Here is a 576,716-nt window from a genome sequence, read left to right on the forward strand (position 1 = left end):
ACACTCCTGTCTATATAATGTACCACATTTGACAGTGCATATCAGATCATAAACCAAGCCATGAGGTCGAAGGAATTGTTCATAGCGCTCCAAGACAAGATTGTGTTGAGGCACAGATCTGGGGAAGAGTACCAAAAAATGTCTGCAGCATTGAAGGTCCCCAAGAACACAGTGCCCTCAATCATTCTTAAATGGAAGAAGATTGGAACCACCAAGACTCTTCCTAGAGCTGGCCGCCCAGCCAAACTGAGCAATCAGGGGAGGAGGATCTTGGTCAGGGAGGTGACCAAGAACCCGATGGTCACTGACAGCTCCAGAGTTCCTCTGTGGAGATGGGAGAACCTTCCAGAAGGACAACCATCTCTGTAGCACTCCACCAAGCAGGCCTTTATGGTAGAGTGGCCAGACGGAGCCCACTTCTCAGTAAACGGCACATGACAGCCTACTTGGAATTTGTTAAAAGGCACCTAAAGGGCTCTCAGACCATGAGAAACAACATTATCTGGTCTGATGAAACCAAGATTGAACTTTCTATCCTGAATGCCCAGCGTCCAATCTGTTACAGTTTCTGTTTGATTTTGAGTGCGCTTCCTTAGGTTACCACTGGAGGGCACCCTTACCTTGTTGCCAGGTTACCCTGATTGTTTCTTATTGGTTTCACCTGTGTTTGTTTCCCCCTTCTGTTCACCTGGTTGCCTGGCTATTTAGGTTCCTCTGTTGGCCTGGATCCTTGCTTAGGCCTTGTTTTGTTTAGTGCACTCTTGTGCTGTTGCCTTGTTTTTGTCAAGACTTTAAGTAAAGATCTGGATTTACCCTTACCTCTGCTTGCTGTGTTTCTCTGTGACTGGGTTTGAGTTTTTACAAACATCATTGTAACAATAGACCTAAGCCAACAATGGACCCAGCAGAGATTTCTCAGTCATCTGAGGAACATGCCGAACTCCATTTACAGTCGGCTCTCACCCACCGTGGAACTGTGATTGGCCACCATGAGGCGCGGCTGCATTGTCGGATGATTTAAGAACTTGTGTCGGCTCTGCAGACAGGACAGACTGGAGCAACGGGCTGCTGCACCTGTGGCTGTTCCTAATCCTCCACTCCCTACCAGCTCAGCTTCTTCCTCACTACGGGAGCCTCATCTCCCGGCACCGGAGGGCTTTGAGGGGAATCCTGAGAGGTGTTGTGGGTTCCTGTTCCAATGCTCTCTGGTCTTCGAGCTGCAGGCATCGTTTCCCACTGAGCGTTCCAGAGTGGCATCTCCTTGCACTCAGGACGGGCTGTGGCCTGGGCCACGGCCATATGGGAGCAACAATCAGACATTTGTTTGATTTGGCAAAGGTTCACCTAGGAGATGAGGGTTTCTGATCACCCCATCAGTGGCAGGAACGCTGCTCAAAGACTGCTTCAGCAGGGAAGCCGGAGCGTAGCCGATTACGCCATTGACTTTCGGACGCTCGCGGCTGAGAGCGGCTGGAATAGAGAGTAGAGGTTGACCGATTATGATTTTTCAACGCCGATACCGATTATTGGAGGACCAAAAAAAGCCGATACCGATAATCTGTCAATTGTTTTATTTTTATTTGTAATAATGACAATTACAACAATACTGAATGAACACTTATTTGAACTTAATACATCAATAAAAATCAATTTAACCTCAAATAAATATTAAAACATGTTCCATTTGGTTTAAATAATGCAAAAACAAAGTGCTGGAGAAGAAAGTAAAAGTGCAATATTCAATATTCCCAGGTAAGAAGTTTTAGATTAGGAATTATAGGACTCTATAGGACCATTTGTATTTCATATACCTTTGACAATTGGATGTTCTTATAGGCACTTTAGTATTGCCAGTGTAACAGTATAGCTTCCGTCCCTCTCCTCTCCCTACCTGGGCTCGAACCAGGAACACATGGACAACAGCCACACTCGAAGCAGCATTACCCATCACTCCACAAAAGCCGCGGCCCTTGCAGAGCAAGGGGAATAACTACTCCAAGTCTCAGAGCGAGTGACGTTTGAAACGCTATTAGCTAGCCATTTCACATCGGTTACACCAGACATTAGGCTGATAGGCTTGAAGTCATAAACAGCGCTGTGCTTGCGAAGAGCTGCTGGCAAAACGCACAAAAATGCTTATGAGCCTGCTGCTGTCTACCATTGCTCAGTCAGACTGCTCTATCAAATATCAAATCATAGACTTAATTATAATATAACACACAGAAATACGAGCCTTTGGTCATTAATATGGTTGAATCCGGAAACTATCATTTCGAAAGCAAAACGTTTATTATTTCAGTGAAATACGGAACCGTTCGGTATTTTATCTAACGGGTGGCATCTCTAAGTCTAAATATTCTTGTTACATTGTACAACCTTCAATATTACGTCATAATTACGTAAACGTCTGGCAAATTAGTTCACAATGAGCCAGGCTGCCCAAACTTGCATATACATTGACTTTGCGTACAATGAACGCAAGAGAAGTGACACAATTTCACCTGGTTAATATTGCTTGCTAACCTGGATTTCTTTTAGCTAAATATGCAGGTTTAAAAATATATACTTCTGTGTATTGATTTTAAGAAAGGCATGGGTGTTTATGGTTAGTCATGCAACGATTGTGCTTTTTTCGCAAATGCACTTTTGTTAAATACCAGCCCCCGCGTTGCATCGATTATATGCAACGCAGGACACGCTAGATAATCTAGTAATATCAACCATGTGTAGTTAACTAGTGATTGATTGATTGATTGTTTTTTATAAGATAAGTTTAATGCTAGCTAGCAACCTACCTTGGCTTCTACTGCATTCGCGTAACAGGCAGGCTCCTCGTGGAGTGCAATGAGAAGCAGGTGGTTAGAGCGTTAGACTAGTTAACCGTCATTGAAAATAAGAATGTGTTCTTAACTGACTTGCCTAGTTAAATAAAGGTGTAAAATAATAATAATACAAAATTGGAAATCGGCTCGGCGTCCAAAAATACCGATTTCCGATTGTTATGAAAACTTGAAATTTGACCCTAATTAATCGACCATTCCGATGAATCGGTCAACCTTTAATACAGAGGCACTTCACTCAGACATTCTGAACAGACTCGGTGACGTTCAAGGGTGAACTGGCTTCCCGGGACAACCCTGACACTCTGGATGAGCTCATCGTTCTGGCCATCCGGATTTACAACCGGCTTTGGGAATGTCGTGTAAGAGGACAGATGGAAAGCCGTGTAAGAGGACAGATGGGTTCCGAGTGGTCTCCAGTGTTTCGGGTCACGCAAATGTATTTAAATTTTTCCGCAGCACTTTCAGCACCCCTTCCTGCAGCGCTGTTTTCTTCCATGTTCTGTGCTCGCCAAGGCCAAATAAATGTATCAACACTTACTATCATTAATTCAATCGATTGTGGTCAGTAACCCCATAAGAGGTTATTGTGTAGGTAGGCCTACTGTTACAATAACACTTAAAATAATCTATCAGCATGTAGCCTAGCATAAAATTACGAGAATAGATTCAGTAAATGAATGAAGCCAATAGTGGTTTCAACTATATTGCTATTGAAACGATGTAGGCCTCATGAACTTTTTAAACAATAAAATATGTCAAATGACTTGAATAGTCTATTGGAAAGGTGTCAAATGTGTTATCACGTCAGTAGGCTGTTACTGAAATGCATCGGAAAAGTATTGGAAAGTTCAGGAAAACATCAGGGAAGCTCATCAGGTAGGCTATAGTCCTAATGTGTGTAGATTTATCAAGATGAGTTCCCATGCTTTGCCATGACGCTTTCCCAAACAAAATGGTGCTGGAATCATCAGCTGACCACACATGGAAATTGCTTTACCTTTATTTTAACCGGTGGTCTAGTGGTATTTTTTGGTAGCCTACCGGAGCACCATTTTGTATTATTAAGCCATAATTTCTGAATGAACGTTAGTACCAACATGAAGTTTATTGTATAAAATAATTTTAGAATATAGGTTACATGCATTGCATCATCCAACTTGCATTATTTCCTATGCCTTTACATACCGTAAGAATTTGTTTTATTTTTCAGATCCTAAAACACCAAATTACGCCCATTTTATGGTAAATTATGACATCATCACGGTCAATCGTGAAGGATAATTCTTCACGTTTTACAGGTGAAACGTCCATGCTGCAATCATACTAACCATTTTATCCCAATCCGTTTCATGGGAATTTTCATGTCGATCTTCTTGAATGATGTAAGGAAAGGTGACTAACTAGCCTAATTAATCGAATTTTAGAGAAGATGAAGTCAAACACAGCCAGCGCATGAAGAAAAAAATGCAGCATTTCAGCACAATCATCCTAAATTGTCATAAGAAATTACATGGTGTTTTTGGTATAAAAGTAGCCTGATATTATCATGATATTATATTTGGTTTGTTATGAAGAATATAATTAATTTGCAAGACAAAGCACCATTCTAAGAAGAGGTGTAGAGCCGCTCCGCTGTGCACCCGCAGCACTGCAGCCCTTATTATAACGGTTGGACGGAACGTCCATGAGTAAGAGACACCTTCAAGACCGCTTAATGGAACACAAGTACGCCATAAGGGTAGGCATTGAAGACTACCCCATGGCAAGGCACTACAAGTTCTTACACCATGGCGACCATGCCTTCCTACAAGATTTAGGTATTGATCATGTTCCGGCCTCAATTAGAAAAGGGGACCGTCTTAAACAACTAAAACAAAGGGAAGGTTTTGGGATTTACAAACTACAGGCCACTAAGTGTCCTAGTTTAAATTAAGATATGGATTTCTCACTTTTCCTGTAGGGTTGAGAGAGTTCCCTTTGCCGTCACCTAGTGGACATAATGCTGTATTGCCCTCCAGGTATGTTTAGACTGCCGCGGCCCATGTTCGCTGTTATCTAGTGTACTATAAAAATAGATGGCTCTCCTATTCTCAGTTGTGGAAGACTACCAAATTGTCATACTTGAGTAGAAGTAAAGATACCTTAATATAAAAAGTAAAAATGAGTCACCCAGTAAAGTCTAAAAGTATTTGGTTTTAAATCTACTTAAGTATAAAAAGTTAATGTAATTGCAAAAATATACTTTACTAAAAGTTTAAATCATTCCAAATTGCTTATATTAAGAAAGCCTGATGGCACAATAATGTATTATTTTTTAAATGTACTGAGGCCCAGGGGCACAATCCAAAACTCACACATAATTTACAAACAAAGTATTTGTGTTTAGTGAGTCCGCCAGATCAGAGGCAGTAGGCATGTTGTCTTGACAAGTGTGTGAACTGGAACATTTTCCTCTCCTGCTAAACATACAAAATGTAAAGAGTACTTTTTGGTGTCCGGGAAAATGTATGTAGTAAAAAGTACATTATTTTCTTTAGGAATGTAGTGAAGTAAAAGTTGTGAAGAATATAAATAATAAAGTAAAGCACAGATAACAGTAGTACTTAAGTAGTTTTTGGGGGTAAGTACTTTACACCACTGCCAGTTCTAACCTCTTTGCAGTGGCGACCCGTCGTTCAGGGAAAAGCCCTACCGGTTTTTGTTTTTTTGTTGTTGCCTGTTTTGCATGTTATTTTGGCATTAATACGTGTCAAATATAAAAGTTTGCAGACAATGTAAACATGTTTTAAAAGAATTGAGTTAATAAATCCGTACACAAACGTGGTCTCTTTTTTGCTTTCTTGAGTAAGGCAGCTACCAAATGCAGGTGTTTCAGCCTAGCTCAGTGTTTTCTGTGGTGGTGGGGCAGCCAGCGGAAAATACGGAGCCTAGGGGTTGGTTATGTTCTCTAGTTGCGAAGTGGTTGGATCAGTGTTCTGTCACTCATGGGGACCCTACGTCACCGCAAAATCTACAGGGAGAGCTCGAAAATTCAAGCTGCCATAGAGTTACATTAGAAGTAACCTTCCAAGAAGGATGGAGGTCATTGGCCAAATAATTTTAAAATCTTAGCTAGCAGTCATCATCATGAATCAAGTCGACAACCTACTGGCTAATCAATCCTTGTCATATGAAGAGAAATTATAGATGAAAAGTATCAGTGCGCATCGGCCATAAACATTACACAACAAAGTTGGAAATCGCAAATTCAACAATGAGTGATTTGGAAGGAATCAGTGCCTAACTGCAAGCATTGCAAACAATCACTGGCCTGCTATTCAGTGGAGTGGATGTGTGGTCCAAGTCTGGGTTTAGTGGTCTCTTTTACAAGTTTAAAAGGTTAAACATTCAGCATTGGTCAATCCAGCATGACTTTTGCCGTGTTCAAAACAACTGGAAACAACTGGAGTTCAAGAGAACTGGGAAATCTGGGGGGGGGGGGGGGGGGGGGGGGAAACTAGCTCAGACTGGGAAAACTTGGAATTCCAAGTTTCAATTCAAACTGAAGATAACTAATGTCATGATTTGACCTCGTCCCCACCTCGTCCCCACCCAGAGTTCCCAGTTGTCTTGAAAAAAACAAATCCAGAGAATGCCAGACTGATGACAGAATTTGCCCACGAAGGACCACTGCACCACCTTCCTGTTCAAGTGAGCACAGTACAACAAGAGGAGTTCAAAAATGTATTGTATACTACTGCATACATTATGTAATATGCCAGGGAGATATGTATACTGTAGCTAGGAAAGTAATACTAAGTGTATGTTGTGTAGTAAGCTGTTTGTAGCCCATGTGACTCACCCTAATAATGTAGTCCCTTTTCCCCCTCATAATTTAGCCGACTGTTCTGACTTGGTGGTGCACATGTAGCCTGTAGATTGTTTTAGAGAAATGTAAAATAGTTTAAGAGCTTTCATTGTCTGCTCATTTTCTTTTCACCATTATATGCCCCTGTATTTGTCCTACGGTTCTGACTTGGTGTACAGGGAGAATACTGTAAGAACGGCCTATGTTCTGAATTCTGACGGTTTAAACTTCAAAAGTGCTAAACATATTAACTACGTCCGTCCTAGCTTGCTTTGGATCGGTGTCCCGAAATTGGGACAGTTTTTTACCAATATTCAATCATGTGACTAGAATTGACATTGTAAACAACAGCCAACTTTCCGGGACAAAGACAATTATTGTATGGGCAGGACGCTTAAATGATTGCTGATCTGACTGCAGTGTTCAATTTACAGTAGCTATTACAGCAAAAAAAATACCATGCTATTGATTGAGGATAGTGCACAACAACACAACACTTATCAAGTGGTTTGATTACATTCACCTCTGAAGGTAAATCATGTACTTCCATTCAGTAGTCTTGCTCTGATTTGTCATCCTGAGGGTCCTCGAGATAAAATGTAGCATAGTTTTGTTTGATAAAATAATTTTTTATATCCTATCATGATCCATGTTGTATACAGCGTTTCTCATGAATTTCGACTCAACTTGCATCAAAACAATTGATGAAATATAAACACTATACCATGCTTTACCCAGTCAAGTTCGATTTCTGTGCAATCCTCAGACACTCTAGAAGGCAACCAAACTTTGTTTCACCATTCTACATTAAGTATCGGCTACACAACACCTCTTTTAGCCCATGAAGGACAGACATTACGCACCAATAAGACAGGCGGTGTTCACTTGATTGACTGTATCTTGGTCCAATGACCACCGATCGTTTTGAAACATAACTAACTAGCCAATGAGCTGGGCTTTACATGAGTATGTGATGGCCCTTTATATGACAAAAGGCCATTGTGCTAAGCCCACGCGCAACGGGATTCATTCTCCATTGAAAATAAACTGGTCGAAGAGGAGTTTGCATTATGCATAGCTCAATTAGTTCTTCCCCATACTCTGTATAATATGTTTATTTGTTTATTTGATGTATTGATGCAGGGCTCACCAGTAAAAAGGTTGATGCTCATCTCTGGCTATAATAAAGGTTAAATCAAATAAGTAATAGTAAACTTGAGTTCTAACTGATCTGGATCCTTCAGTCTGACCATTTGGCTGTCTCTGGCTCCACACTAACCCCGTCCGGACATCCAGATGTGTGAAGGTTAGTGTCTTTTATGTAGGGAAGCTAATTATCCATCATGTATGACATTGCTTGAAGTGTGTAAATGAAAAAAATGTATTACCATAATATTTTTGCATGTTCTCTATAGTTACATACTTGGGAATTTATCAATTGACCAATTCAGACACTTGGGTATATTTGGGAAAACTCTTGAGGGACACCAGGGATAAAAAAATATTATGTAGAATCCGTCTGATGCAGACACACTGCCGCCATCTTCTGGACAACATCTAAATGACACCCATATTCCTAATGTATGGCCTTCCTTTTGCGTTTCAAAAAAACGTGTTATTTTGTTTGTTTTATCTTGAACCATATCTAATGTGTTATTCTCCTACATACTTTTCACATTTCCACAAACTTGAAAGTTTTTCCTTTCAAATAGTATCAGAAATATGCATATCCTTGATTCAGGTCCTGAGCTACAGGCAGTTGATTTGGGTATGTAATTTTAGGTGGAAATTGAAAGGGTCCAATCCTTAATTAATGTCTTAATCAAAACTACAGATTGCCTCTTATCCACTTGTCGTCCCCTTATGCCATAGTGTGTACATCTCAATTGTCAGTAGAAACCACATTTGTTTAAGCAAATCAGCCATTTCAGCTATGTTTTTTTAAAGGCAAAAAATGAGGTTGAATTAACTGTTTCGCTGCCAGACAAGGCTCCGCTGATAGCCAGGTGTAGTAAGGTGTTGGGACTGCTGTTGGGACAGTTTTTGGGCACCGTTTGTCTCCGTCATAGTTCAATTAATGTATTGTTTAGTGTTGTGCTGTGTAGTGTAGTGGCTTTGCTGGCATGCATCTAAAACTTTTTGGGGTAGTTTGCCCCACCGAGATTTACATGCTAAAATTGCCACTGCTACTTTACCCAGTTATATTCAAGGTTAGAACTACCTTTCTATGGGTTCTGATACTTCTAGACATTATTTGCATTTTGATAACATATCAACAGTATTTAACTTTTTAATGTGTATAGTATTGCTTACTAGGTATTGTCCAATGAATTTTGTAACCTCACCCCCTTCAAATCAGGGTTGATTGGAAAAAGCTGTTCAAAAGAGGACATGGTTTTATCAAATCTTTGTACTCCCTGGCGAAGGCCACGCAGACAAAACGCGTTGTCTTTTTTCACCTTTGTTTCCCTTGAACATGTCATAGAAATGAAGGCATTTTAATTAAATATGTGAAGAGTGCCCTTGGTCCTCCTTTCTTTTTGATTACCAGTGTACCCTTCTACGAAAGTGCACCTTCTTGTCGACCAAAACCTACTATTGTGTGCCTTAGCAGTGCTTCCCTTCATTTTTTCTACAACATAGTACCATACTTGGCAACACTCTGAAGATAGAAAATGTTGGTAATGCTTTTGGAATGACAGTAACAACCATAACAGTTTAACTGTTACATGCATACTTGGAAACAAAGGTCTATGTTATTATGTTATGACTATGTTATTTATTGACATTGCCATCAAACAAAGAAAATGTATGGTACATCACCATTCATTCTCTCTAGGCAAAAATTATCCTACATGAACACATACTCCAAGACCCTTGGTCGATATTCGCTCTGGTAAAATTTGGCCTAATTTACGCCATTGGTTACTTAAGGCCAAGAGCGCAGCGATTTATATTTAGCTTATGACAGAATTTCACACTACTTCGCCTCATATAAACATTACTGAAATAGCTAAACATTTTGTTTAACTTAACTTCAGATGCATTGCCTACTTTGCTCATTTAAAAGATCACCGTTGTGGCCAGTTAAGAACAAATCTCATTTACAATGATGGCCTACACCAGCCAAACCTTGACGACGCTGGGCCAATTGTGCGCCACCCTATGGGACTCACAGTTGTGATGAAGCCTGGATTCGAACCAAGGTGTCTGTAGTGATGCCTCTAGCACTGAGATGCAGTGCCTTAGACCGCTGCGCCACTCAAGATGGTTTAGAAATGTTTGTGTCAGATGTAAACTGTTGAGAAATAACCTTTACGATGGACTATATCAACGCTACACAGCGCATGCATTAGTACTCTTGTTCTTAAAACACATTATTGGAAAAACTATTGGCGTACTTGTACACTGTATCAAGCAAGCCTTAGGGTGACATTTCAAACCCTAGTTATTTAGATATACAAATCAGTGTAAATGCAATCTTCATAATGAAAACATGAACTTACCTTCATAATAATATAGATACCCTTTATCGAAGAACTGTTAGCCTTGGTTTTTTCCTAAATTCGTTCGTAGATGCCATGTACCAAGTTCTGTGGAGATCGGTCATTCAGTGTCAGAGGAGTATCGAGTGTTTTTCCACAAAATTAAAAATAGCAAATAATTCATAATGGAGACCATTATGTGTTGTTGAGGCAAATTTGTTCCTTGTGAGGGGAGGGACCTATGTACTGAATTTCAGGACTTTAGGTCACATGGGGTGAGGGGCGTTTCCCTTTTCAATCGCTTGTTATAGCGCCACTATGTGGCCAATTAGCATGACATTGCATGAGAGTACGTGGCCTTTACCATTATGCAACTTTACATCCTCCTAGGCCTTGTTATCTCAGCAAAATTTGCATTGTAGTGTATTATAGTGTTTTATTGTATTTCTACACACCATATATTTCAGAAAGTAACAATACTTTTTTCACAGTCAGTCAGCCAGTGAAGTATGTTTTATCTACAGTAGGAGCAGAAAATATATTGTCAGGCTGAAAGCTGAAGGTAAGTACAATGTCAAAGGTTAAAGTTTAAGATTGTTGCACTTCTATTGGCTTTCACCTCACACCCTGTCTATTCACATTAAGTCCTCTGTAATCAATGATACCGGACCCTGCCATTGAAATCACATCTGTACCATTGTTAAGGTAGAATTTCTGCATAATCCAGACATTGTCTTACATATATATGAGAAAATAGGGCACATATTCTATACAATCAGAAATAGAAAAGATAAAGGATGGGGAGAATGAGAAAATACTCATAAATACAATAAACAAGATAATAATCCTCCAACTCTAAGACCACACACACACACTTTCTCAAACTCACTTTACACACACACACACACACACACACACACACACACACACACACACACACACACACACACACACACACACACACACCACACTCTCCAGGGGACAGAATACTCCCGAGTTGCAGCAAGGGCGATGGAAGCTCATCAAGACAGGAAGCGTACATCACATTGATTATCAGCCAGGTGGGAAGCTTCAGATGTGTGGGACTAGGACAGTGGCTTGGTGTGTGTTTAGGGGGATTGATGCTTCACCCCAGGGGTGGGGAGGGGTCACCTCTGTGTAAAGGGGCTGGTGCTGCAGGGCAGGGGGTGAAGGGGGCAGGGGGGAAGGAGAGGGGTGAAGCTGTCGCTCAGTCACTCTGGGCAGGGTGGGTTGGAGCTGAGTCTCAGTGTGTTTCTCCATAGAGCATTCTCTCACTCCCTTTTTCACTATCACTCCCTTCCTGGTCAGGACATGGTCTTCCAGTCAACCATCTTGCATCTACAGCTGAGGTAGAGAGAAATACATGTTATTAGTAAATGGATACCATTATCCTTGGAAACACACGTTATAACTATAACTACTGTTCCCTGAAGGTGGGAAACAAGGTTCAACACAACTATGGGCAGATGCACTCTAGCGACTTCGATTGAAGAAAAAAAATCAGGCCAAAAATCATGGGTGATAAAAAAAACCCACAGGTGATAAGCGTGATGCTCGGATTAATTCCTTCAATTCAGTACTGCATTTCACAGAGCCTAGGAATGGGCGGTGCGGGGCCAAACAGGTGTTGTACCTCATTTCCCTCCTTCAGGGAACAGTAGTTATATTCATAACATTACGTTCCCTTTCAGTCAGTACTCGTGGTACAACACTACTCTGGGGAACTAGAATCCCGCCCCAAGCTGGCCCCAACGGATACCAAATTAAATGGCCCATGGCAGACCACCCAGACCTCCACCCCTCAAGATGCAGTAGTTGGGTATTGTGCACATGGGACACGCTGCCTCTCCTGTCCTAGCTGTATACATGCTGTGGGCTACGCTGGGAGGAGTGACATCCAAGCAATAAAACCTCACAAATGTGAGTGGTGATGCTCGCCTCAGCACAAATATGCCCTACAGTCAACCCTTTAAATAATGTCCTAGACGCTGCCAGACACCTGGTGGAGTGGGCGCGAAACACCGCTATGTAACCCTTGGCCCTTTCTGGTATTTGCCAGGGAGATAGCATCCACAATACAGTGGGAGAGACGCTTAGAGAGTGCCCTGCCGTGAGCTGGTAAAACAGAAAAAAAGCTGGTCACCTAACCGGAAATCCCAGGTCCGCTCAATGTACGTGCGCAAAGCTCGTACTGGACACAGGGCATGTGACCTCTGTTGCTCTTCAGAAGCAAAGGGAAATTGCTCAATCTAAAGACCTGTGGGACATAACCATGACTTTCAGGAAGAAGGCAGCATTCGGATGCAACGTCCCCTTACCGTTGCCAGGGGCGAACTGAGTACAGGAAGGGTATATGGGTGACGCGTGCAGGTCCCCAACACGTTTAGCTGAGGCCAAAGCCATGAGCTGAAAGGTCATGTAGGAGATAATCTTAAGATCCACCGACTCCAGAGTCTCAAAGGGCGCCTCCAAAACCATAGCCAAATCCCATGTTGGCACAATAGGTTTAGAGACCGCACTGAGACAGCACACACATTTAAGGAACCTAACAACCAGGGGTTGGGCCCCCAGTGTGGAGAATGCCCGACCCTGCTCGTAAAGCTCCTGTAGGAACACTAGGATGTCTCTCACAAAGAACTGAAAATGAACAAGTCCTTTGTCTTGGCACCAGAGCTCAAACGCCTGTCACTTATACACATACAGCCCTCTCATGGAGGGTGCCCTTGCAGACTGAATAGTCTGGGCCCGGCCCTCTCAACTAAATTATGTTGATTTGCTGATGCTCCCGTGCGTTCCGAACGTAATCACACCCCTTAGAAAAATTGTAACATTTGTAGAAGATTAAAAAAACACACAACAAAACACGTCTTGATTAGTATTCAACCCCCTAAGTCATTACATGTTAGAATCCCCTTTGGCAGAGATTACAGCTGTGAGTCTTTCTGGGTAAATCTCTAAGAGCCTCCCATACCTTTATTATGCCAGGTGAGGAAGGCCTCTGCATGGATATAAAAATTGTGATTCACATGTAGGTCTAACTCGAGACCCAGGAACAGAATGCACTGCAACGGGGTCCGACAGCTCTTTTTCTGGTTTACAATAAAACCTAGAGACTGAATATGGAACACTAGCCTGGATGTGTGCAACATCGCTTGTTCCCTTGACTCTGCTGCTATCAGCCAATCGTCCAGAGAGGCCAACACACTCAGCCCCTGGCCCCTCATGGGTGCCAGAGCTGCCTCCACTACCTTTAAAAAGGCACGAAGCGAGAGGGACAGACCGCACAACAGGACCAAAAACCCGTAGGCTATTGCCTCATAATGGAACCTCCAACATTTCCTGTGACTGGGGTACATGGGCACATTAAAATATGCCTCCTTCAGGTTGATTGTGGTGATCCAATCGCCGGGACGCATGGACCATAACAGCTTCTGGTTTGTGAGCATCCTGAATGTGCAAACCCTGAGTTGCTTGTTTAGGGTACGAAGGTCTAGAATGGAACGTAGACCCTTCCCTATTGACTGTACCAGTCGTTCTGGGCCTCCGACAGAAGAACCATCCCTGAAGGATACATTATGCAGAAATCGCTCCGCCAATTCCTGGTTGCAAAAATTTGAATAGTTCACCTAATTTCAGTTTATGCGACAAGACACGGAAGACAACTGTCTGAATGTGGAGGAGGGACATGAATGATTGAAATCACATGTGGGATACACAATACTTTTTGGATGGCTAGTTTGGATGGGGCAAAGTTAGATAGTCTTGTGTTCCCAAAAATGTAGTTTTTAGTAGCGTGAACCGTTATTGCTCACATCGAGGTGAAGAGTGGGAAAATTCTACTAATGAATCTGAGCCTAACGCTTACACTTGTCAAAGTCGCGAGAGTCTGACTCCCCAAAGTTGTGTTGTACCGAGAGTGCTGACTGAAAGGGAACTGGTCTCCATCTCCCATCCTGTGGATAGCAATTAGGCAATTGAGTTATCTAGAAAAGTCCATTCAGTGATTGAATTTTCTTCTATTAGATCTTTCTAAGATGTTATACTTTGAGCACTCAGAGTAGTTCAAAACAGAATAACTTTATGACTCATGTGTCTGAGTGGAGAATGTTTTTTGGGATATATTGTAGATTACATCTCTCTCTCTCTCTCTCTCTCTCACTCTCCCTTCCCCCTAATAAAAATAGGGCCCATTGTTATTTTTAAAAAGCCACCATGAGGATATTGTGTGATACCCGACAAAGGAATTCTGGAAACAACAAAATAAATGTGTGTACTCTTTTCTATCACTCTTTCTTTCCTAGTGGAATAAAATAACCATAATAACATATCTAGAATTGATACCTTGGTAAAACACAAGAAAATGCTTTCTTTCACTTTCTTGTAGTAGAAGACAATGACAATGATCAGATGACTAACATGAACTAAATGCATTTACAGTAATTATGGGGAAATATTTTTGGAACTCTTTGACAACATCCACTCATTGCTTAAAACAGGTAATTGTATAATATAGACTGCTCACCTGCTCACGATGCTGCTGTAAGCTCTTAGGAGACAGGTTTGATCTCCTTCACCACCTCCTTAATCACCTGCACCATCACCTCCGCACACTTCACCGACGTCGCCTTCTCTGCCGCTGCCTCCGCTGGGCTGGCAACTGTCACAGCCATGGCAACAGCAACCTCCTCTTCCATGCTGTTAACGGGGGCATCTTGGATGGCAGCCCCAGCCTCTATTGAAACACATATTTGATGCTCTTCCAGTACTGTCTGGGGGCCATCCGATACGTGTCCCTGAACTGCGGCACTGTCGTCTTTCATGTTTGTTTCGACAACATCGGCAACAGTTGGAGCAGGGGCGGGGGTATCTGGTGTGGGTTCAGGGGTGGGGGTGTCTGGCGTTTGTTCAGGGTCTGTTGTGTCTTCTTTGGCCGGCGCTTCCTTTGTCTCTGGTGAGCTTACAATGGCATCTTTTTCTACCACCTCCACCATGATTTCCTCCTCTGCCTCTTCAATGATCTCTGTTGCCTGTGGGACTACGACCTCTGCAGTTGTCCCCTCTGGCTGGGCTGGGGCTTCAGCAGTCTCTGTGGGGGCATCTGGGACTGGTGTCTCTTCTGTCACAATCGTTGCTTCTGACTTCTCTTCAGCTGTCTCTGGAGTGGGAACCTCTGCTATCACTTCCTGAACCACCGTTATTACCTCAGCTTGTTGAACCTCAAGTTGGAATTCCTTAACTACTTCCTCTACCTCAGATTGAGGAACTTCCTGAACCTCTAATGCCTCAATGTTGCCCTCTACCTCTTTGATCTCCTCCTCTCCCTTTCCATCTGTCTCACTCTCTGTCTGTTCCACCTCTGTTACAACTTTAACCTCTACAACTTTCTCCACACTTACATTGACCTCCATTGCTTGCTTTAATTCCACTTCATGTTTAATTTCCTCTCCTTCCTCTTTGAGAACATACTCCACCTCCTTGGTAACCTCTTCCATGATACTCTTTGTGATTTCAATTGTGACTGGAACGGTCTCAATGACCTGGACAGCCTCGTGGACTTCCTTTGGTGGTTTTTCACCCTTGGCTGGTGCCTCTGGAGTAGTAGACACCTCTGTTGGGGTTTCTGGTGCTGGTTCCTCAACTTGGACTACAGGTGTTTCAGCAATGACAGGTTTCTCCTCTGCTACTAGTTCAATCTCTTTCTCTATCGTTGCTACCGCCTGGACTGGTAGTGCATCTTCAGTTGTGATGGTAGCAGTGGCAGAGGCAGACGCTTTGGGTTCAAACTCTGCTTCAGACACTTTCTCCACAGCACTCTGGATAACCACCTGAGCAATGACCAAGCCCGTCTCCTCCATGGCCTCTGCCTCCTTTGTCTCTTCAGCCTCTGTAATGCCAACCTCAGTCACCTGCACTTGAATTTGGTCATCGCCAGCGGGCTCGGCAACTGCCACTGAGAGCTTTTCCACTGCCACAGCCTCTGTGACCTCCACCTTCTGGGTTTCCAAGGACTCGGACAGTGGGAAGACGAGGTATGTGGTCTCCTTTACAATGGCAAACTCTAAAGCAGGGGCAACAATGGCTGCCTCGCACACTTCAGTGACTGTGGGCTGGTTGGCATCAGTTAGTGAAGTGACCATTTCTTGGGCAGCAGGCTCATTCACCTCCTCTACAGCAGCAATCTCTTTGGCAGCGGCCATCTCTTCTTTACTTTTGACCTCAATGACAGGTGCCTCAGAGCCATCCACAATGTTAGCGGCAATGGAGTCTTCGACAGTTGGTACAATGGGGTCCACGATGTTCTCATTCACCGCAGGGGCCTCAACAATTTCAACCTCCATCTTGATATTATTGATTGTGGCAACCTTTTCATCTTCATGCTCTTTACCCTCAGTGGCTATATCAGGATCTGGGATGTCTTCAATAGTTTTCTCTAGTGGCGGCTCCAGGAATATGCTTTCGACCTGCTCCACTTGAGCCTTGAATACTGGGTCTTCATTAGCGTCAGCCGCCTCAGTTGGGTCAGCCTTATCTTCTACTGGCATCTCAGCGGACAGACCATTGCTGATCTCAGGTAGACATTCCATGGTGGGAATTACAAGCTTCTCCACAGCCACCTTGGTGATCTCCTTGGTGCCCAGGTCAGTGCAGATGGCAGAACCCTCAATTTCTTCATGCACCATCAAGACAACCTTTGATTTGGTTTCGGTGAACTTGATCGGTGGTGTGGGTTCTGGGATGGAAGCAGCCTCCTCCAGTTGGATCTCTATGATTTCCATAGAAGTCAGGCTTGGAAGATCACTGAGCAGCTCCACAGCCTCCTGCGGGACCTCTAAAGACTCTGTCTCAGGCTCATTGGGCAGAGGGGTGGTTTTGCCATACGTGACTGGGATCATCTCTTCAGTTACCTCGGAAACAGACACCTCAGGCTCCTGGCAAGTGACTGTTTCTGGGATCTGCTCTAAAATGTTCTTGGCATCAGAATATGCAGTCACCTCAGCAACAGACAACTCAGGTTCCTGCTCTTGGCATGGGACTGCCTCTAAGGTCTGTTCTGCAATGTCCTCTGCGATGGTGGTGTCAGCAGATTTGGGGGTGGCGGCACCCTCTTCTGGGATGTCACTCAGCTGATCATGTGGGATCTCCTGGAGGTTTTCCATGACAGCCGGGGCTGAGATCCAAGAGGGGGATCTCTCTTCAATGGACAATTGGACCTGAGTGATTGGTGCCGCTTCCTCAGAGTCCTTCGTCTCCACTGTCATTTCAGCTTCAGCCTCTTCTTTACTCTCGGCATGCTCGTTGTCGTACTCTGAGAGAGGGACCACGGCTGGTGTGTCGGAATCTTCCTCGCCGGACCCCAGATTGGAGGAAAGCAGCTTCTTCTTTCTGCGTCCGGGAATGAGTTTCCTCAGAGAGAAGGAGGAATCTTCTTTGGGAATTTCACTGTCTGAGATTACCTGTTCACCACCAGATTCATCTGTCCTCTCCTCGTTTTTGGGCTTCTTTCTATGGGTGACAAGACGCTTGAGAGTATCCCATGTGGAGTCTCCTGCGGCGGGGCTAGTGGATGGTTCGGGGGATGACACTGTGTTTTCCTGATCTGCCTCTCCAAAGCTGCCTAAAGGAGAGACTGCTGTCTTAACCTGCTCTTCCCCAGTTGGTGGTGTCTCCTCTTCGATTTTGGTCTCCTCATCTTCAGAGTCAGAGGTCTTCCTGGTCCTCTTCTTGTTTCCGCCCATACACATCAGGGCCTCCCAGGAGAGTGAGGTGTCCATCTTCATCTTTTTGGGGTCCTCTGTGGTGCCATCCAGGTCCTCTGTGGTTTTGGCTTTTGGCTCCTCTTCAGGGAGTTCCGGCTCCTCTTTCTTTTTATCCACAAACACGGCACTGTCAGTGGAGAACAGGGTGGCCGACATGGCCTTCTCAACAGTTGCCTCGTCCTCGCTCTCAGAGGGCCTCTTGACTCGTTTCTTGGGTGTCACCAGCTTCTTGAAGGAGGACCAGGGCATGATACCTTCTTTCTTCTTCCCTTCGTCTAAGCTTGTTACCTCCTCATCAGCCTCTTGGCTGGGCTCAGCTTGGGTGGCTTCCACCCCAATGGCATGCTCACCAGACTCCTCTGGAGATGATGCCCCAAAGTCAGGTTTCTGGACCTCTGCCGACTCTGTAGAGGAGTGGAGCTGTTCAGCCGCCTGTTCCCCAGACTCGGTCAGCTTGGTCTCCGTATCTTTCTTGTCTTTCTTCTGTTTCTTTGTAGAGAGCTTCTTCAGGCCAGCCCCATTAAACAGCTTTTTCAGTGGGCTACCCTGGGCCTTGACCTTCTTCTGGGATGAGAAAAGCTCAGTCTCGGTGGTGACCTCAACTAGGGCCTTGTCTGATTCCACAGCTTCTTCAACATTCTCCTCCTCTTGTTTGGCGTCATCAGTAACAGCAGCTTCTGAGGTTTCCATGGCAAATTCGGCTTGGATCTCCTCTTTGATCTCTTTCGCAGATACTTCAGGTGTCTCAGTTTCTGGTGTTGTCACTGGCTCCACCTCCTTCACCTCTTTCTTTGCTTTCTCACGCTCCTCCTCCACCCCAGCCTCTGCTTTCTCCTCTCCCTCCTTTATCTTATCCTCAGCAGCTTTCTCTTTTGGTTCCTTCTCTTTGGTTCTTTTGATACTTGCCTTCTTGCGCTGATTGGAGAAGATTCCCTGTGTAAAGAACCTTCTGAAGGGGGACAGGGGGGCCTCCTGGCCACGTAGGGTAGTTGCAGCTGCAGCTGGGTCCGAGGGCTCTTTTTCTGCAGCCTCTCCATCCACAGTCTGAGATGGGGAATCCACTGGAGTTGCAGCCTCAGTTGTGGTTTCAGAGAAGTCAGCCTCAACAGTGGCGGTCTCTGGCTCAGCTGCCTTCCCCTCCTCTGCCGTGGCGGCTTCCTCCTTAGTTTCCTCAGACCCCTTAGTCCCTCCTTCCACTTCCTTGTCCATCAACTTCAGCATCTGCACCGGGTCAGTCTTCTCATTCTTGTCCTTCTTCAGAGTGAACTTGAAGCCGATGAAATTGAAGATCTTCTTGAAGCCCACCTCATTGGCCTCGCCTGGTTTCTCCTCAACAACCTTCTCTTCAGGCCTGGTGATGTTGTTGGCATCAGGAGACTCATTCTCTTCCTCCTCTCTGTTCACCTGAGAGGCAACCACAGCCTGGAGGGAGCCCATCGTCTCAAGAACCTCCTCCTTCCAAGACACGGACACGCCATCAACTGAAATGACAGAGATAAGTATTCATCTTTAGGTTGAGGTAATACACATTCCCACAAACAAAAACCAGCAGGCACTCTTTCTCTCACACAGGCACATAGGGTGGAACCAGACTAGAAACAAGACTGTCAGGGCAGAAGGAAAATGGGTAGAAAACAATAAAAAATATAAAACTGATATAATGTACCGCTGAAGTCGGAATTACATACACCTTAGTCAAATACATTTCAACTCAGTTTTTCACAATTCCTGACATTTAATCCTAGTAAAAATTCCTTGTTTTAGGTCAGTTAGGATTGCCACTTTATTTTAAGAATGTGAAATGTCAGAATAATAGTAGAGAATTATTTATTTCAACATTCCCAGTGGGTCAGAAGTTTACATACACTCAATTAGTATTTGGTAGCATTGCCTTTAAATTGTATAACTTGGGTCAAACATTTCAGGTAGCCTTGCACAAGCTTCCCACAATAAGTTGGGTGAATGTTGGCCCATTCCTCCTGACAGAGTTGGTGTAACTGAGTCAGGTTTGTAGGCCTCAATGCTGGCACACACACTTTCAATTCTGCCCACACATTTTCTATAGCGTGGAGGTCAGGGCTTTGTGATGGCCTCTCCAATACCTTGACTTTGTTGTCCTTAAGCCATTTTGCCACAACTTTAAAAGCATGCTTGGGGTCATTGTCCATTTGCAAGACGCATTTGCGACCAAGCTTTAACTTCCTGACTGATGTCTTGAGATGTTGCGTCAATATATCCACATAATTGTCCTGCCTCGTGATGCCATCTATTTTGTGAAGTGCACCAGTCCCTCCTGCAGCAAAGCACCCCCACAACATGATGCTGCCACACCTGTTCTTCACGGTTGGGATGGTGTTCTTCGGCTTGCAAGCCTCCCCCTTTTTCCTCCAAACATAATGATGGTCATTATGGCCAAACAGTTCTATTTTTGTTTCATCAGACCAGAGGACATTTCTCACAAAAATATGATCTTTGTCCCCATGTGCAGTTGCAAACAGTAGTCTGGCTACTTATGGTGGTTTTGGAGCAGTGACTTCTTACTTGCTGAGCGGCCTTTCAGGTTAAGTCGATATAGGACTCGTTTTACTGTGGATATAGATTATTTTGTACCTAATACATCCAGCATCTTCACAAGGTCCTTTGCTATTTTTCTGGGATTGATTTGCACTTTCGCAACAAAGTACGTTCATCTCTAGGAGACAGAACGTGTCTCCTTCCTGAGCGGTATGACGGCTGTGTGGTCCCATGGTGTTTATACTTTCGTACTATTGTTTGTACAGATGAATGAGGTACCTTCAGGCATTTGGACATTTCTCCCAAGGATGAACCAGACTTGTGGAGGTCTACAATTTCTTCTGAGGTCTTGGCTGATTTCTTTTTATTTTCCCATGATGTCAAGCAAAGAGGCACTGAGTTTGAAGGTAGGCCTTGAAATACAGGTACACCTCCAATTGACTCAAATTATATAAATTAGCCTATCAGAAGTTTCTAAAGCCAAGACATAATTTTGGGGAATTTTCCAAGCTGCTTAAAGTCAACTTAGTGTATGTAAACTTCTGACCCACTGGAATTGTGATACAGTGAATTATAAGTGAAATAACCTGTCTGTAAACAATTGTTAGGAAAAATTACTTGTGTCATGCACAAAGTAGATATCCTAAACGACTTGCCAAAACTATAGTTTGTTAACAAGAAATTTGTGGAGTGGTTGAAAAACAAGTTTCAATGACTCCAACTTAAGTGTATGTAAACTTCCAACTTCAACTGTATATCTAAAGATTTCATCTTCAACATTTTAAGATCACCACATTACAAAAACAATAGCTGAGAGATTTTGACCCCCTGAGTGGATTCAATCATTTGATAGATTAAATTTAAAAAAGAATGATTTGATCATTGACACCAGCCAACAACAAGCCCTGGAGGAGACTGCAGCATGTTTCACAATGAAAGCAATTCCATTGCCATCGCTTGAACAAAGATTCAGTCTCAAAACAAAGAAAGCTTACAGACAAGGGTATACTGTAAACCTCTCGGCTGTGTTGCTTTTTCCAAAATAATAGCTGACCTTATCCACTCATGCATCTACTGTAAGACGTATATTCTCTATTGTTTAGGTTATAAAATGGCGCCAAAAGAAAAGGCAGCAGTTTTACGGGCACCTCACCAATGTGTTTTTTTTTGCGTTATTTGTAACTTATTTTGTACATAATGTTTCTGCAACCTTATCTTACAGCAAAAAAATCGGTCTGTGCATATTTGTAAAAACAGCTGGTGCACGAAATCTAAGGAAGTCTCTAGATTTTGCACGCCTGAAGTAGAGTATATTGTGATACATTGCAGGCCGTACTACTTGCCTAGAGAGCTATACTTTTCGCGGCTGTTTATTTACCACCAGACAGATGCTGGCACTAAGACCGCACTGAGTCACAGGCTCTGTAAACCTCTGAGGCCCCCTTTCCTGTGACATCCCCCTACAGCAGGGGAAAGCTCCGAGCATTTTTAATTAATGGATATCACCTTACCTAGATACACACCCAGACTGGGAGACACACACAGTCTCTTAATCAGACAAACATGCTCATATCCTCATAGTGACCCTGTCACTCTCTCTTCTGACTGTCTATCTGCCAGATCAACACTCAAAAACACATGCCCCTAACCCCCCACCACACACACACACACAATATACCCATAAAACAACAGTATTAGAATACAGTTCAATATGAATAATTTTCCCTCTGACAACCTTGCTAATGTTAGTTTTTAATACATGTCTGAAGATAATCCTATCTTTTTCGAGCCAACTAATGAAAAATCTCTCATCAATTTCTCTAAGGGATGAAAGAATGTGAAATACACAAGGTAATATATCAAAAGGAACGTTAAACTAAAGACATAAGACATTGGAGCATAAAGTTTCAATTGAAATTAAACTAATTATATACCGTGCATTCAGAAAGTATTCAGACCCCTTGACTTTTTCCACATTTTGTTATGTTATAGCCTTATCCTAAAATATTTTTCTCAACACAATACCCCATTATGACAAAGAAAAAACATGTTTATACATTTTTTGCAAATGTATAAATAAATAAGTATTCACACTCTTTACTCAGTACATCCTTGAGTGTTCTTGGGTATGACGCTACAAGATTGGCACACCTGTATTTGGGGACTTTCTCCCATTCTTCTCTGCAGATCCTCTCAAGCTCTGTCAGGTTGGATGGGGAGTGTTGCTGCACAGCTATTTTCAGGTCTCTCCAGAGATGTTCGATCGGGATCAAGTCCAGGCTCTGGCTGGGCCACTCAAGGACATTCAGAGACTTATCCTGAAGCTACTCCTTCGTTGTCTTGGCTGTGTGCTTACGGTCATTGTCCTGTTGGAAGGTGAACCTTCGCTCCAGTCTGAGGTCCTGAGCGCTCTGGAGCAGGTTTTCACCAAGTATCTCACTTCATCTTTCCCTCGATCCTGACTAGTCTCCCAGTCCCTGCCACTGAAAAACATCCCTACAGCATGATGCAGCCACCACCATGCTTCACCGTAGGGATGGTGCCAGGTTTCCTTCAGATTTGACGCTTGGCATTCAAGCCAAAGAGTTTAATCTTGCTTTCATCAGACCAGAGAATCTCTTTTCTCATGGTCAGAGTCCTTTAGGTTCCTTTTGTCAAATTCTAAGTTGTGTGTCATGTGCCTTTTACTGAGTAGTGGCTTCCGTCTGGCCACTCTACCATAAAGGCCTGATTGGTGGAGTGCTGCAGATTGGTGGAGTGCTCCCATCTCTACAGAGGAACTCTGGAGCTCTGTCAGTGACCATCAGGTTCTTGGTCACCTCCATGACAAAGGCCCTTTTCCTCGATTGCTATGTTTGGCCAGGCGGCCAGCACTTGGTGTTTCCATTTTTTTTCCATTTAAGAATGATGGCGGCCACTGTGTTCTTGGGGACCTTCAATGCTGCAGACATTTTTTGGAACCCTTCCCCAGATCTGAGCTCTACGTACAACTCCTTCAACCTCATGTAAATAAGGTATTTGTTTTTTATTAGTAATACATTTTCAAAAAATCCAATAATAATAATAACAAAATATGGAAAAGGGGAAGAGATCTGAATACTTTCAGAATGCACCGTATATCCCTAAAAACATTTATATTTTAAGAGAGATATGTGAGGCTAGGGCTGTGGTAGTCACAAAAAGTCGTTCTCACAGTAATTGACCATTAATTAACAAACAAATTTATCATCTCCTGGCTTCCACACAGCCTACAAGCCATTTTAAAAAGTCTAATAAATCCATGTAATATAGCCTACACCTTCACAATAAATCCATTATTTATTTTAGACAGGTTTAAAAGAAGCATGATATGTAGAAAATGTAGTCCCTTTTCGAAAAAAATTATAGCATATTGTTAGGTTCTAATGATTATATTAAGAACTCGGCCACTGAAAGCTTATACCAAGTTTATTCTCCCCAAAGGATCAATCAGCTGAATCGACGAAAACATATTCACACGAGCACTTGTATTTAACCCTTTCTCCTATGCCGAGTCTCCTCCTACACATCTGAACAGCCAATGCATCTCTGTTGCTAGACAGAACCTTTAGTGATATCTGTTCATCCTCACTTCATCTGACCTGACCTCTGCTCCAAAGTGCTCACTCCTCCCCAACCAACAGGAAGGACGCCTGTATACTTGTAGTGAATGGGTGCATTGATACACCATCCGAAGTGTAAATAATAACTTCACCATGCTCAAAGGGACTGGTACCAGACTGTATCTCGTCTCCTCCCAGAGGATCCCTGATGGCTAGCAATAACATATCCTGACATAATATAAGCGTTATCCATTACCCTCTCTACCTTAGTGACATGAATAAGTATATTTCCTATTCTCAGAACCCAACATACTCTGAGCTGTCCTTATGTTAGATCCTGATGTGGCTATGCCAAATGGCTGTGGGCTACACAGGTTAATTTAGCAGACAAGATTTGTCTAATATTCCGTGGCATTATTTTATAGTATGAAGAATACAACTGAACAAAGCTGAATAAAATACATATTTTCTCCAAACAGCTATTCTGTCTTGAGCAGTTAAGAAATAGGTACTCCTACGTATATGCTTAATTTAGAGTTATTAATGTATCTTTAATTGTTCTACAACAATTGGGCTATATGTTTTGATTTTCAATACATTGTAAGGCTGCATGATGAGACTGTTGATCTGAAAAAGTTGCTTGAAAGGCATGAGCTCTGCTTTGTTTTTGTGTGTGCAAGCTGTACACACTCCAATAGTCTCTCATTCACAATTTGACAAGCACTTGATAATGCCTCGAGTTTCTCGGCGGCATCCCCTTCGTGGCCGTAATGCACCCTAAACAAATCCATGCCTAATGCGACCCGGAGTGCTTGACTTATTCCACATTGATGTGTTAGCCTGAATTAGAAAATGTCTCGCACCAATCTACACACAATATCTCAATAGAAAAGTGAAAACATGTTTTTATGAAATTGTTCAAAATGCTTGAACATATGAAGAATGGTACTCAGTGATGTGTTGTGTGGTTTTGCCTCAAACCATTTCTTTGACATTCTTTGCAGTCTCACTTTAGTGCCTTATTGCAAACAGGATACATTTTGGAATATTTGTATTCTGTACAGGCTTCCTTCTTTTCACTCTGTCTATTAGGTTAGTATTGTTGTGTAACTACATTGTTGATCCATCCTCAGTTTTCTCCCATTACAGCTATTAACCTGCCTAGGACTGCTAGCGGATGTTTAAAAAAATATTAGAAAAATAATAAATAAAAAAAACAGTACACCCTTTGGAAGTCCTCTACACAATATGTTGCTGCCTGTGCCCTGTCCCATAGCAGTCTCTTTCTGATGTAAAGCAGAGGCAAACTGAACAAGTGGTGCAGTTCATGCGACACAGAACACAACGACGCCTCCATGCTGTGCCCTTTTGGCCCTGAGGCACAGTCATGCCTGCAGTAATGAACTGTGGCATATGAACACCACTGGGGGCAGAGGTAGAGCGGGCAGCTTGGCACCGGGGGCTCCCAGTCGGAGTCGCTATCACTGTGAAAGAAAACATAAAACAAATATTTGTATTGTATGAGCCTTTTATCATCACATAAAATAAACAGATATGTATTGTATAGAGCAGAGGGAACAGTCACTAATGTGAAGTGCTGTTCCATTCAACTCCGGCCATTGTTGTGGGCCTGCCCTCCCCTGAACAGCACTCAATGGCTATTTCATATGGAAATGGGGAGGAGTAGCAGGCACAGTGGCCATGTGTGTATTTGCTGTTCTACTCCATTCCATTTGAATACAAAAAATGAAAATATAATCTGACATGGAATATATATATATATATATATATACACACACACATACACACCCAAACAAACACACACACACACACACACACACACACACTGTAACGGTTTTCTGTATGAGAAGGAGAGTCGGACCAAAATGCAGCGTGTCGATTGCGATCCATGTTTTAATAAACAAACGTAAACCACGAATCAATACAACCACTACAAAATAAAGAACGTAACGAAAACCTAAACAGCCTATCTGGTGAAAACACATAGACAGGAACAATCACCCACAAACACACAGTGAAACCCAGGCTACCTAAATATGGTTCCCAATCAGAGACAATGACGAACACCTGCCTCTGATTGAGAACCATATCAGACCGAACATAGAACTAGACAAACTAGACATGTAACATAGAATGCCCACTCAGATCACACCCTGACCAACCAAAACATAGAAATATACAAAGTAAACTATGGTCAGGGTGTGACACACACACACACACACTTCATTGCAAATTGCAATATATATATATATATATATATTTCATAAAACGACATTAGCACTTACCCGTCCAGAAGTACGTCCTGTCCTTGCAGAAACAGCTCCTCAGTTCCTGTTTGAATCATAACATTCAAAGATTCCTCAAACAAAAAATCTGTCTCACTTCCACTTTTTCACTTTCACTTTAGACTTGGACTTCGCTTTTCCTGATTTATTCGCCATGATATCTTTAATGAAATCGTTGAAAATACAACTTTCCGAAATACTGCTGCGCGTAACAAGTGTCACAGCAACCCCTCTGATAGTCAAGGCGAGAATGGAGTTCCTTACGCGTGTATTTACAAACAAGGAATGGTGGTCCAACCCAAAACCATTACATACTGGCGTTTACCTCAGCTCATTGGCTATCTACCCAGCTAGATTTCAAGAAGATCAGTGGTCATTGGGCAGAAATACAGTCAATCAATGAAGCTTCGCAAAAATTATTGGTGCGCAAGGAAGTAATTGCTCGTTGTCTTCAAATCAGTTCACTTCGGTCAATACTCCCCGCAAAAAAAACAATGATGTTTGGCTGTGTTGCAAACATCCAGAGGAATGCACTGAAACCAACCATGACTAGATAAACGATTGTTTACGGTGTGTAATCATGTTGAATGCTCCGTAAAAAATTGATAGAGATGGAATTCACGGCACAAACGGTTTACAAAATGTTTAGATTTAGGCTATAAAAATGTATTTTATCAAAGAAAACGGCACTTCATTTGATCACTGGGACCCTCAGGAAAAGAAATAAGAGCAAGATATCAGAATGTAAGTCATAATTTTACCTTCAGATGTGAATGTGTAAAAACTGTCATGGCAGAAAATGTTTCTGTTGTTGATTGCTCTTCTCAAACAAAAGCATGGTATTTGTTCTCTGTAATAGCTATTTTAAATCGGAAAACATAGTTTGATTACCAGGATTCTAATCTTTTGAAGGTTGTAAGACACTTGCATTTTCAAGAATGTTTAATGTTACGACGTTGTATTTTTAGTTGTCACTCTGAAATGTCCCCTGATGTTGATCCCTGTACAGGGATCGCAGCCATAATTAATTAATGCAGCCACAGTGTCTGATTTCAAAAAGGATTTACAGCGAAAGTACCACAAACAATTATGTTAGGTCACCACCAAGCCACAGAAAAACATTTTTCCAGCCAAAGAGAGGAGTCACAAAAAGCAGAAGTAGAGATAAAATGAATCACTAACCTTTGATGAGCTTCATCAGATGACACTCATAGGACTTCATGTATGTTTTGTTTGATAAAGTTCATATTTATATAAAAAAATCTGAGTTTACATTGGCACGTTACGTTCAGTAGTTCTAAAACATGCAGTGATTGTGCAGAGAGCCACATCAATTTACAGAAATACTCATAATAAACATTGATAAAGATTTGACTATTATACATGGAACTTTAGATAAACTTCTCCTTAATGCAACCGCTGTATCAGATTTCAAAAAAACTTTGCGGAGAAAGCAAACCATGCAATAATCTGAGTACAGCCTTTAGACAACAAAGCAGCCAAAAAGATACCCACCATATTGGGTAGTCAATATTACTCAGAAATAGCATTTTAAATATTCACTTACCTTTGATAATCTTCGTCAGAGTGCACTCACAGGAATACCAGTTCCACCATAAATGTTTGATTTGTTCGATAATGTCCATCAGTTATGTCCAAATATCTTCTTTTGTTAGGGCGTTTGGTAAACAAATCCAAAAGCGCGATCAGGTCGCGCCGAACATCGGACGAAAAGTTAAAAAAGTTCCATTACAGCCCGTAGAAACATGCCAAACTAAGTATGAAATCAATCTTTAGGATGTTTTTAACCCTTTCACACGTACCATCACATGGGTGTGATCGTTCTACAGTGGTCCCTGAAGCGTACGATCACACCCGTGTGTTTAGAACACTCGTTTAGAATGCTGGTTTAGAACGGCAGTTTCGAATGACGCAACAATCAGCGTTTGAGCTGGCCACACTTTTTTTCAGAAACAATTTACACAAACACAGTCCTTACAAAGTTATGTCCAGAATGTCAGCAGTTTATTTTTGGATGCATTGTTCAGATATTCACAGAAGTAAATGTAGCATTACACAATCATCCTAACCGGAAAAATGTAGGCTACATTTGTCCTAGCGCTGAGGAAAGATTGACCCAACACAAGCAGTCATATTTTCTAACTCTCGGCTGACATAAACTACAATATGAATTAGCTAATAGCAATATATAATTAATCACATCACGGGTGAGCTCACCATTGATCAAAATAACTAGGTAAAACACTTTATAGAAATCGAAAGTAATCCGACGATTAGTTTCAGCGCGCAGCCATGCATTTTTTCCTCACAGAAACCGAAGATAATAAGAGAAGACGAGATGAGTTTGGTCTGTTTATAGTATGCATGTTGAAGGGGTGTGTCATCTACCGTCGTTCACATCCCACCATTTATTTCCAGGAGTCCTCAAACAATGTGTGAACTCTTACTCACCTCATTTTGTTATAACATCTTTGGTCAAACAGACGTGAATCCCAGAATGCATTGTATGTCAACAAACATGGCTACACAGCTAGAATTAGCTTAGCTCATCATAATCAGTACAACCTTCAAAAACTATTTTACACACATAATATGTGCCCATTACAATCTGTGCAAGAATCGGAATGCATGATTTGTCACCTAGAATTGAAAACATGTGAATAAAACCGTAAATACACAAATAATTGCCACAGAAAACATTTTCTGATAGTGATTTATTGATACAAGTGGCGCGTGCCGGCAGTCAACCACGTAACCTCCCACTCTGCGCCATTCAGTGTTGTTGTTTATGTATGTAGCTAGTGAGCTAAGCTGTAGCATTAACAATGTCTTTCAAAAGGAGACAACTCACAAATGTGGAAATTCTGGAGATTTTTTAAAATTCTGACAATGAGTCTTAGTATGAAAGTCAGGAATCAGATTCTGACAGTGAGGAGCTGCCCCCCAACCTTGAAGCCATTGAGAACCCTGAATCTGAATTTCCCTTGTCCACTGACGAAGTACCAGGTCCCTTTGAAGATGCTTGTGGTGATGGAGGCAGACCGACAGTGGATAAAGTACAGGAGTTCTGTGATAGCTGGAAGGCCACCAGTCATTTCACCCCTCCTGGCCCTGCTGTTTGCTTTGATGAGTCCCAGTCTGGAGTGCAACGCCCCTTGCCATTTCCAACTGAGGCAGAGTGCTTCAAGTTGTTTCTGACAGAGGAGCTGGTGGGAGACATAGTAGAGGAGACCAATCGCTATGCCTTAGAGCTACAGGAGAAGAGAGAGCCAGGAGTGAGCGGGAAACTCGCTAAATGGGTGACAACCACAATTAGTGAAATGTATACCTTCCTGGTGACAGTCCTTCTCATGGGAATAGTAAAGAAGAACTCCCTAAGAGAATACTGGAGCACAGATCCTATGTTTGCAACTCCCTTCTTTGCCACCCTCTTTTCCCAAGATCGCTTCCTAGTTCTGCTGCGATGCCTGCATTTCGTCAACAATGCTACTGCCAACCTAAATGACCCGTTACACAAAATAAGAAATGTTCTTATCAGCCTGACATCAGCATTTGGTCAGGTCTTTGTGCCATACAAGGACCTATGCATTGATGAGTCCCTGATGTTATGGAAAGGTAGGCTGGCGTTCCGTCCATATATTCCCTCCAAAAGGCACAGGTTTGGAGTCAAGTTCTTTGTCATGTGCGACGTGAAGACAGGATTTGTCCAGGACATTATAGTTTACACAGGGTCCACCACTGACATCAAACATTATGAGGGGCTTGGGGTGTCAGGGTCTCTGGTGATGAACATGCTGGCTCCTCATCTCGGCAAGGGACACACTTTGTACGTGGACAATTGGTACAGCAGTCCCACACTCTTCCAGCATCTGCTCTCCAACAGCACAGGGGCCTGTGGCACAGTCAGGTCGAACCGGAAGGGGATGCCGGCATTCGGATGCAGGAAGATGCAGAGAGGGGAGGTGGAGTTCCAGGAGAATGGTCAACAGCTGGCAGTAAAGTGGCATGACAAGCGAGACGTCCATGTCCTCTCCACTGTCCATACAGCAACCATGTTGGCCACAGAGAAGGACGGGAGAGAGATTGATTAAACCAGATTGTGTGCTTGATTATAACCTCAAAATGGGGGCCGTGGATAAGGCGGACATGATAAACAGCTTTGTGGAATGCACTCGGAAAACGACCAAGTGGTATAAGAAGATATTTTTCCATCTGCTTGACACTGCTGTCCTCAACGGCAGCATAGTTCACCGCCAACTAACAGGTAAGAAGATTACTGAACAAGGTATTTTTGTAATTGGATGTACAGTTCACATCCAAATCCATTATGCAACTATAGTGACAATATCTCACCCACCTACCCACTGCCTCATCATCCTCTAACTTTCTTCATCCTCCCCACTCCCTCATAGGTAAAGTAATTACCTACCAAAAATACAGAGAGAACCTCATGAGAGAGCTGCTAGAGGAGCACCACACCCCTCGGCGCCCATCCACTGGGGGTCGTCCTGCTGCAGACAATCCCCTACGCCTCACTGCACGGCATTTTCCCTGCAAAGTCCCTCAAACTGCTTCTCAAGGTAGTCGCACACGGAGGCATTGCAAAGTCTGCCTGTCTGGCGCCAGGAGAAGTAAGCAGAGGAAGATGACAAAATACATGTGTTTAGCTTGTGATACACCTCTATGTATTCCACCATGCTTTGAGGAGTATCACATGCTCAAGCATTATTGAGCACATCTGTAGCAATAAGTGACAGACTGACCTGACAGGTGACCTGCCATGATACTATGCCTTTAGAGATGGGGGTGGAAATGCAGTTGTTGTTCAGTCACTGCATGGATATTAAATATGGGTTATGCATATTCAGTTTTTTGTCCTCTAGTAAAACAAGTTGTTGAACCAACTACCAATACTGCAATAAAATAGATGACTATTACATATTGGCATGTGTTTTCTTGCTGGGTTTTCATCCAGTAAAACTGTTAAAGAGTGTACGTTAGCATACAAAAGCTGTCCTCAATCTTCAGCTCCAAAGATGTCCAGCTCCAGTTATAATATTGGCAAATAATGTTTCTAGTTTCTAAAAGTACAGAATAAAGAGGAATTATTCATTAGAATACAATATAAGGATATAGCAATAAAACAATACTACAAAGAAGTAACATAATAAACACTGCTATAAAAAATAGTTTATTGCATTGACAAAATAACAGATTTGAGTTATAACAGTAAGAAACTAACTTTTGAGCTCCACAAGGGGGCAAGGCAGGGCAGAACAGAGCTATGCTGAATAGACCAAATAAACAAACCATGGTCATATTTTGTATTTATTTAACTAGGCAAGTAATTTAAGAACAAATTATTATTTACAATGATGGCCTACTCCGGCCAAACTCGGACAACGCTGGGCCAATTGTGCGCTGCACTATGGGACTCCCAATCACAGCCAGTTGTGATACCACCTGGATTTGAACCAGGGTGTCTGTAGAGACGCCTCTAGCACTGAGATATAGTGCCATAGACCGCTGCGCCACTTGGGAGTCATAAGGCCAGGGTAGCTTCAAAATACAACACAAGCTAATAGTTTTATGACGCAACTAGCATTGTTTTACAGAGCTAATAGAATAATGTAGCTAGGTAAGCATGATTGACAATAACACCATGAAGGTTATAAAATGCTTAACGTTACCTCACGTGTCCGCAGTTATAAGGAATATATTATGATCTACAGCTACAGCAGAAACGGCATACGGAAACTATTATTATAACTATTATAACGTAATAAGGCACTTTGATAGAAACGCAGCCTGGATTTGAACCAGGGAGTCTGTAGTGACGCCTCTAGCACTGATGTGCTGTGCCTTTGACCGCTGCACCACTTGGGAGTCATAAGGCCAGGGTAGCTTCAAAATGCAACACAAGATAATACTTCTCTGACGCATTTAGCATTATTTTACAGAGCTAATAGAAGAATGTGGCTACATAAGCACGATTGACTATAACACCATAAAGGTTATAAAATGAGTAACGTTACCTCACGTGTCCGCGGTGATAAAGAATATACACAAATATATTATGCTCCATACATACAGTACCCTACAATAGAAATGTGGAATGGAAAATGTGAACACGTGTGCAGATCCTGTTCTGACGGGAGATGAGCAAATGTCTGCAGACGTGAACTGCACAAACAATTGGGAAGTGCTTGGGGAATTTTGTCATTGTCAGAAATGTTCCAAAAATTAAATTATCCGCAAAAGTAAAAATGACTATTTTTATGTGAATGAATGAGGAGGCGGAGCACACCTAAATTCAAACTGTTTTTAGAAAATAAAAACTTGTTATAAAATCATTTGAAATTGAAGTTAAAACAACCTATAAATATAAACAGGCTGCGTGCTTTAGTTTGAGGGCAGCGCGGATAAAATGTACTGTTACGTATCAATCACATTCTGGAATGGAGAGAACATTCTAACATCACGTGCATAAAAAAACTCACGCTGGGGCGACCGTTAGAGATATTTGGAACTCACGCATGAAAGGGTTAACATAAAACTTCATTAATGTTCCAACCGGACAATTCCATTGTTTGTACAAATGAAGTGGAACGTAGCTACTTTTCACGTGAGCGCACCAGACCGAGGCTGTGGCACTCTGCCAGACCACTCACTCAAAGAGCCCTTAAATTCAACAGTAGTGTGGCATACAGCAGGTCAGCCACGATGGGGAGACTCGTCGAGGCCTGGTAACAGATGGTGTATACATCAGGAGACGATGGCTCCATCCGCTGGACGTGCCAGGTCTATACGGGCTCTCCAGCCAGGACTAATTGGGGCTGATTGGGAGCTAGTGAGTAATCAAGGGTGGATTGCTCATCAGCTGTGCAAGGCCCATAAAGCTGCCAGAAGGGCAGTACACAGGAGGACTGGGGGAAGTGAGGTGACTTCCATGTGGTTGGATACGGTTACCCGAGCTAAGACGAGGGAGTTGAGTTTGTGTGCCCGACAGGATACAGGAAGACCCGGAGCCCAGGAGAAGGTATCCCGGAGAGGGTCTCATGGGGGAGACCTGTTCTTTTCTTTTTGATTTATTATTTAATAAACACCCTTCAAACCGAGCTAATCATACTCTGTCCGTGTCTGATCTATGTAAACATCTTGACCAAACCCCCGGGTCTGCCACAGAAGGTACAAAGTTTGTGAAAACAAAAAACACAATGAACCCGAACTGACACTCGAATGGAGATATTCCAGTGGACGAGTTCGGCAGTATGTTGTGAGCATCTTGCTCACCAGACGAGGAACTTGCTCCAGTCAGTGGCCTGAGTGGAGACAAAACAGCAGAGGAAACCTTGTGATATACTTGATACGATTCCACCTATTCCGCTCCAGCCAATACCACAAGCCCTCTCTCCCCAATTAAGGTGCCACCAACCTCCTGTGGTTGAATACTTGCTACGGGTTGCTAGCCTTCTAGGCAGAGTTCTTCTGTCCAATGTCTGTCTTCTTTTGCCCATCTTAATCTTTTATTTTTATTGGCCAGTCTGAGATATGGCTTTTTCTTTGCAACTCTGCTTAGAAGGCCAGCATCTCGGAGTAGCCTCTTCACTGTTGACGTTGAGACTGGTGTTTTGCGGGTACTATTTAATGAATCTGGCAGTTGAAGACTTGTGAGGCATCTGTTTCTCAAACTAAACACTAATGTACTTGTCCTCTTGCTCAGTTGTCCACCCGGGCCTCCCACTCCTCTTTCTATTCTGGTTAGAGCCAGTTTGCGATGTTCTGTGAAGAGAGTAGTACACAGCGTTGTACGGTATCTTCTGTTTCTTGGCAATTGCGCGCATGGAAAAGCCTTCATTTCTCAGGACAAGTATAGACTGACGAGTTTCATAAGAAACGTCTTTTTTTTTTGTCTGTAATTGAACCCACAGACGCTGATGATCGAGATACTCAACTCGTCTAAAGAATGCCCGTTTTATTTCTTCTTTAACCAGCACAAGTTTTCATCTGTGCTAACACAATTGCAAAAGGGTTTTCTAATGATCAATTAGCCTTTTAAAATGATTAACTTGGATTAGCTCACACAAGGTGCCATTGGAACACAGGAGCGATGGTTGCTGATAATGGGCCTCTGTACGCCGTTTCCAGCTACAATAGTCATTTTCAAAATTAACAATGTCCACACTATTTCTGTTCAATTTGATGTTATTTTAATGGACAAAAAATGACGCTTTTCTTTCAAAAGCAAGGACATTTCTAACTGACCCCAAACATTTGAACGGTAGTGTATACAGTCGTGGCCAAAAGTTTTGAGAATGACACAAATATTAATTTTCACAAAGTCTGCTGCCTCAGTTTGTATGATGGCAATTTGCATATACTCCAGAATGTTATGAAAAGTGATCAGATGAATTGCAATTAATTGCAAAGTCCCTCTTTGCCATGCAAATGAACTGAATCCCCCCAAAACATTTCCACTGCATTTCAGCCCTGCCGCAAAAGGACCAGCTGACATCATGTCAGTGATACTCTCGTTAACACAGGTGTGAGTGTTTACGAGGACAAGGCTGGAGATCACTCTGTCATACTGATTGAGTTCAAATAACAGACTGGAAGCTTCAAAAGGAGGGTGGTGCTTGGAATCATTGTTCTTCCTCTGCCACCATGTTTACCTGCAAGGAAACACGTGCCGTCATCATTGCTTTGCAAAAAAAAGGCCAATCAACCATTTATCGGATCATCAAGTACTTAAAGGACAGCGGTTCAATTGTTGTGAAGAAGGCTTCAGGGCACCCAAGAAAGTCCAGCAAGCGCCAGGACCGTCTCCTAAAATTTATTCAGCTGCGGGATTGGGGCACCACCAGTACAGAGCTTGCTCAGGAATGGCAGCAGGCAGGTGTGAGTGCATCTGCACGCACAGTGAGGTGAAGACTTTTGGAGGATGGCCTGGCGTCAAAAAGGGCAGCAAAGAAGCCACTTCTCTCCAGGAAAAACATCAGGGAAAGACTGATATTCTGCAAAACGTACAGGGATTGGACTGCTGAGGACTGGGGTAAAGTCATTTTCTCTGATGAATCCCCTTTCCGATTGTTTGGGGCATCCGGAAAAAGCTTGTCCGGAGAAGACAAGGTGAACGCTACCATCAGTCCTGTGTCATACCAACAGTAAAGCATCCTGAGACCATTCATGTGTGGGGTTGCTTCTTAGCCAAGGGAGTGGGCTCACTCACAAGTTTGTCTAAGAACACAGACATGAATAAAGAATGGTACAAACACATCCTCTGAGTGCAACTTCTCCCAACCATCCAGGAACAGTTTGGTGATGAACAATGCCTTTTCCAGCATGATGGGGCTCCTTGCCATAAGGCAAACGTGATAACTAAGTGGCTCGGGGAACAAACATCGATATTTTGGGTCCATGGCCAGGAAACTCCCCAGACCTTAATCCCATTGAGAACTTGTGGTCAATCCTCAAGAGGCGGGTGTACAAACAAAACCCCACAAATTCTGACAAACTCCAAGCATTGATTATGCAAGAATGGGCTGCCATCAGTCAAGATGTGGCCCAGAAGTTAATTGACAGCATGCCAGGGCAGATTGCAGAGGTCTTGAAAAAGGGTCAACCCTGCAAATATTGACTCTTCGCATCAACTTCATGTAATTGTCAATAAAAGTCTTAGACACATATGAAATGCTTGTAATTATACTTCAGTATTCCAAAGTAACATCTGGAGCAGAAAACTTTTGGCCATGACTGTGTGTATGTATATATTGTGGCAAAGAAGGGGGTCGAGTGATAAATGGCAGATATATGAGAGCAGAACTAATAAACGGGCTCTTCACGATCACTAAAATGGCCACCCCGATCAGAACTACAGATCACAAAATGGCTGACTACAAATCCCAGAAGCAAGGGGAACCCTCAGAAGGTGGGGCCGGCTCACAGATAAAGGGTCAAGACAAACCAGTAAGAGAGAGAGAGGACTGGAAGGATCTGTGAACCATAGAGAAAGAGACAATATATATTGGTTGGATTTACCGTGTATGAGCTAGACTGTTTTGGATTTACCTGTTGGCATTTGGACCTGGACCCTCCGAGAACCCGATTAGTGTACCGAACCCTGCTATCCTTGACCTTGCCTGCGGCCTGGGTGGACCGGGATGGAGAAACAAACACACAGGTACTGTCCTGTTTGGGAAAACTCTCATTCTGGGGTGATTTTGGTGACAGTTTCCCACTTAATTTGTGACAAACACTCCTAACCTTGAAGAGGTTTGTCACACGTGGTGGAGAATGCGGGCAATGGACTAACCATACCGCTGGTTAGGAAGAAGAAAAAAATTGTTCAGTTAGCACTCCAAAGGGGAGTCAGGTTTTTCTTTTTGTGGCTTTGTTTGGTTAGGACAGTTTATCAGGAAAATTAGTATGGAGGGAGCCATACAGGCCCTGTTACAAGCAGTGTCTGCCCAACAAGAGGCAACTAGAGCTCAACAAATAGCTCATCAGGATGCAATGCGAGTGTATCAGGACACATTACAGGTCCAACATCGCACCAACCAGCTGCTCAGTGAAGAGCAAGAGAGAAACACCCGGAAGTTAAGAGAAGGCCTAAAGGAGCTAGCGGACCAAATTGGGGCTCAGTTACCAGCTGCAAATAGCCAGAGGCAGGCCAATCATTTTCTTTAAAAAAATGACAAAGCAGGATGATGTGGAAGCATATCTTACCACCTTTGAAAGGACGGCAGAGAGGGAGAAGTGAAAGAAGAATGGGCAGGACTTCTGGCACCATACCTGTCAGGGGACGCTCAAAAGGCGTATTTCGACCTGGAGTTGAAAGATGCACAGGATTATGATAAACTAAAGGGAGAGATTCTGACTAGACTGGGAGTGACCGATACCGTGAGGGCACACCGCTTCCACCAGAGTTCCTACTGACCTGGCCAACCCCCGAATACAGATGTATACTTGATTCACCTGGCACGGAAATGGTTGCGACCGGAGATCCGTTCATCCGCCGAGATCGTCGAGGCCATCGTACTCGACTAGTTTCAGCGAGGTCTACCCCAAGAAGTGCAACGATGGGTTGGCCAGAACGAGGTACTTTCTGCCGACCATCTCGTGGGCCTTGTTGAACGGTACTGTACGGCAGGAACAGCTGAGCAGGCACAGGAGGAAAGATTCCCATTCCCCGGGCCTGGGCAAACCAGCGGACAGGGTAAGACTGTCACTAAGGAACCCCCCCCCCCCCCCGCCCTATAAAAGAAGAGCCAATGCAATGTAACCTCGGTGAAAAAGATGATATATGGTATGCATGTCCTGTGGTAACCACTGTACTCAAGAAACAAACGTATGTTCAGGGTGAAGGTTGAAGGGAAAGAGGTTGAAGCACTGCTGGATTCCGGCAGTATGCTAACCCTGGTCGTTGCAAACCTAGTGCCGACTCATAAACTGGATACAAGTCAGGATATCAGTGTTACATGCATTCATGGAGATACCCATCTGTACCCCACAGCCTTAGTGAGCATACAAACAGAGGACGGTCTGCTGGATTATGAGGTCGGCGTAGTCCCAAAGATACCATATGATGTAATATTGGGTAGATACTTTGCGAAGTTAGGCCAAAATGGCATATTTGAATCCTACAGACGAAGAACCATATATATGACCATTTTTCCATTTTAAGATAATCAGTTATTTTTATATGATTAATTATGTGTACCACATTAGGTGTTTTATGGTTGACATAATTCACCATACCCATATCTTCCAACAACAATTTATATTTTTTGTTATTTCAAAAAATAATTTTGTATTGCCGTTTTAATTTTTAGAATGTGGAAGAACAGGATAACTCCAGTGATTTCAGTTTGTGGAAGAACAGTATATGTGACATTTTGCATGACTCTTGTAAGATGTCCTTTTTTAACACCTGATATGATGTTTTAAGTACTTTCAAGTACAGATGCCCTTCATGTAAATAACTTAAATGCAATATGTAGTTAATTCATTTGTAAGGTGGTCTATCAACTTTAGCACTGATTAATTTTCTTAAAAGTTGAGTCATGAAATCTTAGTCTCATTTAAAATGAAGCCCTCAATGTAGAAAACACCTACTATACATTTAATTTCCTACAATAGGGGTGACATGTCTTCTGAAATGTATTCAGATTCAACATACTATACAGGTTCAGGGGATCATAAACTCACAGAAAAAAAACGGTTAATAATGTAGCTTGGTTTAACAACAAATGATTCACTCTGCAGTGATTTATAAAAAGAGCGTGCAGCAGCTGGCAAGTAGTTGATCATGGTCATCAGATCTTGGTACTTGTTTTTTTTTTTTTGATGGGCAGAGGAATCTCATATGCTCTAGGGTAGTGGCTTGCAAAATAGGGAGGTTGAGGTATAGCTCCTTGTTTTGGTTTGGAGATCAGCCACGATTTCCATCCCTCAAGTAGACTGTGGCTCTGTCTGGCATACAGATTCCAAGGATCCTCAACTGAAATTAGAACAGAAACATTTTAAGTTCCTGACATGAATAAACAACTTTCACAGTCAAGCATTAGGATATTTTATTGTTAGAACAACATGTTGCATGTTGATGGGATGTTAGTAAACTATTCTCTGTTCAATACCTGTGACTTTTAACCACCTCACTGACGTGATCTGTAGTCCAGCTCGTCGCTTGAGGACAGAATCTGGGAGGTGCCTGAAGTCTTCACATTGCATCCTCATCACCTTGAATGGTTTTGCTGGTTGTGCTTCAAGTATCATCTTTGAAACATCATCAGGTGGTGGCAAAAGATTGATCACAAGGAAGAAAAGAATGACCAGAGACCATGAACTTCTGCTCAACTTGGGTAAAGTAACCCATAGAGACGAGCATCGACAATAGATTGAGCATCCGGCAGTTGTTATTATGCCCACAGCATCAGTCACTGAAGATTATAAATTTGCGCACCTCTGGTTTGGTGAGTGGTGTGAATTTTGTCTTCACCCAGTTCAATATGCAGCTTGCCACTTCAATGGACCCTCGGTGTGCATTCCCTGCAGGATACAGTGTAACGTTACATATAACTATCTACCTACTGTAGCCATGTCGAATCATCCGGTAGATGGAGAAAAAGTAGCTAGCTATGTTTCTTCTATAATCTAGCAATAACATTTGTAACGATAATGTATAAGTTAGTAGCCAAAGAGCTTTAGCTAATATGTTTTCTATATAGTTACAAATTAGACAACCCAGAACATACATGTTAGTTACTGTACTCTATACCTAGCTAGCTTGATTGTTTTGTTTTTTACCCTTTACCCTTACCCATTTGTATAGGGTTTTCCCGCATCCCGTAAGATCTTCCTTTGCCTGTCTTTCCATTCTTTTAGTTTTGGTTTACGTTTCTTGCAAACATTTCGGCGATTTTCATCAGCAACAGAAAAGTTGTGCGCTTGTCCGTCCATTCTGAGTGGTGCAGATAAACGGTTATTCCACGAGAGCCTATCTTTAAATTTAAAATGATTGTTAATTAGCACGTGGAAAGCTTGTGAAACGGTTCACTATAGAAAAAGGGGGTCCAATAATGATTTGATGTATCTCTCTCTTTATTTTTTTAAATGTCACATATATGGTTCTTCGTCTGTAGGATTAATTTGAGAAGCCAACAACCCTGACCAAGCAGGAAGAAGCATGGGGCCTTTAACCAAAGCCAAGAAAATAGGTCTCCCAGGGGCCAACGTCACAGGTACTAGTAGGGGAGGATGAGGATGAAGTGGCAGACCTCGTTGATAACGAACTGCCGGTACTAGTGGGGCTGGGGTCAATCTGAATCCAGAGGACAACTATCTAGAACCAGCTAATCTGGCAGGGTTCTTGACTAATTTCGGGACGGCCCAAAACCAGGATCCAACCCTGCAACAAGCCTGTGCAGGTCGTAGATGGTACTCCCATAAATGATGCCTAATAGTTTTCCCCACTTCATCATGAAAAAGGGTTTGATGTACAGAGTCTCAAAAATAGGGGTTGATGTGGTGGAACAGTTGTTGGTCCCCACCCGGTACCGTAGGACAGTACTGGATCTAGCTCATGGGCACATTCAGGGTGAACACCTTGGTATCGATTAAACCCGAGTCCGGATTGTAAGGAGGTTTTACTGGCCAAGAATTCAGGCTGAAGTGGCTCGCCATTGTGGAGAGTGCCCGGAATGCCAGTTAACAGCTCCCCGACTCACTGTTAGATCCCCGTTAGTGCCACTCCACATAATCGAAATGCCATTTGAGAGGATAGTGATGGATATAGTGGGCCCACTACCCAAATCCCGCCAGAGGGCACCTTTTAGATTATGCCACTCGCTACCCAGAAGCCATTCCCCTTCGGACGATGGCTTCCAAAAATAAGAAGATCCTTACTGACCATGGGACCCCCTTTATGTCCCGCCTTATGGCGTACCTTTGTAAATTGTGGCAGGTGAAACAGTTGAGGACATCGGTTTACCGCTGTACAGCTAACCGATCGCTGCAGCTGTACATAGTCTATTGGTAAATAGCCCACCCAATTTTACCTACCTCATCCCCATACAGTATACATTTATTTACTTTTCTGCTCTTTTGCACACCAATATCTCTACCTGTACATGACCATCTGATCATTTATCACTCCAGTGTTAATCTGCAAAATTGTAATTATTCGCCTACCTCCTCATGCCTTTTGCACACAATGTATATAGACTCTTTTTTTTTTCCTCTCTGTGTTACTGACTTGTTAATTGTTTACTCCATGTGTAACTCTGTGTTGTCTGTTCACACTGCTATGCTTTATCTTGGTCAGGTCGCAGTTGCAAATGAGAACTTGTTCTCAACTAGCCTACCTGGTTAAATAAAGATGAAATAAAAAAAATAAAAAATACCATCCTCAGACAGATTATTTGAGAGGTTGAGAGACTCAGCCACCCTGAAGTCAATGCTCAGGAAGGTAATCGATAAGGATGGGAAAAACTGGGATTGCATGTTGCCGTATCTGATGTTTGCCATTAGAGAGGTTGCTGAGCACTCTCTTTCTCTGGTCCAGCACGTGTGTCTGTTAGTCTGAGGGGAGAAAATGGGCTACACACATATTTCAACAGATGGCCCTGACTGACATACATGTTATGTAAGGACCACCCCCACCTCCTCCTCCCCCCCCTTACTGTCTTTTTCAACTGTTCTGAATAAGTTTCACATTTCCTCCCCCCCTATTCCCTTCAGTGGCCATCCAGGATGACAGAGTCTGTCGTGATCTTTCAGGTAAGTCCCCCCCACACCCAACCTCTCCTCACTCCCCTTTCACACCCCCGAAACCCCTTCCTCCCCACCTCATTGTGTGTGTTCGGAACCCAAGCAGCATGAACGTCCTGCTTGGGTGAAGGGTGCATGGAGGAGAGAGGTATAGGGGGGGTTTAGCTCTCGGTAATACCAGATCTCTTTGGGAGATCTTTCTACACTACCCCTCACCCCTTTCTCTCCTATTCACTCGGCCCCCCTGTGTTCTTCAAATACAGTTCCACCAGACTTTAGAAAAGCAATTGGAAATCAGTCTGAAATCCCTCACTTCTGGAGAGTTGACAGCTCACTGCTCCATATCTCATGGCAAATGTCACCAGTCATGAAGGGATGTTTCCAGAGTCACTCCGCTGAGGCAGTGTAGAGACTTCAAACTCTTTGGAGTTCCTTGCAAAGAAAGATTATTATATTAGCAATGGAAGGAAGTAGTATGGAGTCAATGAGCCTTAACGCAACTTAAGACACCAGAACCACAAATAGCCTTCATTCATGATTCCTACACTTCCAATTATTTTTCTCAAATGGGTGCTAACGTCTCTAATCGAGTACTGTCTGGATGGATCCCCACACAGAGTGTTCTGAGATGGAGCCTCATAATGCCTATGGGGACAAATACCCCACAATAGAACAAGCAGTATATTAAAATGGCAAGTCCATTTGAGAAATGAACTGAAATTAAATAAAGGCTTCATGGTTCTCATCCGGGAGGGGTGAGAGGAATGCCAAGGGGACACTGACCCTTAAAACATATCTCTATTTGGGAGTACAGGGAAAGCCCTTCTCACAGTGAAAATGGCCTGAAGGTTCTAGAGGAAAGTCTTATCCTATTAGAGAAAAGTCTGCTTTGTTCAACCACCGCTTACTATTGTAATACTTCTCTTATAGTAATTTAACTGAAGTACCCGAGCAAACAAGTAAGTAAACGTTTTTTATTTTAACATGTCATAAACACACGTCTGGAGATGAATGTACAACATAAAACATGCCCATATTGAAAATGTAGTTAGAGTCTCGGAATGAATAAGGTTAATATTGGATAGCTTAACTAGAGTTCACACACAGCTATACCCACTTAATAAATCAGTGGCGCCAACATTAATTCACCAAGAATGTGGCTTTGATGACACCACTGAGGCTCTCTGTTATAACAGTGACTAATTAGGAAGTGTGTATTTCTCTCAGCAACCTACTGAACTGTATTACTATGGTGTTATAGTAGTATTATAATGCTGAGTTGACAGTGAGTCAGGGAGAGAGGAATGTTACTCTGTCTGATGAGGCGAAGAATACTTTGGATGGGGTCGTGTCGTCCTGTATCTCTTCCTATCCCCCTGTATGGACCAGTGCTTCCGTTCTGTGTGAGTCATCATCACCGTCACATTCCTTGACTTCCATACATACTGGCACACACTCCCGCATAGATGGATTGGACAGAGCTTAGTGTAATAAAGTGTAGCATAGATTACTGTGTTGGTTGGAATATGTTGCCCAAACACTAAGACTGTGGGTTCAAACCTACTTGGAAAGACGATGTGTGTTGTATTTACCGAGGAAAAGCCTCAATATCATGAACATTTCATTACAGTAAGCCTATCGCATTTCTATAACAAACATGAAATAGACATTACATAACCACAGCTACATAACCATTGCTGAACCGTATATCCCCAAAATATAGATATCTGGAGTATATAGATATCACGGCACCACCAAAGTTTTATACCAGTGACGCCCCATGTATCTCCAGCATAAAAAAAACAGGCCTTAAGTTAAAGCCCCCATGCAGTCTTTATAATAAAACCACTGTTAATTTTATGAAAATAACGAAAAAAATATATTTATCATTTATTTATTCTTAATGTTTTGTATGCGCCTGACAATTATATTTTTGTCCAGTGTATCTCTAGAGTTACACCGACCTCAACGGACTGTTAGTGTGTGTCACTTCTGGTCACAACTTGCAGACTTGTTTATGTGCTGCTGTGCATTTTGTTGCTAACCTTACTTTGCTACCTGACAATTTGACGGTTTTTACTTTTTAATTACGTTTATATTTTAAGTTTATCCCTCGCTCGACTTTTTTTTCGTTAAACTTTTTCACTCCGGACGCTTTATCTGGACGTGGTTTGTCAGGACATCCACTAGCCGAAGCTAAGTAGTAACATTAACATGATGCCTTCTAATTTCAGTCATTGTACTCATAATATACAGGAGGACGATTGCCTTACGGCAAGGATAGCTGTGCTTCAGACGCAATCGTTAGGCAAGGGTAATTTCAGAGTAGGAAAGGATAAAATTGCGTCTGTGCCAACAGTAAGTACAGATAGTAGTATAAATCCCCTCGCACAGTCCCTGCAGCAGGACAAATTTCTCATGGCTTCTGGAGGGAAATGCTGTAGGAATGCTCAACCGGTGTCGCTCATTCATCCGACAGAAACTTTCAAACGGTTCTCTCCACAGAGGCCGAGCCTTCTCGGGTCTCTACTCCTCTTGTTACGGGCTCTGAGACGCCGAAGCCTCGCACCATTAGCTCTGACAAATTGAAAACCCTAGTCATTGGCGACTCCATTACACGTAGTATTAGATTTAAAATGAATCATTCAGCGATCATACTTTTTAGCAGGGTGCAGGGCCACCGACTTTAAGGCTAATCTGAAGATGGTTCTGGCTAAAACTAAAACTGCCGAGTGTAGAGAGTATTGGGATATTGTTATCCACGTTGGCACCAACAATGTTAGGATGAAACAGTCGAAGGTCACCAAGCTCAACATAGCTTCAACGTGTAAATCAGCTAGAAAGATGTGTCGGCATCGAGTATTTGTCTCTGGCCCCCTCACAGTTGGATGAGCTCTACAGCAGTCTCACAACTCAATCGCTGGTTGAAAACGTTTCTGCCCCTCCCAAAATATAGAATTTGTAGATAATTGGCCCTCTTTCTGGGACTCACCCACAAACAGGACCAAGCCTGGCCTGTTGAGGAGTGACGGACTCCATCCTAGCTGGAGGGGTGCTCACATCTGATCTACGAACATAGACATGGCTTTAACTCCCCTAGCTCCACAATGAAATAGGGTGCAGGCCAGGCAGCAGGCTATTAGCCAGTCTGCCATTAGCACAGCCAGGGTAGTCAGCTCAGCTATCCCCATTGAGACCGTGTCTGCGCCTCGACTTAGGTTGGGCAAAACTAAACATGGCGGTGTTCGCTTTAGCAATCTCACTGGAATAAAGACCTCCCATATCTGCCATTATTGAAAGATATTGTGATACCTCACATTTCAAAATAGGGCTACTTAATGTTAGATCCCTCACTTCCAAGGCAGTTATGGTCAGTAAACTAATAACTGATCATAATCTTAATGTGACTGGGCTGACTGAAACATGACTTAAGCCTGATGAATTTACTGTGTTAAATGAGGCCTCACCTCCTGGTTACACTAGTGACCATATCCCCCGCACATCCTGCAAAGGCAGATGTGTTGCTAACATTTATGAAAGCAAATTTCAATTTGAGCTTCTAGTCATGAAATCTATGCAGCCTACTGAATCACTTTTTATAGCTACTGTTTACAGGCGTCCTGGTCCATATACAGCGTTCCTCATTGAGTTCCCTGAATTCCTATTGGACCTTGTAGTCATGGCAGATAATATTCACATTTTTGGAGCCATCATCGACTCAGTGGGTTTTGTCCAAAATGTCTCTGGACCTACTCACTACCACAGTCATACTCTGGACCTAGTTTTGTCCTGTGGAATCAATGTTGTGGATCTTAATGTTTTTCCTCATAATCCTGGACTATCGGACCACTATTTAATTACGTTTGCAATCGAAACAAATAATCTGCTCAGATCCAAACCAAGGATCATCAAAAGTCGTTCTATAAATTCTCGGACAACCCAAAGATTCCTAGAAGCCCTTCCAGATTCCCTCCGCCGACCCAAGGACGTCAAAGTACAAAAATCAGTTAACCACCTAACTGGTGAACTCAATTTAACCTTGCACAATACCCTAGATGCAGTCACACCCCTAAAAACATTTGTCATAAGAAACTAGCTCTCTGGTATACAGAAAATTCCCGAGCTCTGAAGCAAGCCTCCAGAAAATTGGAACGGAAATGGCGCCACACCAAACTGGAAGTCTTCCGACTAGCTTGGAAAGACAGTACCGTGCAGTATCGAAGAGCTCTCACTGCTGCACGATCATCCTATTGTTCCAACTTAATTGAGGAAAATAAGAACAATCCAAAATGTATTTTCGATACTGTCGCACAGCTACCTAAAAGGCTGGATTCCCCAAGAGAGGATGGCTTTCACTTCAGCAGTGATAAATTCCTGAACTTCTTTGAGGAAAAGATCATGATCATTAGAAAGCAAATTACGGACTCCTCTTTAAATCTGCGTATTCCTCACATTTCAAAATAGGGCTACTTAATGTTAGATCCCTCACTTCCAAGGCAGTTATGGTCAGTGAACTAATAACTGACTTCAGTTGCCCTGAGTCTAAACAACTGCCAGGACCTAGGATCAAGGGAGACACTCGAAGTGTTTTAGTATTATATCTCTTGACACAATGATGAAAATAATCATGGCCTCTAAACTTTCAAGCTGCATACTGGACCCTATTCCAACTAAACTACTGAAAGAGCTGCTTCCTGTGCTTGGCCCTCCTATGTTGAACATAATAAACGTCTGTCTTTCCACCGGATGTGTACCAAACTCACTAAAAGTGGCAGTAATAAAGCCTCTCTTGAAAAAGCAAAACCTTGACCCAGAAAATATAAAAAACTATCGGCCTATATCGAATCTCCCATTCCTCTCAAAAATATTAGAAAAAGCTGTTGCGCAGCAGCCCACTGCCTTCCTGAAAACAAACAATGTTTATGAAACACTTCAGTCTGGTTTTAGGCCCCATCATAGCACTGAGACTGCACTTATGAAGGTGGTAAATTACCTTTTAATGGCGTCAGACCGAGGCTCTGCATCTGTCCTCGTGTTCATAGACCTTAGTGCTGCTTTTGATAACATCGATCACCACATTCTTTTGGAGAGATTGGAAACGTCAAATTGGTCTACACGGACAAGTTCTGGCCTGGTTTAGATCTTATCTGTTGGAAAGATATCAGTTTGTCTCTGTGGATGGTTTGTCCTCTGACAAATCAACTGTAAATTTTGGTGTTCCTCAAGGTCCCGTTTTAGGACCACTATTGTTTTCACTATATACAGTGCCTTGCGAAAGTATTCGGCCCCCTTGAACTTTGCGAACTTTTGCCACATTTCAGGCTTCAAACATAAAGATATACAACTGTATTTTTTTGTGAAGAATCAACAACAAGTGGGACACAATCATGAAATGGAACGACATTTATTGGATATTTCAAACTTTTTTAACAAATCAAAAACTGAAAAATTGGGCGTGCAAAATTATTCAGCCCCTTTACTTTCAGTGCAGCAAACTCTCTCCAGAAGTTCAGTGAGGATCTCTGAATGATCCAATGTTGACCTAAATGACTAATGATGATAAATACAATCCACCTGTGTGTAATCAAGTCTCCGTATAAATGCACCTGCACTGTGATAGTCTCAGAGGTCCGTTAAAAGCGTAGAGAGCATCATGAAGAACAAGGAACACACCAGGCAGGTCCGAGATACTGTTGTGAAGAAGTTTAAAGCCGGATTTGGATACAAAAAGATTTCCCAAGCTTTAAACATCCCAAGGAGCACTGTGCAAGCGATAATATTGAAATGGAAGGAGTATCAGACCACTGCAAATCTACCAAGACCTGGCTGTCCCGCTAAACTTTCAGCTCATACAAGGAGAAGACTGATCAGAGATGCAGCCAAGAGGCTGCAGAGATCTACAGCTGAGGTGGGAGACTCTGTCCATAGGACAACAATCAGTCGTATATTGCACAAATCTGGCCTTTATGGAAGAGTGGCAAGAAGAAAGCCATTTCTTAAAGATATCCATAAAAAGTGTTGGTTAAAGTTTGCCACAAGCCACCTGGGAGACACACCAAACATGTGGAAGAAGGTGCTCTGGTCAGATGAAACCAAAATTGAACTTTTTTGGCAACAATGCAAAACGTTATGTTTGGCGTAAAAGCAACACAGCTGAACACACCATCCCCACTGTCAAACATGGTGGTGGCAGCATCATGGTTTGGGCCTGCTTTTCTTCAGCAGGGACAGGGAAGATGGTTAAAATTGATGGGAAGATGGATGGAGCCAAATACAGGACCATTCTGGAAGAAAACCTGATGGAGTCTGCAAAAGACCTGAGACTGGGACGGAGATTTGTCTTCCAACAAGACAATGATCCAAAACATAAAGCAAAATCTACAATGGAATGGTTCAAAAATAAACATATCCAGGTGTTAGAATGGTCAAGTCAAAGTCCAGACCTGAATCCAATCGAGAATCTGTGGAAAGAACTGAAAACTGCTGTTCACAAATGCTCTCCATCCAACCTCACTGAGCTCGAGCTGTTTTGCAAGGAGGAATGGGAAAAAATGTCAGTCTCTCGATGTGCAAAACTGATAGAGACATACCCCAAGCGACTTACAGCTGTAATCGCAGCAAAAGGTGGCGCTACAAAGTATAAACTTAAGGGGGCTGAATAATTTTGCACGCCCAATTTTTCAGTTTTTGATTTGTTAAAAAAGTTTGAAATATCCAATAAATGTCGTTCCACTTCATGATTGTGTCCCACTTGTTGTTGATTCTTTACAAAAAAATACAGTTTTATATCTTTATGTTTGAAGCCTGAAATGTGGCAAAAGGTCGCACAGTTCAAGGGGGCCGAATACTTTCGCAAGGCACTGTATTTTACCTCTTGGTGATGTAATTCGGAAACATAATGTTAACTTTCACTATTATGCGGATGACACACAGCTGTACATTTTGATGAAACATGGTGAAGCCCCAAAATTGCCCTCGCTGGAAGCCTGTGTGTCAGACATAAGGAAGTGGATGGCTGCAAATGTTTTACTTTTAAACTAAGACAAAACAGAGATGCTTGTTCTAGGTCCCAAGAAACAAAGAGATCTTCTGACATTTAATCTTGATGGTTGTACAGTCGTCTCTAAATTAAACTGTGACGGACATCGGCGTTACTCTGGACCCTGATCTCTCTTTTGACGACCATACCAAGACCATTTCAAGGACAGCTTTTTTCCATCTACGTAACATTGCAAAAATCAGAAACTTTCTGTCCAAAAATGATGCAGAAAAATGTATCCATGCTTTTGTTACTTCTAGGTTAGACTGCAATGCTCTACTTTCCGGCTACTCGAATAAAACACTAAGTAAACTTCAGTTAGTGCTAAACACGGCTTCTAGAATCTTGACTAGAACCCCAAAATTTGATCATATTACTCCAGTGCTAGACTCTCTACACTGGCTTCCTGTTAAGGCAAGGACTGATTTCAAGGTTTTACCGCTAACCTACAAAGCGTTACATGGGCTTGCTCCTACCTATCTTTCCGATTTGGTCCTGCCGTTCATATCTACACATACGCTAAGGTCACAAGACGCAGGCCTCTTTACTGTCCCTAAAATTTCTAAACAAACAGCTGAAGGCAGGGCTTTCTCCTATAGAGCTCCATTTTTATGGAATGGTCTGCCTACCCATGTGAGAGACGCAGACTTGGTCTCATCCTTTAAGTCTTTATTGAAGACTCATCTCTTCAGTAGGTCCTATGATAGAGTGTAGTCTGGCCCAGGAGTGTGAGGGTGAATGGAAAGGCACTGGAGCAACGAACCATCCTTGCTGTCTCTGCCTGGCCGGTTCCCCTCTCTCCACAGGAATTCTCTAACCCTGTTACAGGGGCTGAGTCACTGGCTTACTGGTGCTCTTCCATGCCGTTCCTGGGAGGGGTGCGTCACTTGACGTGATCTTCCTGTCTGGGTTGGCGCCCCCCCCCTTGAGTTGTGCCGTGGTGGAGATCTTTGTGGGCTATACTCGGCCTTGTCTCAGGATTGTAAGTTGGTGGTTGAAGATATCCCTCTAGTGGTGTGGGGGCTGTGCTTTGGCAAAGTGGGTGGGGTTATATCCTGCCTGTTTGGCCTTGTCCGGGGGTATCGTCGGATGGGGCCACAGTGTCTCACGACCACTCCTGTCTCTATGCTGCAGTATTTTGTGTCAGGGGGCCAGTCTGTTATATCTGGAGTATTTCTCCTGTCTTATCCGGTGTCCTGTTTAAGTATGCTCTCTCTAACTCTCTCTTTCTTTCTTTCTTTCTTTCTTTCTCTTGGAGGACCTGAGCCCTAGGACCATGCCTCAGGACTATCTGGCCTGATGACTCCTTGCTGTCCCCAGTCCACCTGGTTTCAACTGTTCTGCCTGCGGCTATGGAATCCTGACCTGTTCACCAGATGTGCTACCTGTCCCAGAACTGCTGTTTTCAACTCTCTAGAGACAGCAGGAGCAGCAGAGATACTCTGAATGATCAGCTATGAAAATCCAACTGACATTTACTCCTGAGGTGCAGACTTGTTGCACCCTCGACATCCACTGTGATTATTATTATTTGACCCTGCTGGTCACCTATGAACATTTGAACATCTTGGCCATGTTCTGTTATAATCTCCACCCAGCACAGCCAGAAGAGGACTGGCCACCCCTCATAGCCTGGTTCCTCTCTAGGTTTCTTCCTAGGTTCTGGCCTTTCTAGGGAGTTTTCCCTAGCCACCGTGCTTCTATTGCTAACTTTTTGGGCTTTTAGGCTGAGTTTCTGTACAGCACTTTGAGATATCAGCTGATGTAAGAAGGGCTTTATAAATACATTTGATTTGATTTACAGTTCATAGAAGGAAATCAGTCAATTGAAATCAATACATTAGGCTCTAATTTATGGACTTAACTTGAATGGGTTGGGGAGCCAGGCCAACCCACTGGGGGGCCAGGCCCAGCCAATCAGAGTTTTCCCCCACAAAAGGGCTTTAATACAGACAGAAATACTCCACAGCACCACCCCCGCCCTCCTCAGACAATCCTGCAGGTGAAGAAACCGGATGTGGAGGTCCTGGGCTGGCGTGGTCACAAGTGATCTGCGGTTGTGAGCCTGGTTGGGCATATTGCCAAATTCTCTAAAACGACATTGGAGGCTGCTTATGGTAGAGAAATTTGGATTCAAATATTTGGCAACAGCTCTGTTTGACATTCCTGCAGTCAGCATGCCAATTGCACGCTCCCTCAAAACTTGAGACATCTGTGGCATTGTGTTGTGTGACAAAACTGCACATTTTAGAGTGGCCTTTTATTGTCACCAGCACAAGCTGCACCTGTGTAATGATCATTCTGTTTAACCAGCTTCTTGAAATGCCACACCTGTCATGTGGATTAATTATCTTGGCAAAGGAGAAACGCTCACTAACAGGGGTGTAAATACATTTGTCCACAACGTTTGAGAGAAATAAGCTTTTTGTGCATATGGAACATTTCTGGGATGTTTTACTTCAGCTCATGAAACATGAGACCAAAACTTCACATGTTGCGTTTATATTTTTGTCCAGTATTTAAAAAAACTGGAAAATCACTTTAATTGCACTGCCACTTTAATACTGGAATATTGAAGTGGGTATTTGAACACAAGAGGGTGATGGGGTTGATAGAGCAGTACGTCCAAACGGCCTCACGTCCAAACGGCCTCACAACCGCAGACCACGTGTATGGCATCAACTGTAACGGGCTGGTGGCAGACAGTGTGTGTGGTGCCGTGTTGGCGATTGGTTTGCTGATGTCAACGTTGTGAACAGAGTCCCCCATGGTGGCGGTGGGGTTATGGTATTGGCAACACAATTGCATTTCATCGATGGCAATTTGAATGCACATAGATACCATGACGAGATCCTGTGGCCCATGCACAGCTATTTTCAGGTCTCTCCAGAGATATTCGATCAGGTTCAAATCCGGGCTCTGGCTGGGCCATTCAAGGACATTCAGAGACTTGTCCCGAAGCTGAGGACCGTTTTCCTGTTGGAAGGTGAACCGTCGCCCCAGTCTGAGGTCCTGAGCGCTCTGGACTAGTCTGAAAAACATCTCAACAGAATGATGCTGCCACCACCATGTTTCACCTTAGGGATGGTGCCAGGTTTCCTCCAGATGTGACGCTTGGCAGTCAGGCCAAAAATAGTTAAATTTTGGTTTCATCAGAACAGAGAATCTAGTTTCTCAAGTTCTGAGAGTCCTTTAGGCATACTCCAAGCCAGCGGTCATGTGCCTTTTACTGAGGAGTGGCTTCTATCTGGCCACTCTACCATATTAAATAAATTGTATTGGTTACATACACATATTTAACATGTTGTTGCAGGTGTAGTGAAATGCTTGTGTTCCTAGCTCCAACAGTGCAGTATTATCTAACAATTCACACATCTAAAAGTAAAAAAATGGAATTATATAAATATTAGATTCATCAATGTCGGAGTGGCATTGACTAAAATAGAGTACAATAGAATACAGTATATACATATGAGATGAGTAAAGAATTATGTAAACATTAAAGTGACAAGCGTTCCAATTATTAAAGTGGCAAGTGATTCCAAGTCTATGTTTGATGATTGGTGCACTGCTGCAGAGATGGTTGTCCTTCTGGAAGGTTCTCCCATCTCCACAGACGAACTCTAGAGCTCTGTCAGAGTGACCATCGGGTTCTTGGTCACCTTCATGACCATGGCCCTTCTCTCCCGATTGCTCAGTTTGGCCGGGCGACCAGCTCTAGGAAAAGTCTTGTTGGTTCCAAACTTCTTCCTTTTAAGAATGATGGAGGCCACTGTGTTCTTGGGGACCTTCAATGCTGCAGAAGTGTTTTGGTACCCTTCCTCAGATCTGTGCCTCAACACCATCCTCTCTCTGAGCTCTACGAACAATTCCTTTGGCCTCATGGCTTGGTATTTTCCCTAACATGCACTGTCAACTGTGGGACCTTATATAGACAGGAGTGTGCCTTTCCAAATCACGTACAATCAATTGAATTTACCACAGGTGGACTCCATTCAAGTTGTAAAAACATCTCAAGGATGATCAATGGAAACAGGATGCACCTCAGCTCAATTTTGAGTCTCAGAGCAAAGGGTATGAATACTTATGTAAATAAGTTATTTCTGATTTAAAATTTGCAAAAACTTAGAAAAACCTGTTTTCGCTTTCTCTGATTTTTTATTTATTTAATCCATTTTAGAATAAGGCTGTAACGTAACAAAATGTGGAAAAAAGTGAAGGGGTCTGAATACTTTCCTAATGTACTGTATGTCTAATCTCACCAGATCTTTCTCTACATACAGTGCATCACTTCATTAAATAGGCTTTTTGACAGTGTGGTATGTGACATATCCCTCTGTTTAAAGAAGTATAGAGTTACTCCTTCCCCTGGCAGAACAGAGTTATTAAACGGCGATGGTCACTTTTGTTCGAGTCGGGTCGCAGCCTGCTAAATATTTATCTGTGAGGGCTGCATGGGCACTTTCCTCCTAGATGGAGACCGTTAACGTTTACGTTAACGTAAATAAACAAACACGCATACACAGAGTGGGCAGGGTCTTAAGGAATTCTACCTGGCTTTAGTTAAGACCCCACAAAAAAATTACTTTCAGGCTAGTTCAAGTTAATGGGCAGGTGTCTACACACCAGATTACCTAGAACAACTAAGCCTCTATGCAGTCCAGATGTGTGGTGGCTATGTGAGTGTGTGACATGCTGACCACATGGCTCGCATGTGCGAGGGATGCAAAATAAATGTACACATAAATGTTATTCAATCATTGCACCACACTGCTAGCGTGCGTCAACAAGCGTCTGCGTAGCCAGGCGCTAAAATAGAACTTGGTTCTATTTGTGACGCTTGATGCACTGCAAGTCCCGCCTCTCCCATCTCCTCATTGGTTTTTAGGAGCATATACCCTCGTGGGTGATTGAAAGATGAACTGAGGTCCACAGTCCAGTCCAGTTGGTAATGCACCTTAAAGTTGGTTGCCAACTGCCATATAAAGTCCAGAGAAGAAGAAGAATCCTGAAGGAGGAGAGATTACTAGAATCAAACTCGGTTTCTGTGGATTATAATCTGTGGATTATTGTCGGAGTAGAGGACCTTGTGCATTTCAGGTAAAATAACAACCCAATGTTTATTTCCCAGGACAAATTAGCTAGCAACAGCAAGCTAGCAAGCTACATTTCCATTTATGTTTAATGCTTTTTGACCTGTCCCCAAATTAATATAGTTGGTTCAGATTTAATTTTGAAATTTCAACCTGCATGTCCTGATTGCGTCTGGTGTGGGTGAACAAAATGATGTGCGCGATGTTGCACATGAACGGTCTGGTCACCGTGTGAGGGACCTGTTTCAAAGCTCCAGTAAGAGACTGTAGGTGTCCCTTCAGCGTTGACAGAAAGATTAGTGAAGGATCAAGAGGGTCTAGAGGGACATAGTTGCAGGGATCTACAGATCACACAGACATCTACACCCACACACAAAGGGCCAGAGGCTGAACATGGGTGGCATTGTATTTTGTGTCAGTCAGGGGCCATACCACACACACACACACACTCTCTCACACCCCCCTCACCCACCTGCACATCGAATGCACAAATACGATCAGGGACGAACTCAAACAGACACATCCATACATAAACACAAGCTCACAGACAATCACAATCATATAGATAAATAAACAACTGTCTCTCTAACCTTCCTCTGCCAGGGTGTTGTCCTCTGAGTGGTCATTGAGCTCTGTCTGTTCATCTGCCTTCCCATTCAGACTGGTGATGGAGATCTGTCCATTCTTCTGCTGGAGCTGATGAGGAAGGGGGAGAAGAGAGGAGAGAGAGAGAGAGAGAGCACTGAACTATAACTCCAACAACACAGCAGAGATACTCATCAGTAAAAGCACGGCATCTGCACAGTGTTCAATCCACAAATTGTCATGTCAAGAGAGCAGAAAAAACAAATGGTTTTCATCAAGGTTTCAAAATAAAGAAACATGTATCATAATAATATTCCTCCATCCAACAATGACATATAATGTCAAATTCATAACAAAGTAGCTATACACCTCCCAGAGGTGTCATGCCCATAGGGTGCACAAGGGTAAGTGCCATCTCAGACTTAAAACAGTGCAGTAATAATACTTATGTTGCCATTTTCCATTTTGGTTTGGTGGGTTATTGTCTATGTGTAGTTGCCTGCCAGCACTCGGTTTATATAGCGTCACGGTCGTTTTGCTATTTTGTTAGTTTGTTTAGTGTTCTTTCTTTATTAAATGAGTATGTATTCAAATCACTCTGTGCCTTGGTCTCATCAATACGACGAACGTGACACTTTGCAAATCATGTCCAATCAATAGAATTTACCACCGGTGGATCAAGTTATAGAAACATCTCAAGGATGATCAGTGGAAACAGGATGCACCTGAGATCTCATAGCATATGGTCTGAATACTTATGTAAATAAGGTACTTCTGTTTTTAATACATCTGCAAAAAAAATGTTAAACCTGTTTTTGCTTCGTCATTATGGTGTATTATGTGTAGATTGATGAGGAGAAACACTAATATAATCCATTTTAGAATAAGGCTGTAAAGTATCAAAATGTGGAAAAAGTTAAGGAGTCTGAATACTTCAGGATATATAAACTCAGCAAAAAAAGAAACGTCCCTTTTCAGGACCCTGTCTTTCAAAGATAATTCGTAAAAATCCAAATAACTTCACAGACCTTCATTGTAAAGGGTTTAAACACTGTTTCACGTGCTTGTTCAATGAACCATAAACAATTAACGAACATGCACCTGTGGAACGGTCTTAGAGACACTAACTGCCCGAATTACACCAGGAACGCACAATCCCTCAATCAGTGCTCAGACTGTCCGCAATAGGCTGAGAGAGGCTGAATTGAGGACTGATAGGCCTGTTGTAAGGCAGGTCCTCACCAGACATCACCGGCAACAACGTCACCTATGGGCACAAACCATACAGGACTGGCAAAAAATGCCCTTCACTGACGAGTTGCGGTTTTGTCTCACCAGGGGTGATGGTCAGATTCGAGTTTATCGTTGAAGGAATGAGCGTTACTCCAAGGCCAGTACTCTGGAGCGGGATCGATTTGGAGGTGGAGGGTCCATCATGGTCTGGGGCGGTGTGTTACAGCATCATCGGACTGAGCTTGTTGTCCTTGCAGGCTATCTCAATGCTGTGCGTTACAGGAAAGACATCCTCCTCCATCATGTGGTAACCTTCCTGCAGGTTCATCCTGACATGACCCTCCAGCATGACAATGCCACCCGCCATACTGCTCGTTCTGTGCGTGAACACAGGACTGTCAGTGTTATGCCATGGCCAGCGAAGAGCCCGGATCTCAATCCCATTAAGCACATCTGGGACCTGTTGGATCGGAGGGTGAGGGCTATGGCCATTCCCACCAGAAAGTTCTGGGAACTTGCAGGTGCCTTGGTGGAAGAGTGGGGTAACATCTCACATCAAGAACTGGCAAATCTGGTGTGGTCCCATGAGGAGGAGATGCAGTTCTGCAATTCTGCAGTTCTTAATGCAGCTGGTGGCCACACTAGATACTGACTGTTACTTTTTATTTTAGACCCCCCCTTTGCTCAGGGACACATTATTCAATTTCTGTTAGTCACATGTCTGTGGAACTTGTTCAGTTTATGTCTCAGTTGTTGAATCTTTGTATGCTCATACAAATATTTACACATGTTAACTTTGCTGAAAATAAACACAGTTGACAGTGAGAGGACATTTCTTTTTTTGCTGAATTTACATTTTGTACTGTTATCGTTTTAAAATTTATAACACATAAGCTCAACAATATGTAAACAATGTGCATTGCAAATGCCAATAATGCTAATGCCATCATACTTTAGGCCAGTGCTTCCCAACTGGTCTTCGAGTACCCCCAACAGTACACAGTTTTATTGAAGCACACGTCATTCAACTTGTCAAATAATCATCAGGCCCTCAATTAGCGGTGATGCAGCCATTCAAGATGCTCTCAATGGTGCAGCTGTAGAACTTTTTGAGGATCTGAAGGCCCATGCCGAATCCTAACACATCTTAACACAGGCAGCACGCTGTGAAGGCAGATTTGTTTTCCTTTGGTAGTGGAATGACCTTAAACTCTTTCCAGATTTCTGGGCACATCCCACATACCAAGCACCAATTAAAATTGGGGTGAATATGTGGTTGGTTGTAACTCTAAGCAATTTGCCGTCAAGATTATCTGTACCTGGGATGCAAGATGGCGCCGACAGACATGGCAGTTTTGCTTCTAGCTCCTAAGCAACTTTGTAATATTTTGCTTTCTGACATTATTAGCCCAGAATGTTGTTTTGTGTTATTGACCTGCCAGCCAATTCAAAGGTTAAGTTATTGAAAACAAAGACTTCCGCCTCCCAAATTGCAGTTCCTATGGCTTTCACTAGATGTCAAGAGTCATTATATATGGTTTCTGGCTTGTATTCTGAAAATCCAACGAGGAATAGTTGTTTATCCTCAGGGAGTCCTATGGCAAAACTAGTCTCATGGCGCGCGTGACCGAGGGAGCGCGCTGCGTTCTTTTCCTTTCCTCTTGAAAATAGTTTGCTCCGTATTAAATATTGTTTATTTAGATATTAGAGTACCTAAAAATGGATTAGAAATGTTGTTTGATTTGTTTGGACAAACTTTACAGGTAACTTTTGGAACTCCTATGTCTGCATTCTGAACGGGTGGATTCCTGAACTCAATGATGCCTACTAAACGGACTGTTTGGGATATAAAGAAGGAATTTATCGAACAAAATTTCCATTCATTGTGTTCCTGGGACTCTTGTGATCGCGATCAGAGGAAGGTCTTCAAAGGTAAGTGACTTATTTTGTCGATATATGGGATTTTGTGACACCTGTGCTTGTTTGGATATTATTCTGTTGTGGGGTGCTGAGATAATCGAATGTTGTGCTTTCGCCGTAAAGCCTTTTTGCAATCAGACGATGCGGTAAAATTGCCAAGATTCTAAGCTAATGAATCATGTATGACACTTGTATTATCATGAATGTTAAATATTGCGTTTATTGTATTTTGAATTTGGCGTGCTGCAATTTCACCGGATGTTGTCGAGGTGGGTCGCTAGCGGAACGCCTGCGCCAGAAAGGTTAAAGACTTGATAGATCAGACACATAGTATATTAATGAGTGAAAGAGACTGGGTTTCTGTAGAAAGACAGATAGCTGTGGAATGTGTAAAGGAGCAATACAGGTTTGGTATCCTGTTACCCTCTTTATTATCTTCCTGTAGAGCCATAACATGTAAGGATTGGAGAGAAGGAGTGCCTTAAGTGGGATATAAATATCTGGATGTGACAAATGTTGGGTTGTCTGATTACAGCTGTACAGAACCGTTGGGAAGAATTCAACTTGGTTAAAGCTTCTCTAGAGTCCGTGGGTTATCAGCTCTGAAAAATAAGAATCGAAAAGATGGCGAGCTAGCCAGGAGTTCACCACGACTTGTAGTCAAACCAAAGAGTCCAGATCAGTGGAGCAGAGCTAGCAACAAGCAAGGTAGGCTAGTTCCTATATCTGTTTCCACTCATTTTGACATCTTGGGGAGATGAGAATCGTTGGCTGAACTAATTATGGGATTTGGACCTGGAGAGCCTAAGTTTAATTCAATAGGCCCATTGTGTGACTACCGGTCATAGCTTTATAGTAAATGGAAGAAACTCATACAGGCTGGTACCTGTAGGGTAAGTCCTAGGGGGTAACTCCCTAGTAGGTTGGTTCCTGCTAGTACTATAAAGTCAATAGTTAATCCCAGTGGATTAATACCTGTGATTACTATTAATATAGGGTGAGTCCCGGAAGGTAAACCCGAGCAGGCTGGAACCAACGTTGGTTCCCTGCATAGCCCTGTTGGGGTGATGAACCATGGCAGAGTATGTGGAAATAGGAAGACAAGTGTGAATCATTTTGATGATGTGTGTTATCAATAATAGTGAAATTTGAGGAAGTACTGGAATAGGACATAAAGTATTGTCCGTGTTCTCCAGTAATACATTTGCAGAAACTATGGTATCGGTTATAATACAAGGTATTAAGTGCCGTGACCAATGAATTATTATCCGGGGAAGTGTCTTGTGCTATCTTAGAAAATAGTTAATAGAAGGTGGGTATTATAGACGGGAGTGAAGAAATCTAAAATACCCTGAACACTGTCGGGAGTGTTCACGGAATAATAACTATTGATATGGCCACAAACAGACTTGTTTCTCCCTGTAATATAGAGATAGCTGTCACGTCCTGACCTTAGAGAGCTCTTTATATCTCTATTTTGGTTTGGTCAGGGTGTGATTTGGGTGGGCATTCTATGTTCCTTTTTCTATGTTTTGTATTTCTTTGTTTTGGCCGGGTATGGTTCTCAATCAGGGACAGCTGACTATCGTTGTCTCTGATTGGGAACCATACTTAGGTAGCTTTTTCCCACCTATGGTTTGTGGGAAGTTTTCTGTTTAGTGTTTTCTGCACCTGACAGGACTGTTTCGGTTTCGTTTTGCACTTTGTTCTTTTTGTTTCAGTGTTCCGTTAAATAAAAGTCATGAACACTTACCACGCTGCGCTTTGGTCCGATCCCTCCTCATCCGACAACACCCGTTACAATAGCGAAATGTAATAAAGCCATGGAGGCGCTAAAAGAAGTACACGAGCATTATACCAATTCGGCTGGAAAGTGAGGGATATTTAGCAAATTAGATCAAATTGGACAATATTTTCCTGCTGACGGTGAATTCAAATCAAATAAAGAATTCTGGGAGGCAATTATGACTTGGCACAAGGACATAAAACCAGAATCAAAAGCTCAATATAGCAGAGTTCTATTAACAGAAAATGCATAATGATAAACCCAGAAAGTGTAACACCGGTACTTTACTACAGAAGGACTGGGAACGGGAGTGAATTGAATAGAATTTGCGCTTCTGCTTTAATGACGGGGTTGAACCCTGTGATCAAAACGATAATTGCGGGGGTAGTAAATTTAATTTGAGACAATGTTTTGAGAGTGGAATATGACTCCGCTCGCCTCACAGACATGTGAAGGGTTAGTAGAGCCATAGAGGAAATCACTAACTATAGTTTCAATGGCCAGGATAAAACTAAGAAACGTAGCGAAAAAAACATCAAAGTGTAAGGAGATGGCTCCCTGTTTTAGATGTGGGACAATCGGGCATTGGCATTAGCAGGAAATGCAGCTATACAAGAGTTTGCATCTTTTTCAAAGAGATTAGAGATTACGGTTTCTATGTGATGGAAGAAGTATACGATCACGTTTTACCTCATTTTTAGTAGAGTACTGATGGGATTTAAAAACAGTCCCACGTGGTATCATTTTGCATTGAAACAATCATTAAAAGGGTGTCAATTGTAGGTTCTGTGTTGGTACAATACGTGGATGAAAGAAACTCACATGCGAGACCGCACCACATTGGTAGACAATTTGGTAGAACGGGGTCATAAAGCATCGTATGACAAATCACAACTACCAAAGCAAAAGGTAACATATTTTGGGGTTTTCCATTTTTTCTCAGGAAAACTTTAGGAGTTTTCAATTTTGTTCAACATTTTATTTCATCATTCTCTTAAATTGCTGAGCCGCTTACAGAGTTGACGTAAGAGGGGGAAGGGTCCACGTGAGAAGATGTGTTTGTCGAGTTAAAGAAGCAGTTGTGTCAAGCGCCAGCATTGGGATTGCTAAACCTAAAATTACATTTTAAAAATGTGTTCATGAACAAGAGGGACATTGCAGAGCGGTGGTTATGCAAAATCATGGGGGTAGAGAAAGACCAGTAATGTACTGGAGTAAATCGCTAGACTCGATGGCAAAAGGAATGTCACACCGTGCCTTAGGGCGGTACAGGAGACTGAAATGGTGTTGCATAACATGGCTTCCATTACAATGGGTCAAAAAGTAGATATGTATATACCACATGCAGTAGCAACCATAGTGAACAGCACGAAAGCACAACATGTTAATAGTGCAAGATGGACAAAATGGGAATTAACGTTAAATGGGGAAAATCTACAATTTCATAAGATTGGTGCTTTGAATCCTGCGTTGTCAGTTAACCAGTAAATTAGCAGTGGTGAAATGTGAAGCTCGTACTAGTCGTACAGATACAATCGCCATAGGCAATCGTAAAGCAGACTAAATGGTTAAGGCGGCTGCCTTGGTGAGAGAAAGTGTTATAGAGCCGCGTATCCCCTACAATGAGAACTTGGCTAAATTTGCCACAGGAACATTTTGGGTTGAAGATTTTAGGCGAAATGCCAGGGGAATGGATTCTAAAGGTAACACATTTAAATGATATGGCCAAACACTCCTTGCAAATTCAGAAGTTTTTAGGGTTTGTTTAAATCATTAGGCATTTTGTGTGGTTTTATTTTTAAATACATTTACGTTTGATGTCGTCTTATTCTGGAATGGGATTCTAGAATGGACGAAAGGGTGGAGGGGTCACGAGGAATTAGCATTGGGGTTACCAAACCTAAAATGAACTTTAATTATTTTTCTGTGGTATGATGGTTACAGAGAAGAGGATGAACTGTTTTAAAGAGGTATTTAAATGGGTTTCCGAAGGACAGGGAAGGAAAGGGAAAGGAAACATTTAATGGGGCCCTGAATATTAAAAATTCCTATTGAAGAATGATCAACTTCATTAAGAGACACCAGGCGGGGGTGTTGGAACAGCATTGGTTTGAGAGACACACTACTACGAATAGTACCTGCAGTGGTTAAGATAGTCATGTCTCTCCTTGGGGGGTGCATAGTTCTCACATGAAGTGAGGTCCACCTGCATAATGGGTGAGTGAAGACACCATGACAGACGAAGCGGAGCGAGAGAGAGACTAGATTCCACTGTAAGACATATGGATAGATTGGTTCTGGGAACTACTATAAACATCATAGTTGGTTTGGGGTTTAACTGCTTTATGGGTTAATGCATCATATGATAGAGGATTGTCTATTGTACTGTGAACAAAATGTTGAAGGCATTGATGTGAAAGCATATACGGTGCGGTTTTACCTCAAGAGGATGGAACATGGATTACGGAAACACACTTGCATATCAGGTGTTGTGCCTATCAGGTGAAATCGAGAAGATGGGCAACAAAGTGAAAATGACATGACTTGGGAACACCTCTTGGGACCTGGGGCCAAAAGAGAGGGCAAAAGCATGAGGAAGCTTTTTAGAGCTTTAATTTCTGTGGAACCCAGCAGGAAAGTATCCTGGAGGCATAGAGTCAGGTGAAGAGAGAGCGAGGGAATTGTCATGGTCTCAGACTTAGCTTGTCATGCATATATATATTTATGCATTGCTTATCACATCGTTAATAATGTTGTTATGTTTTGTGTGTCTTTTTGTTGCTTTCCAAGTCTTGTGCTATCACTCTCTTAGGAACCAGAAAGGGGAAGTAGAGAAACTAAAAGCTGCTCCATCTGCCATTGAATGAGACCGCAGATTCAGCTGGAATGGCATTTTGTTGTGTGATCATAGTTCGGAGGCCATAAGTCTATGAATTGGTACACCTGGCGGTGACTGTTTGTTCATTTGTTTGTTTGTTTAATTCTTGTTTTATAATCATTTGTTTATACATGTATTAGTAATTTCCATGTTTATATGAATTGAACATTAGGATGCTTTTGTTCAAGAGGAGGGACTGTTGGGTTCGACATTTGGAACACTGGGATATTAAAGACATGATAGATCAGAAGCATGGTACAGTGCCTTGCGAAAGTATTCGGCCCCCTTGAACTTTGCGACCTTTTGCCACATTTCAGGCTTCAAACATAAAGATATAAAACTGTATTTTTTTGTGAATGACCTTTTAATGGCGTCAGACCGAGGCTCTGCATCTGTCCTCGTGTTCATAGACCTTAGTGCTGCTTTTGATAACATCGATCACCACATTCTTTTGGAGAGATTGGAAACGTCAAATTGGTCTACACGGACAAGTTCTGGCCTGGTTTAGATCTTATCTGTTGGAAAGATATCAGTTTGTCTCTGTGGATGGTTTGTCCTCTGCCAAATCAACTGTAAATTTCGGTGTTCCTCAAGGTCCTGTTTTAGGACCACTATTGTTTTCACTATATACAGTGCCTTGCGAAAGTATTCGGCCCGCTTGAACTTTGCGACCTTTTGCCACATTTCAGGCTTCAAACATAAAGATATAAAACTGTATTTTTTTGTGAAGAATCAACAACAAGTGGGACACAATCATGAAGTGGAACGACATTTATTGGATATTTCAAACTTTTTTAACAAATCAAAAACTGAAAAATTGGGCGTGCAAAATTATTCAGCCCCTTTACTTTCAGTGCAGCAAACTCTCTCCAGAAGTTCAGTGAGGATCTCTGAATGATCCAATGTTGACCTAAATGACTAATGATGATAAATACAATCCACCTGTGTGTAATCAAGTCTCCGTATAAATGCACCTGCACTGTGATAGTCTCAGAGGTCCGTCAAAAGCGCAGAGAGCATCATGAAGAATAAGGAACACACCAGGCAGGTCCGAGATACTGTTGTGAAGAAGTTTAAAGCCGGATTTGGATACAAAAAGATTTCCCAAGCTTTAAACACCCCAAGGAGCACTGTGCAAGCGATAATATTGAAATGGAAGGAGTATCAGACCACTGCAAATCTACCAAAACCTGGCCGTCCCTCTAAACTTTCAGCTCATACAAGGAGAAGACTGATCAGAGATGCAGCCAAGAGGCCCATGATCACTCTGGATGAACTGCAGAGATCTACAGCTGAGGTGGGAGACTCTGTCCATAGGACAACAATCAGTCGTATATTGCACAAATCTGGCCTTTATGGAAGAGTGGCAAGAAGAAAGCCATTTCTTAAAGATATCCATAAAAAGTGTCGTTTAAAGTTTGCCACAAGCCACCTGGGAGACACACCAAACATGTGGAAGAAGGTGCTCTGGTCAGATGAAACCAAAATTGAACTTTTTTGGCAACAATGCAAAACGTTATGCTTGGCGTAAAAGCAACACAGCTCATCACACTGAACACACCATCCCCACTGTCAAACATGGTGGTGGCAGCATCATGGTTTGGGCCTGCTTTTCTTCAGCAGGGACAGGGAAGATGGTTAAAATTGATGGGAAGATGGATGGAGCCAAATACAGGACCATTCTGGAAGAAAACCTGATGGAGTCTGCAAAAGACATGAGACTGGGACGGAGATTTGTCTTCCAACAAGACAATGATCCAAAACATAAAGCAAAATCTACAATGGAATGGTTCAAAAATAAACATATCCAGGTGTTAGAATGGCCAAGTCAAAGTCCAGACCTGAATCCAATCGAGAATCTGTGGAAAGAACTGAAAACTGCTGTTCACAAATGCTCTCCATCCAACCTCACTGAGCTCGAGCTGTTTTGCAAGGAGGAATGGGAAAAAATGTCAGTCTCTCGATGTGCAAAACTGATAGAGACATACCCCAAGCGACTTACAGCTGTAATCGCAGCAAAAGGTGGCGCTACAAAGTATAAACTTAAGGGGGCTGAATAATTTTGCACGCCCAATTTTTCAGTTTTTGATTTGTTAAAAAAGTTTGAAATATCCAATAAATGTCGTTCCACTTCATGATTGTGTCCCACTTGTTGTTGATTCTTCACAAAAAAATACAGTTTTATATCTTTATGTTTGAAGCCTGAAATGTGGCAAAAGGTTGCAAAGTTCAAGGGGGCCGAATACTTTCGCAAGGCACTGTATATTAAGGAGTGAAAGAGACTGGGTCTCTGTAGAAAGACATAGCTGTGGAATGTGTCCTATGAGAGGAGAGCAACGTGTGAAACAGGAGAGACAGATGGACCTCTGTGGATTAGATGAAGGAGGGGTTGAGGTCAGGAGGTGAGGACAGATTCTCTTAAAGGAGCAATAAAGGTTTGGTATCCTGTTACCCTCTTTATTAGCTTCCTGTAGAACCATAAAATATAAAGATTGGATTGGAGAGGAGGAGTGTCTTAACCTCTTGAAACTAGGGGGCACTATTTTCATTTTTGGAAAAATAACGTTCCCAAAGTAAACCGCCTATTTCTCAGGACCAGATGCTAGAATATGCATACAGTGGGGCAAAAAAGTATTTAGTCAGCCACCAATTGTGCAAGTTCTCCCACTTAAAAAGATGAGAGAGGCCTGTAATTTTCCTCATAGGTACACTTCAACTATGACAGACAAAATGAGAAGAAAAAAATCTAGAAAATCACATTGTAGGATTTTTTATGAATTTATTTGCAAATTATGGTGGAAAATAAGTATTTGGTCAATAACACAAGTTTATCTCAATACTTTGTTGGCAATTACAGAGGTCAAACGTTTTCTGTAAGTCTTCACCAGGTTTTCACACACTGTTTCTGTTATTTTGGCCCATTCCTCCATGCAGATCTCCTCTAGAGCAGTGATATTTTGGGGCTGTTTCTGGGCAACACGGACTTTCAACTCCCCCCAAAGATTTTCTATGGAGTTGAGATCTGGAGACTGGCTAGGCAACTCCAGGACCTTGAAATGCTTCTTACGAAGCCACTCTTTCGTTGCCTGGGCAGTGTGTTTGGGATCATTGTCATGCTGAAAGACCCAGCCACGTTTCATCTTCAATGCCCTTGCTGATGGAAGGAGGTTTTCACTCAAAATCTCATGATGCATGGCCCAATTCATTCTTTCCTTTACACGGATCAGTCGTCCTGGTCCCTTTGCACAAAAACAGCCCCAAAGCATGATGTTTCCACCCCCATGCTTCACAGTAGGTATGGTGTTCTTTGGATGCAACTCAGCATTCTTTGTCCTCCAGAAGGGCATGGGTGGGGGGGTTTCATGATTAACGACTCATGGTGTAATTCTAGGAACATGCAGGAACTAAAGTAATTTTGTTCACCTGACCTAGAATACCTCACAATTAAATGGCGACCATATTATCTCCCAAGAGAATCCACCTCCGTCATCTCCACGGCCATTTTACATCCCATCTATAGCCAAAACCTCAATGGCCCTCAAAGAACTTCACTGGACTTTATTCAAACTGGAAACCACATATCATGAGACTGCATTTATCGTATCTGGGGATTTTAACAAAGCAAATCTGAGGACTAGGCTGCCGAAATTCGATCAACATATTGACTGACCTACTCGCTCTACTAAGACTCTCGAACATTGCTATTCATACTTCCGGGATGCTGACAAGGCCTTCCCCGAGTCATCCTTTAGGCAAATCTAACCACGACTCCATCTTGCTCTTCCCATCCTATAGGAAGAAACTCAAACAGGAAGTGCCCGTGCTTCTTACTATTAAACGATGGCCTGACCAATCTACTGGACAACCAGCATTTTATGTATTTTATGTATTAAAGACATGGCATGTTTTCAGCTGATCCCAACAGTTATACGTTATACGCTATACTGATGTTTGCCTGTTTTGGTCCGGCTCAGAAGATTAACTTATTTCCTTCCACCAATACCTTAACAACATTAACCCTAACATCAAACTAACTATGGAGTACAGCAAGGATGTCATTCATTTTATGGACCTCGACATTAGTAAAAATGACAAATGTTGTTTGCACACATCAATCTTTAGGAAAGCCTACAGATGGGAATACCATTCTGAGGGCAGACAGCTTTCACCCCAAAAGGCTAAAAGAGAATATTCCATATGGCCAATTCCAAAGAGTCCGCAGAATTTGTGATCAGGAAACAGACTACAGTGTCAAATCTGGTGAATTTGAGAATCGCTTCTTGAATCGGGGCTACAGCGTTCAGGTCCTGAAAGATGCCGGTATCAGGGCTGGATTACTTGACAAAGAGAACTTGTTGCGAAGGGGAGTGCCTCGTGACACATCGGAGAGAGTGTATTTTGTTACAAAATACAGCACTGAAGCAGAGAACATTAAAATAATAACTAAAAAGAATTGGGGAATCATCCAAAGTGATATGCTACTACGCCAAGTCTTTCCTGAGCCACCAGCCATAAGCTTTAAGAGATGTCCTACCCTAAATGACAAATTAGTCCACAGTTATCTTCCGGGTGACTCTCAAAAAACTTGGCTTGACTATAAACCCAAGGGCTCTTTTACATGTAACCATTGCAACCATTGCAGTGATATTGCACAGAAGAAGTATTTTGTTGACACAGCTTCCAAAATGGAGTATTACGTCAAGCATTTCATTAACTGCAAAACCACTCATGTCATCTATAGATTGGAATGTCCACAGTGCAAGGTGTTCTACATTGGACGGACAAAGAGACGCCTTCATGACCGCTTAGCGGAACACAAGTATGCCATACGGGTAGGCAATGAAGACTACCCCATGGCAAGGCACTACAAGTCCTTACACCATGGTAACCCTGCCTCCCTACAAGCTATGGGTATTAATCATATTCCGGCCTCTATTAGAAAAGGGGACCATCTTAAACAGTTAAACCAAAGGGAAAGTTTTGGGATTTACAAACTACAGGCCACTAAATACCCTGGTTTAAATGAAGATATGGATTTCTCACCCTTCCTGTGGGGTCGTGATGGGTCCATTTGCTGTCATCTAGTGGACATTTTGCTCAATTGCCCTCAGTTATGTTTAGACTGTTGTTCATGTTTTGTTGTGTTCTAGTGTACTATGGAATATATTGCTTTCTTATTCTTGACACTTCTCCTAGTCATATTTAAGGTTAGAACTACCTTTTAGTGTTCTGATACTTCTATCTTGGAGTTGTATTTTTATGATAGCATAGCTACAGTATTTCACCTTTTAATGTGTATAGTACTGCTTACTAGGTGTGTCCAATCAATTGTGTAACCACTCCCTCTTCCAATTAGGGCTAATTGAAAGCTGTTCAAAAGAGGACATTGTATTCCTTTTTTTGGTCTCCCTGACTAAGGCCATGCAGCCGAAACATGTCGGTTTAAAAAAAAATGTGTTTCTATTGAACATGCGGCAGGGTAGCCTAGTGGTTAGAGCGTTGGACTAGTTCAAAACCCCTGAGCTGACAAGGTACAAATCTGCCGGTCTACCCCTGAACTGTTCCTAGGCCGCCATCGAAAATAAGAATTTGTTCTTAACTGACTTGCCTAGTTAAATAAAGGTAAAAAATAAAGGCATTTTAATCAATTATATGAAGAGTGCCTTGGGCCTCCTTTCTTTTTGATGACCAATTTACCCCTTTTACCAAAGAGCACCTTCTATCTACCAAAATGTACTATTGTGTACCTTAGTAGCGCTTCCCTTCCTACTCTTTCCACTAGTTATACGTTCGAGTTTGGTTGTAGACCAAAGTTGGAACCAAATGTATGTGTTTTACTTAAAGATGAATATCTCTAAATGGAGTCACAATTCTACGGCTCAGACACGAGTCGTTTGTGGCAGGGACAACGGACAATCATGGACTATAAAAGGAAAACCAGCCACGTCGCCAAGACCGACGTCTTGCTTCCGGACAGACTAAACACATTCTTCACACGCTGTGAGGATAACACAGTGCAACCAACGCGGCCCGCTACCAAGGACTGTGGGCTCTGCTTCTCTGTGTCCGATGTGAGAAAAAAATGTAAACGTGTTAACCCTCACAAGGCTACAAGGTAAAGACAGCACCCCTAGCCGTGTCCTCAAAGCATGCGCAGACCAGCTGGCTGGTGTGTTTACGGGCATCTTCAATATCTCCCTATCCCCGCCTGCTGTCCCCACATGCTTCAAGATGGCCACCATTGTTCCTGTACCCAAGAAGGCACAGGTAAATGACTATAGCCCAGTAGCACTCACCTCTGGCATCATGAAGTGCTTTGAGAGACTAGTCAAGGATCATATCACCTCTACCTCACCTGTCACCCTAGACCCACTTCAATTTGCTTACCGCCCCAATAGATCCACAGATGTTGCAAGTGTCATCGCTCTGCACACTGCCCTATCCCATCTGAGCAAGTGGAATACCTATGTAAGAATGTTGTTTATTAACTATAGCTCAGCATTCAACACCATAGTACCCTCCAAGCTCATCATTAAGCTCGAGACCCTGTGTCTGAGCCCTGTGCAACTGGGTCCTGGACTTCCTGATGGGCAGCCCCCAGGTGGTGAAGGTAGGAAACATCACCTCCACTCCGCTGATTGTCAACACTGGGGCCCTAAAAGGGTGCGTTCTCAGCCCCCTCCTGTACTCCCTGTTCACTCAATCATCACGTTTGCAGACGACACAACAGTAGTAGGCTTGAATACCAACAATGACGAGACAGCCTACAGGGAGGAGGTGAGGGCTCTGGGAATGTGGTGCCTGGAAAACAACCTCTCACTCAACGTCAACAAAACAAAGGAGATGATCGTGGACTTCAGGAAACAGCAGAGGGTGCACCCCTCGCTGGCCAGACCTGTGTGCATCCTCATCACAGGACAATGTCTCCCAAAGGTCCAGAGCAGGCAAATCCCTCCCACTGCCCAATACCTCAGCATCTGGTCTCATTACTTTTGAGATTAAAACATGGGAGACAAATCAATTTGATTATTCGAAGGGATGCCATCCGTCATTTGGAAAGAGGGGTAGAGAATGCACGTGTGTTGGGGAGGAGGAGGGAGTAGATTCATATTTGAATGTGTGTTTAAGTGTATAACAATGGATCAATCCAAAGATCTCTTCCTACGTACAGTATTAAGTTGACTGGAACCATAGCTGGGCGGAGGGAAACATTTTCCCATCAGATCCCACACACATCCTTCCGGCAAACTAGAGATGATGAGCATGTCTCCCCAGTATGACTCTCTTCATGGGGGCATGCTGCTTCTGCTGTGTCATTCTGCATCTATGTGTTCAATGGGATACCATTTATGCATGAGATATATGGCTGTAAATGGCTGTTTTCCAATACTGTATGTTAAACCCCAAAGGTTAGGGTATACCATATCTAGCTGGGGTATATTATAATCAAATGAATGTAAACTAAATAACAATGGCATGACTGATGGAATGGGGGACAGGGTATTCTACATACAGACATAAATGTGGGAACATTGCATGAGTTAACAGTACTCTGCTGCCAAGATAGAAAAAACCCACACCCACCTAAATTCCCTTTTCCCAAGAATGAAAGCTGTTAGATTAGAGAGCCACAGACCAGACGGCTCTCCATGTGATGTTTCCCTTGTCCCTATAACGCAAAATAGCTAACAGAGAAACACAGACAGACACTAATGCTGTCTCAAGGATGGCCTCCAAAGAGGGGGTAAGCCTATTTCAGGAACATTTTAAGATAATCATAATATAATTTATGTAATTCCCTGAAACTCATTATCATGTAACGGGATTGAACTCCCTGTCAGAGGGAGCGAGGGGTGAGAAACTTACAAAAGAACAAGAGCCTCCTTTTTAAAAGCCCAAATACACAAGTCCATTATTTTCAGAGCTGAGCTGGCGGTGGATCTGACATGGCCGAAATGGGGGGATGGAGGACAAACTCTAATTACACACAAGCTTCTTCCCATTTCTCCTCCATTAAGAGAGAAAGAGAGGCAGGAGAAGAGAGCTTGTACAGAGCAGTGAGACATAAAGACCACAACACAAAAAGTAGACACTCTGGGAAGAGAACATTGTAGCGTTACTAGTAGGGTTGCACATTTTGGGTTATATTCAGAGGTGGAAACATCCGTGGGAATTAACAGGAATATATGGGGAATATATGCAAATTAATATGAATCCCATTTAAATGTAGATTTTTTTGCATTGGATATATTTGCCATATCACATGGAGAGAAAAACATAAACATTTTACCTTATCATAAGAAGACATAATTGCAAATTATTCAATTCTGTGAAATGATAGTCTAGAAACTAACGCTTTAGTTGTCTTCCTCTCAGGCATTCATGTCTTCTCCTTGGACCACAACAATGTCCACCACTTGAACATCAGACTCTGAGTCCTCATCTTCACTGTCACTTTCCAACCTTGTTGTGGAAGGCTGGTTGTCAGGTTCAAAAAGTCTCACATTTGCCCAGATGGCCACCAGTTTTTTAACCCTTGTATTGGTCAGCCTGTTGCGGGCTTTGGTGTCTGTTGGTGGGATTTGGAGGATGATGGAGGAAAATGAGAAAGGGCCTCAGATCCACAAAGTCCCTTCCACCAGGTGGCTGATGAGATATGTTGGCACAACTGCCATATTGCATCTCCAACCCAAAGCCCTTGCTTGGAAGTGTACTTTGCCAGACAACCAAGAACCTTTCCCTCATCCAAGCCAAGGTGGCGAAACACGGTAGTGATGACACCATAGGCCTTGTTGATCTCTGCACCAGACAGGATGCTCTTGCTAGCATACTTGGGGTCCAACATGGACGCTGTGGCGTGTATGGGCTTCAGGCAGAAGTCTTCACGCTTTTTATGTATTTCAGAACTGCAGTTTCCTCTGCTTGGCGCAACAGGGAAGTGGGCAGGGTAGTAAAGATTTATTATCTTACATCTGCAAGCAGAGTCTGAACATCAGACAGGATGGCATTGTCTCCATCAATCCGTGCAATGGCTACTGCTATATAGGTCGGGCTGCTTATCTCTCCCAAAATACATCATCCTACGTTTCCGACCCTTTGCAACACTAGTTACTAGTTTAAATCAAACAAGACATGCTTGATGACAACAATACTCCCAATCAGGGAGAGAATAAGCATTTCAGATAAGATAAAGGGAATTCCAATTCTATTTCCCTTCCCAAACTGCTTTTGACTTTCATAAAGAATTAGGCCAATCCCCTTCCCTAATTCTCCTTTCTGTTGACACCCAAGGGAGCAATTCCAATCACTCATCCCCATTCTAGTGTCCATAGCGATTGATCTTCGCACCTCTAATCACCTTACAATTATCTATGCATTCTATGCATGGTTTGGCTTATATTGGGCTGACCATGAGTTAGAGAGGATGTATTGCAGATAAAGAGCTAAGATGGAGATCTTTGCAGGGACCTATTTATGTGAGGAAGGAACAACTTATCACTTTGGGAGGTGACACAAAAATTATGGGGTGCTCAGTTTTCCTGGGGGAAAATGGCAATCAAATACATAGACAACACAATCTTGTGCACTTATATGCACATGAGAAAGGTACCATCGCAAATGGACTGTATATGTGTTGCACGTGCATTCTGTCTCTTGCATACATCTCCGTTCAATCTTAACGAATTAGGCTACCTCCATATATCCCTCGAGTGGTGTGGGGGCAGTGCTCTGGCAAAGTGGGTGGGGTTATATCCTGCCATGTTGGCCCTGTCCAGGGGTATCGACTGACGGGGCCACAGTGTCCCCCGACCCCTCCTGTCTCAGTCTCCAATAATTATGCTGCAACAGTTTATGTGTCGGGGGGTAGCGTCAGTCTGTTACAGTGAATTGTGAAAGTATTCACCCCCTTGGCATTTTTCCTATTTTGTTGCATACAATTTGGGCTTTGACTAGGCCATTCCAAGACATTTAAATGTTTCCCCTTAAGCAGTATATTTAGGCTCATTGTCCTGCTGGAAGGTGAACCTCCGTCCCAGTCTCAAATCTCTGGAAGACTGAAAAAGGTTTCCCTCAAGAATTTCCTTGTGTTTAGTGCCATCCATCATTCCTTCAATTCTGACCAGTTTCCCAGTCCCTGCCGATGATGTTGCCACCACCATGCTTCACTGTGGGGAAGGATTTCTCAGGGTGATGAGAGGTGTTGGGTTTGCGCCATACATAACGTTTTCCTTGAAGGCCAAACAGCTCAATTTTAGTCTCATCTGACCAGAGTACCTTCTTCCATACATTTGGGGAGTCTCCCACATGCCTTTTGGCGAACACCAAACGTGTTTGCTTATTATTTTCTTTAAGCGATGGCTTTTTTTCTGGTCACTCTTCCGTAAAGCCCAGCTCTGTGGAGTGTACAGCTTAAAGTGGTCCTATGGACAGATACTCCAATCTCCGCGGTGGAGCTTAGCAGCTCCTTCAGGGTAATCTTTGGTCTCTTTGTTGCCTCTCTGGCTAATGCCCTCCTTGCCTGGTCCATGAGTTTTGGTGGGCGGCCATCTTTTGGCAGGTTTGTTGTGGTGCCATATTCTTTCCATTTTTTAATAATGGATTTAATGGTGCTCCGTGGGATGTTCAACCCAACCCTGATCTGTACTTCTCCACAACTTTGTACCTGACCTGTTTGGAGGGCTTCTTGGTCTTCATGGTGCCGCTTGCTTGGTGGTGTTGCAGACTCTGGGGCCATCCAGAACAGGTGTATATATTGTGACGTACAGCAGGTCAGCCACCAGGGGGAGACTCGTCGAGGCCTGGTGACAGACGGAGTATACATCATGGGGCGATGGCGCCATCTGCTGGACGTGCCAGGTCTCAACAGGTTCTCCGGCCAGGACTAATTGGGGCTGATTGGGGATTGGTGAGTAATCAAGGGATGATTGCTCACCAGCTGTACAACTCCCATAAAGGGCAGCACACAAGGGAGGGGGGGAAGGACTTGCGTATAGTTGGGTACGGTACCAGAGGTAACAGGAGGGAGTTCAATTTTTGATCCCCACAGGATATAGCAAGACCATGAGCCCAGAAGACGGTATCCCGGAGAGGGTCTCTTGGGGGAGACCTATTATTTTAATCAACACCTTTTGAAACTGAGGTAGTCCTACTCTGTGCCTGATCTGTGTAAATGTTTCGACCCAACACCCTGGTCTGCCACAATATACTGAGATCAGGTGACAGATCATGTGACACTTAAATTGCACACAGGTGGACTTCATTTAACTCATTTTGTGACTTCTGAAGGTAATTGGTTGCACAATCTTAATTAGGGGCTTCATAGCAAATGCATATGCACGCACCCCTTTTCCATTTGTATATTTTGCAAGGCACTGTATATTGAGTATTTCTGTCTTATTCGGTGTCCTGTATGAATTTAAGTATCCTCCATCTAATTATTTTTCACCCTCTCTCGGAGGACCATGCCTCAGAACTACCTGACCTGATGACTCCTTGCTGTCCCCAGTCCACCTGCTCGTGCTGCTGCTCCAGTTTCAGCTTTTCTGCCTGCGGCTATGGAACCCTGACCTGTTCACCAGACATGCTACATGTCCTGGACCTGCTGTTTTCGACTCTCTCTACCGCACCTGTTGTCTCTCACTCAACTCAACTGGCATTTAGTCCTGAGGTGCTGACCTTTGGCACCCTCTACAACCACTATGATTATTATTATTTGTTCCGGCTGGTCATCTATTGGGTCATTCTATTTGGGTTTTAGTCTGGGTTTCTGTACAGAACTTTGACATCAGCTGATGTAAAAAGGGCTTTATAAATAAATGTTATTGACCTCCAGAAGCCTCTTCCATTATTGTTTAACTGAATTATGTAATCAGGTGAGGCTCCTATAACATGAACCTAGTCAATGAAAGGTTGAATCTAAGGCATGCATGTCCCAGTCTTCAATAGCAAACTCTCATTGTCTTTCCTTTGTGATCAAAGATCTGACAGGACTGGATAGGTTAATGCTATATTGTTGCATCCTATCCAGTCCTTCCACCCCTCAGTTGTCATGAAGAGAAGAAGTTGGGGAACGGAGGGAGGCCTTGTGAGAGTATTGGGACCTAGCTACAGGCTCCTACTTAGTCCAAACTCTCCCATTAACCCATAGCTGCAGATGAGGTACTCGATCCAACTAGCTCTCTCAGTCTCATGTCAGAATTAGACGTTCATCTATGTTTCTCAAACGTCAAATTTCTAAGTTGTTGCAAACATCACATTTTGAAATATTTAAGTTAAGGCAATAACTCTGAAATTGTAAGGGTTAAGTTCGGGCTCCCAAGTGATGCAGCGGTCTAAAGGCACTGCATCTCAGCGCTAGAGGCATCACTACAGATCCTGATATGACTCTAGGCTGAATCACAACCAGCCGTGTTTGGGTGTCCCATAGTCACAATTGGCCCAGCGCCGCCAGGGTAGGCCGTCATTGTAAATAAGAATTTGTTCTTAACTGACTTGCTTTAAGTAAAAGTTTAGGATATGCTTAGAACAGAAAATTCAAAAAACAACTTTCTATTGCTGGATTTGAACCTGCAACTTTTGGAATCAGAGGCAGATGCTTATGCCCATCTGCCAACCACATCTACATGGATCGAATACTGACTTGTATCACGGGTTGCCTGGCTGCCTAGATCTCCCCATTAGACTATTTATTTACCTGAGTCCGTTTCACTCTCTACCCCTGCTGTCATCAGGGTCCTTTTAACCAAGGGGACCAAGAACAATCACCTGATTCATCTGTCTTTATGTCACCCTTGCGGGTCCCCATTTCACTCCACCTCTCGGTCTCTCTCTCTACCTCTCTCTCTCCCCCTCTCTGTCTCTCATCCCTCTATCCCCCCGCCCACCCAAAACACTCTCCTTCCTGGCTGTTTTGGGCTTGTGCACACTCAAGCCTGTCTCCCTCAGCCAATCCTCAATGGCTCCTCAATTTGGCTTTACGCCCTGGAGTCCCAGGATCCTTAGCTTTATGGTGAGCTTTGAGGGCACTATGGTCCCTGTAGTCAATGAATAGCATTCTCACGTGGGTGTTCCTTTTGTCCAGGTGGGAAAGGACAGTGTGGAGTACAATAGAGATTGCATCATCTGTGGATCTGTATCCCCATCATCCCTGAGATGGTCTGGCTTCTCATTGCCACTGGGTGACAATCCTACATTTCAATATCATAAAGATGGTATAACTATGTTATAACAGGTCATGGGGGTCTAATCAGTCAGATGGGCTGGATTATATGACATATGAGGTAAGCGAAATCTCAAACCATAAGGTAGGCTTAAAGACAACGGCAAACGTCTAAAGCTGGCTGGATTTGCATCCATGATGATCCACATGATGGCCCTGAGAGAGAAGGTCCTAGTCCAAATGACAAAGACTCTGCCATAAACATGCATTGAATAGGTGTGTATGCAACTCATAGCTACTTCAGGGAGGATTTGATCTCTTCCTGGTCTTATCAAGTTTAGTCACTAAAGGGCTGAAAAACTGTAAACTTTTGATTTACTTCAGGCTGAAACTAAATAGGTGTGTATGCAACTCATAGCTACTTCAGTGAGGATTTGATCTCTTCCTGGTCTTATCAAGTTTAGAATTCTCTCCAGTTCGATAGGTGGATATTAAACCAATCAGATGGGAAACATTTTAGATGGGAAACCATCAAAATCACGACCTTCATCGTCATTGCATAAAGCTGGCTCCTGTATCCAATCCTCCAACTTAGTTGGGTAAAAATGCAAGAAGTTACTAAAATTTGAGATTGGTGAGAAAGCAAAAATGTTTGAAGTAGCAAAGTAGCAAGTTGCTTGAATAGTCCTACAAAGCTGCTACAGTGGGGAACATATTGTCATCTAAAATACATACATACCTATTTCTCTGTTCTTGCTAAAATCACAAATCACAATACCCTCACTATTACACACCATGACATCAGGAGCAAACACAGCACACAGAAAAACAAGCTTGAGGGAATGCTTAGTTTGTGCTATACAGCTGCATCAAAATATAAGGGAAATGGATCTTTGAAAGTCTCTAATATTTTCTATTAATTTGCTGTTCAGCATAGAATGGTAATATTAAAATACTCTTTGATGTAGCTGTTGACCTTTAAAATACAACAAAATAAAGATCAACTTGACTTTACACCTTCTAGCTACTAAAAGGTCAAGAAATGCATTATGTTTAATGGTGCTTCAAAAACAGCAGGAGGCCAAATGTACCAAGCCATTAACTGAAGAGCTCCTAAAGCTGAATTATTCACGCATAACCTACAGAAGCGTTCACACAGAGGCAATATATCCATAACCCATCTGGAGTCAGTGGGCCTATCTCCTCTTATCTCACAGTAGAACAAAAACATCACTGATGCCTATCCACAGCTCCCAGCTGCAGAGTGTATCGTGTTGGACACCCACTGTGTGTGTGTGTGTGTGTGTGTGTGTGTGTGTGTGTGTGTGTGTGTGTGTGTGTGTGTGTGTGTGTGCGTGTGCGTGTGCGTGTGCGCGTGTGCGTGTGCGCGTGTGTTTGCGTCGGTGCGTCTGGATCTTAAGTCAGAACCAGCCAGGCACCCCCTTGGACATTTGCTGTGCTCTTGTCATTTTTCTTTTCACAAGGTGAAATTTGAGACATGCCTTCCCAGCGCTGCTGAGTCTCGGGGCACTGCACTGTCCACCACAGCAGAATCCGTGTCAGTCATATGGACCTTGTTGTCAACATGGTTCATTGTTTGCAATATAACACAGATGTGGCAGTTATGCACCCTACATACTAACATGGGACCAGCACATTTTTTGATTTGACAGCTATGTATGAGCTGGGACAAGCACATTGGAATCAAAACATGGCATTATCATGTGACACAAAAAGCTAAAAGGTTATTACTGGCCAATACCTTTTTTATGATTTTCATCATTTTATCTAGGGTATCTTTGAATATGTTTCAAAAAGTGCAGGAAACTATCTAGATGTGGAGGCTAAATCTGAAGACCAAGACATGCGGCTGTCAATCAACTTGGGGAGTGCCATTCATTACAAGCTACAAAATATTGCAGCCTGTATTGTGACTGCATGTGTGTTATGAATATAAATGTTTAATAAATCTCTGTTTTATTCTTCTTCTTATCATTCTCCATCATCAGCAGCAGCAGATCCATGTTAGGCTGCTATAGGCTATTGAAACGCACACAGGGACTGTTGATGCCGTGAGCCCATGGTATTGAGCCGTAAATCGTGACCACGGCAGACCACAGTTGGCGTTTTTATTACTGCGGGAGTAGAGTTTAGTCCCCTACTACAGCCTACTACAGACAGGCTAACTGCAGCGACCACAGGCACCTCATAGCATTACTCAGCAAAAAAAAGTTGCACTGCATCGCAGCAGTTTATAATTTCTAAAAAATATTCAACATTGATGCCCAATATTTTATACTTTGTTTTTCTATCAAAATAAACTAAAATATGTTTATAAACATGGGGTGTAGGCTAAGCCTGAGGGTATATATATACAGATATTGACATTGTCAGCTGTAAAGTGGCCATTACTGGGTACCGTTGTTTTACCTTGGATTCGACGACGCTATCTCCCTCCGAAATCGCGTTCACCGCTGATCTCAGATTCTCGGCTGAAGCATCTTCTTGGCTCTTCCCGTCCCGATGCGCTGAGGTCTGTGCTCCCATAGCGAAAACCGCACTTATTTCACCTCTTTGGCTCCTGCTCGTCCGGAAACCACGGCAAATGCGATAAAAGCAATAAAAAAAGGTAGTCAGTAGTCAGCAAGTATGCATCCACGCGCCTAAAATGCGTCCTAGGACCGAGACGGGGTAGTCGAGCGCTCAAGTGATGAAACGTGAGAGGCAGCGAACTCTTTTAGGACCCCGCTCCTCCCCTCCCTACAACATGGCCAAGGCCAGTGTGCAATAGCAAGCGTTGCATAATCACTTAATTTGGTAGCAGCATCGTGTCACTGTGACTTTCTACCTGCTACACAGAGCGCGTTGTTTTCAGATCAAAGGGGAGGAGCATCTTTATTCTATTTTCCCTATTGTACTGTACCATATGTATTGTTTATGCCTACATTTTCAAGTATTGGAAATAAAAAAGTATAATTTTGGATCCTATAGGCAGTGTCGATTTTGGCATGTACACCTTGACAGGCAAAAAAAAAAAAACATGGGCATGCCAGCAAAGCCACTACACAACACAAAACTAAACATTGCATGAATTGCACTATAATGGTGACAAACGCTGCCCACAAACTGTTAGGGCCTACATAAAGCTGTCCCAACAGCAGGCTCAACACCTTAACACTGCGATACCTGGCGATCAGCGGAGCCTTGTTGGCAGCGAAACAGTTCATTCAGCCTCATTTACGGCCTTTTAAAAAAACATTGCTGACATGGCTGACTTGCTTAAACAAATGTGGTTTCTACTGACAATTGAGATGTAGAAACTATGGCGTAAGGGGACGACAAGCGGATAAGAGGCCATCCGTACTTTTAATTAAGACAATGAGCAATCTAGGACGAACGTAGTCAATACAACTATTTGTTCAGCACTTTTGAAATGTACAGCGACAGAATTCAGAACATGGGCCGTTCTTACAGTGTTCTCCCTGTACACAAAGTCAGAACGGTAGGATAAATAAAGGCTGCATATAAGCAGAAAATGAAAGCACTTACAATATTCAATGATTACATTTCTCAAAAACAGGTTGTAGGCTACATGTGCACTATCAAGTCAGAACAGTAGGCGAAATTAAGAGGTGAAAATAGACCAAATTATTAGAGTGAGGCACATGGGCTACACAACATACACTTAGTATTACTTTCTTAGCTACAGTATACATATCCCCTTGGCATATGACATAATTTATGCAGCAGCATACAACACATTTCTGGACTCACCTTGTTGTGCTATGCTCACTTGAACAGGAAGGTGGCGTGGCGGCTATACGTAGGCAAACTTTGCCATCAAAGTCTGGCATTCTCTGGATTTATGGTGCTTTCAAGACAACAGGGGGAAAAAACAGTTGAATCATGATGACATCATTGATCTTCAGGGCGTAGATCTAGAAAGAGGCCCGAGTTCCGAATTTACAATTCCGAGTTGGATGAAAGTTCCAAACTGTCACGCCTGCTCCCGCTCCCCCTCTCTTACGCTCGAAGGCGCCAGGCCGCCCATAATTACGTGCATCAGCGCTTCATTGGACTCACCTGGACTCCATTACTTTATTGATTGCCTCCTCTAGAGTATATTTGTCTATTCCTCAGTTTGATCCCTGTGTCAGCATTAATGTTATGTTTCCCTTGTCCAGAAACTGTCCGTGTTTTGTTTCATGTCTGTTATTTATTAATATTCACTCCCTGTGCTTGCTTCGCATCTCCCAGCGTCTGTCCATACACAAACGTATTTTCCCAGTCGTAGGTCATTTTTTCCCTATTTCCCAGTAGTCTTGAACTCACTAAAGTCTGCAGTTCCGAGTTAACGATTTTGCAGTTAGGAGTTAACAGTTGTTTTGAGCGCTGAACAAATCATGCTTCATTGACATCTTGGCCAATGTTGAATGTTTATCATTTTAAAATAGTTAAAGAGAGCCTTAATCTTAGACTTGGGACCACACAGCCACTCCACTGAATAGCAGGCTAATGGTTGCTTTGCAATGCTTGCAGTTAGCCACACTGATTCCTTCCAAATCATTAATTGTTTGAATTTGTGATTTCCAACTTGTTGTGTAATGTTTATGTCCAATGGACGATGAGCACCGATACATTTTATCTATAATTTCTCTTCATTAATACTCTTCATATACAAGCATTAAAAAGGATTTGCCAGTAGATTGTCAACTTCATTCATGATGATGACTGCTAGCTAAGATTTTGAAAGTATGATGTTGACATGATCAGTCCAATCAAAGCTACAGTAGATATAATGTGATTTGACGTAATGTTATCTGTGGCCACTGACCTTGACCCTTCTTGGATGGGCACTTCTAATGTAACTCTATGGCAGCACCCAAGGAGCTTGAATTTTCTAGCTCTACCCTTAGACGTGGCGGTGATTTAGTGTCCCCATGAGTGATAGAACACTGAGCCAATCACAGTGCAACTCAATATTTTCTGCTGGCTTGCCCCACCACCACAGAAAACACTGAGCTAGGCTGAAACACCTGCATTTTGGAGCTGCTTTACTCAAGAAAATTACTTTCTTAACTCAATTATATATATATATATATTATTTACATTGTTTGCAAACTGATATGTGACATGTATTAATGCCTAAATAAAATGCAAAACAGGAAAGCCCCACCTGCCCTGAATGAAAGGTTGCCACTAGGATTCTCGCAGTCCTAAAGTATTTTGTGTCACCTGTATCAGAATCCAAATGGTATCATATTTGGCAACTTTCTCCCCCGATTGGAAATCAAAAGTAATTATATTGTTCCATATATGATAGGATTTTGTATCACCTATATCAGAATCCTATAGGACTACATTTGTTCCTACTGGAAATCAAAGTAATTTGATTGAATCTTATGGTTATTTAATGTTTTATTATTTTTGTCGCAACAATACAAAACATACACATATAAACGTCAACATATTCAAACATCCACAACATCAACCTTGCCCAGACCCACCTGCTCACACCCCCATCTCCAGCGCCCCAATCGGTATCAACTTACCTGTAAGAAAGCATGTCCCTTTAAGAGTGACTGATGACGTCACAGCTAGCGCGAGCTTGCAGTGTTAATTAGCCCAACTCCCAAGGTCAGCTTCAGAGAATCTCTGGTTTTCTAACGTTATTATTCTAGAAATGTTTTTTCTTGTTTGTTATTTCTAAATATACAGTGCATTCGGAAAGCATTCAGACCCCTTTACTTTTTCCACATTTTGTTATGTTACAGCCTTATTCTGAAATGGATTAAATAAAATGTCCTCATCAATCTACACACAATAGCCCATAATGACAAAGCAAAAACAGGTTTTTAGAAATGTTTGCAAATGTATTCAAAATAAAAAACAGACCCTTTGCTATGAGACTCGAAATTGAGCTCAGGTGCATCCTGTTTCCATTGATCATCCTTGAGATGTTTCTGCAACTTGATTGGAGTCCACCTGTAGGAAATTCAATTGATTGGACATGATTTAGAAAGGCACACTCCTGTATTTATAAGGTTCCACATTTGACTGTGCATGTCAGAGCAAAAACCAAGCCATGAGGTCAAAGGAAATGTCCATAGAGCGCCGAAACAGGATTGTGTCGAGGCACAGATCTGGGGAAGGGTACCAAAACATTTCTGAAGCATTGAAGGTCCCCAAGAACACAGTGGACTCCATCATTCTTAAATGGAAGAAGTTTGAAACCACCAAGACTCTTCCTAGAACTGGCAATCAGGGGAGAAGAGCCTTGGTCAGGGAGGTGACCAAGAATCTGATGGGCATTCTGACAGAGCTCCAGAGTTCCTCTGTGGAGATGGGAGAACCTTCCAGAAGGAAAACAATCTCTGCAGCACTGCACCACTACAGCCTTTATGGTAGAGTGGACCGACTGAAGCCACTCCTCAGTAAAAGGCATATGACAGCCCGCTTAGAGTTTGCCAAAAGGCACCTAAAGAAACAAGATTCTCATGTCTGACGAAACCAAGGTTAAACTCTTTGGCCTGAATGCCAAGCGTCACGTCTGGAGTGCCATGCCTCTCCTGTCAGGATCCAAAGGACCAGGTTAAAGTGTTACAGAGCTCTCTCTGTAGAGCGATTGATGTGGGGGTTTTATGACACCTTACGGCAATCGTAAATTGTAAGGCAGCAGACCAACTCCTTTCTGGTCTCCAGTATTGGTGATCGGAATGTCTTCGTGCCTTATGAAGAGTTTACAGGCCAAAACTAGAACATCAAACAATGGACACGGGGACAATATATTTCATCCTCCGAGTGCTGGTAATGATGAGAGATGGAATGTGGAAGATTGTCTATTTTGAGATGTCATTAAAAGTTAAATGGAACTGGGAGACTAGTCAGGATCAAGGGAAAGATGAACGGAGCAAAGTACAGAGAGATCTTTGATGAAAACCTACTCCAGAGTGCTCAGGACCTCAGACTGGGGTGAAGGTTCACCTTCCAATAGTACAACGTCTCTAAGCACACAGCCAAGACAATGCAGAATTGGCTTCGGGTCTCTGAATGTCCTTGAGTGGCCCAGCCACAACCTGGGCTTGAACCCGATTGCATATCTCTGGAGAGACCTTAAAATAGCTGTGGAGCAACACTCTTCATCCAACCTGACAGAGCTTGAGAGGATCTGCAGAGAAGAATGGGCGAAACTCCCTAAATATGCCAAGCCTGTAGCATCATACCCAAGAAGGCTCGAGTCTGTAATTGCTACCAAAGGTGCTTCAACAACGTACTGAGTAAAGGGTCTGAACACTTTTGTAAATGTGATATTCCCGTAGTTTTTTTGTATACATTTGCAAACATTTTTTTTGCCATTTTAAATTAAGCCTGTAACGTAACAAAATGTGGATAAAGTCAAGGGGTCTGAATACTTTCCAAATGCACTGTGTGTGCCTTGTCTGTGTGTGCAAAACAACCCCGTTTTCCCGATTTCTGGTAGATCCCTAGTAGAAAAATCTTATCAGATTTTGGAACCAGTCCTATTGGACTCCTATGGGATTCCTATAAGATACTATTGGATTCCAATAGAAAATGGGATAAATCCTATAGGATAGGTTTCTTCAATTGAAATAAATGTATCAGGCCCTAATTTACGGATTTCACATGACTGGGCAGAGGCCCACCCACCTGGGAAACAGGCCCACCCACTGGGGAGCCAGGCCCAGTCAAAGGGCTTTATTACATATATAAATACTCCCCAGCAACCTCATCCCTTCCTCCTCAGACTATCCCGCAGGTGAAGAAGTCGGATGTGGAGGTCCCGTGTTTACACATGGTCTGCGGTTGTGAGGCCGGTTGGAGGTACTGCCAAATTCTCTAAAATGACATTGGCATATGGTAGAGAAATTAACATTACATTTTCTGACAACAGCTCTGGTGGACATTCCTGCAGTCAGCATGCCAATTCTATGCCCCCTCAAAACTTGAGACATCTGTGATATTGTGTTGTGTGAAAAACTACACATTTTAGAGGGGTCTTTTATTGCCCACAGGTGCACTTGTAATGATTATTCTGTTTAATTAGCTTCTTGATATGCCACAGCTGTCAGGTGGATGGATTATTATAAGTATGTGCACAAAAATAGAAAAAAAGAAGCTTTTTTGTGTGTATGAAACATTTCTGGGATCTTTTATTTCAGCAAATGAAACATTGTACCAACACATTACATGTTACATATATTTTAGTTCAGTATATATCTGTGTTTAGCTTATCTTTTTGGCGCTTTTTCCTTGATTAAACTTATAGGACAAACACTAAAACAGAACATTTTTGAAAACATACATGTAAGACTGTGATCTGAATGGTTAGGTTCAGCACTTCTGCTTTATCTACAGTTAAAGTCGGAAGTTTACATACACATAGGTTAGAGTCATTAAAACAAATTTTTCAACCACTCCACACATTTCTTGTTAGCCAACTCTAGTTTTGGCAAGGCGGTTAGGACATCTACTTTGTGCATGACACAAGTAATTTTTCCAACAATTGTTTACAGACAGATTATTTCACAATTCCAGTGTGTCAGAAGTTTACATACACTAAATTGACTGCCTTTAAACAGCTTGGAAAATGTCAGAAAAGTATGTCATGGCTTTAGAGGCTTCTGATAGGCTAATTTACATAATTTGGGTCAATTGGAGGTGTACCTGTGGATGTATTTCCACTTCTACCTTCAAACTCAGTGCCTCTTTGCTTGACATCATGGGAAAATCAAAAGAAACCAGCCAAGCCCTCAGAATTTTATTTTTAGACCTCCACGTCTTGTTCATCCTTGGGAGCAATTTCCAAATGCCTGAAGGTACCACGTTCATCTGTACAAACAATAGTACGCAAGTATAAACACCATGGGACCACACAGCCGTCACACCGCTCAGGAAGGAGACGTGTTCTGTCTCCTAGAGATGAATGTACTTATATGCGAAAAGTGCAAATCAATCCCAGTACAACAGGAAAGGACCCTGTGAAGATGCTGGAGGAAACATAAGAAAAGTATACTGACATAAACTGAAAGGCCGCTAAGCAAGGAAGAAGCCACTGCTCCAAAACCATCATAAAATAGCCAGGCTACAGTTTGCAACTGCACATGGGGAGAAAGATTGTACTTTTTGGAGAAATGTCCTCTGGTCTGATGAAACAAAAATAGAATTGTTTGGCCGTAATGACCATCGTTATGTTTGTAGGAAAAAGGGGGAGGCTTGCAAGCCGAAGAACACCATCCCAACCGTGAAGGACGGGGGTGGCAGCATCATGTTGTGGGGGTGCTTTGCTGCAGGAGGGACTGGTGCACTTCACAAAATACTTGTAATCATAAGAATGGAAAATTATGTGGATATATTGAAGCAACATCTCAAGACATCTGTCAGGAAGTTAAAGCTTGGTGGCAAATGGGTCTTCCAAGTGGACAATGACCCAAAGTGTACTTCCAAAGTTGTGGCAAAATGGCTTAAGGACCACAAAGTCAAGGTATTGGAGTGGCCATCACAAAGCCCTGACCTCAATCCTTTAGAAATTTTGTGAGCAGAACTGAAAAAGTGTGTGCGAGCAAGGATGCCTACAAACCTGACTCAATTACACAAGCTTTGTCAGGATGACGTGGGCCAAAATTCACCCAATTTATTGTGGGAAGCTCGTGGAAGGCCACCCGAAACGTTTGACCGAAGTTAAACAATTTATAGGCAATGCTACCAAATACTAATTGAGTGTATGTAAACTTCTGACTCACTAGGAATGTGTCGAAAGAAATAAAAGCTGAAGTTAATCATTCTCTCCACTATTATTCTGACATTTCACATTCTTAAAATAAAGTGGTGATCCTAACTGACCTAAAACAGGGAATTTTGACTTGGATTAAAAGTCAGGAATTGTGAAAAACTGAGTTTAAATGTATTTGGCTAAGGTGTATGTGAACTTCCGACTTCAACTGTATGTGTATATGTATGAATGTATGGATGTATGTATGTATGTACTGTATGTATGTTTACCCCAACAATATATGGGCGATTGGAAATACAGACAATTACATTGATGGAAGCAACAATCTTCCCACAATATTAAAGCTTATCCACCCCTGATTGTTTTTCTTCTCAAATTCACAAACTTTCAAGGATTTCAAGGACCCGTGGGAACCCTGTGCAAGTTACCAGGCTGTGTGAGAAGTTTCTCTCTTACGCAACATATCCATATGAGGAAATATGTGTGTGTTTGTCCATCAAGATGTGGTTACGTTGTACGGGTTTGAGTACCAGCGTTCATTGCGGGTTTGGCAGCTCGCCATACAGTAACATTTTGTTTGGAATTTCAGAATGTGCGAATTACAGGCCTCCTCAGCAAGTAACACCAAGTTTGTAAATAACCTGGTAGATTGACTGATAACCTGGTTACAGTTTGAAGCTTTTTTTTTTTGTTGGCAGGTTATTGAAAGCCCATCAATATTAAGGTCACTCAGAAAATATACCTCTCTGTTGATATCACATACATTATCATTTCACAAATATTATCCAGACTGACTGTTAGCACTTGGTGGTCTATAGCAACTCTCCACAAGAAAGGGCTTCATTGTGAGGCAGGTGAACCTGTAGCCATATTACTTAATGAGGATAGGGGAGACGCTAGCGTCTCAACTGGCCAATTTCCAGGGGAAATGCAGAGCGCCAGATTCAAATAAAATGCTATAAAATTCTAACTTTCATTAAATCACACATGTAAGATACTCAATTAAAGCTACACTCGTTGTGAATCCAGCCAACATGTCAGATTTAAAAAATGTTTTTCGGCGAAAGCATAAGAAGCTATTATCTGATAGCCTGCAGCCATCTGCACCAGCAGTAAACAAAGGAGCTAGCGTAGCAGGCGCTACACAAAACGCTAAAATAAAATAAAAAATATGCATTACCTTTGACGAGCTTCTTTTGTTGGCACTCCAATATGTACCATGAACATCACAATTGGTCCTTTTGTACGATTAATTCCGTCCATATATATCGAAAATGTCCATTTATAAATCCCGTTTGATCCATAAAAAAACAGCTTCGAAAAACACAAATTCACTACAAAATATTTCAAAAAGTTGCCTATGAACTTTGCCAAAATATTTCAAAATACTTTTGTAATACTACGTTAGGTATTTTTAAACATTAATAATCGATCAAATTGTAGACGGGGCAATCTGTAATGAATACATAAATGAAAAGAAAAAAGCTCTCCTCATCACGTCTTATGCAACTCAGCAACTCTTGTGCAACTCAACCATATTCCAAACACTGGCGACATCGTGTGGCTCTGAATATAGACCCCAACACCACCCCTGTTGGCATTTCTGTCTTTTCGGTTCGATGTTATAACCATGTATTGCTACTACTGTATCATCAAAGTTATTGTCTAAGTGAATTTCAGAGATAGTCAGAATATGAATGTTCTGTTACAAGCAAGTTATTTATTACAAGCAAGTTATAGACTTCATGGACCTTGTTTCTTAGGCTACATATTTTAATATGGGCTATTTTTTAGCACTTTCTGGGTTGCTTGATTATTTGTTATGCTTTACTGGGAAGCTTTTCAGAAGTAGATGTGCTCATATTATTTATATATTGGATCTGATAGAGCAGGGTGAGCTGCACACGGTGATCTTCCTACTATGGCACACCGCCGCAGTGCTAACAGTATAACTCTGGTTCAACGGCTCATGATTACTGCATATAATAGCTGTAGGATCAACAGAGGTATTCAGGGCAATTAGGGGGACCTAATTTAAGTTACTTCCATTGTGTCTGCTAATGCCCCTAGGACCACGTACATTTGATGCAGCGTTATGACGACTCGTTGTCACAATGATAGGGATTAACTGAGCTGGTCTTGAGTCATTGTTTCAAAGCAGCCTTGATTTGGATGGACGCCGTCATTCCTGTAGAGTATCTTCTGTTTCCAGGTATCAAAGTTATCTATAAAAGTGATTCCAATAAAACATGGTATTGTATATTACTGCCTTTATGTTGCTGGACCCCAGAAAGAATGGGGATCCTTAATAAATACAAATGTTTTATCAAATAATTTTTGTAAAAAAATATATTATATCTAAAGGGGTCCTAAAATTCAAAATAAAAAATCTAAATGATCCTTGGTATGACCATCTTAAAACAATTCCCTATGTTAGCATAGTAGAACCACCCCCCCCCCCCCCCCCCCCCCCCCCCCCGGCTTCGCCCCTTAAATGAATACTTCAGGACTTTGACAATGAGGCCCTTTGTTTACTTCCCCAGAGTCAGATGATCTAAGGGATACTATTTTTATGTATCTGTGTCCAGTATGAAGGAAGTTAAAGGTAGATTCGTGAGCCAATGCTAACTAGCATTAGTGCAATGACTGGAAGTCTATGGGTATCTGCTTGCAGGGTAGGGGGAACCCTATTCTAAGAGTATGTATTAAGTTGTTTGAGAGAAGGTTTAAATCCTAATCAAGCCATTCAATGTGACTACATCTGTTGTTGAAGTACAGTAAATCAATACAGCTACAGTACTCAAGCAGTAGTCATGCTGCTTATGCTGAAAGTCTTTTTTCCAGAAGGTCTGATAATAGCATAAATCCTGCCACCATACATTATTACTGTGCATTAACTATTTGAAATCGCATAAAACAACATGACTGTCAATGGCAGCCTAAAGTTGTTGATTTTCAAAATGTTTACAGCTCTTTAACAGTTTAAGCTACAGACACTAGATCAACTGTAAAAAGGTCTTACAATTACATAATGATTTAAAAGTGCCTACATTTGCATGAAAGGAATACATTTACCACAGTACATAACTTCCACATTATGTATTTTCTGAATAGTCACAGGAAAATGTGACTGCTTCACGTGCCTTGATTTTATTAAACAGTTACCAGCATATTAAAGTAAAGCTGAAACATGTAACTTTTCTGGCCACCTGACCAAATTCAAATAGAAATGTGAGTTATAGATCTGTCATTCTCATTGAAGCAAATCTAAGAAGTGGTTGGTCTTTGAGCAATTTCTATGCTTCCTGTTAATAACTTTTTTTGTACACCATCTTCAAACAGCTGAAAATACAATTTCACTGCGATTTACATGACAATGATGATTCCCTACACTATACATTGCTTGATTTGTCACATAAACCGAAGTTCGGTGAACTATTCAAATTTTGCATATTGCAGACATCGCTTCATACAATTAAATTCTTCCACCAGAAAATATAGTCCAGACAAAAATCTGGTTGTTAGCTCTGTTGGTCATGTTGCGGCAGACGGGTTGGTTGTTTAGCAATTTGTACACTGTAAATTGACCACAAGGAGCCCAAACAGCTTGCTAGTTAACCTTAGTTAAAACAAACCAATGGGGGTTAGCTAGTTAGCTTGGTTAAAAGTTCTTATATGTGCCTTTTTCTGCAGATTATTCCATGCATTGTTCTGTTTGTGTATCACAACGTTAGATGTTGAACATAGGTACTAGCTAGCCACCCAGCTTGCTAACGTTAGCTAGCTACATTAGCTAGATATCTAGCTAGGTTAAGTAACATTTGAACATTGATAGCTCCTGAATGTTAGCTACCTAGCCAGTTATTTAGCTAGCTATTTATGACTATTCCAGAAATACAAATAATCTGGCTATGCATTGTCTTGATCTAGCTATCTAGTTAATGTTATTAACCAGAGATACATTCAGGTCTTACCTAGCTACGATTCCTAGCTAGATGTCTAATGCTAGCTGTAAACAGCAGAGTTGACTTCCTATTTTAAAAGGCCTTGATGAGTAGAATAACTAGCTAATTAATGTTATTATTTGAAACCATCTAGTCCATTTAAATACCTATAATTTACAAAGCTTTATTTGTTTCTGGCAGTCATACCTGATATGATGTAAAAAAAAAATAAAAAAACAGTCTACATCAAAGATATCCACCTGTAATCCACCAACACATTTGAAAATACATTACAACCCCAATCAAAGTACAGAATACTTTTTTTTTTTTTTTTAAGTTACCCTTTGCTCAATATTGTAATTACAAGATGTTCTACTGGAAATTTGCCTATATACTGCATATGTAAGTGGGTGTGTGTAACAATGTGTATATCTCCCGCAAATGTAACACCCCTAGATGCGATCCCTGCTTTGAGAAGGGTCTGGAGGAGATGGATTCTATCTTTGACCAATCCCAGGAGGAGGAGAGGAAGAGGATCAGCAATGATCTACAATGAACATAATCAACAATGAGAGGATGGCTACACCTGCAGTCAGACTGTTACGAGGAGGGTGTGTAGAGATTGGGTGGTTTTTCTTTATCACATCTCTCACGGATACTTTCTGTCATGCCCTGATCTCTCATTTCCCCTTTCTCCCTCCCATTTCTATCCTTCTCTTTCCCCCTTTTCTCCCTCTCTCCTCTCTGCCAGTGTGAAGACTGTGCATAATGAGCTCCACAATGCGCTCATGGCCATCAATGAGCGGGACAAACTGTGCTGATGGAAGAATACCCACAGACCAGCCTCAGTTCCAGGTGCAACACACACATGGCGGACTAATGGCAGTTAATGGGGCCTAATGGAGTGTACTCTAATATGGGATGATTCCATCCCCTATGTTAGTTTGTCTAATGTAGTGAACAGTGTTTCAAACTCATGTAGCAGACTGTATGACAGTAGTGTATGGTACAAATATGTGAATATTATTAGAAACTACTGGAGGGAAATATAAAACACCGGTCTGCCTTGTTGTTCAATGGAGTCCAATAAAATCTTTATTTCAGCAGTAGGAACCAGAAAATGAAATCTTTTTTTTTTACAAAGATTTAGAGGCACAGCAAGGCACAATAGAGGTAAGCATGTCATCTGTCTTTATGACCTTATTCTACAGTACAACTCAATGTTAGTGATGCTAAGGGCCTTTGCAGACTGTACTAAATTCAAATCTTGGATATCAACCCAGCAGATTATACAATTTGCTTCAGTTTTGTCGTCACATTCTGTAATTGGTTTGCAGGGCTACGTCAGCTGACTTAGGCTACATTAACTGCAGCAGTGTATTTGATCTGGGCTTGTGACTGCGCCAGCAGCGCAAGCCTTTCTCTATGCTATGTGTGAGTGAAGTTCAGAAAAACTGAAAGTAGGTCTATGCATCTTAGAAATAGTTTTCACATACACATTTTATATGTCCGAACTCAGAATCAAATAGGCTTCCCCAAAATGTTGGTAGAGTTCTACATGGTAGAACGTTTATTTTGATTGGTGATTTTTTGCGTTTATCAAAATCTCATCAGGCAGCCTGATTTTAGATGTGTCATGTAAACAAGATTTGTAAACATGTGCTGACATGGCCATGCTCGCGATAGTATCCGTAAATTGACAGTTGATAGTCGGATCAGATGATACTCGCGATCGGAAAAAACTGAAGTGTTTAAATGTGTTTTATGTGGCAAAATAAAAAAAGAGGACGAGGACCCAAAGAGAGGACGAGGACCCACGCAGACCAGACACTCACTGTGAGCTGCCCAGGAGGAGACACATCATCCGTGAACAATTGAGGGACATGTCTTCTCAATTTCAGGAAGTCAATTAAATTAATTGGTATAAAAAATAAATGATAAAAACAATAAAATGAATTCAAGTAACGCATAAAATGGTATCCATAGTCTTATAGGAGAAGGCTATTCACTAGTCTTATGAGAAGACTAGAGTGAGGGCGTAACGGTACCATGGAAAACCCTGCTGACAGCTGTCTGTAGGCATTTATAAGAGAAGTGTCTTCGTGGTCTGCAGCCTTCGGAAAGTATTCAGACCCCTTTACTTTTTCCACATTTTGTTATGTTACAGGCTTATTCTAAAATGCATTGAATGCTATTTTCAGGTCTCTCCAAAGACGTTCGATCAGGTTCAAGTCAAATCAAACTTTATTTGTCACATGCGCCGAAAACCACAGGGTCAGAACTTGCAGTAAAATGCTTACTTCTAAGCCCTTAATTAACCAACAATGCAGTTCAATAAATAAAGTTAGAAAATATTTCCGAAATAAACTAAAGTAAAGAAATCAAATAAAGGCAATGTGCAGGGGTAAAGGTTAGTCCAGATAATTTTTGAGGTGACTAGACATAGACAACAAACAGCGAGTAGCAGCAGTGTAAAAACAATGGGGGGGGTTCAGCGGTCTTATGGCTTGGGTGTAGAAGCTGTTAAGGAGCCTTTTGAAACCGGACTTGGAGCTCCGGTACTGCTTGCCTTGTGGTAGCAGAGAGAACAGTCTATGACTTGGTGATGGCATTCCTCTGACACCGCCTAGTATGTAGGTCCTGGATGGCAGGACGCTTGGCCCCAGTGATGCAGTGGGCCATACGAACTACCCTCTGTAGCGTCTTATGTTCGGATGCTGAGCAGTTGCCATATCAGGCAGTGATGCAAAGGGTCAGGATGCTCTTGTTGGTGCAGCTGAATAACTTTTTGAGGATCTGGGGTCCCATGCCAAAGTCCTCTTCACGACTTTCTTTGTGTGCCTGGACCATGATAGTTTGTTGGTGATGTGGACACCAAGAAACTTGAAACTCATGACCCGCTCCACTACAGCCCCGTCGATGTGAATGGGGGTGTGTTCAGCAATCCTTTTTCTGTTGTCCATGAGCATCTTCTTTGTCTTGCTCATGTTGAGGGAGAGGTTGTTGTCCTGGCACCAAACTGCCAGGTCTCTGACATCTCCCTGTAGGCTGTCTCATCTTTGTCGGAGATCAGGCCTACCACCGTTGTGTCATCAGCAAAATTAATGATGTTGAAGTCGTGCTTGGCCACACAGTCGTGGGTGAACAGGGAGTACAGGAGGGGACTAATCACGCACCCCCATGTTGAGGATCCGTGTGCCAGATGTGTTGTTGCCTACCCTTATCACATGGGGAGGTTACCTCCACTTTCTTGGGCACAGGGACTATGGTGGTCTGCTTGAAACATGTAGGGAATTACAGACTCGGTCAGGGAAAGGTTGAAAATGTCAGTGAAGACACTTGCCAGCTGGTCCACGCATACTGTGAGTACACATCCTGGTAATGCATTTGCTTCCCTTCGCTTGTGAACGTTGACCTAGTTAAAGGTCTTGCTTACATCGGCCTATGGAAAGGGTAATCACACAGTCATCCAGAACAGCTGGTTCTCTCATGCATGCGTCAGTGTTGCTTGCCTCAAAGGGATAAAAAGCATAAAAAGCATTTAGCCAATCTGGTAGGCTCGTGTCACTGGGCAGCTCGTGGCTGGGTTTACCTTTGTAGTTCGTAATAGTTTGTAAGCCCTGCCACATCCGACGAGCATCAGAGCCGGTGTAGTAGGATTCAATCTTAGTCCTGTGTTGACGCTATGCCTGTTTGATTGTTTGTCTGAGGGCATAGCAGGATTTCTTATAAGGATCCGGATTAGTGTCCCGCTCCTTGAAAGCGGCAGCTCTAGCCTTTAGCTCGGAGCAGATGTTGCCTGTAATCCATGGCTTCTGGTTGGGATGTGTACGTACAGTCACCGTGGGAATGACTTCGTCAATGCACTTATTGATGAAGCCAATGATTAAGGTGGTATACTCCTCAATGCCATTGGATGAATCCCAGAACATATTCCAGTCTGTGCTAACAAAACAATCCTGTAGCGTAGCAACTGTTTCATCTGACCACTTCCGTATTGAGCGAGTCACTGGTACTTCCTGCTTAGTTTTTGCTTGTAAGCAGGAATCAGGAGGATAGAATTATGGTCAGATTTGCTAAATGGAGGGTGAGGGAGAGCTTGTGTGTGGAATAAAGGTGAGTCTTTTTTGGTTGCTCTGGTTGCATGTGACGTGCTGGTAGAAATGAGGTAAAATGGATTTAAGTTTGCCTGCATTAAGTCCACGGCCACTAGGAGCGCCAAATCTGGATGAGCATTTTCTTGTTCGCTTATGGACTTATATAGCTCGTTGAGTGCGGTGTTAGTGCCAGCATCGGTTTGTGATGGTAAATAGACCGCTACGAAGAATATAGATAAACTCTCTTGGTAGATAGTGTGGTCTACAGCTTATCATGAGGTAATCTACCTTAGACGAGCAATACCTCAATACCTTAATATTAGATATTGACAAATAGACACACACCCCCACCCCTCGGACGCAGTTGTTCTGTCCTGCCGATGCACGGAACACCTAGCCAACTGTATATTATCCGTGTCATCGTTCAGTCATGTCACGGTGAAACATAAGATATTACAGTTTTTATTGTCCCATATATATTCTGTTTACTTTGGTCAGCACCATTTCATCAGGTTAAATTCCACGTACATGTAAATGTACATGACAAATGAAAGTGATTCTGATTCTAATCTAAATGTTTAATCTCAAAAGATGAGGTGTCTGTCACATTTATTCAGGAGACAAAAGTTAAAACAACCTATGGATTGCAGTATGTCTTGTGCTTGTTGACAGTCCTTAGCTCGGGTTGTAAACCATGCCTAGCCAGACATCTGAGGACAGCTACATGATACCACCGCTAATCAAACAGACAAGCAATGGCTCCATTGACCGACACACACCAGCGCATGCACGTGAGCAATCCAGTCTCTAAGGTAGGTAATATAATTGCACCTCCAAAAACTAAAAATAACAGTCAACCCTTGCCCTCCAAAGCAGACAGGGACATAATCATCTTGATTTTCTCTCCACCACAAAATGCTATTATAGAACAAGCTTGCAAAACAGTCTCCTCAGCCATGGAGAGAATTCCCACTCCTTCTCTCAAAGCTACACAATCTCATCAATATTTGTTTTGTCTTTAATTCTAATCAGATTTATTAGGGTCAATTAAATAAATGATTCCTCAGACCTTGGATATTGTTGATGTTTTGTTTTATAAAATTCCCACAAGCAAATAATTACATTTAAATTGGATAAAAACAAGCAGATATTGTTGTTGTGTTCCTATTCCATCTGAATGAGATCTGCAATCAACAAGTCATGTCTTGTTGGATCTTATTCTCTGTAGGTTCCTGTGGTACCAGATACCATTTCCCACTGCTGTGACTTTGACCCATCCTAGGCTCCAGCACAGTGTTAATCTAATTCACTCTTTCCTTCCATTCATTACTGTAATGGCCTTATACATAAACAGCCCTGCCCATAATAACTATGTCTCACCGATCTTAAAATGACTTAAATTGTAAGCAGCATGGTTATAATGAAGATGCATGATGGTGGCTCCCCAGATCTATACTTTAGTCAGCTATGTATTTTTACTCCATACTGAACACACCTATGTGGCAAATCTGAATGGCAGAGTCTGCAAAAGCATCGACTGTGAATCAGGCCCCTCAGGCCGTCGACTGTTTGTCTGTATCTGTCCAGTTAGTCACCAGTCACTGGTCTTTAATAATCTTGTGGTTAGAAGAGGCTTCATCCACATGAGCCTAGATTCGTTTTAAGACTTTAACTCTGGGTCAACATATTTCACACTGTACTGCTATAAAGGTATTACAGGGACAATGTGCACAGGCTGAACGTAAATGTCTAAGACTGAGAACCTCAGTTATCATCGTGGGACTGACTAGGGGAGCTCAAGTCTTCAGGTGCCAGGCAAGGTTAAAACCTCTTGATACTAGCCATCCTGGATCCGGGATCGTGAATACAGCCTCAAGCTCATTACCATAACGCATTGCAAATGAAATGAAATAAATATGCTAGCTCTCAATCTTAGCCTTTTGTTAACAACACTGTCATCTCAGATTTTCAAAATATGCTTTTCAACCATAGCAAAACAAGCATTTGTGTAACATTATTGATAGCTAGCGTAGCATTTAGCGTAGCATTCAGCGGGCAACATTTTCACAAAAACAAGAAAAGCATTCAAATAAAATAATTTACCTTTGAAGAACTTTTGATGTTTTCAATGAGGAGACTCTCAGTTAGATAGCAAATGTTCAGTTTTTCCAAAAAGATTATTTGTGTAGGAGAAATCGCTCCGTTTTGTTCAAAACCCCAAAAAATAAATAAATAAATAACAAATTCAGTCATCAAAACGCCGAACCTTTTTCCAAATTAACTCCATAATATCGACTGAAACATAGCAAACGTTGTTTAGAATCAATCCTCAAGGTGTTTTTCACATATCTCTTTGATGATATATCGTTCGTGGAAGTCTGGTTTCAAGTCTGAATCACATGGAAGAATGCTTGCAGCTGGAGATTGCGCACCAATTTCGACGCAGGACACCAGGCGGACACCTGGTAAATGTAGTCTCTTATGGTCAATCTTCCAATGATATGCCTACAAATATGTCACATTGTTGCAAACACCTTGGGGAAACGACAGAAAGTGTAGGCTCATTCGTTGCGCATTCACAGCCATATAAGGAGACAATGGAAAACAGCGCCTCAAACATTTTGCTCACTTCCTGTTTGAAGTTTCATCTTGGTTTTGCCTGTAGCATCAGTTCTGGGGCACTCACAGACAATATCTTTGCAGATTTGGAAACGTGTTTTCATTCCAAAGCTGTCAATTATATGCATAGTCGAGCATCTTTTCGTGACAAAATATTGCGCTTAAAACGGGCACGTTTTTTTATCCAATAATTAAATAGCGCCACCATTAATCATCACTTGAGTAACCACCTCTCTACTAGCTGTATGGTTGGCCCAAAGCAGGCCCATTCTTGGCCAGTGTTCTCTTCACACCTCCTCTGTATGGCATAGCAGAGGAATGACAAGCTCCAAACAATGTCACAGGCCCGTGCTACACCATGCTAATGCTAACAACCACCAAGTGCTTACACATAAATAAGATAGCACTGTGTCTCATTGCCATAGGTTCACATAAAACCCCATATACTGTAATGCTAGAATTGTTGGAGAAATGAATAACTTCTCCAACTGGTGTATAAACAAAGTGTGTTATATTGGGGCATTTTATAATGACCGGACATAGCAACCTAATTCCTGCACACTCTTACATCACAAGCCAGAAGGCTTTGCAGAAACGTGACAAGCCCGTCTATTTAGCCTACTTCCTTTCACATACTTCCATGATGATATAGCATGGCATCCGACGCCTCAGACTCGTTGGCGATCTTGCACTCCAGGTCAATCTCTGCCTGGGTATTTGTCCTGTGGAGTAACCAAGAATACCGTAACCTTAGAGGAAACCAGAGGAACAAACGTAGAGCAATGAATGGTGTGGTGTGACACAGCCATTGGGACACATGATGTATTTAAATGAGAGGGCAACCTTGAGGTATTTAAAGCTTGAATCCTTAATTGAAACAAAGCCATCTCCCCACCTTTCTTTTGGTAAAAAGCTGAGGGATGGACCTGGAGAAATGTAACCACACTCTAATAGCTGCTGACAGGCCACAGTTCCTGTGTAAACTCCTCAGTTACACTGACAGACTAATGCTAGGTCAAACAAATTCAGCTCTCTAAACACTGACCTCAACTACATTACGTGTGTGTGTAGTCACGGACGCTCATATGTGTTTGCGTATCTTTGTCGTAAACTGATCTAAATTCTAAGACCATACATGTTGTGTCTGCATAAGTGCATTGCATGCTTTTAAGAAATCTGGGGTCAGAGAGAGAGAGGAAGAGACCCAGGCCAGCTGAGGATACAGCTGTTGAGCTGCTCAGACTGAAATTCTTACTTGAAGATGTTGAGAGCCACGACCACAAGGATTCCAAACAGGTGGGCTATATGGATCTGCTTCTTCAGGTTACTGATGGAGCCCTCCGCCACCATACTCAGGTTCTACGATACAAAAGGGAAAGAGACAGAGAGAGAGATAGAGATTCATTCCAACCTAATGGAAACATAGTAAGTCAATGTGAAACTCAATGCTAAATGTAAATTAAACTCATCATGGTCAGAAGTGCAGTGGTGTTGGATGTCAGGCACAGAGACTGGGTAGGTATTCATCTGTATCATTTCAACAAGGGGAATCTAACTACCTGATTACACTGATTACAAGAAGCTTGACCAATGACTCAGGATTTCTTACTCATACAGTATGACACGGTGTGTGTGTGTGTGTGTTTGTATGCAAGAGATGGCTATTCTCCCCAGCCCTTCTGCTTCTTGTCACAGCCCTCACAATTAACTTAGCTAACCCACTTCATTATTTGCTCAGCTGAGGAGCTGTCTGAGAGGGCAGTGATTTAAACCAGGAGTGGGGTTTGAACATACACCCCACCCCACCCTCCTTCGTCTCCATTTAACCCCCCTCCTTGACCGGAGACCCAGGCCAAGGTTCTATTTGCCCTGTGTGGCCCATTCCACAGATGCAGCTACAGTTGAAGTCGGAGGTTTACATACACTTAGGTTGGAGTCATTGAAACTCGTTTTTCAACCACTCCAAAAATGTCTTGTTAAAACCTCTTTGGGCTAGGGGGGCAGTATTTTCATCCGAATGAAAAGCGTGCCCAAAGTAAACGGCCTGTTACTCTGGCCCAGAAGCTAGGATATGCATTTTGGTATCATTGAATAGAAAACACTGAAGTTTCTAAAAATGTTAAAATAATGTCTGTGAGTATAACAGAACTGATTTGGCAGGCAAAACCACAAGCACAATCCATCCAGGGCAAATATTGTTTTATGTCATTGTGTTTTCCAATGCTTTTCTATGAGAAACCTGATTTATTAGGTCCAATTATTAGGTCCAATATTCAGTTCCTATGGCTTCCACTAGATGTCAACAGTCTTTAGAAATTGTTCAATGTTTTTCTTTTGAGAAATGAAGAAGTAGTCCTATTCTTTCCATGTGTCACTCAAATAGACTGAAGTCTTTTGGTGCGTGTGAACAGGACCACGCTCCTCCTTATTTTTCTCCGGTTTTGGAAACATTTTATCCTGTCTTAAATTTTAGCGATTATTTACTTTTTAGGGTACCTGAGGTTGGATTAGAAACGTTGTTTGAAATGTTTGGACTAAGTTTACAGCTAACTTATTAGATACTTTGTAGTCATGTTGGGCGAGTTGGAACCGGTGTATTTCTGAATCAAACGCGCCAAATAAATTGACATTTTGGGGATATAAAGAAGGAATTTATTGAACAAAACAACCATTCATTGTGTCACTGAGACATTTGGGATTGCAAAAAGATGAAGATCTTCAAAGGTAAGACATTTATTATATCACTATTTCTGACTTTTGTGTCGCACCTGCCTGGTTGAAAAATGATTTTAATGTTTTTGTATGTGGGGCGCTGTCCTCAGATAATAGCATGGTATGCTTTCGCCGTAAAGCCATTTTGAAATCTGACACATCAGCTGGGTTAACAAGAAGTGAAGCTTTATGTTGATGTATTACACTTATATGTAGTTTGAATTTGGCGCTCTGCAATTTCACCGGATGTTGTCAAATCTATCCCGCTAATGGGATTCGAGCGTTAAGGGATCCCTAAGAGGTTTTAATAGTTCATTTACAAACCTATATTATGATAAATACATTTGAAACAGGTATAGGGCTCGGATCCCGCTAGCGGGATCAAAATCGACCACATCCGCTGAAGTTGGAGTGCGTCAAATTCAAATGACAAAATCCTAATATTAAACATTCATGAACATACAAGTATTTTCAATAATTTCAAAGCTTAAATTCTTGTTAATCCAACCGCATTGTCAGATTTAAAAAAGGCTTTGCGGCAAAAGCATACCATGCGATTATCTGTGGACAGGCCCCACATCAAAATACTTTTTCATACCACCACAGGCATCACAAAATCACAAATAGCGCTAAAATATATCACTTACCTTTGAAGATCTTCCTCTGTTTGCAACCCCAAGGGATGCAGCTCCACAATGAATGGTCGTTTTGTTCGAGAAAGTCCTTTATATCCAAAAAGTTAGTTTAGTTGGCGCCATTGATTTCAGTAATCCACTCGTTCAACATGCATACAAACAAATCCAAAAAGTTTCCGGTAAAGTTCATCCAAACAAGTCAAACAATGTTTCTAATTAATACTCAGGTACTCTAATATCTAAATAAATGGCAATATTTAAGACAGAGAATAGTATGTTCAATATGGAAGATAAATAATGAAGAGGGCGCACCTCATTCACAGGGGCAAAAGACTACTTTTCTAATGAGGGACACCTTGGATAAACTACAACTCGTTTTTCAAGAAACAAGCCTGAAACCCTATCTAAAGACTGTTGACATCTAGTGGAAGCTATAGGAACTGCAATCTGGGTCCTATTTTTTTGGGATATCACATAGGCTTGCATTGAAATGGCCTGTGACCTAAAAAAAATATAATTCTGGATGGATTTTCCTCTGGTTTTTGCCTGCCGTATTAGTTCTATTATACACACAGACATTATTTTAACATTTTTAGAAATGTCAGAGTGTTTTCTATCCAATGCTATCAATATACATATCCTAGCTTTGGGCACGTCAGTCATCCGGAATTGAGAATACTGCCTCCTAGCCCTAAGGGGATTTAAGTTAAATGGTGAAATAAGTATAGCCAGTTGTAATTGTAATGACATAGCAGATGATAAGAAAAGACGATCAGTATTTACCTGGCTAAAAGACAATGGATATAATATACAGTATATTGTTTACAGGAAACTCAACAATTTTAGATGAAGCTGTGTGGAAAAAGGACTGGGGGGCAAAATAAATTGCTCCCATGGGCAAAGAAATTCAAAAAGGGTGATGATATTAATTAACAGTAATTTTTATCAGAATGTGGTCAAATGGTCAAACAGATCCTCAAGGTACAGTAGATGGATGATTTTAAATATGTTATTGGACCATAAACAGATATGGCTTATTAACCTATACGATCCAAATAACTATGATCCACTCATCTTTGAAAATATATATAATAATTGATCAATTCTACAAGCAACAATAATACAGTTTGAAATACATCTATGGAAATCACACCACATACTATTACCCTCAGGCACTTGAGGAAATCACGAATTTCATGGATATATTGGAACTGGGGGATATATGGAGGCTTAAATATCCTGACCTAGTGAGGTATACATGGTGGAGGCTCAATCAAGCTAGTCATCTTGGCTGCTTTTTTATGTCATTCTCTCTGGCACCAAAAGTTTAAAAGTGTTCATTGGGGATAGAATGCAGTCAGACCATCAAATAATTTACATATATATTACTCTGACAGAATTTCCACCTGGGCGAGGATATTGGAAATTAAATCAAAGCCTATTGGATGATAATTTGCTTATAACTATGACTTTTTCTGACTAAACACAACAACCAAAAAAGTGTTAAACAAATTGCTTCTACTTCCATCTTATACACACTATATACACTACCATTCAAAGGTTTGGGGTCACTTAGAAATGTCCTTGTTTTTGAAAAAAAAGCAATTTTTTTGTCCATTAAAACAATGCCTGTGAAAACCTGAGAAAAATCCATTCAGGAAGTAGGATTTTTTTCATTGTTGTAGTTTTCTATTCAATGCAATTACAGTATCCATTGACTTAGGACTCAAATTGCAGTTCCTATGCCTTCCAATAGATATCAACAGTCTTTAGAAATTGTTTCAGGCTTGTATTCTGAAAAATGAGGGAGTAGGAGCAGTCTGAATGAGTGGACCCTGCTTTGTCACAGAGCTTTTTCATGCGTGTGACTGAGATAGTGCCTCTATTGTTTACCTTTTATATTGACATTGTTATTGTCCGGTTGAAATATTATCGATTATTTAGGATAAAAACAACCTGAGGATTGATTACAAACATCGTTTGACATGTTTCTATGAACTTTACGAATACTATTTGGAATGTTCGTCTGCCTGTTGTAACTGCATTTGAGCCATTGGATTACTGAACAAAATGCGCTAACTAATTGCAATTTTTTGGATATAAAGAGGGACTTTATCGAACAAAACTAACACTTATTGTGTAACTGGGAGTCTTGTGAGTGGAACCATATGAAGATCATCAAAGGTAAGTGATTAATTCTATTGCTATTTCTGACTGCTGTGACTAATCTACTTGGCTGGTAATGTTTTGCGTGCTGAGCGCTGACCTCAAATAATCGCATGGTTTGCTTTCACCGTAAAGCCTGGTTGAAATCTGACAAGGCAGCTGGATTAACAACAAAGTTAAGCTTTATTTTGATGTATTACACTTGTGATTTCATGAAAGTTAAATATTTATAGTAATTTAACTTCTTGGTGACAGGGGGGTAGTATTGAGTAGCTTGGATGAATAGCGTGCCCAGAGTAAACTGCCTGCTACTCTGTCCCAGATGCTATTATACGCATATCATTAGCAGGATTGGATAGAAAACACTCTGAAGTTTCTAAAACTGTTTGAATTATGTCTGTGAGTATAACATAACTCATATGGCAGGCGAAAACCTGAGAAAAATCCCACCAGGAAGTGCGAAATCTGAGGTTTGTAGTTTTTCAACTTTTTGCCATTCCAATATACAGTGTAAATGGGGTCATATTGCACTTCCTTGGGCTTCCACTAGATGTCAACAGTCTTTACAACTATGTTTCAGGCCTCTACTATGGAAGGGGAGAGAATGAGAGCTGATTGAGCCAGGTGTCTGGCAGAGTTTCACAGGCTCTAAGGCGCGGTCACGAGAGAGTTAGCTCTCGTTCCTTTGCTTTTCTACAGACATAGGAATTCTCCGGTTGAAACATTATTGAACATTTATGATAAAAACATCCTAAAGATTGATTTTATACTTAGTTTTACAAGTTTCTACGGGCTGTAATATAACTTTTTTTTTACTTTTCGTCCGACGTTCGGCTGGACCTGAACGGGCGTTTGGATATGTTTACCAAACGCGCTCACAAAAGAAGCTATTTGGACATAAATGATGAACTTTATCGAACAAATGAAACATTTATCGTGAAACTGTGATTCCTGGGAGTGCATTCTGATGAAGATCATCAAAGGTACGTGAATATTTATAATGCTATTTCTGACTAATGTTGACTGCAGAATATGGCAGATATCTTTTTGGCTGCTTTGTTGTCTGAACGCTGTGCTCAGATTATTGCATGGTTTGCTTTTTCCGTAAAGTTTTTTTGAAATCTGACACAGCGGTTGCATTAACTTAATTGGCTGGGGGGCAGTATTGAGTAGCTTGGATGAATAAGTTGCCCAAACTAAACGGCCTGCTCCTCAGTCTCAGTTGCTAATATATGCATATTATTATTAGTATTGGATAAAAAACACTAAAGTTTCCAAGTACCCTCTCCTCCACTTTAGAGCAGACCACTAATGCAGGAATCTGACATATGGAATGCATTTCAAATGGGAATCTGTCTAGGACTAGCCTCCACTCAGGGTGCATTCTATTTCTCTCTCTTATCTGAACTACAGTCAGAACAAGACTGAAGGCTGAAACTGACTTGAAACATACCACAACTAAAACATTTGCTGTAATAAGTAATTAACCACATAATGCTGGTTTTGTCATTAACTACATGGTATGAAGCATATAAATTAGATGTAGGGAATCATTAAAAACTTCTTGACGCTACCCATCCCTGTAGCGGGATAATTGTCATCAAGATCCGCTGAATTGCATAGCGACAACGCAGACAAATTCCAAATAGTTTGCATAATGTCCACAGAAACATGTCAAACGTTTTTTATAATCAATCCTCAGGTTGTTTTTAAAATATATAATCAATAATATTTCAACCGCAACTGTCATTATCAGTAGGAGAGGGAAAGGAAATGACTGCCCAAGCTCTGTTGCGCGAGCAAAACTCATGCGAACACCTGACGCGATATTCTCTTTCGCGCTCATTTTTCAAAATAAAAGCCTGAAACTGTGTCTAAAGACTGTTGACACCTTGAGGAAGCAATAGGAAAAGGAATCTGGTTGATATCCCTTTAAATGGCGCGAAGGCATGCTATGGAACATGGAGCTTTCAAAATAGAAGCCACTTCCTGGTTTGATTTTCATCAGGTTTCTCCTGCAATATCAGTTCTGTTATACTCACGGACAATATTTTGACAGTTTTTGGAAACTTTAGAGTGTTTTCTATCCTAATGTCACATTCTGACCTTTATTTCCTTTGTTTTGTCATTATTTAGTATGGTCAGGGCGTGAGTTGGGGTGGGCAGTCTATGTTTGGTTTTCTATAATTTGGGGATTTCTATGTTTCGGCCTAGTATGGTTCTCAATCAGAGGCAGGTGTCATTAGTTGTCTCTGATTGAGAGTCATACTTAGGTAGCCTGGGTTTCACTGTTTGTTTGTGGGTGTTTGTTTCCGTATCTGTGTTTTTCACCACACGGTACTGTTTTGGGTTTTGTTCATTCCAAGTTTATTGTTTTTGTATTCAGTTGTGTTCATGTTAAGTATTTCTTATTAAAAGAACCATGGACACTTACCACGCCGCATATTGGTCCTCCGATCCTTCTCGCCTCACCTCTTCGGAAGAAGAGGAAGAAATACCTTACACCTAATCTGTCAATTATATGCATGTTCTAGCATCTGATCCTGAGAAATAGGCCGTTTACTTTGGGAACGTTATTTTTCCAAACATAAAAATAGTGCCCCCTAGCTTCAAGAGTTTAACTACACTGCTATTATATGTTGAGAATCCTTAACGACTTGTGAACTACACTTAATACCACTAATATCCTGTGAATATTGAAGTGTAACTAACCATTAACTAGCAAATAACTATTACATCACCATTTCATCAATCACGAAAGCATGCTCTCTCATGGGTAGAGTCGATATGGAGACCATATGAAAACGGAGGCTATGGAGTCAACTGCAGACTAAGTTAGGAGCACAGCACTCTCCAAACTATTAGACTACAAAGGGAAGCACAGCTGCGAGCTGCCCAGTGACACGAGCCTACCAGACGAGCTAAATCACTTCTATGCTCGCTTCGAGGCAAGCAACGCTGAGTCATGCATGAGAGCATCAGCTGTTCCGGACGACTAGTGATCACGCTCTCCGTAGCCGACGTGAGTAAGACCTTTAAAGAGGTCTACATACCAGGACATGTGCTCCGGGCATGTGCTGACCAACTGGCAGGTGTCTTCACTGACATTTTCAACATGTCCTCGATTGAGTCTGTAATACCAACATGTTTCGACCACCATAGTCCCTGGGCCCAAGAACACAAAGGCAACCTGCCTAACTGACTACAGACCATAGCACTCACGTCCGTAGCCATCAAGTGCTTTGAAATGCTGGTAATGACTCACATCAACACCATTATCCCAGAAACCCTAGACCCACTCCAATTTGCATACCACCCAAACACATCCACAGATGATGGAATCTCTATTGCATGCCACACTGCCCTTTCCCACCTAGACAAAAGGAACACTTATGTGAAAATGCTATTTATTGACTACAGCTCAGCGTTCAACACCATAGTTCCCTCAAAGCTCATCACCTAGCTAAGGATCCTGGGACTAAACACTTCCCTCTGCAACTGGATCCTGGACTTCCTGACGGGCCCCCCCAGGTGGTGAGGGTAGGAAGCAACACATCTGCCACGCTGATCCTCAACACTGGAGCCCCCCAGGGGTGCGTGCTCAGTCCCCTCCTGTACTCCCTGATCACACATGACTGCATGGCCAGGCACGACTCCAACACCATCATTAAGATTGCAGACGACACAACAGTGGTATGCCTGATCACTGACAATGACGAGACAGCCTACAGGGAGGTGGTCAGAGACCTGGCCAGTTGGTTCCAGAACAACCTATCCCTCAACGTAACCAAGACTAAGGAGATTATTGTGGACTACAGGAAAAGGAGGACTGAGCATGCCCCCATTCTCATCGACAGGGCTGTAGTGGAGCAGGTTGAGAGGTTCAAGTTCCTTGGTGTCCACATCACTAACAGTCGTGAAGAGGGCACGACAAGCCTATTCCCCCTCAGGAAATGAAAAAGATTTGGCATGGGTCCTGAGATCCTCAAAAGGATTTATACAGCTTCAACATCGAGAGCATCCTGACTGGTTGCATCACTGCCTGTTACGGCAATTGCTCGGCCTCCGACCACAAGGCACTATAGAGGGTAGTGTGTGCGGCCCAGTACATCACTGGGGCTAAGCTGCCTGCCATCCAGGTCCTCTACAACAGGCGGTGTCAGAGGAAGGCCCTAAAAATTCTCAAAGACCCCATCCACCCCAGTCATAGACTGTTGTCTCTACTACCACATGGCAAGCGGTACCGTATCGCCAAGTGCTTCCCGAACTATTTGCATTGTGTGCTCCCCCCACCCCTCTGTTACACTGCTGCAACTTTCTGTTTATCATATATGCATAGTCACTTTAACTATACATTCATGTACATATGTACATACTACCTCAATTGGGCCCACCAACCAGTGCTCCCGCACATTGGCTATCTGCATTGTGTCCCGCCACCCACCACCCCCTCTTTACGATACTGCTACTCTGTACATCATATATGCATCGTAACTTTAACCATATCTACATGTACATACTACCTCAATCAACCTGACTAACCGGCATCTGTATGTAGCCTCGCTACTTTTATAGCCTCTCTACTGTTTTTCACTGTCTTTCTGTTGTTTTTATTCATTTACTTACCTATTGTTCACCTAATACCTTTTTTGCACTGTTGGTTAGAGCCTGTAAGTAAGCATTTCACTGTAAGGTTGTACCTTACATTTGACAAATAAACGTTGATTTGATTGGAATCCATCTCCAGTATAAATAAAAACAATGTAGCAACCTTGACAGTGGGCATCACTCCGATTCTTCTCCGGCGCCGACAGAGATGGCCGCCTCGCTTCGCGTTCCTAGGAAACTATGCAGTTTTTTGTTTTTTTACGTGTTATTTCTTACATTAGTACCCCAGGTCATCTTAGGTTTCATTACATACAGTCGAGAAGAACTACTGAATATAAGATCAGCATCAACTCACCATCAGTACGACCAAGAATATGTTTTTCGCGACGCGGATCCTGTGTTCTGCCTTACAAACAGGACAAAGGAGTGGATCCTATGCAGCGACCCAAAAAAACGACTCCGAAAGAGAGGGAAACGAGGCGGTCTACTGGTCAGACTCCGGAGACGGGCACAGCGCGCACCACTCCCTAGCATTCTTCTTGCCAATGTCCAGTCTCTTGACAACAAGGTTGATGAAATCCGAGCAAGGGTAGCATTCCAGAGGGACATCAGAGACTGTAACGTTCTTTGCTTCACGGAAACGTGGCTTACTGGAGAGACGCAATCCGAAGCGGTGCAGCCAACAGGTTTCTCCACGCATCGCGCAGACAGGAAAAAACATCTTTCTGGTAAAAAGAGGGGCGGGGGCGTATGCCTTATGACTAACGTGACATGGTGCGATGAAAGAAACATACAGGAACTCAAATCCTTCTGTTCACCTGATTTAGAATTCCTCACAATCAAATGTAGACCGCATTATCTACCAAGAGAATTCTCTTCGATCATAATCACAGCCGTATATATCCCCCCCCAAGCAGACACATCGATGGCTCTGAACAAACTTTATTTAACTCTCTGCAAACTGGAAACAATTTATCCGGAGGCTGCATTCATTGTAGCTGGGGATTTTAACAAGGCTAATCTGAAAACAAGACTCCCCAAATTTTATCAGCATATCGATTGCGCAACCAGGGGAGGAAAGACCTTGGACCATTGTTACTCTAACTTCCGCGACGCATATAAGGCCCTGCCCCGCCCCCCTTTCGGAAAAGCTGACCACGACTCCATTTTGTTGATCCCTGCCTACAGACAGAAACTAAAACAAGAGGCTCCCACGCTGAGGTCTGTCCAACGCTGGTCCGACCAAGCTGACTCCACACTCCAAGACTGCTTCCATCACGTGGACTGGGAGATGTTTCGTATTGCGTCAGATAACAACATTGACGAATACGCTGATTCGGTGTGCGAGTTCATTAGAACGTGCGTTGAAGATGTCGTTCCCATAGCAACGATTAAAACATTCCCTAACCAGAAACCGTGGATTGATGGCAGCATTCGTGTGAAACTGAAAGCGCGAACCACTGCTTTTAATCAGGGCAAGGTGTCTGGTAACATGACCGAATACAAACAGTGCAGCTATTCCCTCCGCAAGGCTATCAAACAAGCTAAGCGCCAGTACAGAGACAAAGTAGAATCTCAATTCAACGGCTCAGACACAAGAGGCATGTGGCAGGGTCTACAGTCAATCACGGACTACAGGAAGAAACCCAGCCCAGTCACGGACCAGGATGTCTTGCTCCCAGGCAGACTAAATAACTTTTTTGCCCGCTTTGAGGACAATACAGTGCCACTGACACGGCCTGCAACGAAAACATGCGGTCTCTCCTTCACTGCAGCCGAGGTGAGTAAGACATTTAAACGTGTTAACCCTCGCAAGGCTGCAGGCCCAGATGGCATCCCCAGCCGCGCCCTCAGAGCATGCGCAGACCAGCTGGCCGGTGTGTTTACGGACATATTCAATCAATCCCTATACCAGTCTGCTGTTCCCACATGCTTCAAGAGGGCCACCATTGTTCCTGTTCCCAAGAAAGCTAAGGTAACTGAGCTAAATGACTACCGCCCCGTAGCACTCACATCCGTCATCATGAAGTGCTTTGAGAGACTAGTCAAGGACCATATCACCTCCACCCTACCTGACACCCTAGACCCACTCCAATTTGCTTACCGCCCAAATAGGTCCACAGACGATGCAATCTCAACCACACTGCACACTGCCCTAACCCATCTGGACAAGAGGAATACCTATGTGAGAATGCTGTTCATCGACTACAGCTCGGCATTCAACACCATAGTACCCTCCAAGCTCGTCATTAAGCTCGAGACCCTGGGTCTCGACCCCGCCCTGTGCAACTGGGTACTGGACTTCCTGACGGGCCGCCCCCAGGTGTTGAGGGTAGGCAACAACATCTCCTCCCCGCTGATCCTCAACACTGGGGCCCCACAAGGTTGCGTTCTGAGCCCTCTCCTGTACTCCCTGTTCACCCACGACTGCGTGGCCACGCACGCCTCCAACTCAATCATCAAGTTTGCGGACGACACAACAGTGGTAGGCTTGATTACCAACAACGATGAGACGGCCTACAGGGAGGAGGTGAGGGCCCTCGGAGTGTGGTGTCAGGAAAACAACCTCACACTCAACGTCAACAAAACTAAGGAGATGATTGTGGACTTCAGGAAACAGCAGAGGGAACACCCCCCTATCCACATCGATGGAACAGTAGTGGAGAGGGTAGCAAGTTTTAAGTTCCTCGGCATACACATCACAGACAAACTGAATTGGTCCACTCACACAGACAGCATCGTGAAGAAGGCGCAGCAGCGCCTCTTCAACCTCAGGAGGCTGAAGAAATTCGGCTTGTCATCAAAAGCACTCACAAACTTCTACAGATGCACAATCGAGAGCATCCTGGCGGGCTGTATCACCGCCTGGTATGGCAACTGCACCGCCCTCAACCGTAAGGCTCTCCAGAGGGTAGTGAGGTCTGCACAACGCATCACCGGGGGCAAACTACCTGCCCTCCAGGACACCTACACCACCCGATGTCACAGGAAGGCCATAAAGATCATCAAGGACATCAACCACCCGAGCCACTGCCTGTTCACCCCGCTATCATCCAGAAGGCGAGGTCAGTACAGGTGCATCAAAGCTGGGACCGAGAGACTGAAAAACAGCTTCTATCTCAAGGCCATCAGACTGTTAAACAGCCACCACTAACACTGAGTGGCTGCTGCCAACACACTGACACTGACTCAACTCCAGCCACTTTAATAATGGGAATTGATGGGAAATGATGTAAATATATCACTAGCCACTTTAAACAATGCTACCTTATATAAATGTTACTTACCCTACATTATTCATCTCATACGCATACGTATATACTGTACTCTATATCATCGACGGTATCCTTATGTAATACATGTATCACTAGCCACTTTATACTATACTATGCCACTTTGTTTACATACTCATCTCATTTGTACATACTGTACCCGATACCATCTACTGTATCTTGCCTATGCTGCTCTGTACCATCACTCATTCATATATCCTTATGTACATATTCTTTATCCCCTTACACTGTGTACAAGACAGTAGTTTGGAATTGTTAGTTAGATTACTTGTTATTACTGCATTGTCGGAACTAGAAGCACAAGCATTTCGCTACACTCGCATTAACATCTGCTAACCATGTGTATGTGACAAATAAAATTTGATTTGATTTGATTTGATTTGATTTGATTTGATTTGCCTGAGGAGCTTCAGAGGGGAGGGAGAGTTCCACACATACCTGAGAGTCAAGTAACAAAGAGAGAGAGGAGTGAAAGAGAAAGTGAGGCAGGAAAAAGACAGGGAGGGATATGACCCCTTCCACATTTCTCTCCTCCTGACTGTGTTGTGAAACTCTAAGCTGGGAGCGTATTGCCTACACATTTCTCCAGGTCAGTGACAGTTACTAACTGGGCATGAAGGAGGCCACACACAAACATTGTAACTAGGTGATAAGTAGTAGTACTGTGGGTTAGCTGGAACTACAAACACACCTGACATGCCCTTAAAATACAGTTCACTACCACTATGTCTCCACAGGCAAAAACACACATTCTCATCATGTGAATGCAGAGATAAAGAAAAAAGAGAGAGATAGAGAGGGAAAGAGCGAAACAGATGAGAGAATAATTGTAAGACAGGGAAGGGAGGTTAGATAAAGAAAGATAGAGAGAAAGTCAGGTATGATTTGATATTGATGGGATTAGACCATGGGGTGCACATTTCGTTTTTTTACCCTCAAATAATCAACTATTCATCCAGCTTTGATCATTTGAATCAGCTGTGTAGTGTTAGGACAAAAAACTAAATGTGCACCCCTTGGGCTTCCGAGGACCAGGTTTGGGAAACACTGGATTAGGCTGATTTATGCTAAAGTATTACACAGGCTCTTACAATTACAGATCCTCTTCCTCCTCTAGTGCAACGTTTCCACAGTTCATAGAAAGCTGTGGACTTCTCCAAGAACCAACTCTGAGATACCACGGATATCGAGGCTAGAGCCAGGCCCAGGGCAGGACTCAGGAGTAAGTAGGCCAAAGGAGCGCGAAGTATGTTTGTTGTTGCCAAAACTGAAACCTGTCGAAAGCTGAAACCTGAACTAAAGACCTCGGTTTAAAAGCTGACAGTGTTTTTCTAGACTTTTATTTTATTTTGAATTATGCGGCTCTGTTGGGCTAAATTGCTGTGAGTGCTGCTATCTGTCCTGCCAGATTCCGTATAGGGGGAGAGAAGCGAAAGCCCAGCTAGCCTTGGTGGCTCGTCGGTATCAAAGGGAGGCCGCTATTGAATGTTTCCAACGTTGCAGGAGCTGTGTTTACTTTACTTTGTTCCGGGACAATGTGGACCGCGTTGACTTTCAGTGTAGCAACTGCTTGCTTGCAGAGGACTACAGGAGCAAATTTGCTACTCTTAGCAAGCAAGTAGAAAACCTACATAAGCTACTGGGGAACCCATGCCCACCTAATTGTATTTTTAGTTTCACCGCCGTGTCGGATCTCCAAAGCCGACTAGCCGGTGATTGGCAGGGTTCCATCCCTGAAGGGGTCTCCCCCTTCCCTGGAGAACGTAGCTGATTCAGACCCAACCAACCAGCCATAAAGGCACGTCACTCGCCGTGGAAGTCTAAGAAGGCGTTCTCTGACAACAAGGGTCTCCATGGAGATGTTGAACCCGGAACTGACACAGACCAGAAACAGCTTTGCTGCCCTGGATCCAGAGGTTCCGGAGCCTTTGTCCGTGGTGGCTTCCCAATCCAGATCGGAACCACCTGCGTCTTCGTCCTCGGCTCTGTCTCCTTCTCCTGTGGCTTCTACCTCGGGTTCAGATCCTCAGAGCTCAGACCGTGAGGCTGCCTTAGAGACCGGCCCATTCAACATCACCAGCTGTCATCATAGGCAGCTCTATGTTGAGAAACATCTCGGTCCCAAGGCAAAAACCCTGTACTACCCAGGAGCATGAGGACAGGATATTACAGGGCTGCTTCTGACTGTTCTACCACAGATGCCAGGAGCTGACACTGTCAGAGTCCATGTGGGGTCAAACAACATCAGGAGGGCTAGCTCAGAACATTTGAAAATGGATTTAAAAAAACTGATTTTAGCATTAAAAAACACCAAAAAACAGACAATAATGTTAGGTCCAGTAGCATCGTTGGGCCGCGGGTTTGAAGGATTCAGCAGACTACTGGCAAGACACATCTGGCTAAAAGACTACTGTAGCACTGCTGGAGTCACTTTCAATGATAACTTTCACACCTTCTGGAAAAAGAAGATACTCTACAGGACTGGCAGAGTCCATCCAAATTATCTTGGCTCCTGGACTTACATTTTAAGGCTGCGTTGAAACAATGACTGGTAAATTATCCAAGACCATCTCAGTTAATCCCTACCATTGTGCAATGAGTCAACATAATGCTGCATCAAATGTACATGATCTTAGGGGCATTAGCAAACACAATGTAAGTATATTAATTTATGCACCCGTGATTGCACCGAATACATATATTTATCCTACAGCTATTGTAAGCAGTAATCATGAGCCTGTAAACCAGTGTTACTGTCACGTTTCTTCAAAATCGAACCCAGAAGCAGACCAGGACAAGGAGAGTAGGAAGAAGGTGAGTATTTATTTACAAGTGAATGTGAATGGGTAGATATATCCAGGTGGCGTAGCGGGCAGCGGTGGTGAGTTGATGGGAGTAAATAGGTGGATCCAATGGGGAAGCGGAATCCTCCGACGACCAGGCGGGAATGGGGTAAATGATCCGGGTGAGTAACTGAAGACAGAACAAACGGAGGTAAGTTTAAGGCAAGCAATACGTAAAAAACAACAAAACAAATTCTATCCAACTTGAGGCTGATACTATGGCACAACATACTGTTCATGGCTAACGATCCGGCAGGGAATGGATGTCAGGTCCGGGCTTATGAAGAGGAGAGATAATGATCAGGACCAGGTGTGCAGATAGCTGATGGGATACAGGTGCGGGTAATCAGAACTCCCAACTGGCTACATTGCCTGGCAACCAGACAGGGTGCGTTCCAGGACGCTGGAAAAAACACTCCAGGACAGAACACAGGCAAAAAACAGACTCAGGAAACGGGATTCGTGACAGTTACACTGTCAGCACTGAGGCGGTGTGCAATAGTAGGAAGACCACTTTATGCAGCTCATCCTGCACTATCAGCTCCAATGTAAATAATATGAGTAAGTCTACCTCTGATAAGCTTCCCAGTAAAGCATTAAAAACAATCAAGCAACACAGAAAAGTGCTAAAAATAGCCCATATTAACATATTTAGCCTAAGAAACAAGGTCCATGAAGTCAATAACTTGCTTGTAACAGATGACACTCCTCTTCTGACGATCTCCGAAACTCATTTAGAAAATACCTTTGATGATACAGTGGTATAATACATGGTTATAACATCTACCGAAAAGACAGAAATGCCAAAGGAGGCGATGTTGCGGTCTATATTCAGAACCACATTCCTGTAAAGCTTAGAGACGATCTAATGTTAATTACTTCAACAGCATTATGGCTACAGGTTCATATGCCTCACCTAAAGCCCATTCTTGTGGGAAGCTGCTATAGACCACCTTGTGCTAACAGTCAGTATCTGGATAATATGTGTGAAATGCTTGATAATGTATGTGATATAACAGAGAAGTACAGTGCCTTGCGAAAGTATTCGGCCCCCTTGAACTTTGCGACCTTTTGCCACATTTCAGGCTTCAAACATAAAGATATAAAACTGTATTTTTTTGTGAAGAATCAACAACAAGTGGGACACAATCATGAAGTGGAACGACATATATTTCAAACTTTTTTAACAAATCAAAAACTGAAAAATTGGGCGTGCAAAATTATTCAGCCCCCTTAAGTTAATAATTTGTAGCGCCACCTTTTGCTGCGATTACAGCTGTAAGTCGCTTGGGGTATGTCTCTATCAGTTTTGCACATCGAGAGACTGAAATGTTTTCCCATTCCTCCTTGCAAAACAGCTCGAGCTCAGTGAGGTTGGATGGAGAGCATTTGTGAACAGCAGTTTTCAGTTCTTTCCACAGATTCTCGATTGGATTCAGGTCTGGACTTTGACTTGGCCATTCTAACACCTGGATATGTTTATTTTTGAACCATTCCATTGTAGATTTTGCTTTATGTTTTGGATCATTGTCTTGTTGGAAGACAAATCTCCTTCCCAGTCTCAGGTCTTTTGCAGACTCCATCACGTTTTCTTCCAGAAAGGTCCTGTATTTGGCTCCATCCATCTTCCCATCAATTTTAACCATCTTCCCTGTCCCTGCTGAAGAAAAGCAGGCCCAAACCATGATGCTGCCACCACCATGTTTGACAATGGGGATGGTGTGTTCAGCTGTGTTGCTTTTACGCCAAACATAACGTTTTGCATTGTTGCCAAAAAGTTCAATTTTGGTTTCATCTGACCAGAGCACCTTCTTCCACATGTTTGGTGTGTCTCCCAGGTGGCTTGTGGCAAACTTTAAACAACACTTTTTATGGATATCTTTAAGAAATGGCTTTCTTCTTGCCACTCTTCCATAAAGGCCAGATTTGTGCAATATACGACTTATTGTTGTCCTATGGACAGAGTCTCCCACCTCAGCTGTAGATCTCTGCAGTTCATCCAGAGTGATCATGGGCCTCTTGGCTGCATCTCTGATCAGTCTTCTCCTTGTATGAGCTGAAAGTTTAGAGGGACGGCCAGGTCTTGGTAGATTTGCAGTGGTCTGATACTCCTTCCATTTCCATATTATCGCTTGCACAGTGCTCCTTGGGATGTTTAAAGCTTGGGAAATCATTTTGTATCCAAATCCGGCTTTAAACTTCTTCACAACAGTATCTCGGACCTGCCTGGTGTGTTCCTTGTTCTTCATGATGCTCTCTGCGCTTTTAACGGACCTCTGAGACTATCACAGTGCAGGTGCATTTATACGGAGACTTGATTACACACAGGTGGATTGTATTTATCATCATTAATCACTTAGGTCAACATTGGATCATTCAGAGATCCTCACTGAACTTCTGGAGAGAGTTTGCTGCACTGAAAGTAAAGGGGCTGAATAATTTTGCACGCCCAATTTTTCAGTTTTTGATTTGTTAAAAAAGTTTGAAATATCCAATAAATGTCGTTCCACTTCATGATTGTGTCCCACTTGTTGTTGATTCTTCACAAAAAAATACAGTTTTATATCTTTATGTTTGAAGCCTGAAATGTGGCAAAAGATCGCAAAGTTCAAGGGGGCCGAATACTTTCGCAAGGCACTGTACATATGCTGTCTTCCCTCCTCCTCTGTTTTACCTCTTTCCTTTTCTGTCTTCTACACCTCTTTGCTCCTCTTTTTTTATAATGCACACCATATGTGCATTGAAGTACAGATTGATCTTGTATTTATAATATAATATTACAATTATAATATTTATAATGCATGTATTATGTATTTAAAACACCTGGATAATGAACTTTCAATAAAGCATTTCACATTCTCCACTGGTTGAAATTAAGTATCTCATTGGAATACTACACCTATCCTGTGTCCTCAGATTAATGCAGATGAAGGGAGTTAGATACTGTTTTTTTTCTGTATATATGAATTACAAATCAGCCTTTACTTAAATCATGTTTCTAGTCTATTGCATAGTTATAATTTGTAGTCATTGATGTCCCAGGAGCAGGAGAGGTAAACACTGTTGAAGTGTATAATTGTAATACATACATGCAGACACAGCATCATCCAAAGAATGGAGTTTGATACACCTGGTAGTGGATATGAATGAAAAAGAATGTCTCAAAGAGATTCATACTTAAACCGCTCTTTTATTTGCCAAGAAAGAGTATATGATCAGTGAATATATTCTATGTACAGGCTACAATTTGGGGATCTCATGCGTGGTAATAAATACAGTACATGTACAGTTGAAGTCGGAAAATTACATACACTTAGGTTGGAGTCATTAAAACTAGTTTTTCAACCACTCCACAAATTTCTACTTTGTGCATGACCCAAGTAAATTTTCCAACAATTGTTTACAGACAGATTATTTCACTTATAATTCACTGTATCACAATTCCAGTGGGTCAGAAGTTTACATACACTAAGTGTACTGTGCCTTTAAACAGCTTGGGCAATTCACGAAAAATATGTCATGGCTTTAGAAGCTTCTGATAGGCTAATTGACATCATTTGAGTCAATTGGAGGTGTACCTGTGGATGTAGTTCAAGGCCTACCTTCAAACGCATTGCCTCTTTGCTTGACATCATGGGAAAATCAAAAGAAATCAGCCAAGACCTCAGAAAAAAAATTGTAGACCTCCACGAGTCTGGTTCATCCTTGGGAGCAATTCCAAATGCCTGCAGGTACCACGTTCATCTGTACAAACAGTAGCACACAAGTTTAAACACCATGGGACCAGGCAGCCATCATACTGCTCAGGAAGGAGATGCGTTCCGTCTCCTAGAGATGAACGTACTTTGGTGTGAGAAGTGCAAATCAATCCCAGAACAACATCAAAGGACCCTGTGAAGATGCTGGAGGAAACAGGTACAAACAAGTCCCAGTAAAACAAGTCCTATATCGACATATCCTGAAAGGCCGCTCAGCAAGGAAGTAGCAACTGCTCCAAAACCACCATAAAAAAGCCTGACTACAGTTTGCAACTGAACATGGGGACAACGATGGTACTTTTTGGAGAAAAATCCTCTGGTCTGATGAAACAAAAATACACCTGTTTGGCCATAATGACCATGTTGGAGGAAAAAGGGGGAGGCAAGCTGAAGAACACCATCCCAACCGTGAAGCACGGGGTGGCAGCATCATGTTGTGGGGGTGCATTTCTGAAGGAGGGACTGGTGCACTTCACAAAATAGATGGAAAATTAGGTGGATATATTGAAGCAACATCTCAAGACATCAGTCAGGAACTTAAAGCTTGGTCACAAACGGGTCTTCCAAATGGACAATGACCCTAAGCATACTTCCAAAGTTGTGGCAAAATGGCTGAAGGACAACAGAGTCAAGGTATTGGAGTGGCCATCACAAAGCCCTGACCTCAATTCTATAGCAAATTTTTGGTCTAAACTGAAAAAGCATGTGCGAGCAAGGAGGCCTTCAAACCTGAGTCAGTTACACCAGCTCTTTCAGGATGAATGGGCCAAAATTCACCCAACTTATTGTGGGAAGCTTGTGAAAGGCTACCCCTAAACGTTTGACCCAAGTTAAACAATTTAAAGGCAACGCTACCAAATACTAATAAAGTGTATGTAAACTTCTGACCCACTGGGAATGTGATGAAATAAATAAAAGTTTAAATAAATCATTCTCCCTACTGTTACTCTGACCGTTTACATTCTTAAAATAAAGTGGTGATCCTAACTGACCTACAACAGGGAATTTTTACTAGGATTAAATGTCAGGAATTGTGAAAGACTGAGTGTATATGTATATGGCTAAGGTGTATGTAAACTTCCGTTTTCAACTGTATATAGAACTTCCATCCTTGGCACAATAAAGTTATAATATTCTACTAAATCCATAGGCTTCATTTATGCCATTCAGACTTGAAGTCGATACAACAACTATTATAGCTGAGGTTTATGCTGCTCTACCAAGCAAAAAGGCAGTAATGGCTAATTTTGTCTAAAATGAGTTAATGTAATTGTTGATACATGAAATACATGCTTAATCATGTGGACAAGTATCCTGCCTCTATTGTATTGTGTTCAGGAAAAAATGGGGGTCATGTAAGCAGTAACTGCATAAATTTACTGTGAAACCAAGGTAAATAAAAGCCATTTTTCTTAGTTCCACGCTATGAGTGTTCTGCCTTTTTGCTCGGTAGGGCAGCATTTGCTCTGAACTAATATTCATACCAAACGTTTTAGGGTCCATACACAGATCGGCTACATACTGTATCTAGCTTCACATCCATAGGCATACAGTTATTTTTATCCTCCACTACACAATAAGCAAATAAATTGTTAGCTGGCTACGTTACTTCAGTTGCATTGCATGGCAAATATAAGCAAGGTATGTGAACACAAGATTCTTCACATCCACTGTTTCACAAGACAACAGCCTGGTTTGCTGGTTTTCTCAGGAGTCCCTAAAACATTAAACAACACGAATTACAATTTCATACTCATATCATAACATTAGCTAGCTAGCTGGCTAATGTTAGCTAGTCCCAAGAGCAGAGCTTTCTTTTCAACACCATGGAGTGAATCCTTACCAAGGCTACTGTACACCTGGTTATCAGCGGAGCCTTGTCTGGCAGCAAAACAGTTAATTCAGCCTCATTTACTGCCTTTAAAAAGACACAGCTGATATAGCTGACTTGCTTAAAAAAAATGGGTTTCTACTGACAATTGAGATGTACAAGATATGGCATAAGGGAACGATGAGCGGCAATCCGTAATTTCGATTAAGACATCAATGAGCGAGCTAAGATGGACGTAAAGTGTGTCGTGGAAATTTCCTCTATTTACCAAATCATGGGAGCAAACCACACACACAAGTCAGAGTTAGTTATAAAAGTCCATCTTTAATTATATCAGCTCTATAGCATTTTGACTTTCAACAGTTCAGTATCTCTAATGAAAAGTTGAGAGTCCCCACACAATGGCAAAAAGGGATCCTTTATAGCAAAGATCACACATAGTCAGACAGCATAGACATAATTCATCGTTCAGCTTTGTCTCCTTTCCCAAACCCCAGAACTATAAACCAATCCTCCATATCAACAGGCATATATCAAATTGTCATTTAGATACAACCAACTCTAAATACAAACTCACGGAGAGGAGAGTGAGGCTATAGGTTAAGATAAAAGGGAGCATGAGAATGATTCCAGACACTGCCACCCTCCTTTCCCCACTAGAAAAAGGTAGGGAGTAAAAGATATGTTTACACATGATGACACTTTGACCTCTCCCCTCTCTGTGGCCCATGCAACTTAGTTTTGACATAGAACAGATAACTGCAACCTCGCCACAGCATTATACAAAAATACCATTCTGATGAGAAGTACTTACACCCATTTGATGAATATAAAAACATCTTACATATGTTACCAACAAATTCTGAATCTTCCCTAACAAGTGCCTTGCAAAAGTATTCATCCCCCTTGGCGTTTTTCCTATTTTGTTGCTTTACAACCTGTAATTTAAATGGATTTTTATTTGGATTTCATGTAACAAACATACACAAAATAGTTCAAATTGGTTAAGTGAAATGAAAAAATAACTTATTTCAAAAAGTGGTGCGTGCATATGTATTCAACCCCTTTGCTATGAAGCCCCTAAATAAGATCTGGTGCCACCAATTACCTTCAGAAGTCACACAATTAGTTAGATGGACTTTATTTAAGTGTCACATGATCTCAGTATATATACACCTGTTCTGAAAGGCCCCAGAGTCTGCAACACCACTAAGCAAGGGGCACCACCAAGCAAGTGGCACCATGAAGACCAAGGAGCTTTCCAAACAGGTCAGGGACAAAGTTGTGGAGAAGTAAAGATCAGGGTTGGGTTATAAAAAAATATCAGAAACTTTGAACATCCCACCAAGCACCATTAAATCCATTATTAAAAAACGGAAAGAATATGGCACCACAACAAACCTGCCAAGAGAGGGCCGCCCACCAAAGCTCACGGACCAGGCAAGGAGGGCGTTAATCAGAGAGGCAACACAGAGATCAACAATCACCCTGAAAGAGCTGCAAAGCTGCACAGCGGAGATTGGAGCATCTGTCCATAGGACCACTTTAATCCGTACACTCGACAGAGCTGGGCTTTATGGAAGAGTGACCAGTGGCCATTGCTTAAAGAAAAAAATAACAAATGTGTTTGGTGTTCGCCAAAAGGCATGTGGGAGACTCCCCAAACAGAATGGAAGAAGGTACTCTGGTCAGATGAGACTAAAATTGAGCTTTTTGTTCATCAAGGAAAACATTATGTCTGGCGCAAACCCAACACCTCTGAACACCATCCCCACAGTGAAGCATGGTGGTGGCAGCATCATGCTGTGGGGATATTTTTCATTGGCAGGGACTGGGAAACTGGTTAGAATTGAAGGAATGATGGCACTAAATACAGGGACATTCTTGAGGGAAACCTGTTTCAGTCTTCCAGCGATTTGAGACTGGGACGGAGGTTCACCTTCCAGGAGGACAATGACCCTAAGCATACTGCTGAAGCAACACTCGATTGGTTTTACGGGGAAACCTTTAAATGTCTTGGAATGGCCTAGTCAAAGTCCAGACCTCAATCCAATTGAGAATCTGTGATATGACTTAAATATTGCTATACACTAGCGGAACCAATCCAACTTGAAGGAGCTGGAGCAGTTTTGCCTTGAAGAATGGGCAAAAATCCCAGTGGCTAGATGTGCCATGTTTATAGAGACATACCCCAAGAGACTGTCAGTTGTAATTGCTGCAAAAGGTGGCTCTACAAAGTATTTCCTTTGGGAGGTGAATAGTTTTGCACGCTCAAGTTTTCATTTTTTTTGTCTTATTTCTTGTTTGTCTTTTTTGTCTTATTTTGCATCTTCAAACGGTAGGCATGTTGTGTAAATCAAATGATACAAACCCCCCAAAAATCCATCTTAATTCCAGGTTGTAAGGCAAAAAAAAAATAATTAAATGCCAAGGGGGTGAATACTTTTGCAAGTCACTGTATATACAGTGGGGAGAACAAGTATTTGATACACTGCCGATTTTGCAGGTTTTCCTACTTACAGTGCCTTGCGAAAGTATTCGGCCCCCTTGAACTTTGCGACCTTTTGCCACATTTCAGGCTTCAAACATAAAGATATAAAACTGTATTTTTTTGTGAAGAATCAACAACAAGTGGGACACAATCATGAAGTGGAACGACATTTATTGGATATTTCAAACTTTTTTAACAAATCAAAAACTGAAAAATTGGGCGTGCAAAATTATTCAGCCCCTTTACTTTCAGTGCAGCAAACTCTCTCCAGAAGTTCAGTGGGGATCTCTGAATGATCCAATGTTGACCTAAATGACTAATGATGATAAATACAATCCACCTGTGTGTAATCAAGTCTCCGTATAAATGCACCTGCACTGTGATAGTCTCAGAGGTCCGTTAAAAGCGCAGAGAGCATCATGAAGAACAAGGAACACACCAGGCAGGTCCGAGATACTGTTGTGAAGAAGTTCAAAGCCGGATTTGGATACAAAAAGATTTCCCAAGCTTTAAACATCCCAAGGAGCACTGTGCAAGCGATAATATTGAAATGGAAGGAGTATCAGACCACTACAAATCTACCAAGACCTGGCCGTCCCTCTAAACTTTCAGCTCATACAAGGAGAAGACTGATCAGAGATGCAGCCAAGAGGCCCATGATCACTCTGGATGAACTGCAGAGATCTACAGCTGAGGTGGGAGACTCTGTCCATAGGACAACAATCAGTCGTATATTGCACAAATCTGGCCTTTATGGAAGAGTGGCAAGAAGAAAGCCATTTCTTAAAGATATCCATAAAAAGTGTCGTTTAAAGTTTGCCACAAGCCACCTGGGAGACACACCAAACATGTGGAAGAAGGTGCTCTGGTCAGATGAAATCAAAATTGAACTTTTTGGCAACAATGCAAAACGTTATGTTTGGCGTAAAAGCAACACAGCTGAACACACCATCCCCACTGTCAAACATGGTGGTGGCAGCATCATGGTTTGGGCCTGCTTTTCTTCAGCAGGGACAGGGAAGATGGTTAAAATTGATGGGAAGATGGATGGAGCCAAATACAGGACCATTCTGGAAGAAAACCTGATGGAGTCTGCAAAAGACCTGAGACTGGGACGGAGATTTGTCTTCCAACAAGACAATGATCCAAAACATAAAGCAAAATCTACAATGGAATGGTTCAAAAATAAACATATCCAGGTGTTAGAATGGCCAAGTCAAAGTCCAGACCTGAATCCAATCGAGAATCTGTGGAAAGAACTGAAAACTGCTGTTCACAAATGCTCTCCATCCAACCTCACTGAGCTCGAGCTGTTTTGCAAGGAGGAATGGGAAAAAATGTCAGTCTCTCGATGTGCAAAACTGATAGAGACATACCCCAAGCGACTTACAGCTGTAATCGCAGCAAAAGGTGGCGCTACAAAGTATTAACTTAAGGGGGCTGAATAATTTTGCACGCCCAATTTTTCAGTTTTTGATTTGTTAAAAAAGTTTGAAATATCCAATAAATGTCGTTCCACTTCATGATTGTGTCCCACTTGTTGTTGATTCTTCACAAAAAAATACAGTTTTATATCTTTATGTTTGAAGCCTGAAATGTGGCAAAAGGTCGCAAAGTTCAAGGGGGCCGAATACTTTCGCAAGGCACTGTACATGCAGAGGTCTGTAATTTTTATCATAGGTACACTTCAACTGTGAGAATCGGAATCTAAAACAAAAATCCAGAAAATCACATTGTATGATTTTTAAGTAATTAATTAGCATTTTATTGCATGACATAAGTATTTCATACATCAGAAAAGCAGAACTTAATATTTGGTACAGAAACCTTTGTTTGCAATTACAGAGGTAATACGTTTCCTGTAGTTCTTGACCAGGTTTGCACACACTGCAGCAGGGATTTTGGCCCACTCCTCCATACAGACCTTCTCGAGATCCTTCAGGTTTCGGGGCTATTGCTGGGCAATACAGACTTTCAGCTCCCTCCAAAGATGTTCTATTGGGTTCAGGTCTGGAGACTGGCTAAGCCACTCCAGGACCTTGAGATGCTTCTTACAGAGCCACTCCTTAGTTGCCCTGGCTGTGTGTTTCGGAGGGCTTCTTAAAGAAAAACTAACAGGTCTGTGAGAGCCGGAATTCTTATTGGTTGGTAGGTGATCAAATACTTAAGTCATGCAATAAAAAGCAAATTAATTACTTTAAAATCATACAATGTGATTTTCTGGATTTTTGTTTTAGATTCCGTCTCTCACAGTTGATAAAAATTACAGACCTCTACATGCTTTGTAAGTAGGAAAACCTGCAAAATCGGCAGTGTATCAAATACATGTTCTCCCTACTGTATGTATATCTCATTAAGGGAGCCTAAAGATAAATCATCCTCAGTTTTTGATAAAGCATTAAAATGTAAGGTGAGTGTGTTGGCGGCAACTGACCCCTCCTCCAACGGAGCAACTGGGCCCCCAACAAACCAATGCAAGCAATGGTACCTAAAATAGCATCTTCCAAATAATGTCCAACGTCATTGAGTTACACAGATATTTTATATATACTGTGTGATGATTTGGCACGAAAATTAAAAGAGGGACCTTACATCAAAACATCATCATAGTGAGGATATTAATAGCGAGATGTGCAATACCATTTTGTTTCAATATTTGATTTATTTAAGTAAAATAAGACACCTAGACTTTAGCTTTTAAGAGTTCATTACAACATCAAAAAATCTAAAGAAAATAGATTATAACACACTGGTGGGCTGTTACCCCATAGTTGGGGAGAAATGCCCCTTTTCTAAAAACAATATTTCATTAAATAACATATATAATAACAACATGTATCCACTTATTTCCTCATTTTTACCAAATGTTTTTGTGTCAACAATTGGACATTGTTCTTAGGAAGGGTGCGCTACTTAGACAAATACATTTAAACTCAGTTATTCACAATTACTGACATTTAAGCTTAGTAAAAATGCCCTGTTTTAGGTCAGTTAGGATTACCACTTTATATGCTGCCACCACGTGCTTCACGGTTTGGATGGTGTTCTTCGGCTTGCAAGCCTCCCCCTTTTCCACCAAACATAACGATGGCCAAACTGGTCTGTTCACACCAAAGTATGTTCAACTCTAGGGGACAGAACGTCTCTCCTTCCTGAGCGGTATGACGGCTGCTTGGTCCCATGGTGATTATACTTGCGTGCTATTGTTTGTACAGATGAACGTGGTACCTTCAGTCATTTGGAAATTGCTATCAAGGATGAATCAGACTTGTGGAAGTCTACACTTCTTTTCTGAGGTCTTGGCTGATTTCTTTAGATTTTCCCATGTTGTCAAGCAAAGAGGCACTGAGTATGAAGGTAGACCTTGAAATACATCCACAGGTACACCTCCAATTGACTCAAATGATGTCAATTAGCCTATCAGAAGCTTCTAAAGCCATGACATCATTTACAACCATTTTCCAAGCTGTTTAAAGGCACAGTCAACTTACTGTATGCAAACTTCTGACCCACTGGAATTGTAATATAATTCACTGTAAGTGAAATAATGTGTTTGTAAACAATTGTTGGGAAAATTACTTGTGTCATGAATTACTTGTGTCATGCACGGTTAGTAGTCCTAACCGACTTGCCAAAACGATAGTTTGTCAACAAGATATTTGTGGAGTGGTTAAAAAACTAGTTTTAATGATTCCAACCTAAGTGTATGTAAACTTCCGACTTCAACTGTATCTATTTGATATTAAAGGGCACAAGCCAACACTTGGAAATCTAAAATGGAAATGGAAATGGAAATCTGAAAAACAGTCTCTGCCTGGACCCCAGTGGCTTTAGTGATGCAGAGATGTTGATCTTCCATTGTAGGCTGTTGACCGGATCATTGTACAAATTTGTGCTCCACAGGGCCCTCTTGCTGTTTTCAGGGAACAGCACAGGTAAAGTAAGCCGACCAAAGAGGAGGACTCCAAAAAGAAGATGGAATGTAAGACCAACTGGTTTATCGGTCAGGTTCGGAAGGAGAGCTTATTTGTAGGGAAAAGAACAACAGGCCAAATGTCAACTCATGATGGGCCACATAGGCTATAGGCAGCTGACATGTCACCATTAGGTTACATGCTAAAACATGCATGAAATTAGTCAACATTTGATATTAAATGTTGACTACACTGGCAGCAGTATCAGGTCTTGCAATATGTTTTACATAATGCCATGTATTTACAAAGCTACTAGTTAATACAATGTTTACAGTTATTTTATTACTGTGTAATTACATGGATATATGGAAACCTATCATAAAGTCTTTACTGTCTGAGATATATAATACTGCTTTAATTCTTGTAATGTAAATGATGTTGTGCCCTTGGCCTGAAAATTATGTAATTGAATGTGCATGTATTGCAGGCCTACTCATAAAGGAGTTCTAATGACCCCTTTGTCCAAAAGAGGACATTGCCCTGTAATTTAATCACTGACGAAAAAAATAAAATAACTTTATTCTAAACACAGATGTGGCATGAATGAAGCTCAGGAGTAAAATAGTAATAGTCAAATGCACGTTGCGTATTTCAACAATAAGTACACTCTACACATTTTTTTGTGAACATAACTCATTGTTATTACAACATTATTATATCGTAGTTAATCAAGACAATACATTACATTGGCCAGTAGGAGGTAGCCATATACGCTTTATCATTTGACAAAAAACGAGAAATAAACAGTAATACAATATATTAAACTGCTTCTTATATGACATAAAGGTGTTACAATAATAGTAGCCCTACTATCAGACATGATTTTGCGATCTAACACACTGATTATGGTGCCGGATTACGTTGCAACATTCTAGTTTCGTTTATTGCTACAAACTGAATGCAGCATGTTACGAGAAATACACTACGGTTGTGTAGAGCATCGGCCTACAATCCAAACTTTTCAATTGAATAACAATGGCGCATATGTTTGTGTTCATGAAAGATGGAAGTGGTTCTAATTTCACGGAATTCCTTGAGAAAAATATTCTACCAGGAGTGGGGTTCGAACCCACGCGGACACATGTCCATTGGATCTTAAGTCCAACGCCTTAACCACTCGGCCATCCTGGTATGTACAACGAGTTGTCAAGACAATTTGATTTATAAACCTGAAACTGAACAATGTTTACAACGGCGATAGTTACATGTACGCCAAAATGCACAGTAATAATTCCACATTAAATGTAAACACCTTACTTTGCTTATCTTAATCGTCAAGGTCAAAAACGAAGTAAGCATACGCCTAATAAAATACCCTAGTTGTGTTAGAATACCCATACTAACATACTATATAATACATTTTTAATAAGTAACGTCATACACTACCTACCATATACTAATACAGAATTTTAGTATACCGTAAATGAACGGTATTCTTTCAAATGAGAGTACTGCGCGCTTTGCCTGTTTATCGGAAATTGATGCTGTTGCTATGCATTCTCTTGTTAGCTTAACAAGTTACTTGTTTTTTTATTTTTTTTAAATGATATATTAAACAGTTACATCAAGAGAAAAAAATATAATAATAATACAAATCCACATATCAATTCAAATACAGACATGTAGTGAATACAAGTTTGACATTTTGTTTTGTATACGTTTTAATCTAAATAGTCTAAATAGTTTTCCAAATCAGATAACAAATTACGAAAAGGGGCTTTTTCTTCATAAATGTTGATTTGTGTATGAAATGTATGTATGTATGAAACATTTTCCTAATGAAACAAAGAGATGCAATAACATACGTTCAATTGTGGAATCAGTGTAGTAAAATAATATGTTACACTTTGATATTTCCATGGTTGTATGCATTTTGTTGCAAAGATATAGTATTACATCAGTCCAGAACACTATGTAAACAATGACAGAAGAAGTGTTTTTATTTCTTATTTCTTTAACTTTTATTTAACTAGGCAAGTCAGTTAAGAACAAATTCTTATTTTACAATGACAGGGTTCAGGGGTGAAATTACAGATTTTTACATTGTCAGCTCAGGGTTTCAATCCAGCAAACTTTCAGTTAGTGGCCCAATGCTCTAACCACCAGGCTATCTGCCACCCCAATAGATTCAGTTTCTAGTTCACAAAAACTGCATTTACTGGTACCATCAGGTCTATATTTAGAAATCAAGCTATTTCACGGATAGAATCTAAGGATAATCTTAAAGGAGATCTCCTTTACTTTATTGGTCACCATAACTTTGTGTGGAGTGAGCCAGGCACAGCGCCAGATGAAGCCCAACAAAATATCGCAGAGGGAATAGACTTCCTGTAGAAAATATCCCTTAAATAATGATTGTTGAATTTCTTATCTAGTTAACCTATGCCATTCACCTGGATATCGCTTACAATAGGAGATATTCCAAAATATGCATTATTCTGAAGTAAAGGTTTTATCCCAGTTGGTATATATATAACGGTGTCATACTCATTACTTGAAACCTCAAAGATGTTTCTTTCCATAAATTCTCTCCGCATAAATAGATTCCCACCAATACTAACTAATTGGCTGACAAGGATAATGTTTTTTGAGAACAAGTTAAGGTAAAATAACATAGAAAAAAATATCTAAAATCGACCCATTATTCCACATGAACATTTATGAGGTGAAAAGTTGTTTATATAGCAAAGCCCAGCACATTAAAGCCTGCTTGTGAAAAGCTGCCTATTTCACAGGAAGTTTACCCACAATATAGGGACATTGTAGTAAAAAATTAAGCCTTCCGAGCTTCTGAAAAACAAAATGAGGTACACAATTTCAGAAACATTGAGGATTTTTAAAGTACCTTTGAACGCAGTTGACTTTTGATATCTGATTAAAGAGAGTGAAGTCTAAGACATTTAGACTGCCATCACAAACCCTGTTGGTGATAAGATAAAAATCTAATGTTATCTTATGTAGTTTGTTTATCCATATGAAGTTGTACAATAACCTATCTAAGGTACAGCAAGTGGATTTGGGAATGTCAAATATGAAAAAAGAGGATGCACAAGATAGCCCCTCAGCTTTGGATTAAAGCGCTATTCCATGAAGACTTAAATCCCTAACTAACCATGAGGATCATTTTCTTTTGACAGATTCCGTTACAGGGTTCAAATTAAGATTATTCACAGCCTTAAGATGTTTGGTGATCTTTACACTGAGCTAGGTTCCAGTATATTTTTCTGAGGTGTTACAATTTGCTGGATTGACAGCTCCTATCAGAACAAACATCTCACATTTGGAAAGATGTAGTACCAAACCTGAGATTTTGGAGAACTGCTTCACAATATCCAATGCTAATCGAGCTTGTAACACATTTTTCAAAAAAAGTGAGTTGTCATCCACCAGTTGGGATATCTTGATCTCTCTGGCCTGGAATGTAATGCCTTCAAATTGACTTTGATAAATTAATGAACATAAGATTTGAGATACTAACAAACATTTTAAAAAGTTTGATTGGACAACCTTGTCGTGTTCCTTTGCAAATGTTAAACCTTGAGGATGTTCAATGACAGAGTTTGATACAGCTATTGCCACCATTATACAGAGTTCTAACAGCATCAACTGTCACGTTCGTCGTAAGAATTATCGGACCAAGGTGCAGCGTGATATGGTTTCCACATGTTTATTAACTGAAAACGCACAAAACAATAAAGAATGAACAAAACGTGAAGACAATGGAGTGCTCACAGGCAACTACACAAAACCAAGATCCCACAAAACACAATATGGAAATGACTGCCTAAATATGATCCCCAATCAGAGACAACGATAAACAGCTGCCTCTGATTGGGATCCATACCAGGCTAACATAGAATAAACAACCTAGATTACTCACCCTAGTCACACCCCGACCTAACCAAAATAGAGAATAAAAAGGCTCTCTATGGTCAGTGCGTGACAGTACCCCACCAAAGGTGCGGACTCCGACCGCAAAACCAGAATCTATAGGGGAGGGCCGGGTGGGCATCTAGCATCGGTGGCGGCTCCGGTGCGGGACGAAGAACCCGCTCATCCAGCGGATCCGCCAGCATCGAGGGCGGCTCTGGTGCGGGACGAAGAACCCGCTCATCCTGCAATTATCAAGAGTGCCATCAGATCAGGTAGCCTGATGTCAGATGTGTCCATGTAAATAGGAATAGGCAAAACATGTAAACTTTTTAATCTAACTATTATATTAATCTGACTATCAGCAATAATTACATAATTGTGTGCATGTAACCATTACTATTACTATGTGACCCTAATTAACTGTCTCATCTGCTATTGTTAGCCAACTAGCTAGTAATGTTAGCTAGCTAGTAGCCTTTGAATATAATCTAAACATAATTATTTGGGCAGCATAATTATGTTTTTCTTTCCCAGAAAAACCTTGAATCTTAACTCATAAATGGCTAGAATACTGGCAAGCTTACAAATACAGCCTAGCTAGCTAGCCAGCTTATTGGCTAGCTAGCCATCTTGTGCATACCGCACTTCATTCTTTCATCCACTAACGTAAGATATTAATATGCATTCATATTATTTTCTCAAACATTCTGAACAAGCAGGCGTTAGAATGTCTTGGAAGTTGGAACTACTTTCATGGAACTGACACGGAGCTTTACTGCCCCTTCTGCTTAAAAAGTGCAGCAGAGATGAGGATGGTGGAATTGTGTGTCTTCACAAAAAATAACTTTGTTATGTTAGATTTGTTAGAAAAACAACTCAGATTCAAATTGTGTAGTTATACTTTTTTGGGGTGGAAGGAAATACAGGCATTTTAAATTTGATTGAAATTGACCTACATCGATCAATGTTTTCTTTAAGCACAAAAGCTAACGGACTAACTTGCCAGCTACTTCCAAACACCTCACACGGACCATTTCACTCGCCCTAGCAGAGCTGATTAGGCTGTTTTCATGTAATCCAGAGAGTTGTTGACTGTAACGGTGCTGCTTAATTAAAAAAATATTCAACGGGTGTTGAGCGTTTGTAAATTCATCTGTTATTCTGCGCTCTGAAATGAATCGGAGTGGAAGGAAATACGGGCATTTCAAATTTGATTGAAATTGACCTACATCGATCAACATATTTAGTTTTGCTAGGTAGAATACACAAGGTGTAATTTGAAAATTTGGTTGTGCCTCAGCAGTTTATTTGTTGTGTCAGTCACTGATTGTCACTTAGTTTGTCAGCTAAAATCATTTTTTATTGGCGTCAAGGGAAGCCAGGCTTCTCCCAAAGAAAAAAAATAAAAAATAAATAAATAAATAGAACATTAAATAATTTATCTTTTGTCTCTCTGTGTTCCATAAATGTTTCTTTAATTTGCAAGAGGCTGAATGTGTCTCACAGGAGAAAGCATCTGTGCGAGCGAAACAGCGCCCCTCTGTCTGTCTACATTTAGGCCATCTGGCCTGAGAGGATGAAAGTTCAATATGTTCAGTAGCTAGATGTAGAAGGCTAATGTTAACTAGCTAACATTGGCCATAAACAGTGGCGACCCGTCTTTCAGGGCAGGTGGGGCAGTGACCCACCTGTTTTGACACCCACATTTGAGCAAAAAAACAAACAAATAAAAAAATATATACTCATCTTTTTGGGGGGGCTTGCATGTTATTTTGGCATTAATACGTGTCACATATCAGTTTGCAAACAGTGTAAATATATATACAGTATATATAAATTGAGTAAATTGAGTAAATAAAGCCACATACAAACATGGTCTCTCTTTTGTTTTCTTGAGTAAAGGCAGCTCTAAAATGCAGGTGTTTCAGCCTTGCTCAGTGCTTTCTGTGGTGGTAGGGCGGGCCAGCAGAAAATAGGAGCATTGCACTGTGATTGGCTCAGTATTCTGCCACTCATTGGGACCTTGCGCCATCGCCAAGCTTCAGTCCTTTAGTGAGGGTAGACATCCAAAATTTCAGCCCTTTGGGCCCTACCATTGTGTTATATTACAAGTGCCCTTCCAAGAAGGCCATTGGCTACAGAAGTGACGTCAAATCATGTTATATGTACAGTAGCTTTGATTGGACTGATCATCTCAAAATCTTATTTTCACAATCTTAGCTAGCAGTCATCATCGTAAATCAAGTATACTGGCAAATCCTTTTTAATCCTTGTCATATGAAGAGAAATAAAACTTATTGGTGCTCATCGGCCATTGGACATAAACATTACATAAGTTGGAAATTAATCAATGACTGGTTTGGAAGGAATCAGTGGCTAACTGTGAGTTCAAGAACTCTGGGAACTCGGCAAAAATGAGCTATGACTGGGAAAATAAGTTTTGAACGGTCATTCAAGAATTGTAAATCCGGCATCTTTCTATTTGATGACAAAATTTGCCCACGAAGGACCGCCGCGCCACTTTCCTGTCCAAGCACATCACAACAATATGAGTCTATAAATGTCTTATGCTGCTTCATAAATGATGTAGGATGTCAGAGAGATATGTATACTGTAGCTAAGAAAGTAATACCAAGTGTATGTTTTGTCATAAGCTGTTAGCAGCCCATGTGCCTCACCCTAATAATTTGGTCTATTTTCACCAACGCGGTATTGTAAACACATAGTTTGTGGCCGGGATGTGCTTCTTTGCCTATAACCCGTTTTAGAGAAATGTTATCATTGAATATTATAAGATCTTTCATTGTCTGTTTATATGCCCTCTTTATTTATCCTACGGTTCTGACTTGTTGTACAGGGAGTACACTGTAAGAACAGCCCATGTTCTAAATTCTGTCGCAGTACATTTTAAAAGTGCTGAACAAATAGTTATATTGACTACATCCGTCCTAGATCACTCATTTATATCTTAATTGAAATTATGGATTGCCTCTTATTGTTTAAGCAAGTCAGCCATATCAGCTATGTTTTTTTAAAGGCAGCAAATGAGGTTCAATGAACTGTTTCACTGCCAGACAAGGCTCCGCTGAAAGCCAGGTGTAGCAGTGGTAAGATGATAGGACTGCAGCTGGGACAGCTTTATGAAGTTCCTAACAGTTTGTGAGCACCGTTTGTCACTGTTATAGTGCAATTGATGTATTTGTTTGTGTTGTGTAGTGTAGTGGCTTTGCTGGCATGCATCCCACATTTTTATTTGCCCCACCAAGATGTACATGCTAAAACCGCCACTGCCCATAAATGGAGATAGGCTAGCGACTAAGCCTTTTAGCCAGGTAGCCTAGGACAACAACAATTAAAAGTGTGTACTGTATGAGTGACAGACCGTTTCGTAAACATGAAAGAGAGAAGGATGGCATTGGTGTTTCTCTACAAGTAGGGTGAGTAAACATGTTTTCTACTTGCAAGAACGCATGCACACAAACAGAAATCAGAACCATGGACAGCCACATCATATTTAGCTGATGTCGATTGGACTAAATTTATTTTGGTATCTTTTAGTTATCACTGTATTAGACGAAGCAGAGGTGATTTGATGATGTTGAAATGATGCTAGAATAGTGGAGTCAGTTCCTGTTTTCTTTGCGTCTTGCGGTAACTCTCTGTGGTTCTAAATCAATAGTTGTTTAGTGGTGGACGAAAATGTCAAACATTAACTTAACCATGCTATAAGACATGTAACTGTGTTACGTGCAATATGCGTCCTGCTTTCCGGTTTTGTATTGTCTCTGCCTTTAGGCCTATATATCACGGTCGCAAGGCAGATGAATTAACAGCAAACGACACAATTATCACAACACATCCAGTGTAGGTTGTAATATGGCTTTTTTGGGGGGCAGGGTGGCTTGTCGAGTTACTGCCCGGGAGCCCCCCATTGATTTTGTTTGTCATTTTCACTCAGATATAATATTAAAAACTGCAAACAGCTCACTTTCCTATCTGCCCCATGACAAAGTTAGTAGAATTGCATGTAATTATTTGGGGGCAGTGCGGGGTTGGCAACTGCAGCCCCCTCATGATTAGATTATTTGTGACGCCATCAATGTTTCACATCCCTGACCTAAATGGTTCCATCACCAGATCAAAGGCTAGGGCTATGAGGTGTTGTTTTAAATTACTCAACTGCCATTATGTCAAATTCAAATGTATATCCTGCATTCATCTAAATATATGTTGTATGATGTTGCCTAGTCTAGGAAAAAGTGAGTCAACTCATGTCACATGAGGAAAAATCTGGATGAGCCAGGTGATTCAGGTCTGGGAACTTGTTTCACTTTTCCTTGTGACAGAGGAGAACTTCTTCCTGAGTCACAATTCAGTTACGTCTTGCACTTCAGCATAGGGGAAATAGAAGTGACCCACTCATCTACCCACAGGCACACACACACACACATACACACATACATCCACATTTCATTTGAGAAATCTGGACAAGTCAACACTTACCATTGCATTACATTTATTACATTATTTATAAAAAAATGCACTTAGACATTATTCCTATTGGATATGACTTGTCCAAATGGAATTAGTCCATTGGGTCAACTGCACAGAACCTGATATTCAAAGCAGTTGCATTTCCGTTCTGTGCTATTGACACTTCTGGTCTTAGATGGGTTTAGCTCTGCGTTTTCTGTTCGGCAACAAATTGCTTTGTAAAAAGCTCTAACTAAATAAATAAAACTCAATTGATTTGATAAGACTTTTACTACAAGTAGGTCTCCAGCAGGGTAGACAGGGGCAGCACTGCTGAAAGGGGTTCTTCCTCTTGTACTGTAACGCCCTCTTCATCTGCACGTTGACCCTGCCGATGTACTCGTCGGTGCCGTACACATTGGCCTCAATGTTGTTTAGCATGGTCCCCTGCTTCTCTACCAACATGGCCATCTGCTGAAACAGATCATGCACCTCCCTCAGCCTGGCCTCTAGCTCTACCAACTCCTTATGCCTTCCTTTTATCTCACACGGTGCCCAGCGGGATGAATGCCCCTCGGTCTGCAGGCTCTGGGACAGCTCCCCCCAGCCCTCACCCCCATTCTCTATGATGAAGGCCTGTCTCTGGAGGCGTGAGCGGCCTCCTCTACCTGGTTGTATCTGCTATGGTGGCATGGAAGGCCCGGGTGAGGTTGACATGCTGGGTTTGGGCGATACAGGTGTTTCTCCTCCAGCTCACAGCTCTGCGCCCCCAGGGTCTGGAGTCTGACGTACAGGGCTTTGCCATGCTGGTGGATCCCCCTGGCGATGGAGTTGGAGTCATGCTTGATGATGGTCAGGCTGTGGACTGTGGTGCCGATGCGCTCATTGTGCTCGACCAGACGCTCCACCTCCAGGTGGAGCAGGGAGATCTCCTGGCGCATGGAGTGGGCCTCCTCCAGGATACTGTCCATGGTGGGGGAGGAAGAGAAAGAGGCCTGGAAAACCACAGCCTCCTGGGAGATCTTGTTCAAGTCATATTCTGGTCCATACAGCTCTGTCTCAGGTTCAAAGTCATCCTGCTCCTTGCAGATAGTCTGCATGTGACACAGCCTGTCCCGCATCCTGCCTGCCTGCAAGAGAGGAGGACACAGTTAGGGTCCAATAAACAATGGGATACAGTGCTCTTCAATGGATAGTCGCTGACTCTAATGCAAATAATTGTAAATACAGTGCCTTGCGAAAGTATTCTGAGCAGAGGTTTGGGAGCTGTAAATATATTGTTTATTTGACCAGGGCCTTGTGAGAGGTGACTGCCATCAGACCAGAGCTAGGAGGGGTGTCACGGTACACAGGCTCAGTGATGCAAGATTAAGGTCCTACATTTTTTTGTCATTATTAAATATCAAATCCAGACCTTCCAAGTAATATTTCACAAAGACCCAGGTAATGGGTCCGTTGGCAGTCGCATCTCACAAGGCCCTGCCACACTTTGGTCATTTAAACAATATACAGTGCCTTGCGAAAGTATTCGGCCCCCTTGAACTTTGCGACCTTTTGCCAAATTTCAGGCTTCAAACATAAAGATATAAAACTGTATTTTTTTGTAAAGAATCAACAACAAGTGGGACACAATCATGAAGTGGAACGACATTTATTGGATATTTCAAACTTTTTGTGCAAGACACAAGTCATTTTTCCAACAATTGTTTACAGACAGATTATTTCACTTATAATTCACTGTATCACAATTCCAGTGGGTCAGAAGTTTAAACAACTTTAAACAGGCTAATTGACATCATTTTAGTCAATTGGAGGTGTACCTGTGGATGTATTTCAAGGCCAACCTTCAAACTCAATGCCTCTTTGCTTGACATTGGGGAAAATCAAAAGAAATCAGCCAATACCTCAGAAATAGAATTGTAGACCTCCACAAGTCTGGTTCATCCTTGGAAGCAATTTCCAAATGCCTGAAGGTACCACATTCATCTGTACAAACAATAGTACGGAAGTATAACCACTATGGGACCAAGCAGCCGTAAGTCCTATATTGACATTTATTAAGGACAACAAAGTCAAGGTTTTGGAGTGGCCATCACAACGCCCTGACCGCATCCTATAGAAAATGTGTGGGCAGAACTGAAAAAGCGTGTGCGAGCAAGGAAGCCTACAAACCTGACTCAGTTACAGCAGCTCTATCAGGAGGAATGGGCCAAAATTCACCCAAATTATTGTGGGGACCTTGTGGAAGGCCAGCCGAAACATTTGACCCAAGCTAAACAATTTAAAGGAATGCTACCAAATACTAATTGAGTGCATGTAAACTTCTGACCCACTGGGAATGTGATGAAAGAATAAAATCTGAAATAAATTATTCTCTCTACTATTATTATGACATTTCACATTCTTAAAATAAAGTGGTGATCCTAACTGACCTAAAACAGGGGATTTTTACTCAGATTAAATGTCAAGAATTGTGAAAAATTTAGTTTAAATGAATTTGGCTAAGGTGTATGTAAACTTCCGACTTCAACTGTAGGTGCTCCTTTTGTCCAGGTGAGAAAGGGCAGTGTGGAGTGTGATTGAGTTTAATTGATCTGTTGGGGCGGTATGCGAAATGGAGTGGGTCTAGTGTGTCCGGGAGGATGCTGTTGATGTGAACCAGGACCAGCCTTTCAAAGCACTTCATGGCTACCGACGTGAGTGCCACAGGGCGGTAATAATTTAGGCAGGTTACTTTCGTTTCCTTTGGCACAGGGACTATGGTGGTCTGCTTGAAATATGTAGGTATTACAGACTCAGTCAGCGAGAGGTTGAAAATGTCATTGAAGACACTTGCCAGTTGGTCATGAGTGCATGAGTACACGTTCTGGTAATCCATCTGGCCCAGCAGCTTTGAGAATGTTGACCTGTTTAAAGGTTTTGTTCACACCGGTTACCGAGAGCGTTATCCCACGGTCGTCCAGAACAGCTTGTGCTCTCGTCCATGCTTCAGGTTTGCCTTCCTCGAAGCGAGCAGAAAAGGCATTTAGCTTGTCTGGCAGGCTCGTGTCACTGGGCTGCTCGCGTCTGGATTTCCCTTTGTAATCCGTAATACTTTTCAAGCCATGCCACATCCGACGAGCATCACAGCCGGTGTAGTAGGAATCAATCTTAGTCCTGTTTTGATGCTTTGCTTGTTTGATGGTTCGTCTGAGGGCATAGGGGGATTTCTTGTAAGCGTCCGGTATGTCTCCCGCTCCTTGAAAGCGGCAGCTCTAGCCTTTAGTTCGGTGCGGATGTTGCCTGTAATCCATGGCTTCTGGTTGGGATATGTACGTACATTCACTGTGGGGATGACGTCGTCAATGCACTTACTGATGAAGCTGATGACTGAAGTGGTATACTCCTCAATGCCATTGGATGAATCCCGGAACATATTCCAGTCTGTGCTAGCAAAACAGTCCTGTAGTGGAACATCCGCAAAATTTGACCACTTCTGTATTGAGCATATCACTGGTACTTCCTGCTTTAGTTTTTGCCTGTAAGCAGGAATCGGGAGGATAGAATTATGGTCAGATTTGCCAAATGGAGGGCGGGCTTCTCTGTGTGTGGAGTAAAGGTGGTCCAGGATTTTTTTTTCTCTGGTTGCACCTGCGACATGCTGGTAAAAATTTGGTAAAAATGATTTAAGTTTGCCTGCATTAACGTCCCCAGCCACTAGGAGCGCCACTTCTGGTTGAGCATTTTCTTCATGGCTTATGGCCATATAGAGTTGGTTGAGAGCGGTCTTAGTGTCAGCTTCATTTTGTGGTGGTAAATAGATGGCCACGAATAATATAGATGAGAACTCTCTTGGTAGAGATGCGGTCTACAGCTTATCGTAAGGTACTCTACCTCAGGCGAAGAATACCTCAAGACTTCTTTAACATTAGACATTGCGCACTAGCTGTCATTGACAAATAGACACACCCCCACCCCTCGTCTTACCAGAGGTAGCGTCTCTGTTCTGCCGGTTTTGATGTCCCGTTGGTAGGATAATCTTAATCGAAAGTCATCAACTTTATTTTCCAGTGATTGCATGTTAGCAAGAAGAACGGATGGCAGTGGGAGTTTACTCGCTTGCCTACGTATTCTCTGAAGGCTGCCCGATCTGCGGCCCCTTTTCCTGCGTCTTTTCTTCACGCAAAAGGTGTGGATCTGGGCCTGTTCCAGTGAAAGCAGGATATCCTTCTCGTCGGACTCGTTAAAGATTCAGTCTGCAGTGAGTTATCGCTGTTCTCGTGTCCAGAAGTTATTTTCGGCCATAAGAGACGGTAGAAGAAACATTATGTTCACAATAAGTAAAAAAATAAGTTACAAAAACGATCAGAATATCACAATTGATTGCGAGAATGTAAAACGTCAGCCATGTTCTTCGATGCCAAAAGTGCTTCAACAAAGTACTGAGTAAAGGGTCTGAATACTTATGTAAGTGTGACATTTCCATTTATTTATTTTTTTACCTGTTTTTGCTTTGTCATTATGGGCTATTGTGTGTAGATTGATGAGGGGAAATAACGATTTAATCCATTTTAGAATAAGGCTGTAATGTAACAATGTGGAAAAATTCAAGGGGTCTGAATACTTTCTGAATGCAGTGTAGTTTTCTCTCTCTCTCCCCTCAGGCTCTGTGCATAGAGAGAGCAGGAACAGCAGGCCTCGGACCCGGCAGAACCACAAAGATTGAGTCAGCTGTCCTCCAGGGCATGCAAGGAGCTGGGCACACTGCAGTGCATCCTGAAGGACAATCAGGTAGAAAACCGTACAATGGAATATCCTGTTGTCTGCTTTAACATCAATTACACTCTTATATTGTTTTCAATAACGATGATTATAATGATGTTGATAATGTTGTTGTTTATGCCTTGTTTGCCTGCTGTTTTCAGGTGCGTATGGTGGAGGTGGAGCGCTGGCTGGATGGCATACTGGAACTGTCACCAATGCCACGGACCAAGGAGACTCAGATAGACTACAGGAAGAGCTCAACACGTGGAAGGTCAGTGGCCACGCCATTCAAAAACAGACAAAACTTTATTTAACACCTACAGTACTGCAATGTTATAACCCATGCCCGACTCTCCCCCCCTCTCCCTCTTAGGAGTATGTGAGTAAGATGGAGTTAGTGGAGGGTTCAGTGAAGCGGATCGGAGAAAATGTATCGGTGGTGCAGGGGGCTGCAGTACCAAAGATAGCCCACTGGGGGCAGGCTAAGCTGGATGAGTGCCAGTGGAGGTGGGAGACGCTGAGCAAACAGGTGAGGAAGAAGAGTACAGTTCATGCAGAGCGAAAGTGAGATTTATTTGATCAAATAGAAGTTTTGTAATGGTTAGGCTGTCACAAATGTACTGATATAAGTGGATGCACGTGGCATTCCGGCAACTTTGAGAAAAACAACAGTTTTGCCTGTTGCTCACACACTTATCTTCCCTCTCATTGGCTAGAATGGACCCACCTGATCTAGCCTGCCTTCAACCATTGAGGAAATGTATGTTCATTATTAGAGTCGTCACTCTGCTATTTTGTCAATCTAATAGATCCCCTTTGGTTCAAGCAACACTGGATTGTGAATTAAAGTGTGACAAAATCTCTAGAAACAAACAATAAAGCCTGCTCCTTTTCCTGTGTATCCCTTTTTAATCTGTGTCAGTGTCTTTTTTTAAACCTTGTAGCATTTGATAGGTTAAGACACTCTGGAGTGTACTATTACACTGTAATCTGACAGTGGTCCATGTTATCTCTGTGTTGTGCATAACTGCTGAGCCACCAGGGGCGTGTGAGTGAGAGCCAGGAGAGGCAGGTGAACCTGAAGAAAGACTTGGCAGAGATGCAGGAGTGGATGGCCCAGGCGGGCGAGGGGTTTCTCGTGAGAGAGACTTTGAGTACAAGAGTCCTGGGGAGCTGGAGGGCGCACTGGAAGAGATAAAGGTGGGGAACAAAAGACAGAACTGAAAAACTGGTACAACTAGGAACTCCTTACTCCTAGAAAGACAGTTCTAACAACTAACCTAGACGATCCCACTTCAACCCTATATTGCCATTTATGTCCCCTCCTATGTTTTTATTATTGATTATTTTATTAGGATCCCCATTAGCTGTCTTTGAAGCAGCAGCTACTCGTCCTGAAAATACTATCCTGGTAATCTGGCATGTCTCTTTCTTTCCCCCTTTGATCATCTCTTTCCCTCTCTCTCACCTACCCAGTAAAGAGGATGTGCTACAGAAGGAAGTGAGAGTGAAGATATTGAAAGACAGCATTAACATGTTGCTGGCCAAGAATAAGACGCCCTCTGGTGGCGGAGGACAGGACCTGACAGAGGAGCTGGGGGGAGTCCTGGAGAACTACCATAAACTCTGTGACCGCGTATTTAGTTTTCTTCAGGGCTGACCCCTCTGAGGATGTCCCTTCTTGGGGTTCCTTTGAATCATAATCCTCAGGATTTGTATATATTATGCACTTCCTTAGTCGAACAATGCTCTGCTGCTTTTGGCTCCTTACAAAAAGAGCGTCCAACAACTCTAACATTTTCAATTCCATTAGATCCCAACTTTTAAAAGGAATAAGCATGCGCAACCTAAAATTCCCAGTCAGGCCACCATCACGAATGTTTTGGTTGCGGACTTCCTCGTTGCTGATTTAGAACTCCACGCTCCCACATGGAAGTCAATTCTTTCTTTGTATTTTCATCCTGTGAAATACTCTTCCTGAGGAGTCAGGTGTACCTTCCCAATGGGTCTCGTAGCCCTTGAACACGCTATACCCCTTTGTGATAACTCTCAGTTCGGGACACACCACCTTGCGAAAAACCTGCCAGTCTTCAAGCCCGTAGTCCACTCCTAAAGTCTGGTCTGTATTTTCTTCTCCTTCGGCTACGGTATAGAGTTTCACTCTACAGGCCTGGTAATCAAACTGATATCCTCATTGCTGTCCATTAGACATCATCACTTGATCTTTGGGTTCTATGCACATTTAAAAACCACTTTTTTGGCGCATCGTATATTGTTGCTTTATACTCTGACCTTTCTCTATGTTTCAACCGCGGTCCTGCTTCCGTTGTTAGTCATCACTGCTTTGCCGCGGATCACAAAATCCATGTTTAATTTCTTTAGTGGTTTATCGTGGTCGATTGTGTTTTTCTGGGTCTTATTTACCCCCAGGACATTCCTGCTTCATAGACAGCAGCCCTAAGGGCAATAATATAGGGGGTGTGGGGCCATCCTCTTTGAAATGTTCAAACACATCCCCCTCAGTTCAACGAGGTCCCTACACATCAATCATCATGACAACTTCAAAGGAATAGATGCAATATATGCATAAATTAACACACACTCTAACACGTGACAACAGGAACAGGATGCACTTATATGGGCATAACCACGCGATAACTTCCTGCCAGAATGTCCTGACAAGATGCCCATATTTGGGCACACCCTAGAGCACGTGATAACTTCCCGCCAGAATGTCCTGACCAGATGCCCATATTTGGGCATGCTCACGGCATCCGTACATAGGGTCATAAATCAAACGTTTGACGCGTGCTGTCTACTGTAATCTCTCTTCTGTTTGTGGATTTCGATTTGGCTCCATTTGAGCTCCTGTGTTGTTCTCAATTTGTATTAATGTTTTGGGAAATGGGATGCAAAGTTACATCTATATGCAGATGATACAGTCATATATTCATGTGCTTCTTCTCTGGTTCAGGCTGTTGGAGAGCTCCAGACTGCTTCTCAGTCACTGCAGGCCTCCCTTTATGGTCTCAAACTTGTCTTGAATATACAAAAAACTAAATTCATGACCTTTACCAGAGCTAGAACTCTGCCAGAGAACGTTAGCATTGTCACATCTGGTGGCTTATCCATTGAAAAAGTGTCATCCTACAAATACCTAGGTATATGGTTGGATGACAAGTTGTCCTTTAAAGTTCATTTGGAAAATCTTGTGACAAAGCTTACATTAAAATTGGGTTTTTATCTTCGTAATAAGGTTTGCTTCCTGCTTATGGCTAGAAAGAAGCTTGTTCAGGCCACTTTACTCTCTATAATTGATTATGGTGACTTGCTGTATATGCATGTAACCTCTTCCTCTTACAGAGACTGGACTCTGTTTATCATGCATCCTTGCGCTTTATTACAAAGGCCAAGTCACTCACCCACCATTGCACATTGTACCAAATGGTAGGTTGGACCTCACTTTAAATGCGCAGAAAGATAAATTTGTATGTGTTCATCTACAAAGCCTTTTTGTGTAAACTCCCTCTTTTCCTATGTAGTCTGGTCTCCTTCACCACCAGCAGTTACCATACCTGGTCTGCTAGATGGTTTCTATTTAAAGTCCCCAGGACATTCACAGTATTAGGCAAGACTGCCTTCTCGTCTTGTGCACCAGACGCATGGAATAGTTTACACTCCATGCTTCATCTAGATATGTTAGTGCCACTGAATTCATTTAAAATATTGATGGGAGACTGTCAGAGGAGTGTACATGTTTTTTTAAGGCTCGATCATGTTGTGTTGTTGTATGTTTTAATTATGTAATGTATTGATTGTTGCAGCCTTCTTGGCCAGGTCTTCCTTGAAAAACAGACTCTGGGTCTCAATGGGCTTTTCCTGGTTAAAAACATTTGTTCAATATTGGTTTATTAAAATTTAATTTGACTCAATAGCAGAGTTTGAGAATATTAGCCTGTGTGGTAAAATAATAATTTGAGTAATAGCTATTGACGAACCTGTTAATGTATTAATTGTATGATTGATGTGTTATGTGTAGACCCTGCTAGAGGATCTGGATGACATCAGTCTGAGTGTGGACAGTCTGAGAGACCAGGCCACCCTGATGACCAGTAGAGGTCCTGCCTGCAGAGATGTAGTGGAACCCAAACTGGCCAAACTCAACCGCAACTTCCACATGGTCTCCCAGTGCATCAAAGCTGCCATGGTACAACTACTCTCACATCACTGTTTCAGTGTGTTACAATTACAACTGTTCAGAGCTTTATCATTCAATCCGTCGACACGTACAGAGGTGTAATTCTGTCACTCTTTTGTTCCTGATACCCTGATGTACTGTAGGTTCCCACCTTTGCGAGGCATTGGATAACCTCCCTGATCTTTGTGTTTGAATATGTATTTGATATTCACTGCTCCACTGAGGGACCTTACAGATAATTGTATGTGTGGGTTACAGAGAGGAGGTAGTCATTCAAAAATCATGTTAAACACTATTATTGCACACAGAGTGATTCCACGCAACTTATTATGTGACTTGTTACATTTTTACTGCTGAACTTATTTAGTCTTTACATGGGAAAGGTGCTGAATACCTATTGACTCACGGCATTTCAGATTTTGATTTTTAATTCATTTGCTAAACTTTCTAAACTATAATTTCACTTTGACATTAAGATTTAATCCATTTTTAATTCAACAAAATGTTGAATAAGTCTAGGGGTGTGAATACGTTCTGAAGGCGCTGTATAGCCTAACACAGTACAAATACAAGTATCGCATTGACAAGAGTACATTGTACAGATTGAGAGAGAAAGAGTAACATTAGCAAACTTTTTAATATGAATACATTGAAGTGCTTTGCTGCATTTCAGATGTAAATGTATTCCCATCTCATAGCACAGTAGAGCTCTGTTTAAGATCTGGAGGACTGTTGGCCTTGGCTATATTATCCTGGTAATCTGTTTGTGTGTGTCTAAATCCCTCTCTCGTCTCTACAGGAAATGAGGGTGCTGAGAGTGCGACAGGTGGAGATCTCCATGGACTCTTCTTCTTTATACAGCTTCACAGAGACACAAAGACAGGACTGGAGAAGTCAGAGAAATTCTTTCATTATCATTACACGCAGGCTTAATGTTTTTACTAGCTAGCTAGCTTGGTAACTAAGGCTAAACTGTAACAGCTGTGAATTATTTTATTCACTATCGGTCTTTATTTTAATGACCTTGTTTTGTTGTGACATATGATAGTTACGTTAAAGGGGAAGTTCACCCATTGTTACATGTGGCCTGATTTTCACTCTTTCGGTGCTTTCATCCTTTTTAAAAATATTTTATTTTGGTTGTCACATTTTGCAGAGTCATCACTTGCCATTGACTGTAATGCTAAAACACTCCACACCAACTCATATTACATCAGAATCCTATTCTGAATGATGTCTCTGCACTTAATGTTGTATTTGTTTTCACTGAGCCATAAATCCATGTTTGAAAGATGCTGTTTACAATAACAAGAATATGCAAATGTGGATTCATGGGACAGTGCCGAAACATCATTCAGAATATGATTTGGATTGGAGTGTTTTGGGGTCTTTTCTAACATGCATTTTCTAAGACACATTTTCATAATGCATTGTAGTCGATGGAAAGTGATAACTCAGGAAATATTTTCTACCAATTGTCTCTGTAATGAAACAAAACATAAACATTTTTTGGGGGGGGTTCAACTATAATCCCAGAAATAGTGAAAATATGTATACATAGAAATGTGTGAACTTGCTATTTGATATCAAAAAGTTTGACATGTGATGCTTCCCAGTTCCCACACAGATTGATATGGTTGTGTTACCTATCTTACTTGAATGTACTGGTTGTAAGTCACTCTTAGAGTGTCTGCTAAATGTAATGGTAAAATGTAATAGATTGACACACACACCCATACACATGCATTCACTGTTTCTAGCATAATACTGTCTCTTGCCAGCAGATGGAGCCAGAGGAGAGGGCGTCCTCTCAGTCCCTCAGACTATCTGATGGATATAAACACGGTTCTGCTGGCCATGGCCGACAACGAACTGCTGCTCAACTCTATCGAGCTCAGCAGTGATCTCTACGACTACTTCTCCAGGCAGGGGGTGGAGGGTGAGAGAGAGGTGAGGGGAGATATAGGAAGGGGAAGGGAATAACTGTGTTGTCTTATAGGTCTGAATGGAGACCTCTCACTCATTCAATTACTTTCCTCTCTCCACTCCTACCTCTCTCTCCTTCACCTCTCTCTCCTCTCTCCCTGCCTCTTCACTCTCTCCCAGAGTATAAAGGAGAGTCTGGAGTCGGGGAGCAGGTGACGTTGATCCATGAGCGCCATCCTGGAGGCATCGCAGAGCAAGGTGGCACAGTTCAGAGACACCCTCACCCAGCTCAAAGCAGAGTGGGACCGCCTCAACTGCATGTACAACCACCGCAAAGGGTGGGTGATGGACGATCAACATTAAGTTACTTAGTAACTGCCAAGATCTTAATACTTAATGACAATGAAAGAGTGTAAAGAAGAAGAAACTGAAAAATATATTGTAGCAACGCAGGGGAAAAGGGGGAAATGAGCAGCTCTGTAAAGTTTTTGCATTTCCACTATTGGATGTGAGAGGATCTGTTTGTCTCCTCTAACAGGGCCATGTACTGTAGTTGTAGCTTTACTCTCATCACTGATTGGTTCATCCACAGAGAGAGAGTGAGTGTATGATGTCACTTAGTCATGACCTTGTCTCCATCCTGTCTCTGTACTGTCAGGGAGTTCCGTCTACAACTGACCTATCCTGGGTACATGAATACATGTACAGAGGAGCGAGGATGGAGATATATGCCAGTGCACGTACTGTATACCAAGACCTCAGCACACACACACACACACGCACACACGCAGACTGATCAACACAAGCCAAGTTGACTGGGAGAGCACACACACACAAACATGCTCCCGAGTGGCGTATCGGTCTAAGGCACTGCATCTCAGTGATAGAGGCATCACTACAGACCCTGGTTCGATCCCGGGCTGTATCACAACCGGACGTGATTGGGAGTCCCATAGCACAATTGGCCCAGCATCATCCGGGTTAGGGTAGGGTTTGGCCGGGGTATGCTTTCATTGTAAATAAGAATTTGTTCGGGGCAGCATTGGGAAGTTTGGATAAAAAGCGTGCCCAGAGTAAACTGCCTGTTACTCAGGCCCAGAAGCTAGAATATGAATATAATTAGTACATTTGGATAGAAAACACAAAAGTTTCCAGAACTGTTAAAATAATGTCTGTGAGTATAACAGAACTCATATGGCAGGTGAAAACCTGGGAAGAATCCAACCAGGAAGTGGAAATTATGAGGCTTGTAGTTTTCAAGCGAATGCCTATTGTCCGTGGGGTCAGATTGCACTTCCTAAGGCTTCCAGTAGATGTCAGCAGTCTTTAGAAGTTGTTTCAGGCCTCAGAATAAGACCACTCAAAGCAAGTGACTCAGCTGAAAGCCATGAGTTGTTTATCGGCGAGTGGCTGTGCGCGCGACGTTCGTTCCCTTTCTAATGAAAACAGTATTGTCCGGTTGAAACATTGTTGAATATTTATGATAAAAAGACCCTAAGGGTGGATTAGAAACATCGTTTGACATGTTTCTACGAACTTTAATGGAACTTTTTTGACTTTTCATCGTGACTTTGTGTTCACGCCTTGTGCATTTGGATTACTGGGCTAAACGCGCGAACATAAAGGAGGTATTTGGACATAAAGATCAACTTTATCGAACAAAACAAACATTTATTGTCTAACATGGAGACCTGGGAGTGTCATCAGATGAAGATCATCAAAGGTAAGTGATTCATTTTAATGCTATTTCTGACTTTTGTGACACCTCTCCTTGGCTGGAAAATGGCTGTGTAGTTTTCTGTGGCTAGGCGCTGACCTAACATAATCGCATGGTGTGCTTTCGCCATAAAGCTTTTTTGAAATCGGACACAGCGTCTGGATTAACAAGAAGTTTCTTTAATCCTATGTATAACAGTTGTATCTTTCATCAATGTTTATGATGAGTATTTCTGTAATTTGATGTGGCTCTCTGCAATTTCACCTGATGTTTGTTTGAGACAATGCATTTCTGAACATAACGCACCAATTTCAAATGAGGTTTTTGGACATAAAGATTAACTTTATTGAACAAAACAAACATGTATCGTGTAACATGGAGTCCTGGGAGGGTCAGCAGATGAAGATCATCAAAGGTTAGTGATGCATTTTAACGCTATTTCTGACTTTTGTGACACCTCTCCTTGGCTGGAAAATGTCTGTATGGTTATTGTGACTAGGTGCTGTCGCATTGGTGTGCTTTCGCCGTAAAGCCTTTTTGAAATCGGACACTGTGGTTAGATTAACAAGACGTTTATCAATAAAATGGTGTATAATATTTGTATGTTTAGAGGAATTTTAATTATGAGATTTCTGTTGTTTGAATTTGGTGCCCTGCAATTTCACTGGCTGTAGGCCAGGTGTTCCGCTAGCGGATCCCCCTTCCCAGAAATTAATTGACTTGGTTAGTTAAATAAATGTTTAATAAAAAATTAAGAAATCAACACAGGCCAATTTGACAAGGAGCCCACACACACACAGGCAGACTGATCAACACATACAGTATATATCAGACATTGAGTGATATAGTCCATTGAATTAAGAACAAAATTGGCAATCAACCAATACAACTTTACCATCTAATCTATCAATATATTCTTAAATAAATGTTAAATTAGGAGTAACAAATTTGTGTATTTTTTTATTTCACTTTTATTTAACCAGTTAAGCTAGTTGAGAACAAGATCTCATTTACAACTGCGACCTGGCCAAGATAAAGCAACGCAGTGCAACACAAACAACAACACAGAGTTACACATGGAATTAACAAAACATACAGTCAATAACACAATAGAAAAAAAGAAAGTCTATATACAGTGTGTTCAAATGGCGTGAGGAGGTAAGGCAATGAATAGGCCATAGTAGCAAAGTAATTACAATTTAGCAGATTAACACTGGAGTGATAGATGAGCAGATGATGATGTGCAAGTAGTGAAACTGGTGTGCAAATAAGCAGAAAAGTAAATAAAAACAATATGCGGAGGAGGTAGGTAGATTGGGTGGGCTATTTACAGATGACTATGTACAGCTGCAGCGAGTGGTTAGCTGCTCGGTTAGCTGCTCAGATATGTTTAAAGTTAGTTAGTGAAATGTAAGTCTCCAGCTTCAGCGATTTTTGCAATTCGTTCCAGTCACTGGCAGCAGAGAACTCGAAGGAAAGGAGGCCAAAGAGGTGTTGGCTTTGGGGATGACCAGTGAGAGGTCCGGACAACAGGCCCTCCGATTTGACACACTGAACTCTATCTATGAAGTAGTTGGTGAACCAGATGAGGCAGTCATTTGATAAACCAAGGCTATTGAGTCTGCCGATAAGATTACGGTGATTGACAGAGTCGAAAGCCTTGACCAGGTCGATGAAGACGGATGCACAGTACTGTCTTTTATCGATGGCGGTTATGATATCGTTTTGTACCTTGAGCGTGGCTGAGGTGCACCCATGACTAGCTCGGAAACCGGACGATACGAAAGAGAGGTTGAATAGACTGGTAATATGGGGTTGCAACAATGGCGGCAGATAATTTTAGAAAGAGAGGGTCCAGATTGTTTAGCCCAGCTGATTTGTACGGGTCCAGGTTTTGCAGCTCTTTCAGAACATCAGATATCTGGATTTGGGTGAAGGAGAAGCTGGGGAGGCTCGGGCAAGTAGCTGCGGGGGGTGCGGAGCTGTTGGCCGAGGTTGGGGTTGCCAGCAGGTAAGCATGGCCAGCCAGTGGTAAATTCTTCTAAACATTTTCGATTATCATGTATTTATAGGTGGTGTCTGTGTTACCTTGCCTCAGCGCAGTGGGCAGCTAGGAGGAGGTGCTCTTGTTTTCCATGGACTTTACAGTGTCCCAAAACTTTTTGGAGTTAGAGCTACAGGATGCAAATTTATGTTTGAAAAAGCTAGACTTTGCTTTCCTGACTCACAGTGTGTATTGGTTCCTGACTTCCCTGAACAGTTGCATATTGCGGGGACATTTCGATTTCTATTTCAGTCCACCACGGGATATTTTTGTGCTGGTCAAGGGCAGTCAGGTCTGGAGTGAACCAAGGGCAATATATGTTCTTAGTTCTACATTTTTTGAAAGGGGCATGCCTATTTAAGATGGTGAGGAAATTACTTTTAAAGAACGACCAGGCTTCCTCAACTGACGGGATGAGGTCAATATCCTTCCAGGATACCCAGGATACATATTGTTTTTATTTTCAGGTCGATTTGAAAGCCCTGCTTGCAGAAGTGTTTTAGGTGGTTGTTTGACCGTGAACCCTTAGCGGATGCAGGAAATGATGCAGTAATCGCTGAGATCCTGATTGAAAACAGCAGAGGTGTATTTGGAGGGCAAGTTGGTCAGGATAATATCTATGAGGGTGCCCATGGTGGTTGGTGGTTTCCTTGGTAATTTGTGTGAGATTGAGTGCTTAGATTGTAGGACTGCTGGGGTGTTAAGCATTTCCCAGTTTAGGTCGCCTAACAGAACGACCTCTGAAGATAAATGGGGGCCAATCATTTCGCATATGGTGTCCAGAGCACAGCTGGGAGCTGAGGGGGGTCTATAACAGGCGGCAACAGTGAGAGACTTCTTTCTGGAGAGATTCATTTTTAAAATTAGAAGCTCGAACTGTTTGGGCATAGACCTGGAAAGTATGACAGAACTTTGCAAGCTATCTCTGCAGTAGATTGCTCCCCCTTTGGAAGTTCTATTTTGACGGAAAATGTTGTAGTTGGGTATGGAAATCTCAGAATGTTTGGTGGCTTTCCTAAGCCAGGATTCAGACACAAGGACATCAGGGTTGGCGGAGTGTGCTAAAGCTGTGAGTAAATCAAACTTAGGGAGGGCTCTTCTGATGTTAACATGCATGAAACCAAGGCTTTTTCGATTACTCACAATGAGTGAGGCGGGTAACCGGAATGTATATTTAATTTAAAAATTTAAAATATATTGAAAAATAAATTGAAATATATACAAAAAAGACTAAGAATACAAAGAGTAAACGAGAGGACAACAAACCCCGTCTGCACTGCTACGCCATCTTGGAAAAATGCTAATTCCTGCTCAAAACTCATAAAAGATCCTGACCTGTTCTTATTTAAGATATATGGTGGTAGTTATCTTAATGTGGCAGTACATTGTGAGGTTCAATGGAATTTACTACGGTGTTATCAGTCATTCCCTGGCACCCAACACATTCACTACTGCTTAATGGAGGTACGGAATGGGGTGACATTCTTACTTTTCTATTCTCCTTATCAGAAAAATAAGTATTTTTCCAGTGGAAGAACCTGGGTATGTCTTGGGAGATCCTAATTCTGATCCCGGCCCGATGCCAAAATTCACCCAACACCCTCAGAAGGAGGAATTAATTAGTATATAAAACAGTGTTGTCCTAAATACTTTCTCAAGATTGAAAGCAGACTGTAAGGACTAGATGAAAAATAATTCATTTGGGTTTACATTTTGGATTTGAATTGAAAGATTAGGCCGCTTTAATCGAAAATTACTTCAAAGCATTACTTTATAAACGTACTTTCTCAATATTTCTATATTTGAATGAGCTGACTTGGTGTGGGTGTTCAGATGTTGATGTTGATCTCTCATGCACTCTCATGCATATTGTAAAACATAAAAGGACTGCAGTTCATAACATGGACTTAAACAGTAATTGTGCTAAAAGGTTGTCAGCAAAAAAGGCTGAAGGTCCATACTTCATAAACATTTGGTTGAGATCCTCATTCGGTCCATTATGAGGGCATGACAACTCAATGGAACCTCCGTAGTATTCGCAATAAACACCATAATAACGGTGGCTATAGCTACGTATATCAGGGCTTGGTCAGAGTTAACTGATTCCAGATCTGTTCGTTTCCACCCTAATTGTTAAGGTTAGGGTTGGGTCTGGGTAAACTCAACTAATATGAGTTCTGCTGTCCCCTGTCTTTAGGAGTTTAGACTGTGCAGTGGAGGAGTGGAGACAGTTCCACTGTGACCTGAACGACCTTAGTCAGTGGATGACCGACACGGAACAGGTCCTCACTAAGGGAAGAACACTAAGGGTTATATCCTTCCTGTTTGGCCCTGTCCGGGGGTGTCCTCAGATGGGGCCACAGTGTCTCCTGACCCCTCCTGTCTCAGCCTCCAGTATTTATGCTGCAGTAGTTTATGTGTCAGGGGGCTAGGGTCAGTTTGTTATATCTGGAGTACTTCTCCTGTCCTATTCGGTGTCCTGTGTGAATTTAAGTGTGCTCTCTCTAATTCTCTATTTCTCTCTTTCTTTCTCTCTCTCGGAGGACCTGAGCCCTAGGACCATGCCTCAGGACTACCTGACATGATGACTCCTTGCTGTCCCCAGTCCACCTGGCCGTGCTGCTGCTCCAGTTTCAACTGTTCTGCCTTATTATTATTGGACCATGCTGTTCATTTATGAACATTTGAACATCTTGGCCATGTTCTGTTATAATCTCCACCCGGCACAGCCAGAAGAGGACTGGCCACCCCACATAGCCTGGTTCCTCTCTAGGTTTCTTCCTAGGTTTTGGCCTTTCTAGGGAGTTTTTCCTAGCCACCGTGCTTCTACACCTGCATTGCTTACTGTTTGGGGTTTTAGGCTGGGTTTCTGTACAGCACTTTGAGATATCAGCTGATGTACGAAGGGCTATATAAATACATTTTAATTGAAATTTAATTGAATTGAACTGATGGACAACTGCACCCGGACACAGCCAGGACACACCAGGAGGTCAGGGAGTGTGTGCGCGTGTGTGTGTGTGTGTGTGCTGCTAACTCACCCACTTTATTGATGACCCTGACATTATGCAGAGATGGTATGCAAAATGTTGGATCAACTGTACAAACCTGCATCAGCACAACATGTTTTATTCATGATAAACACAAGTATTTTTATCATCTGTATACGATAAAACAAATCAGACCAATGTGTTTACATTAGCGACTGATGCGGATGGGGGGTTTTGGTGTGAGAAAATGTATGTTTTTTAATGTGAAAAATATGCCTTCTCTCCTTAATTATTTAACACTTTTCATGCTCTGTCGTTCATTATATTCCCGCAGAGAGAAGGAGAGAGAAACAGAGAGTTAGTTTGCAAATGCGTATTGTTTGCAATACTAAAGAGTACCAGGCTTTCCCCTGAGGGGAAGATCCGTTTGAAAGCCAGGCATTGACACCCACAGAATTAAATAGAACAATACTATCAACAATACTATTAGTATTATATAGTATCTTTATGTTTACACCACTCACATCATCATAAGTATTATTAGGATGTGGAGGAGCCAGCACTAGTTACCATAGAGTGCAATCTATCCAATATCTATAGTTGCAATCCATTACTCATAGTAGCTTGTTTCCAATTGATTTATTTTACCTTTATTTGTCAGTTAAAGAACAAATTCTTATTTACAATGACGGCCTAGGAACAGTGGGTTAACTGCCTTTTTCAGATTTTGACCTTGTCAGCTCGGGGATTCGTTCTAGCAACCTTTCGGTTACTGGCCCAACGCTCTAAGCCCTAGGCTACCTGCTGCCCCAAATTGACTCACTCTGTTGATGAATACAACTTTGGTTTCTTGTTTTATATTGATCTGTAAGCCCCTCTCTCTCTTTGGAGCTGGAGGAGGGCCTAGCAAGTCACCAGCCTGTCCAGGCCGCTTTGACCCAGTCAGGTGAGAGGATCCTCGGGCAGCTGTCAGCCCCTGATGGGCCCCTGCTGGAAAACAAGCTGGAGGCCCTGGGGCAGAGCTGTAGGGCCATGCACAGAAAGGTCCTGGACAGACAGCACAGGTAACCATGGAGATGAACACCATGGAAACTAAGAATAGTCGCAATAGAAATAGGACAGCTTGTTAGGAGTGATTAGATGGCCATTTTGGGCCCAAAAATAGTTTACATTGGAAAAAAGAAAGTTTAGAAATTGGATTATGTTTATATGAGCAGGATAAACTCGTGCAGATATGTATCGAAATGTATGAATATTTGCTGCATCAATGTACTAAGCGGTAATGATATCAGCATGACAGATCAGCATACAAATGTAATATAAATGTTAGGATTTGGCCTACACACGGCAGCTGTAGGGAAATTGAGATCTTAATGTGTGTGTGTCTGCTTGTGCGGCTTGCGCCTGTTTGTGTGTGTGTGTGTGTGTGTGTGTGTGTGGGCTGACTGGAAGTGACCCTGCCCTATTAGAGCTGGTGAGGAGTAGTGGAGACCTTTCTCTGTGGCTGGAGCAGGCTGAATATGCTGTGAGCTCTCTGCCTGTCACTGCCAGCAACCTCAAAGAACTTAAGGTAAGGCTTAGAGTCAGGACATGTTGCCCCCCTAACCCTCACCTTGACTTACCTTTTCATTTACCCATAATTCTCCCCTCATCCATCCTTCACCCTCTTCACCCCTTTGTCACCTATCTCTCTAGACTATGGCTGAAGAGATGGACGCCCAGAATGGCCCCCAGATTCTGGCCAATCAGAGAGTGAGTCATCAGGAGAGAGACTAGCACTTGAGCAAACTCAGGACCATCAATCTCAACTGGAACAAGGTGAGAATAACGTATTGAACCTATGTTTCCTATTGAACATTACGTACCTCAGGAGCCTAAACTTAAACTGGAAAAAAGGAACGGTAACACTAAAAGAGTAACAATGGAGATGAACTATCTCCCTTCTTCATCTCTCCATTCCTTGTCCTCTCTCTCTCTTTCCCTCTCTCCCCCCCTCTCACTCTCCCTAACTCTCCCCCCCCTCACTCTCCCTAACTCTCCCCCCTCTCTCTTTATGTCCCTCTCTCACTCTCCTCTCCCCATGTCCTGCAGGTGACTCATGAGTTGTTAGATAAAGTAGGGGAGGTGGAGGGGAACCTCCAGAGTCATGGTCAGTTCCAGGACAAGATTAACAGAATGACCGACTGCATCCAGGTCACACATCAGACCCTCAGTGGGAGAGAGGTCAGCCCTACAGAGAGCCAGGTAATGCATTCGCACACACGCACACACACACACACACACACACACACACACACACACACACACACACACACACACACACACACACAGCGCTATGGCTAACTACGCTAAACTGATGATGCTTTGGCAGAACTTTACATATTTTTTTTTATAGTAGTCTATGTTCAACCCTATTTCTCTCTCGGTTTAAATTAAGACATTCAGGCACTCAGTTTCGATGTGCCCATCAAAAGTACAGATGGCCAGTCTGATGAGTGAGGACCCTCACCACCACCCCCTGCAGTCCAGAGCTGGTGGCCCCCATAGACCTGAACAAGACAGCCACAGAGCTGGCTGACTGGCTGCTGCTCATCACCCAGATGCTTAAGTCCAACATTGTCACTGTAGGGGACACAGACGAGATACGCACTACCATGGGGTGCTTGCATGTACGTGTGTATGGGAATGAATGGGGACTGGTGGCGTGTACTGGGTGATGGCTTTAGCCATCATTTCTGTGGGTACCTGTGGCAAGTAACTTATCATGACCATTAGGTCTCTGTGTGTGAAGGTATACATGTGTATCATATACTGTGCCTGTGAAACGTGTTAGTAATGGTAAATGCAGCTGTGTTTGTGATTAGTGTAATGTAATGTAATGTAATGTTCATGTGAAAGGGATTTTATAAATCCAATTGACTGATGGATTGGTTGGGTATTCTGCTCAGGTGACGGAGAGTGACCTGGAGCTGCGTCCTCCCCAGCTGGAGAACATCGTCACTCTGGCCCAGAACATCAAGAACAAGACCTCCAACTTGAATACCTCCGTCATGGAGAAACGTATGTATGCTAACAGAGCCAGTAAAGCGTGAACATAATGTACTGTGTCATCCCTAGAGAGAAAAGCATGAACATACTTTAAGAGAAATGCATTTGGATACACAAAGTCACATATACAGTTTCTGTAGAAATATTATTGTCCAAGTCCAGTTTAGCCTTAGCCCAAGGTCATACACACCTACTTTTTTCCTCTCTCTCTCTCTGCAGTGGAGAAAGGGCATAGCCAATGGGACAACACTCAGCAAGGTGTGGAGGCGCAGCTCCAGCAGCTGGATAACATGATTGGCCACAGCGATCAGTGGGAGAAACAGAGACAGGAACTGAATGCTCTGATTGGGGCACCTGCACACCTGAACGAGGGGCACCTGCACAACCTTCACCTCTCCAGGGAACCCCTGACCATACAGCTCAGTGACAACAAGGTCAGAAATACAGCGACCCTTCCCCTTTGACCTTTGGACTTAGCCCAATAGAAAACACATGTGTACCATTCATCATGCGTTTTAGCATTCCAGTGTATCGTGCCTATTATGACAATGAGTATATGCAGATGAGAGGTCTCACTGTTGGTTAGTCACGATTATTATTGATAGTGTTGATGAATGCTGATCAAACATGCCTTGCAGGTAAATAATGAGCCGTCACCTATGGGGAATGTCGTGGACTTTCTTTTCAATTGTTGCCCAATGCCAATGTCAAGCAGTAGAGGGCATCGGTGTCTAATTCACTGTTGTACTGCACTGTAGTTACAATGCCATAGAACAGGTACTGATAGCTGTTCTGATAATTATTTATCATTTAATGAAGTAGGTTAGCATACCTTAAGCTAAAACAAAGTGAGATCCTGAGGGAACCATGATAATCACTGTGAGATTAAAAGGGAAGTGACACGTATATGAAAGAAGTGAAATAGTTTAGTCTGTGAGGAGTAGGTTGTTGTCATTATTTGTTGTTTGTTTTTTCTCCAGGTGTTCTTGCAAGACCTTGGAAGAGGTCAGGGTACCGTGGCAACCTGTAACGAGTGGTCCAATCAGATCCTGCGAGAGTATTCCGCTGACGACACAAGGAGGATCAAAGATGTCACAGAGAAAAACAACATGGAGCCTGGAACAGCATCAACAAGAAGTGGACGTACACATACAGACACACACACACACACGTATACACACACACTTGTCAAGTCTCACCTAATGTCCTGAACCAACTTGAATTCTTGACTCCGCTATTTCATTCAACAATGGACCTCCAACCAAACCAATGCTTGATCATTTGTCATTCCATCGATCATTGATTGTCATTTTGATGTTGATTGATTGACAGAGCTAGTGTTGTGGGGTTGTGTGTGTGTTTTAAAAGTTGTAAGGTGACAGAAAATAAAGGGAACTGGGATGTAGCGGTATATGGTTTAAATGAGGGGCTGAAACACAGAGGTTTCATCTGTTCACAGATTCAATGCTATAGACCACTACAGAAATGTGATTTCATTCAGCTACCATTGAGTTGTGCTTTTTCATTGGGTTTTTCTAGGTTATTCTCACTTGAAGGAGCATTGATAGTTCTAAAAACAGCCTGGTCATACATGGTCTCCTACGTGGGCTCTTTTCTCCATCTCTGTTTTCCACCAATAGGACGCCCACGTCGTTGTCGTTTCAAATGGAGTTTTTTCGATAACTTTTTGGATAACTTCTACTTTTTACTCCATACATTTTCCATGACACCCAAAAGTACTTGTTACATTTTGAATGCTATGCAGGACAGAAACGGTCCGATTCACACACACATCCCTGGTCCTCTCTACTGCCACTGATCTGGCAGACTCACTAAACATAAACGCTTTGTTTCTGAAATGTCTGAGTGTTGGAGTGTCACCCTGGCTCTCCGTAAATTAAAAAGCATGAACGATTGTGCCATCTGGTTTGCTTAATATAAGGATTTTTTAATTGAATTGAATTTATTCTCCCCAATTTCGTGATATCCAATTGTCCCATCGCTGCAACTACCGTACGGACTCGGGAGAGGCGAAGGTTGAGAGCCATGCGTCCTCCTAAACACGACCTTGCCAAGCCGCACTGCTTCTTGACACACTGCTCACTTAACCCGGAATCCAGCTGCACCAATGTGTTGGAGGAAACACCGTACAACTGGCTCCCGGGGTCTGGGTGCATGCGCCCGGCGCACCGCAAGGCATCGCTAGGGCGCGATGGGTCAAGGGCATCCCAGCCGGCCAAACCCCTCCCCTAGTCCGGATGACCCTGAGCCAGGTAGCCTAGTGGTTAGAGCATTGGGCCAGTAACCGAAAGTTTGCTGTATCGAATCCCTGAGCTGACAAAGTACAAATCTGTCATTCTGCCCCTGAGCAAGGCAGTTAACCCACTGTTCCCCAGGCGCCCGAAGACGTGGATGTCAATTAAGGCAGCACTCCGCACCTCTCGGATTCAGAGGGGTTGGGTTAAATGTGGAAGACACATTTCAGTTGAAGGCATTCAGTTGTACAATTGACTAGGTATCCCCCTTTCCCCAATTGTGCGCCGCCTCATGGGGAGGCCGGCTGCGACACAGCCTGGGATCGAATATAAGGAATTTGAAACAATTTATACTTTTACTTTTGATACTTAAGTACATTTTTTGCAATTAGATTTACTTTTAATACTTAAGTATATTTATAAACAAATACTTTTAAACTTTTTAAAAACATTTTATTGGGCGACTTTCACTTTTGCTTGAGTTATTCCTACTTTTACTCAAGTGTGGCAATTGTATGCTATTTCCACCACTGCCTCCTTCTCTCTAATTTCTCTCTCTGGCTCTGTGTCTCAACTTGGGGTAAGATTGATGGACTGCGCTCAGTGCTAAAGGGAAACTGGATTAATGAAATAGAATGAACAAGAAAGGGGAATGAGAAAAGAGAGGGACATTGGAATGAGAGGAGTGAGCAGGACAGACTGAAGGTGGTCAGTGGGATGGGTCGAAAGGAACCTGGAACCTTCCTTCATTCAGAGTGACTCGTCTGTCACCCATCAATGTCAAGTCGGTCACCTTACCTCTGTCACTTATGGTCTTAGAGAGGAGCCATAGAAAGATGAAGCACCTTATTATTGCAAGAGACAAAAATTGTATACATTTTTTTGTGGAACCTTATCACAAATTGTCTTGCAGTAGGAGATTGTTTGAGGTGAAAGTAGTAGATGGTTATCTTTGTGTGGTTATCTTTCTGCTAGCCTGTTTCCCTACGCTGGTGTAGTGCCATATTTTGTTATACCATTCCAGCCTGTTTCACTCCATGTTCTGCTGCAGTGACTTCATGGGAAGCCAGCATGCAGCCTGTTTGCTATTAGTCACTATCACACAGGAGCACAGAGACACGCACAGCACAGCACACAGAGAGAGGGCAGAGGGCAACACACACACACATACACAGTACCAGTAAAAAGTTTGGACACGTACTCATTCAAGGGTTTTTTCTAAATTGTAGAATAATAGTGAAGACAACATTATGAAATAACACATATGGATTCATGTAGTAATCAAAGAAGTGTTAAGTCAAAATATATTTCATATTTGAGATTCTTCAAAGTAGCCACCCTTTGCCTTGATGACAGCTTTGCACACTCTTGGCATTCTCTCAACCAGCTTTACCTGGAATGCTTTTCCAACAGTCTTGAAGGGGTTCCCATATATGCTGAGCACTTGTTTGCAGCTTTTCCTTCACACTGCGGTCCAACTCATCCCAAACCATCTGAACTGGGTTGAGGTCGGGTGATTGTGGAGGCCAGGTCATCTGATGCTGCACTCCATCACTCTCCTCCTTGATAGTTCCACTAAGCGCAAACCAGATGGGATGGCACATCGCTTCAGAATGCTGTGGTAGCCATGCTGGTTAAGTGTGCCTTGAATTCTAAATAAATCACTGACAGTGTCACCAGCAAAGCACCCCCGCACCATCACACCTCCTCCATGCTTCAAGGTGGGAGCCACACATTTCGGAGACCATCCGTTCACCTACTCTGTTACTCACAAAGACACGGCAGTTGGAACCAAAAATCTCAAATTTGGACTCATCAGACCAAAAGACATATTTCCACCGGTCTTAATGTCCATTGCTCGTGTTTCTTGGCCCAAGTAAGTCTCTTCTTATTATTGGTGTCCTTTAGTAGTGGTTTCTTTGCAGCAATTCGACCATCTGCTCTGAACAGTTGATGTTGAGATGTGTCTATTACTTGATCTCTGAAGCATTTATTTGGGCTGCATTTTCTGAGGCTGGTAACTTGATGGTTTTTGCGACTGACCTTCATGTCTTATTGTAATGATGAATTGTCATTACTCTTTGCTTATTTGAGCTGTCCTTGCCATAATATGGACTTGGTATTTTTACCCGATAGGGCTATCTTCTGTCTTCTTCTACCCCTACCTTGTCACAACACAATTGTTTGGTTCAAATGCATTAAGAAGGAAAGAAATTACACAAATTTACTTTTAACAAGGCACAGCTTGCATTCCAGATGACTACCTCACGAAGCTGTCATGAAGGCAAAGGGTGGCTACTTTGAAGAATCTCAAATGTTAAATATATTTTCATTTGTTTAACACTTTCTTGGTTACTACATGATTCCATATGTGTTATTTCATAGCTTTGATATTATACACACACACACCAGAGTCCGGGATGGCAAAGGGTGTAGTAATGCTAGACAGAGAGGGAAAATGGCACACTGTGGGAAGGAAGTTAGTCTATGTGTAGCTCATATGTTTTCACCTTGATATGTACTATGTGTACAAAAATGCTTCATTGGTTCATTGTGTTATATACAGTACCAGTCAAGTTTGGACACTCCTACTCAATGGGGTGGGGGGTAAGTTGAGGCACAGGGACAGGGTGTTAAGCCACCTACAAATTGTTGTACTGAATGAAATACTACCACTACCTTGTTAAAACCATCTTTACTTCCCAAACATAATTAAACACAATCACCATAGCTTTTTTGGTCTCGTAATCGTTTTAAACATTTTTTTAACCTGTTATGGCTGCGATCCCCGTACAGGGATCAACATCTTAACACAGGCTTAACACCTAACAAACACTTTGTACTTTTTTAAAACACTTTGAACAGGCCCATTAAGGGGTATGTGTGTAGATTTGATGATAATTATTTTAAATCATATTTTAATCCATTTTAGAATAAGGCTGTAACGTAACAAAATGTTACACAAAATAGATGGCATGAGGGAGGAAAATTATGTGGATATATTGAAGCAACATCTCAAGACATCAAAAAAAAGTCAAGGGGTCTGAATACTTTCCGAATGCACTGTGTGTGTGTGTGTTCCAGTCTATATAACAAGGCATATCTGTACAGAAATCACTGTACGGATTTTGCCCTGCTCATACATTAGCTTTCAATCTGCGCTACGTTGGAGTCGCTAGCCAAACATTGCTGTAAGTGCATGTGAACATTATGCTAGTTCCCAAGGGGGTTCACATATGCTTTTGCTAACGGTCTTATTGGAAACTCAGTGCCGTCAGTGGAGTAACTGGCCTAGCTAACGGTATTCCCTTCTTAGAATAATCAATACTGTGTGGGATGAGTGAATAAACGTTTGGCAGGCTCACCCCCAATTTCAGATCTGGCTATGTAAAAATCTTCACAAAGCACTCAATGATCATTTTGCTTTAACTGAGCGTGAGTGTGCCATTGTGTCTATGATGTACTGTATGTGTATGTGGGTCATTTGTGTGTGCCTCTTATCTGTGTGTGTGTGTGTCCTGTATTTATAAGTCATGGGGAACTGAGATGAGGCAGTCCTGGTGTCAGAGGGTTTTGTCTGTCGCGCTGGGGGAGTCCTTAGGTGAAGACACAAGGGTTTAGATCGTGAGTGCAGGAGAAAGTAATGTTTCTGAATCTATTAACACAGCAAATTACAGATGCTACTACTGCATTAATTCCTTTCTGCACGTCTTTGTTTCTCTTTCATTCTCTATCCTTTACTTTTTATTCTCTTTATATTCCCTCTTTCATGCCCTCACCAACTGTACTTTCATGCACTCACCCTTTTATCTGCTTCTGTCTTTGCTTCCTTCTCTTCCCTCTCTTCCCTTTCTTCCCTTCTCTCTCTCTCTCTCTCTCTCTCTCTCTCTCTCTCTCAGGTGTCTCTCTCTTGGTTTTTAATTATCTCCCTCCTTCCCTGTTCCCATATCAGACTGCTCTCTCATCCCTCTGTATCTGTGTCAGAGCATATCATTACGTCTGGGACACCACACACACACTGCTGCTCCTGCTGTGTGCGAGCTGCACGCTGTGTATCTCACTGGTGCTCTCTCTCTCTCTCTCTCTCTCTCTCTCTCTCTCTCTCTCTCTCCTTCTCCCTCACTTTCACTCTCTCCCTCCATCCCAGTCAGCCGCCCGCTCTGGCTAGTGTAGTGTCATTCCCTCCCTACAGCTGAGGGAGCTTCTGTCTTCTGTTAACACAGCGCTCCTCATCCCCCCTCTCTCCCCCTTCTCTCTCTGTGTTGTCCGCTTGGAGGGCTTTCCACGGAGCGCCACAGCCTTTATCCCACTCCCGTCTCTGGCTTTACAGTGAGACGTGATCGGCTCCTTCAGAGCAACTTCTGCCTCCCTCGCTCATCCTTCTTCTCTTGGTTTGCTATGTCGGCAGATTTTTCTCTTTTGCTTTTCTTTTTCTTCGTTGACCCCTGGCTTCTAAAGGGGTAACCACAGAGTGACATCTCTTTTTGGAGTAGTATTGTACCCTGGTTTGCGTGTGTGAATGAGAGTGTTTCAGCCTGCTTAAATGCTTGAGCACGAGTGTGAGGGCGCATGAGGGGAGATTGTGAGGGAGATTGTGTGTGTGTGTGTGTGTGAGAGAGAGAGAGAGAGAGAGAGAGAGAGAGAGAGAGAGAGAGAGAGAGAGAGAGAGAGAGAGAGAGAGAGAGAGAGAGAGAGAGAGTATTTGCTGTAAGAGTGCGCATGTGCCGTGATTGGCCGCGCACTGTGTGTGTGCCAGTATATACGCTTTTGCGGGGGCATGCCGGGTCTGAGTGTGTGTCTCAGACAGTGTGTGTGTTCACGTCACTCTGTGACTGCTGTGGTGCATCTCTGGGGGGAGGAGGAGGATAGGATATGAGCGGGCCTGGGCAGTGCTAGAGGGCCATGCAGACTCTGAACAGGCTGCAGACCTGTGGCACTCGTACGATGATGGCCATGGTCCGCACCTCCCTTCAGAAAGTGGTGGTCTTCCTACACAGGCTCCAGAGAATGGCCATCTCATCCCCACGTTATCACAAACTCTGCAAGGTGAGTCACAGAACGAAAGACAGGGAGAGGAAGAGTTCTGTCCGACGCTCTTTCATTCCTGTTTTCAGTCATTCGTTCATTTGTTTTGTCTGTCCATTCAGTGTTTTGGTTCTGTATTGTGATAGAGTTGATTAACTGTGTGGGTTAGTTTGTTCATCTTTTTGGTTTGGGGCATTTTTGTAGCACTTTGTCTCTCAAGAATGCCTAGTTTTATTCATGGCTTTTGATAAAGTTAATGAGTGAAATACTACTTTTGCTGGTTATTACCTCACCTCATCACCAAGTCTTTTCACATCTCTGACTATTTTGGGGCTTGCATATTTAAATTGTGACTCATGTTTTTGTCAACAACTCCCTCCATCCTGTTATCTGTTTGGGAGAGTGTTGACGCCTGTGGTTGTCACCTCCACAGTGTGTGTCTGCATATTCCTGGCTGGATACGGGACTGATTTACTGCCTCAGCTGCACGTCAAGTAATCAGGCTCTGCTGTGTGTGTCCGCTGTGTGTGTATGTCTGCTGTGTGTGTGTGTGTCTGCTGTGTGTGTGTGTGTGTGTGTGTTTGCTGTGTGTGTGTATGTGCGTGTGTGAGAGCGTGCGTGTTATTGCCTGTGTGTACAGTCTTGTCTCCGCTGTGGTGGAGTAAACAAACTAACAAGGTAGAGAAGTTGTGAGGTTTGTGTGTGTGTGTGTGTGTTGTGTGTGTGTGGTGTGTGTGGTGTGTGTGGTGTGTGTGTGTGTGTGTGTGTGTGTGTGTGTGTGTGTGTGTGTGAGAGAGAGAGAGAGAGCGAGAAGGTGCATTGTGAATGCCTGAACCACCATGCACTATGGTATGCAAGCTGTGAGTAAGAGGTACAATGAGTTTGTATTTTTAATAAACTGTAGCCTACTTGTTATTACACTGAAGGATATATTGCGAGGTTGCAAGTGACCGCTTTAGTCAGAGACACTGCAGCAAGTGATGAAATATGGACCAGCTGCTCAGGAGGATTAGAGCTGGCCAGCCGCAAACACAACTGTTTGTGTGTGTTTTTGTTTAACTATCCTTGCGGGTACCAGAAGTCCTAAAGTCTTAAACAAGGAAAATTCGGACAAGTGGGGACATTTTGACAATACCATCGAGGAAAAATGCTATTTTAGGTGTTACAGTTAGGGTTAGAAGTTAGGGTTAGGTATAGTTTTATGGTTAGGGTTTGGGGTTAATGTTAGGCACAGGGTTAGGGTTATGGTATGGTTAAGGATTAGGGGAAATAGGATTTTGAATGGGAATAAAATATTTAGTCCCCACAAGGATAGCAATACAAAACTGTGTGTGTACAGTGGAACCAATTATCATTAGCAAATGGCTGCAATCACGCTTTAACATGCATGTTAGCCTTGGATTTAATTTATTTCATGGTTTCTCCCAAGGCAAATCTCCCTCTTTCTCTCTCCACCTCTCACTCTCACTCTCGCTCTCGGGTCTTTAATTTCCCCTCTCTCATTTAATCTCTTGCTATATATTCTCTCTTGCTCCATTCAGGCCGTGTCTGAATACCAACACTTGCGTTCTAAATAGTAAGCATTTTAGGTATGGGAAAATATAAGGTTTTATAGTATGTGACATTTCAAGCGATTTAAATGGCAGGATGTCATACTCACCTGTAGATTAGTGAGCGCAAACAGAAATGTACAGAAACAGAGAAAGTGCATGATAGACATAATGGGAGAGTTTTTTAAAACGGTATATTTCCCTCTTTCACTCGCTGGTTAATTCCCTAGATCAAAGTAGGCACTTGTTCTTTGCTCATTTAACCAACCATCTGTGTTGGTTGAATCTCCCTGTGAGCAGCCAACCTCGTCTGATCACTACTCTGTTACTACCATCTCCTGTTAATAACACTCCCTCCACACTTTCCTAACTTATCATAATACAGACCTATGCATTCTGCACTTGGCCACCTTCCCTTGGGTTGCACCAGCAATTCGTCGCTCGTTTAACCTCCCTTGGGAGGAGCCGACTTACCGTCCCGCACCCAGTGGGAGAATTCCATCATTTTACACTCAATTACCCTCCCCTGGGTCGCATCAGACATTCTGGGCTCGTTGGGCTCACCTTGAGAGGATCAGTCATTCTGGGCTCGTCTGGACTCCCCTGGGTGCGCTCACTGTCTGGCCGGCGGTAACAGTGCTTCTTGATGATGAATGTGCGCTCGGCTTGTTCTCTCTGGGCTTGTCTCGCTGTTACCTGGCTCTCCTACTCAAGAAATAGCCTGGCCTCTGGGCTGACAGTGCTGGCCATAACCCTATACCAGGGATCATCAACTAGATTCACCCGTGGTCCGATTTCTTGAGCGGATGGACAGGGGGTCGGAACAGAATTACAAATCATTTGTAGACTACAAATTGACCGGGATCAGAAAAGTTGTGGGGCCAAGTAAAATCACTCGCAGTGTGTGTGTGCGTGTGTGTGATGAGTCTGGTGTATTTGTGCTGGAGAGCGTCGAAGGCCCCGATGGCTATTTGCATTGCACTCAGCTCTGTTCTGTCTGTGTAATCACTGTCTGCAAATATGCTGAAGGGCACTCTGGTCTCAGGAGGAGTGTCCTCTTACTCTCATTACACTTTCTGGGGAGTTTGTGTGTGGTGTGAGAGGGAGAGACAGAGACAGAGAAAGCAAGACAGAGAGAGAGAAAGTGTGTGTGTATCAGGGAGAGAGAGTGCGAATTAACACTGGCAGATGCCATCTTTAAAATAGCCTAAAGCAGCAATCCATCCAGTTATATTGCCCCTTCAGTCCCCTAGCCCTGTGACTAACACATTGGCCCCTGTTCCTACACCACCCCTCCATTCACCACTCCCGCTCAGTTTTACCCCATGCAGGGTGAGTCAACCCTGGTTACAGAGTGCAGCACCTTTTCTTCTCTGCCCTTGTGCTCCACCAGGACCAGGGCCCTGGGTCATTAGTATGCGTTACATCAGTGGCACAGGACCGCAGGAGTGTGGACACGCATCATTCCCCCTGGACTAGGTGGCCAGGTCGGGCTGTTTGTCTTGAAACACACATTCTTACACTCAACACTAACTTGCACGCAACACACACACAGCTATGCTACACAATGCAAGGTGACATAGTGATAACTTGTGAGAGAAAATTATATGATAACAAATTCAGAAGTACCAATCATTTGAATTAATTTACCAACACTCAGAAAGCCCAAGGACAATAACTTGAAATGAAGCACTGATTTCTGCCAATACCCACATCAATGGTAAATTACTTGATCTTCCCGCATTTGATAATTGATTTATGGCTCAAATAATAACTAAAAACGATTTGATTTCAACTGTCACTCAAGTTATAAAGTGTCCATTACCTTAAGTGAATGCATTGCAATGGAGTGTCGTAAATGAATTTGGATGCTTTATACACAATATTTACAAAAGTATGTGGACATGCCTTCAAATTAGTAGATTTGGCTATTTCCGCCACACACGTTGCTGACAGGTGTATACAATCGAGCACACAGCCATGCAATCTCCATAGACAAACATTAACAGTAGAGTGGCCTTAATGAAGAGCTCAGTGACTTTCAACATCATAGGATGCCACCTTTCCAACAAGCAGTTCGTAAAATGTCTGTCCTGCTTAGAGCTGCCCCGGTTAACTGTAAGTGCTCTTATTTTGAAGTGGAAACGTCTAGGAGTGAGTTGTGAGGTGTGTGTGTGTGTGTGTGTGTCTAGGAGCAACGACGGCTCAGCCGCCAAGTGGTAACCAATACAAGCTCACAGAATGGGAGCACCGAGTGGTGAAGCACATAGCATGAAAAATTGTCTGTCCTCGGTTGCAACACTCACTACCGAGTTCCGAACTGCCTCGAAACAACGTCAGCACAATAACTGTTCGTCGGGAGCTCCATGAAATGGGTTTCAATGGCCGAGCAGCTGCACACAAGCCTAAGATCACAATGCCAAGTGTCGGCTTGAGTGATGTAAAGGTCACCGCCATTGGACTCTGGAGCAAACTGAAAGCACATACCACCGCATTTAATCATGGCGAGACGACTGGAAACATAGCCGGAAAAAACAGTGTAGTTATTCCCTTCGTAAGGCAATCAAAAGAGCAAAGTGTCAGTATAGAGACAAAGTGAAGTCGCAATTCAACGGCTCAAACACGAGATGTATGTAGCAGGGTCTACAGACAATCATGGATTACAAAAGGAAAATCAGCCCCGTCACGGACATCGACGTCTTGCTCCAAGACAAATTAAACAACTACTTTGCGCGCTTTGACGACAATGCCACTGACACGGCCCGCTACCAAAGACCGTGGGGTCTCCTTCTCTGTGGCCGACATCACCCGGCCCAGGCAGCATCCCTAGGCGTGTCCTCGGAGCATGTGCAGACCAGCTGGCTGGCGTGTTTACGGACATATTCAATCAATCCCTATCTCCAGTATGTTGTCCCCACATGCTTCAAGATGGCCACCATTGTTCCTGTTCCCAAGAAAGCTAAGGTAATTGAACTAAATGACTATCGCCCGTAGCACTCACTTCTGTCATCATGAAGTGCTTTGAGAGACTAGTCAATGATCATATCACCTCCACCCTACCTGTCACCCTAGACCCACTCCAATTTGCCTACTGCTCTAAAAGGTCCACAGATGATGCAATCGCCATCACACTGCACACTGCCCTATCCCTTCTGGAAAAGAGGAATACCTATGTAAGAATGCTGTTCTTACATAGGTAGTCTCCAAACTCATCATTAAGCTTGAGAACATGGGTCTCACCCCGCCCTGTGCAACTGGGTCCTGGACTTCCTGACGGGCCACCCCCAGGTGGTGAAGGTAGGAAACAACATCTCCAGTCCGCTGATCCTCAACACTGGGGTCCCACAAGTGTGCGTTCTCTGCCCTCTCCTGTACTCCCTGTTCACCCACAACTGCGTGGCCATGCACGCCTCCAACTCAATCCTCAAGTTTGCAGACGACACTACAGTGGTAGGCTTGATTACCAACAACGATAAGACAGCCAACAGGAAGGAGGTGAGGGCTCAGAGTATGGTATCAGGAAAATAACCTCTCACTTAATGTCATCAAAACACAAGAGATCGTGAACTTTCGTAAACAGCAGAGGGACAGTAGTGGAGAAGGTGGAAAGTTTTACGTTCCTCGGTGTACATACTGAAACGGTCCACTCACATAGACAGTGTGGTAAAGAAGGCGCAACAGAGTCAGTTCAACCTCAGGAGGCTTAGAAAATGTGGCTTGTCACCGAAAACCCTCAATAACTTTTACAGGTGCACAATTGAGAACATCCTGTCGGACTGTATCACCGCCTGGTATGGCAACAGCACCACCCACAACCGCAGGGCTATCCAGAGGATGGTGCGGTCAGAACAACGCATCACCAGGGGCAAACTACCTGCCCTCGAAGACACCTACAACACCCAATTTCACAGGGAGGCAAAAAAGATCAGCAAGGACAATAACCATCCGAGCGTCTACCTGTTTACCCCGCTTCCATCCAGAAGGCGAGGTCAGTGCAGGTGCAACAAAGCTGGGACATAGGGATTGAAAAACAGCTTCTATCTCAAGGCCATCAGATTGTTAAACAGCCACAGAGAGGCGGCCGCCTACCTACAGACTTAATATCATTGGCCACTTCAATAAATGGAACATTAGTCACTTTAATAATGCCACTTTAAGAATGTTTACATATCTGTCATTACTAATCTCATATGTACAGTTGAAGTCAGAAGTTTACATACACCTTAGGCAAACACATTTTAACTCAGTTTTTCACAATTCCTGATATTTAATCCTATTAAAAATTACCTGTCTTCGGTCAGTTAGGATCACCACTTTATTGTAAGAATGTGAAATGTCAGAATAATAGGAGAGAGAATTATTTAGTTCAGCTTTTATTTCTTTCATCACATTCCCAGTGGGTCAGAAGTTTGCACATACACTCAATTAGTTTTTGGTAGCGTTGCCTTTAAATTGTTTAACTTGGGTCAAACGTTTCGGGTAGCCTTCCACAAGCTCCCCACATATAAGTTGGGTAAATTTTGGCCCATTCCTCCTGACAGAGCTGGTGTAACTGAGTCAGGTTTGTAGGTCTCCTTGCTCGCACACACTTTTTCAGTTCTGCCCACACATTTTCTATAGGATTGATGTCAGGGCTTTGTGATGGCCACTCCAATACCTTGACGTTGTTGTCCTAACCCATTTTACCACAACTTTGGAAGTATGCTTGGGGTCATTGTCCATTTGGAAGACCCATTTGCGACCAAGCTTTAACTTCCTGACTGATGTCTTGAGATTTTGCTTCAATATATCCACATAATTTTCCCCTCTCACGATGCCATCTGTTTTCTGAAGTGCATCAGTCAGTCCCTCCTGCAGCAAAGCACACCCACAACATGATGGTGCCACCCCCGTGCTTCACGGTTGGGATGGTGTTCTCTTCGGCTTGCAAGACTCCCCCTTTGTCCTCCAAACATAGTAATGGTAATTATGGCCAAACAGTTCTATTTTTGATTCATCAGACCAGGGGACATTTCTCCAAAAAGTACAATCTTTGTCCCCATGTATAGTTGCAAACCGTAGTCTGGCTTTTTATGGCGTTATTGGAGCAGTGGCTTCTTCCGCTGAGCGGCCTTTCAGGTTATATCGATATAGGGCTCTGTTTACTGTGGATATAGATACTTTTGTACTTGTTTCCTTCAGCATCTTAACAAGGTCCTTTGCTGTTGTTCTGGGATTGATTTGCACGTTTCGCACCAAAGTACTGTCTCGACTTCCACCGAATGTGGCTCCTCTTCCTGTTCGGGCGGCGGTCGTCATCACCGGTCTACTAGCTGCCGCCGATTCCCTTTTCCTTTTCTGTTGGTTATATCTGTATTAGTTTCACCTGTTTCCCGTTTGAGGTTTGGTTCAGGGCTATTTAATCCTTCTATGTCCACCTGGTTTTGTGCGGGCTTGGTTCTCTGTTCTGTTTGTGGATGGTTGTGTATCATTATTTCGCCTGTTGATTTTGGCGTGACCTATCTTACCGGAATAAATACGGTTTTCCCTAAACCTCTGCTCTCTGCGCCTGACTCCTCACCCACCACTCCTAGCTCCTTGACAAGTACGTTCACCTCTAGGAGACAGAACGTGTCACCTTCCTGAGCGGTATGATGGCTGCGTGGTCCCATGGTGTTTAAAGTTGCGTAATATTGTTTGTACAGAAAAACGTGGTACCTTCAGGCATTTGGAAATTGCTCCCAAGGATGAACCAGACTTTTGAATGTCTAAAATTTTTTTCTGAGGTCGTGGCTGATTTCTTTTGATTTTCCCATGATGTCAAGCAAAGAGGCACTGAGTTTGAAGGTAGGCCATGAAATACATCCACAGGTACACCTCCAATTGACTGAAATTATGTCAATTAGCCTATCAGAAGCTTCTAAAGCCATGAGATCATTTTCTGGAATTGCCCAAGCGTTTTAAAGCCACAGTCAATTTAGTGTATGTGAACTTCTGACCCACTGGAATTGTGATACAGTGAATTATAAGTGAAATAATCTGTCTGTAAACAATTGCTGGAAAAAATGACTTTTGTCATGCAGAAAGTAGATGTCCTAACCAAATTACCAAAAATATAGTTTGTTTAACAATAATTTTGTGGAGTAGTTGAAATAATGAGTTTTAATGACTCCAACCTAAGTGTATGTAAACTTCCAACTTCAACTGTATATGCTGTATACTGTATCCTTCATTATCTATTCTTTGCTATCTACTGCATCTTAGCCGCTCTGTCACCGCTCATCCATATAAATGTTATACTTAATTATTCTCATCCTATTCCTTTTCTAGATTGTGTTTTTTAGGTTTTGTTGTGGAATTGTTTTACCTGTTAGTTACCTGTTAAATACTGCTGCGCTGTCAGATCTAGAAGCGTAAGCATTTTTCCACATTCGCAATAACCTCTGCTAACCATGTGTATATGACAAATATAATTTCACTTGATTTTATTTGGAAACGTGTTCTCCGGAGTGATGAATCACGCTTCACCATCTGGCAGTCTGACAGACTAATCTGCGTTTGGCAGATGGAGAAGGGGAACGCTACCTGCTCAAATGCGTAGTGCCAACTGGAAAGTTTGGTGGAGGAGGAATAATGGTCTGTGGCTGTTTTTCCTGTTTCGGGCTAGGCCCCTTAGTTCCAGTAAAGATAATCTTAACGCTACAGCATACAATGGCATTCTAGACGATTCTGTGCTTCCAGTTTGGGATGGACCTATTTTGTTTCAGCATGACAATGCACAAAACTAGGTCCATACAGAAATGTTTTTTTTCGAGATCGGTGTGGAAGAACTTGACTGGCCTGCACAGAGCCCTGACCTCAACCCCATCGGACACCTTTGGGATGAACTGGAACGCCGACTTCAAAGCCAGGCCTATTCGCCCAACATCAGTGCCCAACCTCCCTTATGCTCTTGTGGCTGAATGGCAGCAAGTCCCAGAAGCAATGTTCCAACATCTAATGGAAAGCCTTCCTAGAAGAGTAGAGGTTGTTATCTTCTTGATGCACTCATCCCGTTAGCGGGATCATTTCCGTCAACATCCGCTGAATTGCAGGGCGCCAAATTCAAATTAAATTATTAAAAATATTTAATTTTCATGAAATTACAAGTGCAATATAGCAAAACACAGTTTAGCTTGTTGTTAATCCACCTGGCGTGTCAGATTTCAAAAAAGCTTTTCATCGAAAGCATACCAAGTGTTTATGTAAGGACATCTCTCTCAGTAGACAAAACATTACAAACAGCTAGCAGCCAAGCCGATTGGTCATGAAAGTCAGAAAAGCAATAAAATGAATTGCTTACCTTTGATGATCTTCGGATGTTTGCACTCACGAGACTCCCAGTTACACAATAAATGTTCCTTTTGTTCCATAAAGATTATTTTTATATCCAAAATATCTCAATTTGGTTGGCGCGTGATGTTCAGAAATCCACAGGCTCGAGCGGTCACGACATTGCAGATGAAAATTCCAAATACTATCCGTAAAGTTCGTAGAAACATGTCAAACGTTTTTTATAATCAATCCTCAGGTTGTTTTTACAATATATAATCGATAATATTTAAAACAGGACTGTAGCTTCTTCAATAGGAGAGCGAGAGAAAATGTCTGCTCGAAGCTGTTGCGCATGCAAAACGCTGCTGGCACCCAGCCATACAATGACGCGATGTGATTTTTATTTTTCTTCAAAATAGAAGCCTGAAACTGTGTCTAAAGACTGTTCACACCATGGGGAAGCCATAGGAAAAGGAAACTGGTTGATATCCCTTTAAATTGAGCAAAGGCAGGCTATGGAACAGAGAGCTTTCAGGATAAACAGCACTTCCAGGTTGGAATTTCCTCAGGTTTTTGCCTGCAATATCAGTTCTGTTATACTCACAGACAATATTTTGACAGTTTTGGAAACTTTAGAGTGTTTTCTATCCTGATCTGACAATTATATGCATATTCTAGATTCTGGACCTGAGAAATAGGCAGTTTAATTTGGGTACGTTTTTCACCCTAACTTCAAAATATTGCCCCCTAGTCTCAAGATAGCAGCAAATGATTTTGGAATGTGATGCTCGACGCGCAGGTGTCCACGTACTCATGGTCATGTAGTGTATTTAGTTGAGTAGTATGAGAATTTATTCAGTGACATACCGGTAGATATACTACATTACGACTAGCTTACAGTGCTTTCGAAAGTATTCACACCCCTTGACTTTTTCCACATTTTGTGTTACAGCCTGAATTTAAAATTGATTAAATTATGTCACTGGCCAACACACAATAACCCATAATATCACAGTGAAATTATGTTTTCAGACATTTTTACAAAAGCTGAAATGTCTTGATTCAGCAAGTGTTCGACCAGTTTGTTATAGTTTTTGTTTTTCTATCCCAAATTTCCATTTGTATTTTTTTTACACTGTTGGGGTTTAGGCGACCCGAAAAAACGCTTAGGCGGCCCACGCAAGTATTTCAATGGCAGAAAAATACATGCACATGCTAGATTAACCTTTCTAGCGCTGGCCAAGTCCAATACAGCAAATGAAAGACAAACATCTTGTTAATCTACCCACCATGTCCAATTTCAAAAATGCTTTACAGCGAAAACACAACATATGATTATGGTAGGTCATAGCCATTTTTCCAGCCAAAGATAGGAGTCACAAAAAGCAGAAATATAGATAAAATGAATCACTAACCTTTGATGATCTTCATCAGATGAAACTCATAGGACATCATGTTACGCAATACATGTATGTTTTGTTCTTTAATGTGCATATTTATATCCAAAAATCTCAGTTTACATTGGCACATTACGTGCAGTAATGTTTTATTTCCAAAACATCTGGTGATTTTGCAGAAATACTCATAATAAACATTGATAAAACATACAACTGTTCACAGAATTAAAGATAGACTTATCCTTAATGCAACCGCTGTGTCAGATTTAAAAAAAACTTTACCTAAAAAGCATAATCTGAGAACGGCGCTTAGAGCCCAATCCAGCCAGAGAATTATCCGCCATTTTGGATTCAACAGAAGTTAGAAATAACACCATAAATATTAACTTACCTTTGATGATCTTCATCAGAAGGCACTCCCAGAAATCCCAGTTCGACAATAAATTACTGATTTATTCCATAAAGTTCCATAAAGTCTATCATTTACGTCCAAATAGCCACTTGTTGTTAGCGTGTTCAGCACAGTAATCCATCTTCATGAGGCATGAGCACTTCGTCCAGACAAAAACTCAAAGTTCCATTACAGGTCATAGAGACAAATCAAACGATGTATGGAATCAATCTTTAGGATGTTTTTAACATAAAACATCAATAATGTTCCAACCGGAGAATTCCTATGTCTGAAGAAAAGCACTGGAACAAGAGCTAACTCTGTCAGAGTGCGCGTCACGAGCCTGAGACAATCTGCCAGACCACTGACTCAAACAGGTCTCATGAGCCCCTCCTTTATAGTAGAATCCTCAAACCAGTTTCTAAAGACGGTTGACATCTAGTGGAAGCCGTAGGAAGTGCAACGACTCCATAGACACTGTGTATTCCGTAAGCCAAGCTTTGAAAAACTGCAAACCTCAGATATCCCACTTCCTGTTTGGATATTTCTCAGGTTTTTCACCTGCTATATGAGTTCTATTATACTCACAGACATCATTCAAACAGATTTAGAAACAGCAGAGTGTTTTCTATCCAATACTAATAATAATATGCATATATTAGCATCTGGGACAGAGTAGGAGGCAGTTCACTCTGGGCACGCTATTCATCCAAAAGTGAAAATGCTGCCCCCTATCCCAAAATAGATTTAAGTTTAAAAGTGAGTGTCAGGCAGGTTCTAAGTAAACAGAGTAAAAACTAACACATCATAATGCTCTTATCTGCTACAGATTTAACCTCTTCATTTATTAACCTCTGGCAGTCTCTATGGGGGTGCCACAGGGTTCCATCCTTGGGCCGACTCTTTTCTCTGTATATATCAATGATGTTGCTCTTGCTGCGGGCGATTCCCTGATCCACCTCTACACAGACGACACCATTCTATATACTTCCGGCCCGTCCTTGGACACTGTGCTATCTAACCTCCAAACGAGCTTCAATGCCATACAACACTCCTTCCGTGGCCTCCAACTGCTCTTAAACGCTAGTAAAACCAAATTCATGCTTTTCAACCGTTCGCTGCCTGCACCCGCACGCCTGACCAGCATCACCACCCTGGATGGTTCCGACCTTGAATATGTGGACATCTATAAGTACCTAGGTGTCTGGCTAGACTGCAAACTCTCCTTCCAGACTCATATCAAACATCTCCAATCAAAAATCAAATCAAGAGTCGGCTTTCTATTCCGCAACAAAGCCTCCTTCACTCACGCCGCCAAACTTACCCTAGTAAAACTGACTATCCTAATCAATCCTCGACTTCGGCGATGTCATCTACAAAATTGCTTCCAACACTCTACTCAGCAAACTGGATGCAGTTTATCACAATGCCATCCGTTTTGTCACTAAAGCACCTTATACCACCCACCACTGCGACTTGTATGCTCTAGTCGGCTGGCCCTCGCTACATATTCGTCGCCAGACCCACTGGCTCCAGGTCATCTACAAGTCCATGCTAGGTAAAGCTCCGCCTTATCTCAGTTCACTGGTCACGATGGCAACACCCACCCGTAGCACGCGCTCCAGCAGGTGTATCTCACTGATCATCCCTAAAGCCAACACCTCATTTGGCCGCCTTTCGTTCCAGTTCTCTGCTGCCTGTGACTGGAACGAATTGCAAAAATCGCTGAAGTTGGAGACTTTTATCTCCCTCACCAACTTCAAACATCTGCTATCTGAGCAGCTAACCGAGCGCTGCAGCTGTACATAGTCTATCGGTAAACAGCCCACCCATTTTTACCTACCTCATCCCCATACTGTTTTTATTTATTTACTTTTCTGCTCTTTTGCACACCAATATCTCTACCTGTACATGACCATCTGATCATTTATCACTCCAGTTAATCTGCAAAATTGTATTTATTCGTCTACCTCCTCATGCCTTTTGCACACAATGTATATAGACTCCCTTTTTTTCTACTGTGTTACTGACTTGTTAATTGTTTACTCCATGTGTAACTCTGTGTTGTCTGTTCACACTGCTATGCTTTATCTTGGCCAGGTCGCAGTTGCAAATGAGAACTTGTTCTCAACTAGCCTACCTGGTTAAATAAAGGTGAAATAAATTAAAAAATATAAAAAAACTGCGTGAGTTCCAAATATCTCTAACGGTGGCCCCCAGCATGAGTTGTTTTATGCACGTAATTTCAGAATACACTCACTGTTCCAAAATGTGATTGTTACGTAATATGACATTTAATGGTCTCTGCCTGCTAATTATCTATAGGCTATGTTTCAACTTGTCAATTTCCAATTATTTTCTACACGCTTTATATTTAAAAAAATGACCGAAACATGATCAGCGTGCAGGCGGCTGGCACGCCACAAGGAGTCGCTAGAGCTCAATGAGCCAAGTAAAGCCCCCCGAGACAAACCCTCCCCTATCTCCAAAATATTGTTATTTTTTAAACAAAGCAATTTTATTATTATTCATTTAGAATGATAAAAACGCCTGTTGGATATTCTCACAGATATATTATTAACCCTGTTATTAGCAGGACAATATATATATATTGGTCATATTGGTCATGGCTCCCGAGTGGTGCACAATGGGATTGCCTTGCAGTTGTCCAGCTGTATCAATTGAAAGCACGCAAGGTTCAAGGCACGAGGGCAGGGGGCACGGGTTGGGCCCCAGAGGGTTGGGCCCCCTTTGTCTGTGATGCCCACTACTAGACGGTCTCAGATATGTTCACAGTTTTCAGCTAGCTCATAAGAGCTCTGATATACATGTCTGCCTTTTCTCTCTCTCTTTGGCTGTGTTGGTAAAAACATGCCCGCTTGTGAATGAGATTCCGTTGTGGAATGAAGTAGTCCTTCCAACACTATCAAAGTTCGTGTCATCTTTCTCCTGAGCGAATTGAAATGAGATGAGTATTTTCTCTGCCTCACTGCCCACCACGTAGATTAGCGAACTGACCTGGATGACTCCATCATCTTTGTCCAGTTTTGTAGCAGTCCTGAAATGGCAGAATCTCTGTCTCCACTCCTGCCATTCTGCTGTGCTTTAGAACTTATTTTGCTCTGGCAGGTTGAACTTGGGCATTTTGTCGTCCTCGTCCAAACCTCTCTCTTTTAGGAGAGCCACAGCACTTCCACAGTGTCTCCGCAGATCAAGTATGCAGACATTTGCGCGGTATTGCACTAACTTTTTCCCCGTGGCACATTTTCTGGCTGGCATTTCCATTGCCTTCATTGTTGTTTTCCTTACAAATAATAACTTTAATAACTAAAGTCTCCATTCCTATCAAAGTAAGTGCCTTATTGTGTGGTCTTTTCTACTGTAGGATACAGTATGAATGTATGGAGCATAATGTATTTACAGTTTGTATCCACATATTTTCAAGTACTGGTGACAAATAACACATTCCAATTATTGTATAGATTGCAATGGACACCTATGATGTGTGTAAAATACTTTTTTGGTTGTACTGATTATGATGAGGTAATGCTAAGCTTTTTGCCAGCTACATGTATGTGTGGCACCATGTTTGTTACATTATACAATGCATTCTGGCAGTCACATAAACGTCTGTCAGACCAAGATGTTATAATGAGGTGAAGGAATGGTTCACTCATCTTTCGAGTAAGCTTCCGGGACTGAATGAAGGGAAGGGAATGATCATAGATGACACTCCCCCTTTAACATTCATACTGCAAATAGTCCAAACTTATCTTGTCTTATTAATTTTGGTTCACGTGAAAAAACAAACAAATCAAATCAAATCAAATCAAATCAAATTTTATTTGTCACATACACATGGTTAGCAGATGTTAATGCGAGTGTAGCGAAATGCTTGTGCTTCTAGTTCCGACAATGCAGTAATAACAAGTAATCTAACTAACAATTCCAAAACTACTGTCTTGTACACAGTGTAAGGGGATAATGAATATGTACATGTAATAATGAATGAGTGATGGTACAGAGCAGCATAGGCAAGATACAGTAGATGGTATCGAATACAGTATGTACAAATGAGATGAGTATGTAAACAAAGTGGCATAGTTTAAAGTGGCTAGTGATACATGTATTACATAAGGATACAGTCGATGATATAGAGTACAGTATATACGTATGCATATGAGATGAATAATGTAGGGTAAGTAACATTATATAAGGTAGCATTGTTTAAAGTGGCTAGTGATATATTTACATCATTTCCCATCAATTCCCATTATTAAAGTGGCTGGAGTTGAGTCAGTGTCAGTGTGTTGGCAGCAGCCACTCAGTGTTAGTGGTGGCTGTTTAACAGTCTGATGGCCTTGAGATAGAAGCTGTTTTTCAGTCTCTCGGTCCCAGCTTTGATGCACCTGTACTGACCTCGCCTTCTGGATGATAGCGGGGTGAACAGGCAGTGGCTCGGGTGGTTGATGTCCTTGATGATCTTTATGGCCTTCCTGTGACATCGGGTGGTGTAGGTGTCCTGGAGGGCAGGTAGTTTGCCCCCGGTGATGCGTTGTGCAGACCTCACTACCCTCTGGAGAGCCTTACGGTTGAGGGCGGTGCAGTTGCCATACCAGGCGGTGATATAGCCCTCCAGGATGCTCTCGATTGTGCATCTGTAGAAGTTAGTGAGTGCTTTTGGTGACAAGCCAAATTTCTTCAGCCTCCTGAGGTTGAAGAGGCGCTGCTGCGCCTTCTTCACGATGCTGTCTGTGTGAGTGGACCAATTCAGTTTGTCTGTGATGTGTATGCCGAGGAACTTAAAACTTGCTACCCTCTCCACTACTGTTCCATCGATGTGGATAGGGGGGTGTTCCCTCTGCTGTTTCCTCCACATGGTGGAGTGCACAAACTACCCATTGTCAGATTACTTTAGAGTTTTAGAAAGTATTTTACTCAATTATTTTGATCAATAGTGAGCTCACCCGTGATGTGATGAATTGTAAATAGTAATTGCTATTAGCTAATTCATATTGTGGTTTCTGTCAGCTGAGAGTTAGCTAAATATGACCGCTTGTGTTATGTCAATCTTTCCTCAGTAGGCGCCAGGACGAATGTAGCCTACATTTTCCGGTTTGGATGATTGTGTTATGCTGTCGCTACTTATGTGAATGTCTGAACATTGCATCCAAAAGTAGACTTGTTTCTGTGAAAACTCAAACCGTGATTGTTGCGTCAATCGACACTGGACGTTCTAAATAAATATTCATCACACCGGTTTGATCGTACGATGATCACACCCGTTTGTTGGTACGTGTCAAAGGGTTCAGGTAGAAATGGCAACATCCTATTCTCTCCTCCTCTTTCTCTGCTAGCTCTAGCTGTCATTTACTTGCATCCTAAACATTTCTCTTGGTATTTCTTTCTATTTAACCTTTCTGTTCCCTCCCTCTCTCTCTCAGTATTCAAATATATCGAGGCAGTAATGGCTATTATCCATCTAGTGCTCTGGGTATGAGGGGATTGTGAGGTTGCATTAATGCCTCTTGGCCCAGGCTCATACTAATGGCCCAGTTTTTATGAATGTTTTGTTTTAGAATAGCACACTGCGGTCACGTCCACCCCACAGTCCTGCTCTTCGTTAGGATACCTAATTTACAGTACTCTAAGCTTTATGGATGGGTCTTGTTCCCATAGGGAGTGGGAGATAGAGAGATGAGGAGACAGTCTGGGCAGTTATGAAGATAGAGAATGTGACAGAAAGGCAGGGAAGAGACATTACTAAGACAGAGAGTGTCTTGAGAGCAAACACAGCGATATAATTGACATGATAGAGAGCTCTCTCCCTCCCAGTATGTGAAGGCTTTTATCCCAGTGAGGGTCCAGTGGTAATGTCGATTACTGTTGTCCAGATGTGTGATGTGGAGTCAAAGTGATCGTCACCATACCAAACTATATGGTTGGAATGGATGAATGAAGCAGTTGATTGTACAGAGATTAGATTGATGCAGACATTCACACTCAGAATGTTTTTCCTCTGCTGACTCGTCCATTGTTTTCCTGGTCTCTCTCATAGTGAAGGGAAGGCAGATGGTCATTGGTCATATTTTGGGAGTACCCATTTATGGCTCTGCTATGTATTCTAGTTTCATTGTCAATTTTGGCCGGTGTTTGACAGCCACGAACTATGACCAGCCCTGACCTGAACAGGTTAGATTGGGCCTGGAACAGAGAGCGAGAGAGAGCAAAAGGGAGAGAGAGGAAGTGAGAGAGATTATTTCCAGCAAACAAACAAGTGATGGCTTGTAACTTTTTGGGGTATTTTCACCCCTTTTTCTCCCCAATTTCGTTGTACCCAGTTGGTAGTAGTTACAGTCTTGTCTCATCGCTGCAACTCCCATACGGACTCGGGAGAGGCGAAGGTTGAGAGCCATGCGATCTCCGAAACACAACCCACACTGCTACTTGACACAATGCCCATCCAACCCAGAAGCCAGCCGCACCAATGTGTCGGAGGAAACACCGTACACCTAGTGACCGTGTCAGCGTGCACTGCGGCCATCCCGCCACAGGAGTCTCTAGTGCGCGAATGAGACAAGGATATCCCTGCCGGCCTAACCCGGACGACGCTGACAATTATGCGCCATCCCATGGGTCTCCCGGTCACGGCCGGCTGCGACAGAGCCTGGACTCGAACTCAGAATCTCTAGTCGCACAGCTAGCACTGCGATGCAGTAACTCTTAAGCTTAAAATAGCCTTTGTCCTCATGGGGATGTGGGAAAAGGAGATTTTAGGTCCCCCACAAGGATAGAAGAACCAACACGCACGCACATACACACACACACATAACCCTTGTTTAACTGTCCTTATGGGGACCAACAAATGTATTCCCAATCAAACTTCTATTTTGCCTAACCCCTTAACCTTAACCCTACCTCTAACCTTAACCCCTAACTCAAAAACTAAACCTAAACCAACCCTCTAGGTCTCATTACATGAGACCGTGTGTATGATCAGTAATCCTCCCTCAGTTCAGACCATCAAGCCTGAAAGGATAAAGCCTGTACTCACATAAAAAACACCGATACCTCTCTTATTCTCTCTCCCCTCTTCCTTATGTTATCTTTCCTCTCCCCTCCTCCCTTATGCACTTTTTCCCTCTCATTTCCTTATTTTTGCTCCTCTTCTCCACTCTTACTCACTTCTCTGCTTCTCATATTCTCCTACCTCTTTTGACCTTTTCCCACTCCCCCTCCTCATTTTCTCATTTTCTCCTCCCTGCCACTCTCTCTACAGGGTGTGTATAGTGCCACCCTGCACACCCTACAGCTTTGCTTCATGTGCCCTCCTGCAATTTATACATCATCAGCTCTTTAGGCATTGGCTTCTTCAATCTTCTATTGGTGCCCCTGCATATGCTACTTCCCTTCCTTCTTCTCTCTCCCCCTCGCAGTTAAATTACATTCAAAGGGCCTTTATTGGCATGGGAAACATATGCGGCAGGTAGCTTAGTGGTTAAGAGTGTTGGGTCAGTAACCGGATCGGCACTGGTTCAAATCCCTGATCCAACTAGGTAAAAAAATCTGTCTGTGTCCTTGAGCAAGGCACTTACCCTAATTGCTCCTGTAAGTCGCTCTGGGTAAGAGTGTCTGCTGCGTGACTAAAATGTCAAATATAAATGTTTACGGTGCCAAAGCAAGTGCAATAAACAAAGGTGAGAAGAAACAAATTTAACCTTAAAAACTTCTTTATCCTACTTGAGACGCAGATGTCTCAACTAGGCACCTGGAAATGCAAATGCGCTACGCTAAATGCTAAATGTACAAGCAGGGTATTGAATTAAAGCTACACTCGTTGTGAACCTAGCCAACAAGTCAGATTTTTAAAATGCTTTTCGGCGAAAGCATGAGAAGCTATTATCTGATAGCATGCAACACCTCAAAATGCCTGAATGCGACGTAAACAAAGACTTTGCTTATCAGGCGCTGCACAAAACGCAGAAATAAAATATAAAACATTCATTACCTTTGACGAGCTTCTTTCTTGGCACTCCTATATGCCCCATAAACATCACTATTGGGTCTTTTTTTCGTTTAAATCGGTCCATATATACCCAAAATAGCTTTCTATGGAAGCTGTGTCATTCAGAAAAAAAAAAACATCGTTTTTAAACGCTGCGTCATTTTTTAAAATTAAAAAAGTCGACGATAAACTTTCACAAAACACTTCGAAATACTTTTGTAATCCAACTTTAGGTATTAGTAAACGTTTATAATCTATCAAAATGATTACAGGGCGATGTATATTCAATAGCTCCTCGTCTGCAAATCAATGGCTGCCAATGTGCACATTGAAAACATCCTGGTGGAGACCGGAAGAAACGGAATCCAGATAGTTGGATTTTCCAACAAAAAATTCCATTGAAAATGACGACAATGGCGACATCGTGTGGAATTTGTATGAATTGCATGCAGGTCGATATTAAATTTTGTCCCCTTTTAACAACCCATGAAAGTGACTTATGGAAATTATTTTAGCTTTCAGAGAGCAGTTTTTCTTGCGTTTTTCAATGAAACACACGATCTGTTATAGTCACAGCCGTGATTTAACCAGTTTTAGAAACTTCAGAGTGTTTTCTATCCACACATACTAAGCATATGCATATACTATATTCCTGGCATGAGTAGCAGGACGCTGAAAAGTTGCGCGATTTTTAACAGAATGTTCGAAAAAGGAAGGGGTAGACTTAAGAGGATTATTAACAAAAAAACTATTTGAAATTAACAGTAAACATTACACTCAGTCCCTCTTTCTTTGTGTCTCCTCAAGGCTTCAATTGACAGATGGTTTCAAGTGATGTATCATAGATATATGCTGTACTGTAGCATCTGCATTCTTCTGGCTCTGCATGAAGCATAATGTTACATGACCATGAATGATTAATCAAAGCCTCTCTCTGACACGCCAACATCAGTCACACCACATCACATTACAGTTCAGTCACTCAATTGACCTGTATTTAGTCCTAACATTGCTGAGGGTGTGTGTGTGTGTGTGTGTGTGTGACAGAGAGAGTGAGTTTGTGTGAGAAGATGACTCGTCGGCAGCCTACATGTGTCAGTATCAGTCGGATGTCTCATGTAATGGGTGGAGATATAACTCGAGGGCCTAATTGTAGAGCAGAAGAGAGACAATTAATAAAGAGAAAAATGGAGTGAGAGCTAGAGCAAAATATAAAGAGAGAGAACGAGAGGGCACGAGAGAGAAAAGGCAGAGCATGCCCTGAGAGGTAAACACAGTGCAATACATTGTGGAGAATGACTATGTCAGTAGGAGATTAAAGATAAATCATTCTATAAATAGTCTGTAATCTGCAGGAGGCCTGCAGGGGACCATGGAGAACATACTGTCAGCACTGAGTAAAACAAGCAGTATAATAGTGTATACTATAGCACTACAGGAGGGAAAAAGAGCAGCACGTTAGAGAGTGGAATATGATTGACTGTTGAGGTTCCATTTATTGGAGTTTTTCCCCCATCACGGCTTATATTGTGCCTGTATTGTGAGAAAATGACAAGTGGAAAAGGAGAGAGAGGTGTGTGCGTGTGACAGAAAATAATAATGTGTGTGTATACAGTGCCTTCAGAAAGTATTCACACCCCTTGACTTCTTCCACATTTTGTTGTGATAAAGCCTGAATTTAAAATGTATTAAATTGAGATGATCTACACACAATACCCCATAATGTCAAAGTGGAAGAAACATTCAAACATATGTGTTTTATTTTACATTCATAAAAAACAAACTATCTTGATTAGATAAGTTTTCAATGCCCTGAGTCAATACATAGGCCACTCAGGAACATTCATCATTGTCTTGGTAAACAACTCCAATGTATATTTGGCTTTGTGTTTTAGGTAATTGTCCTGTCTGTTGGAAAGCAGACTGAACCAAGTTCCTCTAGTATTTTGCCTGTGCTGAGCACTATTCCATTTATGTTTATCCCCCCAAAAACTACCTAGTCCTTGCCAATGACAAGCATACCCATAACATGATGCAGCCACCACCATGCTTGAAAATATGAAGAGTGGTACTCAGTGATGTGCTGTGTTGGATATCCCCAAACATAACACTTTGTATTCAGGATAAAAAAATATATTTATTTGCCAAATGTTTTGCAGTATTACTGTAGAGCCTTTTTGCGAACAGGATGCATGTTTTGGAATATGTTTATTTAACTTCAACATGCTCAAAGGAATATTCAATGTCTGCTTTTTTTTAACCTATCTATCAGTAGGTGCCCTTCTTTGTGAACCATTGGAAAGCCTCCCAGGTCTTTGTGGTAGAATCTGTGCTTCACAATATTGTACACAGAGTGAGTCCATGCACCTTTTAAAAAAAAACGTTATTTGTTATTTTTAGATAAGGCGTAAGTCCATGCAACTTACTGTGACTTGTTAAGCCCATTTTTTTCTCTTGAACTTATTTAGGCTTGCCGTAACATAAGGGTTAAATATTTATTGACTAATGACATTTCATTTTTTCATTTTTCCTCCATTTGTAAACATTTCTAAAAACATAATTCTACTTTGACATTATGGGGTATTGTGTGTAGATCAGTAACACAAAATCTCCATTTAGTCCATTTTAAATTCAGGCTGTAAGTTGAATTCAGGCCACAAGTTGTGGAAAAAGTCTGGGAATGTGAATACTTTCTGAAGGCACTGTATGTGTGTGTTTGTAGTGTGTGTGCCTCGTACATTGAACAGAGCCTTAACTGTGTGTGTATGTACCGGAAATCCTCAAAAGTCCCCACAAGGATAGTAAAACAAGGACAATTCTCCCTCGTGGTCCCCACGGGGACAAAGGCTATTTTAGGCTTAGGGGTTAGGTTTAGGGTTAGAAAAATAGGTTAGGTTTAGGAGTTAGCACACAAACATGTAAAAACCAGTCTTGAACTTCTATTGATCTGTCCTTTCATTTTTTTTGTCTCCCTCTCTACTTCCTTCTCTCCTTCTGTCACACACACTCAAGTTCCATCAGGCTCTCTCACTCCCCCTCTTCATTTCTCTCTCTCTCTCCCTTCCTTCCTCTCATCTCTCTCTGTCTGACTCTCACCTTTTTTATCTCCTTGACTTTCATTCCCTCTCCCTCTCTGTGCGTGTCTCTGCATCCCTTCCAATCTCATCAGCATTTCACTCCTGATGCCTTCTCTCACTATCAGGCAGATACTCATTCAGCTCTTTCTTTTCACCATCTCTCCCTTCCTCTTGCTCTCTCAACGTCATCGGTGCATTGCCCTCCGGGGTATCACAAGTACACAGACAAAAATGGTGCTTTGAATTTACTTAATTCAAATTTGTACATCGGTTCAGCATGAATGCAACATGTTAGATAACTTCTTGACGCTACCCATCCCTTTAGCGAGATAATTGTCATCAACAACCGCTAAATTGCATAGCGCCACATTCAAATAATAATACTAAAAATATTTATATTCATTAAATCACAAGAGCAATATAGCAAAACACAGTTTAGCCTTTTGTTAATCCACCTGTCGTGTCAGATTTTGAAAATATGCTTTACAGCGAAAGCAATCCAAGCATTTGTGGAAGTTTATCGATCGCTCGACAAAACATTATGGACACCTAGCATCAAGTAGCTTGGTCACGAAAATCAGAAAAGCAATCAAATTAATCGTTTACCTTTGATGGTCTTCGGATGTTTTCACTCACGAGACTCCCAATTACACAATAAATGTTCCTTTTGTTCCATAAAGACTATTTTTATATCCAAAATACCTCCGTTTGTTTGGCGCGTTATGTTCAGAAATCCACAGGAAAGAGCGGTCACGACAACGCAGACAAATCCCAAATAGTATTTGTAATGTCCACAGAAACATGTCAAATGTTTTTTATAATCAATCCTCAGATTGTTTTTAAAATATATAATCAATAATATATCAACCACAAATGTCTTTTGCAGTAGGAGAGGGAAAGGCAATGGCTGCCCAAACTCTGTTGCGCCAGGCAAAACGCTGCTGGCACCCGGCCATACAATGTTGCGATGTTATCTTTCTCGCTCAATTTTCTAAATAAAAGCCTGAAAATATGTCTAAAGACTTGACACCTTGAGGAAGCGATAGGAAAAGGAATCTGGTTGATATCCCTTTAAATGGAGCTAAGGCAGGCTATGGAACATGGAGTTTTCAAAATAGAAGCCACTTCCTGGTTTGATTTTCCTCAGGGTTTCGCCTGCAATATCAGTTCTGTAAATACTCACAGACAGTATTTTGACAGTTTTAGAAACTTCAGAGTGTTTTCTATCCTAATTGGTCAATTATATGCATATTCTAGCATCTGGTCCTGAGAAATGGGCTGTTTACTTTGGGAACGTTATTTTTCCAAACATAAAAATAGTGCCCCCTAGCTTCAAGAGGATAAACACAATTATTTTTTTTCAGTTAAATTATTTTATTTTTGTCAAGCAAATATAATTTATTCAAGTAAATGCATTGTAATGGAATATAATCAATTTAACACAGGATGGAATGCTGCGATGTTCTACCTTAGTGTTTGTATTTACACAAATGAATAAGGAAATAAAATCATATGCTAAAGATGTGTAACCACGGAGCAAGAGACCATTTGTATCAGTGTAAAAGAAGGCAAAAGGCATGTGTTTAAAATAATGATTATTTTTTTGTAACGGTTCAGCTCTTTGGAATGACAAATGTCCATTCACTGACATTCAGCGTTCAATGAATTGCACAGGTCTAAATCACAGTAATGTATATCTGTATAAAAAAAGATTTGTCCTAACAATGATTGGTCACACTCTCTAATGCATTTTGTTACAAAATTAGGTAGTTATTTTTCATAAGGAGTAACAGACAAAGGATGAAGTAGATATGTGTACATATTGGTGCATGTCAATTCTATTGACTAAAAGTCACTACAAAGTGAAACTGAACTTTTTCCATAAGCAGCAAATAAAACTAAGGGCATCTACTCAAAACACCATACAAAATGTCTAACAAAATCACGACAGCTCCATCTTTAAACATGCTCATTCTGTTTTGCGTTTTTGTGAACAATCTAACAAGTTCAACACATAAGTCAGACATACAGTGTGAAACACAACCTACAGTCTGAAACGCACAACAAAACAGCTCACTGAACCAGCCTGTTTTTAAATGCAACAGCTTTGTTAAGTTTTCCCCACTCGGTTCCATAAAAACCTTCTGAAAGACTGGTAGCGGAGCTCAGTTTACTGAGGTTCATGGTATACATGAGGCCGAATAGCACTGCAACAGCAAATTCTACGTTGCCCAGATCCTGCAGCACTTTGACGCCTTCAAGGATAATCCTAGTGTCCTCTGGTTCCTCACTCACATGGTCTTTGATAATGTAGATCCCCACAGTAAGTGGACTCTTCATCCAATGCCCTGAACAAGACACAAAGGCAAAACTGGTCAGTCGTACAAAATTAATCATTCATCAATGAAGTGTTTACAGTTAGGGACTCTAGGTTGCAAAAAGTATAGCTCATGAAGCACAAGAGCATGATACAGACATAAATAATTCAAGACTGGAGTCCTTTTAAGTGTCACCTAAATCAAGAACTGCTGGCAATATTTGAACACCGCCTATTACAAGGCTAACACTAAGTGGTTATAATCACGATTTCCATTATATTCAGATTACATTTGAGTAATCAAATGATTACATTTGAGTAATCATTTGAGTAATCATACAGTGATGGAACACTTCTCAGTCAGATTTGAGTTGAAAAAAAAGAACAGAAATACCATAAGACCTAAAGACTGACATTCGGAGCAAATTGTTTTTGGATATTAAAACAACCTCTGATAACAGTACTCACCAACACTACATAGCCTGTGAATGGGTAGACAAAGCAGCTCAAATGTAGTAGGCAAACATCATGGACCAGTAAATACAACCTTTGTTCATGAAATTATTTATTTTTTCATTATGAAATGTTTGATTCAATTATCTATTGATTCATGCATGCATCCACACACATGCACATACATATAATTATTTTTTATTTTTGTCAAATAATTGTACATTTATTGATAAATGGACACCTATAACATAAAGTAGTACTGTTCAACAGCTAAAATGAACTCAACACCTCATTTCAATAAGTCTATGTCGCCTTTGCACCACGTTTTACAACATGGAGGCAGCCATTGGCAAACTGTTAAACTGCATGAAAGCATGAATCTCATAGGCTTGATGTATAATCATTAGATCTCATATGTAATGGAAAACAATTGTTTTAAAATGTCTGTTTTGATGCAAATACATGAGCTTTTATTTAAAAAAAAACTTTTACCTCACAAGAAAAAAACATTGGTGCACTAAATTTTGCTGCAAAGTGATTGCAGATGATGTCGTGCACAAGTACCAAAGCATTAGTTAGCTAGCAAGTTAGCTAGCATGTTAGCCAACTAACTTTACCCCCTTTCAAAATGTTAATCTTGACCTAGTCCTGTTTTACTGTTCATAGCTGCCATGCGGATATGTTTCAGACTCGAGCACAAAATGAGGATATGGAGCAATCACTAATAACATTACTGCTTACAATTCTGACTACAACAACACAGACAAACGTTAAACAAAATCAACCACCATGCTTACCTTGACCAAGATTCTAGGTACTATCTTCTCCGCTAACGCGCCAGTGTTCTTTCTGGAAGATTCGTCTCTCGCGCGGTTTGAATTGTTACTCGTCATTAATTTACTTTATTGGTTCACACTCCCCCTACATGATTCAAACTAGTAGATCTGATTTTGCTTTGTGTTGCATTGATTGCAAGCAATGAAACGGCGTTGAGAGGAGAAACAAAACATGCTTGAGTAAATCACACAATATGTTTTTGTAAATCTGACAGCCCACCTTGTCCCGTTTTTCAGTGTAGGTGAGTTTCCTTCTTCTCACATTAAAATGGCAACTATGATGAGGTGCTCTGTAGTCATGAACATGTATACACACATGCACACACAAGCACACAAACACTCCACACCAATATCCAGGATAAATAAAACATTACGTTCTGTCTGCATTTAGCAAAATAATTTTAATCAATACTCCATTTGTCTTTCATGTTGTTTCTCTTCAGTTCACACACATAATGAATACTGTTTCTTCTCTTGAGTGTCTGTCTGTCTGCCCTTTGTGTGTCCTTTGTGTGTGCATGTGACTGTCTGCTCAAGAAGCTGCCCTGCTAAATATCAGTGGGCTTAGCGCCCGGGGCTTAATTAAAAAACAATTACCTTTTAGTTTCCGTGGGCGTCCCACGGGGACGGGCAGAGGGCTAATCTGGTCGTAAGTGTGACGGACCTTTTTACTTACACACACACACACACGTATACACTAGAGGGCTTCCCGAAATGAAGATCCGAGCCAAATTGAATCTGTGAAATGAACGTCCGACAACGACAGAACCCCGGAATGTTTTTAAAAATCAATACCCGATCCGATTCAGAGCCGAGGTGGATCAGATCGGACCCAAAATATGTCCGAGATAAGGGAGAATCTGATCCAAATTGGGTCCCGTCTGTATCGGACCCAAATGGATCTGAAAGATTAAAAAAATGCAGCTTTATTGATGTGCAAGCCAGTAGAATTGTTTTGACTTGTCTGGCAGGCAGGCAGTGAACGGTAACATTTCACATGCATTTTTCTAAAATAATTGAGTTGTCTACGCCACAGCTTAGTATTTTCATAAATGTCATCCCTAAAATGTCGACAAAAGAAGAAGGGAAGGGGTGTGTGGAAAAGATACACTGTGGCTCTTTGTCTCCCGTTAATTCGTGCACATTCATTATGTACAAATGTAGCCCTACAAAAGTTCCCATTAGGGGATGTCTGATGTTATTTCTGATTTGTCTTAACTCACCACCACTCCTCACTGTATTTGAAAAATCTTTCCAACACTCTCCATCCCATACCTAAGTTACCAGAGTGCCTTGGTGTAAAATAGCAACACATTGCTGATCCCATGTTTCCGGTGGAAACGTCATAAAATAGGCTACCCTTATACAGCTGTCTGTTCGGAGCTCATTGGTGCAGGAAATCGCGAGGCCCCTGTCCTAAAAATGTTTCAAGTTCGGTATAATGAGAGCTGGAGCCAGATAGGCGGAGCAGAGAGATTAATGCTATTGACTGAACCAACTGCCACGCATATCGGGTAGTCGAATGGCACAGCGATCTAAGGCACTGCATCTCAGTGCTAGAGGTGTCAATACAGCCCGGGTTCGATCCTGGGCTCTATCACAACCAGCCGTGATTGGGAGTCCCATAGGGCGGCGCACGATTGGCCCCGCGTCTTCCGGGGGAGGTTTTGGCAGTGGTAGGCCGTCATTGCAAATAAGAATTTGTTCTTAATTGACTTGCCTAGTTAAATAAAGGTTAAATAAATAACTAATAATTGGGTTTGGGTATATCCGTGAAGACCTCTAATATGCACACATGCACACTTTCTCACATACATGCAAATGCATGCACACATCAACACACACAGGCACATTTACTGTGACAGTGTGACATCAACATACAGTATTTTGCACACGGTGAGCGAGCACACACACACACATAAACACTGAAGGGAGATTAGAACAGCTGTTAGTTACAGGGGTTGGGAGGGGAGGATGGGGGAGATTGCGGTAGAATGGGGAGAAAGGGATGCTTGGACAGTTTTGCTTTCTTCCACTGATGACATCAAATGTTCATAATGTCTCTTAATGACACCGAGAGAGCTCAGGTAGAGACGTATGTTTGTGACTGTCTGCTCTTGAAGTGTGTGAGTTATTCCCTGTGATATGAGGTTAAAGGGGGTAATGATTTCCCCATAAACACATTAACCCTGAAGTAGGTACCAGGGTGAGTGAGCGTACACACATAAATACACCGAAACACACGCAAAGCAACACTGACACACACATGCACGCACACACACAAATCCCCAAACCCTTTTAATAGGTTATCACTTGTAATGGCTAAATTAATCTATTCATTTCAAGGCCCAATTAGATTACTTTAATGTCAGTAATGAGATAATCCCCTGGAGAATTGGTGGAAGTGCCCTTGAAAACACCCACACTGGAGAAGAATGAAAGGAGTGTGTCTGAGCATGCTTAGTGACCCCAAAACATGTGTGTGTGTGTGTGTGTGAGTGTGTTTGTCCCTCTGTTAGGTGACCTCATCCCAATATTTGAAGGGCCACCTAGCAAAGGAACACATGGCCATAGCAAATTCCCAATTCAGTTATCCTCTTTCACTCACTCACTCACTCACTCACTCACTCACTCACTCACTCACTCACACACTCACTCACACACTCACACACAGTCTGGGATCCAAGATGAGGAGACTGAATGTCTGAAAAGCAGAGTGCCACTGTGATGTCAGAGCGATCAGGGAAGGGAGGTGGGAGGTGGGAGGAAGTCAGATGGATCAAGCTTGCTTGTCGATTGCCCTGCCAATCACTCAGTCACCAAGGCGTGGGCTTCAGGGGGATATAAATAGAGCTGCTAGGAGCAGAGCATGATGGGTATGGGACAGAGGCCAACACAGAAACATACTGTAGGGACCAGGTCACCAGAACGGTACTTGGGCACTGTTTATCTAGTTATCATTACTCATTGTGTATTTATTCCTTGTGTTATTAGTTTTCTATTATTTCTCTTTTTTTCCTCTCTGCATTGTTGGGAAGGGCCAATAAGTAAACATTTCACTGTTAGTCTACACAGGTTGTTTACAAAGCATGTGACAAATACAATTTGATTAGATATTGATTTAATGGAGTCTGCATGTGTGTAGACGGTTACAAATACAGTTCCTTGCGAAAGTATTCTGCCCCCTTGAACTTTGCGACCTTTTGCCACATTTCAGGCTTCAAACATAAAGATATAAAACTGTATTTTTTTGTGAAGAATCAACAACAAGTGGGACACAATCATGAAGTGGAACGACATTTATTGGATATTTCAAACTTTTTTAACTATTTGCTCATCGTTATAAGACTGTACATAAACATAATGACTTTTAAAATGTCTCTATACTTTTGAAACTTTTGTGAGTGTAATGTTTCGTTTTAATTTTTACTTCTGTTTATTATCCATTTCAATTGCTTGGGCAACGTAAACATGTTTCCCATGCCAATAAGGCCCTTTGAAAGGAACTGAGAGACAGAGAGAAAGAGAGAGAGAGAGAGAGAGTGGCTTTGGGGTGAGTCCTTGATTAAGGGTAGTAGAACAGTCCTGTTCCGGGATGAAATAATCATATTTCGGACTGGCACAGTGCTGTCAATCGATAAGAAGCAGATTACACCCATATAAGCCCTACCATCCTCCATCCCAGTATCATGTCTCTCTTTCTCCCTCTCTCTCTGTATGTGTGTGTGTGTGTGTGTGTGCCTGCATGCTCAGTGTTTCCCCTACATTCATTTAGCAAATTCACCATGCCGCTACTACATCATTGCATTTTGGAGTAGAAGGCCTTTTTAAAAAGTCACCAGAAGTGACCTTCTTACAGTCGTGGGTGAAGTAGGCAATATTGGGTGAGGTAGGCAAGAATTCCCTTTCTTTTTCGGCATCAGACCTGCCTTATTCTCACTTGAAACCCATTTATTTGATTAATAGATTAGATTACTCATTCTGTCAACATTTGACTTCAGAGTGACGTGCTCTTGCAAGATCATTTTTCAGTAGTTTGGTTGCAGTGAATTACTATATTTTTTAAGGGTGGCTTTAGTGTAACTTAACTTCTACCAGTGTTACATAATTGGTAGCTTGGTGAACTATATTTTTCAGAGTAGCTTACCCAGGGCTGGCTCCAGGCATATGTGACATAAGCGGTCGCATAGGAACTCAGTAGTGGTCTCAACTTACTGTTGAGAGTTAGAATAATAGAATAGACAAGGTGCAATTCAAAATGTATTGTGCATCAGCAGTTTTCATCTTGTTTTGTCAGTCACTGACAGTCACTCAATTAGCCAAGAAGCCAACAATTTTTTGATTGGTAAGTTAGCCATGCCAGTTATATAAACTTGTAGAAAATATGGCCGAATACCGACCGGATACGCAGGTCCCCCATTTAATTTGTTATTCACTCTCACTCAGATATCATTAACATGGCATAAGTCATGGCAAAATATGTAGAATTGCAGGAAATTATCTTAAAAACTGCAAAAATGTCTCTCCACCCCAAGTCAAAATTGGTAGAATTGCATGAAATGTGTTAAAAAAATGTAACACATTTGTCTCCACCCCATGGCAAAATGAGTAGATTTGCATGCAATGCTTTATAAAAACCCTACATTTTCTCTACGCCTCATGGCAAAATGTCTAGAATTGTAGGAAATTAACTTTGAGGGGGGGCTTAATTATTTTGTTGATGGGGGTTCCCCCCAACCAAATCTTGCTCAGGCCCCCCAAAAGACTAGTGCCCTGAGGTTCCCCAACACTGGTGAGTGTATATGCCGCTACTGCAATGTCAGTTTGTGTGCGCATACATGAGTAAGATGCAACATACAGTGTCTGGCAAAAGTATTCACCCCCCTTGGCGTTTTTCCTATTTTGTTGCATTACAACCTGTAATTGAAGTGTTTTTTTTTAATTTGGATATCATGTAATGGACATACACAAATAGTCCAAATTGGTGGAGTGAAATGGAAAAAATTACTTGTTTCAAAAAATAAAAAATAATAAAAATGGAAAGGTCGTGTGTGCATATGTATTCACCCCCTTTGCTTTGAAGCCCCTAAATAAGATCTGGTGCAACTAATTACCTTCAGAACTCACATAATTAGTTAAATAAAGTCCACCTGGGTGCAATCTAAGTGTCACATGATCTGTCACATGATCTCAATATACAGTATACACACCTGTTCTGAAAGGCCTCAGAGTCTGTAACACCACTAAGGGGAACCACCAAGCAAGTGGCAGCATGAAGACCAAGGAGCTCTCCAAATAGGTCAGGGACAAAGTTGTGCAGAAGTACAGATCAGGGTTAGGCTATAAAAAAATGTAAATAAACATTGAACATCCCACGGAGCACCATTAACAAACAAACCTGCCAAGAGAGGGCCAACCACCAACACTCATGGACCAGGCAAGGAGGGCATTAATCAGAGAAGCTACAAAGAGACCAAAGATAAGCCTGAAGGAGCTGAAAATCTCAACAGCGAAGATTGGAGTATCTGTCCATAGGACCACTTTAAGCCGTACACTCCACAGAGCTGGGCTTTATGGAAGAGTGGCCAGAAAAAAAGCCATTGCTTTAAGCCATTGCTTAAAGAAAAAAAAGAAGCAAACACGTTTGGTGTTCGCCAAAAGGCATGTGGGAGACTCGCCAAACATATGGAAGAAGGTACTCTGGTCAGATGAGACTAAAATGGATCTTTTTGACCATCAAGGAAAACGCTATGTCTGGGGAAAACCCAAAACCCCCATCACCCCGAGAACACCATCCCTACAGCGAAGCGTGGTGGTGGCAGCATCACACTGTGGGGATGTTTTTCGTAGGCAGGCACTGGGAAACTGGTCAGAATTTAAGAAATGATGGATTGCGCTAAATACAGGGACATTCTTGAGGGAAACCTGTTTCAGCCTTCCAGAGATTTGAGACTGGGACGGAGGTTCACCTTCCAGCAGGACAATGACCCTAAGCATACTGCTAAAGAAACACTTGAGTGGTATAAGGGGAAACATTTAAATGTCTTGGAATGGCCTAGTCAAAGCCCAGACCTAAATCCAATTGAAAATCTGTGGTATGACTTAAAGATTGCTGTACACCAGCGGAACCCATCCAACTTGAGGGAGCTGGAGCAGGTTTGTCTTGAAGAATGGGCAAAAATCCCAGTGGCTAGATGTACCAAGCTTATAGAGACATACCCCAAAGAGACATGCAGCTGTAATTGTTGCAAAAGGTGGCTCTTTTAAATACTTTGTGTTAGTGAGATAAGCTTGAATAGATAGATTTTATCTCAAATGGTTTGGCAGTACTTTATAAACGTCTCTTAGTAAATTCCTTAATGGCATTTTTCTTTCGATTCAACCCCCATTCTCTCGCTTTTCTCTAAGGCCAGTCAGTGAAAAGGAAAGCTGAGATGGGGACGTCACTTGTGGCATAACACCTCTCTATGGAAGGCTTTACTTTCACAGTGGTTCCTCAATTAAAAGTTTAGAGCTTATGTTGCGACCGTTTGTGGTAGATGGTGGCAGACTGTGTTAAATTGCTTCATTCTGTCATTGCATCACACTATCACAAGTAGAAGTTACAACGGTGATCAACCAGTAGTCTAAATTGTGTCAGAAATTGACTATCTTTTCGTAAATTAATGGAGGTGTGAATGTATCAGTCCGACAGTCTCTCTTTTCAGGAACTAGAGTCCTGCATTAGGGAAAAAAAATGCTGGCGGGTCGTCCCGGAGTTGAGGTAAACTTGGGTAAATACAATGGCGCAATTACACTTTTTGAAAATTTGGCTTTTGTTTTCTCTCCCTCTAAAAACAGAAATAAATCAATCTAAATAACAAACTGTCTTTATTTACCACAGTGTGAAAGAGTGATAGCCCCTCTATATGAAGTGAGTTTTTGAAACACAGTCCTTATTTGCTGATGTGAAGAAGAAACTGAATGAATGTGTCCCACGAGGATAGGGAGGGGAAAAAGTTTGCCCATATTTTCAAGACCTGAGCTACTTCATTTATATATGAAACGTACTACTTTATTTAGGAAATGTAATCCTGAGGCTACATTTACTGTAGCTGGGGATTTTAATAAGGCTCATCTGAAAACAAGGCTCGCTAAATTTGATCAGCATATCGAATGCACGACCCGGGCTGGAAAAACCCTTGATCATCGGTATTCTAACTTCCTCGACCTATATAAAGCCCTACCCAGCCCTCCTTTCTGAAAATCTGACCACGACTCCATTTTGTTGCTCCCAGCCTATAGACAGAAACTCTTCAGGTCTGCTCAGGACTGTTCAACGCTAGTCCGACCAATCGGGTTCCACGCTTCAAGAATGCTTCGATCACGTGGACTGGGAAATATTCCGGATAGCGTCAGACAATAACATTGTTGAATACGCTGATTCGGTGTGCGAGTTTATTAGCAAGTGCATTGGTGATGTTGTACCCACAGCGTCTATTAAAACCTTCCCCAACCAGAAACCGTGGATTGATGGAAGCATTCACACAAAACTGAAAGCGCAAACCATTGCTTTTAATCAGGGCAAGGTGACCGGAAACATGACCAAATATAAACAGTGTAGCAATTCCCTCATCAAGGCAATCAAACAAGCTAAGCTTCAGTATAGAGACAAAGTAGAGTCACAATTCAACGGCACAGACACGAGACATATGGCGCAGGGTCTACAGTCAATCACGGGCTACAAAAGGAAAACCAGCCAGTCGCGGAACACGATGTCTTGCTCCCAGACAAACTAAACAACTTCTTTGCTCGCTTTGAGGACAATACACTGCCACTGGCACGGCCAAAACTTGCGGGCTCTCCTTCACTGCAGCTAGTGTGAGTAAAACATTTAAACGTGTTGACCCTCGTAAGGCTGCCGGCCCAGACAGAATTCCCAGCTGCGTCCTCAGAGCATGTGCTGACCAGCTGGCTGGTGTGTTTACGGACATATTCCATCAATCCTTATCCCAGTCTGCTGTTCCCACATGCTTCAAGATGGCCCCCATTATTCCTGTTCCCAAGGTAACTGAGCTAAATGACTATCGCCCCGTAGCACTCACCTCTGTCATCATGAAGTGCTTTGAGAGACTAGTCAAGGACCATATCACCTCCACCCTACCTGACACCCTAGACTCACTCCAATTTTATTACCGCCCCAATAGGTCCACAGACGACGCAATCGCAATCTCACTGCACACTGCCCTAACCCATCAGGACCTATGTAAGAATGCTGTTCATCGACTACAGCTCAGCATTTAACACCATAGTACCTTCCAAACGCGTCATTAAGCTCGAGACCCTGGGTCTCGACCCCGCCCTGTGCAATTGGGTCCTGGTCTTCCTGAAGGGCCGCCCCCAGGTGGTGAGGGTGGGAAAAAGCATCTCCACCCTGCTGATCCTCAACACTGGGGCCCCACAAGGGTGCGTTCTCAGCACCCTCCTGTACTCCCTGTTCACCCATGACTGTGTGGCCATGCACGCCTCCAACTCAATCATCAAGTTTGCAGAAGACACTACAGTGGTAGGCTTGATTACCAACAATGACGAGATGGCCCACAGGGAGGAGATGAGGGCCCTCGGAGTGTTGTGTCAGGGAAATAACCTCACACTCAATGTCAATAAAACAAAGGAGATGATCGTGAACATCAGGAAACAGCAGAGGGAGCAGCCCCCTATCCACATCGAAGGGACGATAGTGGAGAAGGTGGAAAGTTCCTCGGCGTACACATCACGGACAAACTGAAATGGTCCACCCACACAGACAGTGTGGTGAAGAAGGCGCAGCAGCGCCTCTTCAACCTCAGGAGGCTGAAGAAATGTGGCTTGTTACCAATAACACTCACAAACTTTTACAGATGCACAATCGAGAGCATCCTGTCGGGCTGTATCATCGCCTGGTACGGCAACTGCTCCACCCACAACCGTAAGGCTCTCCAGAGGGCAGTGAGGTCTGCACAACGCATCACCGGGGGCAAACTACCTGCCGTCCAGGGCACCTATACCACCCGATGTTACAGGAAGGCCAAAAAGATCATCAAGGACAACAACCACCCGAGCCACTCCCTGTTAATCCCGCTATCATCCAGAAGGTGAGGTCAGTACAGGTGCATCAAAGCAGGGACCGAGAGACTGAAAAACAGCTTATATCTCAAGGCCATCAGACTGTTTAATAGCCATCACTAACATTGAGTGGCTGCTGCCAACATACTGACTCATCTCTAGTCACTTTAATAATGAAAAATTGATGTAATAAATGCATCACTAGCCACTTTAAACAATGCCACTTTATATAATGTTTACATACCCTACATTACTCATCTCATATGGACAGTTGGGCAAAAAAGTATTTAGTCAGCCACCAATTGTGCAAGTTCTCCCACTTAAAAAGATGAGAGAGGCCTGTAATTTCCATCATAGGTACACTTCAACTATGACAGACAAAATTAGAAAAAAAAATCCAGAAATCACATTGTAGGATTTTTTATGAATTTATTTGCAAATTATGGAATGAAAATTACAGGCCTCTCTCATCTTTTTAAGTGGGAGAACTTGTACAATTGGTGGCTGACTAAATACTTTTTTGCCCCACTGTATACACTGTATTCTATACAGTATTCTATACCATCTATACCATCTGCATCTTGCCTATGCTGTTTGGCCATCGTTCATCCATATATTTTTATGTTAATATTCTTATTCATTCCTTTACACTTGTGTTTATAAGGTAGTTGTGTTAGATGTGAAATTGTTAGATTACAAGTAGTTTTTTTCATTTCACTTCACCAATTTGGACTATTTTGTCTATGTCCATTACATGAAATCCGAATGAAAATCTATTTGAATGACAGGTTTTAATGCAACAAAATAGAACAAATGCCAAGGGGGGTGAATACTTTTGCAAGGCACTGTATTATGGTCTGACATGTCTGCAGAAATGTTTGCAATTTTGTCATGTGTTTTGTTTGGGAAATTGTATTATGAATACTAATTCACATTTGTGGTGCCACTAAATAAATAATTATTTGTATCAATATTGTCATTATATTATTATTATTATTATTAATAAAATATGTTTATTAATAAGGGACAGAGAGGTAAAAAAAATTAACCCCAAAAGGTTAGTCGGAGTTCTCAAATAAACTTTTTCAAGGGTTCCTCGAAGAACTTATAGGGGTTCCCCCACAGTTTCAATTTGAAGAACCCTAAAGGATACTCCAGGAACCTTTTCTTTTCACAGTGTAGGAGTAAATGTCAGTTGGTTTTCCATAACCGAGCATTCAGAGGTCAAGACAGCAGTGTGTGTGAGAGAGAGAGAGAAAATATCGAAACACACACAGTAACACGTGTTAATGAGTTCCGAGAGCCGATCTGTTATCCAACCATTAGTTTAATAGCCCGGCTACTGTGTGAAAATCCCCCCGAGACAAGCAAGATTACTTAATTAACATACACATTTTAAAACAGTTTTTATTTTCATTAACCCTGCATTATAATTGTATAAAAACCCCTTAAATATAATTACATTTAGAGGATTCCAAATAAATATCTACTACTGTACAAGGACATTTTATGGATCTGCCAGTATTTCCATTTAGAGATTCCGGTAAATAAATGTGTGTGTAGAGGGGTAACATTCTTCACCAGTTCTCTTACCATTTTGTACAATTGTGTGAGCCTACCAGTTGGTGCAACTGTAATGTTCATTCTCTTGAGTGGAATTTTGCTCTTCACTATCACAATATTAAAAACTTCCAAATGGAATCATGAAATAAATCACTTTAGCCAACATATTTTGGTTCACCTGTTGAAGGATTGACTCAATCTATTAACCCAAGACAATAGTAAAACAGGCAATAAGATACACTACAAGCAAGACAACACATATATAACCGTAGAAAACGGTTGCAGGTCAGAGGGCCTTCTAACAAGTGCAGATCGGAGGGCCATCAAGTGAAACAGACCAATGAAGCCTGCAAGGTGTGCTGCAGTATGACGCAACTTTTACTGGTAGAACCACTGTAGGCTACCGTAAAATGCGTTTACATTTTTCTTGGAATAGAAACACCATAATATTAATCAATTTAATTAAGATACATTTCTAACAGTATAAACAGCACAACAAATTGAATAATAATAACAAATTATAATCAATCCCATATAGTCTGCTCTAACAAAAAAAGGCTTTAAAGTCTCTCCTGTACAGCCAATATTAAAAACAGTCAAATGTATTTGGGAATTCAATTGCATGTTGCAGTTTATTCATTGTTTAATTATTCAAGGCTCCCTTTGTGATTTAATTTTTTAACTAAAATGCTTGACTGTATTTAAAACCTCTTACTTCTACCCCCTCCTTTTTGGAACATTCTGTTAAAAATCGCGCAACTTTTCAGCGTCCTGCTACTCATGCCAGGAATATAGTATATGCATATGATTAGTATGTGTGGATAGAAAACACTCTGAAGTTTCTAAAACTGGTTAAATCACGGCTGTGACTATAACAGATCGTGTGTTTCATTGAAAAACGCAAGAAAAACTGCTCTCTGAAAGCTAAAAATAATTTCCATAAGTCACTTTCATGGGTTGTTAAAAGAGGACAAAATGTAATATCGACCTGCATGCAATTCATACAAATTCCACACGATGTCGCCATTGTCGTCATTTTCAATTGAATTTTTTGTTGGAAAATCCAAGTATCTGGCATCCGTTTCTTCCAGTCTCCACCAGGATGCTGTAAATGTGGACAATGGCAGCCATTGATTTGCAGACGAGGAGCTATTGAATATACATCGCCCTGTAATCATTTTGATAGATTATAAACGTTTACTAATACCTAAAGTTGGATTACAAAAGGATTTCGAAGTGTTTTGTGAAAGTTTATCGTCGACTTTTTTAATTTAAAAAAATGATGCAGCGTTAAAAAACGATGTTTTTTTCTGAATGACACAGCTTCCATAGAAAGCTATTTTGGGTATATATGGACCGATTTAAACGAAAAAAAGACCCAATAGTGATGTTTATGGGGCATATAGGAGTGCCAAGAAAGAAGCTCGTCAAAGGTAATGAATGTTTTATATTTTATTTCTGCGTTTTGTGCTGCGTCGGATAAGCAGAGTCTTTGTTTACGTCGCATTCAGGCATTTTCAGGTGGTGCATGCTATCAGATAATACCTTCTCATGCTTTCGCCGAAAAGCATTTTAAAAATCTGACTTGTTGGCTAGGTTCACAACGAGTGTAGCTTTAATTCAATACCCTGCTTGTGAATTTTGATCAAGGTTTGAGTTTTAACGAGTACATTTAGCATTTAGCGTAGCGCATTTGCATTTCCAGGTGCCTACTTGAGACATATGCGTCTCAAGTAGAATCAAGAAGTTAAAGACATGCAAGAGAAACAATGGCCGCATTTGTCTATTACGCACATATCACTCTGAGAAAATAAAAGCCTAAAACTATGCCTTGTGACACTATACACATTAGGGAAGCCATAGAAAAAGGAATCTGGTTTATATCCCAGTGCTACTGCTAATACGTGACCTTTCTGATGCAATGTACATCCTACTATGTATGATAAATAGGATGGTGTGTTAAAAGTAGAGGTCGACTGATTAATCAGAATGGACGATTAATTAGGGCCGATTACTTTGATACTGTATTGCTTTCACCTATGCAGTCCTATCAGATGCATGGAGGGAACTAAGAAGTGGGCAAGGGCCAGGCCATAAGGGGAGGGGACAACTTTTCAGAATGGAACACAGCCCTAATCCACTTTCTTTCTAGGATGAAGGAAGCTGGAACACACTACTCCAACCAACCATCATCAGCACAAGACCTCCAAATAGGGCTGAAAAGGGGCCCATACAGAAATACAATGGAGCACTATAATACTCTGCTGCCTGGAAAACAATTAGTTTTCCTCTCCTCCCAGCCGAGACACAATGTACTGTTGAGGCCCAGACACTTATAGAGAGAGAGAAAGAGAGCGAGAGAAAACATTTCATTGAGTTGTGCCTTCATGAACGCTGACTCCCTGCACCCTAAAAATAGCAAACAGTCATTTTTCACCATTGGATGTGTCTAAGAAGTCTGAGTGGAGCTAGGGGAAAAGTCAGAGACAAAGACGGAAAGTTTGTTAGTTTGAGAGAGTGCAATGTGGCAATTATTTTCTACAGCTATACACTCCAGGGCTCTGATGTGTCTTCCTGAGTAACAAAATAGAATGTGTGTGTGGTATGTGCATACGTGCGTGCTGGGCCTGCAGTGGAGTAGCTAGGTGGATTTACAGTGGCTGTGAGCCTTTCAGATTGAAACTCTCAACTAGGGAGAAAGACCCATTAATTACTACTAACAACTCTGTCCTCTTCAGCACACACACACACACACACACACACACACACACACACAAACAGGATATAACCTAAATACTGAACAAAAAACTATGCACTCTCATTAGATTGAGAGATCTGACACACTTACAGCCTTACACACATACAGTGCCTTGCGAAAGTATTCGGCCCCCTTGAACTTTGCGACCTTTTGCCACATTTCAGGCTTCAAACATAAAGATATAAAACTGTATTGTTTTGTGAAGAATCAACAACAAGTGGGACACAATCATGAAGTGGAACGACATTTATTGGATATTTCAAACTTTTTTAACAAATCAAAAACTGAAAAATTGGGCGTGCAAAATTATTCAGCCCCCTTAAGTTAATACTTTGTAGCGCCACCTTTTGCTGCGATTACAGCTGTAAGTCGCTTGGGGTATGTCTCTATCAGTTTTGCACATCGAGAGACTGACATTTTTTCCCATTCCTCCTTGCAAAACAGCTCGAGCTCAGTGAGGTTGGATGGAGAGCATTTGTGAACAGCAGTTTTCAGTTCTTTCCACAGATTCTCGATTGGATTCAGGTCTGGACTTTGACTTGGCCATTCTAACACCTGGATATGTTTATTTTTGAACCATTCCATTGTAGATTTTGCTTTATGTTTTGGATCATTGTCTTGTTGGAAGACAAATCTCCGTCCCAGTCTCAGGTCTTTTGCAGACTCCATCAGGTTTTCTTCCAGAATGGTCCTGTATTTGGCTCCATCCATCTTCCCATCAATTTTAACCATCTTCCCTGTCCCTGCTGAAGAAAAGCAGGCCCAAACCATGATGCTGCCACCACCATGTTTGACAGTGGGGATGGTGTGTTCAGCTGTGTTGCTTTTACGCCAAACATAACGTTTTGCATTGTTGCCAAAAAGTTCAATTTTGGTTTCATCTGACCAGAGCACCTTCTTCCACATGTTTGGTGTGTCTCCCAGGTGGCTTGTGGCAAACTTTAAACAACACTTTTTATGGATATCTTTAAGAAATGGCTTTCTTCTTGCCACTCTTCCATAAAGGCCAGATTTGTGCAATATACGACTGATTGTTGTCCTATGGACAGAGTCTCCCACCTCAGCTGTAGATCTCTGCAGTTCATCCAGAGTGATCATGGGCCTCTTGGCTGCATCTCTGATCAGTCTTCTCCTTGTATGAGCTGAAAGTTTAGAGGGACGGCCAGGTCTTGGTAGATTTGCAGTGGTCTGATACTCCTTCCATTTCAATATTATCGCTTGCACAGTGCTCCTTGGGATGTTTAAAGCTTGGGAAATCTTTTTGTATCCAAATCCGGCTACAAACTTCTTCACAACAGTATCTCGGACCTGCCTGGTGTGTTCCTTGTTCTTCATGATGCTCTCTGCGCTTTTAACGGACCTCTGAGACTATCACAGTGCAGGTGCATTTATACAGAGACTTGATTACACACAGGTGGATTGTATTTATCATCATTAGTCATTTAGGTCAACATTGGATCATTCAGAGATCCTCACTGAACTTCTGGAGAGAGTTTGCTGCACTGAAAGTAAAGGGGCTGAATAATTTTGCACGCCCAATTTTTCAGTTTTTGATTTGTTAAAACTTCTTGACTATACTTGAGACGCAGATGTCTCAAGTAGACACCTGGAAATGCAAATGCGCTACGCTAAATGCTAAATGTACTCGTTACAACTCAAACCTTGATCAAAATTCACAAGCAGGGTATTGAATTAAAGCTACACTCGTTGTGAACCTAGCCAACAAGTCAGATTTTTAAAATGCTTTTCGGCGAAAGCATGAGAAGGTATTATCTGATAGCATGCACCACCTGAAAATGCCTGAATGCGACGTAAACAAAGACTCTGCTTATCCGACGCAGCACAAAACGCAGAAATAAAATATAAAACATTCATTACCTTTGACGAGCTTCTTTCTTGGCACTCCTATATGCCCCATAAACATCACTATTGGGTCTTTTTTTCGTTTAAATCGGTCCATATATACCCAAAATAGCTTTCTATAGAAGCTGTGTCATTCAGAAAAAAACATAGTTTTTAAACGCTGCGTAATTTTTTTAAATTAAAAAAGTCGACGATAAACTTTCACAAAACACTTCGAAATCCTTTTGTAATCCAACTTTAGGTATTAGTAAACGTTTATAATCTATCAAAATGATTACAGGGCGATGTATATTCAATAGCTCCTCGTTTGCAAATCAATGGCTGCCAATGTCCATTTTAACCTCTCTGGGATATGTGGGACACTAGCGTCCCACCTGGCCAAAAGCCAGGGAAAATGCAGAGCGCCAAATTCAAATAAATGACTATAAAAACTTTCATTAAATCACACATGCGAGATAGCAAATTCAAGCTACACTTTTCGGCTTTTCGGCGAAGGAAAACGATGCTAACATCTGAGGATAGCACCATAGTAAACAAAGAGAAAAGCATATTTCAACCCTGCAGGCGCGACACAAAACGTAGAAATAAAAATATAATTCATGCCTTAACTTTGACGGGCACTCAATATGTTGTTTGTTGGCACTCAATATGTCCCATAAACATCACAAATGGTCCTTTAGTTAGATTAATTCCGTCGATATGTATCCAAAATGTAAATTTATTTGGCGCGCTTGATCCAGAAAAACACTGGTTCCAACTTGCGCAACGTGACTACAAAGTATCTCAAAAGTTACCTGTAAACTTTGCCAAAATATTTCAAACTACTTTTGTAATACAACTTTAGGTAGTTTTTAACGTAAAAAATCAATAGAATTGAAGACAGGATGATCTGTGTTCAATACAGGAGGAAAACAAACTTAGCATGCTTTCTGGTCACGCGCCTCTATCTAACAGTACACTTCAAGTTACCCTCGTTCAAGATTGCCGTACTTCTTCATTACACAAAGGAAAAACCTCAACCAATTTCTAAAGACTGGTGACATCCAGTGGAAGTGGTAGGAACTGCAAGAAGGTCCCTTAGAAATCTGGATTCCCAATGAATACTCATTGAAAAGAGAATGACCTCAAAAAAAGAACATCTGAATGGTTTGTCCTCGGGTTTCACCTGCTAAATAAGTTCTGTTATACTCACAGACATGAATCAAACAGTTTTAGAAACTTCAGCGTGTTTTCTATCCATATCTACTAATAATATGCATATCTTATCTTCTGGGAATGAGTAGCAGGCAGTTGAATTTGGGCATGCATTTCATCCAGACGTGAAAATACTGCCCCCTGTCACCAAGAAGTTAAAGTACCAAAGGGGAAATAAGTAAACATAAATACAGTGCATTCGGAAAGTTTTCAGACCCCTTCACTTTTCCATGTTTTGTTACTTTACGGACTTATTCAAAAATGTATTAACTTGTATTTTCCCTCATCAATCTACACACAATACCCCATAATGACGAAGCAAAAACTGTTTTTATAGAAATGTTTTGAACAAAAAAACAACAACTGGAAATTACATTTACATAAGTATTCAGACCCTATACTCAATACTTTGTTGAAGCACCTTTTGCAGGGATTATAGCCTCGTCTTCTTGGGTAGGACGCTACAAGCTTGGAACACCTGTAATTTGGGAGTGTCTCACAGTGAAAAAAAGGTATTAGGTGAACAATAGGTAGGTAAAGAAATAAAACAACCGTAAAAAGACAGGCTATATACAGTAGCGAGGCTACATACACACACCACTTAGTCAGGCTGATTGAGGTAGTATGTACATGTGGATATGGTTAAAGTGACTATGAATATATGAGCAACAAAGAGTAGCAGTAGCGTAAAAGAGGGGTTGGGGGTTGGTGGGTGGGACACAATGCAGACAGCCCGGTTAGCCAATGTGCGGGAGCGCTGGTTGGTCGGCCCAATTGAGGTAGTATGTACATGAATGAATAGTTAAAGTGACTATGCATATATGATAAACGGAGAGTAGCAGCAGAGTAAAAAGGGCTTAAGTGGCTCACAATGCGAATAGTCTGTGTAGCCATTTGAGTACCTGTTCAGGAGTCTTATGGCTTGGGGGTAAAAACTGTTGAGAAGCCTTTTTGTCCTAGACTTGGCACTCCAGTACCGCTTGCCATGCGGTAGTAGACAGAACAGTCTATGACTGGGGTGGCTGGGGTCTTTGACAATTCTTAGGGCCTTCCTCTGACACCGCCTGGTGTAGAGGTCTTGGATGGCAGGCAGCTTAGCTCCAGTGATGTACTGGGCCGTACGCACTACCCTCTGTAGGATGCTCTCGATGTTGCAGCTGTAGAACCCTTTGACGATCTCAGGACCCATGCCAAATCTTTTCAGTTTCCTGAGGGGTAATAGGCTTTGTTGTGCCCTCTTCACGACTGTCTTGGTGTGTTTAGACCATTCTAGTTTGTTTTTGATGTGGATACCAAGGAACTTGAAGCTCTCAACCTGCTCCACTACAGCCCCGTCAATGAGAATGGGGGTGTGCTCAGTCCTCTTTTTTCTGTAGTCCACAATAATCTCCTTGGTCTTGGTTACGTTGAGGGATAGGTTGTTATTCTGGCTCCACCCGGCCAGGTCTCTGACTTCCTCCCTATAGGCTGTTTCGTCGTTATCGGTGATCAGGTTGTGTCACTGTTGTGATTACACACTGTTGTGTCATCTGCAAACTTAATGATGGTGTTGGAGTCATGCCTGGCCATGCACAGTCGTGTGTGAACAGGGAGTACAGAAGGGGACTGAGCACACACCCCTGGGGAGCTCCAGTGTTGAAGATCAGCGTGGCAGATGTGTTGCTACCTACCCTCATCACCTGGGGGTGGCACGTCAGGAAGTCCAGGATCCAGTTACAGAGGGAGGTGTTTAGTCCCAGGATCCTTAGCTTAGTGATGAGCTTTGAGGATAATATGGTTTTGAACGCTGAGCTGTAGTCAATGAATAGCATTCTCACATAAGTGTTCCTTTTGTCCAGGTGGGAAAGGGCAATGTGGGGTGCAATAGAGTTTGCATCATCTGTGGATCTGTTTGGGTGGTATGCAAATTGGAGTGGGTCTGGGGTTTCTGGGATAATGGTATTGATGTGAGCCATTACCAACCTTTCAAAGCACTTCATGGCTGCAGACATGAGTGCTACGTGTCTGTAGTCATTTAGGCAGGTTGCCTTTGTGTTCTTGGGCACATGTACTATGGTGGTCTGCTTGAAACATGTTGGTATTACACACTTAATCAGGGACATGTTGAAAATGTCAGTGAAGACACCTGCCAGTTGGTCAGCACATGCCCGGAGCACACGTCCTGGTAATCCGTCTGGAACCGCAGCCTTGTGTATGTTGACCTGTTTGAAGGACATACTCACATCGGCTACGGAGAGCGTGATCACACAGTCATCCAGAACAGCTGATGCTCTCATGCATGCCTCAGTGTTGCTTGCCTCGAATCGAGCATAGAAGTGATTTAGCTCGTCTGGTAGGCTCGTGTCACTGTGCAGCTCGCAGCTGTGCTTCCCTTTGACTTGTCCCGAAGCCACTCCTGCGTTGTCGTGGCTGGGGCTTAGGGTAGTTGTCCTGTTGGAAGGTGAACCTTCGGCCCAATCTGAGGTTCTGAGCGCTCTGGAGCAGGTTTTCATCAAGGATCATGAGTTCAATCTTGGTTTCATCAGACCGAAGAATTTTGTTTCTCATGGTCTGAGAGTCCTTTCGGTGCCTTTTGGCAAACTCCAAGCGGACTGTCATGTGCCTTTTACTGAGGAGTGGCTTCAGTATGGCCACTACCAGAAAAGGCCTGATTGGTGGAGTGCTGCAGAGATGGTTGTCCTTCTGGAAGGTTCTCCCATCTCCACAGAGGAACTCGGAGGCCACTGAGTTCTTGGGGACCTGCAATACTGCAGATCGGTGCCTCGACACAATCTTGTCTTGGAGCTCTACGGACAATCCCTTCGACCTCATGGCTTGGTTTTTGCTCTGAAATGCACTGTCAACTGTGGGACTTTATGTAGACAAGTGTGTGCCTTTCCAAATCATGTCCAATCAATTGAATTTACCACAGGTGGACTCCAGTCAAGTTGTAGAAACATCTCAAGGATGGATCATTGGAAACAGGATGCACCGGGGCTCAATTTCGAGTTTCAAAGGGTCTGAATACTTATGTAAATCAGGTATTATTTTTTTGCTAAATGTTCGAAGACCTTGTTTTTGCTTTGTCAATATGGGGTATTGTGTGTAGATGAGAAAAAAATATGTAATCCATTTTAGAATAAGGCTGTAAGGTCTGAATACTTTCTGAATGCGCTGTAGGGGTTGTATTTACAATGGTGTTCGTTCTTCACTGTTTGCTCTTCTCTCTCTCTCTCTCTCTCTCTCTCTCTCTCCCCGTAGTGCACTATTCATCTTTCTATCTCAATAGAGAAACTTTATCATCATAGTCACACCGATGAAAAGGTATAGAAATTGATTTAGCTATTTGTATTTGATATGTTCTTTAACTTTGAATGTTGAACCAGTCAAGACTGTATAAGACAGGAGAGGGAAAAGAAGGGAACTGAAGAGTCAGAGAGAGGAAGCTGAGGGCAAACTCACTATTCATTTACATAATCTGGGTAGAAATGTAATTACCACTTATAGCCAAAATGTAGATACATTTGGTCCCACCATCATTAGGTATAATTGCCCCAATGCCCTCTGTCCCAGTGCACATATTTGATGCCATGTTATGTAAGGCTGGCATATGCTGTGTGTGTCCCCTGTTAGTGTTGTGAAGGGATCTGACTTTCTCCATTACAGTAGTCAGTACTCACGGTCTGGTCTATCTTTTTGATGCTATGGTAAAGACATGCCTGTTAGCTCCATGTTCCTAATTTGACCTGGGATTTACCATACAAGCTATGGTAAATATGGTTTGTGAATGAGGTTTGACATTTCTAACGGTGCTGGGTGTGTTTGGGCAGAGAATAAAGCAAGTGATACCAGTAGAACTACGCTGCAAGTCTCATCACTGGGGAAGAGGGGAGGATACAGAGAGAGAGGGAGTAATACATCTCTCTACCTCTACCCTCTCTACCTCTACCTCTCTCTCTCTCGTGCTATTTCATTTACCTTCTCTCTCTCTCTCTCTCTCTCTCTCTCTCTCTCTCTCTCACTCTCTCTCTCGCTTTCTTTCTCTCTCTCTAAAAGCATGTCCTGTGTTCTTTTCATTGATCAAGTATGCCCCAGCAGGAAGAGTTCAGCCTGATGGGCAGCACTATACCAAAGCAAGGCATTAACCCCATCTCTGTCTCACGTGTGTGTGTGTGTGTGTGTGTGTGTGTGTGTGTGTGTGTGTGTGTGTGTGTGTGTGTGTGTGTGTGTGTGTGTGTGTGTGTGTGTGTGTGTGATTGCATGAATTCATGCATTACTCTGCCATCAATCAGGTAACCGTGGGCCGTCAACTTAAAAAAGAGCAGGAAAGAGGAGGAATGAAAAGGGGGGATGAGATATAGATCAGCCGAAGAGACATACAGCCTTGACGGCTAGCTCTACTTTACTAGGATTTACTGTGTGTGACAAGGATTTAAGCACAGCCAATTATTCTGTCTCAGTCGGGGTTAAGTGGACCAACAGAAGCATGATGGGTATATCACGGCACCAGTCAAACACCAGATGTGTTTTATGAAACAGAAGATGGCGAGATGGGGGAATGAGGGAGGAAGGGATTGAGAGGTAAGGAGGGATGAAGGCAACAAAGTGGTGAATTGGAGAGGAACGTAGTCTGCTATCTCAGCAGTGGTTTGTCATCTTGTTTCCAACTGATCCATTTCAGCTTCACTTTTATTGCCCTCCATTTAGCTTTTGTTATTAGTTGGTCTCCCCTTCTACCACTCACTCATTTGGTGGGGTAAAGAGCTCCTCCCACTGTCTCTAGGTCCAGTGGTCATTGACTTTCTAGCTACTAAATAAAGATCCGTTTTGGAGAAACGTGATCGTAAACGTGTGTCAGCGAGATGTCATGGATTTTTCAAAGCTGTAAGGAGGAGATAGCGTCTCAGCCACATAGCGAGTTCAATTACCCAAACCATGCTTACTGTCTGGAGAGGGGCTAGTGCTTTTAAAACTGCAGGGAGCAAACACATACACACACGGCTGCACTCATACATAGTTGTGTGCGTGCATGTACACGGCAGGCGGGAGAGACAGAAGTAGAAATGAATGAAGGGAGGGATGGGAAGAGGAAGAGGAGGATGAGGAAGAGGAGGAGGAGGAGGCGGAACAATGGGGTGCAAATGGTGCATCAAAAGGTGAGTGAATGGCCACTAACACCAGTCTATACCATAAGCACGAAAATGGATCTTAGTCGTCATCTCTATTACATATAACTTCCACTTATGGGGACATTAGTTACGTCTAACATGCTGACCAGACCGCTCGCGTCGCGTGTGCGAGCGTTGCAAAAACAAATGTAAAAAATACATGTTATTCAATTATTGCACCCACGCTGCTTGCACCCGCCAACGAGCATCTGCGTTGCCAAGCGCTAAAATAGAAGTCAGTTCTATTTGTGACGCCAAACGCATTGCAAGTCCTGCCTTTTCCATCTCCTCATTGGTTTATAGAAGCAGATACCCACGTGCCATCTCATCACTGGTTATACCCACGTGGGTAATTGAAAGATTAACTGAGTTTGGACGGTCGTAATGGTAACTATGAAGGTTAGATGCCAATTGCCATATAGTCCAAAGAAGAAAAGGAGAGATGACTAGAAACGATTCGGTTGACCGTTTTATATGTGGATTACTTGTCGGAGTAGAGGACCTTGTGCATTTCAGGTAAAATAACTCAACGTTTACAGTGCCTCGCGAAAGTATTCGGCCCCCTTGAACTTTGCGACCTTTTTCCACATTTCAGGCTTCAAACATAAAGATATAAAACTGTATTTTTTTGTGAAGAATCAACAACAAGTGGGACACAATCATGAAGTGGAACAACATTTATTGGATATTTCAAACTTTTTTAACAAATCAAAAACTGAAAAATTGGGAAAATTATTCAGCCCCCTTAAGTTAATACTTTGTAGCGCCACCTTTTGCTGCGATTACAGCTGTAAGTCGCTTGGGGTATGTCTCTATCAGTTTTGCACATCGAGAGACTGAAATCTTTTCCCATTCCTCCTTGCAAAACAGCTCGAGCTCAGTGAGGTTGGATGGAGAGCATTTGTGAACAGCAGTTTTCAGTTCTTTCCACAGATTCTCGATTGGATTCAGGTCTGGACTTTGACTTGGCCATTCTAACACCTGGATATGTTTATTTTTGAACCATTCCATTGTAGATTTTGCTTTATGTTTTGGATCATTGTCTTGTTGGAAGACAAATCTCCGTCCCAGTCTCAGGTCTTTTGCAGACTCCATCAGGTTTTCTTCCAGAATGGTCCTGTATTTGGCTCCATCCATCTTCCCATCAATTTTAATCATCTTCCCTGTCCCTGCTGAAGAAAAGCAGGCCCAAACCATGATGCTGCCACCACCATGTTTGACAGTGGGGATGGTGTGTTCAGCTGTGTTGCTTTTACGCCAAACATAACGTTTTGCATTGTTGCCAAAAAGTTCAATTTTGGTTTCATCTGACCAGAGCACCTTCTTCCACATGTTTGGTGTGTCTCCCAGGTGGCTTGTGGCAAACTTTAAACAACACTTTTTATGGATATCTTTAAGAAATGGCTTTCTTCTTGCCACTCTTCCATAAAGGCCAGATTTGTGCAATATACGACTGATTGTTGTCCTATGGACAGAGTCTCCCACCTCAGCTGTAGATCTCTGCAGTTCATCCAGAGTGATCATGGGCCTCTTGGCTGCATCTCTGATCAGTCTTCTCCTTGTATGAGCTGAAAGTTTAGAGGGACGGCCTGGTCTTGGTAGATTTGCAGTGGTCTGATACTCCTTCCATTTCAATATTATCGCTTGCACAGTGCTCCTTGGGATGTTTAAAGCTTGGGAAATCTTTTTGTATCCAAATCCGGCTTTAAACTTCTTCACAACAGTATCTCGGACCTGCCTGGTGTGTTCCTTGTTCTTCATGATGCTCTCTGCGCTTTTAACGGACCTCTGAGACTATCACAGTGCAGGTGGATTTATACGGAGACTTGATTACACACAGGTGGATTGTATTTATCATCATTAGTCATTTAGGTCAACATTGGATCATTCAGAGATCCTCACTGAACTTCTGGAGAGAGTTTGCTGCACTGAAAGTAAAGGGGCTGAATAATTTTGCACGCCCAATTTTCAGTTTTTGATTTGTTAAAAAAGTTTGAAATATCCAATAAATGTCGTTCCACTTCACGATTGTGTCCCACTTGTTGTTGATTCTTCACAAAAAAATACAGTTTTATATCTTTATTTTTGAAGCCTGAAATGTGGCAAAAGGTCGCAAAGTTCAAGGGGGCCGAATACTTTCGCAAGGCACTGTATATCCCAGGACAAATTGCCTACCAACATCAAGCTAGCTAAATAGGACAAATTAGCTAGCAACTGAAAGCTAACTAGTTAAATTGCCATAAATGTTTAATGCTTTTCAACCTGTCCCCAAATTAATATCATTGGTTCAGAGATTGTTTTGGTATTTAAACCTGCATGTCGTAATCGTGTTTGGTGTGGGGGGACAAAATACATTTGCGCACGATGACAAACGCGCATGGCTGGTTTGGGTACGATGTAATGCATTTCATCATATATTTTCTCATTAAAACTGTATTCATAAAAAACATCTGTGTTTGGAAGAATGTGAAGGAGAGTCAGTGTAATTGCCACTTATTGTGAACAACTTTACAGCTGGTATATATTTTTTATATATGTGTACATTGGGGTGGCAGGTAGCCTAGTGGTTAGAGCATTGGACCAGTAACCGAAAGTTTGCTGGATTGAATCTCTGAGCTGACAAGGTAAATATTTGTCTTTCTGCCGCTGAACAAGGCAGTTAACCCACTGCTCCCCGGTAGTCTGTCATTGTAAATAAGAATTTGTTCCTAACTGACTTGCCTAGTTAAATAAAGGTTAAAAATAAAACATTAAATTAAAGCTGTTTTTAATGTGATGCTTGGAGAAGGCTTTAGGCGTGTGTACTGTACTTGTATTAATGGAACAGCAGATACGGGGGAGCGTATCCAAGGAAATTAGGGGGCTAGTGGGAGGATGATTGTTACCGAGGGGCTGATTGGTGAAAACAAGATGCCTGTACTGTACTGACTGACCTGGATGGAGTGGTGTTATATAGAGTCAACAGACATATTTCTGTCTGGACTGTCAACTAGCATATGTGGTCTTCCATTCTGTGTCCACATTTTATGCTTCATAGATGAGATGTCTTTGTAATATCTGTTAGTGCCATTCTGCTTCTGCATTCTGACATCTCTTCATTGTTTTTAACCACCTTGTGTATTTAAAGTGTATTTAAACATCTGCACAGCCCAAACCCACTATATTACAAACATTCTCTGTTCTCTTCTCTGTTCCGCTTTAGTTCTCACTAATGGGACAGACTACATCTGAAATGAGTGTTTCCTTATCACTCAGAAGATCAAAGGAATCATACACAGATTAGAGAGGAGCGATAACGACCGAGCATCTAGAGCAACGGAACACATATCTCTTCTGCTCTCTCATATCTCTTCTGCTCTCTTTCTCTCTCTCTCTCTCTCTCTCTCTCTCTGTCTTTCTCTCTGTCTTTGTCTTCACCCTTTTTCCATCATCACTGTGGCAGATGCCGGAATGATCATTTGGCATGCCATGCAAACAGCTTTTCAATTAATGAAACCATGAAATGAATATTTAATATAAATACCATCTGAACCATACTAAGCAATAACCTTCTGTACAAAAACAGTTTGTTTATTTACAGTTTGTTGACTAGTTTGTTGTGTGATGTCATTGTGCAATCATTTTTTCATAAAGCAGGCTTGACATCTGGGTGGAGCTGTCCCTGACAAAAACAAATCTTGGTCGACCGAGAGTCGAAATGTCAAAAGTCGAAATGTTTCAAACTATTCAGATCCCTTCACTTTTCCAAATTGTTTGGTTACAGCCTTATTCTGAAAATGATCACATCACATCTACATACAATACCCCATAATGGCAAAGCAAAAGCATATTTTTTTTTACATTTGTGCTAATTTATATTTTTAAACTTAAATATTACATTTACATAAGTATTCAGCCCCTTTACTCTGTACTTTGTTGAACCACCTTTGGCAGTGATTACAGCCTTGAGTCTTCTTGGCTGTAATCACACCGGTATTTGGGGAGTTTCTCCCATTCTTTACAAATCCTCTTAAGGTCTGTCAGGTTGGATGGGGAGTGTATTTTCAGGTCTCTTCAGAGATGTTTGATTAGGTTCAACTCCGGGCTCTGGCTGGGCCACTCAAGGACATTCAGAGACTTGTCCCGAAGCCACACCTGTGTTGTCTTGGCTGTGTGCTTAGGGTCATTGTCCTGTTGGAAGATTAACCTTCGGCTCAGTCTGAGGTTTTGAGCGCTTTCATCAAGGATCTCTCTGTACTTTGCTCCGTTCATCTTTCCCTCGACCCTGACTTGTCTCCCAGTCCCTGCCGCTGAAAAATATCCCCACAGCATGATGCTGCCACCACCATGCTTCACTGTAGGGATGGTGCCAGGTTTCTTCCAGACATGACGCTTGGCATTCAGGCCAACGAGTTCAATATTGGTTTCATCAGACCAGAGAATCTTGTCTCTCATGGTCTGCGTTTTGGTAAACTCCAAGCAGGCTGTCGTTTGTCTTTTACTGAGGAGTGGCTTCTGTCTGGCCAATCTACCATAAAGGCCTGGTAGATTAGTGGTGCTGCAGAGATGGTTATCCTTCTGGAAGGTTCTCCCATCTCCACAGAGGAACTCTAGAGCGTTGTCAGAGTAATCACCGGGTTCATGGTCTGACGAAGGCCCTTCTGCCCCAACTGCTCAATTTGTCCAGGCAGCCAGCTCTAGGAAGAGTCTTGGTGGTTCCAAACTTCTTCCATTTAAAAATGATGGAGGCCAAGGTTTCTTGGGGACCTTCAATAATGCATAATTTTTTGGTAGCCTTCCCCAGATCTGTTCCTCGACACAATCCAGATCTGTGCCCCGGCACAATTATTGTACGGACAATTCCTTTGACCTCATGGCTTGGTTTTTGCTCTGACATTCACTGTCAACTGTGGGACCTTATATAGACAGGTGTGTGCCTTTCCAAATCATGTACAATCAAATTAATGTACCACAGGTGGTCTAAAATCAAGTTGTAGAAACATCTCAAGGATGATCAATGGAAACAGGATGCACCTGAGCTCAATTTCGAGTCACATAGGAAAGGGTCTGAATTCTTATGTAAATAAAGTATTTTTTTTAATTTATTTTTTTTAAACCTGTTTTGCTTTGTCATTATGGTGTATTGTGTGGATTGCTGAGGATTTTATTGATTTAATCCATTTTTGATTACGGCAGTAACGTAACAAAATGTGGAAAAAGTCATGGGGTCTGAATAGATTACGAAGGCACTGTATAGACACACATCCTATGTGTTTGAATAACATCAACTACATATGCACTGATCTTGGCTGATGCTTTAAGCACACTGTTAGATTAAATAATTAAGACACACAAATTACTCAAGAAAGAGCCCAGTGGTCACACTGTGTTAGTGCCTGTGTGACTGGCACACATTGTCTTGCTCTCCTCGCTACTGCACTGAAAAGGCACCACAGCACAGCAAGTGTTTATTGTGCTGTCCGTGCTGAAGCTGCTACATCATTTCAGCCATTTAGGTTCTTACTTGTTTCTGACTGAAAAGCTCTGTTACCGAAATTTCTGATTTGTTTAGGAAAAACGTTCCCTATTCCCTCAACCCTTGTTCTCTTTACGTGAAACATGTAAGCAATGCACGCATGATTACAACAAACTCCAAACACAGTAACACATGACAGCAAAATTGATGCGGAGGATGTGAAACTCAAAACGAGCAAATGTTTACTGGTTGCTCAGGCGGGAAAGGCGAAGTCAGATCTGTGGAAGACATTTGACTTAGTTGTGGAAACTACTGGAGATCCAGAAAAAGGAGGGTATAGAAGCAAGCATTAGGTGCCAAACAGTTGCTGTTAGATTACAATATTATACTTTTTTCTGACCATTTGGAACAATGTAAGAATCACAAGTGTACCAGAGAGTCTATTCTAATGGGAAAAAAATATATATAAAGTCTTTATTACAGCAGACTAAAAACAGTTGCATGCATTCGTGATTTGTGGTTTGTTTATTGTTTAGGCACACTTTTTCAAAGCTTCCTTTATTTAATTGTAAGACTAAAATGCTTGATTTCACTTCTAAGCATGACTGTCTGGTATTCTGTGTGATGGCATGAAGGAATGAATGATTGATTGATACAGTGGCCTATATACTGTATTGACATGTGGGCCGAAGTAAGTTAGGGTATTAAGACTAAACAGGACACGCTCTTAGGCCTACAGCTCAATGGTGGTTATACAAGTCTACTATACAAAGCCTACTAATGATAACGACATTACTTATTATTATAATGAGGATCATGATAATAATTGTAGTAATAACAATAAAAAGCAGATCCTGAGTGTGCTCCCGAGTGGCGCAGCTGTCTAAGGCACTGCATCTCAGTGCTAGAGGCGTACCGACCCTGGTTCAATTCCAGGCTGTATCACAACCAGCCATGATTGGGAGTCCCATAGGGCAGCGCACAATTGGCCCAGCGTCGTCTGGGTTAGGGTTTGGCCGAGGTAGGCCGTCATTGTAAATAAGAATTTTGCTCTTAACTGACTTGCCTGGTTAAATAAAGGTTAAATAAAACATTTTAAAAAAGGAGGGTGTAGTGTAGGAGCAAGAGCTGCATGCATGTTATGTGTGACAAACAGGTGCTTTTAGATTAAAATTAAAATGTTCAGCCTGTTTGGAACAGTCTAACCAAAGCTAAATAAAGTATAGGTAATACCAGTCTGTTCTAACTACTTTTAAAAAAAAGCCTTTATTACAGCATATCAAAGATTGAAAACAGCTGTTGAATTGCTTTATCCGACATTTTTCCGTTGCAACGAGGCTTGGTGCTCACGGAATCAGTAGGCTATTAAATAAACACTTAAACAAGCAACAGAAGCAAGATCTGTCTTCTGTATATATATATGGATGATTTATAAAGCCAGGCATATTTAACAGTTAGGCTATTGATTACAGACCTAATTAGGTTGGTTTCCTCTCTCCTCAATTTTCTTAGACAATTATACTAAGGCAAGGGCTGTTTCTGCGTCTCTGCTGCTGTGCCTCCGCTGCATTATTTTCAATCACAATATGCTAGTTAACTTTGCTATTATGCACATAGCACATAGTAACATAGGGAAAGGTGCCAATTCTACGGCACGTTGAGTATTGTTTCAGAACCGCGGACAGCAACTATATCCAATGTGGGAGAAAGCGCATTTGTTCTAAAATAATATTATATTAGGGTTGCACCATTATTTTTACATAATATAACCATATACAATTTCAGTATCATGTCTTAGAGTGATGGACTGTGCCATCCCCGTGGCCTCCGAGACGGGCGCGAATCAGACAAGTGTCTTGTGCACCATAAAACTGTCTTGTGCACCATAAAACTAAAGAAATCTGTCGCCCAACAGCCTATTGACCAAACAATGGACCAGTCGACTGAATGGGTTCAGCCCTACATTTGGTGCTTGTTTGTGAATGTCGTAATTGTGTTTTATGTGGTTATTTTCATTTAGTTTCAAATGTAGAGAGGCGTTCTGTTTTCTCTGTGTGGTGGTGTTGCTATAGAATGATTTGACTAATGAACTATACGACTGATAGACAAAGGCACCGGTGCAACAGAAAACGAGAGGGAAGGGGACATGATGTGATTGATTTGAGGGAAATGGAGGAAGTGTTTAAGAGAGGGAGAGAGGGGAACACAAACGGAGTGAGTTGGAGTAAACCCGTAAAGCTCAAGAGAAAACGGATAGGAAATACAGTAGATGGTGTGAGAGAGAAGGGGATTCGTGAGAGAGAGAGACCAATAGATATAGATGAGGTAAGAGAGAAATAGATATCGAGATATAGGAGAGCTCTCCGCATTTATCTGGCTGCAGTGGAAGTGCTCAATAGCACTCCAGCCATAAATGAAATGTCATTCACACCATCATGATCTTACCATACACATCAGTCGTGGTCCATAACGTAGGACTCATCTTCAATCAACTGTGTAAGTGTTCCGTAAGGCACCATACAATCATCACAATCCGTATAGTCATGCTAACTAGTTCATCTCATTCTGCAGTCAAGAATCATTCATTATATCACAACATCGGACAATGTATGACTATATCCCCTCAGACACAGCATTAAGGCATTATCTTATGGCATCACTTGAGTCACGCATTAGTGTATGTGTCTAGAGCAGACGGTGTGGTTCATACACTACGTGGTGTTTCAGAACCACTTGAGTCAAGCATTCGTGTGTGTGTGTCTAGGGCAGGCGGTGTGGTTCAGACACTACGTGGTGTTTCAGAACCACTTGAGTCATTGTAACCCCTATGGTTCTGGCCTTGTCTGTCTGCTGCTATTTCTGCTCTCTCCTTTCTGCCATCTAAATTAGAAGAGTTGTACTAGACACAGCAGAGACCTAGATGAAGAGGAATATACACTCCCTCCCTCCTTTCCACTCCCTCTTGCCCCCATAGTAATGGTAACAGCTATTTGTTCATTAGCTTCCTTAGGTAGCCCCAGTCTCCAGGAGCACTCTGTAATATAGAGCATGCACACACACACACACACACACACATACGCAGCACACCCCCCCACCTTTTTCCTCCCTCGCTCTCGCTCTCCCACTCACTCTGTTCTTTCCATTTCCATGTAATTAGGCTAATTGAGTTTTGTGTTGTGGATGAGTCTGAAGCTCAAACACACTAACACCTCTCTGACTCTCAGCTCCGCAACCTCGCCTTGCCTCGCTCCTCGGCTGGCACAGTCTTTTTCATCACAGAGACGGATATGGGGAGAGAGAAGAGAGGGAGGAGAAAATGACAAGCAGATCAACATGGATGCCTGCTTTTAACATTATTTGAAGACTGTGTATGTTACTGTACAACACACACAAACTTAAGCATGCACGCACGCGCGCGTGCACACACACACACACACACACAGGGGGGGGCAATCACTTGACTCTATATGAATAAATGTAAGGGAAAGAGTCAGCTCTTTTAGATCTGTGCCTCTCAGATATTGCCCTTCTCTTTCTATCACTCCCCCCATCTCTTCTCTCTTTATCCCTCCTTTTCAGGCTAATTTGAATAACTCTTCGCTGTGCTGTAAGCGCAATTTCAAAGAAACACGCTTTACTGGCCAAGAAGCATAGCAGCACTCTCACAGAAATCCCTCTCATTCCTCCAGTGACTATACTAGGGGTCAAGTCTCTACGCAAACCCAGCCCATGTGTTGTGAATGGCAGGGTGGACTTGGTATTTTTGTGGCCTGTTGTATTGTTAATTTCCTGGTGCCCTTGTCTTGGATAACATAATTCTTCCCCAGTCACCTCAGATTACTCCATCCATGACAGAGATGGGTTATTCATCGTGAAAACTGATGACAAGAGGATTTTCCCTGTCACCACCTTGAGTGAGTGTGTGTGTGTGGGTGTGTGTGTGTGTAGGCGTGTGTGTAGGCGTGCGTGCAACATTGATTGTCCACAGAAGATGCATTACAATGATGCACGGACAAGCAACCTTCCCAAGACGTCTAACTGTTTGTCTGGGTGCTGTCTGAGTACCTGCGTAGACCTCTCCATCTCATTAGCTACATTGTGGAACACAGTGTTAACTGCTGTGTTAAGTGTCCTGTTGAGGCGTGTTAAAGGATCTTAAAGCTGATTGGAGGGCGCAACAGGGACAGCAGGTTCATGGTGCTCCAGACTCAGCCCCGCCCCTACGGACCAGGACCTGCCAATCAACACAATGGCTGTTAAGGATGAACAATGGCCCTTGCCGACCGGGCTCTCTGTCTCTTTGATTAGAGAGAGCTGTTAACACAGAGTTGATCTTCTGCCCACTGAAAACGTACGCTCTGAGCCAACTGCAAACAAGACAAGGTTACTATAGGATGTGTTGAGTTAATATGTGCTGCTCTGTGAATTGAACCTAATTCCATAGAGTGAGAGGTAATATAAGAGGCATTTAGAGAGTACACTCTCCTATTCCTGTTGACTACAGAGAGTAAGACCTCATCCCTGGAGAGACCAGCCGTAGGGTCATACAGACAAAGAACATTATATCTCTACTTAGCTCTTATCCTATAGAGGGAACCGCTTGGCTAGAACTTTGGGACGGGCCCGGTTCTCACTTTATGAGGTGTCTGAGAGACCCACAGTAAAGCAGCGAGGTAAAGGCATGCAGAGAACATTACTCTATCTTGACTCCGTGGAGGCTTTTTCATCTCAAGGGAGACAACAGCAGAGAAGGATCGGTGGGACAAGGCTGCGTCTTCTGCATATTCTCATTACCACCAGAGGCACCTTGGAGAGAGCGTCTATGGGAGACGGAGAGAGATGGAAACTCCATAAAGTAAAATGGATAGGTGTGAAAATGGATCCCTAGGGAGGGCAGAGATGCAATAGAGAGTGAACGTGACTGAGGCACACACACACACACCACAGCGTCTAAACCCCAGGGGAGGTGATGAGATAGTAGACTAGGTGATAGAAGGGAGCCCCTGCTAAGAACAGATGGAACACAGAGTACGAGTTAGTTTAGACCTAAATGGAAAAATGGATTGGAGGAGATTGCAGACCATGCAGTCAACAAAGGATAGAGATTCAGGAGGAAACCCTAGGGGACTTCTATCCCTTCTAATCTAGACACAGGGATGGAGAGGACAAGAGAGGGACAAGGAGAGACGAAACGCTAACATCGTGATAAGAGTGATAGCTACATTGATTTTGGTGCTGCATCCCCAGAGGGAGCATATAGTAATGCAGAGTGACTTGACTTACTGTAAACATTCAGGAAGTAAATAACCAGCAGCCTCTTGTCATGGTGACAGGCAGCGTTGGGTGACCAGGCAAAGTTACACAACTCCCACCTTCACCAGCAATAATCTAACTGGGAGGAGGAGGGAGTCTGTAACCTGTAAACAAGGCACTCTAGCTTACACAGGAATCCCAGTAACCTGTCTCCGTCCCTCCCTCACTTCTCCCTGTCATTCAGAGTTAATCAACAGAGACAGTACAACCTACTCCCTCACCATACAGTTACCATACTATATACTCAGTACATTTACATTACATGTTAGTCATTTAGAAAATGCTCTTATCCAGAGTGACTTACAGGAGTGAGTTCATACAGCATTCAGTGGCAGCAGTATATGTTTGTCTATGGACTATAGATTGAATAGCATATGCACATCAAACTTATCAGGTACCTGTCCGCAACTCTGGTAGACTCCCATGGTGATTTAATCAGAAGCACAAAAAAAATATTTTATTTTCGAGTTGGATCTTTCTCAGGTCAACTTGGAAAACAAAGTTGTATTTTTGTGCGTCTAATTAAATCACAATAGGAGCATCCCAGAGTTGCGGACATTCCTTTTTTTCTTTGATTCTCATAGACAGCCAGTCATTTACAATGGCCTTTGTCCTCATTGAGATTCCCCTGCTTGTCTGTCTGTCTGGCTGGCTGCTGTAGTGTAGTGTATAGGCTTAGAATTAGGCTGAATTCAGAATATTTGGAAAAAGCCTAAATATGTTTTTTCAATACCGTCAATAGCATTGAAACAATTTATTTTGAAGTGTTTTAACACATTTGAATATTTGTAGCTACTTTTTAAATAAATACATACAGTCTTGTGCAATACATAATTAATTCTTCATTTCACCTTCCACATTATTAGGAGGCTTAGGTAGTCCCCAGTCACGTGTCACATGGTGTTTGTTTACAAGCACACGATGACGAGAGGCCAGAGCCTTGTTATTTTTTTATATTTTTTATTTTACCTTTATTTAACTAGGCAAGTCAGTTAAGAACAAATTCTTATTTTAGGAACAGTGGGTTAACTGCCTGTTCAGGGGAAGAATGACAGATTTGTACCTTGGCAGCTCGGGGATTTGAACTTGCATCCTTCCGGTTACTAGTCCAACGCTCTAACCACTAGGCTACCCTGCAGCACTCTACCAAATGTTTGCCAGATATCTTGTAACTATTAAACTTAACTGTTAACTGCATGTGCTAAATGCTCTGCAGTTACTGATTTAGTAGCTGGTTATGTCACGCCCTGATCTGTTGCACCTGTCCTTGTGATTGTCTCCACCCCCTCCAGGTGTCGCTTATTTTCCCCACTGTATTTATCCCTGTGTTTCCTGTCTCTCTGTGGTAGTTCATCTTGTATGTTCAAGTCAACCAGCGTGTTTTTTCCCGTGCCCCTGCTTTTCTATTCTCTCCTACTAGTCCTCCCGGTTTTGACCTTTGCCTGTTTTTCTGGACTCCATTCCCGCCTGCCTGACCATTCTGTCTGCCCTGACCTCAAGCCTGCCTGCCATTCTGTACCTCTGGAACTCTGAACTGGCTTTGACCTTTTGCCTGTCCACGGCCATTCTCTTGCCTACCCCTTTTGGATTGAACATCTTGGACTCTAACCATCTACCTCCTGTGTCTGCATTTGGGTCTCACCTTGTGCCCTTATAGTTAGCTATCTTTTTCCAAAACCAAGCATTTGCTTGGAAACAGCAGAAAATGACCTCCTGGATCAAGGGCCTAGCTGGCTAATATTTGTTAAGTCTCTACTCTCCTCTCGTCGACTCTCCAATCAGACTTCAAGGCCTGCACTCATCTGTTTGGGTTACCCACATTTCCCTGTTTCTGATTAAACAAAGGAAGTGCTCTAAATTAGCTTTGAATGTTGGTATAGTGCTGTGATTGAGAGTGTCTGAGTGCCTGTACTTGTTTGTGTATTTATGTGCATACATGTGCTTGTCATTCACACACAACCATAAAAAAAAACTCTGGTGCTGCTGCTGTTTATATCTCATATGATTCCTAGAATTACAATTACAACACAGAAGCTGAACGGCATCATTAAAGGACAGCTCTTGTCTTGAGTCGTTCAGTAGGAGGTAAACATTAATTACCTATAACTAGGGTGACCACATGTCCTGGATTGTGTGGGACAGTTCTGCATTTTGGCCCTTTGTCCCACATCCTGCAACCAAACCAATTTTATTGGTCACATACATATATTTAGCAGATGTTATTGCGGGTGTAGCGAAATGTGTGTGTTCCTAGCTCCAACAGTGCAGTAGTACCTAACAATTCACAAAAATACACATCTAAAAGTCAGAGAATGGAATTAAGAAATATATAAATATTAGGACGAGCAATGTCGGAGTGGTGTTCACTAAAATACAGTAGAATAGAATACAGTACATACATATTAAATGAGTAAAGCAGTATGTAAACATTATTAAATTGACCAGTGATTCCATGTCTATAGGGCAGCTGTGCCTAAGGTGCAGGGTTGAGTAGCTAGTAAACTGAAAAAAAAATCTGTCAAAAATTGCTAATATATGCATATAATAATTATTATTGGATAGAAAACACTCTAAAGCTTCTAAAACCGTTGGAATTATGTCTGTAAGTATAGCAGAACTCACAGGGCAGGCATTCTTCCAAACTAGTTTTTGTGGTCATGAAAGTTGGAGCAACTTTGACGTCATCGCCCCCACCCTTCCCAACCAGTTATGATTCTGGGGAGACTTTCTATGTCTTCCACTAGATGTCCTCATTCAGTAGAGCTTTTAATCCCGCGAGAATTGGCCCTATGGGAGTGAAATTAGTGCGTGCCATGAGAAAATATGTTGTGCGTTGTGGCGCGAATTGGTCCCAGCCATTCCTTTGTTCCAGCACTCAAGAGAAGGACAGACGATGACCGATTGAATTGAAATTTGTTTTGTGTGTTAAAAACATCATAAAGCTTGCTTCTGCACTTAGTTTGACCTGTTTAGTCGACATATAATATGTAATTTTGAAGTTTTGATGCGCAACTTTTCCGGACCAGAGGACATTTTGGGTGCATTTCAACTGATGTTATTAGCAGTAGCTAATACAAAGACGCAAGACTTGAAACCAAACGATGTATTGGGTAAGTATGAAGCCTTCCACAACATTCTGAACGAAGACCATCGAAGGTAAGGGAATATTTATGCTTAAATCTGTGTTTCTGTTGACTCCAACATTACGGAGAAACGTAGCTTGTATCTGAGCGCCGTCTCAGCATATTGAATAGTGTGCGATTTCTGTAACGTTAAAAATAAATGTAACAAAGCGGTTGCATAAAGAAGCAGTGTATCTTTCTAACTATATGTAGAACATGTATATTTAGTCAAAGTTTATGATGTCTATTTACGTTATCTTGCAGCGCTACCTAGATTTCCTGCGAACATTTTTGAGTAATTTCTGACCATGAACTCAATGTAAATGGACATTTATGGATATAAATGGCATATTATTGAAAAAAAAAATGTACTGTGTAACATGTCCTATTACTGTCATCTGATGAAGATTTTCAAAAGGTTAGTGAATGATTTATTTTTTAATCCTGCGTTTTGTTGATAGCATGTTTTGGCTATTCAAATGAGCTGTGTCTGGTGGTGGTTTGACATAAATATGTACTATGTTTTCGCCGTAAAACATTTTAGAAATCTGACTTGCTGGCTAGATGAACAAGGTGTTTATCTTTCATTTGAGCTATTGGACTTGTTAATGTGTGGAGGTTAAATATTTCTAAGAATATTTTTGCGTTCCATGCGCCACCATTTCAGCTGAACGTGGGAGAGTCCCAATTGGGAACCAATATCTTTAAGAGGTTCAGTCTGATGGCCTTGTGATAGAAGCTGTTTTTCAGTCTCGGTCCCAGCTTTGATGCACCTGTACTGACCTCGCCTTCTAGATGATTGCGGGGTGAACAGGCCGTGGCTCGGGTGGTTGATATCCTTAATGATCTTTTTGGCCTTCCTGTGACATTGGGTGCCGTGGGTGTCCTGGAGATCCGGCTGTGTGCGTGCCCCTGGTGATAAGTTGGGCAGACCGCACCACCCTTTGGAGAGCCCTGCGGTTGCGGGTGTTGCAGTTGCCGTACCAGGCAGTGATACAGCCCAGCAGGCTCCTCTCAATTGTGCATCTGTAAAAGTTTGTAAGGGTCTTAGGGGCCTGGATGTTTTCAGACGCATCTCACCGTGGGGGGCATTAGGCTGTCCAGCCACACCGAGACTTGATATTCACGGTTCATTCTTGGGTTGGTTGATTGACCCTTACCACATTGTTAGTGATTTGCTCCATGACCTTCGTCCCTTTTGTCCTTTATAAGGGCCCTGTTGACGTGACCAGGTAGGTCGTCTGCTGTCGATACAAGGATGTCATCTGGCCGCAGAGGAAGAGGGATAGGTATTCAAAGCTGGATGGGGTTTTAGGTACTTTGGGAGAGAGCCTAGTTGGAAATGTATTTTCTGTTACATGATGGCTTTTCTTCATATGAATACATCACACAACATTGTTTGGTTAATTGTCAGGGTCCCAAAATGTTGTTTTGTCTGGCTGTGCAATACAGCCTGTTTGAGATATTGAATGTGGAATGTGTTTTGTTAAATTAAGTCCTTAAATGAAGTCCTTCAAATTATGAAATGTCGTTTGACTCAAACATACTGGTAATTGTAATTCATACAATTTTGTAATTAATAAGAGTATGAATATCCTGCATGCATCTGCATGTGCCTGCCTGATTTGAGAAATGTGTCCATGATGCAATCGATGTATCTATTTTCAATGTGCTTAATTGCTACTGCAACACTGACAATGCAGATCCATCTGTCCATCGATCTGTATTGTCTGTTCAGGGTTCACTATCTATCCATCCATCCATCCATCATTCCATCCATCCATCTACCTCCTATCCATTCTTATTCAATTGTAGCTCTGTGAAGGAAGACAGAGGAGGGTGTGTGTGAGCTAGATGAGAGTGGTGCCCTCGGAGACCTTTCTATGCTGGTGTCCTTTCCTGTATTTATTGCTGTGCAAAGTGTAACAGTGTAACTTCCTCTAACGCTCAGGTGTCGCTGTGCTCTCCAACACCTCTTATTTGGACCCCTGGAGAAACATTTTTAAGAGTAGTGTAGTTGAGGACACACACACTCTCGCACGCACACACACGCACAGATCTCTCATCTCCCGAACAGGACGCTGTCCCTCTAACAGGAAGTGTTGCGTTGGCGATAACCCCGGGCCCAGGAAGTGACCTCGTCGACGAGGCCTGTGGAGAGGCTGGGTGGGAACGAGTGTTGAATGCATGATTCCTCTGTCTGAAAGCTGGCCTATGATATTGTGGTGGTGAAAGAGTTCCTTAACTGCCTTCGCACTGAATACAGTACAGTTTGTTTTTGAGGTCCTCAAGCTGTTTGTGTGTGTGTCTGCATCAGAGACATTGGAAGGTGAGAAATTAAGAAAGAGAGGGAATGGCGAGAGTAAGAGAGAGAGACAAAGTTCTCTAGGTCAAGAAGAAAGAGTCTGCCAGACAGCAAAAAGGTCAAAAGTGAGAAATAATGACATGCAAAACAGACATGATACACATTAGAGAGGTAGGTGACCGAAGTAAGAATATCACATTACTGTCTTTACACTGTAAACTTTGTCAGGTTAATCTGTGCATACAGAAGAACCTAACTAAATGACAGAACAATGTGAATAATACTGTTTGTTGTGGCATACAGTAATGGATGCTCTCCCAGTCTAAAGAGAGAACACAATACACTCCTATACACCCAATCCACACATTAGAAACATTGTTATTTTTCTCAACTTAAGTTCATCTTACATCTGGGAGGGGGTCTGTACGGCCTGTTGTGTGTCCTCTGAATACCTTGTTAAGTGAAGATACGTGCATTTTTTTAAAGCTTCTGGACGTTTTTCAACATCGATCTGTAAGGAAGTGAAACACTTATCTTGGACAAATACTTAGTGGTCACATCAATCGCTTTTTCTGTCAAAGCAGTATTTTGAAGTCCACACAGGATAGCTAGTATTTGTTGTCCCTGCAATAACTGATACTGGGCTGTTTTAGCTCATAGCTCTACTCTGGATCCTTGTCTATTTACATGCTGACCACACTGCTCAAGTCACATGCGCGAGCAAAATAAATGTACACATACATGTTATTCAATCATTGCACCCACTCTGATCGCGCGCGCCAATGAACGTCTGCGTAGCCAGGCGCTAAAATAGAACTTGATTCTATTTGTGATGCTTTTTGCGCTGCAAGTATCCCCTCTCCCATCTCCTCATTGGTTTTTAGGAGCATATACCCACGTGGGTATTTGAAAGATGAACTGAGGTCCACACTCCAGTCCAGTTGGTAATGCACCTTAAAGTTGGTTGCCAACTGCCATATAAAGTCCAGAGAAGAAGAAGAATCCTGAAGGAGGAGAGATTACTAGAAACAAACTCAGTTTACCATTTTATTTGTGGATTAATTGTCTGAGTAAAGGACCTTGTGCATTTCAGGTAAAATAACAACCCAATGTTTTTATCCCAGGACAAATTAGCTAGAAACAGCAAGCTAGCTAACTAAATTGCCATAAATGTTTAATGCTTTTCGACCTGTCCCCAAATTTCTCTCTTCCTCTCTCACTCTCTCCCTCTCTGCTGTTGATAGATACCACCTAGGTCATTGCACGTCATTGATATTGATTTAGGTTCGATCCCATCAGAGGGCAAAAGCTACTTTACAGAGGCCAGGTGTGTATGCGTGTGTGTGTGTATGCTAACACGTCTTTATGCTTTTGTGTCTATTCTATGCTCCCATGTCCTTTAGTGAGAGCAAGTGTTTGGATGAGTCCTTTAAGTGTCCTCTCCCTAAGCTCTCTACATTACATCTTTCTATGTCTATCCACTCTCTCGCTTCTTCTCTCACTCTCTTTCCTCTCCTCCGTGGGCTGTAGTTCCCAGGGTTTTAGTGGATGCGGATCAGATTCCCGTTGAAGTTCCTCAGCCCTCCGCTCCTCTATGATCCAGCCAGGGAATTACAGGCAGATGTGCCTCAGTACTTTAAACCACACAGTATGGCCTCCCGCTCCCTTTCATTTTCTCTCTTTTCTCACTCTTTGTCTCTCTTTCTCCATCTCGTATCTCTTTTTGTCTCTCTTCTCACTCTTTCTTTTTTCTGTCTTTCTTTCTATTTTCTGTCTTTCTCTCGCTCTTTCTCTGTGTTTTTGTTTCTCTATCAGCTATTTCAGTTTTGCTCTCTCTTTCTTAATTTCTCTTTTTCTCACCCAGTCTGAGGGTTAATAGCACGACATCTTACCTCTGTAATGGCCCTAATCCCTCTTAGCTGTAGTAATGTTTAGTAACTTTTACCTCATATTCCTCTGTGTGACCGTGTGTGGATGTGTGTGTCCTTGTTTGCCCGTGTCTGTGTTTATTCCTCTGTGTGTGTGTTTTTATTTTCTTGTCACTTACAGACATGGTGTGCATCGAACTCCAGGGAATCAACAGTTGTTGAATTTGTCTCGCTCGCATGTTGGACTTGCTCATTTCCCGTTGGTTAATCAACTTGGACTTGCTTCTCAAAAGCACACACAGCACAAATTCATTTCTGCATACATAGTGCCTCATCAGAAGTGCCGTTACAGGGTAAAAATGCATAGCAATATTTTTATTAGGTAAAGCACACTTCATATTTTTCTTATGAATATTCTGCATTGTATCATTCTTATTTCTTTCTCCCATTGGTGGCCAATCTGTTTGTGAGATGCACACAATATGTCTGTCCTGCTGTTGACTCTGCCTTTGTATGTAGGCCTACCCACACAGAGGCAAATAGACTTAACATATCTGTATGGTTGTAGTTACAAAGCTAAAACCCCCAAACCTCCTCAAAGGCCGGATAACCCCCAGCCCCTTCTATTCTCTTTTTCCTTCTCTCCATTCACGTGAGAGCCACATGTTTTCACCATCCCTGACTCAGACAGGTAGAACGTTCTGCTAGTAAAGTGCTGCATTACTTGGCCCTCTGCCACCTCTTTTCTTTCTCTCCCTTCTTTCTCTCTTTTCACAACACTCTCCATTTTCCACTTCCTCATCCCCCTCTCTCCCTTGGTTAGGGCATTTATCTTCCTAACTTTCTGTCCACTTGTCACCTCTGCTACCTCTGTCCCCCACTCTCTTTCTGGGCCAGTAGAGGCCTCAGGAAGTGGGTGGGTGCTGAGTTAGTTTAGCGAACGGAGCAGGGCCTGAAAAGAGGGAGAGGGAAGGGGAGGAGGTGTAGGAAGGGAGGATGCTGATTAAAATAATAAACTGCTGCTGGAAAGAGCCGAGCCACTGGCCGGAGTGAGGGAGAGAAAGAGACACGGAGAGGAAGACAGGGATAAAAAAAAAAAAGAAACGCTGAGGAAGAAAAATAGTTGGTACTCTACTCAAAGGTTCCTCAAAGCAGTGTGAAAGAGGAAGAGAGAAGAGGAAGAACAACTGCTCCCATTACCACTCTGCAAGGAGATCTGCAGTGGACAGGAACTTCTCTGCAGAGCTCCATGACATAGAGACCAGCTTGCCAGACTCTCTCTCCAGGATCGTGATTCTGATCTGGGGCTTCAATCATTGGACACGTGGCCTGGGGCTCCAGAGGAGAAGGAGACATTCTTTCACTAACTGGCCCTGCCTTGGCTGTGAATAGAAGGGTGTGAAAGGGAGTCCAGGCTGGGGCAGGGGGCTAGTAGTAGGGCTAAGACTGCATGCCCCTGTCTCTCTCTGTGAGAGTGTGTCTGATGTGTGTTTGTGTTTCCTCCGCAGTGTGTTAGCATTACCTTAGTAAGAGAGGAATGAGAGGTCGGCAGACCGTGTGCCTCTTTGTGTTGCCTCCTGTCACCTGAGTGTGTTTGTGTGTGTGTGCAAGGATAGTGTGTTTTTTATCTGAGTAATTGAGAACAAACACTCGTCCCTACCACGGGTTGGAGTGTAAACCTCTTCCTTAGTGACCGGAAAAGCAGTGGAGGAAGGGAGAGAAAAAGGGAAGGAATAAGAGGAAAAGTTTGAACATTTCTTCAGATTCTTAGTCTTTCCACCTCAGTCTACAAGCCTCTCTTGACAGCACTTGGATAGTTCCCTCCAGTCTCCAGACCTCTACCCTGACCCCTGGAATTCTATCCCAGCTCAAGGACTTCTTCCCCAGCCTACAGACCACCTCAGACAGCCTGTCACCTCCTACATCCTACCCAGCCTCAGCCCAGCTCTCAGGACATCTAACCCCAGGCTTGAGGCATGACAGCAGGATAGCTACGGCTCCCTTCTTAGCCTATGTTCCATTGAGGAGGATGCTTCTATCATCTAGCCGAGCAGGGCGAACACACACACTGACACACACACGGCGACTAGGGGTATGTGAAGTGTGTATGTCGCCAGGTTGGAGAGCCCGACTTTGTGTTTTGAGCGCTAGATTTAATTGTATTTGTATTTTGAGAACTGTTTTTGACCATATTTGGTATGGATTTGATTGCGGTTCAAGTACTGACCTTGACCCTGTTTTGAAAGCTGGGTTTGACCGTAACCACTGGAGGATTACCCTAACCCCAGCGACCCTTCTGTGCCTTTTGTCCTCTGTGACCTCAGAGACGATGTAGAAGTGAGGGGGAGGGGGAGGAGACTCATCCTAGAGCCGAAGATGATTGGCTTGAACTTCACCTTGCAAGAGCTCCTCAGGAAATTTGAAGAGGTAGATTTGAGATGTTTGACACCTATTTGAGCTCCTATTAGGACAAACTGATCGGAAAGGTTGTTTCTTTTTGATGCCATAGATGAAAGCCCAGCCTCATACTAATTCACTGTAGTCTCTGTAGTCAAACACTCCCCCTCTCTCTCTCCCTCCCTCTCTCCCCTCTGTCTGTGTACTATAAAGTGGGGCAATCTGAGTGAGTCTGAGGTTTATGAAGTACAAGGAGTTATTATTGAACTCATTAAAGCTTTTGTCAAGGTAGCAACATTATTAGAGTGCCCAGAGCGTGGAGGGGTACAGCTAGTCTGCAGCAGAACACATGGGGAGGCTGAGATTCCTTCAAGTGCTCTGGTCTCAGATGTCTGGAACGCTGTAGTGCTTCATTTTTTGTCTTGCTAGAGGTATGCCGCTTCTGTCCAGTATTTGTTCACCAAAGCTGCTAGTTGATGTCCAACAGTTCTTTTAGTTTATTTTGTGTGTGTGTGCTTGTGTTCACGTGTGTGTTTGTCAGTCAGCCATTCTGATAGGTACAGCTCTAATGCCTTGTTCCTCTGCAAACCAAAATAGGTGTAACATTAGGCCTCCTGGGGACAGTGTCCGCTGTCTGGGCTGCTCACAGCCAGCCAATCTCCCATTCGTTAATGGGTGTGTGACAGGGACACATCCATTATCCACTATCCTTATGCTCCTTCTGTTGCTCTGTGTCTGAAGAGCAAGAAAAGACACGGCTTTAGTAGAGGGTGTGTGTGTGCCCCAGCTATCATTTGGACATGTTTCATCTAATCCTAAACACAGTGGAAGTATTGTATCGTTTTTCAAGTAGCGGATCAGCCATGGAATGTCTAGAGGTGTGTGTGTGTGTGTGTGTGTGTGTGTGTGTGCTCACTGCTGAAATTGCAGCCACATGTGACCCTCATCTACAGTGTCCTTGTAAGAATAAAGCTGGAAGGTGTGTGTTTATCCCACATGAGTACCTAAGCTTGGGTTGAGGAAACATGCTTTTCTCTCTCTTCATATTTTGTCCCTCTCTCAAAGTAGCCATTCATGGTGGCAGCACTCAATGACTAGACTATTTGATGCCACAAAGATGTTTGAGTATGCATGTGCACGTGTCACCTTTGCCACCACTCAATGAGAAGGCTATTTCATTGTGTGTGTGTGTGTGTGTGTGTGTGTGTGTGTGTGTGTGTGTGTGTGTGTGTGTGTGTGTGTAATCCAAGCATCACCTCGGAAGAAAATTGTTAGAGGAAAATCACTTTGGGAATGAGCTGGAACACATCCAACTGACTCACCGGCACAATGCCTCTCTCTTTCTTTCTCTCTCACTCTTTCTCACACTCACTCTGAATTATTTCTCGATATGACCTTTAGTCATTTGATTTGTGGTGGGGAGAAAATTTACTGTGATGGCGAGAGATTCATTGTAGGGCCATTCACCTCTATCCCTTGTGAAAGTAACTGACTTCCTCCTTACACTAGGCTAGTTGAGAATAGTCTGCCGCTGTTCCAATGAATTTGTTTATTTTCTAACGGTTCCTGGAGAGCTACCCTCCTGTAGGTTTTCACTCCAACCCCAGTTGTAAATAACCTGATTCAGTTCATCAACCAGCTAATTAGTAGAGTATTAGTATGGAAACCCACAATGCTTGGTTAGGGTGTGGAGGGGGTTTCGAATGAATTGGTTCTCTATTGGGAGGCAGAGGAGTTTGGAATGCATTTATTTTCCAAGAGTCCTGAGTAGGTAGAGTACATTTGAAAGATGTTTAAACTGCTCTGCCCTCTTTGTTTCTCTAGCTGTCCCTCCACACTCGCATGACCAGCTAGCACACTCATACGGCTCTCTCTCCATCATTCTCTCTCTCCTTCACCCCTCTCCATTCCCACCATTTTAAAGCTAATAGAAAATGACAAGCAGAGTATTTTGTTGGTTTGATCTTACTATTCAATTATATGTGTGAAGCTCTGTACTTTATGTAACACTGTAATAATAACACAGACTTGTTCAAACTCAAACATCTCTCTGTTTCTCTGTAGGATATCCAGGCAGAGATCGATGCCCACAATGATATCTATAAGAGTGTGGACGGGAATAAGCCCAAGATGGTCAAGTCCCTGGGGACGTCTGAGGAGGCAGTGTTTCTGCAGCACCGACTGGACGACATGAACCAGCGCTGGAGCGACCTCAAGACCAAATCTGCTAACATACGGTCAGTCCCATAATACTAAACAACACATCTTTGCTAACATAATACGGTCATTACTGTAATATACTGATAACATATGGTCAGTACTGTGCAGACCTGGGTTGAAATACTATTTCTCAATTGCTTTTACATACATTTCGTAGTAAGTGTTCAGATGTTTTTGTTTTGTTGAAAAGACAAGTAGTGGAATATTGGAATATATTAGTAAATAGGGTATTTATAGGAAATTATAAAAAATATGTATTTCAAATACTAGCAGTAGAAGTAGTTGATTCGGGCCACATTATTTTTAAATACTTCAATACACAGAAAATAAGTATTTAACACTAGAACCGCCATAGGGGGAAAATCTGCCCAAAAACAAACAAACGTCCCGCTCCTTCCCTGACTTTTCCTAAATATTTGTATTTTACATTGCTCAGTTGTCAGAATCTTTTAATCACAAACAGAAAAGTATTTAATGCCTGTTTAACAGTTTTCTCCACACCTATTCCTACCTTAACGGGCCAAGACAAATGCGCTGTAGGACGTTGGTAACCAGCCAGGCACTAATGTGTTTCTCTCCTCACTGAATGAATGATGTAAATGGTTGAATAGGCGAGAGAAACTGAAATTGTGCACGTTACAATTTCATTTGGGTGATTTTCCTTCACTCTGCGCTCCGACTCATCCCAAACCATCTCAATTTGGTTGAGGTCAGGTGATTGTGGAGGCCAGGTCATCTGATACAGCACTCCATCACTCTCCTTCTTGGTCAAATTGCCCTTACACAGCCTGGAGGTGTGTTGGGTCATTGTCCTGTTGAAAAACAAATGATGGTCCCACTAAGCCCAAACCAGATGGGATGGCGTATCACTGCAGAATGCTGTGGTATCCATGCTGGTTAAGTGTGCCTTGAATTCTAAATAAATCACAGACAGTGTCACCAGCAAAGCACCCCCACACCAATACACCTCTTCCTCCATGCTTTACGGTGGGAACCACACATGCGGAGATCATCTGTTTACCCACACAAGGTCTCACAATGACACAGCGTTTGGAACCAAAAATCTCCAATTGGGACTCCAGACCAAAGGACAAATTTCCACTGGTCTAATGTTCATCACTCGTGTTTCTTGGCCCAAGCAAGTCTCTTCTTCTTATTGGTGTTTTTTACTAGTGGTTTCTTCGCAGCAATTCGACCATGAAGGCCTGATTCACACAGTCTCCTCCGAACAGTTGATGTTGAGATGTGTCTGTCACTTGAACTCTGTGAAGCAATTATTTGGGCTGCAATTTCTGAGGCTGGTAACTAATGAACTTATCCTCTGCAGCAGAGGTAACTCTGCGTCTTCCATTCCTGTGGTGGTTCCCATGAGAGCCAGTTTCATCATAGCGCTTGATGGTTTTTGCGACTGCGCTTGAAAAAACGTTCAAAGTTCTTGAAATTGTCCTTATTGTCTGACCTTCATTTGTTAAAGTGATGATTGACTATTATATGGACTTGGTCTTTTACTAGGGCTATCTTCTGTATACCACCCCTACCTTGTCACAACACAACTGAAAAGCATTATGATGAAAAGAAATTCCACAAATTACCTTTTAAGAAGGCACACATGTCAATTGAAATGCATTCCAGGTGACTACCTCATGAAGCTGGTTGAGAGATTGCCAAGAGTGTGCAAAGCTGTCATCAAGGCAAAGGGTGGCTATTTGAAGAATCTCACATATAAAATATATTTTGATTTGTTAAACACTTTCTTGGTTTTCATGTCTTCACTATTATGCTACAATGTAAAAAAATAAAGAAAATTAAAGAAAAACCCTTGAATGAAAAACCCTCTAAACCATGTCATAACCATGCTGACTTGTTTGTTGATTAAAGCATTCAATAAATTGTAATTGGAGCATGTATGCTTTATTTGCCTCTGTTGAGAGTTATAACCATTATGGTGTCACAGAACTCTTCAGGACCTGAACAGTGGAGGAGCGACCACAACCTTGGCATAAATAAAAAGAGAGATGGAGAGAGTGGAAGATGTTCCGAGAGTGAAAGAGAGATGGAGGGAGAGAGTGAAGGTGGCAGGGGCAAGGTGGAGATGTTGATAGGAGCAAAGGTTGCGAAGGAGAAGAGAAGGTGTGGTGAGCAAAGGAGAAAAGTAATATGTGAGGAACAGCGAAGGAAGGTTACAATGTACTGGAAAACAATAGATCAAGAGGTAGATGCAGAGTGAGGGTGAAATATGTTATGAGAGGAGAAGGTAGGAGCAGGTGAAGATCAACACTTCACAGCCAGATAGCCCCAACTACTACTACTAGGGGGCAAAAGAGACACAGATGGAGTGAAATAAGACAGAAACACTGCAAAGTTCCATAAAGATAACAGCATATTCATAAGAGCACTAGAATTCCCTATAAACCATGTAACTCTGTGTATCTCCATAGGATGGAGGCAAGGCTGAGCTGTCAGCAGGGTGTGCGCGCGTGTGTGTGTGTGTGTGTGTGTGTGTGTGTGTGTGTGTGTCTGTGTGTGTGTGTGTGCTGTGTTCGTGCATGCACTGTGCCTGTGCATGCGAGCGCATGGGTGTGTGTGCTGCAATGTGTGTACTATTTAGAGCACATTATGTCTTAATTACAGTACATAATAATAATGAGTAGCTGCTATGAAACGTTGCTGCTGTACATAATGGTCAGGCGCATTACGGTGAGCGGAGGATGTCAAAACAAAACATTTAAGAACACACACATTAAATAATAATACACATTATGCTGTATATCCACACACTTTGATGCACACAATGCACCATCCCACATACACTCCAAGTATAAGTGGTTTTGGCTGCCCTCCAGAGAGAGTAGATTTCCCCTCTAATGCTCACTTGTCTCCAGGTCATAATGCTTCAAGATGCTGGACAAGAGATATCCAGCAAACTTGCTACTTTGAAATGCGGCCAACTGTAATGGTTGACACACCAATCCACCCCAACCTCACCAGTCTAGCCATGGCCTAACCATGTTATTCTGTTGTAGTATCCACTAGGACTTGTATGGCTGGTTTCACCTTCTGCTTGTGTGGAGACACGAACTTAGAGGCCTTGAGGTTTGTGTGTTGCCCTGAGAGTCACACCATGTAAAGACTTAAAAAATGGGACCCGGTGCTTCTCTACTTGCTCACTCAGCATTAAGGAGATAGATTGGGGGTACGGCCAGGCGATAGACTAGAGTCCTGTCCAGGGGGTATTCTTGTGCCTCAGGCTACAGAACCCAGGAGATAGGAGACTCCTGCTTCTCTGAGTCGTTCCGGCACACACTAGGCAATCTAAGACCTGTGCAACTTACTTTTTACATGGAGATGGACCTGACCATGTCATAACATTCTTGTAACCATGTTTCGACCAGGTTATAACCGTATTGTGAACATATTTTACCTGGGTTGTAACTGTGTTTTAACCATATTTTAACCATGTTATGGCCATTTGTTTCCAGGGCTCACCTGGAGGCGAGTGCGGAGCGTTGGAGTCGTCTTCAGAGCCTGCTGGAGGAGCTGTGGAGGTGGATCTGTCTGAAGGAGAAGGAACTGGCCAAACAGATGCCCATAGGAGGAGATGTCCCCACCCTGCTGCAGCAGCACAACCACTGCAAGGTCAGTACCGTAACACAGCCACTGTACGGTCTGTACCGTAACACAACTTTTACACAGTCATTACCATGCCTGCTTCCAGCAATTGTGTACAGATCCTTGCGACCATTGGGCTGTGCATCATCATGCTGAAACATGAGGTGATGGCGGCGGATGAATGGCACTACAATGGGCCCCAGGATCTCGTCACGGTATCTCTGTGCATTAAATTGCCATCAATAAAATGAAATTGTGTTCGTTGTCCGTAGCTCATGCCTGCCCATACCATAACCCCACCGCCGCCATGGGGCACTCTGTTCACAACGTTGACATCAGCAAACCGCTCGCCCACATGACGTACTGCCAAATTCTCTAAAATGACGTTAGAGGCGTCTTATGGTAGAGAAATCAACATTCAAGTATCTGGCAGCAGCTCTGGTGAACATTCCTGAAGTCACCATGCTAATTGCACGCTCCTTCAACACTTGAGACATCTGTAACATTGTGTTGTGTGACAAAACTGTACATTTTAAAGTAGCCTTTTATTGTCAGAAGAATGATTATCTTGGCAAAGGAGAACATCTCACTAACAGGGATGTAAGCAAATTTGTGCTCAAAATATGAGAGAAGAAAGCTTTTAGTGCATATGGAACATTTCTGGGATCTTTTATTTCAGCTCATGAAACATGGGACCAACACTTTACATGTTGCTTTTTTATTTTGGTGTACTATGCATACAGTAAATGTATGGGTATATGGAAATTGGAGGTCTGAATGGAGGCTTAGGAAGATACAGGGAAATGTCCGGAAGGAAGGAAGGAAGGAAGGAAGGAAGGAAGGAAGGAAGGAAGGAAGGAAGGAAGGAAGGAAGCTAAGCCACTCCCATGAATAAAGAGGAAGATATAGGAGGGCTGGAGCAGAGTGGAAAGGAGCGGGAGAAAAGGATGATGAAATGACGGTCGGAGAAATCAAGGAGACAGAAAGAGCGATGGAGAAGAAGTGAGAGAGGAGTGCGAGAGAAGGATGATGTTAATGGAGAGACAGGCGTAGAAGCAGAGGAGGAGGTGAGATTGAGATGAAGAGCTCAGGAGGGAGTAAAGAGACATTTTCTGAATCCCTCAAAGAGAACGACAGAACCGTTGCATTTTTATTGGGGCACATCAATCCGTACATCACAACATAATTTCTCCTCTGTTTTTATGAATACAGCTAGTTGTTTACAGTACATATAGATGAATGTAAACAAATGAAAGGGCGGAAAAGGAAGACATTTTGTTATTCCGGGGCGGGTGTTGCCCGACAGTGCCCTTTTCCTCCTCCAGATTGTGTCTGTGTTTTTGTCTGCTGATAATAGCTTTTATTAATCACACATTCAATTATCCAATAAAAGCCCTGTGTAAGCGTCTCACTGATTAAACTCATCAATCAACTTTATTAAATTAACCGATTTTAGAGCGGGAGAGAGAGGCGTAGGGGGAGAGAGGGGGACGAGAAGAGAGCACTTGTGGCCTTTTTTTAATCACTCTCTACTTTTATCTCCCTGCAACAGTTGTCATTTTCTTCTCAGTGTGGGGACAAGCTACAACAATATGTTGTATGTAAGTATATAATTAAAACTGAGTGAAGTATATAATTAAAAGGAGTGATTAGGAGTGTGTGTCTGCTATTTACTGGCTTTGAAGGGGTTTAATTAACTCACTGTTTCTGGAGGCTTAAGTTTCGAGTGTTGTTGTCCTCATTTTGCTAATATTACTGTCAGTTGAGAGGCTAAACCAAGCTAACATTTTTACACAGCCTATGTTAAGCTATGGAAGCCAAAGTTGAAGCTAATATAATCTGTATAGCTACGCTAAGGTGGTTTAATCACACTGTCTGTGTGATTGATTAGCACCATTTGTACCTGGATGGGCAGGTTGTAAAGTAAAATTAAATTAAACTGCTGCTTTGCCACAACCTTATCTCTCTCAGAGGGAGAAAGAGAGAGCGAGAGAGAGAGAGAGAGAAAGAACCAGAGAGAGAGTGAAACAGAGAGAGACTTTCTGACTTTGAACTTCTGTGAATAATTACCTATCATTGATGACTTAACTTTTAATTTGTTTCTCCTTATTTAACTTTAGAAACTTCTAGTGTTGAGGGATTCCTATGTATCTGAATTGAGCCTGGTGAACTTTAAAGTCCTTTATTTTGTTGGTTGGCTTTCATTTTGTTTACTTAGCAAAGCCAAGTCTCGAATGTCATGTCTTACTGGGTTGTAGGGGAGCTTTCTGACTTTTGAGGGGCCAAGGCCAGAGGTAGAGAAGTACCCTTCGTTTGGATGAAACTGCCTTGAAGATGTCTATCTTATTTATTTTAGTGCCCAGAGCCTCTGTAGGAAGCAGTTTACATTGTAGGTGTGCCATCCCTAACGCAGGTGATACCTTCAATCCAGCATGAACAACGTGATGAAAAACTACACTCAGTGGCCAGTATATTAAGCTGGTTTGCTCCTTTTTAAAAAAAAGTTTAAACTAGGCAAGTCAGTTAAGAACAAATTCTTATTTGCAATGACGGCCTACACCGGCCAAACCCGGATGACGCTGGGCCAATTGTGCGCCAGCCTATGGGACTCCCAATCACAGCCGGTTGTGATACAGCCTGGATTTGAACCAGGGTGTCTGTAGTGACGCCTCTACCACTGAGATGCAGTGCCGTAGACTGCTGTCCCACGGGAGCTCATACAGACAGTAAGTCATGTGGCCATGGCTTGCTATGTAAAGCAGCCAGACAGGCATCAAGGCATTCAGTTAATGTTTGATTGAACATTAGAATGGACAGTTCTGTGGGGAAAACAGCTCGTTGATGAGAGGTAGAAGGAGAATGGCAAGAATCGTGCAAGCTAACAGGCGGGCCACAAACAAACAAAATAACAGCACAGTACAACAGTGGTGTGCAGAACGGCATCTCAGAAGGCACAACTCATCAGTCATTGTCACGAATTGGCTATTGCAGCAGACGACCAGACCAGGTTCCAATCCTATCAGCTATGTCTTCCAGAGTTAGCATGATTCTGCTTCAATTCACACTGACCGCCTTGAGGAGACGGGAAGTAAAAGGGAGGAGAGGCCGGATTCATGGAGGTCTGAAAATAGCCTTCTCTCCTCTCTACTGTGTTGTAATGCTATCATCTCCTCATCTGCACAGGGTAGGGGCCGATAAGACCGTCTTCTCTGCTGTTTTGTACACAACACACAGTATAGGTCACGTCTCACAAGATACACTCCAGGCTTACAGTGCATTGAAAAAATGTCATCCTGGGGGATTTTTTGTCCCTGTAGCACCACTTATTCTGCTCTTAGTTGAAGAATAATGTTTTTCTGAAGAGTCACAAATCTGTTAGTGTTAGTGCCAAAACCAATACTGCAACTACTGTATCAGAGAGGAGAAAAGTTAGCAGAAGACTGTCAACCTCTTTGCCTTTCATGCATCTTGTTTCCCTATTTTCTCCTCCTCAGACAGATCGGAATCTCTTATCTCATCACGGCAATTGAGGAAAGTTGTTTTACTTCCCCTTGAAAGGGAGCGCATCAGCTTGTGTTTTAATGGTTGTTTTCTACTTTGAGTGTTTTTCCTCAAGGCCCTGTTCATAAGTAGGCAAGACAAACACGTTTTCACGATTTCAGTAATATCATCAAAATAAAGAACTCATTCAGTAGTTTTTACCTGATTAAGTAGAATCTTGTAAAAAAAATATGTTAAAACAATTATTTATATTCCTAAAACATAAGTTGAAACTGATGCTGTTGCTCAATCGATTTTGTGTAATTGTGATGACTTTAAACTTTTATAGCATCATCACCAATCTGAGGATTTACAAAAGTGTGTATTTCCTGTTATTATTGTGTGGTGAAAATGTTCCATCTGTGTAATGTAGTAGTAACGTGTTCTGTCCACCATAGGGGACATTTGCATAATATAACATAATTCAATATTTCGTCAGGAAGATATTTGAAGACACGGCTATTTTTATACCCACTGCCAATACCAACACCCTTTCAATTTCCCTCTTTTCTTTTTATATAAAGGCACATGAATCACCTCTACCTCTCAATGTCCTTGTCTTCCCTTACTTCATTTATTTCCTCAACTCTGCCAAAGTAGAAATTAAATATATTATTATGAAGAAAATATATATTCTAAAATCTGATTTGACATGAAGCATACTCAAATATAACTGTTAATGTTTTCTTTTTTGTAAGTATTTCCATATGTCTGTTAATCTTGGTACTACCCATCCCGGATCCGGGAGCATTGTCATCAACTGACACTAATTAGCATAACACAACGGACATAAATATTACTAGAAAATATTCCTATTCATGAAATCACAAGTTAAATATATTGAAACACAGCTTAGTTTTTGTTAATCACCCTGTCATCTCAGATTTTTTAAACATGCTTCACAGCCAAAGCAAGACAAGCATTTGTGTAAGTTTATCGATAGCCTAGCATAGCATTATGCCTAGCTAGCAGCAGGCAACCTGGTCACAAAAATCAGAAAAGCAATCAAATTAAATCGCTGGTTGATATCTCATTCACTGCTCAATGGGGACGCATAGGAACGCAGAGGTTTCTAAATTGGAGTCACTTCTTGATTGGATTTTTCTCAGGCTTTCGCCTGCAATATCAGTTCTGTTATACTCACAGACAATATTTTTACAGTTTTGGAAACTTTAGAGTGTTTTCTATCCTATGCTGTCAATTATATGCATATTCTAGCATCTTGTCCTGACAAAATAGCCCGTTTACTTAGGGAACGTTATTTTTCCAAAAATGAAAATAGTGCCCCCTATATTCAAGAGGTGTTAAGAAATGTATCCTACTACAACACTCAACCCAGCATACTGTCATAATCTCTTCAACGCTACTCTCTCTTCCTCATCTCGTCCTGTCTGATTAAACCATAAGCCTTTATAAAAACAGCAAGGCTCACAATTGTCACACAGTGATCTGTTTCACCTGTCTTTGTGATTGTCTCCACCCCCCTCCAGGTGTCGCCCATCTTCCCCATTATCCCCTGTGTATTTATATCTGTGTTCTATGTTTGTCTGTTGCCAGTTCGTTTTGTTTCGTCGAGCCTACCAGCGTTTTTCACCCTGCTCCTTTCTCTCGATTGTGCCTGTTTCCTGGTTTTCCCGGTGTTGACCGTTCTGCCTGCCCTGACCCTGAGCCTGCCTGCCGTTCTGTACCTTTGCCCCACCTATCTGAATTACCGACCTCTGCCTGCCCTGGACCTGTCTTTTGCCTGCCCCTGATCGATTAGTAAACTGTTGTTACTTTGACATTGTCTGCACCTGCACCTTACCTGAAATATAATGACAACATAATGTAGTTCCTCTTTATTTCTCTCTGACATCGTCCTCTCACAAAGCAATCACACAGCCCGTTAGGCATCAGAGGCCCCCTGGGGTTCCGGCTGCTATATCAAAACAAGAATAATTACTCTGGTACATATAGTCCTGCTTTCCCCTTCTTCCTCTCGTCCCTTGTAGTGGATGTTTTGGCACACATGTTAGTTTGGCTCCCGAGTGGCGCAGCGGTATAAGGCATCTCAGTGCAAGAGGCGTCACTACAGTCCCTGGTTCAAATCCAGGCTGTGTCCCATCAGGCCGTGATTGGGATTCCTGTAGGGTGTCGTCGGGTTTGGCAGGGGTAGGCCGTCATTGTAAATTAGAATGACTTGCCTAGTTAAATAAATAATTGTTATTTAGAGAGTGACCGCTACTCATTTAGAGAGTGACCGCTAGTCCCCACCGGACTAACCTGTGCGTGTGTGTGTGTATGAAGGGAGGATGTGGGGGAGAAAGAGAGAGGATAGTAGAGTGACTTTGAGTTAGTGAAATAGGACACAAAAAGATAGAGTGTGTGTGAGAAAGAGGGTAAGAGAGGGAGTGTATGACAGAGAGAATGTGTGGGTGATAATTTGGTATTAGTGAGTCCTCTGATGAAGCCTGCAGGCTGCTGTGTTGTGAACAGTGCTGTGTGAACGTCTCTCGCTTTATTCTAAATCGCTCATTTAATTTAACTACCTCAGGGAAATCTCATTTGACCCGCCTTTCCGTCCTTCAATCGCTGCTCCTGCTATCTTCCTCTTTCTCTCTCTTTCTTCTCGATCTCTTGTTGTCTCTTTCGATGAGAGAAGGTTAGATAGGGAGCACATTCTGAATTGCTGCCATCACCTGAATAGATGTTGAGATTATTGTTTACAGTGCTGGGATGAGGAGAGACCCCATCTCAGTATAGTCTGCGTGTGTGTGCGCGTGCTTACGTTCGTGCGTCTGTATGAGTATGTGTGCGTCTAGACACCCGTTCCTTTGAATGGAAAATGTCTTGTTGTCGAATGTAAGGTGGGGTTGAATAAAGTGACATTTTAGTTTTTTACTTGTTTGATATGGAGATGGTAGTTTTGTAGTGGATAGGCTGCCATAGGAATCTGAACAGTGGGGAAAATAGGGTTCACATAGAGTTCACAACGTTGATGATACTGGGAGATGAAAACTATGATTCCAATACAGGCACTTCCACTGAGGCACTTGGACATTTAGAGATAAAGACGGTCCTTGCAGTATCTATCATTTTGATGAAAACGACATTATTATTGCTTGAGTTCACTAATGTGCAGTCGTGTGTGTTCATAGATGCCAGACAAATTGACCAAGAAAAAAAATATACAAATTAATTTATCTTTTCTCTCTCTTTCGTCACTCAGTGACTTTCGAAGTGGCACAGTCATAGGATGGCACCTTTCCAACAAGTCAGTTTGTCAAATTCCTGCCCTGCTAGAGCTGCCCCGGTCAACTGTAAGTGCTATTAATTGTGAAGTCTAAACGTCCAGGAGCAACAACGGCTCAGCTGCGAAGTGGTAGGCCTTACAAGCTCACAGAATGGGACCGTCGAGTGCTGAAGCGTGTAAAATCTTCTCACTATCAAGTTCCTAACTGCCTCTGGAAGCAACGTCAGTACAATAACTGTTCGTCGGGAGCTTCATGAAATGGGTTTCCATGGCCGAGCAGCGGCACACAACCCTAAGATCACCATTCACAATGTCAAGCGTTGGCTGGAGGCGTGTAAACCTCGCTGCCATTGGACTGGAAACATGTTCTCTGGAGTGCTGAAACATGCTTCACCATCCTGCAGTCTGATGGACGAATCTGAGATGCCAGGAGAACTCTACCTTCCCGGAGGAATAGTCCCAACTGTAAAGTTTGGTGGAGGAGGAATAATAGCCTGGGGCTGTTTTTCATGTTTCGTGCTTGGCCTCTTAGTTCCAGTGAAGGGAAATCTTAGCGCTACAGCATACAATGACATTCTAGACAATTCTGTGCTTCCTACTTTGTGGCAATATTTTGGAGAAGGCCCCTTCCTGTTTCAGCATGACAATGCCCCTATGCACAAAGCGAGGTGCATACAGAAATTATTTGTCGAGATTGATGTGGAAGAACTTGACTGGCCTGCACAGAGTCCTGACCTCAACCACTCAAACACCTTTGGGATGAATTTGGAACGCCAACTGCGAGCCAGGCCTAATCGGTCAACTTCAGTGCCCGACCTCACTAATGCTCTTGTGACTGAATGGAAGCAAGTCCCCACAGCAACGTTCCAGCAGTGGAAAGCCTTCCCAGAAGAGTGGAGGTTGTTATAGCAGCAAAGGGGAACCAACTCCATGTTAATGCCCATGATTTTGAAATGAGATGTTTGATGAGCAGGTGTCCACATACCTTTGGTCGTGTAGTGTATCTCACCGGGAAAAGCATCTGAGTGAACAAAACTGCACCCCTCTGTCTCAGGATGTGTAGCGTATCTATCTGATGCTGTCTGGTCAGAAAGAGTATGACATTGTTTCCGCATGTAGCATTGAATGCCAAGGAAGCCAGCGAGCATTTGGCCTCCCTTGATAGAAAAACATTATAGAATATTAGACAACCTGAACTGAGTGAGCTGAGCTGTGAATGGTCCTGGCGCAACAAAGAAAAGTGTCAAAGGAAGCCAGTTTGGATTTGGCTTCAGACCAATCACATCAGAAGCCAAACATCATTGACAGGAAAAAAAATGGAATTGTTGCATCTCGTTGTGTCAATGTCCTCTGGTGGCAAGCTAGCAAGTTAAAATCGGCCCTTTCCTAAATTAGCCATGGCTGGAGATTTGGACTAGTGGTTTTACTTAATTTGCAGTGCTCGCCAATGATTACAATGGCGATTCTGATCCAACCATTAATTCATACATTGTGCCCCTGGCCTGAGAGGATGGAAGTTCAATTCGTAACTTGATGTAGTATGCAAATGTTTACTTGCTGGCCTGGCACATCGTTGCCCATGAGGTGAGTCTAGCGAACAAACATTTTAACCAGGTAGCCTAGGACAACAAAAACTAAAAGCATGTGCTGTATGACAGAGTCATAGACTGTTTAGGCAACATGAAAGAGGAGGATGGCATTGGCGTTTCTCTACGAGTAGGGTGAATCAACATGTTTTTCCTACTTGTGCGCGCACACACAGAGAAATCAGTACCATGGACAGCCACATCATATCTAGATTATGTTTATTGGACTAAATCATTTTTGGTTTCTTTTAGTTTTCACCTTTTTAGACTAAGCATAGGTGATTAGATGATGTTGAAGTAGAAATGGTGCTGGAATAGTGGAGGCAGGTCCTGTTTTCTTTGCATCTTGCGGTAACTCTACGTGGTTCTAAATCATTAGTTGTTTAGTAGTACGAAAATGTCAGAAACATTACCTTGCTTGACCATGATGTAGGTCATGTAACTGTTTGTTACATAAAATATGTTTTTGGGACTTTTGTTACGTGCAATATGCATATGGACTGACAGGTTACAGAGAGAACAACGCAATTATCACAACACATACTGTGGGTTGTAATATTTTGGGGGGACTTGGCTTCCCCAGTGATTTGACCCACGCGCCGTTACAAACACTGTTTGATATTTTAGGCAACATTTTCTAACTGACATGAAAGAGCTCAGTTAGGAGTAATACATTTTGAGTAAAACATTCAGGTTAAAAGGACAGTATCAATTGACCAGTGTGTGTTTCTCCCCAGGTGTTGTGGTCGGAGCTGAAGGACCGCGAGCATGTTGTGGCCAATACACTGGACCAGGCACACACATTCCTGGCTGACCAGTCCATCGAGGGGCCGGGAGAACCATGCAAGAACCTACAGCCCAAAACAGGTGATTCTCCTGTCACTGACTTGCCTGAATACGCACACGCCAAAGTCCAGTGACATCAACCGTCACTTAGTCTTACGTTATAATTTAATTGAACTCCTTTATAAAACCTACTATGTGCCATAACCTACGTAACGGATGTCTGTATTGGTCAGTTTATGTTGACCATTCCGTTTAACCTGCATACATAGTGGCCCTCCAAAACCAAGATCTGGTGAAACCCAGTATCAGGGTGGGTGAGAATATCCTTGAAAAGCACCTCAGAAGTTGCCCAATCCACTTGATGTTTATGTGGTGTGTGCTATGAGGCTCAGAATACACCCAAACACTAAATACGCACCAGAACTCATTAGTAATTCTGTATCTAAAGGCTGCTGGGCCTAAGAGGATGAAACAGTGAAGTCATCGCTGTGTCAGCACATTTCCTCTTTAACAGAATCGTGCTGTTAAATAATGTAGCAGGCCCCTGAGACAATCTGGGAGGGTGTGGCCAGAGCTCCGAGCAGGCAGAGATCTGGCCCTTCTGTGTGATCTTTGATGTAATTATCAAAGGGGCCTTTGGTCTAATCGGTGGTTAAGAACTGATCTAAGGGCTGTGACGGGTAGGATGATTTCTTTGCGTGGTATATCAGAGGGTAGGTGTAATCTGAAACCAGCCCTGCAATGACCTCGGATACTTTCGAAAGGGGTGTTTGACTGTAAAGGGTATATCTGATCTCAATCTGATCTAAAACCTGTGATTGGATGCTTTCACAGGAGGGACAAAGGGCTTCACAGGGTAAAACTGAGACCAGTGCCAGCACGGACACCTCTGTCTCCTCTAGTCTAACTGAACCCATTGGGTGAGAACACCTTAGTCTTCAGATCCTCTTCAACCCAATCAAAGCTCCCATACTTTCCCTGGCCTTTGTTCCCTGGCCTTCTTATTTTCAAAACAGACAGCTCCCACGCTGGTCCTGTCTGGGGTGTGTGGCTGACTAACCCCACACTGGTCCTGTCTGTGGTGTGTGGCATCTATGGCTGGCAGACGAACAGACTAACAGACAGACAGACCCTTGATGTGTGCTTGGCTGGCTGACTAACAGACTAAAAGACAGACAGACCCTTGATGTGTGCTTGGCTGGCAGACTAACAGACTAACAGACAGACAGATAGATCCTTGATGTGTGCTTGGCTGGCAGATTAACAGACAGACAGACCCTTGATGTGTGCTTGGCTGGCTGACTGACAGACTAACAGACAGACAGACCCTTGATGTGTGCTTGGCTGGCAGACTAACAGACTAACAGACAGACAGACCCTTGATGTGTGCTTAGGGTGTTTATGATTTAGATTTCAGGTCTGCAGACAAGATGGTTGACTGTGGACATTGGTCATGCTCTTTTCTCTTTGGCTCATAAGTCTCTCTTCAAGTTTAAATGCTTGCTTTTATTGTACAACCAACTTTCCCCTTTGAGGTTGTTAAAGTCTTTGTCCTTGCTCCCTTTCTCCCCCCCCCCCCCCCCCTCTCTCTCTCTCTCTCTCTCTCTCTCTCTCTCTCTCCCTCCCTCCCTCTCTACCCTTCTCACAGACCTGACTCCAGAGGAGAAGGCGCAGGGTGTGACCAGGGCCATCAGGAAGCAGACAGCGGAGGTGCAGGAGCGTTGGGAGCGTCTGCAGGACCACGCTGGTGGATGGCAGAGTCAGGTAGAAAGGGCATTTGAGAGGCTACAAGAGCTCCAGAGCAACATGAACCAGCTGGACCTGCGGCTAGCCAGGGCAGAAGAGACCAAGGCTGGCTGGCAGCCTGTAGGAGACCTGCTCATAGACTCACTGCAGGAACACATAGAGAAGACCACGGTGAGGGGAGTCACTGGGGTGTTACTGATTTATTAAGGGGGAAAGAGAGAGAGGGACGTTGTTTTTTTTACGTCCACTACAAAACATTTAGGGCCAACAAGTGTAGGTAGTGATTAACTTGTACATAAATCAGTGTCAAAAAAATGAATTACCTAGGTCAACATCTAATCACCATTGGTACAGGTATCACCCCTGCACCATAACAGTATGTTATAAATACATCTGCCCACATCAAAACACTGACCTGTGGGTGTGCATCCTGTGTATGTTCCAGGCTTTCAAGGAGGAGATGGCCCCTCTGAGGCAGGACGTGAATGTGGTGAATGAGCTGTCTGGTGAACTGGCTCCTCTGGATGTGCAGCTGTCCTCCACCTCCTCCAGGCAACTGGATGACCTCAACATGCACTGGAAACTACTACAGGTGGGCTATGGGTGTCCCACCTAAAACCTTCCCCCTTTTACAGGTGGGCAACGGGTCTCATGCCTAAAACCATCTCCCTTTTATGTGTCATACTTAAGAAGAGGTGTCACAGCTACAAACCTCCTCCCTTTTAGGAGTTGTCATACTTGGGAGTACGTGTCACTGCTAAATGACTAAAAGGTCAAATGTAAAACCCTCCTCCTTTTACGAGCTATCATATTCTTGACTTTTCTACTTTCTACTCTTTTTTTCTCACCCACCTTATTCAGATCTCGACCTGTCTGTACGCTCATGTTTATTCTGTCAACGTCATATTAGCCCTCTTGCTGTCTTTGTAGTCAAGTACTTCTGTCCATCTCTTTCCACCTGTTTGTGTCATTTTGTTGTTGCTTTCACTCATTATTCCTGACGTCTCTCTCTCTGTCAGCCTGCTGTACTTTAGCTCAGACACAGAGAGGGGTGAGGAGAGGTGGCCTTCCCCTTGTCTACCTCTACAGGTTACTGAGTTCTATGTTGTGGACTTCTGTCACTATAGATAAATAACACTTTTTGACACAGCGGACTAGTGTCCTGGTCCAGCCTGCTGATGGCCTGGGATCAGAGCTTTACTCGTGCACCCCTCAGGCTCATTTGTCACTATGCTGTTTAGATTAATGTGTGTGCCTGTGCGCGCGTGTGTGTGTGACAAAGAGGAAAAAAAGAGACATCAAGAGAGAGATCTTAGATTCCGTCCCTTTCCTTCTCCATGCCCCCCCCCCACCCCTGGTATTGCCATGCTGGAGTTGATGATGACCACTGAGATAGGACTCCGTGCCACTTTGGTCTGATCAAACAGAAGGGCAAACGGCAGAGCAGGACTCAGTCACCAGGCACCCCATAGAGATTCACTGGGGCTGGATGAAAGTGTGGAAGACACATTTTGTCTGCCTCCTGGTTCCCTGTGTAGAGACAGCCTTATATCCTCACTCTAGGGAGGATGACTGAGTCACTGCACACAGTAAGGACACTCAGCAATGCACACACATGCAAGCACACACACACACACTCAGCTGGACCGGTCAATATAGTGCTGGCGGGATACAGGTGTGTTTGTGTGTGTCTAACTCGCTCTGCTTTCTGGTGTGCAGGTGGCCATTGAAGAGAGACTACAGGTCCTTCAGGAAGCCCACAGAGACTTTGGCCCTTCCTCCCAGCACTTCCTATCCAGTGAGTAGCCAAATCAAAGTATATTAGTCACATACACACTTTTTAGCAGATGTTATTGCGGGTGTAGCAAAATGCGTGTGTTCATAGTTCCAACAGTGCAGTAATATCTAACAATTCACAACAATACACACAAATCTAAAAGTAAAATAATGAAGTAAGAAATATCTAAATATTAGGATGAGCAATGTCAGAGTGGCATTGATTAGAATACAGTATAATAGAATATAGTATATACAGATGAGATGAGTAAAACAGTATGTAAACATTATTACTTGACTGTTGTTCCATTATTAAAGTGGCCAGTGATTCAATGCTTATGTACAGTATAGGTAGCTTAGTGGTTAGAGCATTGGGCTAGTACCCGAAAGGTTGCTAGATCGAGTCCCTGAACTGTACAAATGTGTTGTTCTGCCCCTGAACAAGGTAGTTAACCCACTGTTCTGAGGTTGTCATTGTAAACAAGAATGTGTTCTTAACTGACTTGCCCATAGAAAATATGGGGCAGCAGCCTCTAAGGTGCAGGGTTGAGTAAATGGTTGGTAGCTGACTAGTGATGGCTATTTAACAGGCTGATGGCCTTGAGATCAAAGCTGTTTTTCAGCCTCTCGGTTCCAGCTTTGATGCACCTGTACTGACCTCGCGTTCCAATGACTTCCCTTGAAGTTTATCGATTCAGCCTATGAATGTCTCGGAGGTAGCCTCTACATTATGTTTTGTTGTTGCTGTTGTACTTGTTAGGGTTGCCCTCATCCCTTGCCTCCTACACACACACACGCACCCACACACAAACACATACTCAAGCAGGTTGTTTACAGGAGGCAAGGTTCTTCACTCTTGAATCATTCAAGGCTTAATTACAACTCTCCTCTGACTCACTTTCCTTTCAGACCAGTGGTCATTAACAAGGGAGGGAGGGAGGGATCATTAATGACAGACAAAGCCACACCCCTCCCCCCTCATCCCCTCCTTCCATCAACATTTACTCCAAATTATACAGAAGTGTTCTATTTCATTGCTATGTCCCTTTGCTCTCTCCATCTCAAATCCAACCTCTCCCTTGTCTACCCCATTTGGCTCTGACATGGATCCAAAGTGTCCTCCATTTGATGATAACAGGGTGGTGGGATAGGGAGGAAACATAGTTGTCGTGTGTCCATAGACCTGAGTGGTGTTGACAGCTGAGTTATTGTATCAGCAAAGATGCCATTCTGGCTCCCCTTTCATCTCTCATAGAAAGAATCTACCGTTCCTTCTCATAGTAACTGACAGAGAAGGTCGAAACTTTACAAGTTTCAAATCAACTTTAGCACATTTTTTTGAGTTTATGAAGTTTTAAAGTTCTTACTATTATCACACAATACCGCCAAGCACTTTTTGACGTTAGATCGACAGTTACTAACCTCAATTTCAACTTCAAACCCGACTCTGATAGCTGTACCCTTGTTTATACCAGACCCTATTCTTTTCTTTCATGGGCTACCAAAACACTGCAGTTGTAGACGTGGCAGACAGGCTGGAGTCCTGGTGAGATTGAGATGAAGAAAAAATCGACTGGCACTCCCCTCTGTTTTATTGGCAAATGTCCAGTCACTCGAGAATAAGATGGATGAGCTTCGTTCCAGTGTCTCCTATCAGAGAGACTTGAAAAGCTGCATTATTATTGCCTGGATACCCAGACTCCTTGCTCCGAGCAAATGCTACGCCACGCCCACGGACGACAGTTTGGATCTGAGTACATCCCCTTCACTGAATGCGAACACATTAGGGGCTGTCTGATTGGTCCAGAAACTGATGGTTCGGGCGAGAGCCAGAACACACATGGGTAAAGTGGCAGCTCTAAAATTCGCCATTTGCTATGATACTCTGATTGGTTAGACAATCCAATCGCTGATAACCTTTTGTACAACACCCCTAGTACCTCTCGTTACAACAAATTACTTAAATGATGACAGAATAATTTAGTGGTCAGGCCCTTTCATAAACAACAACTGGTGCGCCTCTTCCAGTGCGAAGGAAACTCAGACATAGAATGCACCATGGTAAGCTGTAGACCTGTCACGCCCTGGTCTTAGTATTTTGTGTTTTCTTTATTAATTTGGTCAGGCCAGGGTGTGACATGGGTTTTTTATGTGGTGTGTTTTGTCTTGGTTTTTTTTGTAGGTATTGGGATTGTATTATAGTAGGGTTATCTAGCATAGTCTATGGCTGTCTGGAGTGGTTCTCAATCAGAGGCAGGTGTTTATCGTTGTCATATTTAGGCAGCCATATTCTTTGAGTGTTTGGTGGGTGATTGTTCCTGTCTCTGTTTGTGCACCAGTATAGGCTGTTAGGTTTTCTCGTTAAGTTTATTGTTTTGTTAGTTTGTTCATGTATAGTGTCTTTATAAATTAAACATGAATAGAAATCACGTTGCATTTTGGTCCGCCTCTCCTTCACCTCAAGAAAACCGTTACAAGACCTTTTTAATTAACAAGAGAGTTCTTATTCAAAATATCACAGCTGTCTACATCCCACCAGAAGCCAACAATACTTTATGGGGCCATAAACAAACAAAAGACCACACACCCAGGGGCATTTTTTAGGAGGAAACTTTAACTCGGGGAGACTTAAAAACGTTCTACCTCACTTCTACTAACACGTCGCTTGCGCCATAAGGGGCGTCAAAATGCTATACCACTTTTATTCTACCCAAAACAACGCATAGAAGGCCCTCCATCGCCCTCCCTTCGACAAATCCGACCATGACTCTATCCTGCTGCTTCCCATTTAAAAAACGAAAGCTCAAACTGGAAGTGATCTGATGAAGCAGATGTGAGGCTACAAGACCGTTTTGCTAGTACAGACAGCGATCTGTTCCATGATTCATCCGATAGCATTAGGAGTTTACAATATCAGTCACAGGCTTCATGTAGTCTCCAGAGTGACCATACAAACTTAACCAAACCAAAAAACACAGATTATACCAACAGTGTCTTGCATGAAAGCTCCTGTTGTTCCAGTTGACTATGTGATCTCACTCTCCATGGCCGATGTGAGTAAAACCTTTAAACAGGTTAAAAGGCCACCGGGCCAGATGGAATACCAGGGTGCATTCTTAGAGTATGTGCAGGCCACCTGGAAAGTGTCTTCACGGACATTATCAATATTTCCTTGTCCCAGTCTGTAATCCCAAGATGTTTCAAGCTAAAGACCATTGACCCTGTTCTCTAGAACTCGAAGGTAACCTGCCTAAATGGCTATATTCCCCTTCCACTGACGTCTGTATTTATAAAGTGATTTGAAAGGCTGGTCATGACAGTCATCAAAGCCATCATCCCAGACAGCCTGGACCTTCTCCAATTTGCATACCGCCCCAACAGATCACGCAATCTCAATTGCACTTCGCACTGCTCTCTTCCACCTGGACAAGAGGGGAAATAACTGAGAATTCTGTTCATAGACTACACCTCAGTGTTCCACACCATAGTCCCCTCCAAGCTTATCACCAAGCTCAGGAACCTTGGACTTAACATCTCCCTCTGCAACTAGATCCTGAACATCCTGATGGGTCAGCCCCAGGTAGTGAGGATAGGCAACAACACCTCCGCCACACTGACCCTCAACACGGGTGCCCCTCAGGGGTGTGTGCTTAGTCCCCTCCTGTACTGCTGTTGACCCACGACTGCATGGCCACGCACGACTCCAACACCAACAAGTTTGCTGACGACACAACGGTGGTAGGCCTTATCACCGACGGCGATGAGACGGTCTACAGGGAGGAGATCAGAGCCTTGAAAGTGTGATGTCAGTACAACAGCTTCGTCAACATCAGTAGGACTAAGGAGCTGATTGTGCATGGGTCCTCAGATCCTCAAAAGCTTTTACAGCTTCACCATTAAGAGCATATTGACTGCCTGCATCACCACTTGGTATGGCAAATGCACTGCCCTCAACAGCAAATCATTACAGAGGGTGGTGTGGACAGCCCAGTACATCACTAGGGCTGAGCTCCCTGCCATCCAGGACCTCTATATCAGAGGAAGGTCCAAGAAATTGCCAAAGTCTTCATCCACCAAAGCCATAGACATACTGTTCACTCTGCTACCTTCCAGCAATCGGTACCAGAACATCGGCTCTCGGACCAACAGGCTCCGAGACAACTTCTACCGCCAAGCCACAAGACTGCTAAATAAACATAAGACTGCTAATGTTTTGGTTACCCAAAATGGTTACAATGACCCTATCTTGCACTGACTATGCACACTTGGAAGACTGTATATACACAATATATACACTCACTCACACACATTACACTGACACTCTCGCACAAATACACACACATACCGACAACACATATACACACCACACTTTCACAATCTTCATATGCTGCTGCTACTCTGTTCTTTATTTGATTCTTATTATAATCTCTCCTGATTAGTGTTGGTATTCTGAACCTCTGTACTTCGATACTAGAACGTGAAAAAGGGTCCGGTACTAGATTTTGTTTTACTTTTGGTACTTCTGTCAAATGTGTCTCACGGATCAAGTCTGTCTATCAGCGCAGACGATGTCCCCCTTTTTAAGTGAGTGCACCGTGCCTGCTTCACTTAGCTTGCACTGGGAGTCTGGGCTGCATCATGTTAGCTCTGTCATGCTGCACAGAAGTCAACACACTTGAATAATGCGACACACAATGTAAAAATGTTGAAACCGTTAGTAATTACCGTTCGCTAACATTTTTTCTCTTTCCTTGCTAGCTTAAAGCTGAAGGCAGCTAACATCAATCCACTACCCTTTGTTTGTGATAATATGCAAACCATACTGCAAAATATGCTGATTTCAAAGCTGATTGCCACCCAAACTTTATTCATCAACTTAATCGGTCTCTCTCTTACCTCGCTCCCAAAGATGTATCTATTGACTTAGCGAACTGACTGTGTGTGAATAGGGCTCCAAACATAGGCTCCAAAGGGCCAACCCCTTCTTCCCACGGGAATGTCGTCATTACTGGTTAAAGATCAGTACAAATGGAAGGGAAAAAGATTGTTTGTCATATGTAGCCCCTTGAAATCAGCCAAAACAAGCTCAATAACTCAATGCATGCACACACTCATATTGGATATGCATTCACCCTCACGTCTACTCCCGCTCCTCCCCTCCGGCATTCAACGTCACCGATATACTAACCACAGGTCCTGTGATCCATCATTATGCACACCTGGCATCATTCCTTACACGCACCTGCAAGTCACCATGATATTCACCTGGACTCCATCGCCTTCCTGATTACCTCCCCGATATCTGTCCCTCCCTTTGGTTCTTTCCTCAGTCAGTATTGTTCCTGTGTTTAAGCGTACACATAATGATATAAACGCTACTGTTATGTTATCTCAGTTCATGTTTGTTGTTTTATTAAATGTTTCACCTGCACCTGCTTCTCGACTCTCAGCATCTCCGTTACAGAATACTGACTCAAACAATGGAAGCAACAGGAAAACAGAATATCTCCAGACAGTCGATGAGCAGGGATACCTTCTAAGTCAACAACATGACCAGCTGGCACAACTGGGTACGGCTATGGAAGAGGTTCTTCGCAGTGTGCAACGTCTCGAACATACCTGGAAGGCGTTTTCGTTAACTAGTGGAGGATACTCTACAACCAGCGAGTCAGCACAACAGCCCATTCAGCAACCCGCTCAGGTCAGCGACGCCTGTTTGTCCCGCCCTGATAAATATGATGGCCCCATCTAAATGCCGTGGCTTCCTACTTCAGTGCTCCCGCTACTTTACACACTAGATGGGAGCTCCCACCAACGACAGGTCCAAGGTTGCCACGGTTATTTTTCTGCTGTTATTTTTCTGCTGACTTGAAATGACTTGAAATGGGCTGTGGCCATCTGGGAGAGAGGAAAGGAGGAGCTAGATTATTATGAGGGGTTCATGGCTCTGTTTAAATGTTTCTTCGGTCATCCCCCTTGAGGGCAGAGGGGGGGTTTGAGCTTACTCCAATTACCAAATCCCCCTGGAACACTGCAGCAGGGAAAGCCCTTCCTGTGCCTTAGCGTTCCTGGTCCAATCTATCTATTGACTCTGTTACTGATCTTCCCCCTCGGACGGATTCACCACCATTTTGGTTGTTGTGGATATATTTTCAAAATCCTGTTGTTTAATTCCTCTTTCTGGTCTCCCTACTGCTCTCCGGGTCACTGAGGCACTATTCCAGCAGGTCTTCCGGCATTATGGCCTTCCGGAGGACAGAGAGCCTTTATGGAGAAGCTCACGGGTCATGGTCAGCCTCACTTACGGGTACCGGCCTCAGTCCAACAGCCAGGTAGAGAGGAGGAACCAGGAGCTGGGAAAGTTCCTGAGGAGTCACTGTCAGGCCCGGCAGGGAGAGTGGGCTCGATTCCTTCTCCCTCCATGGGCAGAATATGCCCAGAATTCGCTACGTCACTCCTCCACTGGGTTGACCCCCTTCCAGTGTGTTCTGGGTTTTCAGCCGGCCCTGGCTCCATGGACCAAGACCAACACTCTTGCGGTTGATGAGTGATTCCGGCGTGCAGAAATGTGGAGCAACACTCACATGAGACTCCAGCGCGCTGTCCACTGTCAAAAGGAGCATTGCAACCCCTGTGTTACACCCTGGGGATCGTGTCTGGCTCTCTACCAGGCCTCCTCGCACTCTGCCTGCCCTGCAAGAAAATGAGCAGCGGGTTTGTGGGGCTGTTCAAGGTTCTCCGGAGGATCAACAAAGTGACGTATAGATTACAGGTTCCGATTGACAAATGTAGCTCACCTTCATTTAAAATCTCACTTCTCAGGCTGGTGGTTCCTGGTCCCCTAGCTAATGCTGTCCCCCATGACACCCCTCCACCCCCCCTGGATATCGAGGGGAGTCCAGCCTATGCCATCAGATCCCTACTGGATGCTCGACGTTGTGAGGGTCGGCTCCAGTATCTGGTCGACTGGGAGGGGTATGGCCAAGAGGAGCAGTGTTGGGTTCCGGTAGAGGACATTCTGGATCCCAACATCATCTGTGAATTCCACCTTCGCCGCCCGCTCCTCGTCCTCGGGGTCGTCCCTCTGGTCGGCGTAGTCCTGCGGCCAGAGGGGAGGGGGGGGGGTTACTGCATTCGACATCGTCGGTATACTAACCACCAGTCCTGGGATTCATCATTATGCACACCTGCCCGTCATCATGATACTCATCTGGACTCCATCACCTTCCAGTACATATGAGATGAGTATGTAGGACATTATTAAAGTGGCGTTATTTAAAGTTGCACTTAGCCATCCCGGATCCGGGATCGTGAATACAGCCTGAAGCTCATTACCATAATGCAACGTTAACTATTCATGAAAATCGCAAATGAAATAAATATGCTATCTCTCAAGATTAGCCTTTTGTTAACAACACTGTCATCTCAGATTTTCAAAATATGCTTCTCAACCATAGGAAAACAATAATTTGTGTAACAGTAGCTAGCTAGCGTAGCATTTAGCGTTAACATTAGGGTTAGCATTCAGCAGGCAACATTTTCACAAAAACCAGAAAAGCATTCAAATAAAATAATTTACCTTTGAAGAACTTCAGATGTTTTCAATGAGGAGACTCTGTTAGATAGCAAATGTTCAGTTTTTCCTGAAAGATTATTTGTTTAGGAGAAATCGCTCCGTTTGGTGCGTCACGTTTGGCTACCAAAAAAAAACGAAAATCCAGTCATCAAAACGCCAAACTTTTTTCCAAATTAACTCCATAATATCGACTGAAACATGGCAAACGTTGTTTAGAACCAATCCTCAAGGTGTTTTTCACATATCTCTTCGATGATATATCGTTAGTGGAAGTGTGCTTTCTGTCCTGAATCCCAGGAGAAAATGCCCGCAACTAAAGATTACGCACCAATTTAGACAAAGGACACCGGGCGGACCCCTGGAAAATGTAGTCTCTTATGGCCAATCTTCCAATGATATGCCTACAAATACGTCACAATGCTGCAGACATCTTGAAGAAACGACAGAAAGCGCAGGCTCGTTCCTGGTGCATTCACAGCCATATAAGGAGACATTGGAAAACAGAGCTTCAGAAATTCTGCTCATTTTCTGTTTGAAGTTTCATCTTGGTTTCGCCTGTAGCATGAGTTCTGTGGCACTCACAGATAATATCTTTGCAGTTTTGGAAACGTTAGACTGTTTTCTTTCCAAAGCTGTCAATTATATGCATAGTTGAGCATCTTTTCGTGACAAAATATTGCGCTTAAAATGGGCACGTTTTTTTATCCAATAATGAAATAGCGCCCCCATAGACTCAACAGGTTAACCTGTTGAATCTAGGGGTCATTGTTTTAGGTTGGGGATAACGTTCCCAAAGTAAACGGGCTATTTTTCAGGACCAGAAAATAGAATATGCATATAATTGACAGCTTAGGGTAGAAAAAACTCTAAAGTTTCCAAAACTGTAAAGGTATTGTTTGTGAGTTTAACAGAACTGATATTGCAGGCAAAAGAACGAGAAAAATCCAATCAGGAACGCAGCGGTTTCTAAATAAGAGTCCCTTCATATGCTTCCCTATTGAGCAGTGAATGGGATATCAACGATATTCCTCTTTCTATGGCTTCCTTAATGTGTCTAGTATCACAAGTTAGTTTCAGGCTTTTATTTTGAAAAATGAGCGTGTACAACAACATTGCGTCAGTTTCCACCTGATGGCTCTTGTGTATTTCTCGCGCAAAAGACAGAGGTCTTACTGAAAAAAGCTCTGTCCCGGTTGATATATTATCGACTAGATATTTGAAAAACACCTTGAGGATTGATTTTAAACAATGTTTGCCATGTTTCTGTCGATATTATGGAGCTAATTTGGAATATTTTTTGCCGTTGTCGTGACCGCAATTTCCGGTCGTTTTCTCAGCCAAATGTGAAGAACTAACGGAGTTATTTTTGGCTACAACATTTTTTTTTCTGGAAAAAAGGAATATTTGCTATCTATCTCTTGCCACTTTAATACATTTAATAAAGGTATCACTAGTCACTTTAACAGTCTGATGGCCTTGAGATAGAAGCTGTTTTTCAGTCTCAGCTTTGATGCACCTGTGCTGACCTCGCCTTCTGGATGATAGCGGGTTGAACAGGCAGTGGCTCAGGTGGTTGTTGTCCTTGATGATCTTTATGGCTTCCTGTTACATCGTGCGCTGTAGGTGTCCAGGAGGGCAGGTAGTTTGCCCCCGGTGATGCGCTGTGCAGACCGCACCACTCTCTGGAGAGCCATGCTGTAGATGCCATACCAGGCGGTGATACAGCCCGACAGGATGCTCTCAATTGTGAATCTGTAAAAGTTTGTGTTTTAGGTGACAAGCCAAATTTCTTCAGCCTCCTGAGGTTGAAGAGGCACTGTTGCGCCTTCTTCACCACACTGTCTGTGTGGGTGGAACATTTCAGTTTGTCCGTGATGTGTACGGCGAGGAATTTAAAACTTTCCAACTTCTCCACTACGGTCCTGTTGATGTGGATGGGGGGGCCCTCACCTCCTCCCTGTAGGCTGTCTCGTCGTTGGTGGTAATCAAGCCTACCACTATAGTGTCGTCTGCAAACTTGATGATTGAGTTTATGGCCAGGGAGTACAGGAGAGGTCTGAGAACGTACCCTTGTGGGGCCCTAGTGTTGAGGATCAGCGTGGTGGAGATGTTGTTTCCTACCCTCACCACCCGGGGGCGGCCAGTCAGAAAGTCCAGGTCCCAGTTGCACAGGGTGGGGTCGAGACCCAGGGTTCCGAGCCTCAGGAATGAACAGCTGTTCATTGCTGTAGTCAATGAACAGCATTCTTACATAGGTATCCCTCTTGTCCAGATGGGATAGGGCAGTGTGCAGTGTGATGGCGATTGTCGTCTGTGGACCTGTTGGGGCTTTTAAGCAAATTGGAGTGGGTCTAGGGTATCAGGTAAGGTGGAGGTGATACGATTCTTGACTCATCTCTCAAAGCACTTTATGATGGTTGTGTTTTGGCTTTGAAGTTCAGCTAATTCATCCACTTTCCTTCTCTCCGTTTTGTTCTGCCCTTTATCTGTGTCATCTAACAATAACATGCCGTTGGAACACATTAACCGGTTATTTAGACGACGCAGTACATTTTTACAAGATACGGCCGTCTTAACTTACTGACCAAAAGTTATACCCATAATTTTTTCAATTCCATGCATAGTGGGAATCGCATTTGTACAACAAGCCAATTACATTACGGAACCATTAGCGGATATTTGCAGAAGCGTGCGGCTGTGAAAGACTAAAAAGCATGCGTGCGTGCGGCTCGAAAGGTTTGTGCTGCAAATATTGCATGTTTTTATATTCACGTGGTGTATCTTCCTCCTTTTTCTCAACAGCCTCTGTGCAGCTGCCGTGGCAGAGGGCGCTCTCTCAGAATAAGGTTCCGTACTACATCAAGTGAGTAACACTTACTGAAAACATGCTGCTTATGCATGCTATAAGAATCATTTGTCTTTATGCTTATTGTATGGTAACTCATTTGACTTGTGAGTGCGTGATTCTATTAATGCTCTGAAGTTTCCTTTAAAGATCGAATCCTCATTTGGGGAAACAGCGCCACTGTTCGCCCCCAGCACCTTTGTTATAGTTTTTGTTTTGTTTATGAGAGGAGAAACAGGGGAGAGGAGCATCCCAAACGGACTTGGCAGTTTCACCAATTAAGTATTAAACTTTAAGGGTTGGATTCAATTCTTGAATGTTTCCACAAGCATAATATTGAATTTGAAGTGATTCGCAGTGCAATGTCAATTGTTGGTCATTCATTTTGCCGGGTGGTCTTTCCGATTTGCATAATACCTGTGATAATGACGAAGTATTCATGGACCCTTTTGCAGTCGGTCTATAGCAGCGGTATCACAGCATTGTAATATAGTCACAGACAGGCTTAGCAGCATGGTCGATTAAAAAAGCAGAGAGGGAGGGAGAGGCTTGTGCTGATAGCCACTCAGGATGGCTTTCAGACCGACACATGCAGAGAGAAAGAGACAGAGACAGGTGGACACAGAAAGTGGATAGAGATATGGGGGCTACTGAGAGATAAGTAAACTGAGAGAGAAGGATATGAGTAGAAAGAGAAAAATAGTGATTCATAGGAAATGACAGTCGGAGAGAGATGGGGGTGAGGATGAAAGAGGGAGAGGGGGTGATAAGGAGGTAGAGGTACAGAGACAGGTTGTGAGAGATACTGAGTGAGACAGGGAGGCATCCCTGTGAACACCTGCAATTTGTTTAGCCCTGGAGCTTTGCACTGGAAAGCATCAGAGATGAAAGCAGCAAGAGGCTGGGAAGAGAGGACGGGCTTAGAACTCTGGAATCAACAACAGCTCTCTGTGATCACAGGTGTTGGCCCTCAAGCGGCCGACTACCGAACCCTTGCCCCCCCCCCCCACACACACACAAACAAACACACACTTTTTAACCATATGTACCATTCTTGACTCTGTATTATATAGCACAACAACTTCACCACGGGTCTAGCTGAGCCCCACTCACATTCATCCTGAGTGACCCTATAAGAAGGGGAGAAAGGGCGAGAAATCAGCCTAATGAAAGCCTTCCTCAAATCCAAAACACTGTAAGGTTTTCACCTCATTCAAATTAATGCCACCACCGGGAGCTGCAACACTCAGTTATTGCCACTGTTGTCGTCTGTGATTAAACATCTCTCAAATATCTTCTGAGTGAATTCAAAACTCTGCCACAGCCTTCACATGGCTAATTGTAGGTCACTTACAGTGTAGTGATATTTCTGTGACCACAACATCAGGCTTTGGCACATTAATTTGGCTCTTGCCCCCCACCTCTCTCATCCCACTTATCGTCAGCCTGATTGCACAATGGCCGCTGTTTAAACCACGCTGTAACCCTGTCCCTCTCCTCCCTGGGAGAAGCGACACACTAGCAAATCAAACGGTTACACACGGACACCTCGACACACTCTGCCATCCTAGTTGACCCCCAGCTGACCTCTGGCATTTCAGTGGGCTCAGACGTCCAGAACACTGTCAGGGTATAATAGTGGACTGCCGCTGTCTTCTGTCCACATTACACTCTACGGGACACGTGTGGTATGGGTTTGCATTTTTTTAAATGCAAAGGAGAAGAGGAAAGAAAAAATATATAACATTTTGAGGGTAGGAGTAGAGGAAAAATGTATTTGGAATATGTCAATTGGAGAATGCAGGCACTTATGGTTGGAGATACGTCTACCACAAGGACTGTCACAGAAGATGCAGGAAAAGTGTTAGATACACTTGTTAGATATATTTGGAGTTTTAGTTGTGTTTCAGATTATTTTGTGGCCAATAGAAATCAATGGTAAATCATAAGTGTCATTTTGGAGTCCCTTTTATTGTAAGTAAGATTATAATATGTTTCTGAACACTTCTGCATGACTCTGGATGCCACCATGGTTACGGATAATCCTGAATGAATTGTGAATAATGAATCAGAAAGTTAAGGAGGCACAAAGATCATACTCCCACGACATGCTAAACTCTCATCATTACCAATAACAGGGGAGGTTAGCATGTTTTTGGGGGGTATGACATTTATACATCCTTTATCTTCTCTCTGGTCTGTGATGTGGATGAAGTAGCCAAGCCAAACAGGAAATTCCAGGGGAAGTAGTCATTATGCAGAGGATTCTAAACACTGTAATTATGCACCCAGTATCCGAGGCAACCTGGAGCCAGGAAGAAGCAGAATAGCAGACTCACCTCTGTCATTCTATTCACACTACTCTGCTGCAGCTTGGCCACACACTCTTGTAAACAACACTTTCCTGTAGCTTTTTGGTTACATAAATGTAGAGTTTCCTAGGTTTTAGGTAGTACTCCATCCCAGAGGCCCGTTGTAATGATGTTCACTCGTCACACAGATATGTCATTTAAGGATGTTTTCGGGGGAAATGTGCTGCTATCTATATCACTCACTCATTCACTACCTGCTGAGGACAGATTCAGATTCAGTAATAATAGGCAGCGGCTACTCATCCTGGGGTCCAAACAGGAATCAAAACACAACAAATAAAATACACAATATACATAGCACTACATTTACATTAGAATTTAGCAGATGCTCCCATCCAGAGCGACCCACAGCCAGTACATTCATCTCAAGATAGCCAAGTGAGACAACCACATATCACAGTCGTATCACAACCACGTGTCACATATCACGACATACTGCAATGCAAAAATGAAATACAAACAAATGTCTGTCTCTCTTCACAGTCCCGTATTGCCGTAATGTGTTCATGAATATGGTTGTATTGCTAGTTTGTGTTACCTAGGGTTGCAGAGAGTTCCATGTAGTCATGGCTCTATTTAATACTGTGTGTTTCCCAGCCTCTGTTCTGGACTTGGACTTGGGTATTCAAGTAAAATTAAATAAAATGTTCGGTACTTCCTTAGATATCGTGCACCAGCTGTTGTTTACAAAAATACATAGACTGCCGCCCCTTGTCTTACCAGACGCTGCTCTTCTATCCTGCCGGTACATCGTATAACCAGCCAGCTGTATGTTGATGTTGTCGTCGTTCAGCCATGACTCCGTGAAGCATAAGATGTTACAGTTTTTAATGTCCAGTTGGTAGTTTAATCTTCCGCGAAACTCATCTATTTTATTGTCCAAAGATTGCACTTTCGCTAGCAGAATGGAGGGGAGTGGGGGTTTATTCGATTACCTGCAAATTCTCAGAAGGCAGCCGTATCCGAAGGCAGCGTATTCTTCGCTTCGGGCTCATCAGAGTCGTGAAAGGAAAAAGAGGATTCGGCTAGTCCGTGGTGAGTAATCACAGTCCTGATGACTAGAAGTTATTTTCGGTCATAAGAGACGGTAGCGGCAACATTATGTACAAAATAAGTAAAAGAATAAGTTAGAAACACCGCAAATAAGCAAGCAAAATAACATAATTGGCTGTGGGCACATAAAACATCTGCCATCTTCTCCTCTGGTTGCAGGTCTTGTTTGGCACCGATGAGACAGTTCGGTACCTTCAACACATCAACACCTGTGGTGCTAATCTCTGAGTTCCTGTCTGAGCTCATTACCCAAAGCTGTTATATCTTCCATGTTGGCACCAGATATTACACAACAATTACATTCCAATAGGCATTACAAGTAGAATATAATTGACTCGGAAACATTGGTGCACACATGGAAAAGACTAAATCTCTAACCGAGTTTGATAATGAATGTTGCATTCTATATGGCACTTCCAAGCCCCTTTGGTCCATTCAGGCAGTAGCTTCAGAACAGCCAACCTTAACTGCTTATTTAGGAAGATGCATCTCTGTGTTGTTCTTCATATCCGAGAGATTCTTGAATTGTCACTAGTTACCACCAAGTCAAAATTGGCTATATCATAAAAATGAATGTAATATTATTTTAATGTTAGGTATAAGGTTATCAGTGTTGTTAAGGTGAGGGTTAAGTTTAAAATCAGATTTTATGAAGATGCATTTTAGAAATTGTTGGGGTTTAGCCATAATTATGACTTTGTTGCTGGGGTAACTAGTGACTACCGATTCTAAAACGCTGTCCTTGGTACCAAACCATCTCTTTCACATTCTGGGACCTGAACATCTGTGTGATCCTTGTATTCTTCAAGCTTTAACATGTGTACATACGTCACAGCTTTGTCCTTGTTAAGGTTACTGCAGGTAATCTTAAACTTGGTAGTTTCTGAGGATAAATGAAGACGGATGGCAGAGGGAGAGGGTAGGGATGATTGAGGAAAGTTAGAACCTGACAACTCTTGTCAGTTAATTCCATGACGACAGTCCTGAAATTTCCAATCCAGATCCAGAGGAGGTAGTAGGCAGCTAGCGTAGTCCATTTGTTGATTTAGACAGTGTCCTTCGTTCTGTGTTTGTCACTCCGCTGCTTTGGTCTGAATACATCGTGGCAAGACACAGGCGGGTTGCCAGATCAGTCAACTCCCCGTGTTTCATCTCGGGTGTCTCCAGAGATGCTCGTGTGCATGCATGTGTTTGTACATGTTTATGCCACAACTGCGGCTGAACCCTCAAGCTGTTAGAGTTTTGCTGTGTGCGTGCTCGTGTGCATGCATGTGTGTGTGTACATGTTAATGCCACAACCGGGGCTAAACGTTCAAACTGTCCATTTCTGACTGCTTGGTGTCCAAATTCTCACTGGGACACAATAATATCCACTCGATCGTGATTGAATCAGGCCCTGACTAGTGTAGGACAGCTAAAAAAAGACACTCTGAGCGGTGCTCCAGTGATGTTTGCAATGCAAGACGTGTGTGTGTGGAGGAAGGTGTGAAAGTGTCAGCCATTTCAGAGCATGATGAATAGGGATGAACACCTGCTGACGGCTTCTGTAGTCAGTCTCCCCTGTGTTCTACTGTCAGCACTTCACTATCTACCCTGTCTTTTCTCACTCTCTCCCTTTCTCACTCTCTTTCCAACTCTCTCTGTCTCTCTCTCTCTGTGGAGACAGTCTCATCCACAACAACCTAATCACAGAGACACTGGCGTTCACAACAGAATAGACATCTAATTTTAGACTCCTTTTTAAAACGTTAAATCATTACAGTCCCTTGACACCTGTGTGGGTGCAGGCAGGTATTTTTTTCCGAAGCGGAATACCTCCAATTTTTATCAGTTCTCTGATCACATGAAGCAGTGCAGCAGACAGACTGACACAAACCCCACTCCTGCTTATCAATGTTGTCGTCTGGAGTACTAGACTCAACACGACTCTCTCTCCTTGATCAGATTTGTTTTTTTGTTTACGTTTTTAGTTCAAATGTTGTTTATTTTTGTTGATTTACCATACCATATTGAGAGGGGGCATGTGGAGATGAGAGGGGTGTGTGAGAGGGGTGTGATTGTCTGTGTCTCCTTGTGCATCACTCTGAAGGCGTCCTGGATAATTTGTATGCTTTGGTAATCACAATCAAATCCGCGTTTCTGATTTGTGTACATGGGCCTCTATCTTTAAGCCGATAAGACAACAGGTAGAGAAGGCAGTCTAGACAGTGATTGCACAGAGCAATTTATGTGTGTGTGTGTGTGTGACAAAAGCCTTATCGTTATCCCCTGTTGTTTTCCAGCCACCAGACTCAGACTACCTGCTGGGACCATCCAAAGATGACAGAGCTCTACCAATCGCTTGGTATGGAACACATACACAACCAGAAATGCATGCACACACACAGATTCTACTCCACTCAAAAACTTCCAATCCAAGATAGCGTAGCAGTCGGACGTGGGTTTGTCTTGTCCAGTCTCATTTTTTTTCTGAAATATTTGAATCTTAATATATCAACCTACAATCTAAATATACTTTCCTGCCACCTGCCTCACCCAATGTGGTACGGATCTGCTATTTTTATACGGTATCCCTGGAACCTCCAGCAGAAGCTAGCCAGCTAACTTCCTAATAGCTAGTAGTCACTGTTAGCCACGGCTAGCGGTCTTCACCTTTAGATTCGACACCAGTCAGCTTTAGCTTGGTCAATACCTACCAGTCTGCACAGCGCGATATCAACCCAGAGAATATCGGACAGCTTTTCTCCACCACATCACCAGATTCCTGCCGCAAGATCTGGGCCATTACACCGGATCATCGCAGCAAGCTAGCTGCAACAGAGTGGCTACCGCTGACTAACGCCTCTGTCCCGAAGCAAGCACCAGGTAGTCTTGAGCAAGCCTCGAGCTAGACCCATCTCTCAGCTAGCCGAAGAGGTATACCCGCTAATTTGTGGGCTACAATACCTCTTTTTCCAAAGAGCCTGGGCCCTTTATTGCCGACACGGAGACCCGCCGAACCATCACGACTGGTCTGCCGTCGTAATCGTCCGATATGGTTTCAACAGGTATTTCCGTTGCGATGTCACCAAAGACCCATCTGCTAGCCCCGGCCCGCTAGCTTTCTGAACACCGTGCCTGCTGCTCGCCTAGCATAGTAGCGACTACCGAACAGCTCCCGGACTCACCAATTGCTGTTTATTGGACCATATGATCACCCGGCTACACATGCCTCTCTCTAATGTCAATATGCCTTGTCTTCTGCTGTTTCGGTCAGTTAAGGTTTTCTTTCACTGTAGACCCACTAGACCAGCTCAACATGCCTTAGATAGCTATTTTGTCACACACCCCACACATGGGGAGACCTCACCTGGCTTAGCTGGTGTCCCCAGAGATGCAACCTCTCTCATCATTACTCATTGCCTAGGTTTACCATCACTGTACTCACTTCCTACCATACCCTTGTCTCTACATTATGCCCTGAATCTATTCTACCACGCCCAGAAATCTGCCCCTTTTATTCTCTGTTCTCAACGCACTAGGCGACCACTTCTTATAACCTTTAGCCGTACCCTTTCCTATTTCTCCTCTGTTCCCCTGGTGATGTAGAGGTTAACCCAGGTCCTGTAGCCCCCAGCATCACACCTATTCCCCAGGCGCTCTCATTTGTTGACTTCTGTAACCGTAAAAGCCTTGGTTTCATGCATGTTAACATCAGAAGCCTACTCCCTAAGTTTGTTTTATTCACTGCTTTAGCATGCTTCCGCCAATCCATGTCCTTGCCATGTCTGAATCCTAGCTTAGGAAGGCCACCAAAAATTCTGAGATTTCTATCCCCAACTACAACATGTTCCATCAAGATAGAACTGCCAAAGAGGTCGGAGTTGCAAAGCTGCAGAGATAGCCTGAAGAGTTCTGTCATACTATTCAGGTCTGTGCCCAAACAGTTTGAGCTTCTACTTTTAAAAATCCACCTTTCCAGAAATAAGTCTCTCACTTTGCCGCTTGTTATAGCCCCCCCCCCCCCCTCAGCTCCCAACTGTGCCCTGGACACCATATGTGAATTGATTGCCCCCCCCCCATCTATCTTCAGAGTTCGTACTGTTAGGTGTTCTAAACTGGGATATGTTTAGCACACCGGCCGTCCTACAATCTAAGCAAGATGCCCTCAATCTCACACAAATTATCAAGAAACATACCAGGTACAACCCTAAATCTGTAAACATGGGCACCCTCATAGATATCATTCTGACCAACTTGCCCTCTAAATACACCTCTGCTGTCTTCAACCAGGATCTCAGCCATCAATGCCTCATTGCCTGCTTCTGTAATGGGCCTGTGGTCAAATGACCACCCCTCACCACTGTCAAACGCTTCCAAAAACACTTCAGCAATTAGGCCTTTCTAATCGACCTGGCCCCTTTATCCTGGAAGGATATTGACCTCATCCCGTCAGAAGAGGATGCCTGGTTGTTCTTTAAAAGTGTATCCCTAACAATCTTAAATAAGCATACCCCATTCAAAAAAAAATGAACTAAGAACAGATATAGCCCTTGGTTCACTCCAGACCTGACTGCCCTTGACCAGCACAAAAACATCCTGTGGCGTACTGCGTTAGCATTATGCAACTTTTCAGGGAAGTCAGAAACTAATATACATAGTCAGTTAGGAAAGCTAAGGCTAGCTTTTTCAAACAGAAATTTGCATACTGTAGCTGTAACTCCAAAATGTTTTGGGACACTGTAAAGTCCATGGAGAACAAGAGACCCTCCTCCCAGCTGCCCACTGCACTGAGGCTAGGCGACACGATCACCACCGATAAATCTACGATAATTGAGAATTTCAATAAGCAATTTACTACAGCTGGCCATGCTTTCCACCTGGCTACCTGTACCCCTGCCAACAGCTCATGGGTGCACCTCAGCCACGCTCAAGGTCCTAAACGATACCATAACTGCCATAGATAAAGTACATTACTGTGTAGCCGTTTTCATTGATCTGGCCAAGGCTTCTGTCAGTCACCGCATTCTTATCGGCAGACTCAATAGCCTTAGTTTCTCAAATGAATGCCTCGCCTTGTTCACCAACTACGTGTCAAATTGGAGGACCTGTTGTCCGGACCTCTGGCAGTCTCCATGGGTGTACCACAGGGTTCAATTCTCGGGCCAACTCTTTTCTCTGTATATATCAATGATGTCGCTCTTGCTGCTGGTGAATCTCTGATCCACCTCTACACAGACAACACCATTCTGTATACATCTGGCCCTTCATTGGACACTGTGTTAACAAACCTCCAAACAAGCTTCAATGCCAGACGACACTCCTTCCGCGGCCTCCAACTGCTCTTTAAATGCTATTAAAACTAAGTGAATGCTCTTCAATTAATTGCTGCCCACACCTGCCCGCCCATCCAGCATCACTACTCTGGACGGTTCTGACTTAGAATATGTGGACATCTACAAATACCTAGGTGTCTGGTTAGACTGTAAACTCTCCTTCCAGACTCACATTAAGCATCTCCAATCCTAAATTAAATCTAGAATCGGCTTTCTATTTCGCAACAATGCGTCCTTCACTCATGCTGCCAATCGTACCCTCGTAAAACTGACTATCCTACTGATAGTTGACTTCGACTATGTCATTTACAAAATAGCCTCCAACACTCTACTCAGCAAACTGGATGTAGTGCCATCCGGTTTGTCACCAAAGCCCCATATACTACACACCACTGTGACCTGTATGCTCTCGTTGGCTGGCCCTCGCTAAATATTTGTCACCAAACCCACTAGCTCCAGGTCATCTATAAGTCTTTGCTAGGTTAATCCTCACCTTATCTCAGCTCACTGGTCACCATTCACTGGTCACCATAGCAACACTCACTCATAGCACACGCTCCAGCAGGTATATTTCACTGGTCACCCCCTAAGCCAACACCTCTTTGGCCGCCTTTCCTTCCAGTTCTCTGTTGCCAATGATTGGAATGAATTGCAAAAAATCCCTGAAGCTGGAGACTTAGATTTCCCTCACTAACTTTAAGCATCAGCTGTCAGAGCAGCTTACCTATCACTGTATCTGTACACAGGACATCTGTAAGTAGCACACCCAACAACCTCATGCTCATGTTTATTTTTTTGCTCTTTTGCACCCCAGTATCTCTACTTGCACATCATCATCTGCACATCTTTCACTCCAGTGTTAATGCTAAATAGCAATTATTTCTCCTCTATGGCCTATTTATTGCCTTACCTCCCTAACTTTACTACATTTGCACACACTGTACATAGATTTTTCTATTGTGTTATTGACTACGTCTGTTTATCCCATGTGTAACTCTGTGTCGTTGTTTTTGTCGCACTGCTTTGCTTTATCTTGGCCAGGTCGCAGTTGTAAATGAGACCTTGTTCTCAGCTGGCCTACCTGGTTAAATAAAGGTGAAATAAATGAATATATAAATAATCACCAAAAAATCACTTTCACCTCACACACATTTTACACCATGGTGTAGCTCCAAAGTTCTCTCTCTCTCACTTTTTATTTCTCCCTCTCTCACTCGCCCTCTCTCTCACACATACACACATGCACACACACTCACATTCTCCCACTCACACTGACTGTAACATCCAAATTCATGTAGTCATGCCATTGCGGTGGCGAGTGTGACTGTTCTTTAATGAGCAGATGGATCAGTAATAAGCTGTGGAACTCTGGGAACATTTCCTTAGGGCCAACACTCAACAAATAGGACTCCACTCCTCCAAGAGAGGACTCACTAACCCAATTACCATTAATTTCCAGCCATCCCTGTGTGACCACATATAAATTACACTACAGCACATTTTTTTCAACAGGTTTTCAGTTTGACATAATTATTTCATGTCTCCCCGCCTTTCCAGTTATTTTATGCCCATGTGTCAAATCGCTATTATACATTCTGTATGATGTATTTCCTCCCTCTGGTTTCTCTCTTTCTATCTTTCTCTCTCTCTTTTTTAGCCGACCTAAACAACGTGAGATTTTCCGCTTACAGAACAGCCATGAAAATCCGCAGGCTACAGAAAGCACTATGCTGTAAGTGTCCTTTTCTATACACTTACACACACCTCAGCTAAATGTAGAGATTCCTGTGCCATCAGAATCTTCTCCCTCCTCACCTATTCACATCATAGTCCAGGTGCAAGGCATCAGATGCCTTAATGACCTGATCTACTGCCAAACCGTTTGGCTCTAGTCTGAAATGGAGGGGCTAATTTTGAAGTATGTCCGTCCCAATTTGCAGGTGTGTGCGTAGGTATGTGATTGAGTTTGTGTGTGCCTGTGTGTGTGTACATCATTTTGTTTAGCTGAGAATCCATCTGTGCCCTTGTTTGTTTCATTCTAGAAGGGATCATATTGTCTTCTACAATAACCAGCTGGCTATAGCTATCATTGTGTTAGTTGTTCCCTGTTGGTGTGTGGCAGCGCAGAGATATGATCACCTGTTCCTCTGGGTACTGTCTGTACCTTGCTGATGGGACTGAGCCATGCTCTCTACCATAATTACCCAGGTGTTTGTTATTAAGAGCGCTCCAACTAATACCCCAAACTTCACGGCTTTACTTCCTTATTTCACTGTCTGCTTTCTGTCGTGCTGTGGGTGGGTGAGGATGGGTAGGTGCTTGTCATGCTGAGAGTAGGTGACAGAGTGTGGGTGTGTGTTCAGCGTCTTGTTGTTCTATGCATGGAGCAGTGTGTGTGTTAATGAGTTTAGATGATTCAGGCGCTTTGGGTTCATCTCGTATTGCATTCTAATACTTTGCCTCTATTTGCTTGTGATGATGAGATGAGAGCTCCTAGTACAACTGAGTGATTTGGACCAGAGGCGTTCCGATTCAATTTCACCCATTAGATTACAAGTCGAAGCCTGAAGCATAGACACAGGATCTATATTTATTAGTTATTACTCTGGCTTAATGTGAGCTCTGAAACGTACAGTGAGTGAGGAAAGAAGGGAAGGAGAGTAAGAGAGAGGGGATGAGAGAGAGAGGGAACGAGTCAGTATATTTTCCTCAAACCCCTTCCCGGTAGCAGGTGTTTTGTTTTTCCTCCATGGACCCCCACTGTGAGACGTGTATTTGTGTGTGTGTCCCACACACTCAGACACCAATATTCCCCTTAAACGGCTAATTAGATTAACTGAGCCGTGGGCTGCAGTAGCTGTAACATAAATTGGTTGGCCTGCCACCCTGGTGTCACACCAATGTCTACAGCCACCTCATATCCTGTCTACGGCCTTGATGTGACATTCCAGCCATCTGTAATCTGCAGTGGCAGTTTCCACTGTTCTTCACCATTTTCTAATGCCCTTTAGTTGTAATTGAGTGGTCTTAGTAAAAAACTTTGGGAAATCCCTCCCTCCCTCCATCCAGTGGACCTGTTGGACCTGAAGGTGGCCCAGAGCACCTTTGAACAACACAAGCTTACCCAGAATGACCAGCTGCTGACAGTGCCTGATGTGATCAACTGTCTGACATCCATTTATGACGGGCTGGAGCAGCAGCACAAGGACCTCGTCAATGTTCCGCTGTGTGTCGACATGTGTCTCAACTGGCTGCTAAATGTCTATGACACGTACGTCGACACACACATTATATTCATGTATTAAACACACACACGCCCCTTGTAGAATTTGTATTTATTTTATTTTACTTCTTGTGTATGCGTGTTCCCTCACTCTGTAGTGGACGCAGTGGGAAGGTTCGTGTCCTGTCCATGAAGATAGGATTGCTCTCGCTCTCCAAGGGCCATCTGGAGGAGAAATACAAATGTAAGTACCAACCATCGCACAAAACCTCTTTCACACACATGACACACCCAGAAACACTCAAACACACACACAAAGTGAAGTCAACTTTATCACTCACTTTGACACACACGCACTGAGGTGAATTGAGAACAGCCCTGTGGTGAGCATTGCAGTGTTCTCTGTGCCAGTGTATCCCATAATGCCCTCTGCCAGGCTGTAATCCCAGCTCAGTTACCCAGGGTGACGAGCGGCTGGACCCGTGGCAGAGGACGCTAGTGACTGGCCCGTCTAATTAGATGAGAGACCTCCCACTAGTTTAGTATTATTTTTTTTATTGCAGGGGGATTAGGGATATGGCCGGTGCACTGGGGGAGTGTGCTCTGTTGTTCACCCGTTTTTGTGTCCTCGTTTTGTCCTTCAGAGTGGAAATATTAAGTAAGCCTGGGGCTCATGTGATTTTGAGGTCGTTCACAATGATGTCCTACGTAGTGGCTATGAAGGCTTATGTAGCTCAAACACATGGCTGCTCATGAATAAGTATGTTCAGCTCAGGCCGTGCACTAACGAAGAAGAGCCATAATTACTTAACCTAATGCAAGCTGACATCAAGACTGGTTTGTGCACATGCAGACATACACACACGGTATGGTAGAAGCGGCATTACCATTCCACATAATGAGAGTTGACATCAAGGCAGGGTCTCACACAGAGATCAAATACATGGCCAGGCAGTACAGATAGATAGAAGAGCCACATCTCTCCATCCTACTCTCTATCGCCTTTTTCTTGTCTCTACTGTATTTCTCTCTCTCCAACGTTCTCGCTGTCTACTGCATCCCTGTATTTTCTTCTCTTCTCACTCTCTCTCCATCTCTCGCTCTTCATCTCTCTCTCCCTTCATCCCTCATCTCTCTCTCACTGTCTCTCTCTTTCTTTCTCTCTCCTTGTTTGTCCTATCTATGAGTAACAAGGCAGACAGAGCTCTGACAAGAATCAACTGAGCTCTTGCTTTCAATTTGGTTTTGTTTTGTTTTACAACTTCAAGAAGAAAAAAATGTTGGGTGTGTACGTCTAGAACTCTGTCATCCCTTTCCCTTCCTCTCCGCTCAGGGCAGGGGTTGTTGGGAAATTGATTGCTCTCCTGTGATAGAGACAGCGGGAGGAAGGGAAAGGAAGAGAGCGAGGGGAGACAAGAGGGAGAGAGCGAGAGAAAGACTGTTGATTATTTTGGGTTGTATTCTGACAGTGTTGCTCATCTCACCAGGACTCTTCTACTGTACCTCCTCCTTCCGGAGCTCTTAGTGATGACTACCCACATGAAGCTATTAATACACACACTCACACAACACGCTGATAAAAAGTGACAGTGGACTCTTGGATGAGAAACTGTATTTGTGTAGTCTCCTAAATCAATCACTCAAACACTCTTTCTTTCTTCCAGACCTGTTCAGTCAGGTGGCATCGTCAGGGGATAAGTGTGACCAGAGACAGCTGGGTCTGTTGCTCCATGACGCTATCCAGATACCACGGCAACTAGGAGAGGTCGCCGCCTTCGGAGGGAGCAACATCGAACCCAGTGTCCGGAGCTGCTTCCAACACGTATGTAAATACGTACACCCACACACCTGCATGTGCACAGGCACTCAGAACACATACACATTGCTCATGAAAGTACAAATATAAACGTTCACGTGGTTGGCCTGTCCTCTAATGTTTTACTGCGTTCACCCAAGCACTTTCCCTGTGTTTATGTCTGGCCACCACTCCTGTTTAATGACTTTTCCATCCCTTGGGTTCACATTTTCATTTTTCTCTTTTCCCATGACTCATGTTTCGTCAGTCATAAACTCTTTGGCAGAATTAAATTAGTAAGCAATAAATATCCCAGATTTCGCTGCTCGGGCTCCCAAAATAGTGGGGGTGATGGAGCGCGGCTGACATTGGGAATGTCATACAGTGTAACAGGAGCCGCTACTGATCTGGAGATGTCTTTACGTTCTCTTATCGCCTCAACACTCCCCCTCCTCTCACTCCTTATCTACCTATAACCTCTTTCCACCCCCCCCCCCCCCCCCATTACACCCTTGTCCCCTTTCCCCTTACACTATATTTGTCTTAATTAAGCTTTTAATGTTATAACTTTTTTTTTCACATATTTACTTTCCTATTGTTGTTGCATTGTTGAGTGGTGAGCCTGCCAATAAGCATTTCCTTGCACTGTGTACTCCATGTATATCATGTGTACAGTGCATTCAGAAAGTATTCAGACCCCTTGACTTTTTTCACAATTTGTTAGGTTATGGCCTTATTCTGAATTTGATTAAATCGTTTTTTCCCCTCATCATACTACATAATGACAAAGCAAAAACTAGTTTAGACATTTTTGCAAATCTATATATTAAAAAAACTGAAATATCACATTTGCACACATAGTCAGACCCTTTACTCGGCACTTTGTTGAAACACCTTTGCCAGCGATTACATGCATTCAAGTATTCTTGGGTATGACGCTACAAGCTTGGGGAGTTTCTCCCATTCTTCTCTGCAGATCCTCTCAAGCTCTGTCAGGTTCAATGGGGAGTGTCGCTGCACAGCTATTTTCAGGTCTCTCCAGAGATGTTTGATCGGGTTCAAGTCTGGGCTCGGCCACTCAAGGACATTCAGAGACTTATCCTGAAGCCAATCCTGTGTTGCCTTGGCTGTGTGGTTAGTGCCTTGGCTGTGTGCTTCACCATAGGGAGGTGCCAGGTTTCCTCCAGGAGAGACGCTTGGCATTCAGGCCCAAAAGTTCAATCTTGGTTTAATCAGACCAGAGAATCATGTTTTTCAATGTCTGAGAGTCCTTTAGGTGCCTTTTGGAAAAGTCCAAGCGGGCTGTCATATTTCCTTTTACTGAGGAGTGGCTTCCCTCTGGCCACACTACCATAAAGGCCTGATTGGTGGAGTGCTGCAGAGATGTTTGTCCTTCTGGAAGGTTCTCCCATATCTACAGAGGAACTCTGGATCTCTCTGACCAAGGCCCTTCTCCCCCGATTGCTCAGTTTGGCCAGGTGGACAGCTCTTGGAAGAGTCTTGGTGGTCTCAAACTTCTTCCATTCATGAATGATGGAGGCCACTGTGTTCTTGGGGACTTTCAATCATGCAGAAATGTTTTGATACCCTTCCCCAGATCTATGCCTCGACACAATCCTGTCTCGGAGCTCTACAGACAATTCCTTTGACCTCATGGCTTGGTTTTTGGTCTGACATGCACTGTCAACTGTGGGACCTTACATTGACAGATAATGTCCAATCAATTTAATTTACCACAGACGGACTCTAATCAAGTTGTAAAAACATCAATGATGATCAATGGAAACAGGATGCACCTGAGCTCAATTTAGAGTCTCATAGAAAAGGGGTCTGAATACTTATGTAAATAAGGTATTTCTGTTTTTATTTTTAAAATATATGCAGAAGTTTAAAAAAAACAGTTTTTGCTTTGTCATTATGGGATATTGTGTATAGATGTTACGGTTTTTTTTCTCCTCTTCCTCTGAAGAGGAGGTGTAGCAGGGATCGGACCAAAATGCAGCGTGGTTATTTTGATACATCTTTAATGAAGATGATACACGAACAATACAAAACAAGAAACGTGACGTGAAAACCTAAACAGCCTTATCTGGTGCAAACTAACACAGAGACAGGAACAATCACCCACGAAACACTCAAAGAATATGGCTGCCTAAATATGGTTCCCAATCAGAGACAACGATAAACACCTGCCTCTGATTGAGAACCACTTCAGGCAACCATAGACTTTTCTAGATAACCCCACTATACCACAATCCCAATACCTACAAAAAAACAAGACAAAACACACCACATAATAAACCCATGTCACACCCTGGCCTGACCAAAATAATAAAGAAAACACAAAATACTAAGACCAGGGGAGCCCCCCCCCCCCCCCAAGGTGCGGACTCCCGGCCGCACACCTAAACCCATAGGGGAGGGTCCGGGTGGGCGCCTGTCCACGGTGGCGGCTCCGGCGCGGGACGTGGACCCCACTCCAACAAAGTCTTAGTCCTCATGCATTGCTTCCTTAGATTGGCAACCCTCGCCAGCGACCTTGGCTTAGTAACCCTAACCAAGGGCCCCACTGGACTGAGGGACAGCTCGGGACTGAGGGGAAGCTCAGGCAGGTAGATGGCTCTGGCAGATCCTGGCTGGCTGGTGGTTCTGGCAGATCCTGGCTGACTGGCGGTTCCGGCAGATCCTGGCTGACTGGCGGATCCTGGCTGACTGGCGGATCCTGGGGGATCTGGCGGATCCTGGCTGACTGGCGGCTCTGGCGGATCCTGGCTGACTGGCGGCTCTGGCTGCTCCATGCTGACTGGCGGCTCTGGCTGCTCCATGCTGACTGGCGGCTCTGGCTGCTCCATACAGACTGGCATCTCTGGCAGCTCCATGCAGACTGGCAGCTCTGGCAGCTCCATGCAGACTGGCAGCTCTGACAACTCCATGCAGACTGGCAGCTCTGGCAGCTCCATGCAGACTGGCAGCTCTGGCAACTCCATGCAGACTGGCAGCTCTGGCAGCGCTGGACAGGAGGGAGACTCAGGCAGCGCTGAACAGTTGGGAGACTCCGGCAGCGCTTTACAGGCGGGAGACTCCGGCAGCGCTGTAGAGGAGGAAGGCTCTGGCAGCGCTAAACAGGCGGGAGACTCCGGCAGCGCTGTAGAAGAGGAAGGCTCCGGCAGCGCTGTAGAGGAGGAAGGCTCCGGCAGCGCTCGACAGGCAGGAGACTCTGACAGCGCTGTAGAGGAGGAAGGCTCTGGCAGCGCTGGACAGGCGAGGCTCACTGTAGGCCTGATGCGTGCTGCTGGCACTGGTGGTACTGGGCCGAGGACACGCACAGGAAGCCTGGTGCGGGGAGCTGCCACCGGAGGGCTGGTGCGTGGAAGTGGTACTAGATAGACCGGACCGTGCAGGCGCACTGGAGCTCTTGAGCACCGAGCCTGCCCAACCTTACCTGGCTCGATGCCCACTCTAGCCCGGCCGATACGAGGAGCTGGTATGTAACGCACCGGGCTATGCACCCGCACTGGAGACACCTTGCGCTCCACAGCATAACACGGTGCCTGCTCGGTCTCTCTAGACCCCCCGTTGGCGCAGGTCTCCTACCTGGCGTCGCCATACTCCCTGTGAGCCCCCCCAATACATTTTTGGGACTGACTCTCGGGCTTCCATCCGCGTCGCCGTGCTGCCTCCTCATACCAGCGCCTCTCCGCCTTCGCCGCCTCCAGCTCCACCTTCTTTGGGGCGGCGATATTCTCCAGGCTGAGCCCAGGGTCCTTTACCATCCAATATCTCCTCCCATGTCCATAAATCTGGATTTCGTTGCTCCTGCTACCGCTGCCTGTCACCACGCCGCTTGGTCCTTTTGTGGTGGGTGATTCTGTTACGGTTTTCTTTCTCCTCTTCCTCTGAAGAGGAGGTGTAGCAGGGATCGGACCAAAATGCAGCGTGGTTATTTTGATATATCTTTAATGAAGATGATACACAAACAACACAAAACAAGAAATGTGATGTGAAAACCTAAACAGCCTTATCTGGTGCAAACTAACACAGAGACAGGAACAATCACCCATGAAACACTCAAAGAATATGGCTGCCTAAATATGGTTCCCAATCAGAGACAACGATAAACACCTGCCTCTCATTGAGAACCACTTCAGGCAACCATAGACTTTTCTAGATAACCCCACTATACCACTATACAAAAAAAACAAGACAAAACACACCACATAATAAACCCATGTCACACCCTGGCCTGACCAAAATAATAAAGAAAACACAAAATATTAAGACCAGGGCGTGACAATAGATTGATGGGGGAAAAAACATAATTTAATGCATTTTAGAATAAGGCTGTAACATAACAAAGGGAAGGGGTCTAAATACTTTCAGAAGGGTTGGGTTAAATGAGGAAGACACATTTCAATTGAATGCATTCAGCTGTACAACTGTCTAGGTATCGCCCTTTCCCTTTGTATATGACAAATAAACAAACTTGAACACACATGCACGCACACACACCATCATCCGCACCACCACCATTACAACGAGACGGTGTGATATTCACGGTACAATTCATAATGCATTAAAGTTCATGGTGAGAGTGACTGATGGCTCTGGCCTCTCTGCCCAGTAGCCTCTCTCTCTCTCTGTCTCGCTCTCTGTCCATGTGACCTCCCTGTATCAGCCAGTCAGCGAAGAGCCGCCACAGTGCAGTCACCCACTCCATTTGATTGAATGGGGCTGTAATGTATGAGGTGGGGGCCCATAAATACGGCCTGTTCTACGGGCCTTGACCTCCCATTTTCCTCTTTCGCCATCCCTCCATCCTCCCTCCCTCCCTACTTCCTTCGGGTAATTGATCTGTAAGTGCCGTAACTCTGCCCCTTGGATGACAGGAGGGACTCAGGGATGAGGGAGGGAGGGGGAAACAGACGAGAGAACGAGAAAACAGGGAGGAAAATTTAGGGAAGGGTCGGCGGTGTCTGCTTTCTGGCTCAATGCCTTGCAACTCCAGAACTGGTTCTCCATGTCTTTCCGTCTGTGTGTGTGTGATCTCAGAGCTGAATCACATGTATCTGACATTTAGCCCCAACAGAGGCACTCAGCTAGAGGTCACTGTAAAAAAACAGAGATCACACACACAGGAAAAGGGTTTGTACTTTCCCCTCATTGACCAAAACCATGGTGATTCTCACATTGTGTGTGAGTATCTTGTGACCTGCGGACAATTTCTTCCACGAGTCCCGAGAGTTCCCTCTTGGGAGACGCTGTATGGACACACCTGGTGCCGAAATTGATGACGTATGTTGCACAGCTGAGAGTCAAGTGGAGACGAATGGATTTGGTTCAGTCAGTCATCCAGAAGAGCCCTCCCAGCTAGCTAGTTTATGCTGGCAACAACTGCAGCATGGTGCTAGTAAAAACTATAAAAGAAAGTGATGTTTATTTCAAATCAAATTACATTTTATTGGTCACATATACATGGTTAGCAGATGTTATTTCGAGTGTAGCGAAATGCTTGTGGTTCTAGTTCCGACAGTGCAGCAATATCTAACATGTAATCTAACAATTCCAAACAACTACCTAATACCCACAAATCTAAGTAAAGGAATGGAATAAGAAAATATACATATAAAGATATGGTTGAGCAATGACAGTGCGGCATAGGCAATATGCAATAGAAGGTATAAAATACATTGTATACAAATGAGATGAGTAATACAAGATATGTAAACATTATTAAAGTGGCATTATTAAAGTGATACCTTTATTAAATGGGCAATGATTTCAAGTCTGTATGTAGGCAGCAGCCTCTCGGTGTTAGTGATGGATGATTAACAGTCTGATGGCCTTGAGATAGAAGCTTTTTTTCAGTCTCTCGGTCCCAGCTTTGATACACCTGCACTGACCTCGCCTTCTGGATGGTAGCGGGGGAAACAGGCAGTGGCTCGGGTCTTTGGCCTTCCTGTGACATCAGGTGCTGTAGGTGTTCTGGAGGGCAGGAAGTTTGCCCCCGTTGATGCATTGTGCAGACCACACCACCCTCTGGAGAGCCCGACAGGATGTTCTCAATTGTGCATCTGTAAAGGTTTGTGAGGGTTTTAGGTGAGAAACCAAATTTCTTCTGCCTCATGAGGCGCTGTTGCACCTTCTTCACTACAATGTCCGCGTAGGTAGACCATTTCAGTTTGTCCCTGATGTGTACGGCGAGGAACTTAAAAACTTTTCACCTTCTCCACTGCTACCCCGTCAATGTGGATAGATGGGGTGCTCCCTCTGCTTTTCTGATCTCCACGATCATCTCCTTTGTTTTGTTGACGTTGAGTGAGAGACTGTTTTGCTGACACCACACTGAGTGCCCTCACCTCCCCCTGTATGCTGTCTTGTCATTGCTGGTAATCAAGCTTGCTACTGTTGTGTCGTCTGCAAACTTGATGATTGAGGTGGAGGCGTGCATGGCCATGCAGTCATGGGTGAACAGAGAGTACAGGAGGTGGCTAGCATGCACCCTTGTGGGGCCCCAGTGTTAAGGATCAGCGAAGTGTTGTTTCCTACCTTCACCACCTGGGGGCGGCCGTTCAGGAAGTCCATGACCCAATTGCACAGGGCAAGGTTGAGACCCAGGCTTTCAAGCTTAATGATGAACTTGGAGGGTACTTTAGTGTTCAATGCTGAGCTATAGTCAATGAACAGCATTCTTACATACATAGGTATTCCTCTTGTCGAGATGGGATAGGGTAGTGTGCACTGTTATGGCGATTGCAATGTCAGTGGACCTATTGTGTTGGTAAGCAAATCGAAGTGGGTCTAGGGTGACAGGTAAGGTGGAGGTGATATGATCCTCTACTAGGGACAGTAAAGAGAATATGTCCAGAAACACACCAGTCAGCTGGTCTTGTCATGATCTGAGGACGCGGCTAGTGATGCCGTCTGGGCCGATAGCCTTGCAAGGGTTAACCTCTCTGGGATATGTGGGACGGTAGCGTCCCACCTCGCCAACAGCCAGTGAAATTGCAGGGCGCCAAATTCAAAACAACATAAATCCCATAATTAAAATTCCACAAACATACAAGCATTTTACACATTTTTTAAAGATAAACTGTAAATCCAGCCACTGTGTCCGATTTCAAAAAGGCTTTACGATGAAAGCACACCGAACGATTATGTTAGGTCAGTACCTAGTCACAGAAAAACACAGCCATTTTTCCAGCCAAAGAGAGGAGTCACAAAAAGTACAAATAGAGATAAATGAATCACTAACCTTTGATGATCTTCATCAGATGACACTCAAAGTACTTCATATTACACAATACATGTATGTTTTGTTCGAAAAAGATCATATTTATATCCAAAAATCTGTTTACATTGGCGTGTTATGTTCAGTAGTTCCAAAACATCCGGTGATTTTGCAGAGAGCCACATCAATTTACAGAAATACTCATAATAAACATTGATAAAAGATACAACTGTTATGCATGGAATTTTAGATCCACTTCTCAACTGCTGTGTTAGATTTAAAAAAAACTTTAGTCAGAAATAGCATTATAAATATTCACTTACCTTTGATGATCTTCATCAGAATGCACTCCCAGGAATCCCAGTTCCACAATAAATGTTTGATTTGTTCGATAAAGTCCCTCATTTATGTCCAAATACCTCCTTTTTGTTTGCACGATTAGTACACAATCCAAACCCACGACGCGAGAGCAAGTCCAGGCGAAAGTTCAGACGAAATGTCATATAACAGTTCGTAGAAACATGTCAAACGAAGTATAGAATCAGTTTTTAGGATGTTTTTATCATAAATGTTCAATAATGATTCAACCGGAGAATTCCTTTGTCTGTAGAAATGCGATGGAACGCAGCTAACTCTCACGTGAGCGCGCGTGATCAGCTCATGCCACTCTGCCAGACCTCTGTCTCATTCAGCTCTCATTCCCCCCTACTTCACAGTAGAAGCATCAAACAAGGTTCTAAAGACTGTTGACATCTACTGGAATCCTTGGGAAGTGCAATATGACCCCGTAGACACTGTATATTCGATAGGCAATCATTTGAAAAAGGCAAGACTCAAAAACCATCATTAAGTTTGCAGATGACACAAATGTGGTAGGCCTGATCACCGACAACGACGAGACAGCCTATAGGGAGGAGGTCAGAGACCTGGCCTGGAGGTGCCAGAATAACAACCTATCCCTCAACGTAACCAAGACTAAGGAGATTATTGTGGACTACAGGAAAAGGAAGACCGAGCATGCATTCTGATCGACGAGGCTGTAGTGGAGCAGGTTGAGCGCTTCAAGTTCCTTGAATTCCACATCAACAACAAACTAGAATGGTCCAAACACACCAAGACAGTCGTGAAGAGGTTACGACACAGCCTATTCCCCCTCAGGAAACTAAAAAGTTTTGGCATGGGTCCTGAGATTCTCAAAAGGTTCTACAGCTGCAACATTGAGAGCATCCTGACTTGTTGCATCACTGCCTGGTACGGCAATTGCTCAGCCTCCGACCACAAGGCACTACAGAGGGTAGTGCGTACGGCCCAGTACATCACTGGGGCTAAGCTGCCTGCCATCCAGAACCTCTACACCAGGTGGTGTCAGAGGAAGGCCCTAAATATTGTCAAAGACCCCCGCCACCCCAGTCAGACTATTCTCTCTACTATCGCATGGCAAGCGGTTTTGGAGTGCCAAGTCTAGGATAAAAAATGCTTCTCAACAGTTTTTACCCCCAAGCCATAAGACTCCTGAACAGGTAATCAAATGGCTACCCAGACTATTCAGACTATTCGCATTGTGTGCCCCCCTCCTCTCCCAACCCCTCTTTTACGCTGCTGCTGCTCTCTGTTTATCATATATGCACAGTCACCTTAACTATTCATTCATATACATACTACCTCAATTGGCCCAACCAACCAGTGCTCCCGCACATTGGCTAACGTGGCTATCTGCATTGTGTCCCGCCACCCACCACCCACCACCCGCCAACCCCTCGTTTACGCCACCCCAGTCAAACTGCTGTTCACAAATGCTCTCCATCCAACCTCACTGAGCTCGAGCTGTTTTGCAAGGAGGAATGGGAAAAAATTTCAGTCTCTCGATGTGCAAAACTGATAGAGACATACCCCAAGCGACTTACAGCTGTAATCGCAGCAAAAGGTGGCGCTACAAAGTATTAACTTAAGGGGGCTGAATAATTTAGCTCGCCCAATTTTTCAGTTTTTGATACGTTAAAAAAGTTTGAAATATCCAATAAATGTCGTTCCACTTCATGATTGTGTCCCACTTGTTGTTGATTCTTCACAAAAAAATACAGTTTTATATCTTTATGTTTGAAGCCTGAAATGTGTCAAAAGGTCGCAAAGTTCAAGGGGGCCGAATACTTTCGCAAGGCACTGTAACTAGCAATGTGAAATGGCATTCTGAGATAACAATGGTAGTTAGCTAGCTGTCATTAGATGACTGGGTCGCTAACAGTATGATTTAACTTGCAATATAAGCAACTTTCTTCCAAAATTAGAAAATATTTGAAACTGTAGCTGTAGTCTCTTACCTGTATACAGTTTAAGTCGTAAATTTACATAAACCTTAACCAAATACATTTAAACTCAGTTTTTCACAATTCCTGACATTTAATCGTAGTAAAAATCCCCTGTCTTAAGTCAGTTAGGATCACCACTTTATTTTAAGAATGTGAAATGTCAGAATAATAGTTGAGAAAATTATTTATTTCAGCTTTTATTTATTTCATCATAATCCCAGTGGGTCAGAATTTTACATACACTCAATTAGTATTTGGTAGCATTGCCTTTAAATTGTTTAACTTGGGTCAAACATTTTGGGAAGCCTTCCACAAGCTCCCCACAATAAGTTGGGTGAATTTTGGCCCATTTCTCCTGTCAGAGGTGGAGTAACTGAGTCAGGTTTGTAGTTCTCCTTTCTCGCATACACTTTTTCAGTTCTGCTCACAAATGTTCTATGCAAATGAGGTCAGGGCTTTCGGATGACCACTCCAATACCTTGACTTTGTTGTCCTTAAGCTATTTTTCCACATTTTGGAAGTTTGCATGGGGTCATTGTCCATTTGGAAGATCCATTTGCGACCAATATAGCCACATAATTTTTCATCCTCATGATGCCTTCCATTTTGTGAAGTGCACCAGTCCCTCCTGCAGCAAAGCACCCCCACAACATGATGGTGCCACCTCTGTGCTTCATGGTTGGGATGGTGTTCTTTGGCTTGCAAGCCTCCCCCTTTTTCCTCCAAACATAATGATGGTCATTAGGGCCAAACAGTTCTATTTTTGTTTCATCGGAACAGAGGATATTTCTCCAAAAAGTACGATCTTTGTCCCCATGTGCAGTTGCAAACCGTAGTCTAGCTTTTTTATGGTGGTTTTGGACCAGTGGCTTCTTCCTTGCTGAGCGGTATTTTAGGTTATGTTGATATAGGACTCGTTTTACTGTGGATATAGATACTTTTTTACCTGTCTCCTCCAACATCTTCACAAGGTCCTTTGCTGTTGTTCTGGGATTGATTTGTACTTTTCGCACCAAAGTACGTTCATCTCTAGGAGACAGAACGCGTCTCCTTCCTGAGCGGTATGACAGCTGTGTGGTCCCATGGTGTTTATACTTGCGTACTATTGTTTGTATAGATGAACGTGGTACCTTCAGGCATTTGGAAATTGCTCCCAAGGATGAACCAGACTTGTGGAGGTCTACAATTTCTTTTCTGAGGTCTTGGCTGATTTCTTTTAATTTTCCCATGATGTCAAGCAAAGATGCACTGAGTTTGAAGGTAGGCCTTGAAATACATCCACAGGTAAACATCCAATTGACTCAAATTATGTCAATTAGCCTATCAGAAGCTTCTAAAGCCATGACATCATTTTCTGGAATTTTCCAAGCTGTTGAAAGGCACAGCCAACTTAGTGTATGTACATTTCTGACCCACTGGAATTGTGATACAGTGAATTATGTGAAATAATCTTTCTGTAAACAATTGTTGGAAACATTACTTGTGTCATGCATGAAGTAGATGTCCTAACCAACTTGCCTAAACTATAGTTTGTGAACAAGACATTTGTGGAGTGGTTGAAAACAAGTTTTAATGACTCCAACTTAAGTGTATGTAAACTTCCGACTTCGACTGTAAGAGCCATGTCGTGGTTCCTCAAGCAAAAAGCGAGTTCAACTTAAAAAAAACAGATAAATAACATCTGTGTTTTTGCTGTCTCTTGGTGTCTTTCCAATTTATAACTCTTGTTCTGTACTTTGTCATGTTTTGTACGTTTGATGTGGACTCCAGGATGTGGACCCCCTTCGTACTCACTCAACTCTCGCTGCGCAAAATGCGTAATATTTTTTGGGCACCAGGCATGTCTGTATAGTCTCTCTCGTCCCTCTGTGTTTACTCACTGACCTTGTGGGTAGCCGTGGCAACTGAAAGGTCAGGTGTGTTTGCTGTATTTTGGACAGCAGTGATCTCGAGGTGTTAAAGGATTTAATACCTCTGTAAATGGTAAGGAATATAGGTCTGACACTAGGGCTGTGCCTGAAATGTCACCCTGTTCCCAGTATAGTGCACTGTTATGAGTCCTGGTCAAAAGTAGTGCACTATACAGTGGGGCAAAATAGTATTTGGTCAGCCACCAATTGTGCAAGTTCTCCCACTTAAAAACTATGACAGACCAAATGAGAAAAAAAAATCCAGAAAATCATTTTTACAATGTGATTCATGCTTTCCTTTACACGGATCAGTCGTCCTGGTCCCTTTGCAGAAAAACAGCCCCAAAGCATGATGTGTCCACCCCCATGCTTCAAAGTAGGTATGGTGTTCTTTGGATGCAACTCAGCATTCTTTGTCCTCCAAACACGACGAGTTGAGTTCTTACCAAAAAGTTATATTTTGGTTTCATCTGACCATATGACATTCTCCCAATCTTCTTCTGGATCATCCAAATGCTCTTTAGCAAACTTCAGACGGGCCTGGACATGTACTGGCTTGAGCAGGGGGACACGTCTGGCACTGCAGGATTTGAGTCCCTGGCGGAATAGTGTGTTACTGATGGTAGGCTTTGTTACTTTGGTCCCAGCTCTCTGCAGGTCATTCACTAGGTCCCCCCGTGTGGTTCTGGGATTTTTGCTCACCGTTCTTGTGATCTTGCGTGGAGCCCCAGATCGAGGGAGATTATCAGTGGTCTTGTATGTCTTCCATTTCCTAATAATTGCTCCCACAGTTGATTTCTTCAAACCAAGCTGCTTACCTATTGCAGATTCAGTCTTCCCAGCCTGGTGCAGGTCTACACTTTTGTTTCTGGTGTCCTTTGACAGCTCTTTCGTCTTGGCCATAGTGGAGTTTGTAGTGTGACTGTTTGAGGTTGTGGACAGGTGTCTTTTTATACTGATAACAAGTTCAAACAGGTGCCATTAATACAGGTGGAGGACAGAGGAGCCTCTTCAAGAAGAAGTTACAGGTCTGTGAGAGCCAGAAATCTTGCTTGTTGGTAGGTGACCAAATACTCATTTTCCACCATAATTAGCAAATAAATTCATAAAAAATCCTACAATGTGATTTTCTGGATTTTTTTTCTCATTTTGTCTGTCATAGTTGAAGTGTACCTATGATGAAAATTACAGGCCTCTCTCATCTTTTTAAGTGGGAGAACTTGCACAATTGGTGGCTGACTAAATACTTTTTTGCCCCACTGTATATAGGGAACAGAGTGACATTTTAGATTCAACCTAGTTGTTGAATTCACTTTGACTTGAAATCTCCAATTCCTCTCTCCTCTTCCTGTCCAGGTGACCAATAAGGTGGAGCTGGAGCCCAGGCAGTTTGTTGATTGGATGAGACTGGAGCCCCAGTCTGTGGTGTGGCTTCCTGTGCTACATAGAGTGGCGGCTGCTGAGACCGCCAAGCACCAGGCCAAGTGTAACATCTGTAAAGAGTGTCCCATTGTAGGGTTCAGGTAAAAATACACACGAACGCATATAGGCACAAATGTGCACACACACAGCAACTTTGATGTTAGTTCCTTTTTCTTTTTTTTCTTTGGGGGGGGGCGGTAGATCAGCTTTAAAATTGCAGATAGATTGGTTGCAGATAGAGTGGTTTCCATCAATTTAATTGTCTGCGTAATTTCCAATCCCCCATATATTTTTGGGAAATATATATATTTTTGGGGATATATTTCCCCACAGTATATCTTTAAAAAATATATATATTTCCTTTATTATTTTCCCGTAACCCTGACATGAATCCCTAATTGGATTAAACAAATGGACAACAACACTTAGGCTTCTACTTCCAACTTAAACATACATATTTATATTTTGTTTGTTTTGCCATACAGTACCAGTCAAAAATTTGGACACACCTATTCATTCAAGGGTTTTTATTTATTTTTAAATTAATTTTTCTTACATTGTAGAATAATAGCGAAGACATCAAAACTATGAAATATCACATATTGACAAGGTAGGGTTGGTATACAGAAGTTAGGTCTATTTGGTAAAGACTATGTCCATATTATGGCAAGAACAGCTCAAATACGCACAGAGAAATAACAGTCCATCATTGCTTTAAGGCATGAAGGTCAGTCAATCTGGGAAATTATAAGGCATTTTGAGACATACTAATCTTTCAGAAAAAAAGTTCAGATTTAAGGTCATTATATAAATAGGCACACTTAATTTTGTCTGGCTTGCCATTCCAAATTAAATGGGGAAAAAATGTGCTCATTAAATTTAAAAATGTCGCCAGGCCATAAGCAAATAGTTCAACTGGGATAAGACTAAAGAGTTAATCAGAGTGATTTTTAAATTAATAGACAGATATTTTCCTTTCCACGGTAGGAAGATCTTGTCTATTTTTGTTCCCCCCTACACACACACACACACACACACACACACACACACACACACATATATACACACACACACACACACACAGTGGGTTCATGCATGCTGGTCTCCCTGCTCTAGTAGAGTAGAGCAGAAAGGCAGAAAGGGCAGGCCTGCTCTGTAGGGCAGGCATTTATCTAAATGTCAGCAGATCATAAACTTCTGACTAAATACCAACTGGAGGAGGACATCTATAATCACACGCGCTTGGACACGCACGTACACACACACAGACGCAGACATCCACAAACAGTGCATAACAGACCACCCCTGTGATACTGGGGGTCTCAAAAGACTCCTAAAGGTCTCTTTCACACAAATGAACCAACACCGCAGGCTGATATGTCAGTAGTTTAACATAATCACACTCTTCTGATTCCAAAGACCTCCCTGTGATGAGCTGAGTTCAAAGATGTCCACGGGCTAAACACTATTGTTTGCTGTCATCCTCTTTTACAACTATTCACTTATCTCTCCTGTTCTGCCTTTGATGGCGAGGGGATCTGACATCAGTCACAGAATGGGAACAGAATAAGACACAACACCATTCTAGCCAGAATCTAGTGTCTAGTGTTGTGTATTTCTGGTTACTCATTAAGTAGTTACACCAGCTAGAGAATGTCTGAGTGAAACACTAGAAGACATTTGACACAACACATTCCCTTGGTTGTCTGTCGGGAGGGACTATTACAAAGTAGAAATTATGGACCCACAGGGTCATTAATTGGTGGGCGTCTGTGTCAAGGCTAATGAAAAGGTTGCTGTGTAGTGGGACGTGTGGTATACTGTGCTCTACTGTCTGATGCATTGCTATGGGCTCTGTCATCACTCAAATCACCTTGGCTGTGGTAGAGGAGAGAGAAGCAGAGGGATATAAGACTTCTGATGTTGCGCATTAATTCGGTCCATCTTAATATACAGTTGTCTTACTAATGTCTTATATATTCTGATTTGAGTACATGAAAAGGTGTTTTGGGATAGAGCTGCAGGTGCTTCATTTCGATCTTAGCAGAGGGATTGAAGAGAGAACGTGATGACAGGAGGCCCTGGAATTGCGATAGCATATGCAAGACACATGAAAGAACAAGATTGGGAAATGGAGGAATCTGTTTGACGAAATCATTACTCTTATTATGTTGTTTTTCCCAAGGTACCGCAGTCTGAAGCACTTTAACTATGACGTGTGTCAGAGCTGCTTCTTCTCTGGACGAACCGCCAAGGGCCACAAGCTCAACTACCCCATGGTGGAGTACTGCACGCCGGTGAGGAACAAACACACACACACCTCTGTGCAACCTCATTCAACAAATCACTAGTTTTGCAACTTGTCCTGCCAGCTACATCAACTTCAGGAGCCTGGAGCAAATTGTATTTGACTGAACAAACCATGAAATAATGTTTATAATTTCAGAGAGAGAGAGAGAGAGAGAGAGATTTTTTACATTGTAGAATAGTATTGAAGACATCAAAACTATGAAATAACACATACGGAATCATGAAGTAACCAAAAAAGTGTGAAACAAGTCAAAATATTTTTTAAAATATTTTTTGAGATTCTTCAAAGTAGCCACCTTGTTGACAACATTGCACACTGTTGGAATTCTCTCAACCAGCTTGAGGTGTGTGGAATGCACAATTAACATGTGTGCCTTAAGAAGTTATTTTGTGGAAATTATTTATTTCTTAATGCGTTTGAGACAATCAGTTGTGTTGTGACAAGGTAGGGAGATAATAGGTCCATATAATGGCAAGAAAAGCTCAAATAATCAAAGAGAAACGATAATCCGTCATTACTTTAAGAAATACGGAACATTTCAAGACCTTTGAAAGTCTCATCAAGTGCAGTCTTAAAAAACATCAACCGCTATGATGAAACTGGCTCTCATGAGGACCGCCATAGGAATGGAAGACCCAGAGTTACTTCTGCTGCAGAGGCTAAGATCATTAGAGTTACCAGCCTCAGAAATTGCAGGCAAAATAAATGCTTCACAGCATTTAGACTCTGTGAATCAGGCCTTCATGGTCGAATTGCTGCAAAGAAACCACTACTAAAGGACAACAATAATAAGAAGAGACTTGCTTGGGCCAAGAAACACGAGCAATGAACATTAGACCAGTGGAAATTTGTCCTTTGGTCTGGAGTCCAAATTTGAGATTTTTGGTTCCAACCGCCGTGTCTTTGTGAGAAGCTGTGTAGGTCAAAGGATGATCTCCGCATGTGTATTTCCCACTGTAAAAAATGGAGGAGGAGGTCTTGTGGAGTGGGGGTGCTTTGCTGGTGACACAGTGAAATCTGATTTATTTAGAATTCAAGGCACACTTAACCAGCATGGCTACCACAGCATTCTGCAGCGATACGCCATCCCATCTGGTTTGGGCTTAGTGGGACTATCATTTGTTTTTCAACAGGACAATGACCCAACACACCTCCAGGCTGTGTAAGGGCTATTTGATCAAGAAGGAGAGTGATAGAGTACTGCATAAAATAAGCTGGCCTCCACAATCCCCCGATCTCAACCAAATTGAGACGGTTTGGGATGAGTCGGACCTCGGAGAGAAGGAAAAGATGCCAACAAGTGCTCAGCCAATGTGAAAACTCCTTCAATACAGGACTGAGATTGAATCCTACTACACCAGCTTTGATGCTCATCGGATGTGGCAGGGTTTGCAAGCTATTACGGATTACAAAGAGAAACCCAGCCTCGAGCTGCCAAGTGACACAAGCCTACCAGACGAGCTAAATGCCTTTTACGCTCGCTTTGAGGCAAGCAACACAGAAGTATGCATGAGAGTACGAGCTGTTCCGGAAGACTGTGTGATCACACTCTCCGTAGCCCATGTGAGCAAGACCTTTAAACAGGTCAACATTCATGAGGCCACGGGGCAAGACGGATTATTAGGATGTGTACTCAAAGCATGCACGGACCAACTGGCAAGTGTCTTCACTGACATTTTCAACCTCTCCCTGACCGAGTCTGTAATACCTACGTTTCAAGCATAGTCCCTGTGCCCAAGAAAGCAAAGATAATCTGCCTAAATGACTAGCATACAGGTCGGTAGCCATGAAGTGCTTAGAATGGCTGGTCATGGCTCACATCAACACCATTATCCCGGAAATCCTAGACCCACTCCTATTTGCATACCGCCCCAACAGATCCACAGATGCAATCTCTATTGCACTCCACACTGCCCTTTCCCACCTGGACAAAAGGAACACCTATGTGAGAATGCTGTTCATTGACTACAGCTCGACATTCAACACCAAAGTGCTCACAAAGCTCAGCACTAAGCTATGGACCCTGGAACTAAACACCTCCCTCTGCAACTGGATCCTGGACTTCCTGATGGGCCGTGCCCAGGTGGTAAGGGTAGGCAACACATCTGCCACCCTGATCCTCAACACTGGTGCCCCTCAGGGGTGTGTGCTTAGTCCCATCCTGTACTTCCTGTTCACCCACGACTGCGTGGCCAAGCACGACTCCAACAAAATCATCAAGTTGGATGATGACACAATAGTGGAAGGCCTGAGCCCCGACAACTATGAGACATCCTTTCGGTTGGAGGTCAGAGACCTGGCGGTGTGGTGCCAGGACAACAACCTCTCTCTCAATTTGAGTAAGACAAAGTAGCTGATCGTGGACTGTAGGAAAAGGAGGGTCAAACAGGCCCCCATTAACATTGACCGGGTTGTAGTGGATTGGGTCAAGAGTGTCCTTGGTGTCCACATCACCAACAAACTATCATGGTTCAAACTCACCAAGTATAAAACAAATATTTGGTATGGGTCCCAAGATCCTCAAAAAGTTATACAGCTGCACCATCGAGAGCATCCTGACTTGTTGCATCAACGACTACACAGGGTGGTGCGTACAGCCCAGTACATCACTCGGGCCAATCTTCCTGCCATCCATGACCTATATACTAGACGGTGTCCCAAAAAATTGTCAGACTCCAGTCACCCAATTGATAGACTGTTCTATCTGCTACCGCACGGCAAGCGGTACCGGAGCGACAAGTCTATATCCAAAAGGCTCCTTAACAGCTTCTACCCCCAAGCCATAAGACTGCTAAACAATTAATAAAATGGCCACACGGAATATTTACATTGACACCCCCTCCCCTTTTGTTTTTACACTGCTGCCAATTGCTGTTAATTATCTATGCATAGTCACTTTACCCCTACCTACAGTACATTAACAAATTACCTCAACTAACCTGTACCCCCGCACATTGACTTGGTACCGGTTCCTGTATATAGCCTCGTTATTTTATTGTTACTTTTTATTTTATTTTTAACTTTAGTTAATTTAGTATATATTTTCTTAAATTCTATTTCTTGAACTGCATTGTTGGTTAAGGGCTTGTAAGTAAGCATTTCGCGGTAAGGTCTACACTTGTTGTATTCGGCAAGTAACAAATACAATTGGATATGATTTGAAATTTGGTTGCTAATTAACCCATTAACGAGGAACACAGCCAGAAAAAAAATATACATTTAACACACACTTCCTCCTCTCCGTCTTACAATCTTTCTCCTCTCTCTCTCTCCTCCAGACCACGTCAGGTGAGGACATGCGTGATTTCACCAAGGTGCTGAAAAACAAGTTCCGCTCCAAGAAGTACTTTGCCAAGCACCCCCGTTTGGGCTATTTACCAGTCCAGACTGTTCTTGATGGAGACAATATGGAGATGTAAGTGCCTTGAAGGGATGGTCTCGTTGTGTTGCCCTCCTGTCAAGACTTTAATTTACACTCCCTGTGTGCTTATTTACCTGTCTGCGGAGCGTTATACCCTCTGGCAGACTCGGGCAATTTATCTCCTGTGTAGCACAGAGCTGTAGCACAGGGTTGCTGCTCTGCTGTGGAGTGAGTCTGTCTGGATTTACGCTGGTCGCTCGCTCAGACACACATAAATCCTCAGTAATGGTGTTTAACTATTGCAGATTATGCAGATGCTAGAGTCAGGTGGCGGGAGGTGTGAGTTATGTCCCCCTCTCTGTCTCCATCAACTAGTAGCTTCAAAGAATGTCTCTCTTTCTCCCCACATCTCTTTATCTCACCCCTTTTTGATATATCCTCCTCTATCAGTATCTTTCTATCTTTGTAAGTCTCTCTCTCTCTCTCTCTTTCTCTCTCTCTCCTTCACACAGACACACACTCACATTCCAGATCTATACAGCCACTCCTCAGGTCGATTACCCCACCATCCTCATTCCACTCATCTCTCCACTCTGTCTTGCTTTTCCTCCCTCTGTGCCTAAGACATAAAATACATTACCAAAAGTATGTGGACACCTGATCGTCGAAATTCTAATTCTAAATCATTGATATTGAGGTCGAGCACTGATGTTGGGCGATTAGGCCTGGCTTGCAGTCGGTGTTCCAATTCATCCCAAAGGTGTTCGATGTGGTTAAGGTCAGGGCTCTCTGCAGGCGGGTCAAGTTCTTCCACACCAATCTTGACAATCCTTTTCTGTATGGACCTCGCTTTGTGCACAGGAGCATTGTCATGCTGAAACAGGAAAGGGCTTTTACCAAACTGTTGCCACATAATTGGAAGCACAGTGTTGTCTAGAATGTCATTGAATACTGTAGCATTAAAATTTCCCTTCACTGGAACTAACGGGCCTAGCCCGAACTATGAAAAACAGCCCCAGACCATTATTCCTCCTCCACCAAACTTTACAGTTGCCACTATGCATTGGGGCAGGTAGCATACACCTGGCATCCGCCAAAATCAGGTTCGTCTGTCGGACTGCCAGATGGTGAAGCATGGTTCATCACTCCAGAGAATGCATTTCCATTGCTCCAGAGTCCAATGGCTGCGAGCTTTACACCACTCCAGCCTATTCTTGGCATTGTGCATCTTAGGCTTGTCTGTGTGGCTGCTTGGCCATGAAAACCCATTTCATGAAGCTCCCGACGAACAGTTATTGTGCTGACATTGCATCCAGAGGCAGTTTGGAACTTGGTAGTGAGTGTTGCAACCAAAGCCAGATGATTTTTACGCGCTTCAGCACTCGGTGGTCCCATTCTGTAAGCTTGTGTGGCCTACCATTTTGCGGCTGAGCCATTGTTGCTCCTAGACACTTCCACTTTACAATAGCAGCACTTACAGTTGACCGGGGCAGCTCTAGCAGGGCAGAAATCTGAAAGATGGCATCCTATGACGGTGCCACATTGAAAGTCACTAAGCTCTTCAGTAAGGCCCTTCTACTGCTGATGCTAGTCTATGTAAGGGAATACCCCCCTGAATTGTACAAAAATGAATGTCAAAATATTGGCATTGGACAAACCATGTACACGATGTCCAATACCACCCAAAGCGGCGTTGATTCGTGCAAAGTATATGGCAAATGCCATATGGCAATTGCCAATTGTAACACCTCAAAAATCCAACAGGGGGCGAGTGCGCTCCACCTGGGTTTTTCATATTGGAAATGCAACCCAAGTCAACATCCAAAAGAAAAATTTTGAAAAAATTATATTTTTTTCAAAAACTTTTTACCCCTTAAAAAAGTGCTTTCTGGGCCTTTTTTCGAAATTCTTTCGCTTTTTTTGTCAATTACACATGTGTAAGAACTGTATGAATATACTTTTGTCCAATTTTGATATCAATTTTTTTTTTTTTTAATTACATGCGCATAAGGCATATGTTTTGTCCATTTGCAATATGATTTCATAGGAAGTCAAAAGTCAAAAGTCAAAAATGTCAAAATTTGGTAAAAAACTTCACACATCCTTAAAAAAGTGCTTTCTGGACCGTTTTTCAAAATTCTTTCAATTTTTATGTCAATTACACATGTATAAGAACTTTATCAACATACTTTAGTCATACTTTATTATCATTTTTTTTTTTTTTTTACTAGTGCATAAGGCATATGTTTTCTCCATTTGGAATATGATTTCATAGGAAGTCAAAAGTCAAAAGTCAAAAATGTCAAAATTTGGTAAAAAACTTCACACATCCTTAAAAAAGTGCTTTCTGGACCGTTTTTCAAAATTCTTTCGAATTTTGTGTCAATTACACACGTATAAGAACTGTATCAACATACTTTATTCGTATTTTATTATCATAATTTTTTTTTTTTTTTACTTGTGCATAAGGCATATGTTTTGTCCATTTGCAATATGATTTAATAGGATGTCAAAAGTCGAAAATTTGATTTTTTTTTTAAACTTTAAAAACTAAAAAAAGTGCTTTCTGGACCGTTTTTCGAAATTGTTTCGATTTTAAGACAATTAATCATGTGTAAGAAGTGTATGAATATACTTTTGTAAAATGTTATTATCATAATTTTATTTTTTTTACTTGTGCATAAGGAATATGTTTTGTCCATTTGCAATATGATGTCATAGGAAGTCAAAAGTCAAAGTCAAAAGTAACGATTTTCCTCCGTGCAACTGGTGATCTGAAATGTGCAACTGGTGATCTGAAATGTGCAACTGGTGATCTGAAATGTGCAACTGGTAACCCAAAAAAAAATAATTTGATTCTATGTTTCCTTACTTTTTCAAAGTCACTGTGCATTTGCAATATGTTTTAATGGGCAGGTACCATCACGAATTTGTCATGCTATAAAAATCCTGCAGGAATGTGAAATTGACTGGCCCGATGAACTCGGGATGGCTTTGCAGTGATTCTGGGTCATCTCAATCGCTCGTTTGGGTTGATTTCAGAATGTCGCTTTTGGTGATGTTTTTTCACTATAGAATCATATTGCAAATGCACGTACAACTGGTCACCCAAAAAAAAAATGTTTTGATTTTTTTTGTTTATGTTTCCTTACTTTTTCAAAGTCACTGTGCATTTGCAATATGTTTTTTCAATATAGAATCATATTGCAAATGCACGTGCAACTGGTCATCCCCCCAAAAAAATTTTAGATTTTTTTTGTTTATTTGTCCTTACTTTTTCAAAGTCACTGTGCATTTGCAATATGTTTTTTCACTATAGAATCATATTGCAAATGCACATGCAACTGGTCATCCCCCCAAAAAATTTTTAGATTTTTTTTGTTTATGTTTCCTTACTTTTTCAAAGTCACTGTGCATTTGCAATATGTTTTTTCACTATAGAATCATATTGCAAATGCACGTGCAACTGGTCACCCAAAAAAAAAATGTTTTGATTTTTTTTGTTTATGTTTCCTTACTTTTTCAAAGTCACTGTGCATTTGCAATATGTTTTTTCACTATAGAATCATATTGCAAATGCACGTACAACTGGTCACCCCCCCAAAAAAAATTTGGATTTTTTTTGTTTATGTTTCCTTACTTTTTCAAAGTCACTGTGCATTTGCAATATGTTTTTTCACTATAGAATCATATTGCAAATGCACGTGCAACTGGTCACCCAAAAATAAAAATTTTGGATTTTTTTTGTTTATGTTTCCTTACTTTTTCAAAGTCACTGTGCATTTGCAATATGTTTTTTCACTATAGAATCATATTGCAAATGCACGTACAACTGGTCACCCCCCCCAAAAAAATTTGGATTTTTTTTGTTTATGTTTCCTTACTTTTTCAAAGTCACTGTGCATTTGCAATATGTTTTTTCACTATAGAATCATATTGCAAATGCACGTGCAACTGGTCACCCAAAAATAAAAATTTTGGATTTTTTTTGTTTATGTTTCCTTACTTTTTCAAAGTCACTGTGCATTTGCAATATGTTTTTTCACTATAGAATCATATTGCAAATGCACGTGCAACTGGTCATCCCCCCCCAAAAAAAATCGATTTTTTTTGTTTATTTTTCCTTACTTTTTCAAAGTCACTGTGCATTTGCAATATGTTTTTTCACTATAGAATCATATTGCAAATGCACATGCAACTGGTCATCCCCCCCAAAAAAATTTAGATTTTTTTTGTTTATGTTTCCTTACTTTTTCAAAGTCACTGTGCATTTGCAATATGTTTTTTCACTATAGAATCATATTGCAAATGCACGTACAACTGGTCACCCCCCCAAAAAAAATTTGGATTTTTTTTGTTTATGTTTCCTTACTTTTTCAAAGTCACTGTGCATTTGCAATATGTTTTTTCACTATAGAATCATATTGCAAATGCACATGCAACTGGTCATCCCCCCCAAAAAATTTAGATTTTTTTTGTTTATGTTTCCTTACTTTTTCAAAGTCACTGTGCATTTGCAATATGTTTTTTCACTATAGAATCATATTGCAAATGCACGTGCAACTGGTCATCCCCCCCCAAAAAAAATTGATTTTTTTTGTTTATTTTTCCTTACTTTTTCTAAGTCACTGTGCATTTGCAATATGTTTTTTCACTATAGAATCATATTGCAAATGCACATGCAACTGGTCATCCCCCCCCCAAAAAATTAGATTTTTTTTGTTTATGTTTCCTTACTTTTTCAAAGTCACTGTGCATTTGCAATATGTTTTTTCACTATAGAATCATATTGCAAATGCACGTACAACTGGTCACCCCCCCCAAAAAAAATTGGATTTTTTTTGTTTATGTTTCCTTACTTTTTCAAAGTCACTGTGCATTTGCAATATGTTTTTTCACTATAGAATCATATTGCAAATGCACGTGCAACTGGTCACCCAAAAATAACAATTTTGGATTTTTTTTGTTTATGTTTCCTTACTTTTTCAAAGTCACTGTGCATTTGCAATATGTTTTTTCACTATAGAATCATATTGCAAATGCACATGCAACTGGTCATCCCCCCCCAAAAAAATTAGATTTTTTTTGTTTATGTTTCCTTACTTTTTCAAAGTCACTGTGCATTTGCAATATGTTTTTTCACTATAGAATCATATTGCAAATGCACATGCAACTGGTCATCCCCTACAAAAAAAATTAGATTTTTTTTGTTTATGTTTCCTTACTTTTTCAAAGTCACTGTGCATTTGCAATATGTTTTTTCACTATAGAATCATATTGCAAATGCACGTGCAACTGGTCATCCCCCCCCCAAAAAAATTGATTTTTTTTGTTTATTTTTCCTTACTTTTTCAAAGTCACTGTGCATTTGCAATATGTTTTTTCACTATAGAATCATATTGCAAATGCACATGCAACTGGTCACCCCCCCCCCAAAAAATTAGATTTTTTTTGTTTATGTTTCCTTACTTTTTCAAAGTCACTGTGCATTTGCAATATGTTTTTTCACTATAGAATCATATTGCAAATGCACGTGCAACTGGTCACCCAAAAATAAAAATTTTGGATTTTTTTTGTTTATGTTTCCTTACTTTTTCAAAGTCACTGTGCATTTGCAATATGTTTTTTCACTATAGAATCATATTGCAAATGCACATGCAACTGGTCATCCCCCCAAAAAAAATTTAGATTTTTTTTGTTTATGTTTCCTTACTTTTTCAAAGTCACTGTGCATTTGCAATATGTTTTTTCACTATAGAATCATATTGCAAATGCACGTGCAACTGGTCATCCCCCCAAAAAAATTTTAGATTTTTTTTGTTTATTTTTCCTTACTTTTTCAAAGTCACTGTGCATTTGCAATATGTTTTTTCACTATAGAATCATATTGCAAATGCACATGCAACTGGTCATCCCCCCCCAAAAAATTTAGATTTTTTTTGTTTATGTTTCCTTACTTTTTCAAAGTCACTGTGCATTTGCAATATATTTTTTCACTATAGAATCATATTGCAAATGCACGTGCAACTGGTCACCCAAAAAAAAAAAAATTGGATTTTTTTTGTTTATGTTTCCTTACTTTTTCAAAGTCACTGTGCATTTGCAATATGTTTCAATGGGCCGGCACCATCACGAATTGGTCATGCTATAAAAATCCTGCAGGAATGTGAAATTGACTGGCCCGATGAACTCGGGATGGCTTTGCAGTGATTCTGGTTCATCTCAATCGCTCGTTAGGGTTGATTTCAGAATGTCGCTTTTGGTGATGGTACCTCACTGTTTAAACATATTGCAAATGTACAAGAGTCAAGTGGACAAGAGTCCATCAGTCAATTAGATATCATTCTGACACCAAACTGATACAAACTGACACCAAACCCACTTTTTCCAACTCGTTTAGTAGCCAACTATTACATACTTCAGAGCTGGCCCAAAATTCACAACGCCTTGGGTTCAAACCATAAAAAAACCATAAAACACGTAGTTACGTTCTAGCTGCGGGTCCATTTCTTAAGTTATGTGTTGGCCTAGCTGAGGCGACCCCGAATCCCAAGTTTCGGCTCGATAGGTCATTTGGTGTCCGAGAAAAACCCTAATTGGTGCTGAAAATCCACTTTTTTCCATGCCTTGCTACGGGGTCCTTGAACGAGCTATCGGACAGAAACGTTGGGGTCTGTCTCTATGGGCCGAGCCGGTTTCAATGCACCTAGCCTTGCGTCTCTGAGACTTTTCTAAACGTCGTCATTTTCGTAATGGTCAAAATGAATTGAAGGTATTGCAAATGTACGAGGCTGTTTCTCGGTCCGAGAACCGTCTAGAGCCACGTAACTCACCACGCACCATCGACCGGAGGTCTAGAACAGGTTTCTAAAGTTTCGGAACTCTAGGTCTGACGGTTCTTTTTTAGCTCGAACAAAGCTAACTATTGCAGCCACTGTCTGTCTCTACGCACCCCAATACGTCCCTCCATTCAAGTTGTGTTTTAGTGTGATTTTTTTTTCCTTTGAATTTTTTGGGGAAAAATGACTGATTTACAGTTCATGGGGGTTGCCTAATCACATATATGAAGTTTTGGACAGATCAGAATTTTTTAACCCTTTGAAACAGCCCCTGAGACACCAATTATGGCACTTCCGGTTGGCACAGGAAGCTATAAATCACCACATATCCTCATTGGGGTATGCTGTTACAGAATCCTGAGTTTTAAGTCTTTACGTTAACAACTGAGTTATTTACGGAGGGTTTAGTATGTGTGTGTTATTTCAGAAAATCATAGAAAATCACAGAAATCTCGCAGAGCTCCGCAGCACACTTTAAAAAGATTCTTATGAACACCCTGCAACTGGATCTGTAACCGTTGAAAAAAAAAAACGCCTATTTGTGACCATCGCCAAGTTGTCATTGTTCCGTTTCTCTTAAATGACGATAGATAAATGGCTGGTTCTTTTTTTATTGACACCGGAGGCTCCTTGACTTTGACCTGAAGTGGAAAAATAATTTCTCTATTTCCATTTAGGACCTTTAATCCCAGAAAAACGGCCGTAACTCAAAAACCGTTGAGGCCTAGACGCCATCTTGTTCGGGGCCAACTGCCCATTATGCCAAACCTACGCTCACCAAGTTTCGGCTTCGAAATATTTTCCGTTTTCGAGATAAGGCCCCGTCGTGATTCGTGATGTTTTGCCAAATTGCCATATGATTCCGTATGCCCTCTTGTGGGAAATTCCGGGATAGCGGAAAAACGGTCAAAAACTTGTTTATTTTATAAAACGGAAACCGAATGTCCGACAAAGTTCATTTGATGACTTCCCGGTAGGTCTGGCCCTACCGCACGGCCCGACGCCGACCGCGAATTTTACAAACGATTTCGGACGTCTAGTAAGGGACCGTACATTTGCAATATGGACTTTCTCACTGATCATACACGAAATGCCGAAATGTTCCCTTAAGGTATGGAGATGCATGATTGTGTGCTCGATATTATACACTTGTCAGCAACAGGTGTGGTTGAAATAGCCGAATCCACTAATTTGAAGGGGTGTCCACATACTTTAGTAAATAAAGTGTACCACCTGCAGTGGTGCGTACTTGACAAATGCCTTTAAAAGGTGGAAAATCGGGAAGGGATTCTTTAAAATGCTGCAAAGAAAATGGTGGCTTGTAGAAATATGACTATTCAAAAAACAATCACACACACTGTTAACTCCCTCCCACCTGCTCTTCCTTCATTACACGACAAATAGGATTTCTAACAAAGAGACATATGTTAATTTGAAAGACGCATTGGAGCCACCTACCTTGCTGTGTTATGTGTCGTTCACCACCCTTATTTGTGAGAGCTCAGGATGAGGCTGTACACTACATTAACTCTAGCAGGGAGTCTGATGAGTTTAGGAGTTGTGTGGGTTTGAGAGCGTGCATTTGGGGACTCATTTTAAAACACATTAACTCAGACTTTTGTGTGGAGTCAATAACACACAATAACACAGAGATGTACACGTTCTGACAAACACACACACAAACTTCTGTCAACCCGAGCAGAGGCGGCAGTAGCGAGCGCGGGCTAATGAAATTCCTCCTGAACATATGGCAGTGTTTCTGTGTTCCCAGCACCCTCTCTCTCTGTCTGTCAAGCAAGGAAAGGTGTCGGAGTGAACATGTGTTGTTTACCCCCCTTATAGAGGAGAGGAGAGGGTGATAGAGGATTAGAGGAGAGGGGAGGAAAGAACATTGTTAACAGACATTGTTAACCTTTCTAGGGCAGGCGTTCTGCTAGCGGAACCCCCCTCCACAACATTCCTCTGAAAAGGCAACGCGCGAAATTCAAAAATAGTTTTTACTATTTTATACTTTCACATATTAACAAGTCCAATACAGCAAATAAAAGATAAACATCTTGTTAATCTAGCCATCATGTCCGATTTAAAAAATGCTTTACAGCAAAAGCACAACATATGTTAGGTCATAGCCAAGTCAAAAAACACAGCCATTTTTCCAGCCAAAGATAGGAGTATAGTATAGTATAGAAATATAGATAAAATTAATCACTAACCTTTGATGATCTTCATCAGATGACATCATGTTACACAATACATGTATGTTTTGTTTGATACTGTGCATATTTACATTGGCGCGTTACCTGCAGTAATGTTTTGATTCCAAAACATCCGGAGAGTTTGCAGAAATACTCATCATAAACATTGATAAAAGATTCAACTGTTATTCACAGAATTAAAGATAGACTTCTCCTTAATGCAACCGCTGTGTCAGATTTCAAAAAAACTTTACGGAAAGAGCATAATCTGAGAAAGGCGCTCAGAACCCAAAACAGCCAGAGGAATATCCGCCATTTGAGTCAACAGAAGTTAGAAATTACACCATAAATATTCACTTACCTTTGATGATTTTCATCAGAAGGCACTCCCAGGAATCCCAGTTCGACAATACATGACTGATTTGTTCCATAAAGTCCATAATTTATGTACAAATAGCCACTTGTTGTTAGCGTGTTCAGCCCAGTAATCCATCTTCATGAAGCGCAGGCACTTAGTCCAGACAAAAACTCGAAAAGTTCCGTTACAGTCCTTTAGAAACATGTCAAACGATGTATGGAATTAATCTTTAGGATGTTTTTAACATCAAACATCAATAATGTTCCAACCGGAGAATTCCTATGTCTGAAGAAAAGCACTGGAACGACAGGTAACTCTGTCGGGAGCGCGCGTCATGAGACCAAGGCACTCTGCCAGACCACTGACTCAAAGAGGTCTCATGAGCCCCTCCTTTATAGTAGAATCCTCATTCAAGTTTCTCAAGACGGTTGACATCTAGTGGAAGCCGTAGGAAGTGCAACTTTTTTGTTTTTTTACGTCTTATTTCTTACATTGGTACCCCAGGTCATCTTAGGTTTCATTACATACAGTCGAGAAGAACTACTGAATATAAGAGCAGCGTCAACTCACCATCAGTACGACCAAGAATATGACTTTCGCGAAGCGGATCCTGTGTTCTGCCTTTCACCCAGGACAACGGAATGGATCCCAGCCGGCGACCCAAAAAAACGACTTCGTAAAAGGGGGAAACGAAGCGGTCTTCTGGTCAGACTCCGGAGACGGGCACATCGTGCACCACTCCCTGGCATACTTCTCGCCAATGTCAAGTCTCTTGACAACAAGGTTGATGAAATCCGAGCAAGGGTAGCATTCCAGAGGGACATCAGAGACTGTAACGTTCTTTGCTTCACGGAAACATGGCTCACTGGAGAGACGCTATCGGAGTCGGTGCAGCCAGCTGGTTTCTCCACGCATCGCGCCGACAGAAACAAACATCTTTCTGGTAAGAAGAGGGGCGGGGGCGTATGCTTCATGGTTAACGAGATGTAGTGTGGTCACAACAACATACAGGAACTCAAGTCCTTCTGTTCACCTGATTTAGAATTCCTCACAATCAAATGTCGACTGCATTATCTACCAAGGGAATTCTCTTCGATTATAATCACAGCCGTATATATATCCCCCCCAAGCAGACACATCGATGGCTCTGAACAAACTTTATTTGACTCTTTGCAAACTGGAATCCATATATCCTGAGGCTGCATTCATTGTAGCTGGGGATTTTAACAAGGCTAATCTGAAAACAAGACTCCCTAAATTGTATCAGCATATCGATTGCGCAACCAGGGCTGGAAAAACCTTGGATCATTGCTATTCTAACTTCCGCGACGCAAATAAGGCCCTGCCCCGCTCTCCTTTCGGAAAAGCTGACCACGACTCCATTTTGTTGATCCCTGCCTACAGACAGAAACTAAAACAAGAAGCTCCCGCACTGAGGTCTGTTCAACGCTGGTCCGACCAATCTGATTCCACACTCCAAGACTGCTTCCATCACGTGGACTGGGATATGTTTCGTATTGCATCAAACAACAACATTGACGAATACGCTGATTCGGTGAGCGAGTTCATTAGAACGTGCGTTGAAGATGTCGTTCCCATAGCAACGATTAAAACATTCCCAAACCAGAAACCGTGGATTGATGGCAGCATTCGCGTGAAACTGAAAGCGCGAACCACTGCTTTTAATCAGGGCAAGGTGACCGGAAACATGACCGAATACAAACAGTGTAGCTATTCCCTCCGCAAGGCAATCAAACAAGCTAAGCGTCAGTCTAGAGACAAAGTAGAATCTCAATTCAACGGCTCAGACACAAGAGGTATGTGGCAGGGTCTACAGTCAATCACGGATTACAAAAAGAAAACCAGCCCCGTCACAGGATGTCTTGCTCCCAGGCAGACAAAATAACTTTTTTGCCCGCTTTGAGGATAATACAGTCCCACTGACACGGCCCGCAACCAAAACATGCGGACTCTCCTTCACTGCAGCCGACGTGAGGAAAACATTTAAACGTGTTAACCCTCGCAAGGCTGCAGGCCCAGACGGAATCCCCAGCCGCGCCCTCAGAGCATGCGCAGACCAGCTGGCTGGTGTGTTTACGGACATATTCAATCAATCCCTATCCCAGTCTGTTGTTCCCACATGCTTCAAGAGGGCCACCATTGTTCCTGTTCCCAAGAATGCTAAGGTAACTGAGCTAAATGACTACCGCCCCGTAGCACTCACTTCGGTCATCATGAAGTGCTTTGAGCGACTAGTCAAGGACCATATCACCTCCACCCTACCTGACACCCTAGACCCACTCCAATTTGCTTACCGCCCAAATAGGTCCACAGACGATGCAATCTCAACCACACTGCACATTGCCCTAACCCATCTGGACAAGAGGAATACCTATGTGAGAATGCTGTTCATCGACTACAGCTCGGCATTTAACACCATAGTGCCCTCCAAGCTCGTCATCAAGCTCGAGATCCTGGGTCTCGATCCCGCCCTGTGCAACTGGGTACTGGACTTCCTGACGGGCCGCCCCCAGGTGGTGAGAGTAGGCAACAACATCTCCACCCCGCTGATCCTCAACACTGGGGCACCACAAGGGTGCGTTCTGAGCCCTCTCCTGTACTCCCTGTTCACCCACGACTGCATGGCCACGCACGCCTCCAACTCAATCATCAAGTTTGCGGACGACACAACAGTGGTAGGCTTGATTACCAACAATGACGAGACGGCCTACAGGGAGGAGGTGAGGGCCCTCGGAGTGTGGTGTCAGGAAAATAACCTCACACTCAACGTCAACAAAACTAAGGAGATGATTGTGGACTTCAGGAAACAGCAGAGGGAACACCCCCCTATCCACATCGATGGAACAGTAGTGGAGAGGGTAGTAAGATTTAAGTTCCTCGGCGTACACATCACAGACAAACTGAATTGGTCCACCCACACAGACAGCATCGTGAAGAAGGCGCAGCAGCGCCTCTTCAACCTCAGGAGGCTGAATAAATTTGGCTTGTCACCAAAAGCACTCACAAACTTCTACAGATGCACAATCGAGAGCATCCTGTTGGGCTGTATCATCACCTGGTACGGCAACTGCTCCGCCCACAACCGTAAGTCTCTCCAGAGAGTAGTGAGGTCTGCACAACGCATCACCGGGGGCAAACTACCTGCCCTCCAGGACACCTACACCACCCGATGTCACAGGAAGGCCATAAAGATCATCAAGGACAACAACCACCCGAGCCACTGCCTGTTCACCCCGCTATCATCCAGAAGGCGAGGTCAGTACAGGTGCATCAAAGCTGGGACCGAGAGACTGAAAAACAGCTTCTATCTCAAGGCCATCAGACTGTTAAACAGCCACCACTAACATTGAGTGGCTTCTGCCAACACACTGACTCAACTCCAGCCACTTAATAATGGGAAATTATGTAAAATATATCACTAACCACTTTAAAAAATGCTACCTAATATAATGTTTACATACCCTACATTATTCATCTCATATGTATACGTATATAGACTGTACTCTATCATCTACTGCATCTTTATGTAATACATGTATCACTAGCCACTTTAACTATGCCACTTTGTTTACATACTCATCTCAAATGTATATACTGTACTCAATACCATCTACTGTATCTTGCATATGCCGCTCTGTACCATCACTCATTCATATATCTTTATGTACATATTCTTAATCCCCTTACACTTGTGTGTATAAGACAGTAGTTTTGGAATTGTTAGCTAGATTACTTGTTGGTTATTACTGCATTGTCGGAACTAGAAGCACAAGCATATCGCTACACTCGCATTAACATCTGCTAACCATGTGTATGTGACAAATAAAATGTGATTTGATTTGATTTGATATCGCAGTGTGTATTCGGGAGGCCAAGCTTTGAAAGACTACAAACCTCAGATGTCCCACTTCCTGGCTGGATTTTTCTCAGGTTTTCGCCTGCCATATGAGTTCTGTTATACTCACAGACATCATTCAAACAGTTTTAGAAACTTCAGAGTGTTTTCTAATAATATGCATATATTAGCATCTTGGACAGAGTAGGAGGTAGTTCACTCTGGGCACGCTATTCATCCAAAAGTGAAAATGCTGCCCCCTATCCCAAAAGAGATTTAAGTTAAAAAGTGAGTGTCAGGGCAGCTTGTCCCTCAAGACCTGTTGAGCTGCACTGGCATACAAGTGTGTTTGAAATAATCAGGTTTGAATTGGATTTAATACGTGTTTTGGTATTCAGTGAAAATATATATATATAACACAACATCATGCAAACAATAATGATAAGGAAAACCTTTTGCTACAGTATGGAACACTCAACACATGCAACAGTGTGTGTGTGTGTGTGTGTGTGGGTGTGGGTGTGTGTATGGTGGTGAGCCATGTAGGCTAGTTGTTGTAGAAACTCCAGCAACATCTCTGTATGGTATCACATTTGACACCACAGTATATTCAGGACTCTGCACACACAACATCATGTGATCAAGGCTTTGCATATGAAAATGCCCTTCCCTCCCCTTCATTTTCAGAGTCAGTGTGGGAGTCTACTGCTGGCTTTGTACATACCAGTCAGTCCCTTTCCATAATACACACACACACACACACACACACACACACACACACACACACACACACACACACACACACACACACACACACACACAATGTATCCCTGATGGTGCCAGGGACATCCTTCAATGCAGAGACAAGTTTTTGTTTAGGTGTGAATTTCAATGAATCAGTTTTTTTTTCTGCAATGTGTTTAAAAATAATTTGAAGAATTGTTTTTACCAGAAAATAGTTATGCCAACAGTTATTCCTTCACATTTTGTCAGAAAGGGGACTATTCTATATCAGGGGTATACATTGAACATGTTTGTGTTTGTCATGTGATCATTGTGAATTTCTAACTTGTTTCTATAGTTGCTGGTTGTTGACAGTGACAATATCATTCCTGTAGATCACGGTGGTTAAAAGTGGTTGCTCAGTATATCCAGGGAGGTTGGCTGTAGTTGCGCTGTCCTTTGGCCTGCTGCCATCCCAGGGAAAAGTGAACTCTTAAGGCCCAGCATAACTGACTCTCCAGGCCCCTTACTCCTGCTGCCTGTTCTGACTGTGCTCAGCAGCACCAACATTAGTCAGAGCTAAACGCTCCAAAGGTCGCCCTCTCTCCTTCCTCCCTCGCTCTCTTCATCTTTTTCATAAGATGGCACCCATCCAGCCTGTCATGAGAAAAATTGAAGGAGAGAAAACCGTCTCATCACAGTAGTGTGTCTGTCTGGTTTTGAAAAAAATCTACTGAAACCCTAGTTGGTGTTGTCCTCTCTAAAAAAAACGTCCTTATGTCACCAGTTAACGGGGGTGCACAAAGTGCTAGCAGACTGCAGACAGCAGCCCCAAATAACGAAATCTCTCCTTCACTGAGTGATCATGTACAATAGGAGTCTCATTTTGGCAGAGAAGTGACTACAGCTTTCTTTACCAATGTGAGACACACACATCCACGATTCAACGTTTTGCGTTTGGATGTCTCCACTTTCTTATTGCGAACTATAACGCAAGGAATGATCTAACTTTCAGAGCTCACAATCAATTACCTTAGCATCTCAAATGTCCTTTCCTTCTCTTCCTGTCACATCTATATTTAGCAACTGTTATTTTTCGGTACATTAAATTCATTTTTTTCGGCACTGTGCATTACAAGTTTAGACATTTTGAAGTCTGCAAATTAAATGTAACTGTAATAAGGGAATGGCACAGATAGGATATGGTATTTTGATAATCTCGGTAATGCTGGCAAATGTCAAGTAAGCCTAATAATAGCTGCACATTTGTCCTTGCAATCAATGCTGAAATTAAAAGGCATACTTAGCTACGACAGTAAATACAGGCTTGGAGCTGCATAGCCTTGCTTGTAAGTTAATATTCCACTAAAATGATTTAAATAGGAACTCAGTTACAATATCACTTTGAACTTAATAGTTTAATTACTAGAAACCATTGGACCATAGACTTAAGACGAAAGGGAAGATTTTATTTGGAGCACGCTTTGAGAATAGGATGAACTTGCTCCTAAGGTCAGTGTATTTTCCTCTACAACAGTAAAGGTTAGGATTTGGTGTGGGCAAGCTGATACTAGACCTGTGCCTAAGGGCAACATCTACCTGGTGTGCTGCGTGCTCCTGTTGTCACACACTTCTGGCTGTACCAAGCATCGACCCTCTTATGCTGTTGGTTGGAACCCTACCACCTGTACTCTCCTCCTGTTGTATTTGGTTCTTGTTCCTGTTATGTGGTCCTAAATATTGATTTTCTGTGGTGCCTTTCCTCTCCTCCCCTCCCCTCCCCTCCCGTCCGTTTCTCTTGCAGTCCCGTCACTCTCATCAGCATGTGTCCGGAGCAGTATGAGTGAGTATCTGCATGTGTCCCCCCTCCAGATCAGAATGTTCCCGACATCTAAAACTCACCACCCCAACCACCCCCACTCAGCCGTCACACCGCATGTTGCCTGTCTGCCCGATCTACCAAGCAAGCACTTCCTCTTCCTCACAGTATCCTCTTCCTCCTAACATCCTTTCATCCCACTAGCGGTGCAGTAACTCCTGACTGGCTACCTAGATCATCAAAATCTTCTGTTGTTGATTTGTTTGTTTATTTATTTATTATATTCATTGATTTCTCACTGCTGATTTGATTTGATAATCAGTCTTTTTGGTTGTGTTATTGTGTCTCATTTTGTACCCATCTCCACCCTTCCATTCCCCCTCTCCAGGCTTTCCCAGTCACCCCAGCTCTCTCATGATGACACTCATTCCAGGATAGAGCAGTACGGTAGCAGGTACTGTACGCTTCCATCACACAAACTTTGCACACACTTGGTCGTGTAGAAGTTGAGAATATATACAGTGCATTCGGAAAGTATTCAGACCCCTTCATTTTTTACACATTTGGTTATGTTACAGCCTTATTCTAAAATGGATTACAAACATTTTCCCTCATCAATCTACAAACAAAACCCCATTATGACAAATGTTTGCAATTTCAAAAAAAAATTATGACACTCGAAATTGCATTGTTTCCATTGATCATCCTTGAGATGTTTCTACAACTTGATTGGAATCCATCTGTAGTAAATTAAATTGATTGGACATGATTTGGAAAGGCATACACCTGTCAAAATATTGTCCCACAGTTGAAAGTGCATTGTAGAACAAAAACCAAGCCATGAGGTCAAAGGAATTGTCTGTAGAGCGCCAAGACAGGATTGTGTTGAGGCACAGATCTGGGGAAGGGTACCAAAGCATTTCTGCAGCACTGAAGGTCCCGAAGAACACAGTGGCCTCCATCATGAATGGAAGAAGTTTGGAACCATCAAGACTCTTCCTAGAGCTTGCTGCACGGCCAAACTGAGCAATCGGGGGAGAAGGGCCTTGGTCAGGGAGGTAACCAAGATCCCGATGGTCACTCTGACAGAGCTCCAGAGTTCCTCTGTGGAGATGGGAGAACCTTCCAGAAGGACAACCATCTCTGGGGCACTCCACCATGCAGGCCTTTATGGTAGAGTGGCCAGATGGAAGCCACTCCTCAGTAAAAGGCACATGACAGCCCGCTTGGAGTTTGTTAAAAGGGCTCTCAGACCATGAGAAAAAAATGGTCTGATGAAACCAACATTGAGCTCATCATCACGTCTGGAGGAAACCAGGACCCGCTCATCACCTGGCCAATACCATCCCTACTGTGAAGCATTGTGGTGGCACCATCATGTTGTGGGGATGTTTTTCAACGGCAGGGACTGGGAGACTAGTCAGGATCGAGGGAAAGATTAATGGAGCAAAGTACAGAGAGATCCTTGATGAAAATCTGCTCCAAAGCGCTCAGGACCTCAGACTGGGGCGAAGGTTCACCTTCCAACAGGACAACGACCCTTAGCACACAGCCAAGGCAATGCAGAAGTGGCTTCGGGACAAGTCTCTGAATGTCCTTGAATGGCCAAGCTACAGCCCGGACTTGAACCAGATCGAACATCTCTGGAGGGACCTGAAAATTGCTGTGCAGCAACGCTCCCCATCCAACCTGACAGAGCTTGAGAGGATCTGCAGAATGGGAGAAACTCCCCAAATACAGGTCTGCCATGCTTGTATTGTCCTACCCAAGAATACTCAAGGCTGTAATAGCTGCCAAAGGTGCTTCAACAAAGTACTGAGTAAAGGGTCTGAATACTTATGTAAATGTAATATTTCTCTTTTAGTTTAACGTAACAAAATGTTGAAAAAGGGGGTCTCAATTCTTTCCGAATGCAATGTATAACCGCCTATGTCGTCTACACTGTTGTCCATTAAATTAGATACAGTAGGGCTTGCCTCCCTTGCAAATATTATGGTGCCCCCTCAGTTTCAGCCATTCCATATGCTACACCATTGAGAGCATCCTAACTGGTTGCATCACCGCCTGGTATGGCAACTGCTCGGCCTCTGACCCCAAGGCACTACAGAAGGTAGTGTGAATGGCCCAGTACATCACTGGGGCCAAGTTTCCTGACATCCAGGACCTCTATACCAGAGGGAGGCCCATAAAATTGCCAAAGAATCCAGCCACCCCAGTCATAGACTGTTCTCTCTGCTACTGCATGGCAAGCTGTACTGGAGCGCCAAGTCTAGGTCCAAAAGGCTTCTTAACAGCTTTCATGAACCATTAACCCATAGCTCAATGCACCTCACTGTTACCAGTTAACAAGCTGCCTTGACGCACACACACACACTCATATGTGCAAACGCAAACATACACATACTGTACACGCAGACTCTGTATTAGCATACTAGCCCTATCCCAGTGTTAGCCGTGGGCCAGTGTAGGGCCAGTAATCCACTGTGTTCCCCTCCCAACCGCATGGATCTATCACAACAAAAACACTCCACCCGTGCCCAATGGGATTGGACCAGTGTGGTTCTGAACCTCTCATCCCAGTCACTGTACTGTAATCCATGTCATGTCATAATTGGATCCCATATTGTAGTGGCTGATCCTCTGGCTGTTGGACTGAACTCTGTCTCAATGTCAGATGTCCACTCGTTAGGTCACATTTCATCCGGTCACCTAGAATGGTGCACTAGCCAGCAGCAGTTTCTTCTGTACCCAGTAATGCTTCGTAGGCATTGACCCCCAACGTAACGTTCATTAACTCATCTGTGTTTCTCAGACTGGCTCAGATGGAACGCTCCAATGGTTCTCTGCCCACTGACAGCAGCTCAACTACAGGAAGCATGTAAGTAAACATTAGTAACCACAAGTAACCATTAGTAAACATTAGGTTTCTCCGTTACCCTACTGTCCACCTACTTGTCAACCTTGAGGTTAGACTAATGGACTTCATATCTCTGTCATGACTACCTGTGTTATGTTTGGCTCTGTGGACCTTCTCACCCTGCCATAAAATATTGAAGTATCTCAGTTAATTCATGTGTTAGAGCTTTGAGTGGCATAAAAAAATATATATAACCATTATATATGATTATTATTGTCATTATTTGGTCTATGATAATAATTGAACAAGCAGAGAACAATAGATAGAAAAGAGGATGCGGAGAGGATGGGGGAGAAGGAGGAGAAATGGAGATGGAAAAACAGAGAGGGAGGAGAGGAGTTTGAAAGATAAGGATGAAAAGACTGCGTTAAAGCGAGAAAGATGGTTTGCTTTGATATAGATTAAAATGAATGATCTTGGAGTGGGAAGATGGTTATGGGAAGAGAGAACTTTCAAGAGAAAAGGCGGGGCGAGAGAGGGAGAGGGGATGACAAAAGATAGAGAGGCGGTAAGCAATACTGAAGCCGCAGATTTGTGTGTGTGTCTGTCTAAGGGAGAGAGAGAAAGAGAGCGAGAGAGCTTGAGAGTGTTAAGACCTAATCCCAACTGAGATTCGTATCGGGGGAATGAGTTCTCTGAGCTCTCTGACGCCCTCTGAGGTCACACACACACACAGCTCTCTGTACACCCTCTGTCGCTATGATCCTGTGTTTAGAGGGGGGTTAGAATGTGATGATCCCTCAACCTGCTCTGATAAGAGGGAGAAGCCGAGCTGAAGTCTGCAGATATCACTCAGATGATCTGCATGTGTGCACGTGTGCGTTCACTGAAGCACATGTGGGATTTGGAAATGGTTTTCAGTGAGGACACGTTGGCAAAAATCAATCCACACACGAAGGCGCATCAGGCGTGTTTGAGGGAGCGGGAGACAACTGCGTAAGAGAGAAACATAATCAGGAACACAGTGAGTATGATAGACAGATTGGAGAGAGATAAGAGAGTGACAGAAATATGGAAGAAGTGCGAGCCCTGTTGCACTCTATAGCCATGAAATACCTTGAAGGGTGGTCATGGCTCTGTCCAATTCGCATATCGCCCCAAGAGATCAACAAATGACGTAATCACTATTGCACTCCACTCTGCCCTCACCCACCTGGACAAAAGGAATATCTATGTAAAAATAGAGGGGGGTTAGTACCACTCCAAGCTCAGGACTCTGGGTCCTGGCGAGGGTAGTTAACAACACATCCACCATGCTGACCATCAACACAGGGGCCCCTCAGGGGTGTGTGTTTGGTCCCCTTCTGTACTCCCTGTTCATCCACGACTGCGTGGCCGCGCACGACTCAAACACCATCATCAAGTTTGCTGACAACACGGCCATGGCAAGACTGATCACCGATAACAATGAAGCAGCCTATATGGAGAAGGTCAGAGACATTGCAGTGTGGTGCCAGGACAACAACCACTTCCTCAAAGTCAGAAAGACAAAGCAGCTGATCGTGGACTACAGGAAACGGCAGGGCAAGTAGTGGAGTGGGTCGAGAGCTTTAAGTTCCTCTGTGTCCTTATAACTAATAAATTAACATGGTCCAGACACACCCACACAGTTGGGAAAAGGGCACGTAAGCACCGTAAGGACCTCTACACCAGGTGGTGTCAGAGGAAGGCCCAAAAAATTGTCAAAGACTCCAGCCACCCAAGCCGTAGACTGTTCTCTCTGTTAACGCACAGCAAGCGGTACCGGAGCGCCAAGTCTGAGACCAACAGGATCCTAAGCAGCTTCCACCCCAGGCCATAAGACTGCTAAATAGCTGATCAAATGGCTACCCAGACTACCTGCATTGACCCTTTCTTGCACTAACTCTAGGCACACACATTGGACGCACACACACACACATAGAACACGCACACATGCATACTGATGACACACTCACCAACATTCACACTCACCACATTACACGGCTGCTACTGTCTATTTCCTATCCTGTTACCTAGTCACTTTACCCCTACCTATACAGTATGTACGTAGCTACCTCAATTACCTTGTACCCCTCCCTACACATCGACTCGGTACTGGTACTCCCTGTATATAGCCATGTTACTTTAACTCATTATTGTTATTCATTGTGTAATTATCATTATGCCACTAGAGATTTTTTACAATTTTCTTTCGTATCTTCGAATCAAACGATATTTGTCACATGCGCTGAATACAACAAGTGTAGACTTTACCGTGAAATGCTTACTTACAAGCCCTTAACCAACAACAGTGCAGTTCAAGAAGAGTTAAGAAAATATTTGCAAGTAGACTAAAATAAAAAGTATGAATAAAATCTAATGCAACACAATAAGAATAACACTAACGAGGCTATATACAGGGGGTACCGTCAGTGTGCAGGGTAATTTGTGCATGTAGGTGGGTGTGAAGTGACTATGCATTGATAATAAACAGCGAGTAGCAGCAGTGTACAGAAGGAAGAGGGGGGGGGGGGGGGGGGGGCAGCAATGTAAATTGTCTAGTGCCGATTTTATTAATTGTTCAGCAGTCTTATGGCTTGGGGGTAGAAGCTGTTAAGGGGCCTTTTGGTCCTAGACTTGGCACTCCGGTACCGCTTGCCGTGCGGTAGTCTATAACTTGGGTGACTGGTCTCTGACACCATCTATTGTATAGGTCCTGGATGGCAGGAAGCTTGGCCCCAGTTATGTACTGGGCCGTTCGCACTACCCTCTGCAGCGCCTTACAGTCAGATACCGAGCAGTTGCCATACCAGGCGGTGATGAAACCGGTCAGGATGCTCTCTATGGTGCAGCTATAGAACCTTTTAAGGGTCTGGGTACCAATGCCGAAACTTTTCAGTCTCCCGAGGGGGAAAAGGTTTTGTCTTGCCCTCTTCACAACTGTCTTGGTATGTTTGGACCATGATAGTTCGTTGACGATGTGGACACCAAGGAACACGAAACTCTCGAACCGCTCCACAACAGCCCAATCGATGTAATTGGGGGCCTGGTTTTCCTGTTGTCCACAATCAGGTCCTTTGTCTTGCTCACATTGATGGAGAGGTTGTTGTCCTGGCACCACACTGCCAGTTCTCTGACCTCTTCCCTATCGGCCATCTCGTCATTTCAGTGATAAGCCCTCTTTTTCTTAACTCTGCGTTATTGGAAAAATACCTGTAAGTAAGCAGTTCACTGTTAGTCTACACCTGTTGTTTTACAAAGCATGTGACAAATACAATTTGATTATGTGAGTGTTCATACTCACGTGGGTTTATGTTCCTTTCAGCCCTCTGCCCCCACACCTCCCTCTGTCCGCCTGCCCTCTCTGCTAAAAAAACTCAATTTTAAAACAGCTGTGCTCGAGACACCCCATAGGTCTGTTTCACCACAGTAACGGCCTGAACATGCTTTTTGCTCTGATTACACCATACCTAACAATGTTATCTGCTTCGGATCGATGAGAGGAAAGAGACGAGACGGATGGATAGAGATTTTATTTTTTTACAGGGCCAGACACAAGTGATAGGTGAAGGATGATGATTATGAGGATGAGGAAGGTTAATGTGATAGCTCCATTAGAAGTAGCAGAGTAAAAACAGCCTCCAGGCTCAAACTACTTATCCTCTCATCAGCTCAGTAAGTACACCCACTGTAAGGATTTTTCTACACCTTTCTGCTCAGGTAATATCCCATTATATAGCTTACTTTCATCATGTTTTGACACTTATTTTCTCAAGTAAATTCTAGGGCTGGGAATTGACAGGGAGCTCACGATACGATATGTACTGCTGTTCTCACGATTCTATATGTATTGTGATTCAATACTGTGATTTTACTGCGATTTGATGTTCCAAACATATTGCTCACCCTACGTCTGCTGCAGAAGGACAAGAGAGAGCCACGAGAAAATGAGTTTTGATCAGTCATGGAAATAAAAGTGCTGAAAACAAATTGTCTCCCTATTTAAAAAGAAGATGGAGAACAGGCTGTGCAGGTACAGCAAACTAGCGCAAAAATGTTATTGTGATATTGTCAAAACGATACAATAGGATATATCGTCAAATTATATCCTGATATGCAGACGTTTTGGGATGAGGATAAAATTTGTCAATGTTCTCCTAATTTTGTTTTAACTCCAAGACTGCGCCCTGTGTCAGTTGTAACAGGCAAATTAGCAATGCTTCCTTGAAAAGGATTAATTGCCTGGAATCTGTGGACAAACGTGTTAACACCCGTAAATCCTGTCTAAGCTGTGTGATGCGTTTGGACGGCGGCCAGGCTTAACACTGAGTTCAGCATGTACTCCGCTAAGGATTAATTCTGATTCCCTTTTATGTCACGCTTTATGATTTCAATAATTTTTTAAAGAGTCATATCTAGGTCTGTTCCACCTACACTTGATCTTTCGAGAGTTCTTCATCTCTCCAACACCACCTGTGTCTTAGAACGCTCAGTTATACACACACACACATATACGTCTTTAATTGTGTGTGTGTTTGTTGTTGTGCTGTGCATTTGTGTCCAGGCAAGCCAGAGAGCTGCTTATTATGTGTTATCTCCAGCCAAGCCTAAGTGTGGTCATTGATGCTGCTGTTAATCACCAAGGTGCCAGGATTCTGCCTGTGCTTCCTCTCTTCTCTGTCTCCTTCTCCACAGTATTTCAATCCCTCTCTTTCTAACCTTCTCCCTATGTGACCTTTCCTTTTTCTTCATATGTTTCTCTCTCTCTCCCTCTCGCTCTGTCCCTCCCTTCTTCCTTCCTTTTCTCCCTCCATCAACTCCGCTCTTACACACCATCTGATTTGGCTCTAGTAAAATCAAGCTTTACCTTTGGGCTTAAACCAGGCTTCTCATTCAACTCTGAATTCAATGTACCCACTTTGCATCACAGAGAACAACTACACAAAAATCCCCTGAAATGAACCATTTGATGAACCCCCCCCCCCCCCCCCCCCCCCCCCCCCCCCTCTCCTCCCCCTCAAGCCTCCACACAACCGACTCCATAGCACCGGTCCCAGGAGAGAAAAGGTTTGAAATCTCATCTGAAATATGGCATGAGATTTCTCTGCCTAATTTGGTCACTCAGCTTCATTGGGATGCCTGTGATTTGTGAAGTTCTAGGCACAGAGCCCTGAACACACTGTTGCAGTAAAGCTGGCAAAATTCTACCCTATCACTGTAAGGATCGACGCTGGTAGACGAGAAACGGGTACAGGGAGAACATTTAATTAGCAACGGACATGGAACAGGACAGAAACAGCGTCTGGACATAAACACATAACAGCATTAAAGCTGACACCGGGAACAAACGGGGGAGAAGACAGTTATAGAGAGGGTAATCAACAAGGTAATGGAGTCCAGATGAGTCCAATATTGCACAGCTGTAGGTAATGAAGGTGACAGGTGTGCATAATGAATGGCAGCCAGGTGCCCTTCAAGCATGACGGGGATGGGCGCCTGCTGAGCCCAACGAGGCAAGACCTCTAGAGCCAGCTAAGGCGTGGAAACCCAACGAGCTAGCTGAGGCACCCCCAGTTCCATCAGCGACGACACCTGGACCCGACGTCACCAACCAAAAAAGAAAGGCCTCCCTGATGCTTCGTATAGTGGTGTCAGCGTTCTGTAAGGAACAGCGCTGGAGACGGGAAGCAGGTACAGGGAGAATATTTTTTTTAAACAACGGACTTGAACAGGAACAGCGTCTGGGCAGGGGAAGGAGTCCAGGTGAGTCCAGTGAGAGGTAATGCGAGTAATGAAGGTGACAGGTGTGCGTAATGAAGGGCAGCCTGGCGCCCTCGAGTGCCAGAAAGGGAGAGCGGGAGAAGGCGTGACAATCACACTGTCCTTCTCTAACCCATACTATACATAACATGATCTCCTATTCTCTCTACATCTTGTATTCTCTTTCTGTCTCGAATTCTCTCTCTCTCTCTATCTCTCTCACTCTGTTTCTCTGTCTCTCTCTGTCTCTCTCTCACTATTTAATTGGTCACTCACAGTGCGGTCAAGGTTTCACCCTGGCCCTATATGAGCATCTTCTCACACAGCTCTCCTTCCCGTTCCATATTCCCTCCCCATATCATAGAGTTGAAGTCGGAAGTTTACATACACTTAGGTTGGAGTCATTAAAACTTGTTTTTCAACCACTCCACAAATGTCTTGTTAACAAACTATAGTTTTGGCAAGTCGATTAGGACATCAACTTTGTGCATGACACGATTAATTTTTCCAACAATTGTTTACAAACAGATTATTTCACTTATAATTCACTGTATCCAGTGGGTCAGAAGTTTACATACACTAAGTTCAACAGACTCCATCCTATGCTAGCTTGCTACCGGTTGGCCTGGCTAGCTGTCTAAATCGCCGTGACCCTCAACCAACCTCTCCACTTACTGGACCCTTTTGATCACTCGACTAAGCATGCCTCTCCTTAATGTCAATATGTCTTGTCCATTGCTGTTCTGGTTAGTGTTTATTGGCTTATTTCACTGTAGAGCCTCTAGTCCTGCTCACTATACCTTATCCAACCTATTAGTTCCACCACCCACACATGCAATGACATCTCCTGGTTTCAATGATGTTTCTAGAGACAATATCTCTCTCTTCGTCACTCAATACCTAGGTTTACCTCCACTGTATTCACATCCTACCTTACCTTTGTCTGTACATTATACCTTGATGCTATTTTATCGCCCCCAGAAACCTCCTTTTACTCTCTGTTCCAGACGTTCTAGACGACCAATTCTTATTGCTTTTAGCCGCACCCTTATTCTACTCCTCCTATGTTCCTCTGGCGATGTAGAGGTGAATCCAGGCCCTGCAGTGCCTAGCTCCACTCCTATTCCCCAGGCGCTCTCTTTTGACGACTTCTGTAACCGTAATAGCCTTGGTTTCATGCATGTTAACATTAGAAGCCTCCTCCCTAAGTTTGTTCTATTCACTGCTTTAGCACACTCTGCCAACCCGGATGTTCTAGCTGTGTCTGAATCCTGGCTTAGGAAGACCACCAAAAATTCAGACATTTTAATTCCAAACTACAACATTTTCAGACAAGATAGAACTGCCAAAGGGGGCGGTGTTGCAATCTACTGCAAAGATAGCCTGCAGAGTTCTGTCCTACTATCCAGGTCTGTACCCAAACAATTTGAACTTCTACTTTTAAAAATCCACCTCTCTAAAAACAAGTCTCTCACCGTTGCCGCCTGCTATAGACCACCCTCTGCCCCCAGCTGTGCTCTGGACACCATATGTGAACTGATTGCCCCCCATCTATCTTCAGAGCTCGTGCTGCTAGGCGACCTAAACTGGAACATGCTTAACACCCCAGCCATCCTACAATCTAAACTTGATGCCCTCAATCTCACACAAATTATCAATGAACCTACCAGGTACCTCCCCAAAGCCTTAAACACGGGCACCCTCATAGATATCATCCTAACCAACTTCCCCTCTAAGTACACCTCTGCTGTCTTCAACCAAGATCTCAGCGATCACTGCCTCATTGCCTGCATCCGTAATGGGTCAGCGGTCAAACGACCTCCTCTCATCACTGTAAAACGCTCCCTGAAACACTTCAGCGAGCAGGCCTTTCTAATCGACCTGGCCGGGGTATCCTGGAAGGATATTGACCTCATCCCGTCAGTAGAGGATGCCTGGATATTTTTTAAAAATGCCTTCCTAACCATCTTAAATAAACATGCCCCATTCAAGAAATTTAGAACCAGGAACAGATATAGCCCTTGGTTCTCCCCAGACCTGACTGCCCTTAACCAACACAAAAACATCCTATGGCGTTCTGCATTAGCATCGAACAGCCCCCGTGATATGCAGCTGTTCAGGGAAGCTAGAAACCATTATACACAGGCAGTTAGAAAAGCCAAGGCTAGCTTTTTCAAGCAGAAATTTGCTTCTTGCAACACTAACTCAAAAAAGTTCTGGGACACTGTAAAGTCCATGGAGAATAAGAACACCTCCTCCCAGCTGCCCACTGCACTGAAGATAGGAAACACTGTCACCACTGATAAATCCACCATAATTGAACATTTCAATAAGCATTTTTCTACTGCTGGCCATGCTTTCCACCTGGCTACTCCTACCCCTGTCAACAGCACTGCACCCCCAACAGCAACTCGCCCAAGCCTTCCCCATTTCTCCTTCTCCCAAATCCATTCAGCTGATGTTCTGAAAGAGCTGCAAAATCTGGACCCCTACAAATCAGCCAGGCTAGACAATCTGGACCCTTTCTTTCTAAAATGATCTGCCGAAATTGTTGCCACCCCTATTACTAGCCTGTTCAACCTCTCTTTCGTGTCGTCTGAGATTCCCATAGATTGGAAAGCAGCTGCGGTCATCCCCCTCTTCAAAGGGGGGGACACTCTTGACCCAAACTGCTACAGACCTATATCTATCCTACCATGCCTTTCTAAGGTCTTCGAAAGCCAAGTCAACAAACAGATTACCGACCATTTTGAATCTCACCATACCTTCTCTGCTATGCAATCTGGTTTCAGAGCTGGTCATGGGTGCACCTCAGCCACGCTCAAGGTCCTAAACGATATCTTAACCGCCATCGATAAGAAACATTACTGTGCAGCCGTATTCATTGATCTGGCCAAGGCTTTCGACTCTGTCAATCACCACATCCTCATCGGCAGACTAAACAGCCTTGGTTTCTCAAATGATTGCCTCGCCTGGTTCACCAACTACTTCTCTGATAGAGTACAGTGTGTCAAATCGGAGGGTCTGTTGTCCGGACCTCTGGCAGTCTCTATGGGGGTGCCACAGGGTTCAATTCTTGGACCGACTCTCTTCTCTGTATACATCAATGAGGTCGCTCTTGCTGCTGGTGAGTCTCTGATCCACCTCTACGCAGACGACACCATTCTGTATACTTCCGGCCCTTCTTTGGACACTGTGTTAACAACCCTCCAGGCAAGCTTCAATGCCATACAACTCTCCTTCCGTGGCCTCCAATTGCTCTTAAATACAAGTAAAACTAAATGCATGCTCTTCAACCGATCGCTACCTGCACCTACCCGCCTGTCCAACATCACTACTCTGGACGGCTCTGACTTAGAATACGTGGACAACTACAAATACTTAGGTGTCTGGTTAGACTGTAAACTCTCCTTCCAGACCCATATCAAACATCTCCAATCCAAAGTTAAATCTAGAATTGGCTTCCTATTTCGCAACAAAGCATCCTTCACTCATGCTGCCAAACATACCCTTGTAAAACTGACCATCCTACCAATCCTCGACTTTGGCGATGTCATTTACAAAATAGCCTCCAATACCCTACTCAACAAATTGAATGCAGTCTATCACAGTGCAATCCGTTTTGTCACCAAAGCCCCATATACTACCCACCATTGCGACCTGTACGCTCTCGTTGGCTGGCCCTCGCTTCATACTCGTCGCCAAACCCACTGGCTCCATGTCATCTACAAGACCCTGCTAGGTAAAGTCCCCCCTTATCTTAGCTCGCTGGTCACCATAGCATCTCCCACCTGTAGCACACGCTCCAGCAGGTATATCTCTCTAGTCACCCCCAAAACCAATTCTTTCTTTGGCCGCCTCTCTTTCCAGTTCTCTGCTGCCAATGACTGGAACGAACTACAAAAATCTCTGAAACTGGAAACACTTATCTCCCTCACTAGCTTTAAGCACCAACTGTCAGAGCAGCTCACAGATTACTGCACCTGTACATAGCCCACCTATAATTTAGCCCTATCAACTACCTCTTTCCCAACTGTATTTAATTTATTTATTTATTTTGCTCCTTTGCACCCCATTATTTTTATTTCTACTTTGCACATTCTTCCATTGCAAAACTACCATTCCAGTGTTTTACTTGCTATATTGTATTTACCTTGCCACCAAGGCCTTTTTTGCCTTTACCTCCCTTCTCACCTCATTTGCTCACATTGTATATAGACTTGTTTATACTTTATTATTGACTGTATGTTTGTTTTACTCCATGTGTAACTCTGTGTTGTTGTATCTGTCAAACTGCTTTGCTTTATCTTGGCCAGGTCGCAATTGTAAATGAGAACTTGTTCTCAACTTGCCTACCTGGTTAAATAAAGGTAAAATAAATAAATAAAGTTGACTGTGCCTTTAAACAGCTTGGAAAATTGCAGAAAATGAAATCATGGCTTTAGAAGCTACTGATAGGCTAATTCACATAATTTGGGTCAATTGGAGGTGTACCTGTGGATGTATTTCAAGGCCTACCTTCAAACTCAGTGTCTCTTTACCTGTTATGGCAAGGAGGTAACTCCACCCCCCCGTTCAGCTGAATTCAAAAATATTCTTTAGAAATATTTAACTTTCACAAGTCCAATACCTCAAATGAAAGATAAACATCTTGTTCATCTACCCATCATGTCAGATTTTTAAAATGTTTTACAGTGAAAACACAACATATATTTATGTTAGACCACCACCAAATCAAAGGAAAAACGCAGCCATTTTTTTCCAGCCAAAGATAAAATCACAAAAGCAGGATTAGAGATAAAATGAATCACTAACCTTTAGAAAATCTTCATCAGATGACAGTCATATGACATGTTACACAGTACATTTATGTTTTGTTCGATAAAATGCATTTTTATATCCACAAATCTCGGTTTTACATTGACGCCATGTTCAGAAATTCAGAAAGCTACGCCAGATAACAGAAATATTCATCATAAACTTTGACTAAAGATACATGTTCTACATATAATTAAAGATACACTGGTTCTTAATGCAACCGCTGTGTCAGATTTTTTTTAAACGTTACGGAAAAAGCCTAACATTGCAATAATCTGAGATGGCGCTCAGACGTAACAGTATTTCTCCGCCATGTTGGAGTCAACAGAAATACGAAATTAAAACATAAATATTCCCTTACCTTTGATGATCTTTCATCAGAATGTGGTGCAAGGAGTCCTAGTTCCACAATAAATCGTTGTTTTGATCCATCATGTCCAATACTAGTGTCCAAGTAGCTGCATTTGCTGTCACTTTCAGCTCACGTGCCCAAAAACTGGCTGCTGGTCCAAGATAACTCGCACGAAAACTTCCAAAAGATATATTCCAGGTCGAATAAACTGGTCAAACTAAGTAGAGAATCAATCTTCAGGATGTTATTATCATATATATCCAATAACGTTCCAACCGGATCATACGTTTTCATCTGGAGCCAAATGGAACAGCGGTAGCACCCACAGAGAAATGTGCCACAGGAAAATGGCATTCTGTCGGGACACTGACTATTTCCCCTCCCATTCGGTCAAAGTTGACAGCAAATGCTCCATTCCACTTTCTACTGAATGAGGACATCTAGTGGAAGGCGTAGGAAGTGCTTCCAGATCCATATCTTGTTGGGAAAGGAGGGGGCGATGACGAATTTCACTTCTTGTTTGGAAGATTGCCTGCCCTATGAGTGCTGTTATACTCACAGACATAATTCAAACTGTTTTAGAAACTTCAGAGTGTTTTCTATCCAATAGTAATAATAATATGCATATATTAGCAATTTAGGACAGAGTTTGATGCAGTTCACTATGGGCACGCAATTCATCCAAAGTGAAAATACTGCCCCCTATCCTCAACAAGTTTTAACATCATGGGAAATTAGAAAATAAATTGTAGACCTCCATTAGTCTGGTTCATCCTTGGGAGCAATTTCCAAATGCCTGAAGGTACCAAGTTCATCTGTACAAACAATAGCACGCAAGTATATGGGACCACGCAGCCATCATACCGCTCAGGAAGGAGACGCTTTCTGTCTCCTAGAGATGAACGTACTTTGGTGCGAAAAGTGCAAATCAATCCCAGAACAACAACAAAGGACCTTGTGAAGATACTGGAGGAAACAGGTACAAAAGTATCTATATCCACAGTAAAACGAGTTTGATATAACCTGAAAGGCCGCTCAGCAAGGAAGAATCCACTGGTCCAAAACCAGCATAAAAAAGCCAGACTACGGTTTGCAACTGCACATGGGGATAAAGATCGTACTTTTTGGAGAAATGTCTTCTGGACTGATGGAACAAAAAAAGAACTGATTGGCCATAATGACCATCGTTAGAGGAAGAAGGGGGAGGCTTGCTTGCCGAAGAACACTATTCCAACCGTGAAGCACGGAGGTGGCAGCATCATGTTGTGGGGGTGCTTTTGTTGCAGGAGGGACTGGTGCACTTCACAAAATAGATGGCACCATGAGGTAGGAAAATGATGTGGATATATTGAAGCAGTTAGGAAGTTAAAGCTTGGTTGCAAATGGGTCTTCCAAATGAACAATGACCTCAAGCATACGTCCAAAGTTGTGACATAATGGCTTAAGGACAACAAAGTCAAGGTATTGGATTGGCCATCACAAAGCCTTGACCTCAATCACAGAGAACATTTGTGGCCAGAACTGAAAAAGCGTGTGCGAGCAAGGAGGCCTACAAACCTGACTCAGTTACACCAGCTCTGTCAGGAGGAATGGGCCAAAATTTACCCAACCTATTGTGGGAAGCTTGTGGAAGGCTACCTGAAATGCTTGACCCAAGTTAAACAATCTATAGGCAATGCTACCAAATACTAACTGAGTGTATGAAAACTTTTAACTCACTGGGAATGTGATGAAAGAAATAAAAGCTGAAATAAATCATTCTCTCTACTATTATTCCTATTTCACATTCTTAAAATAAAGTGGTGATCCTACCTGACCTAAGACAGGGAATTTTTACTAGGATGGAATGTCAGGAATTGTGAAAAACTGAGTTTAAATGTATTTGGCTAAGGTGGTGCAGTGCATGTAAACCTCCGACTTCAACTGTATATTATGGCTAGATGTGTTGCTTGTAAACATGTCCTGGAGAGATTTAGCTCCATTCTCCACCTAGCTCTTATGTCATTGTCTATGGCTCAGTGATTTCAGGCATGGCACTCATTCTATAACTGAAAGAAGATTGATAGATGACTGTCTTTGGGGTGAGAGTTGAGTATGTCAGGCGTGTGTGTGTGCGTTCATGGGTGCATGGGTGCGTACGCTCACATGTGAAGCTCTACTATGCAGTGGAGTGAGCACTAATGGAAGCATCAATCACACCGTACAGAAAGGAGAAGAATAGAATTTCATACCTTCATAGCTTCATAGTACATTTATACCATCATAGCTCATTCCACAACATCACAACACAACAACACAGCCCTTAGCCTTGAGGCAGACAGTCATTGATTGCACTGACTGACAAGTTCGACTCACTTCATCTAGTTCTGAATATCATGGAGAACCTGAATACATGTATGGCTACGGTATTCAGTAACATTTCTTGGCTCTTGTTTAACTTTATTTATTAGTACATTTTTGGGGGGCCCAACCACCACCTCTACTCTTCAGAGGACAAAAACAATCGTTAGTTTTTTCATTTTTTCAAACATGTACATTTTACACACATTTGACATATATTTTGTTTAAAAAAAAATACATCAATAATTAAAACAGTAGTTACTTAACAAGATTAAAGTCATTTGAAAGTTTGAAAAACATATCTAGACAGTACATTATACATCATGTTTTCAGTCATAACTAATATATAGCACATGAGCTTTAAGACCCACTCCTCATCTACTCTCAGTCCATCTACACCTATTTCCGTAAATCTCATGACTTCCATGTGCCATATAATAACTCTGCTGTTATGTTGCACATACATTCTGAACCTGTCTAATCACATCGTATCTGCAGATTTTAAGTTAAAGATAAGTATTTTTTACTGAAAGTATTACTATATTGTTGGCTGATTGACTGTGGTCTTCCAAATCTCCCAACCGTGCTATTTGTAGGATTCATTTTAGATTAATTCCTGAATCTGAGACCAAAAATAAGTGATGTAATGATTGTCTCTTCATAGCAAAATCTGCAGAAATTAGATGGTTGTATAACCAATATACAGCTGAAGTCGGAAGTTTACATACACTTAGGTTGGAGTCATTAGAACTTGTTTTTAAACCACTCCACAAATTTCTTGTCAACAAACCATAATTTTGGCAAGTCAGTTAGGATCTACTTTGTGCATGACACAAGTAATTTTTCCAACAATTATTTACAGACATATTATTTCACTTATAATTCACTGTATCGCAATTCCAGTGGGTCAGAAGTTTACAAACTATAAGTTGACTGTGCCTTTAAACAGCTTGGAAAATTCCAGAAAAGTATGTCATGGCTTACAAGCTTTTGATAGGCGAGTTGACATGACTTGAGTCAATTGGAGGTGCACCTATGGGTGTATTTCAAGGCCTACCTTCAAACCTCAGTGCCTCTTTGCTTGACATCATGGGAAAATCCAAATAAATCAGCCAATACCTCAGAAAAAACATTGTAGACCTCCACAAGTCTGGTTCCTCCTTTGGACCATTTCCAAATGCCAGAAGGTACCACGTACATCTGTACAGACTATAGTACGCAAGTACAAACACCATGGGACCACTCAGCCGTCGTATCGCTATACAGTGGCTTCAAAGACGTGGCTTCATGTTTCCTGCCACAATTGCAGCAGGTCACTTTTCCACAACTTGTACACCTAGTCTTTTTACTCCTGCAAACACTTGAAACGTATGCAAATGCTTTACAGTGATTACACTGGTCTTGGAACAAATGCTCTGACTCTAGTTTATATATCCCAACTGCACTTAAGTAGGGAGAGATTCCATATCAAGAAACAAAAGAACAGATAGACTCTTCACTTTTTCTACATTCAACACACGATTCATCCAGCGAGCATAAATCACTCGAGGAATATTTTTAATCTCTGCAGCATCGACTTGGCCATAATGACCATTGTTATGTTTGGAGGAAATAGGGGGAGGCTTGCAAGCTGAAGATCACCATCCCAACAGTGAAGCACTGGGGTGGCAGCATCATGTTGTGGGGGTGCTTTGCTGCAGGAGGGACTTGTGCACTTCACAAAATAGATGGCATCATGAGGTAGGAATATTATGTGGATACTGAAGGAACATCAAGACATCAGTCAGGAAGTTAAAGCTTGGTTGAAAATGGGTCTTTCAAATGGACGATGACCCCAAGCATACTTCCAAAGTTTTGGTAAAATGGCTTAAGGACAACAAAGTCAAGGTATTGGAGCCGCAGTGTCAGATTTCAAAAAGGCATTACGGTGAAAGCAGACCATGTGATTAACTGAGGACAGCACCCCGCATACAAACACATGAAAATCATATTTCAACCAGCCAGGTACGACACAAAAGTCAGAAATAACGATATAATTCATGCCTTACCTTTGAAGATCTTCTTCTGTTGCCAGTCAAATGCCCCAGAAACATCACAAATGGTCCTTTTGTTTGATCAATTCCTTCTTTATATTCCCAAAATGTCCATTTATTTTGCGCGTTTGATTCAGAAAATACAAAGGTTCCAACTCACCCAACATGACTACAAAAGTTCCTAATCCAACCTTAGGTATCCTAAAATGTAAATAATCTATCAAATTTAAAACGGGATATACTGTGTTCAATACCGGACGAAAACAAAGTGAAACGCGTTCCAGGTCGCTTGCACCAAAAGACTTGAGTCCATCTGAGTGACACATGGAAAGAACAGGGCAGTCTAAAGACTGTTGACATCTAGTGGAATCAAGAGGAACTGCAAGCAGATTCCTATTAAAAAGGGCTTACCATAGAAAACTAATGGAAAACAGATTTACGTACAAAGAAAATCCCTGGATGGATTGTGCTTAGGGTTTCGCCTGCCAAATCAGTTATGTTATACTCACAGACATTATTGTAACAGTTTTCGAAACTTCAAAGTGTGTTCTATCCAAATCTAATAATAATATGCATATCCTTGCTTCTGGGCCTGAGTAGCAGGCTGTTTACTTTGGGCATGCTTTTCATCTGGATGTGAAAATACTGCCCCCTAGCCCAAAGAGGTTTTAACAAGAAGTTAAGCTTTATTTTGATGTATTTCACTTGTGATTTAGTGAAAGTGTTGGGGAATAATCAGAATTGGTTGGTAACATAAGTACGATTTTTTATATTCATCATATGTTTGTAAGTTACTTCTCATCAGAATGTTATTTTTGTATAATACTGTGGCGGGGTTGCAGTATCTGTTCTATGTCAAGACTAAGTTGTTTGGGCCGGAGAGAGGGGAGAGGTCAAGCGTTTATCTCTTGGCTCCACAATGTCTGTGTGCCAGTCAGTGTGTCTCTGTGATCTTGGCAAGATAGGATGGATTTGATATATGCCTGGTGATATGGAGGATTGGTTTATGGATCTGAGTTTGAGAAAGGAGACAAAGCTGAACGATTTATTATGTCTATGCTGTCTGACTATGTGTGTTTTTTGCTATTTAAGGATCTCAGCTGCAATGTGTAAGGGACTCTCAGAGAATTCATTGATAGACACTGAATTGATCTGAGAGTCACAGGGTTGTGATAGAGCTCATATAATTAAATATGGACTTTGTGATAACTAACTCTGACTGGTGTGTGGTTTGCTCTCATGATTTGGTAGTATTTGGTAAATACAACAAAAGTTAAATATTTATAATTCTGTAGTTTGAATTTTGCGCTCTGCAATTTCAACGGATGTTGACCAGGTGGGACGCTACCGTCCCACCTGCCCATAAGAAGTTAAACAATTTATATGCAATGCTACCAAATACTAATTGAGTGTTTGTAAGCTTCTGACCCACTGGGAATGTGATGAAGGAAATAAACACTGAAATAAATCATTCTCTCTACTATTATTCTGACATTTCACATTCTTAAAATAAAGTGGTGATCCTCACTGACCTAAGACAGGGAATTTTTACTAGGATTAAATGTCAGGAATTGTGAAAAACAAAGTTAAATGTATTTGGCTAAGGTGCATGTAAACTTCCAACTTCAACTTTACATAACATTCTGTTTGGCAAGAATTTGCATAATTTAAATTGAAAAACTCTTTAAGTTTTATTATTTTTTCACCTTTATTTAACCAGGTAGGCCATTTGAGAACAAGTTCTCATTTACAACTGCTACCTGGCCAAGATAAAGCAAAGCAGTGCGACAAAAACAACACAGAGTTACACATGGGATAAACAAAAGTAAAGTCCATAACAATAGAAAAATCTATATACAATCTGAACAAATGGAGTATGGAGGTAAGGCAATAAATAGGCCATAGTAAGCTGCTCAGAAAGCTGATGCTTAACGTTAGTGAGTGAGATATGTCTCCAACTTCAGCGATTTTTGCAATTTGTTCCAGTCATTGGCAGCGGACAACTGGAAGTTGAGGCGGCCAAAGGAGGTGTTGGCTCTGGGGAAGACCAGTGAGTTATACCTGCTGGAGCGTGTGCTACGGGTGGGTGTTATTATGGTGACCAGTGAGCTGAGATAAGGTGGGGCTTTACATAGCAAAGACTGACCTGGAGCCATGGGTCTTACAGATGACCTGGAGCCATAGAACCCTTATAAACATGGGTCTGGCGACAAATATGTAGCGAGGGCCAGCCGACGAGAGCATACAGGTCGCGGTGGTGGGTGGTATATGGGGCTTTGGTGACAAAATGGATGGCACTGCGATAGACTGCATCCAGTTTGCTGAGTTGAGTGTTGGAGGCTATTTTGTAGGGTCCATTTAACAGACCCTCCGATTTGACACACAGAACTCTGAGAAGTAGTTGGTGAACCAGGCGAGGCATTCATTTGAGAAACCAAGGCTGTTGATTCTGCTGATAAGAATACAGATGATTGACAGATTCGAAAGCCCTGGCCAGGTCGATGAAAACAGCTGCACTGTCTTTTATCGATGATATGATATGATAACGTTTAGTACCTTGAGTGTGGCTGAGGTGCACCCGTGACCAGCTCGGAAATCAAATTGCACAGTGGGATTTGAAATGGTCAGTGATATGTTTGGTAACTTCGCTTTCGAAGACTTTGGAAAGGCAGGGCAGGATGGATATACTGTAGGTCTGTATCAGTATGGGTCTAGAGTGTCACCCCCTTTTGAAGATGACCGTTGCAGCTTTTCAATCTTTAGAAATCTCGGACAATACGAAAGAGAGATTGAACAGACTTGTAATAGGGGTTGCAACAATTGCGGCGGATAATTTTAGAAAGAGAGTCCAGATTGTCTAGCCCAGCTGATTTGTACAGGTCCAGGTTTTGCAGCTCTTTCAGAAGGTCTGCTATCTGGATTTGGCTGAAGGAGAAGCTGCGGAGGCTTGGGCAAGTAGCTGTGGGATTCTGAGCTGTTGGCTGGGGTTGGGGTAGCCAGGAGTAAAGCATGGCCAGCCGTAGAGAAATGCTTGTTGAAATTCTCGATTATTGTGGTTTTATCGGTGGTGACAGTGTTTCCTAGCCTCAGTACAGTGGGCAGCTGGGATGAGGTACTCTTATTCTCCATGGACTTTACGGTGTCCCAGAACTTTTTGTAGTTAGAGCTGCAGGATGCAAATTTCTGTTTGACAAAGCCATTGCTTTCCTAACTGCCTGTGTGTATTGGTTCCTGCCCTCCCTGAAAATGTGCATATTACAGGGACTATTCGATGCTAGTGCAGTACACCACAGGATGTTTTTGTGCTGGTCGAGGGCAGTCAGGTCTGGAGTGAACCAAGGGCTATATCTGTTCTTAGTTCTACGTGTTTTGAAAAGGGCATGCTTTTTAAGATGGTGAGGAAATTACTTTTAAAGAACAACCAGGCATCCTGTACTGTGTAGCCGAGTGTTTTGAAAGGGGCATGCTTTTTAAGATGGTGAGGAAATTACTTTTAAAGAACAACCAGGCATCAGCTGTGTAGCCAAGTGATCATAGGGTCCACTGAGCAGGCCGGGAGCTTCAGGGCTGGCCACTAAGTAGCAGCTAGCTAGCTGCGATGATCTGGAGTAATGGTCTAGAGCTTACGGCAGGAATCTGGTGATGTAGTGGAGAAAAGCAGTCCGGTATGCTCAGGGTTGATATCGCGCTGTGCAGACTGGCAGGTATTATCCAGGCTAAAAGCGGCTCAGCTAAAGCTAAAGGCCTGCTAGCAGTGGCTAACAATGACTAAATAGCTAGTAGCTAATTAGCTGGTTAGCATCTGATGGCTAGCTGCTGATGGAGGTTCTAGCTATAAGGTCTAAAAATAGCAGATCTGTATCACATTGGGTGAGGTGGGTTGCCGGAAGGGATATTTAATTTAGAAATGAAAAAAAAGATTAAAATATTTTGAAATATGTACAAAACAAATGGGGGGGGGGGGAAATCAATTTACATGGGACAATAACAAACACATCTGCACTGTTACGCCATCTTGGATGGAAGATGTTATGTGCCACGGAATCGACACATCAAAAATCTCTTCCCCACTATTTTGCAACCTGCATGGTGCCACGGTCAGCATTTTGGTCCTAAAGTAAAACTGATATATATTTATTTTATTTATGCCAATTTTTTGGGACAATTTTGGTCATTAATAAAGGACAGACAAACAAGTTCCCTACCCACCTTCCAATATTCTATCCTGTCATCAGTGCCATTTAGCCATATTTGGCCATGAATCCATTAGGAGTCTACCTTCTTGTGAACACAATAGAACTGCAATTACCTGTGAAGCAAAGCATTCTTTATCCACAAATTCTTTCATTTACTAAACACTCTGAATATGCATGTAATGTTAATGAGTACCTGACTACTTGGGACTTTATGGAATGCTGTGTCTGGGTTCTGAAATGTGGCTCCTGGGTGCTGTACATTAGGAGTTTGGCGCTGTGTTAGCCAGATGGTGTTTGCTTAGCCTAGCCATGCTAACAACACAGTTAGCGGTACATGCGCCAAGCCATGGCCCTGACCTTGCAATAGACAGACAATAACAGTCATTACAGATGTTTTGTGTTACATTTTTTGTTACAGCCTGATTTTAAAATTGATTAAATTGATTTTTGGGGGGGTCACTGGCCTACACACAATAATACCCCATAATATCGAAGTTGAATTATGTTTTTAGATTATTATTATTACATTTTTTTATAAAAATTATAAGCTGAAATGTCTTTAGTGTTCAACCCCTTTGTTATGGCAAGCCTAAATAAGTTCAGGATTAAAAATGTGCTTAACAAGTCATATAATAAGTTGCATGGACAATAATAGTGTTTAGCAAGGTACTAATATAATACTGCAAGAAATGTGGCAAAGCAATTACATTTTTGTCCTGAATAGAAAGTGTTATGTTTGGGGCAAATCCAATACAACACAACAACACATTAGTGAGGAACAATCTCCATATTTTCAAACCTAGTGGTGTTTGCGTCATGTTATGGATATGATTGTCATCGGCAAGGACTAGGAGTTTTTTTAGGATAAAAATAAATGCTATAGAGCTAAGCACAGGCACAATCCTAGAGGAAAGCCTGGTTATGTGTGCTTTCTATAAGACACTGGGAGATGAAATCACCTTTCAGCAGGACTATAACCTAAAACACAAGGCCAAATCTACACTGAAGTTGCTTACCAAGAAGACCATGAATGTTCCTGAGTGGCAGGTTTACAATTTATACTTGAAAATCTATAGCAAGACCTGAAAATGGTTGTCTAGCAATATTCAATAACCAATTTGATAGAGCTTGAATACTTTTTTAAAGAATAATGGCCAAATATTACATAATCCAGGTTTGGAAGACCCAGCCTCATCCAGAAAGACTCAGGGGTGTGAATGCCTATATAAATGAGATACAGTATTTCTGTATTTCATTTTCAATTCATTTGCAGAAATGTCTAAAAATATGTTTTCAATGTGGGGTATTGTGTGTAGATGGGTGAAAAACAACAATTCAGGCTGTAACACAACACATTTTGGAATAAGTCCATGGGTATGAATACTTTCTGAAAGCACTGTAACTAGCCATCCAAGCCATAGAATGAGAATTGGATTGGCAATAGAAATTGTGAAAGGATGGATTGAATGTGTCCTGGGAGAGCCAACATGGCGTCTAGTTTCAATTAAAACCACTGCTTTCAAGTTGGCCAAATGGAAACAGTCTCTCTGGCTGTCAGTGTGGCTTTGGCGATGGATGGCACTTCCTGTGGTAATGGACAGGTGGCTGAATCATCCTACCCCTCCATGCATGTGTGATGGTTTGTTGTGGTTTAATCCCTGGGTGTGTGTGTGTGTGTGGCAGGGGGTGGGGGGGGGGTTGAGTGAAGGTGACAGCTGTGGCTTAGGAAGACCTGCTACCGCATCTCAGATCATTCAAATATGACACAGGAAAACGTGGACCCATCCTTCCTTCTCTTTACATTTTTACATATTAGTAAGTGAGCAGACGCTCTTATCCAGAGCGATTTATAGTTAGTGCGTTCATTTTAAGATAGCTAGGTGGGGACAACCACATATCACATACAAACTACATTTTAAGGTAAAGTAGCTGAGAGGGGCTGAGTTGGAGTTCGGTTTGAGCATAGTCTGAAGGTAGGGAGGGGTAGTTCCTCATGCTGTTGTGTAGGAAAGCACTCTTTCTCCCTGTCTGTCTCCTTTCTCCGACTCCCCTTCGCTCTCCCTCCTTTCTATCGCTCTCATGCGTTTATCTGATGGTGGAGATTGTCAGATCTGTGTTGCAGAGAGGATCTAGCTCCCAGCCATACAGTACAGTCCTACAGCAGCTAGCCAAAGCTAAAGTCAAAACCACTGAGCCCATGTTGTGGAACTACCAAAGACTATTTAGATAAACTCTTTGAACGTAAACTTAGTTCGAGGTGGAGCACACTGTCACACAATCCATCTAATATAATGAAACTCTTGTAGAATGACAATAAGCACTGTATTTATTTATTACGTTTATTTGAGCAGCGACAATGTACATCAAAACATAAGTCTCAGATGTGAGAAGTGATGTGTTGTACCAGATTTAGCTAACAGCTCATTTACATGTGCAGTTCCCGTGCAGGTGAATATATAAACATGAAAACATTATATCCAACAGACAGTATACATACATACATAAGACATATTAAAAACGGAGGTCAGGACATACAGACACATTTCAAATCAAAAGTCAAGACATAACCCGTAAAAGTCATGCAGTTAATTAATATTGATTAGTTTCTCTTCTCTCTCCCATAGGGATGATGAGCATGCTATGATCCTGCAGTATTGCCAGAACCTAGGGGGGGAGGTGTCTCCCAGCAGCCAGCCCCAGAGCCCTGCCCAGATCCTACAGGCCGTGGAGAGAGAGGAGCGGGGAGAGCTGGAGCGAATCATCCAGCGTCTGGAGGACGAGCAGTGGTAAGGGATAGGTTGTCTTACCAAAAGTGATGCCCAGTGTCTTCTTCTCATAGTTCCTCATCTCTTCTCGCTCTCTCTTTACCCTAGACCAACTTTCGCACACACACATACACACTGTCACCTCAGGGTGTCTCAGTCAGCTCTCTCTCTCCCCCTCTTTGAATAGTAAATTGGGGTAGTGTAAGGTTAGCGATGACTGCATTCTATTATATTTGGAGCTGCTGTGTCTTTCTCTCTGTCTGAGGCAGTGGCTGTGTCTGTGATTTAGCTCTGCTCACAGTCTGCTCTATGAGCCAGGCTATAAACGCCAGCTAAATTAATAATACAGTCAGTCTGGAGCCTACGGCTCTATACACACAGATAAAAACAGGGCCAGGACCACTTTGTACAGTGGCTTTAGATAAGATTTCACTGAGACAGAGAATGGGTAGAGGGAGATTCTAGTAGTACTATTGGGCTCATCATACAGTATGTTTCGGCACGATTGTGTAGTGACTGTGTGTATGTATGTGTGTGCTTGTGTGTCTGCATGTGTGTGTGCGTCTGCATGTGCAGTGTGTCGGACTCCTGCATCTTCCTAAGCCTATCTCTGTGTGTCTCCCCAAGGACCCTGCAGAGGGAGTATGAGCAGCTGAAGGAGCAGCATGGGGTTCAGCGGGGGCCTGGTTCTGTGGGGCTCTGGGACCCTGAGGGGTCATCTCACCCCAGGGGTCCTGATGAGGCTGACCTGCTGGCTGAGGCCAAACTGCTCCGGCAGCACAAGGGCCGTCTGGAGGCCCGCATGCACATACTGGAGGAGCACAACAAACAGCTGGAGTCCCAGCTCCACCGGCTCAGACAGCTACTGCACCAGGTGGGGAACACATAGAGGGACACATACAGTATACGCACACACGGACACACACCAACTCAGACAGCTTGTTAGTGCAATATGTGTGTTGATAACACACACAGAGAGACAAACATGCATGTTCCAGCTGTGGCATTACTTCTATTGCACTGATCATGCAACAACAACATCCTAGAAAGTGTCCTTGTTTGTTTTATAACTCATTCCTATAAAGTTAGAACCTGATCACATTGCAACCAGCCTCCTAATCCCTCCCTTTCCAGTAACCTATCCTTCTTTCCTCTGTGAATGCCTCGCCTGATGCTCAGTAAATTAGGATGATTTGTTTTTAGGTGTGTGGAAATAAAATCTCTCCAATCAAACAGAGTCAATCAGAGCAGATAACGGCAGGCAGGTAGGTTTTGACCCAGGGCCCTGGAGCTGAAAGCTGAGAGGCAAAGTATTAAGTAACCTCAGCCTGGGGGAGAAAAAGTGACTCGGCTGATTTTTAGGGGATTAGGGGCTCATTTAAACCTTGCAAGACACACACTCACAAACACACACTCACACTCATGCACACACACACACCACAGCCCGGTATCTTACACAAACATGAACATCCAAGCATAGACACATCCACGCATACACAGAGTCCTCAGATATCCAGATCCTGACTCAGCCACAATGAACATTATTACTAATTTTTTTAACTGTACTACGTTGTTTGAAAGAGATTATAAATCATTCAAAAGATATACTAAGTCGTTCAAATGAGATTTATTTAAAAAATGTGCCTTCTGTAGTTCTCTGACATTCACAGAATATGTCACGGCTTCCGCCGAAGTTGATTCCTCTCCTTGTTCGGGCGCCGTTCGGCGGTCTGCATCTTCTGGTTTTCTAGCCGTCATTGATCCATTTTTCATTTTCCATTTGGTCTGTCTCGTCTTCCCACACACCTGGTTTCAATTCCATCATTACATGTTGTGTATTTAACCCTCTGTTTCCCCCCCCCCCCCCCCCCCCTGTTCGGAATTGTTTATTGTAAGTGCTTGTGCACGTTATATCTGGTGTGCGACGGGTTTTGTACCCATTGTATTGATTGTTCTGTTCACGGTGATTTTTATTATTAAACTGCACCGTTGTAACACAGTTTTTGCTCTCCTGCGCCTGACTTCTCTGCCAACAGTACGCACCCCTTACAGAATAAATGTTTATTCATCTTTTCAGCTCATCATTGTCAGTTTATGGCTAACCAAATGTGTCTGGATCTCTGAAGTGAGGCGTAAGATAGATGTTCCTAATTGACAGGAAACATTTGAAAATGTATTCATTTTTTGGTTGCAGAAATGCCTTCTTGAACCTTAATGACAAACTCATAGGTGATCTGTAAATATGAATAAGTATTCCACAGGCTACTGTCTAACAGAATGACTTTGATAGGGGTGGGGGCCAAAGAAGATCTGAATTCCTCATGAGGGGCCGCAGTGGCTCACAGGGTCTGCGTACCCACATCCATACCCGCACATGCAGTCAGAGCTGGCCCTAACCTTTTCGGGGAACCCTCACCTTGCGAGCAAAACTATTTAGCTGCTCCCCTCTTGACAGCTGAGAAATTCTATTCATTTTTCCAAGGGGCTGAGAGAAAATGCAGTTTTACAGCAAATTTGTGAAATGAAATTCTACTAATTTTACCATAGTGTGGAGAGAAATACTTTTACATGTGAAATAAGTTTTAAATGTGATGTCTGAGTGAGAGTGACAAAAACAAATGATGGCCCAACAGTCGGAAATTTGACCATGATTACTACAAGTTAGATAGCTAGCTAGCTATAGCTAGCTAAAATGTTATGGGTGACATGAGTTAATTGAGTGACAGTCAGTGACTGACATAACGGGATAAACTGCTGATGCACAACCACATTTTGAAAATGCAAATTGAGTATTCATTATACTATTTTCAACTCTCAACAGTTGTGACACCGACGGAGTTCCGCATTTTTTATTATTATATTTGTGTGTGTGGGGGGAGGGGGGGGGGGGGGGGTTGACCATGCGGGCTGCCAGTTGCCCATCCCTGGTCTACGCTATGATTTGTTGGCTTTTACCAATGTATCTTTAGTATTAAAATGTTACTGATACATTGATCTGACTGCTATACTGTATTTCATATACAACACTATCTCATGTGGCATACTGTAATGAATCACTTATAGTAGATAGTAACAAAATAGGTTGATTTGATAAAATTGGTCAGGCAATGTCTGGCTGTGAAGCTGAATCATAAGAGTATAATTACAACAGACCCATTACATCCTCTGCCTCCTTGAATCCCATGTAGACTCCTGTCGGTGATGGATATTTGCGCCGAATCGCACAAACTACACATGAAGGCAAGACTCTTCTTTTCCCTCGTCCCAGTCTCTCTCCCTTCAGTGCCCACTCCAACACCAGTCGATATGCAACCAGCCTGTATTGACTACAAACAAATATAAGTTATTTGTGATCTAATAATCTAATCTAGTAATCTAATAACAAGAAACAATTTGATTTGAGTGCAATTATAAAGCACAAGTTATCAATAGATTGTCTTCTTTATATTTTGTTACTTTGTGCTGGGACAAGCAAGAATAATGTCACTTACTTGATAGATAGGTGTCCATTCAGTCCAGCAGGTATGAGCTGCTTCTTCCAGTTTTATTTTCAACTCCAGGATTGATGAGCACAGAAAAGTCTTTGAGGTTTTTACACAATCTCTGGGTGTGCTGCTATCTTTGCTGTAGATATCAAGCCCCCCAATCTATGGCATAACAAGTCCCACTCGGTGCAGCACAAACACTCATCGTTGGTTGCCATGGGTTGACAAGCCCCGAAGTTGCACCACCACTCCCCCTCAGACCTGGTATTTGCCACTGCTCCTGGTAGCTCGGCTACAGGCTCCGTTGATTCAGCCTCATTCTGTGTTGCTCAGCGTCAAAAAGATATCTCAAAGTCCGACATGATTTGCCAATACGAAGAAAGCTAGCTACTTTAGCTGCTACAGTACGCAACAGCTGGCTGTCTCCTGGGAGTTTTATTTACAAAACCCCAGCAAGCCTTGCAGGAAGAGAGCGCAGGCAGAACACAAAGTAGTCCGTAAATGAGGAAGTTGATAGAATCTTATTTCTTAAATTATCAGCACAGTTAACTGGTGTTTAAAATATTGATAGCTATGTATAGCTTTGTAAGACCTTAAATGACAAACCACCCAGTTTAGGAGTAGTAAGAAGAGGAGAAGCTGGGCTAATGATATGCTACCTTCAACTTCCTTCAAATTGCACACAGAGACATAAAAATGGATCCATGATTTCGTCTGTAGAAAATTACCCAAAATACCAATGTAGGCCTCTAAATCCGAATCAATTGTAATAAACGCTAAACAAAAAATAAGATATTTTGTACTGCATGTTCAGGTTTTATTAGAGAGCTCTGTGTAGTCAGTGCAATTTTCAGTGAACCCTACAGACATTGTGTGAATGCTCTGGAGAGGTTTCCATCACGTTTAATACCGCTGGGGACTGAATAGGAGTTAGGAGACGAGCCAGAGATTGTACAGACAGGGAGAGAGGAGAAGAGCGAGGGATGGTATAGGCAGGCAGGCTAATTTGATTGTCTCTGGAAAGCTAAGGGGCATATTGGACTAGATAGTAAATGTCAGTGGATATCAGGTGCCCTGTTCTGTGTGCGTGCGTGTTCATACATTCATGCTTTTACTGCATTGATGAACTGTCAAGTTTGCTTGAAGATCCTTAAAAACATGTTGAGTATGCTGTCTTACAGTATTAACTTTGTTTATCCATTTTATTGGTATTATGTCTCTCTCTCCTTTTCATGGTAACTGAAATACCTTAGCCAAGTACACAACATGGATTCACAGAAGTTTCTAAGCCAGTTCCCCATGAAATAATTATACTTTTTCATGACTAAAAGTAATCGAATTAACTAACAAGAATCCAAACCCTTAGATATTTAGCGGAACTCAAAGACATGGAGTGACGGTGTTTGACACAAATTGGGACAGGGTAATAGACACATGTAAATATTACTACACGTGATGACATATTTGATCCCAGCCACATCGTGTCACACTGTGTGGTATTTCCTTGTATGTGACTGATGATTTCTATGCAGAGCAATATTTTGTTTGATGCCTCCACAAGTGAAGTATGCCACTATAAATAATGAAGAGTGAGGACTCCATGTTTTAGTAATGATGCTTGTCCTTGTCTCTCTCCCTCCTTGTTCTTTACTTTTCTTTCTGACTTTGTTCTTGTTTTTCTCTCGATTCTTCTGTTAGCCTCTTCTCGTCTTACTTGATCCTCAATCCCTCCTCTTGTTTTTTTCCCCTCCTCCCTTGCCCTCTTTACTACTCCATCTATCTTTCATCGTTTTTCCTCTCTCTCAGCCGGAGATGGACTCCAGGGTGAATGGAGTGTCGTCCCCCAGCATGCAAGAGCGAAGGGCCCTCACCGAAAACACAGGTCGGTTCGACACACACACACACACACACACACACACACACACACACACACACAGTGTGTTAAACTGTTTGTGTGTGTTTCAGATGAGCTGTTGTACCACTCACACAACAGAAGCTCTGACAAGGCAGACGTCTTGGAACAGATCAACACCACTTATCCTGAGTGCAGTCGTAAATCCTCTAACTCTACCTCCCTCTCATCTTTTCTCTGTTTACCTCCCTCTGCTCTTACCTTTTCCTGGGCAAGAGGAGTTTAGTTAAAAGTAATCTACAGGGTGCTGTGTGGGTATCAATACTGGTTTTACTGCTCACTTGGCAGGCACAACGACTCAAAGATTTCAATAATGATCTCAACAACACGAATAGATAATAAACTCAGCAAAAAACGAAACGTCCCTTTTTAAGGACCCTGTCTTTCAAAGACAATTCATAAAAATCCAAATAACTTCACAGATCTTCATTGTAAAGGGTTTAAACACTTTTTCCCATGCTTGTTCAATGAACCATAAACAATGAATGAACACGCACCTGTGGAACAGTCGTAAAGACACTAACAGCTTACAGACGGTAGGCAATTAAGGTCACAGTTATGAAAACTTAGGACACTAATGAGGCCTTTCTGCTGACTCTAAACAACACCAAAAGAAAGATGCCCAGGGTCCCTGCTCATTTGTGTGAACGTGCCTTGGGCATGCTGCAAGGAGGCATGAGGACTGCAGATGTGGCCAGGGCAATAAATTGCAATTGCAGACAGCGCTACAGGGAGGCAGGACGGGCAGCTGATCGACAGCTGATCGTGCTCGCAGTGGCAGACCACATCACATGTAGCAAGACCTGCACAGGATCGGTACATCCGAACATCACACCTGTGGGACAGGTACAGGATGGCAACAACAACTGCCCGAGTTACACCGGGAACGCACAATCCCTCCATCAGTGTTCAGACTGTCCGCAATAGGCTGAGAGAGGCTGGACTGAGGGCTTGTAGGCCTGTTGTAAGGCAGGTCCTCACCAGACATCACTGGCAACAACGTTGCCTATGGGCACAAACACACCATCGCTGGACCAGACAGGACTGGCAAAGCGTGGGATGACTGGCAAAAAGTGCTCTTCTCAGAAAAGTTGCGTTTTTTTCTCAGGAATGAGCGTTAGACCGAGGCCTGTACTCTGGAGCAGGATTTGGAGGTGGATGGTCCGTCATGGTCTGGGGTGGTGTGTCACAGCATCATCGGACTGAGTTTGTTGTCATTGCAGGCAATCTCAATGCAGTGCGTTACAAGGAAGACATCCTCCTCCCTCATGTGGTACCCTTCTTGCAGGCTCATCCTTACATGACCCTCCAGCATGACAATGCCACCAGCCATACTGCTCGTTCTGTGCGTGATTTCCTGCAAGACAGGAATGTCAGTGTTCTGCCATAGCCAGCAAAGAGCCCGGATCTCAATCCCATTGAGCACGTCTGGGACCTGTTGGATGGGAGGGTGAGGGCTAGGGCCACCCCCCCCCAGAAATGTCCAGGAACTTTCAGGTGCCTTGGTGGAAGAGTGGGGTAACAGCTCACAGCAAGAACTGGCAAATCTGGTGCAGTCCATGAGGAAGAGATGCACTGCAATACTTAATGCAGCTGGTGGCCACACCAGATACTGACTGTTACTTTTGTTTTTGACCCCCCCCCTTTTTTCAGGGACACATTATTCAATTTCTGTTAGTCACATGTCTGTGGAACTTGTTCCGTTCATGTCTCAGTTGTTGAATCTTGCTATGTTCATACAAATATTTAAGTTTGCTGAAAATAAACGCAGTTGACAGTGAGAGGGCGTTTCTTTTTTCGCTGAGTTTACTTAGTTTACGCGCACGTGTGTGTGTGTGTGTGTGTGTAGGAGCAGTGTTGGTGCAGGGAGAGGGTCAATATTGTGTTTTCTTCTCACAAAGTTGTTTCTGCTTTTCTTGTAGCTTCAAGCCTCTCCTCGAGACCACAGGTAATCTATATTTCTCATCACTCTGCATAATATCCGCTGCACTCAGGATCTGATAGGAGGAAATTAGCTGGGGCTCATTTCGTAAAGGGTGAATGTGCAAATGAGAAAAACAGGTATACTGCCGCTAGCTACTTGGCATGCATTCCAACTGTTCAATGAACTGAATGTACAAGAGATTCAGGCACTCTCTGGAGGAGAATGGCAGTTGTGTGCTCATCAAGGGCAGTAGATTAGGACAAAGGGGAGGGAGTAACAAAACACACAGAAAATAAAATAGATCACTGAAATGTACTTGTATATGGAGGCAGAGATGGATTCTGAGGCGCTGTAGACCAGCAGCACAAGTTTACTGCTGTTACTCTAATTACTGTGTCGTCTTCTCTATCTCTCTCTCCCACCCTCTCTCTCTCTCGCCTAATAACATCTCAGCTCATCTCAACTCTTCCCATTGCCTTAGTCAGTTAAACCATTTATTTGTTACGTAGTAGTATTTGGCCGCTCCGTCACAAGAGACAATTTCTTTTCCCTCGCCAGTATTTTCTTTTTCCCTTGATGTCCATTATGTTAGCCAGTGCTATCAGATTTTTTTTCACAGATTTAATTAAACCTGGGTCAGTTTTGGTATTTATGTCCTCTTAATATGCACCAATAGTCAACACACATTTGCCACATCTCTTTTATTCCCTCCTTTCTTATCTATACTGATGGATTCTGACTTCTACACTTGAAAATATGAAATATCCTTATTCATGTCACTGAGGGAGAGAGGGGAATGTAGAACGACAACATTTGAGAGAAATAAGCTTTTTGTGCGTATGGAACATTTCTTGGAGTATTTCAGCTCTTGAAACATGGGACCAACACTTTACATGTTGTGTTCATATTTTTGTTCAGTGTAACTCTATTATAAGTAGTTCTTGTAAATTCCTCTATCCCCAGAGTGTGGTTGAATAGGTTGAAATGTCCATTCAGATACCAGCCTCTTGTTCCGAGGAGACGCCGGTGTTACATTTAAAAGCCTGTCCCAGAATCCTTAGTGCCCATCTGCGTCCCTTATGTCTCCTGTCTCCTCTCTCTAAATGGGTTGTGAAGGGCTTGAGAGACTGCCAGTCGGTTTGCCAACATGCCCTGATTGCATTTTAAGAGCCTCTGATACTTTATCTGCTGATGTGCGTGGTTTATATCAAAACACAGCAAAATATATTTATTTTCTATGCATCCCTGAACTCTCATTCCCTCCCCATATAGAAATAACTGTGGGTAGACACATTTATTTTGTCTTCTTTTGTGTCACGGCTGTCGTAAGAACGGGACCAAGGCGCAGCGGATGTTGAGTTCCACATATTCAATTCAAAGAGAAACTTAAACAAAACAAGATATATAAAACCGAACACCTAAACGTGACTACGTGGTGCACCTGCACAAACCCAAAACAATATCCCACAAACACAGGTGGGAAAATGATCTACTTAAATATGATCCCAATTAGAGACAACGATTACCAGCTGCCTCTAATTGGGAATCATACAAAACACCAACATAGAAAATATAAACTAGAATACCCCCTAGTCACGTTAGTCACGTTAGAATACCCCCTACACATTAAGCAGAGCAAATACACTCTTTCAAAATGTCACGCCCTGACCATAGAGAGCCCTTGTTTCTCTATGGTCAGGGCGTGACATTTTGAAAGAGTGTATTTGCTCTGCTTAATGTGTATTTTACCTCAGTGATTATTGTGACAGAGAAATGTATTTACCCAGAGATAAGGAGGAGACACTTTTTGATCTTGATCATTTTTGACCTGTCTGACAACTTTGTTTAGTATAGCTAATTAGTGTGCATGTGTGTGCTCACCTGTGTGTGTGTGTGTTTGTATGTGGATGGTCTGCTATGTAATGTGTGTGTGTTTTATCTCTGTTTTCAGGTGATGTGAGGACCCTCAGAAAGTTCCTTTCGGAGAGACAGAAACATTCCCAAACACACAGCTTATACGCTCTCCCTTTTCTGGGGGACAGACGGAGAGCTAGAGCCCCTAGCAAGAGACCTCCCTAAAACCCAAAGACATACAGAACTTTACTGCTATTACCACGTCGTCATCGTCTAGTACTATGCAAAATGTACATTTTATGAACTGTAGATTGCACCTGGAGTCGGTTAAACATTTGTCAGTGATTTGTATTAACATGCCGATTGTTATGGAGTTCGGGGGCTTTGTATAAGAGCATATGCTTTTTGGGAATTTTTTTGTTGCTTTTGTTTTGTTCTGCTTAAACTGGGAATCAAACTGTTTACATTGTTGTTATTCCACTGCCTCCCTCTGCTTGTACCCTCTGCCGTCTCCACGATGGACATGTTCACTGTTTTTCTCTCTGATTTGGGAAAGAGAAGGCCCAATTTAAGATTATCGCCTCAAATGATCATTTTAGACAATCGGCTCTGTGTCAGTCCTTGAAGCTTCACGTTTGTTTTTGAAAACATTTTTCCTCTTCAAAGCGTTAATAATGCTTTTCTGCCGGCCGCAATTGCAATGTAAACTTAACCCCTTCTGTGCCTATACAGTTGTCACTCCAAGTGTGGCAGACTGGTTTAACGTTGTAGTAATTAATTTGGATTGTTGTATTAAGGCGAGATAGTGGAAACAATAAATTAATTGAATTTAAAGCTGTTCAGAAATAATCGGGTCTGTAAGTGGCAATTGTAAGAGGTCATTGTGTAGAATAGTTTTATAAATCGATGTAAAAAAAAAGAAGAAAGCCATGATTGCCTTGCTACCTCAGACACAAACACCTTTTCATTTGCGTGGTCTGTAACTTGTTTCATTGCAATTTTACTGTACTCGTGACAAGAAAACGAACCGAAAAACATTCTAAGTGTGTTGCTTATAGATGTGTACTGCTTTGGGGAGATACCTAGTAGACAAAACACATCCTATTACTTTACCACGATGGGTCTGTGGCCTGCTGCCCATCATCAGTATACCGTGTCTGTATGTGTTGATTTTCCCCTGTCAGACCTCTAGCACTGGTCTCTCTCAGAGTTATGCGTCGTGTTTTGTGCTTTGCTATCCTGTAAAACTTGTTGGTTTTAATAACACTACTATAACCTCCTCCAACTATGTCCTTGGACTGATGATAGAGATGAAGATGATGGTATTGCCTGAGGTATGCGGTGTAAATTGACCACACTACATGTAATATGGCTACGTATGTTTTATTCTAAATACATTTTTATAACAGCTGTTCTTTCTGTGGACTCTTGATTCAAGGACGTATTAACAATGTGTGCTTCCCAATAATTATACATTTGGTCTGCTCTACACGCCGGCAACTGTGTTAGTCTTATAATACAAAACAACAAGTGTGAAAAACGGCGAGATCCTTTATGGTGTTGTTTGCAGTACAAATGTCCAACGTATGTTTAAACAGTTAGGCAATCAAGTGACATTGTGAATACTAAATAGTGTCACTAGGATTGTTGTCAGTTTGTCACAGACAACCCAGTAGATATTACTTTCTAATGTCAAGCATTCTATCACCATTCATACATTTTTTAAGCAAGCACATATGTAAAGTTGTTTCCCCTCCCTCCTTGCAAACGTCTCATCAGGAAAATATTACCCAGGATTCAACGCCGTCCCATGGCAGGCATCCATAACGGTTATGATGAAAATGGTCCTCGTTATGAGCAGAAATCTGCCACGTCGCCAGGCGCCCAGCGCGGGCTTCATCATTATTATTTATCAGAGAAATTGATTGCACAGCATGAGGTTCTGTCATTATAGTAATGTTACCAGAGGAAGGCGCTGAGCGGGAACTGAGAGAACAAATGAATGATGGGAAGTAGTTAGCCAACAAACCCAGCTTCCTTCCTTCCACATGCAGTCCTCTGTTACCCCATACTAAAAAACTTATTTCACCAGATTATCACTCACAAGCAGAAGCATTCATCACTTATTCCTGTACACCCTTTTATTTAAAGAGTATATGTCCAATTAATGTTGTTGGAGGTGAGATTCATCTTGGTCATATAAATGGCGCTGAAACTGTTCATGTATGCTCATTGCTTTGCACGCCATTTGTATTATTTTTGATAGAGATTAGTTTATCAATCACTTCCTTCTTCCCTTCAATTCTTCGTCTTTCCTTTCTTCCACCTAATTTCTGTCTCTCCATCTGTCCTCCTTTCCTTCCTTCCCTCCTTTCCAAGGTTATCATGACACATCCTAAATGCTGTCATGTAAAAGCAACGTGGTGGAAACCTAACCCTTCACTTCATTTCTCACACCAGCATAGTGCTCAGCCAGAGAAAAGGAGTACTCAGACTTTAACGGTACTCAGACCAATCCCTTGATATTTTTCTTCATGATGATCTTGATCAAATCTATTTGTAGAGCGGCCAGCATGTACCCCAGAGTCACTAATTAGTTTAAGTAGTGCAGCTAGAATATCTGCATGCTGGCAAGTGTGAGCTTAATTTCATCTCCAGTGGCACTCGACTGGTCAGCCTTCGTCCCACAGTTCAACATGTGTATATTTAACCTTTATTTTCCCTGGTAAGTTGACTGAGAACACATTATTTGCAGCAACGGCCTGGGGAATAGTTACCGGGTAGAGGTGGGGGAATGAATGAGCCGATTGGAAGCTGGGTATGATTAGGTGGAACAGCAGCCTCCATATAGTAGTGTGTATTAAGTAGAGCAAGGAGTAAGTCTTTCAACTGCTTAGGCACTGTTCAAATATAGATATTTCATCCTCCAATGTCCCAGGGTGTGTCAATTAGTCAAACACACCCAGTTTGTACCCTAGTGATGTTCACACTTGTAAAGGTAAATACATTATTAATAAGTTATGAACTTGTGTACCCAGAGGAGGCTCCTCACTGTGTTCAGTACCACTGACCATTAATTAAAAGCCAAGGCCGAGGCATAGCCGGAACAACTTGTTTAGTGTCCATGGCTCCCCTGAAAGGATGCAGTTTGAGAAGTTCAATAACGGAATTGCTCATGCTTAGTTTCCAATCGTTGAAATGTCGCAGAAAAAGTCTTGCCATCCATTCTGATGCTAAAGTGACAAGACGTTCCATCTCAGCCTTGGAAACATGCTTTGACCTTTCTGCTAAAGGTAAGCTAATCTTGGCTAGCTAGCTGACATCCATGGATGAATACGTCATGCTCACATTCTACAACAGTGTAGCATAGCGGTAAACCTGGACCAGTCATAATCTGCTAACCGGTAGTTCCAGAGGATTGTAGTGCTGCTTGTATATGACTCTGTCATGGTGTAGCGTGAACCCAGCTTGGCAGTTAGATCAAACATCCTCCTACATCATCATCTCAGTCCCTCAATAAGGGCATTCAAACAATGACGGTCCAATTTAATTCATTTGTTATTCTTTTCCTGGTGTGTCACAATCTGTTTGTACTAAATGTCTTTGTTACTAAGTAAAACAAAAAAACAACAACCTCTCTCTGCTTTTCCCTCAACTTCCTCAGCTGTCTCCCTACGGTCTTGCTGTGAAGTGGCCAGTCGTCATGGCGGTTCCAGCGAAGGGGACAGGAAGGGAGGGGGAAATGTTTTTTTTGTTTTTTGCCCTACGTGGTACAGCTCGCACGCTGGCCTCCTCTCTGACTGTCTCCTTTGAGCTGGCAGCCGTGTGTGTGTGTGTGTGTGTGTGTGTGTGTGTGTGTGTGTGTGTGTGTGTGGGGTGTGGTGTGGTGTGTAGTGGCGGCGACAGTGGTTTTGGCCTCCTGGCACGGAGGAGGGACAGATGCAGTGAGAGAGGGAGGGAAAAAGAGGTTGGTGTGGGCTGGAAACCTGCAGGATGGAGTGAGGGGGAAGGATAGAGAGAGGGAGGGAGGGAGAGATACATAAGGAAAGAGGGAGTGAAGGAGAAAGATGGTGTTGGGGTGACAGAGACAGGATACGGTGAGACAGAGTTGTGAAGACAGGGAAACTTTAAAGTAAAGTCCCTGAGTCACCTTAAATGAATAAGTAGCTTAATATGCAGTTACTCTGCAAAGTGCTGGTACATAAATCGTCTGACTGTATAGAGCAGCGGTGGCATTAGCTGCATCTTTGCCTCGCTCTGTGCGGTCTCTTACTTTACTGTCTTGTGAAGTTCTGTTAATGGGTGAACACTGCCCTGAGGACGATGCGCCCAGTGAGACTGGCTTTGGCTGGCTGCTACACAGACCATGTTTATCATAGTCAGAGTCGGCATGTTTAGCTTAAGGCCTTAAATAAAGTGAGGTAGACAGATCTGGGGAGGGGAGAGAGGGAACTAACACATCCCACTCTTCAGATATATCACTGCTGCCTAATGCACTTCATTAACACTCCTACTAATATGACAGAGTGCAGACAGAGTTCCAGTCACACACAGCCACCAAGCTGCTGCTTTAGCATAAATCACACTCATCTACTCATTTCTCTTTTCTCTCATTCCCATTCATTTCTAGTACTGTGCCGCTTTCACCCTTTTCTCTTAAATTAATGTTCTCACTTGCCACACATCTTGTGCTTTCTCTTGTTAATGTGTTTTTCCTCAGTTCTCTATCCATTATTCCCATTTCTCCTCCTTTCTATCACGCTCATCGTCTTTCCTTTCCTCTCTCTCTCTACTGTGCCCTCTGATTCACACGCTAACTGAGCCATTAGCACTAGCAATCACCCACACATTTTTCATCCCACTTTTACAAGATGATTGCATTGCCCCTTTGACAGACACACACAGACACATCTTCCCTGCAGCCATGATAGATCTATGAGTTTTTTTATTTTTATAAAAAATAAACGGTTTAATTCTACTCCTCTTCTCTTCTGTCATGGCACTTTTCCTACCGCCGAGCACAGGCCTGGAGCTAATGGGGGGAGTCAAATATAAATCAGTGTGTCGGGGGTGGAGGCATTTGGGAGGGGTGGGGGATCAGTCAGAACCTCCATAGTGCCATTACAGTATGGGTCATTAGCTAGGCTCTGATATTTGGCATCACGGGGCTGCCGCCACCATACCGCTAGTATGCGCAAATCACACCAATAAACAACAACAGGCCTTTATTTACTTTCTGTTTATTCCCCTTTTTCTCGCATGTTCATGCCGTGGCATTCCCCGCTGCAAAGGGTGACCTGGGCCTGGAGCTGTAAACTTAAAGATTGACTGTCATGTCTTGTTCTATTATTACAAAAGAAAAGGATTCAGGCAAGTGATGAATAATTACTGTTATGGATCAGTGAACAATAACATTATTGATAGTTCACGGATGATTTCTGGCAACTCTTAAGTTCTGAGGATAATTATTCAAAGAAATACGTTTTGGCCAACATTGAAAGTGTCTGTTTTGTGTTTAGTCCCAGTTTGTTTTACTAAGTCATGTTGACAAAAATTAAGCAATCCTAAAGCGATAGAATGCGAAACTTCTGAATTCAATAACAAGCTTTTGCATAATAAACCTTATTTCTGCTGGGAGAAGGCCTGCTGCTGATCAGTCTTCTTAGATAGATGTATTAAACCACACACCAATTTAGCTCTGTAGGCCCTGTTCATAGAGATCCTATTAAATTACTAGAGGGGCTATGACATAAACCCTCCAAAATGGAGTGGAAATTTCAGCCAAATAGACATTTTCAACTGTCAAAACAATAACACGTTCTATATGCACGTGCAACCAAGAGGTTACCCAGTAAACATCCGGCATTAGCACAAAGTTCGTATTTCTCAATCCAACCAAAAATGCTACCAGATCAACAAAACAAAATCATCAGACAACATTTATTTTCCGTTTATTATCCGTTTGCTCTGGTGGTGCTACATTTGGCTACCACAACAAATAACCACAGAGCTATTGTGATCTGACCATGACTCCATTTAGCTCCTCCCTTCCTATAGGCAGAAACTCAAACAGGATGCACCCGTGCTAAGAAATATTCAACGCTGGTCTGACCAATCGGAATCCCCACTTCAAGCTAGATTTGATCACGAGGACTGGGACATGTTCCAGGTAGCCTCAGAGAATAATATCGACGTATACGCTGATTTGGTGAGTGAGTTTATAAGGAAGTGCATTGGAGACGTTGTACCCACTGTGATGGATGGCGGCATTTGCGCAAAACCTTGTCCGGGAGCAAGACGTCAGTGTCTGGTGTTCCCTTGGTAATATGTGATTGTCTGTAGACCTTGCAGCATACAGTGCCTTGCGAAAGTATTCGGCCCCCTTGAACTTTGCGACCTTTTGCCACATTTCAGGCTTCAAACATAAAGATATAAAACTGTATTTTTTTGTGAAGAATCAACAACAAGTGGGACACAATCATGAAGTGGAACGACATTTATTGGATATTTAAAACTTTTTTAACAAATCAAAAACTGAAAAATTGGGCGTGCAAAATTATTCAGCCCCTTTACTTTCAGTGCAGCAAACTCTCTCCAGAAGTTCAGTGAGGATCTCTGAATGATCTAATGCTGACCTAAATGACTAATGATGATGAATACAATCCACCTGCGTGTAATCAAGTCTCCGTATAAATGCACCTGCACTGTGATAGTCTCAGAGGTCCGTTAAAAGCGCAGAGAGCATCATGAAGAACAAGGACCACACCAGGCAGGTCCGAGATACTGTTGTGAAGAAGTTTAAAGCCGGATTTGGATACAAAAAGATTTCCCAAGCTTTAAACATCCCAAGGAGCACTGTGCAAGCGATAATATTGAAATGGAAGGAGTATCAGACCACTGCAAATCTACCAAGACCTGGCCGTCCCTCTAAACATTCAGCTCATACAAGGAGAAGACTGATCAGAGATGCAGCCAAGAGGCCCATGATCACTCTGGATGAACTGCAGAGATCTACAGCTGAGGTGGGAGACTCTGTCCATAGGACAACAATCAGTCGTATTTTGCACAAATCTGGCCTTTATGGAAGAGTGGCAAGAAGAAAGCCATTTCTTAAAGATATCCATAAAAAGTGTTGTTTAAAGTTTGCCACAAGCCACCTGGGAGAAACACCAAACATGTGGAAGAAGGTGCTCTGGTCAGATGAAACCAAAATGGAACTTTTTGGCAACAATGCAAAACGTTATGTTTGGCTTAAAAGCAACACAGCACATCACCCTGAACCCACCATCCCCACTGTCAAACATGGTGGTGGCAGCATCATGGTTTGGGCCTGCTTTTCTTCAGCAGGGACAGGGAAGATGGTTAAAATTGATGGGAAGATGGATGGAGCCAAATACAGGACCATTCTGGAAGAAAACCTGATGGAGTCTGCAAAAGACCTGAGACTGGGACAGAGATTTGTCTTCCAACAAGACAATGATCCAAAACATAAAGCAAAATCTACAATGGAATGGTTCAAAAATAAACATATCCAGGTGTTAGAATGGCCAAGTCAAAGTCCAGACCTGAATCCAATCGAGAATCTGTGGAAAGAACTGAAAAGTGCTGTTCACAAATGCTCTCCATCCAACCTCACTGAGCTCGAGCTGTTTTGCAAGGAGGAATGGGAAAAAATGTCAGTCTCTCGATGTGCAAAACTGATAGAGACATACCCCAAGCGAATTACAGCTGTAATCGCAGCAAAAGGTGGCGCTACAAAGTATTAACTTAAGGGGGCTGAATAATTTTGCACGCCCAAATTTTCACTTTTTGATAAGTTTAAAAATCCAATAAATGTCGTTCCACTTCATAATTGTGTCCCACTTGTTGTTGATTCTTCACAAAAAAATACAGTTTTATATCTTTATGTTTGAAGCCTGAAATGTGGCAAAAGGTCGCAAAGTTCAAGGGGGCCGAATACTTTCGCAAGGCACTGTATGTCTTGTGTCTGAGGGTTTGAATTGCCACTCCACTTTGAACTGACGTTTTGCCTGTTTGTTTGCCTTACGGAGGGAATAACTACACTGTTTGTATTCGACCATATTTTCAGTCACCTTGCGATGGTTAAATGCGGTGGTTTGCGCTTTCAGTTTTGCACGAATTCTGCCATCTATCCACGGTTTCTGGTTTGGATAGGTTGTAATAGTCACTGTGAGAACAACATCCCCTATACGCTTCCTGATGAACTCAGTCACCGTGTCCGTGTATACGTCAATGTTATTCTCAGAGGCTACCCGGAATATAAAAGTGGGGTTGTGATAGCGGAGCGAATGAGGATGTGTTCAACCCTCAGTTCCGAAACTTCTTTAGCCGTTTGTTTTGTTGTATTTAAAAGTGTGCTTTGTAGCTAAGTCTCAAGTTTAACCAGGATCGGATCCTCTCATTGCCTCATTTGGACTACACATCTCAAAACAATCTTGAAGCATGGATTCCGATTGGTCAGCCTAGCATTGAATAGACCTTAGCATGGGTACTTCCTGTTTGAGTTTCTACCTATAGGATGGGAGGAGCAAAATAGTGTCATGATCTGATTTGCCGAAGGCAGGGCAGGGGAGGGACTTGTAGGTATCCCGGAAGGGGGAGTAGCAATGGTCGAGTGTTTTCCCAGAGTGAGTAGTACAGTCAATGTGTTGATAGAACTTCGGTAGCGTTTTCCTCAAATTTTCTTTGTTAAAATCCCCAGCTACAATAAATGCGACCTCGGAATATGTGGTTTCCAGTTTGCATGAAGTCCAGTGTAGTTCCTTGAGGGAAGTTGTGGTATTGGCTTGAGGGGGAATATACACGTGGGAGGTAATACGGTAATATGCTCTTGGGAGGTAATATGGTCTGAATTTGATTGAGGTATTCTAGGTCAGGTAAACAAAAGGATTTGAGTTGCTGTATGTTATCACAATCACACCATGTTAAGTTAATGAAACATACACCACACCTTTCTTCTTCCCAGAGAGTTCTTTATTCCTGTCTATGCGATGTACTAAGTTCCACCCTGTATGGACGGGGACAGAATATCCCTAGAGTGCCATGATTGCGTGAAACAGAGTATTTTGTAGTCCCTGATGTCTTTCTAGAAGGAGATCCTCGCCCTGAGCTCATCTACTTTATTGTAGACTTAACATTAGCGATAATATACTCAGAAATCCACTCCAAATACCTCTTCTCTGCCGGTGGTGTCTTGGATTAGCATCTGGGATAATTTCCCTGTGAACAAAGATTCTAATTAGGGAAAGATGTATTTCTGGTCGTAATGCTGGTGAGTTACCGCCACTCTGATATCCCAAAGTTATATCCGGCTGTATGGAATAACACTAAAAACGTTCTGGGCTAATAATGTAAGAAATAACACACAAACCAAACAAATACCGCAAAGTTGTTTAGTGTAGAAATGACAAGCCACATGTTCAAGTTGAATGGTTATATGTCTGTGTAACAATTGCTTGACACTATGGGCTACTGTATGTTTAAGCTTAAACTCTATTGGACCAGATAGGTTTGCTACTGGAGCAGTAGGGAGAAATGAAGACCACACAACTGAATCATTTAGGAAAAGAATGCGGGCTTATATTTTGTACATTTAAAAATACATTTAAAAAATAATCAACTTGAGTAAATATTGATGTGTGAAATTTGTACTATGAGATAAATATGAATTCAATACATCAACAGCACAATATACTTATCTATTCAGCCTATAGTTAACTAGGGTGTACCCAACTCTATTTTAGTCTGAGGGTGTCTCAGATTTCAATGTGCAAAGTTCAATAGAAATACAATAAACACAAATCCAGAGGAAAAAAACAACCCCATTCAAAAATAATACTGACTTATAAGCCACTATAAGATGGAATCAAATGTGAGTGACTGTGCATATCAATAAACACTGTAAGATGCTTAAATGTGTTATGTTCTTATGATAGACTCACTACAATGTATGGCACAATGATGTCTTGCAACAAAGAGTCCTACCACAACGTAGTATGGCAGTGCAAATTCACTGTCCTCCAAGGAAAAGGAAAATAAATCATCCCATGCAAATCTTCTTATGGATGTCCTGGACTCGCCATCCTTGGTGGAACTCAAAAAATCTCAAAAACAATATACAGTATATATACCATGAGTACCTTTCATGTAAACATTTATATAGCCCTTAGCTTTAATATCTTACAGGAATAAGAAAATACAGGACAAGGCTCACATTAACAAAAAACAATAAACTAGCCTGAGCAAATGGAACGTACTAGTCCTTACACCCATTTCTTATAAAGTAATATAAAACATAACTGTGTACCACAATGGATTATGATAACATCTAATTATATTTGATAAAAGTATGAAAACCAAAATTGTTCGCAATGCATGATTAGCATGATCACTACCATTTTCTATTTCAATTGATTAATAGCTGAACTAGCCTAAATGTTAACGGCTTGTGCGTATTGTGACGGCCCTGAATTTGCCTGGACCGTCTCAGTGTTTCTCCTTCCAATAGGGCACTTCCCCTTCAATTCCCAATTAAATATAACCAGCATTAGCTGTGCAAAAGTGGGGTTGTGATAGTGGAGCGAATGAGGATGTGTTCAACCCTCAGTTCCGAAGCTTCTTTACGCCGTTTGTTTTGTTGTATTTAAAAGTGTGCTTTGTAGCTAAGTCTCAAGTTTAACCAGGATCGGAACCTCTCATTGCCTCATTTGGACTACACATCTCAGTTAGTCTCTGCTGGTTCTTCATAGCCTTTCTCCGCCTGTTGGTGGATTGGATTGTCTGACTACAATGCATACTGTATTTCATTTGTTTTAGTACAATGTATGTGGTCAGTTGTAGTTGAAGACTTATTGAGATTTGATACTCTTTATGGTTGTGTGGTAAGACTTTGATATTTGGATTGTATGATTGAGACTGGGCTTACGCTACACTTTATGAACGGACAAACATTGCGTGAATAAGGTCACTTGAGTTCCCTGAACTCCTTTATCGGGCTAGACTCTTTTTTAGGCCCGTGGTATGGGACTTTTCTCAAGGAACCAGAGCTCATTGTTTGCTATATTATTGTGTTTGATCATTTATGTTGCTAATACAACCCACGCAAAAGAATACATTTGTTTTGAAGTTTTTAAGGGTTTGTGAAAAGCGCATTTCCATACTGACTTTTGTATTAGTGTAGACTTGACGGCCCAGACAGGACTCATTCCCTCACAAACAAAAAAAGAGAAATCAATATTTTCTCTGGTAGGCACAACCCACCTGGCACCCATACAAACAACCTCAAGTCAATACCGTTACACTATGCTTGGTTCCGTATGAACTCACACAAAATGCTGGGAATAGCTTAGGTAGCCTATTCGCTAGCAGCTTGTTCTCCTTGTGAAAACCTTGTGAAAACCAAATCCTGGCGTCAATCTTTCCCTCAACCCCTTCACAGCACGTTGGGATAGATAAGTGAGTATTTTTAGTTCAGTATTATTCAACTTCTCACAACAATTTGAAAGTTCTTTTTTTTCCCCTTAGAATGGTGGTAGCTCTTCACGTTCCGTTCTAGCTCCTTTTCAACATGTCGCCCATGGTGTAGAACGTGAGGTTAGGAGAGGGACTAAGATAAAATATTGAGTTTTGATTGGTTCAAAATAAACTGCTCTTCTTGCAGATTCTGACAGCTGATTTGTAATAGCTGTCAACTTTTAAACATCATAAATGATTGGTTACTGGAATCTCACTAGTAACGACAAGTATTCAACATTAGTTGACCTGAGTCACCTGATTTGGGCATGCATGCCATAAATAATCTCAAATTCACTGTAAGCAATTGCATCAAAAGGGTTGTCATGACTGTCCACGAGAATCCAAAAGGTCAGATCAGGTTTTCAATGAATAACTTCAAATGAGGCAGAGAGAGAGAGGGGGAAGGAAAGAACTAGGGGTGGTTAATAACTCACACCCTTTTATAAATCAAGGAGTGAAGATGTAGGTCTCCCTCTTCAAATTCCCCAAAGGAATGTGTTTTTGTTTAATGAGACTTTTCCTGCCGAAACTCTAACACGTTCAAAAGTGAATAATGGAACAATATTTCTAACATGGAATGGTCAGAGGCGATCTACAGAACACTAATGTCCTTTTGTTTATTTTATGTCATTAAAAATGTTAAGGTAAATACTGCAACTTGGAAAATATACCCACTACATGTACAAAGTTTCCATCCTATGCTTTGTGCATGTAATATGAACAAACTATGAAAGTGTTTTTGTTAAGAGAGGGATATGATTTGAGAAACTATGAGAATTGTTTTATATACATTTTGCAAGTGACAAGTCACGCCCCCAACTGAGGTCAGAGTATGTGTCAGCCTGACGGAACCGCCACATTCAAACAAACTGCATAAATGATGGGTAACGAAATTAACATACCAGACCATAAAAGCGTGAAGCTGCAGCTACACGTTAAAGTGGTTTGAACTTTGAATCTCAACGAGGTAGAAATGATAAACTCACCTCCCGGATAATCACTGGTTCAGTTGTAAAGTATCTTCGAAAGCAAATTTAAGTGGGCCATCCTGTTACTCTGCTCAAACCATTGACACGGCTGGCTAGCCTATCTTCAAAGAAGAATCTTCAAGGGCTAATGGAAAGAAAATAAACTGTAGTTCTGTTCAGGACTACACGACAAGTCACTGGATACTGGACAACTACAGAGAAGAACAACAGTGTTGGAACACTTTTGGACAATCAAAGCCTTACAAGTGCACCGTGAAAAGGCCCATCTCCCTTTCCTATGCGGACCTGTCCACCGAGAGAGATTCACGATGGACCAGGCATTTCACGTAAATACATTCATGTGTTACTCAAAGAGGGCGGCGGTTCGTGTGCGAAGTATATGATTACTGTAAGTGAGAGTTTCTAAATGTAACAATGTTAAATGTCTCTGTCCCTCTCCCTCTTGCCCTCCATCTATTTATAAACAAGCAGCCATATTGAGGTCAGTCTGCTAGGGACCCATTTTTTACGTATTAAATGTGTATGTTTATCCTGTGTTACTATTTAATTATCTTGTAAATTAAATTATTGAACCAATTTTGTGTAGTACTGAATCATAAGTAAGGCTCGCGTTTTTGCAGATGCAAGGAGGTTACGACTGTTCAGAATGATTTGATACGAGGTTATGATTAATACGATGACTGTTTGTAGATGTGATAGGTAAAGAACTTTAGCGTTTTAATTCAGGAGATGGTAACTCTTTAAAGAACCACCCTCGTGGTGCCCCAGATCTTAATGAGTTAATTGTTACATGATTAATTTAATCATGTAGCGTCCATTATCAATTGCATACACCTGACAGCAATGGGTGTGGCAGAAATAGCCAAATTCATTCATCTGAAGGGTTTCCATATATGTGTGTTGAAGTCGGAAGTTTACATACACTTAGGTCGGAGTCATTAAAACTTGTTTCTCAACCACTCCACAAATGTCTTGCTAACAAACTATAGTTTTGGCAAGTCGGTTATGACATCTACTTTGTGCGTGACACAAGTAACTTGTCCAACAATTGTTTACAGACAATACATGTCTGTAGGGTCATTGAGGTTGGATGGGATTGGGGGGGTGGAAGGGATTTTGTGGATGGGGGAGGGTCTATTAGAAATTAGCAGGGCTATTTTTTTAAAATGTATTCATTTATTTATTTATTCTCAAAAGTAGGTAGGAGGAAGTTAGGTAGGAGGATTTAGAAATGTTGTAAACCGTGACTGACCACACACTTCAGCAGAGTAGGTGGAGGCATGCACCTTTAAACGTTGGTTTGCGGATGGCCATTATATCATAGAAGAAGATGAAGAAAAAGCACATCCTTTCAATCCTGGTCCTTCTCCCAGACAGAACTGAGTAATTGAGCATGACAATCAACTAGTATGTGTCATTGAAACGTGAGTACAAGCTTTTTATTTTATAGAAGAGGACTCCCTCACCATTAGCTTCATACTGTTTGTTTGCCATGCAGCTACAGATAGATTAGCCTGGATAGCTTTGGCCTACCATCTGTATGCTATTGCTGGCCATTCTTTGCAAACTGCTGCTATATTTATGCAGAGCGTTACCCGTTTTATATGCTTATTGCATATTCCATTAACAGCTCATTTAATGATGCATGTTTATTGCTTTTATTTGCACCTTTGTCTCCATACAAAGCCAACCAAGTCTCAATTCAAGTCTCGTGTCAACTGTCAATCATTCCCTTCATTTTTAAAGACTATTAAACTGAACTGCATCTGCCTCCGCTTGCTCTTTAACTGGAGTCCCACAGTAGATGGGCATAACCCTCACCTAAACCTCAAATCAGTTACAATCGTGTGACAGACAGGCTAGGAACCAACGTTTTGGTCAGTTACTCTGCCCTTATTAGGGGAGGACATGCAGGAAATGCATAAAAGCACCCATTGGTCCTATTCAGGTGAGACCTTTGTACCTGGATGGCCCTTTGTGTATAGGCTGTATGGTGCCGTTGCTCTTGGTTTATTTGGGAGCAAACATTTCTTGACCATGCCATCTTGAAGAAATGTTTTGGGTGTGGTCGATTGTTCTGAATGGTATTTGTTGAGTTTGACCATCAGTTTATTAATGTTTATTAATATTAATCATATTTATTAATATTTATTAATATTCAAGATGTTCATTATGTAAAGCAACTGCAGTAATGTCCTTGTTAGGGTTTTCTTGTGGTGAAGGAGAGGCGGACCAAAATGCAGCGTGGTTTCTATTCATGGTTCTTTAATAACGAAGACTATACATGAATAGACAAAAACAATACACGTGCGAAAACCTAAACAGCCCTATCTGGTGCAAACACAGAGGCAGGAACAATCACCCACGAAAAACTCAAAGAATATGACGATAAACACCTGCCTCTGATTGAGAACCACTCCAGACAGCCATAGACTATGCTAGATACTATGCTAAGCCACAATCCCAATACCTAACAAAACCCCAAGACAAAACACACCACAATAAATAAACCCATGTCACACCCTGGCTTGACCAAAATAATAAAGAAACACAAAATACTAAGTCCAGGGCGTGACAGTCCTTTTGTTTTCAGTTGGTTTGTTTGGAGAGGCTTTGCTGGTTTGAGGTCTAGCAGTTTAGTTTATTGGCAGCGCCCTCTAATAAGACAAGTCAGTCAGTGTAAGATCCTTAGAGTAAGTGGAGGGCCATCAGGATATTTCATAAAAACAGTGAAACATTAAAGATATCCTTTTTAAATGAGCTATACTAAATATATTCAAGTCACCAAGGAATTGATTGAAACAGTTTAGCAAAGAAGGTCTACAGTAGCCTCAAAAGCACTCTGTAGGGTAGCACCATAGTATAGCCGGAGGAGAGATAGTTTCCTTCCTCTGAGTATATTGACTTCAATACAAAACTTAGGAGGCTCATGGTTATGACTATCCAACAAGGGAACTCTTCGAAGTCAAGGTAGGCTTTTGATTTGATACATTTATTGCCACCGGGGCCCACCGGTGTAACTGCTCAACTGCTTGTAGCGGGTTTAATAACGTGTTAGCTACTAGAACTATGTTGACTAATATGGTGGTTATGATATGGTTTGTTATGATATGGTTTCCCCCCCGCTTGGTCACAGACAGCTGATGTGTTGTGCACTGAAGGTGAGAGGAGGAGAGCGCGTAGATGCGATAAGGAATTATACAACGAGCAAAATGACTATGTGGCTGGTATGAAAGTGAACTGTGTTTGAGTGTGATCAGGGGTGTAATCTACTCATTCTTCCAATTATGTTAATAAACGGAAGCAAACAAAATGGAGAGGAACAAACCTGAATTTGTCCTATAGAAACTCTAGGTTACAACTACTGGACTAATGATTACACCCTATATCAGTTAGATGCAGGCAAGAGAGTGCAAGGAGGTATTGAATGTGTCACTGTCTGTCACCTTGATTTCTGACATTTGTCTCTCGACCTGTGCACCCACGTTGTAAACTTTCATTCATAGGCTTGGTTGTAGCAACCTCATGTTGGGTATAGGTCAAATTTAAGTATCATGTAGTAGCCTAAACCCATCAATGTTATATTGAGCTGGATGAATGGAATATGAATGACAGTCATCCAAAATTCTGTAATAGAAATGAGGCCATGCTCATAAAAAAATGATCGTCCTAATCTTAAACATCACCGACCGCCACTGCTTTCAGTAAAGTAATTTGTGTTTGTGATTTTGTAAAATCAGTGGTTAACTGTTATTTTCTACCCTCAGAAGTACAATATTGTTGTCCTCCCGAGTGGCGCAGCAGTCTAAGGCAGTGCTAGAGGCCTCACTACAGACCCGGGTTTGATCCGGGCTGTGTCAAAACTGGCTGTGATTGGGAGTCCCATAGGGCGGCGCACAATTGGCCCAGCGCCATCCAAGTTAGGGGAGGGTTTGCCCGGGGGGGGCTTTACTTGGCTCATTGCGCTCTAGCGACTCCCTGTGGCGTGCTGAGCGCCTGGAGACACACTTCGGTTGTCAGTTGAACAGTGTTTCCTCTGACACAGTGTCACAGCTGGCTTATGGGTTAAGCAGGCGGGTGTTAAGATGCGCGGTTTGGCGGGTAATTTTTCGGAGGATGCATGACTCGACCTTCGCCACCCAAGCCTGTTGGGGAGTTGCAGTGATGAGACGAGATTGAAAAAGGGGGGAAAACAATAAATAAATAAAGAACTACAGTTTTGTTTGTCACTGTTTTTGGTCATCTTGTGAACTTGGTCAGCTGAGTCTCTGAAAGGACTTTCAGAACGCTAGTGGACGAATCTAAGAAGTAATTTTGGTGTACTCTTGTTAACGTGTGTCAAACAAGCAAACCTAATCCTCTAAGCTTTAATAGACTGCTCATTCTTTATATACTGTTTCCTTGTAATGGGCCTAGAACCTGTCTAACGTTTAGTCCTTTGCATTGTTCAGAACTGTTGACCCAACTCGATAGGTCTCTTGTCACAAACCTGTCAATTCTGGTGTTTCCCTCATTATTAAATAGTAACTGTAATGGCCGTCGTCGGTGGAATAAGGATCGGACCAAAGCACAGCGTTGTAAGTGTTCATGACGATTTTTAATTGAAACGAACTGAACACTGAAATACAAAACAATAAACGATGTGAACAAAATGAAAACCGAAACAGTACTGTGTGGCCAAAACAAACACCCACAAACCAAAAGTGAAACCCAGGTCCCTAAGTATGATTCTCAATTAGAGACAACTAACGACACCTGCCTCTGATTGAGAACCATACTAGGCCGAACACAAAAACCAACATAGAAAAATAAACAGACTGCCCACCCCAACTCACGCCCTGACCATACTAAAACAAACAATAAAATAACAGAACTATGGTCAGAACGTGACAGTACTCCCCCCAAAGGTGTGGACTCCGGCCACAAAACCTGAACCTATAGGGGAGGGTCTGGGTGGGCGTCTGTCCGAGGTGGCGGCTCTGGCGCGGGATGTGGACCCCAGTTCACCACAGTTTTTGTCCGCCTCCTCAACCGCCCCCCGTGGCCTCTTATGAGCGGCGACCCTCACGCCGATCTCCAACTGGGGACCCTAGCCATTGGTCCCGAATGGACGGGAGATTGACCTGGCCTCCACAATCCCCTGACCTCAACCCAATTAAGACATTTAAACGTGTTAACCCTCGCAAGGCTGCAGGCCCAGACGGCATCCCCAGCCGCGCCCTCAGAGCATGCGCAGACCAGCTGGCCGGTGTGTTTACGGACATATTCAATCAATCCCTATACCAGTCTGCTGTTCCCACATGCTTCAAGAGGGCCACCATTGTTCCTGTTCCCAAGAAAGCTAAGGTAACTGAGCTAAACGACTACCGCCCCGTAGCACTCACATCCGTCATCATGAAGTGCTTTGAGAGACTAGTCAAGGACCATATCACCTCCACCCTACCTGACACCCTAGACCCACTCCAATTTGCTTACCGCCCAAATAGGTCCACAGACGATGCAATCTCAACCACACTGCACACTGCCCTAACCCATCTGGACAAGAGGAATACCTATGTGAGAATGCTGTTCATCGACTACAGCTCGGCATTCAACACCATAGTACCCTCCAAGCTCGTCATCAAGCTCGAGACCCTGGGTCTCGACCCCGCCCTGTGCAACTGGGTACTGGACTTCCTGACGGGCCGCCCCCAGATGGTGAGGGTAGGCAACAACATCTCCTCCCCGCTGATCCTCAACACTGGGGCCCCACAAGGGTGCGTTCTGAGCCCTCTCCTGTACTCCCTGTTCACCCACAACTGCGTGGCCACGCACGCCTCCAACTCAATCATCAAGTTTGCGGACGACACAACAGTGGTAGGCTTGATTACCAACAACGACGAGACGGCCTACAGGGAGGAGGTGAGGGCCCTCGGAGTGTGGTGTCAGGAAAATAACCTCACACTCAACGTCAACAAAACTAAGGAGATGATTGTGGACTTCAGGAAACAGCAGAGGGAACACCCCCCTATCCACATCGATGGAACAGTAGTGGAGAGGGTAGCAAGTTTTAAGTTCCTCGGCATACACATCACAGACAAACTGAATTGGTCCACTCACACAGACAGCATCGTGAAGAAGGCGCAGCAGCGCCTCTTCAACCTCAGGAGGCTGAAGAAATTCGGCTTGTCACCAAAAGCACTCACAAACTTCTACAGATGCACAATCGAGAGCATCCTGGCGGGCTGTATCACCGCCTGGTATGGTAACTGCACCGCCCTCAACCGTAAGGCTCTCCAGAGGGTAGTGAGGTCTGCACAACGCATCACCGGGGGCAAACTACCTGCCCTCCAGGACACCTACACCACCCGATGTCACAGGAAGGCCATAAAGATCATCAAGGACATCAACCACCCGAGCCACTGCCTGTTCACCCCGCTATCATCCAGAAGGCGAGGTCAGTACAGGTGCATCAAAGCTGGGACCGAGAGACTGAAAAACAGCTTCTATCTCAAGGCCATCAGACTGTTAAACAGCCACCACTAACACTGAGTGGCTGCTGCCAACACACTGACACTGACTCAACTCCAGCCACTTTAATAATGGGAATTGATGGGAAATTATGTAAATATATCACTAGCCACTTTAAACAATGCTACCTTATATAATGTTACTTACCCTACATTATTCATCTCATATGCATACGTGTATACTGTACTCTATCTCATCGACTGTATCCTTATGTAATACATGTATCACTAGCCACTTTAAACTATGCCACTTTGTTTACATACTCATCTCATTTGTACATACTGTACTCGATACCATCTAGTGTATCTTGCCTATGCTGCTCTGTACCATCACTCATTCATATATCCTTATGTACATATTCTTTATCCCCTTACACTGTGTACAAGACAGTAGTTTTGGAATTGTTAGTTAGATTACTTGTTATTACTGCATTGTCGGAACTAGAAGCACAAGCATTTCGCTACACTCGCATTAACATCTGCTAACCATGTGTATGTGACAAATAAAATTTGATTTGATTTGATTTGATTTAAGATGGTTTGGGATGTGTTGGACCGCAGAGTGAAGGAAAAGCTGCAAACAAGTGCTCAGCATATGTGGGAACTCATTCAAGACTTAGAAAAGCCTTCCTCATGAAGCAGGTTGAGAGAATGCCGAGAGTGTGCAAAGCTGTCATCAAGGCAAAGGGTGGCTACTTCGAAAAGTCTAAAATGTAAAAATCTGTTTTGATTGGTGTAACACTTTTTTTTGGTTTGTACATGATTCCATGTGTGTTATTTCATCGTTTTGATGTGTTCACTATTCTACAATGTAGAAAATAGTAAAAATATAGAAAAACCCTTAGTAGGTGTGTCCAAACTTTTGACTTATACTGAATTACTTTTGTTTTTTTTACTGGACTGATGGTCTGCATCTGATGGTCATTCTGAGGGGAGGGAGCAGTGGTGAAGCTGCCTCTCACCTGACTCACTGTCCCTCCTCTCCGCCTCCCTTCAGCTGATGGCGAAACTTAAGTCGCACTGCATTATTTTTGCCTCAGCCAAATTCATGTTACTCCTATGACCAAAGAAAGACAAATCGCTAATACAGAAAGAGCAGTTGTTCCTAATGTTTTGTACACTAAGTATAGTAAGCATTACAAGATTGAGGTGGTACCGCAGACAAAATCCCCAGCGTGAGCTCCCCTACGACAAAGGGCGTTTAAATGTAAACCGTATCGACTAGCAGTAAAGATGGCTGGCAGTCCAATCAATCTTAACATTCTAAAGTAAGCACTATTTGATCGAGGGATACTACAGTGTGCAGTATATTCTGCACAGTATACTACAACATTCAAATTAAGCACTACATGATCAAGGGATACTACAGTTGTGGCCAAAAGTTGAGAATGACACAAATATTAATTTCCAAAGTTTGCTGCTTCAGTGTCTTTAGAATTTTGTTTTGTCATTTCGCTCATTTGTTTTGTCATTCCTTACTATGGAATATTGAAGTATAATTACAAGCATTTCATAAGTGTCAAAGGCTTTTATTGACAATTACATGAAGTTGATGCAAAGGGTCAATATTTGCAGTGTTGACCCTTCTTTTTCAAGACCTCTGCAATCCGCCCTGGCATGCTATCAATTAACTTCTGGGCCACATCCTGACTGATTGTCACGTTCTGACCTTAGTTCCTTTGTTTTGTCTTTGTTTTAGTATGGTCAGGGCGTGAGTTGGGGTGGGCAGTCTATGTTCCTTTTTCTATAATTTGGGATTTCTGTGTTTGGCCTGGTATGGTTCTCAATCAGAGGCAGCTGTCAATCGTTGTCCCTGATTGAGAACCATACTTAGGTAGCCTGGTTTCACTTTTGAGTTGTGGGTGATTATTTTCTGTTCTGTGTTTTATTTCACCGTTCAGGACTGTTCATTTGTCGTTTTATTGTTTTTGTTTCAGTGTTCACTATTCTTATTAAAAACCAAGATGAACACTTACCACGCTGCGCTTTGGTCCTCTCCTTCATACGACGACCATTACACTGATGGCAGCCCATTCTTGCATAATCAATGCTTGCAGTTTGTCAGAATTTGTGGGTTTTTGTCTGTCTATCCGCCTCTTGAGGATTGACCACAAGTTCTCAATGGGATTAAGGTCTGGGGAGTTTCCTGGCCATGGACCCAAAATATTGATGTTTTGTTCCTCGAGCCACTTAGTTATCACTGGCAATGTGCTCCATCATACTCCATCATGCTGGGAAAGGCATTGCTCGTCACTAAACTGTTCCTGGAAGGATGGGAGAAATGCTCTCAGCGGATTCTTTATTCATGGCTGTGTTCTTAGGCAAAAAATGTGAGTGAGCCCACTCCCTTGGCAACGCCACACATGAATTGCCTCAGGATGCTTTACTGTTGGCATAACACAGGACTGATGGTAGCGCTCACCTTGTCTTCTCTGGACAAGCTTTTTTCCAGATGCCCCAAACAATCGGAAAGGGGATTCATCAGAGAAAGCTACTTTACCCCAGTCCTCAGCAGTCCAATCCCTGTACCTTTTGCAGAATATCAGTCCGTCCCTGATGTTTTTCCTGAAGAGAAGTGGCTTCTTTGCTGCCCTTCTTGACACCAGGCCATCCTCAACGTCTTCGCCTCACTGTGCGTGCAGATGCACTCACACCTGCCTGCTGCCATTCCTGAGCAAGCTGGTGGTGCCCCGATCCCGCAGCTGAATCAACTTTAGGAGACGGTCCTAGCGCTTGCTGGACTTTCTTGGCCGCCCTGAAGCCTTCTTCACAACAATTGAACCACTCTCCTTGAAGTTCTTGATGAGCCAATAAATGGTTGATTTAGGTGCAATCTTACTGGCAGCAATATCCTTGCCTGTGAAGCCCTTTTTGTGCAAAGCAATGATGAAGGCACATGTTTCCTTGCAGGTAACCATGGTTGACAGAGGAAGAACAATGATTCCAAGCACCACCCTCCTTTTGAAGCTTCCAGTCTGTTCGAACTCAATCAGCATGACAGAGTGATCTCCAGCCTTGTCCTCGTCAACACTCACACGACTGTTAACGAGATAATCACTGACATGATGTCAGCAGGTCCTTTTGTGGCAGGGCTGAAATGCAGTGGATTTTTTTGGGATGGGATTCAGTTCATTTGCATGGCAAAGAGGGACTTTGCAATTAAATGCAATTCATCTGATCACTCTTCATTACATGCAAATTGCCATCATACAAAATGAGGCAGCAGTCTGTGAAAATGAATATTCGTGTCATTCTCAACTTTTGGCCATGACTGTACAGTATACTACAATTTGTTTTATTCTTCAAAATTCTAAAGTACTACACGATTGAAGGATGCTACAGTGGAGAGTATAGGATTTTATCAGCGGAGGCTCCCCAGAGGAGGAAAGGGAATAAAGTAGTGAAACATTAAATGCAAATACAACAGATAGTTTTATCTAAAAAGGATAACTTTTAATGTTTCACTATGTTCATATGTCACTAAATAATTGGTTAAAATACACTGTTTTGCAATGTAGGTCAACAGTAACTTCAACAGCACTGTCTGAGCTAGCACCATGGTGTAGCCGGAGGACAGCATGCTTCCGTCCTCCTCTGGCTACATTGACTTCAATACAAAACCTAGGAGGCTGGTAGGCATCGCCCCCTTCTATAAACATAAACTCAGCAAAGAAAATGGCCCTTTTTCAGGACCCTGTCTTTCAAAGATAATTTGTAAAAATCCGAATTACTTCAGATCTTCATTTAAACACGGTTTCAATTAATCAATAAATGAAAGCAATAAATGTCAACGTCCGTACTGTGAGACAGCGCTACAGGGAGACAGCTGATTGTCCTCGCAGCGGCAGACCATGTGTAAAAACACCTGTATAGGGTTGGTATATCCGAACATCACACCTGCGGGACAGGTACAAGATGGCAACAACTGCCCGAGTTACATCAGGGAACGCACAATCCCTCCATCAGTGCTCAAACTGTCCGCAATGGGCTGAGAGAGGCTGGACCTTCAGGCTTGTAGGCCTGTTGTAAGGCAGGTCCTCACCAGACATTACCAGCAACAACGTCGCCTTTGGGTACAAAACCACCGTCGCTGGACCAGACAGGACTGTCAAAGTGCTCTTCACTGACGAGTCGTTATTTTGTCTCCCCAGGAGTGATGGTCGGATTCATATTTATCGTCGAAGGAATGAGCGTTACACCGAGGCCTGTACTCTGGAGCGGGATCGAGGTGGAGGGTCCGTTATGGTCTGGGGCGGTGTGTCACAGCAGCATCGGACTGCGCTTGTTGTCATTGCAGGCAACCTCAACGCTGTGCGTTACAGGGAAGACATCCTTCTCCCTCATGTGGTACCCTTCCTGCAGGCTCATGCTGACATGACCCATACTGCTCGTGATTTCCTGCAAGACAGGAATGTCAGTGTTCTGCCATGGCCAGCGAAGTGCCCGGATCTCAATTCCATTGAGCACGTCTGGGACCTTTTGGATCGGAGGGTGAGGGCTGCTTATTTTTTTTTTATTTAATTATTTTTTTTAACCTTTATTTAACTAGGTAAGTCAGTTAAGAACAAATTCTTATTTTCAATGACGGCCTAGGAACAGTGGGTTAACTGCCTGTTCAGGGGCAGAACGACAGATTTGTACCTTGTCAGCTCGGGGATTCAAACTTGCAACCTTTCGGTTACTAGTCCAACGCTCTAACCACTAGGCTACCCTGCCGCCCCAATTTGTGACCACTTCTGGAGGACGCCCTCCAACCAAAGCTTTCGCATTATGAACTGACGTGTTGCCCATCCATTCATAGATGTTGGATCAGAGAACTAACCTAATATGTTATATTGGGGTTGTGCCACAGAGCATTGAGGGTTGAGAAGCTTGGTGAGCTTGGATAGAGATTTAGAGTGATGAATGATAGTTGAAAATTTTTGGGACATTACTCAATTCAAATTATTTTTTTTTTCAAATTACAGGAGATGGAGGTACATTTTTATAAATTGTTTTCTTGGATTTAGAACTATTTTTGTGTGTAGTTAGTGCAATTTATTTGCCTTGCTAACTTCAGCTAGCTTTCAGCGTGAGGGTAGTTTTCTCCGCTATAATGGCCAATACTGCCGAAAAATGTTGTGGCCTATTGAAGAATCCCTTTCATTCTCCGGGTTACACAGAAAAGGTGTGTGTTAAAAGCGAGGGTCGACCTCTGCCTGAGATCAGTTTCAGGAAGAAGGATGAAAAGATGAGCGTTCAATACCAACTAATATAAAATGTGTAGCTGGTTAACAGGGAGCCTATCATCAAGCAGCCTGTAATTGCACGTTACGACGCTTTACATGCTGAACATCTTCTCTGGCAAGTCAAACAATTCTGACTAATTCGATCTTCCATCGCATCAACCATTAAAAGTTAGATTAAAGAGGTTGATGCAGTGCATTCTTTTTGCGTGCGCTCAAGTAGGCTTTCAACTTTCCTCCGGTATTTATTTAGCAATGATGATAACACATAATCACTCCCATCATCACTCCCGACAGACACAAGCAAAAATTCATGACATAAATGTTGCAGCATCCTAGGCTACACCTAAACATTAGACATCTGACATGCTATATGGGATGATAAGGAGGATTTTTCTGTCTGATCAACTGTAGGCTACTAATAAGAGCAGCTGCATAAAGCCTATCTGCCCTGTCCATTTAGTCAGGGTAATGACTAATGGTAAACTAATTGGTAACGTTATGTATTTATAGTCCATTTGTGTGTCAGGAGAAAATGTGAATGTGATCAAACTTAGATTATATTCAAAATTAGGCTGGCTAGGCTGCATTTACATTTCATCCAAAATTGTTTCCTGGAATCAATCGACATAATAGTGATGGCAGTTAAAAGGCCTAAAGTTGCATAGTGCTGCATGATGCAAGCTCAGCCCTGTGAGTTCTATTGTCTATCAATTGTTATCTGGGTAGAGAACTTCCACGCCTATACTGTGAGTCTACAATCCTCAAGTTTTCAAGTCACCAGTCTCCACAGGAATCTACAGAATACAATAGTTTTATTATAGAATTCTGTGGTAACCTATACTAAAACTGTATAATTTGTTTTATGTGGGAAGGAAGAAACAGTGGCTGGGAGCAAACAAACAAACATAATGACATATGAAACGCGTCTCAATCTCAGGGTGTGGGTGTGCTCTCTCACTCTCTGATTTTCTCTGCCGTGTTCTTTCTCGTGCTTTCTCTATTGCTCTCTCTCTCTCACCGTATAAGTATGTGTGTCTGTGTTCATGTTTTAAGAGGTTTTCCCCACCATTATTCAGAATTGAATATTCTGGAAGCATGTTTTTACCAGGTTGAGTTATAGACCCAGCTAGCACATAATGTTCCGAGAAGAACATGTTTCTTAGAGTTACTTTGCATTTCTATTGTTTTGTAACTAATTACAGAATTACAGTTCACTGATACACTTCTTTACAATAATTTGTAAAGCCTAAGTCACCTTAGAAGCTTAGACATAAGGGAATGTACAAAATAACTGCTTACAGTAAATGTATTGGTGCCTCTGCATTATAATTGACAAAGTCTATGTTCAGAATTGCATGTATTGATCAGACATTTATTCGATTTACAATATAAGCCAGCATAGCTGAAATATTGATACAAATTAACACTCATGAGAAATAAAAGGTAAGACATAATTTGACATAAAAATACAAAATAAATCCAGCCATAAGCCTAATATAGGTACCTGGCCTGTCTACGTAGTGGGAAATGTTTTTGAAAAGGGAAATGCTTGTTAAATGGGTAGTGCATTTCATTTGCTATCAATTCTTTGATGTTTTGACCAACTCATTCAACAATGTCTTTTCTGGTGTTTTTGAAGTACTCAATTTGAAATAGGCTATATTTAGTCGTGCACTTTTGTGAAACTGTTCAATGTTTGCATTTTTAATTTTTGTATGTCTGAAATGCTCAGTTGATGCAGATTTGAAAGGAATAACTGTAATTTACAGCGTGGGTCTTGCTTCCCAGCATATCCCACCCTTCTTTGCCTTGTATCACAGCATTCCTGATGCGGTGGTTGCCTGGGAAGCTGTGCAGACAGAGTAGGATTCATTTTCTAAAATGTCTATCATTACTGCTTAATGATAGTGGAATAACATGATTAGCCCAAATTATTTACATCAACGGTAAAATAACAAACCCCACAATGGAATATGTGGGTTGTTATCTTAACAATCCCTTGAAAACAACACAGGTATCCTTGCCCCCCATTTGACCTGTGCTGCCTTCGAACCTTGGCATGCTGCTTGTCAATTATCTATAGGCTTTTTCAACTTGTCAATTTTAAAGTATTTTCTTATTTGAGGTGAGTTCTGCCTCATTAATTCACATAGAAGTAGCACATTTCACTGTTGTGGACAATTTGTTTGAGGCTTTACTGAGCCGAACAAACTTCTCTCTTCATCAGCCCAAACACTTTCAACAAAAGCCCAAACTCATCTCCAACCAGAACAGAACCTGCTCAAACCTTTCCACCTGCTACATTTTCCAGCTGGCGCCCGCATTGCCTTCATTGTTATTTTCCTTACTAGTAATAACTTTGAACATTTGTGTGTTCCTATCAAAGTGCCTTATTACGTTATCATTATAATTTCTTTATCGTGTTGTCGTTTCTACTGTAGTACACTGTATGTATGGAGAATAATATTTACTGTTTTATTCACATTTTCATGTACTAGTGACAAATCAGGCATTCTGATTCTTGCATTGGTTTTAATGGACACACATGATGTGTGCAAAATACTTTGTGGAAGGTTGTCCTGATTATGAGCTAATGATAAGCAAAACCCCAGTTACAGTGCCTTGCAAAAGTATTCATCTCCATGGGTGTTGTCACGTTCGTCATAACGAGGAGACCAAGGAGCAGCGTGATAACAATACATTCTTCTTTTATTATACGAAGAACACTAAACAAAACAAACGTGACGCTATAAGACACGCGTGCTGACAGGCAACTACACAGACAATAACCCACAAAACCAAAATGGAAAATGGCAACCTTAATAGGATCCCCAATCAGAGACAACGAAAAACAGCTGTCTCTGATTGGGCCTCAATTCCGGCCACCATAGACCTACATTTACCTAGACAATAACAAAACCATATAGATATACAAAAAACCCTAGACGCCAAAAACACACATACCACCCTCGTCACACCCTGACCTAACCAAAATAATAAAGAAAACAGAGATAACATGTTGTGACTAGGGGGCAGTATTTTCATTTTTGGAAAAAAATATATATATTTTGTCAGGACAAGATGCTAGAATATGCATATAATTGACAGTTTAGGATAGAAAACACTCTAAAGTTTCCAAAACTGTAAAAATATTGTCTGTGAGTATAACAGAACTGATGTTGCAGGCGAAAGCCTGAGAAAAATCCAATCCGGAAGTGCCCCATGTTTTGAAAGAGCGTTCCAATGAGTCCCTATTGAGCAGTGAATGGGCTATCAACCAAATTACTCTTTCTCCGTATTCCCGAAGGTGTCTACAGCATTGTGACGTAGTTTTACACATTTATGTTGAAGAATACCTGTAAGCGGCTACATTGCGCAAGTGGTCACCTGATGCTGCCAGAGAGATTCTCGCGTAAAATACAGAGGTAGCAATTACTCCAATCGGTCCTACTGAAAAACGAATTGTCCCGATCGATATATTATCGAATAGATATTTGAAAAACACCTTGAAGATTGATTATAAACAACGTTTGCCATGTTTCTGTCAATATTATGGAGCTAATTTGGAATATTTTTTGCCATTTTCGTGACTGCAATTTCCGGGCGATTTCTCAGCCAAACGTGAAGAACAAACGGAGCTATTTTGCCTACAAAAATAATATTTTGGGAAAAAAGGAACATTTGCTATCTAACTGGGAGTCTCGTGAGTGAAAACATCCGAAGCTCATCAAAGGTAAACGATTTAATTTGATTGCTTTTCTGATTTCCGTGACCAAGTTACCTGCTGCTAGCTGGACAAAATGCTATGCTATGCTATCGATAAACTTACACAAATGCTTGTCTAGCTTTGGCTGTAAAGCATATTTTGAAAATCTGAGATGACAGGGTGAATAACAAAAGGCTAAGCTGTGTCTCAATATATTTCAGTTGTGATTTTCATGAATAGGAATATTTTCTAGGGATATTTATGTCCGTTGCGTTATGCTAATTAGTGTCAGGTGATGATTACGCTCCCGCATGCGGGATGGGGAGTCACTAGAGGATAACTAAGGTCAGGGCGTGACAGTACCCCCCCCCCCCCCCCAAAGGTGACTTAAAGATTGCTGTACACCAGTGGAACCCATCCAACTTGAAGGAGCTGGAGCAGTTTTGCCTTGAATGTGCAAAAATACCAGTGTCTAAGCTACAGAGACATACCCCAAGAGACGTGCAGCTGTAATTGCTGCAAAAGGTGGCTCCACAAAGTATTGCCTTTGGGGGGGGGGGTGAATAGTTATCCACACCCAAGTTTTCCTTTTTTTGTTATTTTGTTTGTTTCACAAAAACAAATTAATCTTCAAAGTGGTAGGCATGTTGTGTAAATCAAATGATACACACTTCCAAAAAATATATTTAAATTCCAAGTTAAGGCAACAATATAGAAAAAATGCCTCGGGGGTGAATACTTTCGCAAGCCACTGTATGTGGCTTGCGAAACATGTGTCAGACCAACGATGTTTATAACAAAACAAGGTGAAGGGATGGTTCCAGCTCAGAACCACCCTTTCCATGGGTTTTATTTTTTATTTAGCTTTTAATCTTCTGTTTGCCCCCCATTTATTGACAAATCCCCCATCATAGTAATATTTCCTGCATCATATCCCCCCACAATACCTTCCCCCATGGACCCCTAAAATGGTTTCCCCTAAATCTGGCAACCCTGTTTAGCTTTCGCGCTACGGTTAGGCTAGCCAGTAGGCTTGTGTGATCTGTGAGGTGATGAAATGTGATTTGTCAAACTGTAAATTACTTATCAAGTCATGTGCTCCAGTTCTTGTATGAACGTTTACAAGTACATAAAATGTGTAATATGCTGAAGTGGCCAAACTAAAATCATAATTTTCGGAAAATGGGCGCAGCCATCTTTGACTTTGTTTTTACTTGCGAATGGGATTAGGGAGTTTTCGCTTGTTGAACATGAACAAACATGGCTGCCATCATAAACAATGTATATGCTGTTAGCCTAGCTGACATGCTTCTCTTAACAATATTACATTTCTCCCTTGTGCTCACCAGAGATGTGGTACATTGTAAAACAAGTCTCGCTGTTTGCGACTTAACTTAAGTATTGTTTTTTTGTCAGCGCAACCTGTTAAATGTGCTGAACGTTCCAAAGCCAAGTAACTATCCTGCACCATTCCCAGAAAGTTGTACTGACCGGTAAACTTTCCGTTTTAACGGTCAGTCAACATATACGGCTTCATTCCCACAACCAATGTGAAACCAAAAACATCTGTTCCCACAACTTCCAAGGAACCAGATGAAAGGAAGGAGAGGCTGCATGGCTGTGCATGATCTGTCTTTCCCCCTCTTTTTCTGTCTCCCTGGCTGACTCACTGACACCAGATGGCAGAGCTGACAGCTTGGTTAACATGGTAATCATGAGATCAATGGGAGCTAAACTATTCAATGAGTGGGACGTCTATCATCCTGCAATCGTTCCATAAGGGATAGCTAAAAGAGTAGTTAGCTCAGAGGCGTTTAAAACATGAGCATTTATATGATTTTTAAAAGGCATATTAAAGTAAACATTGAATGATAAAATTGACCTTTGATCCTGGTTAGAATAGATCTGAAATGTCAATTTATCTCTGAAATATTCAGACTTACTCTTATCCAGAGTCTAATTGCAAGGTACAGCCGCTCTTCCCTCAACATCTACCTACTTCCTATCAACAGGATGTATGTCACACAGAGAGCCTCAGTGAACCAATATGGCAGTGGAGGCAGTGAGATGCAAGGGGCCCTGACAGTGACAGAGAATGAACTTAGAGCTTCCTTACCCTCCCTTCTCCTCCTCACGCTACTTACCCCCCTGTCAACTTCACCCCTTTCTTTGCCCAGTGTTAAACAGAGCCCCTGCCTAAGCTGATAGCACTCTGCCCAGGAGCTGTGTGGTTTTCTAGACCACTGCCACATAAGCCCGTTTTACACCTGGTTAGGGATGCAATATTCTGGCAAAGTTCCCAAAAGGTTTTCCAGAAATCCTGGTTGGAATATTCAGGATATCCTGTTTAATCCCTTCTGATTACGTGACGCTTTCAACCAGAATTTCTAGAAAACCAGGGAATTTGGGAAAGTTAACTAAATTTTGCAATCATATACAGTTGAAGTCGGAAGTTTACATACACTTAGGTTGGAGTCATTGAAGCTAGTTTTTCAACCACTCCACAAATTTCTTGTTAACAAACTATAGTTTTGGCAAGTCGGTTAGGACATCTACTTTGGGCATGATGCAATTAATTTTTCCAACAATTATTTATAGACAGATTATTTCAGAAGTGAGTCAGAAGTTTACTTACACTAAGTTGACTGTGCCTATAAACAGCTTGGAAAGTTCCAGAAAATGATATCATGGCTTTAGAAGCTTCTGATAGGCTAATTGACATTTGAGTCAATTGGAGATGTACCTCTGGATGTATTTCAAGGCCTTCCTTCAAACTCTGCTTGACATCATGGGAAAATCAAAAGAAATCAACCAAGACCCCAGAAAAATTATTGTAGACCTCCACAAGTCTGGTTCATCCTTGGGAGCAATTTCCAAATGCCTGAAGGTGCCACGTTCATCTATACAAATAATACTATGCAAATATTAACACCATGGGACCACGTAGCCATCATACTGCTCAAGAAGGAAACGCGTTCTGTCTCCTAGAGATGAACATACTTTGGTGTGAAATGTACAAATGAATCCCAGAACAACAGCAAAGGACCTTGTGAGGATGCTGGAGGAAACGGGTACAAAGGTATCTATATCCACAGTAAAATTAGTCCTATAAAGGTCATACTTTTTGGAGTAAAGTCCTCTGGTCTGATGCAACAAAAACAGAACTGTTTGGCCATAATGACCGTTGTTATGTTTGGAGGAAAAAGGGGGAGGCTTGCAAGCCGAAGAACACCATCCCAACCATGAAGCACGGGGGTGGCATTATAATGTTGTGGGGGTGCTTTGCTGCAAGAGGGAATGGTGTACTTCACAAAATAGATGGCATCATGAGGGGGAAAATTATGTGGATATATTGAAGTAACATGTCAGGAAATTGAAGATTGGTGGCAAATGGGTTTTCCAAATGGACAATGACCCCAAGCATACTTCCAAAGTTGTGGCAAAATGGCTTGAGGACAACAAAGTCAAGGTATTGGAGTGGCCATCACAAAGCCCTGACCTCAATCCCAAAGAACATTTGTGGGCAGAACTGAAAAAGCTTATGCGGGCAAGGAGGTCTTCAAACCTGACTCAGCTACACCAGCTCTGTCAGGAGGAATGGGTTAAAATTCACCCAACTTATTGTGGGAAGCTTGTGGAAGGCTACCCGAAATGTTTGACCCAAGTTAAACAATTTAAAAGCAATGCAAATACTAATTGAATGTAATGTAAACTTCTGACCCACTGGGAATGTAATGAAATAATTAAAAGCCGAAATAATGTTTAATCTCTACTGTTATTCTGACATTTCACATTAAAATAAAGTGGTGATCCTAACTGACCCAAGACAGGGAATTTTTACTAGGACTAAAAGTCAGGAATTGTGAAATACTAAGTTTAAATGTCGTTTGCTAAGGTGTATGCAAACTTCCGACTTCAACTGTACCTGGTGCTAATGTTAGGGGGAAATATTTAAAGAAATCAGAGGTGTAGCTTCAGCTTCAAGTGACTTTTAATGAGTGTTTTTCATATAAAAATCCACCATTTGGCGGCACCGCAGTCTAAGGCACTGCATCTCAGTCTAGCGCTATCACTACAGACACGCTAGTTCGAATCTAGGCTGTATCACAACTGCCTGTAATTAGGAGTCCCATAGGGAAGCGCACAATTGGCCCGACGTTGTCATGGTTTGGCCGGTGTAGGCCGTCATTGTAAATAAGAATTTGTTCTTCACCGACTTCGCTAGTTAAATCAAAGTTATGTAAAACTAGGCACGTCAGTTAAGAACATATTCTTACTTACAATGAGGCCTACCCTGGCCTAACCCTGACGAACCAGGATCTGTAGTGACACCTCAAGCACTGAAATTCAGTGTCTTAGACCATCTCGCCACTCGGGGAGCCCCGACATAGGTACAAAAGAATGATTCACAATTGCACAAAATATCTTCTCTAAAATTACATAGCTGTTACAATTGTTCAATATCAAATCTAATTTTATTTGTCACATGTGCCAAATAAATGCTTATTTACAAGCCCTTAACCAACATTGCAGTTAAGAAAATGGTGTGTAGAAAATATACTAAGTAAAAAGTAAAAAAAATATATATAATAAAACAATAACTAGGCTATATACAGGTGTATGAAAAGCTCTATATACAGACAATGAAAGCAAATACAATATTCAATGATTACATTTCTCTAAAACAGGCTATAGGCTGCATGTGCACCACCAAGTCAGAACAGTAGTCAAAATTAGGAGGGGAAATGGGACCAAATTATTAGGGTGAGGCACACGGGCTACTAACACCTTATTACACAACATACACTTAGTATGACTTTATTAGCTACTCTATACATATCTCCCTGGCATATTACATAATTTATGCAGTAGCATACAATACATTTTTGGACTCACCTTGTGCTGTGCTCACTTGAACAGGAAGGTGGCGCAGTCTTTCGTGGGAAAATTCTGTCATCAAACTGTCATCAAAGGCTTGCATTCTCTGGATTGGTGGTGCTTTCAAGACAACTGGGAACTCTGAGAAAAACAAGGTTGACTCATGACTGATTGGGTCGACGCTCCAGAAAGAGGTGAGATCCAGACATGCAATTCCGAGTTGGATGACCGTTCAAAACATATTTTCCCTTTTTTGAAAATCAGTTTTTTCCAAGAGTTCCCAGTTGTCTTGAACTCGCTTTAATCAGATTTCCCAGTTGTGAGATTCTAGTTGTTTGGAGCACCGCATAAGTCATGCTGGCTTGACACCATGGCCAATGTTGAATGTTTTATATTTTTAATCTTGGAAAAAAGACCCTTAAACCCAGGCTTGGGACCACACACCCACTCCACGGAATAACAGGCTAGTGATTGCTTTGCAATGCTTGCAGTTTTTTAGATTAACTATCTTCAAAGTAATGACTCGGGATGTCGGGTTTAATATGAAAGCTTCTTTTAGTAATAATACTTGTTCACATTACATTTAACAACTTTAGATTCTACAGAGCAATGCAGGTAAGATGCTAGCGGAAAATCAGCTTAATCTCCTTGCACCTGCACATAATTGGCGCATTATCTCTCTCAGACACTGCAAGGCATTCTGGAACTTGCAGTCAAAAGCATAATTCAATACTAACCAATACAATTACATATGTAAATAACTGTAAAGAAATATCTTTGGATACAGCTCCATGAATTAACATTAACATTAACTTTGTAACACATTAAAGTTACAACACAGTTTGCCACTGATTCCATCAAAACCACTCATCGTTGAATTTGCAATTTCCAACTTGTGTAATGTTTGTCCAATGGCCGATGAGCACCGATACATTTTATCTATAATTTATCTTCATATAACAAGGATTACAAAGGATTTGCCAGTAGATTGTCGACTTGATTCATGATGATGACTTTTAACTTGCTAGCTAAGATTTTCAAAGAATGATGTTGACATGATCAGTCCAATCAAAGCTGCAAATGTGATTTGATGCAATTCTATCTGTGGCCAAAGACTTTGAGCCTTCTAATGTGACTCTGGCAGCACCCAGGGGCCTTGATTTTTGAGCTCTACCCTTAGATTTGGCGGTGACGTAGTGTCCCCATGAGTGACAACACTGAGCCAATCACGGCGAAACTAGAAAACATTACCAACCAGTACGCTCAAAAGAAAGGACTGAGCTAGGCTGAAACACCTGCAATTTGTAGCAACCTTACTCGAGAAAGCAAAATAGTTTGTATGCAGCTTTATTAATATTATTATTTAAATATATATATATATATATATATATATATATATATTATTATTATTTTTTTGCAAACTGATGTGCAAACTGATTTTGCAAACACATTTATTTTTGTTAGAACGGTGGGGCTCAAAACAGATCAAAAGGAAGGATCGCCACTTGTCACTACATTGAATGAAATCCCAATATTCAGTATAACAGACATTACGGACCATAATGCTTTGCAGTAGTCACCAAGACAGGATATTGCATCGAAGATGATTCAGAAGGACATCAACACAGTACTTAAAGGTCAGTAAGTCTCTCCTAAAATGTTGATAATGTCACCTTTTCAGTCACTGGTGCACAATGATTCAAACTCCTAATGCTTTCATTAAAAAAGGCATATTTGATGTGAAAGCTGCCATTAAAAAGCCGTAGATCAAGGTCATAGTTTTTTCATAGCAATAGCCTGTAGAATAAGTTCAAACTGTTTTGTCATACGTTGTAACAATTGTCATGCTGTATAACTCTTATACCCCAATGTCGTTTGTTACTTTGCATGGCACATACATAGTGTTTTTAGGACTAATCTTAAGCGTTTAGGTAATGTAGTGTATGTTTTATTAATAACTTATTTTTGTGTTAAGTTATATTTTGTCTTTATTTATTATATTGTGAAAAAATTAAGCACTTAATTATCATATTGTTTTATAAATGCTTTATCAGTACAGTTTCGATGTGGGAATATCTGTCCTCATAGATGCCTCTATCCAACAAAACGAGGGCTGCATGTTCAGGGCCCGGAAGAACTCAGATCCTCTACTTAGGCAAGAGTGGCTTCTGAACAGGAAAGCAAGGCATTAAAGTGGTCATGCATTTAAGTGACAAGTTCATTAACCGCTAAACCGGAATTAAGACTAAGTTCACACTCATTTGCAGTAGGCTAGATCTTTTAGGTAATCAATACAATGTATGAGTGTCAGACAAAGCTGTGGGTGATTACTCAAAGGTGTTTACAATAACATTTAGGAAATATTAATGTAACTGAACTAATTTTGACTATAGCCTACACTATCTCTGTAATTATATTTGTCCTGTGTTTAGCTACTGCAGACGTAAGGAGGATGTGCATATAGACCATCGCCCAGTTAGGGAGATGACTACCTCTGAGGCAGAAAAGTGGATAGATAAATGGAAAGATCCACAAGCTCAAAAGCAGCATGCACCTCAACTCCACAGCAAAGCCAACTGCCTTTACAGCACCCACCTGAGAAGCCACCAACAGAGCAGGGACAACCACTTGCTTCATCAACCCCAGAGAGAAGTGATATAGATATCCAGGTGATGTACACAGTTGGGTAAAGAAAAGGCACAGTTGAACCAACAAATGATCAGACTTAAAATGCAACTTGCACAGTCAAAAAGAAAATGTGAGAAAATGAGAAAGAATAGGCAAAGAAGGGGAAAAGGAGAACTGAGTGAGAAATATATGGAAAGAGGGTGAAACTGGCAGCAGAGAAGACACAGGCCACTCAATTCATGTGTAGGGATGAACATAGCAGACTTCTGCCTGGGAAGAGAGACACAAGCGTAGCACAAAGAGAAAGTTTAGAGACGAGTCCTTCTCAAACCTTTTGAAAGAGCTACATTCAAAGTATAAAAAAGAGACAACAAAATAAATTCTCCCTGTCACAGTTTGTGTGTTTGCGTCCCGTTTATGTCACATAACCAAAAACAAGTGATCGCAACACATGTGCATGTATTGATCATGAAAATGTCAAGCTCCTTGGTGTCAAACTGAACCAAAGTGAATATTTGAAAACCTCAAGCATCTCAGAGCTGCTGGCCTCCACAATACTGTATGTATTGTGTCTGTGCAAAATGTTGTTAAAGTGAGGTATAACCAGTTCTGCCTGGCGTGAACAGCACATTGTATCAATGGGAAAGAGAGAAGACCAGCAAGGAAGAAAAGACATTCAAACTTAGTTCTCTTTTCACAAAAACAGGAACGTGGCAGGTCTGAATAGAATCCTGAATAAAAAACTTGACCTGCTCGCCAAGCATTTCATCTGGCTTCATCAAGTTGAGAAGTGCTGAAATCTAAGGAAAACATTGGTGACAATGAGGTAGTTGTTTCCATGGACTTCTCAGAAAACTATGCATGTAAATTGCACACAGAGGTTCAGGCTTTCCATTTTGGAGGGAGCAGAAAGCAGACCACTAGTGTGGTGTGTACATCTCAGGGGTGCCAGTCATTACGCTACATTGTCAGATAGCCTCCGCCACGATGCAAGTGCCATGTGGGCACATGGGCACACCTTGAGCCTATTCTGAAGGGAGTGAAGGGGCAAAATCCCTCCAACCACGAGTGATGGTCCTGTCACACAGTACAGGAACCAAAATAAACGTTTACATACTCGGCACACTTCCATTTCTTTGAGGATTCAAAGAAGTCACAAGGAACTTCTCAGAGAAGAGAACTCCTGATGGAGTCGGTGGAGCAGTCATACGTAGAGCTGATAACATGTTGAAAATGGGAGCAGATATCCAGACCCCAAGATATCTGCACAGCAAACTACAGGAGAACATAAGCTCAAGCACTTTTGGATATCTGAAGATGTAGATATGACGATGCAGTGCCGAGTCAGTTGCAAGTGGTTAAAGGCTCGATGAAAATAAATAAGCCTCACAAACCCCTTGGAAGATAAGTCACAGTGAGCTGTCCTGCTTCTGCAGCCGCAGAGATATATATATATATATACATTGTGAATGCAACGGTCCAAATTAGGTGGACTTCAATCAAGAAAGATCTGAGGAGCCTGTCACCACAACCTCAGTTAACACTGCAACCAGCACAAAGAAGTTTGATGTACGATGACCAGCTTTTCATTGGCCAAGTCCTTGATCTGGTGTGGAATTCATTGAGGTGAGTTGCATGAGACACACTTGGGGAAATAACTCATTCATGTGGCCAGACACAAGCAATGTGATCATTTTATTACATACCTGACGTGAAAGCAGTCATCTCAGAGCCAGAGCCATTCGCAGCTCAAAACTTTGCAGCCCGGACTGGGATCAATTCAAAGATGTAACTATAATCATCTTCACCACTTTACAGAAAAGCATTTTTAGATTATTATTTATGATGGTGAAGTTTTGGGTGCCAAAATGTATGATATTAATTTATGCAAATTAGATGTTCAAAGCGGTACATGTTAGTTTGTTTAGATCAATCTATAAACAGCTGAATGCTAATACTGGTAAATAATCTAATAATTAGAATCTATCATTACACCGAATGACATTATTCATGTGAGAAATAATGATTCAAAATTAAATGTAATTCTCAGTGACTAAAAATATACATACACTAATGAAGGTAGAACTTTAATTCGAATTCTTATTCGTCATTGACCCATTTATTACTAATTCCTATCAGTTTGCAAACTCATCTTAATAACAAAGAAAACATTCACATTTCCCAAAAGTTTTCAAATGCTCCCATTCACCCACTGCATGCGGGCTCTCGGAGGAAGTCACCATGTGCAAGTGAGCAGCCTTCTAAGCAAGCTAGCTAATGGCTAATTTCCAAGTGATCTAAACATATAAAAAACACATTGTTTTAAACATGTTTACTACTGACTAAATTACACCGGAACACATGTCACATTCTGACATGAACAAATAGATTCAAAATTGCATTCATACTTGAAGGGGGGGTATGGAGATATAGCTTCGGCTTCAAACCACTTGTAATGACTGAGCTGGCAAGCCCGTCTGCCCCTATTGGAAGTCCTAGGTATAACCTAGGTATAACCGGGTATAACACCCGCTCAGAGCAGACATCAATAGAGCACACATCGCAGTATCTACATTTGGATAAATTAATACCATATTTGGGCTTAATTTAAGACGGATCTTGCCGGGAACAGTATCCGTCATTTCTCAGATTTTACTTTGTTTGTTTCTGGCACCTATTTGCCCCAATCTGGTACTGCTTGAAGCATGAGTTATTCATTTTTTCACTGTTCGCACTGTAGACATTCTAATTAAAGTGATCAGCATTAAATCTAGTTGCCGCCTCGTTATTTCTCCCGCTCCCCAGAAAGACCATAATGTAAAAGCATGGTGATCCTTCTGTGTAATCATTCTATCCTGCCACACTTATTCCAGACCTGCTCTCTTATTTGTACATAGAGGTTGTGGGGAGGGCCAGTTCAGCATCACCACCCGCTCCTCTACTAGCGAGTCAGGCTCAGTGGGAGAGGGAGACTAGGAGCTGAAGTGCTCAGAGCAAGTGCAATTTTCAGTTCAAGAAAAAGCAAACGTATGAGGCTCCCGAGTGGCACAGGGGTCGAAGGCACTGCATCTCGGTGCTGGAGACGTCACTACAGACCCTGGTTTGATTCCAGAAATTAACATTTTATGCATCAGATGTAAAATGTTTAAAAAAACACAAGTGCAAGAAAAGGTTTTTGAACATGCCTGAACCAAGGCGCATTTGGAGGAAGCAAGTATTGTAGACGAGGCTAAAGAGGACACCCAGGTTAACACTCAAAATTGAAAAATAAATTAAATTGACACTTAAGCCAGAGTCTTCAGAACAGCCTTAGGAGGCTAAACATCAGTCATGGCTTTGAGCAAGAGTTTGACTCTCAGGAGTTAGATGGACTTGACATGGGGAGAGTCACTGTGGGAGGTTTTGAAAACCATGGTAGGACTTTTTTTTCTTTCTTTACAAACTTGACCTGTGCTGTGAAGACAATCTGAACATGTGCTTCATATTACATAGGCAGAAGGCATATAATCTCATGTGCGTGTTCTGTTTGTAGCCTACATTGACCTATTTTATTTGAAGATATATGCCGGCTATTGTGATATTTGTTCTACTGATACATTTACCTTCAATTACATGAAATTCGGGATTTGTAAGCTCCACAACTGAGTATGTGTGCATATGGCGGGTCTTCTGCAGTGTCGTCTAAAAATGTTGCTGTACATTGATGTCTAGAAAATGAGGCTATAAGAAATTCTGACTTGTGGCTACACTCAGGTATGTGAGCATACTGCAGTGACGTCAAATGAATTAGCACCTTGGAGAGTGCTCTCCGTTTCACCATCATAGATAGTAGGCTACTTGGTTTGATGCTTTTTCTGTGTTCTGGTACCTCAGAACCCCACCCCACCCCTTTGCCTTGATGACAGCTTTGCACACTCTTGGCATTCTCTCAACCAGCTTCACCTGGGATGTTTTTCCAACAGTCTTGAAGGAGTTCCCACATATGCTGAGCACTTGTTACCAGCTTCATCAGGTAGTCACCTGGAATGCATTTCAATTAACAGGTGTGCCTTGATAAAAGTTAATTTGTGGAATGTCTTTCCTTAATGCGTTTGAGCCAATCAGTTTTGTCGTGACAAGGTAGGGGTGGTATACAGAAGATGGTATTTTACCAAATAGAGCCAAGTCCATATTATGGCAAGAACAGCTCAAATAAGCAAAGAGAAATGACAGTCCATAATTTATTTTAAGACATGAAGGTCAGTCAATAGTCTCAAAAACCATCAAGCGCTATGATGAAATTGGCTCTCATGCGGACCGCCGCAGGAAAGAAGGACCAAGGTTACTTCTGCTGCTGGGGATATGTTTATTAGAGTTACCATTCTCTGAAATTGCAGCCCAAATAAATGCTTCAGATTTCAAGTAACAGACATCTCAACATCAACTGTTTCAGAGGAGACTGCGTGAATCAGGCCTTCAGGGTCGAATTGCTGCGAAGAAACCACTAAGATACCAAATAAGAAGACTTGATTGGGCCAAGAAACATGAGCAATGGACATTAGGACAGTGATGGAGTGCTGCATCAGATGACCTGGCCTCCACAATCATCCGACTTCAACCCAATTGAAGGTATGGGATGACTCCTTCAAGACTGTTGGAAAAGCATTCCAGGTGAAGTTGGTTAAGAGAATGCCAAGAGTGTTTAAAGCTGTCATCAAGGCAAAGGGTGGCTACTTTGAAGAATATAAAATACATTTTGATTTGTTTAATACTTTTTATGGTTGACTCATGATTGCATGTGTTATTTCATAGTTTGTCTTCACTATTAATCTACAATGTATACAAAATAGTAAAAATAAAGAACCCTTGAATGAGTAGGCATATCAGCATAGAGATCCCAAACCTGATGTGCAGCTAATCATCTCTATGGTATTCGAGGGACTAAACAGATAATGAACCACTTAACATAATGGGAGACATATTGAGATTGGCCCCAGATGAATGGGTGTCTTCGGTTGTAACGTAATTGCTACACTAACAGGATCTAATACAAAGCTGGCGGACACTCAACACAGAAAAGAGAAAAGGCAGTTTTTGTTGCTGTTTGGCAAGTGCAATAGGGCCTGAGAATTGCTTCGTAGAGTTTTGCTTTCAAATCGACATCTTGCGTGTTTTTTGCTCGGTGAGCAAAGTCGGTAGAGCCAAGAGAGAAACTAGGGAATATTCATGAGTCGATGCCATTAAAAGTTAATTTGGAGTATTTGTCTTTCGATGATGCAACCAAACATCATTAATCGAGCAGGTCCCAGTGCTGGGACGTTGGGATGGGCCAACATATGGCTGGCAGAAACTTAGAATGCCAGAACTATAAATCACCCATGACAATAGATAATGAATACAGCTCTATTGGATAGGATTAGTTTGTCCATCTCAACAACAGCACTCCCTGCCTCAGTCTGTGATGCTGAGAGGGGCAGGAGAGCCATGGTTCTGAATCTGATAGAGTAGCAGTATTATGTACAGTATGGCGATTCAGCCATTGGTGTTCTAATGTAAGTCAAGTGAAATCTTATTAGCTGTGTGTCTGATTATGGCGACCAGCAATGCAGTACTCAGATGAACGGCCAGAGCATGTGGTGGAATTGTCGTCTAAATGTCTGGATTATCCACCTGGACGCCAGCTACACAGCTTAAATCTGCAATATGTCGCTTTTTAGGCGACCTGTTAGAAATTCACATAGAAATGTTTGTTAAAGATCTGTCATTCTCATTGAACGCAAGTCTAAGAAGCGGTAGATCGGTTCCATGTGTGCTATTTCTATTCTTCCCGTTCTTAAGTTTAGTTTTTGCGTCTTATGCTTTCTGTTGTGTACACCTGCTTCAAACAGCTGAAAATACAATATTTTGGGATATTTCACAGCGGTTTGGTACAATAATTCTCTAAAATATGGTTTTGCCATATGAACTTAAATTATGTGAACTATTAGAATTTTAGCAGTCAGGAAATGGTGAAGCTATTTCTGCATAGGGCATATTTTTAATAGGAAGCATTTATCAAGGTTAGGACTAGTAAAGGTGTCCGCATACTAGGTTTGATTTCAGGCTTTCTAGACCGAGGCTTTCTACCAGACCACCCACTCAAAGTGCTATTATGAGCCCCTCCTTCATAGTAGAATTATACAACCAGAATCCAAAGATGGTGACATCTTGTGGAAGCCCTAGGAAGTGCATTCTCATCCATATCTAAGGTGGACATCCAATGGCACTGTTTTCTATATTGAGTTCTCACTTCCTGTTTGGATTTCTTCTCAGGTTTTTGTCTGCCATATGAGTTCTGTTAGACTCACAGACATAATTCAAACAGTTTTAGAAACGTCAGAGTGTTTTCTATCCACCAGTAATAATACTATTCATATATTCCCATCTGGGAAAGAGTAGGAGGCCGTTTACTCTGGGCACGCCTTTCATCCAAAAGTGAAAATGCTGCCCCCTAGCCTCAACAGGTTTGCTCAGCGCGTACCACACAACATCGCTGAACCTCTCACATTAAACAACCGTCTTTCCTGTAGTTTGTTGTTTTGCCAACATAGTAGTGTGCATACTAAACCATGTGGCACAGATGGGAGGTCACACACTACAACATTCTTCACATGGTCATGAAGATTCTCCATACCACACTGTCTCGCAAAAACGTGATTACTAGATGTTTTTTTATGTAGCTAGAACAAGCTGTGTCTCAAAGCAGCCTCAAATGTTTTCAGTCAGACATTCAGGCTTGTCATACAGAGTTGAAATAACTAACCAATACATTTTGAATTTAATAATATTGCTTGTGAACTTCATGTGTAACAATTTGGCGCTTTGGTTAAAGGCAAATCCAAACACATACTAGTAGTAGTCATCTCACCTGTTTGAGAGTCTACACATTCTGGGCGATCCAATACAACTTCATCTCACTGGCTTTATCTATGTCGAGCTCTCATTGGTTATTGCCGCTCTGTACCATCACTCATTCATATATCTTTATGTGCATATTCTTTATCCCTTTACACTTGTGTGTATAAGGTAGTAGTTTTGGAATTGTTAGTTAGATTAATCGTTGGTTATTACTGCATTGTCGGAACTAGAAGCACAAGCATTTCGCTACACTCGCATTAACATCTGCTAACCATGTGTATGTGACAAATACATTTGATTTGATTTGATTTTGATCACCATTATGAAAACTTGTCATTACACATCTCCTACTACAAGAGCGTTGAAGATTTTGTGCCATTAAAATCAAACATGTTTGAAGATCTCGGGACGGTTCAAAGACCCATCTGACCGACTCACGTTTAAAAGAGCATTGGTGACGGCCGCACGCCCCGAATAAACATGGGGAATTTCTCAGATTTCCAAAATCGGAGCCAAAATCATGTAGTGTATGCCAGGCTTAAGTGTATTGTGTATGGCTCAATTTGTTGATGCTGTGATCACTCATCCTCTTTATAGGCCCAGTGAATAATATAGGCCCAGTGAATAATACTGTGAAAATTATGATGATGACTTTTGTGCATAAGATGTGTTTGAAAAGGTCGTCTGAAATGTCAGCCTGTTTTGGTGGGATGGAGTTTTGGCCTGCCTGGTGACAACACCAAACAGTAAATTAGTTAATAGACCAATAAGAAAGAGTTCCAAACCTCCCTGCCAATAATAGCTAATTTTCAGTTTTCCCCTCCCCACTCCCAAACAGTTGTAGCAAAATTATTGATTGAGAAATTGCTCTTTGCTAAGAAGCTATTTTTGTTTCTTTTTGACCATTTTAATTAAACAATCACAGTAAGGTACTCATATTGAGATCAAAACGGCTGCATTGCACCTTTAATGCTGTGATTCACAGACACACGGTGACCACGATTTGAATGCTGCAACTGAGACGGAATGATGTTGAGGGACGCGCTGGGAGCTCAAGTATGACTGGACATGTGCTGAGACAGCAAGTATGATGTAAGAGATGCAGAAGCACACCAACACTTCATTTTATGTTTTTTTCAACCACACCTTTAGCTACCCCTTATTCCACACTTTGCCTTTTTATGCTCCATGTCTCCATTGTATATCTATAAACCCACCCTGCCTTCACCACATTATCGTGCTTCCTTCATTTGTTCTTCTCCCAATTTGATAACATGAGGGTCTGAGCTGAGGGTCGTTATCCTGTGGATGGTGAACCTTCGCCCCAGTCTGAGGTCCTGAGTGCTCTGGAGCATGTTTTTCACCAGATATCTCTGTACATGGGTCCGTTCATCTTTTCCTTGATCCTGGGTAGTCTCCCCGTCTCTGCCACTGAAAAACATCCCCACACCATGACGCTGCCCCCACCATGCTTCACCGTAGGGATGGTGTCAGGTTTCCTCCAGACGTGACGCTTGGCAGTCAGGCTAAGGAGTTCAATCTTGGTTTCATCAGACCAAAGAATCTTGTTTCTCATGGTCAGAGTCCTTTAGGTGCGCCAAGCAGGCTGTAGTATGCCTTTTACTGAGGAGTGGCTTTCGTCTGGCCACTCAACCATAAAAGCCTGATTGGTGGAGTGCTGCAGAGATGGTTGTCCTTCTGGAAGGTTCTCCCATCTCCACATAGGAACTCTGGAGCTCAGTCAGAGTGATCATCGGTTTCTTGGTAAACTCCCTGACCACGGCCCTTCTCCCCTGATTGCTCAGTTTGGCCGTGCGGCCAGCTCTAGGAAGAGTATCATTGGGGCCAAACTTCTTCCATTTAAGAATGGAGGCCATTAGGTTCTTGGGGACCTTCAATGCTGCAGAAATATTTTGATACAATTCCCAAGATCTGTGCCTCGACACAATCCAGTCTCAGAGCTCTACAAGCTCTATGGACAATTCCTTTGACCTCATCCCTTGGTTTTTTGCTCTGACATGCACTGCCAATGTTGGCAGGTGTGTGCCTTAACAAATCATGTCCAATCAATTGAATTTACCATAGGTGGACTGCAATCAAGTTGAGATGTTTCTACAAGGATGATCAATGGAAACAGGATACACTTGAGCTCAATTTTGAGTCTCATAACAAAGGTTCCGAATACTTATGTAAATTAGGTATTTCTGTTTTAAATTTCTAATACATTTAAAAATGTTTAAAGACCTGTTTTTGCTTAGTCATTGAGGTATTGTGTAAATTGCGGGGGGGGAAAAAATTAAATTTTAGAATAATGCTGTAACGTAAGAAATCGTGAAAAAAAGTGAAGTGGTCCGAATACACAAAAATGTGTGACACAGAATTCTATAGTTTTATTAGAGTTCCTTTATGTCACTACATGTTAACATCTTTGTTACGGAAGCATTATTTCAGAGATACTTGTTGTCATGTTATTAAAACGGAAAAAACAACGCAATTTAACATTTTATATTAATATTTAATATATTCATTATTATATTATTTTTGCTTCATACTTTAAGTCGTTCCTACTTGTCCCTTAGTTGCACCTGGGAAGTGCACCTGACAGCGTCTGTGGGGGGAAGGCAACACAGATGATAAAGAGCAGTTAGGGGTCATATACATTTTTAAAAAAATGTAAGTAAAAACTTTTTGTTGAAAGCTTATCCGATTCGGTTTAATGATAAGAAATATTTTTGAACCATCCAAAAACGCCTTAGAATGCTGTAGAACAGTGGGCCTGGTTGTATGGCCACCCTCCAGATGTTCTTTAGGACTAAAGTTCGAGTCTGGGGGAAATTCCATCTGCAAGACATCAATTAATTATTAATGCTGTAGAAGACTAGAAAGTACTGGAAGTACAGAAACACATATCCTCTGTATTTAAGTCATACTAGCATTGACTTGTATTTTGCATTCTCAGTATTTTCTCAACCTCATGTACTATTCTTCAATAAAAATGCCTTAAAACATCTAAATGAACCATAAACCAGCACAACCATCTCAATGAGCCAGCTAACAGTAGCCGCTAAGCTAATAGCAATAGCCTAATAAATAGGCTTGACAGGCGCAGTTAGCATAGTGTTAGCGTATACAGTTTAAATACTACTCTGTAAATTATAACACTTGGGTGGGGAGATATCAGGGCCTGGACCATATAAACAGAGTAGAAAATAACACTACATTGCAGCTACAAATCAATAAATACAAACCTGAATATATACAGTACCAGTCAAAAGTTTGAACATATCTGATCATTCGTTGTTTTCATTTTTTGTTTACATTATTATTCTACAGTGTAGACAAACTACGAAATGATACATATGGAATCATGTAGTAACCAAAAAAAGTGTTAAAATTGTAATATTTTATATTTGGGTTTCTTCAAAGTAGCCACCCTTTGCTTTGACAGCTTTGCACACTCTTGGCATTCTCTCCACCAGCTTCATGATGTAGTCACCTGGAATGCATTTCAATTAACAGGTGTGCCTTAAGTTAATTGGTAAAATGTCTATCCTTCTTAATGCGTTTGAGCCAGGTAGGGTGGGTGTACAGAAGATAGCTCGATTTGGTAAAAGACCAAGTCGATATAATGGCAAGACCAGCTCAAATAAGCAAAGAAAAATGACAGTCCCATCATTACTTTAAGACATGAAGGTCAGTCTATCTGGAAGTTTCTTCAAGTGCAGTCGAGAAAACCATCAAGTGCAGCCAACGAGTGCGCTGAGAGTCGGGAAGTAAGTTCAGGGAGTGAGTGTTTTCATAAATAAACACAACAAAACAAGAAACATAAACAATGTGCAGACATGACACTGGAACAGAAACAGTTACGCCTGGGGAAGGATCCAAAGGGAGTGACATCCAAATGTAATATTTTTGTTTCCAACGGCCGTGTCTCTGTGAGACGCAGAGCAGGTGAATGGATGATCTCCTCATGTGTGGTTCCCACATTGAGGAGGTGGTGTATGGGTGCTTTGCTGGTGACACTGTTGGTGATTTATTTAGAATTCAAGGCACACTTAACCAGCATAGCTACCACAGCATTCTGCAGCGATACGCCATCCCATCTGGTTTGTGCTCAGTGGGACTATCATTTGATTTTCAACAGAACAATGACCCAAATCTGTGTTAGCTGTGTAAGTAGAAGAGTGATGGAGTGCTGCATCAGATGACCTGGCCTCCACAATCACCCAACCTCAACCCAATTGAGATGGTTTGGTATGAGTTGGACTGCAGAGGGAAGGAAAAGCAGCCAACAAGTGCTCAGCATATGTGGGAGCTCCTTCAAGACTGTTGGAAAAGCATTCCGGTTCTGGTTGAGAGAATGCCAAGAGTTTGCAAAGCTGTCATCAAGGCAAAGGGTAGTAACTTTGAAGAATCTCAAATATAAATTATTGATTTGTTTAACACTTTTGGTTACTACATGATTCCATTTGTGTTATTTCATAGTTGTTATGTCTTCACTATTATTCTACAATGTAAAAAATAAAGAAAACCCTTGAATGAGTAGGTGTGTCAGAACTTCTGACTGGTACTGTGTATATTTCTTTTTTTGTGTTATTCCATGGGCTATTATTGCTTAGCCGCAAACCCAGGCATCTAAGTCAAGATCGTTAACAGTTTTCAAACGATCAATTTACACATTTCAACTTTACAGTTTCAACATTAAAAGGTAAGTATCACTCAGAGCCATTTTGACTAACATTTTAGACAGGAGGAGATACCAAAGATTTGTATAACTAACCCAATGGTAGCAAATTATTCATAGTGGGCAGAACAAGCAAGGAGGTAGGCTAGTGAGATCCTATTGGCGCGGTGTAGCATTTATTTGCATATTTACATTAGGGAACGCCTTTTCTGTTAAGTGCGCGTGTGCAATAACTCAATTCGTCATTGCACTCCTAATGAACTATGTATAAGGTAATGTCTACAAAATGAAGTCCACTCTGTTTGTTACAGATTCTCGTTTGGGAAACAGAAAACTGTTTAATCAATAATAAAATCAACATACTGTCAGCCATCTTGCTCCATCTTCTCCCACTTGCAGGCCACTGGGCTTCCTCTCATCACCATATTTGGTAGCGATTGGAAATGCCAAGCGGCTGCTTCACATTTATACATCCCGTGAAATATACTTACGACAATAAACATTCATACTAAGGTTTCTGTGTGTTGTCAAAACAAATGATGAACCTAGAATTGTCTACACCATCTCAATCTAATCTCAAAATGAGATGACAAGTATCATCAAAAGTAGATATAAGATACAACAAAGTAGTCATAAGGTTGTCTAACACTAAATGCAATTAGAAAATAATTAATTCCTATTTGTGAGATTGATGTACTGTTTAAATATATGCCATGGGGATAAACAAGTTTCTGGAATACATTTTAAAGCAACACATGCATTGAAAAATATATATATATATTGCATGGTGGTGTGAGATGTATATGTTATAAGAATATATTATAAAATATTTCAATGTGTGTCATGTTTTATATACATGATCATATATTTGAAAATATATGTCACGTTCTTTGATATACTGTATAAGACCATACATGGCCATATATTACTTTTCCATATGTGTACTGTGTGTGAAGTTTAAAATGCATTCTGTCATTACTAAATGTTTAATGTGATATATTTTAACAATACTCATTTTTAACATACACAAAATATTTAATCTGTCGTCTTCCTCAAATAAAGGGGATGATGATGCAACCTTTGCAGGAGGGGAGAAGTCTGATTTCATTGGTCCTCAACTCGTGGCTCAGTCATTTCATTCAGGGTAAGTGGAGTTAGCCATGAGTTAGTTCTGAAGGATTCATTGCCATAGAAATGTACCTAGCTAAAAGCTGAGACACTTTTGTATGACCAGTTATCTTGAGTTGACCGAAGTTATCTCGCTAACTGCTCAAACCTGCGTAAGATACCTCTGGTAAAATAAGGGTATGTTGCTAATATCTTCTACAGTTGAAGTCGGAAGTTTACATACACCTTACCCAACTACATTTAAACTCAGATTTTCACAATTCCTGACATTTAATTCTAGTAAACATTCCCTGTCTTAGGTCAGATAGGATCACCACTTTATTTTAAGAATGTGAAATAATAATAATCGTAGAGTGATTTATTTCAGCTTTTATTTCTTTCATCACATTCCCAGTGGGTCAGAAGATTACATACTAATTGAGTGTATTTGGTAGCATTGCCATTAAATTGTTTAACTTGGGTCAAACATTTCAGGTAGCCTTCCACAATAAGTTGGGTGAATTTTGGCCAATTCCTCCTTACAGAGCTGGTGTAACGGAGTCAGGTTTGTAGGCCTCCTTGCTCACACACACTTTTTCAGTTCTGCCCACACATTTTCTACAGGTTTGAGGTCAGGGCTTTGTGATGGCCACTCCAATACCTTGACTTTGTTGTCCATTTTGCCACAACTTTGGATGTATGCTTGGGGTCATTGTCCATTTGGAAGACCCATTTGCGATCAAGCTGTAACTTCCTGACTTATGTCTTGATGTTTCTTCAATATATCCACATTTTCATACCTCATGATGCCATCTACTTTGTTAAGTGCACCAGTCCCTCCTGCAGCAAAGCACACCCACAACACGATGCTGCCTCCTCCGTGCTTCACGGTTGGGATGGTGTTCTTCGGCTTGCAAGCCTCCCCCATTTTCCTCCAAACAAAACGATGGTCATGATGGCCAATAAATTTGATTTTTGTTTCATCAGACCAGAGGACATTTCTCCAAAAAGTACAATCTTTGTCTCCATGTGCAGTTGCAAACCGTAGTCTCGCTTTTTTCTGGCAGTTTTGGAGCGGCCTTTCAGGTTATGTCGATATAGGACTCATAGATACTTTTGTCCCGTTTCCTCCAGCATCATCACAAGTTCCTTTGCTGTTGTCCTGGGATTGATTTGCATTTTTTGCACCAAAGTACGTTCATCTCTAGGAAACAGTACGTGACATGGATATTCAGCTAGCGGGATACACGCTGCACCGCCAAGATAGAACAGCACACAACGGTAAGATGGGGGGGGGGGGGGGGGTGGTCTGTGCATTATTGTAAACAACAACTGGTAGCCAAAATCTAAGGAAGTCTTCAGTATATTTTGCTAAATTGCAGGCCACAATACTTGCCGAGAGAGTTTTCAGCTAATCTTTTCCTAGCTGTTAATTTACCACCACAGACAGATTCTAGCACTAAGACCGCACTCAATCTGCTGTATAAGGAAACAGGCAGCGCTCCTAGTGGCCGGAGACTTTAATGCAGGGAATCTTAAATCAGTTCTACCTAATTTCTATCAACATGTTAAATGTGAAACAAGAGGGAAAATAAATCTATATCAACTGTACTCCACACACAGAGACGCGTACAATGCTCTCCCTCGTCTTCCATTTGGTAAATCCAACCACAAATCTATCCTCCTGATTCCTGGTTACAACCAAAAATTAAAGCAGGAAGCACAAGTGACTCGGTCTATAAAAAGTGGTCAGATGAAGCAGATGCTAAACTACAGGACTGTTTTGCTATCACAGACAGGAACATGTTCTGGGATTCTTCTGATGGCATTGAGGAGTACACCACATCAGTCACTGGCTTTATCAATAAGTGCATCGAGGACGTCGTCACCACAGTGACTGTACGTACATACCCCAAACAGAAGCCATGGATTACAGGCAACATTCGCACTGAGCTAAAGGGTAGAGCTGCCGCTTTCAAGGTGCGGGACTCTAACCCGGAAGCTAACAAGAAATCCTGCTATGCCCTGAGACGAACCATCAAACAGGCAAAGCGTCAATACTAAGATTGAATCATACTACACCGGCTCCGATGCTCGTCGGATATGGTAGGGCTTGCAAACTATTACAGACTACAAAGGGAAGCACAGCCACGAGCTAACCAGTGGCACGAGCCTACCAGGCGAGCTAAATCACTTCTATGCTCGCTTCGAGGCAAGCAACACTGAGGCATGCATGAGAGCATCAGCTGTTCCGGACGACTGTGTGATCACGCTCTCCATAGCTGACGTAAGACCTTTAAACAGGTCAACATACACAAGGCTGCAGGGCCAGATGGTTTACCAGGCCGTGTGCTCCGGGCATGTGCTGACCAACTGGCAGGTGTCTTCACTGACATTTTCAACATGTCCCTGATTGAGTCTGTAATACCAACATGTTTCAAGCAGACCACCATAGTCCCTATGTCCAAGAACACAAAAGGCAACCTGCCTAAATGACTTCAGACCCGTAGCACTCAGGTCCGTAGCCATGAAGTGCTTTGAAAGGTTGGTAATGGCTCACATCAACACCATTATCCCAAAAGCCCTAGACCCACTCCAATTTTCATACCGCCCAAACAGATCTACAGATTATGCAATCTCTATTGCACTCCACACTGCCCTTTCCCCCCTGGACAAAATTAACACTTATGTGAGAATGCTATTCATTGACTACAGCTCAGCTTTCAACACCATTGTGACCTCAAAGCTCATCACTAAGCTAAGGATCCTGGGACTAAACACCTCCCTCTGGATCCTGGACTTCGCCCCCAGGTGATGAAGGTAGGTAGCAAAACATCTGCCACGCTGATCCTCAACACTGGAGCTCCCCAGGGGTGCATGCTCGTTCCCCTCCTGTACTCCCTGTTCACCCACTACTGCACGGCCTGGCATGACTCCAACACCATTATTAAGTTTGCAGATGACACAACAGTAAGCCTGATCACCGACAATGATGAGACAGCCTATAGAAAGGAAGTCAGAGACCTGGCCGTGTGGTGCCAGAATAACAACCTATCCCTAAACGTATCCAAGACTAAGGAGATGATTGTGGACTACAGGAAAAGGAAGACGCCCCCATTCTCATCGACAGGGCTGTAGTGGAGCAGATTGAGAGATTCAAGTTCCTTGCTGTCCACATCAACAGCAAACTAGAATGGTCCAAACACACCAAGAAAGTCGTGAAGAGGGCATGACAAAGCTTATTCCCCTCAGGAAACTTAAAAGATTTGGCATGAGTTCTGAGATCCTCAAAAGTTTCTACAGCTGCAACATCACTGTCTGGTACGGCAATTGCTCGGCCTCTGACCGCAAGGCACTACAAAGGGTAGTACGTATGGCCCAATACATCACTGGGGCTAAGCTGTCTGCCATCCAAGACCTCTACACCAGGCTCTGTCAGAGGAAGGCCCTAAAAATTGTCAAAGACCCCAGCCACCCCTGTCATAGGCTGTTCTCTCTACTACTGCATGGCAAGCGGTACCGGAGTGTCAACTCTAGGACAAAAAAGCTTCTCAACAGTTTTTACCCCCAAGCCATAAGACTCCTGAACAGGAGTCAATGGCTACTCGGACTATTTGAACAATGGCTACTCGGACTATTTGCATTGTGTTCCACCCCCCAACCCCTCTTTTTACACTGCTGCTACTCTCTGTTTATCATATATGCATAGACACTTTAACTATACATTCATGTACATACTACCTCAATTGGGCTGACCAACCAGTGCTCCCGCACATTGGCTAACCGGGCTATCTGCATTGTGTCCCGTCACGCGCCAACCCCTCTTTTACGCTACTGCTACTCTCTGTTCATATATGCATTGTCACTTTAACCATATCTACATGGACATACAGTGCCCTGCGAAAGTATTCGGCCCCCTTGAACTTTGCGACCTTTTGCCACATTTCAGGCTTCAAACATAAAGATATAAAACTGTCTTTTTTTGTGAAGAATCAACAACAAGTGGGACACAATCATGAAGTGGAACAACATTTATTGTATATTTCAAACTTTTTTAACAAATCAAAAACTGAAAAATTGGGCGTGGAAAATTGTTCAGCCCCTTTACTTTCAGTGCAGCAAACTCTCTCCAGAAGTTCAGTGAGGATCTCTGAATGATCCAATGTTGACCTAAATGACTAATGATGATAAATACAATCCACCTGTGTGTAATCAAGTCTCCGTATAAATGCACCTGCACTGTGATAGTCTCAGAGGTCCGTTAAAAGTGCAGAGAGCATCATGAAGAACAAGGAACACACCAGGCAGGTCCGAGATACTGTTGTGAAGAAGTTTAAAGCCAGATTTGGATACAAAAAGATTTCCCAAGCTTTAAACATCCCAAGGAGCACTGTGCAAGCGATAATATTGAAATGGAAGGAGTATCAGACCACTGCAAATCTACCAAGACCTGGCCATCCCTCTAAACTTTCAGCTCATACAAGGAGAAGATTGATCAGAGATGCAGCCAAGAGGCCCATGATCACTCTGGATGAACTGCAGAGATCTACAGCTGAGGTGGGAGACTCTGTCCATAGGACAACAATCAGTCGTATATTGCACAAATCTTGCCTTTATGGAAGAGTGGCAAGAAGATAGCCATTTCTTAAAGATATCCATAAAAAGTGTAGTTTAAAGTTTGCCACAAGCCACCTGGGAGACACACCAAACATGTGGAAGAAGGTGCTCTGGTCAGATGAAACCAAAATGGAACTTTTTGGCAACAATGCAAAACATTATGTTTGGCGTAAAAGCAACACAGCTGAACACACCATCCCCACTGTCAAACATGGTGGTGGCAGCATCATGGTTTGTGCCTGCTTTTCTTCAGCAGGGACAGGGAAGATGATTAAAATTGATGGGAAGATGGATGGAGCCAAATACAGGACCATTCTGGAAGAAAACCTGATGGAGTCTGCAAAAGACCTGAGACTGGGACGGAGATTTGTCTTCCAACAAGACAATGATCCAAAACATAAAGCAAAATCTACAATGGAATGGTTCAAAAATAAACATATCCAGGTTTTAGAATGGCCAAGTCAAAGTCCAGACCTGAATCCAATCGAGAATCTGTGGAAAGAACTGAAAACTGCTGTTCACAAATGCTCTCCATCCAACCTCACTGAGCTCGAGCTGTTTTGCAAGGAGGAATGGGAAAAAATGGCAGTCTCTCGATGTGCAAAACTGATAGAGACATACCCCAAGCGACTTACAGCTGTAATCGCAGCAAAAGGTGGCGCTACAAAGTATTAACTTAAGGGGGCTGAATAATTTTGCACGCCCAATTTTTCAGTTTTTGATTTGTTAAAAAAGTTTGAAATATCCAATAAATGTCGTTCCACTTCATGATTGTGTCCCACTTGTTGTTGATTCTTCACAAAAAAATACAGTTTTATATCTTTATGTTTGAAGCCTGAAATGTGGCAAAAGGTCGCAAAGTTCAAGGGGGCCGAATACTTTCGCAAGGCACTGTACTACCCCAATCAGCCTGACTCATTGGTGTCTGTATGTAGCGTTGCTACTGTGTATAGCCTGTCTTTTTACTGTTGTTTTATTTCTTTACCTACCTCTTGTTCACCGAATACCTGGTGGCAAATGGGTCTTCCAAATGGACAATGACCCCAAGCACACTTCCAAAGTTGTGGCAAAATTCTTAAGGACAACAAAGTCAAGGTATTGGAGAGGCCATAACAAAGCCCTGACCTCAATCCTACAGAAAATGTGTGTGAGCAAGGAGGCCTACAAACCTGACTCTGTTACACCAGCTCTGTCAGGAGGAATGGGCCAAAATTCACCCAACTTATTGTGGGAAGCTTGTGGAAGGCTACCCGGAACGTTTGACCAAAGTTAAACAATTGAAAGGCAATGCTACCAAATTGAGTGTATGTAAACTTCTGACCCACTGGGAATGTGATGAAAGAAAAAAAAGCTGAAATAAATAATTCTCTCTACTATTATTCCTATTTCACATTCTTAAAATAAAGTAGTGATCCTAACTGACCTAAGATGGGGAATTCTTACTAGGATTAAATGTCAGGAATTGTGAAAAACTGAGTTTAAATGTATTTGGCTAAGGTGTATGTAAAGTTCAGACTTCAACTGTAGGATAGATAATAGACAGTAGCAGGAGCGTATGTGATGAGTGTGGAAGTGTGTGTTTGGCGAATATGTGCTTATGTGTACGTTTTGGAGTGTCAGTATAATTATGTGAGAGTGTGTGGGTAGAGTCTAGTGTGTGTGCATAAAGAGTGCAAAAAGGGTCAATGCAGATAGTTCACCAAATAGCTACCCAGACTATCTTGTGTTTTTAAAATGGTAACAATATCCTCTCTGACAGGGTTAGATATGTCTGTGTTGTTTCTTTATAAAAGCCTGCCTGTTTTTAAAATGGTAACAATATCCTCTCTGACAAGGTTAGATATGTCTGTGTTGTTTCTTTATAAAAGCCTGCCTGTCAATCTTTAGTACCCCAAAATAATTGCACCCAACTGAAGATCCCTGACAACAACTTTAAGAAAGTAGATGTTTACTTCAGCCAGGAATGACTATTCTGATCTGAAGACAAGTTTTAGAAGACCCTTTAGCATCAAGCTCAAAGTTCTCTCGGAACACTGCCTGTCCAAAATAATCTCTCTTCCATACTACCAATAGGAACCTAGATTTGCACCAGTCCAAAGTTTGTTTTCAGAGAATAAAAAACAAAGCTGAACCATTCAATTGCCTTTATTCTTACCTCCATTTGTATTTATTATGGACCCCATTAGCTGCTGCCAAGACAGCAGCTACTCTTCCTGGGGTCTGGCAAAATTGAGATAGTTATACAATTTTAAAAACATTACAATACATTCACTACATAATTCACAACACACTAAGTGTGTGCCCTCAGGCCCATACTCCACTACAACATTATCTACATGTTATGTGTTTGTATGCATGTCTATTTGCTTTTTAAATCTGATTCTACAGCTTGCATCAGTTACCTGATGTGGAACAGAGTTCCGTGTAGTCATGGCTCTATGTAGTGCTGTGCGACTCCCATAGTTTGTTCTGGAATTGGGGACTGTGAAGAGTCCTATGGTGGCATTTGAGGTCTCATTCCTTCTCTTAACCTTAATATACCATTTTAAAATGATGTAGTTGATATATTCCCAACTGAAAAACGGAGAAATTTGCCCAGTGCAAATGCGTAGTAAATCTGGCTCTTATAGTTTGAACATTGATCTCTGTGAGGACTCTGAGGCGCCCGGTGAGTGGCAATGACTATAAAGGCCAGTAAACAATTCAGCCCTCCCACATGCCTGTCAATGTGGGACTCACTCACTCTAATAGCCATCTCCCTTCCAGCATTGAGGAATGACCTGGCTGGTTCAGTGCTTGCTCTGACCTGCCTTTCTCCTTCTCTCCCTGCCTTCTCTGCTCGCCCATGGCCCTTCTTCCTCCTCCTCCAATCTAACGCCCCGACCCTCAGGAAAGAAGGGTTTGAGGAAATGTCTATGTGTGTGATTGTGTCATGACGTGGCCCTTTTTGGGTATAGATTGTGGCTTCCCCCACTCTCACTCTCTCCTACAACCAGGTTCTGTTAAATCAAGTCGTAAAGTCCTGGCGGAGACTCTCTCCCCTTGGCCATGCAGTATGGAGAGAGAGAGTTTCACAGTAGAACAAAGGGACTCCCGCCAAATTCTACTACATCGCAGAATTTGAGAATTGATCAATATCCATATTTTGGAGAATGTGTAAACGGTTGGTGGAGAAGCCAGCTACGACCCAGTCCAGTTTGTTTCATGTTTGTGACCTCATGAAAGACAGTATAGCCACATTACCCTAACTCTGTTTAAGTAGCATCCAACTTGGCCAAAGGCCAGAGAAAATGCAGAGCGCCAAATTCAAATAAATTCCTATAAAAATCAAACTTTCATGAAATCACACATGTAAGACACCAAATTAAAGTTACACGTGTTGTGAATCCAGCCAACATGTCAGATTTCAAAAAGGCTTTTTGTGGAAAGCAAACGATGCTATTATCTGAGGATATCACCTCCATAAACAAAAGAGAGAAAACATATTTCAACCCTGCAGGCACAACCCAAAACGCAGAAATAAAAATGTAAATCATGCCTTACCTTTGACGAGCTTCTTATTTTGGCACTCCAATATGTCCCATAAACCTCACAAATGGTCCTTTTGTTCAATTAATTCCATCCATATATATCCAAAATGTCCATTTATTTGGCGCATTTGATCCAGAAAAACACCGGTTCCACTTTGCGCAACGTGACTACAAAATATCTCAAAAGTTACCTGTAAACTTTGCCAAAACATTTCAAATTACTTTTGTAATACAACTTTAGGTATTTTTTTAAAGTAAATAATTGATCAAATTGAAGACGGGATGATCTGTGTTCAATACAGGAAGAAAACAAACTGAAGCATGCTTTCTGGTCATGCGCCTCTTTCAAACAGTACACATGAAGTGACCCTTGTTCAAGATGGCAGTACTTCTTCATTACACAAAGGAATAACCTCAATCAATTTCGAAAGACTGGTGACATCCAGTGGAAGCGGTAGGAACTGCAAGCAATTCCCTTAGAAATCTGGTTTCCCAATGAAACCCCATTGAAAAGAGAGTGACCTCATACAAAAAAAATGGAATGGTTTGTCCTCTGTGTTTCGCCTGCTACATAAGTTCTGTTATACTCACAGACATGATTCAAACAGTTTTAGAAACTTCAGAGTGTTTACTATCCAAATCTTATCATCTTGAGATGAGTTGCAGGCAGTTGAATGTGAGCATGCTTTTCATCCAAAATTCCAAATGCTGCCCCCTATCCTAGAGAAGTTAAACAGGTTCCTCAGTTATGAGGCTTGCATCTAATTATTGTATAAAATGAATGAGTAAAGATAGTTGTGAAGAGAAACTATTTGTGAATTTATGCAATTCCTTTAAAGTTTAACTAAGTCATTGGCCCACCCCTGTGAGCGCAGACATGATCTGGCATCATGGAACCGCCTTTTCTATTGATACGAATAAAACCCCTTTTTGAGGAAATCCTCTTAAGACCACGCATACCTTGGTGTAAGCTGGGGTGGCACAGGTTGGAGTACCAAGACTAAGCAAACCCACAGCGTGAGCTGTGATAGCGAACAGTTATTGAATTCCTAACCATACCATGTGGAGCATTTGCTACACGGCTGGAAATGATTAAACTCTGAGATTATCGATCGTTACAGAATAATAGCAAATCTTAGATACTAATTACTAGTCTGCAGCTAGAAATTCTATAAACCTGGGATGAGAATACCGACAACCGCCGAAACATCTATTCTATGAGAACATTTCTGAATGGTACTCTGAAGTATGCATTCTAACCACGAAAGACTTTGATCTTCAGAGAGAGAGAGCGAGAGAGAGAGAGAGAGACTCGGATGAACTCTCCAGCAGACGGACCAGATCCCAACGACAATAGGAATACCATTTCAATTAATATAATTATTAACTGTGTAGTGTTCCCTTTTTTCTTTTCAGATCCTTTCTCAGTCTACACCAACTTCCCTTCGTCCACTTAGCATTCATATCAGCTTAGCCCACTCGGGAATCTTCACTATCCTTGTTAGTCACCAATATCTACTGTTTGTTTGTTTATACATTTTTGTGATTATTTAGTTAAATGATTAAGTCAATTGGTGTATGGATGATTCATAGTTCAGGCTGGGTTTGTGCAGACCAACAATTTATGACGTTTGGAATGAGACTGACGTGGTAAAGAATAATTCATTAATAGAAAACTAATTGATCAGATATTAAAATGTCTGAGTTATATTCGGAAAAGTATAACTTGTATGCTGAATTATATTCCGTGGTCCCCCGACTCCCTAGTTAATGAAATTTACATGATAAGTTTAGTCACATTATAAAAATTACAGAGAATTTATTTGATAAAATAAGTCTTCACTTTTAATGATGCCAAAGATATGACAATTGTGTGTGCAGCTTGGTCTCAAAGACTGGACAAAATATAGTAAATGTAAATTGGAGACACTCAAATTAGTATGACATGTTACGTATGGTATTGTTAACCATCTAACCTAACTCCTAAACTTAACCCTAACTCCCTAGCCAAGCTAATGTTAGCCAGCTAGCTAGAATTCGTAACATAAACCACGTTTTGCAAATTCAGAATATATGGAATGTTCGACAAATTTGTAACAAATTAAACATTTTTCAAATTCAGAACATATATTAACAGTCAAAGGTTTGGACTATATTATTTGTACTATTTTCTACATTGTAGAATAATAGTGAAGACATCAAAACTATAAAATAGCACATATGGAATCATCTAGTAACCAAATAAATCCAAATATATTTTAGATTCAGTAGCCACCCTTTGCCTTGATGACAACCTTGCACACTCTTGACATTCTCTCAACCAGCTTCACCTGGGATGTTTTTCCAACAGTCTTGAAGGAGTTCCCACATGCTGAGCACTTGTTGGCTGCTTTTCCATCAGTCTGCGGTCCAACTCATCCCAAACCATCTCAATTGGGTTGAGGTCGGGTGATTGTGGAGACCAGGTCATCTGATGCAGCACTTCATCACTCTCCTTCTTGGTAAAATAGCCCTTACACAGCCTGGAGGTGTGTTGGGTCATTGTCCCGTTGAAAAACAAATGATAGTCCCACTGAGTGCAAACCAGATGGAATGGCGAATCACTGCAGAATGCTGTTGTAGCCATGCTGTTTAAGTGAGCCTTGAATTCTAAATAAATCACCGACAGTGTCACCAGCAAAGCGCCCCCACACCATCACACCTCCTTCTCCATGCTTCATGGTTGGAACCACACATGCAGAGATCATCCGTATCTTACAAAGACACAGTGGTTGGAACCAAAAATCTAAAATTAGGACTCATCAGACCAAAGGACAGATTTCCACCAGTCTAATGTCCAATACTCGTGTTTCTTGCCCCAAGCAAGTCTCTTCTTATTATTGGTATCCTTTAGTAGTGGTTTCTTTGCAGCAGTCTGACCATGAAGGCCTGATTAAGGCCGTCTCCTCTGAACAGTTGATGTTGAGATGTGTCTTTTACTTGAACTCAGAGGTGAAATCTGAGGTGCAGTTAATTGCCAAAATCTGAGGTGCAGTTAACTCTAATGAACATATCCTCTACAGCAGAGGTAACTCTGGGTCTTCCTTTCCTGTGGCGGTCCTCATGAGATCCAATTTCATAATAGCGCTTGATGATTTTTGCGACTGCACTTGAAGAAACCTTCATGTCTTAAAGTAATGATGGACTGTCATTTCTATTTGTTTATTTGAGCTGTTCTCTCCATAATATGGACTTGGTCTTTTACCATATAGATACATATCTTCTGTATACCACCCCTACCATTGTAATAGGTGTGTGTTGGTGGCAGGGAAGCCAGGAGTAGGAGAACAAACTTGGTAAAAACGGAGATGTTTAATAAATGCTAATAAAACTCCAAAAACCAAAATGCACAAAATAACAAAGTGGATACAAAACACGTCGCACGCCAACATAATACATGCACGTCACATACAATCAAACAATCTCCGACAAGGACATGAGGGGAAACAGAGGGTTGAATACACATGTAATTGATGGGATTGGAACCAGGTGTGAAGGAAGACAAGACAAAACCAATGGAAAATGAAAAATGTATCAGTGATGGCTAGAAGGCTGGTGACGTCGACCGCCGAACACCGCCCGAACAAGGAGAGGGACCGACTTCGGTGGAAGGCGTGATAGTACCCCCCCACCCCGACCGCGGTTACAGCCGAGGGGGAGGTGCAGGGCGATCCGGATGGAGACTGTGGGAATCTCGCAGCATGGAAGGATCCAACACGTCCTCCACCGGAACCCAGCATCTCTCCTCCGTACCAAACACCCCCCAGTCCACGAGGTACTGAAGGCCCCTCGCCCAATGTCTCAAATCCAGTATGAGTACGCCCGGGGCCCCCTCAATGTCCAGAGGGGGTGGAGGAACCTTCCGCACCTCAGACTCCTGGAGTGGGCCAGCCACCACCGGCCTGAGGAGAGACGCATGGAACGAGGGGTTAATGTGGTAAATGGGGGGAAGCTGTAACATACCTCGATAGGGGGCAGCATTTGGAATTTTGGATGAAAAGCATGCCCAAATTCGACTGCCTGCTACTCATCCCTAGAAGATAAGATATTATTGGTAGATTTGGATAGAAAACACTCAGAAGTTTCTAAAACTGTTTGAATCATGTCTGAGTATAACAGAACTTATGCAGCAGGCGAAACCCCGGGGACAAACCATTCTGTTTTTCTTCATTGGGAATCCAGATTTTCTAAGGGAGTTACTTGCAGTTCCTACCGCTTCCACTGGATGTCACCAGTCTTTAGAAATTGGTTGGTTATTCCTTTGTGTAATGAAGAAGTACGGCCATCTTGAACGAGGGTCACTTCGTGTGTACTGTTTGATAGAGGCGCATGACCAGAAAGATTGCGTCAGTTTGTTGTCTTCCTGTATTGAACACAGATCATCCCGTCTTCAATTTTATTGATTATTTACTTTAAAAAACACCGAAAGTTGTATTACAAAAGTAGTTTGAAATGTTTTGGCAAAGTTTACAGGTAACTTTTGAGATATTTTCTAGTCACATTGCGTAAGTTGGAACCGTTTTTTTTCTGGATCAAACGCGCCAAATAAATGGATAATCGAACAAAAATACCATTTGTGGTGTTTATGGGACATATTGGAGTGCCAACAGAAGAAGCTCGCCAAAGGTAAGGCATGATTTATATTTTTATTTCTGCGTTTTGTGTCGCGCCTGCAGGGTTGAAATATGTTTTCTCTCTTTTGTTTACGGAGGTGCTATCCTCAGATAATAGCATCGTTTGCTTTCTCCGGGAAAACTTTTTGAAATCTGACATGTTGGCTGGATTCACAACATGTGTGATTTCATGAAAGTTTGATTTTAACAGGAATTTATTTGAATTTGGCGCTCTGCTGCCGTCCCACATATCCCAGAGAGGTTAAATTGCCCCACAAACCGCAGATCCAGCTTCTGACAGGGCAGCCGGAGGGGCAGGTTTCGGGTCGAGAGCCAGACCCTGTCCCCCGTTGCGAACACCGGGGCCTCAATGCGGTGACGGTCTGCACCAACTTCCTGGCGCAGTACGTCGTGCTGAAGGTGGACATGGGCGGCGTCCAATGTTTCTTCCGCTCGCCGAAACCAGTCATCCATTGCAGGAGCCTCGGTCTGACTCTGATGCCAAGGTGCCAGAACCGGCTGATACCCCAATACACACTGGAAGGGAGAAACGTTAGTGGAGGAGTGGCGGAGCGAGTTCTGGGCCATCTATGCCCAGGGCACGAACGCCGCCCACTCCCACGGCCAGTCCTGGCAATAAGACCTCAGAAACCTACCCACATCCTGGTTAACTCTCTCCACCTGCCCGTGGAGGCTGACCGAGACCCCCAGACGTTCCATGAACGCCTTCCAGAGCCTTGACGTGAACTGGGGACCCCAATCAGACACTATATCTTCAGGCACCCCGTAGTGCCTTTAAGACGTGTGACAACAGGGCCTCCGCAGTTTGCAGGGCCGTAGGGAGACCGGGCAAAGGGAGGAGATGACAGGACTTAGAAAAACGAGGATCGTGGTGTTACCCGGCAAAGGTGGAAGATCGGTTAGGAAATCCACCGACAAGTGTGACCACGGCCATTGTGGAACGGGTTAGGGTTATAACTTACCAATGGGCAGGTGTCTAGGAGTCTTGCACTGGGCGCACACCGAGCAGGAGGAAACATAAACCTTCACGTCCTTCCCACTAAGACAGCTCACCGTCTGATCGATAACAGGATGACCAGAGGAGGGTGACGTGTGGGCCCAATAGGTCAGCCGGACGCAGCCAGCAGACGGAACAAACAGCTGGACATTGAGGGGGAGCGGGCTCTGCACGTGACGCCTGCTCAATGTCCGTGTCCAGCTCCCACACTACAGGCACCACCAAACAAGAGGCGGGGAGTATGGGAGTGGGATCCATGGGCCACTCCTCTGTGTCATACAGCCAGGACAATGTGTCTGCCTTTACGTTCTGGGAGCCTGGTATGTAAGAAAGGGTAAACACAAAACGGGTGAAGAACATGGCCCACCTTGCCCACCAGATTGCGGTGGTCAGTCCAGATGAGAAAAGGGTGTCTAGCCCCCTCAAGCCAATTTCTCCACACCTTCAGAGCCTTGATGACAGCCAACAACTCCCGGTCCCCCACAACATAGTTTCGCAACACCTGGCTGAGCTTCTTCGAGAAGATGGCACAAGGGCGGAGCTTCCATCTCCACCCCTGACACTCTCCATCTCCACCTCTGACATGGAAATGCGATACCCTAGGAATGAGACGGACTGTTGGAAGAACAGGCATTGACGTACATGTCATGCTCCAACAGGCGACCAAGCACTTTGCGCACCAGGAACACATGCTCGGCGCGTGTAGCGGAGTATATAAAAATGTCATCAATATACACCACTACACCCAGCCCGTGCAGGTCCCTGAAAATCTCATCTACAAAATCTTGGAAGACTGATTGCGCATTCATCAACCCGTACGGCATGATGAGGTACTCATATTGCCCTGAGGTGGTACTGAAAGCCGTCTTCCACTCCTCTCCCTCTCGGATACGCACCAGATTGTAAGCGCTCCTGAGATCTAATTTGGTGAAGAAGCTAACCCCGTGCATTGACTCTGTAGCTGTGCCTATGAGTGGTAGCGGGTAACTATACCTCACAGTGATCTGATTTAGACCCCGGTAGTCAATACACGGACACAGACCTCCCTCCTTCTTCTTCACAAAAAAGAAACTTGAGGAGACGGGTGGAGGACAGAATGTCGATGAGGTGGTAATTGAGAGCCAAATCGGCATATTCAGGGGGAATGAGCATGGTGGAGACCTGGTCTGGACTCTACACCATAGTATAACCAACGGACACCCCTAAACACCTAACTGAGCACTCTCGCGACCACCCCATGAGAATCCTCTGTGTCCAAGAAACAGTTGGGTTATGACAAGCTAACCAGGGTAGGCCCAGCACCACGGGAAACGCAGGAGAGTCAACGAAAAGTCAACGAAAAGTTAACGAAAATACTAGTTTTCACCGTGTGACCCCCCCTGCTTCACCATGCCCAAAGGAGAGGTGACCTCCCTAATTAACCCTGACCCTAATGGTCGACTATCTAAGGCGTGAACGGGGAATGGCACATCAACGGGAACAATGGGGGTCCCTAAACTATAGCTAACGCTCTATCAATGAAATTCCCAGCCGCGCCTGAATCTACGAGCGCCTTATGTTGGGAATGCGGGGGAAACCAAGGAAAAGTGACAGACACAAACATATGTCCAACAGAGGACTGGGTGAGAATGGTGCCAGCTCACCTGGGGTGACGCCAGAGCACCCTGCCTGCTGCCTCGATTCCCAGAGGAACCAACCCAGCACCGACCAGCAGTGTGACCTCTGCGGCCACAGATGGTGCACGAGCGGAAACCCCCTCCGGTCTTCCTGCGCACCGCCCCTCCCAGCTCCTTGGGTATCGGAGAGGGGGTGCGGGAGGATGGAACCACCAGACTGTCGATCTGGATGTCCACGAGTAGCCACAGGTTATCCAGCCGGATGGACAGGTCCACCAGCTGGTTGAAAGTGAGTGTGGTGTCTCTGCAGGCCAGCCCCCGACGGACGTCCACGCGCAGACTGCAGTGGTAGTGGTCGATCAGGGCCCTGTCGTTCCATCCCGCGCCGGCAGCCAGGGTTCTAAGTTCCAGGGCAAACTCCTGGGCGCTCCTCGTCTCCTGTCTCAGATTGTAGAGGTGCTCACTGTCCGCTCTGCCCTCGGGCGGGTGGTCGAAGACTGCCCGGAAACGGCAGGTGAACTCCTCAAAATGGTCCAACACCGCATCTCCCTCTCTCCACACGGTGTTGGCCCACTCCAGGGCTTTCCCGGTGAGGCACGAGACAAGGGCGGACACCTTCTCATGGTCCGATGGAGCTGGGTGGACCATGGCCAGATAGAGGTTAAGTTGAAGGAGGAACCTCTGGCCGTTGGCAGCACTCCCACCGTACTCCTGTGGCAAGGAGAGACGGCTCCCACTGGGCTCAGGCGGTAAAGGGGCGCTCAGGAGAGACCCCGTTGTGCTGGTGGAGGCGCTGGAAGAACTCTCTGTCTCTCCCAGCGGTCCATTGTCTGGACAACGCGATCCATGGCGGCTGCCAGATGGTGAAGCATAACCTCATGCTCTTGGATGCGCTCCTCCACCTCCATGGCCAGGGTACCTTCTCCTGCTGACTCCATAGGTGGTCAGAGATTCTGTAATGGGTGCGTGTTGATGGCAGGGTAGTCAGGAACAGGAGAAAGACCTTGGTCGAAACTGAGTTGTTTAATTAATGCTGATAAAACTCCAAAAACCAAAATGTGCAAAACAACAAAGTGGGTACAAAACCCATTGCAAACCAACATAATACATGCACAGCACATGCAATAAAACAATCTCCGACAAGGACATGAGAGGAAACACAACATGTAATTAATGGGATTGGAACCAGGTGTGAAGGAAGACAAGACAAAACCAATGGAAAATGAAAAATGGTTCAGTGATGGCTAGAAGGCCGGCGACTTCAACCGCCAAACACCTCCCGAACAAGGAGAGGGACCGACTTCGGCGGAGGTCGTGACAACCTTGTCACAACAAAACTGATCGGATCAAATGCATTAAGAAGGAAAGAAATTCCACAAATGAAATTTTATCAAGGCACACCTGTTAATTAAAATGCATTCCAGTTAACTACCACATGAAGCTGGTTGAGAGAATGCCAAGACTGTGTAAACCTGTCATCAAGGCGAAGCTTGGCTACTTTGAATAATAACATTTATTTTGAATTGTTTAACACTTTCTTTGGTTACTACATGATTCCATATGTGTTATTTCATGGTTTTGATGTCTTCACTATTATTCTACAATGTAGAAAATAGTAATGAAAATTTTAAAAAACTGTCCAAACTTTTGACTTGTAGTGTACACTACATATTCTGATTTGTATTTATTGATTTATAGCTCCGAGGTCATATTGTGGATTCTATTCTACTCCTTTATATGGTCTTTGCCCTGATATCTCCCCACCCAAGTTTGATACGTTACTCAGTAGTATTTATTTTCTACAATGTCGAAAACAGTAAAAATAAAGAAAAACCCTGGAACGAGTAGGTGTGACCAAACTTTTTTGACTGTATGACATAAAATACCATCATTTTTTTGTTCATGCGTGATATGAATTTTTGGCCATATCGCCCAGCCCTATCCTCAGCCCTTAACAGTCCAGAGTCCTGGGCACATAAACAAGAGCTCTGAAGATGCAACCCACTTGGAAGAAAATTGTTGAATCAATGTTGTTTCCACGTCATTTCAACTAAAGAATTCAATGTCATGACGTTGAATCAACGTGGAAAACTAATTGGATATTAAAAAAGACATCAACGTATGGGAATTTTGTCTCTTTTTCACCCAACCTTTAAACTAAATCCAATGAATGACATGGTGAATTTCTTTGTGGATTTCATGGTAATTTTACATTAGTTGACAACTCAACTAACTCAACCAAATCACAACTAGATTTAGAAATGACTTCTGTGGCCCTAGAGGGAAGACCTTATATGGATCACGCGGGGTGATCCAGAAGAGGCTTCTTCTCCGCTTTGCTTCATTTAATAAACAGCCTCATGTAATCACACCAGCCTCTCATGTACAGTGGCTTGCGAAAGTATTCACCCCCCTTGGCGTTTTTCCTATTTTGTTGCCTTTACAACCTGGAATTAAAATGTACATTTTGGAGGTTTTTATCATTTGATTTTGACAACATGCCTACCACTTTGAAGATGTAATCTTTATTTTATCTTGTGAAACAAACAAGAAATAAGACAAACAGAAAACTTGAGCGTGCATAACTATTCACCTTCCCAAAGTCAATACGCTGTCGAGCCACCTTTTGCAGCAATTACAGCTGACATTCTCTTGGGGTATGTCTCTATAAGCTTTCCACATCTAGCCACTGGGATTTTTGCCCATTCTTCAAGGCACAACTGCTCCATCCTTCAAATTGGATGGGTGCCGCTGGTGTGCAGCAATCTTTAAGTCATACCACAGATTCTCAATTGGATTGAGGTCTGGGCTTTGACTAGGCCATTCCAAGATATTTAAATTTTTCCCCTTAAACCACTCGAGTGTTGCTTTAGCAGTATGCTTAGGGTCATTGTCCTGCTGGAAGGTGAACCTCCTTCCCAATCTCAAATCTCTGGAAGACTGAAACAAGTTTCCCTCAAGAATTTCCCTGTATTTAGAGCCATCCATCATTCTTAAAAAAAAAAACATCCCCACAGCATGATGGTGTGCGCGGGGTGATGAGAGGTGTTGGATTTGCGCTAGACATAGCGCTCTTCTTGATGGCCAAAAATATACATTTTAGACTCATCTGACCAGAGTACCTTCTTCCATATGTTTGGGGATTCTCCCACTTTTGGTGAACACCAAACGTGGTTGCTTATTTTTTTCTTTAAGCAATGACTTTGTTTCTGGCCACTCTTCAGAGTGCGCTCTGTGGAGTGTACGGCTTAAAGTGGTCCTATGGACAGATACTCCAATCTCTAATGTGGAGCTTTGCAGCTCCTTCAGGGTTCTCTTTGTTCTCTTTGTTGTCTGGTCTGTGAGTTTTGGTGGGCGGCCCTCTCTTCGCAGCTTTGTTGTGGTGCCATATTCATTCCATTTTTTAATAATGGATTTAATGGTGCTCTGTGGAATGTTCAAAGTTTCTGATATTTTTTTATAACCCATACTTTGATCTGTACTTCCCCACAACTTAGTCACTGACCTGTTTGGGGAGCTCCTTGTTCTTCATGGTGCCACTTGCTTTGTAGTGCCCCTTGCTTAGTGGTGTTGCAGACTCTGGGGACTTTCAGATCATGTGACACAGATTGCACACAGGTGGACTTTCTTTAACTAATTATGTCACTTCTGAAGGTAATTGGTTGCACAAGATCTTATTTAGGGACTTCATAGCAAAGGGGGTGAATACAAATGCACACACCACTTTTCCATTATTTTTTATTTTTTTAATGTTGAAACAAGTTATTATTTTCAATTTCACTTCACCAATGTCGACAATTTTGTGTATGTGCATTACATGAAATCCAAATAAAAATCTACTTAAATTACAGGTTGTAATGCAACAATGTAGGAAAAATGCCATGGGGGATGAATACTTTCGCAAGGCACTGTATCCTCATGCTTCAGACTCAGCCACAGCCACCACTGTAAGTAAGTGGTTGTATCCCATGCTTCAGACCCAGGCGCAGCCAACACTGTAAGTTATTTAACTGTAGTTTCGAGCTGAAGCCTGTTAACTACTTTCTAGGCAAGTTTCAATTACTTAATGCATTGTGTAGAGCAAGAATGATAGAAGTTAAACTCTTGTGTTGCGGGGACTTGAGTGTGTCAAAAGTTGTGTTCATGCAGGTTGACAGTGGATGGACCCAGTACATCTCACATATCAAAAATGTCACTACAAGTGTGTCAAAGTAACAGCCTGTTGTGAATCACGATGCTTGTCCAATTATATGAATCAGAATGAAAAGTGATTGACTTTGGACAGCAAACAATTTGAGGGATGGTTCTTAAATAGTAATATCATAGAGAGTGAACCCATGGATTGAGTGCTGAGAGGAGTTATTCTGAACAAGCCCCCTGATTGAGCTCATTAATCTGGAGGGGGGGGGGGGGGGGGGCAGAGAACAGAGGGGAGAGCGGGAGAGAGAGAAGGGAGGGTTAAAGAGGGAGGATTGACTAGTGTCGGATAGCCGGATAAGGATGGAGAGGGTGGTTGGCTCACAGGGCTTAAATACCTCTGCATCTTTAGAAAACTATTTCAGGAAAATGCTTGTAATGACAGATGGTGAATGTGGAAGCCGGGAAAGGGACGAGTTCCAATATACGCACTGTATACTTATGTAAATGGCATTTTTTTTTTTTTTCGTAATAAAAAAAAATAGGTTTTTAGAAATTGTTGCTAATTTATTACGAAAATAAATATATATATGCCATTTACATAAGTATGCAGACCCTTTACTAAGTACTTTGTTGAATCACCTTTGGCAGCAATTACAGACGCTACAAGCTTGGCACACCTGTATTTAGGAAGTTTCTTCCATTCTTATCTGTAAATCCTCTCAAGCTCTGTCAGGTTGGATGGGGAGCGTTGCTGCACAGCTATTTTCAGGTCTCTCCAGAGATGTTGAAGTCCGGGCTCTGACTGGGCCACTCAAGGACATTCAGAGAATTGTAAGAAACATCTCCTGTGTGGTCTTGGCTGTGTGCTTAGGGTCGTTGTCCTGTTGGAAGGTGCGCCTTCGCCCCAGTCTGAGGTACTGAGCACTCTGGACCAGGTTTTCATCAAGGCTCTCTCTGTACTTTGCTCCGTTCATATTTGCTTAGATCCTGACTAGTCTCCCAGTCCCTGCCGCTGAAAAACATCCCCACAGCATGATGCTGCCACCACCATTGCTCACCTTAGGGATGGTGCCAGGTTTCCTCCAGATATGATGCTTGGCATTCAGGCCAAAGTGTTCAATTTTGGTTTCGTCAGACCAGAGAATCTTGTTTCTCATGGTCTGAGAGTCTTTAGATGGCTTTTGGCAAACTCCAAGCGGGCTATCATGTGCCTTTTACTGAGTGGCTTCTGTCTGGCCACTCTACATAAAGATCCGATTGGTGGAGTGCTGCAGAGATGGTTGTCCTTCTGGAACGTTCTCCCTTCTCCACATTGGAACTAGAGCTCTGTCAGAGTGACCATCGGGTTCTTGGTCACCTCCCTGTCCAAGGCCCTTCCTCCACGAATGCTCAGTTTGGCCGGGGAGCTAGCTCTAGGAAGAGCCTTGGCGTTTCCAAACTTCTTCCAATTTAAGAATGATGGAAGCCACTGTGTTGTTGGGGACCTTCAATGCTGCAGACATTTTTTGGTACCCTTTTTGGTACCCTTCCCCAGATCTGTGCCTAGACACAATCCTGTCTTGGAGCTCTACGAGCTCTACGGACAATTCCTTCGACCTCATGGCTTTGTTTTTTTGCTGTGACATACACTGTGAACTGTGGGACCTTATATAGACAGGTGTATGCTTTTCCAAATCATGTCCAATCAATTGAATTTACCACACGTTTACTCCAAGTTGTAGGAACATCTCAGGGATGATCAATGGAAACAGAATGCACCTGATTAAAATTGTGTTATTTATGTTTTTATGGTTTAATACATTTGCAAACATTTCTAAAAAAAATGTTTTCTCTGTGTCATTGTTGGGTGTAGATGGCTGAGGATTATTACAAAAAAATCATTTTAGAATAAGGGTTTAACTTAACAAAATGTGAATACTTTATGAAGGTACTGTGATTTGATTTGTCTTTGTATCAGGTGTATAGGGGGAATATTTGGGCCAGTTGTGGTGGGGTAAGAATTGAGTAGGTGGTTCTACTGTAACACTGACACAGTTGTCCAGTTGTGGGAGATGTTGAAAGGTCTTTTCGAGGCGGAATCACCCAGTAGCAATTAATCTTCGCCTCGTGGTTGTTTTTAAATAGAAAAAAATTAATAAGAAAGGATGAGGAGGAAATTAAATGAGACGAGACGGGAAGCATCTGTTGCATTTACCACCCAAGCATAACCAACCCGTTCCTCCTCCAAGTGTCCATGTGACACACACACTCTCACGTGTCACACACACAAACTCACATACACACACAGGCACAGAAGCACACTCACTCAACCATGTGCCACACATACACACACACATGCATAAATTGAAGAGAACTGGATGAGAGGTAGAGCCGAGATCCTTGGGAGATAAATGAATGGACAGGAGGAAAGATGATGTGTGCCTGTCAGAATACACAATAGTGTCACAACACAGACGATATGTCACTCCATACAAATCAAATCACATTCTATTAGTCACATGCTTTGTAAACAATAGGTGTATACTAACAGTAAAATGCTTACTTATGGACCCTTTCCAACAATGTAAAGAGAGATAAAAAAAATAAAAAATAATAGAAAAGTAATAACACCTAATTATGAAAGTAATAATAAATACATAATGAGTAGCAATAATTTGGCTATGTACCGAGTACCGAGTCAATGTGCAGGGATACGAGGTAGTAATTGAGGTAGATACTGTATGTGCATATAATTAGGAATAAAGTGATTAGGCAACAGAATGCATAATTAACAGTAGCAGCAGCTTACATTAACAAAGTTAGTGCAAAAAGGGTCAGTGCAGATAGCTACCCAGACTATTTGGTTAAATATTTAGCAGTCTTATGGCTTGGGGGTAGAAGCTGTTCAGGGTCCTGTTGGTTCCAGAATTGATGCATCGGTACCTCTTCCCGTGTGGTAGCAGAGAGAACCGTCTATGACTTGGGTGGCTAGAGTCTTTGACAATTTTTAGGACCTTCCTCTGACATCGCATGGAATAGAGGTCCTGGATGGCAGAGAGCTCGGTCCCAGTGATGTACTGGGACGTATGAACTACCCTCTGTAGTGCCATGCGGTGGATGCCAAGCAGTTGCTATACCAAGCGGTGATGCAGCCACTGTTGTGTCATCGGCAAACTTAATGATGGTGCTAGAGTCATGTTTGTCCATGCAGTCATGGGTGAACAGGGAGTACAGGAGGGGAATGAGCACGCACCCCTGAGGGGTACACGTCCTGGTAATCCATCTGGCCCTGCGGCCTTGTGAATGTTGACCTGTTTAAAGGTCTTACTCACATCGGCTACGGAGAGCTTGATCACACAGTTGCCGGGGACAGCATATGCTCTCATGAATGCTTCAGTGTTGCTTAGAAGTAATTTAGCTCATCTGGTAGGCTCGTGTCACTGGGCAGCTCACAGCTGTGATTCCCTTCACTTTTGCTAAGTACTCTTGTGAAATTAAATCAACCAGAGGCATCCAAAAAGTTATCCAATTTAATAAAGTAAGTAGAAAAAGGCAGGAAGAGGATTAAGAAAAACAAAGCATGTTCTTCATTGAAGTGCTTACAAAGCTAGACACTTGGAAGCATGAACATTTATTTTCCAAGACAGATGCCAAAATAGAACAACATCACCACAATTCACTCTGAGAAAACTGTGCAATTTATTTGTTCTATTGTGACTAATATTTTTCAATTGTTTTTGTGACGCACAAAGATGTTTCAAGATTTGAATAGACATGTCGCCAAGAAAACCTTGAGAATTCTGTCTGTTATTATAGCTTAAATGTCACCAAAAAAAAGAGGCTTGATGTCGGAGTGACATGCGGAGGTGATTCAATTGAAGGCACTGTAAAAGGAAACAATGGCTGAACAATGGCATGACATCACTCAGGCCTTGTGAATGGAACTTTTTCTTCTTTAGGAACTTTTTCCTCTTTAATGGTGTGTAGAGTGTATTTACCACTAATCTTACAATTTACACATTTTATTGAGCACAGCGTTTGGTCTCAGTGCCAGAATAAAGACATACTCTGAGACCCTTCTCCCAGGGACTGTAATACTTTACATGATAACTGCAGTGATCGGGAAACAAGAATAGGAAAACCACAATGACAGTAAATTGTACACAATGACAATAAACCCACAAGGTAGAACACGTCATTTCAGTGTGGATAATTGGTAATGTTTGGTTGCATGGATGTAGCCATGAAAGTGTTACTCATTTTAAAGTTGAATGTTACATTAATTTGTTTGATATCCTAAACTTTAGGTTATTTAGGCCTACTGTTTTACAAAAGTTATATTGAATTATGTTTGGTTGACATAGCAACCAAATATCAATATTTAAAGGAGATGTACACTGCCATTGGCTTAATCCCATTCTTTAATTTATATTTTTGATTCAGTTGGAGACTTGAATTCAACATATAATTTGTTGGCTTGTCGACAAGTTCGTAGGCTATTTATTGTATTTCAAAAGTGATATTGAGTTGTTTGGTTGTCAACGCAACCAAATGTCAACATCTGAAGGAGATTTATCTTCTGCTTGGATAGCTCCATCTGTGCCATTGACTGGCTTTAATTCCAATTTGACTACAAATCAATAATTGATATTTTGGATTCACGTCTCCATCTCAAACAAAAATCTAAGCTATATAGGCCTAAATATCATAATTAATGATATGAGTGAAAAATTATGGTCACATTTAATTTGCTCTGTTAAACCTATCCTTTGTTTGTGCCCAGTGGGAATGCAACTTGTGGGAGATCACCTTTGTTTGGTTTGGGACACAGCCTAATATTCATGTTCACTTGTTCACTTGCAGAGCCCCATGTAAGGCCCATCCCTCTGCCCCCTGTGGACTTTGTAGCACTGTCCATCTTCCTGATGTTTCCCCGAGACTTGAATTTGCTTCCCCTGGCTATGTAAAGCCTATTATTTATCATCACACCCATAAAGACTTCATAGTGTTCTGCAAAAAAAGAGAGATGTGGAAATTATATTGTATGGCTTGTCCTCGGGGAGGCATCCTATTCAGATTCTTATTATTTTTCTCCAACTGTGCAGACAAGGGAAGTTGTTGACTGCTAGACAGGCCTATTTGGCTACAGCAGCTCTGGATCTCCCATTTTAATTTAGAACAATTGCGTTTTATAATGGGATTGGGCCCCTACCAGGCATTCTGTTCTAATAACAATGCGCCGAGTTTGCACCCGGTTGCTAGGCGCCAATTATGATATCACGCATTCCGTGCCAGGTGGCAGACATCGATCTGCCTTTGTGTTGTGCAGAGTAATGGACTATCATCGTTACTTATTTATGAGGGGACATTCATCTCAGGCCATCACTGAGGTGAGCCAATGTTTATCATTTTCAGAGATGTATGTTCTTCTGCTGGCATCTAGCATCCCCCACTATTACCATTTGCAGAGCAAAGGTCTGAGTCTAATGTACTGCCATCACAATTTGAATTAGGCTCTTTTCACATTGACGTGAGTTAAGGAGAGTCTCGGGAGATTATTGAGAGGTATCGATTCTTGAGAGCCGTTACTGTAATGTAAATTTGTGAATTTCTTACGTCTCGACAGCTACCTCCGGAAGTCACAGGCGAGTCTTCCTCGAGAGCCACCCACCCCAGAGCATGGCAGTATAAACATAGTTGTCTCGTTGAGCCCAACACTCCAACAGTAAAAATTGTAATGCCAGAGCAATGTTTTTGAAACAGCTGAAGCGTGTCAACGTTTTCCTTATATTTGAGACTTGTTTCATTGAGTTTTAACTGAAATTGCAGTAAGAGCCTGTTACATTCAAAAATTGTCGTCATAGCTTTAAGAAAGAAAAACGTCAAAGGTGCTTTAAATGGCAGACCTGAGCTACGTGAAACAGTGAATTCCCCTCGTTTTCAGTATCAATTTGCTTTTACCACATGTAGTGATTTGCACGATATTTGTAAAAATTAAGATTTGTTTGTTCTAATGTTGTAAGGTAGAGCTACTGTACTATTATATTCATATGAGAAGGGTAGCTACTAGCTAATCATTATTTTTTGATAGGCGAACTTTACTTGATGAAGACGTGTTGTTAGCTTTAGCTTGAAGCTAAAAAAGTCATGTGTACGGACAAGAAAATTAACCATTGAATTGTCTGCACATACTTGTGAATTGTTGCATTATTCACAAGTGTAATGTGGTTTGGTTGCATTATTCAAGACTGTTAAATGGTTAAGATGAAAAGTTGCTTGCACAGTTATGTAGTTGTTTGTAAGCTTGCTTCACTAGTGGCTATACACTAAAGTTACTGGGAAATGTGTAGCACAAGTGTAGCACTCTCTTTACTCTTTCCCCCTTTTTTGTCTCCCTCTCTTACTCTCTCCTTTGCTCTCTCTCTTTTCTCCCCCTTGACCCTCTGCCTGAGTTAAAAATAGACCTTGAAGTGGTGAAATACTGTTTTCTAATTGGCTGCTGTCCCTTTCATGCTACGTTCACTGTGATGTCACCGGCAGGCCAGGCTATCTGGGTAGTGCCTCACAGAGGTATAGGGGGCCTAAGGCTATCCGTGCTCAATTGCTCAAGGCAGGTGTATGAATATATTACAATACGTTCAATGACTAATTTAGTCCTTGTTGCCTGGCTGCAACATTCATAAAAGCAGCTAGTTCTTTAGTTATTACTGGATGACAGTCCTGTAATTATAGTCACTCATTAAAAACCCAATGATTTAATTCAGGGACTTTAGTGACTAAAGCTCACTTTCAGACTGTGGGTGAAAGAGAGAAATTGACAGTGGCAGTAATTGAGGTCCTGCAGTTAAAAGGCTGATCAGTATGAGTCACTAATGTTCCGAATGAGTGGTTGGACTGCTGCTTAGATTAGAGAGACTAGAGGGTTCTCTTTGTTCAGTATGAATTACAATAACCGCCGTTTGGGATGTGGAATGGAAGTAAGAACAGAAGGAACTAGCGAATAAAGGGAGAATGTGAATGTAGCAAAGTGGAAGTGGCAGTCAGACAGTTGTAAAGTTAGGGTGAAGTTTGTGTAATGGCCCCCATAGGACAGGTCCTTCTCCAGTCTCTGTCCCTGGCTCCCTGTCCCAGTCCCTTCTCCCCTCTCTCTACCCCCTAATGAGAGGAGAAGCAGAGCTTTCCAGCCTCCTGACAGCCCTTCCGTTCCGGGAGGATGGAACCGTTCTCCTTCTCGGGCCCCAGAGAAGAATCTTGTTATTCCGGTCCGCTCCTCTCCTCCCTCCATCCAGCTGCTGCCCTACTTGGGTTTCTCATTCGGTACTTATGATTACTATTTTGACTCAAACCCTGTGCCAGTTTCATCAGAGGTCCAATTTAATTAATTTCACCCTGAATAATTGTGTGGGTAAGGGCTCCGTGTGGGGGCGCTGGGTTCAGGGCGGTGTGACACTGTGGGCTATATTGCACTTTTAAAACTTCTTCGGGATCGGTGTCCCTTCCACGGGACGGTTGAGCTAACGTAGGCTAATGCGATTAGCATGAGATTGTAAGTAACAAGAAAATTCCCCAGGACATAGACATCTGATATTGTCAGAAAGCTTATATTCTTGTTACTCTCTCCAATTTACACTCTCCAATTTACAGTAGCTATTACAGTGAATTAATACCATGCTATTGTTTGAGGAGAGTGCATAATTTTGAACATGAAAAGTTGTTAATAAACAAATTAACCACATTTGGGTAGTCTTGATACATTTTCAACAGAAATACAATGGTTCATTGGATCAGTCTAACACTTTTCACATACACTGCTGCCATCGATTGGCCAAAATCTAAATTGCACCTGGGCTGTAATAATACATTATGGCCTTTTTTCTAGCATTTCAAAGATGACGGTACAAAGAAAAATACAAAAGAACGGTTGGTTTTTTCTTTGTATTATCTTTTACCAGATCTATAGTGTTATATTCTCCTACATTAATTTCACATTTCCACATTCAGAGTTTCCATTCAAATGGTACCAAGAATATGCATACTGTATCCTTGCTTCAGGGCCTGAGCTACAGGCAGTTAGATTTGGATATGTCATTTTAGCCGAAAATTGAATAAAAGGGGTGGATCCTTAATTAAGCATGAAGGTGACATGGGATAGTGTGAATGAAATTCTTCATCAGGGCATGGATGAAAAAAATGACATGGATTGGTTGTGCTTTAGCAAGGTAAAGCATTTTTTTTCCCACACAAGACGAACCTGTCTGCTACCCACACAATAAGAGCACATCACAAGGACTATATGACAAAATCTTATGAAACAATATGCTTCAACCCCTGACTGTGCTGTAAGACGGCATACGCTTCATTACTTAACCAGAGGAGAAACTTTAATGGAGCACTATGATGATCTTCATCAGACACACAATGGAGAGAGAGAGAATCAGTGAAAAAGGGCCTTGTTATGAATTCAGGTCGGGCAAATGAACTCTGTATAACATCCTTTAAGTTGTCAAGACAACTCTCATTAAAGCCTTCTTCATATTAGTGTTAACTCAGTGAATATGCGCGGATGGTAATAGATGCTGGCCCCTACCCTCGTTAAGGGCTGGAACGTCCATTTGTCAAGATTTAACGAGTGGCCATGTTCATTAAGAGAGGATCGCTCTGAGAGGGGGGCGGGCGGATGGCACTGGGGGTTACTGCTTCACGCTCCCCTCACACACCTCATACCCAAGGGCAGAATATAGACCGAGATAGAGAGGAGGGGGACAAAAAGACATGCAGAAAGGGAGAAAGATAGAAACCAAGAAGGAGGAAGAACGAGAGAGGGAGAAGGGAGAGAAGACGTAAGGGAGGGACAGGCAGGCAGAGCCAGAGAAAGTTATGGGAGAGACAGACCGAAGAAGCATAGCCATAGACAGAGAGTGAGAAAAACAGATTGATTAAAAAAGGCCCAACTCTCCCCTGTGATCTGCATACTTCATCATTGAGTAGCATCCTCTCCCACATAACGGGAAAGACTTATTAAGATTTTCCATTTCCAGAGTTTATGCTTTCAATTCTATTCATATTCATGTAACTGATTAATTTGGTCTTCTCCCTTGTTAAAACTGACAACTGCATCAGAGCCTCCCTTCCAACCTTAAAACCTCTTTGGGACAGGTGGGACCGTAGCGTCCCACCTGGCCAACATCCGGTGAAATTGCAGAGTGCAAAATTCAAAATACAAAAGTAGTAATATTAAACATTCATGAAAATACAAGTGTTATACGCCATTCTTTAGCTTAGAATCTTGGTAATTGAACCGCTTTGTCCAATTTACAATAGGCTTTACGGCGAAAGCATAGCATTTGATTGTCCACATACTTCCTGCATTAACATAAATTCATAACCTGAACAGGTGTCACAAAACTCAAGAAAAGCGATAAAATAAATCACTTACCTTTGAAGATCTTCATCTTTTTGCAATCGAAAGGGTCCCAGTTACACAATTAATGGTCGTATTGTTCGATAAAGTCCTTCTTTATATCCCAAAAATGTCAGTTTATTTGGCGCGTTTGATTCAGAAATCCACCTGTTCCAACTCAAAGGAATCTAAAAAGTTAACTGTAAACTTCGTCCAAACAATTCAAACAATGTTTCTAATCCAACCTCAGGTACTCTGATATGTAAACAATCGATAAAATTTAAGACGGAATATACTGTTAACAAATCTTGGAGAAAAAGAACGAGGAGTGCACACTCATTTACACGCGCCAAAAGACCAGAGTCCTTCTGAGGGATACTTCGAAAGAATAGGAATACTTCTTCATTTTTCAAAAAACAAGCATGAAACATTTTATAAAGACTGTTGACATCTAGTAGAAGCCATAGGAACTGCAATCTGGGTCCTAATTATTTGACTTTCCCATAGAAAAGCATTGAAAAGTCCAATGACCTCAAACAAAAATAATTCCTGGATGGATTGACCACGGGATTTCGCCTGCCAAATCAGTTCTGTTATACCCACTGACGATATTTTAACAGTTTTAGAAACTTCAGAGTGTTGTCTATCCAATAGCACCATGCATATGCATATGCATATGCTAGCTTCTGGGCCTGAGTAACAGGTAGTTTACTTTGGGCACCTCAGTCATCCAAACTTCAGAATACTGCCCCCTACCCTGAAGAAGTTTTAAACCTAGCTAGAGGGACAGGGTCACTATTAATATAAATAAATTGATTTGCTTTATACATGGAAGTGCTTTGCTGTAGATCAGGGGTTCCAAACTTTTTTGGCACGCGACCCCATTTTGTTACCTGAAAATTCTCGTGACCCCAACCATGTGAAAGAAATTTGTAATTAACAGACAATGTTTACAAAACGTTCTAACAGTTTTCTGATTGTATTATCAACTAGCCATCATGTACTTTTAACCGCCAAAGGTTAACACCTCTGCAGAAATCCAATTAGCATAATACAAATCTGGCAGTTTAAGCTAGAGATATTTGTTTTTTTTGTTGCATTGTATGCTTCTCAATCCACCACATTCACCTACATCACACTTCCTCATGATAAGTGACAGAGCTAGAGCGGTGTTTGACAGACCATGAAATTAAAATCGGTCTTCTCACAAAATCGTATGTAACGTCCGAACAGTTTGGCCAAGAAACTATGACTGCACTATGAAAAGACGAGACTCTCATGAACGCAATGATGTTGTCCATTTTGTTCTGCAACCTCCACAAGCGTCCATACAGCTCATAGCGTCTGAACAGTTTGGGCTAAACACTGTGACCACTCTGTGGAAAGGTGAGGCTCTTACAAACAAGTACATGTCAGTTTTGCTCTTGGACTCCCACAGGGCTCACAAGACTCGACTGAAAGTCCCCCGGTACCAGTTGAAAAAATGAATGTAATACCTTTTACAGTCGGGCAAAAAAGTATTTAGTCAGCCACCAATTGTGCAAGTTCTCCCACTTAAAAAGATGAGGCCTGTAATTTTCATCATAGGTACACTTCAACTATGACAGACACAATGTGAAAAGAAAATCCAGAAAATCACATTGTAGGATTTTTTATGAATTTATTTGCAAATTATGGTGGAAAATACGTATTTGGTCACCTACAAACAAGCAATATTTCTGGCTCTCACAGACCTGTAACTTCTTCTTTAACCTCTTTGATCTCTAGGGGCGCTATTTCATTTTTGGATAAAAAACGTTCCCGTTTTAAGTGCGATATTTTGTCACGAAAAGATGCTCGACTATGCATATATATTCTTGGCAGTTTTTGAAAGAAAACACTCTGAAGTTTCAGAATCTGCAAAGATATTGTCTGTAAGTGCCCCAGAACTCATTCTACAGGCGAAACCAAGATGATGCGTCAACCAGGAAATGAGCAGAATCTCTGAAGCTCTGTTTTCCATTGTCTCCTTATATGGCTGTGATTGCGCAAGGAATGAGCCTACACTTTCTGTCGTTCCCCCAAGGTGTTAGCAGCATTGTGACGTATTTGTAGGCATATCATTGGAAGATTGACCATAAGAGACTACATTTTCCAAGTGTCCGCCTGGTGTCCTGCGTGGAATTCGGTGCGCAAACGCCAGCTGCTTGTACTTTTCCATTTGATTGAGGGGAGAAACCATGCTTCCACGAACGATATATCATTGAAGAGATATGTGAAAAACACCTTGAGGATTGATTCTAAACAACGTTTGCCATGTTTTCAGTCGATATTATGGAGTTAATTTGGAAAAAAGTTCGCGTTTTGAGGACTGAATTTTTTATTTTTTTTTGGTAGCCAAATGTGATGTGCAAAACGAAGCTATTTCTAATACACAAAGAATCTTTTTGGGAAAAACTGAGCATCCGCTATCTAACTGAGAGTCTCCTCATTGAAAACATCCGAAGTTCTTCAAAGGTAAATTATTTTATTTGAAGGCTTTTATGTTTTTGTTGAAATCTTGCGTGCTGGATGCTAACGCTAATGCTAACGCTAAATGCTACGCTAGCTAGCCACTTTTACACAAATTATTGTTTTCCTATGGTTGAGAAGCATATTTTGAAAATCTGAGATGACAGTGTTGTTTACAAAAGGCTAAGCTTGAGAGATGGCATATTTATTTCATTTCATTTGCGATTTTCATGAATAGTTAACGTTGCGTTATGGTAATGAGCTTAGGTCTGTAAATAGAATCCCGGATCCGGGTTTGGTAGACGCAACAGGTTAAGAGGCTCCTCTGCCCTCCACTCGTTACCTGTATTAATGGCACCTGTTTGAACTTGTTATCAGTATAAAATACACCTGTCCACAACCTCAAACAGTCACACCCCAAACTCCACTATGGCCAAGACCAAAGAGCTGTCAAAGGACACCAGAAACAAAATTGTAGACCTGCACCAGGCTGGGAAGACTGAATCTGCAATAGGTAAGCAGATTGGTTTGAAGAAATCAACTGTGGGAGCAATTATTAGGAAATGGAAGACATACAAGACCACTGATAATCTCCCTCGATCTGGGGCGCCACGCAAGATCTCATCCCGTGGGGTCAAAATTATCACAAGAACGGTGAGCAAAAATCCCAGAACCACACGGGGGGACCTAGTGAATGACCTGCAGAGAGCTGGGACCAAAGTAACAAAGCCTACCATCAGTAACACACTCCGCCGCCAGGGACTCAAATCCTGCAGTGCCAGACGTGTCCCCCTGCTTAAGCCAGTACATGTCCAGGCCCGTCTGAAGTTTGCTAGAGAGCTTTTGGATGATCCAGAAGAAGATTGGGAGAATGTCATATGGTCATTTGGTAAAAACTCGTCGTGTTTGGAGGACAAAGAATGCTGAGTTGCATCCAAAGAATACCATACCCACTGTGAAGCATGGGGGTGGAAACATCATGCTTTGGGGCTGTTTTTCTGCAAAGGGACCAGGACGACTGATCCGTGTAAAGGAAAGAATGAATGGGGACATGTATCGTGAAAACCTCCTTCCATCAGCAAGGGCCTTGAAGATGAAACGTGGCTGGGTCTTTCAGCATGACAATGATCCCAAACACACCGCCCGGGCAACGAAGGAGTGGCTTCGTAAGAAACATTTCAAGGTCCTGGAGTGGCCTAGCCAGTCTCCGATCTCAACCCTATAGAAAGTCTTTGGAGGGAGTTGAAAGTCTGTGTTGCCCAGCAACAGCCCCAAAACATCACTGCTCTAGAGGAGATCTGCATGGAGGAATGGGCCAAAATACCAGCAACAGTGTGTGAAAACCTTGTGAAGACTTACAGAAAAGTTTGACCTCTGTCATTGCCAACAAAGGGTATATAACAAAGTATTGAGATAAAGTTTTGTTATTGAGCAAATACTTATTTTCTACCATAATTTGCAAATAAATTCATTAAAATCCTACAATGTGATTTTTTTTTTCATTTTGTCTGTCATAGTTGAAGTGTACCTATGATGAAAATGACAGGCCTCTCTCATCTTTTTAAGTGGGAGAACTTGCACAATTGGTGGCTGACTAAATACTTTTTGCCCCACCGTATATGGAGACTGTTTAGTGCCAGAAAATAGGGGTCAAATACATGTAAAAAATAATAATAATAACAATGTGCCCCGGTCTTTTTTATAACTCTCAGATATAAGACAAACACTTCAGAAACTAATTTCTGTAGATTTTTATGTTTGTTGGGAATGTCTGTTGTTCAATGTAGTGAATTAACTGCTAAAAGCAGTAAGGCCAAATAAAGATTTGATTTATTTTGAAACTTGGGTTTAAAATTTTTAAATCAGGGCCTCCCGAGTGGCACAGCAGTCTAGGGCACTGCTTCGCAGTGCTAGAGGTGTCACCACACACCATCGATCCTGGGCTGTATCACAACCGGCCGGGATCGGGAGTCCCATAGGGCTGCGCACAATTGGCCCAGCGTCGTCTGAGTTAGAGGAGGGTTTGGCCGGGGACGCTTTACTTGACTCATCGCACTCTAGCGACCGTGTTTCCTCCAACACATTGGTGCGGCTTGCTTCTGGGGTTAACCGGGTGGGGGTTAGGAAGCACAGTTAGGCGGGTCATGTTTCGGACGATGCATGACTAAAACTTCGCCCCCCGAGCCCGTTGGGGAGTTGCAGCGATGAGACAAAGTCAAAATTGGGGAGAATAAAAAAACATCTTAATCAAATAGCAAAATTATCCTTGGTATTGTTGGGGTTTGTTTCCTTGTTAATCATTGGCTCATTGGTAAAATTAGCATTCTGACAATAACTTTAATTAAATCATTCAAAACCTTTATTAATGCAATTGCAGACAGAGGTTGACATCAGGAACATTATGCATGTTTCCGAGTGGGTTGTGCAGAATTTAAAAGTTCCCAAGTTATTTTATTAAACCCGAAGTCCAGCCCTTGTGATGTCGCTGTATACATCATTTCCTTCCACTCTTCAGACCAAGCCCATGCATACACAGCTATATAAACTTGCAAGAGAGATACAATAGTTCCAGTGTTTTCTAAGGCCTAGGTAATAAATGTCCACTCCCCAAAGTTGATTTATTGTGGAATGTCTGACTAGTCCCTTATCTCCTACACTCCCCTGCAGAGTTCTGTCTCAGTCACACATTTCTCAAAGGGGTCTCTTTATAAGAGGAAGAGTCTAGAAAACAACTGTGGAACAATACTAAACCTCTATAATGAATATATATTGTTAATCTGTAGTTTATGGCCCTATAAATGTAAGGAGGGGCCTTATAACCCCTCCCCTTCTATTAATACAACGTAAGCATAATCAATTATTATAATACATCAAACATTTGGTACAACCCCTATCATGACCCCTAGGTGAACCCCTTTCAGTATGACCTTCTTTAAAGTATTCCATTTAGCTTAGTAGAACCCACACTCTCGCGGCTTAGACAATTTAGTGCAAAAAAACAAGGGGTTAAATACCAAAGAAATATCCCTCAGAAATAGGACAGACACTTCTGAACAAACTTCCTTTAGATTTTGGGGGAGACTATCTGTTGCTCCATGTAGTGAATCTGTTCATCAGTGCGTTTGCATGGGCTCGTAGCAGTAAGGGGAAATCAAATATTTTATCAAATAATAGTTTTATACAGGTTTGTCGATAGGTCAAGGGGTCTTGAAATTCTAAATTAAATGGCATAATTATTCTTGGTATGACCTTCTTCAATTACAGAATTCCATATAGTTTATAACCTCCCCTGGCTTTAGACAGGGCTTAGATGCTTATGTGGGACTCTATGACAGTCATTTATGAGAGCAAATTAGTCTGACATCATTTCTCTTATCTCACCACCACTAAGGAGATGGGTGTGCTGGATGCATGTTGCACCGGAGCAATAGTGCGCACCTCATCTCTCCTGTCACATCCAACCTGTATCAATATTTGTTTTTAATGCAGATTAGAGCACTGAATCAGCGTACCATGCGGTTTAATGCTCAGAGGGAGACGGCACAGTATTCCCTTTGAGTCAGGAACCGTAGTGACCTGTGAATGCGTTGTCTGCAGCATTCGGTCACATGACAGCTCAATCAGCGTGTAAACTGAACCAGGATCACAGTCAAATCGATTTAGCTGATTCAGTCACTCATCTGTATAATTTTTTTGTATTTCCCCTTCATGCCTGCATTCAGTTTGTTCAGTTTCCCAAAAAGGTCTGTTACATAGGCAAGATGATATTTTCTTTTCATTACACAGAAAGTCAACAAAGTTGTTTTTTAACATCTATTTTGAATTACAACAGTTCCACTCTCAATTTGAAAAATCTTTCCAACACTCCCCCCTCGATAACCATCAAGCCTCAGTGTGAAATAGAAGACTGTCATGCTCTGATCCCATTTCTACACATAGTTTTGCGAACAGACGTGCACAATTTAGTTTACAATCAAAATTACCTGCTGCGTATCTGAGTTCTGCACTCTGATCTTTTGCTGCCAGTTGCTCTCGGTGTATCTACAGTGCCTTGCGAAAGTATTCGTCCCCCTTGAACTTTGCGACCTTTTGCCACATTTCAGGCTTCAAACATACAGATATAAAACTGTATTTTTTTGTGAAGAATCAACAACAAGTGGGACACAATCATGAAGTGGAACGACATTTATTGTATATTTCAAACTTTTTTAACAAATCAAAAACTGAAAAATTGGGCGTGCAAAATTATTCAGCCCCTTTACTTTCAGTGCAGCAAACTCTCTCCAGAAGTTCAGTAAAGATCTCTGAATGATCCAATGTTGACCTAAATGACTAATGATGATAAATACAATCCACCTGTGTGTAATCAAGTCTCCGTATAAATGCACCTGCACTGTGATAGTCTCAGAGGTCCGTTAAAAGCGCAGAGAGCATCATGAAGAACAAGGAACACACCAGGCAGGTCCGAGATACTGTTGTGAAGATGTTTAAAGCCGGATTTGGATACAAAAAGATTTCCCAAGCTTTAAACATCCCAAGGAGCACTGTGCAAGCGATAATATTGAAATGGAAGGAGTATCAGACCACTGCAAATCTACCAAGACCTGGCCGTCCCTCTAAACTTTCAGCTCATACAAGGAGAAGACTGATCAGAGATGCAGCCAAGAGGCCCATGATCACTCTGGATGAACTGCAGAGATCTACAGCTGAGGTGGGAGACTCTGTCCATGGAACAACAATCAGTCGCATATTGCACAAATCTGGCCTTTATGGGAGAGTGGCAAGAAGAAAGCCATTTCTTAAAGATATCCATAAAAAGTGTTGTTTAAAGTTTACCACAAGCCACCTGGGAGACACACCAAACATGTGGAAGAAGGTGCTCTGGTCAGATGTAAAAGCAACACAGCTGAACACACCATCCCCACTGTCAAACATGGTGGTGGCAGCATCATGGTTTAGGCCTGCTTTTCTTCAGCAGGGACAGGGAAGATAGTTAAAATTGATGGGAAGATGGATGGAGCCAAATACAGGACCATTCTGGAAGAAAACCTGATGGAGTCTGCAAAAGACCTGAGACTGGGACGGAGATTTGTCTTCCAACAAGACAATGATCCAAAACATAAAGCAAAATCTACAATGGAATGGTTCAAAAATAAACATATCCAGGTGTTAGAATGGCCAAGTCAAAGTCCAGACCTGAATCCAATCGAGAATCTGTGGAAAGAACTGAAAACTGCTGTTCACAAATGCTCTCCATCCAACCTCACTGAGCTCGAGCTGTTTTGCAAGGAGGAATGGGAAAAAATTTCAGTCTCTCGATGTGCAAAACTGATAGAGACATACCCCAAGCGACTTACAGCTGTAATCGCAGCAAAAGGTGGCGCTACAAAGTATTAACTTAAGCGGGCTGAATAATTTTGCACGCCCAATTTTTCAGTTTTTGATTTGTTAAAAAAGTTTGAAATATCCAAGAAATGTCGTTCCACTTCATGATTGTGTCCCACTTGTTGTTGATTCTTCACAAAAAAATACAGTTTTCTATCTTTATGTTTGAAGCCTGAAATGTGGCAAAAGGTCGCAAAGTTCAAGGGGGCCGAATACTTTCGCAAGGCACTATATTTTAGTTCAGTGGGTGTATCATACAATGCTCCATATGGCAGAGGCAGACACGTTCATATAGTAACTAGAGTGCAGATGCCTGATCACTGTCTCGTGATAGATGGAGCCCCATCTGTACAAAACCCCAAAATTCGATCCCATGGAATCTGTTTTTTGTCAACATACTGTAGCCACACAGCACACTGAACATCCCCTGTGCGGTTTCATGCTTGGGAATCGTGAGATAGACCACAGGTCCTCGTGAATAGCATCTCCCGACATGTGGCTAACAAAAGTCAATAGATGGGCATCTCTGTCCTCACAGTTAACGTCCATTTGGAGAGCATGATGTGGGGAGTTTTTGAGTCGTTCAGTCAGTTTCCTCTTGAATGCTAGCTAAATCACAGAGTTTCTGTTCCTGTGCCTCTCACATTGTTTTCGCCATATCAATTGCAAACAGTAATATCAAAGTCTGCAATAGTTTTTATTTGATAAAAAAATATATATTCTCTGCAATAGTGTGGTTTCATAGGTACTGAGTCAAGTGCAGCCTTTCCCACAATCTGAGGGCAACTCTCTGGTTCAAACTTTTAGATTTAGAATTAGTTTTTATTTTTAAGGTTAACCACATTACATTGATTTTGAGACTAAAGACTAAATAATTTGTATATTTTGGGATATTGGAAATTCCCCCGCAACCCCATTTTCATATCAGGAGACTCCACAGTTTGGGAAACACTGCTGTAGATGTATGGCAAATGTACCTTAGCCATGAGATATTTGTGTGTGTGCATGCGTGCTTGTATTTCACTACCCATATATTTTATTTGAGAATTTACATGGTATGTGTAAAGGCTACTTGGAGGTTTGTGTAAAGGCTACACTTTATAGATTGCTTACTAGATGGTGAGATGAGGATTTGTAATTGTTGTAGGAAAGGGCAAGTTTCAGGAGAAATTCAATAACCACTCTGGAGGTAAATGACCTTTACAATAAATCCATTTCTTATTAGTTTTGGACCAGAAACACTTCAGTGACTTCATATTAATTCTCAATGAAGCGCATCCAAATTCAGCATTACATGGATGTTCACACTTGCACATATTATATACTTTATAAATACGTGAGCAGGCAAAACACAAACACAGACATGCATGCACACTGACAGACTTGCATGCATGCATGCACACTCACTTACACACACACGCGCAAGCAAGAACACACAGAGTATTGGAGATAGAACAAAAGCTGAGATGTGTTAAACAGCCTAAAGAAGTGTTGTAACATGAAAAATAATAAGCTGTCAAGAACCTGTTGCTTCCCACTGTTTCCAAGGAACAGTGTTCTGAGCTGTCATTCAAGTCTCTGATATCATTCATCTCACAATGGCCTCTGTGGAGCCTAATCAAATTAAACAAGAGCGAGGGGGAAAAACTACAAGGGGGAAAAACTACAACAATATAATATAAACAATATAAATATGATGAATATAAATAGGCCTATCAGAGTGGTGTGTGAGAGCATTCATATGACTCATATGGGATAGGAACGGACTTTATTTGGCTGCAGTGAGAGCAGGAGCATCTGCTGTGAGACACACGCTCCTATTACAGCCCACTCTGACACATTCATTTAATTCCGTTCATCCAAATGGCTGGAGGTCACAGTGAAAAGCTTTCATTGTATTTGTGAAAAAACGTAGCTTTTATTTTTCTGCCTCACCCCATCCCTGGCCAGACGCTAGGTGAACAGGGGTGAATGACCCTACAGTTGACCCGATCCATGGAAATCTCGTTAAGTTGTCGAATGGCCTATCTTTGGCCCTTAAATGGAAAACGCGGCTGGGTGACATTTGTCTCTAGCTTTTCCAAATGGCTGTTAGAGATTTGAGAGATGCTGTTGTTGGTGAAAGTGACGTCTGCCCGGCCACAAGGCCTTTTGATTATCACCCTTTTAGGCCTCTCACTGTGAGGAAGGAAAACTCTGTCTGTGTGTGTGTGTGTGTGTGTGTGTGTGTGTGTGTGTGTGTGTGTGTCTCCGTGTGTGTCCGTGTGTGTGTCTGAAAGGGTTAGGGTTATGGCTAGGATTAGGGTTGAGCCGGAAGAGAGGGGACATAAAGCTAGGGTAAGGGGTTAAAGCCAATATTATGGTTCAGGCAAGGGCTACCAAAAACATAGTGATCATAGTTAACATAGTAATAACATGGTTACAACACTAACCCTAATCCTATCTCTAACCCTATCCTTAACCCTAACCTATCCCCTAACCCTAGACTGGTAATAACCTGCAGTGTGTGTGTGTGTGTGTGTGTGTGTGTGTTTGTGTGTGTGTGTGTGTTAACACACTTATGTTTATCCAATTTATTCAGGAAACCTCCAGCACAGCACCATAAAACCCAATTATATATTCATAAAATATTATGGAAGCAAATTATCCACTCTTCCAAATCTAATAAAATGGCTGGCGAGGATTTATAGTACCTTCAGAGACTATTCATTCCCCTTGGCTTTTTCCACATTTTGTTGTGTTACAAAATGGGATTAAAATGGCTTTAATTATAATGTTATGTTAACAACACAACATACTCTAATGTCAAAGTGGTAGAAAAATTCTGACCTTCGTAAAAGATTCATAAAAAATAAAACAGTATCTTTATTTTAAGTAAGTATCTTATATCTTCATGGGTAAGTCTCTAAGAGCTTTCCACACCTGGATTGTGCAACATTTGCCCATCATTTTTTTTCAAAATTCTTCAAGTCCTGTCAAATTGGTTGTTGATCATTGCTAGACAACCATTTTCAGGGCTTGCCATAGATTTTCAAGCAGATTTAAGTCAAAACTGTAACTCAGGAACATTTACTGTCTTCTTGGTAAGCAACTCCCATGTGAATTTGGCCTTATGTTTTAGGTTATTGTCCTGCTGAAAGGTGAATTAATCTCTCAGTGTCTGGTGGAAAGCACACTGAACTAAGTTTTCCTGTAGGGATTTTCCTGCTGCTTAACTCCATTTAGTTTCATTTTTATCCTTTAAACTCCCCAGTCCTTAACAATTGCAAGCATACCCATAACATGATGCAGCCACCACTATGCTTGAAATTATGAGGAGTGGTACTCAGTAATGTGTTGTGTTGGATTTGCCACAAAAATACACATTTTGTATTCAGGACAAAAGGTGAATAGTTTTGCAACATTTTTTGCAGTATTAATTCTGTGCATTGTTGCAAACAGGATGTACACTACCGTTCAAAAGTTTGGGGTCATTTAGAAATGTCCTTGTTTTCGAAATATTTATTTTTAAATTGTCCAGTAAATAACATCAAATTGATCAGAAATACAGTGTAGGCATTGTTAATGTTGTAAATGACTATAGTAGCTGGAAACTTAAGATTTTTCATGGAATATCTACATAGGCGAACAGAGGCCCATTATCAGCAGCCATCACTCCTGTGTTCAAATGGCACGTTGTGTTACCTAATCCAAGTTTATAATTTTAAAAGGATAATTGATCATTAGAAAACCATTTTGCAATTATGTTAGCACAGCTGAAAACTGTTGTTCTGATTAAAGAAGCAATAAAACTGTCCTTCTTTAGACTATTTGAGTGGAGCATCAGCATTTGTGCATTCGATTATAGGCTCAAAATGGCCAGAAACAAAGACCTTTCATCTGAAACTCGTCAGTCTATTCTTGTTCTGAGAAATGAAGGTCACGAGAGAAATTGCCAAAAAACTGAAGATCTCATACAGCAGCACAAAAAAAAAGCTTTTCTTTCAAAAATTCCAAGTGACCCCAATCTTTTGAATGGTAGTGTATGATTTTGGAATATTTTCTGTACAGGCTTCCTTCTTTGCACTTGGTCAATTAGGTTAGTATTGTGGAGTAACTACAATGTTGTTAATCCATCCTCAGTTTTCTCCTGTCACAGCCATTATGTAACCTTATTTAACTATGCAAGTCAGTTAAGAACAAATTCTTATTTACAATGACAGCCTACAGGGGAACAGTGGGTTAACTGCTTTGTTCCGGGGAAGAACGACAGCTCAGAGATTCAACCAGCAACCTTTCGGTTACTGGCCCAACGCTCTAACCACTAAGCTACCTGCCACCCCATTCATCTAACATTTTTAAAATGACTATTGTCCTGATGGTGAAATCCCTGAGTGGTTTCCTCCCTCTCCGGCAACTGAGTTAGGAAGGATGCCTGTATCTTTGTAGGGACTGGGTGTATTGATACATTATTCAAAGTGTAAATAAGAACTTCACCATGCTCAAAGGGATATCCAATGTTTGCTTTGTGGGACTTTACAGACAATTGCATGTGTGGAGAACAGAGATGAGCTAGTCATTCAAAAATCTTTGATCTTTGAATGAATAGGGATAATGGCGATTAGATACAGTCTATGCCAGCTAACTAACCCGTCATGTTACGTCTTTGAGAATGCTAATTATGTTAACTCGACTTCTGAGTGTTTACACTATATGAAAACAAAAGTTTTAATGTTTTTTTTCTCAACATATAATTTACATATTTAAGTTCGTTGCAAGTTATTTAATAATTTTGACAAACTGTACAGAATGAGTCCATGCAACTTATTATGTGACATGTTAAGCAAATGTTTACTCCTAAAGTTTATTTAGGCTTGCCATAACAAAAGGGTTGAATACTTATTGACTCAAAACATTTCAGCTTTTCATTTGTAGTGAATTTGGAGAAATTTCTAAAAACATATTTCCTATTTGAAATTATGGGGTATTGTGTCTAGGCCAGTGACAATCTCAATTTAATCTATATTAAATTCAGGCTTTAACACAACAAAATGTGTAAAAATCAACGGGTGTGAATACTTTCTAAAGCCAGACTTAAAAAGACAAATCTCTTCTATAAGTGTATGTTAATGCCAGTACTTCAGTATATGATGATGATGATGATCTCTAAGTTTTGACATTTGAGAGGCTTAAACATATTTTTTTGTCAACAGTTCAGTAACGGGAGTGAACAGAATAAACTAAATACATTTACCTTTGTTTTTGTTTGTGTCAGTTATCGACCATTCACTCTGCTGAAGACAAAGCAGTGGCCTTTTGAACAGGACATGGAAGGAAACAGTCATTCTGCAGGGGATACATTTTGAGAGCATTATGATAATTGTCCCTTTGTTGTGTTTAAAGGTCAATTATCAAATTAAACGGATCACATTGGTTTTCCTGATTTGATGGTAGCAAGTTGTTCTAGGCACTAGGCAGTCGACACAACCATTTCTACCTCTATCCTGCCTCTGATTTGGGTAAAAAAAAATAGACGCTATGTAGCACACTATTGACCCACAATATAACATTGTCATTTAGTACATCAAGAGTAATGAGACATTCCTTTGTACAGTCTGGAGTGCATTGTGGGATTCTACATAGTATGAGAAGGCTATAAAAATAGCATCTATTACTGTACTGGGTGCGTAGTCTAGGCAGTGGCGGATTTAGGCATAAGCAAAACGGGCAGCCGCCAAGAGCGGCATCTTGCCAGGGGGCGACATTGCGCGCCCGCACAAAATAAAAATAAATGTTTTTTATGTATACAGTTGAAGTCTGAAGTTTAAATGCAATTAGGTTGGATATATTAAAACTTTTTTTTCAGACAATCCACAAATGTCTTGTTAACAAACTATAGTTTTGGCAAGTCGGTTAGGACATCTACTTTGTGCGTGACACAAGTAATTTTTCCAACAATTGTTTACAGACAGATTATTTCACTTATAATTCACTGTATCACAATTCCAGTGGGTCAGAAGTTTACATACACTAAATTGACTGTGCCTTTAAACAGATTGGAAAATTCCAGAAAATAATGTCATGGCTTTAGAAGCTTCTGACAGGCAAATTGACATCATTTGAGACAATTGTGTCACGTCCTGACCTTAGTTCCTTTTTTTATGTCTCTATTTTAGGTTGGTCAGGGCGTGAGTTGGGGTGGGCATTCTATGTTTTGTTCTATGTTTGTATGTCTACGTATTAGTTGACTGTGTCTGCACTTATTCTACATAGCTGTCACGTTCGTTTTGATGTTTTGTAAGTTTGTTGAAGTGTTCTTCGTTTCATTAAAATAGAAGATATATACATATCACGCTGCGCCTTGGACAAATTAGAGGTGTACCCATGGATGTATTTCAAGGCCTACCTTTAAACTCAGTGCCTCTTTGCTTGACATCATGGGAAAATCAAAATAAATCAGCCAAGACCTCAGAAAAAAAATTGTAGACCTCAGCAAGTCTGATTAATCCTTGGCAGCAATTTCCAAATGCCTGAAGGTACCTCGTTCATCTGTACAAACAATAGTACGCAAGCATAAACACCATGGGACCATGCAGCCATCATACTGCTTAGGAAGGAGAGTGTCTCCTAGAGATGAACGTACTTTGTTGCGAAAATTGCAAATCAATCCCAGAACAACAGCAAAGGACCTTGTGAAGATGCTGGAGGAAACAGGTACAAAAGTATCTATATCCACAGTAAAACGAGTCCTATATCGACATAACCTGAAAGGCCGCTCAGCAAGGAAGAAGTCACTGCTACAAAACCGCCATAAAAAAAGCCAGACTACGGTTTGCAACTGCACATGGGTACAAAGATAGTACTTTTTGGAGAAATGTCCTCTGGTCTGATGAAACAAAAATATAACTGTTTACCCATAATGACCATCGTTATCTTTGGAGGAAAAGGGGGAGGCTTGCAAACCGAAGAACATCATCCCAACCGTGATGCACGGTGGCGGCATCATGTTGTGGGGGTGGCGGCATCATGTTGTGGGGGTGCTTTGCTGCAGGAGGGACTGGTGCTCTTCACAAAATAGATGGCATGATAAGGTAGGAAAATTTGGTGGATATATTGAAACAGCATCTCAAGACATCCGTCAGGAAGTTAAAGCCTGGTCGCAAATGCGTCTTCCAAATGGAAAATGACCCCAGGCATACTTCCAAAGTTGTGACAAAATGGCTTAAGGACAACAAATTCAAGGTATTGGAGTGGCCATTACAATGCCCTGACCTCAATCCTATAGAACATTTGTGGGCAGAACTGAAGAAGCTTGTGCGAGCAAGGAGGAAAACAAACCTGACTCAGTTACACCAGCTCTGTCAGGAGGAATCGGCAAAAATTCACCCAACTTCTTGTGGGAAGCTTATGGAAGGTTACCCGAAACGTTTGACCCAAGTTAAACAATTTAAAGTCAATGCTACCAAATACTAATTGAGTGTATGTACTGGGAATGTGATGAAAGAAATAAAAGCTGAAATTATTCAGTCGCTCTTGTCACGACTTCCGCCGAAGTTGGCTCTCCTGCCTGTTCGGGCGGTGCTCGGTGGTCGTCGTCACCGTCCTACTAGCCACCACCGATCCCTTTTTCGTTTGTCTGTTGGTTTTGTCTTATTAGTTTCACCTGTGTGTATTTTAGTTTAATTGACGTCCTTATATGTAGTAGGTTGTCCCGCCCTTGTTTTGTGCGGGATTGTTTGGATTCATGTATTTTGGTTAATAAGTGTGTGTTATTTTCTCCGGTATAATTTTGATCCTGTGTTGGATTATTTCACCCTGTATATTGGGTTGACCGTGTTTGGTTCACCGGAGAATAAAACTATCGACTCACTGTAACCTGCTCTCTGCGCCTGATTCCACCCACCTTGATAATACGTGACAGCTCTACTATTATTCTGACATTTCACAATCTTAAAATAAAGTGGTGAGCTTAACTGACCTAAAACAGGGAAGTTTTACTAGGATTAAATGTCAGGAATTGTGAAAAACTGTGTTTAAATGTATTTGGCTACTGTATATATATGCCGGGGCGGCATAAATCATTGTTAACACCCTCCATGTCCTGTTCAGACAGGCTACTGCCTGGGAAGGTCTCACACTCAGAAGTACGAGATGGGGAGAGTGTGGGGGTAGGTTGACCTCAGGTCTCCCCACTGGAAGCCCGTGGTAGGGGGAGCGGGGGAATCTGTCAAACTCTCCTTCCAGACTCATATCAAACATCTCCAATCTAAAATCAAATCTAGAGTCGGCTTTCTATTCCGCAACAAAGCCTCCTTCATGCACGCCGCCAAACTTACCCTAGTAAAACTGACTATCCTACCGATCCTCGACTTCGGCGATGTCATCTACAAAATAGCTTCCAATACTCTACTCAGCAAACTGGATGCAGTTTATCACAGTGCCATCCGTTTTGTTACTAAAGCACCTTATACCACCCACCACTGCGACCTGTATGCTCTAGTCGGCTGGCCCTCGCTACATATTCGTCGCCAGACCCACTGGCTCCAGGTCATCTACAAGTCCATGCTAGGTAAAGCTCCGCCTTATCTCAGTTCACTGGTCACGATGGCAACACCCACCTGTAGCTCCAGCAGGTGTATCTCACTGATCATCCCTAAAACCAACACCTCATTTGGCCGCCTTTCATTCCAGTTCTCTGCTGCCTGTGACTGGAACTTTTATCTCCCTCACCAACTTCAAACATCTGCTATCTGAGCAGCTAACCGATCGCTGCAGCTGTACATAGTCTATTGGTAAATGGCCCACCCAATTTTACCTTCCTCATCCCCATACTGTTTACATTTATTTACTTTTCTGCTCTTTTGCACACCAATATCTCTACCTGTACATGACCATCTGATCATTTATCACTCCAGTGTTAATCTGGAAAATTGTAATTATTCGCCTACCTCCTCATGCCTTTTGCACACAATGTATATAGACTCTGTCACACCCTGACCATAGTTTGCTTTGTATGTTTCTATGTTTTGTTTGGTCAGGGTGTGATCTGAGTGGGCATTCTATGTTGTGTCTCTAGTTTGTCTTTTTCTGTGTTTGGCCTGATATGGTTCTCAATCAGAGGCAGGTGTTAGTCATTGTCTCTGATTGGGAACCATATTTAGGTAGCCTGTTTGGTGTTGGGGTTTGTGGGTGATTGTTCCTGTCTTTGTGTTTGTTACACCAGATAGGGCTGTTTTTGGTTTTCCCATTTCTTGTTTTTGTACATTGTTCTATTTCCATCTTTATTAAAGATGTATCACAATAACCACGCTGCGTTTTGGTCCGCCTCTCCTTCAACAGAAGAAAGACGTGACAGACTCTCTTTTTTTCTACTGTGTTATTGACTTGTTAATTGTTTACTCCATGTGTAACTCTGTGTTGTCTGTTCACACTGCTATGCTTTATCTTGGCCAGGTCGCAGTTGCAAATGAGAACTTGTTCTCAACTGGCCTACCTGGTTAAATAAAGGTGAAATAAATAAATAATAAACTGTGTAAAGTACTAATGCAATTAGTTGTGGAATTTAGTTTGTGTGTTTCTTGTTTGAAGTGCAATAGTTTAATAATCAGGTTCTCTTCTTTATAAGTGTGCTATTCTATTTGTGTATTTTTGTGATTTAGGATTTGTGCAATTTTAGTTGTATGTGTTTTTTTAGCAATAGGGTAATAGTGTAGTAATTACATTTGTATTTATACACTACAATTTGTTTATATTTGTCTTTGTTACTTCTTTTTGATATGTATGAGTCTTATTTTTGTACATATATTTATATAGTTGTAAAATTATGATTATTTATTTGTGTTGTTCCAAATGTCTGAGTGAAAATTACAGTTGGGGGGGGGGTTCACCCAAGGGAGGCATACAAGCTAGAAGCGCCACTGAGTCTAGGGGTTTGCACTGTGCAGGCTAACACAAAATCATCAACCCCTGTTAAAAAGGATAATATCAGAGGACACACCGTGATGCTTTCAGAAGCAGGTGGCGAAGGATAGGACCAAACTGCCCCTGCAGAATAAATATGAAGTCAAACCATTAGAGCTCTGAGGCACATATTGGTTGGAATAACTGACTAAAACTGTCATGTGTGTAATTGGCCTGTTTTAAAGAGATGCAGGGGGTCTTTTCTGCGAGAGGTATGGTGTGTTTTGTTTTCCTCCCTATTGTGCATCAGCTTCTGTTATGAAGAGAAGTGTGAAACTGACATTTAAGATGGCTCCATCTTTATGCAGCATGTCCGTGTTCTCTCTCTGTTTAAGTGGGTTTGTGTGTTCCTGAGGCATTGGGGCATGCTTTAGAATAGGCTTCTGAGGCAGCGTAGGTGTTCATTCATTCAGAAACAACAGCACCCCAGGGGTTCTACATACTAAAGAGTGTTACCAAAACGACCAGTTAAAGCCTAAGGCCCAACATATTCATTCGCTTTTACCAAGAAACCTCGTCCGTGTGAATGTACAGCTTGAGACCAAGAACACAAACATTGGCACAGACACATGAATACACACACAGACACACGATAACATACACACTTATACATACACATGGATTTAGTAATGTAGATATGTTGTAGTGGTGGATTACGGGACTGAGGGCACACAGTGTGTTGTGAAATCTGTGAATGTATTGTAATGTTTTAAAATTGTATAAACTGCCTTAATTTTGCTGGACTCCAGGTGTGCTGGAGACAGGTGTGCTGGAGAGCAGATCCCAACCAGCTGCAACCTGTTCCATAATCAAGACCTCTACAAATACTCAGTCCTGCCACTTCCACACTGCCAGATCGTAATATCTGCTCAGTCAGTCCATGTTTCTAGCCATTTGTTACTATCTAGAGCCTGTTGTGCCTGTTTTCCTTGCCTGAGTTTTCTTCTACGCTACAGTTCTGCCAGCTCTGACTCTGTTCCCTGTCTCCAGTCCCACGTCTCCTCATCCTGCTACTCTGCCCTGGATTCTCCACCATACTGCTCTCTTGGATTCCCCTCCAGACCAGCTTACCCTGTCCCAACCCCTCTCGCTCCAGCCTCAGCCTCTGCACCTGGTTTCCTGCAACCTTCCCGAGCTTCCCCTGGCCTGCGCTCCATATTTCCTCTGTTTCAATAAATTCCTTGCTTACTTCATCCCAGTCTCCTTGTCTGAGTCTGCTCTTGGGTTTCCCTGTTCCTCTCCGCGTAACACAAGCACACACACACACTTAGACACACCTGACATGGTTGACAGGTAGTCTTGGAGGAGCAAGAAAAAGGTCACTCAATACATCTTTTTCCTCTGCCTCTCTTGGGTTTCGCAATTTTTCTGTATAAATATGAAAATGAGGAATGATTTTTATGTCTTGTCTGAACCTGGAGGACCCATAGGCTCTGTATGCCTCCAGTAGGCTTACATCACTGCAAGGATGAGAGTGGGAAGTTTGTAATGATCTCTTTCATTTTGTGATTTTGTACAGTATTTATCACGATGGTAATCACACCATACATTACAGGTTTCTGTATTATTGATATGTTATGCACCTTATGAAGCCCCACCAACAAAGTTCCTGATCGAATGCAGTTGTTTTCCTCATTCTGGCCCATTCACAAACAAGCAAAAAGCATTGTTAAATATTAATGTAGATTCTTTATTTTTTACACAAATCAGAGGCAGGATAGAGGTAGAAATGGTTGTGCCGACTGCCTAGTGCCTAGAACAACTTGCTACCATCAAATCAGGAAAACCAATGTGATCCGTTTAATTTGATAATTGACCTTCAAACACAACAAAAGGATAATTATCATAATGCTCTCAAAATGTATCCCCTGCAGAATGACTGTTTCCCTCCATGTCCTGTTCAAAAGGCCACTGCTTTGTCCTCAGCAGAGTGGACGGTCGATAACTGACACAAACAAAAACAAAGGTAAATGTATTTTGTTTCTTCTGTTCACTCCTGTTACTGAACTGTTGGCAAAAAAATCTGTTTAAGCCTCTCAAATGTCAAAACATCATCATCATATACTGAAGTACTGGCATTAACATACACTTGTAGAAGAGATTTGTCTTTTTAAGTCTGGCTTTAGAAAGTATTCACACCCATTGATTTTTACATATTTTGTTGTGTTAAAGCCTGAATTTAATATAGATTAAATTGAGATTGTCACTGGCCTAGACACAATACCCCATAACGTCAAATTGGAAATATGTTTTTAGAAATTTCTCAAAATGTATTACAAATGAAAAGCTGGAATGTCTTGAGTAAATACCTATTCAACCCTTTTGTTATGGCAAGCCGAAATAAACATTTGCTTAACATGTCACATAATAAGTTGCATGGACTCATTCTGTACACTTTGTCAAAATTATTAAATAACTTGCAACAAACTTAAATATGTAAATTCTATGTTGAGAAAAAAAAACATTAAAACGTTTGTTTTCATGTAGTGTAAACACTCAGAAGTTGAGTTAACATAATTAGCATTCTCAAAGACGTAACATGGCGGGTTAGCTAGCTAACATAGACTGTATCTAATGGTCGTTATCCCTATTCATTCAAAGATCAATTGTGGAAATGACAATGTTGTTAGACACAGAATATCAGTGACCAAAGACAGAATCGGTGCCAAAATGTTTTATGTAGATAACATTAGGATATTTACTCTCCGATGTGCCACAAAGCTAACTAGCTAACCTGCCATGTTAAGTTTATGAGAATGCTAATTATGCTGTCTCAGCTACGTGAAAACAAAAGTTTAACATTTTTCAAAAATGTTGTTCAACATAGGATTAACGTCTTTCAAATTCTGCACATTTTATTCAATAGTTTGGCAAATTAAATTCATATTCAACAATGTTTTTGCTTGTTTGTAAATGGGCCAGAAGTAGGAAAACAATCATAAAAAATGTGATGCATCCTTGCTGCCATGGTGCAAGGTGCATACTCTTTTGGTAGCTATCATTAGAAAACCATCATCGGTGTGATTACTGAGTCACGATCTAAAACCATTATGACAAATATGGCCTCAGCTCAGATCTGCTCCCACACAAGCAAGTAGACTTATTTTAGATAGACAAACCCCCACACACACACACACACACACACACACACACACACACAGTAGAACTAAAAACAACTCATTAGCCCACAGAGTGAGAGAGGGAATGAGGGATGGAGGGAGAGCGGGAACAGAGGAGTTCTGCATCCATTCATCTCTGCCCATTAGAATGGGTGGCTTGGTGGTCCAAAGCCTATCACATTAGCATGAAATAGTCGTACTGGAATTAACCGACCGCATCCTAGCCTCCCACAACGCTCACACAACACACAATCACCCAGGCCAAGGTCCAAGTATGAAACATCAAAAGAAAAAAAGAAAACACAACTATACTGCACAAACACACTTACACTACATGACCAAAAGTACGTGGGCACCTGCTTGTCGAACATCTCATTCCAAAATCATGGGCATAAATATGGATTTGCTGATAAAACAGCCTCCACTTTTCTGGGAAGGCTTTCCACTAGATGTTGGAACATTACTGTGGAGGCTTGCTTCCATTCAGCCACGAGCATTAGTGAGGTCGGGCACTGATGTTGGGCGAGTAGGTTTGGATCGCAGTCGGCGTTACAATTCATCCCAAAGTTGTTCAATGGGGTTGAGGTGAGAGCTGTGTATAGGCCAGTCAAGTTCTTCCACTGTTGTGTTAAGATTTCCCTTTACTAGAACAAAGGATCTCTACCCATGAAAAACAATCCCAGACCATTATTCCTACTCCATGAAACTTTACAGTTGGCATTGTGCATTCGGGCAGGTAGCAATCTCCTGGCATCTGCCAAACCCAGATTCATCCTTCAGATGGTGAAGCGTGATTCATCATTCCAGAGAACGCATTTGCACTGCTCCAGAGTCCATGGCGGCGACCACTCCAGCCAAAGCCTGGCATTGCGTGTGATTATCTTAGGCTTGTGTTTAGCTGCTCGGTCTTGGAAACCCATTTCCTGAGGCTCTCAACGAACAGTTATTGTGCTGACGTTGCTTCCAAAGGCAGTTTGGAACTCAGGCGTGAGTGTTGCAAACGAGGACAGATGATTTTTACACGCTTTGCTCTTCAGCGCTCGGCAGTCCCGTTCTGTGAGCTTGTGTAGACTACCGCTTTGCGGCTGAGCAGCTGTTGCTCCTAGACGTTTCCACTTCACAATAACAGCACTTAGTTGACCTGGGCAGATCTAGCAGGGCAGCAATTTGTTGGAAAGGTGCCGCGATGAAAGTAACTGACCTCTTCAGTAAGGCAATTGTACTGTCATGGAGATTGTCTATGGAGGATGCATGGCTGTGTGCTCGATTTTATTCACCTGTCAACGGCGGGTGTGGCTGAAATAGACGAATCCACTCATTTGAAGGGGTGTCAACATACTTTTGTATATACACTACCGTTCAAAAGTTTGGGGTTACTTAGAAATAGTCCATTAAAATAACATAAAATTGATCAGTGTAGCCATTGGTAATGTTGTGAATGACTATTGCAGCTGGAAATGGCTGATTTGTTATGGAATATCTACATAGGCGTACAGAGGCACATTATCAACAACCATCACTCCTGTGTTCCAATGGCACGTTGTGTTAGCTAATCCAAGTCAACTCTGTCATAAACTTGGATTAGCTAACGCAGCGTGCCATTAGAACACAGGAGTGATGGTTGCTGATAATGGGCCTCTGTTTGCCTTTGTAGATATTCAATATAAAATCAGCAGTTTTCAGCTGCAATAATCATTTACAACATTAACAATGTCTACACTGTATTTCTGATCAATTTGATGTTATTTTAATGGACAAAAAAATTGCTTTTCTTTCAAAAACAAGGACATTTCAAAGTGACCCCAAACTTTTGAACGGTAGTTTATAATGTACACACACTCACACAGTCCCGTGTGAGATTGTGGCCCAAAAGAAAATTGCTTTTTTGATAACTTGGGTTCGAAATAAAAACAGCATAAATTCTAATTTATGGGAAGATAGAAATTGTGTGTGTGTGGAGCACTAGTCCCTCTCCTCACTCTTAACTTGTTGTTGTAAACCTAATGGACTGTTCAGATCAAATGGCTGTGCTCCAGTCAGTCTGTCCGTGTATGTGTCTCCACTGTTATTTCCCTCAGCTCCTGTTGTTTAGGAGAGGAATGAGCTGCTCTGCCCAGAGTGTGACCCGGAGACTGCTGGTGTAGAGAATACACCGTAGCCAGAACACACTATCAGCACAGGACCAGTCAAAATATCCCATAATACCACCAGCCAGGTGTCACCATGACAACCTGCTCCCTTTGGCGTGCTGTCAATGGCTGGATTAGAATTAGGATTAAGCTGCTAGGTTTAGCTGCTAGGCTGATATAAATAGAAAGGCCTTGTCATAGATATGTTGTCTTTTGTAAACATTGGTTTAATTCAGTGTCAAATAAGGATAATTACACAGATTCAGGAGGATAATAAAAAATCAATAATGATCCTGTCTTTACATGAGAAGATAGAATGTCATTAGGGATCTACATTCCAGAGCAGAACGCTTTAACTGCACATTCTGTTAAGACACGCTAAGGCCTTTAGAATGCTATGTGAAAACAGTGGTAATATGCTATTGTGTCACTAATGGCAGAAACACGTATTCGAAGAGAATCCATTGATTTATGTCACAAAAGCAAGATTGCTGTAAAAAAAAAAGATGATTTGATTGATGCATTGTTGATGTTACAAACAGAAAGTATCATTGTCACAATGACATCGCTGATGAAATATTGCGTAGTGTAACTTGATTGATGTCACAAAGTGTTGAATTGACAATGGTGAAACAGAACATTCACATTATCTCCCCCCCACCCCCATTGGACAAAAAATGCCTGGATCTTACATCCCTGCAGTATTTTCTCCAAAGCTGAATGACTTTTAAGTGCAGCTCAGATCACTCACTTGTTACAAAATGACACAACGGATAGAACTTCTCATGTGGACTTCGGACAGTCCACATTTCAACTCCCTCTCTCCCTATTCACTCCAAAACATAATCTAAAGGTAGTGCAAGAACTTTTTCGAACTAATTGTGTTCCTCTTCAATTGTGATCACTGCAAACAATGTTGCTGTGCACTTAGACCAATACAAAGAGAGTGCCTTTCAACATATCTGGATACTTTTTATGGTCTGGGCAGAAGAGGAGGAGGAGTGTGTTTCATTGCTGTAAGGTTAGGTAGACATACATCTTCAAAGTGCACACATAGAGAGAAGAATGTATATTTTGGATGGATACGGTCCATTAGGAGATTGCTCACATGCTTTCCAATCAGACTTGGGGCCTGCTAATTCACCAGCAGCCATTTATTGTGTGGTAGGAGAGAGGCACAAAGGCATTATGGTAATCAGGATGCCGCAGAAATGAGTCTCTCACACACACTCTGTCTCTTTCTCTCTCTCTGATGCACGCACACATACACATGCCCACGCTCACATGCACACACACATGCTCACACATGTGCATTTACGTTTTAGTCATTTAGAAGAGACTCTTATCCAGAGCAACTTGCAGTTAGTCTTAAGATAGCTCCAGTAGGTGAGACAACCACATGTCACAGTCGTAGGAAGTACACAGAGAAGAGCTTAAACCGAGCTGAGCGGTAGCTAACCTCCCGTAGGGGTGGGACGGCCAAGAGACCAGAGGTGGCAGAGTCACTAGAGAATAAGGGGAAAGATCTATGATTTGTGTGTGTAGACATTTGGAAACATTACATGTTATGCTCTTTTTAGTTTGTTTTCTGGATGCAAATGTGTGTTAAGTTTGACGGAAAGTTCACCTCGACTAACCTTCTCTACACGTGGTGCTTGTTAATTTAGACATGGAATGAGTTCATTAGTTGTATTTAATTTCATACTTTGACGTTGCAATTTAACTTCCCGGTAATCATATTAAATTTGATGTCAAATCTAAGCATACACAGTCTGACCTTTTGGTATTGAACAGTAGATTGATTAACCTTTAACCATTTAGTCTTTCCGTTTGCTTTCATTACTCAATGAAATTCACATTAACTGAATCATGTCAGATTATATTTGGTTTCTCAAAAAATCCTGAACTTCAGTGACCAATGGCTAATGTACAAAATATGTAGGACCAGGAGTTTTTTCCTGGCCATGTGATATCACCAGGAAAAACTTTGGGTCCAGGCCCATTCTCTCTCACTATTCCCTGAGCGTGAGTTGCAATTCTCATGAGCAGATGGTGCTTTTAATAGTGAATAGTAAGGTTGGAGTCAGCATATCATGGAGAACGAGGCACACACACAGGCAGGCAGGCATACATACATACATCACACCCACAACCAATGCAGCACTCTTGAAGTATCTGTCAGTAAACAGGATATTGTTATATTTAGTTGTCTGCTGCTCCAATTTGGCACCATGATCTGAGTCAGCAGAAACAGAAACAAGAGTGCTCACAGCATATGAGGGGAGAGGAGAGTCGCTCTGGAAGATCCCAACTATTCCCGACACACACTGTGTTTCTTAAATAAAATAAAATAGTATTGGTCACATACACATATTTAGCAGATGTTATTGCGGGTGTAGAAAAATGCTTGGGTTTAGGAACAGAGAAGTCTCATAACTACCTGGCCTCTTTATGTGTATGGATAACATGCTTTCTAACTGATAACTAAAAGGGACAACTGGAGCCAGTTGGTATATTCTCATTAAAGCCATTCAGGGGGAATGGGATTATTTAGGAGTAAGTAATAAGGAATGCACAGTGGGCTCAACTGAATGAATTATCAAACTTGATAGGTTTCACTTTCCCTCTAAACAACTAACTAGAGTGGATTGGGGAAGAGTGAAAGTGGGGCAGCAGTTTTCCTGGCAACTGTTGTTACTATGAATAATGGAACAGCAGGACAGACATAATAAATGTAATAACTAAAACGCTAACCTAGATATTTCCTTTTTATTCTTCAGGTTCCCACCATACCCTCTTCCCCCTCCAGGGCCGGCTCTCATTTAATGTAATTTAACTCATTTTGCCATGATTTATGCCATGTTAATGATATCTGAGTGAGAGTGACTAACACAATCAATGGGGGCCCTAGTGGTCAAGGCCCCTGGACAAGTCGGTATTCGGCCATGATTAGTTTAGAGCTTGACTAACTTACCAATCAATAAATGGTTAGCTGCTTGACTAATTGAGTGACTGTCAGTGACTGACTAAACCAGATTAAAACTGCTGATGCACAAACAATATTTGACTTTCGGACCTTGAATATTCCACTATTTTAATTGTCAACAGAAAGTTGAGACACAGACTGAGTTCCGAGAGAGAGAAAGAGAGCGAGAGAACAGCAGCAGCACCTCTGTCAAGTGGACAGTTGAATCAATTACTATCTCAAAGTCAGAGCAGGTCATTTCCATGTAGAAGGACCCATGAGCACAAACATTTTTTGGCATATGTACATTTTTCATCCATTTTCCATCTTAAAAATTAGGAACAGGCAAAGGCTTTGATTTATTTTTGAACAGATGCAGAAAGGGCTGTTAGAAAGCATCTACCAGAAAAAGTATAATCTTGAAGCAAAGACCCCTGTCAATTAAAGTCCATGGAGAATAAGAGCGCCTCCTCCCAGCTGCCCACTGCACTGAGGCTAGGAAACACTGTCACCACTGATAAATCCACTATAATTGGGAATTTCAATAAGCATTTTTCTACGGCTGGCCATGAATTCCACCTGGCTACCCCTACCCCGGTCAACTGCCCGGCACCCCCCCCACAGTAACTCGTCCAAGCCTCCCCCATTTCTCCTTCACCCAAATCCAGATAGCTGATGTTCTGAAAGAGCTGCAAAATCGTACCTTCTCCGCTATGCAATCTGGTTTCCAAGCTGGTCATGGGTGCACCTCAGCCACGCTCAAAGTCCTAAACGATATCATAACCGCCATCGATAAGAGACATTACTATGCAGCCATATTCATCGACCTGGCCAAGGCTTTCGACTCTGTCAATCACCACATTCTTATCGGCAGACTAAACAGCCTTGGTTTCTCAAATGACTGCCTTGCCTGGTTCACCAAGTACTTATCTGATAGAGTTCAGTGTGTCAAATCGGAGGGCCTGTTGTCTGGACATCTGGCAGTCTCTATGGCGGTGCCACAGGGTTCAATTCTCGGGCCGACTCTCTTCTCTGTATAGATAAATGATGTCGCTCTTGCTGCTGGTGATTCTCAGTTCCACCTCTACGCAGACGACACCATTCTTTATACTTCTGGCCCTTCTTTGGACACTATGTTAACTTCTTGAGTGTAGGAGTTTTCATTTTTGGCTAAAAAAACGTACCCATTTGAAACTGCCTATTTCTCATGCCCAGAAACTAGAATATGCATATAAATTGTCAGATTAGGATAGAAAACACTCTAAAGTTTCCAAAACTGTCAAAATATTGTCTGTGAGTATAACAGAACTGATATTGCAGGCAACAACCTGAGGAAAATCCAACACGAAAGTGCTGTTTATCCTGAAAGCTTTCTGTTCCATTGGATGCCTTGCCTCCATTTAAAGGGATATCAACCAGATTCATTTTCCTATCACTTCCTCAAGGTGTCAACAGTCTTTAGACATAGTTTCAGGCTTTTATTTTGAAAAATGAGCAAGAAACATAACATCTCGTCAGGTGTTCGCATGAGTTTTGCTTGCGCAACAGAGCTTGGGCAGCCATTGTCTCTCCCTCTCCTACTGAAAAAGAGACAGTGCCGGTTGATATATTATCGATTATATATTTTAAAAAACAACCTGAGGATTGATTATAAAAAAACATTTGACATGTTTCTGTGGACATTACGGATACTATTTGGAATTTTCGTCTGCGTTGTCGTGACCGCTCGAGCCTGTGGATTTCTGAACATAACGCGACAAACATACGGAGGTATTCTGGGTATAAAAATAATCTTTATGGAACAAAAGGAACATTTGTTGTGTAACTGGGAGTCTCGTGAGTGAAAACATCCGAAGATCATCAAAGGTAAACGGTTCATTTGATTGCTTTTCTGATTTTCGTGACCAAGCTTCCTGATGCTAAGTGTACATAATGCTATGTTAGGCTATCGATAAACTTACACAAACGCTTGGATTGCTTTCGCTGTAAAGCATAATTTCAAAATCTTAGACGACAGGTGGATTAACAAAAGGCTAAACTGTGTTTTGTAATATTGCACTTGTGATTTCATGAATATGAATATTTTTTTGTAATTTTATTTGACTGTGGCGCTATGCTGTTTCAGCGGTTGCTGACGAAAACGATCCCGCGACAGGTAGCGTCAAGAAGTTAAGAACAAATTCTTATTTACAATGACGACCTACACTGGCCAAAACCAGACAACGCTAGGCCATTTGTGCGCCGCCCTATGGGACTCCCAATTACAGCCAATTGTGATACAGCCTGAATTCGAACCAGGGTCTCTGTAGTGACACCACTAGCAGTGAGATGCAGTGCATTAGACAGCTGCGCCACTCAGGAGATTAGCTGTAAACCACACTGTCTACCAAAAGAGCTTTCGTCTACATTTTCATAGCCATCTATTTACCACCACAAACCTAATTCTACCAGCATGTCACATGTGCAACCAGAGGAAAACAAAACTCTAGACCACCTTTACTCCACACACAGAGATGCATACAAAGCTCTCCCTCGCCCTCCATTTGGAAAATCTGACCATAATTCTATCCACATGATTCCTGCTTACAAGCAAAAACTAAAGAAGTGCCAGTGACTCGCTTAATACAGAAGTGGTCAGATGATGCGGATGCGACGCTAGAGGACTGTTTTGCTAGCACAGACTGGAATATGTTCCGGAATTCATCCAATGGCATTGAGGAGTATACCACCTCATTCGTCGGCTTCATCAATAAGTGTGTCGACGACGTCGTCCCCAGAGTGACCGTATGTACATATCCCAAACAGAAGCCATTGATTACACGTAACAACCACACCTAACTAAAAGCTATAGCTGCCACCTTCACGGAGCAGGACTAATCCTGACGCTGATAAGAAATCCAGCTATGCCCTCAGACAAATCATCAAACAGGCAAAGAGTCAAAACAGGACTAAGATTGAATCTTACTATACTGGCTCTGACGCTCAAAGAGTGTTTTTAGTAAAGATTGAAAAAAGTAAGGGGCCTAGACAGCTGCCCTGGGGAATTCCTGATTCTACCTGGATTATGTTGGAGAGGCTTCCATTAAAGAACACCCTCTAAGTTCTATTAGACAGGAAACTCTTTATGCACAATATGTGACCTGTTTCAGGAAACTAGTCATGTGTCTCGGGTCACTACTTCACAGGAGAGCCGTCTGAGTGTAAACATTTTCTTTAATCAAAACAGTTTTTGGGGGCAGAAATTCCTTCTCGAACATGTGAACTTTCATGTGCCTTAATAACAAACTTCTATGCCATCTATAAATACAAATAACATTTTAAATCACAAACCTAGTTGATTAAGCCACAGAAAAAGTCAACAACCTTCCCGCTAGCCATGATTGGCGGAGATAATGAGTGGGCTGGACATGCCGAGAGATGAGTTTGCACGCTTCTGTCTATTTGAGCTGGTCAGAATGTGTAGTGAAATCCTGTCTAACGTGGCTTTTAAAAAAACGTAACTAAAAACACCAGTATGCAAGTATTACTTTTAAATAGAACGTCACTGCGACAACTGTTTCAGAGCACTCTCGTCTGAGTGTACCAGAGTTTAGAATAACTGATGAATTTACGAATGCTCAACACCGGTGTCAGTAAACATCGGCAAAAAAGCATAACTAAATTGTTGCCAGGAGCACAGTTACAGTCACCAATGCTCTGAAAAACAGGAAAAAAGCCTAACCAGCTCTGCGAGGGTGAGTAAAATGTTTAGAGTTTGGGTGGGTGCTAAAGCTTAACATGATTCTTATGGCATTGCACACGGCCAGTGTGAACCAGATAGACCTGACACAACAACGGGCCAAGAAAGCTGTTAGCTTTTTAAAAAAATTTTGTGTTACATTTATGATCTGTGTGTAATGATGTTCTCAGAATGCCATTTCGCATTGATAGTTATAGCCCAATGTCAGCTATCTAACTAGCTAACATTGAAACCTATTTGCCTAACTATAGCTAGCTATGACAATTGATTTGTATTGCTAGTACTCTATGGATTGGGATTATGGTTCCTTGTTTAGTCAGCTAGCTCCATGTATTAATAAAAGACTCCTTAAAGCTGTCTGTTAGCTAGCTAGCTGATGTTAGATGGCTGGCTCGCTAGCTAGCATTACGTATATGATCTGTGTGTAGTAATGTTATCTCAGAATGCCATTTCGCATTGCTAGTTATAGCCTAAAGATAGCTAGCTAACTAGCTAACATTTAACCTATTTGGTTAACTTATCTAGCTATGAAAATGGGTTTGTACTCTATGAATTAGGATTATGGTTCATTGTTTAGCTAGCATGTCTAAACAAAAGACTCGCTAGACGATTATATGACCCATCAAGTTAGCTAGGTGTGTCTGACGGTGATTATGTCTATCTGTTGTATAATAATGCCAAAATATTTGTATCTGGAATCTGTCTTTCAGCATCAGTAGAACACGCCTGACTCTCCTCCATCAGTCATACAAGTAGAATGGTTTTAATGATTTTTTTCATTGGCAAGATTAGCAAATTTAGGCATGAAATGCCAGTAACAAACGCTGACACTACACATCCATTAATATCTGACCAAAATATGAAAGACAAGAATTGTCATTTTAAATACTAGAAAGTGTGTACCCACAAGCCTGGAGGGAAGCAAAAGTCATTCTGCTATCTCAGAATAATAAAGCCCCTTTTACTGACTCAAATAGCCAACCAATCAGCCTGTTACCAACCTTTAGTAAACTTTTGACCAGATACAATGCTATTTTACAGTAAAAAAATTGACAACAAACTTTTAGCATCCTTATAGGGAACGACATTCAACAAATACATCACCTACACAAATGACTGATGATTGGCTGAGAGAAATTGATACAAATATTGTGGGGGCTGTGATGTTAGACTTCAGTGTGGCTTTTGACATTATCAATCATAGTCTGCTGCTAGAAAAACGTACGTGTTATGGCTTTACACCCCATGCTATATGCGACCGACCGGCTCAAATCAGACTCTTGTTTTTTACATTGGATAAAATTAGAGACTCAGAGCTACAAAATTGTATTTCATACAGTGGCTTTGCGAAAGTATTCACCCCCTTGGCATTTTTTCTATTTTGATGACTTACAACCTGGAATTAAAATAGATTTGGGGGGGGTTGTATCATTTGATTTACACAACATGCCTACCACTTTGAAGATGCAAAATATTTTTGGGGTGAAACAAACAACAAACAAGACAAAAAACTGAAAACTTGAGTGGGTATAACTAATAGCCTCTTGCGACGAGCAATCCCGTATCTGGGAGCGAAATTATAGCCTCAAGCTCATTACCATAACGCAACGTTAACTATTCATGAAAATCGCAAATGAAATGAAATAAATATATTGGCTCACAAGCTTAGCCTTTTGTTAACAACACTGTCATCTCAGATTTTCAAAATATGCTTTTCAACCATAGCTACACAAGCATTAGTGTAAGAGTATTGATAGCTAGCATAGCATTAAGCCTAGCATTCAGCAGGCAACATTTTCACAAAAACAAGAAAAGCATTCAAATAAAATAATTTACCTTTGAAGAACTTTGGATGTTTTCAATGAGGAGACTCAGTTAGATAGCAAATGTTCAGTTTTTCCAAAAGTATTATTTGTGTAGGAGAAATCGTTCCGTTTTGTTCATCACGTTTGGCTAAGAAAAAAAAAAGAAAATTCAGTCATTACAACGCCAAACTTTTTTCAAAATTAACTCCATAATATCGACAGAAACATGGCAAACGTTGTTTAGAATCAATCCGCAAGGTGTTTTTCACATATCTCTTCAATGATATATCGTTCGTGGGAGTTTGGTTTCTCCTCTGAACCAAATGGAAAAATGCATGCAGCTGGAGATTACGCAATAATTTCGATGGAGGACACCAAGCGGACACCTGGTAAATGTAGTCTCTTATGGTCAATCTTCCAATGATATGCCTACAAATACGTCACAATGCTGCAGACACCTTGGGGAAACGACAGAAAGTGCAGGCTCATTCCTTGCGCATTCACAGCCATATAAGGAGACATTGGAACACAGCGCCTCCAAAATCTGGGGCATTTCCTGTTTGAAATTTCATCTTGGTTTCGCCTGTAGCATCAGTTCTGTGGCACTCACAGATAATATCTTTGCAGTTTTGGAAACGTCAGAGTGTTTTCTTTCCAAAACGGTCAATAATATGCATAGTCGAGCATCTTTTCGTGACAAAATATTGCGCTTAAAACGGGAACGTTTTTTATCCAAAAATGAAATAGCGCCCCTAGAGATCCAAGATGTTAATGTCAGTGTTGTTTATGTATGTATAGGTGTGCAACGGGTCCTCGTACCCTTGTTTATTACGTATGTACATTTAGTGTTTGGAGCATGTTTCGTGGACATATATTAACACAGCTACCCCCCTACTTTTTTCCATTTCCGCCTGAAGACATACCCAAATCTAACTGCCTGTAGCTCAGGCTCAGAACCAAGGATATGCATATTCTTGATTTCATTTGAAAGAAAACACTCTGGAGTTGTGTAAATGTGAATTGAATGTAGAAGAATATAACACAATAGATCTGATTTAGATAATACAATGAAAAAAACATATTTTTTTTCATTTTTATTGTTGTATCATCATCTTTCAAATGAACAAGACAAAACAAACATTCAGATAGGATGATGGGGACAATTTCAGCGAAACACATAAGAGGGCAACAGTACTTGTGCAAAGTTTCAGAATGATAACTTCCAAAATGAGTGTGCTACATGACATTTATCATGAAGTCACCCAGGTGTCCCACACAACTAGCCCAAATGTACCCAAGTGGCCAAATTGGTGAAGTTGTACGTTTTGAATGAAATAACTATATACAAAATACCAAAATGGTATTCTAACAAACCCCTCCCAAAAAATTTAGAAAAAACATGAAAAAAATATATATAATAACACTTTCAATATTTGGAAGACCCTCAGTCCTTTACACAATATTGTGCTGCTGATGCCAGGTGCCATAGCAGTCTCTTTCTGCTGTAAAGCAGAGGGTCAGCAAGCATGTGGTGCAGGTGATGGGGGACTTCATTTTGCAAAGAAGACAGCGACGCCTCCATGCTGTGCCCTTTTGGCCCTGAGGCACATCCATGCCTGCAGAAATAAATTTGGGCAGATGAACATCACTTGTGGCATGAGTTGGATGAACCAGCTTCAGTGGGGGATGGACACCTTGGCACTGGGGGCTCCCATTCAGAGTCAGTGTCACAGTGAAAGAAAATGTTCAGTTAGAATAGTTTCACATATGAGCCCTGTATCAACAGGTATAATAAACAGATATATATAGAGTACAGGGGACATAAGGTTGAATATATTATTATAGACCTGCTAGATCTACTGTCTCATTTATATTATGACAGACCAGCTAGATCCACGGTCTATTTTATATTATGACATTTCAGCTAGATCTACTGTCTCTATTATATTATGACAGACCAGCTAGATCTACTGTCTTTATTATATTACAACAGACCAGCTGTATCTACTGTCTCCATTTCACTTTGGCCATTGTTGTGGGCCTGCCCTCCCCTCAACAGCCGCAAATAGGCCATTTCATTTCACAAATAATATTTTATATTATTAATTTCAAACAACGGCATTGGCATGAGAAAAACATACCAGTCCAAAACGATGTCCTCTCCGTTCAAAATATATTCCTTCATTTGGGAAATGCTAAATGAATCGTCCTCCAATAATCTCTGTCTCATTTTCCCGATCAATTTCTTCTAAAATTGTGTGTACATCTGTATGTCTAGACTTAGATTTAGCTTTCCCTGACTTAGTCGCCATACTGATAGATATATAAACAGCTGAAGATGCGCTTTACCAAAACAACGCTGTGCGTAACATGCGTTGCTCCTTCCGGTATGAAACATTAATGGCGAATGACCATCTTTACGCCGGAGTTTACTACATGGCTTGGTCTTCCAACACATAAACATTGCATATTGCCATTTACCTCAGCTCATTGGCTATCTACCCAGCTAGATTTCAAGACGATCAGTCGTTATTGGGTTAAAAAACAGTCAATCAACAAAACAGCGGTCATATCATTGGTGCACAATGATGTCATTACTTGTTGTCTTCAAATCAGTTTTTTTCAGTCAATACGTCTCGCGAAATGACCCATCACGTTTGGTTGTGTTACAAACAAACCAGTTGATTGCAATTATACCAAACATGACTGGAACAGTCACGTTTCGTGTGTGTATTTACATCGAATGTGTCGTTGAAAATGGAATGAGACGGAATTCACGACACAAGCGGTTCACAAAATGTTTCGTGTTAGGCTATAAAAACGGATTTTATCAAACAAAAGACCATTCATTGGGTAACAATGAGCATTGGATTGCAAACAGAGGAAGATAGTCAAAGGTAAACGATTTATTTTATTGCAGTTTGTGATTTTGTTACGCCTGTGCTGGTTGAAATAGTTGTTTTTTATGGGCTCTATCCTCAGATAATCGCATCGTATTCTTTCGCAGTAAATCCTTTTTTGAATCTGACAACACAGTTGGATTAACAAGATGCTAGGCTTTCGGAACATGTGAGACACTTGTATTTTCATGAATGTTTAATATGACTATTTATGTAGCGATCACCGTATGTTGTCGAATTTCATCCCGCTAACGGGTTCTGTGCGCAGAGAGGTTAAAAAGATTTCATTACACCCGTTTTAATCTCCTGTGCCTGACTTCCTTGCCACCTATACACACGACTCTGACAGAATCTCTGACCAAATATGAAATCAGCAGGTAGAAGGTACTTCGCTCATGGAGGTGGAGGAACGCGTCATGGAACAAGCGGAGGAGATTGACAGTCTGAGCTCCGCCATGGATTGCGTTGTCCAGAGTATGGACCGCTGGGAGAGACAGGGAGTTTTTCCAGCGCCTCCACCACCACAACCGGGATCTTCCTTGAACGCTTTTCCCCCTCCTGAACTTAACAGGATCCATTTATCTCTACCCAAGGGATACAACGGAGATACTGCCGGCTGCCAGGGTTTTCTCCTTAAACTAAATTTGTTTCTGGCCACGGTCTCCCCAGTTCCATCGAACCGTGAGAAGAGTTGCGCCCTCGTCTCGTGCCTCACCGGGAAAGCCCTGGAGTGGGCCAGTGCTGTGTGTGGAGAGAAGAATGCAGTGTTGGACCATTTTGAGGAGTTCACCCGCCATTTCAGGACAGTATTCGACCACCCACCCGAAGGCTGAGCGGCGGGCGAGCGCCTCTATCATCTGAGGCAGCAGACGAGGGCATCACCCCAGGTGAGTAGGCACCATTCTCATCCAGAGCACTCTGTTGCCCTAATGTTTGTCTCTGTCACTTTTCCTGATTTTTCCCTGCATTCCCAGTATAAGGCACTAGTAGACTCAGGCACGGCTGGGAATTTAATTAATAAAAGTTTAGTTTATAGTTTAGGGATCCCTATTGTTTCTGTGGATATGCCTTTCCCTGTTCATGCCTTAGATAGTCGACCATTAGGGTCAGGGTTTATCAGGGAGGTTACCGCTCCTTTGTGTATGATAACACAGGAGGGTCGCAATGAGAAGATGAGTCTTTTCCTTATTGATTCTCTTGCATATTCTGTGGTGCTAGGCCTACCCTGGTTAGCTTGCCACAACCCCACTGTTTCTTGGCCACAGAGGGTTCTTACGGGGTGGTCGCGAGAATGCTCAGGTAGGTGTTTAGGGGTTTCCGTTGGTGCTACTACGGTGGAAAGTCCAGACCAGGTCTCCACCGAGCGCATTCCCCGCGAATATGCCGATTTGGCTCTCGCCTTCTGTAAAAAGAAGGTGACTCAATTACAACCCCATGCGATGGTGCGTATTCGGAAAGGTGATGAGTGGAAGACGGCATTTAGCACCACCTCAGGTCATTATGAGTACCGTGTCATGCCATATGGGTTGATGAATGCTCCATCAGTCTTTCAATCATTTGTAGATTAAATCTTCAGCAACCTGTAGTGGTGTATATCAATGATATCCTGATATAATCCGCTGCACGCGCCGAGCATGTGTCCCTGGTGCGCAAAGTGCTTGGTCGCCTGTTGGATCATGATCTATATGTCAATGATATATTGTTCTTTCAATAATCCATCTCCTTCTTAGGGCCTCGGATTTCCACATCAGGAGTGGAAATGGAGAGCGACCGCCTTGCGTAATTGGCCGACTCCAACCACGGTAAAGGAGGTGCAGCGTTTTTTAGGGTTTGCCAATTACTACCGGAGGTTTACTCAGGGTTTTGGTCAGGTGGCTGCTCCCATTACCTCACTGCTAAAGGGGGGCCCGGTGCGCTTGCAGTGGTCAGCTGAGGCAAACAGGGCTTTTAAGCACCTGAAGACTCTGTTTACCTCTGTTCCTGTGTTGTCTCATCCGGATCCCTCTTTGCCATTCATAGTGGAGGTGGACGCATCCGAAGCTGGGATAGGAGCAGTGCTCTCTCAGCATTCGGGTACGCCACCGAAGCTCTGCCCCTGTGCTTCTTTTTTCGAAGAGGCTCAGGCCCGGCGGAGCGAAACTATGATGTGAGGGACCGGGAGCTGTTAGCTGTCGTAAAAGCCTTGAAGGCGTGGAGGCATTGGCTTGAGGGGGCTAAACACCCTTTTCTCATCTGGACTGACCATCGCAATCTTGGAGTACATCCGGCAAGCGAGGAGACTGAATCCTCGTCAGGCAAGGTGGGCCATGTTTTTCACTCGTTTTGTGTTTACTCTTTCTTACAGACCAGACTCCCAGAAAGTTAAGGCAGACGCATTGTCCCGGCTGTATGACACAGAGGAGTGGTCCATGGATCCCACTCCCATACTCCCAGCTTCGTGTTTGGTGGCACCAGTAGTGTGGGAGCTGGATGCGGACATTGAGCGGGCGTCACATGCAGAGCCCTCTCTCCCCCTCAGTGTCCAGCTGGTCGTCTGTACGTTCCGTCTGCTGTCCGCGACCGATTGATCAATTGGGCCCACACGTCACCCTCGTCTGGTCATCCTGGGATAGGTCGGACGATGCGCTGTCTTGATGGGAGGTACTGGAGGCCCACTTTAGCTAAGGACGTGAGGATTTATGTTTCCTCCTGCTCGGTGTGCGCCCAGTGCAAGGCTCCTAGACACCTGCCCAGAGGTAAGCTACAAACTTTACCCGTTCCACAACGGCCGTGGTCGCACCTGTCGGTGGATTTGTTAACTGATCTTCCACTTTCACAGGGTAACACCACGATCCTGGTCATTGTGGATAGGTTTTCTAAGTCCTGTCGTCTCCTCCCTTTGCCCGGTCTCCCTACGGCCTGACAAACTGCGGAAGCCCTGTTTACACACGTGTTCCGGCACTATGGGGTGCCTGAGGATATAGTGTCTGATCGGGGTCCCCAGTTCACATCAAGGGTAAGGCGTTCATGGAACGTCTGGGGGTCTCGGTTAGTCTTACCTCAGGTTTTCACCCTGAGAGTAATGGGCAGGTGGAGAGAGTTAACCAGGATGTGGGTAGGTTTCTGCGGTCTTATTGCCAGGACCGGCCGGAGGAGTGGGCGAAGTTCATGCCCTGGGCAGAGATGGCCCAGAACTCGCTACGTCACTCCTCCACTAACCTTTCTCCCTTTCAATGTGTTTTAGGGTATCATTCGGTTCTGGATCCTTGGCATCAGAGTCAGACCGAGGCTCCTGCAGTGGACAATTGGTTTCGGCGCGCTGAGGAAACCTGGGAGGCAGCCCACGTCCACCTTCAGCGTGCCACATTGCACCAGAAAGTTGGCGCAGACCGTCACCGCAGTGAGGCCCCGGTGTTCGCACCAGGGGACAGGGTCTAGCTCTCAACCCGAAACCTGCCCCTCCGCCTGCCCTGCCGGAAGCTGGGTCCGCGGTTTGTGGGGCCGTTTAAAGTCCTGAGGAGAGTGAACGTGCTCGGCGGTCGACGTCACCGGTCTTCTAGCCATCATTGATCCCTTTTTCATTTTCCATTGGTTTTGTCTTGTCTTCCTACACACCTGGTTTCAATCCCATTCATTACCTGTTGTGTATTTAACCCTCTGTTTCCCCTCATGTCTTTGTCAGAGATTGTTTTATGTCAGTGTTGTTTATGTTTGTATAGGTGCGCGACGGGTCCTCGTACCCATGTTTATTATGTATGTACATTTAGTGTTTGGAGCATGTTTCGTGGACATATATTAAAAAGACTTAATTACACTTGTTTTACTCTCCTGCACCTGACTTCCCTGCCACCTATACACACGACTCTGACATGCAGACTCTGGGGCCTTTCAGAACAAGTATATATATACTGAGATCATGTGACACTTAAATAACGTCCACCTGTGTGCAATCGGTTGCACCAGGTAATTGGTTGCACCAGATCTTATTTAGGGGCTTCATAGCAAAGGGGGTGAATACATATGCACGCACCACTTTTCCATGTTTTGTTCATAATTATTTATTTTTTTCATTTCACTTCACCAATTTGTGCTATTTATTTATTTATTTAACCTTTATTTAACTAGGCAAGTCATTTAAGAACAAATTCTTAGTTACAATGATGGCCTAGGAACAGTGTTCTCATCATGACAGCTTTATATGTCAGCTCCAGGATTTGATCTAGCCACCTTTTGGTTACTTGTTCAACACACTACCTGCCACCCAAACATAAAATCCAAATCAAAAATCGGTCTCTACATAAGTTGAAAACGGTACAGCCAAATGGTTACTTGCATCGTAAAAATATCAGAAATCGATAGTGTCAATATAAAATACTTTACAGTATGTACAAAAACATTATCAATAACAATATCAGTGATAGATGATGTAGTTATATGCATCCAATCAGGGTTAGTGATGACTGGTCCATCTGAACCACGCATGAACAAGGGAATCTATATTCGGACAGCCTGTTTCTGTCCTGCCCTTGACTTTGGTGCAGGGCATGTGATGACCATAGCCTCTTTGTCACAAACTCCCTGATCTTCTCTAGCTGTGTCAAGTCCAGATGGTGCTTGTACAAGCAGACCATCTATAGGAGGAAGGAAGTCAGCATTGCGCAGCAGCTCAAGCCTGATCCGGACTGAGTCTGAACGCTCCTTGGCGACAACAACACCAGGCTCCAGAGCATCGAACCTGTAAAACAGGAAATAATACAAAAAATGAACACATTGCACAACACCAATTCACCTTCCAATTTTAGATAAGAACAATAACCTCATACTGTGCTATGAAAATGTTATTCACCTGAAGTGATGGTACCGCTTGAACTGTGGCAGCGGCCTGAAGAACTGAGTCAGGTGTTGTTGCCAGCCATAGCTTTCCACCAGCACCGTACCATCCTCCAGTCCAACCAGCGGTGGGATGTTAACCCGTCACAGTGCTGTCCTTCACAACACCAGCAATCTCAGACAAAGTGTTCACTCTGGTCTTTCTGAAGCGCTGCTTAATTGATGAGGTTGAAGCAGAAGTCAGTATCTGGTGTGGCCACCAGCTGCATTAAGTACTGCAGTGCATCTCCTCCTCATGGACTGCATCAGATTTGCCAGTTATTGCTGTGAGATGTTACCCCACTCTTCCACCAATGCATCTGCAAGTTCCTAGACATTTCTGGTTGGAATTGCCCTAGCCCTCACACTCCGATTCAAAAGGTCCCAGACGTGCTCAAAGGGATTGAGATCCGGGCTCTTCGCTGGCCATGGCAGAACACTGGCATTTCTGTCTTGCAGGTAATCACGCACAGAACGAGCAGTATGGCTGGTGGCATTGTAATGCTGGAGGGTCATGTCAGGATGAGCTTGCAGGAAGGGTACCACATGAGGGAGTAGGATGTCTTACCTGTAATGCACAGCAATGAGATCGCCTGCGATGACAAACAGCTCAGTCCGATGATGCTGTGACACACCGCCCCAGGCCATGACGGACCCTTTACCTCCAAATCGATCCCGCTCCAGAGTACAGGCCTCGCACCATCCCCCCTGGTGAAACAAAACTGCGACTCGTCAGTGAAGAGCACTTTTTGCCATAGGAAACATTGTTGCCGGTGATGTCTGGTGAGGAACTGCCTTACAACAGGCTTACAAGCCCTCAGTCCAGCCTCTCTCAGCCTATTGCGGACAGTCTGAGCACTGATGGAGGGATTGTGCATTTCTGGTGTAACTCGGGCAGTTGTTGTTGCCATCCTGTACAGGTGTGATGTTCGGATGTACCGATCCTGTACATGTTTTGTTACATGTGGTCTGCCACTGCGAGGACGATCAGCTGTCCGTCCTGTCTCCCTGTAGCGATGTCTTAGGCGTCTCACAGTACAGACATTGCAATTTATTGCCCTTGCCACATCTGCAGTCCTCTCGCCTCCTTGCAGCATGCCTAAGGCATGTTCACGCAGATGAGCAGGGACACTAGGCATCTTTCTTTTGGGTTTTTTCAGCATCAGTAGAAAGGCCTCTTCAGTGTCCTTAGATTTCATAACTGTGACCTTAATTGCCTACCGTCTGTAACTGTTAGTGTCTTAACGACCTGTTCCACAGGTGCATGTTCATTAATTGTTTATGGTTCATTGAACAAGCATGGGAAACAGTGTTTAAACCGTTTACAATGAAGATCTGTGAAGTTATTGGGATTTTTACGAATTGTCTTTGAAAGACAGGGTCCTGAAAAAGGGACGTTTCTTTTTTTGCTGAGTTTAGTTTGCAAGCCATGTACCATCCATATTCCCAGTCATGTGAAATCCATAGATTAGGGCCTAATTAATTTATTTCAATTGACTGATTTCCTTATATGAACTGTAACTCAGTAAAATCTTTGAAATTGTTGCATTCAAATTTTTGTTTAGTGTACTTAGGACTTCAAGTCACACATAATATCATCAAAGAGGATCATATCAAATACCTTGCATATTTATGATTGTCTGAGTAGAGCAAGCTAATCTCTGGGAGTATATTATTGGTTGTCTGATGATTATTGATGATTTTATACTGGTAAGGCCAAAAATAACTGCCAGAATTCCTAGTTCATGACGTGAATGCGGGGAAAGGCATTTGTGGCAGGTGTGCCCTCTAAAAACAAAATACAAAAAGAACATAGCAGACTATATTATTTATTATTGTAGTTCCCAGGATGCTGTGTGATGTATCAGTGGGACAGACAGGCTACGATATAGTGTGACAACTGATTTAGTGGAAAGAGAAACATGACTGATGTGTTTTGATAAACCTGACAAATGTGCGTCTCTCTCTTACGCTGGGGCGGATGGGCAAAGTGCTGTTTGGAATAGTTAGAGCAATAACAGTTTAATGATACTAACTTATAGCATCATGGGCTTGGGATTTATACAGCCGTAAATACAAAAGTAGTGAACGCAAGAGCTGAGCATCCCCACATAGCCTATAGAGAGAGCTAGTGCCTAATTCATTTAAACATCTTTAAGGCAGCCCTATTTGATTAATATTGCTGTAATTTAAAGCCAGCTTTTAGTCTGATTAAAATGCAGAAAACATTGCAGGTGGTTTGCTGTATTTTGTCAAATTGCCCGTCACTGGAGCCCACTGTTTTGTTCTCTGAAACACAGTAGAGAATAAAGCAGCTAAGAATTTCATTAAAATAATGACCTTTTCCTCCCTCAGCCAATGAAATACTCACACGCCAATGTTCCAGCCAGCACCATTTCAGCTTGTCTATGTCTACAGAGCTGCTCACTTTTCAAAATAGAAAATAATGAATAATTAACTTACTCTTACAGAAACAAATTGCTTCTCCTTTGAAAATAAAACACCATCATCACAAGCTACGCTTTAATTTGAATTTGTTTCAAGTAATGAACTGATGAGAATTACCTCAGAAATCAAATCAAAAAGCACTTTGAGGACATTATTAAAATTATTTTATTTCTACTTGTTTAATTTAATTGATTAATTGATTACGTAACCATCAACTGCATAACATCCAAACACGGCTCTTTGATAGAACAGAGCCACAGTGTCAGTGTGTTCCACAGTTGCCCTTACATGTCTCAGTTTTCTCTGTTATCTCTTAGAACACTCCATTAAGGTTAACTGGAGGTCAAGGTAATCATCTCTGAGGTCACCCTTTATCAATGCTTCCCTGTCTGTCTCTGGTTGGCTATTTGGCCTTTTCCACTACTCAGGTCACAGAGGTGCCATAGTCAACATTAACAACATCAGCAGCAACAATTCAGCAGTTTATGGTCCTTCTGTTACCGCAGAAATTCAAAAGCTTTGATAAATACTTATTGGATGATACCAGTATAATAGACAGCTGTGGCTCTCAGGTAAGACATTTAATTCATGATTCCATTTGTGGAGACCAAACCCAGCACATTTGGTTCCTTGAAAGTTGTGGGAACCTATGTTTTTGTTATTCCATTAGTTCTGGGGATGAAGACATGGAGATTCCACGTCAGTGAAAATGTCACCTGTTCTGGGAAAGTACATTTTTAGGTTGAAGGGAAGTTATACGAACGTTATCCTATGGTTCCCTGAAGTTTTTCCTGGAAGGTTTTATTAACGTTCTGAGAACGGAAATTATAGGTTTTTGGAGGTTTAGCAATGTTTCAATAAGACTTTTAATAATACTACTAGCTGAGGTTAGCTGTTTTGAACTATTTATTTTGCTTAGGCTTTAATAAGGCAAACATTAATTTTTTATTGTAGCACGGTGTCAGTGAGATTCAAACATATGATCTTCTGTTCTCTATCCATGGAATTAGTCCCCTGCACGACCAGGATGGAACTAGCATGTAGGGCTGTCTCCGAATAAAAAAATCTCAGTTGACCGAAAGTAGTCTGTAAATTCGACCAATCGATTAGTCCAAAAAATTCACATGTATTTTTCTATATACAGTGGATTCGGAAAGTATTCAGACCCCTTCCCTTTTCCACATTTTGTTACCTACATGATTAATCTAAAGAGAATTAAATATTTTTTTCCTTATCAATCTCCACACAGTATCCCATATTGACAAAAACAAAACACGGTTTAAAATGTTTTGAAAATGTTAACAGAAATACCTAATTACATAAGTATGTATTCAAGAAACTATGCGTATGTCGCAAGTCACGAGTTCACAGGACAGCTGTTTGAATGTAAAATATATTTTTTTATCAAAATGTGTTTTTTGGCAGTGAACTTTCATGTGCTTGTGTGCCATCTGTAAATCGAATAAAATTGTTAAATTAATCTAGTTGGTTTAACCAGAGAAAAAGTGAGTAACCTTCCCGCTAGCCATGATTGGCTGAGATAATGAGTGGGCTGTGCCAGTGGGCTGGACATGCCGAGAGATTGGTCTACCATATACTGTAGCACGCGTCTGTCTATTGGAGCTGGTCAGTATGTTTAGGTAATCGTGTTGAACGCGGCTTTTAATATTTTTTTATTGCGTAGTAAAACTCCATAAATCTAATGTCAAACACTTCAGAGTGTTTTCTATCCAATCCTAATAATAATATGCATATATTTGCATCTGGGACAGAGTAGGAGGCAGTTCACTCTGGGCACACTATTCATCCAAAAGTGAAAATGCTGCCCCCTATCCTGAAAGAGATTTAAGCAATGGCTTTTTTCTGGTTACTCATTCCGCAAAGCCCAAAGTTGTAAATTCTTGGTTGTTATCTTCACGAACCCTGGCTAACAAGTTGAATCAGCAATACAAAATGTGGTTTAATTATTTATTCACTAAATCCCTAAATAATCACACAGAATGGATCATACATTGATTACAAATTATGTCATAAAGAAAACGTCCCTGGTGGACGGAGCTGACATGACGGCTTGGGTGAAAGGAGGTTGGGTGAAAGAGTGGGAAGACTGAGGAACAAAGGTAGAAGCTGTAGTATCGAAAATACAGTATCTTATGCATTCTAAAGTACCGCCCATTTGAAAAAGGAGAATGCAATAAATAATTACTCTGCGCTTCGGTAGATGGGAGTCCGGGTGGTCCAGCATGGATCTTTGGTCCTCTGAAGACTGTCTAGTGGTGAACTGGAGCGTGATAGAATGGCTACTCTGTCCGTCCTCTCCTAGCCCACGTTTAGCGACTGCTGCTAACTCCACGGCTAGGAGGTATCATTTCTTTAGTGAATAAGAGTTCAAAGTTCATACCAAGTTGCCATGCTATATGCTCATGCTATATTCTGGCTGGTATAGTCGAAATTCATCCTTCCGGCATGCAGGTCGTCACCTTCACATTGAAATTCGATACAATTTCTTTAGGTTTTCTAAGGTTGGCTTAGTTCGGTAGGTGGTCTTTGTCCTTTCAACGTCAAGTCCACACTTCCTTGGAACAGCTTATTATCTGAGCTCTTTTAACTTCTTATGGTATAGAGGATGCTTGCATCCCACTTGGCCAAAAGCCAGGGAAAATGCAGCACGGCAAATTCAAATAAATTGATATAAAAATCAAACTTTCATTAAATCACACATGTAAGATACTAAATTAAAGCTGCACTCGTTGTGAATCCAGCCAAAATGTCAGATTTCAAAAAGGCTTTTCGGGCAAAAATATAAGAAGCTATTATCTGATGATAGCACAACAGTAAACAAAGAGGGTAGCATATTTCAACCCTGCAGGCGCTACACAAAACACAGAAATAAAATATAAAACATGCCTTACCTTTGACGAGCTTCTTTTGTTGGCACTCCAATATGTCCCATAAACATCACAATTGGTCCTTTTGTTCGATTAATTCCGTCCATATATATCCAAAATGTCAATTTATTTGGCTCCTTTGATCCAGAAAAAAACAGCTTCCAAATTGCGCAACGTCAATACAAAATATTTCAAAAGTTGCCTGTAAACTTTGCCAAAACATTTCAAACTACTTTTGCAATACAACTTTAGGTATTTTTAGACGTTAATAATCGATCAAATTGCAGACGTATCTATCTGTTTTCAATACAGGAAGACAACACCGCCGATTTTGCAGGTTTTCCTACTTACAACGCATGTAGAGGTCTGTAATTTTTTATCATAGGTACACTTCAACTGTGAGAGACGGAATCTAAAACAAAAATCCAGAAAATCACATTGTATGATTTTAAAGTTATTAATTTGCATTTTATTGCATGACATAAGTATTTGATCACCTACCAACCAGTAAGAAGTCCGGCTCTCACAGACCTGTTAGTTCTTCGTTAAGAAGCCCTCCTGTTCTCCACTCATTACCTGTATTAACAGCACCTGTTTGAACTCCTTACCTGTATAAAAGACACCTGTCCACACACTCAATCAAACAGACTCCAACTTCTCCACAACGACCAAGACCATGGAGCTGTGTAAGGACATCAGGGATAAAATTGTAAACCTGCACAAGGCTGGTATGGGCTACAGGACAATAGGCAAGCAGCTTGGTGAGAAGGCAACAACTGTTGGTGCAATTATTAGAAAATGGAAGAAGTTCAAGATGACAGTCAATCATCCTCGGTCTGGGGCTCCATGCAAGATCTCACCTCGTGGGGCATCAATGATCATGAGGAAGGTGAGGGATCAGCTCAGAACTACACGGCAGGATCTGGTCAATGACCTGAAGAGAGCTGGGACCACAGTCTCAAAGAAAACCATTAGTAACACACTACACCGTCATGGATTAAAATCCTGCAGTGCACGCAAGGTCCCCCTGCTCAAGCCAGCGCATATCCAGGCCCGTCTGAAGTTTTCCAATGACCATCTGGATGATCCAGAGGAGGAATGGGAGGTCATGTGGTCTGATGAGACAAAAATATAGCTTTTTGGTCTAAACTCCACTCGCCGTGTTTGGAGGAAGAAGAAGGATGAGTACAACCCCAAGAACACCATCCCAACCGTGAAGCATGGAGGTGGAAACATCATTCTTTGGGGATGCTTTTCTGCAAAGGGGACAGGACGATTGCACCGTATTGAGGGGAGGATGGATGGGGCCATGTAACGCGAGATCTTGGCCAACAACCTCCTTCCCTCAGTAAGAGCATTGAAGATGGGTCGTGGCTGGGTCTTCCAGCATGACAACGACCCGAAACACACAGCCAGGGCAACTAAGGAGTGGCTCCGTAAGAAGCATCTCAAGGTCCTGGAGTGGCCTAGTCAGCCTCCAGACCTGAACCCAATAGAAAATCTTTGGAGGGAGCTGAAAGTCCGTATTGCCCAGCGACAGCCCCGAAACCTGAAGGATCTGTCTGTATGGAGGAGTGGGCCAATATCCCTGCTGCAGTGTGTGCAAACCTGGTCAAGAACTACAGGAAACATATGATCTCTGTAATTGCAAAAAGGTTTCTGTACCAAATATTAAGTTCTGCTTTTCTAATGTATCAAATATTTATGTCATGCAATAAAATGCAAATTAATTACTTAAAAATCATACAATGTGATTTTCTGGATTTTTCTTTTAGATTCTGTCTCAGTTGAAGTGTACCTATGGGAAAAATTACAGACCTCTACATGCTTTGTAAGTAGGAAAACCTGCAAAATCATCAGTGTATCAAATACTTGTTCTCCCCACTGTATTTTCAACTGCTTGGATAACCGAAATATGGTTCCTTTCCCCCCAGCTTTTGATGTTTCCAGACTATCTATGTTTAACGATGGCTTTTCAAGAGTTCTTCTGTAGAGTCAAGAGAGAGGAAAGGGAGAAAGGTATTTATGGGGGGGGTCATAAACCTCACCCACAGGCCAACGTCATGACAGTCCCCCCATGTTGGCTTCAATCTTGCGATTAACCTGTACATTGCAAACCAACATAAAAATGACCGTGGGTTGTCCTGGTTGTAGACCATCGTTGTCCCCCTCTGGTGGTCGACCCGGGTAGGGTTTCTGCAAATGAAGAAGTCCGCCCCAAGGCTGGGCAGCGGATGTCCGGATTGGGATCACCGTTCCGGACCCGTCGTCTGGTCATCCAGAATGGAAGATCTGGGCAGTAACTTAGGCAGATGTTAACAACGAAAACACACTCATAAAAAATGTCATTACATTTCCTCCCAGTTGAGCGGTGTTGTGGCACTAACTGATGGTTGTATGGGGGGGAGTTTATAGCTCTATCACTTTCTACGTGCCGAAGAAAATGAAACAAACTGAAATGAAAGCATAAACAAAACAAAATATAGTTTATGCCACCTTAATCATCTAATTGGACTGTATTCTATATACGTCCATGGTCTTGGCAAAATGACACTATCATGGCATTGTCTAATGTCATATCTAGGGTTTTCCTAATTTGCGGGGTTTTGCTTAGGATACTATTCTAAGTTCATGATAAGTCTACAGCTGTAAGGCACTAGTTTTGTGCAGTCTACAGGAAAGACAAAATAAATGTTCAACATTACCAAGGCTGGTATTTTGCTCGAACCCTAGCATAAATCCTAATTGGATGTTCCGTTGTGCATGTGTGTTTATGCTTATGCAAGCGCACATGTCAAGGGAAGAAAACCAAGTATGCTGTGGTAAATGTAATTGATTGGACATGATTTGGAAAGGCACACACCTGTCTATACAATTTCCCACAGTTGACAGTGCCAAAAACCAAGCCATGAGGACAAAGGAATTACATTTACTACAGCCAGACTCCAATCAAGTTGTAGAAACATGCCAAGGATGATCAATGGAAACAGGATGCACCTGAGCTCAATTTCGAGTCTCATATCAAATGTGACTCACCACCTGGATTCGGTCTCAACATTTTAATTTCTGTTTTTTACATTGGATAAAAGTAGAGACTAAGAGCTACAAAATGGTATATCATACACTGCATTTGAGGAAACAATGGGAAAATAATTCTGCTTTGAAAGTTGATCAACAAGACTGCAGTGGCCTCCATAATTATTTAATGGAAGAAGTTTGGAACCCACAAGATTTATCTTAGACCCGGCCGCATGGCCAAACTGAAAAATCGCCTTGGTCAGGGTGGTAACTAAGTACCCAGTGGTCACTCTGGCCAGACAGAAGCCACTCCTCAGTAAATGGCACATGACAGCCTGCTTTGAGTTTGCCAAAAGGCACCTAAAGACTCTCAGACCATGAGTAACAAGATTCTCTGATCTGAAGAAACAAAGATTGAACTTGTTGGCCTGAATGCCAAGTGTCAAGTCTGGGGGAAACTTGGCACTGTCCCTGTGGTGAAGCGCGGTGGTGGCAGCATCATGCTGTGGGGATGCTTTTCAGAGGCAGGGACTGGGAGACTAGTCAGGATCAAAGCAAAGATGAACGGAGCCAAGTACAGATGAAAACTTGCTCCACAGTGCTGAGGACGTAACTGGGGTGACGGTTCACCTTCCAACAGGGCAATGACCCTAAGCCCACAGCCAAGACAATGCAGGATTGGCTTCGGGATAAGTCTGAATGTCCTTGGGTGGCCCAGCCAGAGCCTAGACTTGAACCCGATCGAACATCTCTGGAGAGACCTGAAAATAGCTGTGCAGTGACGCTCCCCATACAACCTGACAGACCTTGAGAGGATCTGCAGAGAAGAATGGGAAAAACTCCCAAAATACAGGTGAGAAAAGTGTGTAGCGTCATACCCAAGAAGACGCAAGGCTGTAATCGATCCCAAAGGTGCTTCAACAAAATATTGAGTCTGAATACTTATGTCAATTTATTTTTTCAGTTCTATTTTTATACATTTGCAAACATTAAAAAAAAACTGTTTTTGCTTTGTCATTATGGGGTCTTGTGTGTAGATTGATGAAATTTTGTAAAATTTGTATATCCATTTTAGAATAAGGCTGTAACGTAACAATTTCCGAATGCACTGTAGACACACCCTATGTGTTTTTAATAAAATCAACTATATGCATTGAGCTTGTCTAATGCTTTAAGCTTACGGTTTGATGAAATAAAACAAATGCCTCAAGAGAGTGCCAGAGATCTAGATAACCAGAAGAAGAAAAACATAACCTGACCCAACTATTCTCCTCATGCTGGCTTTCGCAGATTCTGCCAATACTCTCCTGAAGATGCACGAGGAGTCGGCAACCTTTGTCATGTGGAATGTCAATGTATCATACCAGGTAAACCAATCTGTGTGCGAGTTATGGTTTTCATATGCACATTTTCATTTAACAGTTTCATAAAATTTACAATAACGTCTTCATATCTCAAAATCATGCTTGAGCTCCTGTTCCTTTTATAGAATATTAGCTCAAATTTATTGTGAAGCTCCTGCACCTAAATATAAACTGTACCAGCACCCAAAATTTGTAACGCAACATATTTCAGCCCAAGTCAGGCACTGATGAGAAGTAATCAATTAGGCCTATTTTATGATGTTTCCACACTGAGTGGTTAAAAGGGAGAGAACTGGAAAGATTTTTCAAACACATTGAGGAACTATTGTAATTCTCAATGGATGTTAAAGCAAGACTTGGTTTGCTTGTATTTTGAGCTGAAGAAAAAATTACTTTGAGAAGTTCTACAGGTCATTAGTAGTGCTGTGTTAAGCCAGTCAGAAATACTGTCAGATCCCCTATTGGGCACATATATGTATGTGATAATGTCCGAGAAGCTGGTGTTTGGGGGATTTTGTCTTTTTGTTCTGTATCTGTGGACGCGACCCAGTCGTTCGTTCAAAATGTTCAATTGCCATACTGGCTGGCAACGTTCTTATTCCTTCCTTGCTAGGTAGCCAACTACGGCTAACTTAGTCACGTAAAAAAAGTGCAGCCATAATAACAGCAAAGTAGCTGCAGCAAAATATGCTCTCTAATCAGGACACTGTTGTTCAGAGGAGCTAGCCAACAACACAACAACTAACACAATCACTTCAAACTGAAGCTGGAAAGCCTGCACTTTGTTTCATTTTACCAGTTTTCTGGTAAAGAAAAGCTGCCTGCCTGTCTGTCTCATCTCCACTGTTGAAAACTAAATGTTATTCTAAAAGAAATGTGTGAAATTGTCTGGACGCATTTTATAGAGTTTATGAATTGCCTGGCTGGGCTGATGAGAACAGTGAACAGTGAATTATTTGGCTCAGTTAGATGGAACAGAGTAAATATGCATTTTAACTTAATAGACTTAACATTTACAAATGGACAAAAAGATCTATGCAAAGGCCAAATTACAGAGGAATAACCTAGTCGTTCATCCTAATTGTGCTATTGCCATACTGGCTGGCAATGTTCTTATCCCTTGCTTACTAGCTAGCCAACTACAGTTAACTTACAGTCACGTCAGAAAGTGCAGCCAGACTAACAGCATAAGTAGCCGCAATTGTTAGGGTAGGGTAGGGGGCAGCATTCGGAATTTTGGATGAAAAGTGAAAAGTGTGCCCAAAGTAAACTGCATGCTACTCAGGCCCAGAAGCTAAGATATGCATATAACTGGTGGATTGTGATAGTAAACACTCCAAAACTGTTAAAATAATGTCTGTGAGTATAACATAACTGATTTCACAGGCAAAAACCTGAGAAATATCCATCCAGGATTGTAGTTTTCTATTGAATGCCTTTACAGTAGCCATTGACTTAGGACTCAACTTGCACTTCCTATGTCTTCCACTAGATGTCAACAATCTAGAAATTGTTTCAGGCTTGTATTCTGAAAAATGAGGGCGTAAGAGCACTCTGAATGACTGGACCAAACTGTGTCACATAGCTTTTTCATGCGCATGACCGAGAGCGCTCCTTTCTTGTTTACCTTTTATATTGATGACGTTATTGTCCAGTTGACATATTAGCGATTATTTAGGCTAAAAACAACCTTATGATTAATTATTAACGTTATTTGACATGTTTCTATGAACTTTACGGATACTATTTGGATTTTTCGTCTGCCTGCTGTGACTGCGTTTGAGCCTGTGGATTACTGAAGAAAATGCGTGAACAAAACGGAGGTATTTGGATATAAAAAGAGACTATCAAACAAAACAAACATTTATTGAGTAAATGAATGTCTTCTGAGTGCAACCATATGAACATCATCAAAGGTAAGTGATTAATTTTCATCTCTATTTCTGACTTGTGTAACTCTTCTACTTGGTTGGTTACTGTTTGCAATGATTTGTCTGCTGGGCGCAGTTCTCAGATAATCGCATGGTATGCTTTCGCCGTAAAGCCTTTTTGAAATCTGACACCGTGGTTGGATTGACAATAAGTTAATCTTTAAACCTATGTGTAACACTTGTATGTTTTATGAAATTTTATAATGAGTATTTCTGTTTATGAATTTGGTGCTCTACAATTTCACTGGATGTTGGCCAGGTGGGACGCTAGTGAGGTTTTAAGCTGGTTTCTAGTGACATTTATTTGGATACATCCATAAAAATGAGGCCAGTGTAACGGATTTCTTCCGTCGAAGGAGAGGAGGACCAAAATGCAGCGTAGTTCGTGTTCAACATGTTTAATAAAAGACGATAACGTGAACACTACACAAATACAAAATAACAAACGTGTCAAAACCCAAAACAGTCCTATCTGGTGCAATGACCCAAAGACAGAAGACAACCACCCACAAACCCCAACACAAAACAAGCTACCTAAATATGGTTCCCAATTAGAGACAATAACTAACACCTGCCTCTGATTGAGAACCATATCAGGCCATACATAGAAACGGACAACATAGAATGCCCACCCAGCTCACGTCCTGACCAACACTAAAACAAGGAAAACACAAAAGAACTATGGTCAGAACGTGACAGCCAGTTGATTCATGATTTCGTCTGGCTAAGAAGTCTCACCCCAACTCCCGACACGTTCATTACAATGGGACAGCTGGTGAACTGAAACAATGTTACAAATGCTGGAGAGACAGACAGCAAGGTCTTTACAAACATCCGCTGTTAAAAACTAAATATTAGTCTAAAAGAACTGCGATAATGTCTTAATGCTTTTTATAGTAGAGATCAAGTTTATAGATTTCTTGGCTGGGCTGATGAGACAGTGGATTGCACATTCAGATGGAACAGAGTAAATGGGCATTTTAACTTAGATTTAGCCAGTGGTAACTTGTGGAATAGACACCTGCTGGAATGCGGTTTTAACCAATCAGCATTCAGGATTAAACCCACCAGTTGTATAAATGTCTACATTTGCGCGCAATCCAGGTAGCCTATAGGCCTACTTCTATGTGTGTGCATCCTTACTCAACAATGACAGAAGCGCTCCAAATAAAAGACAATGGTAAAATTGACAAAACTTGGATATGGAATGAAATAAACCAAAACTTGTTTCTCACAAGTGTAGCATAGGTTGTGCACTCTTCAAACAATGTGTCTACTCTAACAATGATAATGGGAAGACAATTTTGAATGCGTTAACAGAAATTCTATTACATAGAATATAGTCATCTTATTAATCATTACATCATATCGTTCTGAATAGTTGTAACCTTCTTAGATCTGCAAAAGCCCCAGCCCTACTCATGACTCAGTACAACACAAATTGGTTTAATTGTTAATTTACTGGCTAACTAAATAATAACACAGAAAAAGCATACACACGACACATGATTCAAAGGTCCCTAGCGGACTGACACAATATGGTGTTTTCAGAACTATTTCAGAACTATTCTCGCAGTAATCATATAGTATGCACACAAACCGCAGCCCATATGGAATAAGAAATCATGAATGTATTTACGTGTGAATGCCTTTGTTCTCTTATCTCTGTCAAAACCATCCCTCCATAGAAAGGTTGTTGTCCTTTCAGTGGCAAGCTTGTGTGGCTCTGATTGTCCTAAAAGAGATCTCCCCTTTCCCATCTTCTACTGTTGTTCACTCTGGAAGATAGCTAGCCAGCCGTGTCGAAGGTTCCTATTCGTGATGAGCATAGTTGGATAGTCTCACTTAGATTTGCTTTTCTAGATATTTGACTCAATCAAGCGAATCAGCTGTACCAGTGATTGTCTTAGAGGGGAGTATGTTTTCCCCCTTGTGTCGGTATTCAGGATTGGGATAACTTTGGACATGAGCTGCAGCTCGCCGTCTTTCTGGTCTAAAGGAAGGTGAGTTAATTTCTTCACTTCGTTTTGAGGATCACACTTCCAACCATTTCAAATGTGTAGCTCCCGCCTCACGTTTACTGGTCTAAAGGTTGATTTCGCTCCCAAGCCTTTATGCACTCTGGTCAAAAGGGGCCAGTTCTGTCAGGCTGACACACTCTCTAACCTCACTCGGGGCGAGGCTACTTACTTGCACAAAGTTATGTAAATCTAGTATCTGTTATGTCTCCTAAAATCACATTCCTACCTTTTTCATATTTCACACATACCTGTAGTGTAAATACTTACTGCTTCTTATCCCTTGCACAAATAGTTTACAGCTGTGTCTGTCATGAGCTCACTGGCGCAAGAAAAACTTTGTTACAGTAATTCATCCATAACCTTTTTTATGACATCACAAAATAAAAACCAATTTGACATTAGTTTTCTATAGATAATCTCCTAGCATTACCCACGTTCTTATGTTAGAAATATTGTTCCAGTATTCGCTTTTTGAATGCGATTCGTCGGGAAAAAGTCTGTTAACAAAGACCATTCATTGGTGGATTTTACTGGAGTGGAAAAGAGTCCTCTTCTATAATTTACAACAGGGTGAGAGAAGGTCTGGTTATTGTCAACCATTGCCAAGCTGATCTGACCCATTATGCTCCTCACAGGACAGTCATGTCAGTAGCCACCCTTTGCCTTAATGACAGCTTTGCACACTCTTGGCATTCTCTAAACCACTCACCTGGAAAACTTTTCCAACACAGTTCCCACATATGCTGAGCACTTGTTGGCTGCTTTTCCTTAACTCTGTGGTCCAACTCATCTCAATTGGGTTGAGGTCAGGTGATTGTGGAGGCAAGGCCAACTGATGCAGCACTTCATCACTCTCCTTCGACAAATAGCCCATATACAGGCTGGCGGTGTGTTTGATCATTGTCCTGTTTAAAAACAAATGATAGTCCTACTAAGCGCAAACCAGATGGGTTGGTGCATTACCGCAGAATGCTGTGGTAGCCATACTGGTTAAGTGTGCCTTAAAGTCTAAATAAAATCACTGACAGTGTCACCAGCAAAGCACCATCACACCACCTCCTCCATGCTTCACGGTGGGAACCACACATGCAGATATCATCCGTTCACCTACTCAGTTGGAACCAAAAATCAGACCAAAGAACATATTTCCACCGGGCTAATGTCCATTGCTTATGTTTCTTGGTGCAAGAAAGTCTCTTCATCTTCTAGGTGTCCTTTAGTAGTGCTTTCTTTGCAGTAATTCGACCATGAAAGCCTGATACACGCAGTCTCCTCTGAACAGTTGTTGAGATGTGTCTGTTATTTGAGAACTGTAGCATTTATTTGGTCAGCAATTTCTGAGGTTGGTAACTCTAATGAACTTATCCTCATGAGAGCCAGTTTCATCTTAGTGCTTGATGGTTTTTGCGACTGCACTTGAAGAAACTTTCAAAGTTCTTGTAATGTTCCAGATTGACTGACCTTCATGTTTTAAAGTATTGATGGACTGTCGTTTCTCTTTGCTTATTTGAGCTGTTCTTGCCATAATATGGACTTGGTATTTTACCAAATAGGGCTATCTCCTGTATACCACCCATACCTTGTCACAACAAAACTGATTGGATCAAATGCATTAAGAAGGAAAGAAATTCCAGAAATGTACTTTTAAAAAGGCACACCTGTTAATTGAAATGCATTCCAGGTGACTACCTCATGAAGCTGGTTGAGAGAATGCCAAGCGTGTGCAAAGCTGTCAGAGGCAAAGGGTGGCTACTTTGAAGAATCTCAAATATAAAGTATATTTTGATTTGTTGAACACTTGTTTTGGTTACTACATGATTCCATGTGTGTTATTTCATAGTTTTGATGTCTTCACTATTATTCTACAATGTAGAAAATAGAAACATTTAAGAAAAACCCTTGAATGAGTAAGTGTCCACACTTTTGACTGGTACTATAAATATTTGTTACTGGTCGACTAAAACAATCTCTGTCGATCACCAGTCTAACGTTCAAACAGTTGACTAACTGGGGTCAGCCCTATTAGTGTGCCATGTTTTTTTTACTGATACAAAGCTGTTCATTTTAGTCTATTCAAACAGACCCCATTTCAAAGGAAACAAGCTCTTATTAAGATCAGGTGTGGCCAATTAAACAAACCAGCACACACTTAACAAGATAGAGGACAGAGTTTTGTTGACGCTGAGAATGCAATGTATACTGTATGTTTTTCAATAACTTTCTTAGAACATTCTTTGAACGTTACATGTTTTCTTGTGTTTTTGACTGGAAAGTATTCTTACTGTTCTGAAAACATAACTTTAAGTAGAACCATAAGCTAATGTATTAAAATTCCCACAGAAGAGCGTTGTTTCTTAACTTTCTTAGAACTTGATTTTAAAATGAAAATGCTGAAGTATTGAAATTCTGAACTATTTGAGAACATTCCCAATGTCTAACCAGTGGGAGAAAGTTCCTCGAACATTATCAAAAATCTAGATAAAAAAACATGTTTGAACTTTTAGGAAACATTATGTTAAAGTAATGAAATCAATTTGCTGAGAATGTTTCAAAGCCAAGCAACTATCCTCCACCATTCCCAGAACGTTGTGGAGGACAACCACGCTATCACCAAGCTCTAAGAAACACATGGTTCTCAGAACGTCATATGCTAGCTGGGGGGGTCAATGAATTTCAGCACAACCTGCAAAGTTAGTGTGCTGTCAAGTCTGGCTTGGTGAGGACAAATAACATGTCTGACAGAGTGAATGAACATGTGGTTAAACATAGCATGATTTAATTTCACACACTATATATATACACATATACATGAAGGTGGTGGGTGAGTTCATCTAGCAACTTGTTTGTTAGTGAATTCACATACACATCACACACAAAAAAATACACATTTATGCCAACACATAAGGAATCTCTCCCTTACAGACATGTGTGCCCACACCTGCCCGAACGTAGACACCCACACCCATACAAACACACTAGTCACTGCCTTCTGCAGGGGTCAGGCGGTCCCCTCTCACATCCATATTAGGACATGTTCTGCAGACCCATCAATGAGTGCTGGCAGTCTGTAAGACGGAGTGGACAACACACAGTTATTGACAGCCAAGACGGATTCTACACAAGAGCCTACCTGGGACTCCAGTGGCCAGCCACTGATTGAGGTGGAGGCTTGTCAAAGAAAATGACTCTCTCCATCCATTTCTTCCCTCCATCTACCACACTTTTCCCTTTCCCTTTGATGAACGGTAATGTACTTCAAATGAGTTGAGCATTAGAGCGTTGAAATGAACAGGAGGTGGTGATTTTGGCAGCGTCAACGTTCTGAATACCTTCCAGAAGAGGCATTTTTCAACAATGCATCATTTGTGTCGGGCCTATGTTGTATTTTTCTCATAAAGGGCCCTCTAGAAAACAGGTTCTGCAATTTATTCTGCTGAAGAGAAGTGCCTAGGGCCAGTTCCACAGAGTGGGGCCCTTCTCATCATGACTTGCACTCTGTACCACCCCCAAGACACATTAGGCTATTGTTTGCGTGTGCCAGAGAGGATGGCTGACATTTTACGTGCTCCTAACCAACTGAGCTATTTTTATAGTTGTTTCTAACAAAAACATTTAACTTCTTTTGTACATAATGTTGCTGCTACCGTCTCTTATGCCTGAAAATAACTTCTGGACATCAGAACAGCGATTACTCACCTCGACCTGGAATAATATTTTCCTTTAACGAATCCAACGAGTCCGACATGAAGGATATACTGCTTTCCCGGGAACAGGAAAAATCCCAGTCATTTGCGTGAAGAAAAGACTGAGGGAAAAAAAGAGGCGGAGGTCGGGCTGCCTTCTGAGAACTCGTAGGCGAACGAGTAAACTTCCACGGCCATCCGTTCTATTGGCCAACGTAGGATCATTGGAAAATCAAATCGATGATCTACAATCAAGATTATCCTACCAACGGGAAATTAAACTGTAATATCTTTTGTTTCCCCCGAAACGTGGCTGAACGACGACATGGATAATACAGAGCTGGGGGGATTTTCCACGCATCGGCAGGACCGAGAAGCTACATCTGGTAAGACGAGGGGTGGGGTTGTGTGTCTATTTGTCAATAACAGCTGGTGCGCGATGTCTAATATTAAAGAAGTCTTGAGGTATTGCTCACCTGAGGTAGAGTACCTGAGCTGCAGACCACACTGTCTACCAAGATAATTCTCATCTATATTATTCGTAACCGTCTATTTTCCACCACAAACCGACGCTTGCACTGAGACCGCACTCAACTAACTCTATATGTTCCAGGATTCATTCAATGGCAATGAGGAGTATACCACCTCAATCATTGGCTTCATCAATAAGTGCATCGCCGACCATCCCCAGAGTGACCGCATGTATATATCCCAACCAGAAGCCATGGATTGCAGGCAACATCCGCATTGAGCTAAAGGCTAGAGCTGCTGTTTTCAAGAAGCGAGACACTAATCCAGACGCTTATAAGATATCCCGCTATGCCCTCAGACGAACCATCAAACAAGCAAAGCGTCAATAGAGGATTAAGATCGGCTCTGATGCTCGTCGGATGTGGCAAAGCTTGAAAAGTTACCCGAGCATACCAGACGAGCTAAATGCCTTTTATACTCGCGTCGAGGCAAGCAACACTGAAGCATGCACGAGACCACCAGCTGTTCTGGACGACAGTGTGAAAACGCTCTCGGTAGCCAATGTGAGCAAGACCTTTAAACAGGTCAACATTCACAGCCACAGGGCCAGACGGATTACCAGGACCTGTACTCAAAGCATGCGCAGACCAACTGGCAAGTGTATTCACTGACATTTCAACTTCTCTTTGACTGAGTCTGTAATATCTACATGTTTCAAGCAGACCACCATAGTCCTTTTGCCCAAGGAAGCAAAGGTAACGTGCCTAAAATGATTCCTGCCCCATAACACTCACTTCGGTAGCCATGAAGTGCTTTGAAAGGCTGGTCTTGGTTCACATCAACAGCATCCTCCCAGATACCCTAGACCCACTCCAATTTGCCCCAACAGATCCACAGAGGACGCAATCTCAATCGCATTCCACACTGCCCTTTCCCACCTGGACAAAAGGAACACCTATGTGAGAATGCTGTTAATTGACTTCAGCTCAGCGTTCAACACCATGGTGCCCACGAAGCTCATCACTAAGCTAAGGACCCCGTGAGTTGGGGTGGGTAGTCTGTTGTATTTCTTTGTTTGGCCTGGTATGGTTCTCAATCAGAGGCAGCTGTCAATCGTTGTCTCTGATTGAGAATCATACTTAGGTAGCCTGTTTTCCCCATTTTAGTTGTGGGTAATTATTTTCTGTTTAGTGTTTTTCGTCACCTTACAGGACTGTTCGTTTGTCGTTTTTTTTGTTTTGTTCAGTGTTCAGTTGTTTTATTCAAATAATGGACACTTACCACGCTGCGCATTGGTCCTCCTCTTCTTCCACCAACGACAGCCGTTACAGTCCCTCTGTAACTGGATCTTGAACTTCCTGACGGGCTGCCCATTGGTGGTAAGGGTAGGTAACAATACATCTGGCAACCTGATCCTCGACACGTGGGCCCCTCAGGGGTGCATGCTCAGTCTCCTCTTGTACTCCTTGTTCACTCATGACTGCACGGCCAGGTACGACTCCAACACCATCATTAAGTTTGGTGATGACACAACAGTGGTAGGCCTAATCACCAACAACGAGGAGACAGCCTATAGGGAAGAGGTCAGAGATCTGACCGTGTGGTGCCAGGACAACAACCTTAACGTGATCAAGACAAAGGAGATGATTTTGGATGACAGGAAAAGGATGACTGAACATGCCCCCATTCTCATCGACTGGGCTGTAGTGGAGCAGGTTGAGAGCTTCAAGTTCCTTGCGTCCACATCAGCAACAAACTAACATGGTCCAAGCACACCAGGACAGTCGTGAAGAGGGCTATAAAACCTATTCCACCCTCAGCTAACAGCTAATCAAATGGCTACCCAGACTACTTGTAATGCCCCCCCCCCCTTCTACGCTGCTGCTACTCTCTGTTATTATCTATGCATAGTCACTTTAATGACTCCACCTACAATTACCTCGACATTGGTGCCCCCTGACATTGGCTCTGTACCAGTACCCCCTGTATATAGCCGTGTTATTGTTATTTACTGCTGCTCTTTAATTATTTGTTCTTCTCTTATTTTTTAAATTATTTGCATTGTTGGTTAAGGGCTTGTAAGTAAGCATTTCACTGTAAGGTCAACCTGTTGTATTTGGCGCATGTGACAAATACAATTTGATTTATAACTTGTTTTGCTCAGTGGTACTGAAGGGGAAGGTATGTATTCTCAGATTAATGTTGATTCCAACATAAAAAATGTAGCCCTCCATTTTGATGTGAAATGTTGAGAATTACTCTATCACTTTCACCTTTGCATTCCATAATGCTTCTTTCCACAGTAATCCTTTTTTAGTCCGAAATATATGATATATTTAAAATAAGACTGTTTCCTGCTGGATTATTCTTAACGGGCGTTTTTAAAGTAAGAGTATTACCAAAACAATGATATTAACTGGACAACAACATCTTTTGAGGTGTGTGTCCCCCCGATTCACTAATAATAATAATTTAGGACACTCAGGACATCTTACATTAAAAGTAGCCCTACATAAAATGAAGTGCAAACAATGTCATAAAAATCATATGCATCAATCAACAGTGCAATATAAAATTTAAACAAAGGTACAGACAAAATAGGACAAAATAGGACAGATAAAAAGAGGGATGGGTTGGGAAGAGTGTACAAACTCTGTTTAGAGTAAGGGTTTGGCTTACCCGGTTTAGGGTAAGGGTTTGGTTTAAGATGGAAGGGTTGGGAATAGGAGCTAAAGGTCCCGGGCACCCATGGTGGAATGGGGGGGGATACAAGGAGACCAGCAGAGGAGGAGTGGGAGGGGGCATAGACTGGAAGAAGATCAGTGAGGTAGGTGGGTGCCAGGTTGTGGAGGGCTTTGTAGGTGAGGAAGGGTATTTTAAAGTTAACACAGGATTGCACATGGAGCCAGGATTGGTTGGATGTGTTCAGTTGATCTGCCGCTGGTGTGGATTCTGGCAACAGTTCAGAACTAGCTGGAGTCTCTTGATGAGTTTGGTGGGGATGTGTTACAGAAGACTAGTCGGGTAGTCATGAAGGCATGGGTGAGGGTTTCGGTGCAGGAGTGGAAGAATGCTGTCCGGGTGCTGGTTTTTATGTGGGGTTTGAAAGAGGGAACTATCCAGGGAGACGCCGAGGCTTTTGACTTGTGTTCACAAAAGGAACGGGAGACCATCTGTGGTGATGCTTGGAGAGAGTGGATTTGGAGCTGATGAGCATGACCGCTGTCTTGTTGAGTTTGAGGAGGTTTATGCTCGTCCAGCTCTGGATGTCGTGAAGGCAGCTGATGAGGGAGGGAAGTGGTGGGTTTGGTGGAGAGGTAGAGCTGGGTGTCATCAGCATAGCAGTGGAAGTGAACTTTATGATGTTGCCTGATCTCGCCCAGGGGTAGGAGGAATATGGATTCTACTGACAATGAGTATTCATGGTTAAGGAAGGTTTTTGCACATTAATGATTGATTTACAGGAATGAAGTCCATGGTTTGAATCATACGTGAAATGTATTCAGAAATCTATTACTTAAAACTGTGGTTCACTAAAAATCACTTATCAATCGATAATCATTCAGCAGTTGTGAGATGGATGCCTACAGTAAGTAGTAATGACATTGTATCTAATCACACTACATCAAGCTGCCCTCAAACCTACATAACTAGTACACAGTAATAAATGCAGTTTCAACATTGTTCTGAAACATGTTGGCTGGAAATGTGCTGTTCTCTAACAACCGCTAGACTGTAATTGCATAGCTGTAAGTACAAAGTGTTGCTTTGCTTCCAAATTCGTGTCCAAGTGATCAGTAAGAAATCATTTTTATCCAGCCCGGGCAGAGGTAGTCAATTCACACCTGAATTGACTGGCCAACGACTCACAAGCACTTGATACAGCATAACGCAATTAGTTGTATCTGATGTGCCTGGGATATATTTCAAATAGACAACATATTTATTTTCTGAAGCACAAATATCTTTCAGCACCAATATTAGAGTCACATCTCTATAATCACCATTGGAGAGCCGTAATATCACACAATCTTCAGTGCTAACGCTCATACTGTGATCCTATCACACATATATATATATATATATATATATATATATATATATATATATATATATATATATATATATCTTTTACTTTGAATTAGAAACAGCAGTACATACAATGTGCATAGTTTTAAGGAGGCGGATCCTGGCAGGAGGTCATCATTTTGCCATACTTACGATTCAACTACCAGGCTGCCAGTGCTGGAAAGTCACCTTCACTTCTCTTGTCCTCTCAAGGCACTCCAACCTTCACAAATAATGGAATCTTCTGGCCACTGGGAAACACTGGAAATGTATAGGGAAAACCCCACCCACCAATAACGTGATGCACCTGGGCGCAATCACAGTGAGGTGACGCATGTCGCACCAATAAAACAGTCGACTTGTGTATTCTGTAATGTTTAATGAGAGAACAATTTTAAAAGTGAATTGTTTTATTAGACATGTACTCTTCATTACATAAAGCAATTTGTTTTCCAACATATTTAGAAAGAGGTTAAGCTATGCATGACTAAGTTGCATGACTAAGTCGCTTAAGTGTCTGCTTAATGGCGTATAATATTATGTGGCCTATATCTTTATAAAATTGATAGAGTCATGGGTCACGTGTTTATAACCTACTGTATCTGGCCTGTTAGTCAGTTGAATATATGGTTAAATAGTGAAACAACATGATGAGCTCGCCCTAGGTCTGTCAAGGTATCCTGTGACGCTGGAGCAAGAGCACCAATGGTCTTGTACCACTGCATCTGTACAATAAACCGGAGATTGCCGCCAGTTTTTATACATTTTGTGTGCTATTTTGCGGGGCTGCACTGCTAAAAGCAACATACTGTATCCTATTGGAGCGTAGCCTGGTGCAAGGAATGATCAAATCAAACTTTATTTGTCACATGCGCCGAATACAACAGGTTGTAGACCTTACCGTGAAATACTTACTTACAAGCTCTTAACCAAAAAATGCAGTTCAAGAAATAGAGTTAAGAAAATATTTACTAAAATAAACTAAAGTAACACAACAAAATAAAAAGTAAGACAATAAAATAACAAAAACTAGGCTATATACGGGGGTACCGGTACCGAGTCATTGTGTGGGGGTACAGGTTAGGAGTAAAGTGACATAGATGCATAGATAATAAACAACGAGTAGCAGCAGTGTAAAAACGGTGTCAATGTAAACAGTCCAGTTGGCCATTTGATTAATTGTTCAGCTGTCTTACAGCTATGTTGTACCCGCTGTCATGTTGGAAATAAACCTCTTTGTGATGCTATTAATTTACACTGTCGAATTTCTCTGGACAAAAACTAAAAAGGACCCGATTCCTATAACCGGGGATGCAACCGTTAGGGTGGCAGCCTAACTGTCACGTTCTGACCTTAGTTATTTTATTTATGTCTTTGTTTTAGTATGGTCAGGGCGTGAGTTGGGTGGGTTGTCTATGTTTGTTTTTATATGTTGTGTTTTGAGTTTGGCCTGGTATGGTTCTCAATCAGAGGCAGGTGTCGTTAGTTGTCTCTGATTGAGAATCATACTTAGGTAGCCTTTTTCCGCCTGTGTTGCGTGGGTGTTTGTTTCCTGTGTCTGTGTTTGTACCACACGGGACTGTTTCGATTTTAGTTTGTTCATTTCACGTTGTTGTTTTGTAATTTTGTAGTGTTCAGTATTATTATTAAAATGGACACTTACCACGCTGCACATTGGCCCGACATCTCTTACTCCTCCTCAGAAGAGGACAAAAACCCTTACACTAACACTATATTTGAGCCCACAATTTTCAGCCACTCATTTGTAGTTTAAGTGTTTCATAGGTAGTTTACTGGAACCGTATTAGCTTTTACTTAAATTTGATTTCAGCAACCCTCCAGTTGTTTGAACCAGTGACCTTGCAGCTATTGGCTCTTACTTAAAAGCTGCTAATTTGTCCCTGATAAGTGTGGGCTGTAATAAAGTGTTACTGTTTTAGAACCTCACATAGGGTAAGATTTTTTTTAAAGTATGAAAGAATAGAAGAGGTTATAGGTTCAGAGATTACTTAGACAGAATGATTATGTGTTACAGGAAATGTAATTAGTCATTTGTTTTCAGTATAAAAAGTGTACAATTAACTAGTTCTTATAAAATACATGTAATGTTTGGTTCCTCCTTATGTAGTTTAATAAATGTTATTCTTATTAATATGTTATTGGGGTGGAAGCTGTTGTCATCATCTTGAAGAAAAATGTAAGAACAAAAGGAGGTGCAGCACCTGGCCAATAGTGGAGCGCAACAGTTTGTCGTGCGAACTGGAGTTGTCAGAGAATTTGGCCTTTCCTTTGCAGTTAAAGTACTATTGTAAAACAGATTAAAAGCCAAACAATGTGGTTGCTGTGTTGTTAAGCATATTTTCCATTATTATTAATAATAATAATTAGGTGGATGCTTATACCTGTCCTATATTGTGTCGTTCTGCATCATGTTATTTTAATTGTTCATAGGTGTAAACACAACTGGACCACAGGAGGGTGGGAGGAGCCCAGCGGATCTAGATCAGGTGGTCTTCAATTCAAATCGCAAACAGCAGATAAATGTAGTCACATCAATAGATTACAGATACATGTAGTCAGACCAATATTTTTGTTATTTTTATTTCACCTTTATTTAAGCAGGTAGGCCAGTTGAGAACAAGTTCTAATTTACAACTGCAACCTGAACAAGTGAAAGCAAAGCAGTGCGACAAAAAACAACACAGAGTTACACATTGGATAAACAAAAGTACAGTCAATAACACAATAGATAGAAAAATCTACATACTGTGTGTACAAATGGAGTAAGGAGGTAAGGCAATAAACAGGTCAATATTAGCAAAGTAATTACAATTTAGCAAATTAACACTGGAGTGATAAATGAGCAGATGATGATGTGCAAGTAAAAATACTGGTGTGCAAAAGAGCAAAAAAAGTAAAGCAAAAACAATATGGGGATGAGGTAGGTAGTTGGATGGGCTATTTACAGATGGGCTGTATACAGCTGCAGTGAACGGTAAGCTGCTCAGATAGCTGATGCTTAAAGTTAGTGAGGGAGATATGTCTCCAACTTCAGTGAAATAATGAAAGAAAGGCATCCAAAAGAAGTGTTGGCTTTGGGGATGACCAGTGAGACATACCTTGCACAGGTACGGTGGAATTCAAAATGGTCGGTGATCTGTTTGTTAACTTGTCTTTAGAAAGGCAGGGCAAGATGGATATAGGTCTGTAACAGTTTGGGTCTAGAGTGTCGCCCCCTTTGAAGAAGGGGATAACCGTGGCAGCTTTCCAATCTTTAGGAATCTCGGATGATACGAAAGAGAGGCAGATAATTTTAGAAAGAGAGGGTCCAGATTGTCTAGCCCAGCTGATTTGTACGGGTCCAGGTTTTGCATCTCTCTCAGAACATCTGCAATCTGGATTTGTGTGAATGAGAAACTGGGGAGGCTTGGGCAAGTCGCTGCAGGGGGTGCAGAGTTTTTGGCCGGGGTTGGGGTAGCCAGGAGGAAACCATGGCCAGCCGTAGAGAAATGCTTATTGAAATTCTCGATTATTGTGGATTTAACTTTTTGGAGTTAGAGCAACAGGATGCAAATTTCAGTTTGAAAAAGCTAGCCTTTGCTTTCCTAACTGTGTGTGTTTTGGTTCCTAACTTCCCTGAAAAGTTGCACATCGCTAGGAATATACGATGCTAGTGCAGTACAGGACGATTTTGTGCTGGTCGAGGGCAGTCAGGTCTGGAGTGAACCAATATATATCTGTATCTGTTCTTAGTTCTACATTTTTTGAAAGGGGCATCGTGAGGAAATTACTTTTAAAGAACAACCAGCAATCCTCCACTGACGGGATGAGGTCAATAACCTTCCAGGATACCCGGGCCAGGTCGATTAGAAAGGCCTGCTCGCTGAAGTGTTTTAGTAAGCGTTTGACAGTGATGAGGGGTGGTCGTTTGACCGCGGATGCAGGATGCAGGCAATGAGGCAGTGATCGCTGAGATCCTGTTGAAAACAGCAGAGGTGTATATGGACGGCAAGTTGGTGAGGCTAATATCTATGAGGGTGCCCATGTTTACAGATTTAGGGTTGTACCTGGTGGGTTTCTTGATAATTTGTGTGAGATTGAGGGCATCTAGCTTAGGTCACCCAGTTTAGGTCACCTAAAAGAACGAACTCTGAAGATAGATGGGGGCAATCAATTCACATAGGGTGTTCAGGGCACAGCTGGGAGCTGGTGGGGATCTATAACAGGCGGCAACAGTGAGAGACTTATTTCTGGAGAGATTAAAATTAGAAGCTCGAACTGTTTGGGCATAGACCTGGAAAGTATAACAGAACTGGCTGTCTCTGCAGTAGATTGCAACTCCTCCCGCTTTGGCAGTTCTATCGTGACGGAAAATGTTGTAGTAGGGGATGGAAACAAGTTCTCATATACAATTGCGACCTGGCCAAGATAAAGCAAAGCAGTTCGACACATACAACAACACAGTGTTACACATGGAGTAAAACAAACATACAGTCAATAATACAGTAGAAAAATATGTCTATATACAATGTGAACAAGTGAGGTGAGATAAGGGAGGTAAAGGCAATAAAAGGCCATGGTGGCAAAGTAAATACAATATAGCAAGTAAAACACTGGAATGGTAGATTTGCAGTGGAAGAATGTGCAAAGTAGAGATAGAAATAATGGGGTGCAAAGGAGCTAAATAAATAAATATAGTAGGGGGAGAGGTAGTTGTTTGGGCTAAATTAAAGATGGGCTATGTACAGGTGCAGTAATCTGTGAGCTGCTCTGACAGCTGGTGCTTAAAGCTAGTGAGGGAGATAAGTGTTTCCAGTTTCAGAGATTTTTGTAGTTCGTTCCAGTCATTGGCAGCAGAGAACTGGAAGGAGAGGCGGCCAAAGGAATAACTGGTATTGGGGGTGACCAGAGAGATATACCTGCTGGAGCGCGTGCTACAGGTGGGTGCTGCTATGGTGACCAGTGAGCTGAGATAAGGGGGAGCTTTACCTAGCAGGGTCTTGTAGATGACCTGGAGCCAGTGTGTTTGGCGTCGAGTATGAAGCGAGAGCCAGCCAACAAGAGCGTACAGGTCGCAGTGGTGGGTAGTATATGGGGCTTTGGTGACAAAACTGATGGCAATGTGATAGACTGCATACAATTTATTGAGTAGGGTATTTGAGGCTATTTTGTAAATTACATCGTCGAGGATCGGTAGGATGGTAAGTTTTACAAGGGTATGTTTGGCAGCATGAGTGAAGGATGCTTTGTTGCAAAATAGGAAGCTGATTCTAGATTTAACTTTGGATTGGAGATGTTTGAAGTGAGTCTGGAAGGATTGTTTATAGTCTAACCAGACACCTAGGTATTTGTAGTTGTCTACATATCCTAAGTCAGAACCGTCCAGAGTAGTGATGTTGGGCAGGCGGGCAGGTGCAGGCAGCGATCGGTTGAAGAGCATGCATTTAGTTTTACTTGTATTTAAGAGCAATTGGAGGCCACGGAAGGAGAGTTGTATGGCATTGAAGCTCGTCTGGAGGGTTGTTAACACAGTGTCCAAAGAAGGGCCAGAAGTATACAGAATCTTGTCGTCTGCGTAGAGGTGGATCAGAGACTCACCAGCAGCAAGAGCGACCTCATTGATGTATACAGAGAAGAGAGTTGGTCCAAGAATTGAACCCTGTGGCACCCGCATAGAGACTGCCAGAGGCCCGGACAACAGGCCCTCCGATTTGACACACTGTACTCTATCAGAGAAGTAGTTGGTGAACCAGGTCAGGCAATCATTTGAGAAACCAAGGCTATCGAGTCTGCCGATGAGGATGTGGTGATTGACAAAGTCGAAAGCCTTTGTCCAGGTCAATGAATACGGCTGCACAGTATTGTTTCTTATCGATGGCGGTTAAGATATCGTTTAGGACCTTGAGCGTGGCTGAGGTGCACCCATGACCAGCTCTGAAACCAGATTGCATAGCGGAGAAGGTATGGTGGGATTCGAAATGGTCTGTAATCTGTTTGTTGACTTGGCTTTCGAAGACCTTAGAAAGGCAGGGTAGGATAGATATAGGGCTGTAGCAGTTTGGGTCAAGAGTGAAGAGGGGGATGACCGCTGCTGCTTTCCAATCTTTGAGAATCTCAGACGACACGGACGAAAGGTTGAACAGGCTAGTAATTGTGGTTTTAACAATTTCGGCAGTTAATTTTAGAAAGAAAGGGTCCAGATTGTCTAGCCCGGCTGATTTGTAGGAGTCCAGATTTTGCAGCTCTTTCAGAACATCAGATGACTGGATTTGGGAGAAGGAGAAATGGGGAAGTCTTGGGTGAGTTGCTGTGGGGGGTGCAGTGCTGTTGACCGGGATAGGGGTAGCCAGGTGAAAAGCTGTAACGACTCTCCTCTTCTTCTGACGAGGAGTAAGAGATGTCGTACCAATGTGCAGTGTGGTAAGTGGCCATTTTAATATATAAAACTGAACACTACAAAAATACAAAATAACAACGTGAATGAACAAACGAAAATCGAAACAGTCCCGTATGGTACAAACACAGACACAGGAAATAATCACCCACAACTCAAAGTGAAACCAGGCTCCCTAAGTATGGTTCTCAATCAGGGACAACGAATGACAGCTGCCTCTGATTGAGAACCATACCAGGCCAAACACAGAAATCCCAAATCATAGAAAAGGGAACATAGACCCCCCCCAACCAACTCACGCCCTGACCATACTCAAACAAAGACATAACAAAATAACTAAGGTCAGAACGTGACAAAAGCATGGCCAGCCTTAGAAAAATGCTTATTGAAATTCTCAATTATAGTGGATTTATCGGTGGTGACAGTGTTTCCTATCCTCAGAGCAGTGGGCAGCTGGGAGGAGATGTTCTTATTCTTCATGGACTTTACAGTGTCCCAGAACTTTTTTGAGTTTGTGTTGCAGGAAGCAAATTTCTGCCTGAAAGCTAGCCTTGGCTTGTCTAACTGCCTGTGTATATTGGATTCTAGCTTCCCTGAAAAGTTGCATATCACGGGGGCTGTTTGATGCTAATGCAGAACGCCATAGGATGTTTTTGTGCTGGTTAAGGGCAGTCAGGTATGGAGAGAACAAAGGGCTGTATCTGTTCCTGGTTCTACATTTCTTGAATGGGGCATGCTTATTTAAGATGGTGAGGAAGGCATTTTTTTTAAATAACCAGGCATCCTCTACTGACGGGATGAGATCAATATCCTTCCAGGATACCCCGGCCAGGTCGATTAGAAAGGCCTGCTCGCTGAAGTGTTTCAGGGAGGGTTTGACAGTGATGAGTGGTTGTCGTTTGACCGCTGACCCATTACGGATGCAGGCAATGAGGCAGTAATAATATGAGGCAATGAGGCAGAGATAATAATAATAATATAATAATAATAACAATAATAATATGCATATATTATCAACTGGGCCTGAGTAGCAGGCAGTTTTTTCTGGGAACCTTATTCATCCAAGCTACTCAATACTGCCCCCAGCCATAACAAGTTAAACAATGTCAGCCCCACATTTCAAGTTTGAATTTTACCTCTGCAACATCGGTGGGTCCCCCGCAGGACGGTTGAGCTAACGTAGGCTAATGTGATAGCATGAGATTGTATGGCAATTGCTCAGTCTCTGACCTCAAGGCACTACAGAGGGTGGTGCGTACGGCCCATTATATCACCGGGGCCAAACTTCCTCCTATTCAGGACCTCTATACCAGGTGGTGTCAGAGGAAGGCCCTAAAAATTGTCTGACTCCAGCCACCCTGGAGCCACCCTCCAGCCACCCACCCATAGACTGTTCTCTTCGCTACCAAGAGGCTTCTAAACAGCTTCTAACCCCAAGCCATAAGACTCCTGAACATCTAATCAAATGGCTACCCAGACTATTTGCATTTCCCCCCTCTTCTTTAATGACTCTACCTACATGTACGCATTACCTCAATTACCTCGACTACTCTTTGTGGCGGGTCGGCTGACTTCGGTCTTCGGCTGGATGGTGTTTCCTCCGACACATTGGTGCTTCTGGCTTCCTGGTTAAGGGAGCAGTGTGTCAAGAAGCAGTGCGGTTTGGCAGTGTCGTGTTTCGGGGGACGCATGGCTCTCGACCTTTGCCTCTCCTGAGTCTGTTGGACAGTTGTAGTGATGGGACAAGACTGGAACTACCAATTGGATATCATGAAAAAGGGGTCATTAAAAATATATATATAATAAGAAAAATAAATGTTTGACCCATCAACCAATAGGTGCCCTTTTTTGCGAGTCATTGGAAAACCTCCTTGGTCTTTGTATCAGCACATAAAATTCACTGCTCAACCAAAGGACCTTATAGATAATTGTATGCGGGGTACAGATATGGGGCAGTCATTCAAAAATCATGTTAAACATCATCATTGTACACAGAGCTAGTCCATGCAACTTATTATCTGACTTGTTAAGCACATTTTCACTCCTGAAGTTATTTATGCTTCCCATAACAAAGGGTTTGACTACTTATTGAGTGAATACATTTCAGCTTTTCATTTTGAATTAGTTTGTAAACATTTCAAAAAGCATAATTCCACTTTGACATTATGGGGTATTGTATGTCGATAAGCGACAAAAAACAAATGTAATCCATTTTAAATTCAGGCTGTAATGCAACAAAATGTGGAACAAGCCAAGTGGTGGGAATACTTTCTGAAGACATAATACAGTACAAGGCTACGTCCTCGCCGACGCACCAGCCTATTAAATCGACTAGAAATAAACATGGATGTGTGTGTTTTCTTCACAGAAGCAATGTCACTGTTATCTGACGAAAGATTTATTAATAATTCACAGCAGTCATTCACCCCCTCCCTCTGCCGCTCGGGACGTCTATGCCGTTTCTTCCAGCCTCCTGACCCCTCATTTTTTTCATTTTAATGCGCGCTCTCGGCTAGTGCGGATATCACATCTGAGCCTCATCAGATACAGAGAACAACGCTCCATCATATGTACTTGCATGTCACTCAGGTGCCCCAGAGTAACTGCACTTTATCCAGACCCATCAAATCAAAAACAGCTGTGGGCCTACCCGGTGACACCCACTGCAGCTACCGTCTGAGGATCCGTGAGCAAAGCAGGACAGACGGGCCATCACTCCACTCACCAAACGTAAATGCGAGTCATAGGACATGCATTTGGGCTCACTGATGCAATCAGGCCACTTAATTGACTCGGGAGTCCTGGGGTAAAGTGATGAATGCACAAAACATTAGGAACACCTTCCCAAAATTGAGTTGCGCCCCCTTTTTCCTTCAGAACAGCCTCAATTCGTCGGGGAATGGACTCCACAAGGTGTCAAAAGCTTTCCACAGGGATGCTGGCCCATGTTGACTCCAATGCTTCCCACAGTTGTGTCAAGTTGGCACATTGTCTTTTGGATGATGGACCATGTTTCATACACACAGGAAACTATTGAGCGTGAAAAATTCAGCAGCATTGCGATTCTTGACAGACACAAACCGATGGGCTTGGCACCTACTACCATACCCTGTTCAAAGGCACTTAAATATTTTGTCTTGCCCATTCACCTTCTGAATGACACACATACACAATCCATGTCTCAATTGTCTCAAGGCTTAAAAATCCTTCTAACCTGTCTCTTCCCCTTCATCTACACTGATTGAAGTGGATTCAACAGGTGACATCAATAAGGGATCATAGCTTTCATCTTGTTTCACCTGGTCTATGTCATGGAAAGATAACCTAAAGTTTTGTACACTGTGTATAGCTAGGTTTAAACTGTACAAATACGACCTATGCAGATCGGTCAAGATGGCGAAAACACAAGTATAGGGACAAAGAGGAGGAGCAATTCAGCCTGTCGGACACAAGGCGTATGTGGCAGGGGCTCCTAACAATCACGAATTACAAAAAGAAAGTTAGCTACATCGCGGTCACCAACATCACCCCACCGGAGGAGCTAAACACCTTTATCTCAAAGTTCGAGCACAATGACCCTGAGCTGCCGAGGAAAGCAGTCTCCACTGAGGACGTATGTTAGTCATTCAAACATGTTAACCATCGCAAGGCTTCCGGCCCAGATGGCATCCCTAGCCGTGCCCTCAGAGCATGTGCAGACCAGCTGGCTTTTGTGTTATCTAAAAATGTTTAGGTCCCTAGGTCAATCTCTCCCTAGGTCATATCCGTGAACAAGAAAGGGAAAGTAACTGAACTGAATGACAACCAACCAGTAGCACTCACATCCATCATCATGAAGTGCTTCGGGAGGCTAGTCAAAGACCGTATCACACTACGAGCTTGGCACACCCGTATTTGGGGAGTTTCTTGCATTCTTCTCTGTAGATCCTCTCAAGCTCTGTCAGGTTGAATGGGGAGCGTCACTGCATAGCTATTTTCAGGTCTCTCCAGAGATGTTTGATTGGGTACATGTCCGGGCTCTGAGTGGGCTACTCAATGACGTGTACCGAATTTACTCCTATGTTGTCTTGGCTGTGTGTTTAGGGTAATATTCCTGTGGGAGGGTAAACGTTCGCCCCAGTCTGGGATCCTGAGCGCTCTGGAGAAGGTTTATATCAAGGATCTGGAGCTCTGTCAGAGTGACCATCGGGTTCTTGGTCAACTCTCTGGCCAAGGCCCTTCTCCCCCAATAGCTCAGTTTGGCCGGGCGGCCAGCTCTAGGAAGAGTCTTGGTGGTTCCAATCTTCTTCCATTTAAGAATGATAAAGGCCACTGTGTTCTTGGGGACCTTCAATGCTGCAGACATTTTTTAGTACCCTTCCCCAGATCTGTGCCTCGACACAATCCTGTCTCTGGGCTCTACGGACAATTCCTTCGACCTCATGGCTTGGTTATTGCTCTGACATACACTGTCAACTGTGGGAGCTTATATAGACGTGTGTGCCTTTCCAAATCGTGTCCAAACAATTGAATTTACCACAGGTAGACCCCAATAAAGTTGTTGAAACAGCTCAAGGATGATCGGTGGAAACAGGATGCACCTTAGCTCAATTTGATTGATGAGGAAACATTTGTATTAATCCATTTTAGAATAAGGTTGTAACGTAACAAAAAAAAAATTGAAAGGGTCTGAATAATTTCTTAATGCACTATATGTGCATTCAACCCCCTCAATCATCATGCTGCTCCCCCTATGGTCATTCCCCCACACCCCCCTAACAGTCTTTACTCTGCCTCCACCCCAGTGGACATTTATTTATTAATCACTGCTACAGTTGTATGATGTATATAGTGCTATTTCTATTGTTTTTATTACAATTTGAATTATTTTATTTAACTTTGTCCTGCATGTTGGATCTTCACTCTACCTTAGAATCACACCTGCAACCTGGTACATGTGACTATTAAACTCTGAATTATAAGCTCGTCGTCTCGTGATGATGGAATGACCATCCCAACGCAGACAGGTCCGAGCTAAAAGAGCCAAGTGGATGAACATTTAAACATTTGTGACAAGCTCGAGCTCAGACCAAAAATATTTCCCCAGGCAAAACATATCAACAAAATACACCTTACTCCCTCTAGTCAGACTGAGGTTCAAATGAGAAGGTAACATTCAAGTATCATTGAATGGCAGCACCTCACAGTGGGCTACCACTGCTGTATGACATAGCATATTATATTCATTTGGTAGGTTAAGAGACCATTGATTTGTCACAGACAACCTTTGAGATCTATCTTGTATTTAGTCTGCCTGTCAATCTCACATGGACTGAGGAGGGCGAAAGAAGGAGATACAAAATGTAACAATGGGCCACTATGCCAAGCCCTTATATTGGCTGGCTCTGCCTTTATGATCTTGTGGGAGGTCAATCTGGACTCGGGTAGATGTAACATGGTAAACAACCATTGACCTCCCTTAATTTATTATAGATAGATAGATAGATAGATAGATAGATAGAGCTCTTCAACAGCGCACCACACATGCTTCTCTAAATGGTGAGTCACACCATTAGAGCTGCTTATCTGGTACTGATCCGCCATTGCATAGAATGTAGCTCCTGGGTGATGCCACGGCTGCTGAAAAGTGCACCAAAAGCCATAACATTTTTGACAGTGGTTAGGAGCATTTCCAGAACAGTCACTGAACGTCCTACTTCCAGACAGATTAGCTATCAAGCCAAAATATAGACTTTATCGCGATCCTGCATCAAGACCACAGGATACAGTGATCAAACCCTAGAGCAGCCAAAACCCCCAAAAAGTAATACAAAATTGCAAAAGAAAACACACCATTCTATGCACAATATTTGCATCTCATGGTGCCCATGGAATAGTACGTACGATATGTTATATTTTGCCAATAACCTTCATCCATTTCGTATATCTGTTAAATTCCAATTTGTATGATATGTTACCAATTCCTGTTTGTTCAGTATGTTACGAATTTGCAATACATATACTTATAGTACATGTCAAAAGTTTGGACAAACCTACTCAAGGGTTTTTCTTTATTTTTACTATTTTCAAATTTTTACAACACAAAATATATTTGAGATTTGAGATTCTTCAAAAAATATGCAAAGGCCTCCACAATAACCCGACCTCAACCCAATTGAGATGGTTTGGGATGAGTTGAGTGAAGGAAAAGCAGCATACAAGTCGTCAGCATTTGTGGGAACTCCTTCAAGACCGTTGGAAAAGCATTCCAGGTGAAGCTGGTTGAGAGAATGCCAAGAGTGTGCAACGCTGTCATCAAGGCAAAGGTTGGCAACTTTGAAGAATCTCAAATATAAAATATATTTTGATTTGTTTCACACTTTTTTGGTTACTACATGATTTCATGTGTTATTTCATAGTTTTGATGTCTTCACGATTATTCTACAAAGTAGAAAATAGTAAAAGAAAGAAAAACCCTTGAATGAGTAGGTGTGTCCAAACTTTTGACTGGTACTGTACATAATGGAGGCACCAATAAGAAGAGATGTTTGACATGCAGCTCTCACGCTCAGGCAATGTGGTTCACTGGGCAGCCTACAACTTGAAAGAAATTAAGAATTTATAGGCCTACCCGCTGGCCATGTAGTTATGATCCCACTGAGACATCATTGGCCTTAATTTCAATAGACTTCCGAGTTACTGTGAACACATATCTTTGTATAATTGTGCCCGCCTCACAAGAGACTAGGCTATCAAACGTGCTACAGATGTTTTTCTAAGACCAGCAGTCGATGACAATTATTTTGTTTCACATGACGTTTAATCTACACCTAATTCAATTGAGGGCAGGGATAACTGAATGAACAACAGAGACAAAATGCAAGTAGGAATATTTATTAAAATAGTTTGGGGAATGGCCTCATCTCTGAGGGATGATCCTCGAACCCAGATGCTGTGATGCAGGTAGCCCTATGCGGGGCTGCTGGCATCAAACCCCCCCAGAATAATGTAAGATAGTGTACTCACCAGTGAGAACGGACCAACCATGCAACCAGCCAGACAGGACTGATTGGATCTAGATAAATCGGAAGAAAAAGAGAAGCATGTGAAGTATCATATGAATTGTACAATGAATGCAAAGCGTGCCAAGTGCCAGAATCAAACATTTGGTGTGTTTAGATGCATTTCAGCTAAACCTAGGGTTTAGCAAAGTGACAGGGAAGAGGGATTTGGAGCCTCATTCATGTCAGTCAGTAGGGGACTCAGCATTCTACAAACACCTCATATAATAGTTAGCTGTTACGCACAAGCGCAGCACCGCAGGATTAAAACTGTAGTTTAGTTTCATGTCAAGTCAAACAGCAGTTATCTACTTCATAATGAGGCAGCTGCGTCAATGCGCACAACCTTTTATCCACAACAAGTGCATTTGATGGAAACACATCTCTGGTGGGAAAATGCTCATGTGGATTTTATGAGGATTTTCAAATATTCGCATGAAAATCTGTCACCAGTTGGATGGACACCTAGCTTGTGACATCACAGGGTAGGATTAAAAGTTTCTAGAGTTGAGGCAAAACAATTTACATACTTGAGTACAAATATTGTTCCTGGAGTTATTTATTAAGGAATTAACATCCCGATTCAGGAAACTAGGCCTATTTCGCAAGTCACGACTTCACAGGAGAGCTGTTTGAACGTAAAAAAAATATTATTTTATCAAAATGTGTTTTTTTGCGCAGAAATGCCTTCTGGAACATGTGAACTTTCATGTGCCTTAATTAATAACAAGTGTGTATGCCATCTGTAAATACGAATACAATTGTTAAATTACGAGCCTTGTTGCTTAAGCCAAATAAAAAGTTAGCAACCTTCCCACGAGCCAGGGTTGGCTGAGATAGTGAGCGGGCTGGACATGCCGAGAGAGGAGAGAGGATTGGTCCAACATCAGTCTCCGCAGCAATGTGCTAACGTCTAGTGGAAAGCCTTCCCAGAAGAGTGGAGGCTGTCATAGCAGCAAAGGAGGGACCAACTCCATATTAATGCCCATGATTTTGTAATGAAATGTTCGACAAGCATGTGTTCACATACTTTTGGTCATGTAGTGTGGGTTCAGAAAGCTTTTCCCATACCGATCTCGACAAACCATTTCTGTATGGACCTCACTTTGTGCACGGGAGCATTGTCATGCTGAAACAGGAAAGGGCCTTCTCCAAACTGTTGTCACAAAGTTGGAAACACAGAATCGTCTAGAATGTCATTGTATGTTGCAGCCTTAAGATTTCTCTTCACTGGACCTAAGGGGCCCGAACCATGAAAAACAGTCCCAGACCATAATTCCTGCTCCAGAGTCCAATGGCGGCGAGTTTTACACCACTCCAGCCAACGCTTGGCATTGCGCATGGTGATCTTAGGCTTGTGCCTAAGGCTTGATACTTCAGGTTATCTCGGTATAACCAGGACCGCTCGCGTAGCCCTGCCCTGTAGCCCTGCCTCTCTTTCTATATCGAAGCGTTGTCCGCGTAGAGAGGTCTTTTGCCTTGTCACTCTCAACGGTCTAGCTCTAGCTGGGATGTGTGAACCCCACCTTTATCCTCTAGACTCTTTGCTTCACCACTAATTGGTCCTTGAGTTGTTATTAAGCACTAGTCCTACCAGTCTCTATATGATTTCCCTGTGGTTGAGTGTTTCCACTCTGTGATGTATCTAGTTTAAAGTGTGAAGACCTTTAGTCAACTTAGTCTCACTACTCTGCCCGTCGGCTATGTATCGCTTGAAAAATAAAACTTAGATAGATCGATAAGACAATTAAATGAATCACTACTGGACACACCTTCCTCCTTGTCTTTTAATGGTAACTCATTCTGTCATAGAGCATTGATCCCCGTTTCCAGTGTCCCGGTAGCGGGGAGTGTCAGAGTTGTTATCTCCCGTGCTGTTAACTGTCTTTGAGAGAACCTTTTACTCGAGACAAAATAAGACTACCGTTTATTTTTGAAAACACTCTGTTGTCTTTTACAATCAAACACACTTCAAAATACACAATTTGTTACTCGGTCACACACAGCGTTAATCAAAAACATGCAAATGACTTAATGCTCTTATAAAATGCCTGGTACAATGATAACACTTATCTCTATATTTAAATACTTATAATAGTTATTTAATTACCTTTGAGAGATGACGAGGAGACCCACGAGATCAGGAGCAGAGTTTCAATCGGTCAGAGTTCTTTTTGAATTTAGTTAGTAGCGACTCCCCTCTACTGGCTGAGAGGTTGACTTGAAGTCGGTGGTTTACTAAATTTAGAGATTCAAGTTAGACTGGAGAGAGAACCCGCTGGTGATTCCCTGCCCCAAATGGAATATCAAAAAGTCAGTGGCCCGCAACGAGGTCGTGATACTGAGCTCAATCGAGAGGCTACAAAGAACTCTCTGGATATATTTGCATCAGCACCCACCTGGCGTAAAACCCACAAAACAACTGCTCGATAGTTAAACGGTATATCGGAGAGTTACTTCTCAGATCCAACAAGTTAGAATCTTTTAAGTAATTTGAGTCAGGTGTCAATTTACCCAAAGTCAAATGGTTGTCTAAATGAATTCAGAATTCAAGAAGTCAGCGCCAAAGTAATGGCAAATGTCTCTTTATATACCTTTTGATTCTCTGCACCCGATCCGCTGCTCCTCCCATTCCCTCAGAGCAGAGAGGGTGATGACATATCTTACAACAGGAAATACTTTTCTTACAGTGCATATATGGGCCTCTGGTTATGACAGAGCCTATTACTCTAGCAACAATGAGGAAATACTTTTCTTACAGTGCGCATATGGGCCTCTGTTTATGACAGTGCCCTTACTCTATCAGCAATGAGTCTAACAGCTGTTCCCATTCAGAGGTGTCACTTGAGGCAGAGGGTGATTCTTCCTGACACCAGTCAGGTTCAATAGTTGGTTGGCTTGAGTCGTCTTCTGGTGGCTGTGCCCAATCCGGTATTTCAGTAGGTGAGGTCATCTCTGTCTCTACCCTTGGTGGGTAAGACAGGGAAAGAGGACCAGGAGGTAAATCCATTTGGCGTTTTACTACAGGGTGTCCACATACTTTTGTATATATAGTGTATAACGACAGCGAGTAGAATTCCCTATGGGTATCTCTGCATCGTCCAGTTTATGACAACAAGTTATCTAAACTTGTAATTTGCATTAGATCAAATGAGTGCAGAGGTTTATTTTCACTTAAGTTATTTCACCTTCTGGCATCTTCTGCACAAATCATGCCGGGTGTGCATATTTTTTCCCACTGTCTCTACGGCAGACACTCACCCACAACTTGGCAGCAACACTCCACATCATACGGGGGTCCTCCCTCATGTCTCCAGGTAGCAAACAGAGGTGCGCATGAAGTCCCCCATGGCGTTTACCAGTGTCTCCTTGTTGATTTAGACCGCCGCCCTCCAGGGAGTGACAAAATAATGCTCCATCCGCTTCCTCCATCCCAGGACAAACATGAGGAGACCGCACACGACTGTGGTGGAGCGGCCAACATCAGCCTTACAGTGAACGTAGACCGTGTGACCGTTCTCCAGGAGACCGTGCAGCAGGAAACCATTCTGGGGTAGCATCCTCGTCCTTTCTGATTAGTCTTTACCCAGATCCACACAAGGATGCAAAAGAGGAGGGCTTCATGACTGATCTACAGTCTACTTCTCTCCTGGTCCTTGAGAGACACATCTGCAGTCCTGAACATACCCCAGAGCCCCCCATCCAGCATGGGGATCCACATGATAGGCAAAGCCACAATCCCAGGCGACAGTCCCTGTACAGGTGTATTATGGTCTCTGGGGTCATATCCTGCCCGGGGTCGCGGTAGTAGCCGGAAAAGATGTTGACCACGTCCCCCTCCTTCTGGAAGTTCACCAACATAGTCACGCCTGGCTCCTCCTTCAGCGTGAGGGTCACTTGATCCAGCTGGCAGATACCCAGAAACACCCAGGACTATGGGAACAGAGCACAGTGGGTACAGGCGGTGCGGGAGTGGGATTGATGCCCAGACACCCAGTAAAGGACCCTGGTAGCAGTGAAGGGGCACAGCGGTTGAGGGACTGGGGTTGATGCCCAGACACACCCAGTAAAGGTGGAAAATATGGGGAAAATATGGAGGGAAACCTAGAGGGTGAAAGCGCTAAATGCATTAGTCTGCTAGTCTGATTTCTGGGGAGAGCTGTGGTATTTTTAGAAACTGTCTCCCAGACAGACCAAAGGCAATTGATCTAAAGCTGTTTTCACTCATCTAATTTCTCTCCACACGAAAGAGACCGATTCAAAAAAATCCCAACTTCTCAGAAAAGCCATCAGTCGATCTCATCTCTCCCTCCTCTCTCACTCTCTCACTCTCTCTCCTCCTGTAATTTTCTCTGGCAGTGATGTTCCCTGACCTCCTCCATTCATTTTCTGCCCTGTCACTCTGAGACCAGACTCCATTTAGCTTGAGTAAACTCAACAGTCAGTGGGAGGAAGTTACCCGTAAAAGAAGCGACAGCGTCACCGAATGATGCCCTTGAGTGACACCACAAGGACCCCTCTCTGGTTGGGCCAGCAGCTGGTGCCACAAACTTCTGGGTATTTATGGGAAACCAGGGCAGTGAAACTCAAAGACGCTCCTGATTTGCATAAGAGTTAAATGGAGATTATTCAGGAACATTTGCCTCCACTTGAAATATACAGCTGGAGAAAGACTCGTTTCTACACCCAGAAACTCTTAATTTCTTCTAAAATCCAGTGAAATTTAGTTATTCACAACTGTCATAGAAATGGGCATATTCTTTCAACACAAAGATACAGTTGAATAGCCTCAAGTAAACTTATTTTGTAATTTTTGTATTTAGGAGCATCTATGTTGTAAAAAAAAGTTTTGGAGATTAAGTCAAAATAACTTATTTCATCTATTCAAGTCAACTAAATGTGCAAAATGTGTTGATTTGACAAATAATGTTAACTTTATTAACTTAACTTTAACTCAATAAAAACTGTAAACATAAAAAACCAAGTTCAGTTAGCAAAGAACAATTTGCTCAGTCAACTTTCCAATCAGAACTAATAAGTGAAATAAACTAAACAAGATCCTAGTTGCGTTGTTGAAACATGGCAAGTTATAATAACTATAAATCATTACATTGTCTTACGTTCCCTCAACTTTCAAATTAGATCCAATAAGTCAAATGAACTAAATAAAGACAATAGTTGTTTGACTTTAAATGTCAAGTCAGGATAACAACAAATCTGTACATTAACTTAATGGACTTACAAAATTAAGTTAAATTGGCTAAGACCTATGTGTTCATTTAACCTTTAAGTCAGAACCAAGATTTCAAATCAGTGGTCTGTGCAACTGCCTCCGGTGCACATGTACTGGTGTGTGGGTTTTAATTATTGCCCTAATAGTGTACCTATTGTTTAATAGCAGAAACAAATTTTTTATTTTTGAATATGTGAGTGTTTTTGCCTTTCCACATTGTGATTGAGGAAAAATGCATCTTCCATGCGTGTTAACTATTTTTATACCCTACTTAAAGGGAGCCATGGAAGGCCACAATACAGCTGCTCATAAGTAAGAATCCCTATTGGGGTGCCAACAATTGTCACAATTGGCATTTTGTTGATCTGTTTGTTTTAAATGGAATTTGATTGGTACAATTTTTCTGGAGTGACTTCCCCCATATTCCTTGCAGCCAATAAATTCATGTTTTGTCTGTGAGGGCAAAGGTCACATGCAATTTCTAATTTTCTCATTTCTGACACCAATGCACCAAATGTTAAAGAATATGGAGCCACATAGCATTAACTGTGTGTCACGACTTCTACCGAAGTCGGGTGGTGCTCGGCGGTCGACGTCACCGGTCTTCTAGCCATCATTGATCCATTTTTCATTTTCCATTGGTTTTGTCTTGTCTTCCAACACACCTGGTTTCAATCCCATTCATTACCTGTTGTGTATTTAACCCTCTGTTTCCCCTCATGTCTTTGTCAGAGATTGTTTGTTTGTTTGCTCAGTGTTGTTTTGTTCGTATTGGTGCGCGACGGGTCCTCGTACCCACTTTGTTTTATTGTTATTTAGTGTTGGAGTTATGTTTCATTTATTGTTATTAAACAACTCAATTTCATTCAGTTTGATTCTCCTGCGCCCGACTTCCCTGCCACCTAAACACACGACTCTGACACTGTGTCAATTGTGTGGGCTATGGGTTCATATTGTGTTAGCTGAGGGTTACAGGTTTTTACTGCATGAAGGTCTACACATGTGTAACTAAGGCCTATAGCTTATTCCAGTAAGACTAACTGTAAGTCGCTCTAGAAAAGCGTGTCTGCTAACTGACTAAACTGTAGGAGAATGATTGACATATACTATTTCTCCATGCATGTACATGTATTAGAGATCCTATTATTGGGTCTAAGCTTTCATGGCTAGCCATCTAACAGTTGGTGTTTGGTGAGGCCAATGTTGTGAAAGTAATATGTGTAATGTTCCAATTGGTTATAAAATAGATTAACTACAAAAAACACTCAGAATGCATCAGATCAGCTGTCCAATTGTGTGATATTAGTGTTTCTGTTTGAGTTTGCTCCTTGTTTGCGTATTGATAGGGAATATAGATCAAACTTAATTTGGTTTAGTACTTGGTCCTTGTAATTATAGTAATCAATTCTTAAACAAGTGTACTATGTTTAGACTCAAACATTTTTTTTTATTTACTTAAGCCTTGTCGCACTAGCACAATTTATTTTAGAACTCATTGTTAATTTATAGGCGGCGGCGTCATTTCAGGAAGTGGCTTGATCAAGACCGTGCTTTGGCAACTCTTCTACTGCATTCAACAGGTTTCTAAACTGGATTGAGTAGCTTGGCAATAGGTGAGTATCTCCTTTAAAACAATACAACCACTAGCATGTTATTTACCTACTTGGTAACCTACACGGTATAAATATTTATTGGGTAAGTTAACAAGTGGCCTTTGTAAAAAATAATGAAAACTTTTCAGCACAAGAATAGCAAGGACATTAGACACTATGTTACATGTTAGCTAGCTGGTTAGCACCGCACACACTCAATGTTAAAATGGTAATTTTATTAAATTAAGAAAGAAACTGATTTGGCTACATTTGGTAAATAGTATTTTACTATATCAGTTTAAATTGGATTACTTGTGCAATTCTGCTACGTGTATGTAATGGTGCGTGCTGGTGGCAGGGAAGTCAGGCACAGGAGATCGAACTTGGTATAAACGGAGCAGTTTAATAAGTGCTCAAAAACTCCAAAAACCAAAATATATAAAGTGGGTACAAAACCCATCGCACACCAGAACATATCTTGCACAATGCTTACAAACAAACAATCCCCGACAAGGACAATGAGGGGGAACAGAGGGTTAAATACACAACATGTAATAAATGGGATTGGAACCAGGTGTGATACAAGACAAGACAAAACCAAAGGAACATGAAAAGAGGATCAGCGATGGCTAGAAGGTTGGTGACTTCGACCGCCGAACAAGGAGAGGGACCAACTTCGGCGGAAGTCGTGACTGTTACACCTCAGACTCCTGGAGCGGGCCAGCCACCACCGGCCTGAGGAGAGACTAATGGAACGAGGGGTTAAAGCTGTAACCTATAACAAACCTCGTTCATTCTCCTCAGGACTTTAAATGGCCTCACAAACCGCGGACCCAGCTTCCAGCAGGGCAGGCGGAGGGGCAGGTTTCGGGTGCGAACACCGGGGTCTCACTGCGGTGGCGATCTGCATTAACCTTCTGGCTAGTCACGGCCTGCTGAAGGTGGATACGGACGGCTTCCCGTGTCTCCTCCGCTTGCCTGAACCAATCGTCCACCGCAGGAACATCACACCTGCGAGACAGTTACAGGATGGCAACAACTGCCTGAGTTACACCAGGAACGCACAATCCCTCCATCAGTAATCAGACTGTCCGCAATAGGCTGAAAGAGGCTGGACTGAGGGCTTGTAGGCCTGTTGTATGGCAGGTCCTCACGCAACAACGTCGCCTATGGGCACAAACCATCGCTGGACCAGACAAGACTGGCAAAAAGTGCTCTTCACTGACGAGTTGTGGTTTTGTCACACCAGGGGTGATGGTTGGATTTGCGTTTTTCGTCGATGGAATAAGCGTTACACCGAGGCCTGTACTCTGGAACAGGATCGATTTGGAGGTCATTGCAGGCAATCTCAACGTTGTGCATTACAAGGAAGACATCCTCCTCCCTTATGTGGTACCCTTCCTGCAGGCTCATCCTGACATGACCCTCCAGCATGAAAATGCCACCAGCCATACTGCTCATTCTGTGCGTGATATCCTACAAGACAGGAATGTCAGTGTTCTGCCATGGCCAGCGAAGAGCCCAGATCTCAATCCCATTGAGCACGTCTGGGACCCGTTGGATCGGAGGGTGAGGGCTAGGACCATTCCCCCCAGAAATTTCAGGGAACTTTCAGGTGCCTTGGTGGAAGAGTGGGGTAACCTCTCACAGCAAGAACTGGCAAATCTGGTGCAGTCCATGAGAAGGAGATGCACTGCAGTATTTGATGCACCAGATAATGCACCTGGTATTGACTTTTACTTTTGATTTTGACCCCCCCCCCCCCTTCCTTTGTTCAGGGACACATTATTCCATTTCTGTTAGTCACATGTCTGTGGAACTTGTTCAGTTTATGTCTTATGTCTCAGTTGTTGAATCTTGTTATGTTCATACAAATATTTACACATGTTAAGTTTGCTGAAAATAAATGCAGTTGACAGTGAGAGGACATTTCTTTCTTGCTGAGTTTAGTCGGGTGGTCTTTTTAAAGTTCAGAGCACTTAACATGTCACGTTATCCTAGCTTAGACAATTTTGTTATTTCAACTTTAAATTTAGTTATAACTGTGTTACTATTTATGATCACTTATTTAAAAATGACATAACAAAATTGGAAAAAGATTCAACTAAAAATGGTTGGTTATACTGACATGATGAAATGTTTTTATTTGTCAACGGAAATGTTGCTTTATAGTTAACTCAAGATTTATTGTTGACATAATGTTTAAGTTGATTCAAATGAGAATAGTAAGTTAGACTGAAAAATGAAGCAGTGGACTTAACTGTCTTTTATTTGTCAACAATAATGTAGCTTTAGTTATTAGAACTCCATATTTATTGTTAACATAACAAAGGTTTTAAGTTGATTCAAAAATATTAAATTAACAAACATCAAATTAACCGTCTGTTTGTCAAAATGAATCTAATAAAAGCTAGGATAACGTGAAATGTGAAGTACTCTGAGCTTGAAAAAGGCCACGCAACTTGATCGCTGGAAATAATAAGTTGAAACAACAAATCATTTTTTACAGTGTCGTTTTTCGTGTTCTCCTCCCTGTCTGGTGTACTTAACCGGCCCTTTTGGCACTGATGAAGGTGTGGGCTGGTGTGAACTTAACCTTCTCCACTGGGTAAACATGGTCAACCAGTCAAAGCCCTGGCATGGAAGTAAAGAGGAGCTTACAGCAGAAACAAACATCTCTACACTATCGAAATAACCCAGCTGTACAAACAGGTTTGAATTGCATTAGCAAGACAATGGTAGAGAAGTCCTTGGGAGTCACCTCTGATCGACGCGTAACGAACAATGTTCCTGTAAAGTGCATTAACCTCCCTTTCAGATAAACAATGATAAATGTATTAGAGAGCGGGCTGTGTTTGATACCGGTGGCTATACTGATACCAGCCTGGAAGTCTCATTTAAAAAGCTATTATTAAAGGAGAGGTATACAAGTTCATGTGCCTGCTGCAGTATAGAGGTCCTTGAAAAAGGCTTGTAAAGGTCTTGGGCCACAAATTAAAACCCGGTTGGACCTGGCCACCCTCTGTTTCATTTTAAGGTGTACAGTATAACCAGAGCTTCAGGTGGACCAGGCTAATTTTGTCTGTGTCCAGCAGCTCACCTCACAAGGTGTGTGCACTGAGCAAAGATGGCAAGTGTGTGTGCGTGCATGTCTGTGTGTTTGTGAAAAGTTTTTTTTTTTATGTAGGCATCACATAGTTACTTATTTTAATACAGATTCCAAAAAAGGACTAAAGAGCGACTGCCTTTAAAAATCAATTAATCCCTTTTAAAACAGCCTATATGGCATTGATATGAGATAGAAACAGTTATTCTAGTGACAATTTACTACAGTGTAAAGGATCATTTCGGAACATCCCTGCGTCACAACGGGTACATGACGGTTGGGTTTTGATTTGACAATGTCCATTAGCCCACGAACATGGGGTGAACACCTGCGGTGATTGCTCTCTATCCAGTAGCATAGACAGTGAGACAGACCTGCCCATCAGAGCCAACTTTGTTACCATAAGACAATGCGTCTCACATTTTTTTACTTGAGAAATACTGCAGCTAGCACCTTAAATATGAAATTGCGCAGCTAAAACATCCTCGGCAAAAACGTCTAAATAAATCAAATTGTATCAGTCACGTGCCGAATACAACGCAGTGAAATGCTTACTTACGAGCCCCTAACCAACAATGCAGTTCCCAAAAAAATACAGAAGAATAAGAGATAAAAGTAACAAGTAATTAAAGAGCAGCAGTGAAATAACATTAGCAAGGTTATATACAGGGGGGTACCGATACAGAGTCAATATGTGGGGGCACCGATTATTTGAGGTAGTATGTACATGTAGGTAGAGTTATTAAAGTTACTATGCATAGATGGCAACAGAGAGTAGCAGTGGAGTAAAGAGGGGGTGAAAGGAGAGGGGAGGCACTGCAAATAGTCTGGGTAGCATTTGACTAGATGTTCAGGATTCTTATGGCTTGGGGTTAGAAGCAGTTTAGAAGCCTCTTGGACCTAGACTTGGTGCTCCGGTACCGCTTGCCATGCGGTAGCAGAGAGAACAGTCTATGACTAGGGTGGCTGGAGACTTTGACCATTTTTAGGGCGTTTCTCTGACACCGCCTGGTATAGAGGTCCTGAATGGCAGGAAGCTTGGCCCCGGTGATGTACTGGGCCATTCGCACTACCCTCTGTGGTGCCTTGCGTTCGGAGATCGAGCAGTTTCCATACCAGGCAGTGATACAACCAGCCAGGATGCTCTCGATGGTGCAGCTGTAGAAATTTTTGAGGATCTTAGGACCCATGCCAAATCTTTTCAGTCTCCTGAGGGGTTATAGATTTTGTTGGGCCCTTTTCACGATTGTCTTGGTGTGCTTGGACCATGTTAGTTTGTTGGTGATGTGAACACCAAGGAACTTGAAGCTCTCAACCTGCTCCACTGCAGCCCAGACGATGAGAATGGGGGCGTGCTCTGGCCTCTTTTTCCTGTAGTCCACAATAATCTCCTTTGTCTTGATCACGTTGAGGGAAGGGTTGCTGGCCTAGCAGCACACGACCAGGTTTCTGACCTCCCTATAGACTGTCTCGTCAGTGTCTGTGATCAGGCCTACCACTGTTGTGTCGTCACAACTGCCTGGCCGTGCAGTCATGAGTGAACAGGGAGTACAAGAGGGGACTGAGCACGCAACCCTGAGGGGCCCCTGTGTTGAGGATCAGCATTGCGGATGTGTTGTTACCTACCCTTACCACCTGGGGGAGGTCTGTCAGGAAGTCCAGGATCCAGTTGCAGAGGGAGGTGTTTAGTCCCAGGGATGAGCTTTGAGAGCACTATGGTGTTAAACGCTGAGATGTAGTCAATGAATGGCTTTCTCACATAGGTGTTATTTTTGTCCAGCTGGGAAAGGGTAGTGGGGAGTGCAAAGGAGATTGCATCATCTGTGGATCTGTTGGGGCGGTATGCCAATTGGAGTGGGTCTAGGGTTTCTGGGATGATGGTGTTGATGTGAGCCATGACTAGCCTTTCAAAGCATTTCATGGCTACAGATGTGAGTGCTACGAGTCAGTAGTCGTTTAGGCAGGTTACCTTAGTTTTCTTGGGCACAGGGACTATGGTGGTCTGCTTAAAACACAGGGAGAGGTTGAAAATGTCAGTGAAGAGACTTGCCAGTTGGTCAGTGCATGCTCGCAGTACACGTCCTGGTATTCTGTCTGGCCGTGTGGCCTTGTGAATGTTGACCTGCTTAAAGGTCTTACTCACATCGGCTGCGGAGAGCGTGATCACACATTTTTCCAGGTCAGCTGGTGCTCTCATGCATGTTACAGTGTTATTTGCCTCGAAGCGAGCATGGAAGTAGTTTAGCTCGACTGGTAGGCTCGTGTCACTGGGCAGCTCTCGGCTGGGCTTACCTTTGTAGTCTGTAATGGTTTACTGGCCCTGCCACATCTGACGAGCGTCAGAGCCGCTATAGTACGATTCAATCTTTTTATAACATTTTATAAGTGTGTTATTACATAATAATTGCATTTGAACTGCATAGAAATGAGCCAAGAGTTTTTGTAACTACTGTGCCCAAGAGGAATAATGACTATTCCTTATTTCATGTAATAACTTCATTATCATAAAGCACTTTCCAAAGTCCTATGTAACAACAGTGTTGCTATTGTAATAATCAGTTACTACACATGTATAAAAACTTGATGTCAAGTGTTACTGTATTACCTTATAAGTCTCACTCATTATGAAATGATATGTGTTAGTCATTTTGAAGCTGGAAAATTGGTCTATTCTAATGTAGAGACGTTTCCGTGTCTCTCATGTATTTCATTATGAGAGATTACTATAGGCTATATTAAGATTCATGTTTAAGAGCTTTTGATAAATGTGCTTTTGATGATATATTTAGACTAATTCAACTCTTCGTCATGAAATATTTGGCAGCCATTTAATAAAATGTAAAAAATCTGAAAATGTTAATGTTAAAATACCTTCAAATATTATTTGTTGTTCTGTGTACTATTTAAAATACTTTCTAATATTATTTGTTTTTATGAGATACATTTGAATATCAAAGAAAATGTTTGCCTTTTAGTTGGTAGAGCATTTTCAAATAAACTGCAAAATACAACTATTGTCTGCCCTGTAATTAACTGCTCAACTCTATTTCCAATCTGAACATTGAATGACTGCATTTAATACAACCACTCAACCTGCTGTCAGTAAATTACTTCATATAGCCCAAACTGCCAATGAACCATTATGACACACAGCCAAATGACTCGCCATCTCTCTTAAAGTTTGTGAAGAAGGTGGGAAATTAAGAAATTCAATGATGATGATGATGACAGTCTGGCTATCACATTGCAAATAGTTGTGACCTCCCAAAAGTTTTCCCCTCCTCTTCACAGAAATCTCCTTTAAGGTCTTTAACACTTTTAATCTCTCATTCCTCTAAAAGATTTGGCAAGCGAGGGCCAACGAAATGAGCTATATATGAGGTGCCGAGTCCCTCACAAAACCCTGTTTGTATTGTAATTAAAAATGAGTGGGAGAGAGGCGGCTAGTAGCAGACATGAGAGAGTAGGGTAAGCATGGCTGGCTGTCACTGCTCAGAGATTGAAGAGGGTCTAGCATTCCACTCATGACATGAGGATGTGGTGGGCGGAGCTATTCATCTCAGGATCAAATCAATAAAAGTGTTATGTGACATGGTGAGGTAGAATCCAGGAGCAGAGAAGAGAACCAGACGAAGAACCAGTGGTTTAGGAAAAAACTTGAATACTTTACTGGAAAACGTTCAACAGAAGGTACATAATTAAACTGTGAAAACAAGAAACACTAAGACTCAAACTCACTCAGGAGACACCGCACAGGGCAAACAAATCAAGCATCTGTAAACGATAACAAAACAACAACTCACTTAAAAGGGAATTACAATTAGCCATCACACTGCACACTGCCATATCCCATCTGGACAAGAGGAATACCTATATAAGAATGATGTTCATTAAGTAGAGCTCTGCATTCAACATCATAGTACCCTCCAAACTCATCATTAAGCTTGAGACCCTGGGTCTTGACCCCACCCTGTGCAACTGGATCCTGGATGTCATGACGGGCCGCCCCCAGGTGATGAAGGTAGGAAACAACCTCTCCACTCCGCTCATCCTCAACACTGAGGCCCCACAAGGGTGTGTTCTCAGCCCCCACAGCTGTTCTCAGCCCCCAACCCTCACAGCTGATCGTCCTCGCAGTGGCAGACCACGTGTAACAACACCTGCACAGGATTGGTACATCCGAACATCACACCTGCGGGACAGATACAGGATGGCAACAACAACTGCCCGAGTTACACCAGGAACGCATAATCCCTCCATCAGTGCTCAGACTGTCCACAATAGGCTGGACTGAGGGCTTCTAGGACTGTTGTAAGGCAGGTTCTCACCAGACATCACCTGCAACAACGTCGCCTATGGGCACAAACCGACCGTCGCTGGAACAGACAAGACTGGCAAAAAGTGCTCCTTCACTGACAAGTCAAGGTTTTGTCTCACCGGGGTGATGATCGGATTTGCGTTTATCATCGAAGGAGTGAGTGTTACACCGCGGCCTGTACTCTGGAGCGTGGTCGATTTGGAGGTGGAGGGTCCGACATGGTTTGGGACGGTGTGTCACAGCATCATCGGACTGAGCTTGTCGTCATTGCAGACAATCTCAACGCTGTGCATTAGAGGGAAGACATCCTCCTCCCTCATAAGGTACCCTTCCTGCAGCCTCATCCTGACATGACCCTCCAGCATGACAATGCCACCAGCCATACTGCTCGTTCTGTGCGTGATTCCCTGCAAGACAGGAATGTCAGTGTTCTGCCATGGCCAGCTGTCATGCCCTGACCTTTTTATTCTCTACTTTGGTTAGGTCAGGGTGTGACTAGGGTGGATACTCTAGTTTGTATATTTCTATGTTGGCCTGGTATGGTTCCCAATCAGAGGCAGCTGTCTTTCGTTGTCTCAGATTGGGAATCATATTTAGGCAGCCTTCTCCCACCTGTTGTTTGTGGGATCTTGATTTTGTATTGTTGCTTTTGAGCCCTACAAAGCTGGACGTTTCGTTTTGTGCCAGCTCCCCGCACTTGCCGTGCGAAGGTGGTTCTTTGTCCAGAACGCGTTGTGCCAGCTCTACGCTCCAGACCTCCAGTGCGCCTTCACGGGCCAGTATATACTGTGCCGGCCATACGTACTGTGTCTCCAGTGCGCCTTCACAGCCCAGTGCATCCTGTGCCAGCTCCCCGCACTTGCCATGCGAAGGTGGTCCTTTGTCCAGGACGCATTGTGCCAGCTCTACGCTCCAGACCTCCAGTGCGTGTCTCCAGCCTGGAACGTCCTGTGCCTGTTCCACGCACGAAGCCTCCAGTGAGAGCCTTTTCCCACCTGTTGTTTGTGGGATCTTGATTTTGTATTGTTGCTTTTGAACCCTACAAAGCTGTAGGTTTCGTTTTTGTTACTCTTTATTTTGTTTTGTTGCTGGTTCACTTAAATAAATATGATGAACACTTTCCATGCTGCATCTTGGTCCGACCATTCTTACAACGACGAGCGTTACACCAGCGAAGAGCCCGGATCTCAATCCCATTATTGAGCACGTCTGGGACCTGCTGGATCGGAGGGTGAGGGCTAGGGCCATTCCCCACAGAAATGTCAGGGAACTTGCAGGTGCCTTGGTGTAAGAGTGGGGTAACATCTCACAGCAAGTACTGGCAAATAGTCCATGGGGGGAGATGCACTGCAGTATTTAATGCAGCTGGTGGCCACACAAGAAACTGACTGTTACTTTTGATTTTGACCCCCCCCTTTTGATTTTGTTCAGGGACACATTATTCCATTTCTGTTAGTCACATGTCTGTGGAACTTGTTCAGTTTATGTCTCAGTTTTTGGGTTTTGTTATGTTCATACAAATATTTACACATGTTAAGTTTGGTGAAAATAAATGCTGTTCACAATGAGAGGAAGTTTCTTTTTTTCCTGAGTTTATCACTGACAAACTGAATTGGTCCATGCACACAGACAGTGTGGTGAAGAAGGCGCAACAGCCCCTCTTCAACCTCAGGAGGCTGAAAAAATGTGTCTTGTCACTGAAAACCCTCACTAACTTTTACAGGTGCACCATTGAGAGCATCCTGTCGGGCTGTATCATCGCCTGGTATGGCAACTGCACCGCCCACAACCGCATGGCTCTCCAGAGGGTGGTGTGGTCTGCTCAATGCATCACTGGGGGCAATCTACAATACCCGATGTCACAGGAAGACAAAAAAGATCACCAAGGACAATAACCACCGGAGCCACTACCTGTTCACCCCGCTTCCATCCAGAAGGTGAGGTCAGTACAGGTGCATGGCCACGCAGTCGTGGGTGAACAGGGAGTACAGGAGAGGGCTGAGCACACACCCTTGTGAGGCCCCAGTTGGAGGGTCAGTGAAGTGGAGATGTTGTTTCCTACCTTCACCACCTGGGGGCGGCCCGTCAGAAAGTCCAGGACCCAGTTGCACAGGGAGGGGTTGAGACCCAGCTTTGATGGTACTATCGTGTTGAATGCTGAGCGTATAGTCAATGAACAGCATTCTTAGATAGGTATTATTTTTGCCCAGACGGGATAGGGCAGTATGCAGTGCGATGGCGATTGCGTCATCTGTGGACCTGTTGGGGGTCTAAGGTGGCCGGTAAGGTGGTGGTGATATGATCCTTGACTAGTCTCTCAAATCACTTCCTGATGACAGAAGTGAGTGCTACGGGGCGGTAGTCATTTAGTTCAGTTATCTTTGCCTTCTTGGGTACAGGAATAATGTTAGCCATCTTGAAGCATATGGGGACAACAGACTGGGATAGGTAGCCATTTAAATGTTTCTTTAAGCCAGCTGGTGTAAGCGCATGCTCTGAGGACGTGGCTAGGGATGCCGTCTGGGCCAGGAGCCCTGCGAGGGTTAACATGTTTAAATGTTTTACTCACGTCAGCCACTGAGAAGGAGGGGGGTGGGCACAGTTTTGATAGTTTATCCTCAAAATGGGCAAAGAAGGTGTTTAGTTTGTCTGGAAGCGTGACGTCGGTATCCGTGACGTGGTTGTTTTTGTTTTTCCAGTCCGTGATTTCCTGTAGACCCTGCGACATACGTCTCGTATCTGAGCCATTGAATTGCAACTCCACCTTGTCCCTGTACCGGCATTTTGCTTCTTTGATTGCCTTGCGGAGGGAATAACTACACTGTTTATATTCAGCCATATCACCAGACCTCTTTCCATGGTTAAATGCAGTGCATCGTGATTTCAGTTTTCCGCGAATGCCGCCATCCATCCACGGTTTCTGGTTAGGGTAGGTTTTAATAGTCACAGTGGCTATGACATCTCCAATGCACTTATTTGTAAACGCACTCACCGAGTCAGTGTATAGATCAAAGTCGTTTCACTTTGCTTATTTGAGCTGTTCTTGCCATAATATGGACTTAGTATTTTACCAAATAGGGCCCTCGCGCTCCTGGCTGCAGACCACTCACTCCCCACAGTTTGGGAACCACTGCACTAGACTACTGCAATAAACCCTCTCACATTGGTTTCACAATAGATAAAATCATAATGTGCAGGTTCACAGAAAAAACGTGCTGTTTTTGGTTAGGCCTATTGATTGTCATGGACGCACAGAAATTCCAAAATGTGTGTTTTTAGTTCAGTTTATTTGTTTTTCAATATGTGATCTATAGGCTAAGATAGCTGTTTATTTGATTGTAGGATTTGAATAGTGTGATAAGACACCAACATATGTGGTGAGAATCACTGCATAGGGTACAAAATCTATTCTAGCTCTTAAAGGGGCAATAGCCTACATTGGGTGTACAATTTTTGACTACAGCATTATATAATCTTTAGTTATTCTTCTGTTATTTATTCTGTTACCAATAATATGTACATGTTAATAGTATCTTCTGATCACAATTATTGTCTCATCTTTTAACTAAATGCAATCTTAGCTTCCAAAATGTAAGTGGGTACGGTATATCTAGCTGTCCATTAACACATTCTGATGACCATCAAAGCCCAGAGTGCATTGAGTGAATGTTGGAAAAAGATCTTGATTCCTTTCTAAACGTAATAATGTGAATGCAAAGAGGATTCAAACTACAAAATAAGTAAAGTGAACTGGCAAATGAGTTGAGTCCTCATTCAAAGGCAGTGTGAAAACAAAGAGAACTGCCTGTTTTTTACCCCAGAGTTCACTTTAAAGAGGACTGATATCGGATATTTTAAAGAGGACTATTTGTGAAAACAAAATACAAGTCAGTTATGCGCTTCATCTCGTTCATGCGACATGTCACCTCGATCAAGTGTCCAACAGGGTGGCATGACACCCCATCCACCAGGTTGCTCTGGGCGTTGACATAACATCTTTGGATTAAAGGTGATGTGGTGGTAGGTAATTGGCCTTCAAGTAGGCATACAACACCAAATAAAGACAGTTATTCATAAAGTTATTATTCCGATTCACTGTTGATCCAAGTATTTCCAAATAGGCCTAGAGTACTGTGAGCTAGGCTACATGGAAAACCATCCCATGCGTATTTCCAATGCTAATAATTCTGGGGCTGATCTAGTAATAGTGGTAGTGCTGCCGCCTGGATAGATCCCCTGCTTCACCACTCGCTTTCTGAACTCTATCCCTCTCATCCATCTCATATTCTAATCTATCTTCTTCTATCTTCCCTTCATAATACCCAAAGAAAACATATCATATACAGCAGATGAGTTAGATTGCAGGGAATGATGGACGGGATGTGGTCATTTGGTGTGACATTGTAAGGCCTTCTGTCCTGGTATTTCTCAAGGTGGTAATTTATGCATCATTAATCACTGCGCACCACCCTTTCTGTCGGAAACAAAGGGCCAGAGCCTCGAGCCTGTGCAATTCAAAGACATGTTGAGAGAGAGAGAGAGAGAGAGAGAGAGAGAGAGAGAGAGAGAGAGAGAGAGAGAGAGAGAGAGAGAGAGAGAGAGAGAGAGAGACATATTACCCTTTTCAGAGTATTAAGAAATGTGTGTGTTCAATTATTTGTGGCATTTAAAGCATATTGAAGACAGAAGCAATAGGACTTGAAGCAATTTATTACAGCACCGTTTCGAACCGCTCTGAGACAAGCATGGGGACTGGTCTTGATAACTCAATGCAATTTTTATTTTCACGGAATCTCCATTTTGGGTATTGGTTAGACTACAATTAGGGCCTACTCCCGACCGGTCACATTGTACAGCGCCTTATTTTCCTAACGGGAACCCTGAGGGTTGCGTTTTTCATTTTTCTTGGAATAGAAACACCATAATATCAATCAAATTAATTCAGCTACATTTCTTAAAATCAATGTTTTTACAAGAAAAGGTTTTAAATTCACTAGTACAGCCAATATTTTTAAAAGTCAAATGCTTCTCAAAGATGCCCTCTGGTTGTCAAACTAGCACTAACTAGCATTAATGGCAACAATGGCTGACACTTAAATAACGTTCAATAGAATCCCGCAAGGTGTGCTGCAGTACGACACAACTTTTAAAGGAAGAACCACTGCATATCTTTAGAGATTAAATTGTCCCCCACTGATTTGATGAACTTCAACTACAGGCTCTATTGTCACGTCTCTGCCAGGTGCACGTTGTCGATCCAGAGGCAGGGCTCACGCATGGATTTAACCACCTTTGTCGGTTTCATTAGTGACCCATCTCCAGATGGGACCCCAACACAAACACCTCTATGTCTGGACACGCCGGAGTGATAATGTCACTTAACATCTCACTAATATCCATTGGTGACATCTCACCAAATGATCTAAAAGTTCCCAAACAAAATACAATATTGACGCAGTTATAGCCTACTAGGCTAGAGGTCGCAGTGCTGTTACATTTTAAAGCTTTCATAGCTCATTCTCTGTAATGAAGGCTTCAAAACCATGTCATTGTGTACAGAAGGCTACACATTGGAACAAAGCCTGGGGAAGTAGGGGTGTTGATGGTGCTGCAGCAACCCCTGAAAAATCTGTTAAATCTCAGTTTAAAATTTTTGGGGGTCTTTTTACTCATATTAGCAGACAGTAGAAGGCTGTAGCATAGGCTTCCTGAGTGGCGCAGCGGTTTAAGGCACTGTATCACAGTGCTAGAGGAGTCACTACAGACCTGGGTTTAATCCTGGGCTGTATCACAACTGGCTGTGATTGTGAGTCCCATAGGGCGGTGCACAATTGGCCCAGCGTTGTCTGGTTTAGGGGAGGGTTTGGTTGGGGTAGGCTGTCATTGTAAATAAGAATTTGTTCTGAACTGACTTGCCTAGTTAAATAAATCTGCATCTATGGTTTGGCAAAAAGGTAGTTGTATAATTAAGAATAGTATCTTGTAGGATTCAATAGCTGGAATTGTAAGAGTTGTTGCCCTTTCTCTGCAATTGTCATTCTAATGGAATCCAGAACGAACATTTATACCGAAGTTGCAAAGTTATGGGCAAAGACACAAAACAGCCACATCAAATTAAATATTTGTATTGATCAAATAACATGGGAAACAACCACTTTTTGTACATTAATGTATTGTACATAGGCTGGTCATCAAGGTTTGTACCTGTAGACTTTCTATCACCATGAAGAAAAAACAATGCACAATACAGTATTTGAGTATTTGAGACATCAAGTGTTTGTGTTGATGTGACTCAGTTGGTAGAGCATGTGTTATGGTTGTGGGTTTGATTCCCACCGGGACCAGTACGAAAGAGTCCAGTCAAGATGTAGAAACATCTCAAGGATAATCAATGGAAACAGGATGCACCTGAGCTCAATTTCAAGTCTCAAAGCAAAGGGTCTGAATACTTATGTAAATAAGGTATTTCTGTTTTTTCTTTTTAATACATTTTCAACTATTTCTAAAAACATGTTTTCGCTTGGTCATTATGGTGTACTGTGTGTAGATTGATGAGGGAAAAAAATAATTGTGAAAAAAAGCTGTAATGTAACAAAATGTGCAAAAACTGAAGGGGTCTGAATACTTTCCAAATGCATTGTATTTGTAATGAATTAACCACAGCCAGTAAAGAGGAAAAGGAAAATAAGTTAGGGGAGGGGGAAAGGAAGCTAGGAAATGGTGAAAGGGAGTGGTGAAAAAAGGAAAGGAATATAGGAAAGAAAAGGAGGAGTTCACATGAATGTGGTAGGGATTAACCATGGCCAGAGGGCAATGTGTAAAGTCAGAACATCTGCTGTCTCAGCCACTGCCTGCCACCAAGGGAGTACCCCAAAGCTCAAACCTAGGCCCCACGCTCTTCTCAATTTACATCACCAACATACACTTCATATACAAAAGTATGTGGACACCCCTTCAAATTGGTGGATTCGGCTATGTCAGCGACACCCGTTACTGACAGGTATATAAAACTGAGCACACAGCCATGCAATCTCCATAGGAAACATTGGCAGTAGAATGGCTGAAAACTGAAAAGCTCTGAGTTTCAATGTGGCACCGTCATAGGATGCCACCTTTCCAAAAAGTCTGTTCGTAAAATTCCTGCTTTGCTAGAGCTGCCCCAGTAAGTGCTATTATTGTGAAGAGGAAATGTCTAGGAGCAACAACGGCTCAGCACAGCCGCAAAGTGGTAGGCCACATAAGCTCACAGACGGGACCACTGAGTGCTGAAGTGCGTATCTTGTCAAAATCGTCTGTCCTCGGTTGCAACACTCACTACCAAGTTCCAAACTGCCTCTGGAAGCAACGTCAGCACAAGAACTGTTCGTCGGGAGCTTCATGAAATGGGTTTCCACGGCCGATCAGCCACACACAATCCTAAAATCACCATGCGCAATGCCAAGCATCAGCTGGAGTGGTGTAAAGCTCGCCACCATTGGACTCTGTAGCAGTGGAAATGCATTCTCTGGTGTTCTCCGATGGACAAATCTGGGTTTGGCAGATGCCAGGAGAATGCTACCTGCCCCAATGCATAGTGCCAACTGTAAAGTATGGTGGAGAAGGAATACTGGTCTGGGACTGTTTTTCATGGTTGGGGCTAGGCTCCTTAGTTCCAGTGAAGGGAAATGTTAATGCTACAGCATACAATGACCTTCTAGACGATTCTGTGCTTACAAACTTTGTGGCAACAGTTTTGGGAAGGCCTTTTCCTGTTTCAGAATGACAATGCCCCTATGTACAAAGCGAGGTCCATACAAAAACGGTTTGTCGAGATCGGTGGGGAAGAACTTGACTGGCCTGCACAGAGCCCTGATCTCAACACCATTGAATACCTTTGGGATGAATTGGAACGCCGACTGCGAGCCAGGCCTAATCGCCCAACATCAGTGCCTGATCTCACTAATGCTCTTGTGGCTGAATGGAAGCAAGTCCCTGCAGCAATGTTCCAACATGTAGTGGAAAGCCTTCCCAGAAGAGTGGAGGCTGTTATAGCAGCAAAGGGGGGACCAAGTCCATATTAATGCCCACGATTTGGAAAGATTTTCAACAAGTCGGTGTCCACATACTTTTGGTCATGTTGTGTAGCTCAGGCATTAGGAAGCTCTCTCACCCATTTATATGCAGATGACACAGTCTTATCCTCAGCTGACCCCTTCCTGGATTTTGTGTTAAACGCTCTACAACAAAGCTTTCTTAGTGTCCAACAAGCTTTCTCTGTCCTTAATCTTGTTCCGAACACCTCCAAAACATAGGTCACCGGTGTATTTACTACCTCTGAGGGTTTACAGCTTGAGGTAGCCGCCTAGTGTTTGGGAGTATGGCTCGACGGCACACTGTCCTTCTCTCAGCACATATCCAAGCTGCAGGCTAAGGTTAAATCTAGACTTGGTTTCCTCTATCGTAATCACTCCTCTTTCACCCCAGATGCCAAACTAACCCTGATTCATATGACCATCAATCAATCAATCACATTGATTTATAAAGCCCTTCTTACATCAGCTGATGTCACAAAGTGCTGTACAGAAACCCAGCCTAAAACCCCAAAACAGCAAGCAATGCAGGTGTAGAAGTTCGGTGGGCTAGGAAAAACTCCCTAGAAAGGCCAGAACCTAGGAAGAAACCTAGAGAGGAACCAGGCTATGAGGGGTGGCCAGTCCTCTTCTGACTGTGCCAGGTGGAGATTATAACAGAACATGGCCAATATGTTAAAATGTTGATAGATGGCCAGCAGGGGCAAATAATAATAATCACAGTGGTTGTAGAGGGTGCAACATGTCAGCACCTCAGGAGTAAATTATTTTCATAGTCGATCATTCAGAGTATCTCTACAGCTCCTGACCATCCTACCCATGCTAGATAACAGAGACATAATATATAGATCAGCAGGTAAGGGTGCTCTATAGCAGCTAGATGTTCTTTACCATTCAGCCATCAGATTTTTCACCAATGCACTCTATACTCCTGTGTAAACTGGCCATCTATGTATACACAGCACAAGACCAACTGGTTGATGCATGTTTATAAAACCCTCTTAGGCCTCACTCCCCCCTAACTCAGTTAACAACTGCAACCCTCATCCTCCACATATAGTTTAGTCATTTAGCAGACACTCTTGTCCAGTAGTGAGTGCATACCCAGTGGGAATCGAACCCCCAACCCTGGCGTTGCAAGTGTCATGCGCGACCAACTGAGCCACATGGGACCACATACAACACCCACTAAACACCCTTTCTGCGAGTCACATTCTGCTAAAGGTCCCCAAAGCACAGACATCCCTGTGTCGGTCCTCTGTTTCAGTTCACTGCAGCTAGCGACTGGAACAAGCTGCAAAAAAGACTCAAACTAGACAGTTTTATCTCCACTGTAGTTTCTACCTTTTTTGGCCTTCTGTGCCTAACAATGTTTGTACCACATTTGTGCTGCTACCAGTTTGTGCTGCTGCCATGTTGTGTTGCTACCATGCTGTGTTATAATGTGTTTCTGTTGTTGTTGTGTCCCTGTTGTCGTGATGTATTTTTTTTTTATCCCAGCCTCCGTTCCCGCAGGAGGCCTTTTGACTCTTGGTAGGCCGTCATTGTAAATAGGAATTTGTTCTTAATTGACTTGCCTAGTTAAATAAAGGTTCAATAAAATAAAAATTGTTGCCTACTCACTTGAAGTAAATTTGCCATTGCTAAAGCAAATTGAATTGTCCAAATAGTCCTCTCTTTGTAGCTATGTTTTTGCTTTTACTGGTCAAACCTCAACTGAGCGAGCCATGTAAAACGTTTTATTGTACTCAATCTCTGACAGTAGCACCTCTATTGCAGTCTCAATTTTTCTATTAATTCAAAGTTTTTTTGGTTGCGCTGTAGGCTATTTCATAGTACAGCGTTGTATATTCCTATCGGCTTTAAAGGGATGATTCTGCCCATATATGGTTAATTAGGGGCGCTTCGAAATGTAAATAGCCCAGGTCTTGCATGAGCACTGAGGCTGAAAGGATAGGCGGGAGCTCGACAGCCCACCGTGCATGGAGGGAGATAGGGATCTGGACTTGTGGTTTTACTTCATTCTCCATACTGGCCAATGGTTATAACGGCGATTCAACCATAAATTCATACATTGTTGTGCCCCTGGCCTGAGAGGATGGAAGTTCAACATGTAGCTATAGTATGCGAATGTTTACTTGCTGGCCTGGCACATCGTTGCCAATGAGGTGAGTCTAGCGAGCAAACATTTTAACCTGGTAGCCTAGGACAACAAAAACTAAAAGCATGTACTGTATAACAGAGTCATAGACTGTTTAGGCAACATGAAAGAGGAGGATGGCATTGGCGTTTCTCTACAAGTAGGGTGAGTCAACATGTTTTTTCTATTGGACTTACGCACGCACCCACAGACACACACATACTCACACAGAAATCAGTACCATGGACAGCCACATCATATTTAGCTTACGTTGCTTGGACTTAATCGTTTTTGGTATATTTTAGTTGTCACTATATTAGACTAAGCATAGATGATTAGATGATGTTGAAATGTTGAAGTTGAAATGGTGCTGGAATAGTGGAGGCAGCTCCTCTTTTCTTTGTGACTTGTGATAACTCTCCCTGGTTCTAAATCAAAAGTTGTTTAGTAGTCCGAAAATGTCAGAAACATTACCTTGCTTGATCATGCTGTAGGTCATGTAACTGTTTGTTACATGCAATATGTTTTTGTGGACTTCACCAGACAGATGTTGCTCTCTGGTTTTGTAATGAAACAAATGTGTGGTTGAATTTATTCTTATTCTTATTGTCTCGGCCTTAGGTCTATACATCGTGGTGTTAAGGCATATGAACTAACTGGTTATAGAGCAAACAACACAATTATCAAAACACCTAGGATGCATAATGGCTTTTTGGTGGGGGCTTGGTTTCCCCTTTGATTTTACCCACAAACCGCTACTGAGTGTATATAACCCATTCATTGCCTAAATATTAGGCTGAATACTGCAGTGAATAACCTATACCCAATGAATTTGCGCAGACCCCTTGACTTTTTCCACATTTTTGTTTTGCCTCATCAATCTACACACAATATCCCATAATAACAAATCAAACACAGGTTTTAAGAAAAATGCGCAAATGTATAAGCATTCATTTTTTCAAATATTACATTTACATAAGTATTCAGACCCTTAGTACCTTGTTGAAGCACTTTTGGCAGTGATTACAGTGTTGGGGTAGGTTCTTTGTTCCTTGTCAATCATTGGCTTACTGGTGAAATCAGCAATCGGACAATATCTTCTTTAAGTAAATCAATCAAACCTTTATTAATGCAATTGCAGACAATGGTTGACAACGGAAACACAGTACGTATGTTTCAGAGTAAGATCTGCAAAATAAAAAAGGTCAAAGTTGCTTTAACTTCTAAAGGTATAGGGGGTAGCATTTTCACTTTTGGATAAATAGCGTGCACAATTTCAACTTCCTGCTACTCATGCCAAGAATATAAGATATGCATATTATTAGTAGATTTGGATAGAAAACACTCTGAGTTTCTAAAACTGTTTGAATCATGTCTGTGAGTATAACAGAACTTATGTAGCAGGCAAAACCCTGAGGACTAACCATTCAGATTTTTTATTTTTTAGGTCTCTGTCTGTTCAGTGAGTTCTCATTGAGTTCCTACCGCTTCCACTGGATGTCACCAGTCTTTGGAATTTGTTTGAGGTTATTCCTTTGTGCAAAGAAGAGGTATGGCCATCTAGGAACTGGGTAACACTGTTGAGTTGCGCAAGACTTGAAAAGTAGCTTGGTTTGTTGTCTTCCTGTATTTAACACAGATAGACCCGTCTTCAATTTGATCGATTATTAACGTTTAAAAATACCTAAAGTTGTATTACAAAAGTAGTTTGAAATGTTTTGGCAAAGTTTACAGATAACTTTATAGTGACGTTGCACAAATTGGAAGCTGTTTTTTTCTGGATCAAATGCGCCAAATAAATTTACATTTTGGATATATATGGACGGAATTAATTGAACAAAAGGACCAATTGTGATGTTTATGAGACATATTGGAGTGCCAACAAAAGAAGTTCGTCAAAGGTAAGGCATGATTTATATTTTATTTCTGTGTTTTGTGTAGCACCTGCAGGGTTGAAATATGCTACCCTCTTTGTTTACTGTTGAGCTATCATCAGATAATAGCTTCTTATGCTTTCGCCGAAAAGCCTTTTAAAAATCTGACATATTGGCTGGATTCACAACGAGTGTAGCTTTAATTTAGTATCTTACATGTGTGATTTAATGAAAGTTTGATTTTTGTATCATTTTATTTGAATTTGCTGCGCTGCATTTTCCCTGGCTTTTGGCCAAGTGGGACGCTAGAGGTTAATGTGCTTGCAGTCAACCCCTAGTGATGTAACTGCCTAAGTCAACACTTTCTACTCGTGAGACCAAGCCCATGCATATACAGTTATACAAACTTGCAGGAGAAAACAATAGTCCAGTGTTTTCTAAGGGCTCAGCAGTAATTGTCCATTCTCGTGTGGTTTACAGTGGTATGTTTGACTTGTCTCTTATCTATTTACTCCCCTGCAGGGGTTTGTGTCTCTATGTATCGCTTTTAGCCTTGAGGAGCATTCTCCCTGTTTTGACTGCAATGGCTCACACATCTGCTCAGACCATTTCTTATAAGAGGCAGAGACTAGAAAAGAACTGTGGAACAGTATTAAATCTTAATGCATATATTGCTAATCTGTGGTCCAGGACCCTATAAATGTAGTGGGGAGGGTCTTTATAGCCCTTCCCCTTCTATTAATACAACATAAGCATAATCAATTATTATAATACATCAATCATTTGGTGCAGCCCCTATCATGACCCCAATGCGCAGACCAGCTGGCTGGTGTGTTTACGGACATATTCAATCAATCCCTATCCCAGTCTGTTGTTCCCACATGCTTCAAGAGGGCCACCATTGTTCCTGTTCCCAAGAAAGCTAAGGTAACTGAGCTAAACGACTACCGCCCCGTAGCACTCACTTCCATCATCATGAAGTGCTTTGAGAGACTAGTCAAGGACCATATCACCTCCACCCTACCTAACACCCTAGACCCACTCCAATTTGCTTACCGCCCAAATAGGTCCACAGACGATGCAATCTCAACCTCTCGACCCCGCCCTGTGCAACTGGGTACTGGACTTCCTGACGGGCCGCCCCCAGGTGGTGAGGGTAGGCAACAAGGGTGCGTTCTGAGCCCTCTCCTGTACTCCCTGTTCACCCACGACTGCGTGGCCACGCACGCCTCCAACTCAATCATCAAGTTTGCGGACGACACAACAGTGGTAGGCTTGATTACCAACAACGACGAGACGGCCTACAGGGAGGAGGTGAGGGCCCTCGGAGTGTGGTGTCAGGAAAATAACCTCACACTCAACGTCAACAAAACTAAGGAGATGATTGTGGACTTCAGGAAACAGCAGAGGGAACACCCCCCTATCCACATCGATGGAACAGTAGTGGAGAGGGTAGTAAGTTTTAAGTTCCTCGGCGTACACATCACAGACTAACTGAATTGGTCCACCCACACAGACAGCATCGTGAAGAAGGCGCAGCAGCGCCTCTTCAACCTCAGGAGGCTGAAGAAATTCGGCTTGTCACCAAAAGCACTCACAAACTTCTACAGATGCACAATCGAGAGCATCCTGTTGGGCTGTATCACCACCTGGTACGGCAACTGCTCCGCCCACAACCGTAAGGCTATCCAGAGGGTAGTGAGGTCTGCACAACGCATCACCGGGGGCAAACTACCTGCCCTCCAGGACACCTACACCACCCAATGTCACAGGAAGGCCATAAAGATCATCAAGGACAACCACCCGAGCCACTGCCTGTTCACCCCGCTATCATCCAGAAGGCGAGGTCAGTACAGGTGCATCAAAGGTGGGACTAGGAGACTGAAAAACAGCTTCTATCTCAAGGCCATCAGACTGTTAAACAGCCACCACTAACATTGAGTGGCAGCTGCCAACACACTGACTCAACTCCAGCCACTTTAATAATGGGAAATGATGGGAAATGATGTAAAATATATCACTAGCCACTTTAAACAATGCTACCTAATATAATGTTTACATATCCTAAATTATTCATCTCATATGTACAGTGCCTTGCGAAAGTATTCGGCCCCCTTGAACTTTGCGACCTTTTGCCACATTTCAGGCTTCAAACATAAATATATAAAACTGTATTTTTTTGTATAGAATCAACAACAAGTGGGACACAATCATGAAGTGGAACAACATTTATTGGATATTTCAAACTTTTTTAACAAATCAAAAACTGAAAAATTGGGCGTGCAAAATTATTCAGCCCCCTTAAGTTAATACTTTGTAGCGCCACCTTTTGCTGCGATTACAGCTGTAAGTCGCTTGGGGTATGTCTCTATCAGTTTTGCACATCGAGAGACTGAAATTTTTTCCCATTCCTCCTTGCAAAACAGCTCGAGCTCAGTGAGGTTGGATGGAGAGCATTTGTGAACAGCAGTTTTCAGTTCTTTCCACAGATTCTCGATTGGATTCAGGTCTGGACTTTGACTTGGCCATTCTAACACCTGGATATGTTTATTTTTGAACCATTCCATTGTAGATTTAGCTTTATGTTTTGGATCATTGTCTTGTTGGAAGACAAATCTCCGTCCCAGTCTCAGGTCTTTTGCAGACTCCATCAGGTTTTCTTCCAGAATGGTCCTGTATTTGGCTCCATCCATCTTCCCATCAATTTTAACCATCTTCCCTGTCCCTGCTGAAGAAAAGCAGGCCCAAACCATGATGCTGCCACCACCATGTTTGACAGTGGGGATGGTGTGTTCAGGGTGATGTGCTGTGTTGCTTTTACGCCAAACATAACGTTTTGCATTGTTGCCAAAAAGTTCAATTTTGGTTTCATCTGACCAGAGCACCTTCTTCCACATGTTTGGTGTGTCTCCCAGGTGGCTTGTGGCAAACTAACCGACACTTTTTATGGATATCTTTAAGGAATGGCTTTCTTCTTGCCACTCTTCCATAAAGGCCAGATTTGTGCAATATACGACTGATTGTTGTCCTATGGACAGAGTCTCCCACCTCAGCTGTAGATCTCTGCAGTTCATCCAGAGTGATCATGGGCCTCTTGGCTGCATCTCTGATCAGTCTTCTCCTTGTATGAGCTGAAAGTTTAGAGGGACGGCCAGGTCTTGGTAGATTTGCAGTGGTCTGATACTCCTTCCATTTCAATATTATCGCTTGCACAGTGCTCCTTGGGATGTTTAAAGCTTGGGAAATCTTTTTGTATCCAAATCCGGCTTTAAACTTCTTCACAACAGTATCTCGGACCTGCCTGGTGTGTTCCTTGTTCTTCATGATGCTCTCTGCGCTTTTAACGGACCTCTGAGACTATCACAGTGCAGGTGCATTTATACGGAGACTTGATTACACACAGGTGGATTGTATTTATCATCATTAGTCATTTAGGTCAACATTGGATCATTCAGAGATCCTCACTGAACTTCTGGAGAGAGTTTGCTGCACTGAAAGTAAAGGGGCTGAATAATTTTGCACGGCCAATTTTTCAGTTTTTGATTTGTTAAAAAAGTTTGAAATATCCAATAAATGTCGTTCCACTTCATGATTGTGTCCCACTTGTTGTTGATTCTTCACAAAAAAATACAGTTTTATATATTTATGTTTGAAGCCTGAAATGTGGCAAAAGGTCGCAAAGTTCAAGGGGGCCGAATACTTTCGCAAGGCACTGTATATGTATATACTGTACTCTATATCATCTACTGCATCTTTATGTAATACATGTATCACTAGCCACTTTAACTATGCCACTTTGTTTACATACTCATCTCATATGTATATACTGCACTCAATACCATCTACTGTACCTTGCCTATGCCGCTCTGTACCATCACTCATTCATATATCTTTATGTACATATTCTTTATCCCCTTACACTTGTGTCTATAAGGTAGTAGTTTTGGAATTGTTAGCTAGATTACTTGTTGGTTATTACTACATTGTCGGAACTAGAAGCACAAGCATTTCGCTACACTCACATTAACATCTGCTAACCATGTGTATGTGACAAATAAAATTTGATTTGATTTGATGTGGCCCCCATCAACAGTCTCAAGTCTTCTTGGGCATGACGCTACAAGCTTGGCACACCTGTATTTGGGGAGTTTCTCCCATTATTCTCTGCACATCCTCTCAAGTTCAGTTTGATATATTTATTTTTGATTTCTTTCACCTTTATTTAACCATATAGGCAAGTTGAGAACAAGTTCTCATTTACAACTGCGACCTGGCCAAGATAAAGCAAAGCATTGCGACACAAACAAACACATAGAGTTACACATGGAATAAACAAACATACAGTCAATAACACAATAGAAAAAGTGTATATACAGTGTATGCAAATAAGGTAGGATAAGGGAGGTAAGGCAATAAATAGTGGCAAAATAATTACAATATAGCAATTAAAAACTGGAGTGATAGATGTGCAGAAGATGAGTGTGCAAGTAGAGATACCTGGGTGCAAAGGAGCAAAATAAATAAAATAAGTAACAGTATGGGGATGAGGTAGTTGGATGGGCTATGTACAGGTGCAGTGATCTGTGAGGTGCTCTGACAGTTGGTGCTTAAAGTTAGTGAGGGAGATATGAGTCTCCAGCGTCAGTGATTTTTGCAGTTCGTTCCAGTCATTGGCAGCAGAGAACTGGAAGGAAAAAGGAAGATTTGGCTTTGGGGTTGACCAGTGAAATATACCTGCTGGAGTGTGTGCTACGGGTTGGTGCTGCCATGGTGACCAGTGAGCTGAGATAAGGTGGGGCTTTACCTAGTAAAGATTTGTAGATGACCTGGAGCCAGTGGGTTTGGCGACGAGTATGAAGCGAGGGCCAGCCAACGAGAGCATACAGGTTGCAGTGGTGGGTAGTATATGGGGCTTTGGTGACAAAACGGATGGCACTGTGATAGACTGCATCCAATTTGCTGAGTAGAGTGTTGGAGGCTATTTTGTAAATGACATCGTCAAAGTCAAGGATCATTAGAATAATCAGTTTTACGAGGGTGTGTTTGACAGCATGAGTGAAGGCTGCTTTGTTGCGAAATCGGAAGCTGATACTAGATTTAATTTTGGATTGGAGATGCTTAATGTGAGTCTGGAAGGAGAGTTTACAGTCTAACCAGACACCTAGGTATTTGTAGTTGTCCACATATTCTAAGTCAGAACAGTCCAGAGTAGTGATGCTGGATGGGCGGGCAGGTGTGGGCAGCGATCGGTTGAAGAGCATGCGTTTAGTTTTACTTGCATTTAAGAGCAGTTGGAGGCCACGGAAGGAGATTGTATGGCATTGAAGCTAGTCTGGAGGTTAGTTCACACCGTGTTCAAAGAAGGGCCAGAAGTATACAGAATGGTGTCGTCTGCGTAGAGGTGGATCAGAGAATCACCAGCAGCAAGAGCGACATCATTGATGTATACAGAGAAAAGAGTCAGCCTGAGAATTTAACCCTGTGGCACCCCCATAGAGACTGCCAGAGGTCCGGACAACAGGCCCTCCGATTTGACACACTGAACTCTATCTGAGAAGTAGTTGGTGAACCAGGCGAGGCAGTCATTAGAGTAACCAAGGCTGTTGAGTCTGCCGATAAGAATGTGGTGATTGACAGAGTCGAAAGCATTGGTCAGGTCATTGAATACTGCTGCACAGTATTGCATCTTATCGATGGCGGCTATGATATTGTTTAGGACCTTGATCGAGCTCGGAAACCAGATTGCATAGTGGAGAAGGTATGGTGGGATTAGAAATGGTCGGTGATCTGTTTGTTAACTTGGCTTTCGAAGACCTTAGAAAGGCAGGGTAGGATATGTTGAATGGGGAGTGTTACTGCACAGTTATTTTCAAGTTTCTCCAGAGATGTTCGGTTGGGTTCAAGTCTGGGCTTTGGCTGAGCCAATCAAGGACATTCAGAGACTTGTTCCGAAGCCACTCCTGCGTTGTCTTGGCTGTGGGCTTAGTGCCGTTGTCCTGTTGGAAGATGAACCTTCGCCCCAGTCTGAGATCCTGAGCGCTCTGGAGCAGGTTTTCATCAATGATCTCCCTGTACTTTGCTCCTTTCATCTTTCCCTCAATCCTAAGTAGTCTCCAACTCCCTGCCGCTGCAAAACATCCCCACAGCATGATTCTGCCACCACCATGTTTCACCGTAGGGATGGTGCCAGGTTTACTCCAGACGTGAAGCTTGGCAAAATAGCTCAATCTTGGTTTCATCAGACCAGTGATTCTTGTTTCTCATGGTCTTAGAGTCCGTCATGTGCCTTTATCTGAGGAGTGGCTTCCGTCTGGCCACTCTTACGTAAAAGCCAGACTGTTGGAATGCTGCAGAGATGATTGTCCTTCTGACAGGTTCTCCCATCTCCACAGACTCTGTGGAGCTCTGTCAGAGTGATCATCGGGTTCTTGGTCACCTCCCTGACCAAGGCCTTTCTCCCCCGATTGCTCAGTTTGGCTGGGTGGCCAGCCATAGGAAGTGTCTTGGTGGTTCCAAATGTCTTTCATTTAAGAATGATGGAGGCCACTGTGCTGTTGGGGACCTTCAATGCTGCAGAAATGTTTTTTGTACCCTTCCCCAGATCTGTGCCTCAACACAATCCTGTCTCAGAGCTCTGCAGACAATTTCTTTGACCTCATGAATTGTTTTTTGTTCTGAAATGCGCTGTCAACTTATAGACAGGTGTGTTTCTTTCCAAATTATGTCCAATCAATTGAATTTACCACAGGTGGACTCCAATCAAGTTGTAGAAACATCTCAAGGACGATCAATGGAAACAGTATGCACCTGAGCTCAATTTTGAGTCTCATAGCAAAGGGCCTGAATACTCATGTATTCATACTTATGTATGTACTTATGTAGTCCCTAAAGTGCACACATCCCTGGGTCGCTTGTCTTTTCAGTTCGCTGCAGTTAGCGACTGGAACGAGCTGCAACAAACACTCAAACTGTACAGTTTTAGCTCAATCTCTTCATTCAAAGACTCTATCATGGACACTCTTACTGACAGTTGTGGTTGCTCTGCATTGTTGTCTCTACCTTCTTGTTCTTTGTGCTGTTGTCTGTGCCCAACAATGTTTGTACCCTGTGTTGTGCTGCTACCATGTTGTGCTGACGCCATGTTTTGAGGCTACCATGTTGTTGTCATTTTGTGTTGCTACCATGCTGTGTTGTCATGTTCTGCTTCCATGCTATGTTGTCGGTAGTGTTGTGTTGTCTCTCTTGTCATGTGTTTTGTCCTATATTTTTATTGAATTAATTTTTATTTTTAATCCCAGCCCCCATCCCCACTTGTGCCTTTTTGTAGGCTGTCATGTAAAATAAAAATGTGTTCTTAACTGACTTGCCTAGTTAAATAAAGGTTACATTTAAAAAAAATCTATGGTTTGGTATTAAAAATAAGGTATTTATATATTTTTATTTTTAATACATGTTTGTCATTATGTAGATTGCTGAGGATTTTTATATAATAAATTTTACAATAAGGCTGTAATATAGCAAAACGTGGAAAAAGTCAAGTGGTTTGAATACTTTCCGAAAGCACTGTATATACTGTATATATTTTTTCCCATCAGATTAGGAAATTACAGGCTGTTATCCCTAGGCTGCGCTCAAGATCAAAAATCTCCCCAATTGATTAAGCTTTTTAGGGACAAGAAAATTATCATACCTAGCCTATAACAACACAATTCAATAAAAAAAAAAATTTGAGTGAATAAAAAACTTTAGTCTAGGCTGTAAACTGCAGTGAATATGCCATTTCAATAACCGCAAAAAAAAGCCCTGCGATTTGAACGCATGTTAAATTCCGAAATAATAATAATCTACCCTAGGCCTGACTAGGCAACCATTTGGATGATTAGGTGGCCATGATGGTATGAGGGCCAGACTTGGAATTTAGCCAGGACACCAGGGTTAACACCCCTACTCTGACAATAAGTGTCATGTGATGTTTAATGACCACAGTCAGGACACCCATTCAAAAGACAGCACCCAACAACAAGGCAATGTCCCAGGGGATTTCTTTTTTATACCAGAGCAAAGAGTGCCTCCTACTGGTTCTCCAACACCACTTCCAGAAGCATCTGGTCTCCCATCCAGGGAACAACCAGGATCAATCTTGCTGACCTACAGAGGCAAGCCAGCAGTGGGATGCAGGTTGGTATGCTGCTGGCAACAGTCATCTTGCCTCATTGGCCATGTTAATGACTGAAATAACATTTGTCTCCTGATTGAGCATCTTCATATGTACTGTCAATTATAAAATAAATCAGCTTGTCTGATTCACTGAAGCTTCATGGTGATGATAGAAAAACAACCATAAAAAAAATAACAGAATACAAAGAGCACAAGGAAAATCATGAAAGGTGGTATTAAAGACTATTTGTATTAAATGGCAACAGAATCACATGCATCGTTGGGAAATGTCCATTGGGACCTTGTGTGTCTTCTCTCGCTTTGTTTTAGTTTGTGTGTTGTGGTCCCTTTCTGGTCCAACCCACACAGAGAGCAGACTTGCCCTTCAGATTCATTTCATGGAGGATGATTTCAGTAAATTGAAAATGGGTTTAAGAGTGCAAAATTCAGGTCCAATTTTACCACCACTGGAACTGTGTCGAGAAGGTCATACATTAAAGGCTCTTACCCTTCAACCTCAATATAACATGGGACAGTCTTTTCCAATAAAAAAAATAAATGTAACATCAAAACCTGAATCAAATTAGACACCAGTACCTAACCTCTGTTAGCTACACTAAGGTTGTGTGTTGCTCCTAGAGTTTCAAGACTGAGAGGAGGGATATGTCTCTGGCTGTGCACATGGACGGCAGTGGAACGCCCTCCATCTTGTGCTCAACTGTGTTGTAGTCGCACTTCCTCAGAAGGTCAGACATACTGGAGACTTCGCCGAACCGCCACTCACTAACGGGGCTAAAGGCAGTGCTGAATCTCCACACCTGCCCGAACAGAACAGGTAAGAAAGCATTAGTAAGGCAGGAAAGTTCACTCCAGTCTAGTTAACATTTAAAGGGGTATAGGGTAAGGGAATCAACATCAGTGCTATTGTACAAACAATAAGAAAGGCCTATATGGTGGCAGTGGCACTTTAAAATCCTAGACTGGGAATGTAAATCCTCAGACGAGGTTGTAAATATAGTTATATTCAACGGGTGGGTCTAATCCTGAATGCTGATTGGTTAAAACCGCATTCCAGCCGGGGTCTAATTCCACAAGTTACTACCTGACTGCGCAATCCACTGTCTCATCAGCCCAGGCAGGCAATTTATAAACTTGATCTCCACTATAAAAAGCATCTAGACATTATCTCACATTTCTTTTAAACTAACATTTAGTTTTCAACAGCAAAGATTTGTAGAAACCTTGCTGTCTGTCTCTCCTACATTTGCAACATTGTTTTAACGTTCAAATTCGATCTCTAGCTGTCGCATAGTAATGAACGTGTCATGAACTCCTCAGTAAAAGGCACATGACAGCCCGCTTGGAACAGACAGGCAGGCAGCTTTTCTCAGCCCGTCAAAATCATGAAGCAGCATAATTTATGAATATATACAAAGACATATCAATAAGAAACAGGTAAAACGAAACCAAGTGCAGCTAGTTTGCAGTCTTTCCAGCTTCAATTTCAAGTTATTGTGTAAGCTGTGTTGTTGGCTAGCTCCTCTAAACAACGCAAGAACACATTTTATATGCCAGGTGAAATCCTGGCATAATGCCTCATCAGCTAATTGTTCTGGGATGTAACCAAATAAATGTCACTAGAAAACAGCTTAATCAAATGCAGCTACATTGTTGTAATTCTGGCTACACTTTTCAACATGACTGTAAATTAGCCGTAGTTGGCTAGCTAGCAAGGGATAAGAACGTTGACAGCCAGTAAGGTAATGGGACATTTAGAACTAACAACTGGGTCGCGTCCATAGATACAGAACAAAAAGACTGAATGACTGGCTCGCATCTCTGGCAACCGAACAGATAGAATGAACGACCAGCCGGCTTGTTTAGAAACCTTAGATTCGTGTCGGACTATGTCTTGTGGAAGGATGAAATACTAACACAGATTGCTATACCAGTCCTCGTTTTGAAACCATTTATTCCGTTAGCAATTTTATCCTTTGCTAAGCTCAGTGGCGGTGACTGGGACGTCAATGTTGGTGGTGACTGTGTCGTCAATGGTGTGGTGACTGTGTCGTCAATTGTGGTGGTGACTGTGTCGTCAATGGTGGTGGTGGTGACTGTGGTCAATGGTGGTGGTGGTGACTGTGTCGTCAATGGTGGTGGTGGTGACTGTGTCGTCAATGGTGGTGGTGGTGACTGTGTCGTCAATGGTGGTGGTGGTGACTGTGTCGTCAATGGTGGTGGTGGTGACTGTGTCGTCAATGGTGGTGGTGGTGACTGTGTCGTCAATAGTGGTGGTGGTGACTGTGTCGTCAATGGTGGTGGTGGTGACTGTGTCGTCAATGGTGGTGGTGGTGACTGTGTCGTCAATGGTGGTGGTGGTGACTGTGTCGTCAATGGTGGTGGTGGTGACTGTGTCGTCAATTGGTGGTGGTGGTGACTGTGTCGTCAATTGGTGGTGGTGGTGGTGACTGCGTCGTCAATGGTAGTGGTGACTGTGTCGTCAATGGTAGTCATGACTGTTTCATCAAGGGTGGTGAATGCGTTGTCAACGCAGTGTCCTTGCTCTCACTCGCGCTCTCTACGGCGAAAACAGGTGGCTTTCTCTCGACCGTGGGCGCCATTGGGACCACCTTGAGGGACTTGATCAGTGTGTAATGGTCCTGCAGGGCCAGCGCCATGTCCAGCTGCTCTGTCTCCTCCACCCCCCAGATCAAGCTCTCGTATGATGTGTAATCCAGGCAGCTGATAGCCCACCTGTTCCACTCCATGGTGCGCAGTAGTGCGTCTGCACTAGAGTGTCAGGGCAGCCAAAACCCCTGTTCAGGCAGGGCATTCTCTCCAGGGGACAGAGGAGGAGGTGCTCGGGCCCTTTGTAGGAGTGGAAAATGGCCCCACAGACTAGGGGGCAGGTGACAGGAGATACCGGGTTCTGGCCTGGTCATGCACCTCTGACTCAGGCAGGTCACACAGCGGATATGTTGCTGCTCCATCGTTAAGAGGGCAGGGAGTGGAGTATTTAGGGTGTTGTAAGGTGGAGCTGGGAGTGGTGGTGGGACCGGGAGAGTCAGCAGCTCTGTGAGGGGAAAAATAGAAAATACACAGGACCTCATTTTATTTGATAGTTTTGGTGCAGACAATACAGTACAGTCAATACAATAAGTATTTCAAATAGAATCATTAGCTTTTTTTCTACACAAGTAAATTGGGTGAAAATGTACCAAAATGCAGCAATTCACCGTCAGAATCATGCAAGTAGCAACATTATATAAAATAATAATTTGGATAGGAAAGTGGTCTGTCTTGCTCAGTTCAATACATAAGCTAAAGAGCGTGCTAGTTTAGCTATGTTGTGTCATTGTAACACCAAATAAAAAGCATAATAACAACTTGACTGGCCAACTGGATAGCTACTAAGCATAAGTTAGCCGCTAGTTCGCCAGATTGGTCAACAAATGAAAACAAGCTGAAGCTAGCTAGCTAGTGACCCGGTTGTTCAAACTCCACGACTATAGAAACATAGTTACTTTCCCGTTTATCTTACAGTGCTACAGCTGGATATAAACTACTTTTTTCTATACCTTTTTTCCCTTGACTTTCAACCAACCTCCCTTTGCCTTGTGTGTCTGCTCCGGCGCCTTCTAAACCGATCGCAGGGGCATATTCATCACGTTAATTTTGTTGCAAAACGTTTCTTAAACTGAAGCAAATAGAACGAAACAGGGAGGGACCTACCTGAATTTGTCCAATAGAAACTCTCATTTTTTGAAACGTTTTGCAACCGTTTGTACTAATGATTACAGCTCGTCACTAGTTACCACAGCCACAATGTCTATTTTAGTTTATATGAATGTTACCAAATAGCCCATTTTGACTTTGTGACTATGGTAACTAGGGGAAACCTCACAGAGAGATGTGAGTTCCCATTGGACAATGATTGTCATGCGGGTCGCTGTTCTTTCCTTTTTCTTGAAGTTTGCCCTTTGAAGTTTTCCTTCGACTATTTCACCGCGAAGTAGTCGTATGCCATATGTCCATAGCACGTTTTGATATTAGCTAGGTAGTAATGCGATTCGTAATTAGCATATTCAAATGAGGAACTTGTATCGTTTAGCTGAGACGCTAGTTGATGTTGTCGTCATGCAGCAGTCACGTAATGATAAAATCGTCAACATCCGATTCGGGAACAGGCATGGCTCATTGCAATGTAAGGGGCGGATCGAAATTTACAGAATAGTTACCGGGAGGAAAATGGAGGAGGATCATGCTTTTTCAATATCAGTCAAGGGGAGGGTTTGGTATTATTATAATTGTTTTTAAGTAGTCCAGGGGAGGGTAATGTAATTTGTAGTTGATGACATTTCAATATTTCTCTGTGTTTCAGAATTAGTTGCTTATTAGGCTATACATTCGTGTGTCCGATGCAGCTCCTCATCTCTGATTGTCCGCTGGGCAAGCAATATCAGTTGTGCCTATAAGCTATTTATTGTGGTCTCAATCAAAAGACTGCGAAGTGCATGCTCTGAGAAGCACAGAGCAAAGTTATATTGCTAAAATAGCTGCTGGGATTGTGTGAATAAAATTAGGCTGCATTACACACTGCAATGGATATTCCAACCCTGATCTCTCACCTGCTCTGCTCTTGCTGATCAAAAACATTGTATGCTGCTTAACCAATGGCTGGGCTGTGTAGTGCAGTTCAGGAGGAGAATCAACGTTTTTTCCAACAATTATGTTTGATTAGGCCTAGTGCAATAAATTACATATATTGTGTGCGAACTAACCTATGTTCTGTGTAGTTTGAGAAGGGGGGGGGGCGAAGATGAGACGGAGTACCGGAGGTCAACTTTGATAGCTTGCTACTACTGTAATTGATTTGGTTAAAAAAATGTTTCTTGTCCATGATGTATTAATCAACGTTGATGGCTTTTTGTTGGAGCCGGTTTCTTCCTATTTAAGAAATAAGAGGTTGCTCTACCTGTTTGACAGACGAAATTAGGCTATAGGCTGCTACATCCATAGATTTTTTCGGTCAATTCCTCCATGTCAATGATTGGCTGTTAAGTTAAAACCAATACTTGAGTCGAGGGGGTATGAGATGGTATGCCATAGGCCTGCCTCCCTTTTAGTAAAGAAAATTACAAAAAGCACATGCCGACCCATTGTTAGTTTAAGATTCTGAAGAAAATAAAACGGATCCGATAATATTAAGTGATCCATAACAGCGTTTTGGTCCACGCAGCTTTATGCTAGAAACAAGCTGCAAAGTACCAGGAAAAGACTGATGCATATGGGAATATCATTGTTTAATTTCTTTGACATTGAGGTTGACTTTGCTTGGGAAGTAATCTAATTATGTTACTATCAATTGATTAAGATAGTCACTTTCTGTACAAGACAAACAACGCAGACAGCTTTTAGGGAAACACTTGTGACCTCTCGCTGGGTTGTTCCACGGAAGAAGAGTAGGTAGTAGCAGTTGAAGCTTAAATTGTTGTGTCAGTAGGCCTACTCTGTCTGGGGTGGAAATTAAGTCCGAACTCCCTAATAATGTCTCTGTTACGCACGCCTCTATGAAGAGGGAACGCTACACCCTGCTACAACTAAACTCTCCGTGAAGCGAAAAAGGTATGGACTGTAGGTGCGAGTAAGAATGACAACAGACAGAATGTGGTACCGTTTACAAGGACTTTATTCCTTTACAAGGTAATATGGGGAAAAGGGTCTGGACGGAACCAAAGCAAAGAAAGTAAATCTCAAAGCCCCCCCTCTCCTATCTTACCTACCTACCCACTACTTACCTAATTTAGCACCACCTGGTGCCCTAACCAAAATACAGGGGGTGTCCGCCCAGGTCTTACCTAGTGTGCCTAGACAGTGAATATACTACGGGTATATGTATGCCCGCGGGCCTCATGCCTAAACACTCCCAAGGTGCCTTCCCCTTCCCCCCTGGGAACAAATGAAACAAAATATTAAACAATTTCACAAACAAACTAAGAAACAAAGGACATCAAATAAGCTCTACCTGAGCAACAAACTCACAGAACATACCAACTCTCAGCAATGAACTCCCAGCAAAATCAACCTCTAACAAAATCTCTCTGCAATGACCTCCCAGCAAATCTCTCTCAGCAATCCCTACCGCCAAATCTCTCTCTCCTGAACAGAACCCTGGCTTTTATATAGCTTCAGAAGGAACAGGTAATTGGAGACAGCTGCGTCTTGACGAGGGGGCGGGGTCAGCTCTCCAATTAGCCCTGGAGTCGACCAATCAGCTGCTTGAGGGATTTCAGGAAGACATTTCCTGAAATAAACACATGCACAAACACAAACTACAACACATAAACTGGGGAACGTAACAGTCTCAGATTAAATTATTTGCAAACAGGGACAGTTTCGTTTACAAACAAGACACGCGGATTTGGCGGCAGGGTAGCCTAGTGGTTAGAGCGATGGACTAGTAACCGGAAGGTTGCGAATTCAACCCCCCCCCCCAAATTCAACCCCCCCCCCCCCCCCCAGCTGACAAGGTACAAATATCTCGGGCCATTCTTATTTTTGGTAATTTGTCTGGAATTTTTTTTTAAATATTCCGCTAATATGTAAAATTACATAGAATTGCATGCCATTTTTATGAAATGCTATTTTTTTGGACCTGCAAATACGATTGTAGAGTCATATAATGTTTTTACTATAAAATAAGGGCCCGCAGCCCTGTGCGATATCAAAATTCCTGCTTTGCTATCTAATGCTTACTGGACGAAGAACAGTTTCTAAAACTGCATTTCTAAGGCTCTGGTCCATCCAAGCAGTGAGGTTAAACGGTAGACATGTTCTCTGATATCCATTTGGTTTTAATTCTAATTTTGGGTATAGGGGGGTCACTTTTTTTTTCAGGCATTCAGGGAGGGTTTAGGTCAAATGTATTTTCACTTCAGAGTGGTCCGAATTTCTCCATATAACCTTTATTATAAATAACGTTGGAAGAGGAGAAGCGAGAGGCCCAACTCAACCAAAAATATGTCTTCTCCAGCAGGTGGGGTTGTTTCGTTTCTTTCGCTCACCTAACAAGGAGTTTTTGTATGGAGGTCAATAAGAGAGTGTCGAAATGTGGTCAACAACAAAAAATGGAACGGCTTATTTACTATTTGTTTATTTCGAATAGAAGTGGTGTAATGCTTAGGTTGCTACGAGTTTACTGATATAAGTAGGACACGTGACATCCCGGTAACTTTGTGAAACACATTTTCTATCGAAGTTGCCTCGAGATGGCTATGCATATTTCATGACATGAAGCTAGTAACGTAACATCTCTCCATTGAATTCAGGCGGTTGATGTCAACAACTGTCATCGAATATTCCAAAATGTATTAAAATAATGAGATGTAACTTAACACCCAGCACCATCTTCAAACGGTAGGCCCAAAGTTATTTGGCACCGCTTACCCTGATGAATTTTTCCACTATGTATCAGAAAGTGGGAATATGGACAAAAAGATTTTCAAGGGGTGGTATAAGATTTATTTTTGCTTTGATGTGAAGGACCTTCCGCCTGTGCTGATTCTCAAAGGAAAGAAGGATCTGCTTGACTCTGATATTATCAATGAAGCTTACAGAGAAAGTCATATTGTTCTGTATCTACCTGCCACCTGACTTTCCCCCTTTCCAGCAGTCACTAACCATGGAGTCCTGTAGGCCCTTCAAGGCAGTTTTCCAGTAATGCATTTGACATCCTCTCTCCTTATATGGTTTTTGTCCATATGCACATGGTTGCCACAGTATTGAAGCAGATGTATGACGCTTTTGAGACTGAGAGGACTGTAAAGGATGGGTTCAGGAGGACAGGTATCTTTCAATTTGACCCACATGTCATGGCTGGGTCAATGTGGTGTGGGAGGGAAGAGGTGAGGCCTGAGGTCAGTGCTGCTGGACCCTGTGATGATGGGCCAATGAAAGAACAACCCAAACGTGTGTGTCCAAGACCATGACAAGAAGGCAGTAAAGCAAGTTCTCTATCTTAAGTTCCCTAAAAACTGATGATTAATTTACGCCAAAACATAAATAATCAATTTAACATCATGGTTGTATCAGTACATGGTTTTGATCTATTGATTTACAGGAGGAATCTGATGTCAAACTGGTGCTGCCTGGGTCATCCCTGCCAGTTTCTATGCCATCGGAGTGTGTTGTGAAGCGAGAGGAGATATTTGAAGTAGTGCTTAAAAAACAAGAGGAAATTAAGGAGGAGGAGTTGAATGTTGTGTCAAAGATATCCTCAGTAGACCTTCATGTCACAGACTCCAGTGAGGTAAGGAGACAGAACTGCACAACATTTTTTAAATAATGCCAATCAATACTGGATGATCATTATCAAGTAAAGCCTATTGACTGGGAGGGCAAAAAGGCAGGTGCTCGGGCACAGGTAGATCCCTATCTGTGCACGTGCCTGGTTTACCATGTGGTCTAAATAAAGTCATGTTGGATCATTGATTGAAGTAGACCTATTCAATAAAATGACATTTTCTAAATCTCAATTCATTGGAAAATCTCTTTAGTGCCCTATAAAGTCTCCATAATAGTTTGGATGGGCCATCAATCTCATTGCAGAAAGAAATAACAAGTGTATCATTGATGGATGGGTGTAGACTCGCCTGTTCAAAGACAATTCCAACTATGACGTCAGGCCAAACATGAAAGATTGTCCTCGAGGCTGAACATGGAGGACTGTCCTCTCAAAAAAGGTGAAAGATTTATTGATAGGCCTTCACTGCACACCAGGACATAAAACGGCAACATAGCCTATGACTCGTTTTCAGATCAGACCATTTGTTCGCAAGTCGGGTGTAGATAGTGACATCAATTATTTAGAGGGATAAAACAATAGCCTTTTCAGGCCACAGAAAAAGAAGGCAAGGCAAGAAGACGACATAACTTCACAGTTTTCTTCACTTGATGTAGGCAGTCTAAGCTATTTTCCTTGGACATTTGCCCCTATGTTACAGAGACCCGGATGTAAGCTATAATAGGGTAATTTTCAGGGGGACCGTTCTTAATAATAGGAGCTGTATCTGGACTATGTCATCCTTTAACCTCAAAGGAACTCGAAAAACGAAAAACACTGAGGTCCCCCCGAGCACCTACTCCACGACGCCTCCCTCCCTATCCCTCAAAATGTCGCTGTTAGTCTGGATCAATATCAGCTCTTACGACCCTAGGGCAGCAGCGGTGACAGTGTCATAGTGTCTAGTCTCCATAAAAGTTTTTTTGTGTTGTGGAGCGCAGGGTGGACCTGACTCATAACTCAAACATATCAAGCACAGAGAAGCCCCGGGATACGGGTGACCAGGTCGCATCTGTCTGGGGTCTGCGTGGGATGCTCCCTTGGGTTGTAGACTCACTCAGTCGGCATCTTCATTGGCATTTTTTTCACTGTAGGCTAAAAATTAAAGTAGCCTATTAAAAGTTAGCCTAGTTCGTAAACTTGGTTGAGGCAAAACATAGACCCAGAGTACTTTTTCATAATGAATAGCAAGCCTGAAACTATCTGACTGTAGCCTATTTGATGATTAGGCGTTTTTCTTTATCAGTAAAAATGTGTACATTTTCATGACATTTATTATTTAGGCTAAACACCTGTCAAATTGTGAGACCTATGATGACTTTGTGTCAGTGTCTGTGTGTGTAGGCCAAAGGATGGTTGAAGCTATTTTGATTTGATTAGGATCCCCATTAGTCAACGCCAATGGCAACAGCTAGTTTTACTGGGGTCCATTTAAAAACACTAACATGTAGTGTGTGTCCATCTATCAGTTGCATATAGTGTAGGCATGTCAGTACATACTTCAAGTAGGTCACATGGGATGGGGGTGAGGCATTTTGCCATAAGATGTTGCTTTATTCGTTTTTTTGATAGCAGGTTTGCTGTTCACTTGTGCAATATGAGATGTCATGCGATCATGGCTGTGTAATACTGTTTCCTTGAATTTGTTCTGGACCTGGGGACTGTGAAAAGACCCTGGTGGCATGTCTGGTGTGGTATTTATGCAAAGAATTTGGTATGTCCAACACATTCGTGTTTCTTATAAAAACAAGACGTGATGCAGTCAGTCTCTCTTAGCCAAGAGAGTGACATGCATAGTATTGATATAACCACAAGAGGGCGGAATTGTGTCATTAGCAAGTCTGCTCTCAGACGTTTAGAACGTTATTTGTCGAACACTAGAGGTCAGTCTGTTGCTTTCAAAAATCAGTATATTGAAGTAGCTGTTGTTGGCGCTGAAATTGTCCACATTTCACATGAAGTCATGGATAAAAGGGATCCAGCTTTTGCCAAATTAACATCAAACCTTAACCTAATTCTCCTAACCTGCTATGTTAATGTTTCTAACTTTCTGCATAAATTCTCCTAACCTGCTACTAAGAATCAAATCTGGCCATGACCAATTCATGATGCCTGAAACTAATTTGAATCTGTGGATAAGAGTAGGGTTTTTTGTGCCTTGACTTTTTCCACATTTTGTTGTGTTACAGCCTGAATTTAAAATGGATGAAATTGAGATTTGTTTGTCACTGGCCTACACACAATAGCCCATAATGTCAAAGTGGAATTATGTTTTTAGATTTTTTTTTACAAATTAATTTAAAATAAGAAGTGGAAATGTCTTGAGTCAATAAGTATTCAACCCCTTTGTTATGGCAAGCCTATATCAGTTCAGGAGTAAAAATGTGCTTAACGAGTCACATTATAAGTTGCATGGACTCACTCTGTGTGCAATAATAGTGCTTAACATGATTTTTGAATGACAACCTCATCTCTGTACCCTACACATACAATTATATGTAAGGTCCCTCAGTCGAGCAGTGAATTTCAAACACAGATTCAACGAGAAAGACCAGGGAGGTTTTCCAATGCTTTGCAAAGAAGGGCACCTATTGGTAGATGGGTAAAAAAAATGCAGATATTGAATATTCCTTTTGAGAATGATGAAGTTATTAATTACACTTTGGATGGTGTTTCAATAAACCCAGTCACTACAAAGATACAGGCATCCTTCTTAACTTTGTTGTCAGAGAGGAAGGAAACCGCTTGGGGATTTCAGTTGAATGGCTGTGATAGGAAAAAACTGAGTATGGATCAGCAACATTGTAGTTAATCCACAATACTAACCTAATTGACAGAATGAAAAGAAGGAAGAAGGTACATAATACAAATATTCCAAAACATGCATCCTGTTTGCAACACGGCACTAAAGTATAACAAAATAAAATGTAGCAAAGCAATTCACTTTTTGTCCTGTTTGGGGCAAATTAAATACAACACATTACTGAGTACCACTCTCCATATTTTCAAGCATAGTTGTGGCTGCATTATGTTATTGGTATGCTTGTAATCGGGGAGTTTTTCAGGATAAAAAATCAACAGAAACAGAGCTAAGCAGAGGCAAATTCCTAGAGGAAAATCTGGTTCACTCTGCTTTCCACCAGACACTGGGAGATTAATTCACCTTTCAGCAGGACAATAACCTTAAACACAAGGCCAAATGTACACTGGAATTGTTTACCAAGAAGACAATTAATGTTCCAGAGTGGCCGAGTTACAGTTTTGATTTAAATCTGCTTGAAAATCTATTGCAAGACCTGAAAATGGTTGTCTAGCAATGATCAACAACCAACTTGACAGAGCTTGAATATTTTTTTTAAAGAATAATGGGAAAATATTGTACAATCCAGGTGTGCAAAGCTCTTAGAGACTTACCCAGATAGACTCACAGCTGTAATCGCTGCCAAAGGTGATTCTAACATGTATTGACCAAGGGGTGTGAATACACCTGCTCGTCGAGCATCTCATTCCAAAATCATGGGCATTAAAATGGAGTTGGTTCCCCCTTTGCTGCTATAACAGCCTCAGCTCTTCTGGGAAGTCTTTCCACTACATGTTGGAACATTGCAGCAGGGAACTTGCTTCCATTCAGCCACAAGAGCATTAGTGATGTCAGGCACTGATGTTGGGTGATTAGGCCTGGCTTGTGGTCAGCGTTCCAATTAATCCCAAAGGTGAATTATGGGATTGTGGTCAGGGCTCTATGCAGGCCAGTCAAGTTCTTCCACACCGATTTAATCCATTTTGAATTCAGGCTGTAACACAAAAACATGTGGAATAGGTAAAGGGGCACTGTATTTTCCCATCAAACAAAATGTCAATTGATTTCTGATTGAGGGGTGTTGTGCTAGGCCCACATTGCTCTGTGGTTCATCTAAAGTGACTCATGCTGTCTTGACTGTTAGGCTAACGGGATATGGTTGAGGGGGACAGTCACTGTGTGCAGTGATGTAAAGTACTTACGAAAAATACTTTAAAGTACTACTGAAGTCGTTTTTGGGGGGTATCTGTACTTTACTTTACTATTTATATTTTTGACTACTTTAACTTCGCTACATTCATGTACTTTTTACTCCATGCATTTTCCCTGACACCCAAAAGTACTCGTTACATTATGAATGCTTAGCAGGACAGAAAATGGTTCAATTCACACACTTATCAAGAGAACATCCCACGTCATCCCTACTACCTGTCATCTGGCAGACTCACTAAACACAAATGTTTTGTTTTTAAATTACGTCTGAGTGCTGGAGCGTTACCCCGGCTATCCGTAAATGTAAAAAAATGAATACAAATAATTGCTTAATATAATGACTTTTAAATTATACATTTACTTTTACTTTTAATACTTCAATATATTTTAGCAACTACATTTACTTTTGATACTTCAGTATATTTAAAATCAAATACTTTTAGACTTTTACTCAAGTAGTATTTTACTGGGTGACTTTCACTTTTACCTGAGTCATTTTCTATTAAGGTAGCTTTACTTTTACTCAAGTATGAGATATTGTGCACTTTTTCCACCACTGACTGCGTGACAGTGACTTATAACGTTATTTCTGTGTGTTTTCTGATGGATCTGTCTGGTCTATCTATGGTCACGCTTCTCATAGCGCTCGGGTGGGTACCTTCTATAACCTCCAATCTCTTAAATCCCGTTGACTCTTCTCAGCAGCCTATCAAAGAGGTAGGCTACATATAGGATAACACCGCATGACATCCGTTTCTAATAAGTGACGGTGTGTGTGTGTAATGGTGTATGTGTGAGTGTGAGAGAGATTTGTTCATCTCGATTTTATCTATCTATCACTCTCTCAGACACACACATAATTACGCTTGCTCTCCATGTTCACACTCCACAGGGCGCGTGTCAGGAAGATATGTCCTAGTGCGCTCGCCGGTTGTTTACTTATTAAACGCCTGCTGCTGCTGGCTCCCGGCGTGCCCACGCAACGCAGCCCTCTCTAGCCTTGTGGACTCCTTTTTCGTTTTTCCTAACGCTGTTTGATATATGTCGCCCAAAACCCATTTCTTGGTGGAGAGAATATGGCACAGAGAATATAGCACAGAAATGACCCAATTCTAAACAAAGCACCTCTCCACGATTTGGAAGACTAACACTGTTGACCTTCGGCAATTAACTCAATGTACATCTTCTACGTTAGGCTTACAAGTAAGGTCTTCAACTTCAACTATAGGTTTTTTCTACCATTGAGGTGCTTCGTTGAAATATCACTATTTGGATTTAAGTCAGACAGGTCAGTCGGTATATCTGGCACCCATCCGAATTTAGAGGTCAGATATTGGATCAGAAGATATATAGCCTATAGACAGATTAGCTAGGGTAGACCAGGACTAGTACAATGTTGGACTCTCATTCCTTAATAAGAAAAGTACCATTTGATTGATGATTCCTCCATTATCTGGTCAACCATTGACAAAAGAAATCAATGTATTCTCACACTGAGTGTTGTTGCTGTGAGACGGTCCAGTTGAGGCATGGGGTAATGGACCGGGTCACAATTCTGTAGACAAACACCATCTATATCAGCTGTCTAAGCGGCTTGCGCACTGCTTAACTCTCCAATGCGGCACCTCTCAGGTTCAGGCTGATTAACCCTGGCATGAATAATGACACGACTAACAATAAGTTACCTGTAGTGGGGTTTAAACGCCTACAATGTTGCGCTATTAAGACTGCAGCTTTTATGACCCGGATTTTGAAATGTGGTAACAAACTGGCAGAGAGAGAAATGAGAAGAAGACGAGGAGGGGTGGGGGTTCTCGTGATCTCGCTGGAGGAGAGAAAAAAAACGTCCGCTCGAGCGATACAAACTCAACTATCACAGCCAAGGACCACGCGGCACAGAAGACGGAGCATGGCACGCGATATGTCTCGCAGATTCAGGTACGTCAGAAGTTCTTCCCCGAATTCATTTGAGAGAAGAGATGTGAACGCTAGAGCATGTGTCGGTTTTGATATGCTCGTGACACGGATTACCTTGTAATCATCCTTTTTCGATAATGGCATTTTATTGAATGTTTTTGATTCAGGCCACTGAGGGGTGTGGGCGATGAATTCGAATAGTTGAGGGTGGAAAATATTGCATGCTGCGCATTGGATCTTTACAGAGCATGACAAGATACAATGTCTTGGCAATTCGATTTATGCTCAATTATAATTCCACGAGACTCAGTGCAACGTTGTTCAAAGCTCCATGTCATCAGACTGGGTATCAAGGATTTGTTCAGTCGTCTCTAATGAAAGGAATATACTTTGCCATTGATTGTTTAGGAACTCAATGAGATCCTTTCACGACCGTGGAAATATCTGCACATAGCTCCAGTACCCTACATAGTTTATCAGTAGCACCTACCTGTACGAAGGCGTTTCCTCAGTAATCCGCTGAGTTAGTGAGCTCTCCAGGGTGCTGAAATGGGTTTCTCGGCAGCTCGTGTTTCTCAATGGACGGTGGGAGCGATAACATAATTGCCCCTTGTGGGATTAATGATAGTATATATAGTTTGCAAAGGGGTAAGCCTTATATTAATTATAGTATATATCGTTTGCAAAGGGGTAAGCCTTATTTCTAGAAGGAATGGTGTGTTGGCTAATAGGCTATGAACCTCATCAATCCAAGAATATCCTCCTGTTCATTGTGAGGGCCACCATTATTTTCAAACCCATGTAATGTAGAGACTATATGATAACTGCAACGTTGCATATCTGTTGCTGCCTTCACATTCTTGCTTGATATTTTATGACAGTGTGTTTTTATCTCTCTTCAGGTGTGTTTGGATATGCTCAGGACGCTGTGTTCCCAAATCATGGTCACTGGGTTAAACGTGGATATACTGAGAGACAGCCAACGTTCCTGCTCAACTGCCAGGAGAAGATAGTATGCCCGCGTAGCCGGCGCCGCTCACGTGATGCGGGATATGGCAAGTGTAAAGATGGCTTTCCTCATGCTCCTGTGTCTCCCGACACTATTCTTTGATGTACTCGTGCTGTCCCACAAAAGCAGCATCTTTGAGCGATCGGCGGTCCCGCGGGCCACTCCCCGCTCCGTGGCCCGGATGGATGGAGACGTGATAATCGGGGCCCTCTTCTCCGTCCACCACCAGCCGTCCGCCGAAAAAGTGGCCGACCGAAAGTGCGGGGATGTCCGTGAGCAGTATGGCATCCAGCGGGTGGAGGCCATGTTCCACACCCTGGACCGGATCAACGCCGACCCTTTCCTGCTCCCTAACATCAGCCTGGGCTGTGAGATCCGGGACTCCTGCTGGCACTCCTCTGTGGCCCTGGAGCAGAGCATCGAGTTCATCCGGGATTCCCTCATCTCCATCCGGGACGACAAGGACGGCTCCAAGTGGTGCATCGACGGGACACCATCTAACCAGCCCCCGCCCTCCAAGAAGCCCATTGCTGGGGTGATCGGGCCGGGCTCAAGCTCCGTGGCTATCCAGGTGCAGAACCTGCTGCAGCTCTTCAACATCCCCCAGATTGCTTATTCCGCAACCAGTATCGACCTGAGTGACAAGACGCTCTTTAAGTACTTCCTGCGGGTCGTGCCCTCTGACACGCTCCAGGCCAGGGCCATGCTGGACATAGTCAAGCGCTACAACTGGACCTATGTGTCTGCGGTGCACACAGAGGGTGAGTCGCTCAACTCACTCAAAACAGGGTTCAACTTCTAGGATAGGATTAGACCAAGTAGGCATAGTTGGACTAGCACAGATTTGGAGAGGTTTTGCACATGCTGTCAAATAGATTTTGTCTTGTCTCTGTTTGGGTTTGAAAAATCTGGGATTATGACAAATAGGCCTAGCTATTTATATGGTGGTGGATTGTGAGCGTGGTTTGTAAACAGTTAAGCACTTGCTCCTAACTTTGTGTCCTCCCTGTATGTGCTTCTGTGTGCATTGCATTGAAGGGAAACTGTTAAACTGGAATTCCCTCTCTCCAGACAAACCTATACATCCTGTGCAATATAACTATCCATACACACACCCCAGGTAAAATATGGGGTTGTGACCTATATTGGATGTACGTCACAACAATCTGTTCTTCTGCCTTTTATCACATCCACAGTCCAGCAACGCATCCAATCTCTCAAGCCACAATTCAGTCGTATTGTTGTCAATGTTCTCTGACTGAAAATGCATTTTGGTATTTATTTGGATCTATTTATTTTAGAGACAATTAGATTGGACGCTAGATAGAAAAGATAATCAGTCAGCACTGCTCTCTCTCTCTCCTCTCTCTTTCTCTCTGTCTCCCAGGATGTTTAATTTGATGCTAATTCTATTCCATTAGAAAATAACAGGCGGGCTCCATCATCTTCATTATTTGCATTTATAAGCATGTCTTAATTAATCAACCAGCCTGTCCATATTTAACAGGGGCACTAATGGACTGTTTCCCCCCTGCATTTGCTGTTCTTGTGCTGTGTGGCGTACTATCAGGCTGGGGTTACAGGTAATGTATCTCTATGCGAGGAATCATATAAATAGAATCCGTCTGGTCCACCCATTTACATAACACTTGAAATAAATGTCTGCTCTAGTAATTCTAATTCTATGGGTGTAATCAATACCTCCAAACGTCTCCCCCTGTTATGGATATCGATAGAAATAAACTCCCAAGTGTGTTATTTCTGTTCAGATGTAGAGGAATTACTGTGTTGAGTGTGTTTCCATCATATTTAACCCATGGTTGTGAGGGATTTCTAAGCACCTTTGGCAATGCCGCTCAACACTGGAAATATCAGCACATCGCAATAGCAGCCCACATTAGCTTTTCAGCAGCACCTGTCTGAATGCGTTATTGGTGGAGTTTGTCAGTGCGCTGTCCATGGTGCTGAAATGGTTCATATACCAGTAGCACTCCACAACGCTTAAGCTTGAATCACATAAAACTCTTTCACCAGTTTTACCACAACTGTAATTGGGAGAAGATGAAATTAAATGTGAAGATGGCTAAATTGTGGTTACATGTAAATCTCTGCCATTAGCCATTAGCCGAGACTCCTCAGCCTAAACCTCAGTGAAATGTAACCAATGGAGTGATCAGGTAATGATTGAAAGGCAGAGTGCGTCTCTGCTCTGTAGTGGCCACTGATTAATTATGGGAGTTGTTAGAGGGATATGTGATAGACAGGCCCTAAAGGGAGGGTTGAACTCTGGATCACCTTGTAACGGCAGACCCTAGAAACCAGTAGGGGAATCACAAAAATTCAGGGGTCACGGTCAGGTTGAAGGGCATGCAGGCAGAGCCAGGAGAGAGGGGAGGTGAAGTGCCATGAGGTACAGCTAGGGGGTGCTAGGGATCTGACCTTCACCATGCCTGCTAGGTATAATATTGAGTGTATGGTAAGGTAAATCGTATTTTGTGCACTTTGTGGAATGGTTGTTGTTGTGAAAACTGTGGGGGCTGTGAGTTAAAAAATGTAGTAAATGTGTTAATTGATATGAAAAATGTGACTAAAATGTCTCTTGCTAGACATAAATCTTTAAATTGAAATCCTTTGAATTTAAGGGGTTTAGAATTGATCAACCATAAAATGAATTCACCTGTTCAGATAGCTTTAAACAGCAGTCACAACGACAGACAGCACCTCCCCATGCAGCCATCTCTCTCCACCACCTAAGACAAGTAAACATGCAGCATGTTGCCCATAGCAACAGCTAAGGATCTGCGATTGCATAAATTACCTGGCTAGATTAACATAAATCGTTTCAGTGAACGGGTGTCAATATACCTCCGCCTGCTTTCATCCATCCATCCCACCCTCCAACCTCAATCGAAAGAGAAAAATAATTGGATATCATGATTCCCATTTGCCATCAGGAAAATAAAACGAGGCCATTCAAAATATCATCAAAGGCTATGTTGGAAAACTAACAATTGTGGCCCAGTCTAATAGCATCCCTCGGGTAATGCATTAGTGTGTTGCCAATTCAGACCTCTTTTCCCTTTTCAAGCACAATCATACTGTCAAAAGAGCACAATGTGCTCAGGAAGATGCCTCAATTTTTCAGAATGAGACAGGTGTGTGTCAAGGTCATGAAAGCACTGCATTAACATTGCAGACAACATCTTTGATTGAAGCCAGCACTTTGAATATACACAATAAAACAGCCTCCTCGGTGCACAACTAGGGCTGTGTCCAAAGTGGCACCATATTCTCTATAGTGCAGTACTTTTGGCTCTGGTCAAAAGCAGTGCACTACATAGGGAATATGATGCAATTTCAGATGCAGCCTATGTATGTACGTCGGTGTAGGCCGTCATTGTCAATAAGAATTTGTTTTTAACTGAAATGCCTAGTTAAATAAAGGTTACACATGTCAAATAAGACAGCTTTGCAGAGCTTGATTGGGATGTCATCATAGGCAAACATAGCAGCCCTCTCTACCCCATTCAGCATCCCTGATTGCGATCAGTACCCACTTGACTCCCTTTTTATCTGGTTATATCAGAGGATGGATATGGACTGCAGCACAGTCACAGTCACTCACAGCCTGACGTGTCACAGTCATGAGACTACGACAGTAGTTTTAGCCTAAACTCCTGAACGGCGAGTGTGTGAGGCGTGTGTGTGTGTGATTTATTTTAGAATGCATTATTTTGAATTATAATGACCCAACCGAAGCCGGGCGGGCAGGTTGTCCTCATTGACGCCTTGCTCAATTAGAACTTGTCTCTCTATTTGGGCTTTCTATTGCTGGCACTAGTCACACAAAATAAAAAATAAAATGTCATTCACTTTTTTTCAAGCTTATTTTAATTGGAAGAGCTAGCTAAGGGTTGAAGCGTTACCATACATGCTAAATAAGACCAAATCATCCACTTATGGAAACACAACATCGCTATCAGCAAAGGTGATTGGAGATATGGACTATCCTGCTAACATACAGTCACTGCTCTCTCTGCCTGTCCCATCCTTTCCACCCACCTCGCTCCGCTTGCTCCGCCCGTCTGTTTCTGGTGAGTTTTCCGCTTTAGTGTGGCTGAATCCAGTCACTGTCAGCCTGCAGGGCCTTGATGAAATGTATAGAGAAAGACTGAAATCAGTGCACACTGAAATAGACAGTTAGCTACAACTCAGTGAAATAGATTGAGAGGCTTGGTTGAAATGAAAAGCATAGACAGTTAGCTACAACTCAGTGAAATAGATTGAGAGGCTTGGTTGAAATGAAAAGGAATGCTCATAGACTATATACTTTCTCATGATGATTGTTCTCATACGATTGTTCCCCAGTCCTCGATGGTGACTTTTTATGTAGGTCTCGTTTTCTATAACGACAAAGCCTCCATTGTAGATCAATGATGAGGATGTTTTTCCTTTTCCTGCTCCAAAATGGTGACTCCTCGTCAGTCATTTTGTGTGTCAAGTGGTGATTAACCCATCTGTTCATCCCTCCACCCTAGGAAACTACGGGGAGAGTGGAATGGAGGCCTTCAAGGAGCTGGCCTCCCAGGAGGGTCTGTGCATCGCCCACTCTGACAAGATCTACAGCAACGCCGGGGAGAAACACTTTGACCGCCTGCTTAAGAAACTCCGTGAACGTCTGCCCAAGGCCCGCGTGGTGGTGTGTTTTTGCGAGGGCATGACCGTGCGCGGCCTCCTCATGGCCATGAGACGTCTGGGTGTGGCTGGAGGAGAGTTCCTCCTCATTGGCAGGTAAGGCACATGGCTGTAAGGTACTTATTCTTGGGTCATGTGGTTTTTGTATGGTATTCAACGGCGGGTGCAGGGTGGTTTTGTGCTGCCTGCTTCCCGACACACGTCACCAAGGCAACTAAGTGGAATTGGAGTAGATACCACTATTTCCAGTGAGAAATGGTCACCGGTAATGAATCATTTGTATCTCTGTCACAGATATAAAACTGCTTATATGATGCTGTGTCAGGGTGTAGATTTTGTACACCTTGATTATGCCTGAGAAGCCGGTGTTTGGATGGTATTCAATACAACTTTATTGGCATGGGTAGTCGAGGGCCGGCAAACCGTGCCAATATATCCTCCAAACACCGGCTTCTAGGGCAATATCACTTTTGTAATGGTTACCATCGTATTCAAATAATGATTGACATATTTTAATAAAAAAATGTATTTTGATTAATTTATTCATACTATTTCATCATTCCACGAGATACAGTCCAGACACAAATCTAGGGTTGCTACCCAAGCTGGCTGGTCGTTCGTTCTATCGGTTTCGGTTGCCAGAGACGCAACCCAGTCTTTTTGTTCTAAATCTATGGACGCGACCCAATCATGGCACATCTTTGGACTTTCCCACATTATGTTGTGTTACAGCCTGAATTTAAAATGGATTACATTTTTTGTCATTTGCATACACACATACCCCATAATGTCAAAGTGGAATTATGTTTTTCATTTTTTATTATTATTATTATTAATAAAAAATGTAAAGCTGAAATGTCTTGATTCAATAAGTATTCAAACCCTTTGTTATGGCAAGCCTAAATAAGTTCAGGAGTAATAATGTGCTTAACGAGTCACAAAATAAGTTGCAAGTGTTTTAACATGATTTTTGAATGACTACCTCATCTCTGTACCCCACATATACAATTATCTGTAAGGTCCCTCAGTTGAGCAGTGATTTTCAAACACAGATTCAATGACAAAGACCAGGGAGGATTTCAATGCATCGCAAAGAAGGGCACCTATTGGTAGATGGGTAAAAAAAAAATAAGCATGGTGAAGTTCTTCATTCCACTTTGGATGGTGTATCAATACACCCAGTCACAACAAAGATACAACGGTTCTTCCTAACTCAGTTGCCGGAGAGGAAGGACACCGTTCAGGGATTTCACCATGAGGCCAATTGTGACTTTAAAACAGTTGCAGAGTTTAATATGTGATATGAGAAAACTGAAGATGGATCAAAAACATTGTAGTTACTCCACAATACTAATCTAATTGACAGAGGAAAAACTGGTTCAGTCTGCTTTCCACTGGGAGATGAATTCACCTTTCAGCAGGAAACTAACCTAAAACACAAGGCCAAATATACACTGGAGTTGCTTACCAAGTGAATTACCAAATGAATGTTCCTGAGTGGCCGAGTTACAGTTTTGACTTAAAATCTACCTGCAAATCTATAGCAAGACCTGAAAATGGTTGTCTAGCAATGAACCAATTTGACGAATAATGGGAAAATGTTGCACAATCCACCTGCGGAAGGCTCTAAGAGACTTACCCAGCAAGACTCACAGCTGTGGCAAATGTGCTTCTACAAAGTATCGACTCAGGGGTGTGAATAAATCAAATCAAATTCAATTTGTCACATGTTCCGAATACAACCATACAGTGAAATGCTTACTTGCCCTTAACCAACAATGCAGTTTTAAAAATACCACAAAAAAAATAAATGAAAGTAACAAATGATATAGCGATGCTATATACAGGGGGTACCGGTACAGAGTCTATGTGCGGAGGCACCGGTTAGTCGAGGTAATTGAGGTAATATGTACATGTAGGTAGAGTTATTAAAGTGATTATGCATCGATTATAACAGAGAGTAGCAGCAGCATAAAAGATGGGGGGAGGCAATGCAGAGAGTCTGGGTAGCCATTTGATTAGATGTTCAGGGGTATTATGGCTTGCGGGGTAGAAGCTCTTTAGAAGCCTCTTGGACCTAGACTTGGCACTCCGGTACCACTTGGAGTCTTTGACCATTTTTAGGGCCCTCCTCTTGCACCGCCTGGTATAGAGGTCCTGGATGGCTGGAAGCTTGGCCCCAGTGAAGTACTGGGCCGTACGCAGTACCCTCTGTAGTGCCTTGCGGTTGGAGGCCGAGCAGTTGCCATACCAGGCAGTGATGCAACCCGTCAGGATGCTCTCGATGGTGCAGCTGTAGAACCTTTTGAGTATCTGAGGACCCATGCCAAATCTTTTCAGTCTCCTGAGGGGGAATAGGTTTTGTTGTTCCCTCTTCACGACTGTCTTGGTGTATTTGGACCATGTTAGTTTGTTGTTTGTTGAAGTTTGATGTTGATGTGGATGCCAAGGACCTTGAAGCTCTCAACCTGCGCCACTACAGCCCTGTCGATGACAATGGGGGCATGCTCGGTCCTCCTTTTTCTGTAGTCCACAATCATCTCCTTTGTCTTGATCACGTTGAAGGAGAGGTTGTTGTCCCGGCACCACACAGTCAGGTCTCTGACCTCCTCCCTATATGCTGTCTCCTCGTTGTCGGTGATCAGACCTACCACTGTTGTGTAATCGGCAAACTTAATGATGGTGTTGGAGTCGTGCCTGGCCATGCAGTCATGAGTGAACAGGGAGTACAGGAGGGGACTGAGCATGCACCCCTGAGGGTCCCGTGTTGAGGATACTTATGTAAATTAGCCATTTCTGTATTTAATTTTCAATACATTTGAAAACATTGCTAAAAGCACGTTTTTACTTTCTCATTATGCGGTATTGTGTGGATATAAAAAAAATCAGGCTGTAACACAACAAATTGTGGAATTAGTCAAGGGGTATGAATACTTTCTGAAGACACTGTATCCCTTGCTTCCTAGCAAGACAACTTCAGCTAACACAGTCACGTCAAACAGTGCAGCCAGAATAATAGCAAAGAAGCTGCATTTGCGCTTGTTTAAACTGTTTTATGGTGAATTCTTTGGGGAGACATCCATAACAATGAGGTAATGATGCGCAATTTCACCTGGTATAGAACATTTGCTCTCTCACCAGGCCATTGCTCAGAAGAGATAGCCAACTACACATCTAACACAATCATTTCAAACATGTTTTTTATTGACATTTCTTTGTATGTATCGATTAAAATGATGCTTTTTTTACAGTGTAGATCTAGTATATACTGTAAATTGCCTAGCTGGGCTGATGAGACAGTGGATTGCGCAATCAGATGGACAAAGTAAATAGGCATTTCAACGTCATAGATTTAGATGGTGGTAACTTGTGGAATACCTGTTTTATAATTTAGGATAATCACCTATATCCACTACATAAAACAATCCATGGAATAAGGAACTATCCGTAACACATACTGTACTGTGTCAATATGCCAGTATGAAAAGAAAGACTTGTTAACCTTTACAAATACATCAACAAAGCTTCCAGTTGCTCTTTGAAGTCGAGTCAGTCCCTCCCCTCCTCTCAATTCAATTAATTTCAATTCAAGGGGCTTCATTGGCATGGGAAACACATGTTTACATTGCCAAAGCAAGTGAAATAGATAATAAACCAAAGTGAAATAAACAATAAAAAATGGACAGTAAACATTACACTCACAAAAGTTCCAAAAGAATAAAGACATTTCAAATGTTTTATTATGTCTATATGCAGTGTTGTAACGATGTGCAAATAGTAAAAAAAAAGGTTCAAATAAATGCAAATAAATATGGGTTGTACTTACAATGGTGTTTGTTCATCACTGGTTTCCCTTTTCTTGCAGCAACAGGTCACAAATCTTGCTGCTGTGATTGCACACTGTGATATTTCACCCAGTAGATATGGGAGTTGATGGTAAATTGGATGGAAAATTTAGTTGATGGAAAATTTGGGTCTGTGTAATCTGAGGGAAATATGTGTCTCTAATATGGTCATACATTTGGCAGGAGGTTAGGAAGTGCAGCTCAGTTTCCGCCTCATTTTGTGGGCAGTGTGCATATAGCCTGTCTTCTCTTGAGAGCCAGGTCTGCCTATGGGGACCTTTTTCAATAGCAAGGCTATGCTCACTAAGTCTGTACATAGTCAAAGCCTCTCTCGCTTTCTTCCCCCACACCCTGTCTATCGTCTGATGGGCTCTTCCTTGTGGCAGAGTGCATTGACATTGGTGTCTGAGAGGCTCTCTAGTGTCAACACTGGGTGACTCTGAGTGACTCCAGCTGTAATCTCTTTCATTAGAAGAAGAATAGGGGAGAAGGGCAGAGCAGCATTTACAGTGTGACAACCACACATTACACCATCAAGACCTTCAAAGACAAGGACACTCCTCTGTTGTCATCAAAAGATATGCCTAAAACTTAATCTCCACTTCCATCGCCACCATTTTTATTGCAAGATATTGTCTATTTCTTAAAGATGTTTGGGGACGGAGGTTGTTGTAGGGCATTGGTCCTTCTGACTGTCAGGCTTGTGTCTGAGGAGGATGACATTGATGAGACAGAATGATAGGGAGGGAGTAGATTCAGAGCCAGTTTAAGCACTGTTCTCAGTGGATTTGCCAAACTCTTCTCAAATGCTTCTCAAACACTGCTCCATCACCAGGTTTATCTTCTTGGAGAGCCCTTCTGTTCCTCCTCTTATCTAGACAAGCACACTCCTCTGGAGGCTGTTATGTCTAGGGAAGGAAATGGAGGGAAATCAGTTGCTGCTCCATGGTTGCCGTGGCGCCTAGTGGCAGCCTTGGTAGTTTACTCCTGTGAATTTCTTAGCTTCATTTGTTTTTATCTGCCCTCTTGGTTGCACATAAGAATGAGGAGACTGTTGAAAAGGCCTTAAGCAGCTAACTGACTAAAGGGTAGCCATGTTCATGGAGACAGAGACCATGAGGACCCTGGCAACATTTCTGATACAGTGCCACTATGACTATGATTGTATCTCATGGTTCAGTGGCATAACAAAAAAACTTCAAATGGCCCAAAACAAACTGCTGAGAATTATACTCAAGCTCAGCCCTAGGACGCACATTGGTCCTAATCATTTCAGGGAAATGAACTGTCTACCAGTAGATCTCCATGTGGTGCAGATTAAACTGTTCATGGATTTCAAAGGTCCTGAACAGTGAAAATAATGTTTTTCATCAAATTGGATTATATTAGGATGAAATCCGTTCAAAGTAGGGTGACCCAATTATGAAAAATGACTGTAGCTGGTACATTGATAAAGTTTGGTCAATTACGATCATGTCACGCATGTGCAGTACACATTTCGAGTGAAGTCACGATATCAATTGGGGAGAATTGATAGAGCGATGGTGGGTTTTGCCAGGAAGCTAATCCTGAAGACGGATGCTGTACCATCATTGACAGTGGATCTTGCAAGCGCTGACCATAATGTAAGTATTAGAGTTTGATGAGTCTGACATGGTAGCCAACATTTTGTGGGGGGGGGGGATCAGGGGATTAACGTAAGATAATGCAACTGGCTGTGGCTGCTTTGACTTGTGAATTGTATATTTTCTGTAACACACCTGATAGTCACTATATGCTTTTTGTTCCTCCATCCCTAAGCCCCCTACATTGACTCTTAGAAGTGCCAGCGCACGGCTGGCACAATGGAATGTTGTCCAAAAGGTGTTGCAGTGTGTACAGTATTTGTAATTTACCCCTGAAAATCATATTTTGGCATTCCATTGTGTGGGTTGTTGTCTTACAGTTGATGTAATTAATTCGGGCTAATTATGTCTTTCCACTATCATTAAGCTGTTATGGTAGACATTTTCGAAAATATTCAACCTACTCTGTAGGATTTCAGTGATACAAAAATCAGTTTTCCCAAGGCAAAGAAGGGGGGGACATGCTGTGAAGTCATAGTTATTCATTTAAAACCTGCATCAAATTGAGCATTTCAGGCACACAAAACACTGAAAAGTTCCACAAAAAAACTGTACGACCAAATATTGCATATTTCAATTTGAGTACTTAAAAAACACCAGAAAACACACTGTAGAATGAGTAGATCACTACATCAATGAATTGATAGCATCATAACTTAGTGAATTTAAGGAAATTATAATTTAAGGAAATTCAATTCACTGCCATTTAAGGAATTTAAGGAAATTATAATTTAAGGAAATTCAATTCACTACCATTTAACAAACATTTCCCTCTTCAAAAACATTACCGGCTATGTAGACGGGCTTCTTGATTTTCTCTTCAACAAGGTCACTCTTGATCCAGTTACGTCCAGTGAAGTTGGAAATGTACATACACCTTAGCCAAATACATTTCAACTCAGTTTTTCACAATTCCTGACATTTAATCCTAGTAAAAATTCCCTGTCTTAGGTCAGTTAGGATCACCACTTTATTTTAAGAATGTGAAATGTCAGAAAAATCGTAGAGAGTGATTTATTTCAGCTTTTATTTATTTCGTCACATTCCCAGCGGGTCAGAAGTTTACATACACTCAATTACCATTTGGTAGCATTGCCTTTAAATTGTTTAACTTGGATCAAACATTTCGGGTAGCCTTCCACAAGCTTCCCACAATAAGTTGGGTGAATTTTGTCCCATTCCTCCTGACAGAGCTGGTGTAACTGAGTCAGGTTTGTAGGCCTCCTTGCTCAGATATGCTTTTTCAGTTCTGCCCACACATTTTTGATAGGCTTGAGGCCAGGGCTTTGTGATGCCCACTCCAATACCTTTACTTTGTTGTCCTTAAGCCATTTTGCCATAACTTTGAGAGTATGCTTGGGGTCATGGTCCGTTTGGATGACCCATTTGCGACCAAGCTTTAACTTCCTGAGTGATGACTTGAGATGTAGATTCAATATATCCACATAATTTTACTTCCTCATGATGCCATGTAGTTTGAAGTGCAACAGTCCATCCTGCCTGCAAAGCACCCCCACAACATGATGCTGCCACCCTGTGCTTCACGGTTGGGATGGTGTTCTTCGGCTTGCAAGCCTCCCTCTTTTTCCTCCAAACATAACGATGGTCATTATGGCCAAAGAGTTCTATTTTTGTTTCATCAGACCAGAGGACATTTCTCCAAAAAGTACGATCTTTATCCCATGTGCTGTTGCAAACCGTAGTCTGGCTTTTTTATGGTTGTTTTGGAGCAGTGGCTTCTTCCTTGCTGAGCGGTCTTTCAGGTTATGTTGATATAGATATAGGACTTGTTTTACTGTGGATATAGATACTTTTGTACCTGTTTCCTCCAGCATCTTCACAAGGTCCTTTGCTGCTGTTCTGGGATTGATTTGTACTTTTCGCACCAAATAACGTTCATCTCTACGAGACAGAACACGTCTCCTTCCTGTGCGAATTATTAGTGAAATAATCTGTCTGTAAACAATTGTTGGAAAAATTACTTGTGTCATGCACACAGCAGTCCTAACCAACTTGCCAATGCTATAGTTTGTTAAAAATAAATTTGTGGAGTTGTTGATAACGAGTTTTAATGACTTCAACCTAAGTGAATGTAAACTTCCGACTTCAACTGTATGTGGGGAAGCTGTATGAGCTGTCCATGCCAGTACCCCTGTCTGCCCAGTGTGAGAGGCCTGACAAGGGGCTACCCTAGGCTGGATTTGTCTCTCTTTTCATTCTTGGGGGTGACTGAAGCCAAGTGGGTGACTGCCTGCTTTATTGAAGCCAAGCATGCTTTATTGAAGTGGTGTTCATGGGTCTCCCTCCTCTCCCGCTCTCCTCCCCATCAATCTCTGTAGTTGGTTGCATTAACTTTTACGTGATATCACATTTTGTTACTTTGTATAGTTTTTTTTTCAAGCATTCGGACGGGAGATGAGTGTTACAAATTGTACGAATCAATAGGTCCTGCACACTGTAGGGCAGTACCTTGCGAATATATTCACCCCCTTTGGCATTTTTCCTATTTGTTGTCTTACAACCTGAAATAAAAATAGATTTTTGGGGCATTTGTATCATTTGATTTACACAACATGCCTCTCACTTTGAAGATGCAAAATATTTTTATTGTGAAACAAACAAGAAATAAGAAAAAAAACAGACAACTTGAGTGTGCATAACTATTCACCCCAAAGGCTTTGTAGAGCCACATTTTGCAACAATTACAGCTGCATGTCTCTTGGGGTATGTCTCTGTAAGCTTGGCACATCTAGTCACAGGGATTTTTGCCCATTCTTCAAGGCAAAACTGCTCCAGCTCCTTCAAGTTGAATGGGTACCGTTGGTGTACAGCAATCTGTAAGTCATACCACAGATTCTCAATTGGATTGAGGTCTGAGGTGACTAGGCCATTCAAAATAAATTTAAATGTTTCCCCTTGAACCACTCAAATGTTGCTTTAGCAGTATGCTTAGGGTCATTGTCCTGCTGGAAGGTGAACCTCCGTCCCAGTGTCAAATCTCTGGAAGACTGAAACAGGTTCCCCTCAAAAATGTCCCTGTATTTTGTGCCATCCATTATTGCTTCAATTTTGACCAGTTTCCCAGTCCCTGCCGGCTAAAAACATCCCCACAGCAAGTTGTGGCCACCACTATGCTTGGGGGTGGTATTCCCGGGTTATGAGAGGTTTGGGGTTTGCGCCATACATAGCGTTTTCCTTGATTGTCAAAAAGCTCAATTTTAATCTCATCTGAAATCATCTCTCTCATCTCATCAAAGTACCTTCTTCCATATGTTTGGGGAATCTCCTGCATGCCTTTTGGCAAACACCAAACGTGTTTGCTTATTTTTTTTCAATAAGCAATGGCTTTTTTCTGGCCACTCTTCCGTAAAGCCCAGCTCTGTGGAATGTACGGCTTAAAGTGGTCCTATGGACAGATCTCCAATCTCCGCTGTGGAGCTTTGTAGCTCCTTCAGGGCTATTTTTTGCCTCTCTGATTAATGTCCTCCCTGCCTGGTCCGTGAGTTTTGGTGGACTGCCCTCTCTTGGCAGGTTTGTTGTGGTGGCATATTCTTTCCATTTTTTAATAATGGATTTAATGGTGCTCCGTGGGATGTTCAAAGTTTCTGATATTTTTTTATAACCCAACCCTGATCTGTACTTCTCCACAACTTAGTCCCTGACCTGTTTGGGGAGCTCCTTGTTCTTCATGGTGCCACTTGCTTTGTAGTGCCCCTTGCTTATTGCTGTTGCAGACGCTGGGCCTTTCAGAACAGGTGTATATACAGTATGCATGCACCACTTTTCCGTTTGTTTAAAAAAAAAAAAACATTTTAACCTCTTGCGACGAGCAAACCCGTATCCGGGAGCGTAATCATAGCCTCAAATGCATTAGCATAACGCAACTTTTCCTATTCATGAAAATCGCAAATTAAATGAAATAAATATATTCAAACACAAGATTAGCCTTTTGTTAACAACACTGTCATCTCAGATTTTCAAAATATGCGTTACAGCCAACGCTAGACAAGCATTTGTGTAAGTTTATCATGGCATAATGCTATGCTAGGCTCTGCTGGCAGCAGGCAACATTTTCACGAAAATAAGAAAAGCAACCAAATTAAATAATTTACCTTTGAAGAACTTCAGATGCTTTCACTCAGGAGACTCCCAGTTAGATAGCAAATGTTCCTTTTTTCCAAAAATAATATTTTTGTAGGAGAAAAAGCTCCCGTTTCTTCATCATGCTTGGCTGAGAAATCAACCGAAAAATGCTTCAACTATAACGCCAAACTTTTTAAAAAATTTGCTCCATAATATCGACAGAAACACGGCAAACGTTGTTTAGGATCCATCCTCAAGGTGTTTTTAACATATATATTCGATAATATATCCGTCGAGGCAATTGGTTTCTCATAAGAAGCGATTGGAAAAATGGCTACCTCAGTATTTTACACAAGATTTTCTCAGTTAGACACCTTGTGACCACTCGCTAAATATGGTCCCTTACAGCTATTCTCCAATGGAAATGCCTGAAAAGACGTCACAATGCTGTAGACACCTTGGGGAAAACGTGGAAAACGTAAGCTCATTCCTAGCTCATTCACAGCCATGTAAGGAGTCATTGGCATGAGGCGGTTTCAAAAAATGCGGCACTTCCTGGTTGGATTTTTATCTGGGTTTCGCCTGTAACATCAGTTCTGTGGCACTCACAGACAATATATTTGCAGTTTTGGAAACGTCAGAGTGTCTTCTTTCCAAAGCTGTCAATTATATGCATACTCGAGCATCTTTTCGTGACAAAATATCTTGTTTAAAACGGGAACGTTTTTCATCCCAAAATTTTAATAGCGCCCCCTGATGCTTAACTGGTTTTAAACGAGTAATTTTTTCATTTCACTTCAGCAATTTGGAATATTTTGTGTTTGTCCATTACATGAAATCCAAATAAAAAATATATTTAAAGGTTGTAATACAACAAAATAGGAAAACCGCAGAGGGGGATGAATAATTTTGCAAGGCACTGTATGTTAGGCTTATGGCTCTAATATTTGTTTTATGCCAAATTACCTTTATTTCTCACCTTTATTTCTCATGAGTGTTCATGTTGATCAATATTTTGTCTATGCTGGCCTATTGTAAAATATCAAATGCCCAGTGGAGGCTCCTCAGAGGAGAAAGGGGAGGACCATCCTCCTCAGTGAATTTCATAAAAATAAAACATTTAAAAAGTGATCCTTTTTAGATAAAACTATACTAAATATAATCATCTCACAAAAGAATTGATTAAAACACACTATTTTGCAAAGGTCTACAGTAGCCTCAACAGCGCTCTGTAGAGTAGCACCATGGTCCACCAAAGGTTTTTGCGCCTGGTCACAGACCGCTGATGTGTTGTGCACTGAAGTCCACAAGCAAAGGGAAAATGTGAGAGGAGGAGTGTGCATAGATACAAGATGTAATTATGCAAAATGATCATGCTGTTTGTATGTTTGTTTGTTTTTTTGAATATCCAAAACATAAAATATACTTGCAGTGAAACCGCTCAACAACTACATCACACCAGTCATCCAACAGACTCCAATTCAGAGCGACACACAGAAACATCCAGGGTCAATGACCTGCTCAAGGGCATGTTGACAGATCTCCCACCAGGTCAAAAATCATGAACCTGAACCCTCCAAGATCCCCCCACAGTTCCCCAATAGCTGTCCCTCAACCATTTGAGAACCCCCGCCCATAGCCCCCCAAAAAAAGAAAGAAAGAAAGAAAAAATACAATGAATTCCATTCCCCACCCCCAAGAACCCCCCAATGCGCCAACAACTAAGAGAATGAACTAAAGAGAAAAAAGAAAAAGACAGAAGAAAATAGCAAATAACAATGCAAAAAAGGACATCAAGGACAACTAAAATTATAACAGCAATGCCAACTGTATATGTTTGTGTGCATGTCTGGCACTATTACATGTATGTGTGTGGTTTTGTATGCGTTTATTTTAATGATAGTGTGTGTGTATGCATGTGTACAAACACCTGCACGGCATCAGCCTCAGGCAAACCGTCATTAGCTGTAAAAACACTGCCCCTCAGTGTCATTCAAACACACTTTTTTATTATGTTTTATTTTGACTCTATTTTTGACTTTTATCTTAATTTTTTTATTTTTTTTATGATATGTTTATTATTTTACAATAAAAAATCAAATAAAAAAGACAGCAATACTAACAATGACATTCATTGTACTGTTGAATGGGATGGCCAATTTAGAGGACAAAACAAAACTTAACTCACACATACACAATTGTTAACATCCTGGTCCACACAGCAACTCCACTCCCACTTGTCTCCAATTCCACATCCCAACCCTTAGCTTCCCTCAGCCCATCCTACCTGGCCCATGGCCACCCTCTTTGGATTTTTACACAACATATATCTTTCAACTATTCTGTGATGTTTAATGTACAATTTCAATCTATCTAATCGAATAGAATCTACAGACTGCTAGTTGAAGATAAATACTTTTACTAAGAGTATTAGTATATTAGTAATTGACTGACCCGGTCTCTCCACATCTCCAAACAGTACTATTTCTAGGTAACATTTTAGATCAATGCTATTTTCAGCCATTCCTGAACCTGAGACCAGAAACAGGCTACCTGAGGGCAATACCAAAATAAATGGTCTCATGATTCTGTATCCTTACAACAAAATCTGCAGAGCTTCGATGATTTTATGCCCCAAACATTCAACATTTTGTTGTTGGCAAGAATTCTATATGATAATTTTTGCTGAAAAGCACGAAGTCTTGAATCTTGCATCGTTTTCTGTAACAACTTCCGGTACCATGGAATCCTCAAATGAAACTGGTATACTTTCCTATTTATGCTATTTTTTATTCCTTCGCCAGTTTTGATCCTTTATATTGGGCAGACAGACCAGTTCCCAACCTCCTCCCGCTGCCACCTGCCCCTCCATTTTTTGGGATTATGCTGTAATCAATTGGTTGTACTCTTGGATTGAGCAGACCTTCCCGTAAAATTCTGATAACTCCATGAAGGACATGACTCTACCATTCCAATTTGCAATGCCAAAATACAATTTTCAAACATATTTCCAATAAATACAGGTATTTTATCAACCAGCATATTTGAGTTCAGCCATAATATTTGTTGCAATATCTTTTCAGGGGAATGAAATTGAAATTGTAGCCAGCTCTGCAATGCTTGTTTGAAAAAGAGAGAGACTTTGAAAAACGTATCACTTTCAATTAATCGAAAATGAGACATGGCCTTCTGCACAAAGGCCGTTGGTGGAACAAGGTGAGGACCAAAGCGCAGCGTGGTACGTGTTCATCATTTATTAAATAGAACTGAACACAAAGTAACAAAAATAACAACGAACCCAGCTCTGTCAGGTACAAAACAGAAAGCAACTACCCACAAAACCCATGTGGGCAAGAGCTACCTAAGTATGGTTCTCAATCAGAGACAACGATAGACAGCTGTCCCTGATTGAGAACCATACCCGGCCTAAAACAAAGAAATACAAAACCATAGAAAAAGAAACATAGAATGCACACCCTAGTCACACCCTGGCCTAACCAAAATAGAGAATAAAAGCCTCTCTATGGCCAGGGCGTGACAGTATGAACTTTTCTTAGTAATCTACTTTAAAAACATTTAGGGTTCAAGTAAAACTTTTGAATAAGTGAAGCTTTTAGAGAGAGGTTTAGTGCTTTTATATTTAATCATCTCAACCCACCCAATTCATATTCATTATATAGATAGGTACGCTTTATTTTGTCTGGTTTAGTATCCCAGATAAAGAAAAATATGTTTTGCTCATGTGATTTGAAAAACAGCACCATACGTTAGTGAGTAAACTGAGATATGACTAAGGAGTTAATCAGGGCAGTTTTTCCATAAATAGATAAGTATTTACCTCTCCATGGTTGTAGGATCTTGTCTATTTTTACAAGTTTTCTATTGAAATTCATTGTGGAGAGCTTATTTATATCTTTTGCGATATGAATACCAAGTATGTCTACAGTACTTCCCCATCAGCCCATTTTATAGGTAAACTGCAGGGTAATGTAGCCTTGGAAGCCTTGGATTTCTAATCCTCTAATGTTGTTATTGAATCTGATTTTAGTAGCTAGCATTTCGATGGCCATAGATATGGTGACAGAGGACACCCTTGTTTAACTCCTCTTGACAATTCAAACCTCTCTGAGAAGTAGCCGTTATTTACTATTTTGCACCTGGGGTTGCTATACATTATTTTTACCCTTTTTATAAGAGAATCACCGAAATTGAAAAAATCTAGGTAAATATAGATTATATAGATTTCTTCCACATGTTTGGTGTGTCTCCCAGGTGGCTTGTGGCAAACTTTAAACGACACTTTTTATGGATATCTTTAAGAAATGGCTTTCTTCTTGCCACTCTTCCATAAAGGCCAGATTTGTGCAATATACGACTGATTGTTGTCCTATGGACAGAGTCTCCCACCTCAGCTGTAGATCTCTGCAGTTCATCCAGAGTGATCATGGGCCTCTTGGCTGCATCTCTGATCAGTCTTCTCCTTGTATGAGCTGAAAGTTTAGAGGGACGGCCAGGTCTTGGTAGATTTGCAGTGGTCTGATACTCCTTCCATTTCAATATTATCGCTTGCACAGTGCTCCTTGGGATGTTTAAAGCTTGGGAAATCTTTTTGTATCCAAATCCGGCTTTAAACTTCTTCACAACAGTATCTCGGACCTGCCTGGTGTGTTCCTTGTTCTTCATGATGCTCTCTGCGCTTTTAACGGACCTCTGAGACTATCACAGTGCAGGTGCATTTATACGGAGACTTGATTACACACAGGTGGATTGTATTTATCATCATTAGTCATTTAGGTCAACATTGGATCATTCAGAGATCCTCACTGAACTTCTGGAGAGAGTTTGCTGCACTGAAAGTAAAGGGGCTGAATAATTTTGCACGCCCAATTTTTCAGTTTTTGATTTGTTAAAAAAGTTTGAAATATCCAATAAATTTCGTTCCACTTCATGATTGTGTCCCACTTGTTGTTGATTCTTCACAAAAAAATACAGTTTTATATCTTTATGTTTGAAGCCTGAAATGTGGCAAAAGGTCGCAAAGTTCAAGGGGGCCAAATACTTTCGCAAGGCAATGTATATCAGCTAGATGCAGGCAAGAGTGTGCAGGGCGGTATTGAATGTCACTATCTGTCACCTCAAATTTGTCTCGACCTTTGTGCACCTACGTTGTAAACTTTCATTCATAGGCTAGGTTGTAGCAACCTCATGATGGGTATAGGGGACATTTTTGTATCATGTATTAGCCTAAACCAATTGCTGTTACATTGAACTGGGTGAATGGAATATGAATGACAGTCATCCAATATGCTGTAATAGAAATCAGGCCATGCTCATGAAAATAAAATTGTCCTCCCTCATCTTAAACGGCACTTAACGCCACTAGTGTTGCCAATATCAGACCGCTGCGCTATAGCAGCATCGCTGGAAAAAGCACTTTCCTTAACCCATAACAGTCTAAGCCCTGTCTAAGCTTGTGGAGGGGGCATTTCTACTAAGCTATATGGAATTGTTTTAAGAAGGTCATACCAAGGATAATTTTGCTATTTGATATGGAATTAGATTATTTATTTATTTGGCCTTACTGCTATTAGCCCATACAAACTCATTGAATAACAGATTCACTACATGGAACAACAGATCGTTATCCCCAAAAAATCTAAAGGAAGTTTGTTCTGAACTGTCTGTCCTATATCTGAGAGATATTATTGTTATTTGACATGTATTTAATCCCTTATTTTTGGCACTAAGCAGTCTCCATAAACTGTATACTGTGCTTTCATGCATTTTTTTCAACTGGTACCAGGGAACCTTCAGACAAGTATTGTGAGGCCTGTGGGCGTTCTAGAGTAACATGTATGTTTTCTAAGAGAGTCTCACCATTCCACATCGGGGTCATATTAGTGTGTAGGCCAAACTGTTTGGACGCTACAGGAAAAAAGTTGGCAGATCAGCTGTACCGACTTCAGACGAGTTCGAAGACGCTTGAGAGGGTCGAAGAGTAAAATGGAGAACACCATTGTATTCATAAGAATCTCGTCTCTCCATGCAGATGATTTTGTGAGAAGACTGATTTTCGGGATGTCTCATGGTCTGACAAACACCACTCTAGCTCTGTCACCTTTCGCCGGTTGTGGTGGATTGAGACGCACCCATTGCAGATATCTCTAGTTTAAACGGACAGATTTTTACAGGGATATTCTTTTAATGCTAATTGGATTTCTTTAGATCAGGTCAAATGAATTATCCATCGTATTGAAGCTCCAGTGTTTTCCCTGTCTCTCCTCTCTTACATTCCTTTTTCCGATCTCGAATCCTTCCCTATCTCCCTCCATATCTTCTTCCATCCTTCCCGATTCCTTCCTCTCTCCACTCCACACGAGAGGATTTGTTTTTGTTGCTGGTGGGTAGGCCTCCATGGGCGAGATAAATAACTGGTGGCTTAGCTCTACATGCTTCTGGGTCAGAGAGAGAGAGAGAGAGAGAGAGAGAGAGAGAGAGGACAACGTTCTGGGCCAACACACATATGTGCGTGAATGTGTGTGTGTCTAAAGCTTGGCTACAGTGTCATGGTTACACAGGCTTGGAGGTTGGCTGACAGATATTAGCTGATCAAAACACAGCCTGCTATTCCATGCTAATTTGTGTCGTTGCTTGCCAGTCGAGTGAGACGCTGTTGATGTGTATGTGAGAAAGAAAGACAGAGAGAGAGAGAGGAAGAGAGATGGCTAGAAATGGTATTAGACCTTAGGGTTGAGGGAGTATGAAAGACGGGCAAAGACACAGAGAGAGAAAGAGAGGGAACAAGGTTAGGCTCCTAGTTGAAATAGGGAGCAAGATAAAGGTAGAGTGACTTGACTGAGATGTAGAGAGAAGGAGACGTGAAGGGAGGGATTATGAGGAATGGAGAGAGAGGGTTTCTTCCTATGACAGACAAAAATGCATAAAATCCAAGAGTGAGAGAGAAACGGACTGAAAGAAAGAAAGAGAATCAGACACACAGATACAGACAGACAGACGGGCAGGTTTAGAGTCTGAGAGCTCTTGTTTTAGAGCTCTGCTGTTGAACACTTGCCTGCTCTTCAGAGGAGGGCCAGGTGCACTCTCATATGGGAATACTTTATTCCTGCAGCCCCAGGCCTGCTTTAACACCCTACAGTACTTACACCACTCACTCTCCTCTTGTGTTATATTCTATTCTCGGTCAGATGGCTTGTCTTTTGTCTCCATCTCCCAGTGAAGTTGCTGAGAGTAACTAGTGGGGGAAGGAATCAGACAGTTGCAGATTGATCATCTCCATGGTTTCGCTACATCTGTTGCTCTTACCATTGTGTCAATCTTTGGGTCCTGTCACAATCTGTGAATGACAATCAGGTCCATTTGTAGAGATCTTCAGGGACTCTAGTGCCTTGGTCTGTAGTTTGAATCAAGATATTTTTCATGACTTCAGTCATTGTTTTATATCAGCATACAATAGATAGATGTGTTCAGAAAGAGAATGTAATTCATAAGGAATTTCATCATGCATCAAGGCACAGCTAAGCAACAGTGGAATGTACTGTAGTTAGTTGAATATGGTTAGGTTGCATCATTGTGTCTGAGAGCATTTTGCTATATGTTTAATATCTCTGACTCTCTCTCGTTTGACTATGATAAAACGATGCAGCACTAGATCATAATGAAACAGACATTTTTTCATTGATGATATCCAACAGCCCAGAAAAGTATTCTTTCCCTATTTATTTTTGAATTAACATTAAAACATTACTCAGGATCATTTTAGGTAACTCAAATATTTCCTTTCTTTAAGCAAAGTTTAATGGACCTTCGTTCACATGGAGCACTTTTTATAAAAATGTTTCACCCATGGATTTGCCTTTCAAAGTGAATCATCCAAGCAGGTATTTGAATGTCTGGTTCCCTACCTTAGATTGTCTGGGTTGGCATGTGCCTAGCAATGGCATGAAAAGTAGGATCCTTCAAATGAAAGACACCAAAACAACTCTCCATCTCTAGCTTGCAAAACACAAACCTCAAAAACAATGTTTAAGGTTAAATGTAAGCATTAACTCTGAATTTTTAAGGTTAGGGTTAAGTTTGGGCATTAACTGTAATGGGTGCGTGTTGGTGGCAGGGAAGTCGGGCGCAGGGGAACGAACTTGGTCTAATTGGAGTCGTTTAATAAGTGCTCACAAAAACCAAAATATACAAAATAATCAAAGTGGGTACAAAACCCGTCGCACACCAACACACAACTTGCACATAACATACAATCAAACAATCTCCGACAAGGACATGAGGGGAAACAGAGGGTTAAATACACAACATGTAATTGATGGGATTGGAACCAGGTGTGAAGGAAGACAAGACAAAACCAATGGAAAATGAAAAATGGATCAGCGATGGCTAGAAGGTCGGTGACGTCGACCACCGAACACCGCCCGAACAAGGAGAGGGACCGGCTTCGGCGGAAGTCGTGACATTAACTCAGAAATCTTAAGGTTAGGCATTAACCCAGAATGGTTAAGGTCAAATCAAATCAAATCAAATTTGATTTGTCACATACACATGGTTAACAGATGTTAATGCGAGTGTAGCGAAATGCTTGTGCTTCTAGTTCCGACAATGCAGTAATAACCAACAAGTAATCTAACTAACAATTCCAAAACTACTGTCTTATACACACAAGTGTAGGGGGATAAAGAATATGTACATAAAGATATATGAATGAGTGATGGTACAGGGCGGCATAGGCAAGATACAGTAGATGGTATCGAGTACAGTATATACGTATGAGATGAGTATGTAAACAAAGTGGCATAGTTAAAGTGGCTAGTGATACATGTATTACATAAAGATGCAGTAGATGATAGAGTTATTAATTATTAAAGTGGCTTATTATTAAAGTGGCTGGAGTTGAGTCAGTGTGTTGGCAGCAGCCACTCAATGTTAGTTGTGGCTGTTTAACAGTCTGATGGCCTTGAGATAGAAGCTGTTTTTCAGTCTCTCGGTCCCAGCTTTGATGCACCTGTACTGACCACGCCTTCTGAATGATAGCGGGGTGAACAGGCAGTGGCTCGGGTGGTTGTTGTCCTTGATGATCTTTATGGCCTTCCTCTAACATTGGGTGGTGTAGGTGTCCTGGAGGGCAGGTAGTTTGCCCCCGGTGATGCGTTGTGCAGACCTCACTACCCTCTGGAGAGCCTTACGGTTGTGGGCGGAGCAGTTGCCGTACCAGGCGGTGATACAGCCCGCCAGGATGCTCTCGATTGTGCATCTGTAGAAGTTTGTGAGTGCTTTTGGTGACAAGCCGAATTTCTTCAGCCTCCTGAGGTTGAAGAGGCGCTGCTGCGCCTTCTTCACGATGCTGTCTGTGTGGGTGGACCAATTCAGTTTGTCTGTGATGTGTATGCCGAGGAACTTAAAACTTGCTACCCTCTCCACTACTGTTCCATCGATGTGGATAGGGGGGTGTTCCCTCTGCTGTTTCCTGAAGTCCACAATCATCTCCTTAGTTTTGTTGACATTGAGTGTGAGGTTATTTTCCTGACACCACACTCCGAGGGCCCTCACCTCCTCCCTGTAGACCGTCTCGTCGTTGTTGGTAATCAAGCCTACCACTGTTGTGTCGTCCGCAAACTTGATGATTGAGTTGGAGGTGTGCGTGGCCACGCAGTCGTGGGTGAACAGGGAGTACAGGAGAGGGCTCAGAACGCACCCTTGTGGGGCCCCAGTGTTGAGGATCAGCGGGGTGGAGATGTTGTTGCCTACCCTCACCACCTGGGGGCCAGTACCCAGTTGCACAGGGCGGGGTCGAGACCCAGGGTCTCGAGCTTGATGACGAGCTTGGAGGGTACTATGGTGTTAAATGCCGAGCTGTAGTCGATGAACAGCATTCTCACATAGGTATTCCTCTTGTCCAGATGGGTTAGGGCAGTGTGCAGTGTGGTTGAGATTGCATCGTCTGTGGACCTATTTGGGCGGTAAGCAAATTGGAGTGGGTCTAGGGTGTCAGGTAGGGTGGAGGTGATATGGTCCTTGACTAGTCTCTCAAAGCACTTCATGATGACGGAAGTGAGTGCTACGGGGCGGTAGTCGTTTAGCTCAGTTATCTTAGCTTTCTTTGGAACAGGAACAATGGTGGCCCTCTTGAAGCATGTGGGAACAGCAGACTGGGATAGGGATTGATTGAATATGTCCGTAAACACACCAGCCAGCTGGTCTGCGCATGCTCTGAGGGCGCGGCTGGGGATGCCGTCTGGGCCTGCAGCCTTGCGAGGGTTAACACGTTTAAATGTTTTACTCACCTCGGCTGCAGTGAAGGAGAGGCCGCATGTTTTGGTTGCAGGCCGTGTCAGTGGCACTGTATTGTCCTCAAAGCGGGCAAAAAAGTTATTTAGTCTGTCTGTTTGCAAGACATCCTGGTCCGTGACGGGGCTGGTTTTCTTTTTGTAATCCGTGATTGACTGTAGACCCTGCCACATACCTCTTGTGTTTGAGCCGTTGAATTGAGATTCTACTTTGTCTCTATACTGACGCTTAGCTTGTTTGATTGCCTTGCGGAGGGAATAGCTACACTGTTTGTATTCGGTCATGTTTCCGGTCAGGCTTACGATTTGGGATAGGCTTAAAACAAAAATCTAAAAAATAACTTTCTATCGCTGGATTAGAATTTTCAACCTTTGGAATCCGCCATCCCCGTCCACAACGCCTTAGCAAAACCGAAACCTACTTGAAGGTAACAGTGCTCACTGTTGGCCCTAGTGGCCAGTTGCCACATCATCTCCCAATGTCCTCAAACACTTGATTGATGTGAAATACTGACTTGTATCACGAGTGGCCTGGCTGGATTTGGCATTAGATTACATTTTTATTTCACCTTTATTTAACCAGGTAGGCAAGTTGAGAACAAGTTCTCATTTACAATTGCAACCTGGCCAAGATAAAGCAAAGCAGTTTGACAGATACAACGACACAGAGTTACACATGGAGTAAAACAAACATACAGTCAATAATACAGTATAAACAAGTCTATATACGATGTGAGCAAATGAGGTGAGAAGGGAGGTAAAGGCAAAAAAAGGCCATGGTGGCAAAGTAAATACAATAAGCAAATAAAACACTGGAATGGTAGATTTGCACTGGAAGAATGTGCAAAGTAGAAATAAAAATAATGGGGTGCAAAGGAGCAAAATAAATAAATAAATAAAATACAGTAGGGAAAGAGGTAGTTGTTTTGGCTAAATTATAGGTGGGCTATGTACAGGTGCAGTAATCTGTGAGCTGCTCTGACAGTTGGTGCTTAAAGCTAGTGAGGGAGATAAGTGTTTCCAGTTTCAGAGATTTTTGTAGTTCGTTCCAGTCATTGGCAGCAGAGAACTGGAAGGAGAGGCGGCCAAAGAAAGAATTGGTTTTGGGGGTGACTAGAGAGATATACCTGCTGAAGCGTGTGCTACAGGTGGGAGATGCTATGGTGACCAGCGAGCTGAGATAAGGGGGGACTTTACCTAATGTATGTGATGTGATGTCTTGGTGATATGAATCCACTTCAATCAGTATATATGAAGGGAAGGAGACAGGTTAAGGAATGATTTTTAAGCCATGAGAAAATTGAGACATTGATTGTGTATGTATGCCATTTAGAGGGTGAATGGGCAAGACAAAATATTTAAGTGCTGTTGAACGGGGTATGGTAGGAAGTAGGTGCCAGGCGCACCGGTTTGAGTGTTTCAAGAACTGCAACACTGCTGGGTTTTTCACTCTCAACAGTTTCCCGTGTGTATCAAAAAGAACAGAGGACCAAGGCACTCTTCATATAATTAATTAATATGCCTTTATTTGTATGGCATGTTCAATGGACAACTCCAATGCATTTCGGCTGCATGGCCTTCATTAGGGAGTACAAAGATGCGCTAATACAATCTTTTGAACAGCGTTTTCCAGAATTCATTGGAGAACACCAAGTAAGCAATACTATATATTAGATATGTAATCAAAATGCAAATCAAGGCTAGAAGCATTAGAACCATTAGAAAAGACAAAGTAGTTCTAGCCTTGAATAGGACTGGGCAAAGTGGTGAGAGTAGTGGAGCCATACATTTTATAGTACACTAAATCACAGCAAACAACTGTGTACATCAAGAATGGTCCACCATCCAAAGGACATCCAGCCTACTAGACACAACTGGACACAATTCAAGTCAACATTGGCCAGCATCCGTGTGGAATGCTTTCGACACCCTGTAGAGTCCATGCCCCGACAAATTGAGGCTGTTCTTGGGGCAAAAGGGAGTGTGTTTTGTACACTCAATGTATATTCTCCCTCAGGATGTGGTTGGAGGTAACACTGAACAGATGTCCCATCACAAGGGGGCACTAACACCTCATGTCAGGACGGGACGTCCCGTAGAGGGAACCATAGATTTAGGGAGAAGGTTTGAAGGGAGCAGTATCACACCGTGTGATGAGCTCTGAGCCCCAGCGTGAGCTACACACACTAGTCTACTCTACACAGCTTCCCAGCATAGTGGACTGAACTGTGTAGAGAAGCACATCTGTGGCTCTAGAACCCTTGACAGCTGTCTCCTCTCACTCAAGTATAACTACCTTGTATGGAATTATGTGCCTGACCTGCTTACTGATTTTACTTCATTACCCAGGGGAAATTGCATTTGATGCATTAAAAGCAACAGGCACAGAATGTGTCATCAACATGTTGTTACAGCAATCACTGAAATGCAATAGGCTACAGTTCTGTTAACTCAACGGTGAATCACTCTTTTGATCAGGATTGACACAAAAAACTGCTAACAGATTACTTTCCCCAACCGCGTTGGCTGTTAGTTGCAACATATCTACCTTTAGTCACCACCACCAGTGCCTTTTCCATCCAATACCCAACCCCCCCATTAGAAAGACTGTGTGTGGGGAGCATAGTCAGTCACATACACGCAATTAGCACCCTTCCTTTAGCTCCCCATCTAATGCTGCCTGCCTCAATGCTGTTATTACTACTGCATTTAAATAAGCTGCTTTTCCATTCATATTCTCTCGGAAGACATGAGAATACTGTATAGTACAGTATTTACACTGTAATTTGCCTCGCCTCTGTAATCACTGATAATAGTTAGGATTGAAAAAGAACCAAGATTGTTATACGGCTACATAAGGAATATGTGATCGGGAGACTGATTTTCTTCTGTTATTTTTACTCCTGTCCTTGCATCTATTTTCACCAGTGTTGCTTAGGTAGGCCTGGGACAGACGAGGACAGCCTTGGCTACCAGCATGGGGTGCATTATAGTGAAGTAGGTCAGTATAGTGGGACAGAGGGAGCCTGCCTGCCAGTGATTCCTGCCTTACAGATTATATTTCAACCATTTCCTCAGAAAAGGCTGTGAAGTGAAGCGTGCTGTTCTTTATAGGCGGCCCCCGTTTCAGCATTACAGAGATGATCTCTAAGTCTCTATTTCCCCACTTAGGATTATCCCCCGGTGTGTGTGGCATGATCTCTGCGCCTGACAGGACACACACCAGTGTGTGCCTGTGTATGATTCGAGAGGCCCAGCTCTACTCCTCTCCTCCCTCTGCCATGTTGCTACCCTTTTAACCCATTATACAAATCTAGGTTTAGATTACGTTTATTGGGGCATGTTGTGGGGGGTGTTGGCTAGTCAAGGGATGTTCCTTTCAGGTTATATTCGTGTTTTGATGGAGAAAGTACATTTTGCTCCCTGAGGTTAGTGTGTTGCTAACGTTACAATCCCCATGGAGATTTGGTTTTGTTTGATGAGAGGCTAGGAGACTTAGGTGAATGGCTCTGAGTCTTGTCCGTCAAACAATAGCCTCTCAGGAACATATCTCAACACAGAAAGTCCACAGTTTTAAGATAACAGCACAATTCTAGCACATATCGCATACTGTAGAATGCCACAGAGGAGGCAACGATATGTCTACAACTTTGTGTGTGATTACACACAATAGTAGTTCCACAAAGTCTTTCACAGTTGACTTATGAGTCTAAATTGCATCTCTTTTTGTTTCACTGAACAGTAGGCTTTAAACACAGAATTTGAAAATTCATAATGTGCCACAGACTTGAATTGATAAACAGAAAACATTGTCAAGGACATCTCTCTCCAGTTGATGCATTCGTTTTCTTTCTGGTATGAAGGACTAGTGAATGACATTGAAATGATCAGAAAGGGCATGCTGGGTTGGCATCTGGATGTCATTGTGAGATCAGAACACGTTGAGGCTGAAACAATTTCCTTGATGGCCCCCTAGCTCACTTTTCCCTTGTTATAGTTCGCACACATGCAGTACGCATGAAAATGCATGCATACATGTGCATGCACACATACACAATTGAACAATTACATGCACTCACACACACACACACCTCAAGGAAAACATGAAAACAGTCACTATGGTTCGGGAAAACACATTTCCTATGTAATACTTAAATATGGAGAATTGCCGGCTGGTAGCCAGCTAGCAGTAAATCTGTCTCTCCAAACACTGTACGCCATCGGTCCAAGGCAAACGGATCTGGGAGATGAATCTCTAAACTGGGGCGTGATGAATAAGTAAAGGCTGCTTGATCTGGATAGTGTTTTAATGGATCCCAGCTCGGCCAGGGTCGTTGAGCTGCCTCGGGAGAGGCCTGGCCTGCCTACCGTCATCTAGCTAACAAACTGCCACTTCTCTCATGCAAAATGAACTGGATCAGGAAGGAAGAGAAAGGGAGGAGAGAATGAAGAAGAAGGGGAGATGGGGGAGATTGGGCAAAATAGAAAAACAGGGGAAAAGAAGACGAGGAGAAAGAGAGAAGAGGGAGCGAAGGAAAGAGGGGGTGGGTTAAGATTGAGAGAAAGAAAGGAGAGAGAGTGGGAACTGCGGGGTGAGGAGAGAAGAGAGGGATAGGGTAGAGGTAGGGCTTGGCTCTATACATTTCAAACGATATGGTGGATTGAATATAATCGGGTCAGTTGGCATTCTACTGGTCTTTAGACACCTACATTTGTTTGGTTATTCTTATTAAGTGTCTGCTTGTGTCAAATGAGCCAGAACAAGGGAACGCATAATGAATCTCTTTCTTTTCTACTTTTTAAGAAACTATTTTACAATCCATTCTCTCTCAGGAGAGAGTGCATGTGATTAAGGCTCTTCCCCGCCAATTAATTCATGGCTTCATAAATATACAAATGCGTTAGCTATCAAACTGGAACTAGATCATCTGAAATTGTCTGGGGGATTTGTTTGTTTGTTCTCTCTCCTGGCACTCAGACCACTCAACTGAAAGATCTGCTGTGTTTTAGCTATTAATTATCTAACTGTTGGCTCGGAAGCTCTTCCACAACGTTGTCTCACAACACTAAGCATCCGTCAATCATCTGGCCAATGTTCTCTCACACACTCACACAGAGATATCTCTAATTGACCACTTGATGCATGTGGTAATTTGGCCTTAAGTATATTTCTCTAGGAAAACAGTTGAATTTGATAGCAATTTACTGGAATAACAGGGAAGGAATATGCTAGAAATGATGCTGCCTCCAGTAATTAAACTAGCCTAGCTGTGGTGTGGTGGGAGTAATATTAATCGCATATGGAAACGATATAGAAGAAACAAACAATATTCTTATGTGTTCTACCTGGAACTTCTAAGTAATACATATGGCAGCAAATACACATAACAGATTAATACAAAAATAATCATGAAAATATAATTACAATATTGTATGGCAGAGGAAGATCATTTTTTACAAGCTAATAAGTAATCGAATATCTGATAAGATCGTTTATGTTTTTCTGTATGTTAGTGGTGTATTTGTGTGTGTGTTTTTACAATGACCTTCACAGAGAACATACACTTTTATTATAATTTTAATTGATGACTCATATAAGTAATATATGTTGTCTCAAATATGTCACACCATATCTGAACTCAGCAAAAGAATAAATGTCCCTTTTTCAGGACCCTGTTTTTCAAAGATAATTCGTAAAAATCCAAATAACTTCCCATATCTTCATTGTAAAGGATTTAAGCACTGTTTCCCATGCTTTTTCAATGACCAATAAACAATGAATGAACATACACCTGTGGAATGGTTGTTAAGACACTAACAGCTTACAGACGGTAGGCAATTAAGGTCACAGTTCTGAAAACTTAGGACACTAAAGAGGCTTTTCTACTGCCTCTGAAAAACACCAAAAGGAAGATGCCCAGGGTCCCTGCTCATCTGCGTGAATGTCCCTTAGGCACGCTGCAAGGAGGCATGAGGACTGTAGATGTGGCCATGGCAATAAATTGCAACGTCCGTACTGTGAGACGCCTAAAGACAGCGCTTCAGGGAGACAGGACGGACAGCTGATCATCCTCGCAGTGACAGACCACGTGTAACAACACCTGCACAGGATCGGTACATCCGAACATCACCCCTGCGGGACAGGTACAGGATGGCAACAACAACTGCCCGAGTTACACCAGGAACGCACAATCCCTCCATCAGTGCTCAGACTGTCCGCAATAGGCTGAGAGAGGCTGGACTGAGGGCTTGTAAGCCTGTTGTAAAGCAGGTCCTCACCAGACATCACCGGCAACAACGTCGCCTATGGGCACAAATCCACCGTCGCTGGACCAGACAGGACTGGAAAAAAGTGGAGGGTCCGTCATGGTCTGGGGCGGTGTGTCACAGCATCATCGAACTGAGCTTGTTGTCATTGCAGGCAATCTCAGCGCTGTGCGTTACAGGGACGACATCCTCCTCCCTCAAGTGGTACCCTTCCTGCAGGCTCATCCTGACATGACCCTCCAGCATGATAATGCCACCAGCCATACTGCTCGTTCTGTGCGGGATTTCCTGTCAGTGTTCTGCCATGGCCAGCAAAGAGAAATGTCCGGGAACTTGCAGGTGCCTTGGTGGAAGAATGGGGTAACATGTGGGGCGGCAGGTAGCCTAGTGGTTAGAGCGTTGGACTAGTTACCGAAAGGTTGCAAGATCGAATCCCCGAGCTGACAAGGTAAAAATCTGTCGTTCTGCCCATGAACAAGGCCACTGTTTCTTGGCTGTTATTGAAAATAATAATTTGTTCTCAACGGACTTGCCTAGTTAAATAAAGGTTACAAAAAACATCTCACAGCAAGAACTACCAAATCTGGTGCAGTCCATGAGGAGGAGATGTAATGCAGCTGGTGGCCACACCAGATATTGACTTTTACTTTTGACCCCCCATTATTCCATTTCTGTTAGTCACATGTCTGTGGAACTTGTTCAGTTTCTGTCTCAGTTGTTGAATCTTGTTTTGTTCATACAAATATTTACACATGTTAAGTTTGCTGAAAATAAACGCAGTTGACAGTGAGAGGAAGTTTACTTTTTTGCTGAGTTTATGTAGGAAAATGACCACAAACATGTATTCGATTGTGTTTGTCACATAAGTCATATAAGTTACCACAAATACCTCACTAACATATAAAGCAAAACACACAAAATCTTACCAGATACTTATTAGATTTTTGTACAAATCATCTTCTCCTGCCATACAAGATTCTTATGAAATGTTCATCATTCTTTTCCATATAAGATAGCAGTGGTATGTGTTTGATAGTATTAGTATAGCTGTGGTGGGTCTGTGTTTTCATGAATATTGGATAAAAATACCATTAACAGTATTCATGATACATTAACTCATGAAACTTAGCTAGGTATGAATTCAATCAAATTTGGCCTCCATTGGTTTGACTGTTTCGATTAGATATTTAAACTAAGTAGATATAGCACAGCAGGATCCAGCGACGGCATGAAGAGAGAGGGAGAGAGTGTCATTTTTTCTTTATCGCAAACTCCGATGTGAAAACAGCGATGCATGTCTACCTTGGCAACAACTCATAAATTATTCATTGAGATGTTAAATAAATGCTCCACACACACACACACACCAAACCCAATCCCTCTCTCTCTCTCTCTGCCATAGCCTGTTGTTGCAGTTCTCCACGTCTGTGGGGACAAATATTGGAGGTCCGTATATAACACTGTATCAAATTTAGAGCATCAAATGCAGTCAGCTACCTTGGGTCAGGGAATGGACTTGACTAGTGATAGGGAGGGAGGGGGAGGGCGGGCACAGGGAACAATAATTATGTTGTTGTGATTGTGAATATTTGATGGGTGGAAGAGTGACAGTGGTTTGGGATTTGAGCATAAATGCACATAGAGTGCACACACCCACACAGCCTCAGAGGCAAATGTGACTGTGACAAATCAGATGCCTGTCTCTGGCCTAAACTCAATTAAGACAGAGGAAGTTATGATTCTGTTTGGCTAACCTTTCTAAAAATAAAAAAAACTTTAAAAAAAAAAACAGAATTCAGAGGTTTGTCAGTGGAGGATTATTTAGTGGCATCACCTTAACTGAGCTCGAGAAAGCAGGAAACATTTTCCTGTGTCTTTGATAAGTGCTAAAAAAAAACACTTAAAAATGTTCAAGCAGTCCACTACATCACTCTTTATATGCTTCATATCCCTTGGATTTCACAGTTTCTCTCAGACCTCTTTTAAAATGGCAGAACATAACACACACCAACCTGGTCTCAGAGCATTTCGTATTATTCTGTACGTATTCCCGAAGCTGACAAGGTAAAAATACCACTATTTAGTATGATACGTTTCATTTGGTATGGGTACATAAGAGAGATTGTTACTTCAGGCAAACGTCTACACTCTAAAAATTAGGAGTTCAACAACGGTTTTTCCAAGATCCTCAAAGTTCTTTGAAGAACCTTAAGGTTCTTGGCACTGAAAATTACCCCCTAAAGGTACTTCCAAGAACCCTGTAGAAGGTGGGGTTCATCGAGGATCCTCCTTAGTTGGTGGGGGTTCTTGCAGGAACCTAACTGCCCAACTAAAACATTTGAAGGTAGCAGGTGTAGGAACTTAACTGAAAAATGTAAAGATCTCCTGAATTTAAAATAAGGTTTGTCCCTTGCATGATCTAAATTGATATTGTTTTATGATGATACCATCTATATTTTCATATTTGTGCAGAAAATGGACACAGTTCAAAGGATATCAATCAACAAATAGGTAAGAATATGGAGGCAATCAGAATATGTTGAAGGCTAGATGTATTGGGTGCAGATGACTGATCTGGTCATTTTTGTGTCTGGGTCTGCAGGTTTACACACAAGGAGGCATATGAAGGTATGTCAATTGGTATTGGTATGTTATGCTGACCAGATTTACCATCCTCCTCCCTTACCTCTTCAATGAATATCCCATAGGCCGTCATTGAAAAATAAAAATACATTTTACCTTTTATTTAACTAGGCAGGTCAGTTAAGAACAAATTCTTATTTTCAATGACGGCCTAGGAACAGTGGGTTAACTGGAAGTTCAGGGGCAGAACGACAGATTTGTACCTTGTCAGCTGGGGATTTGAAATTGCAACCTTCCGGTTACTAGTCCAACGCTCTAACCACTGACTTGCCTAGTTAAATAAAGGTAAAACAAATATATATAAAAAAACATTATTAATAATAATAATACAAATAATAATAGGGGAGTGGGGGTAGTTAAAAAATTAACCCCAAAATAACTTAATGTGAAGTTTCAATGTGAAGGACCACTAAAGGATACTCCAGGAACCTTTTCTTTTTAGAGTGTAGCAACCCAAAGTTTGCAAGTTTGAATCTCATCATGGACAACTTTAGAATTTAAACAACTTACTACTTTTTTTGCTACTTTGCAACTACTTTGCATGTTAACTAACCCTTCCCTTAACCCTTTAACCTAACTCCTAAACTTAACACTAACCTTAACCCTAACCTGGCTAACGTTAGCCAGTTAGCTAACGTTAGCCACCTAGCTAGAATTTGTATCATATCATACGTTTTGCAAGTTCGGAACATATTGTACGTTTTACAAAATCATAACATATTGTACGTTTTACAATTTTCGAACATATTTTACATTTGCTAATTCCTAACATATAATACGATTTGGAATTTATAGCATATTATACGAATTATAATTTGTAACATATCATACGAATTGTCATTTGTAACATATCATAAGAATTGTAATTTGTAACATGTCATACAAATTGTAATTTGTAAAATATCATATGAAACGGGTGATGGAAATCCACAACTTAATACATATCATACGAAATGTAATTGATACTAAATGGAGTGTCTCGGATTTACTTGCAAAATAATATGAAATGCTCTGAGACCAGGTTGCACACACACACACACACACACACACACACACACCCACACACTCACATATGCTCTTGCCCATCAGAATATCCCTTCTGCGTGTGGTAATTGGCTACTGGCTCACTTACTCTCTAATTGGAGGGTAGCTGTCAACTGTACAGATATTCTAGGCTGCTGCATCCAGAGAAGCACAGCTTAGAAGCTCTGTATATCAACTCGTTTATTTTCTTTGTCTCTGTCTCTAGTCTTTCTTGTTCATCCCTCTAAGGGTCTCCAGGCTTCAAATGCATGTCTAAATGAGCTTAGTTTAATGGGGATTCTGACACAGAGGGGAAGGAAAACCAACAAGGCGATTGGTGGACTGTAAGTAGAGTTGAAAATGAAGACGGAAGCCATGGGAAGAGGTATAGGAGGACGGGCTCATTGTAGTGGATGGAATGGAATAAACGAGACCTTCCTCCTATAGCTCCTCCCACTAGCATCCACGGATCCACATAGAGATGGAGATAGTAGTGGAGAGAGACCTTGGGAACATTCAGTGGTCACAGAGCTCACGCTAAGGGGCTAAAGATCCCTATAGATACCATAGAAACTATGGTAGACTTAAAGGCCACTGCCTATTACCTTGAAGAGCAAAGGAGCAGACCTTTGCAGTGGGGTTTGATTGTTGGGAAGGATATGACATAGGACCACAATGGAAATAAGTCATATACGTGTTTGTGTTTACCATAGACGTTCTTAATAAAGTGCATCATTTTGTATGTGTACCTTGTTTTAAATGATCAAATAAACTACAAAAAAAAAAGAACTATGTTCTGCTACTCTTTTGTCCACTCCTCTCTTCGTGTGGCCTGGTCTGAAAGAACGCTGTCAATGAGGGTAACAAGACAGTGAGACTATTCTAACTGGCTGACATCCTTGTTGGTTGGATACAGGTTACCTCCCATCTTCCAGTAGTTCTATCAGATCAGTGTGCAGCTAGAATGCACTAACACTATTGCCACGGCTAGCAGAAAGCCCAAGTGTCACTGGATGAATGTCTGAACTCCTGCTCATGAGTTAATGGGGAAATGTAACACAGACAATTATTTAGTCAATCATTTTGTTTTTCCATTGTAATGAACGTTTTTTTTTCTTCAGAATGAACTTGCTCTTGTTTTGATCAACCTCCCAATACAAATACAGTTCATTATCTGTGTGCTCAGTATTTTCTCTCTCTCTCTCTCTAGTGATGGATGGGCAGATCGAGATGAGGTGGTGGAGGGGTACGAACAGGAAGCAGAAGGTGGGATCACCATGAAGCTGCAGTCAGAGGAAGTAAAGTCATTTGATGACTACTTCCTGAAGCTGCGTTTGGACACCAACACACGGAACCCGTGGTTCCCAGAGTTCTGGCAGTACCGCTTCCAGTGCCGGCTGGCCGGACATCAACAGGAGATTAAGAAATACAAGAAAGTCTGCTCCGGTGAGAACGACTAATAAACTACACTAGGCTACCCAGAGCCATGAGGACTGAGCAGGGGTTAGGTTGGGAATCAACAAAAGCAATGGGAAGAAAAAATATATACCATCATCAGATAAAGATCATACAGTATTTTCTATTGTAATAATACATGATAAGATAGGCTGAGGACAAATGAATAATGTTAATGTTTTGAACATAGGCTAGCAATTGTATGATAATGT

The 576,716-nt window shown here is 42.3% G+C and overlaps 5 protein-coding genes, 1 long non-coding RNA gene and 1 other non-coding gene across 8 annotated transcripts in view; 2 read left to right on the forward strand and 5 right to left on the reverse strand.

Annotated features, from left to right (window-relative positions):
* Positions 1-10,667: 10,667 nt before the first annotated feature.
* On the reverse strand, positions 10,668-78,119 carry LOC139415380 (A-kinase anchor protein 12-like). The gene is made up of 4 exons (XM_071163487.1): positions 77,766-78,119; positions 54,365-54,470; positions 14,719-19,434; positions 10,668-11,540 (listed from the first exon to the last, which is right to left on the reverse strand). Exons 1-3 carry the CDS (start codon positions 77,880-77,882, stop codon positions 14,744-14,746), a joined length of 4,914 nt encoding a protein of 1,637 aa, XP_071019588.1. The 5' UTR covers positions 77,883-78,119; the 3' UTR covers positions 10,668-11,540; positions 14,719-14,743.
* Positions 78,120-96,374: 18,255 nt separating this feature from the next.
* LOC139415446 (syntaxin-11-like) lies at positions 96,375-135,516 on the reverse strand. The gene is made up of 5 exons (XM_071163535.1): positions 135,340-135,516; positions 133,123-133,533; positions 132,785-133,081; positions 97,002-97,105; positions 96,375-96,468 (listed from the first exon to the last, which is right to left on the reverse strand). Exons 1-5 carry the CDS (start codon positions 135,514-135,516, stop codon positions 96,375-96,377), a joined length of 1,083 nt encoding a protein of 360 aa, XP_071019636.1.
* Positions 125,106-125,188, reverse strand: trnal-uaa (transfer RNA leucine (anticodon UAA)). The gene has a single exon. It is a non-coding gene; the product is annotated as a tRNA-Leu (tRNA).
* Positions 135,517-160,112: 24,596 nt separating the features above from the next.
* Positions 160,113-340,466, forward strand: LOC139415381 (utrophin-like). 2 transcript variants are annotated; one of them, XM_071163488.1, is made up of 25 exons: positions 160,113-160,370; positions 229,802-229,974; positions 233,437-233,593; positions 242,662-242,791; positions 244,359-244,627; positions 244,902-245,048; positions 246,176-246,254; positions 256,611-256,671; positions 262,361-262,422; positions 267,051-267,125; positions 268,463-268,664; positions 268,775-268,860; positions 270,281-270,438; positions 283,212-283,378; positions 285,463-285,574; positions 288,867-289,003; positions 304,725-304,763; positions 305,128-305,193; positions 307,552-307,617; positions 329,741-329,902; positions 330,509-330,755; positions 335,173-335,248; positions 335,332-335,418; positions 337,201-337,226; positions 339,154-340,466. In XM_071163488.1, exons 1-25 carry the CDS (start codon positions 160,227-160,229, stop codon positions 339,160-339,162), a joined length of 2,937 nt encoding a protein of 978 aa, XP_071019589.1. In that variant the 5' UTR covers positions 160,113-160,226; the 3' UTR covers positions 339,163-340,466. The 2 variants fall into 2 exon arrangements, with proteins under 2 accessions (XP_071019589.1, XP_071019590.1); XM_071163489.1 differs by lacking the exon at positions 335,332-335,418.
* Positions 340,467-455,979: 115,513 nt separating this feature from the next.
* Positions 455,980-456,606, reverse strand: LOC139415447 (uncharacterized). The gene has a single exon (XM_071163536.1). It carries the CDS (start codon positions 456,604-456,606, stop codon positions 455,980-455,982), a length of 627 nt encoding a protein of 208 aa, XP_071019637.1.
* Positions 456,607-525,165: 68,559 nt separating this feature from the next.
* LOC139415668 (uncharacterized) lies at positions 525,166-528,948 on the reverse strand. The gene is made up of 3 exons (XR_011634972.1): positions 528,861-528,948; positions 528,037-528,355; positions 525,166-526,100 (listed from the first exon to the last, which is right to left on the reverse strand). It is a non-coding gene; the product is annotated as an uncharacterized lncRNA (long non-coding RNA).
* A 10,590-nt stretch (positions 528,949-539,538) lies between these two features.
* The window catches only part of LOC139415382 (metabotropic glutamate receptor 1-like), a 56,227-nt gene continuing 19,049 nt past the window's right edge, over positions 539,539-576,716 (forward strand). The window contains exons 1-4 of the mRNA XM_071163490.1: positions 539,539-539,573; positions 540,455-541,322; positions 545,100-545,352; positions 576,260-576,495. Coding sequence (XP_071019591.1) covers positions 540,596-541,322; positions 545,100-545,352; positions 576,260-576,495 — 1,216 coding nt within the window. The 5' untranslated portion in view covers positions 539,539-539,573; positions 540,455-540,595. The remainder of the gene's footprint in view (positions 539,574-540,454; positions 541,323-545,099; positions 545,353-576,259; positions 576,496-576,716) is intronic.

The sequence above is a fragment of the Oncorhynchus clarkii genome, chromosome 8 (genome assembly GCF_045791955.1).
Source record: "Oncorhynchus clarkii lewisi isolate Uvic-CL-2024 chromosome 8, UVic_Ocla_1.0, whole genome shotgun sequence".
Lineage (NCBI taxonomy): Eukaryota > Metazoa > Chordata > Actinopteri > Salmoniformes > Salmonidae > Oncorhynchus > Oncorhynchus clarkii.

Excerpts from the sequence above, each read along its gene's own strand:
- LOC139415380 (XM_071163487.1), bottom strand. The coding sequence starts at position 77,882 with ATGGGAGCACAGACCTCAGCGCATCGGGACGGGAAGAGCCAAGAAGAT. Across the intron at positions 54,471-77,765 it reads ATAGCGTCGTCGAATCCAAG|CTCCAGCAGAAGAATGGACA; the intron begins GTAAAACAACGG and ends CTTCCTCATCAG. Across the intron at positions 19,435-54,364 it reads CAACACCCTGGCAGAGGAAG|TTGATGGCGTGTCCGTGTCT; the intron begins GTTAGAGAGACA and ends CTGTCATTTCAG.
- LOC139415446 (XM_071163535.1), bottom strand. The coding sequence starts at position 135,516 with ATGTGGCATGGCTTGAAAAGTATTACGGATTACAAAGGGAAATCCAGA. Across the intron at positions 133,534-135,339 it reads ACCGTGGGATAACGCTCTCG|GCAGGCAGGATGCGGGACAG; the intron begins GTAACCGGTGTG and ends CCTCTCTTGCAG. Across the intron at positions 96,469-97,001 it reads GTGGCTCTCAACATCTTCAA|GACAAATACCCAGGCAGAGA; the intron begins GTAAGAATTTCA and ends GTTACTCCACAG.
- LOC139415381 (XM_071163488.1), top strand. The coding sequence starts at position 160,227 with ATGCAGACTCTGAACAGGCTGCAGACCTGTGGCACTCGTACGATGATG. Across the intron at positions 267,126-268,462 it reads GCTACAGAAAGCACTATGCT|TGGACCTGTTGGACCTGAAG; the intron begins GTAAGTGTCCTT and ends CCCTCCATCCAG. Across the intron at positions 289,004-304,724 it reads GATGGAGACAATATGGAGAT|TCCCGTCACTCTCATCAGCA; the intron begins GTAAGTGCCTTG and ends TTTCTCTTGCAG.
- LOC139415447 (XM_071163536.1), bottom strand. The coding sequence starts at position 456,606 with ATGCCTAGTGTCCCTGCTCATCTGCGTGAACATGCCTTAGGCATGCTG.